Source organism: Triturus cristatus, chromosome 4_2 (assembly GCF_964204655.1).
Source record: "Triturus cristatus chromosome 4_2, aTriCri1.1, whole genome shotgun sequence".
NCBI lineage: Eukaryota > Metazoa > Chordata > Amphibia > Caudata > Salamandridae > Triturus > Triturus cristatus.
Window position 1 is genome coordinate 234,280,800 of NC_140586.1, and position 576,716 is coordinate 234,857,515.

Consider the following 576,716-nt stretch of genomic DNA (forward strand, 5'->3'; position numbering starts at 1 on the left):
CTACTAACCTGAATATTACCATCCCTTCTGTGCTACCTTGTATTTGGTCCAATCACCATCTATTGAAATTCCGAATCAAGCGATCTGCCCCTCCGATAATTAAAGCACGGGGAGGTGGCATGGTTAGGAAATGGAACCTTATTAATAAAGAAGAATTCCTTAATACATTAGCAGACTCCATCCCAGCCCTTCTTCATTCTGATGTTAACACTATGGAAAAGAAGGTATCTAGCTGGCTTATTGAGGCCAGTGATAAACACGCCCCCTCCAAAAAAGTCACATTACTGCGTCGGTCTGAAACCAATAGATGGTTTTCGGACGATCTCAAAGCTGAGGAACGAACCGTACGTCAATTGGAGAGACAATGGCGCCGACAATACTCTCCTGGAAAAAGATCCCAGTACATCATGGTGCACAAAGGCTACAGGAAAAACATCTTGACAGCCAAAACTGCCTTTTTTTCTGACCGCATCCTAAAGTCAAATCATAGTTCAATAATTATATTTTCTGTTATAGACGAACTCTCTAACCCCGAACGCATTCTTAGAAAGGCTGCTCCTTCCCAGAATGGCTATTTTATTGATATGATTATCCTAATCAAAAGTAGTATACCTTCTCACCCCCCCCCAGCAGAATGCCCTGGTCCACCAGTGTAACAATAGCACCCTTAACAGTTTCCCTTCGATCAGTGAAGAGACTTTTCAGTCCCTCTTAACGAATACTAAGTCAGGTTCACCCGCGGACTGCTGCCCGCCCCATATTTTGAAAGAGTGCCTTGCGATCCATCCTGGCCCGGCGCTTGCCCTATTGAACAAATCTATTACATCTGGTATAGTTCCTCTAGATTTTAAAAAAGCTACAGTGGTCCCCCTCCTGAAAAAGTTGGGAGCGGATCCGGCTATCCTCGTCAATTATCGTCCTATATCTTTGTTACCTTTCTTGGCCAAGGTCTTGGAGAGTTATGTAGCCAAATGCCTCTCCAACTTTTTGGAGATGTACAAACATCTGGACTCCCATCAGGCAGGTTTTCGTCCCGCACACTCTACCGAAGCCGTGATCCTGTCAGCTATGGATAGCCTACGGGAATTCGCTGATATGGGGTGTCCCCGTGCTTTGGTCCTGTTGGACCTGTCTGCGGCCTTTGACACGGTCGACCATGACATCCTGGTCGACCGTGTCAGGGGGATTGGAATCTCTGGTACAGCGGCTCACTGGATTTCCTCCTTTTTGAGGGACCGCTTTCAAGCAGTGCGCCTTGGCCAATTCTCATCTGACTCTCACAAAACTACTTGTGGGGTGCCTCAGGGCTCGGCCCTCTCCCGACACTTATTTAACATCTATATGTCCCCTCTGATTAAGTCATTGAAAGAAAGAAAGGTACTGGTTCTCAACTACGCTGACGATCTGCAGCTTCTCCTCAGGGTTGACGGGTCTAATGACTCCGTCTTGGAGTTCCAGAAGTCTATGTTGTTCATCCAAATTTGGATGGATATGAACCACCTGAAACTAAATCCGGGAAAAACGGAAGCGGTTCTCACTGGGGACAGCCTTAAGCACTGGGGCCCCCATTATTGGCCTCCGGCACTCGGCCCACCTCCTATCCCCTCTAGCTCCGCTAAGACTCTGGGGGTACTTCTGGATAGTGGTCTATCCTTAAAAGCCCAGGTTGGAGCAGTGGTGTCCAAGTGCTTTTACCAACTGCGAAAAATTAGAAAAATCCATCGCTTTCTCACTCATGAAGCTCTGGTCCAAGCCATGATTTCTACTGTGCTATCCCACCTAGACTATTCCAACTCGGTCTACCTGGGAATGCCCCATTACTTGTTCAAACGTCTCCAGTTGGTACAAAACCAGGCTGCCCGCCTGATCTACCACCAACCTAAATGGCAACCCGCCTCTCCTCTACTGAGGAAACTACACTGGCTCCCGGTACAACGCCGCTGTGTCTTCAAAACCGGTTGCCTTATTTTTAAGGCTTTACATGGTACCAGTCCGGAATTCATTAACAACATTATACGTAGGTACTCCCCCACTCGTTACCTAAGATCTACCCACCTTTCATTTCTTTCTAGTCCGAACTTCAAGAGAGCTCGTCTTGGAGGACGCAGGTTTGCCATTCTTGCTCCCAAGCTGTGGAATTCCCTCCCTCTTGAGCTTCGTTCATGTACTGATCTCCTCCCATTTAGGAAACTCCTGAAAACCTGGCTGTTTACTCAGAGTTAGTTTCCGCTGCCTTTGTCAAGATGTCTGCTAGCGCCATGAAGCCAACCCGGCGTACGTGCGCTCTATAAATCCTCACTAACATTAACATAACATTAACATTAACATGAACTGGCTGCCCATTCGACAACGCGTGAAATTCAAGATATGTTGCCTTACACACAAAGCGATTTGAGGTAGTGGCCCCTCCTATCTGGCGGAGAGACTCCATCATTACACCCCGCACCGGACTCTGCGCTCCAGCTCCAAATCGCTCCTAAAAATCCCCAAGATAAAAAAAGCAAGAACGGTAAGAAGATGCTTCTTTTACCAGGCTTCTCTCATCTGGAATCAACTCCCTCTCGCCTTAAGACAATGCCCTTACCACTGGAAGGTCAGGAAAATCCTGAAAACTGCCCTGTTTCTAGCCTGAAACCCCGATCAATGCTTCACTGCAAATCCAGAGCGCTGAGATACCCTCCCGAGGGTGATTCAATGCGCTATATAAACATATAAATCAAATCAAATCATATGCCCATGTCTGCACCCTCCCGGTGAAAGAGCTCAGCCAGTGCTCAATGGCTAGTGCAAATAAACGGAGTGACAGAGGGCGCCCTTATTGATGCCTCTGCACATGTCGTATTGCGGGGAAATAGCAGTGCTTCTTCTGACCTGTGCGGTCGGGACAGTATAAGTGGTTTGACCCTTTTTACCCAGTTTTCTTCGAAACCCATTCATCGCAAGACCTTGAATAGTAAGTACCAGCACACTGTGTTGAAGGCCTTTAGTGGTCCACCAACATCAGCACAGCTCACAGGCAAGACCATACCTCAGGGTGATAAATTATGTGGTAGAGCCTTCTGAAATTGAGTGAGGTGTTGCTCCCTGGTATTAAGCTGTTCTGGTAATTTTGTATTAGAGTGGGCATATGGAGAAGCAGCTGGGGGCCAGTATTTTACTGAGTATTTTGAAATCCATGTTTAGCATGGAAAGGGGACGGAACTCCAAAGTTCGAGCTATCTGGATTTTAGTCATGGGAAAAGGGACCACAACTGCATCTTGAGTAGTATCTGGTAGCACCCCCAGTCGCGAAGAATCAGCATATAGTGATTCCAGCTTGTGGGCTAGTATCCCAGCAAATGTGGAGTAAAACTCCGCAAGAAGGCCATCAGAGCCCAGGGTTTTACCTGTTGCCATTTCTCTAATCGCAAACCGGATCTCCTTGAATGTATTCCTGTACTCCTCAGTGGTGAGTCCAAAGCACTCGATTAGGGTACCCTTCATGAGGTCATAAGACTCATCATCTGCCTCATCCAGTGTCACGAGTCTATCCCTACACTTTCCTGAGAACAACTCCCAGAGCAGAGAGCCCCAGTATCTGTGGTGTAATCTCATTTTACATATGCCCTCTCAACGGCAGAAAATAATTTGTAATGTCCTCAACCTCAACAGATTTAGGGACAATCCCTTTGGGGATTTTGGGATCAAAAGTTTCTTTTTGCTCCCTATGTACTTTTCTGCCACCATTGATGGGTTCTAGACCCATCTCAGCCCTTTCTCTTTCTGTGGCCACGATATTGGCCTCAAGGGCTGCTCTTCTGGCCAGTTTCTCAAAAGCAATCTCTTCATCCTGTAGCCCGTCTCAGGAACCTGAGTTGCCTGACCTACCCTTAGTAGAGGAAGGCAATCCAGATACCGTTTTTAGGTAGATGTGTGTAGGCACAACATCACCCTGTGTAGTGAGTTTAGGGGGGCAGCCTTTTGGAGTACTGTCCCCACTGTCATGATCACTGTCGGCCTCTTCCAAGGTGTCAGGATCTTCAGTGTTGTTGGTTAAATCAAACTCTGCTGGGAGCTGTACTTTTGCATGGTTTGAACCTATTTTGGTTTTGCTGTCTGTACAGAGGTTCCTTAACTGCTTCATACTAAGATGCAGGTAAGTGTTCAGGTTGAGGTCCTGGACTATCTCCTCTAGGCCAGACATGTTTTAGAACAGCTAGGACCTTTTTAGAAATAAAAAAAAAAAATCTAATTCTAAAAAGACTTTTAAAGGCCTAACTGACTTGTATACTTTTCAAATTTAGAAAACAAAAGGACTGAGGGACTTAACACAAGGCCCTAACAGTTCAGATTAGAACATTTGGAAAAAATTCAAAATTGAAAAATTTGAAAAAATATTTTTGACTAATGTCAATTGTGAGTTTCTTTGTGGAATCACTTATTGACCAAGTGGTATCAGCAAATGCAAAGTCTTGTACCCTACTGCTGATCCACCAATGTAGGAAGATGGCGTTTTATAGTGTGCCAAAATGAGTTACACTATTTACAAAGTCCAGACCACCCTTATTGGCTTACAGGGCTTAAATTAATAATCCCAAATGCTCTCTTTGTTGTAGTGTGGTCAAGCAGAGTCAATAAATAAGAAACACACACAAGAAGAAACTCGGGAGCAATTTAGGAAAATAACAGATTTTTAGATAACTTTTGACACCAAGATTATAAGAATCAGGTAAGTACGTTAGACGATATAAAATTTTACAGTAAAAACAGTACAAAAGGACAGCTGTCAGATTTGAGGGATGAGCCTCAAACGCTTTAATGTTATCTTATGGGTGAAACCTACACTGCATAGGTACACTTACGGATGAATTACACGACTGTTCTTCGGGACTTAAGGTAAGTAGGGGCCAAGGTCCAATAAAGCACCAACATATCAAGTTTATCTGCCATGGGGTGCCCAGGTACAGAGGTGCTTTACGCGGCGGTATCCTCGAACGATACCCGTTAAAGTGAATAGCAAAAGTACCTGTAGGAAAAAGGCTGCAAGTGGAGACTGGGGGACCAGTCCGGCAGAACCATTTATGGGGTGAGGGGATACTCGGTTCTTGAGGGCCTCAGGACCACCAATGCCACTCTTGGTATGGAGCTGGCCTCTCTCAGAGTCCCTCGATGTGCAGGTAAGTTTTGGAGGCAGTGGTGTTCTGACTGAACACAAACCAGCCTTGGTGCTTGCAATTGGCTCCGGTACCTCGGGTATTAATGCTGCGTTGGTCCTGGGGATCCTGATGTCTCCAAATTTGGCTGGGGGATGGATCTGAGTTCCTGAGGCAATGAAGATCTCTTTTTGGGGTGCTGTTTGCTTGGTGGGCCTGGGGGTCGACAGAACGCTGTACAGGGCAGCTGCAGTCGGTGCCTGCTGGTGCAGGGAAGTGTCTCCTCTACTTCAAGGGAGATGCTGCTGGGTCGATGAAGTGCTGGGTAGACCTCCAAGGGTTTTGGGTGGTTGTTCCGCTTCTCAGCGAGTTGGTGCCAATGATTGTTGGGACAGCAGCAGCCAGGCAGGGTTTTGCCCCACAGTAGGTACTGGTCCACAGTTCTCATGTCTAGGGGTCTTCTTTGTCCTGCTTCTTCTTTCAGGCAGACACATCTGAGTTCCTGGTCTCAGGGGGCCACCCAAATACTAAATTTAGAGGCGTTAAGGGGAATGAAGGGTACTAGTCAATGGGCTACTTACCCCTAGTCACTACACCCCCTATATGACCACTTCTTGTGGTGAGTGGGTATAGCCCTATCCCAGAGTTCCTAATTCCACCAAAACTAGATGGTGAACCCCTTCTTTCATGAAGCACATCAAGTAGCCCACATTTGGGGTTTGACTAGCCTGGTGGTGCAACACGCCTACTTGCATTTCTAATTTCCCACCTGTCCTGGTGCTAAATGGCCCTCAGGGCAGTGGGTGGCATCTCCCAGGTCTGGGGGAAGATGGGGTCATATATCAATAGCGACAGGAGATTTGAAGCCCCTGGCCTTGATATGTTAAATCACTAACCATCTTGCTGGATGAGAACTCCTTCCTCCGGAGCAAGTATTGTTTCTGCCCTTAGAGAGGGCGGGCTCTCACCTGCAGGGGGTCAGAAACATGTCTGTGGTGGCAGGCTGGAGGATACCAGTCATCCAGCACACTAGACGCTGGTAGGTTTTTCAGGTTGCACCTCTAAGGTGCCCTATAGGTGCATGTCATAATAAATCTAGTACGGTTAACAGTACAGAATTATTAATACAAGGTGTTTGATACCAAACACCATAGGTTTCAGTGAAGCCATCATGCAGCTGCGTAACTTGTAATGACCAGTGCCTAGTACATATACTTAAAATGACTTCCCTGCTCACTTGTACCATATAGTTATTGAATTAGACAGCACAGGGGCATATCTGCTCATGCAGATATGTGCTCACATGTAATATAATTCACCGTGCCTTAGGGCTACAAGGCCTGCTACAGGGTTACTTAAATATATTATATGCAGTGACTTTGACATGGCACACATTGAGTGTGCCATGTCGTGTTTTCATTCATGGTTTGCACCATGTCATGAAGCCTGCAATGGCAGTCTGCATAAAATTTGTAGGGGGTACCTTAGAATGGTATTATCACATGCTGCAGCCCTTATGTACCCTCTTTAGTACCCATGCCCTAGGCACCAGGGGTACCATTTACTAGGGACTTATACGGGTGTTAAAGTGTGTGTCAATTGTAACAATTAGACCATTTTACCTTGTTTTTAGGGAAAGAGCACCTGCATTGGCGCCTGGTTAGCAGGGACCCAGTGTACATCAGTCGAAAATCATCAGTACCAGTGGAAAAAAGTGTCAATGGCCATGACAAAAAGGGGCACTTTCCTACACGGATAAGGACCATCAAAGTGCAGGACCAGATAAAAGAGGAAAAAGGTAGAAGTACTGAGAGGTCCCCAGTATCAAATGAAGAAGAGGGATCCAAAAGAATAGATGGAAAGGATTGTGTAGGATGGTGGGCATGGGTTAAAGAAGTCACGACAGAGAGAAGAGTTTTTCAGTTGACTGAACAGGACAACAGCCGGACTAGAGTGGAATGAGAACAAAGTTATGTTCAAGGAAGTGTATCAAGTTGTTTGTAGACAATCTCTTATAGGACCTTTAAGGTAAGGTAAAATATAAATAATATAGATGTTGGATAGTCAGGAGCAGTTGAGAGAAGTTTATTGGAATATAGGTAGAATGGTAGTACATTTAGAGAAGCATGGGAGATTTGAGAAGTAAGAGAAAGGTTAAAGGAGGTAGCAAGGTGGTGAAGAAGCTGATGATAGATAGCTATGATTAGGGAAGAAGCAAGTGGATTTAGACGGAGCAGCTGAAGGAATAGCCTTCTGAAATGGAGTGAGAAATCAGACTCAGAGATAGGTTGGAACAAAGACAATGAAGGCGGAGACAGCGCAGTTCCAGTGGGACACGAGTACTATTGACACTGACACTGTCATTTTAATCAATAAATTAATCATTCATAGAGCGCGCTACTCACCCGTGAGGGTCTCAAGACGCTAGAGGGGAGGGGGAAGAAGAAGCAGCTACTGATCGAACAGCCAGGTCTTGAGAAGTCTCCTGAAGGACAGCAGGTCCTGGGTCTGTCGCAGGTGGGTGGGGAGGTTGTTCCATGTCTTGGCGGCGAGGTGGGAGAATGATCTGCCACCGGAGGTCGTTCGGCGGATGCGTGGGACGGTGGCGAGAGCGAGGTCAGCGGAGCGACGCTGTCGTTTCGGGGTGTAGAAGGTGAGTCGTTCGTTGAGGTATGCTGGTCCGGTGTTTCGGAGTGCTTTGTGAGCATGGGTGAGGAGCTTGAAGGTGATCCTCTAGTTGAATGGAAGCCAGTGCAGGTCTCTCAGGTCGGCGGTGATGTGGCTGTGGCGTGGAATTCCAAGGATGAGGCGTGCGGAGGCGTTTTGTATGCGTTGAAGTCTTTTACAGAGTTTGGCCGTGGTTCTCGCGTAGAGGGCGTTGCCGTAGTCCAGTCTGCTGCTGACAAGGGCTTGGATGACCGTCCTTCTGGTTTCGGTGGGGATCCATCTGTAGATCGTGCGGGGCATGCAGAGGGTGTTGAAGCAGGAGGAGGAGACAGCATTGACTTGGGTCATAGAGAGTGTTGAGTCCAGGATGAACCCCAGGTTGCCAGCGTGGTTGGTGGGTGTAGGGGCAGATCCCAGCAAGGCCAGCCACCAGGAGTCATCCCATGCAGAGGGAGTGGAGCTGAGGATGAGGACCTCCGTCTTAACAGAGTTCAGTTTCAGGCGGCTGGTCTTCATCCACTCTGTGACGGCCTTCATCCCCACGTGGAGGTTGGATTTGGCGGTGGCCGGGTCCTTGGTGAGGGAGAAGATCAACTGGGTGTTGTCGGCGTATGAGATGATGTTGAGGTGGTGCGCTCGGACGATGTTGGCGAGAGGTGCTATGTAGATTTTGAAAAGGGTCGGACTGAGGAAGGATCCTTGGGGTACGCCGCAGGTGATCGTGGTGGATTCGAATCGGAATGGGGGAGGCGGACTCTCTAGGTTCTGCTGGTGAGGAAGGAGGTGATTCAGTTCAGGGTTTTGTCACGGATCCCTGCGTCGTGGCGGCATGTGCGCGGACGGTGTCGAAGGCGGCCGAGAGGTCCAGGAGGATGAGGGCCGTGGTTTCGCCATTGTCCAGCAGGGCCCTTATGTCGTCTGTGGCGGCGATGAGGGTGGTTTCGGTGCTGTGATTGCTTCAGAAGCCGGATTGGGAGGGGTCCAGGATGTTGTTCTCTTCAAGGAAGTGGGTCAGTTGTCTGTTGGCAGTCTTCTCAATGACTTTCACTGGGAACGGGAGCAGGGAGATGGGTCGAAAGTTCTTGAGGTCCTTTGGGTCCACCTTGGGTTTCTTGAGTAGGGCGTGGATCTCTGCGTGTTTCCAGCTCTCCAGGAAGGTAGCGGTCTCGAAGGAGCTGTTGATGATCTTCTGGAGGTGGGGTGCGATGATGGAGTTTGCTTTGTTGAAGATGTAGTGGGAGCAGGGGTCGGAAGGTGAGCCGAAGTGGATGGTGTTCATGATTTTGATGGTGTTTTCGTCGTTGATGCTGTTTCAGGAGAGCAGGAGGTCGGTGTGTTTGGTGGTCGTTGAGTCGGAGGGGATGTCTGCGTCTGTCGTCGGTGTTTGGGTGTCGAAGCTGTCGTGGATGTCTGCGATCTTGCGGTGGAAGGTGGCCAGGGAGTCGCAGAGTTCTTGCGACGGCAGAATGTCATTGTGAGCTGGAGCAGGGGGTGGCGAGATCTTTCACAATGTTGAAGAGCTCTTTGCTGTTGTTTGCATTGTTGTCAATGCTTTCCTTGAAAGTGGTCCTTTTGGCGGATCGGATGAGTTGGTGGTGCTTGCATCTGGCGTTCTTGAGGGCTGCGTGGTTGCCTGGTGTCTGGTCGTGGCACCACTGCTTCTCGAGTCTTTGGCAGGTTTGTTTGGAAGTCTGGAGGTTGGCGTTGAACCAGATGGCTCTTGTGTCGGTGCGCCTGTTTGAGGGTTTCCTGATCGGGGCGTGGGTGTTGGCGCAGTCGTCGATCCATTGTCTGAAGTTGTGGGCCACTGCGTTGGTGTCAGAGGGTTTGGATGAGGGGCCTCGGGCGAGGGTGGTGATAAGCTGGTCTTCGGTGACTTTGTTCCAGCTGTGGTGTGGGATTTGTTGCGGTGGTTGTGCCCGGTGTGTTTCTCGAAGGAGAAGTGGATGCAGTGGTGGTCGGTCCAATAGAGTTCGGTGGTGTGCCTGAAGGTGACGTGATTGCTGGCGGAGAAGATAGGGTCGAGGGTGTGTCCGGCAGAGTGGGTGGGTGTCGTGATGAGCTGTTTGAGTCCGAGGTTGGTGAAGTTGTCGATCAAGGTTGTGGAGTTGCTGTTGTTTGCGTTCTTGAGGTGGAAGTTCAGGTCTCCGAGGAGGATGTAGTCCGTGGATGCGAGGGCGTGTGTGCTGATGAGGTCGGTGATGGAGTCGCTGAACGGTGGTCGGGGTCCCGGGGTCTGTAGACGAGGGTTCTTCTGAGGGTGGTGTTGTGATTGACGTGGATCTGGAATTGTAGGTGTTCGGCCATGCTGAGGAATGCTTTGGTGTTGGTCGAAATTCTGATGGTGTTCCTGTGGACGATGGTGATTCCTCCTCCTGGTTTGTTGTTTTGGTCCCTGCGGGTGATCTTGTAGCCATCCTAGATGGCTATGGCTATGTCCGGCGCTGAGGAGGCGTTCATTCAGGTCTCCGTCAGGGGAGGATGACTCGAGTAGGTCCCAGAGTTCGACGGCGTGCTTGTGGACTGAGCGGGTGTTGCGCTGGCTGGTGAGCTGCAGTTTCGGCAGGTGAAAGGTCCGTGGGTGAGCTTCTGGGTGGCCTGGAAGCAGGTGGAGGATCGGCCGGCGTTGAGTGCGTGGAGGGTGTTGGCGTCATAGCGGCGTCTGGAGTTGTGGCGCTCACGAGGGCCAGGGGGTCTGGCGCTGGGCGCGGTCCAGGGTCGGACGGGCGCAGACGGGCTTGCCTTAGGCGCGCCAGCGGCGCAACCATGCAGTGGTCGCCATATGGAGGGGGCGGGAGCAGAGGTAGGGGGCGGGAGTGGGCCGGATCGTGGGCGGGGCCACAGGGGCAGCAGCGGCAGGAAAACAACACACAGGGGAGCTAAAGTGACAGAAAAATAAAAACTAACACAGAGTAACTAAGGCAGGAAAATACAAAGCAGGAACAGAATACAGGCACACGAGGGCAACGAAGAAGAACAGGGGTAACGTGGTAACAAAAATGGATTTAACTTTTGATAGCCGGTTTTTAATAGGGCCGAATTTTACTTACTGCACATTTCCCCTTTATTCTCCATACTGGTAGTGCCCATAGTCACACTGCTTCTCACACACTGCACAACACATTACGCTGAACAGGGAACCTTGCAGTTCAGTGTATACAGACCGTTGGCAGTCAGGCAGTCAGGCAGGATTATAGAGTGTGGTAGAGAGGTAGAGTTACCCCTTTCTACCAAAGAGTGCACTTTGGGGAACGCAGTTCAGTGGTCTGGTTGACTGGCCTAGTTAACTTGACACCCTTAAATGAAGGCTGGGCAGCGGGCGCACAGCAGAGACAGTGCATTTCGAGTGGGACACGAGTACTATTGACACTGACACTTTCATTTTAACGTGGAAACAAAAACTGATTTAACTTTTGATAGCCAGTTTTTAATAGCGCTACATTTTACTTACTGCACATTTCCCCTTTATTCTCCATACTGGTAGTGCCCATAGTCACACTGCTCATCGTACACTGCACAACGCACTACGCTGAACAGGGAACCTTAAGGTCAGTGTATACAGACCGTTGGCAGTCAGGCAGTCAGGCAGGATCATAGAGTGTGGTAGAGAGGTAGAGTTACCCCTTTCTACCAAAGAGTGCACTTTGGGGAACGCAGGTCAGCGGTCTGGTTGACTGGCCTAGTTAACTTGACACCCTTAAATGAAGGCCGGGCAGCCGGCAGGCAGCAGAGACAGCGCAGTCCAAGTGGGACACGAGTACTATTGACACTGACACTGTCATTTTAACGTGGAAACAAAAACTGATTTGACTTTTGATAGCCAGTTTTTAATAGCGCTACATTTTACTTACTGCACATTTCCCCTTTATTTTCCATACTGGTAGTGCCCATAGTCACACTGCTCATCGTACACTGCACAACGCACTACACTGAACAGGAAACCTTGCAGCTCAGCGTATACAACGCGTTGGCAGTCAGGCAGTCTGACAGGATCATAGAGTGCAGTAGAGAAGTAGAGTTACCCCTCTCTACCATAGAGTGGACTCTGGGGAACGCAGATCAGCAGTCTAGTTGACTGGCCTAGTTAACTTGACACCCTTAAATGAAGGCTGGGCAGCGGGCGCACAGCAGAGACAGCGCATTTCGAGTGGGACACGAGTACTATTGACACTGACACTGTCATTTTAACGTGGAAACAAAAACTGATTTAACTTTTGGTAGCCAGTTTTTAATAGCGCTACATTTTACTTACTGCACATTTCCCCTTTATTCTCCATACTGGTAGTGCCCATAGTCACACTGCTCATCGTACACTGCACAACGCACTACGCTGAACAGGGAACCTTGCAGGTCAGTGTATACAGACCGTTGGCAGTCAGGCAGTCAGGCAGGATCATAGAGTGTGGTAGAGAGGTAGAGTTACCCCTTCCTACCAAAGAGTGCACTTTGGGGAACGCAGGTCAGCAGCAGGTTGACTGGCCAGTTTTTAATAGCGCTACATTTTACTTACTGCACATTTCCCCTTTATTTTCCATACTGGTAGTGCCCATAGTCACACTGCTCATCGTACACTGCACAACGCACTACGCTGAACAGGAAACCTTGCAGCTCAGCGTATACAGCGCGTTGGCAGTCAGGCAGTCTGACAGGATCATAGAGTGCAGTAGAGAAGTAGAGTTACCCCTCTCTACCATAGAGTGGACTCTGGGGAACGCAGATCAGCGGTCTAGTTGACTGGCCTAGTTAACTTGACACCCTTAAATGAAGGCTGGGCAGCGGGCGTACAGCAGAGACAGCGCATTTCGAGTGGGACACGAGTACTATTGACACTGACACTGTCATTTTAACGTGGAAACAAAAACTGATTTAACTTTTGATAGCCAGTTTTTAATAGCGCTACATTTTACTTACTGCACATTTCCCCTTTATTCTCCATACTGGTAGTGCCCATAGTCACACTGCTCCTCGCACACTGCACAACGCACTACGCTGAACAGGGAACCTTGCAGGTCAGCGTATACAATTCGTTGGCAGTCAGGCAGGATCATAGAGTGCAGTAGTGAGGTAGAGTTACCCCTCTCTACCATAGAGTGTAGTCTGGGGAATGCAGCTCAGCGGTCTAGTTGACTGGCTTAGTTAACGTGACACCATTAAATGAAGGCCGGGCTGCAGGTGCGCAGCAGACGCGCGCAGGGGGCGCACCACTGGCGGCAAGCCAGTACGCACGCCTCCGCGCCCGACTAGGCCCAGGGGACAGGAACGCTGCACAGATTTTAAGAATCACTTACTTTTATAAGGAGTTTGTAGTGAGGAGGTCCACGCAGGAAGGTTGTAATTAGGATGATTTATTCATGAAGATAACAGGTAGAATAGATCAGAGCAACAAGTAGTTGAGTTGTGAAGGAGAGCCCCACCAGGAGCAACCTGTCTGCTGCTCAGCCCATGTCCAACTGCCACTTCACCTCACTGTGTCCCAACATTCCGAGGCACATCATGACTCCAACATTCTATTGGGCACAGAGCACAGGCACTGGGCTGAGAAGGAGGTGTAAAATACATTTCATTACAAATGCAGGATACTACAGAGTTACATATTTTCAACACACCCTGGGCAGTTGTTGCAACAGGGCTTGGGATTTCACGGGCGAGCCAGCATCAGATGAGACCTGTCAACATTACAAACTAGAAATGAAAGCACCTCCCGAGCCAGTGTCGAGCAAGACCAAGGGGCAAAAGGAGCTGCAGGCATGTAAGCTAGGGTTGATCAATTGTGTCTTCTTGCCCAAACAGAAAACAGAAATTCGTTTACTGTTAGAAGAGACCACCCTAGATGCTCTATTTATCACAGAAAGCTGGCTTATGGAATGCTCCTCCCCTGACTTAGTAATGGCCCTGACTCCAGAATATGAAATATACAAACTGGACCAGATAGGGCAGGTGGGGGGTAGACTGGCCATTTTGATAAAAAACGAGAACAACTGCACCATCGAGGCCTTCCCCATCAAAGGGTGCAAATGCCTCTAATTTTCAATCTCCTTATCATCTACTTATACCTTCTCAGTGCTCTTAATTTACAGACCCCCTGGCCCATATGGAGAGTTCCTAGACAGTCTACCTGACTGTCTCGCCAGCACATTGGTAAGGAAGACCAACACCACCATAGTAGGAGACCTAAATTTACACACGGAGGATCAGAATCTCCCCAGCATCAAAAGGCTGCTGCTGGACCTCGAGGGTTTACAACTCTCCCAGCTGGTAACGTTACCATACACATACAAAGGGACACACATTGGATCTATTTATTTCTAATGACCTCAACATTAAAGTTGCTCCATCAATACAGGTCCTCTGGTCAGATCATCACTTCATTCCTTTTAATCTAGGGAAGAGAGGAAGAGAGCAGGGCAGGGTCACCCCCAAAGTTGAGACAATGAAAAGGTGCTGGGCCAAGCTTAACGCCAAGGCGTGGGGGATCATTCTAGTAGAAACGACCAAATCAAACACTAAGACACCAGAAACAGTGGAGGAAGCATACTCAAACTGGGAAACATGGATAACCCAATCTTTGGATAAGTTAGCTTCCAAAGTCACTTCCAAACCAAAAGCCAGACCCAAAGCGGGGGTATGATGTTAAAGAAAAACTGTAAAAAAAAAACGTAAAGGACTGGAGTAAAAACTTTGACCCACAACTTAAAACCTTGTACAAGTCAGCCATTAGACACTACCACAACAGTATCAAAGAAACGCAGGCCAAATTCTTTGAGGAGCAAATCAGCCAGGCAAAGAACTCCTCGAAGGAACTGTTTGTGGTAGTCAAGGCTTTAACCTCTCAGCCCAAGATTCCCACCCAACAGAGACCTTGGAGGAGAGGTGCAATGACTTAGCCACCTACTTCCTCTCTAAAGTCACGGACATCTACAGCTCCTTTAGGGCAGGCGGGGAAACAACTACAAGGTGGGAAGAGTATCAGGCGGTAACTCCCCCCCTAAAAACTATCACCAATCTCCCTTTAGTGAAGGCAGAGGAGGTAGAATCTCTAATGGGCAAAGTGAGGTCTGGGTCACCACTAGACTCAGCCCCGCTGCACATCCACAAAACAGTTACATCTGCCGTTCTTCCTATGCTGGTTAAGATCATGAACCAGTCTCTGCAGATGGGCGTGGTTCCAGCGGCATGGAAGCATGCCATAATTAAACTCCTGCTTAAAAAATCGAATGCCGACCCAGCGCAACTAGGGAACTACCGCCCCATTTTGTATGCTCCATTTGTCAGTAAGCTACTGGTTAACATGTTAATAGATCATTGGCTGAGTTCTTGGAAACAAACTTCTGTCTCCACTCCACCCAGATGGGATTCCGTACACAACACAGCACTGAGTCTGCACTGTTGTTGGTGGTGGAGGAACTCAGAATGTCATTAGATCGGGGAAGCTCAGCAGCTTTACTACTCTTGGACCAGAGTGCGGCCTTCAACACAGTGGACCACCATATTCTGCGAAGCAGACTCTCGGCCATCGGTGTTCAAGGCACCATGCAACAGTGGCTGACCTCGTTCTTGGAGGGAAGAACTTTCCAAGTTATGGAAAACAACATCTTCTCTAACGTGATGTCCCTTATGTGCGGGGTGCCATAGTGTTCCTCACTGAGTCCCACACTGTTCAATGTTTACATGGAGCCATTATCTTGGATTGCCCAAGATTTCAACATCTCTATGACATCCTACGCTGACGATACGCAGCTGTTGATTTCTAGACCCTAAAACCAACGGGGACTCTGACAGGTTATCGCACTGTATGGAGAAAGTCATGGAATGGATGACCAACAGCTGCTCAAAACTAAACGGGGACATGGACGGGCGTCACGACACTACAATGTAACAGACGTCAGAAACGATACACATAAGCTTGATGGCTGATGATATAGGCACCCAGACACAGACTTCCCGACCGCCTGACCTTCCATTCAAGGTGATGTCGTGGAATGTGAATGGCCTGGGAGATAAAATTAAAAGGGGATTGGTACTACAATATCTCAAACGTAAAGTCCCTGCAGTAATGCTTCTCCAAGAAACACATTTAACAGGTACGGCCTGTAAAGCTCTGGACAGATGGGGGTTTAAAATGGTAGTGCACTCAGACTTTGCCGCTGGCGTCCGCGGTGTAGGAATCCTACTTAACAAACGTTTCCCTATAATAGTATCTGGATCCCGGAAAGATGACCAGGGAAGATTCGCGACGGTGACCTGACAATGGGATGGTAATGTTAATAACCTGGTGACAGTCTACATCCCTCCGACACTACATCAGACGACACTCCCAGACCTGGGGAAATTCCTCTTAGCACTCCCACAAGGTGAGCTGATAATTGGGGGAGATTTCAATATGACCATGGACACCTCTATCGATAGAAAGCCCCCTGGAGACCATAACAGCGCTAATCTTAGATTGGTGGAATTCACCACAGCGCTCGGCTTAATAGACGTATGGAGAACCAGGTACCTGACAGAACATCAATATACATTTCGGTCTGGAGTGCATAATAGCCTCTCTAGATTGGACTACATTTTCACATTAGCGACTGGGCTGACAGGGGTTACAGAGATCGTACACTTAGCCAGAGGTATATCGGCTCACTCTCCAGTGCTTGTTGCATACGCAGCCTCTGTCCCGAGGAGGCACTGGGTGTTCCCGATCCATTCCGGATACTTTCAAAACCATAAGATTAGTAAAGCCCTTATTAACGCGACAGAGAACTATTTCGCAGAAAACCAACACTCAGTAGCATCCCCGGTTACACTGTGGGAGGCTTATAAACCGTACTTCGAGGACAGGTAATTTCCCTAATTACGGCTCACAAACAGATTCAGAGGCTACCGATAGAAAGTCTAGAACAAGGAGTGGCCGGGGCGGAGGCGGAACATGCTGAGTACACTGATAAGAACGCGACACAAAGGCTGCACTTGGCACAGCAGGAGTACAGGGCCTACATTTGGGAAGAGACAAAAACTAGACTCACTAAAACCCACCACACAATCTACGAGCTAGGTGACAAGGCAGGCAAGCTGTTAGCATGACTCGATAAGAAGGAAAGGTCTCATAACTGGGTGACACAGATCGAGCTGGAGGACGGAAGTATGACAGCAGAACCCCAGCGCATAACAGAGGCATTAGCGGTGCATTACAAAAAGCTATATACCCCAACAGCAAGAGTCACGATAGCCGAAAACAAGGAATTCCTCAAAGATATAACCATGCCCACACTAACCACTGATGTGGTTGAGGCTCTAGAAACCGACTTGACGCCGGAGGAACTAGAGCTGGCGATAGGCGCATTACACACAGGGAAGGCCTTAGGGCGAAATGGAATTCTGGTAGAGTTTTACAAGAGGGCTACACCGAAACTCGTACCACACTTACTGACCATGTACACAGAAAGTCTAGGGAGGGGAATCCACAAACCAGGCAAACCACCGCTCGACTGTATGTCCTACAGACCGATTTCTTTAATTAATGTGGAGGCGAAAATACTAGCAAAAACTCTGGCCACAAGACTACAGCCACATCTAAACACAGTGATTCATCCGGACCAGTCCGGGTTTATGCCAAACCGGAACACGGCCCTAAATTTGAGGCGGCTACACAGTGTCATGGCACGCCGTTCTACCATAGAGGAAGATGCGGCAATTTTGTCCCTAGATGCGCGAATGGCGTTTGATATGGTCGAATGGCCTTTCTTGTTTGCCGTCCTCCACCATTTGGGATTCGGTCCCAAGTTCTGCCCATGGGTCCAATTACTTTATACACAGCCACTGGCGCAGGTCGTGGTCATTGGTCATATTTTATCCGTCTTCCCGTTGGGTAGAGGGACGAGGCAGGACTGCCCTTTGTCGCCGCTCCTCTTTGCGCTGATGCTGGAGCCTCTGGCGGCTTGGATACGTCAAGACCCGGCTATTAGAGGATTAAAGTGGGCCGTGGGATGGGAGGATCGCATTTTGTTGTATGCGGATGACATACTTCTGTACCTCGTGTCACCGGCACGATCACTTAACTGTCTGCTGGACATATGCGCATCGTATGGGAGGGTCTCCGGATATACCATAAATTGGACAAAATCGTTCCTTTATAGCTGCGGGGCTCACCGCCACAAATAGCAGATAAAGGCTTCAAATACCTGGGGATCTACATAACACACGATAAAACACAATTTATAGCTGAAAATCTTGCACCACCACTGGCGCACTTCCGTCGCGACGTCAAGCACTGGTGCACATTGCCGCTGACATTACTGGGGAGAACGGCCCACTTTAAAATGATGGCACTCCCTATGTTCTTATACGCACTGCAAAATACACCGTTCCCAGTAACCCCAACTTATTTTACAGCGATCAATGCGGAAATAACAAACCTGTTATGGGATGGAAAAACACCGCGGGTGGCGATGCAAAAACTGACAAGAAGTTGGTATGATGGAGGCATTGCTCTCCCCAACATCAAATTCTACCATTGGGCCTCGCAACTTGTGGTCATAAACCAATGGCTTCACATACCCCAAGATGACCCAGCATATCGTTTGGATAGGCATTTACTAGAGCCTGCTGGGATTATGGACGCATTATATAACAAGGTTAAAAGAGAGAACCGCACAGGCCCGACGGCACATACTATTCAAATTTAGTTTGAGGCACAACGGGCGCTGGGATGGGGAGGGGTGATGACACAGGCCATGCCATTGTGGGACATGAAAAGACTGGGCACTCTGCGCAACACTAAAGGTTTTCGACAATGAGATCTGATTGGAATATCAAGAGTGGGGGATCTGTGGAAGAAAGGAGAAATGGTATCTTTTGCATACTTACAGGACACAAATAGACTGGCGAACACGGAAAAGTTTAGATATATGCAAATCAGGCACGCACTCACATCACAGATTCCACCAGGGACACAACTCGCAGAATACTCCCCGCTAGAAGATAGACTTCTCACTGAGTATCTCAATAAAAAAGCTATCTCCCACACATACCGGAAAATTATTAATAACCAGACGGACCCCACAATAGCCCTCAAAATCAAATGGGAATCAGAAGTGGGAAAGCTAGATGAAACGGACTGGTATGCGGCACTCGCGTCCCCTAAGGAGGTGGCAATATCGTCTAAATTGAAATTAGTAAAATTCAAAATCCTACACCGAACATATTATACACGAACGCTTCTACACAAACTTAACAGGACAGATACACTGCTCTGTCTTAGACAGTGTGGCGAAGAGGGCACATTCATCCATACCCTCTGGCGGTGCCCAGAAATCGCACGATACTGGAGGGCAGTTATGCGCACACTCTCGCAGGTCACGGAGATTACGCTTCTCCTGGGAACAAGACGATGTCTTCTCAATGTGTGGGAGCCCACAGATCTCAACCACGCAGCTCAAGACTGGGTAACGCTTGGCATGATGTTGGCAAAGCGTAACATAGCAAGACACTGGGGATCCCGACAGACTCCTACCCTACACAACTGGTGCAAAGATATGGACAACGGAATGACAGTGGAAAAATCGGTATATGTCCATAGGGGGTTCTCCAAAAAAATGGTCTCGGATATGGAGTGGATGGAATGCATACCGTGGAAATATATGTGAGCCCCCATCTGAGAATTCATCATCAGATAGCAGTGAATAATCGGTATAGCGTGAAAACAAGACTATTAGATATTGTGTGTATGGGTCGCCCACAGGTGAATGCGAATGTCGAACACGCTGCAATGCTAACGCTCACCAGTAACCCACCATATAACGTTAACTATTATAATATATATGTCATAGAACTGAATTTAACTGTGATCAATGCTTATATTGCTTAAAATGTCAATAAAAATGTTTTTGTTTTTTTTAAACTAAACGGGAAAAAACGTAGTTAATGATCCTCGGGTATAAGATAATTCCTAGGCCATCTATAAGTTGGTCTAATTGCCTGGGCAGCCCACCCATGCCTAAAGAATCCATCAAGAACCTGGGCTTCTGGCTCGAAAAGGATCTATAAATGACAACTCAAGCCAAGAAAGAAGGAGGCACCTGTTTCGGACTACTCAGAATCCTCCGTAAAATCCTAGAACGGATTCCCACACAGCTTAGAAAGACTGTAGTCCATTCTATGGTCACATCACGTCTGGACTATAGAAACTCACTATTCCTAGGGGCACCGAAATACGTGATCAACAGACTTCAGGTGGTCCAGAATGTGACAGCAAGACTGCTGTGTAAGGCCTCAGCTCGGGAGTCAGCCAAAAATCACCTTAAAGAACTTAATAGTGTCCCGGTGGAGGACAGAATCAAATTCAAGGCGCTGGTTATAACCCACAGAGCACTACACAACAGGGGCCCTAAAAAGATTAGAAACTTGGTGTCCCCATATGTTCCAAATAGGAATCTGAGATCGAGCTCTGAAGGACTTTTAAGACCAAAAGCAAAAGGAAAGCAAAGTGGGGAGGCAGATCCTTCTCCCACCTAGCACCCAAACTTTGGAACTCTTTACCATGTGAATCACGGATCATGAACAATGAGTTCGAATTTAGGAAGTCAATAATAACATGGCTGTTCAAGCAGTACCTCTAACTTCCGTCCACCCTCAGCTTGCACCCTGTCTCTTAGCGCTGGGAAGTCCCATGGCAGCTATGCGCTCTACCAATCCTAGTTGCAAGGATGTAAGCAAGAGAAGTGATCAGTATTGGTAGTGTGGGCTGTAGTATAAAAGTAGGAGCCTTGTCAAAGAGGAAAATGAAGAAGAGAATATCAGAATATTGTAACATCAGTTCTGGAGCCAACAGGAGCAGTGTACTTTTCTGCACTTGTCAAAACTCACAGTCAATCGCGCATGACAGGACTGGGTTGATAAGCAGTAGGCTCTGGGAAAATAAATTGGATTGAGAGAGAAATCAGAGACACTGGATATCACCACGCTGCCTTGTATCTTTGCTGGTCATTGATGACTTGTGGTTCATAGCAGATATGCAAAGACAAGACAAACGTCTTTACTGCCATATCAAAATATTTCAGCATCTACCATTCACTATAGCAAATTATATACCTCCAGAATATCTCAGTATGCGTTTAGAATATCTGTATGTATCTGACCCTCTGTATTGTAGTAGAACTAAGGCATTCCTGGAACCGAAACATAAATGCTAGTTTAAGAATGATCTCACTCCTTTCTGGTTCAAACATAAATTGAAGGTTGCTTTCTTAACTGTAACACAAAAAAACATTAATCAGAATTATATGGTACATAGTCACTTCCCTAATCTCATATCACTACCATTATATGTGCATTATGAGAAAAGTCTTTCAGAAGATGAGGATCCTTCCTGTTATTCGTGGAGATTAGAAAAACCATTTGCAAAATAAATGTGAGTGTCTACTCCTTTAAATGTATCTCTAAAACACTACTTTAACAATTAAAGTTAATTTCCAAATTATGATTGGATTCCTAAGAATGAATCTGTATATTCAGCTCAGACTTCAAACAAGCATCCAAAACTAACAAATAATTGCCAAGGATTTCCATGAGTTCTGCAAAATCTTTGCATCAGCAGCAAAGTATCTTGATGGGCTACCAACTACGCTCTGGACCTCAAGGAAGGTATACTCGATATCTTCAAAATGAGTGTCACCATTTATAAACATTGTGAGAGTTCTAGGAAATATCACAAATAGAACCCACAGTGAGGTCTGTAATTTGGCGGGGAGTAGCATTTAGATAAATATCACACAATGATATCTACATTTCTTAAATAACAATTACATTATTCCATGTATCCGTTTTAATTAAAATACAATTCAAAATACATTGCAAAGATTTTAGATCACTTTGATATGAATACCATATTTCTTCCATATCATCACTCACTTCCAGTTCTCTTATTTTCAGCCAACAAGTTGTTTGTGGTACACACGAGAATATCTGCTTCTTATAGATATAAATATGAAGAAAAAAAAATTGAAAGCAAGTAGGGACTACAGTTCAATTGTAATAGTATATATCAGGCACAACGTGTCATACATAAACATATTATGTTGATAATTTATAAAGCATACGTGCCCCAAATCAAGTTTCAGAATGTAATTCATGCAATACAATATATATTAATAATTCCTACATCATCTTCATTAATATCGTAGATCATGTACGGAGAAAGCATTTTATTTATACATTTAAAATGTCGTCTTTAACTGAACAGCACAAAAAAAAACAATTATTTGGATTCCTGGACAGAAATAAGAATTTTGTTTGTGGAGAAACTATGCTCGTCTGACTATATCCTCTTCAAAAAGTGGCAAGGGTTCTATTTACCTTGTCATCAAATGTTCTAGTAAATATATAGAAATTGTCTAAAAATAATATTACTTATGGGTGGCAGGGTTTCCTTTTGAGTACATCATTGCACATATTACTTTCGTTAAGACTAAATACTTTTTTGTGATCCAGTTACTTATCTTCCTGTCTGATTCAAACTGATTCTAGTTAAAATGCCTGAAGGCATCTTTAGTTTGAAAGATAACTTACCACTATTTTTAATGCAAATTAAACTAATCCACCAAAATGCGGAGGCACAATTAGCTATAGCTTAAACACCAGTTCTCCTGTAGACATAATCCATATCAGAGATCCTCTCTCAGCTGGTAATATTGACATGACCAATGATTTACCCTTCAATTGGGTTATCAACAGTATCAACTACCACCAAACTTAGCCTCACCACGGCTTTGTATGTTGGAAATATACAGGCACATGCATCAAAAATCAGCCGTTTGCGATCGCGAAATTAGCTTTTGCGATGCATTAAACAACTTTCCACTCGATTCCTTAAATGCAATGCAAAAAGCCTTTAGAAATAGCGATTTTGCTATTTGGGCCCTCTATTTACCGTGGAATCATACCACATGGTAAATAGCGAAAACTTTGGAAAATGCACTAAAGTGCATTTTTCAAAGTTGTAGGTTACACACACACATGTCCTTGGGACATGTGTGTGCGCAACATATGTGCACAGTTCAATTTCAGGGGTCACCCTTGAAGTTGCATGCGCAATTTGCGAGGCCCATAGGAATGAAAGGGAAGCTTTAGCTTTATTCGCTTTATTCGCAAATAAGGAATATGTAGGAATCGCTATTTTTATAGCGATTCCTACATGCATAGGATTTTGCGAGTCCTTAATTGCGATTCCTTAATAATCACAAATAAGGACTCGCAAAATCCGACCTTGATGCATGTGCGTGATAGTCTGTAAATTCCAAACCCCTGAGCACAAGGAGCTACGTTTGTGAGCAATGCAAGGGGAAAATGAAGGAGGTCCACTAGTAGGGCAGTGGAAATCCACTAACTCACCTACAAAAGTAGAAGTCAGGCTACATGAAGGCAAACTCACTCGGGGAAATACTGACTACTACTCAAGTACTACCATAAGCCAAGCATGTACAAGGTTACACACACCAGCTTAAAGACACAGGCCAAATACTGGCGGAGTCACAGAAAAAAAACAGTTGATGCAAGAAAACAATGATAAAGGAAAGAAAGTCCATTGTGAAATAATAGATAAATGAAGGAACAGTGTACACAAACAGGGAGTGTGCCCACGACCCCAGTACATGTACATACATGAGGCATGGTATAGTGATGAAGTAAATGTAACATCAAAGGATAAAAGAATGATACACCACAATAAAAATATGTCATACTCTGAATAACAACATAACATAGAAAGGTCATGATATGAATACAGAAATATTACATTAGCACGAATGATAACGCTGCAAAACATATATATGCAAAACAGAAGTGTTGCAGAAAGCTTGTGAAGCAAAACACTAACGCACACAAACACAATAATCAATTGAAAAGCAATAGGTACTGCCCATCAAATCCACCAGGATTTTTTTTGCTTTTTGACCACCTGGTATATGACATTTTAACTGTGCGTGCGCCCCACCACTGGTGACTTACTCATGATAAGCTCACGGTAAATGGACTGCACATGTTTTCTGCTAATGTCGGCTGTTTACAATAAATCCGCTGTGAAGCAACAAGGTCGAGGGGCACTTGGCTGGTTACACGTGTGCACATGTGTAACGGCTGCACATGTGAGACTCCTTTTGTGCACAGCCTGCTCACTACGCACCGTTGGCCTGGCGCAGAGGTAACTCGGTAGAATTGGATAGTGACCTGGGATAGGCCTCATAATGTTAGTGTACACTCATAGGGACAGTTAGTGTGGCTTACTGTCTTATCTGCAGTGACATTCCATTATACATCTATTGGGAAGGCTGCCTTAGAGAGCAGTTTTACTTCCCTTGGGCCTACGGAGACCAGTGCCATATCGAACTGGGGGAATCTGTATGCCAAACCCAGATGTGAGAGTTACAAAGAGATATCTGAACAACTTGTGGATAATTATTTAGGATCATCATAGTTCTCTAGCTCAGCACCCAGGCCTTTGTCACCCTGCTGTGCCAAGTTAATTACACTTCTCTCCAGCAACAGGAACAAAGGCCTCCCCACACAAAGGGAGCAATAAACAGTACTTCACTCAGCTTCTGAGGAGGAAAGGAGTGGTAATGAGGGATCTGAACCACCAATAAGCTGTCCCACTGTCCCAGGGATGGCCCAGTCCAAGCCTACTGAACAGAGGGAGTGCAGACAGGGGTCTCCTTGTGATGATTTGGTGGAAAAGGCCCTGGCAGTGATGTCAGCTAGGGGCAGACTTGTGGACCCTAGAGCAGATGTGGCTAGTGATTCCTGATTGATGCCATTTTGAAATGTCCCAGCGGGTTGTGCAGGAGGGTTGGGACAGGGGCGGATACGTGATATGGAATCCCAGGATAGACCAGAGGTATCTTACTTCAGGAACTTTCCGATCCCACTTAAAAGTTCTTGTGCAAGGAGGACAGCTCTCTCTTGGTTTGTTTTAATGCTGGACACTGGGACTTGAGGCGGCAGCCTAGGACAGCTGGAAGAAGAAACTCCCTGATATTCATATGGACTAAGGACTCTGCCCGTATTTGACCCCAGGTCCAGTGGGGCTCTCCCCAGAACCAGGGAAGCTTGTCCCGTTACACCCCCTGAGGACTAGTTACGGAAAAAGAACTGGACCTCTACACTAAAGAGCAGAGAAGCCCCAGAGGAATTAAAAGTTGAAAGGCTGGCGCAGGGAGCCAGTGGGACCAGCTCCCTTCAAATGTTGTGGTCTTTGAGGCCAGGAGACCCAGGGAAAGTGATCCAGATTGCTAGAGCTCGGCACCAGGAACAGAATGGGCCCAAAGTGGAGCAAAGCAGCCCCGTGGGACACAGGATTTTGGAAGGAGAAGGATTCAATATCTGACCTCAGGCTCTCCACTCAGCGAGGCCTGATGGGCGATGAGCTCCACCGTCCAAGTACTTCAAACCCCCGGGGTGGGCCATGACCCGGGGGTCGCCGACAGAAATTTGTTAACTTTTTAAACTCGGGTGAAGGGGTACGTTAGGCCCCCTCCCCAGAGTTAAGAGGGCCTGAGGAATCCCAGGCCCCGGGCCGAATTTCATCAATGGGGGCCCAACTTTGGACCCCCACCACTGTAAAATGTGTAGAGTGCTATTGCGTTCCCCCTAGAGGTCACCCAGGGGCCCACGATCCCCAACTCCAGGTCCTGACAAGGTAAAAGAGGAAGGGAGAGTGTCACCGCAGTTCCCCACCTGCGGCTGGCCCTCCGCTTGCTTGTGTCTGGGGGAAGCGGGTGGCAGCCACAAGATACTGCACTCTGCACGCAGGAGTGGGCAGGGGAGACAAGAATGCCAGTTCCTGCTGCTGCACCCAGAGGTGTGACCAGGCAGGAAGCACGTTGGGGCAGCCAAGAATGGGCTCCCTGGGCTGCCCCCACAGAAGAGACATGTTTGGGGTGCTCAGGTGGGACTGTGCACGCACTAGGAGTAAAACAGGAAGGATATTAAAAGAGACAGGCCTTGTGGCGCGAGGCCACGCGCCGAGTGAAAACAAGCATCTGGAGCCGCTCATCATTATGCACACTCCCGAAGGAGCACCCTGGAATGTCCTGTGGGGCCTAAAATAGACAAAGCCATTTCTGCTTCTGATGGTGGCCCCAGGAAAGTGGTGCCACCACCCATAACAAGAAAAAGAGTTCAGGGGAGCCACAGAGATGTCCCAGCTCCCTCAATGGCCCAAGAAGCATTTTTAAAAGTACTGACCCTAAGTTTACAGGGTCCACAGGAAAGTGACCAACCCAGGATTTTCTTTAGGTTTTCAAGCACTCCCCAGGCTGGAGCTCTACAGCTGGGAGTGCAGTGCTGTCTTGGGTGAAGTAGATGGTTGTAGTTACTGTGTCTAACGAAAGATGCATGTTGCAAAATACCCTGTAGGGGCTAAGTCTATAGTTACATCTTGTGTAATCAAAATGTGATGCCCTGTAGAGGCTATTTTTATGATTGTGTTCTCATGACTTGCAAGTTTATAAAAAAGTACACAGACACATGTGAAGTTAATTTTGAAATGATAATGTTGACAGTGAAACTGATGAAAGTGCATATGTTTCATTAACATTAATAAGTGCATTTACACATGGTTATTACTGATTCTTAGATTTGGGGGTCTCTAGTTGGCATAGGTAGGTACCTGTGATAAATAGGGACCCTTGTGTCTAGTCAGGGTAAAGGGGTACACTCCTAAAATAACCCCTGCTCACCCCCTTGGTAGCTTGGCACGAGCAGACAGGCTTATCTCAGAGGCAGCGTGTAAAGCATTTGTGAACACATACAGTAATCAAGTGACAACACTACAGACGGACACCACACAAGTTTTAAATCATAAATAAGTATTCTTTATATAGATTTATCACAAGACCATAAACAACAAAAATCCACAATACTGTTACTTTAAAATGGTAGAATTTAGCTTAGTTCTCTTAAGATGGTAAATGCGACACTCAGAGTTCAATGTACCTTAAGATGCGACAGGCAGGGCAATGAAAGAGTTGCAAGGACGGTGATGCGTTGAAGATCCGGTGCAAATAAACAAAGATGGCGCTTTCATCTTGATACGACATGCTTCCCGGTGATGCGGCGGCACCTGATGCGACGTCGATCCTCTTCTCCGGTGATGCGAGATGCTTTACACGATGCGAGCCGCGACAGGCCCTGCGACACTCTTCCCAGTGATGCGGCGACGTCTGCTGAGACGTCGATCCTCTCCCCTGGCGATGTGAGTTGCTTCCACAACGATGCGAGCTGCAACAGGCCCTGCAACACTCTTCCCAGTGATGCAGCGGCATCTGCTGCAATGTCGATCCTGTTCTCCGGCAATGAGCCGCGACAGGCCCTGCAACACGCTTCTCAGAGATGCGGCGGCGTCTGATGCAACGTCGATCCTCATCTCCTGCGATGAACCACGATAGGCCCTGCAACACGCTACCCAGTGATGCGGCGGCGTCTGCTGCGACGTCGATCCTCTTCCGCTGGCGATGCAAGGCTCTTCGGTGGACCTGCAATGACTCAACGATTCTTCTGCGACACGCTTCCCGGTGATGCGGCAGCATCTGCTGCGACGTCGATCCTCTTCTCCGGTGATGCGAGGCGCTTCGTGTTGTGAAGCGGCAGCGGCAGCTCGGCAACACGCTTCTTGTTCTTGAGTCGCGCTTCCAGCTCCTTGCAACATGCAGGTCCGCAAAAAGTCCAGCACAATTGCAGGCACTTCAAGAGAACTCTTGGGGAGCTGGTGGGTGAAGTCTGTTGGCCCTGAGACTTCAGCAGGAGGCAAGCCCTTTTCAAAGCCCTTGGAGATCCTTCACAAGTTGACTAAAAGTGCACACAGAGTCTCTCCTCAGTTTCTTCTGGTTCCACTCCTCAGCAAAGGTTTCTTCTTGTCTCCCAAAGTGATCTAAAGTTCTTGGGTTTGGGTCCCAATATTTATACTAAGTTTCGCTTTGTTCTCTGAAGGCAGGAAGGCCTTTGCCTAGTCCAAACTAGTTCTGGTCAGTCCTGGAGCACTTTGTTGACAAGACTCCTTCTTTCCTTTCAGAGTGCAGGGCAGAGACATCAGACGCACCACAGGAGGGGGAGCCAGCATTGTGGGGGGAAGGCACAGCCCTATTCAGGTCCCAGGTGCAGCTCCTCCCACCCATCTAGATGCAGATCTCTCTATTCAGCCCTGTGCTGACTCACCCTGTCTCCTGGAATTTCCCCAGCCCCTGTCACTCAAACTCCAGACAAGGAATACACAGCCTAGCAGAGGCAGGTTTGGATGGTTAGACAAGAAAATACCTACTTTCTAAAAGTGGTATTTTCAAACACGTGGGGCCATATGTAGGTAGCTAAATACCGGTCGGTATCGGCCGAAATTCGGTAAATATCCCGTTACCGACCGGTATTTAGTCAAGTGAGATGTAGGAGGCCAAAAACCAGTGTTCGGTAAATATGAATCGGTAAATACCGATTCATATTTACAGAATTCTAAAATACCGATTCATATTTACCGAATACATATTTTCCGATTCGGTAAATATGAAGTGGTAAATATGAAGTGGTAAAACGGGAAAAGATATGTAGGTAAATTCGGTAATTAAGAAATCCATAAAATTCGGTAATTAAGAGTCGGTAATTAACACAGATTGAAAGCAGGTGGTAAGCATCAACAGTGCATATAAGCAATCCCAAAATGCAACAGCGTGGACAACATGGCCGCTCTGTATGTCATTGCAAGGCGCCTACGTCTACAGGCAGCAGGTCTGAGGATTTGGAGACGGGAGGAATGCATTTACAGACAGCGCATCACACTCTTTCAACAGACTGACGCAGAGATACATGAAAGGTACAGGCTACACCCACAAACCATCATGGACCTGATAAGGGACCTGCACCCACTCCTGGACCAGCCAACAAGAAGGGCGCATGCCATACCACCACATGTACAGGTTCTCTGCAGCCTACATCTACTCGCATCTGGCAGTTACCAGGGGGTGATAGCTGCGGTGGGCGGTGTATCCCAGAGTTGCCTGTCCCGTTTCTTCAGGAAGTTCCTGGATGCCATGATGCAGAGAATGCACCACTACATCAGCTTCCCAAACACACAGGCTGAACTGCAGAAAACTAAAACTGACTTTTGTCACATGGCACAGTTCCCCCATGTCATTGGCTGTATTGATGGCACACACATCCCAATCTGCCCACCAGCTGCCACTGAGCACATCTACAGGAACAGAAAGTCCACCCACTCCATCAATGTGCAGGTAATCTGCGATGCAGGGAACATCATCACTGATATTGCTGCGAAGTTTCCTGGGAGCACCCACGACTCACACATCTTCCAGAACAGTGGGATCTACACACGACTGCTTGCCGGAGAATTTGGCGAAGGATACCTGCTAGGTAAGTAACAGTGACGCTCCATAATACTTAGTGCAAATCATAGTGTATTGAGGCATGTGACTGATGGTTCCCTTTTACTCACCTAGGCGACAGTGCATATGCCGTGCGGTCATTCATCCTCACTCCCTACCTACACCCATCAACCCAGAGTGAGAGACGATATAATGTGGCACACAAATCTACACGCAATGTGGTGGAGCGCACGTTCGGACTATTGAAAAGCAGGTTCCGCTGCCTCCATAAAAGCGGAGGTGCACGCCAGTACACACCCATCCTCTGCTGCAAGATAATTGCCACTTGTGCAATGCTGCACAACCTTGCCACGAGGAGAGGTACAGAGGTCGAAATGACATATTTTGAGGACAATGATGATGAGTCTGCACAGCCAGAGGCCAACGCAGCAGGAGTGGCAACAGCAACAGATGGGAGAGTGAGACGGGCAGAGATCACATGCAACTATTTCTGAATGAGTAAGGGGACACAGCCAGTAGTTGGATGCCATAACGTAGTTTCATCTGGCAGCACTACGCCACAACACAAAGGGAAACCTTTTCCATCAACATTGAAAAATAAACATATGTCAGTCAAGGGTTACTTCACCCAATAGTGTCTTTGTTTTTCCTGACGCATTAGTGTTTGCGCCCACGCGCACCAGTGCGGGATGGCATTGAGGGAGCGTCCTCACTGGCTGTGGGACCAGTGGCACCACCTTGCCGCCTGCTGCTTCGACGTGTGTCTGGGACAGGGGGGGTTATGCTGCTCCTGCTGGTCGTGTCTTCGGTGTCACCAGCATCCACAGCACCAGTTGTTGCAGACTGGTTGGTGAGCAGCACTTCTAGTGCACTCGTGACCCTCACCATCCCCCTTGATACATCTGTGCTGCAGTGCGCAAGGCCCTCCTGCATCGCCACAGAGCGCCTGCAGAGCAGCGAAGTGGCAGTTGCCAGCCGGTTCACTGCCCTTGAGTCCTGATCCTTTCTCTGATGTCCCCTGCGCCGTGCTGCCCTGTCCTCATCATACTTTGAGCACAGCAGCATGATGGACTGGGACATGTCCCGCATGCCCGCTGCCATCTCAGCCATTCCCCCTGCCATGGCGCTGATGCCCTTGTCAATGTTGACAAATGTCTCATTGAGGCCACGCATTTGTCACTGTACGGACACCATTGCCCTTGCCTGGATGCGTTGGATTTTCACCATGGTGGCCTCAAGCCCTGAGGAGACTCCATGGCCCAGCCCTAGGGGAGGTGGACTCTGCGGCCGAGCCCTGCGGCGCCGTCTGCCACCTGTGTGTGCTCCCTCAGAGTCGGAAGGCACACTGGCATGGGTTACATCCAGGGGTACAGTGGACGTTTCTGCCCCCCTCGAGTCTTCAGAGGATGAGTCTGTCACATACAACCTGGCAGCAGCACGCCTCCTCGACCTGTGCAATGCAGGTGGTGAAGATGGTGGTGACACCTACAGGAGTGGGGATGCTGGCTGGAGTGGCGATGCTGGCTGGGGTGGTGTGACTGCCTGTGGTGCCGTTCCCTGACCAGAACTGGTGGTGGCCTACTCCGCGCTGTCTTTGTGGTGTGCCCTCTCTCCCTTGTCATGGGCAGTTCTGTGCGCAGTAGTGCCTGTGGACAGAAATGCAACATCAGCTAAGTGTACCTGAAGCATAGATTTGCTGCCATGACAATACATTTTTTAAACAGTATCTCAATGTCCTCTGCCTGCTTCTCGCTACTGTGTGTCACATGCCCTGTTAATCTGTGCTAATCGTATCATGTTTGGGCTTTCAGGGACTACATCTCCCATGATGCATTGCTAGCATGCACTAACACCTGTACTGGAGTGGGATTCTCATTGCACATTTGGGGAGTTGGGATAGGGGTAGGGGGGGACACATTGCTGTGCAAGCGTCTTACCTTGTTTCGAGGTGCCTCTGCCGGAGCTGTCAGCGTCCCCAATCCCCACGATGCTTTCTGGCTCAATGGTGGTCTCCACTAGCTCCTCCAGTTCTGTCAGGGCTGGTGCCCTGTTGCGTCCACCTCCTGTCCGGCTGGCCTCTTTTTTCAATTCTGCCACCTTCCTCTTCGTGATGATACGGATGTCGTACCACCGCTTCTTGAGGACATCAATGTCCCGGGGGGTCACTCCCATGGCATTCACCTGTGCCTGGATTCCAAGCCAGATCTTACGTTTCTCTGACTCAGCCACTTGCTGTGACTGTTTGCCAAAAAGCTTCTGGTGCTGCTTCACAACCTCCTCCACCAGTACCTGCAGCTCCTTTTGGCTGAATTTCAGCTTTCTCTTCCTCTCCCCTCCATCCCTCTCTGTGTCCTGGCTGGCCATTGTTGCAGTTTCCAGGGCTGAATCAGGCAGTTGCTCTGTTCCTCTCCTCTGCACTCCCAGCCTCTCCAGAGTCTGTGGATTGTGTGCACCTGCCTGGGTGTGGCCACTTCCTGGTTGGGTGGGGTTTAGGGAGCACAGGATTGGCTGATTCATCAAGTCATGTGTATTTGAATTACCGATTCGGTATTTACCGATTCGGTAAATACCGATTCGGTAAATACCACTTCGGTGTTTACCGAATCGGTAAATTCCGATTCATGATTACCGAATATTACCGAATCGGTAATGTTTACCGATTGTTTACCTACATATAACTTACCGATTCTTAAATACCGATTCGGTAAAATTCGGTATTTATGAATCGGTAAAAAAAAATTACCTACATATGGCCCAGGATGTTAAAACCAACTTCACTATAAGATGTATTTTATCATTCTGAGTTCAGGCATACTAAACTCGAATTTCTACCATGTTCCCTGAGTCCGTTAGGATTATAGGATGTAATAATCAAACTGCCCATTCTGGCCTATGGAGAACAGGTAGCCTTGCAATAGTGAAAAGCGAAAATGGCTGTAATTCACTATTAGAACATGCCACACACACCAGAGCATGTCCTACATTATACTTACAATGCACCCTGCCCTTGGGCCTACCATAGGGTGTCTGATATGAAGAAAAGGGAAGGTTTAGGGACTGGCAAGTGGGTGCACTTGCCCAGTCAGCATGACAGTACCAGACTGCACGCAGGCTCTGCAATGGCAGGCCTCAGACACATTTTTACAGTCTGCTTCTGAGGGTGGCACAACCAGTGCTGCAAGCCCACTAGCAGCATTTGGATTACCAGCCCTGGGTACTCCTGGTGCACTGTACTAGGGTCTGACAGGTAAACCAAGCCAACCAATCATGGAATCACCAATTCATACATTAATTTACAATAGGGAGCACTTGCACTGTGGCACTGGACAGCAGTGGCACAGTGCTAAAAGCATCTAACACCAGCAAAAACACATGAGACAACAGCAAAAAATGGAAGGGAGGCCCATGCCAAGGTGCCAGGTCTAACACTGATTACTGCATTTACTTCTGAAATGATGCTGCTTTGACATGTGGTTTGTTGATCTTGAACATTTGACCAAGTGAATAGACCTACCTGATGTGCTTATACAACCCTTTTTGGTGGGGGTTAGTGGGGGGGGTGGGGGGGGGGGTCACAGGTGATTATGCATTCTCATTAAAGGTATTTCCACCAGCCTTATGTATATCTATAAATTACTGCGTAGTATTGAGTAGTACGTGTGTATTAAATGTGGTTTTCCTTTTTCTAAAAGAAATGCACAGACTGGACCATTATTTGTTGAGTGTTATTATTGCTTGTCAGTGAATGGTGATTACTAGCCCACACCATCTCCCTTGAGTAGACCTTGGCTGCTCTGCTCCACTACCCTGAAAGAGTCAAGCGCCACAATGGGGTGTTTGGTTACCAGTGGAGGACTAATGTCGACCCATTCTTGTGCAGGTCACACCACTAATGGCCTGTTTCCTTACACCAATCTAAGCGGGTGTGGGGGATTAATGAACATACCTGCCACACCCCTCCCCAGCTGCCATTTATGAAACCAGGAACCATTTACTCATAGTTCAGCGTCATATGTTAGCTAGCCACAGGCATAGCAACTTCACCATAATGACGATGTCAGTGATTTTTGCATTTTATTTGATAAAGAGGAATAACTACTTGAAGAGTAGAGAGGTGATACACAGATAGAGGCTCTTTATCTTTTTTTGTCTCAAGAAGAGGTTTTGGGAGATACCACTTCTCTGGTTACTATGTATTGCTTCCAAGGTTAACTTGGATATGGTAACTTCTGCAACAGCCTGCTCCCATACCGCCCTTGGCCCTGCCAAGGTGCTAACTATACCTCCCAGCCACTGAATCCTTCCAGAAGGCCAGTGGCGTCTTAGCTGGCATCTCACAGGTAGGCCAATCCAGATTGTTATCCCAGGTGTTGTGATGCATTACCAATCGAGTTCAGTGTTGCCTCAGAATGCTGCAGTCACAGCTGGACAGACAAAGGGTGGCATGAAGGTTGTATGGTGCTGCCCATTTTTACTGGTCCTTGATGGCCATCGGCCGCACCCATGTGGCACTTCAGCGAACCCGGCAGACCACACATCTTTATTGCATTCAACATAGCTTCCACGGTATCGATGTGCAAGCTGACTGTGACATTGGGGGCCTTGTCACACAGATGTGGTTGAATACTTAACAGTTTAAATTTCACTCAGCACTTGCATGTCGACTGAATGCCAGTGATTACGTAGACATGTGGCTGGTTGGCGAAGCAGCAAACACATGCGAGATGTCTATGTTCACTTGCCTAATACTATCAATGCACCTGGAACGTAGCGAAACACTTTTTCCTACATAACTCTTGGCACAAGTTGTTAATGTTTTCATGAGTGGACTGTAACGAAATGTGAATGGAGATATCCAGTAATCCATTCTTCATTACTATTCACAAGTGAGTGTATGTATGGTCTCTCTCCCAGTCTCCTCACTCCCTGCAGACATCCAGGCACTGCCATTCAAGATAGGTATAACAGAGCACACACTCAAACCAAGGCATCATGTTTCACATGTTTGGGACTCTCAAGTCAAACTTCAGATGTCTTGCTCTCACAGAGGTGCTTTTGTATTCCCCTGAAGTAGCGCACAAGATCATCTTCGTATGTTACGTGTTGTAGAACATTACCAGGAGATTGGACACACTCATGAACCTTAACACCACACAATGGACCAATCACGTTTTTGAGCTGGGCCAGTACCCATAGGTCAAGGTGTGTATGGTCCCAGCTAACTTGTGGCCTCAGGCTTCACCTGAGCCAAATTTTTGGTTGCAGTACCATAAAGAATTGGCAGTGTTGAGTCAATGGTGAAATGTATGCTATATCTGAGTTCAAACATGTCATTCAGAGACACCATAGTCTAATTCACCCTGATGCAGCATCCAAACATGGCTATCTTACACCCACACATGGGTGCACTAATTGAACATGCATAGGAGCACAATTGTGTAGAATTGCAGTGGTGGCTGGCATGTACCGAGGGTAGTGGGGTGGGTGGGACATAAATAAAAGTAAAAAATAAGTTGAAAAATAACTACACTTACCTTCCTGATGCAATGTCCTCTTTTCTTCAGGCAGGCAGGCTCCAACGTGGGATCCAGGAAACTGCAGTAACCAATCCTGGCGCTGCTCTCATGCAGCATGAAAAAAGCTCCAGGATTTGATGGAGCAGCCTCCTTCAGCACTCCCGAGGACACTGGAGCCCTATGCTGTCTCTAACCCAGCTGTATTTGACAGCTGGGTTAGAGAGGTCTAAAGTGTGCATGTCTGGCCATCACAAGACGCCCGGCCAAAGAGACATGCGTACTTTCAAACTTAAATGCCCTGTCCCTCACTGCTTTCTACTACTGCCTGACTGGCAGCAGCAGAAATCAGAAAGCCCCACCCCCCTTTGTCCTGACACTTGGCTCTGGATGGGGTTTTGAAAAATAAAATGATAATAAATTAACTTTATTACCATTTTATTTTTCCATCTCTGGGGCCAATTTACTTAGTGGGACGACGCTACTCTGCCTTAGCGGAGGAGCCGCCCTGTAGAATTGTGGGAACCCAGTGTGAGGATTGTGTAATTGGTTCATTTTGACTGATGTCACCGATGCACTCTGTCTCTCCTTTCTGTGACCTGTTTGTAATACACTGTTTAACATTAGGCCACTCAAAGCACAATATGATGGCAACAGCAATTACTCACAAGTAAACAATACAAAATTGGACATTCTTGGGCTGTCTGGTTAACCAAAGGGATATCTGCAGCAAGCCCATTGCTCTGTGGACCCAAGATTTCCCCAAAATGGCTGTAGAGAGAACCAAGGGTCTTCCAGCTTCATCCCGGGGTAGGTACAGTTCCTGGGGAAGGAAGTCCTTCAGAACTTTCCTCAGCTGCAGAGGAGCTCTGACAATCAGCTGAACCTCAAGGCACCCTTGGTAATACAGCAGGCCATCGCCAAGACGTTCACTGCAGTAGGAGTTGACATCTGAAGTGCAGAGAGATTTATAAATCCTGGCAGGATTTCTCGGTCTGGTCCCCAGGTTGATCTCCCAGGAAATATTCAGGAGGTCAACCCAGCTATTCGGGAAAATAATTTCCTCCAGCAGGTGTTATAGTGGGGAGTCCTGGTGAAGACCTTAGCCTAAACTCCATGCTCAGCTGCAAGAGCACAAGCAACAGCAGCACAGGGGTGAGTATCAATTCTTAATTATGCTGTGTGTCTATCAGTTCATGACATACAAAGCGACCTCGTGTAGTGTTTTCCATAATAAGAATTGTGATTTGCCATCAGCAGAGTCCGGCTGCCCAGTACAGGGAATTGACATGTCTATTATCATTGTCGACCGCCTCTTGTCTACATCCAACTCTGTAACTTTGGAGTTTGCGCGCCCTCCCCAGACCACCACCACCGCTGTCTTCAGTCAGCCTATCCTTTCTCCCCCTTTGGAGGTGCTAGCTCCTGCTTCCCCTGTAGCCTGGTCTGCACCGGATGATGTCGTTTCTGCATAGAAAGATGGATGGAATTATTTCTGCCCACAAGCCGGGGTAGCATCTCGTCTGCCTTGCAGTATTGACTTAGTTCAGATTTGTATTTGTGGCGCCTCCATTTCTCAGGTGGCCTTCTGTTGGACACTTGTTTTGAATTTTGCATTTGGATATTTTGGATTATTATATTTGTGTGTTCATACCTTTTTGGGGATTTTGGGTCTGTACAATCTTGATTCATTGGCACAATTCTTTCCGCTCTCTACATTCCTCCTCGTAGTCAGGCTTTATTTCTGTTAGTTTTTCACACCCAAAATCCCCTTTTTCCCCCCTCGATCATCCTACCTGTGTTTAAGTTTTGTTTACATAAATATTTTGTTGCCCCATACTTTTCCTTGATGATCCTTGTGTGTGGGTTGGTTGAGAAGTTGATGTGGGTCATAATATGGTGGATGTAGTTGCTGCGGGATATGCCCATACATTTTGCGCATGTCACAATACACACTACACATGTTTTAACCTGTTTTACCCGCACACAAAACGAGCGAAGGCAGTTTACACTCTTAACATATATTTATCATGCATGCATTTGTATAGAGTTTGTGTGGATGTGTGCACGCACGTGTGTTTGTATCTGTGTGGGAAGGGAGAGGTGCTATGGAGGGTAAGCGAGAGATGTCCACGCCTGCAGGGGTATCGTCTATGCGCCTGCCTATGCAGTACTGGTGCTGGGTTTGAATTAGTATCTGGTTCATCAATAAGAACAGGTGGGTCTGGGTGTCACTGCAGGGTATTGTTGTTCGTGCATATGTATCAGTGACACAATTGGGGCCCCCAGGTGTAACTGGAAGCCTTCTGCCCATGGTCCAGAACAGAAGCAGGATCTCATTATGAAATCTGACACTCTCCTGCTCCACCAGTAGCAGGTGTTCTTGTTGCAACTCCAGTGGTTTCCTCAGGATAATGTTATTGTCCTTCATGAGTCCATTCTGATGCTACAGGTTGGTTGTGGTGTGTGTCCATTAACTGCTGAACGTTTGTCTGTCCACATCGCATGTTATCTTGTGAGGTAAAAATAAATCTTCCTTCCATGCTGCTGACCTGCAGCAAGCCATCCCTTGTGCATTTCCGTCTCTCAATGTCAGATGATAGGTAAGGATGTGGAAGGGTTGACATGAGGGGTGTGCAACATAGTGAATGGAGGATGGATAATTGCCACAGCTCACCAGGGAATTCCTGCTCTAAATACTGGAATTGCACCTGTGTGGGAACGTGGGGAATAGGAATCATCTGGGGTACCTGTAGGGTGGGTGAGTACGTGGGTCCTGTGTATCTAGGGTATGTATCTGTAGCTTTGGTCCATGTATCTGTGGCCTAGCAAGCTGGACGAAGGACTGATAACAAGCAGTGTGTCCTGTTTGCTTTGCTGGTGGATGCATCCACAGTGTTCTGAATGGGAGCACCAGCTCCTCATTCTGATCACTGTAATGAGTAGTCAAGATGATTACTTGAAGGCACAAGGGGATCTCTCCTGGGATTGCACTACTTGTCGATTGAGTGCTGATGTTAGGCACCGCTTCCTCAATTTATGTGGATGAAGGAAACGAAGGCCCGATTTAGCATTTGAGGGATGGAGTAAAGGCAGCCAGATGGTGGAGAACTTTACATCCGCCACTCTACCTTTTTTCCTGCCACCCAAATATATAGCGCACCGCCGGCCTTACAGTGAACTCTATGGGTTTGTATGAACCACCATCACAGCAATTTAAAAGATTGGCATGCATCGGAGACAGATGCTTACAATAAACTTTTAATACTTTTACTTTTCCAAAAACAAAGTCCCAAAACGCGAGTGTGTTTTGGGGAAAATGCAAGCTAATGGTCCAAAAACCTTGGGAGCTTTTTCCCATGGTGTGGGAGTCACTTTTTTATTTTTACTATATTCTGACAGTGACAGACCGTAAAAAAAATAAACATCCGCCCTCCCACTCTAAACAGGGTGGATGGTTGAATACCTTACCTCTGGTGGCCTGTACTTTTTCAGGGCCTCGGAGGAAGGTTTAAGGCGACTTAGTAAATTTAGCTCCATGGTCATTGACTTGGCTGTCTGCCCGATTCAAAATTGGATCCATGGACAGAGTTTGGCAGACAGCGTACTCTGTCACCAGTGCGACAAAGTACCTTACCCTGTCCTCCAACCTCTACATCAGGCCTACAGTTTTTGATAATTTGAGATGTAGTAGTGTAAGGATGTCGAAACTTTCCTTCCATCATGCTATTTACTGAGTACTAATTGGATACAGAACATTCCTTATGGCACTAACAATAAGGCAACATACTAAAGTAAACAACAAAGTGATACATTGAATGCTTGAATTAATCTCAGCCACTGGTAATTATTTGGGCCACATCCAATTATGTTGTTATGATGTACACCATGCCACCTCAGTTTGGACCCAGCTATATGCAAATCAGTCTTGACCCTGCTCCATTGGGAACAGTCCAGCCCACCCTGCCAGGCCAGGTCATCGCTGAACCTGAACACAAGCAACCCAAGACCAGTTCCGCCCTTGTTATGGACTTATTAGCCAGGTGTAGCTTGGTTCCAGCGACACAGTGTGCAAGGGACCCACATCTGGGCATTCCATCCCACTTAGGGCGACATACTAAAGTATACAAAAAGTTATGGGTGGATCTCAGCCACTGTGGTGTGATGTATGTCAATGCACACATAATATTACAGTAGGACTTTACCCTTAGCGAATTGTTCTCTCACTGAACCAAAGTGATTTCAGGCAGGTTAAAATAGGCCCTGCTTCTGCCACAAGCCGAACCTCCCATTCTTTTTCCCTCCTTCCCTTCCTTTCACAGTTTCTGCTTTACCCTCTTCCTTTTTTCTCCCTATTTATAACACTCTCACCCCCCCACCCCAGCGCCGCACTCTGAACCACTGTCCTGCCTGCTTCATCGCTCGACCAGTGACACTCCCTCACTTCCCCTTTGATAAACTGCACAGCGATTCCAGCCTGTGGTGTGCTCTGCGCTCTTCTTGCGGCGGGGTATGGACAGGGTGGGGGCGTATTCACTGCATCCTGTGTGCAACCTTGAGAGATAATTGAGAGAGGCTAGTTCTGAGCATCTAGGTTCAGGCAGCAAGATTATCCCCAGGTGACACAGATCTGGCTGATCAGCATAGCTATCTCCCAGGCTACACGGGTCTTGTCGTCTCAGACAGCAAGCCATCATCCAGGCTACATGAAGTTTACACGCTTGACATAGCTGCCTCCAAGTTACAGTATCTTTCAGGCCCAGACTTCAGAGCTATCTCTTGGATTACAATGATCTTCAGGCTCAGAAGCACGGGCACCCCCGCCCCCCCCCCCCCCAACACAGCCCCAAGTTATACTGCCCTCTCAGGTTCAGACCCAAGACAGTGCAGCTATTGGTTGTCTTACACAGGTGACAGGTGACACAGGTTGAGGTAGCAGACAGCAGAGCTGCTCCTCAAGCCACAAACATCTCTCAAGCTCCAGCTTCATGCTGGCATCTTTACCCTCCAGGTTAGCGCATCACCACAAGCGGCCAGGCTTAGAAATCAGACTTTCAGCGGTATTCTTCTGCTTCACAGACCAAGGTCTCAGCCCGCCGGGTTACCTCCCAGGTTACACACTAATGTTACAGGCCCAGCTTGCACATAACAGAGCTGTCTCTCACCTTGTGCAAGCCTCCGAAGCTGAAACTGCAGAGCGACTTCACAGGGTACACAGAACACACAGCCTTGGGAAAAATAACTATCTCTCATCATGGAAAGATCTTGCAAGCTCAGACAAGGAGCTGTTGCCCAGGTCACACTGATCTCACTAGCACAGACAGCCGAGCTATATCTCAGATTACACAGATCTGGCAGGCTTAGACTATGTCCAAGGTCACACAGATCGGACAAACTCAGCCTGCAGATGACTGGACTATCTCCCACGTCACTCAGCCTGCAGATTGCTGAGCTATCTCCCACCTTACATAGATCTTCCGGGCTCAGACAGCATATCTATCTTCCAGTTGACACAGATATTGCAGGACTCATAAAAGCAAAGCTGAGTCTTAACAAATCCAGCTGTTACAGGATTTGTAGACTAGACTCCTCTGGGTATCCTCCAGGTGGGAGTGGTGGACGCCGGGTGCATGTTTGGGAGAGCGAGTCACCCCTTCCACCTGCACGTGGACCTTCACAGACCCTTGGCTGGGGTGGCTACAGCCCTTTGTTCTATTTAAAACCCCACAGCTCAGCTGTCCACGGAAACAGGAAGTACAGAGGCCTGCTCACCGTCTCGTCAAGAACCAAGAAACATAGATTATTTCAACACGGAACTAGTACGCTTGCTCAACCGCAGGATCCGTTCCGCCCCCCGTGCAGCGCATCTCTTCCCCAGGCTAATCGACAGTTATGAGTCAGGAGGCTGGGCTATCTGTCCCTGTCAGGACACGGGTCTCGGATGAGTGGGTCGGACTGTCAGGATCCCTCCTGTTTACCAAACACTATTGTGAGTCATAGCACCAGGACGAGGTGGAATGGGGGAGTCTCTCACAGCCAGGATGGAGCCCCACAGCAGTGGTAAGTGGTTATGGCCTATTCAAGGGCATGACACTTTTTTCTTGGGTAACCCTGCAGAGATTCCAGGGGTCTCAATGGCTTTAACCTGCTGTGAGCATACGGCTGTAGCTGGGGATCACAGTTGCCATGTCCTCTCTGTAGTGTTCAATGGAGTGTAAGGTGCTTATTCTGGGTTTACAGACATGTTCCAGGCTGGGGACCAAGCAGAGAGTGTTATGTTGGAAAATCTCCCTGATTCTTGATGTATCAAATGTTTGCTCTCTGTTCTTCTTAACTCTGGTTTGCACTCACCTTCTGTGCTCTTTTCCACCTTCCATTAGTCTTTCAAATTGTTGATTTTCCTCCCTGCTTCCTGTGTCGTCTTCACACTGTTGCAGAGATTACCAGTTAACTCTCCCATCAGTGACACTGTGTCCCAGCCCCTTGCTTTTATTTATCAACCCAGTAGATTTTAGGCATTGCAGTACTGGTTGTCCTCGAACGAACCAATTGTTCTAAGGTTGTAGATCGCAAACATGTAAGAAGGGAAAACTAGACATGGACTATAGCGTCCCAAATTACATGGAGGCATCTGTTAAGTTTATCGGTTGCTTCTTTTGCCGCTTCTCCTCCCTGATTCCTGGCTCTACACCTTCTTGGTTGCTCTTGCTACTAGTTGTCTTTTCTCTTCTCCTCGACTGCTCTAATTACCAACATAACTGCTTGTTTTGTTGCTGCTTCTCTCGCTCTGTGGATCCTAATCGTGGTTCTCCTTCCTGTTTACTAGCTTTGTTTCCCCTCTTTTCTCTCTGTGACCCGTTGTACCCCCCCCCCATCACACCTATTTCTGATTTTCCATTGCATTTTATGCTATATTACTCATTCAGCAGTGCTTATTGCTGCTTCTCCTGTTTCCTGTTATATGCCTCCTCTGTCACTCTTATTCCTGCTTCACCTATTTCCTGTGATATGCTACCTCTTCCACTCTTATCCCTGCTACTCTGTTTACTGTTATATGCCTTCCCTGCTACTCTTATTTCAGCTTCTCCTGTTTCATGTTATATGCCTCCTTTTTCACTTTTATTCCTGCCTCTCCTATTTTCTGTTATATACTACCTCTGCCGCTCTTATTCCTCCTTATTCTTGCTTCTCCTGTTTCCTGTGATGACTTTCCTGCTAATCTTATTCCTGCTTCTTCTATTTCCTGTTATATGCTACCTCTGCCACTCTTATTCCTGCTTCTCCTGTTTCCTGTTATGAAGACTCCCCTGCTAATCTTATTTCTGCTTCTCCTATTTCCTGTTATATGCTGCCTCTACCACTCTTAATCAAGCGTCTCCTATTTCCTGTTATAAGATACCTCTGCCACTCTGATCCCTGCTGCTCCTTCCTGTCATATCTTACCTCTGCCACTCTGATTCCTGCTGCTCCTTCCTGTCATATCCTACCTCTGCCACTCACTCTTATTCCTGCTTCTCCTATTTCCTGTTATATGCAACCTCTGCCACTGTTATCTCTGCTTCTCTTTCCTGTTATATGCTACCTTTGTCACTCATATTCCTGCTTCTTCTATTTTCTGTTATATGCCTCCCCCGCAACTCCTATTCCAGCTTCTCATATTTCTTGTTATATGCTACCTCTGCCACACTTATCTCTGCTTTTCCTTCCTGTTTCCTAATTACCTTTTCTGTCAGTTCCTTCCTGTTTCCTAATTACCTTTTCTGTCAGATGCTCTTATCACTGAATCTGTTCCCTTGCTTCAGTATTCTTGTGTTTCTCTTATCCTGGTTATCTTACCTGTTTCTTAGCTCAATTCATTTCACTGTTGTTCCTCATTTTACTAATTCTCTTCTCTGTTTCTGTACTCCAGTATTTGAGTCAACTTCTGCATTCCTGCAAGCCTCCCTGCTGCTCTTATTTCTGGTCTTCTTCCCCATTTCTAGGATGTGTTCTTAGTTCTCCTCTTAGTTCTCCTCCTTGTTTCTTAATTGTGTTCGCTGTTACACCCCACCCCCAGTTTTGCTTATTCCCAGTTCTTCTTCTTGGTTCTTGCCCTATGCACCTCTCCATTACTTTTGTTCCTGTCACTTCAAAAGCTGTAGCCTGGTCAAATGGTAATCAAACAGTGCCCATCGCCACTCTCTAGGGTGCAAGAGTTTTTTTAAGAGGGTCACCAACTATGGGGTCGAACTATGGACCTCCACTGAATCCCTAACAGAAGCCGGGTACGCCAGCTTAAGCACCTTCTGTAACTTGAAAGTCAAAACTATACTCAAACATGCAGGAAAAAGCATACAATAAACAAAAACACAAATTATGAAATATTTTAGATAATTCACAAGCAAAACAATATGAAAAAAATCAAAGTTTTAATTTTAATGGAAAGGTGGAGCGTTTCAAAATGTAGATTTTGATGTCTAAAAGATAGAGCAATATAGGCTCTAGCATCTCACTTGTCTTTTTTGCTCCTAGTGCATGCTGACTTTTTGTTGATCGCTTGCCAGTGTTTCCATTGATACTACAAACGGTATCAATTTCTTAGCATTCCATCATAAATAGGTACGGCGAAACACACCAAGTGAGTTAATTTCAAGATTTGTATAAGATATTATATTATATTTTTTGTACATACCAGGTTGTACAAAAACATGTTCATAATCGAAAAGAAAAATACGTGACTCATTAGTGAATAAGTGATCTTAAAGTGTCAAGGTGGTAAAGTAAACTGAATACAATATACACAGTGCGAGCGTTTAAAAACAATGGAAAAGATGTATGAATCAATTAGCATCCGTCCCTATACAGATACATTTCCAACAGCCCTCATCTGGGTCCTATTTTATGGTGGGGGGGGGGGGGGTGTTTGGAGAATGTAGGGTATGGATTGCAAGGAGGCGTTGTCGTTTCGACCCAGGAACTTGCGTTAATGCACCAACGTCATAACGGGTCTTCTTCAGGACAGGGGTGTGGACAGGCTGATATGGTGGTGTTGAATTCCACTTGTAGGCCTAACGCAGCCAGTGAATCCACCATCTGGTTAGATTCTTTTGGTCGGCTTCAGCTGGAGTTAATGGGGTGCCAGCGAGGTTAAACCAGATTTCGTAGCACAGAACTATCTATCTTAGTGATAGCCTCTGTAGGAATCAGTAGGCTGTCTCCCCTGACAGAGGGTCTTTATTTTCCAAATGGCTCTACCCTGTAAGCCTAAAGGGAGCCAGCCAGAGAATCCACCATCTGGTAGATGGTAGAGGCAGTCGGAAAATAAAGACCCTCCATTGGGGGAGGCAGTCTACTGATTCCTACAGAGGCTGTCACTAAGATACATTAAGTTCTGGCTCACGAAATTTGGTTTAACCTCGCTGGCATCCCATTGACTCCAGCTTAAGCCAACCAAAGTAATCCACTGGATGGTGGATTCACTTGCTGCCTTTAGGCCTACAAGTGGAATTCAACACCACTATATCTAACAGTCCACACCCCTGTCCTGAAGAAGGCCTGTTGTGACGTTGGTTCATTAACACACGTTCCTGGGTCGAAACGTCGACGCCTCCTCACAATCCATACCCTACGTTCTCCACCCCCTAAAAAAGAACAAGCATTTGCAATAGGTCTCGCAGTTACGCGAGTTTAAGCTATTGGCATTGTAAATTACAATGCCTTTTAGTTATGTTTTTAAAAAGAAAACAAAAATAAAAGGCATTGTTATTTGCAATGCCAATAGCTCAAACTCGCGTCAATGCGAGACCTATTGCCTTGTAAATGCTTGTTATTATAACTGTTAGCAATTTATCATCAAATCTGTATACATGCATTCCTGAACATTTGATATAATTAGCATTCACATGCACACACTACTTCACGTTAGAACGTGTATACGCGATTGTGGTCACTAGTTTTCCGTTAGTTTTTATTCTTGTAAAGTTTCCACGGGTCTTCATGGGTTATCTTTTTTCATATCTATTGTCACCTGTTATCACAGCTCGCACGTTTTGGTTGGTTTAACTCCGATCATGCATACACACTGCCTTGCATTTCATGACGTCACGAGGTGGAATGAGGTTATCCTGTGGCATCTTTCTCCAGGTAACATGCGGCACATAAATCTGGATTCCTATTCGTAGGCAGCGTCGCCCACCGCAGGCACCATTAAGTATTGATGTTTTGCTTCTTGTGTTTGTTCTTTGCAGTTAACATTGAGTAAGGGGGCACATTGTTTTAAGTGGGCTCGTTGTTACGAGGATGTGTCCGTACAGCACCACATGCCTTGTGCCGCCACCACAGGTACTGAGTCTCACGCGCATCCTTTAGATTGCAATTTCGTGACACCACGCGCATCACGGAGTTTTAAAAGACAGCATTTTATTATTGCAGGCTTGCGGTTTAGCATTTAATGAGCGCACTCCATATTGAAGGGGATCGTGAACCCAGTTTAGGTGTTGATAGTGAGTACAATCACTGTTACATACCCAACCTCGCCGAGTTGCATGCTGGGTACCTGTATACAGTCACAGGGTGTGACTCTGACTACCACTTTCAGCATGGACTTTTTCCTTTGCTCTTCTCGTTCTCTTCTAATTGCTCTACTTTGCCATCTTCCGATGTTTTCACTGAATATCGATGATTACCGGACCATCATGTCATTCATTTTGAACCTTTCTCTTGGTCCAGAGTTACCCCTGATGATGGGTTTTCCACCTGACATGCATTGGGTTTCTTCACCGAGCATGTTGAAGTGCGCCGCGTTTCTTTGATGGTACTTTCATCGAGCGTGGCGGGCAGTGCTTATCGTGCAGCACACGAGGACTACATGGGTATTACAGGACCCCCCGCCTTTAAAATGAGTTTAAGGGAAGGCTTCTTAGGTGGACAGAGGTAGCACGTGGGACAGCGCTCATGGAAAAAAACTTGAAGACTGAGCTAGAACACGGACAGGACAGCGCCGATAACAGAGACTCACCAGGGCGGCGACAGTCCATGCAGGGCACCGGGAGAGCTGCAGTCAGCGGTAGCATATGGGGGAGCTGATGTAAGCGCGCCGCGCCGGACAGGAGATGTGCACGCGTATGGTGCGAGCAGGAGTTGTGCTAACGCCGCGAGCCGTACGCATGCACATCTCCTGTCTTCCACATGCGTGCACATGTCCTGTCCCCCTTCACCCACCAAACCGACAACAATAGGTCTCGCCAAGGCGTGCAGCGCATGCGCTGCGTCGCTAGGCGAGATCTAAAAAGGACCCAGATCAGGGCTGTTAGAGATTTATCTGTATAGGGACGGATGTTAATTAATTCTTACATCTTATACATTGTTTTTAAACGCTTGCACTGTATTTATTGTATTCACTTTACCACCTTGTCACTTTATGATCACATATTCACTAATGAGTCAAGTATTGTATTTGTCTTTTCGATTATGAACGTGCTTTTGTGAGAGACCTGCATATACAAAAATGAAAAAATATAATATACAACTCTTTGAAATAACTCACTTGGTGTGTTTCATGGTACCTATTTATGATGGAATGCTAAGAAATTGATCACCAGACAGAACCGTTTGTAGGATATTTTGTAAACGCCCAGGTTCTGAGGGATACAGGGTTACCCCATCACAGTTCATGTAGAGTGTTTCAATTGAGTCCGCCAATCATCCAGTCTAGGTTCTGTTTGATGCTTCCACGATTCAAGCTAAGGATGCCAACTTAATTTTTAACTTCCATTCTCAAACTCCCTCATATTTACAGAGTGTTTTACAAATGTCAGTTTTGATTTTTATGTAGATAGACTTTATTATCGGCTAATAATATTTAATTTTCTAAATAGTCACAGACCTCCTGAGAAGATGTTATAACCCTCAAGGGGTCCGAGAAGCCCAAGGCTTCAGTTAAGAACTGCTGAAATAGGATGTGTAGGTGTTGGTGTTTGCACACACATTTCCAAATCACATGGACTGCTCTGGCACCGATGCAGTTTCACCCCTGGTGAGGTGGAGGATGAGGCTGCCTCAGGCTCTTTTAAGAAATGTCTCTGAAAACCAGGATCATATTGCCAAAGTATTAATCAAAATTTGTTTTCAAAATGGAAAAGTGCACATTATTGGAATGTCACTCTGAGAAAATAAAAGGCAGCAAACAGCATAAATGTTTACCTTGGCATCTACAGCAAAATCATTTCTCCATACTTGATGCAGTCTTTCTGCCTCTTGTTCCATTCGCAGCAAAGGTCCCAAGGAGTTTTGACTTTCTCACATTTTGGATTCATTTTGAGATGAAGCATTGGCAAAGTTAATAGTTCTGGTATTTGCTGCCAGCCTTTTGGAGTTTTCAATGCTAGTTTTTTTTGTAAAACGTTATTGTTGGGGAAGTTGCTGGCACCTCATCAAACTAAACATGAATAACAATAGCTAAATGCAAAACTATTTTTTTAGCTTAAAAATCACTCATTCCCATAGCAGTCCCCGACATTTTTGCCATTTCTTCAATATAAAGCCCTCTTAGAAACATTTGGCTGTCAATGTCGACTATGTGTATGCTATCATGAGAAATTAAGAAGCACTCCTGAATATATATCCTAAACACTTTGTTTATAATTGCATTTAAGAACATTTTTGGGTTTATCAGAATCTTTTAATAGGAGTGCTGGGGCATTAGAGTTGAGTAGTCCCTGAAAAAGATTCTTATTTTTTAACGATTTTTATTTATTGAAAGCATTCCGACAATATGACTGGAAGTGTGCTTTATTTTAGAATGAAATGCCACCTAGTGCAAATTTTATATGCATGGGGAAACACTTGGAGCTAATAAATAGTACAAAAAACATAAATGTTGCAATCAAAAGCCACTGGCGTTCTGTTTGTTGGTATTGTTCCAGTGCTCTTACCATAGGATTTTTACTGTAATGAACTCCAACTATGCCGTGTGGTGGAATGGCGTAGAAATCGTTGGAGGAAATACCAGAAATTAGTGTCATTGAAATTTCCCTGAGCCTATTTTAGAGCCTATCAACCTCTTCAGTCTTTATGTCCCTCATATGTTTTGTTATGTTATGTGAATTTGTAGAGCACGGCTGATCACCTATGAAAGTATCCAGGCGCTGCATTTTTTTTGCCTAAACTTCACTGAAACAGATTTTGTGAGAGGTAGCTTTTTTTACGTGCCACCTAAATACTGGACTGCCCACTACTACACCTACATCTCCTGGTATGGTTGTGAAAGATTTTTATTTTGTTTATCAACGATAAAGCTTGATAAAAGCTTCACGATGTTCCATATTTCCACACTTCCTAAACTTTACTAAGTTTCCCAGGGTCACCTTTAGGGGTGGACGGAATTTGCGAAATTCACTTTCTCAAATTATCGCGAAAATGTTAAAAATCTCTGCAAACACGCGGAAATATCGCGAAGATGTGGAAGTTTTTTCCCGCCCGTTCACGGTATTTTCTGCGTGGTCGCGGCTCGCCAACTTACCCATGCGGTTGCTCGCGGGCGCGGCCATCTTGTTTTCACTTGTCTCGCGGTGCATGATCGCGAGAAGAAAGCGTGATCGCGCGACGAATGACGCTACTGCGGGCGCGAACTGTCACGAGACAGCGCAAATGGCTACCAACAATCCAACATCTCGTGGAGAATGCGACCGGATCCGGAAAACTTGTCGGCGAACGCGGGGATTCAGGTAAGGCGATCGCGCGCACGCGAGAATGTATTATTATACAGCGCGAGCAAGCAAAAAATTTCCGGTAAAATGCGGCTTGCGGAAATTTTGACATTTTCGCGCTCTCCGCGGAAAGCGAAAATGTCAAATTATCGCAATTTCCGCGAGCGGAATTTTAGCCCAGGCCTAGTCACCTTCCCTTGTGCTGTTTTTCTTGCACAGCAAGATCTTTTTTGCCACATAGCAACACAATTTTCACTCTAATCAAACTGAAACTGGAAAACATATTCAGAAATGCTCTCCCAAGGTTACCTTTCGCTCTGTTTTTTTCGATGCCCAGTGGCAAATACCTGCAGAGTTGTCGTTTACTTTTTTCGAAACTTCTTTGTGCACAACGGCATTAGGCAGGAGAATAATATGGTATTCTGTTAAGTGTGTTTTATGCTCAACAATTATATAACATAGGGGCATATCAACAACAACCGGCGATAATTATTGCGAAGCACACTTAGCGCTAGGATAATTATCGCCGGTTAGTGTGGATTTTTATCGCTAAGATAGTGTGCTATTAGCAACGCTTATCTCAAAAGCGATAAAAATCCTAGCGCTAACTGCCTAATGTGAGATTATCGCTAGAAACCCAGCGATAATCTCACAAAATGTGGCGTTAGCTTGTTGATAGGGACTCACAAACTTAGCCATGATATCCTCCTTCCATAGGATATCATGGCTAAGTCAGTCCTGAAGCAGACGTAAGGAAAGTAGCGATAACAGGGGTTATTGCTACTTCTCCTGCCGCTATGCTTCATAGCGTGGGGCTTGATGATAGGAGAAATGTTGCTTAGTCTCCTGTCACGTTAAGATTTCGTACGCTAAAGCAAGGTTTCACGCGTTAGCGTGACCCTGCTAATTAGGCGATAAAATTATCAACGCTTTTCGGCCGAAAACAGCCGCAAAAGCGGCGATAATTTTCTATTGCCTCGTTGTTGATATGCCCCATAATTTGTGGTCTTCAGGCACCTATTCAATCTTACCGAAGTTGTACTGTTGTCCATAGACTCGAGTGGTGCACACCACCAAGCCTCATACACATCACTCAACACTTAACACTTGGGCCCTCATTACGAGTGGCCTGGACATTTGTATGCTATTTAACACATCTGATAAAATGTGAGTCTGCTGAGTCTAAATTTATCAGGTGCGATACATACCACAAATTACGAGTTTTGGGGAACTGACATGGAGTTTTTGGTAGTTACCAGGGTCGGACTGGCCGTATCAGGCATTGGTACCCGGGAGGCTGGAAGGGTGGGGTCGGTTTCGCAGCTGTCGGGGCGGTTTTGCAGCGGGGCTGCAATATAGGCCCCCAGTAACAAAAGCAGCCGTGCACCCCCTTCCCCAGCCCACGTGGGGGGAGGGGTGTGCTGCTCCGAGAAAAGTGCCAGGGCTGTTTTGGGTTCCCTGTCCGGCACTGATGGTTACTGCACCAAAATCTGCATGGTCCCGCAAATACTTGCCATTTTACCCTGCTAAATGTCAGCAGGGTTGCCTGGCTCATATTTGGCAAAAAATTCATTCTTGCGATACATATCTGCGGAAACAGCAGTATCACGCATGTTGCAATTAGCCGCGCGGCTTATAATGAGAGCTCTTGGCCCTATACTATTAAACCCACACTATGCCACGCACAGCAAACCGACTAGCCACTTACTCGACCATTCAGAATGCGCTCTAGGGCCGCAGAAGGGGTAAGTAAAGTAACATTATACCAATATTATAATACAATATATCTTTTGCAGTCAGTTCCAAAACTAAGCTTTTCAGTCCTCAACTTTAGCGACATTGTGCTTTTATTGCCGCACTGAACACCTGTGCTTTGTGAATTCCACACTAAAACACACACAATAGAATGATAACTTTAGCGACATTGTGCTTTTATTCCCGCACTGATCACCTGTGCTTTGTGAATTCCACACTAAAACACACACAATAGAATGACAACTTTAGCGACATTGTGCTTTTATTCCCGCACTGATCACCTGTGCTTTGTGAATTCCAAACTCAAACACACAAAATAGAATGACAACTTTAGCGACATTGTGCTTTTATTCCCGCACTGAACACCTGTGCTTTGTGAATTCCAAACTCAAACACACAAAATAGAATGACAACTTTAGCGACATTGTGCTTTTATTCCCGCACTGATCACCTGCGCTCTGTGAATTCCACACTAAAACACACACAATAGAATGACAACTTTAGCGACATTGTGCTTTTATTCCCGCACTGAACACCTGTGCTTTGTGAATTCCAAACTCAAACACACAAAATAGAATGACAACTTTAGCGACATTGTGCTTTTATTCCCGCACTGATCACCTGCGCTCTGTGAATTCCACACTAAAACACACACAATAGAATGACAACTTTAGCGACATTGTGCTTTTATTCCCGCACTGATCACCTGTGCTTTGTGAATTCCACACTAAAACATACAAAAATAACATGCAATATTTTTTTCTAGACTTCTTTTAGAAAAATGCCCAATCTTCATTTATTTTTATATTTTTCATAAATGTAACATGTAAGGTAGTCATTTTGAGGTAATATTTTGTTATTTGGAGAAGTGCCTCTCATCTAAGCTGCTAATTAACAAAATAATAGCAATCATCACACCTTTTCCAGGGCTATGAACATATGTAAAAAATTCAGCTTTCATGATTGCACGTGCTACACTGTTATGCACGTTTAAAGGTTAGAGCTTCTCGCTGAATTACAGGTGCTACAAAATACTGCTGCCAGACTAATATTATTCCACCGTTGCGGTCTTCGTCGGCTCCAAGCCCTCCACTGGCTTTCCATCAGGAAACGAATCCACTTTAAGATCATTAGTTTGGTACATAAAACTATTTTTGGGAAGGGGCCTATCTATTTGGCAAAAAAACTCAACTGGTACCGGCCCAACAGAACCCTCAGATCTGGAAGTTCCTTCTTACCCATCTGAGGATACGCACGGCCTGGAACGGTGGGAGATCATTCTCATATCTTGCTCCCACCTTATGGAACGCACTTCCCATTCAGTTACGCATGGTCACCGATCACCGCCTATTCCGAAAAAGGCTAAAAACCTGGCTATTCAGATCACCTATTCTCTTCTGCTGTCGTTCCCGACTCCCATCCATGGTTTTAGCCAGCGCTGTGAGACCCTTGGATGATATGTGCGCTTAATAAAATCTTGTGACATAACATAAATGCTTTCCATGGCTTCCCACTTTAGGAGACCCGCTCTCCACACCTGAGAGAAGAATTACTCCCATGCTCCTTATTGTTGTAATACTATGTGTGAGCAAATTTATCAACAAATTTAAATTCATGTTTTGTGAATGGTAGACGTGATGTAAATCCGTCTATTTTTGCATCTGCATTGAACTTATGTGCGCAGATAGCTTTGTGAATCGGATCTAAAAGTTATTACACACAGGCGGGCTTGGCAATAAGAACCGAAGCCGACGTCTCTAAAAGAACACTAACAAGGGACGTCACTTGGGGGTCCTCAGGGATCGCTGTTGCTAGTCTCATGGTTGCCATAGAAACTTAATACTTCTAAGACTGTCTGCTTTGAGATGAGGTATCACCTTGGTTTCCAGTACCCTCATTATAGGAGGTGTAGGCTCTTTTGTGGCCTATCTCTCTCCTGCGGGAGCCAGTCAGGAACTGGTGGCCAGGAATGTTGACGCACAGTACCAGTGGCAAAACCATCATTTAATAGCCTGCAGGGGTTGATGCTATCACCCATTTGCCTTTTTTCCCCCCCTGTGCCTGCCTTTTTTTCTGATTCATGAAATTTATTTTTACATATACAGGAGAATTATTTTTAACCATCCTGTTACTCTTTCAGGTGACAGTCAGTTTGAGGCCACTTTTGTGAAGTTTTCAGTGTCAAGGTTCACAAGTAGTATCTTCAGTGATGTCACAGTGAGCTAAATGGATGTGTGATGACACTTCTAAGGGGTAGGTGAAAGCAGCTACAGCTACTCCTCTTTGTGAAGCCATAGAATGGAAAAAGATCTATTGATGGACAGAATGCAGAACAATGTCATACATTAACCCCAGTTCAGAGATCTGGGCCTAAATCCATCGTTATTTTGCTCACCATGCCATTCCAGTTTGGACCCAGCCATATGCAAATCAGTCTTGACCCTGTGCCCCATGGGAACAGTCCAGCCCTAGAATGGCCCTGGTGTCACCCTCCATGTGCATTCCGCATTGGCGAAAATGATGTCTGGGAACAGGGGTGGAGCATGGATGAGTGACGCGGGCTATGTAGGTTACAGGGCGACTGCCCCGTGAAGGACACCACATGGAATTCCTGGATCACGAAGGCCGCTCAGGAAGATAGTGGGATTTTCCAGATGTGAATGGCCACCCAGGAGCTAGCAGACTGACTAAACCGATTAGTCGCACAGCAGTCAATCAGATTGGCACAATCGCTCTGAAGATTTGGAAATTTTTATTTTCTGCCTAGCAACCATTCAGAACTGGTTCCATTGTTTAGAACATTTCTATCGCCTGCGGGCTAGTTGCCTTACTGAACTGGCTTTGCAGTTCAGAAAAGCCGCTAAACCCGCTAAACAGGGTAAATAACTATATTTGTGCCACCATCCAGAACGAAGAAATGAGTGAATTTTGCGGGATTCATATATTTGGAAATGTTTGACCATCACTAGTCAGTTATTCTACCCCAAAGATTTTTTTTTTTTTTGACAACAAACTTTATTGGCATTTGTAAGGACACCGGGGAATTCGTCCCCATACACGGTACCAAGATGAAGAAAAGAACAGTGAGAAGTGGCATCCTCGTTCAGCCCCCCCCTGGTCTGCAGAACATCAGACCCCCAAACCCTCCCCCCCCACCCGCACATCACATCCGCCCACGGTCCAACACAGATATGCCATATTTTCTATCCGCATGAGCTCCATATTCCAATTACCCATCCACAATACATGGGGCCCGGGGCCCCGAAGGGGGACTCACCGGGGCTCTGATTAGCCTCTCTATTGGGTCCAATGGCACTGCATCCCCCCGCACAGACAACACAATACCCCGATATCGCGCCCATCTCTTCCAGACTTTACCATGCTTACTCGGACAACCCCTTGCCAAGAATACCGCCTCCTCCGCAGACATGCAGCGATCTAGTGCTTTCTTCCAGGCCTGAACCGGGGGCGGGGCAGAAGACTTCCAATGCTGGGCAATATCTCGCTTGGCCAGCGTCAATCCCAAAAACAGGAGGTGTCGCTTATAGATGTTGCCCCCTATCTCCTCGGTACAATGCAACAGTGTTAAGCGGGGATCGGGGGGCAGCTCCCAACCCAGCACCCCCCCCAGGCAGGACAGAACCGCCGTCCAGAACGGGCGCAGCCGCCCACAGTCCCACACCGTGTGCAAGAATGTACCGTCCCCATCGCCGCAACGGAGACACGTGGGGGACCCAATTAAGTGCATGCGCCAAAGGCGGTGCCGGGTGGAATACGCCCTGTGCAGGTATTTGAATTGTATGAAGCGGTATTTGGTGGCCACCGCAGCATATCGCGGACCCGCTATAGCGTCTGCCCAGTCATCCTCCGTGAGCGCGGGGATATCGCGCTGCCACGCCTCCTTGGTATTATCTAGGGTAGTGCTCATGAAGGTTGTCAGAGTCTGATAAATCTGGCGAATTTTGTGATCCCCGAGGTCTCCCATCAACAGTCTACCCTCTAGCGGGTGGAACTCCGGCAGAGTGTCTAGGTGCTGGATGCTAGGTGCGAGGGCATGCCGCAACTGGAGATATTTGTGAAACTGGGATTTATGCAGCTCAAAATCGGCCTGCAGCATCTGAAACGACTTAAGCGACACTCCCTTCATCACACCCCCAGCGAGGAGATCCCTATCATGTCCCAATAGCGAAAGCCCTCCAGACTTGCCGTCTCCTTGAGCAGGGTACCCTGCCACAATGGGGTGGCCCGCGTAAGCCTGCCGCGCCAGCCAATAGAGATGACCGATTGCCGCCAGATCCGGATCACCGTAGCACACGCCGGGGGCAACCGGTCTAGCGAGGAACGGCTATAAAGAAAATGCAGCAGAGGCTTCTCTGCCAATGCGGCCCGGTCCAATGCGTAGGCTGGATCCGCGGGGGAGGCATACCACCAGTCATTTATGACTAGGAGATGCGCGGCCCTGTAGTAAGCCTGAACGTCCGCCACCGCTATGCCCCCGCAGTAGGTAGACTGCACACACGTCGCCAAGGCCACCCTCACCGGCCCGCCATGCCAGAGGAATTCATTCAAAAGTGCGTTCAGCTGGCGGAACCACGCCTGGGGCACCTGGAAGGGGTAGTGTTGGAGATGGTACAAGAGACGCGGTAACGTCACCATCTTGAAAATGGCTGATCGGCCGTAGAGGGAGAGTGGAAGATGCGACCACACCCTAGTTTCATTGCGGACTTGGGTCAGCAGGGGCGCAATATTCAGAGTCCAAGCAAGATCCGGCGTGCGGGTAACCCGCACTCCTAGGTATTTGATATGGTCCGGGGCCAGCACTAATTGAGAGGCCCAAGCCTGGCTTCGCTGGTCACCATACAGGGGAAACAGAGTGGACTTAGCCGGGTTAGCCACGAGGCCCGACGTCTCGCCGAACACCCGCAGAATCTCAAGCACCCGGGGCCCAGAGGCCCACGGGTCCACCATAAAGAAGATGACATCATCGGCATAAAGCGCGATACGATCAGAGTGGCCCGAGGGCCAGTCCATACCCCGGAGGACCGGATCGGAGCGGGACCACGCCGCCAATGGCTCGATTGCCAACGCGAACAGCAGAGGGGACAGCGGGCACCCCTGCCGCGTCCCCCGCTTGATCGGAAACGAAGGGGAACAGGCGCCGGCCACCCTAACCGACGCCGAGATGTCCGTATACAGCAGACGCGTGTATTCCAAGAATCGGGGCCCCAAGTTTACCGCCCCAAGCAGCTTGAACAGGTAGGTCCAACTAAGGGAGTCGAAGGCTTTATCAATATCCGCCTGGAGCAGAGCGGTGGGCCGATCCACGCGCCCGGCCTCGGCGATGACATTGTGAAGCCGGCGTATATTATGTCGGGTCGACCGATTGGGCATGAACCCGGATTGGTCGGGCCGGACTAGGGTAGAGATGCACGTCCGCAGCCGATCGGCCAGGACCTTCCCCAGCAGTTTCGGCTCAACGTTTAAGAGCGAGATAGGCCGATACGAGCCCGGATCCTCCGGGGGCCTGCCCGGTTTCAGAAAGACTACAATTTCGGCGTGGCGCCAGTCAAGGGGGAGAATGGCATGGTCCACTGCGTCTGCCAGAGCCGCAAGAAGGTGCGGGCCCAATGTCGTCGCACGAGGCCCGAAAAAATCACCCGGAAAACCGTTGGGTCCGGGGGCCCGGCCCGGACGCAAATTGGTCATCGCGGTGCGAAGCTCATCCAGCGTGATGGGCTCGTCCAGCGCATCCCTCTGGGCATCAGTCAAGCGTACGGGGGGAATATCAGAGAGGAACGCATCAATGAACGCCTCGTCAAGGGGCTCTCGCTTCGCATATAAATCTTGATAATAGGCCGCAAACGTCTGCGCCACCGCCTCTGGGGAGGTGTGGAGGCTACCGTCACCCGCTCGAAGGAACGGGACCTGCGTCTGGGCATCTCGAGACTGGCACAGCCGGTGCAGCATCTGGCTGGACTTGTCCCCCCATTGATAGATACGGTATTGGGTGGCGAGCCACGCCGCCTTAGCATTATCCGTCAGCAACTGGCCCAGTTGACGCTGGACGTGCAGCAGATTCCGCCGGATAGTGGGATCCGAAGACTGGAGGAGCCGCGCCTGCAACCGCGCCTGCTGGGCCTCCAGCTCCTCAATATCCGCCCGCCGGGTCGCTTTAGCATGCGTTCGGAAGCTTATATCCACACCCCGGAGCACGGGCTTCAGGGCTTCCCAGAAGACCGCCGGCGAGGACGCCGTACCCGCGTTATGCTGAACGTAGTCTGTGACCGCCTGGCTAAGAGCTTCACTATAGTCTGCATCCCTGAGGAGCCATGGCGACATCCGCCACCGGTACGGCGCCCTACGAGTCAGCAGGCGCAAATGTATCTGAGTCGGCGAGTGATCCGAGAGGCCTCTGGGTAGTATCGCCGCCTGAGACACCCTATGTAGATAAGTATGGGCAATGAAAATGTAGTCCAAGCGGGACATAGTGGGGTGAACCGCCGACAGGTAGGTATAACCTTGTGCCGTCGGATGCAGCGCGCGCCAAGAATCAGCCCAATCCAAGGTGGTCGCCAGTGAGTGCAAGCGGGAGTCTACGGGAGCCGCCGGTCGCCCCCGCATGCGCAGCCTATCTAACTCCCCCATTGTGGCGTTCCAGTCCCCGCCCAACAACACCAGGCCCCGTGGCAACCCGCCCCAGACCCGTGTTATAACTTCCACAAACGTTTGGCTAAGCGGCGGGGGCGCATACACGCTACCAAAAGTGACCGGCTCTCCATCCAGCGTCCCCGACACTATAATGAACCTCCCTCCGTCATCCACCCAGCGCCTGTCAATCTGAAAGGAAACCCTGCGATGGATTAAGAGCGCTACCCCTCGGGAACCCCTAGTGTAGCCGGAGTGCAGGACGGTGGTGTAGCCGAAGCGCGCCAAGCACGGCGCCTTGGACCCCTGAAGATGAGTTTCCTGCAACATAAGAATATCGGCGCCATATGCCTTACCCGCCCGCAGCACCGCCCCTCGCTTAATCTTGTCCAACAGGCCCCGTACATTCCAGGACACCACATTCAGGACGGCCAGAGGGCCTGCGGTAGAACTCTGTGCCATAGCCAAGCAAACGACAAGCGCGGAGAAGCCCCCCTCCCGGGGGGATGAGGACCCCTTGTGGTGATGTGTGTGCGAGAACAACAACCGTCATAACAAAACAACTCCCTTCCGAACCCCGAACCCCCAACCCCCATAGCCACCCTAGCCCCCCCTATACTTCCCCAAACATGAAGTATCTGTCGCGGTGCCAATCTCCCATCGGCTCCAACTTGAGTCCAGATGTGCGACCACCAATGTATCCCCCCCATCAAGCCCTCCCTCCCACAACCAAACAAGGGACGGGCCACCATAGCCGCTATGAGTCACTGTGCACCTATTTATACGATACCAGTCCGGCAGGAGAGTGACAGTCGATGCAGCTCGTGGGCGCCACAGCTATGTGACCGTCGCCGCCGGGGAACGAGAGCGCCAGTTGGTGCGCGACTTGTGGCGTTTGGGGCGACCATCCCCATCCTGCTGCGTCCGCCGATTGACAGTCTGAGAGGAGTCTGAGTCCAAGGCCGGAGGGGTGTGGGGCCGAGCTCCGTGGCGCTCCTCCAGCCACCCAAGGGCACTGTCCGGTGTGTCAAAGAAATGAGTTTTCTCTTGGAAGATCACGCGTAGCCTAGCCGGGAAGAGCAGGGCATAGGATAAGTTCAGGTGGCGGAGTTTCTTTTTGACCTCGACATAGGACTGCCGCCGTTGCTGGACCAGTCTAGTGTAATCAGGAAAGAGCATGATAGGGTGGGAATCATATCTCATGAGGTCTCCGTGCAGGCGGGCATGTCGCAGAAGAGCGTCTCTATCCGCATAGTTTAGAAAGCGTGCGATCACCGGTCTGGGCCGTGCGCCCGGCGGAGGTTTTTGGGTCAGTGCCCGGTGAGCTCTTTCCACCACAAAGCACGGCGATCTGTGTTCCGCTGGGAAGACCTTAAGGAGCCAATCTGTCAAAAACTGAAGCATGGACGTCCCCTCGCAATTTTCTGGAAAGCCCACCAGGCGCACGTTGTTGCGACGGGCCCGGCCTTCCGCGTCCTCCACTCTGGCGGCCAGTTCGCGTGTCGTGGCCGTCAATTTGTCCACCGTGGCCTGGAGAGACGTAACACTATCTTCCACTGAGGAGACCCGGTTCTCGGCTTCGGTAATCCGTTCCACCGCCTTGCGCATGTCCTGGCGCAGAAATGAGACCTCCGACCCCACCGCGCCGATCTGGGCCTCCAGGGACGCATGGGATTTGTTAATGGCGGCCAGGAGGGTGGCCGAGTCGTGGGACAGGCCTTCGGTGGGGTCCTTGGGCGTCGGCGGCTTAGCAAAATGATCAAGGGTAGGCTGTTTGGCCGCCCCCCCCGGCGGTCGGTCCTTCCCCATGTCGACGGTCACCTGCGCTCCGCCGATGAGACCAGGGAAAGGGGCGCCCCAGCCGTCGCGTCTCAGCCCCAGTGGATGTCTGGCAGCCCCGCTCTCGATGTAGGGCCTCCCGTGAGCAGCCCGGCCCCGGCGCTCAGCCCCGGCACCCAGCGTCACCTCCCGCCGGAAGAGACGCTCCTCCGGTCGCCGCCGTAGGTCCTCCGCGGCCGCAGACCAGCACCGTCCGCTCTCCTGCCGTCTCCGGGGAGCAGCCTTGTCACCACACCTGTCGCTTCACCTTCGGGCCCGCCAGGGGCCGCCGCCGTCGTCGACCACCCCAACCAGACAGGAACCGCGGCCGCCGCCGCCTCAGGCCCGATAATGGAGGCTGCCCCCCTCCACGCACTCCGCCTCCGTCGTCACAGGCACTCCCAGATGGGGGACGGGACCGGCCCAGCAGTCGTCGCGTCCACCGGCGGATTCAGGGCAGTAGCACCAGCCCGGCGCCCCGTGGCGCCCAATCAGGACCGGCCCCGACACCGCCTCGCAGCCAAAGATCCCGGAGGTATCCGGGCGCTGACGTCCTCCGGCCGCAAAGCGAGACAGGCGCCGTGGAAGGCCTCAAGCCACGGCCTCGCGTGGCTGCGTTCCCCGGCCGGGGAAGGGCCCCCCCCCCGCTCTGCACGCCCCACCGTCCGGGGCGACTCCGCCGCGCTTCAGGTGCTCCCAGCCGGCTCCCCCGACAAGCGCTCCTGCTGCGGTGGCACAGAGAAAGGAGAAATGACGGATTATCGGCGGCTAGGTAGCCGAGGTGGCGGAGCTCTAGCAGGAAGCGTCCGCCATGCTCGGAACCCAAGCCACGCCCCTACCCCAAAGATTTTAGTGACGTTACTTCAGTGACACCAGCTAGGGTTACCACTAGCTCTGCAAGCCGAAATCTGTTGACTGGCAGTTCACAGTCTTCCCTGACTAAATGTTAAGCGACATAGATGCTCCATTCATTGGTTCTTGGCTTTCATTACATGACAATTGCTTATTTGTGCTTCTGCACCTTCCGGTGATGCCAATTTGTTTGTCAACACTTAGGAATCTCCTTTTGGGCCATCAGCATTTCCATCACAGAGGCAGTAAAAACTTATGTCTGAGCAGATGATGACCGTTTGGAGTCATTAATGTGGGTCCAATCATCGATTTTCCCTGAAGTGGCATAACAAGACGTTTAGGATCCAAGACCAGACCTATGAGTATAATAACAAAATTCTGTTAAACCAGAGTTGGCCTGTCTATGATCTGTTTCTTTAAATGCCATGAGGTTGGTTCAGCCAAAAGTCCAGATTTTGGAGCCCAGTGGTGGAACCAAAGAGGCTGTTATCTCAGAAAAGTGGTGGAGTAATGCGCACATCAAGGACTGGCCAGTCAGACAATTTCCCAAATATTAATCTAAAGCTTTAAAAAAAAGTATTCACCAAGGCCTGTCAACATCTGAGAGTAAATCACTTTATGTAAAACAAATACAATATTAAAAAATACTGTTGCTTGAGAACCTTGCGCTTCAGGTGCCTTGTCGTCAACCAGGAAATAAGGAAAAAAAACACTTAAAAGGGGAATAAAAAGCATACATTAAAGCAAACAATAACGATTGAGTCAAGTATTACCATAATAATATCCTGCTTTGATAATTGACATTGTTTTTCATCAGCTTTTTTCCTATTATACAAAGGTGTATTCTTTACCTAGGAATATCAAAGGCGAGGCTGCATGTGTGCTTTGCTGACGGAGATGCTTGCTAGTTGCTCTTGTGCTCTTGGCACCCAGAGTCCCTTTGCCTAAGGACAGTTCCTGAGAGATAACAGACTAATTATCCCTTTTTCAAGAACGCATCGTGAACCCCAGCCTTGTCAAAGGTAGGATGGGGGGGCATTGCTGCTGGGTCCCATGGGCCTATGAGCTACTCTCACACAGCTCTTCTTGGTTTTTGATCCTTTTATGTCTGCAGCACAAGCTTATATTTAACACAGTTAGAAAATATTTTTGCAAAGTCATGAGATGGAGTCAGAGTGCTATCAGAGGAGCCAAGTACAATGCCATAAAACAACAAAAGATTAAACAAAAGGGTAAGAGTGAGGAAATAGAGTGTGAGTGAGAAATTATAGAAATAAACAATAAATGAGAGAGAAAGAAAGAAAAAGAATGGAATTACTGCAAAGGAAGGAAGAATGTGAGAAAATATGAAGGAACAATGAATTAAGGAAAGAAGATAGAAGGATAAAAGAGAAAGAAGGAACGAGAATGAACAAAAGAGAAAGGGTAAAGAAGGAAAAAGAAAGGAAAATAAAAACAATCAGAAAAGGTGAAGAACGGAAAAAGGGGATGAGAAAAAAGCAAGAAAGAGCAGACAAAAGAAAGTGGGACAGGAAAAAGAAACGTAGGGAGAAGGAAGAAAATAAGAAGAACAAAGAGAGATGAGAAAGAGAGAAGGCCAAGTAAGAGACAGAAAGAAAGAAGAAAACAAAAAGAATGGAAAAAAGGTAAAATATTGAGGAACAATAAAGAAGGGGACGGAAGAAAGTGAGAGAAGAAATAAAATGGGAGAAGATAAAGTTAGAGAAAGAAGAAGGAAGAAATGAATTAGTGTTACCTGGCACCTCTCTTATGAGGTCAAGAGACCCTGCAGATCTTCAGGACTGATAATTTGGCTCTTACTAATCATGGTGTAAGAATTCCAGCACCACCTTGGTACGGTACTACAGGCTAATCTTCAGTTAGAGGTAGCTGTCCCCAAAACTCAAAAAGAGGACAATTTAGGATCTGGTTGTGATCATGAAATTCCATTCGATTCGCGGTGCAAGGGTGACCCGAAGTCAGCAGTTAGGAGCTCAATGTATATTAGGATCCTGCATCTACTTTCAACCTTTTAGACTCGAGCACAAGCAAAGGTCATTATCAGGGGTCCTAGAAAAATCTATTCAAACTTCACCCAAAAAATACCCATCTGTGACACTGCACTTCACTACAATACATGAGTACCTATACTGAAGAAATACAAATTAGCTCTTCTTCCAGCTAAATTGTGGATCTTCCAAGAGCACATGATTTGCCAAGCCCTGGCGCATAACATCACACATGTAGGAACAGACATATTTCACAATAAAGTACTTTCAAATAAAAAATGCAAGAATTTTTGGAGTCCGAGGTAAAATGTTGATATGCGTTTGAGAACATCTTTCCCTCCAGTAAGAAGGCCATGTGAGGCCATTTGTTCCAATCTGGCACCATCTTATGTCCTCCTGTGTTGTCGTCATAAGGCCACTGTCTTCGGTGGCCTTACAATAGCACCAGGCCTACGTTAATAGCTGGTTGTTCTCTAAACAAGTGTGATAACCACCGGTGTGATATGAGGTGCATGGGAGGTTAACTTAGGTCGAAATGAGGGTTTATAAAAAACATGTCCTTGTTTCCCTTGTTAGGGCAACGCATGAAAGTGTGATTTAGAAAAGTCGGGAAGGCGCTCGAACTGGTAACGGCTTGTGGATTAATGCAGCCACGGTCAAAGTTGCGCACAAGACAGATTGTGAAGTCTGAAAGGGCAGCAATAAGGTGAAATAGGCAGTGGATGCCCATGTTGAGTGATGCCATAGTGTCTAAGTAATGTGACATGGCTGTATAGAGAGAAGAGTGGTGTATGGGGGCACAAGGAGGGGTATACACAGGGAAGATTTTGTTACCAATGTTCATAACTCAGATGAGGTCTCAACTGAAGTATTTTTTCCAGTTCTGAAAACTGTGCCACTGGAATGTGTTCCTATTTCTTGCGGCCTCATCTGGAGTATTCTGTCGAGTTTTTTAGGCAATTTCAGAGCTCTGTGTCCATTTCTGGAAGCAACTTTTTGAGTAGAGTGCCTTTCCAGAGGTCACTTCTAGCACACTTTATTGTGTTCTAGAAGGCATATATGGTGCACTCTGTCCAGTCGCGGATCCAACATCTGCAGTGTCGAGTTCAGATGGCCACCTCTGATGCTTTATTTCCAGTTCTGGATGCTAAATCTGAAATTTTTCTGCGTATCCGGAATGCCCTGGGGACTTTGATCCTACCCTTATCCACACAGTAGGCCCTGCAGAGACTGCCTACCTTTTTCAAGTTCACTACCATAGGTAGGTGTAAGCTCAATTTTTTTTGCAGAGATTAATATTGGTATTAACTGTGTTTTAATGTGCTCCAAATTTTGCTAGGTACATTTGGGGGACTAAAACACAGAGATTTCCAAAAATAAGATAAAGCTGTCTAGTGGGAGAAGCTGGCATGGGAATGCAGGGCTTCTGATTTCATTGACCGCAATTTAACCTCTAGAAAACACGTGCAACTCCCTTAAACCCCTTCCATATGAGCCCCCCATCGGTTCATCCTTCTCTAACACAACAAGTGATAACAGAACTAACTAAGCATTTTTGGGTTCCCTGTTCCAGCCTTGCCATTGAGCCTTTCACAATAATTTACATTTTCTTGACTGCTAAACGTGCTTATCAATGCTTTAAGCTGGTGTTAACCTGAACTTTTTTTACATGCGTGAAGGATTCTGCAATCCCTATATAAAAACCTGTCTCTAATTTCTTTATAATCGGCGACTTGTAACGCACCTAGTTGCCGATTATAAAGAAATCATGTCAGAACTCAACTGTAATAACTTATTACTATTGAGTTCTGTCGTCCCATTGCCTTCTACCAGAGCCAGCAGCCATGGGGAAAGGCAGGCCAGGTCCCACGTAAAATGTTTATTGCAATATGTTTATTATTTGGTCTCCTTGGGTACTTATAAAAATATAGAATCTTTCTGCATGTTTTTTACTGTGTATTTAAAAAAATAACTTGTATTGAATTGCTTCTAAAACCTTTTTACAACAAATATCTAAAAGCTTTTTTGATGTATTAATTTTGCACTAGATATTTGAATTTTATTCTTCATGTTTACAAACATGCTCCTCTCTTTCATATTAAAGAGCTACTCATCAAGGAATTAAGTGGTTTGTGGGAATTGTGATGGTGTGATCATGTATTCTAAGGAATATACCCCTGCCCTACATAATAAATCTATTGCAAGTCAACTCAGAGTTCTTAACCTGATAAAGGAACTCAGCCTTTGGCCTCGTTACTCTATATGGTCATGGAACTCCTTGGTGATTTCAATATCCTTATAATGTTCCTCATGAGGTACTTTATCCCAGGTATCACAGGTCCTTAAATACTCGGGGTGCGATAAACTTGCAGTAATCTGACTAATGTAAATGTGTCTGAATTTCAAGGTGCCCTAAAAGGACTCACCGGTGACAAATTCTGTCCTCTGTAGCTCTTAATCTGTGCTGGGAAGTTTCAAATTCCAGCATGTGGTACCCCAATCTATATTTTTGAGCTTTTATATTTCTGACCACAGTGAGATATTCTGCAAGTCTGACTTTTCAGTAATCTGGATCACATGTGACTTTACTCTATTTCCCATTATCCTCCTCCCTCAAGCTACCTATAAAGATCAACAAGACACCCCTTGCAGGCCAGGCCATTATTTTTAAAGAGTCATTGTTTCCAGGTTTGTTACTAGAATCAATTCAGTTGAAGTGAACCCACACTACAACGCCTAGCATGCACTGATTTCTTTAATGAATCCTGATGGTTTAATTATCAGGTTATCAGCTACTCCATAGCTCTGGTATAAGTATTGTGCAAGTTGACTCAGGAGGGACCCAGTGGTATAGCAAGACAGGTATGCAAGCAAGAAAAATGTGCCCCTATATACTGGTTGGGTATGATGCTACACCCATAATTGGAGCTCAGAAGACTCCTAAGGCCACTGGGCCCCGAGGCCACAGCCTCTGCTGCACTATTGATACCTACACACCTGCAAGGGCCAGATCCACATCAGATTTTTAGAATATCCACTTGGGATCTTGGGCCAGATGTATCAAAGGGTTTTACCCATTCTGTGTCTATGGGAAAATGGGTTCAGACATATGGCCCTTAGTAGCTATGTCGGGGAGATGCAGTAAAATGTACTTATGGACAAAATAAATCTAACAGTCAAATGGAAATATTATTGAGAGGAACAGGGTGTGAGTGAGGGACTTGGGATAGATTTTTCTGGGTTATGGAAGTTTAAGAAACAGGTTTCACAGGAAAGACACATGTACACGGCATAACTGTTTGCAAGGAAATTATAATGCAAACATTATTTTTTTATGAGAAAGAACCCTCAATACTTTTTTGCCTGGACTTTTGTCTACACACACTGGCAAAGGTGAGAAACCTTTGAAAATTGTGGCATTTGTTATCCTTCCGCTGCTTTGTTTGCAGAAATAAAAAAAAACCTCAATCCCCTCCTTTGTTGTGCTCCTCCGTATGTCATCCTCCTGTCTGTGGTTTTCCATGTTGGGATCCAGACACTTGTTCCCGCAGTGGTGTCGACAACAATCTGGCATGCGATTCCAGGCGCTGTGATGTAGGACAGCAGTGCTTGTCTGTATGTGTTTTTCACTTTGTTCATCTATCATTTGGTGACGTAGGGCATTTGGATCACTCTCCATGAAGAGCCACAACAAACAATTTATAGAACAATTTTTAAGTGGGATTCCCGCCATATCTCCCCCCAAGGTATGGGTAGTCTTTGTCCACATGTTGTGTTAAGGGGTGCAAGGGAATTATGTGGTGCACGCTTGGAATGTGTTTTGGGACTTTTCCACTTGAAGACAAGCACTACTGAATTCCCATCTTGAGGAGGAAAAAGGAACTTTCTGATTGGGGACAGATTCGACCCGGATGACGCTAAATGCCCCATTCTCTTCTTGTCTCAGTGTTGTATAAAGTTTTTCCGCAACTCATGTTAGCTGCCCCACTAATACTCAGATAGACTGGAACTTTCTGGCCAATCTCCATGTGTCAGATCCTATTTGGTGGGCTACCGGGGAGACATGTGCAACTGGGCCTCAACCATGACAACTGAGATCATTTGCCACTGGTGTCGTGGGGCCAGTCCAACTATGGATCTGCAAACTGGGCCAAGTACAACCCTTTCAGCGCTTGGCTCTCAGGATGACATGGTTGAGCAGCACATTCTTCCCAGGTAGGTAGTATAGGGATGCTGAAGCTCACCATCCAACCAATCAACACAATAATGTATTTTCCAGTCAAGTGATTTTCTTTTAGCTAAATAAGGGTACTTTTTTTTTCACAACAACATTAAATGCTACTCAGTTCAATAGGAATTCAATGACAGGGCTATGGTCTCAGCTATGATCTTCATTAAGGCACCAAACCCCTTCTGATTTCTTACTATGGGTGAAATGTAATGTCTATATGGGGCACAGGTGTTGATTAGGCACAGCTGTAGCTTACTTCAAATGTCCCACTGATCAAATGCACTACTCAGTTCAACTTATTTTCCCTCCTTGCTCTTACCTGCAAAAAGTCTTAAGTTCATGAAGCAGACTCGTGCTTGTGCTCTAGTCTCTCATTCTGGTTGCAGACTAAGCTCTGCTTTTACTTGCTGCTTGGCATTGCAGTTCTATTGGTGCAGTGGGAGTGGTTTGTGTACTTGTCCTTGCAGTGGCAGTTTTTCTTCTGGGGGAGGCGGATGTGCACAGCAGGCCTCAGATGGGAATAGGGACCGCTGGATGAAGTTGGTGTAGCAGGCCTGCGCAGCAGCATTCGTATTCAGCAGTGGCAATTTCCTCTGCCAGGTGCCCACCGATGCTCATGTATGGCAGTTGCAGCTTCTGGGCCAAGACATCTGTGATGGTGTGCCTTCTGCAGTTGTGCCCCCAGGCTCTTCCCTTGATATCAGCAGCAACATCACCAATCTCTGACTTACAGTGGATTGCCAGTCGACACAGTGATGCTTACTCTTGCAAACGGCTTGGTGCAGTTCACATGGGAACCACTCAGATAGACTGGTGGATGTCCCTCCCTGTACAGATTGTTCCTGGCTTTCCTCTTGGTGGTAGTCAGCTTTTTCTGGCCAATCCCCAGGCTGGGAACAAGTTAACTTTTGCTTCTGGGTAGTCTCTTCTCCTGCAGGACTAGGCATACTCTTTCTGTTTCTGAGTAGACAAGCTGGCTTACATTTTAGGCACCCATCATCAGGAATGCAGACTTCAGCTAGCGCGCAACCAAGATGGCCGCGTAGGTGCGAGGCTCCCGAGGACCTCCGCGACCTCCTGAATTAATCCTGGCTATATCCTGTCCTTTTTGAGGGGACTGTGTCGGTGAACCCGAGCTGAGGCGCCACCCGTTTTCCGTGTTCGAATCGGACCCCGAACACCGGCGGGAGCGCCGATCGAAGGTTGCGGCCTTCCCCGCGCCGGCCCCCCGGATTGGAGTAGTGGGGCGATCCGGGGACAAAGTGAACAACAGCGGCGGGCACGGCTGGGCGATTCGCGTACCCCGCGCTTTCACTTTCACTTTTGCACCCTCCTCGCCTCCAGCGAGGTAGGGTCGCAAAGCGGGGTGCGGTGGTGTGGTCTTGTCTCGGTGCCCGGCTGACCCGCCAGCTGTGGATCATCCTGCGGTGCGGTGGCCGCCCTCCCCCCCCCCGGACCCCGTGAATGGGTTTATCGGCCCTTTTGAGGAGATTGGCACGACGGTGGGAGAGCAAGCATGTCCACCAAACAAGATGGCGACCGGGCGAAGGTGAAGACGACCCGCCGTGGCCCGGCGCACCAATCCAACAGTATGGACCGCTACACTCTCCAGAAGGGATCTCCGGAGACATCGCGCACGTCCCCGGCGGGCCTGACGGAGACGCCTGCCCAGCCGGTGGACCTGACCCTCCGGGACGTCATGGGCGCCATCGCGGAGATGAAGGCCTCGGTGGACCAGCGCTTCGACACCCTAGCGCAAAAAATAGACTCGGTCCTTGTGGATGTGAGCCTGGTAAGGGCCGACCTGTCTAAGACGAATGATCGGGTCGATTCCCTGACCCACGCCACAACGGGCCTCGAGACAGATGTGGCGGCCCTCCAAAAGGAGGTGCGCCGGCTTGGCCAGGCGAGCGCCCTGATGGACCGGCGACTGGAGGATTCCGAGGGTCGTGCCAGGAGGAATAATGTTCGTATTGTGGGGGTGCCGGAGGGACGAGAGGCGGAGGCCGCCGACCTTTTTGTGGAAGATATAATCCTCACCCATCTGCAGCCCCGGGGCCTGAGTAAGCTTTTTGCGGTGGAGCGTGCTCACCGGGTCCCTGGGGGTAGGCCGAAGGCCGGTGCCCCGCCGCGGCCTCTCATTGCCCGGGTTTTTAACTTTCGGGACAGGGACGCTATCCTGCAAACCTCCAGGCAACAGGGACCGGTCAAGCTTGACAACATGGATGTGCGTTTCTACCCGGACTTTACTCCGGCGGTCCAAAAGCAGAGACTGAGTTTTCTCGGTATTAAACGTCGCCTGCGGGACCTGAACCTAAAGTACTCAATGCTCTTTCCAGCTAAGTTAAGGGTGGAGGTGGAAGGTCGCACACACTTCTTTGATCGACCCGAGGCGGCTGGGGACTGGTTGGACACTCTGCCTGATGATCGGGGCCGGGGGGGTGGGGGGGGGTGCGGGCGGTGGAGAGGGCCTGCCGGATCAGAATTAAGGGGTGAATAATAGACCCTGCTCGGGACAATACTTCTTTACCATCTCTTGCTCGTGTATGTTCCCCTCGTACGGGGTCTGTTGGGGGCTTCCCTCCTCCTCTGGGGTACTAGTTAGTCTTTCTTTATGGGGCGACAGGCACACTGCACTTTGGGGGGGCTGACTGGGCTCATGCAGGGGTGCAGGGAGGGGGGAGTTCTGTTGGGATGGGGGGGCGGGGGGGGTGTGTTGTTTGTTCGCACCGCAAGGCAAACCCTTTATTGTATTGCTGTTCTCGAAATGCTCTGTGGGGGACGACTGATTGCTTCTACGTATGATGGGGGGTAGGGACTTGGCTGTGTTGTCCTGGAATGTTAACGGCCTGGGGGATCGGATTAAGCGTGGTGTGGTCCTGCAGTTCCTGAAACGTATATCGCCAGATGTTGTCTTCTTGCAGGAGACACACCTTATAGGTAACTCCTTCCATGCCATGAATCGGCGAGGCTATCGTTTGGTGGCCCACTCGGGCTTCACTTCGGGGTCGCGGGGGGTGGGTATCATGATCAAGAACTCGCTCCCGCTGGAGATTGATGAGGTGCGCCATGACGAGAGGGGACGCTACACTGTCCTGGTGGGTAGAATGGAGGGTAGAGTGTTTGTTTTCATGTCAGTGTACGTCCCGCCTGGGCTACAAGCTACTACATTTGCGGACCTGGGGCGCCTCCTCCTGGACCTCCCGGGTGGCCTGCTGGTGGTTGGGGGGGACTTCAATGCGGTAGTTTCTGGTTCTATGGATCGTCACCCCCCTAGGGACCTCCCCCGGGCACAGGCGTGGCTGTCCGGCCTTTTAGACACACTGGGCCTGGTGGATTGCTGGCGACTAAAACACCCTACGCAGCTGCAGTACACCTTCCACTCGGGTGCCCATGGTAGCCTCTCGCGACTTGACTACATCCTGGTCCCGGCGGCCCACGCTGGGAGGGTAGGAGAGGTGTGCCATCTGGCGCGGGGTATTTCGGATCACTCCCCATTACTGTTACATTTTGATGTCTTCCCGAGGGGGGAGGGCAGGGTGGCCCCAATCAATGCATGATACTTGCGAGACCCCACCATTCGGGCCGACTTGATCAAATCCTTACAGCGATATTTTGACGAGAATGTGGGGTCTGTTCCTTCGGCCATCTCCCTTTGGGAGGCCTTTAAGGTAGTCCTCAGAGGGGAGGCCCTCTCCTTTATCTCCCATGCCCGGAGGCGTGAGCGGGAGGAGGTGACCCGGGTGGAGGCCGAGATTGTGGAACTGGAGGGTGACCTGGGGAGCGGGGTAACGGATGCCAAGTTGCATGTTTTGCACCTCAAGCAGGCGGCCTATAGGGCCCTCGTCACGGAGGCGGCCAGGGGCCTCAGTAGAGAGCAACAGGGACGATTGTATGATGTGGGCGATAAGGCGGGTAAATTGATTGCGTGGTTGGATAAGAGGGAGAGAGCGAGTCGTGTGGTTCCTTTGATTGAGAGGATGGATGGTGCGCGTGTCACCGAGCCGGAAGCCATTGTCTCCTGCTTCGCGGACTACTTCCGCGGGGTGTACTCCCCGGTTTCCCCCTGCTCGGAGGAAGATTCCCATTCCCTGCTTCGGGACATAGCGCTGCCCTCCCTTTCGGTGGAGGACAGGGACTCACTGGACGCTCCTCCCACCTCGGACGAAATTGCCCTGGCTATTCGCTCGGTCGCGTCCGGCAAGGCCATGGGCCCTAATGGTCTCCCCATCGAGCTTTACAAGCTGCGCCCGGATGTACTAGCGCCCCACCTGCGCGCGATGTTCCTGGCAGCCCACTCGCAGGGTTCCCTCCCGCCGGACCAGCGTCTGGCCACGATCGTGGTGATACACAAGGAGGGGAGACCCCGTGAGCGGGTCACATCCTACAGGCCAATTTCGCTCTTGAACGCGGAACCCAAAATCCTCGCCAAGGTGTTGGCCAACCGGTTGGTCGGTGTGGTGGGCGACTTGGTCCACCAAGACCAATCTGGATTTATACCCCATCGCAACACGGCTCTTAATCTGCGACGCTTGCACGGGGTGCTCGCGCGTGTCCCGTTTGTGCGGGAGCCGGCCATCTTGGCATCCTTAGACGCCACCATGGCGTTTGACACGCTTGAATGGCCATACATCTGGGCGATGCTGGCGAAATTCGGATTTGGCCCGGGGTTCATTAGCTGGGTCAAATTGTTGTATTCGGGCCCATTGGCGCAGGTGGTGGTGAATGGGCGAGTCTCGGCCCCATTCGTGCTGGGGCGGGGCACGCGTCAGGGTTGCCCCTTGTCGCCGCTCCTGTTTGCACTGGCCTTGGAGCCCTTGGCGGAGTGGCTACGGTGGCACCCTTCTATCCGTGGTCTCCGCTGGACCCCTGAGTATGAGGACCGCGTGTCCCTCTACGCCGATGATATCCTTTTGTATCTCGCCTTCCCGCGCAAATCGCTGATTGTCCTGGTTGATGTTTTGCGCTCCTTCGGGCGTAACTCAGGCCTTGTCATCAACTGGGCAAAATCCTGCGTATATGTGCTTTCCGGGGAGGCTCCGGCCCTACCGCGTGACTGCCCGATCCAGATTGCCTCCCAGGGGTTCCGGTACCTGGGTATATATATCACTCTGGACCCGGAGGCCCGCTATGAGCGGAACTTGTTGCCCCCCCTCCAGCGCTTGCGAGAGGATGTCGCCCGTTGGCGGCGTCTTCCGCTCTCGCCACTTGGCCGAGCGGCCTTGTTTAAGATGATGTCCTTGCCGCGCTTCCTGTACGCCCTCCAGAACACTATGGACTTGGTCCCAGCGCGCTACTTCCGCGAGGTGGAGGGCCTGCAGCGGCGCCTGTTCTGGGACGGGAGGCCGCGTATTGCTCTGGCCAAATTGACGCTCCCGTGGTACGATGGGGGGGTCGCCCTCCCGGACATTAAACGGTATTACTGGGCCTCCCAGCTAGCTGCAATCAATCATGGCCTTTACGGGCCCGCCTTGAACCCGGCATTTGAAATGGACAAGATGCTCCTGCCCGGTGGCGATTATAATCGAGCGCTCTACTCTGGCACGCCCGACTCCCGTCTGACGGGACCGACGCGTGTCATGGTGCGTGTGTGGCACGCGGCTAATGCAGCTATGGGGTGGAAGGACCGTTTGACCCGGGCATCACCGCTGTATGCGTCTGAGAGGTTGGGCTCCCTGTGGACATCGAAGGCTTCGAGAAGTGGGACACGATCGGAATCAGCACGGTGGGAGATCTCTGGACGAGGGGGGGCTTCAAGACTTTTGAGACGCTGCAGACGGAGTTTCAGCTGCAAGGCAGTGAGTACTTTCGATACTTACAAGTCCGCCACGCGCTGGCCTCCGTCTTCCCGGATGTTGCGTCCATTCCGGAGTCTTCCCCCCTAGAGGACAGGGTGCTGGATGGCCATGTACCAGACAGCACGATCTCCCTTATATATAAAAAACTGATCAATGACAGATCGTGCCTGCTGACTAGCCTCCGCGAGGCCTGGGTTGCCGATGGGCTGGAGCTGGACGACGAGGACTGGATCTCCGCGGTGGCCTCTCCGAAGGAGGTGGCCATCCCGGCTCGCCTTCGCTTCGTCCAGCTTAAGATCCTTCACCGGGTTTACGTCACGGGGCCGAGGCTTCTACGTATGGGCTTTGTTGCTGACGGATTGTGTAAGCGCGGCTGTGGTGCTTTGGCAACTTTCATGCATATACTGTGGGAGTGCCCGAAAGTGGAGCGATTCTGGCGTGGTGTGCATGAGGTTTTGCGTGTGGTTACGCGTGTCGCACTGCTGCCTGAAGCGAGGAGATGCTTGCTGAATGTGTGGGAACCAAATGATTATTCGGTCCCGCAGGCGCGGTGGGTGACTCTGGGATACATGATAGCGAAGCGTGACATTGCCCAATTGTGGGGATCCCAGAGGCCCCCGGCGGTGTTGGCCTGGAAAGAACATATGGATTGGTGTATGTCTCGTGAAAAAGTAGTGTATGTGGCGAGGGGTAAGCCTGGGGCGTGGGTGAAAATCTGGGGCCCCTGGAACGCTTACCGTGGGGGTATTTGTGAGCCGCCACTGCTACCGGCAGCCTCGCCAGCCCCATCTCCTTAGCCGACCCCCTCCCTCAGCCGTGGGCACGTGGCTCCCCAGTCCCTGCTATACTCCCATTCCCCTCTTCAGAGTTCTGCTGCTGGTTAGGATCCCCCATCTACGGAGCACGTACTGTCACTTGGATCGCGGGTTGCCTTGCGGGTGTGGTTTTTTGTGTTGTTCTGTTTGATAAAAAGAAACCGTATTGTGGGCTAGGAGTTATGCGGCCTACGCTATTGATGTCACCTGATTTGCCAATCTGCTCCGCCAAGAGACTCTCACTGTATGTATGCTATATGCCTTTTGCTACTCTAGCGGCCGGCCGGATGGTTGTAGGCCCATGCCTGTAACTTTTTCATTGTGCAATAAACGGTTTCAAAAAAAAAAAAAAAAAAAAAAAAAAAGGAATGCAGACTTCAAGTGATGTCCCCTCACCCCTGGGAGACTAGCTGTAAGGCAAACACCAGCCTTGGTCACACAGCACCTCTTTGAGTACTCTGTGGAACTCTCCCTTCTTAGGCCAAGAAGAACTTGCAACTGTTATAAAATGTAGTATTTACTAGCTAAGGTTTCAGAACTGGTTTGAGTTGGTTCTCTTACATAAGTCATTTGCTGGCTGTTCCTCGATCACTGCCTTTGTGCAAAATGATGGTTCTCACAGAATGCAGTAATGGGTCTGTCTCCATGCAGGAGTTTTTAAACAAGTCCATGATGAAGTGTTAGATCTCTGAACTTCGCTGTTATCAGCCTTTCCGAAGCAGCAGAGGTAAACAAAAGGGCAGCTAGAAACATTGTTACCTTGAATAACAGAAACTGCAGTCCCACCCATCACCCCTACCGTCAATCAAATGGCAGCGCTCAGGAAGACCAAATTGGGAGACTTTGTCTAATAAATTAATCATTGGATTTCTGAGGAAAATCCTGCCTACATCCTACATCTTACTTCACTTCAGTGTTTGGGTCTCCATCCTCCAAACACAACAATGCAGACGATACACTTCCACTGTCTGGGGAAGTTGCCCTCATCCTCTGTCTTGTCCCATGAAAACCCAGGATCAACCAAAATGGATACTACAGGCTCCCATACTCAATCTCATACAACACACAGAGTCCTACAACAATACATGGTTATACTTCCAGTGCACACACAAGCAATCGACATGCACATGGGACTCAGCGCATGGTTCTGGAGGTTCACATAAGAGAGAAACCTTTCTTGACAGGGGCCAGTAGAGTGCATTCTCTCTGACAAAGGGGGGAGGGGATTCTTGCCACACTAAAGATTCATAACACATTGGCACTAACACAGTATGCGTCTCACCGCAGACAAGGGACAGAAGTCCTATGCCACTGTGAGACCATGCTTAGTGGTCCCTGACAAGTCACAGAAGAGGCTCTAGACTTCACATTACCAGGATCAAGCTTCTGAACACACGCTTAATTGGCATGACACTAGGGCCAAATAAAAAGTCAGGATACTAGTTTCACATGCAGTCAAGCTTTCAGGGCAGGAGTGCATACTAGTTTAACTTGCAAGAGAAATTCCCATCCCAGCAGATTAGATCAGACTAACAGGAACCTAAATTCACAGTTGAAGAAGTGAGTTTGTTGCATCAGAAAAACCAGCAGGAAAATCCATCTGCATGATTAATTACAACTTTGTGTGCTACTGTGAAGATAGGCCACGTAACACAATACACCATCTCAGCTACTTGGAAAACTCCTCTTTTGCTGCCATCAACCACTAAAAGGGCTGGTGCTCTTTCCGGAACACAAACATGGTACAAAGCAAGAAAGGCAGGAACCTTCCCAGGGCTCACACTATTGCACATCATTTGTTATTAATGGCCACCCAAATCTGTTCCCAATAAGGCGCTCTGCACCTGATAAAGGCCCCTGGAAGCTCTCTACCCTTGTCATAAAGATGAGCCATTATCGCTTCAACTCCTTTATCTGAGGCTTTAGTCTGTACAGTGAAGGGCTGGCCATAGTCAAGAGCCTTCAACACAGGTGCATTACACAGTGATTCCTTGAGATCCCCAAAGGCCTTTTGGCACGCTGCAGTCCAAATCACTTTCTTAGATTGGAACATCATTCCAGTACCTCTCTACACTCTGTTGCTTAGGAGTCAGTTAAAATCAAGTATTACCCTCTCCACAGAACTATCTTTCTCATCGCTGTTCAATAAGTCAAGAAGTGGTCCACTATGTTCCTCAACCTCCTTTGTCATTGCCATGATGTTTACTGCAAAATCTCTCTAGAGTTATGGCTTAAACTGATCCATAAGCAACACTCGTTTGGCTGACTTGTGACGTTTAAGACCACCAACAAGTATGTAAAACACGCGCCAGCGTGTCCTTGCTGATGAAGCGATAAAGTTATCGCCATTTTTTGCCCGAAAATGGACGCTAAAGCGGCGATAAGGTTATCGCCAGCCCTTGTTAATATGCCCCGTGGTATCTCATGTGCAACTTTAGCACTAACTCCAAAATCACATGTGCTCAAAATCATGCACGCTGTGAAATGTCACGTGCCAAAATGCATGCACCATTGCGAAGATACTTCAGCATGTGCCAAAATGCATGCGCCAATGCGAACGTACTTCAGCACCTGTCAAAATGCATGCGCATTGTAAACGTACTTCAGCACGTGCCAAAATGTATGCGCCAATGCGAAGGTACTTCAGATTAGTACATTGGAGATTCTATGCGAATTTCCTGTTCACCCATTCTTTTAGGAAGACATTGATACTCCTAAGGAGAAAGTAAGTGCTTGCATCAGTTGTACAATTCTTTTGAAGCCATGTAGCTAAAATATCTGTGCCAAAGGCAATTGCATATCTTGCCGCCTCTATTAGAGACGTGTTTTTGTACATGTATTTGAATTTGTGTCAGCTGGGGTCCAGTTGAAGCTTTTAGTTTGGAATCAAATGACGGTCTCCTATGAAATACAGCCGCTTGTGTGTTCTTGTGACGTCATTAAGCACAAGACCAAAGGTTGAGTTGTATATTAATGTCATTAGAACCAAGAGCTGACATCCTAAGATATAATATACAAGCAGCAGTATTTTTTTAATTTTTTTTTGAGTTTTTGTGCTGTAAAAAGTTGTCCTTTTGTTTTTATCAGCAAAAAGGTTTATTTGGCAGCAGTACGTAGATCAGTATGTTTGCTACTAAACTGGTGAAAAATACAATAACTGTTTAAATTATTTTAACAGTACTGTGTTAATATTGAAGTTCAAGTCAAATTTTACAGAAGCTGGTTTGAAGACAATCGTGTAAGATAACAAGTCTTTGTTTAAATGGACGATTCTTATTGATTCTTTACCAGGATGTTGTCAGAGAACAAATTAAACCAATTGAAGGATGAAGAGGCAAGTCTCCCAAGCAAGCGCGTCTTTTAAAAGTGTTATTCCGTTAAAGCATATTTGGAAAGCAGTCTGGCTCTAGGATGCAAGGAGGGGCAGCATTATGTCTATTATAGGTTATTTTCAACTAGTCCCACCACAAATGACTATATGTGATCCCTAGATTGCAACAAAATGCCTATTAACGAGACTTCTTCTCGAGCTGTTTGGGAGTGCTCAACCGACAAAATATAATTTTATCTGAGTTCTCAATATTCTTGCACTGAATCTCCTATGACAAGTACAAGATAGTTTCTGGTGAGCGGCATGTAGATTGCTCGTCGGTGGGTGACACGTTGCAATTGCACTGCTTATTTCATGTTTTCCCTGAAAAATAGTTTGAAGTCTTCTTTGGAGGGATGAGTGATTGCTCAGGGTTTTACTCTGAACTATAAATTCTCTGGATCCCTGTGTGCAAAATTGGGTTTCCATGTGCTTAGTGGAGGCTTCTTGTACACTGATAAATCTCTTTGCAAGAAGTCTGCACCTGCATACTACTGCACAGAAAGATACCCATGGTTTCTCTTTTCATGGTCTGATTTGACAGCACAGCTGCCGCCAGACAATTATGTGAGCATTACTAGAGAGGCTTTGGTTGCGCCCACATGTTAGGTGCCAGGAGCACATGTTCTGATTGGGCAGAAGTTGTGTACTTTCACAAAAAAAGTGCTTGCCCTGCAGGCAGCTGTGATAATTTTGTTTATTTATCCAACTGGCTAAGCTTGAATTTTCAGGGGAACACACATGACATTGTAAAGCTATTTAAGTGTCTTAAGGTTACAAGGTAATTTATGTTGTTCTTCACAGGCAGAAGCACAGATGGGAGGAGAGAAGAAGGCAGTAACTTTCATGGATTTTTAGGTCTGGCTTGACAACTCAACTGTCACCTGACCTTTTAACCTACACCAATATTATTCTATAGTTCTTTACTTCCACACAAATACATATCTATCCGTATGCTATTTACTTGTATGCTTCGCATTACCGTACACAATTCCTTTAGAACCAGACCTGTTGGCATGTCCAATGCTTGTTAAGCACTGTAAGGCTGTCCTTGCCAATTGCTCCATGCTAGGCAGATGCTTACCAATTAGGCTTAAGTGGAACAGGCACAGAGTGGCTGCCACAGGACCAAGTGGCTTTTAGGGAACATGGGATGTTTCATATCGAGAGATCACCTAGAGGTGGCTGGCCCTTGGAGAAGCTAAAGCAGTGATACTCAAAATACAGCCCGGAGGCTCCTTACCATTGAACCTCTAGTGAACAGCAGTCGGCTGCTGTTATGTACTTCTTAACTGAAGTAAAGGAACGCTAGCAAAGAGGGAACACCTCCAGTTTTGAAGACACTGTGCAGCAAACATAAAAAAATGATAAAGTCTTCAAAACTCAAAAACGTGTATTTCATTAAAATGCAGAAGAGTTTCACCTTAGTACATCTGATTATATCACTACAAGGACATGCAATATTAAGGGATAGTTATAGCAACTTAGAAACATTATTTCCTCCACCTGCCCTGACAATACCACTAGGGAACCAAGAGGCAAGTCATTTATCACATGCACACTTTGGATGGCCTACGTTGTTGCTATACATGGAAGTAGCTCATTAACTCAAACACAGGGAAGTTTTTATACAGTCCACATCATGAACTCATGTACTGTAAGGTGCTCTCATATGCTATAATGAAGAAAAGGAGGCAAAGTTAAACAATATAATTGCCTAGGATTTCACAATTTCATCAAGTAGGGAACACAGGAGTGATCCAGGTATTCTGGTTTCACAGTGTGCAATTTAGCTACTAGATGGGCATCTCTTTCCCTCTCTTGATTTATAAGAAAAGTTAATGCTTCGTAGTAAATTCTTCGTGCAACGTATACATTATTTTTTTTAACCTCTGCCACAAATACATTGGCAATCAGGACAATATGATAGTAATTCTGCGCAGGCTTACCTATCAGAAACAGGATGCATTTTAAAATAGTATATGGGATTAAGGCATCTGCTGCAGGGATACTAGTGTCCCCCGTATGTTTTAGGGTATGAAAGGGGCAAGAGAAATCAGGTGTTCAATGCAGTTGCTGGAGAGATTTGTATTCAGTCTAGTCACCGCTTTGACTCATCATAAACTCAAATATAGGGTTTGTGTGCCTACTGCAAAGTACAGCATGTGGCACACAGATCATAGATTTGTCATGTATGCCGAAAGCTCAGTGGGTTACTGCCTCTGTTACAGAAATCCTACTGTGACACAAGTTGCAATCCTTTTAATATAGCTTACCTAGTCATGAACTGGCATCAAGGTGCTACATGCTAACAGCAACGTATAAGTTTAGAGTCTTACTATTTTTTTCCAGTGTTTTGGTATTCAAAGATTGCTAAAAGTTCTCCTTTGGGTGGTAATAAAGATGTATTATTAGGTACCAAATTAATGGCTACCTAACCATCTTACAGTGCCTATAATACCTCCTTCTAACAAAGCTTCGAAAACTCAAAACCTGCCTAGTTTATGTCTTGGATACCTGTGAACTGCCCTGCTGATTGTCTTTGCTTCCTGGTATCGAGTTCTCAAAGCCCAGCTGAACCCCAGGAGGAAGACAATAAAAGGAGTGCTAATGACCCTTTAATTGGGCCATTTGTGTTGGGCTCACTGCAACTGAAATTAATAGGCCTCCCTTTTTCCCGGCAGGATGATGTGCCTAATGCAAAGCACACAAAGTGCTGCACTGGTGAATCTGTCTTGGTGTCGGCACTTTTCACTGGGGCTAGCCTGATCCATGATCGGGATACTCTGTTTTTACAGCACTGCCTGCGTGAGATTCTGTACCCCACATGAAGGCGGTTGTTTCCTGTATTTCTGCTGTGCCTCCACTTTGCACAGGGAGATTTTCGGTTCCTCCCCCAGCCACATTCGGTGTCTCAAGTTAGAAACGTCTTCCTCTTTTTAGATGAACCAATTACCGGAACCCCCGGGATATAACGTCACCATCCTTTCCTAGCGTGACGCATTAGATCATTTCCTGCTTACACACATGCAAAACTGCAATGACTGGTGCGTGTACTGTATGTCCCAGGCCCCCTGCACTATAGAAAAGTGGGAGGAGACGAGACTTCCGTGGTTTTCCGGCCTCCAGTATTTGGAGAAATATTGCTTTCGATAAATTCCCAGTTTCTGAGTTTTATTAGAGGGTAGAATTAATACGATATATGATATATCTTTCTAATGTAGCCCTTCCATAAGTGTCATCTCTGTGGGTTGGGTCTAAGGCCAGAAAGTATGGAGTCAGAGTGTTACTGGGAGCGGGGTCTGGTGTCTGTGGCCATGTCAGTGCCACTGGTCTCCAAGCCGCAGTGTCATTGGATTTTGGCACGTGTGAGTGCCCCATACCAGGAGCCTGGATTTCACTACCTTTGATACTTACTTGCCACAGACCTACGGGGAGAGTGGTCCATTACTCCTCGAGTCGCTGAGTCATACTGTTCTGGGTCCTGTGTACTCTGAGTGTAAATCCACCCACGTGTCTTTGTCACTGACTGAGGACAAAGGGGCAGATTTACAAGCCCCTTGCGCCTCTTTTACGCCGCCGTTGCATCACTTTTGTGACGCAGCGGCGGCGCTAAGCCAGCGCCATGGTGCGGGGTACTTACAACGTGACGCATCTGGGAGATGCATCACGTTGTAAAGGCCTGCGCCACATGTAGGCGTTCCGGCGCAGGGGGGGGGGGGCGTTCCGGCGCAGGAACCCCTCCTAAAAGTGGCCGAGTGAAATCTACAAGATTTCACTCAGCCACTTTTAATGCCATGCTGCGTCGAAACCCTGCGCGTAAGGATTGATGCAGCATTTTAAAGATAGGGCACCCCCGAGCCTTGCTGGAGCTTCGTCACGCTTGCGACGCAACTCCAGCAATGCGCCACCTTTACGGCAGCAGATGCGTCACGCATCTGTCCATTTTTGCCCCATGGTGCGCCGCATTGTAAAGGCGGCATATCCATGGTGGCGGAGCCGTGACGCACAATAACTGGTGCATCCCTGCTGATATGCAGGGATGCGCCAGTTATTGTAAATCTGCCCCTCTGAGTTTTACCAGCTCTAAAATCTAGCGCTTCAGTCAGAGTGTCAGCGGCCCTGGATCTGAGGAGCCTGAGTGTTGCTGGTCCCACAGTCTGAAGACCAGTGTCCCTGGAGCCTGAGTGTTGCTGGTCCCTCAATCTGGAGCCTGAGTGTTGCTGGTCCCTCAGTCTGAGGGTCAGAGTCCCTGGAGTCTGAGTGTTGCTGGTTCCTAAGTCTGAGGGTCAGTGTCCCTGGAGTCTGAGTGTTGCTGGTCCCTCAGTCTGAGGGTCAGTGTCTCTGGAGTCTGAGTGTTGCTGGTCCCTCAGTCTGAAGACCAGTGTCCCTAGAGCCTGAGTGTTGCTGGTCCCTCAATCTGGAGCCTGAGTGTTGCTGGTCCCTCAGTCTGAGGGTCAGTGTCCCTAAAGTCTGAGTGTTGCTGGTTCCTAAGTCTGAGGGTCAGTGTCCCTGGAGTCTGAGTGTTGCTGGTCCCTCAGTCTGAGGGTCAGTGTCCCTGGAGTCTGAGTGTTGCTGGTCCCTCAGTCTGAAGACCAGTGTCCCTGGAGCCTGAGTGTTGCTGGTCCCTCAGTCTGGAGCCTGAGTGTTGCTGGTCCCTCAGTCTGAGGGTCAGTGTCCCTGGAGTCTGAGTGTTGCTGGTTTTTAAGTTTGAGGGTCAGTGTCCCTGGAGTCTGAGTGTTGCTGGTCCCTCAGTCTGAGGGTCAGTGTCCCTGGAGTCTGAGTGTTGCTGGTCCCTCAGTCTGAGGGTCAGTGTCCCTGGAGTCTGAGTGTTGCTGGTCCCTCAGTCTGAAGACCAGTGTCCCTGGAGCCTGAGTGTTGCTGGTCCCTCAGTCTGGAGCCTGAGTGTTGCTGGTCCCTCAGTCTGAGGGTCAGTGTCCCTGGAGTCTGAGTGTTGCTGGTTTTTAAGTTTGAGGGTCAGTGTCCCTGGAGTCTGAGTGTTGCTGGTCCCTCAGTCTGAGGGTCAGTGTCCCTGGAGTCTGAGTGTTGCTGGTCCCTCTGTCTGGAGCCTGAGTGTTGCTGGTCCCTCAGTCTGAGGGTCAGTGTCCCTGGAGTCTGAGTGTTGCTGGTTCCTAAGCCTGGGGGTCAGTGTCCCTGGGGTCTGAGTGTTGCTGGTCCCTCAGTCTGAGGGTCAGTGTTGCTGGTCCCTCAGTCTGAAGGCCAGTGTCTCTGGAGTCTGAGTGTCACTGACGTTGGAGTCTGAGGGTCACTGGAATGGAGTTTGATGGTCAGTGGGCCGGGGCCTTGAGTGCCACTGACCCGTCAGTATGAGTGCCAGTGGTCGGTAAGGTACAAGTGTCCCTGAACCTGGCATGTGAGTGTCACCGGCACTGGGGTCTTTGGTGTCACAGGCTCTGGTGTATGAGTGCCACAGGACTGGATCTGAGAGTCACCCTCCCTTCGTTATGAGTGCAACAGCCCTGTGAGGAATAAGTGTCACTAGGTTTAGAATCTGAGTGTCAGTGGCCTGTGAGGTCTAAGTGGCTCTCGGCTTAGCAGAACTGACAACCACAGGTGCATTTCCTGACTGAGCTCTCTCTCATGTTTCATGGGTGGATGGAGACTGCAGGGACAGGAAGAGAGAAGACATCAAAACACAGCCCCCGCTGCCCTCTTGCTGGAAACTGTAGCAAGATAATGACCACTGACCACAAACAAAACCATGGTAACATCAAGATAGACATCTCCTGTAGACGACTGGAGAGAATCATGTGTAACCTTTTAATGCCTCACAGACCCCAAGCTCACATCAGAGTAGCACTATGACCTCCTGGTTCAAAGCTGACTCAAACTTAATTTCCTGACACACAGACAGATATGTACATTACCACAACACATGAATGTATAGTTTCAAGATACAAGAAGCAGCTGTTAATATGCCATATATACCGAACACTTAAGATAAAACACGCCGCTGATCCTTGGCCACTGTCAAAATGATGCCTCTAATTGAGTTGTGTACTCGTGTTCTCAAACTTAATAGTACTATAACATATATTGACTTACTTTTAATTATGCTTGTTTTTTTATCAGGTGGATATTGGTCTTTTGGTACATTTTTCACATAAAGGTCTCTGATGCTGTGGGCTTTGTCCACGCTATACATCTATAAAATAATTATATCGCATGTATACCCATGAACAGAACATGCCCTGTCAGAGCTTCCGGTGAGTGCTGCAGAGTTGTCTCTAGCAGGCTAAGCGCTCTCTCGCTGCTATAGTTTGTTTGTTTGATTATTTATTTATTTATGTATACCTATAATTTGGATATATTTAGTGAGGACCTACAAGACCTTAGAATATCAGAGTGTTTCCCAAGGGATACTGAACAGGTGAGCACAGGTGGCACGTACATAATTTATACCATATAATGGTAGCACAAATTAAACGAATTAATCATAAATGTATTAACGTCACAATAACATACAAAATCCATTTCAAAACCCTATGCTAAGGACACAAATTTTTGTTTGGAATAGCTCCTGATTTTCTCCAAACTAAGATAACAAAATGTTCCCCTGCACGGACTGTAGGGTCAGCTCATTTGAGTTTCTTTGTTAGTCCTTACTTCGAGAGGTCCCTCCATGGTGGGAAATCCACACCTCTGGTCCCGCGGCTTTGAAATATTTACCTCCAGGACTGTAATCCATGCTTTCTATTGTCATTTCAGGAAGGAACTCAACACCTTCCTTTCTCTCAATAGTCACTGTAGTAGATGCCTGGCCTCTTTAGTGTTACAGCGCCAAGAGACCTCAGGGTGTACTTTAGAGCTTTATAGATACTTCAACTCCTATTTACACATAATGTTAGATAATGTCTTGTGTCGTTGTATGTCTACTACATACCAATGAGTTTGAATATTGAGCAGCGTTGAGCTGGTCGTTGAATAATTGAAGGAGAGGGAGACCCAAGAGATACATGTTCAGTGTGTAGTGCAGAGAGTTGCTTTTCATAATGGTCTCCGTAATGCAGCACAAGTCAGTGTTAAGGCTCAGAAGCTAAACCTCCCGCCCACTACCATCTGGAGACGGGTGAGCTAGGGAGAAAAGCGATTGAAGTGATGGTTCAGTAAAACCGAGGTGCTCCTGCTGGGCTACAATACATCTTTCTGATGGCCATCGGAACTAGCAACGCCACCGACTACCATTTCCAAAGCAAAAAATTTGAGGATCATCTTTGAAGATAAATTAACATTTGATAAGCAAATCACTGTTGTGACCTCCCGATCCTTCTTTTTCCTTAAAATTCATTGGAAGATTTTTCCATTCATTCCACAAGACACACATAAGCTGGTGGTCACTACGTTAGTGCTCTTGAAACTTGATTACTGTAATGCCTGTAGAAAAGACTTACAAATAAACTACAAGTCCTGCAAAATGCTGTGGCGCTTACGCTGCTTTGGAGCCCAAAGCGTCACTTAGGTTCCCAAGTTTCGGCTCAGCTCCATTGGCTACCCATTAGAAAACGCATTGACTTTAAAGCCTTGAATGGCTTAGTTTCAGATTATTTGAAATAGTTCACCTGGTACCACCCGTCTAGAACTCTGTGGTCCTCATCGGCCTATAATGTGATGATTCTCAAGGTTACGAGAGCTCACTTGGGAGGCCGAAGTTTCATATGCTGCACAGCCAAAAGATGGAACTCCCTCCCTCCCACTTGAAGAAATGTACAGGCCTTCTCCAATTCAGGAAAGCCTTGAAGACATGGCTCTTTAATCAATAGTTCTTCCTTTGTTTTCCTTCTAGGATCTCTTTTCACTGTTTCTTTAATCCTGTTTCTTCTTCTTCCGCTAAAGGCAGCGCCTAGACGCCTAGGAGCAATAGCGCGCTATATAGTAAATTCAATTGGAAGCCTTTTGCTTGTTTTTTTGAAGGTTAGGAAGGAGATGACAGTACATATGGCCGGGGAATTAAATTCCAACCTTTGAGTGCACAGCCAGGAAAACACAGAATCTGAGTTTTGATCCAACGCCCTACACAATTTGAGACCTTCCTACCTCAACAGCCACATCACCTTTCACATGCCTACCTGGAACCTCGGTTCAGCCGGCCTCCTACTAGCACACATCCCTGCATTCGCAGAGCTGGCGGTCTAGCGTTCTCTTACCGCGCCACAATCCTCCCTCTACACATAAGAGCTGCCTCTTGAACATTTGAGTTTTGCATGAAAATGAAGATATGTCTTCTTATCCAATCCTCAGGCTCGGCATGCACACCCTGCTTGCACTACTCAAGCACCGGGATACCATCAGGGGTGGGACTCGCGCTCTACAAATATATGTAACATAACATTGAAAATAAGGATAGATAGTGATGAGAAAAAACTGAGGCCTGTTTTCAATAATGGTTGCAACAGGTCTCTCCAAGGGAGTGAAACTCATGCAGTGAAAATACAGAAAAAAAGGGAAGGTGAGGATATGTGTAAACTAAACTGTCATCTGTCCCCTACTCACGACCAACACAGGGATTTCAAAGCGTGATGAAATCCAACAGAACCCTCAAAGTTTCATGTGCAATGAGCTGACGTGACAGGTAAATGGAAATCTCCAGGCGCTGGCTGATGGGTAACTTGACTCAATTATCTGTTCTTACTTTTGGCTGCAAAACATGATTTCAATATTCTAAAAACACAATCAACAGGCAGCGTACCAGTGGCCATATGGCATGCGGTCCATGGTAACCTCAGTGTGTCTCAGGTGAGGACAACTGTTGCCAGAACCTGTACCTGAGGAGCATGGTCTCTGCCATCTGGGAGTGTTTGACGGTGTCAGCTGGCCTTACAACAATGGCCTTTCCTGCTCATAGACTGGTGTCCCGGTAATGTTGTGGGAGGCGTCCAGGAAGGGCACTCATGGTTTGTGTCATTGTTGATGTCTGGAGATGAAGGGTCTCGGCAGTGCATGATGTCTGCGGTTCAGGTGGCAAATACCCAGTTTTTACCTAGACAGTGCTTTTGTCTTATCACCGTGGTCTCTACGGCTGGTAAAAGGTGGCGCCCCACAGATGTTAGCGTGTGGCATTAGAAGCCAGCAACAACTGCCAAGCTATCCATGACCCAACAGGTGTCGGCAATAGTGGGCACTTGTATAGGCTTGCTGAGACAGCTACGCAAATTGGCCCCCCTTCTCACTTTTGACACCCTAAGACTAGCTGTATCAGCTCAAATTATATCAAGATTAGACTATGGCAACTCCCTCTACCTCAGCCTCCCAGGAAACTTACTGGCAAGATTGCAGATAGTTATGAACGATGCCGCTAGACTGATCTTTAGAGTGCCCAGGCAAACGCATGCCACGCCTCTCCTGCACCAGTTACACTGGCTCCCAATCAGGCAGAGGATAAAGTTTAAAGGCCTCTGCATCGCACATAAAGCCATCTATGGCCAAGCCCCGAGATATATCAAAGACAGTCTAGCCAAATACAACCCAAGAAGAACGCTACGGTCATCAGAGGCCAGTCTGTTGGTCTGCCCCCGCTCTTGCCTGTCCTCCATTGGAGGAAGAGCGTTCTCCACTTGCATCCCCCTAATCTGGAACAAGGTGCCCGAGAATGTACGAAAGGAACACTCTCTGCTCCCGTTCAGGAAAAAGCTCAAGACAGTACTCTTTCAGGAGGCTTGGGGCACACGGTAACGTACTCCACTCCCACCTGGACCAAGGCAGCACCCTCTCACAGCACTTAGAGACCGCATGGTGATAATGCGCTTTACAAATAACAATTACAAATTACAACTGCCCATGTTGTTGTCCTCAAGGTGGAAGGGCCATGGTTCAGCCTAGTGGGAAACAGCTTCATTAAGATCGTTGTCTTTCAGGCTCAGCATCTTCAATTGCGTGAGCTCCTAATTTGCTTGAAGTTGTGCATTCATAATTCCCTCTTAATTACTGTGGCAGACAGATCCTGTGTCCGGGACCCGGTTTGTGTGGTATGGTGAGCCTCTGGTGGTTCTGTACTGTTATTTGTGGTAGAATATGCCTCTATGTTGCTTCTTGCGCTGCTGGTCCACACATCTCTGCGTGGACCTCTTTCATTGAATGAAATTTACAGCATTGGTTGGGTCGTGTTAATGGCCATGTGTTGGACTTGGCCCTTCTGGCAGGTTCACCCCCGAGACTTTTTGCTCTTTATTGGTGACGTGGTGTAATGGATTTTGGTTTCGGCGCACTTTACCGCTGTGCCCCAGGGTAAAGTGCGTGCGTGTTGTGAGGTTGGCCTGCCCTCCCATAGGAATGCATGGGGGAATGTATGTGTCCCGGTAGTTCCTGATGCGTGGGGTGTGCAGGCCCGTGTTTGGTATGTGCGGACTCGTGGGAGTGAATGCTGCGCGTTGATGTGTGCAGCGTGCATGTACCTGGTGTGGAAGTGCCACTTCTAGAAGTGGGCACTTCAGTGTGCAGTCTGAAATGTGTGGCTTGTCTGGTGATTGGCTGGTGAGGTCAGGTGACGGACTAGGGAATTCCCCAGAGTCAGGAGGAGTCACCCAGTGGTGAATGGGGAATTAGCATGTAGATGGCTGGGGAGGAGTGTACCTGGGTCCTGAATAGGACAGGGATTCCCCCACACAATGCTGGCGCCGGCCCCTGTGGTGCGTCTAATGACCCTAGCCCTGCCAGTGAATAGGGAGAGGGGCTGAGCAAAACAAAGTGCTCAGGAACCTGCGGGAACTGGTTCGCCCCTTCCCTGCACCTTAGACAAAGCCTTGTAATGTATAAAAAGGGGCTGTGTCCCCACAGAAGTTGTTCTCTTGCAGGATCCACTTGAGGGGGGGCCTGCTGCTGCTGGGCGCCAGGAGAGACCGCCACTGGGGACTGCCTCCCTGCTGGAGGGCCCTGTGAGCTGGCTCTGGGCCCAGCCTTTGCCCCCCTGCTCTCTGAAGGACCTTTTTGTTGCTGAAACGTTGCTAATAGCGCCTGGGAGCGCTTTCTGGACTTTGTAGCGCTGGGCGCGCTGTTTGGGCTTTTCTAGCGCTGTGAGCGCTTTGTTGCAAGGAGCCGGTGCCCACCCGGCGTTTGCCCCGGTTCTGCCGATTCTAGGGTCTCCTGGCAGGTGCCCACCCTGCCAGGGACATTGCCGCGGACATCGGCGGGTGCCCACCCCGCTTATTTGCGTATTTCGAGGGAGCCTACCCCTCTTATCGCGGAAACGATCACCGCTGCAGCCCGGAGTTCCCGGACGCGTCATCCCCCTGCCGCGCTGTGATTGGACCAGCGGGAGGGGGTGTGGCCCACGTGATCGGGGCCGTCAGGAGGAAGCCGCGAGGTAGAAGGAAGCGGACGGGAGCCTACCCCGCGCTTCCCGGAGCCGAGAGAGAGGAGGAGTGCGGGCGGAGCTGGTGCGGAGGGGGCGCGAGGCACATTGTCGGTGCCTGCCCCTCCGCGTTGCAGAGGAAGCTCCAGTCCGCCGGCACCCGAGAGAGAGAGGACGACGCGGGAGTCCCCGAGCAGCCCGGTGAGTGTTTAAGAGGGCTGGGGACTCCGCGCATGTGCTGGGGGGTGCGGGGGCAGTGATCGAGCCCCGTGAGGCTCTAGGTGCTCTTCTGACTTGTTCTCGAGCCCCGAGAAGGCTCCAACGTTCTAGAGGGCATTTGTTCAGAGCGCTAGACGCTCCAACGGTTGGGGGCATTGTCTGCTGTTCAGAGCGCCCGGAGCGCTCCAACGAAGGGGAGCACGATTGTTTCTCGAGCCCAGTGAGGCTCCAAGGTTGTGCTGAGCCACGAAGGCTCTTGAGGGCACATTGTCATTGGTCAGAGCCCAGAGAGGGCTCCAGAGGCGCGCGGAGTGCCTGAAGTTCGTTTTCCAGCTGCCCAGCACTTAGTGGGCAGCTGCCACGTTTAGGTGGGGGACCATTCCTGTTCTAGTCTGCGCAGCTGGCGCAGCTTAACTTTGTTGAACACAGGGCGTCCTAGCCCCTTCCAGGCCAGTTGGCCCAGGGACTGCCACAGGTGGTGGCATAGGAGTTTTGCGCAATTGTGTTCCTACCTGCACCTCTGAATGTGTGTTGATGCATCATGTGCCATTGCTTTTACACCTCTGAATGTTTTATGCATCATGTGTGTTCCTACCTGCACCTCTGAATGTGTGTTGATGCATCATGTGCCATTGCTTGTACACCTCTGAATGTTTTTAGGCATCATGTGTTTTTCCTTCCATACACCTCTGAATGTGATGCATCATGTGTAACGTTCTATTACCCCTACAGGTATTGTGATACGTAGGTGGTTGTTGCTCTCTCCTAGTACAGGTGGTGCTAGTGAGGTTCTAGTTCCCTGCGTGACAGTCTCCTAAAGTAGTTAGGGTTACGCAGGTGGTACTTCCCCGATACCAGTGAGTAACTGGTGGTGTGCTATACATATTATTTTTGGTGCTACAGTGATTTTATATATTTTATGTGCTAAATATCTAAAAAGTGCTAATTCCTGACAGTGGTCCAGGTGGCCCTGTCTTGTACATAATCCCTTGTAAATTCTGCCCGTGCCTGTTGGCACATTGTAAAGTGTGTGTTTTTATCTAATGTGTTGTGTATAATACAAAGGTTATTTTTATAGAATACCTTGTGTGGAGTTTCCTTTGTGGTGGGCCTTGGGTGTTGTTGCTGGGTGCGCGCGCAAACGCTTTACACATCGCCTCAGAGATAAGCCTGACTGCTCGTGCCAAGCTACCAAGGGGGTGAGCAGGGGTTATCTTTGGCGTGTAACTTCCTTGCCCTGACTAGACTGGTGGTTTCTGCCTGGCTTTGGCGCAAGCCTCAGCCAACCGGAAATCGCCAGGTCTAACATTGGTGTTCAGCGGTGGGATTTGGACTTGCGTTTGCGCTGTACCGCAGCAGCGACTGGCCACACTGCAAAACTCTGCATTAGATAACCACATTTTAGGGATTATTGTTTTTGAAGTTCCTTTATTTCTTCTCCTGAAGGTATCATTGTGTTATTGTGTCCAGTACATTTGTCCCCCGCCCTGCGCCCAGAGTTTGGTACCTGTGTCACGTGGTGGTCAGGTTGAGGGATCAGGGGTGGTAGAAACTGCCTTACCAGTCCGAGGGGAGGGTTGTGTGTGGATGGTGTGTGGGGCACTAGACAGTGAGTGTGAGTTCTCCAGGATAGAGAGCTCACTGAAACCTTTTGTGAATTGTGTACTCCTGTGTAGCTCCGACCCCCAGGTTCCTTGTGTTGAACTCTTCTCAGGAACGTCCGCCAAAATGGAGCCTGCTTTTAACTTCTGTGGTCTGTTTAGGTACAGTAGGTTGGAGCTGGTAAGGTTCTGTGAGGAGAGGGACATAGAGGTGGGTGAGTTAGATACCCAGTCCAAACTGAGGGACAACCTGATCACTTGGCAAAAGGTTGAGTGGGAGCGAGAGCGCAGCGAGGAAGATAGGGCCCGGGCCGCACGCCGAGAGGGTGGTGGGTCTGAGGGGAGCCCTGAGGAATCTGAGGAGGAGGAAGGTTACCTGACAGGGACGCCAGTAGAGAGTGAAGACCCCATAGATAGGGAGTCCCTTGCTGGGTCCAGTGTCAGGAGCAGCACCCCATCCCTTTCCCTGTCCCCAGAGGAGTGGGTAGATAGGAGGGAAGAGAGGGAGCATCAGCTGGCCATGGAGAAGCTCAGGTTAGAGCATGCCTGGGGGATGGCGCAGCTGACTATAGAAGAGAAAAAGCTGGAGACCGAGAGGGTCTTAGCGCAGGAGAGGATAGAGGAGGCTGAGAGGGCCTTCACCAGGGAGAAATCAGCGCTGGAGAGTAGACTATCCCCTGCGCGCAGTCTTAGTTTTCTGGGCTCCCCAGGGAGGGTTGAGTCCAGTGGTGGCAGCGAGATAGATTTCAGTATAGGAAGTCCCAGTTCCCCCAGTCTGGTACCTAGTTCCCGAGAGGAGGAATGTAGGTGGAAATTCAGAAACAGTAGGAAGCTGCCTCACCAGTCTTGGGAGAAGTTTTTGGATGATTGCGATAAATCACTGATTGAGTGGGTGAGGGCCAGCCCGGAAGGTGGTTATTACGGACTGTTTGGTCTGGTTATTAAAGAGCAGCTATGCCGTAGTTGTTGTCCCGAGTTGCGCCAACACCTGTTGGGGTGTGACGCCTTGGATGCTTGGGACCTTGCAGAAGAAGCAGACCGTTGGGAAAGGGCCCAAGGTTCGCTAGAGTCATTAGGGTGTGACTCCAAAAGTAATGGTTCAGGGATCTTCCAGCCCAGCGTGGTGGAAGAGGCTCCGTGTAGCCCAGCTAGGTCCCAGTATAGCGAGGAGGGTGTAGGGGCTTACGGCCTGGCTCAGTGGAGCGGGAGTAAGTGGGTGACTGAGGGTCCCCAGACGTACGAAACCCTGCCTCAGGACTTGGGTGGTTTCATGAGGGAACACCAAGTTGGGGACCTAGGCTGTCCTGTTAGCCCATTTGAGGAGGATCACCTAGTGAGTGGAGGACCTGGAGTCTCTGTAAATGGAGCTCCAGTGGTGCTAGTGTCTGGCAGTACCGCTCCAGTAGGGAGGGTACAGAAGTCCAGCGAGAGGAGTGGCATGGGGCTGTGTTCCCCGGTGGAGGAGCCAGTGGGTCAGGGACCAGCCGGTAGGGCTGAGTCTCCTAGAAGTGACCATGGCGACTACACGTCTGGCCTGGGGGATCTTCGCGCACTGTCAGGTGGACAGGGGACGGGAGATCTGCGCCAGGCAGACGGTCATGCAACATATGGGGCATATGTTACTCTCGGGGGGATGGTGTGTAAATCCCCAGAAGTCCTGGAGTGCCAGGCAATTATTCCACCGAAGGTTTTAGACCAGAGGTTGGGAGGCCAGGTTCAGGAGCAGCCTGACCTGAAGGGTCTGACTACTGTAAACAGTGTCCTGACCGGTTCTTCTTCCAGAGGGACCGCCCCAGTTGGTAGGGAGCAGGACTCTGGAAGGGGGTGCAGAGGGTGGGAGAGCCCACCTCTGACCCCGGTGCAACCTGAGGGGTTAAACCCTAGGTTGGGAGACCAGTTCTCAGGGAGGGGTCCTGAGCTGGTTGGTGAGTTATGTTACGGGGTCGCCTCTCAGAGGAAGAGAGGGCGGAACCCTAGGAGAAGAGGTAGGGGGAGGAGAGCCTCACCCGTGACTTGTGGTCAGCCTGAGGGTACGGACCCTAGGCTGGAGGATCAGTGGCAGTTTGGAACTGCCCTAATGAGGGGTAGAGTGGAAAATGGTCACTATGTGCCAGGGGTTACTACCCCCCACTCTGTGGTTAGGCAAGGACCAGTGGCGCCTAGGTGGTCTAGGGCCTGGTCCTGGCCACGGACAGCTGAAGAGTACCAGGGGGGTAGCCCAGTTGGTCCGCCGAATTTTTTCAGAAGAAACCCTGTGAGTTCAGAGTGGCGTAAAACCGGAGAGTGTCCCTGCCGTTGCGGGCCTGCGTCCGTGTTTTATCGCCCCAAGCAGGGAAGACCATCACGGTGGTGATTGGTCTACCCTGCGTTTTGGCTGGAAGGGGGTCGTGTTGGACTTGGCCCTTCTGGCAGGTTCACCCCCGAGACTTTTTGCTCTTTATTGGTGACGTGGTGTAATGGATTTTGGTTTCGGCGCACTTTACCGCTGTGCCCCAGGGTAAAGTGCGTGCGTGTTGTGAGGTTGGCCTGCCCTCCCATAGGAATGCATGGGGGAATGTATGTGTCCCGGTAGTTCCTGATGCGTGGGGTGTGCAGGCCCGTGTTTGGTATGTGCGGACTCGTGGGAGTGAATGCTGCGCGTTGATGTGTGCAGCGTGCATGTACCTGGTGTGGAAGTGCCACTTCTAGAAGTGGGCACTTCAGTGTGCAGTCTGAAATGTGTGGCTTGTCTGGTGATTGGCTGGTGAGGTCAGGTGACGGACTAGGGAATTCCCCAGAGTCAGGAGGAGTCACCCAGTGGTGAATGGGGAATTAGCATGTAGATGGCTGGGGAGGAGTGTACCTGGGTCCTGAATAGGACAGGGATTCCCCCACACAATGCTGGCGCCGGCCCCTGTGGTGCGTCTAATGACCCTAGCCCTGCCAGTGAATAGGGAGAGGGGCTGAGCAAAACAAAGTGCTCAGGAACCTGCGGGAACTGGTTCGCCCCTTCCCTGCACCTTAGACAAAGCCTTGTAATGTATAAAAAGGGGCTGTGTCCCCACAGAAGTTGTTCTCTTGCAGGATCCACTTGAGGGGGGGCCTGCTGCTGCTGGGCGCCAGGAGAGACCGCCACTGGGGACTGCCTCCCTGCTGGAGGGCCCTGTGAGCTGGCTCTGGGCCCAGCCTTTGCCCCCCTGCTCTCTGAAGGACCTTTTTGTTGCTGAAACGTTGCTAATAGCGCCTGGGAGCGCTTTCTGGACTTTGTAGCGCTGGGCGCGCTGTTTGGGCTTTTCTAGCGCTGTGAGCGCTTTGTTGCAAGGAGCCGGTGCCCACCCGGCGTTTGCCCCGGTTCTGCCGATTCTAGGGTCTCCTGGCAGGTGCCCACCCTGCCAGGGACATTGCCGCGGACATCGGCGGGTGCCCACCCCGCTTATTTGCGTATTTCGAGGGAGCCTACCCCTCTTATCGCGGAAACGATCACCGCTGCAGCCCGGAGTTCCCGGCCCGGACGCGTCATCCCCCTGCCGCGCTGTGATTGGACCAGCGGGAGGGGGTGTGGCCCACGTGATCGGGGCCGTCAGGAGGAAGCCGCGAGGTAGAAGGAAGCGGACGGGAGCCTACCCCGCGCTTCCCGGAGCCGAGAGAGAGGAGGAGTGCGGGCGGAGCTGGTGCGGAGGGGGCGCGAGGCACATTGTCGGTGCCTGCCCCTCCGCGTTGCAGAGGAAGCTCCAGTCCGCCGGCACCCGAGAGAGAGAGGACGACGCGGGAGTCCCCGAGCAGCCCGGTGAGTGTTTAAGAGGGCTGGGGACTCCGCGCATGTGCTGGGGGGTGCGGGGGCAGTGATCGAGCCCCGTGAGGCTCTAGGTGCTCTTCTGACTTGTTCTCGAGCCCCGAGAAGGCTCCAACGTTCTAGAGGGCATTTGTTCAGAGCGCTAGACGCTCCAACGGTTGGGGGCATTGTCTGCTGTTCAGAGCGCCCGGAGCGCTCCAACGAAGGGGAGCACGATTGTTTCTCGAGCCCAGTGAGGCTCCAACGTTGTGCTGAGCCACAAAGGCTCTTGAGGGCACATTGTCATTGGTCAGAGCCCAGAGAGGGCTCCAGAGGCGCGCGGAGTGCCTGAAGTTCGTTTTCCAGCTGCCCAGCACTTAGTGGGCAGCTGCCACGTTTAGGTGGGGGACCATTCCTGTTCTAGTCTGCGCAGCTGGCGCAGCTTAACTTTGTTGAACACAGGGCGTCCTAGCCCCTTCCAGGCCAGTTGGCCCAGGGACTGCCACAGGTGGTGGCATAGGAGTTTTGCGCAATTGTGTTCCTACCTGCACCTCTGAATGTGTGTTGATGCATCATGTGCCATTGCTTTTACACCTCTGAATGTTTTATGCATCATGTGTGTTCCTACCTGCACCTCTGAATGTGTGTTGATGCATCATGTGCCATTGCTTGTACACCTCTGAATGTTTTTAGGCATCATGTGTTTTTCCTTCCATACACCTCTGAATGTGATGCATCATGTGTAACGTTCTATTACCCCTACAGGTATTGTGATACGTAGGTGGTTGTTGCTCTCTCCTAGTACAGGTGGTGCTAGTGAGGTTCTAGTTCCCTGCGTGACAGTCTCCTAAAGTAGTTAGGGTTACGCAGGTGGTACTTCCCCGATACCAGTGAGTAACTGGTGGTGTGCTATACATATTATTTTTGGTGCTACAGTGATTTTATATATTTTATGTGCTAAATATCTAAAAAGTGCTAATTCCTGACAGTGGTCCAGGTGGCCCTGTCTTGTACATAATCCCTTGTAAATTCTGCCCGTGCCTGTTGGCACATTGTAAAGTGTGTGTTTTTATCTAATGTGTTGTGTATAATACAAAGGTTATTTTTATAGAATACCTTGTGTGGAGTTTCCTTTGTGGTGGGCCTTGGGTGTTGTTGCTGGGTGCGCGCGCAAACGCTTTACACATCGCCTCAGAGATAAGCCTGACTGCTCGTGCCAAGCTACCAAGGGGGTGAGCAGGGGTTATCTTTGGCGTGTAACTTCCTTGCCCTGACTAGACTGGTGGTTTCTGCCTGGCTTTGGCGCAAGCCTCAGCCAACCGGAAATCGCCAGGTCTAACACCATGCAATGTGATCATTCAGCTGTTTGTACTGGGTTTGGCAGACTCCTTGCAGATGTATTCCCAGGTTTTACATGTACAGATGTGTTATAGTTGTTGCCCTGTTCTAATTTGTTCATGTTCCGATGAAAATGTGTGATGTGTGGTGAAATGCCCTGTCAAGCCACAATATCAATTCATGTGTCAGTTCTGCAAAAAGGATAAACATAGAGTGGCGAGCCTCTCATTCCTTGACCTCCCACCGGGACACCTTTGGTTGGATGGTGTGCATGGATTTTTTTTTCGTGCAGATTTATATAGCGCAAACTCAACCCGAAGTGCTTTACATGAGCACCGGTTATGTTACACAAGGACACATCAATTTTTACATTTGTTTTGGAGGTAGGCACGGGGAGAATAAGTGATTTGCCCAGAATCAAAGGATGTGGACGTGACCCCGATGCTCGAACCTTGGTTTCCCAGCTCCAAAGTCGGCAGTCTAGATGTGAGATCACATCCTCAAGGGAGCTTGCTCTGTGAGGTTTTTAGCTCATATCTATATGCAGCTCCAGTGGTTTTGTTAGGCCAGCGCTTAGGAAACTGGTTGTGAGCGGATTTCTAGTTGATCGGGAAAGTCTGAGCAGTAAATAACGATATCTTTAAATTCTGGATCATATTTACGAGGGAAGTTGTGTCGCTCTTGCACCATGCAAGTGCTGCAAGTGCGACATAAGCCCAAAATTCGATTTATGAAGCCATGCAAGGCAACCTTGCGTGGCATTGGTTGGCTTCATAAATTGGGAGTAAGGCAATGCAGCACAAATCACTGCGTTGCGTTACTCTGCCCTGCATCTGCGTTCCATGGGTGTTATGTGGGGTTTTCCACACAACTTCCCTTTGACGCATTGCCAGATTTACCAAAAGTGGTAGACCTGGGAATGTGCCAAAATGATACTCCTTCTCACGGGAGGCGTAACTAAGAGAAATATTTTTATTTCTTCTCGTTACTTCCTCTTTCAATGTATGCTTCATTCTGCAGCACAAATAGAAAGAGGAATATGCCTCTCAGGATTGTTTTTATGCAGGGAAGTGCCCCTTCCTGCACCAAAACAATCCTGTATGCAACACAGTCACACTTGCACCATGCATTGGTACTAGGCAGCCAAAATGGCACTAGTGCAGGGACAAAGGCAGGAATACACCATATTCTTTTAAATATGGTGCATTCCTGCCCTTTGCCTGTCATGCAGCGCAACAAGAGGACCTAATGTGTTGCATGACTTTCATATAAATATGGCCATCTGTGTTTATCTTGTCACGTTTGCTAGTGCTTCAAAGACAGAGGTTAAATGTCAGGCTGTGTCGGGGTTTGGCCAAGATGGCGGCGGAGTCAGGCGTGCTTTAATTGCGCTCTGCGCCCATACAAAATCTGACAAAATCCTCATCACACCCACCATTGCCGTGCTGAAAGAACTCTCCCGGACCCCCTGGGGGTGAAGATCGCCATGCCGCGAAGCTATGACTGGAGAGTACGGCCCCAAGAGACAGCAGCCGATCCGCCAACTTGCGCCCTAATTGTAAACCCATGACGCAAGTCCAGTAACGATGCAGCCTTATCAGTAGTCAAGCCAGCCGTGGGTCCGGTGGACTGAGCGTCCCCCTCCGTGACCTGAGGGACACCGACTTCTCAACACCGTTGGCTGGGAACGAGAGACAGGAGATTGCTGGATGCCAGCCTTGAGGCACAGCTGCGGTGGTGCACGTGAGTCTGAGATCACTGATCGCACTGGAGGCAGTGATCTGTCCCCAGACTGTAGGGCAGGATCATTTCTGGTGGGCCTGACCGTATTAGAGGAGACTTTAGGGCACCTTGAAGGGTGGGCCAGATTCGTCCGTGACCGGGGTTGCTCAACTGTGGTGGCGTCCGCTCCTCTCCCCCCTTTTGCAAGGGGGAGGCAGTGACTGTCCTGAGTGCCTCTTTTGGGGGGACTGAGGTTGTGGCCCTAGAAGCCGCATTTTCCTGTGAGTGAGGGCTTGGATCCAAGGCACAGGGGAAGGACTGTGTTTTGGCTGATCATCCCACCCCCCTACTTCCTCTGTGGTGCCCTCTCGAGCCAGTTGCCTCATAGAGTGGGGACGTGTGGAAGTTGTGAGCCCTACCTGCACCATATTGGCTCACAGATGGGCCAGATGTCACCTGGAGGTGAAGCGGTAGCCAGAGAGTGCAGCTCCGAGAGACAACAGCCAAGTTGTGAGCCCATGATGTAACGCCAGTAACAAGGCGACCTTATGATTGCTCGAGACAGCCATAGGGAAGGTGGACCAAGTGTCCCCCTCCGTGACCAGAGGGACACCAATTGCTCGACACCGCTGGCTGGGAAAGAGAGTTCGGAGATTCGTGGATGCCGGCCTTGAGGCACTGCTCTTGTGCGGGTGAGTCATGGATCGCGGGTGATATTGCACCAAAGGCAGTGATCTGTTCCCCGGCTGTACGGGAGGAGAATCTCTGGTGGGCCTGACCGCATTTGCGGAGACCGAGGAGAGGGGGCAGGCTCAGCTGCGACGGGGGTCGCCCTGCTGTAGAGGTGCCCCCCTTCTGCCCCCCTGGTCATGAGGGGGAGTTAGTGACTGGCCTGAGTGTGGGGGGTTTCTGGGAACAGAGGCCACCAGACTGAAAGCCATATTTTTCCGTGAGTGAGGGCCTGGACCCGGGGCACAGGGGGAGGACTGTGTTCTTGCTGGCCGTCCCTCTCCCCTCCTTTCTCTGTGGCGCCCACCCAAGCCAGCTGCCTGATAGAGATGGGGCTGGTGGAAGTTGTGAGCCCTACCGGCACCATCCTGGCTACCAGATAAGCCTGATTCGCCGATGATGTCACGCCACAGGCCTGGGACCTTCACTGGGGTTGGCAGCTCAGACAGTACAACCAGGAGACTCCCTGTGTGAATGAGTGTCCGTTGGGGGGCCAGGGGGCCGCCCCAGACCCACCAGCGAATAAGAGGTTAGATCCTGCCTCCTGAGTTCAGGAGGAGAGCAGACAGTGTGATTGAACAGTGACCTGAAAAGCTGTATAGAGCCCCCCTCTCCCCCTCTGAAATTGCCATTAGCCCCCTGAGGGGGCCATCATTCCTCACCCTGGACTAGCGGGCTTGACACTGCCCTGGCTCTCTTTGTTCCCCCTCTTGTCTCCTGTCCGTGACACCCTGCAGGCATCCTTTTATTGGATTACAACAGTATAGCTCACGGGGGAGCAGACTTGATGACCACGTAGGTCCTTCTCCCTCGGCTGCTGTCTAGCTGCACACCGAGGACAATTTGGTGTGCAGCCCCTGCTGCGAGCGGGTCATTATCATTTGGGGCATATGCACTATCACTCCGGGATTGGTGCCATTGCCCATGACAAGGAAACAAAGCCGCCCTGCCAGGGGAAGGTGGACCGGTACACCAAAATAGTAATGCCCCCAGATCTGGAACCCCGCCCGGCGATGCCTGATAATGCAGCTCTCCTTTTGGCGATCCAGTCCTCCCACAAGACTTTGGAGAGGAAATTCGGGGAGGTGCACTCGGAGGCGTCCATCCTGAGGCAGGAAGTTCGCAGTGTGGCTGAGAGGGTTACCTCGGCGAAGACCAGGATATCTGAGCTTAAAGATACAGTCCAGGGTCTCCGTACAGATTTGCAGAGACCCAGGATACCACCAAGGATGTGGAATGGCGGCTGGAAGATGCCAAAAATCGAACATGCAGAAACAACCTGAGATTCATTGGATTACCTGAAGGGGTCGAGAGCTCCAAAGTGGCGCAGCTCCTGGATGGGTGGTTCAAAGTATCCTGCCTCGAGACAAGTTCTTTTCCTGTTTCATCATTGAACGGGCACACCGTGCTCTGGGAGGAGGCCATCTCCCGGAAACCCCCCGAGACCCATGATCACTAGATTCCTGAACTTTCAAGACTGGGACATGATCCTTTCTGAAGTACACAAGGTGGTAGAAGTGGACTATGAGAACTCCAAGATAATGGTATTTCCTGACTATTTTAGGGCGGTCCAGCGGCAATGGCATATGTTCGACTCCGTGAAGGCCAAACTGCAGAGCCTCCACTTGCAATGCATGCTCTTATTCCCCGCTAAACTGAAGGTCTTGTTTCAGGGGAAATTTTTCTTCTTCTAAACGCTGGCGAAAGCCTGGGAGTGGCTGGAGGAGCGTCCCAGATTGAAAGGGGAGTCCGGCATGCCTCCCAGGACAGAGAAGGAGCCCGACCTGGGGACTGGAGGTGGACCAGGAGGAGGGGACGCCGATCACGAGGGCGAGGAATGGGTACACTGTGGTGTGATGAAGGCCTTGAGCGGCGGGTGGACGTTTCCTCAGATTCGGAGGAAGACAGAGAGATCATCACTAAGAGGAATAAGACTGCAGCCCTAGAGGGGGTTCTGCAGATGGCTACACAAGTGATGATCAGGGATGGCCATAGAGCATCTAGAACATGGACCCAAGGCTTACCCCTCAGATGCCACAACCTCCAAACTTCTTGTGGCACCATAATAGTGGGACTGATGGTTTGATGCGAGGCCTAGGAGAATGATTCTCTGCACCCCAACAAGGGTGGCTCAAAGAATTGAAGCGGTTGTTGTTCTTCTTTTTTCAGTCCCTTTTGTTTTGTTTTAGCACTCACTGGCACAAGGCCTCTGTTTCTTGAGGCAGCTGCTAGGATTCTATTGGGGTGGAGTAAAGGGGAGGGGGTGGTGGGGTTACAGAACTCTCAGTCATCCCTGTAGAGTAGTTACGGTTTAGCTATGAAAGCATTCACTCACAGGGGTCCTTGTTAGGTGGGAGGGGTGGGAGGGGTTCTTAGTTTGGGATTCAGGATGGGTACTAAAGAGGGGAGACAAATGCCGACATGCCAACTTAGCAGGGGCCAGGTTTAACAGGAGGATACACTCCAGAGAGAGAAACCATAGTCAAGCCAACCAATGCCCGGCCTCTGTTGTGATAACATTTCCCACGACCTTCAGCAACTGATATTTAGACACCCTTTGGGCCTCTTGCAGGCCCCACATTCCCATTTACAATTAGGATGAGTACTTAAACATTGGTAGATAAGACGCTGTCAATTTTGGCATGGAATGTGAATGGCCTGGGAGATAAAGTCAAGAGAGGCCTAGTGACCCAATATATCAGACCCTGATGTGGTGTTCCTACAGCAGACTCATCCTAAGGGAAACGCAGTGCAAATTCCTAGGGAGAGGAGCATACACCACACTGGTGCATGCAGGCTACACGTCAGGCTCCAGGGGAGTGGCAATTTTGGTCCAGAAGGATCTCCCATTCCAGGGTAACTAAGAGACGGAGGGACCCAAAGGGGAGATATGTTGGAGTGAAAGGGTTCTGGAGATGTACAGATGTCACGCTGATTAGTGTATATGCTCCCCGAGGCTACAGATCCCCACCATGAAGAAGCTTGCTGGCATAATCTTGGAGGTGTGTTCCTCACTCCATGTAGTGGGAGGTGACTTTAATGACATCATGGTAAGGGATCTGGATAGGTAGGAATCTACTGGTTGGGCCCCACAAACCGCCCCGCTTGCAGCCTACGTTGTGGGATTGGGACTGTCTGATCTTTGGAGGCGCGCTCACCCACTTGAACATAAATATTCCTACTTCTCCGGAGCTTATCAGGTGTTCTCCAGTCTAGACTACATTTTTGCCCCAGAGGGGTAGTTGGACACCATTCTGCAGGCGGACTATCTGGCCCGTGGTCTTTCTGATCACTCCTCCCTGTTGGTGAAGGTGGGTAGTCGTGGGGGTGGAGAGAAGGGTTGGAATTTAATGCCTGGAACCTATGGGACCAGGAGGTAGCAGTGGGACTGAAGGTGGACTCCGAGCTCTACTTTCACGAAAAAAAGGCCCAGTCATGCCCAAAGTCATGCTTTGGGAGGCCTATAAAACGGTCATCCAAAATAGTGCCCAGAACCTGGTAGCCCGAAAGAGGAGGAGAGAAGTGGGAGATCTGGAGAAACTTGAGGGTCAGCTGCTGGAGATGGAGGGAACAATTGTTCCAGAATCAGACCTCCTCTCCCTTAGGAAATTAGCCTTTCTTAGAGGCAAATATCGAGCTCTGGCACAAGAAGGTGCCAAGTCCCAAATGCTGGCCATGCTGCACCAACTGTACAGCACCGGTAATAAGGCTGGGAAGCTCCTGGCATTACTAGGGAAAAGAGAGGCAGAGGCCAGATGGGTGAACCGAATAGTGGGGCCAGGGGGAGTTAGGCGGACATGGATGAAGCAATAGCGGAAACCTTTGCTTGTTATTAGTTCTAGGGGGCCAGGCCACTGAGGAAGTTACCCCAAATAATACAATACCTTGGGGTTGTGAACACTCCCTCTCTAAATGGAGAAGATCGAGCCACACTTGGTGCTGAAATCATGCTGGCAGAAGTCCAGGCACCCACAACCAAATTGAACTCAATGGGATCCCCACGATATATGGGGCTGTTGGGACTTCACCTCTTGAACATGCTTGTGGAAGCTGATAGCCAGGGTTCCCTCACATGAGATTTTTGATCCACGATTATAGGGATTATTCATAAAGATGGCAAGCCGAGGGAGCGTTGTTACTCCTACTGCCCAATATTATTGATTAACATGGAGGTTATAATCCTAGCTACTATATTAGCTACCAGACTTTTCAAAGTCATCCCACCTCTAATCCATAGGGACCAATCAGGCTTCATGCCTGGTAGGTCGACCAGACACAATCTACGTCGCATGCATAATTGGCTGAACGAAATCAAAGACCGCTCGGAATCCATCGTCTTTCTTTATGCAAAAAAGGTGCTTGATAAAGTGCATTGGCCCCTTCTTCAGCATACTCTGGTCAAGTTGGGAATTGGTGTTCCCCATTGGCAGAGGTACGTACAGGGTTCCCCACTGTCCTCTCTACTATTTGCCCTATCCATAGAATCCCTAGCCTGCGCAGTACGTTACCATCCCGGGATCCGTGGCTTCCAGATCACGGGCAAGACTGAAGGTGAGGAGAAGATCTCGCTGTACGTGCATGATATCCTTCTCTACCTTACAGAGCCAGCCCTGTCCCTTCCCTCGACCTTTCACCTATTTGAAGTTTATGGGAGACATTCTAGATACAGTAGTAACTGGGCTAAATCTGTGCTTTATCTTCCACAGAGTGGAATACCAGTGCCCCCACTTCCAGTCCATCTGACGCATGCAGCCAGCGGATTCAAATACTTAGGTATATATCTCACTCTGTCGAGGGAGGTTTGTTTCGATCGTAACCTTGGGAGGGTGATGCGAGCCTGTCGGGAAGATAATGAGAGGTGGCAGGGGCTGCCCCTTATACTGATAGGGAGGGCAGCAATGTTTCAGATGATTTCTTTACCCAAACTGCTCTTTGTACAGCAACACACGTATTACCGCATCCCTTCTGTGGTTTTCAAGGTAATGGAGGGGGATTTGCAGACTCTGTATGGGATGGCAGCCCAGGATTGCTCTCAACACTGCAACAAAACCAATACAATGGTGGGTTGGCGTTGCCTAATATACGTGCCTACTACTGAACGGCCCATCTCATAAGTGTAAATGATTGGTTATTCGCCACTCTAGACCACTCAACCTTTAGGTTGGAGAGAGCACATTGAGGCAGGAGGTCCTGTTTACATTATCTGTATGGAGAAAGAGGAACTTGGAGTTTACTCCCTGCCACACAGGTTACCATAGTAGCCTGGGATAGGGATATGACTACTATGAGTTGGCATGGTAAACCTAAAAGGGGAAAACCCTTATGGGAGGGGAATTGGCTTCCCGAGATGCGAAAGCTGAAAGGGTTTCAGGCCTGGGAGATGATTGGATATCCAGGGTGGGAGACATGATTGAAGATGGTGATATTATGCCATTTTCCTCATTTCAAATAGAGTTCGGCATACATGTAAGCCAATTTCTAAAATATGCTCAATTACGGCATGCTTGGAGAGCAGAAGGGCACCCTGGAGAAGGTTTCCAAGAATATACCCCGCTATAGAGATGGCTTGTACATGAAGAATGAGGTTAGGGTGGGATTTCCATCACATATAAAACCCTAAATAATAACATGTCTGAAACCCTGCATAGATTGAAACAAAAATGGGATGAGGATGTGGGGGAACTGGAGGAAATGGATTGAAAGCGGCCTTCAATGCACCCAAGGGAAGTGGCAATCAAATTGTGGCTACGCCTCGTGCAATTTAAAATATTACATTACATGTATTATGACAGATGTGGGCTGCATGCTATGGCAAGGGCACAAACCCTGAATTGTTTGAGGTGCCTGGATGAAGATGGCTCCTTTTTAGGTCGAGCCTGTAGCAGCGCGCATGCGCTGCTCTGGCGAGACTTCTTGTAAGTGGCTTCAGAAAGCTCACCACACGCTTGTGCGTGTGTTTTTGTTTTTCATAGGTTATTGGGCTTTGCGTGCGTCTTTCTAAGAAAGGCAGCACGCAATTGGGCAACGTCGGGTGCATGTCCCGCCTTTGCTCTGCCCACGGCCTATTGCTTGCGGTTACCCACACGGTCCACATCTGCTTTCCATTATCGTGCACAGATGCATGCATGATAATGCAAAACAGATGTCTCGCTGTGGTGCGCGCTCACCACTTGTTTAGCAGAGCAAGGCAGGCTGCCTCTGGAGTATACAACGTATGTATATAGTGATTTACACAGTGCGGAGCACACTGTAAAGCAAAAGTGTGTTCTGCAGAGAGAGATTTTTAGTTCGGGCAGAAATTCATGCTTTCAGCAAAATACCAGATGTACCTATTTAGACAGGACTTGCACTCCTCAGCAGACCTGCAATAGAGTACATGGACAGGGCTACTTATATGTCTTGGTTGCCATGGTACTTGACCAACAATACTAGAATGTTGTTGCCGGCCTGCAATGCAGTGGCATCTCATCTCTCTGGTAGTATGACATGCTGACTGGCACAGTATTAGCAGGCCTCTGTCGGAGTAGAGTACGTTTAATAGAGCGGTACTACACGACTCTTCGGTTTGCCATTTGGATAATAGAGGTTGCACAAACAGGCCTATGCAGTACGGAAGCCGATTATAACCACATTTCTTCAGCATGGCAGTGTTTTTAACTGGAGAGTGCTAACCTGTAGCACAATTACAAATGCTTTATTGTGTTTTTAGTCTTAACAATTATTAGAGTACCACATATACTCAAGACGAGTCTCTTGGCGCTCTATACAGAAAATCAAGCATATTACTGCTCGAGTACCGAACTAGTAAGTAAATAACAAGATTTAGAGATTCTTTTAAGAACTTTAGCTACTTTTTCTCAGAAAACAGTATGGACAGGAGGATGTTATTACAAGTCGAGGAATCAAGCACATCTCTGCAGCCTGCAAGGCACTTTTCAGCACAGTACGTTCATGTTGTTGCAGTACATGTTAAATGTACTGGGACTAAGGGTGGGCGTAGTTCGCGAAGTAGCACTTTGCGAAGCTATGCAAAGTGAAGTTCGCACGACGCGAGCTACGCGTAGCACTTCGCGAACTGCGTAGTAACATGTTCGCACTGTGCAAGATGTTGTTTTCAATGATTGCACAGTGTGGACAAGCAACCGGCACTGTGCAATCATTGAAAATGGCATCTTGCACAGTGCGAGCTGTAGTTTTCTGCTGCTCGAGTAGATTTTTACTCGAGCGGCAGCTTTCTCAACGCGAACTGGTAGTTTCTCATCGCGAGCGGTCGCGAGCATACGCGACCCCTCGCAATGAGAAACCTGACCTCCTCGAGTTGGGAATCTCGCCGGGAGGTTTATTTTCCATGTTCGCGATCGCCAACTTGATGTTGCTGATCGCGAACAAGGAAAAAGTCTCGCCGGGATGTCATTTTGCTTGCTCGCGGTCGCCCAGGCTTAACTGGGACGTTATTAACAGTGCTTCAGTGCAATAATGGCGTGTGTCAGCATCAGTGCGCTACATCACTGGCACGTTATGTTATGTTATTAATGCTTGTAGAGCGCACGATTACCCTAAGGTGTCCTGGTGCTAAGAACTGATTTACCTGAGGAGCATAGATCTAAAACTGGGAAAAGAACCATGTCTTAAGGTCTTTCCTGAAAGAGATGAGATCAGAAGCATTTCTCAAGGGGAAAGGCAGTTCCTTCCAAGCTTTAGAGGCACAATACACAAAACTTCTGCCTCCCCAGTTTGTTTTCTTGAAAGAGGGAGTTTTCACTTGTTTGGAACCTGTAGACCATAGAGTTCTCTTTCGGATATACCATGAAAACTTAGTTTTAAGAAACTCAGGACCTGTTCCATTCACAGCTTTAAAAACAATACACAGCGCCTTGAAGCGAGATCTCAGATGGATTGGGAGCCAATGCAATTTCTTAAGTTCTCCCTTAACTGAAACAAACCTAGGTGTCCCGGTCAGCAATCTGGCTGCTGCATTCTGGGCCACTTGCAACCTGTTCAGATGTTGTTTTTGAACATTAAGATATAAACTGTTGCAGTAGTTGAGACGCGACATTATAAGTGCCGTCACCACCGTCCTCAAACTCAGACAGGAAGAACCTGATTTTCTTAATTATTCTGAGAACCCTGAAGCATGCGGAAGTCACCATGCTCACATGGTTTATCATCTACCACCATACCTAGATTCTTGGCTTTTCTAGATGGTGTAGGACAGAGAGCCAGATCCTCAGGTCACCATTCTGGTGTCCACACCCGTGGATTGTTGCCAAATCTCAAAACCTCAGTCTTGGCTGAGTTGAGTTTTAGACAGTTGGCAGACATCCATGTTGAGATGGATCCCATACAGTCATGGAAGCGTGCATCCAAAATGAGGAACGAAACCTCTGGGCAGTGGGCTGATTCGTCCGATGCAGCCGCACCAGGGGACGAGGGTGAATAAATGAAACCCGGAAGTGAATCACGTGACCGGCCGGTCACGAGGGGGACAACTAAAACGGCGATGGGATAAACCGGAATGGTGCCTCCACAAGCACCCCCGGGTGCGGCTGCATCAGACGAATCAGCCCACTGCCCAGAGGTTTCGTTCCTCATTTTGGATTGATCTACTCTCCGCGCTTACGTGTCTGGGACTCCACAAATTAGTAAGTTGTGCTTACACGCCCTCCGCTCACGTTGGATCGTTTTAATTCACGGTAGCAGTACTTACTCTACCTTTTTGACTGTTCCCCCTTTTTAGATTCCGCCCTCGCGCCTAATACCGGTTCCTCTCCCCACGTGATTCATCTGGTACCATACAACATAAGTAAGTTGTGCGCACCCGCCGTCCTCTCATTTTTTGGACCGCTCTGACCATCACCGATCTGGCAGCAGCATTCACTGTCCCTCTGATTATTCCTTTCCAGATACTGCCTTCGTGCCCTGTATGGCCCCCCCCTCGGATCCTTCCCTCCAGCCTCACGCTCTGGCCGGCTGGCCAGTTGGCGTGCTTCTCCATCCTGGATTCCGGTAAATTCCTTGTTTCCTGTGCCCCCCCCTTGGACTTCTGCCGTCTATATCAATCACCCTTGACATTGCTTTCCTCACACACCTCGTGCCTTCTCTCCTTTCATTCACAGAAACTTTGAATCATACAGTGTCCAGCCAGTTATTCAATTAATTACGCGACGCCTTATTTCTACCAGGTAACACTTACCACGCTATGTACCTCTTTCCCCCCTTTCTGTTTTCCTGGACCTCTCTTGACCTCGTTTCTTTCCCCTTGGTTTTAGAAGCATTACCCTTTAACCTATGACCTCTGTCCTGATGATGACCTGAAATTACCCAGGTTGAAACGCCGTCGACTACACAGCCTAGAACTTAGGCCCTCCTGTGGTCAACAAAACCATCAAAAATAATTTTTTGTACCTAATTGTATCTATTTACATTGTTTGTTGACCTTTGTATTTTTCTCTATTGCGCCGTTCATGCTGTTTTTCACACTTCTGTGTCACTGCGTCGTTCACAATTCACCAGCACGTTCAGTCTTCACCTTGTGTGTTAGGGTCATTGTACAAGTAGATGTACTGTAGTGCTTCTTAATTACTTGCAGAATTGTATATAAACCTTTTATTCCCAATCCTTGGCTCATGCTGTGGTCTCCCTCCATGTCTTCCGTTCTCTTGTGATTTACTTCACCTTCCTATGGGGCAGCGTCTTCACACAAGGGGAAGATGCTCCTTTGGACCACAGACACTGACTGACCATAGTTTGCAGCATCAAACTGCATTAGTGTTTAAATCATTCCAAGCTGGCCCTACTAGTTTCCTCTGATAAGCTCCAAACAGAGTGAAATATACACTAGGAGCAGCAGAACTCCACTGGTCACTCTACAAGCAGCTTCTGATCAGGGTAGGTGGGCCAGGCTTCAGGGGGCAACAGCAACCTCGACCCCAGGTTCGCCTCTCACCTGCTGCACACCCATCCCCAAACAAGACTTCCTGCACCTGCAGAGTGCACGTGTCTTCTAGGAATATTGAAAAGCAGCAGAGACATGGAACTCGCGCACAGAGGCTTTCACTCTTCAGTCACATTCCACAGCGAATGGGGTACTGGGTGATGCTTGTGAGCACATTTAAAGCCAGCTTCAACAGAGTAAACAAGCATTGGCATAGCCAATAGGTCTCGCCTTTGGGACCTTATAAGTGTTTAGCCATGCAACAGTTGATGTTGTTGCTCCAAGGCTATTGTGCTGCATAACTAAATACTTATAAGGTCCCAAAAGCGAGACCTATTGGCTATGCCAATGCTTGTTAGATATGCTCTGAAACTGTCCCCTGGTGCAGGTCTTTTAAAAAATAAAAAATAAAAACGTTTTATTGCATCATGCACAAATATTACATTACATGTCAGTCGTACAGTTTATAATTTATAGACGGTAGGCAGATTTTTTAGCAAATTACATCGAAATAAACTGCTTTTGGTGTCCATATGCTTCCTTCATTGTTTTTGTTGCTGAGTGTGTAGTAGTCATATGATGCATAGGGCTTACACTGCCCATCAGAATTCTGTGCATCAATGCTTCTGTGTTTTTTAACTGATAATAAAACGAAAAACAAAAACATTTACAAAAAGAATGAGGGCAGCGAGAGGTGGCGGGAACCCAACCCCCCAGAGAGCAGAGGTGGAGCATCTAGTGTAGCACTATCCCTAACCTATAAAAGTTTCAGAGTAAGCAAGGGGGTCAACCACACCATTTCCCAATGGGTATTATTTTTGTATGTGTGGTGAGGGTTTCCCTTCAGTCTCCTGATTTTGCATGGAGGTGGTATGGCTAGATGTCTGGGATGAATTCCCCTCAATCTCACCCTGGCTCTCTGGTGTCTGCAACCTCTTTAACATATATCCCCACTCGTCCAGATCACGCTCTGCATTCTCATCAGTTCGTACAGCTCGGAGACGGCACTCCTAAGCCACTCCCCACTCTCTCAAATCTGCCCTCCATCTACTGAGGGAAGAGATAGCATGTGCCCAATGTATTGCGATGTGGTGTTTAGTGAGAAAGAGGTCCAAGAGAGCGAATCTGTACCACATACGAGCTCCTTTCTTCGGTGTCAGGAGCACTCCTAATAAGCACTGTTTGACTGACTCTTCAATTAGCACGTCCGTGACCGTCCAAAGTACCTGAATCACTCGCCGACAATACGGCTGCGACCGGGCACAGGTCTGGTCATGTGTATAAATGTGACTGTCTGTGCCGGAACAGTGACACACAGAGGAGCATCCAAGATTAAAGCGTGCTATTCTCTAAGGCGTTAGATAAGTACAGTGCAGATAATAAAATTAAGTGAGCTTAAACCTCATGTTGCTGGCTATCTCGCAAACTTGTGCAAATGCCCTCTTCCACTCACCATCGGTGAGAGGAGAAGGCAAGTCCATCACCCATCTAACTTTTATCATGGAAATCTCAAACGTGCGATCTTCTTTCAGTGCTTTGTATATACACGAGATCAGTCCTCTGGTAGACCTCGGATCGAGCAACACCGCTAACGTATGTGACTCTCTGGGTCATCTGGGAAAGAGTGCCAGATCTTGCGAACTGTGCGCACTATTTTAGCATATTGTAAAAAAGGCCACCAAGTACCTGAAACCATTCCCCCGCCTCGCCAAAAGTCGAGAAGGTCCCATTCGTACCATTTGGTAATGTCCATAACAGACTTATTTTGGTGGAAACCCTGCAGCCACTGAAATGGGAGTGAGCCAGTGTATGGGGCCCTACGGATAATCAGGGTGAGAGCCTGCTCCCATACCTCTGCTATCTGTCGGATTATGTATGGGCATTCCCGGGGGTCCGTGAGAACATCATGAGATATCTTGGTAGTTCTGTCCCGTTACTCCAATCCGCCAGCGGTGCCTTTTCTATATTGTGACCCTCTGCACATCACTGCGCTGCATATTGTAGCAGCCCCGCATAAGAATTGAGTCTGAAGTCTGGGAGTCCTAGGCCCCCCAAGTTTGTGTCCAGCTTTAGGGGCTCGAGTTTTACCCTTCTGCGTCCCCCGGCCCACACCAATGAGATTAGGGGACTGGCCAGGGTGCCGAAAGTGGATTTCGGGATTCTGCTAAAGGAGTTCTGTAGGGCATATATGCATCACAGGAGCATAACCATCCATGCCATGGTCACCCGTCCAATGACTGAGAGGGTAAGTCTGTCCCAGAACCTGAAAGATTCCCTCAGGCCTGCAATCACCATCCCCATATTTTGGGCATACTGTGCTTCTGATGAGTGCACTATTTGTTTACCCAAATAGCAAAAAGTATCCCTCTCACAGCCCCTGATACAGCTCTACTCGGCAAAAGACATGGGGGAACTTAACCCCTTCGCTGCTAGGCCTTTTCCCCTCCTGTGCTAAGCCTTTTTTGGGCTATTTGAGGTAGTGCGCGCTTAGGCCCCTGTAACTTTTTGACCACATTAGGTATCCACGCCAAATTTGCGTCCTTTTCTTCCAACATCTTGGGGATTCTAAAGGTACCCAGGGTTTGTGGACTCTCCTAGAGGGTTCCCAGAAATTAGTCAAAATACAGCAATTTTTTTTTTTTTTGTGAAAAATGTGAAAAACGGGCTGCAAATGAAAGCTTCTGGGTTTTTCTCTGCAAATGGTATCAAAAAAGGGTTTGTGGGGCTGAAATCACCATTTCTCCAGCTTTTAGGGAATGACAGAATTTTGTTAGAAAACCAACATTTTTTACACAGTTTTGCCATTTTTCTGGGACATACCCTATTTTTGCTATTTTTTGTGCTTTCAACCTCCTTCCAGTTAACGGTAGAAATGGGTACAAAAACAATAATGGATCCTGGAAAGCTATACATTTTTGAAAAGTAGACAAAATTCTGAATTCAGCAAGGGGTCATTTGTGTAGATCCATCAAGGTTTCTTTATAGAAATTTACAGGCAAATATAGGAAAAATTAAAAATTTGTTGAAAAAAGCAGCCTTTTGAGTCAACGTTTTCACCTGTAACTTCTTCGAATTATGACATCTCTTTGAAAGCAATGTACCGTTACATCCGGTAGACCTTCCTGGTTGTGGGGACATATAGGACTTGTAGGTTCACCAAGAGCCCAACGAACCCAGAGTAGAAAAATGAGCAGCATTTTGTAATGTTTTTTTTTTTGGTCCGGGTATATAGCAATTATTGTGGGAAAATGTATACATGGAAAAATCGGTATGAAAGTCACCTATGTATTTCTGAAATGGGAACAAATTACAGAGTTTAGAAACAGTGCATATTTGCACATTTTCGAAATTGGGAATACTCATATTTGCATGACAATTATTGGTCATTTTTCAAAATGACTTTTTTTTTACACAATGTCTTTCATTTGGAAGGGAAAAATGCATCAAAAATCAATAGGTAATAACAGTTGCTTTACAAATTTGAACTACCCTAAGTCTCCCGATAAAAATGGTACCTCACTTGTGTGGGTAGGCATAGTGCCCACGACAGGAAGTGGCTCAAAACCTAAGGTGAACACACCACATTTTCACACTGAAAATTTACACTTTTTTTGCGAAGAGTCTAGCTGTAGTTTTTGAACCCTAGCCCTGCCGGCACCTAGGGAAACCTAGCAAACCTATACATTTTTGAAAACTAGACACCCAGGGGAATCCAGGATGGGGTGACTTGACTGCCTCCCACCATGGTCTGTTACCCAGAATCCCTTGCAAACGTAAAAAATTGACAAAAAAAACCCATTTTCCCCACATTTCTGTGATGGAAAGTTCTGGAATCTGCGTGGATCCACAAATTTCCACCCACCCCGCGTTCCCCAAAGTCCTACGAGAAAAATGGTACCTCACTTGTGCGGGTCGGCCTAGTGCCTGCGACAGGAAACGGCGCAAAACGCAACGTGGTTTTGCAGTGAAAAATGACCCTTTTTTTGGCAAAGTGACTAGCTGTAGATTTTGAACCCTAGCCCTGCAAGCACCTAGGGAAAACTAGCAAACCTATACATTTTTGAAAACTAGACACCCAGGGGAATCCAGGATGGGGTGACTTGACTGCCTCCCACCATGGTCTGTTACCCAGAATCCCTTGCAAACGTAAAAAATTGACAAAAAAAACAAATTTTCTCCACATTTCTGTGATGGAAAGTTCTGGAATCTGCGTGGATCCACAAATTTCCACCCACCCCGCGTTCCCCAAAGTCCTACGAGAAAAATGGTACCTCACTTGTGCGGGTCGGCCTAGTGCCCGCGACAGGAAACGGCGCAAAACACAACGTGGTTTTGCAGTGAAAAATGACCCTTTTTTTGGCAAAGTGACTAGCTGTAGATTTTGAACCCTAGCCCTGCAAGCACCTAGGGAAAACTAGCAAACCTATACATTTTTGAAAACTAGACACCCAGGGGAATCCAGGATGGGGTGACTTGACTGCCTCCCACCATGGTCTGTTACCCAGAATCCCTTGCAAACGTAAAAAATTGACAAAAAAAACACATTTTCCCCACATTTCTGTGATGGAAAGTTCTGGAATCTGCGTGGATCCACAAATTTCCACCCACCCCGCGTTCCCCAAAGTCCTACGAGAAAAATGGTACCTCACTTGTGCGGGTCGGCATAGTGCCCGCGACAGGAAACGGTGCAAAACGCAACGTGGTTTTGCAGTGAAAAATGACCCTTTTTTTGGCAAAGTGACTAGCTGTAGATTTTGAACCCTAGCCCTGCCGGCACCTAGGGAAACCTAGCAAACCTATACATTTTTGAAAACTAGACACCCAGGGGAATCCAGGATGGGGTGGCTTGACAGCCTCCCACCATGGTCTGTTACCCAGAATCCCTTGCAAACGTAAAAAATTGACAAAAAAAACACATTTTCCCCACATTTCTGTGATGGAAAGTTCTGGAATCTGCGTGGATCCACAAATTTCCACCCACCCCGCGTTCCCCAAAGTCCTACGAGAAAAATGGTACCTCACTTGTGCGGGTCGGCCTAGTGCCCGCGACAGGAAACGGCGCAAAACGCAACGTGGTTTTGAAGTGAAAAATGACCCTTTTTTTGGCAAAGTGACTAGCTGTAGATTTTGAACCCTAGCCCTGCCGGCACCTAGGGAAACCTAGCAAACCTATACATTTTTGAAAACTAGACACCCAGGGGAATCCAGGATGGGGTGACTTGACTGCCTCCCACCATGGTCTGTTACCCAGAATCCCTTGCAAACGTAAAAAATTGACAAAAAAAACACATTTTTCCCACATTTCTGTGATGGAAAGTTCTGGAATCTGTGTGGATCCACAAATTTCCACCCACCCCGCGTTCCCCAAAGTCCTACGAGAAAAATGGTACCTCACTTGTGCGGGTCGGCCTAGTGCCCGCGACAGGAAACGGCGCAAAACGCAACGTGGTTTTGCAGCGAAAAATGACCCTTTTATTGGCAAAGTGACTAGCTGTAGATTTTGAACCCTAGCCCTGCCGGCACCTAGGGAAACTTTGCAAACCTATATATTTTTGAAAACTAGACACCCAGGGGAATCCAGGATGGGGTGACTTGACTGCCTCCCACCATGGTCTGTTACCCAGAATCCCTTGCAAACGTAAAAAATTGACAAAAAAAACACATTTTCCCCACATTTCTGTGATGGAAAGTTCTGGAATCTGCGTGGATCCACAAATTTCCACCCACCCCGCGTTCCCCAAAGTCCTACGAGAAAAATGGTACCTCACTTGTGCGGGTCGGCCTAGTGCCCGCGACAGGAAACGGTGCAAAACGCAACGTGGTTTTGCAGCGAAAAATGACCCTTTTTTTGGCAAAGTGACTAGCTGTAGATTTTGAACCCTAGCCCTGCCGGCACCTAGGGAAACCTAGCAAACCTATACATTTTTGAAAACTAGACACCCAGGGGAATCCAGGATGGGGTGACTTGATTGCCTCCCACCATGGTCTGTTACCCAGAATCCCTTGCAAACGTAAAAAATTGACAAAAAAAACACATTTTCCCCACATTTCTGTGATGGAAAGTTCTGGAATCTGCGTGGATCCACAAATTTCCACCCACCCCGCGTTCCCCAAACTCCTACGAGAAAAATGGTACCTCACTTGTGCGGGTCGGCCTAGTGCCCGCGACAGGAAACGGCGCAAAACGCAACGTGGTTTTGCAGTGAAAATTGACCCTTTTTTTGGCAAAGTGACAAAGTGACTAGCTGTAGATTTTGTACCCTAGCCCTGCCGGCACCTAGGGAAACCTAGCAAACCTATACATTTTTCAAAACTAGACACCCAGGGGAATCCAGGATGGGGTGACTTGATTGCCTCCCACCATGGTCTGTTACCCAGAATCCCTTGCAAACGTAAAAAATTGACAAAAAAAACACATTTTCCCCACATTTCTGTGATGGAAAGTTCTGGAATCTGCGTGGATCCACAAATTTCCACCCACCCCGCGTTCCCCAAAGTCCTACGAGAAAAATGGTACCTCACTTGTGCGGGTCGGCCTAGTGCCCGCGACAGGAAACGGCGCAAAACGCAACGTGGTTTTGCAGTGAAAATTGACCCTTTTTTTGGCAAAGTGACTAGCTGTAGATTTTGTACCCTAGCCCTGCCGGCACCTAGGGAAACCTAGCAAACCTATACATTTTTGAAAACTAGACACCCAGGGAAATCCAGGATGGGGTGACTTGACTGCCTCCCACCATGGTCTGTTACCCAGAATCCCTTGCAAACGTAAAAAATTGACAAAAAAAACACATTTTCCCCACATTTCTGTGATGGAAAGTTCTGGAATCTGCGTGGATCCACAAATTTCCACCCACCCCGCATTCCCCAAAGTCCTAAGAGAAAAATGGTACCTCACTTGTGCGGGTCGGCCTAGTGCCCGCGACAGGAAACGGCGCAAAACGCAACGTGGTTTTGCAGTGAAAAATGACCCTTTTTTTGGCAAAGTGACTAGCTGTAGATTTTGTACCCTAGCCCTGCCGGCACCTAGGGAAACCTAGCAAACCTATACATTTTTGAAAACTAGACACCCAGGGGAATCCAGGATGGGGTGACTTGACTGCCTCCCACCATGGTCTGTTACCCAGAATCCCTTGCAAACGTAAAAAATTGACAAAAAAAACACATTTTCCCCACATTTCTGTGATGGAAAGTTCTGGAATCTGCGTGGATCCACAAATTTCCACCCACCCCGCGTTCCCCAAAGTCCTACGAGAAAAATGGTACCTCACTTGTGCGGGTCGGCCTAGTGCCCGCGACAGGAAACGGCGCAAAACGCAACGTGGTTTTGCAGCGAAAAATGACCCTTTTTTTGGCAAAGTGACTAGCTGTAGATTTTGAACCCTAGCCCTGCCGGCACCTAGGGAAACCTAGCAAACCTATACATTTTTGAAAACTAGACACCCAGGGGAATCCAGGATGGGGTGACTTGACTGCCTCCCACCATGGTCTGTTACCCAGAATCCCTTGCAAACGTAAAAAATTGACAAAAAAAACACATTTTCCCCACATTTCTGTGGTGGAAAGTTCTGGAATCTGCGTGGATCCACAAATTTCCACCCACCCCGCGTTCCCCAAAGTCCTACGAGAAAAATGGTACCTCACTTGTGCGGGTCGGCCTAGTGCCCGCGACAGGAAACGGCGCAAAACGCAACGTGGTTTTGCAGTGAAAAATGACCCTTTTTTTGGCAAAGTGACTAGCTGTAGATTTTGAACCCTAGCCCTGCCGGCACCTAGAGAAACCTAGCAAACCTATACATTTCTGAAAACTAGACACCCAGGGGAATCCAGGATGGGGTGACTTGACTGCCTCCCACCATGGTCTGTTACCCAGAATCCCTTGCAAACGTAAAAAATTGACAAAAAAAACACATTTTCCCCACATTTCTGTGATGGAAAGTTCTGGAATCTGCGTGGATCCACAAATTTCCACCCACCCCGCGTTCCCCAAAGTCCTACGAGAAAAATGGTACCTCACTTGTGCGGGTCGGCCTAGTGCCCGCGACAGGAAACGGCGCAAAACGCAACGTGGTTTTGCAGCGAAAAATGACCCTTTTTTTGGCAAAGTGACTAGCTGTAGATTTTGAACCCTAGCCCTGCCGGCACCTAGGGAAACCTAGCAAACCCACGCATTTCTGAAAACTAGACACCCGGCGGCTTCCAGGGAGGTATGGCTTGCGTGGATCCCCCAACGTTTCCTTACCCAGAATCCCCTGCAAACCTCAATGTTTGCTCCAAAAATCACTTTTTTCACACATTTTGGGGTGGGAAAGTAGTGGCATCACCGGGCTCACACAAATTTACCACCACCCAGCGTTCCCCCAGGTCTCCCGGTAAAAATGGTGCCTCACTTGTGTGGGAGGCCCAAGTACCCGCGGCAGGCAAGGACAACAAACGTAGTGAGGCGACATCAAAATGGCCTATCGCCAAACCACCTGGTTTTGCAAGGGGGGTCACTTTGGTTTTTGGCCCGGTGCGCGGCGGCCATCTAGGGAAACCTACCAAACCCAGGCATTTTTGAAAACTAGACACCCGGCGGCTTCCAGGGAGGTATGGCTTGCGTGGATCCCCCAACGTTTCCTTACCCAGAATCCCCTGCAAACCTCATTTTTTGCTCAAAAAATCACTTTTTTCACACATTTTGGGGTGGGAAAGTAGTGGCATCACCGGGCTCACACAAATTTACCACCACCCAGCGTTCCCCCAGGTCTCCCGGTAAAAATGGTGCCTCACTTGTGTGGGAGGCCCAAGTACCCGCGGCAGGCAAGGGCCCAAAACGTAGTGAGGCGACATCAAAATGGCCTATCGCCAAACCACCTGGTTTTGCAAGGGGGGTCACTTTGGTTTTTGGCCCGGTGCGCGGCGGCCATCTAGGGAAACCTAGCAAACCCACGCATTTCTGAAAACTAGACACCCGGCAGCTTCCAGGGAGGTATGGCTTGCGTGGATCCCCCAACGTTTCCTTACCCAGAATCCCCTGCAAACCTCAATATTTGCTCAAAAAATCACTTTTTTCACACATTTTGGGGTGGGAAAGTAGTGGCATCACCGGGCTCACACAAATTTACCACCACCCAGCGTTCCCCCAGGTCTCCCGGTAAAAATGGTGCCTCACTTGTGTGGGAGGCCCAAGTACCCGCGGCAGGCAAGGACAACAAACGTAGTGAGGCGACATCACAATGGCCTATCGCCAAACCATCTGGTTTTGCAAGGGGGGTCACTTTGGTTTTTGGCCCGGTGCGCGGCGGCCATCTAGGAAAACCTAGCAAACCCACGCATTTCTGAAAACTAGACACCCGGCAGCTTCCAGGGAGGTATGGCTTGCGTGGATCCCCCAACGTTTCCTTACCCAGAATCCCCTGCAAACCTCATTTTTTGCTCAAAAAATCACTTTTTTCACACATTTTGGGGTGGGAAAGTAGTGGCATCACCGGGCTCACACAAATTTACCACCACCCAGCGTTCCCCCAGGTCTTCCGGTAAAAATGGTGCCTCACTTGTGTGGGAGGCCCAAGTACCCGCGGCAGGCAAGGACAACAAACGGAGTGAGGCGACATCACAATGGCCTATCGCCAAACCACCTGGTTTTGCAAGGGGGGTCACTTTGGTTTTTGGCCCGGTGCGCGGCGGCCATCTAGGGAAACCTAGCAAACCCACGCATTTCTGAAAACTAGACACCCGGCAGCTTCCAGGGAGGTATGGCTTGCGTGGATCCCCCAACGTTTCCTTACCCAGAATCCCCTGCAAACCTCAATATTTGCTCAAAAAATCACTTTTTTCACACATTTTGGGGTGGGAAAGTAGTGGCATCACCGGGCTCACACAAATTTACCACCACCCAGCGTTCCCCCAGGTCTCCCGGTAAAAATGGTGCCTCACTTGTGTGGGAGGCCCAAGTACCCGCGGCAGGCAAGGACAACAAACGTAGTGAGGCGACATCACAATGGCCTATCGCCAAACCACCTGGTTTTGCAAGGGGGTCACTTTGGTTTTTGGCCCGGTGCGCGGCGGCCATCTAGGGAAACCTAGCAAACCCACGCATTTCTGAAAACTAGACACCCGGCAGCTTCCAGGGAGGTATGGCTTGCGTGGATCCCCCAACGTTTCCTTACCCAGAATCCCCTGCAAACCTCATTTTTTGCTCAAAAAATCACTTTTTTCACACATTTTGGGGTGGGAAAGTAGTGTCATCACCGGGCTCACACAAATTTACCACCACCCAGCGTTCCCCCAGGTCTCCCGGTAAAAATGGTGCCTCACTTGTGTGGGAGGCCCAAGTACCCGCGGCAGGCAAGGGCCCAAAACGTAGTGAGGCGACATCACAATGGCCTATCGCCAAACCACCTGGTTTTGCAAGGGGGGTCACTTTGGTTTTTGGCCCGGTGCGCGGCGGCCATCTAGGGAAACCTAGCAAACCCACGCATTTCTGAAAACTAGACACCCGGCAGCTTCCAGGGAGGTATGGCTTGCGTGGATCCCCCAACGTTTCCTTACCCAGAATCCCCTGCAAACCTCAATGTTTGCTCAAAAAATCACTTTTTTCACACATTTTGGGGTGGGAAAGTAGTGGCATCACCGGGCTCACACAAATTTACCACCACCCAGCGTTCCCCCAGGTCTCCCGGTAAAAATGGTGCCTCACTTGTGTGGGAGGCCCACGTACCCGCGGCAGGCAAGGACAACAAACGTAGTGAGGCGACATCAAAATGGCCTATCGCCAAACCAACTGGTTTTGCAAGGGGGGTCACTTTGGTTTTTGGCCCGGTGCGCGGCGGCCATCTAGGGAAACCTAGCAAACCCAGGCATTTTTGAAAACTAGACACCCGGCGGCTTCCAGGGAGGTATGGCTTGCGTGGATCCCCCAACGTTTCCTTACCCAGAATCCCCTGCAAACCTCATTTTTTGCTCAAAAAATCACTTTTTTCACACATTTTGGGGTGGGAAAGTAGTGGCATCACCAGGCTCACACAAATTTACCACCACCCAGCGTTCCCCCAGGTCTCCCGGTAAAAATGGTGCCTCACTTGTGTGGGAGGCCCAAGTACCCGCGGCAGGCAAGGGCCCAAAACGTAGTGAGGCGACATCACAATGGCCTATCGCCAAACCACCTGGTTTTGCAAGGGGGGTCACTTTGGTTTTTGGCCCGGTGCGCGGCGGCCATCTAGGGAAACCTAGCAAACCCACGCATTTCTGAAAACTAGACACCCGGCAGCTTCCAGGGAGGTATGGCTTGCGTGGATCCCCCAACGTTTCCTTACCCAGAATCCCCTGCAAACCTCAATGTTTGCTCAAAAAATCACTTTTTTCACACATTTTGGGGTGGGAAAGTAGTGGCATCACCGGGCTCACACAAATTTACCACCACCCAGTGTTCCCCCAGGTCTCCCGGTAAAAATGGTGCCTCACTTGTGTGGGAGGCCCAAGTACCCGCGGCAGGCAAGGACAACAAACGTAGTGAGGCGACATCAAAATGGCCTATCGCCAAACCACCTGGTTTTGCAAGGGGGGTCACTTTGGTTTTTGGCCCGGTGCGCGGCGGCCATCTAGGGAAACCTACCAAACCCAGGCATTTTTGAAAACTAGACACCCGGCGGCTTCCAGGGAGGTATGGCTTGCGTGGATCCCCCAACGTTTCCTTACCCAGAATCCCCTGCAAACCTCATTTTTTGCTCAAAAAATCACTTTTTTCTTACATTTTGGGGTGGGAAAGTAGTGGCATCACCGGGCTCACACAAATTTACCACCACCCAGCGTTCCCCCAGGTCTCCCGGTAAAAATGGTGCCTCACTTGTGTGGGAGGCCCAAGTACCCGCGGCAGGCAAGGACAACAAACGTAGTGAGGCGACATCAAGATGGCCTATCGCCAAACCACCTGGTTTTGCAAGGGGGGTCACTTTGGTTTTTGGCCCGGTGCGCGGCGGCCATCTAGGGAAACCTAGCAAACCCACGCATTTCTGAAAACTAGACACCCGGCAGCTTCCAGGGAGGTATGGCTTGCGTGGATCCCCCAACGTTTCCTTACCCAGAATCCCCTGCAAACCTCAATGTTTGCTCAAAAAATCACTTTTTTCACACATTTTGGGGTGGGAAAGTAGTGGCATCACCGGGCTCACACAAATTTACCACCACCCAGCGTTCCCCCAGGTCTCCCGGTAAAAATGGTGCCTCACTTGTGTGGGAGGCCCAAGTACCCGCGGCAGGCAAGGACAACAAACGTAGTGAGGCGACATCAAAATGGCCTATCGCCAAACCACCTGGTTTTGCAAGGGGGGTCACTTTGGTTTTTGGCCCGGTGCGCGGCGGCCATCTAGGGAAACCTACCAAACCCAGGCATTTTTGAAAACTAGACACCCGGCGGCTTCCAGGGAGGTATGGCTTGCGTGGATCCCCCAACGTTTCCTTACCCAGAATCCCCTGCAAACCTCATTTTTTGCTCAAAAAATCACTTTTTTCACACATTTTGGGGTGGGAAAGTAGTGGCATCACCGGGCTCACACAAATTTACCACCACCCAGCGTTCCCCCAGGTCTCCCGGTAAAAATGGTGCCTCACTTGTGTGGGAGGCCCAAGTACCCGCGGCAGGCAAGGACAACAAACGTAGTGAGGCGACATCAACATTGCCTATCCCAAATGACGCCTCACTACGTTTGTTGTCCTTGCCTGCCGCGGGTACTTGGGCCTCCCACACAAGTGAGGCACCATTTTTACTGGGAGACCTGGGGGAACGCTGGGTGGTGGTAAATTTGTGTGAGCCCAGTGATGCCACTACTTTCCCACCCCAAAATGTGTGAAAAAAGTGATTTTTTGAGCAAAAAATGAGGTTTGCAGGGGATTCTGGGTAAGGAAACGTTGGGGGATCCACGCAAGCCATACCTCCCTGGAAGCCGCCGGGTGTCTAGTTTTCAAAAATGCCTGGGTTTGCTAGGTTTCCCTAGATGGCCGCCGCGCACCGGGCCAAAAACCAAAGTGACCCCCCTTGCAAAACCAGGTGGTTTGGCGATAGGCCATTTTGATGTCGCCTCACTACGTTTGTTGTCCTTGCCTGCCGCGGGTACTTGGGCCTCCCACACAAGTGAGGCACCATTTTTACCGGGAGACCTGGGGGAACGCTGGGTGGTGGTAAATTTGTGCGAGCCCGGTGATGCCACTACTTTCCCACCCCAAAATGTGTGAAAAAAGTGAGTTTTTTGAGCAAACATTGAGGTTTGCAGGGGATTCTGGGTAAGGAAACGTTGGGGGATCCACGCAAGCCATACCTCCCTGGAAGCTGCCGGGTGTCTAGTTTTCAGAAATGCGTGGGTTTGCTAGGTTTCCCTAGATGGCCGCCACGCACCGGGCCAAAAACCAAAGTGACCCCCCTTGCAAAACCAGGTGGTTTGTCGATAGGCCATTGTGATGTCGCCTCACTACGTTTGTTGTCCTTGCCTGCCGCGGGTACTTGGGCCTCCCACACAAGTGAGGCACCATTTTTACCGGGAGACCTGGGGGAACGCTGGGTGGTGGTAAATTTGTGTGAGCCCGGTGATGCCACTACTTTCCCACCCCAAAATGTGTGAAAAAAGTGATTTTTTGAGCAAAAAATGAGGTTTGCAGGGGATTCTGGGTAAGGAAACGTTGGGGGATCCACGCAAGCCATACCTCCCTGGAAGCTGCCGGGTGTCTAGTTTTCAGAAATGCGTGGGTTTGCTAGGTTTCCCTAGATGGCCGCCGTGCACCGGGCCAAAAACCAAAGTGACCCCCCTTGCAAAACCAGGTGGTTTGGCGATAGGCCATCTTGATGTCGCCTCACTACGTTTGTTGTCCTTGCCTGCCGCGGGTACTTGGGCCTCCCACACAAGTGAGGCACCATTTTTACCGGGAGACCTGGGGGAACGCTGGGTGGTGGTAAATTTGTGTGAGCCCGGTGATGCCACTACTTTCCCACCCCAAAATGTGTGAAAAAAGTGATTTTTTGAGCAAAAAATGAGGTTTGCAGGGGATTCTGGGTAAGGAAACGTTGGGGGATCCACGCAAGCCATACCTCCCTGGAAGCCGCCGGGTGTCTAGTTTTCAAAAATGCCTGGGTTTGGTAGGTTTCCCTAGATGGCCGCCGCGCACCGGGCCAAAAACCAAAGTGACCCCCCTTGCAAAACCAGGTGGTTTGGCGATAGGCCATCTTGATGTCGCCTCACTACGTTTGTTGTCCTTGCCTGCCGCGGGTACTTGGGCCTCCCACACAAGTGAGGCACCATTTTTACCGGGAGACCTGGGGGAACGCTGGGTGGTGGTAAATTTGTGTGAGCCCGGTGATGCCACTACTTTCCCACCCCAAAATGTGTGAAAAAAGTGATTTTTTGAGCAAAAAATGAGGTTTGCAGGGGATTCTGGGTAAGGAAACGTTGGGGGATCCATGCAAGCCATACCTCCCTGGAAGCCGCCGGGTGTCTAGTTTTCAAAAATGCCTGGGTTTGGTAGGTTTCCCTAGATGGCCGCCGCGCACCGGGCCAAAAACCAAAGTGACCCCCCTTGCAAAACCAGGTGGTTTGGCGATAGGCCATTTTGATGTCGCCTCACTACGTTTGTTGTCCTTGCCTGCCGCGGGTACTTGGGCCTCCCACACAAGTGAGGCACCATTTTTACCGGGAGACCTGGGGGAACGCTGGGTGGTGGTAAATTTGTGTGAGCCCGGTGATGCCACTACTTTCCCACCCCAAAATGTGTGAAAAAAGTGATTTTTTGAGCAAACATTGAGGTTTGCAGGGGATTCTGGGTAAGGAAACGTTGGGGGATCCACGCAAGCCATACCTCCCTGGAAGCTGCCGGGTGTCTAGTTTTCAGAAATGCGTGGGTTTGCTAGTTTTCCCTAGATGGCCGCCGCGCACCGGGCCAAAAACCAAAGTGACCCCCTTGCAAAACCAGGTGGTTTGGCGATAGGCCATTGTGATGTCGCCTCACTACGTTTTGGGCCCTTGCCTGCCGCGGGTACTTGGGCCTCCCACACAAGTGAGGCACCATTTTTACCGGGAGACCTGGGGGAACGCTGGGTGGTGGTAAATTTGTGTGAGCCCGGTGATGCCACTACTTTCCCACCCCAAAATGTGTGAAAAAAGTGATTTTTTGAGCAAAAAATGAGGTTTGCAGGGGATTCTGGGTAAGGAAACGTTGGGGGATCCACGCAAGCCATACCTCCCTGGAAGCCGCCGGGTGTCTAGTTTTCAAAAATGCCTGGGTTTGCTAGGTTTCCCTAGATCGCCGCCGCGCACCGGGCCAAAAACCAAAGTGACCCCCCTTGCAAAACCAGGTGGTTTGGCGATAGGCCATTTTGATGTCGCCTCACTACGTTTTGGGCCCTTGCCTGCCGCGGGTACTTGGGCCTCCCACACAAGTGAGGCACCATTTTTACCGGGAGACCTGGGGGAACGCTGGGTGGTGGTAAATTTGTGTGAGCCCGGTGATGCCACTACTTTCCCACCCCAAAATGTGTGAAAAAAGTGATTTTTTGAGCAAAAAAAGAGGTTTGCAGGGGATTCTGGGTAAGGAAACGTTGGGGGATCCACGCAAGCCATACCTACCTGGAAGCTGCCGGGTGTCTAGTTTTCAGAAATGCGTGGGTTTGCTAGGTTTCCCTAGATGGCCGCCGCGCACCGGGCCAAAAACCAAAGTGACCCCCCTTGCAAAACCAGGTGGTTTGGCGATAGGCCATTGTGATGTCGCCTCACTACGTTTGTTGTCCTTGCCTGCCGCGGGTACTTGGGCCTCCCACACAAGTGAGGCACCATTTTTACCGGGAGACCTGGGGGAACGCTGGGTGGTGGTAAATTTGTGTGAGCCCGGTGATGCCACTACTTTCCCACCCCAAAATGTGTGAAAAAAGTGATTTTTTGAGCAAAAAATGAGGTTTGCAGGGGATTCTGGGTAAGGAAACGTTGGGGGATCCACGCAAGCCATACCTCCCTGGAAGCTGCCGGGTGTCTAGTTTTCAGAAATGCGTGGGTTTGCTAGGTTTCCCTAGATGGCCGCCGCGCACCGGGCCAAAAACCAAAGTGACCCCCCTTGCAAAACCAGGTGGTTTGGCGATAGGCCATCTTGATGTCGCCTCACTACGTTTGTTGTCCTTGCCTGCCGCGGGTACTTGGGCCTCCCACACAAGTGAGGCACCATTTTTACCGGGAGACCTGGGGGAACGCTGGGTGGTGGTAAATTTGTGTGAGCCCGGTGATGCCACTACTTTCCCACCCCAAAATGTGTGAAAAAAGTGATTTTTTGAGCAAAAAATGAGGTTTGCAGGGGATTCTGGGTAAGGAAACGTTGGGGGATCCACGCAAGCCATACCTCCCTGGAAGCCGCCGGGTGTCTAGTTTTCAAAAATGCCTGGGTTTGGTAGGTTTCCCTAGATGGCCGCCGCGCACCGGGCCAAAAACCAAAGTGACCCCCCTTGCAAAACCAGGTGGTTTGGCGATAGGCCATCTTGATGTCGCCTCACTACGTTTGTTGTCCTTGCCTGCCGCGGGTACTTGGGCCTCCCACACAAGTGAGGCACCATTTTTACCGGGAGACCTGGGGGAACGCTGGGTGGTGGTAAATTTGTGTGAGCCCGGTGATGCCACTACTTTCCCACCCCAAAATGTGTGAAAAAAGTGATTTTTTGAGCAAAAAATGAGGTTTGCAGGGGATTCTGGGTAAGGAAACGTTGGGGGATCCATGCAAGCCATACCTCCCTGGAAGCCGCCGGGTGTCTAGTTTTCAAAAATGCCTGGGTTTGGTAGGTTTCCCTAGATGGCCGCCGCGCACCGGGCCAAAAACCAAAGTGACCCCCCTTGCAAAACCAGGTGGTTTGGCGATAGGCCATTTTGATGTCGCCTCACTACGTTTGTTGTCCTTGCCTGCCGCAGGTACTTGGGCCTCCCACACAAGTGAGGCACCATTTTTACCGGGAGACCTGGGGGAACGCTGGGTGGTGGTAAATTTGTGTGAGCCCGGTGATGCCACTACTTTCCCACCCCAAAATGTATGAAAAAAGTGATTTTTTGAGCAAACATTGAGGTTTGCAGGGGATTCTGGGTAAGGAAACGTTGGGGGATCCACGCAAGCCATACCTCCCTGGAAGCTGCCGGGTGTCTAGTTTTCAGAAATGCGTGGGTTTGCTAGGTTTCCCTAGATGGCCGCCGCGCACCGGGCCAAAAACCAAAGTGACCCCCTTGCAAAACCAGGTGGTTTGGCGATAGGCCATTGTGATGTCGCCTCACTACGTTTTGGGCCCTTGCCTGCCGCGGGTACTTGGGCCTCCCACACAAGTGAGGCACCATTTTTACCGGGAGACCTGGGGGAACGCTGGGTGGTGGTAAATTTGTGTGAGCCCGGTGATGCCACTACTTTCCCACCCCAAAATGTGTGAAAAAAGTGATTTTTTGAGCAAAAAAAGAGGTTTGCAGGGGATTCTGGGTAAGGAAACGTTGGGGGATCCACGCAAGCCATACCTACCTGGAAGCTGCCGGGCGTCTAGTTTTCAGAAATGCGTGGGTTTGCTAGGTTTCCCTAGATGGCCGCCGCGCACCGGGCCAAAAACCAAAGTGACCCCCCTTGCAAAACCAGGTGGTTTGGCGATAGGCCATTGTGATGTCGCCTCACTACGTTTGTTGTCCTTGCCTGCCGCGGGTACTTGGGCCTCCCACACAAGTGAGGCACCATTTTTACCGGGAGACCTGGGGGAACGCTGGGTGGTGGTAAATTTGTGTGAGCCCGGTGATGCCACTACTTTCCCACCCCAAAATGTGTGAAAAAAGTGATTTTTTGAGCAAAAAATGAGGTTTGCAGGGGATTCTGGGTAAGGAAACGTTGGGGGATCCACGCAAGCCATACCTCCCTGGAAGCTGCCGGGTGTCTAGTTTTCAGAAATGCGTGGGTTTGCTAGGTTTCCCTAGATGGCCGCCGCGCACCGGGCCAAAAACCAAAGTGACCCCCCTTGCAAAACCAGGTGGTTTGGCGATAGGCCATCTTGATGTCGCCTCACTACGTTTGTTGTCCTTGCCTGCCGCGGGTACTTGGGCCTCCCACACAAGTGAGGCACCATTTTTACCGGGAGACCTGGGGGAACGCTGGGTGGTGGTAAATTTGTGTGAGCCCGGTGATGCCACTACTTTCCCACCCCAAAATGTGTGAAAAAAGTGATTTTTTGAGCAAAAAATGAGGTTTGCAGGGGATTCTGGGTAAGGAAACGTTGGGGGATCCACGCAAGCCATACCTCCCTGGAAGCCGCCGGGTGTCTAGTTTTCAAAAATGCCTGGGTTTGGTAGGTTTCCCTAGATGGCCGCCGCGCACCGGGCCAAAAACCAAAGTGACCCCCCTTGCAAAACCAGGTGGTTTGGGGATAGGCCATTTTGATGTCGCCTCACTACGTTTGTTGTCCTTGCCTGCCGCGGGTACTTGGGCCTCCCACACAAGTGAGGCACCATTTTTACCGGGAGACCTGGGGGAACGCTGGGTGGTGGTAAATTTGTGTGAGCCCGGTGATGCCACTACTTTCCCACCCCAAAATGTGTGAAAAAAGTGATTTTTTGAGCAAACATTGAGGTTTGCAGGGGATTCTGGGTAAGGAAACGTTGGGGGATCCACGCAAGCCATACCTCCCTGGAAGCTGCCGGGTGTCTAGTTTTCAGAAATGCGTGGGTTTGCTAGGTTTCCCTAGATGGCCGCCGCGCACCAGGCCAAAAACCAAAGTGACCCCCCTTGCAAAACCAGGTGGTTTGGCGATAGGCCATTGTGATGTCGCCTCACTACGTTTTGGGCCCTTGCCTGCCGCGGGTACTTGGGCCTCCCACACAAGTGAGGCACCATTTTTACCGGGAGACCTGGGGGAACGCTGGGTGGTGGTAAATTTGTGTGAGCCCGGTGATGCCACTACTTTCCCACCCCAAAATGTGTGAAAAAAGTGATTTTTTGAGCAAAAAAATGAGGTTTGCAGGGGATTCTGGGTAAGGAAACGTTGGGGGATCCACGCAAGCCATACCTCCCTGGAAGCCGCCGGGTGTCTAGTTTTCAAAAATGCCTGGGTTTGCTAGGTTTCCCTAGATGGCCGCCGCGCACCGTGCCAAAAACCAAAGTGACCCCCCTTGCAAAACCAGGTGGTTTGGCGATAGGCCATTTTGATGTCGCCTCACTACGTTTGTTGTCCTTGCCTGCCGCGGGTACTTGGGCCTCCCACACAAGTGAGGCACCATTTTTACCGGGAGACCTGGGGGAACGCTGGGTGGTGGTAAATTTGTGTGAGCCCGGTGATGCCACTACTTTCCCACCCCAAAATGTGTGAAAAAAGTGATTTTTTGAGCAAACATTGAGGTTTGCAGGGGATTCTGGGTAAGGAAACGTTGGGGGATCCACGCAAGCCATACCTCCCTGGAAGCTGCCGGGTGTCTAGTTTTCAGAAATGCGTGGGTTTGCTAGGTTTCCCTAGATGGCCGCCGCGCACCGGGCCAAAAACCAAAGTGACCCCCCTTGCAAAACCAGGTGGTTTGGCGATAGCCCATTGTGATGTCGCCTCACTACGTTTGTTGTCCTTGCCTGCCGCGGGTACTTGGGCCTCCCACACAAGTGAGGCACCATTTTTACCGGGAGAACTGGGGGAACGCTGGGTGGTGGTAAATTTGTGTGAGCCCGGTGATGCCACTACTTTCCCACCCCAAAATGTGTGAAAAAAGTGATTTTTTGAGCAAAAAATGAGGTTTGCAGGGGATTCTGGGTAAGGAAACGTTGGGGGATCCACGCAAGCCATACCTCCCTGGAAGCTGCCGGGTGTCTAGTTTTCAGAAATGCGTGGGTTTGCTAGGTTTCCCTAGATGGCCGCCGCGCACCGGGCCAAAAACCAAAGTGACCCCCCTTGCAAAACCAGGTGGTTTGGCGATAGGCCATCTTGATGTCGCCTCACTACGTTTGTTGTCCTTGCCTGCCGCGGGTACTTGGGCCTCCCACACAAGTGAGGCACCATTTTTACCGGGAGACCTGGGGGAACGCTGGGTGGTGGTAAATTTGTGTGAGCCCGGTGATGCCACTACTTTCCCACCCCAAAATGTGTGAAAAAAGTGATTTTTTGAGCAAAAAATGAGGTTTGCAGGGGATTCTGGGTAAGGAAACGTTGGGGGATCCACGCAAGCCATACCTCCCTGGAAGCCGCCGGGTGTCTAGTTTTCAAAAATGCCTGGGTTTGGTAGGTTTCCCTAGATGGCCGCCGCGCACCGGGCCAAAAACCAAAGTGACCCCCCTTGCAAAACCAGGTGGTTTGGGGATAGGCCATTTTGATGTCGCCTCACTACGTTTGTTGTCCTTGCCTGCCGCGGGTACTTGGGCCTCCCACACAAGTGAGGCACCATTTTTACCGGGAGACCTGGGGGAACGCTGGGTGGTGGTAAATTTGTGTGAGCCCGGTGATGCCACTACTTTCCCACCCCAAAATGTGTGAAAAAAGTGATTTTTTGAGCAAACATTGAGGTTTGCAGGGGATTCTGGGTAAGGAAACGTTGGGGGATCCACGCAAGCCATACCTCCCTGGAAGCTGCCGGGTGTCTAGTTTTCAGAAATGCGTGGGTTTGCTAGGTTTCCCTAGATGGCCGCCGCGCACCGGGCCAAAAACCAAAGTGACCCCCCTTGCAAAACCAGGTGGTTTGGCGATAGGCCATTGTGATGTCGCCTCACTACGTTTTGGGCCCTTGCCTGCCGCGGGTACTTGGGCCTCCCACACAAGTGAGGCACCATTTTTACCGGGAGACCTGGGGGAACGCTGGGTGGTGGTAAATTTGTGTGAGCCCGGTGATGCCACTACTTTCCCACCCCAAAATGTGTGAAAAAGGTGATTTTTTGAGCAAAAAATGAGGTTTGCAGGGGATTCTGAGTAAGGAAACGTTGGGGGATCCACGCAAGCCATACCTCCCTGGAAGCCGCCGGGTGTCTAGTTTTTAAAAATGCCTGGGTTTGCTAGGTTTCCCTAGATGGCCACCGGGCCAAAAACCAAAGTGACCCCCCTTGCAAAACCAGGTGGTTTGGCGATAGGCCATTTTGATGTCGCCTCACTACGTTTGTTGTCCTTGCCTGCCGCGGGTACTTGGGCCTCCCACACAAGTGAGGCACCATTTTTACCGGGAGACCTGGGGGAACGCTGGGTGGTGGTAAATTTGTGTGAGCCCGGTGATGCCACTACTTTCCCACCCCAAAATGTGTGAAAAAAGTGATTTTTTGAGCAAACATTGAGGTTTGCAGGGGATTCTGGGTAAGGAAACGTTGGGGGATCCACGCAAGCCATACCTCCCTGGAAGCTGCCGGGTGTCTAGTTTTCAGAAATGCCTGGGTTTGCTAGGTTTCCCTAGATGGCCGCCGCGCACCGGGCCAAAAACCAAAGTGACCCCCCTTGCAAAACCAGGTGGTTTGGCGATAGGCCATTTTGATGTCGCCTCACTATGTTTTGGGCCCTTGCCTGCCGCGGGTACTTGGGCCTCCCACACAAGTGAGGCACCATTTTTACCGGGAGACCTGGGGGAACGCTGGGTGGTGGTAAATTTGTGTGAGCCCGGTGATGCCACTACTTTCCCACCCCAAAATGTGTGAAAAAAGTGATTTTTTGAGCAAACATTGAGGTTTGCAGGGGATTCTGGGTAAGGAAACGTTGGGGGATCCACGCAAGCCATACCTCCCTGGAAGCTGCCGGGTGTCTAGTTTTCAGAAATGCGTGGGTTTGCTAGGTTTCCCTAGATGGCCGCCGCGCACCGGGCCAAAAACCAAAGTGACCCCCTTGCAAAACCAGGTGGTTTGGCGATAGGCCATTGTGATGTCGCCTCACTACGTTTTGGGCCCTTGCCTGCCGCGGGTACTTGGGCCTCCCACACAAGTGAGGCACCATTTTTACCGGGAGACCTGGGGGAACGCTGGGTGGTGGTAAATTTGTGTGAGCCCGGTGATGCCACTACTTTCCCACCCCAAAATGTGTGAAAAAAGTGATTTTTTGAGCAAAAAAAGAGGTTTGCAGGGGATTCTGGGTAAGGAAACGTTGGGGGATCCACGCAAGCCATACCTACCTGGAAGCTGCCGGGCGTCTAGTTTTCAGAAATGCGTGGGTTTGCTAGGTTTCCCTAGATGGCCGCCGCGCACCGGGCCAAAAACCAAAGTGACCCCCCTTGCAAAACCAGGTGGTTTGGCGATAGGCCATTGTGATGTCGCCTCACTACGTTTGTTGTCCTTGCCTGCCGCGGGTACTTGGGCCTCCCACACAAGTGAGGCACCATTTTTACCGGGAGACCTGGGGGAACGCTGGGTGGTGGTAAATTTGTGTGAGCCCGGTGATGCCACTACTTTCCCACCCCAAAATGTGTGAAAAAAGTGATTTTTTGAGCAAAAAATGAGGTTTGCAGGGGATTCTGGGTAAGGAAACGTTGGGGGATCCACGCAAGCCATACCTCCCTGGAAGCTGCCGGGTGTCTAGTTTTCAGAAATGCGTGGGTTTGCTAGGTTTCCCTAGATGGCCGCCGCGCACCGGGCCAAAAACCAAAGTGACCCCCCTTGCAAAACCAGGTGGTTTGGCGATAGGCCATCTTGATGTCGCCTCACTACGTTTGTTGTCCTTGCCTGCCGCGGGTACTTGGGCCTCCCACACAAGTGAGGCACCATTTTTACCGGGAGACCTGGGGGAACGCTGGGTGGTGGTAAATTTGTGTGAGCCCGGTGATGCCACTACTTTCCCACCCCAAAATGTGTGAAAAAAGTGATTTTTTGAGCAAAAAATGAGGTTTGCAGGGGATTCTGGGTAAGGAAACGTTGGGGGATCCACGCAAGCCATACCTCCCTGGAAGCCGCCGGGTGTCTAGTTTTCAAAAATGCCTGGGTTTGGTAGGTTTCCCTAGATGGCCGCCGCGCACCGGGCCAAAAACCAAAGTGACCCCCCTTGCAAAACCAGGTGGTTTGGGGATAGGCCATTTTGATGTCGCCTCACTACGTTTGTTGTCCTTGCCTGCCGCGGGTACTTGGGCCTCCCACACAAGTGAGGCACCATTTTTACCGGGAGACCTGGGGGAACGCTGGGTGGTGGTAAATTTGTGTGAGCCCGGTGATGCCACTACTTTCCCACCCCAAAATGTGTGAAAAAAGTGATTTTTTGAGCAAACATTGAGGTTTGCAGGGGATTCTGGGTAAGGAAACGTTGGGGGATCCACGCAAGCCATACCTCCCTGGAAGCTGCCGGGTGTCTAGTTTTCAGAAATGCGTGGGTTTGCTAGGTTTCCCTAGATGGCCGCCGCGCACCAGGCCAAAAACCAAAGTGACCCCCCTTGCAAAACCAGGTGGTTTGGCGATAGGCCATTGTGATGTCGCCTCACTACGTTTTGGGCCCTTGCCTGCCGCGGGTACTTGGGCCTCCCACACAAGTGAGGCACCATTTTTACCGGGAGACCTGGGGGAACGCTGGGTGGTGGTAAATTTGTGTGAGCCCGGTGATGCCACTACTTTCCCACCCCAAAATGTGTGAAAAAAGTGATTTTTTGAGCAAAAAAATGAGGTTTGCAGGGGATTCTGGGTAAGGAAACGTTGGGGGATCCACGCAAGCCATACCTCCCTGGAAGCCGCCGGGTGTCTAGTTTTCAAAAATGCCTGGGTTTGCTAGGTTTCCCTAGATGGCCGCCGCGCACCGTGCCAAAAACCAAAGTGACCCCCCTTGCAAAACCAGGTGGTTTGGCGATAGGCCATTTTGATGTCGCCTCACTACGTTTGTTGTCCTTGCCTGCCGCGGGTACTTGGGCCTCCCACACAAGTGAGGCACCATTTTTACCGGGAGACCTGGGGGAACGCTGGGTGGTGGTAAATTTGTGTGAGCCCGGTGATGCCACTACTTTCCCACCCCAAAATGTGTGAAAAAAGTGATTTTTTGAGCAAACATTGAGGTTTGCAGGGGATTCTGGGTAAGGAAACGTTGGGGGATCCACGCAAGCCATACCTCCCTGGAAGCTGCCGGGTGTCTAGTTTTCAGAAATGCGTGGGTTTGCTAGGTTTCCCTAGATGGCCGCCGCGCACCGGGCCAAAAACCAAAGTGACCCCCCTTGCAAAACCAGGTGGTTTGGCGATAGCCCATTGTGATGTCGCCTCACTACGTTTGTTGTCCTTGCCTGCCGCGGGTACTTGGGCCTCCCACACAAGTGAGGCACCATTTTTACCGGGAGAACTGGGGGAACGCTGGGTGGTGGTAAATTTGTGTGAGCCCGGTGATGCCACTACTTTCCCACCCCAAAATGTGTGAAAAAAGTGATTTTTTGAGCAAAAAATGAGGTTTGCAGGGGATTCTGGGTAAGGAAACGTTGGGGGATCCACGCAAGCCATACCTCCCTGGAAGCTGCCGGGTGTCTAGTTTTCAGAAATGCGTGGGTTTGCTAGGTTTCCCTAGATGGCCGCCGCGCACCGGGCCAAAAACCAAAGTGACCCCCCTTGCAAAACCAGGTGGTTTGGCGATAGGCCATCTTGATGTCGCCTCACTACGTTTGTTGTCCTTGCCTGCCGCGGGTACTTGGGCCTCCCACACAAGTGAGGCACCATTTTTACCGGGAGACCTGGGGGAACGCTGGGTGGTGGTAAATTTGTGTGAGCCCGGTGATGCCACTACTTTCCCACCCCAAAATGTGTGAAAAAAGTGATTTTTTGAGCAAAAAATGAGGTTTGCAGGGGATTCTGGGTAAGGAAACGTTGGGGGATCCACGCAAGCCATACCTCCCTGGAAGCCGCCGGGTGTCTAGTTTTCAAAAATGCCTGGGTTTGGTAGGTTTCCCTAGATGGCCGCCGCGCACCGGGCCAAAAACCAAAGTGACCCCCCTTGCAAAACCAGGTGGTTTGGGGATAGGCCATTTTGATGTCGCCTCACTACGTTTGTTGTCCTTGCCTGCCGCGGGTACTTGGGCCTCCCACACAAGTGAGGCACCATTTTTACCGGGAGACCTGGGGGAACGCTGGGTGGTGGTAAATTTGTGTGAGCCCGGTGATGCCACTACTTTCCCACCCCAAAATGTGTGAAAAAAGTGATTTTTTGAGCAAACATTGAGGTTTGCAGGGGATTCTGGGTAAGGAAACGTTGGGGGATCCACGCAAGCCATACCTCCCTGGAAGCTGCCGGGTGTCTAGTTTTCAGAAATGCGTGGGTTTGCTAGGTTTCCCTAGATGGCCGCCGCGCACCGGGCCAAAAACCAAAGTGACCCCCCTTGCAAAACCAGGTGGTTTGGCGATAGGCCATTGTGATGTCGCCTCACTACGTTTTGGGCCCTTGCCTGCCGCGGGTACTTGGGCCTCCCACACAAGTGAGGCACCATTTTTACCGGGAGACCTGGGGGAACGCTGGGTGGTGGTAAATTTGTGTGAGCCCGGTGATGCCACTACTTTCCCACCCCAAAATGTGTGAAAAAGGTGATTTTTTGAGCAAAAAATGAGGTTTGCAGGGGATTCTGAGTAAGGAAACGTTGGGGGATCCACGCAAGCCATACCTCCCTGGAAGCCGCCGGGTGTCTAGTTTTTAAAAATGCCTGGGTTTGCTAGGTTTCCCTAGATGGCCACCGGGCCAAAAACCAAAGTGACCCCCCTTGCAAAACCAGGTGGTTTGGCGATAGGCCATTTTGATGTCGCCTCACTACGTTTGTTGTCCTTGCCTGCCGCGGGTACTTGGGCCTCCCACACAAGTGAGGCACCATTTTTACCGGGAGACCTGGGGGAACGCTGGGTGGTGGTAAATTTGTGTGAGCCCGGTGATGCCACTACTTTCCCACCCCAAAATGTGTGAAAAAAGTGATTTTTTGAGCAAACATTGAGGTTTGCAGGGGATTCTGGGTAAGGAAACGTTGGGGGATCCACGCAAGCCATACCTCCCTGGAAGCTGCCGGGTGTCTAGTTTTCAGAAATGCCTGGGTTTGCTAGGTTTCCCTAGATGGCCGCCGCGCACCGGGCCAAAAACCAAAGTGACCCCCCTTGCAAAACCAGGTGGTTTGGCGATAGGCCATTTTGATGTCGCCTCACTATGTTTTGGGCCCTTGCCTGCCGCGGGTACTTGGGCCTCCCACACAAGTGAGGCACCATTTTTACCGGGAGACCTGGGGGAACGCTGGGTGGTGGTAAATTTGTGTGAGCCCGGTGATGCCACTACTTTCCCACCCCAAAATGTGTGAAAAAAGTGATTTTTTGAGCAAAAAATGAGGGTTGCAGGGGATTCTGGGTAAGGAAACGTTGGGGGATCCACGCAAGCCATACCTCCCTGGAAGCCGCCGGGTGTCTAGTTTTCAAAAATACCTGGGTTTGGTAGGTTTCCCTAGATGGCCGCCGCGCACCAGGCCAAAAACCAAAGTGACCCCCCTTGCAAAACCAGGTGGTTTGGCGATAGGCCATCTTGATGTCGCCTCACTACGTTTGTTGTCCTTGCCTGCCGCGGGTACTTGGGCCTCCCACACAAGTGAGGCACCATTTTTACCGGGAGACCTGGGGGAACGCTGGGTGGTGGTAAATTTGTGTGAGCCCGGTGATGCCACTACTTTCCCACCCCAAAATGTGTGAAAAAAGTGATTTTTTGAGCAAACATTGAGGTTTGCAGGGGATTCTGGGTAAGGAAACGTTGGGGGATCCACGCAAGCCATACCTCCCTGGAAGCTGCTGGGTGTCTAGTTTTCAGAAATGCGTGGGTTTGCTAGGTGTCCCTAGATGGCCGCCGCGCACCGGGCCAAAAACCAAAGTGACCCCCCTTGCAAAACCAGGTGGTTTGGCGATAGGCCATTTTGATGTCGCCTCACTACGTTTTGGGCCCTTGCCTGCCGCGGGTACTTGGGCCTCCCACACAAGTGAGGCACCATTTTTACCGGGAGACCTGGGGGAACGCGGGGTGGTGGTAAATTTGTGTGAGCCCGATGATGCCACTACTTTCCCACCCCAAAATGTGTGAAAAAAGTGATTTTTTGAGCAAAAAATGAGGTTTGCAGGGGATTCTGGGTAAGGAAACGTTGGGGGATCCACGCAAGCCATACCTCCCTGGAAACCGCCGGGTGTCTAGTTTTCAAAAATGCCTGGGTTTGGTAGGTTTCCCTAGATGGCTGCCGCGCACCAGGCCAAAAACCAAAGTGACCCCCCTTGCAAAACCAGGTGGTTTGGCGATAGGCCATCTTGATGTCGCCTCACTACGTTTGTTGTCCTTGCCGGCCGCGGGTACTTGGGCCTCCCACACAAGTGAGGCACCATTTTTACCGGGAGACCTGGGGGAACGCTGGGTGGTGGTAAATTTGTGTGAGCCCGGTGATGCCACTACTTTCCCACCCCAAAATGTGTGAAAAAAGTGATTTTTTGGGCAAAAATTTAGGTTTGCAGGGGATTCTGGGTAAGGAAACGTTGGGGGATCCACGCAAGCCATACCTCTCTGGAAGCCGCCGGGTGTCTAGTTTTCAGAAATGCGTGGGTTTGAAAGGTTTCCCTAGATGGCCGCCGAGCCCTGGGCAAAAAACCAAAGTAACCCCCCTTGCAAAACCAGATTAACTATTGTTACTACAGCGTGAGAATTTAGGAATAATACTGCAAAGAAAATGTGGCAGACAGTTTGAGGTTTACAGGACAATGGGGATAAAAAATATTTTTCAAATCACTAGAGAGACATCACCATGAACTCCCAAGGGTTTTCGACAATATCTACAGTTGGTGGGTTATTCTTACATGGAAAGTGTACCTTGGCAGAGAAACTAAAGACAAAGATTCCTGCACAACCATCTATTCCTCAAACACACACACATACTGGTTGGATTTGGCACGAGGGCGAGTCATGGTTCAGTGTATTAAATTTTATTAACAAGAGATTTCACAAAAATGAAATGCACTGTCAATAATTAAATTCACAAAAAACCAAACCAATGACTCGCAGCTCGTGAGCTGTAAAGCCACGTCAAGGCACCAACCACTTTACAGGCCATTCACACACCTTTCATACGTGATACAAACAAGACCATTCGCACCACCAGGTACAAAAGCAACACAGTACAAAAATCACCAAAAAGGGACAAGGTACACCCTGCTTCAGAAAGACAAATATTACTGCACAGCCATATAACCCGCAAGCACACACACATACTGGTTGGATTTGGCACGAGGGTGAGTGATGGTTCAGTAGATAAAATTGTATTAGCAAGTGATTTCACAAAACATGAAATGCACTGGTAATAATTGAAAGGGCAAGAAACTGAACCATTGACTCACAGCTCGTGAGCTGTAAAGCCACGACAAGGCACCAACCTCTTTACAGGCCATTCATACACCTTTCATACGTGTGAGACATACAAAACCATTCACACCGCCAGCCGCGGGCCCATCACATAACAAAACTCACACCAGCACACAGCGCCATTCAAGGGCCCATCACTTTCACACGCCCACAATCCAGACACAGCAACTACACAGGCTGAAGGATTGCGTGGAGTGGCACTCAGCTAGCAGTGTGTGTAGTGACCAGCAGAAAGTCACTACTCACACACAGCCAGCCAAGCACCAGTCGACACACACCGCTAGCCAAACGCCAGTCCACGCACACCGCTAGCCAAGCGCCAGTCCAGGCACACCGCCATCCAATCGCCAGTCCAGGCACACCGGCAGCCAATCGCCAATCCACCTACACCGCCAGCCAAGCTCCAGTCCACGGACACCACCAGCCAAGCACCAGTCAGCGCACACCACCAGTCCACGCACACCGCCAGCCAAGTACCAGTCCACGCACACCGCCAGCCAAGCACCATTCCACGCACACCGCCAGCCAAGCTCCAGTCCACGCACACCACCAGACAAGCTCCAGTCCACGGACACCACCAGCCAAGCTCCAGTCCACGGACACCACCAGCCAAACACCAGTCCGCACACACCACCAGTCCACACACACCGCCAGCCAAGTACCAGTCCATGCACACCGCCAGCCAAGCACCATTCCACGCACACCGCCAGCCAAGCACCATTCCACGCACACCGCCAGCAAAGCACCATTCCACGCACACCACCAGCCACGCACCAGTCCACGCACACCGCCAGTCCATGCACACCGCCAGTCCACGCACACTGTCAGCCAAGCACCATTCCACGCACACCACCAACCAAGTGCCAGTCCACACACACCAACAGCCAAGTGCAAGCCTACACACACCGCCATCACATTTTGGATTTTTTTAGAAAAAAAAAAAAAAAAAAAATTGCAAATAGATACAAATCTTCTAACAGAAAATCAGCAACTAAATACATTGCACTAACACCAACCTTGAAACAGAATCATATTTTCCAAAGAATACAGACCAGCCAGTTCACTTTACCACTCATGAATGTTCCCAAAAGTTTTTTCGCGTGTGGTACGCTCTGAAACAAGCAGGGAGACACAGTGCAGGATGTGAGGGACAATCGGGGCAGTACATACGACTCTCCTTCCGCAAACCTCTTCGCCAACAGACTCTACATCTCCTACTGGGAAAATCTTTTGCGGGTGTGGGAGGAATGTGATCTGGAAAGTGGCGTTCTTTCAATCTAGCAACATCCTCCACCAGTCCAACTCTAGGAACACTTGCCTGTTCCACTACAACAAGGCTGCCTATTACAGACTCCTGAAACTTAGCAAAAGTCATCTTTGACTCAGGGCAAGAATCCTGGAACACAACAAAAGCATTAAACATTGCCAAGTGGAAAAGATGGATAGCCAACTTCTTGTACCAAATGTAAGCCTTACGAAGAGCAGTGTAAGGTTCCAACCTCTGATCTACTCTGTCAACACCACCCATGTGCCTATTATAGTCTAAAATGCACACAGGTTTGCGCGCTTCAGCGACCTGACCCCAAACAGTCACAGGTGCAGTGCTTTCATCATGGATGGAAGACAGCATGTAGACATCTCTCCTGTCTGTAAACTTCACAGCAAGAAGCTCCTGGCAACGCAACGCACTGCACTGTCCCCGCACAAGCTTTTGACAAACAAGTTCTTTCGGGAAACCTTTACGGTTACAGCGGATTGTGCCACAAGCAAAAGTGTCCACTTTGGCCAATTCCCTGAACAACCGCACACCAGTGTAGAAGTTATCTACATATAAATGGTGGCCTTTGTTAAAAAATCCTCTACCAAGTTCCCAAACAATTTTCTCAGTCACTCCAAAAGTGGACGGACAACCAGGGAGGTTAAACCTAGATTCCTTACCGGTGTACACCCTGAAATTAGAGACATATCCAGTCCTACTGTCACACAGCATATACAGCTTTATTCCATAGCGTGCCCTCTTACTAGGAATGTATTGCCTAAAAACCAAGCGGCCCTTGAACAACACCAAAGACTCATCCACTGCAATTTCTCTACCAGGGGCATAAATCTCAGAAAATCGATCAACAAAGTGATCAAGGACAGGCCTAATCTTAAAAAGACGGTCACAATCAGGGTGATCTCGTGGCAACGCTAAACCATTATCAACAAAGTGCATCATCCGAAGCAGAAGCAAATACCTGTCACGACTCATGACTGCCGGAAAAATAGACGTTGCCATCTAGGGACTGCTAGACCAATATGAAGCCAATGATGGCTTCCTTAGCAAGCCCATCAAAAAAGTTAAACCCAAGAACTTCTTCATCTCTTCAACATTTGTGGGAGTCCACCGGGTAGCTCTAGAGTGTGGCTTAAGACTGGCACTGTTGTCCCTCAAAAACTGTTCGGCATACAAATTAGTCTGCTCAACAATCTCTGCCAAAAACACATCGTCCATAAACAACTGAAAAAAATTTACAGGCAAAAAGTTCTCAGTATTCACTCTAGACCCTGGAACACCAGTAAACTCTGGAAATTCCGGCTGCACCATGCCAGGGACAACCCAGAGGTCATCACTTTCAACGGGAAGACTTGCAGCCCCAGTCTGCAGCCCAGATGTCTCTTGCCGCACTACACCAACGGGAAGGCTTGCAGCCCCAGCCTGCAGCCCAGATGCCTCTTGCCGCACTACACCAACGGGAAGCCTTGCAGCCCCAGCCTGCAGCCCAGATGTCTCTTGCCGCACTACACCAACGGGAAGCCTTGCAGCCGCAGGCTGCAGCCCAGATGCCTCTTGCCGCACTATCGGCACATCAGTCTCCTCCTCTAACACAGGCACTTCATCCGCACTAAGAGTATCTTCATCATCCGATGACCCCATACGGAGAGAAAACTCACTGCCAGAATCGTCCCCTGCCTCCTCTCCCTCAGAAGCAGAGTCAGTCTCTGACCCAATATCAGAGGAAGACTCAAACAGCAAACCAACAACCTGCTGAGCAGTCATCCTGCGGCTAGCCATTATACTTACTAAGATAGAAGACTGCACAAACAAGTCAACAACAACCAACAATGTGCAAACCAAGTAAGTAAAGAAATGTGTACCTTTTATCACAAAGATCAATGTACTCAAAAACTATACAATCCAATTACAAGAGACAGCTGCACTCACCAGAAACAAACTCTGCAGTGACACAGCAAAGACCAACGATATCAAACTAGAAAGAAGAAAAAAAAACAAATTACTCACAAGACAACAAAATACACATCGAGCACCAATGCAAAAAGTTTTTGACACTCAAAAACCCAACATACTGCTATTATTACACCATTTGCAAAAACAAAACAGGCAGAGAAATCAAACACATTTGCATTGTACAAAAAAACAGTCTCTTACCAAACTACACAAACAGCAGAACCACCAGTACCAAAACGTCAACGTGAAAAGAAGAAAAGCCTTCACCTAGAACAAAAAAGTAAACAAAAAAAAACATTACAATTGGAAATCACAAAAAATATAACAATAAACATTATAACATGCCATGTCACTACCCAAATGGTCAATCGGGTTGTGTGCCAGGTGGGGCAGAAAACAGCAGGAAAAAAAGGCTACTCAGTCCCGGGGCGGGTGAGCCAAATACATATAACAAATTGCACCCTGGAAGCGAGGGGTCACTTCTATTTCTAATTGAACTAATTCCCTGGTGTCTAGTGGGCTTTTCTGCCCCCAATGGGAGCAGAAACGGCAAAAAAATAAAACCGATCTGCCCCCAGAGGGGGCAGAAAAGTCTTCAAAAAATTTAGGGGCCCAAGGAAGCGACCCTTGCCCAAGGGGTCGCTTCCTACAATAATATTTATATCCCTGGTGTCTAGTGGGCTTTTCTGCCCCCCCCCCTAGGAGCAGAAACGGACAGAAAGACAACCAATCTGCCCCCAGGGGGGGCAGAAAAGTCTTCTAAATAATTAGGCCGCAAAGGAAGCGACCCTTGCCCAAGGGGTCGCTTCCTACATAAAGAAAAAGACATCCCTGGTGTCTAGTGGGCTTTTCTGCCCCCCCTGGGGGCAGAAACGGGCAGAAAGACGACCGATCTGCCCCCAGGGGGGGCAGAAAAGTCTTCTAATTATTTTGCCACCCTAGGAAGTGACCCTTGCCCATGGGGTCACTTCCTACATAACATAAAAGACATCCCTGGTGTCTAGTGGGCTTTTCTGCCCCCCCTGGGGGCATAAACGGGCAGAAAGAAGACCGATATGCCCCCAGGGGGGGCAGAAAAGTCTTCGAATTATTTTGCCCCCCAAGGAAGCGACCCTTGCCCAAGGGGTCGCTTCCTACATAACGAAATAGACATCCCTGGTGTCTAGTGGGCTTTTCTGCCCCCCCTGGGGGCAGAAACGGGCAGAAAGAAGACCGATCTGCCCCCAGGGGGGGCAGAAAAGTCTTCGAATTATTGGGCCCCCCAAGGAAGCGACCCTTGCCTAAGGGGTCGCTTCCTACATAGCATAAACGACATCCCTGGTGTCTAGTGGGCTTTTCTGGCCCCCCTGGGGGCAGAAACGCGCAGAAAGCGGACCGATCTGCCCCCAGGGGGGGCAGAAAAGACTTCGAAAAATTTTGCCCCCCAGGAAGCGACCCTTGCCTAAGGGGTCGCTTCCCAAATTCAAATAAACAAATCCCTGGTGTCTAGTGGGGCATCCCTACTCCACGATCGCGACGCTGTGCGCGATCGTGGAGCAGGAATGCCCTGTATTGAGACATCGGGGGAGAGGAAATACTCTTTCCTCTCCCCCGATGCCTCAATACAAAAGAAATCACCCCCGCGGCCCCCACCGGACAAGGGAACCTACCTCTTGCTGCCTTGGACGCGCTGGAAGAAATGGATTCCAGCGCGTCCAACGCTTCCTGATGACGCCGGCGCGCGCTGTGCGCGCTGACGTCATCAGAAAGCGTGGGGGGGCTCGGGGGGGCTCGGGGGTGGCAGCGGAAGCTCTTCCGCTGCCACCCCCGTAAAGGGGGGCAAGATCGAGGCGCAAGGGGGGGAGCGCCAGCGCTTCCCCCAGGGGCTGTCCTCATGACGGAACGGTTCCGTCATGAGCACAGCCCAACCGATGCTCATGACGGAACCGTTCCGTCATGAGCATCGAAGGGGTTAAAGGAGTGTTTTCGGCACAGATCCAGTTAAAACATACGTTTGTCATTTTGAGGAGCCCCAATAAGATTGACTTACCGCAGGCCCAGCACCTGCTATGTGGCCTTGGCCTAGTGATAACCAAAAGACATATTGCCAGACACTGGGGAGTAAAGAAATGCTTAACGATACAAGAATGGAAACGGGGCCGAAAAAGTAACTCATGTGAGAAGGGGCTACCTTCACAAATTTTATAAGGAATGGGGTAGATGGATCAAATATTACTCATTGGAGATGATATGCGATGTAGGGTCACTATGCCTGATGGATGCGGAAGTGATTTTGACTGTGGTAATGAAATTCACATTTGGATGTTTACTATTCCTAGTGAGTCTGTGATGGTGTGTGGGTGTGTGGGGATTGGGGATTTGAATTCTTCTTGATTGTTGATCTTCTCCACTGGTCAAAGAGTTTGAACTTTATGCTGACCACATTGAATTTATTTGCTATTGCTGCATTGTTTTGAAAAAATACACTAAAAATATATTTTTTTAAACTGTCAGGCTGTGTCTTCTGACAAATTGCTGGCTATTGTTGTTTTACATGGGGATTTGTGTCTATTTTCTTTTTTTAACTGTAAAGTAAGGGGAGTTTCTATAGGGAATTATGTAACAATCTTCCTGGAGTATAGGGAGTGTGAAAGGAAAGGCTGTGGAATTATGTCGTTTTTCGCAACACAGACGAAATTGTAAACATCCTTAAACAAACTGTATGCATTCAGCAGTTAGGAGAGCACAAATTAAGCAAATTGTTTCGTAACTCTGCAATATTCTGGAAACAGAGATTTTAATAGGATCAAAACAAATCAAGACACTTTACTTGGTGATGCCCAAATGATAAATATTAACAGAAACCCGATTCACCCACATTATCATTTGTGTGCCATATAGTTTTATCAATAAAACTGTATGTTTGTGCAAATTTAGTGGACATTTCAATGAAAATGTTCTGTCTGTAAATGACAGTGTGCTACCACATGATGCTTTAGTTACATTCAAGAATGACCTGCCTCATGTCCTTTAAAGGTACGTGGGTCATAAAGGTTTGTCAGTCTAAAAATTGGGTTGTGGTTCTTAAAGATTTGAGAAGCACTGCCAGTGGTGGTTCCTCCGCTAAGGCGGAGGAGCGTTGCCCCACTGAGCAAAAAGAAAAATAACATAATAATAACCATTGTTATTATCATGTTATTTTTCCTAAGCTGTCAGTGGCTCTCATGCGGTGCGGGGCTGGCCAGAGAAGAGGAGGAGTGGTGTACACTCACTAAGTGCGCATGAACTGTTTGGTCGGCTCTCTTGGGCCGACCAAACAGCTTATGTGCACTTTGAATGTTCCAACCAGGCTGCATTACACTGCCTGGTCAGAAACATGCACAAGCTCCATGTTCCAGTCCGAGCGCCGATCCTCGGTGCTCAGACCAATCACAACGCTGCATCGCAGCATTGCGATTGGATCAGGTAAGCCTGTGTGCCGGGGGCTTCCTGCTGCTGACCGGGACTCTGCAGTATGTAGTTATAGGTAGGACCTAGTTTCCATAGAAAGAGCGTGTAACCTATGATTTTTTAAATTTAATTTTAAGGTTTTTTATTTGCATTTTCTATCTAAAATGGCTCTTGAAGTGGTATTTTTATAAGTTTGTATTTTCTTCAGTGGATTAATAAGCATTGTTTTTATTTTCTTTACATTTTTCATATGCGCGACAACGTCACCAGGGTGTTTCTAAGTAACCTGAAACTTTGCATCAGGTCTTATGTATATCCACCATATACACACAACCAACGCAACAGCTCTTGTCACAGCCACCCTAGTACCCGAAATATTATGAAGTTTTTCTCTATAGGGTTTTTTTTCTTTCGTTTTTTAGGATCTTTGCAACGACATTGCGATCCCTGCAGACACGTGCAAAAAAGGGAAATAAAAGGAGACATTCAATAACCACCAACACATCCAAAAATAATATGTAAAAAAATCCATTCTGAACATTACCCTACACATATTACTATATGCATACTTCTTTAAAACATGTTTAAACTCATGTTTTTGTACTAAGTTTCTTTAAAATTCATCTTTCAGACCTATTTTCCATTTTCGCTGTTATTCGGGACGTTGTGATGACGCCGTTAACCGCGATGATCGTGCCTTTTCCATAAAGTCTAAAACACATATATCCACACATACGACAATATTCTACACACTAGGGGTTTCTTACAGTATTCTCTAGAAATCATCTCTAAAACCAATTTTATCTTTTGGCGGTGACTCAGGAGATCGCGATGACGTCGGTAATCACAACCCCCACGGACACGTCGTGAAAACGAAAAACAAAAGCAGACATTCAATGAATACCAACACATCTAAAAAATAATATGTAAAATATCCAATCTGAACATTGGACTACACATATTACTAGATACATACTTCTTTCAAAGCATCTTTAAACTTATATTTCTGTACTAAGTTTCTATAAAAACCATCTTTCAGATCTATTTTCCCTTTACGCGGTTATTCGGGATGACGCGACGTCGCTGTTAACCGTGAAGGCCGCGCCTTTTCCATGAAAACACATATATGGACACATATTACACTATTTTACACACTAGGGGTTTATTAATGTACACTTCAAACTCATGTTTTTCTAGTTTTGTAGAACAACCATCTCTCAAACCTATTTTCCGTTTTCGCAATGAGGCCAAAGATCACAATGAAGTTGGTTGTCGCGATCCCTACGATTACGTCACAAAAGCGGAAAGCAAAAGCAGGAATTCAATAGCCACCACCACATTCAAAAACTATAACTATATAATTAATTCTAACCATCACAGTAGATAACTCAACATATAAATAACTCTATAAAAACATTAATCAAAATCTCATTATCTCTATAACAATGCATATTAATGATTCACTGATATATTTTTTTTATATTCCCATCAATATTCACGACGACGTTGATAGTCACGATGTCCCCACGATAATACATGGGAGGCCGCGCTGGGGGTTGCGTCGTCATCACGAATATCGAGCGCAATTAAACAAATCAATTTTGGACACATAGTATCTCCATCCTGACCCTTTAGGTGGGTTTTCACACAAATTTTCAGCCCCGGGAACTGTTCCCGATAGATAAAATGTCGGTCGCAACTTTCTGTTTGAGGTTGCGTTCAGTCAATCACAGCATTCCCGTCGGCGCGTGCATTCGCGAGTAATCATGAAGCCACTGCGAAATATCAGCGGCAGAGATATCACTATAATTCTCGGCATAAATATCTCAAAAAATATTGATCGGATTTACACCAAATAAGCAAAAGGCACTTCTTTGAACCAACATCTACCCCCCTGCCAAATTTGGTGTAAGTCTGTTCAGTGGCTCGGGATGTAGGTGTGCCTAAAAGTTCCTATGGAAATTAATATTACAAACACACTCTTATTTCGCGCCCCAAATTCTCGGTCCCCACTGCACGGATCACCCCCACACTTTCCATGACAGCCAAAACCTACCGTGACACTTTTTGGGGAAACTTTCATGAAGATTGGTCAAACGCCAAAGTTATAGGCAAGTCAAAAAATGCTTCTCCTATGAAAACATGTTCTTATCTATAACTACCTACTGGCGACCACCAGTAGGTTATATATATATATATATTCACTGAAAAAACCATAGGTTTCACACATGTTATAGTTAGCTGGACATTTTACTGATAAAAAACCAATGAAATTCCCCGTTATAGTTAGTGCAGGCAACTATAACTCACGCGACCGCAATCGGTTCGCGCACCGCGTGCCCACGTTACGCTAGATGGGCCATGAACGCACGATGCGCTTCGCGCACCGTGCGCACATGGAGGACATATGATGAGCATCGTTGTGACAGGTAATATATTTGTTTTTCTTTAACTGTAATATGCCATGCACAAATGGTGCGCTTCGGGCACCTTTTGCACATGGGGTGGGGAGAGTGTGGATAATTTTTTTTTTTTTTAATTATTTTTTACCGTACGCGTACGGTAAGCGTAATCGGCGAAATTTTCAAAAAAAATTAAAATTCCATTTTTTGCCTTGGGGGATCGTTGGGGACTCCCTCAACATGGCTATGTGCTTGGGAGCTGTCTAAACAGCCCCTTTACATGTTTTTGCCCTTTGTTTTTCAACCCCCTGTCAGAGTGCGCGAGAGAAAATGGCGGCCGCCGCTTCCTGGTTTCGACCGATTCGAATGTTTACTAAGATCTAACGGCCAATCAGAATCGCGCTTGCGCACGTCACCGTACGCGTACGGTAAGCGCACGGTAAGCGCACCGTAAGCTGGCTCAAATATATATATTGATTTAAAGGCTATTTTCTCAGAATCTACTGAACAGATTTACACCAAACCTACAAAAGGCACTTCCTTGACCTGTAGACTACCTCTCTGCCAAATTTCAAGGAACTCTGTTCAGCCGTTCGGGCTGTAGCTGTGTCTAAAGGTCCTATGGAAAAATGCATGGGAAAAACGTGTTTTGGGACCCCCCTTTTATCTCAGCCCCTGCTTGACGAATCCCCCCGAGACTTTCAGGGTAGGAGCGGAGCATAGCGCCCCACCTATTTTGAAAATTTCGCGAGGATTCGTCGACCGGCGCCAAAGTTATTCCAAATAGAATGTTGCGGATTTCCTATGGGAACGTGGTCCTAACTATAACTACCTACTGGCGACCGCCAGTAGGTAATATATATATATATATATATATATATATATATATATATAGATGAACAAAAGATCCCTCCGTGAAGAAGACCAGAGGACACAGCGGGGAGTTTTCGGAGGTTCCTTTAATAACAATTGCTGCAAGGCATGATGCATTTCGGCGTAGTGCCTTCGTCAGATGCCGCCAGCCAAATGAGGTTCCTTCCCCTCCCTCCATTGCATTTCTATAGCCCTCCCAATGATGGCAGGTCAGCTGACTCCACTTGAATTGGGTGCAGCTGCAGTCCAAATGTCAAAGACTACAGCTCCCAGCATTCCATATTGCGGTAAGTACCGATAGTGGAGCCAAAGTTCTCTTGCTGAATAGCGCTGAAATACCTGGCAATGAAGGGGGCTTGATGTCATGAAGAAAACCCATAAACGAAAGTCCAGGACCCCCTTGAATCCCCAACGTTCTGGCCCAGCATCTCGTAGTCAGACTGGGTAGAGAAGCGCAGATATAGTGATCTCGCCTCTCCGTGTAGTCACGGACTGTCAATGACAGCAACCACATGCCTGGCTTGATCCTGGGGCGGTCCTGCAGTATCCGATACCTCGGAAATAAACAATCTGCCACGATGCCAGCAAACCGCAGGACACTTGATGAACGGGTCCTCTTGAACGCGCTACTGGCAGGCGCGTGAAACATGAACAAAAGATCCCTCCGTGAAGAAGACCAGAGGACACAGCGGGGAGTTTTCGGAGGTTCCTTTAATAACAATTGCTGCAAGGCATGATGCATTTCGGCGTAGTGCCTTCGTCAGATGCCGCCAGCCAAATGAGGTTCCTTCCCCTCCCTCCATTGCATTTCTATAGCCCTCCCAATGATGGCAGGTCAGCTGACTCCACTTGAATTGGGTGCAGCTGCAGTCCAAATGTCAAAGACTACAGCTCCCAGCATTCCATATTGCGGTTATATATATAGATATATATATATATATATATCCTACTGTGTATATCTACACAGAGAGAGTGAGACAGAGACAGAGATATACACACACATACATATATATTTATATGTGTGTTTTTCTATCTATATATATACATATATATATATATATATATATATATATATATATATATATATATATATATATATATATATATATATATATATATATATATATGTATATTCCCTAGGCAACTCCTAAACTCAACCACCCCTAAACCCTAAATATAGCCTTACCATCCAATACCTTTACTCACCCTTAAACTCTAAAAACACACTTACTACTCAATACCATTAACACCCCAACCCCTAAAAACACCCTTACCACCCAATACCCACACCCAACCCTAAAGCCTAAAAGCACCCTTCCCACCCAATACCCTTACCCACCCTAAACCCTGAAAATAACCCTTGCAACCCAATAGCCTTACCCACCCCAAACCCTAAAAACTCCCTTACCACCCAGTACCCTTACCCACCCCTAAACCCTAAAAACACCCTTACCACCCAATATCCTCATCCACCCCCAAGCCCTGCAAACTCCCTTACCACCCAGTACCCTTACTGCTCCCTAAATCCTAAAAACACCCTTACCACCCAATACACTTACCCACCCATAAACCCTAAAAACACTTGTATCACCCAATATCCTTACCCACTCCATAACCCCCAAATCCCTTTACCATCCTTTAACCCTAACCACCCTTAAACCCTAAAAACACCTTCACCATCCAATACTCTTACCAACCCCTAAAGCCTAAAAATACGCTTACCACCCAATACCCTTACCTACTCCTAAAATCACTCTTACCACCCTATACCCTTACTCGCCCCTAAATCCTTAGAAACACCCCTACCCTAATTCCATACATATATATATATATATATACACACACACATATACACATATATATATATTATCTACTGGCGGTCGCCAGTAGATAGTTATAGTTAGGATCGTGTTTCCATAGGAAATCTCAAAATTCTATTTTGAATAACTTTGGCGCCGGTTGATGAATCTTCGTGAAATTTTCAAAACTAATGGGGCGCTCCGCTCAGCTCCTACCCTGAAAGTCTCGGGGTGATTCATCAAGCGGGGGCCGAGAAAAAAGGGGGGTCCCAAAACGCGTTTTCCCCATGCATTTTTCCATAGGACCTTTAGTCGAAGGTACAGCCCGAACGGCTGAACAGAATTACTTGACATTTGGCAGAGAGGTAGTCCTCAGGTCAGGGAAGTGCCTTTTGCAGGTCTGGTGTCAATCTGTTCAGTATTTCCTGAGAAAATAGCATTTAAAAGCATATAAATATCTATACGCGCGCACCGTGCGCGCACGGTGTGCGCATGTGCGCGCACGGTCCCGTGCGCGAGCGAAATTCTGATTGGTTGTTAGATGACATTCGAATCGGTCGACATCAGGAAGTGTCGGCCGCCATTTTGTCTCTCGCACTGAAAAGGAAAGGGGGAAAAAAGGTGGAAAACGTGAAAAGGGGGCAGGGAAGAGAGTTCCTGACCCCCTAGCCTTTGTCAGGGGGTCACAGAAGGACCCCCATGGGTGAAATAAACATTTTTTTTTTTTAATAAAAATCGCGGGGAAGCGCGCCGGTGCGCGCATGCTGAAAAACCTTTAAAAAAATGTACAAATTCACTTAAAAAACCATAGGTTTCACACACGTTATAGTTAGGAATTAGCATTTAAAAAACCTTGCAAATTCACTTAAAAAACCATAGGTTTCACACAGGTTATAGTTAGGTGGACATTTCACTGGTAAAAAACCAATGAAATTCCCCCGTTATAGTTAGTTCAGATAACTATAACTCGCGCGACCGCCACTCTATCACAAGGATGATGTCATCACTGATGTCATGAGTGATGCCACTGACCATGTCATGAGTGATGTAATATGTGACGTCATGAGCAGTGGATTGCGGGCGTGCGAGTTATAGTTATCTGAACTAACTATAATGGGGGAATTTCATTGGTTTTTTACGAGTGAAATGTCCACCTAACTATAACCTGTGTGAAACCTCTGGTTTTTTTAAGTGAATATATATATATATATATATATATATATATATATATATATATATATTTTCACCAAACAATCCCTTCACTCGGAAGCAACCAGGAGGGGCCCAGCGGGGGTACCAAGAAAGTTTATTTATTGCAGCAAAAATGGCATGACACGTTTTTTTTAATCAAATGCCTTGCACATCGGTATTTCACACCAACCCACTTTTTAAATGTTCTATGATTCTTCCATTGGTGGAAGTCCAGCTGGGCCGTATTAGTACTAAGAACATCACTGCAGCCTTCCTTGACAGACTACAGTTCCCAGCAAGCACCATCCTGGCCAGCTGGGCAAATGTTTCACCTCCGCTTCTTTGAATCTCGTAGTGAGTACTGGTATTTTAACAAAGTGTTGTTGCGTGAAAGTTAAAATTAATCCCGGTGTCTCTGCAACAACGAATCTCTTTCTTGGCGCCCATACGTCCAGCCACATTAACCCATGTCCAGCATAACCGGAGACCACGATGCAATCATCTAGTCTCTCCGTGTAGTCACGGACTGTGTATTCACAGCAGTACCTTCAGTGCCGGCTGGTGTACACGGGCGAAATGGGCGTCGCCCTGCCACCCTGGGGGATTAAAAAAATGTGAGGTGGAACACTGAGCAGCCAGCAATAAATTGTGCTGGCTGCTCGGTGAACAAAGATGGGCAAATCCGTTTTTGTTTTTGAGGGGGTGGGGGAGGATGGCCCTTGGCTCCTCTGCTGCGCATGCTTTTGGCTGGGCGAAGATTTCTTCGCACTCGAGCCAGAAAGCAGGGCAGTGACGACAAACAGGTGGGAAAGGCCTGGTCTCACTGCCAGAATAGCTTTGGATTTTGGGCGTTATTTCTAAAGCCCAGGGAGGAGTCAGGATCTCCCCATTTATTCCAATGGCTGGGGGCGGGGCAGTCCGGCTTCAGGGAAAGTAGTGGGGCGTGGCAGTGGCCTCTGCCTCTTCCTCGATAGAGACCCAGCAATAGTTGTTTATTATTAGGTGATTGGTTGGTGAGGTGTGCTGGGGTCTGGGGGAGGTGTCAATCCAGCATTTTCCAGTTTGGCTCGTGCTCATTGCCATGCTGTCTTCTGCAGTCACAAGGAGCCCGTCCGGAGCGAGAGAACACTGGTCGGCGCGTTATCGAACTTGTAGGATTGGATTTGCGGGTTACAGTTACAGGTAGCTTGTACTATATATGACCAGTCCTGTTATGTATATGACTTTTTTCGGTGTGTTCAGTGAGTTTACCAGGACGTGAAAGCGTGCGTGACTAATTTAGAAGGAACACCGGCCTTTCACAGGCAGTCTGCCTGTGAAAGGCCGGTGCTCCTTCTAAATTAGTCACGCACGCTTTCATTGAGGCAGACGCCTGGTTATTACTGACTCTCGTCCCTGCGTGGCCTGCGCCGACATACATTCAGCTGGTCTGCCACTGACAGACTCTGAAATTATCCTAAAGCTCAAGGGCTGCTGTGAGTGGGTGAGGCTGGGTCCTCTCCCCTCAAGTTCATTATAAAGTGCAGTATCCTGCTGGGACCGCACTTAGTACACTTCGCTAACATCTACGCACTGCCTGTTACTGCGGGGGCTGTCGTGGGGTTAGTGCTGGGGTGGGATTCAATGGTTGCAGCAAGGGGATTGTTGGAAAATTAAAATACCCCTGCTATGAACCGGTAATCGGGCACGTGCAAAATATGAAGAAGGGTCACACAGTGGCCCGTTGTGGTGAGAGTGGCCCCTGAGAGAGGAGTTAGACAGGGGGCTGCACGCTGTGGAGAGAGAGACGCCCCTGGGAGGGCAGTTAGACAGGGGTGGTATTTCACAGAGTTTAATTGGCATTAGGCTGATTGGTGGCCTCCCACAGGGTTGGCAGCAACCCTGCGCTGCAGGTGCTTGGGTTAGGTCCCTGTTATAAACCTTGGCTATCATGGCACCAAACAGGCAAGCTCGAGCCTCCCTACAAGAGTCCGATCCATCAGCATTTTCTTCTTTCCCTTTCGTCGTACTTAATTCAGTCCACCACCCCCTACACACATTCATTCACTTTTCCATTCAGTTATTCAATTCTCCCGTTGATTTGTCCATCCTTTCACCCTTTTTGCATCTTCCTTTTAGCAGTCTTCCTTCCACTCTTTCTTGCACCTTTACTCCGTCCCACTTTCCTTCTCCACGTTTCCTTCTTCCAGTACTTTCACCATTAAATCCGCCCATTCCTCTGTATCTTTCTCTTCCTACCCATTTTTCCTTCTCCTACGTACATCTCCTTTCTTACTTATTTCGCTCCCTTCTTCTATTTGCCCCCCCACTTTCTTCACCTCCCCCCATTGTCAACATTACATTTCTCTTTCATTTTCTTCTTCCCCGTACTAGGCTGATCTGACAGTCCTCGACCCATGCCCTTCAGGTGTGCCATGCTGGTTCCCCAAAGTGTTATCAGTGCTTTTGTAGGGACATGTCGACAGACCGGTAACTTACTGGCATTCATCTTACAGGCCCAGCCGCATTTCCCCACTTTAGGTGTTAACGGGTTTGGTGTGCGAGTAAAGGCCATTTCTTTTCTAGCTTATACTATCGAAATAGTGGAAAGATTTGGGTCTCCTGTATACATTTGTGAGCAGTGTTTACAGCACAGGTTCCGGTTTGGCGGGACTAAGTCGGCACTCGGCATTTCATCCCACATAGGTCAATACATCCATACCACTGGGATGGATGTAGAAATACCTTGCAGTGCAACGTGTGATGGCGAATGCTAAGAAATGAGATTTCCGTAGGGTAACACATAGCTGTCACATGGCTAGACTGCTAATCCCCACCGCATTGCCTTTGAAGTGGTTGGGGTATGCATGCGGAAATGCAGGTTTCGAGTTGTGCGCAGGTACTTTGCTGCGAGCAGTCAAAGCGGGCTTGACTTTGATATTAAATGTAACATAAATACTCACTCTGCTTTGGCTGGGGCTATAAACTTCGGTTTTATTCCCTGGTTAAGAACCACAACAACGCACTCGACCGCGCCCTCATGCCACCTTTGGAAACTGCTTATTGGGAACAATTTGGAGATATTAAACTTGCTTACTCTGGAATCAATCGTCAGACCTGATATTCCAAGCTTCCTGTAGCCAGGGAGGGAAAATATGCCCCAGATCACACCGTTTAAGGAAGTCATAACTCTTGTCACTGCCTCAATGGACAATTTATCCACCAGACGTATTTCCAGATGCTGCATTTAGATTCGGACTTTGACCTAGCTGGACATAATATTTTTTTTAAAAATTTGTGCGTTTAAGTTTTCAATTTTCTTTTTTAAATATCATCACTGGAGTCCTGTTCTGCTGCTCTCCTTTCGGTAGCTGTTAGTTTAATCCATGCAGTGCGTGCATTCATGTTTCTTACTGTGACCACATCTCGCACAAATACACCAAACCAGTGTTCACGAGCAGGGTAACATAGAACGGTATATTAAAATATGTATAGCGTCTGTATGTGTATTCGCTGGAGCGGTAGCTCAACTGGCTAATGCCGCTGCAGCCCAAGGTCCGACAGGGCCACTTAAGCTTTTCACGCTGTCGATAAAATGAGGAACATTAACTTGAGTGATGATAAATCTTTGTGTTTACAGGGTTTCTGTATGCATGGATTGGAACGCCATGTAAAATTGCACAACAAAACGATGCATGCTTGTATACTGTGGCAATATACCTGAGGTATGTGAACGGTTGCGTGGAGAGAGGTGTGTAAAGGCATAGCAATAAACATCTCTGGATTAATGAACTTAAAATCATTTATACAGCTCTTTGTGTCACTTTTCTACCACACCAAAGCGCTATAAAACATATTATTATTGGCCAACTTAATGATACTCAATTTATAGACCACACGTGAGTGGAAGGCTAAGTCGACCATGCCGAGGTTCGAAGTTGTGAACGACAGACCATCACCCAGCTCAGCAGCAAGTGTACCACTTACATAGTTATCCATGTGTAAGTAGAGCACACACAAATGTATCAGTGTACGTGTTTGTGTATACGCAAACAGAAGTGTGCAATATTATTGATTTATTTATATTTGTGCTTTGCTGAATGCTTGGATGTCCACTGACCGATTCAAAGCGCAAGTGGTTTTTATAACAAGTGCAATGCTATATATTAAGCAAATAGTTGGGTATGTCCGTGCTGAGTAAATAGTCGTAATAATGTCTTTACTGACTTGCAGAAACCGTGCCCACAGTGCTTCGGGCGGCCATAATGGCAGGAAATGTGGCAGACTGGCACTCAGGAAGAGCGCTTCTTCTGCGCTCTTGACCTTTTGGCGTTTTCTCCCTTCACCCACTCACTAGTTACTTTCTGCCTGCACTCCATTTCCACAGACAGCAGCAGCCATACCTAGCGCTTCCTGGAGCACAGGAAACTCCTCAGCCACTACCATGGGCAGCCCGACGTTGTGGAGTTTAATTGTGGTCTTATCTTGTCTTTTGTTCAGGATTCGTTTAGTGGAATTTTAATTATATAGGTGTTGCTCGTTTTATTATTCTTCACGATACGGCAGATTGTTTCTATGAGCTGCACGCATGAATGGTTTGATTTCAGTTTCCTGAGTAACAAACTCGTATCTAACTGTACACAAAGACACGCACGAAGGATCGCTGAACGATACATTCCCTGAAGGTGCACTTACTGTACTCTTCACTAGTTTCGGTGCTTCCACTTGGCAATGGACCAGTGCCCTCTGTGAGAGGGAAGAACATATCAAGGACCTTCAAACTGCCTCTCTCTCTCCATCCATTCATTCTCTCTCTCTCCGATGGTCTTCTCTCTACCCCCCTCTCTTTCTCTCCGTCTTTCTCTTGAAGCCCCCCCTTGCCTGCTCATAGCTGGCAAGTTTCCAGTTTGCTTATGTGTGACATTTCCAGTGATTGTGTTTGCTTATGTGTGACATTTTAAGGCCATATGTGTGAGACTTTGAGTGACCCTTTATTGTGAATTGAATAAAGCAGATATAACCATGAAATAAGATGAATATTGGGAAACTCCCACTTTGCATATTAAAATGGTTTAGAAATTGCATTAAAACAGACCAGAGCGCTGATGGATCTTCTGAGTAAAACAAGAACAGAGTGAAGTTTCTTTATTGAAAAGCGGTTTCGGGAAGAAACTCATTTTAGTGCTGACAGGCCAGTTAGTAAAAGAGTGGGCACTCTGCTGGTAAAATTCACAAAGATTGTCCTCTATAACTCATAAAAATTGGCAATTTCTTAAATGATAAATATTTCAATCGTAGTGCTTTATTAACATTCCTGCTTCCTCAAGTTTGCATGAAAATGCACCATTTGTCCACTCTTATTTTCGAATTTTTCTCAGGGTAATATCCCTCCCGAACCCCACTTAAGTTGTTCAGGCTCGCTCGCTATGCTCGCTCGCCATACTGCAGTACGGCAATAATTTTACGCCCACCACTTTCAAATGTCACCAGCCGCCCCTGAGTACCTTGCTTTTTTCGGATGCGGCGGTCCAGAGTAAGTGGTCCTTAAATATATATAAGGAATTAGGATAATATATATAGTTTCACCTACCTGATATATACTTACATTTTCGTTGAAAAGACATGCGTGGTAAAGGCATTGCATGATAAATGTATGTTAATTGTATTGCGTAGTAAATGATGCACTGGAAAGGCTGTGTCCCTTGATCGGGTGCAATAAACAGGACCTATTACGAGTTTCTGGGGAATAACATACAGATTTTGGTGTTTAACCCACCAAAATCCACATGATACAGTAATTACAGTATGGTTTTCCATTAGTACATTTTGTCAGGTTTGATTATCGGATACGTTAAATAACACTCAATTCGTAATTCTGACCTGTGCATAACCAGGGGTGCATGCATAGGTCGGAAAAAAATGACTGACTCGTAATCAGGCCCATAATGTGCTAGAGCTCAATCTTCCAACTGAGTCCTGTTGTGTCCAGAATCCCGGTCGTAAGTTTCACCTTTGAAGCAGCAGGTTTATGTAGCTGTTTGGGGAAAAAACAGCCCACTTTTCATGTGTATCAAAACAGTATCCATTTGCCTCTTGAACTCTCAAACTCCTCTGCTACTCCATTTTTGTATGGACGACAGTAGATGGTAGTACACCTTGATTTGAGATAGCACCCGCCTTTGTTGGCAGAGCAACCCACAAAGGTGGCGTTTGAACATGAGCTCACTATGGTCTGATTGTCTTCCTTTTTGTTTCTATTAAGCCAGTGAGTATGAAGTAATGCAAGAGTGGATCCTCCATTCAGGAAGGAACCAATGCAGGTTTCTAGGGAGGTTTTGCATAGCAAACAAAGAGGCTTGAGGAACAATTACTGAGCAGCGATTGTGAATATACCACTTAAACCAGACTTCTAACTGATGAAAAGCAGGGGTGTAGCTATCAATAGTGCAGCGGGCGCTGGGGCACCCAGGCCTTGTGGCTTTAGGGGCCCAATGACCCAAGTTTTAGTTGTATTTTACTGCCTGCCTAGGTGGTGGGGCGTACTTTGCTAGCACCATGGCCTATGGCACCATTGCTAAGCCACCCGTGAACACTGTTGTGGAACAAAATTCCTCCATTTTGTGTTTGTTCCTTACAACAAAGCCGTCCACGGGGTTGGAGCACTCATGTGCAAAAGTACAGATAAATGATATTCACAAATTCACGCCTAGAAAGGGTGTCTATTTGCACTATAAAAAGTGAGAAAAAATGCCCCTGATGTGTGTCTTGGACAGTCTGTATCGCTGATGAGATAATGACAATGGTGCAGCAGCAAGGGAAGTCACCCAGCAATGGAGAGAGAGTGGGACAAGTCAAAATGGGCGACTTGAGATGCCTTCAGCACGGGCTGCGATAAAACTGGGGTGGTTTGCAGGGGGAGTCCATAGAACTGAGCAGAGAGTGGTTGACAAGAAGTGCTGGACCTGCAGAGTCCTCCAGTGTTGACTGGTAGAAGTTCTATGTCTCCAGTGCTGGAAGGGGGGTTGAATTGAAACGCTCAGCTGAGATGACTGTGCTCAGGGTCTGTCCCAGCTCTTTGAAGTGATTTGAAGCCAATCAGCACTGAGGAGAGGGAGCTAGACGTGATGGGGAATGACTATGAGACCAATATGGCAACCATTTGTCTGATTTGTTAATTGTTGTACAATGCTGTCATGTTTCCTTGTGGTCACCTCACAGATCTGTGATAATGTACTTTGCTAGGTAGCCTGCAGGTCTAGGCTAGAGGCAGGCGAATTTTATATTTTGTCTATAAAATTTTGCACTATTGTAAACTTGCAAAAGTTTGCTTCTAGGTGAAAATTCTTGCAATTTCATGAAAGCATTTTCTAGCTAAAATATTTTTGTGGAGCAATTCAAATGAGGAGAAAAAAAATATTTCTCCTTGTTACGTCTCACCTGGGAAGGTGTAGCATTTTGGCGCATTCTCGGGCCTACCACTTTTGCTAAATATGTGAATGCATCAAAATCCATGGATGTTGCATGGAAACACCCATGCAACACCCATGCAACACCTCTCTGGCGCAAAGTAACGCAAGAAGGTGGCCTTGTGTGGCTTTATAAATTGCATTTTGGGCTTCGCGCATGCACCACGTTGCATGGTGCAAGCGTGATGCAACATATATATATATATATATATATGGAAGAAGAACTGTGGTCCTTCATTGGTTAATTCAAAGTCTAATCCCAGGGGACATCATGCATACAATTGGTTTTAAAATACTAAAACATCAGTATATTGGCTGAACGAGCAATGTGTGGGATACTTGTACACATTTTCTGTATTCTACATTCATTACGAGACATCAGCCCATTGGAGGGCTCTATTTGAATATACAAAATACTATTGACCCTAGACAGAGTTTTTGTTAAATTTTAATATGCCGGATGAGGGAGCAATATTTTCAATGAATTTGTTGTGTTTAATTATGAAAATTTATGCAAGTGAATGAACTGATTTTTATCTCTCCTCTAAGGCAATTTGCAATTCGTGCATATCCGTTTTTGCATGCTTGATATGTCTCAAGGGTTTCGGATTGTTTCATGTACCCACACAACTGCTATGGTTTGATGAATTACCCTTCTAATTTTGTCGTTATTTTCTGTTAAATGACTAGGCTAAAATGGCCGACACATAACGATTGATTTATTGCAATCTATTTGATTAGTCCTTTGTTGGTTTTGCTCACTTTCCTTCCTGTCCAATGAAGACAGTGATTATTTATATGTGGCATTTGTAATGCACTAACTGACACTGACGAAGGCCAGGGTGCCGGAACGCGTGTGTCAGCTTTCCACGGAGAGTGAAATAAAGATTTATTTTTGGATTACGAGCTCGGAGTGCGCTTCACGTTATCTTTGGAGACGTGTGTTTTGGAGATATATATATATATATATATATATATATTGCTCCCAAGTTTGCACCAAAAGCCAGGTCACTCGCAGGCGGGTGCTGTCTCGTGGCGGTGCCCCACGTATAAATACTCCAGCTTCCCAACTTCGTCGTTGTGTACAAAGTCAAGCACTCACGGAGGGGGTTTTGTATCGGCTCTTATTTAATTAGCAGATGAACCAAAACAGAGAGACAGACGCGTTTCAGAGATTCCTTCATCAGTGTCTGATTTCAGACGCCGCGCGCCAACATTTAAATTCATTTGCGTCATTCGCATCGCGACAACATCGATGACGATGGTATAAGCCTCGCTATTGCATTGTAACAAGGCGGCCATCTTAGAACAGTGTATTCCTCATACAAAATTCATTGTTCTTGCTAAAATACATTCCATTTTTTCGATTGCTTGCAGTGTGCTTTACCATAAATGATTAAATGTCAAAAATCTTGACAAATGAGTAATAATGTACATAAGATATTGCGTCTTCATATTGTCAGTTGAACCAAACGGTATAATCCCGCATGAGTTCAACTTATTAAAGTTAATCCCGTCAATACGAAAACAACTTTATCGACTAATGAAACCGTGTATCGGTTGTTGAATAAACTGCAATACTGTAATATGGTAAAGCACACTGCAAGCAATCAAAAAAATGGAATGTATTTTAGCAAGAACAATGAATTTTGTATGAGGAATACACTGTTTTAAGATGGCCGCCTTGTTACAATGCAAGAGCGAGGCTTATACCATCGTCATCGATGTTGTCGCGATGCGAATGATGCAATTGAATTTAAATGTTGGCGCGCTGCGTCTGAAATCAGACACTGATGAAGGAATCTCTGAAACGCGTCTGTCTCTCTGTTTTGGTTCATCTGCTAATTAAATAAGAGCCGATACAAAACCCCCTCCGTGAGTGCTTGACTTTGTACACAACGACGAAGTTGGGAAGCTGGAGTATTTATACGTGGGGCACCGCCACGAGACAGCACCCGCCTGCGAGTGACCTGGCTTTTGGTGCAAACTTGGGAGCAATATTAATATCCAGGGCACCATTCCGGAATGCGTTATATGTCATTATCAGAGTGAAGAGTGAAAACAACGCACCGACTGACGTCCCGGCTGATATCAACAAAACGGGTAAGCCAGGCCATTTAAGACTTTTCATCTTCCAGATTTATCGCATTACAAATCCGGAGTAAGGCGTGTGAGGGGGTGTATCGTGAGAAAAGCAAGTTGCTTTTCCAGAGCAGATGTGAGAAACATGTTCGACGAAACAGACCGCCGCGAAGCAGCACGCGAGATATTCAAAAAGACCGCAAACAAACCAACAGTGGGGTCAGAAGAAACATCTAATGGGTCGAATACTCGTACTACCCTACGTACGCAGTTTACTAAATTAGAAAGGCTGTGTGAAAGGGAGATTAGAAAGTGGTGGGCAGCTACCTCCCTCCAGAACTACATGGACGTAGACAGGGTACCAAGGGGCCTACGTATCTACACCGCACCCGCCTATGAAAATCCGGACCCACAGCTTCTGGAAGAATGGGCAGATTACACAGCAGCATCGTGCAAAGGGATGTTGGCCATCCTGGTAAAATTCGCCTGGAGCGATAGAGAAAAACCATTGGCAGAGATAGCGATCCTGGAAAAGGACCTAGCCAACGATGCTGATAAGAGTAAACAAGAAGACCTAAGAGAGGAAATGAGGAAACGACTACACAAATATGAACTAACGATAAGGCAACGAAAACAAGAAAAATTTTAGCGTGATGAACGAGACTACATGCAGGGGAGGATTTTAACCTTCGCTAAGAAATTCGATGAACCCCGCAAAGAACTGAACAGAAAGAAACCCTCTGGATCCACAACAAGAATAGAAACCTCTGAATCGGAGATTACAGAGAGTGAGCTATCAGGAGATGAAACAACTGCCCCTCCTAGTGATCAAGTGAAAACCCCTTTTCACCAGGAGTTCAATCTCATTCGCCAAACCTGGCTCAGAGGTGGCAAGAGCAAGCCACCCGAAAGCGAAGACAGACAAGAAGGGGCGGCTGGAAGGGGAAGAGGAAGAGGAAGGGGCAAAATAGCATCACGGGGATCAAGAAGCAACAGGGGCAAGAGGTGGTAGCTGATGCGGATGATCTCACCATCATCAACCTCACACCACGAGTGTTGACAGCTGCAGAAGAGTCTGCCCTCAAACTAGGACTGTCATTCTGTCCTAATGATCGTATGGAGTACACGCAGACGAGAATCGATCTGTTCAAGTTTACACGCAAAATGAAACTACACAAATTTTTCAAATTGAAGCCATCAGTGACGGAAGCAAGACGACTTAAGAACAAACTACAACCGAAAGAGACGGACATCTTAACAGCACACGATCTCAGCATGCTTGAGATGCTTGAAGAACTGCGAACAGAAGAGGACTGTGAGGATAATCAGAATGGTGATACAGCTATGAGAGCATGCCGGGTGGGCATTGAACAAGTGACACCAGCTACCACCTTCAAGCCTCCATCACTCTTCAACCCGCAAATGCCATATGATGCGATCGATGCGTTCTCTGACGCTGTGTTACAGGATCTCCTAAAATTCAGAACTTAGGCCGTTCCAAATAAATTTAAAGGAAAAAATTTAACGGAAGAACAAACAATGATCCTAAAAGATCTGACCATGGATCAGCAGATAATCTGTAAACCTTCCGACAAGGGAGGTAACATTGTATTACTCACCAGAGAACAGTACTGTCGTGAAACCTTCCGCCAATTGAATGACGTAAGATACTATGAGGAAACAAACAAGGAACAATATCATACCAGTATCTCTCTATACCACAACCTTATAGATAAATGGCGCAACAAAGGAATGTTGGACACTAATGAATTTCTCTTCCTGCGCAATACTGATCCAGTAACACCGACTTTCTACCAACTTCCGAAAATCCATAAGGATAGAACTGATCCACCTGGAAGGCCAATTGTCTCCTCAAAAGGAGGCCTCACTGAAAATATGTCCACCTACATAGATTCTTTCCTTTACCAACTGGTACTTCAATTGGAATCTTATGTCAAAGACACCAAAGACTTTATTATACAGATGAACGACATCAAGTGGGAATCTAACTACCTACTGATCGCCTTAGACATTACCAGTCTGTACACATGCATTAACCACAACCAAGGTTTAGAGGCAATGAGATATTTCCTCAACAAAAGACCCCTGAAATTTTCGGAACATAACATTATGCCTATTGAATTTATTCAATTTTGTCTATCGAATAACATCTTTTTGTTCCAGGGTCAACTATACAGACAGCTTTCAGGGACTGCTATGGGGACCTGCTTCGCCCCCAGCTATGCGAATTTATTCGTTGGCTGGTGGGAGGAGCAGGTGGCCCTTAGCAATGAGATGAAAAAATGGGCTGACTCTGTGGTTGTCTGGCATAGGTACATCGACGACCTTCTCCTAGTTTGGAGAGGGACGGTAGAACAGGCAAAGGATTTCATATGTGATTTGAATAGTAACGATTTGAACCTCAAGTTCACATATGAAATCAGTTCAACAGTGGTAAGCTATTTAGATCTCAAGGTATACGTGAGAGATGGAGTTCTCGAGACAGAACTATATAGAAAACCTACTGCCGGCAATTCCATCTTGCACGCCGGCAGTAACCATCCTCCCAAACTCATCAATAGTATACCATACGGTGAGTTTCTTCGCCTCAAACGCAACTGTTCTAAAGAGGCCGACTTTGAGACAGCAGCTGCTCACTGTACAAGTAGATTCCAGGCCAGAGGTTACAATCATGAGGTCTTAACATCGACACTCAATAAAGTCAGAAGAATTCCAAAGAAAGAACTTCTAATTCAAAAAGATGTAAATCCGGTAGGTAGAAAGAAAGAGAATCAGGATGGCAAATTCCGTATGATCACAACTTTTTCGTATGATGCCAATACTTTAAGGAAAATGCTAAGAAAAAGCTGGCATATTCTTCAGACTGATTCAGTGATAGGCAAGGATATCCCCGCAGTACCATTGATTACATTCCGTAAATCAAGGTCACTAAAAGATAAACTGGTACATAGCCATCTATCACCGATAGCGCAGTCCAAAGCTACATTGAAAGAAATGCAAGGCTTCTTTCCCTGCGGGAAATGCAGGGCCTGTAGTAACAGCAAAAAGACCCTAAGATACAACATTCAAGGAGTAAAAAAACCCAAAGTCATCGATAAATTCATTACATGTTCCACCACACATGTTGTTTATTGCCTGATATGCCCTTGCGGGCTGAGATACGTAGGTAGTACTATTCACTATGTCAAAATGCGCATTCTTGAACATCAGCGCGCAATAAAGAATAAAGATGTCAACTACCCAGTAGCTAGACACTTCGCCCTTAAACATCAGAGCAACAGGGAGCTGTTGCAATATTTTGGCCTGGATCACGTGCCCGTGAATCCCAGGAGTGGTGACAGAGTACAAAGATTGCGGCGACTAGAATCCCGCTATATAATCGATTTACATACTAAGGTCCCTTATGGTTTAAATAGCGGAGAGGAACTAGCTGTACACCTGGGAAGCTGACCATGACTTGGATTACAAAATTCGTACTATGAAAATGATGTTCCTTGAGAATTTATCCTCTGATTTATACAATATTGCCAGAATTTTAGCTTTGCTGAGACTTGGTCACTACTATGTTTCCTTCTTTTGTCTTTTCCTTTTTCGTTTTCCTCTTTCCTCCCCTCTTTCTTCTTCCCCCCTCTCTTTTCTCCCCTTTCATTTCCATTTTTGATGCACTAGTATTGAGCACAGGAGTGTTGCTTACAATATGAGTTAAATTGTTTAAGGGGATGAATATTGTCATAGTGAGAATTATAGCCAATACATGGCTTTATTACAGTATTGCAGTTTATGCAACAACCGATACACGGTTTCATTAGTCGATAAAGTTGTTTTCGTATTGACGGGATTAACTTTAATAAGTTGAACACATGCGGGATTATACCGTTTGGTTCAACTGACAATATGAAGACGCAATATCTTATGTACATTATTACTCATTTGTCAAGATTTTTGACATTTAATCATTTATGGTAAAGCACACTGCAAGCAATCAAAAAAATGGAATGTATTTTAGCAAGAACAATGAATTTTGTATGAGGAATACACTGTTCTAAGATGGCCGCCTTGTTACAATGCAATAGCGAGGCTTATACCATCGTCATCGATGTTGTCGCAATGCGAATGACGCAAATGAATTTAAATGTTGGCGCGCGGCGTCTGAAATCAGACACTGATGAAGGAATCTCTGAAACGCGTCTGTCTCTCTGTTTTGGTTCATCTGCTAATTAAATAAGAGCCGATACAAAACCCCCTCCGTGAGTGCTTGACTTTGTACACAACGACGAAGTTGGGAAGCTGGAATATATATATATATATATATATATATAGTCCCATCAACATGCTTGGACAAATACAGTCTTGAGTTAATGGTCCCGTTCATATTTAGGGCCTCATTTACAAGGAAATGACACAGCAGAATGCCGCAAGTTACTTTGCTGCGCTGAGGTGCGTCATTTTAACCCCTTCGATGCGCGTGATGGAGTGGTTCCGTCATGCGCGTCGGTCGTGCTGTGCGTATGACGGAACCACTCCGTCACGGCCCCGCCCGTGCACGAACCCTTCAGCACAGCGCGGTAATCCGCGCCGCGCTGAAGGGGTTAATAGCACAGGGATGTGCCTTATTTACAGCAAAACAGCGCATCCTCGTGCTGTCCACTGCGCCGGTGCTAAAATAGCAGCCGTGCACCAACACAGGTACCCTTGCACCATGGTGCAAGGTACCTGCATTGCAGGGATGATTGTTGTTGTGCAAGAAGGGACACCTTCCTGCACAAAAACACTAATTGATGGCATTTTCCTCTTCCTATGTGTACTGCAGAATGCAATGCAGCACACAAAGAAAGAAGAAAAAACAAGGAGTAATAAAAGTATTTGCACCACTTTTACGCTGAGGAGGCATAAGATTCTGACATATTCCCAGGTTTACGAAACGTTGTAAATCTGGGAATGCAGCAGAATCCAAGGGTGTGCGTGGCATTATCCACAGCAACACCCATGGCATACCCCTTTCACGCGAAGTAATGCATGAGAAGGGGCCATATTTAAAAGGCCATTAAAAGCCATGTAGTGTGACGCATCGAAAAAAGTGACGTATCAGCGGGACAAGGGGCTTGTATATAAGCCCCTCAGTACATAGACAAAAACAGTACTGTTATGGAAAATGTATTTAAATATATGAATTCTCTTGTAAGTAAACCATTCATCCAACAGGGCAATGAAGCATTGCTCCCTTTGATGGTATAAGGGATAGAAATAACCAACATTGTGTAGAAGAAGAATACTGAACACAACTAATCCGTGCCAATTTACTTCAATGATGCTTTGTGTGAGAACAAATACAAATCACATAAAACTCTATTTTAGGGTATACACATATGTGCAGTGTCTTTGTTTTGTTCGAAAATTGAAATCTTTCGTTGTCAACTTTGTGCACTTTGGATTCATAAGCCACCAACTTTCACAAGTAGGAGGGTGAAAAATCCAGCGATCCCTATTGTTGTGGGAAATGTCTCTGGTGAAAAGAAGTGTTTCCTGAAAGAAACTATACCAAACCTTTAGTGGGAGAGAAATTTTCTCACAAGTGAAGGTGTTCCTTGTGGTGTCCCCAACTCTATGGAGAGTGTGGTTTACGTGTAGCGCTGCCCCTCGCAGGGTAGGGTGGTAGAAGCATGGATGGGGTCGAGTGAGCCCCCAGCACCAGGAAGTACAATGGAGGCATGTGACTTTATGAGGAATGGCTGGAACTCAAGCCAAACTCCAGAGCCCTCCTGTTCCGTTTCTACACAGATGTGAAATGGGGAAGTGGTCGCACCACACATAATCAGAGGCTGAGCTCCCAGTTTTGCTCATTAGTGTGGCCAGCTTTTCTAGTTTTACTATGTGAACCTATGGTATGTGGTTTCACACGCACAGCTCTCTCTCCACCTTCCCCTAACTGTGGTTTTCCTGTAATGAGGAAGACTATGGGGCATATACACAAGGATCTATCGCCGAGTTAATGGCACTTTATCGCAGCCAAAGTTGCGATAAACTTATCGCCCCAATCACAGGCTGGTGTTAACAGCCCACAGCACTAGTTTACCCGCGATAGCAGCCGCAAAAAACATCTCCACAGATGACCCCCGCAACTATCGCTAATGAGATGCAGAGTAGGCATTCCTGTGCAAAAATCGCGACAACACCACACCTCAACATTCTCAACGACCAGCCAGATCGGTGATAAGAACACAAAACAGGTGATAAGGCGCGATAGCACCTGGAAACTAACACCTGCTCAAACCTGGTGCGCAAAGTCAGACGACAGCCTGCACCACAAAAGGGAGCCCAGCCCAGAGCTACATCGGAAGGGCAACAGATGCCATGGAGCCACTGGTCATGCGGCCCGGACACCAAAGAGGGCTACAACACTCACCACCCCAGGACCCCAACCCCCACCCGGAACCCCCCCCCTGGACCACCACAGAGGCAGCGCAGACAAAGACAGCGGACCCCCAAGAAATGCACCAGCCTCACAGACCCAACACCTGACAATGTCATTGCCCACTACAGGCTGAAAAGGACAACCATCCTACGCATCCTGACCATCATTGCCCAACAGGCCGACGGCACCAACACAGCGTGCAACCAACATCCCACCCCACACAAAGCTGCTGGCTGTGCTGCACCTGTTGGCTCCTGGTACATCCAACCAACACCCGCCAGAGTCAGAGGAGTCTCACAGCCAGCCACATCCAAGTCCCTCACACCTGTCCTGGACATCACCATCAGCCTGGTACCCCAGTCCCTATACGCCCAACACAATGCGAAGGATCCGCTGGGGACCAAGCAAGGACCATATGCCATAGCTGGATGCACGCACGTGTTGGGGGCAATCCACAGCACACATGTCCTACCTGTGCCCCCTGGTGACACAGCACACAATCACCGCAACAGAAAGGACACATCTCACATCAATGTGGAGGCAACATCCAAACACCGTGGACCCTCCACTAATGTCGCCTCCAAATACCCAGCCAGTGTGCATGATTCCTTCATCCTCCGACAGTCCATCATCAACCAGCGTTCCCAGGATGGCACCAGGGGAAATGCACAGCCACTTGGCAAGTTCCAAATGAACACCCCACTCACCTCAACTCCACAACCATGCAACTCACAACTCTGGCAATGCACACGTCACAAAATCACAACCAACATGCAAAACAACCTGCCCATCCACCAGACATGACAGAACAACTTACAATGGTAACCTGGGCAAGCCATGAACATGAGCCATCAACGGCATGGCACCTCAGCCACACAATAGCTGAATGTGGGTAGAGGTGGCAACCAGGCATGTGTGAAGGATGCAGGAGAACCATGATTGGGAAAGTACACAATGCCAAGAGTGGCGGAGATGTGCTGGACAGACCGCAGTATGCAGAATACACCCATATCCATGGCGACATACACCTCTGGTGTATGGAGTGTAGTGGGCAGTGGACGCAACCATGTCACCCCAGCCAGCGGGGGAGTTCGCATACATGTTGGCTGTTACGTCCCCCCTGTAAGCATGAGCGGAGTGGGATGGCCCGGCGTATGCCAGGCCAGCGCAGGGGTGTGAATAAAAAGCACGTAGCCCTGGGCGTGGTCCTCTTCCAGAAAGCCCAACGTCTCTGCCAGTGTGGCACCTCTCACGCCGCCACGAGGCCGACACCGTCCTCGTGAGCGGAGTTGCCTGCGATCCTGTGCGCCTGCCGTACCCCGGCCCGCTGGACCCGAACCCGTCAGGCCCGCCCCTGCGCAGCCAGGCCACACTGATCACCTGCCAACACCGGCGTGTGTCAAGGAGGGCCCACTACGTGCCGGCGCAAGCTCCAAGCCCGAGGCCAGCGACCTTGACAGCCTCCTCAGACCATCACGGCCTCCACGACACAGGCGTGCTTTAGTCCTTTCTCGTTGACGTACTCTACTGCCGCCTCCGGCCTACACCACGGTCAAGTAGGTCACAGATTTGGAACTGAGTCTTGATTACACGATGGCAGAGTACATATTTTCATTGCAGATTATATATCAGTGTACTCCCTTCGATGTGGTGCCACCAATTCTGTGCATGGCATTCTTACGACACATGTCTGTTGTCCCCTGCTGACCACTGCCCTCGGCCTACACTACGACTACGGACAAGTAGGTCACACATTTGAAACTAAGTCTTGATCACACATTGTCCGTGTACGCACAATAATGAAGATTCTACTTCACTGTACTCCCTTCGATCAGCAGGCAGCAACCATGTGCATAGCATCCCAATGACACGTGGCTGTGGGCCCATGCGGACTACTGCTCCCGGCCTACGCTGCGCTCGAGTAGGCCACAGAATTGGAACTGTACATTGATCATTCAAAGGCAGAGTAAGGATCATTGCTCTTAAGGAGAGGCATAAGAGGAAGACGCGGTTCAGGCAGGAAGAAAAAAAGGATCATCGTTACGGAGGTGATCGAGCACTACCGACAACTGCCCTGGTGTCACTAACTCTGAGCATTGCAAGACAATGACACATGGCTGTGGGCCCTTGCTGACCGCTGCCCCCGGCCTACACTGTGGTTGAAAAGGTCACACACAATTTTGAATTCAGCCTTGATTTATTTATGGCTGACTTGATGTCATTGTACAGGCCTCAACGCAGACTGCATCCCCTTTCAGCCCTGGTGCCATATGTCTATTCCCTGAGATCCATTGACACTTTCTGGTTGGACTTTGGTGGTGGCTGAGTCCATGGACTTGGGGTTGTCGTCGCCATCATGTCGGTGATACGGACTTTGTAGCGAAAACGAGGCCGTGGCATTCAACTCCTCCATTTGCTGCTCCCGGACAGCTTCCACCCTCTGCATCATACCCTGGAGGACACTATCCACTGTCCCCCACAACCCTCCACAACATACACCTCGGACATTGATGTGGACTCGCTCAGGTCGCATGGCCCATCTGACTGCACTGCAAGTCACCGTCCCGTGGCTGGGTGCCTGTGCCTGCCGCAGTGCAACCGGGGCCACTAACTCTGTGCTGGTCAGGTCCGGGGCCCCTTCTTCTGAGATATTGGATGGCCTCTGAAGCGATGGCCTTGGGGTCATCAACACCATGTGTCTGTGGCCCTCAACTGCGGCTCACCAGGCTCACACATCAAATCAAGTCCTGGACGTCGCATCACCGCAGGAGGCACATGCCGCCTCTGCCAGGACCGACTCCAACTGCAAAAAGCCTGTTTCGAAAGGGTCGTACTGGCAGACTAACGGAGTTGCTTCCACATATCGTGGATGCCATCTTCTGCCTGATCCCCTGCTCAGCACTCCAGGTGCCACTGACTCAGTGCACCACGAATCATCGTCCATTACTGTCTTGGTTAATTACTGTGGTGAGTTCACGCAGCAATGTCACCTCAGGCAGTCTGGGAGACCTGGGAGGATGGTGAGGAAGATGATGCAGGTGCGACACCCCCCCAATGCAGCTGCATCACGTAGGTCCCGAAGGGACAGAATCCTAGACATTCTCTTCACATGAGCATGCTCAGCTCTGGTGCCCCAGACTCAGCGCACTGCAACTCACGGACACTTCTGTTTGTTCATTGTGTGCCCTCTGGACTTGCTCAGGCTACCTCCATGATGCTCCGCAGTTGTCCCTGTAATGCTGGTGTTGTCTGTTTCCATATTCATTGTGTTCACTGTTGTATTTGTTGCCAGCACCAACAACTCCCTGAGGGCTGGCTTGCACCCACCCCACACGGATGTATGTCGTTACAACGCACACTTTTACAACGCATGCACTTACAACGCATTTTTTACAACGCAACATCCACTACAACGCATTCCATTACATCGCAGGACACTACAACGCATTTTTAAAAACAACCTTTACAACGCATTCCATTACATCGCATACTACCTTTACAACGCATACCATTACAACGCATAATATTGCATTGCATTTAAGGTAAGTATTGGATAGTATAGGGGTAAAAATTACTAATCTTACTCCAGGGGATGCAACAGTAGGGTAAGTGTTGGATAGTATAGGGGTAAAAATTACTATTCTTACTCCAGGGGGTGCAACAGTAGGGTAAGTGTTGGATAGTATAGGGGTAAAAATTACTATTCTAACTCCAGGGGGTGCAACAGTAGGGCAAGTGTTGGATAGTATAGGGGTAAAAATTACTATTCTAACTCCAGGGGGTGCAACAGTAGGGTAAGTGTTGGATAGTATAGGGGTAAAAATTACTATTCTAACTCCAGGGGGTGCAACAGTAGGGTAAGTGTTGGATAGTATAGGGGTAAAAATTACTATTCTAACTCCAGGGGGTGCAACAGTAGGGTAAGTGTTGGATAGTATAGGGGTAAAAATTACTATTCTAACTCCAGGGGGTGCAACAGTAGGGTAAGTGTTGGATAGTATAGGGGTAAAAATTACTATTCTAACTCCAGGGGGTGCAACAGTAGGGTAAGTGTTGGATAGTATAGGGGTAAAAATTACTATTCTAACTCCAGGGGGTGCAACAGTAGGGTAAGTGTTGGATAGTGAAGGGGTTTTAATGTAATATTATGCGTTGTAATGGTATGCGTTGTAAAGGTAGTATGCGATGTAATGGAATGCGTTGTAAAGGTAGTTTTTAAAAATGCGTTGTAGTGTCCTGCGATGTAATGGAATGCGTTGTAGCGGATGTTGCGTTGTAAAAAATGCGTTGTAAGTGTAGTGCATTGTAAAAGTTGCGTTGTAAAGGTTGTATACCACCCCACACACATTCAGCACAGGCATCACTGTACATGTGGCCCTGCCAATAAAGGGGCCGGGTGCACGTGCCCATAGCCATAATATCTGTGTGTGTCCCTGTGGTCTTGTATGCATGACATTACATTGTGCTGTGTACAGCGGATGCAGACATGTCACAGCAGGCAGCGGGTTAGAGCTTGGACATGTAGCTTTGTCGTCACCTACTCAATTCGTAAGGGAAGTGGACTTGGGCTGTCGTACGCAGAGCCAAAATGGTTGTGTGACTGATATGTGCGTTCCTCTGGGCGTGGTTCTGTACTGGGAATGTGTATCTGCATGTGTCTCTATGGCAGAGTGGGTCTCCTTTGTGGGGTGTAGGTGGCCCCTGAAGGGTAATGGACACCCACGTATGTGTTCTTTTTTCGCCTTTCATGGGTTCGAACTACACCCGCACCTGTTGGGCCTCCTCCTTTTGGGATTCTGACACCTGGCATTGGTGTGCCATTTGTGGGTCGGTGAAGTGTTGTGTGCCAGCCATGCTTGCGGGTGCTTCATGCTGTGTGGTCTGTTGCAGGGGCTGGGTTCTCCTCTAAGTAGCCTGTCTGCCCTGGTCCTGGTGGTGGGTTGCGTGGGATGTCCATGGGCTGTTGTAGGGCGTCGGTGTCGAAGGTGTGGTGGTCGTCTCCGGCATCACTGAAGGGTTGTCTGGTGTGACCTGCTGGAGGTGTTGTTTGTCCCTCTGCAATGTGAAGGGGAGATGCATGTTGACATTTATGTTGGTGTATTGTTCTTGTAGACATGCAGACTGTGTGACAATGTACATCATGACTGTTTGGGCGGTGCTGGCAATTTAAGTTGGGACAGTGGACATTTGGACTACATGACTGATGTGAGGTTGTACCCGTACATATGCATCTCACAGTTCCCTGCTCTGTCCAATGTGATTGGCCTGTTTCTGCGCATGAGCGGACCCAGTTGTGTCACATGTTCTGCAGTGTCGGTGTTGCCCTTTGTGCCACATTGTCATGGGATGTGCTGTGATTGCTATGTGTGTTGGCTGCAGTGTGTGACGGGGATGGGGGCATGTCCCTGGTATTTGTGGTTGTGCAGTGTGCTACACATCGTTGCGCATGTGTGCCATTGTGCCCATCACCCCCCGTTCCCCCAGTCCCTTTTAGATCCTCACCCTGTTGTTGTTGTGTCAGGTCCTATCGAAATGTGTCCGGACTCCCAACTCCTTGCACCATCTCCACACTGATGACTGGTCTCCATTTCCTCCAGCCTTCCTGTTGGCAGCGGCTTTGGGCCTGGTTTAGGTTTCCACTCATGCCAGCGCCTCTTGGCCTCCTCCATTGGCCTCCTCGACACTCCGCCTGCATTCAAGATAGTCTGATTGTGGGTCAATTGCTGGTAGTGTTCTGTCACCTCCGCGACGCTGGTCTTGTTTTCCTGCGATCTGCACCCTGTCTTCCTCTCCCTCTTCTCCTTGGCCTTCCGTTGTTCCTTGCTGGTGGTCTGTGGGGCTAGTTGGGTTCGCGTTGGCCTCTGTGCTGGGTCAGGGTGCATCCATGTTGCTATGTACTTTGGATTCTTTCTGGTGTATTGTTTTTGTTGCTTTTATAGTGCATTTAACCCACCTGACGCGTGGGATTTGCTGGCCTTCCGCTGGTTTTTGCGGCTTTTTGTATCGCGATTGGCCTCATCGCAGCTTTTGGGCATTCGTGTTTCTCATTTTTGCGGCGTGGCGTTTGTTTTTGCGCGGCCCTTTGATGCGTTATCTGGTGACTATCGCATGGCACCGCCGCGTTGTGAATACTTGGTTAACATGGTGTCATTTTCCTGCGATGGGCTGCGATGTTGAGAGTTGCGTTAAGCTACTCTTGCGGTACTTATCACACATTGTTGAGAATATACCCCTAAGTGTTAGTAAGACAGGGCACCGGGTTTGTGCTTCTACAGCAAACCTGCATAATCTGCAAGGCTGGATCATGGGGTGCCTAAAATCCGCATAATTTCTTTTTGCGTAATAACGTGAAGTTTCAGAAAAAAATATGACATTACACATACAATAGTTGGATGGGGATAAATAGAGCCTGAAAAATTGAGTCTGGGGAATGTTTGATATAAATAACACCATGTGATGAACTTTAGATTTCATGTTACACAAAATGTTATAGTTTTTCCTTTATTTCTATCTTTCTGTTTTCCAGTGTGTAGTATAAAATGTAGAAAACCATGCAAAATAAAGGGAAATATAAGAGTTGGAGGTCTAAACTCTGAAACAGTTCCTCTGATCAGAGACAATCATCGCAGATACAGAAGTGCAGGAATCATTCCGGATTTTCAGGGTATTTACATAAGATACATTTCCTTATATTGAATCTCAGTGGGAATCACATACCTAGTCATTGTCTTCCTGCCTCGAAGTTGGACGCATCAGCCACGGATAAGAAAACGTAGAACATAGTGTCAGAAGAAGAGCGTTTAATAACTTAGTAATAAGCCAATCAAAATCTCGATAGAGCACAAGGAATTTGCGGTATAGTTAAGGACCATAGATGTTTTGAAAAGTTCCATTTTATGTTTATATGTTGAGATTAAATTAAATATATGAGAGGCTGAGTGCTGAATGATTTTAAATAAAATGCTAGGAAAGTGAAGCTGAAAATGTAATGTAGCAAGGCATTGTACATGGCTTTGGTCTAGTGAAAGCATGAGTATTAAGTAGAACCAACAGGAATATAAACGCAACTCAAACTCCGTGCACTCAGTAGAACCCACAGATGCTTGCCCACACCATATCTTCAACCTTTGGAGCAAAACGATTGGCAAGAAAGTCCTGAATTAATCCATCACCTCAGCCTCCTTCCCGGAAGACTGAAACATGCTGAAGTGAGGCCCCTCCTGAAAAAAACATCCGCCAACCCAGCAGAAATGAAGAACAGCCGGCCAATCTTCCTTCTCCCCTTTCTTGCAAAAATCCTTGAAGGCAATTAACCGGCAACTCTCCAAACACCTCAAACAAAACAACCTCCTAGACCGCTCTCAATCCGGATTCCGAGCCAACCTCAGTACAGAGACAGCCCTGATCGCAGCCACTGATTAAACCAGGACCCTCCTTGACCATGGCAAAATGATAACCCTCATCCTCCTGGATTTGTCAGCCGCTTTTGACACCATCTCCGAACACATCTTGATCCACAGGCAACACCACATCGGAATCCAGGGAGACACCCTCAGATGGATCAAATCATACCTCACCGGAAGAACCCAGAAAATCAGTTTCCCCCTTTTTCCTCAGAACCTAAAGAGATAATCTGTGGCTTCCCCCAAGGGTCTTACCTGGAGACCCACCCTCTTCAACACGTACATGACCCCCTTGGCAGACATAGTCAGATCGCACGGACTCAACATCATCTCCTACACCGACGATACCCAGCTTGTCCTCTTGCCATCAGAGGACCCTTCCAACACCAGAGCCAACTTCCGCAGGTGTATGATGAACGTTGCCGACTGGATTAAGGACATCTGTCTCAAGCTCAACACAGAAAAGACGGAAGTCCTCATCTTTGGGAACCACCACTCATCATGGAACAACACATGGTGGCCGGTGGAACTCAGTCCACCAGACTACGCCCGTAACCTCAGAATCATCTTGGACAGAAAACTATCTGTGAACAAACAGATAAATGCAGTCTCCCACACCTGCTTCCAGGCTAGACTACGGGAACACACTATACATAGGAATTGCGATTCTCCTATTACCATGACCAGAGAATCTGGATTTCATTAAAGACACGGAGGCTGACATTATGCATTAATCTTTTAATGCAACTTCAGGTACAGTCACTTTAAAGTTACATTATAAATTAAAACATCTAGAACAAACAAGTGTATCTAGGCAACAACAGCACATAGATCAGTCTCTTTTAAATGCAGTGAGAGCAGGAAAAAGAAAAAACAGTTCTTCTAGAGGCAACGAAGTCCAAAAGCTGGCATCATGCAGGAAAGGCCACTCCTTGGAACAGAGGAAGGCGAGGCGTTGAATGCTGCTTACAACAGATCGTGAAGAAGAGTCAATCAAGACGAATTATCTGAAAAGGGACAAAATATTAGGAAAATTTACTTAACACCCTGTGTAAGGGGGAAAGAAAACAGTGGTAAAAGATATTATATTCCACATTACACAATTAAAAGGCAAAATACTGTTAAAAATTGAGTTATATTGTAATTAAATCAAAGCATTACACATGACAATCAAAGAGATGTTAAAATCCACTCCCGGGAGGGAGGGTTGGGATAATGTCAGCCTCCGTGTCTTTAATAAAATCCAGATTCTCTGGTCATGGTAATAGGAGAATCTCAATTTCATTACAAGACCAGAGGCTGCCATTATGCATGTTGGTAGTCAAGAAGAACTACATCTGACGTGTTCGACAGGTTTGCAGTAATGTTTTGCAAAGGTATAGGAACTTGACCAGTCTGCTGCTTTGAGGATGTCATCTAATTTGCCTCCCTTCCAAAAGGACTGACTAGCCATAGCCCCTCTTAAGGAATGTGCCTGAAATCTAGACAGATCGATGCCTGCTAATTGCATAGCTAGTTTAACCCATCTAGCTATGATAGAAGAAGAGACAGGTTTGAAGGGTTTAATAAAGGATATTAGGAGTTGGGTTACGCCAGTAGTGCGAAGAGGGTTCATCCTTAAATCGTATTCTTTCATGCAATCCACTACACATAATTTTTAACAAGTGTCAAAGCTAGGATAAAAAATCATATCAGACATCGTTTTAGTTCTTTTGAAAATTTCAAATCTGACGCCGAACGCGTCATAGGATCTGTTGGATATCTCTAAGGCTTTAACGTCCGAAACTCTACGGCAGGATATCAGACAAAGGAGAGAAGCTAGTTTGATGGAGAGATACTTGTTATTTAACAAGTTATTATCCGGCCAGTTACAAAAAAGATCAAGAAGTAACCTAACGTCCCAAAGGGAGTCATATTTAGGTTTGGGAGGTCTTTTAAATCTGATACTTTTCATAATTCTGCAAATAATAGGGTTTTTGCCAATAGTTCTACCATTAAGGAGGGAATGTCCAGCGGAAATGGCAGATCTATAACAGTTAATGAATCTGTAGGAAAGACCTCTTTCAAATTGTTCTACAAGAAAATTGGTTACATATGCACAATAGGGGCCTCCACGGAATCCAGGTTCCTTTCCAGGCACCAACAAACCCATCTTTTCCAGATGCCGTTGTACCTATAGTGTGTACCAGGTGCCCAAGATTCTTGGAGGAGAGAAGAAGCCTGCGCCGAAAGTCCAGAGATTTCATTGGCTCGTCTGACACTTTCCAGGCAAGAAGGTTCAAAGTCCCGTTCAGAATGAGCGGGTGATTGAAATTGTCTGTGTCTCTTAGGAGGCCTGGAGAAGCTGGAAGTAGAAAGGGTTTTTCGTAAGCTAATTCCAATGTTGTTTGGAACCTAGCTTGGGACGGCCGAAAGGGGGTCACTAGGACTATTGATGACCGTTCTGTCCTCAGCTTCTGAAGGACACGTTGGATCATCGCAAAGGGGAAAAAGCCTATCCCCGAATGTCTTTCCAATGCTGGAGAAAGGCGTTCACTGCTAGGGCCCCCGGGTCTGGCAGCCAGCTGAAGTATCTTGGAAGTTGGGCCGTGAGTCTGCTTGCGAAGAGGTCTACTTCTAGGGGACCCCAAACATAATCTAGATTGTTGAATACGATTGAGTTTAATTTCCAATCGGTGTGATCTACGAGGAACCTTGAATTCCATCCGCACATACGTTTTTTAGGCCGGGAAGGTATTCTGCTCTTAATGAGATTTGGTGCTCCAAGCAGAACATCCATAGTTTTTTGGCTAGGTTGGAGAGGTCTGGTGACCTCGTTCCCCCTAGGCGATTTATGTAAGCAACAGCTGATATGTTGTCCATCTTGAGGAGGACTGACTTCCCTTGAAGGGATTTCTTGAAGCTCATTAGGGCACAGAGCCCAGCGATTAACTCCAGGAAGTTTATATGGTGTAAACTTTCCGAATAGGACCATAAACCACCAGTACTTTGATTCTGAAAACAGGCACCCCAGCCATGAAGGCTGGCATCCGATTCCAGTACGTAATCCGGGGAAGTCCCAAAAATGGCTTTCCCGTTCCATACGTCTAGATTCTCCAACCTTGAAGTCAGTTCCTCCTTGGCCTCTGGGTCCAGGTGAATTTTGTCTCCGTAACAAAGGCCATAACGGAGGGCCCTCCCTTTGAGCCTTTGAAGGGCTCGGTAATGTAGCAGGCCTGGAAAGATAGCTTGGATAGATGATGAAAGGAGCCCCAGAAGTCTTGCTAGTTCCTTTAAGGTTAGGAAATCTGGTTTTAGGACGTGGCGTATCTCTTTGCGAATCTTGGATATCTTCTTGGTGGGAAGTAAAAGGATAGATTTGACGGTGTCTTCCGTGAAGCCAAGAAACTCTAGAGACCTGGAGGGAGTCATAATGGATTTCTCCCTGTTTATAATAAAGCCTGTACTTTCTATCAAATTCACAGTAGTGTTTAAGTCTTTCATAATTTGAGAGTTGTCTTGCGACATGATGAGAATGTCGTCTAGATAGATTATGAGGCGGACACCCCTCTCCCGAAGGACCGTGGTAATGGCCTTCATAACTTTGGTGAAGCACCAGGGGGCCGAAGATAGGCCAAAGGGAAAAGCTTGAAATTGGTATAGGTGGTTGTCCCAAGCAAATTGAAGGAAGGATTGGGATTACTCTGCCATAGGAATTGTGAAATTAGCGACTTATAGACCTAATTTGACTAGCCAGTCCTTCTCTAGGAGCATGTCCCTGAGGAGATGGATACCTTCCATCTTGAAATGATTGTAAGTGAGATACTTGTTCAACTCTCTTAGATTTATTACTTGCTCTGAAGCCTCTAGAACGGAAGGAGTGACCTCGTTGTGGGAAGAATGAGGAGTTGTGTTGGTAAGCTCGACCGAAACCTCTTGATCTTGAGAAGGGTCTTTGGAAGAGACGGCCGGCAGAACGACCCCTTCTGCCGGCCCTAGCAAAAACATTAGAGTTGAAAACTCTGCGCATGTTGGTTTGTGCCTTATCAAGAGCCGTAAAGGTTGCTACATACTTGCCCAAGTTTTTAATCATGTCTTCCCCGAAGAGTAGACCATTAGGGTTAGAAGAGGATTCTTTCTGTGCCATGTCGCAGAGCTTTGGGTCAATTTTAGACAGGACTACTTTCCTCCTCTCAGAATTGAGAGATGCGTTAACATTACCGAGGAGGATAAGAGAGTCCTTTGGCTCCATCCCCGTAGGAGATCAATGTTAGGTTGTGTGCCCTTGATATAGCTCTCCTCAATTAGATCGATCATGCGGCACAAGGGGCCGAGCATGTCAAGCATGTGGTCCTGGCAACTTTTGAGGGAGCGTTCAATTCCCTTCGTAGGGTCTCTTCCCAACTTGAATAAGAACTTAATAAATTTGGGATCCAGACTAGGAGTAAGGCAATATTTGTCTTGGATGACGGGCCGTGGGCATTCTGCTTTAAGAATGTTCCTTGCCTCTCTTTCCAATGGGTGTTTATTCCATCTCTTAATAAACTTGGCTACATGATTTTGTGGCCATCATTGCGAGCTCCTGGGATGCTGTATGTTGTCAGGGGAAAACATTTCTCCGCCAAGGGGATCAAGAATAATCTGTTTAGAGGATGAGGGGAGTTCTTCCTCAGAGAAATCATGATCGATATCATCATCGATCTGATCTAAGTCCAAAATGTATTCGTCTAGTGACTCATTAGAGGCGACATTAGGTAAGAGGGGATCTGTATTGGCACTTTGGTACAGTGAGCCGCTTAGGGCATCCAAATGAGATGTGCCGTTATTGGCACGTAGTATTTTTGGGGCGCGTAGGCTTCCCGTAATATTTGAGGAGCTTAGTCCTCCTTCTGGTCCTGAAGCGCGTAGGCCTCCCACTATATTCGAGGTGCTTGGACCTCCCATGGTGCCTTCGTTTTCTAGGTTGTTGCATTTTTTGTTTTTTTACCTCCAATCTTGACCGGTTCATCAGAGTGCGCTCCAAGAAGTGCAGGAGGGGGTCTCTTACCTGCAACAATCTTGGTTATAGTCTCCCTCATACATGAGTGTAATTCTTTATGAATCATCTGTTTAATAAGCTGCGGATTGGTATTAGGAGCGGGTAGCTGGGTATGAGAGTCATCGGAGTCAGCATCAGACATGATACAGGTAAGTGAGTCACTAGGAAATTAGAATTATTGGATTAGTTCTCAAATAAAGGTAATATTAGAGTTAAAAAAAATTCGTTTTTTAATTTTTTTTTAATGAATGTGCTAATACGAAAATTAAGCTAAAAATTAGTGAGGAAACGTTAAGGAGCTGTCAACCGCCGGGTAGAGAGCTGTTGAATGAAGGGTTGCTAGGGAAACTAGACATTAGGACGTGCCTAGCGTGATATCATTGTTTAAGGGTCTTTCCTCTAAAGAGGAAGAGCCTTCCGATGATTCCCTCGTATGGTTTCTTCTTTTTTTTGTTTTTTTTGTTGGCGTTAATGGTTAATTCCAGAGCGAAGGTACGACAGAGGCGCGGCGCGGAGCCCACTCCATAAATTGGAGGTACGATTTCCGCGTCCTACATTGAAGTGTTAAAAGTCGATCGGTACTGCGGCGTGAGGGCAGTCCAAGACGGTAAAATTGGTATCTGTAGGGAGCGGCCTCGCCGCACGAAAGGGGGGGGCACACCGATAGGAGAGGTGAGGGTGAGAGAATCTACGCTAAAAGGGAAAGGTGACGGTGGCACCATTAGCGAGCACAGTGGGAGTAGAGAGCATTCACACCAAGAGGCAAAGGCATGGGTGGCATTATTAGTAAGCACCGTATAAATCAACTACCAGTTAGTTATAAAATAAAGGAAAGCACCAGCGAGTATGTATAATTCAAGTATTAGTTAGTTACAAAAACAAAAACTAAAGACCACAGGGTGTGTGGCAGAGCAGCGCCAGAGCAGGTGAAGAGTGCAAGGGTGACCAAATGTTCGCAAGCCAATTGAAGCAGATTAACAATGAGTAAAAGTTAAAAAACGCCAGCACAGTGCAAGAGATATGAAGAAAAACAACTTATCTGTCTTGAAGCCGCATTTAAAAGAGGCTAATCTCTGTGCTGTTTTTGCCTAGATACACTTGTTTGTTCTAGATGTTTTTACTTTATCACGTAACTTTAAAGTGGCTGTACTTGAAGTTGCATTAAAAGATTAATGCATAATGGCAGCCTCCGGTCTTGTAATGAAATCACCACTCGTCTCATGAAGAGTCTATAAACCACCAGCATCACACCACATTTCAAGATGCTACACTGGCTCCCAATCTAGAAGAGATGCCAGTTCAAAATGCTGACCCACGCATACAAGGCCCTGCACAACGAAGGACTGGCATACATCAACAAACGTATGGCCTTCCACCAGCCAACCAGACACCTATAGTCTGCCTCCCTCTTTCTCATGGACACCCCCCGGATCTACCAAAGCAACAGCCGAGGATGCTTCTTCTCACACCTGGTGGCCAAAGCTTTTAACTACCGTGCCCTGCACCTCAGGACCACCTCATCACTCCAGGAATTCAGGAAGGGGCTCAAGACATAGCTTTTCAAATAACATATCACAACCAAGCAAGTAGCAACTCCAGCGCCTCTAGAGCCACACTGATGATTTGCCACGCTGTATAAATACTTGGTTGATTGATTAATTGATAAACAGGGGAATTAAGGATACATTGCCGATATACATAAATACATAGAGAACACATTGAGACAGCTAAAGGTGAGGAACGGTCATGTTTTTACAATAATAAGCTGAAAAAGATAAGTTCTAATAGCTACACAAATTTGTTGTTGCAATATGAAAGAGAAGTTGAACGAAAGCCAGGATTGCGAAAGCAAAGTGAAGGAAATAGCTGTCTGTGTAATAAAGGAAGGGGATGCCAGGTCGGAAATTCCCCATTCTCGGATGGGTTAACACTGAGAATGTCATTATCCATTTATGCGTCAATAACTGTAAGACATTTAGAAACAGGAAAAGAGATCTGAAACTCACTTGCATTAAAATGTTCATTTACACTAAAAGATGAAGTGGCTGATACATTGGGCACAGTATAAAAAGAGAGTAATTGAGGCCCAAGAGTGGATCCCAGTGGGACTTATATGGCAAACCATAAGGTAAAATCTTAGAAATCAGATTGAGTCCAAGCTACAACTGGACAACACACACAGATGCACCTGAAAAAGCAGGGGGGATCACTGTAACAAAAATCGCACGAAAATCAAGTAATAGCTAAATAGCAGAACACTGTGAAGAGCTGCTGGGCGACCGAAGGTAGATGCCGCATGACGTGGAGTGACAGAGGCGAAAGCTGAACTGAGAAGAAGAAGGGGAATTGTTAGAAATATAAAAAGGCAAAATAGTGAATGTTAAAATAGCGAAAGAGACTCTGACATTGTATAACAGGAAAGACTTGGTGGCAGTCTTTTTAAGGTAAGAGGCCCGTTCATTTGATAGGGAACTGAACAATAATCCTTGTAGAGGTAAAATTAACAACAGGGTCGAATGGAAAGTAAAAATGGTAGGTAGTTTTGTTTACCTCTCAGAGCAGAGGCTCCTCCTGCTCTTTCAGCAGTGTACACAGGAAAAATAAAATGATAATAAAACATTTTTATTATCATTTTATTTTTCTTCGCTGTCACTGAGCCGATTCTTGGGGGCGGGTCATCCTGACAGAGAGTCAGCAACAAGGAGGAGGAGTGGTGGGCACTAAGTGCACATGTGGGTTTGGCTGGCTGTCCCAGCCCGGCCAAATCGACATGCGCACCTGGCCTTCCTCCAACCAGAGCTGTGTTGTACAGCTGAGTGGAGAAGAGACACAGGCTTCCAGTCCCTGGCTGAGCGCCAAACCAGGCTGCTCACACCAATCTCGGTGCTACTGTCATGCTGGTCATAGCATTACCAGTTTGAAAAACCCAAAGGGTCCTTCAAAAGCAATTCAGTATGGGATAAATATAGACCAGAATCGGCTCTATATAATTATGCAATGCCCAGCCGGACATTGAGGTTTAATGATCAAGAAAAACAGATAATTTAGACATACGTTAGAATATTGAGTGGGACACAGTCCTGCGTCCTTCAACACTTAACAAAATTACAAACAGTCAAACATATAAGACATTTATCAGGCTGAAGAGAGAAGCTTATAGCCAATACGAGATTCAAGGGCAAGCTTTCACGGTAGTACAATGTCATGCACAATTTTAACATATGCGTTTAACATGCATGTTTGTACATAGGGTCGACGACGTTTCGATCTATCCAAACAATACATAGATCATCATCAGGAATAGAGAATACACAAGCCTGAGAGTACAATTCCAGAATCGGAGGCGAACAATTCCTATTTACTATTAAAACGGAACCGAATTACAGTTGTTTGTTCGGGGGTCCAGCGGCCATGAGTAGATTCTCAGAATGGGGCAACGCTGAAACACTTGCTCGTCGCGGCGTGCAGGAGGAAGGAGCTGTAACGATATTCAGCTTCCGGGTAAGGCGGCTTGACAATCCAAGGTCCGCCAGAAAACGAGTGAGCTGCACGATCGCAGGGTCATAGCATTACCAGCATGAGAGCAGCGTCTGGATGGGTCTTAGGGTATCTGGGAGCCTGTGCATTGGCTGCTGGGAGTTGAGGAAAAGAAGACCACCGAGGCGGCGGTCAGCAGGTAAGTAATATTTTGTTTTCCCAGTTTTTCTCCCCAGCGCAGCCCCCTGCTTTGCTCCCCAACGCTCCCCCCCAGTTTGCCTTAAAAGTAGCCGCCACTGAAAGGGTTACTAGCTGAAATTGTAGGGTATTCTCAACTCAGGCACTATGGAGCTTCTAAATGTGATCTTTATTGTAGAAAATTCAAATGAATGTGGACCAAGACTGAGCCCTGCATCATTTTATTTCCATGCTTCATTTTAATTACCCCATCGTCCTACCACACTTGCATACACCCAGAATAGTATCAATGACACATAATGACAAATATGCAGCAAAGCATAGCAAACAGTTGATGCCAAGCATTCAACAACAAACCACTGAGGTTGGGCGTAACTGGCGTTATTCTCTGTTGTGTAGTTACTTGTAATTACTGCAAAATTGTCCATTATTATGCGTAATTGTGTGAGGTGTAATCCAGCATTTAGCTCTATTTTCATAGTGCAAAATGCACCCTTGTGTCCAAAATGAGCCAGAGGATGCATTTCACACTCACAACATAGCACTAATTGTTACAGGACACGAACAGCAGTAGCCAGCGATGGCTCGCTCTATTAGTTTGTTGTATCTGTGCTCCTGCTGTAGGATCTTTGCCCCAATTTACTCTTAATTATGCAAGCTAGTGTAAATCCAGTAATGCATAGTTACTGAAATTACTCCAATTACTCCGGCATAATTAAAATTTCTCCCAGCCTGCAAAACACCCCAAAAGAAGGAAACAAATGTAAATGTCTTTTGGCACACACTTCCATTCGCACACTCCCCTACGCAGATTCCTAGCAGGATATGGCTAGCCACTATCCAATCTAATCCACAAACCACCACCCCATTCCTAGCTTTTCAGCCACTACCCAACATGATTCACCTCTAACAATACTAAACACAATCAAATACAGTGTTAAGAAACCATGTTGACCCCAAAAATGCAACGGGTGCCCAGACTGCAAAAGTGCTGCACAACCGTGCAAATAGTAGGTAGAATGGTGAAGAAGCAACATGGACAATGGCAGTGGGGTGGGGGGGGGGGGAGAAGCTACACAGACACCCTGGGATGTGGGTGGAAGGGGAAATGTTAGAAATTGAGTTTCTGGTTGGTAAAGGTATGCACCCTATCCAAGCAGGAACCACAGTCCTAGTCAGGGTAAGCCAGATACACACCATTAATTAACCTGTGCTCACCCTCTTGTAGCTTGGCACAGAGCAGTCAGGCTTAACTTAAGAGGCAATGTGTTAAGTATTTGTGCAACACTTAAAAAAGTGAAAACACCACACAAAAAGATACCACACTTGGTTAGAAAAATAGAAATCAGTTCAATAAATAAAACAAGACCAAAATGTCAAAATAGATCCTTACATATGCAGTTTCAAAGATTTAGGTGAAAATAGGGCATAAAAGCGCAAACCGCCAACTGTTGTTACCTGGTTGTGCTGGACTGGGACAAGGCCACAAGTTCAGGCCAACTGTGATGGAGCGCAGGTCTGCTACAGGGACCCACATGGGCCCGCTGAAGACAGTACCTTAAATCCGCTTGCGCATTATGCATGGTGTTGCTTTGGGAAGATTTGCATCATCCAGCGTCGGTTTCGAGAAGCTGTGCAGTGAGGCTTTGCGGGACTTGACATCGGTTTGCGTCGGTCCTGGGGAGCTCTGAGGAGAGGTTTTGCGGGGCTTGGCATCGCTTTGTGTCGATCCCGGGGATTGTGTGGCGAGGCTTTACAGGGTATTGGCATCGCTGTTCATCAGTTCCGATAAACTGGTAGCTGCACTGAGAGGCTTTGCGGTGCTTCGCACTGCCCAGTGGTGATTCCAGTGAGTCTGGCAGCTATTCAACGAGGCTTTGTGGGACTTCTTGTTGCTTTGTGGCATTTCCGATGAGGACCATAGAGGACGAGGTACCTTAAGACCCCTTCAAAGTGTCCAGTACTAGGGTGGTACCACTTGGCAGGCAAACTCACAAATGACAGAGTCCATGTGCAGGAGCAGATTGGATGGAAGTCTTTTGTGTTCCTGAGACTTCAGAAAACAAGAGACCAGTCTGCTGGCCCTTACAGTCACTTTGGGTTCTGGGTTGTAGCTATGCAGATTCAGTCCTTCTCACTCCCAGGCATGAGGGCTGCAGGCACAGGTTAGCACAGTAAAGCAGGAGTCCAGCATAGTGGGAGTCTTTGAAGCAGCACAGCAGTTATTTCTCCTGGCAGAGTATCCACAGGTTCAGAAATGTCCTGAGTTGGTATTGTCAGAGGTCCAGTACTTATACCCAGTTGTGCCTTTGAAGTGGGGGAAACTTCAAAGAGGGACTTTGAAGTGCACAGAGAGCCTCCCTTCCTGCCCTGGCTCCAGACTCACTACAGGGGGTTAAGCAGTCCTTTGTATGGACAGGACAGAGCCTTTTCAGGCATAAGTGAGGCAATGCTTAGCTCTGCCCCCACGAAGCCAATTAATAGCCCATTAAGGCCCATCAAGTCACAAATGAGCTCCCATTGTGTGTGGCTGTCTAGTGGGAATGCACAAATGTCAGCTGTCACCCACCTCAGAGGTGTATTGGAGATGGAAAGCAGGCACCCAGGGCTCAAGAGCAGAAAAATGGCAACTTTCTAAAAGTGGCATTTTTACAATTGTAATGATAAATTCGACTTTAATATTAAAGATGATTTATCATTACAATTCCATAGGTACTAAACATGAGAGCTCTACCGTCTTCCAATTAGGGATTACACTTATTAGCTGTAACAAGGAATCCCCAATGTTAACCTATGGGCGGGGTAGATCTCACAGCAGTGAGACATTTATTTGGGAGTTTTTCACTACCAGGACATGTAAAGCTTAAAGGTATATGTCCTGCCTTTTACCTATACAGCACCATTCGCTATGGGCTACCTAGGGCCTACCTTAGGGGTGACCTATGTGTAATAAAAAGAGAGCTTAAGGCTTGGCAGGGGGTTTTAAATGGCAAGTCAACATGGTGGTCTATACTGCACACACAGGCCCTGCAGTAGCAGGCCTGAGACATTTTTTAAAGCGCTTCTTAAGTGGGTGGCACAAGCAGTGCTACAGGCCCACTAGTAGCATTTAACTTGCAGGTCCTGGGCACAATTATTGCACTTTACTAGGGACTTCTAAGTAAATTAAATAGGGCAATTGTAGTTAAGCCAATGTTAGTGTTTTAGGGAGGGAATACATGCACTTTAGCACTGGTTAGAAGGGGTAAGGTGCCCAGAGACCTAAAGCCAACAAAAACAAGGTCAGAAAAAGGGGAGGGGGAAGGCAAAATGTGTTTCGGTGACCCTGTAGAAAGGGCAATTTCCAACAGGAAATAATAAATACAAACACAGAGGTGGACGAGGAAGAAGCAACAGTGAAAAAAAAAAATTGTACCTCAATCGCAGCACGATCAGTGGAATCGGTACTTGGTCTGTGCTCCAGGTGACAGAAGAGGAAGTGAGCCAGCATGCACTGGCCAATTAGAAGGGAGCAAATAAAAATGACAATGAAGCCCAAAAATTGGTAAGCAATGGGTGGGCTGTAAGTCCCTTGTATACAAAATCTCTTGCAATCGAGATTGCACACAGTGCATGCGCTGTCAAAGACGAGACCTAACAAAAAGAAGCTTTTCGTTCAAACTGCCAGGACAGGTCCTCCCTAAACAGGAACACAAACAGTCCCAGACTGGTTTTGGTAAAGTCTGGCTTTCCCTGAGAGGCCTAACTTGGTTTCTGTAGCACAGTGAGCACAGATCTGATCACTTGGATCCCCCTTGGTTTTGTCTGGTCATTTAATCAGATCCACCTTCAGGCATTCCCTTTCCTTTGTTCCTCTTCTTCCCCCCCACAAGGAACTGCATCCTTCTTAACGCTATATAGTTGATCTGCAACATCACAGTTGCATCCATTCCTTGGCTTAAAAGCAGAAATTTCCAAAACATTATGGCTATTATATGTATTCACATTTTGCTACAGTGTTACTATTTACTGAGTACATGTATTAGTGCATTCCATCAGGGCCGGCTTTAGTGCGGTACGACCTGTGCCACCGCATCAGGGGCCAAGCTTGCAGGATGCTGCGTTTAGAAGTGTTTGATTTAGGGTAACCAGGCATCCCGTATATGCTGGGACAGTTCAGTTTTTTTTTACCAGCGGTCCTGGCAGAATTCGGACATTTTGGGTCAGGTCCCAGTTTTCAGCGAGGGTTGACTGCAAATAGCGGAGGCACATTTTTAAGTGTTATAAAATAGCACTAGCCAGCAGCTCCTATTAGAAAGCTGTTTAAATTACATGTTTGGTACTGGATTTAAAAACAGACTTTTTATTTATTCCCTCAGTGCCTCCTCTGTTTTTCTATATTCAGGAGCACTATCATTCTGAGACCCTTGGGTGATATTGAATTAGTCCTTTTTCTATTTTTCGCGAAATGCCCCGGTTTTAGGCTTTCAAAATCTGGTCACCCTAATTTGATTACAAGCACTTGCTGGAGAGTTCATTGGCTGCCCAGCTATTTTCACTCTGTAATAATAAATGTCAAAATAACTCTGATGATTAATGTACCTGTTGTAAACATCAGAGTTTGTCTAGTGCTGGATTTTGACTCATAGTAAAGTAGTGCAGAGGGCTTATGTGCCTGATGCAAAGAACATGTACCATGAAAATCACTGAATTTTATTTATGTATATAGCTCAGTGTGTTACTGTGTTTTTTTTCCATCGAGATCCCTTTGCTGCTGGCAATTTATAAATTACAAACCTAATATACCTCAGTGAGCTATGAACTGCCATCAAACAACTGCATGCGGAAAATAGGGTACAGGTTAGAAGGTTATGTTTTTCCTCATTTTCCATTATCCTAATGTTTCTAAGAAGGATATATATTAATAGAAATACATTCTTATTCATAAAGCCAACCCCAACCATTGTGTTAAGGTTTTAAATCCTGTCTTTGTGCCAGACCACACACTTAAAAAAATGTTGCCTACCAGTATGGATGACATGTGACTTCTGCATCTTGTTCTTCATTGTCTCAGTAAGCTTCACTGGCTCTCCATTCACAAGCGCAGCCAATTCAAACTTCCCACTCACACATACAAAGCCCTACACAACCTAGGACCAGAATACCTGAACAGCCGGATACACTTTCACCAACCCACCAGACTCCTACGCTCTGACTCACTCTCACGGTATCCCAGCATCTTCAAAAGAAAAACTGGAGGTCGCTCATCCTCCTACATCACACCCAAGACATGGAACGACCTCCCTCAACACATTAGAGCCTCCTCCTCACTTCTTGAGTTCCAAAAGAAGCTGCAGATCTGGCTCTTCATATAGGCATCTTGGGACCACACATGTGCATATCTGCCCACTCACCTGGATACCCTCTCGGGTGATTAGTGCACTATACAAATCAACAAAACATAACGTGCACCATTTCCTATACAGTACGCACATAGAGATTCATTGACCCTGTATGAAGTTTGTGTGATGTCATGTGCTCTGACAGGTACGCTGGTATGAGTAGTACTATAAACCAATGAACTGCCTATGTGAGAGGGGCTAGGGACAGATGAGAGGCACTGATGCAGGGTGCTAGGTAGGTAATCCGTGGAGATGGAGGTCATGGGGGGGGCACCAACAAAGACTGTCGCACGGGGCGCCACCAGTGCTGAAGCCCGCCCTGGTTACAACTACTACGTATGTCAGTAAAGAGTGGCACGGCTCTGCTGCGTCAGGTTGGACTCGCTTAAACATCTTCTTAGGGTAAAAGGCTCTGAAACTTTTTCTTGCAAACTCCATGAATTTATTTATTTAAATTCATGCGAAAGTTCCTTTGCTGGGAAACAACTTCTGAGTGAGAATTCCCTTTTAAAAAAACATGTTTTTGGCCTGGGAAAGTGTTCAGTAAAAAAAGGTTCAGCGGCAGGTGAAGGTTTCAAAGTTGATCAATGCAGCAAACTCGATGATGTGCGAACATGGTCAACTTTGCAAATCTCTGGGAGCGAAATTTAAGAATAATAATTTTAACCACATTTCTCTTTGCTTACAGCAGGAGCTACTCTCCAACAATGCGTGCCTTAAAAGTCCTGATCCTACCTGCCCTTCAGCCACCCACTTCTTGTCCATCCGGTGGCTGTGTTTGGTGTCCAGTGTATCACCAGGCAGGTCCCGGCTTTAGGCTCCTATTGCCCACTCCTCAACACAAAATGGAGTAAGGCACAACTACTCATAGACGTGGCCTTGAAACTCAGGCCTGGGTGTGATTTGAGGAGCCAAATGAAGCTGCTGAGTTTTACGTGTGGGCAGACACACCCTGGAAACAATATACTTATTTTAATTCTGTTTTTTGACACATTGGTGCCAAATTTGCATATTATGCTTTAACAAAATCCTGCAAAAATTACATGAAATTACGTGAAATGCAGCTTTTTATAATGAAATAGCTCCTAGTAGCTATTTTGAGCGCTGGAGGCATTTCAAACTCGAAACTAGTGCAACAAAAAGCATTCCTAAGAACAGGCATTTGTGTTCTGCGTGTTTGCGTTGTTCCTTTGCGTCTGCTCTAAAAATTTACTACAGATGCAACATCATTTACAGCACATGACGTATTTAAGACAATTTCACATAAGCGTAACACAGTCTTTGTGAAATTAAGCAAAATGTGGCATGCATTACATAATTTTTTCCAGGGCCTACTTTTGATTGTTGACGCATTTTCTGATTCAAAAATCTTTTCTTTTTTGTCGTTAAAATGCAATTTTTATACTCTGGCTTTAAGATTTGTAGCTCAGTTCTTTTGATTATAAATGGGCCCAGATCTGTTCATTGCTAACTGAATCTACACCATCATCTTTAGAATGAGCTTGCGATGCTTGTTGATCTACTTGGGTACTTGTGGCACTATCACTATGTCTTGTTTTCATTCACTGATCCTCTTCTTCCTCACCGGCCGAAGGCAGAGAGTCAGACTTCCGCTGTTCAACTCAGAACCCACAGAGATCAGCTACGGAGTGCGGATTCTCCCTGAGCCCCACCCTCTTCAACATCTACATGGCCTTGCTTACAGCCATTGTCAGAAGCCATGGACTCAACATTGTCTCCTATGCCGACGACACCCAGCTGATTCTCTCCCTCAAAGACGAACACACAGCTGCCGAGAGCAACTTCCACAATGGAATGAAGGCAGTTGCCACCTGGATGAAGGACAGCAGCCTCAAGCTTAACTCACACAAGACCGCAGTCCTCATACTCACCACCTGGGACGACTCTTGGTGGCCTGCAGAGCTCAGAACCTCCCCCCCCCCCAGCATCATCCTGGACTTCTCACTCTCTATGAACCGTCAAATCAATGTCGTTTCATCCTCCTGCTTCCAGACGCTCTACCTAATTCATAAGATCTTCAAGTGGATCTCCACCAAGTCCAGGAAAATGGTCACCCATGCGCTCGTCGGCAGCAAACTCGAATATGGCAATGCACTCTACGCCAGCACACCCAGAAACTCCCCAAAAAACTGCAGAAGATCTAGAACGCCTCTGCCAGACTCATCCTGAACATCCCACACCACAACCAGATCACCGGCCACCTGAGAGACCTACACTGGCTACCTTTCAACAAGAGAATCACCTTCAAGCTCCTCACGCACGCCTACAAAGCCCTCCCCAATGCTGGACCTGCATACCTGAACCACCACTTCTCCTTCTACACTTCCACTAGACATCTCCACTCCTCCCTGGCCACCATCCCACAGATCTGCAAGGACACCCCCCCACCCACTCCTTGAGAACCTCATGAGTGAGTAGAGCGCTTTATAAGATTACTGATTGATTGATATGTAAAAAATATTTTTTTCTGAATATAAAAAAATGCTAAAGATGAATGTGTCCTTTTAAGAGATAGACTGATACAAATGTCCAAATGTTATACTACTTTAAATATTATGGTAGCAGAACATAGTAAACACATTTTTAATTAATTTGACTGTTGCTTTATATTCTTTTAGCCTTCAGAAGTAATGCATAATTTGTTGAAAATTTAATGCAATTATCTTCTTTCCCTGTAGCGAATATCTTGCACCATTCCTGCTCTCTGAGACCGAGCAGCCACTTCTTCCTGGCAACCCAGCAAGCCAGAAGCCTAAACATTACCCGGACTCACACCCCCTTTCCCGCCCACCTACCAGGCCCGCCCACCTCCCCAGCCTTCTTTTTCCAGCATAAAATGAAGTGTGCTGCACAGCTGCAGTGAGCGCTGCTGCTCTCTGAACCAAGCAGCCACTTCTAATGCTCCCCGCTGCCCCTGGAATCCGTTTTTGGGCCTCAGGATGCCCAGATTCCCCCGATCGCCAGCGTTGTCCGGCAACCAAGCAAGCCAGAAGCCTAAGTGCCGCCTAGAAGCATTCACCCTTTCCTGCCCACCTACCAGACCCCACCCACCTTGAAGCAATCCATCTCCAACATAAAATGAGAGGCGCAGTGAGCCTTCCTGCTCTCTGAGACCAAGCACCACTTCTTCTGCCGCTCTCTGCTGCCCCTGGAAGCCGTTCTTGTCACTCAGGAAGCCCGGATTCACTGTATCGTCAGCGTTGTCTGGCAAATCAGCAAGCCAGAAGCCTAAGTGTTGCCCGGAGGCACTCTCCCTTTCTTGCCCACCTACCAGGCCCCGCCCACCCCCCAGCCATCATTCTCCAGTATAAAATGAAGCACGCTGCATTTGTCGCACCCCAGGCGCGCCAAACACGAGCCCTTTTGTGCTGGTCCACTCCTGGACTGCGCTCAGCGCCAGGAACCCTGGAACTCAGCATGCAATCATCAAATCCTTTAACCTCGAAAGACCCAGCAACGCATTCTGCTCCTAGGCACCAGCTAACCGGGAAGGTCTATTCTCCTGCTGGCTCTGTAGCTTCACATGCCACACCAACATGACCACACCAACTATGCTTCCCACCACCGAACCCCAGAACCATCTAAACTGCATACTAATCAACGTCAGATCACTAAGCAAGCACGCACTGGAAATCTGGGACACCGACATCACCACCAAATCAGACGCAGTTTTAATCACCAAAACCTGACTCTAGCAAGCCTCAGCCCCAGACATAGCCACCTCAACCCCCAACAGATACAAAATGATCCACAAAGACCACCAACTCAAACCTGGAGTAAAGATAGCTACCATCCACAAAGCCTCAATCAGATTTACCACCACAGAGGACAATTCCAACCCCATCATGGAAATCTCAACTTTCAGATGCACATGAACACCAACGCAACCGTCAGGAACACCCTTGCCTACAGACCCCCTGGCCCCCACCCAGCCTTCTGCAACATGATCATCGAAATCAGCACCCCCCCCGGCCATCAAATCAAATCAATACCTCTCCCTAGGAGATCTTAACATCCATCTTGCTGACCCAACTAACACACACGCCGCCAACTTCCTGGAGAACATGCACATCATTGGCATGACGCAAATTGTCTATTGCCCCACCCACAGCACGGGACACACACTTGACCCCATCTTCACCAACAGCCACAGAATCTGTTTCAGCCATACCTCCGAAGTCACCTGGTCAGACCACAGCATCATCCACTTCACCATTGTGAAGCTCCCCAGCACACCACCATACCATATTCCAGTGCACAACGAAACGGGAACAAAATGACACAAACGCAATGGTCAGCCGCCCTTGGCTCCACAACCCTCCACACCACGGACGATGTGAACCAGGCCACCCTACATTTCTCAGACTGTATTGCCCCCATCAAACCACACAGTATCAAAAGGTCCAACAAACATGCCACCTGGTTCAACCCAGAATACCAGACGGCAAAAAGAGAATGCAAACAAATAGAAAGAGGTTGGCGCTCATGCAGGAGCCCCACAGACCACTCCACACTCAATTCCACCCTCAGGAATTACCACCACTCCCTCAAAGAAACTAAAAAGGCCACCCACCTAGACGCCAGCAGCAGCCACTCCAAGGAACTTTTCAACATCATCAGAGAATTCTCCACCCAAAGGGCCATCAAAACACAAACCCGCCCACTCAAGACCTCTGTGACGCCCTATCCAACTACTTCCACAACAAGATAGCAGAACTCTATGGCAACTTTGACCGTCAACCTACGTAGATCACTCCACCCCAACGCCCGCCGACACTCCTTTCAACCACCTCATCAACTGGACACCCCTCAGCACCGAGACCGTCGCAACCATCATGACTTTCATAAACGTGTGCACTCCCCTGCCCACTACCCTGCCTTCAACCTAACATGGGAGAAGATCTGCCCTCCGTTCACGCACATCCTCAACTTTGCAATCAACCCCTCCTAAAGAAACCCACTGCAGACCTCAACGACTTCATTTATTCCTCCCGTTTCCGGCGAAAGTCCATGAGAAAGGCATAGAACACCTGGAGAAAAATAAACAACTGACACCTGCCAATTAGGCTTCCGTCCAAACCACTGTACCAAAACAGCCCTCAAAGCCACAATGAACAACATCAGGAACATCCTCGACCATGGAGAATCAGCTGCCCTCGTCTTCTTCGACCTCTCCGCAGCGTTCGGCACCATATCACACCACATCCTGGTTAACAGGCTGCGTCACATTAGCATAAGCGGCAATGCACTGATCCTCATCACCTCTTTTCTCACAGGATGCACGCAAAGAATATGCCTCCCACCCTTCACCTGCGTGCCCAAAAACCCTATCTGCAGCATCCCCCCAGGGATCCTCGCTCAGCCCCACCCTCTTCAACATTTACATGACCCCGCTGGTCACCATCGTCCGCAGCCACGTACTCAACATTATCTAATACGCGGACGACACCCAACTCATCCTCTCTCTCGCCGAAGACACACCCCACCACCAGATCAAACTTCTGGAACGCTATGACGGATGTCGCAGACTGGATGAAGACCAACTGCCTAAAGCTGAACACAGACAAGATGAAAGTGCTCATCTTTGGTCGCACCCCCTTCCCTTGGATGACTCCTGTTGGCCTGCTTTCCTCAGACTGGCAACAGCCCCCACCACCCACGCCAGGAACCTGAGCATCATACTGGACAGTGAACTCCCATGAAGCATCAGGTGAACAGAGTTACCTACTCAATCTTCCACATCATCCGGATGCTCCGCAATATCTTCAGGTGGATTTTACCCAACACCAGGAAAAGCGTAACACCTGCCCTCATCACTAGCCAACTGGCTTACGGTAATACACTTTATGCCAGAATCACAACCCACAACTGAAACGACTCCAGAACATCCAAACCACAGCTGCCAGACTCATCCGAGAACTCCCAAAAGGTCAAGCATAACCCCTCACCTCGAGGACCTCCATTGGCTCCCTATCAAGAAGCAGTGTCACTTCAAACTACTCACCCACGTGTTCCAGGCCCTCCACAACAGTCTACATTAACCACCAACTGACCTTCCACCAGCCCACCAGACAACTCCGCTCAGCCCACCTAGCCCTCACAAACGTCCCACACATCCATCTGGTCCGAGGAGGGTGCCAATCCTTTTCCTACCTCATTGCCAAATCCTGGAACGACCTGCCCCTCCACCTCTGGACCTCCACTACCCTCTCCAAATTCAGAAGTGCACACAAGACCTGGCTGTTCAACTAACCTGGATACCCCCCGGGGTAATAAGTCGCGCTTTACAAATTCAGATTGATTGATTCGACCCGAACAATGAATATTATTCAAATAATTTCAAGGGAACTTCTGGCTTACTCCTTAATTCAATGGTTAAGCCTGGTCTATCGATTTACTCATAACCTACTCCTAGAATTCAGCGATAAGTCATCAGTACTGCCAGAGTAAAGGTTTTGGGCCCTATTCACAAACTGCACTGCAAACTCAATACAGTACAGTAACTACTTCTAGGGTTACTACAGCCCTAAAGGTGTGGAAACAAGCGTAAATTAGAGGTGTGACTAATTCACATTATTTGCTTTTGTGTTAGTATGTGAAATTTTGGGTAAATTATTCAAAATTAAACGTAATACATAAAATGGGCATCCTTTATGATGTGAGGACCCATTTCACAGAAAAAAATATATAGCCCAAAAATCACATGGCACAAGCAACAGCTGTTCGTGTTCTGCCTGTTTGCATTATTTGAGTGTGCTTGCAGTTAAAGTTTGACACCAATGGCTCGTATAATTACCCAACGTAGCATCATAAAATAATTTTGATGCTACTTGATGTTACTCCAGCCCAGCCTTGGAGTAATTTAAGAACCACACACAGCCAACCACCAGCATTGCCACACACTCCCACATAAAAAAGTGGCGGCAGAGAAATAAAATAAAGTGCTATAGAAACTAAAGTTATATCAATTACATTTGCTCAATATTTATATTATGTGTGTGTGTGTGTCTGTAATAAAAAAAAATATTTAATGATTATATTTAAATATTAAATTAATGTTTTATTATATTGAAACGTATCATTCAACTCTTATTTTTAAAAAAATCTAAATTATTTTACTTAAGTAAATGCAAACCTATTAACAACTAAAAACATTAGTGAGGGGGAGTTGTATTTTAATTATTGGTTATGCATTAATATTGATCAATTGAAATAATATACTCAGCATAATGTACTATTTAATACACATTTATTTTGATGAGTTAAATGTTCTGTAACTTTTTATTCTATTAGTTGGAGGTTAAAAACTCAAATCTAAAGTTATTTACATCTCTTCTATCCATTGAAATGTTTTACATATTTTTTAAAGAAAAATTAACAGCAATAATTTTCCATGTACATTCCCATGGGGAGATCTCCACCTCGATGGCAGAAAGCTCCACCAGCCGATGAAAATTTATGAGTAGTATGTCTCTTAAATTCTGTTATTGAAGGCCACACCCCTGATTCAAAGTGGTAGAGACATGTAAGTCTACACCTAGATGTAACTTTCCTCTCAAAATTGTAAATAGTAAAAAAGTTGAGAGTGACACTTAGGTGTAGTAGTAAATATATATGTGAGTAAATATTCACGTATATATTTACCATTGTAAATTGAGCCTTACGTGAATGGGGCCAAGTGAGGCCTCACCACATACCAGCAAATACAGTAATTCTCAAAACAAATAAGAAACTTACAAGTCTGGTATTCTGCACTGAGGGTCTCATTACAATGGCCGGCGGACTGCCACTTACAGGCCGTCTGCCAGATTATAACACTCGCGGTCAGAGCGCAGAGGTCGGGGGGGAAAAACCGCTGTCTCCAACAGGATCCAAGATCCCATCGGGGTGGCGGTCGGACTCATATCCCTACAATGGAAGCCCTGCCTGCGCAGGCACCACCGTAGGGATTAGGATGTCCCTTTCGGAGCATCTTTTCATGGTGGCCCCACTGCCATGAAAAGGCTGACGGAAACAGACTTTGGGGGCCCCAAGCAAGGCCCCCATCCCCCATGGGGCACTACACATGTAGTGCCCCCCACACATCATGCACCATGTGCCTGGCACCACAAGGTGCTTGGCACACGGTGGGCACACGGTGCATGAATGTACACAAAGTGCCATTTCTCCTGCAGCTTGTGCTGTAGCTGTGTTCCTGAATTGCAGCACAAGCCGCAGTCGAAAAAAGCTTTTTACAACCGCCTGCGCAGTGGTCCTATCCTAGTCGGGGAAGTGGGACCGCCGACTCATTGCCGGATGGTCACCTCCCTGAAACGATGGCAGGCTGCGGTCCGACCACCTGCTTCATAATAAGGGGCGAAAGGTTGCAATGTTGAAAGCAACACATTGCTGCTAATTGCGGGCCAGAACATTATCCTAGCATTGGCTGTCTCACTCCAAGCCAAAATAGTAAAGGAAATGATTTCAGAAGCACACCGAAACTCTGCAACAAGGTTTGTTCCCATCACTGCATGCATTCAAATAAATGGCTCAAAATAGCGTTAGTGACAGAATCCTTTCTTTCATGTGAACGTTTTAGGGAACTGTGTGCTGATATCCTGTTTCCTTATAAACAATATAGGGAAATTACATTTCTGTTTAATTTTGCAGTTCTAGTATTTCCCTTCATTTGAAGAAAAACATGAACAGCCCAGGTTTTTAGACATCCTATTCAGATAACTAAAATGATAAGAAACTATCTTACTGTATATTTGCCTTTAAATTTCGTTAGACTCATTACATGGCATTCTGGAACCAAATACATGATATAATGTATTTCACAATTAGACCAAAAAAGTTACAAAACATGGGGGCTTATTTACAAGAGGCCTGCGCCACAGGAGAGTCACTTTTTTTGACACCCTGGTGGTGCAGGTCTCTCAATCGTATCTATGAGGGGACTCAAAGCCACCCTGCTTGCTTTTACATGGCTTCATAGATATAAAGTAAGGCACAGCAGCGCTAGGCTCTGCATTACCTTACTCTGCATCAAGGAGGCGTTCAATTGGCGTCGTGGTGGTTGATCCAATGCAACACCCATGGATTTTGATGCTGCTCCAGATTTACAAAATCACGTAAACCAAAACCTTACGCCTCTCCAGAGCAGGAGTAATGAGGAGAAATGTTTTCATTTCTCCTTGTTTTTCCTCTTTCCATGTGTGCTGCATTATGCAGCACACATAGAACAAGGAAAACAACTCAATGGATTGTTTTTATGCAGGAAGGTGGCCCTTATGGGAGAAAAACAATTCTGCCAACAACGCAGACACCCTTGCAACAGCGCTGGCTGAAAGGACAAGAATGCACCATATATCATAAATACGGTACATTTCTGCCCTTGCCTTTTGATGAATGGCAGCACAGCATAGTGACTTGCTCCACTGCCCTGCGCTGAAAGCTCATTTATGAGGCCCTAAATGTGTGCCCAAATATAATCTTGCCTGCAAAGTTTTACAGTGTTCCACAAAATACAGTTTTTGTTGATGTTTCCCACAAAAACACGTTTCGCGCAATATATCTTATGCAGTTATGATTTTTTTTTCCAATCTATTTTTCTTGGACTTTGCTCTAGTTAAATTTTTTTTAAAAACGTCACCAACTTCATTATGCAAGGAAAGTTGTGGCACATTTTAAGCCAACTTGAAAATGACTAACTTCACACATTTCACACAGCCTTTATCAAATTTGATTGGGCCCATTTCACAAAGGCATTCAAATTAAAAGTGTAAACAGCTTGAATTACAAGTTCAAGAAATTCGCAAAAATTGAACTTGAAGTCATAAAATAGATATACTCGGTTGCAATATTACACCACTGTGGTGTAATATTGTGCATAAGTAAATTCTACTAGACGGCAGGGAGTGGAAATCCATAGCAGTCATCATCATCATCTCAATTTTTAATTTATAGCTCTCTAAGCCAGTAGTTCTTTACCTTTTGATTTCTGGCGACCCCAGTGAATTACCACTGCACACCAGGGACCCCCCCACACACACACCTAAGCAATTTCTAAGAATTGAAACTCAAAATAATACACAACACTGCAGAAACAAGCATACATTAAACAAATGCATACATTATTAAATATTTTGTTTAATATACAGGCCAAAGATAAACCAACATTGAAATTGAAACTTTAATGGAAAGGTTAAACCATTTAAAAATGTGGATATATTTCTAAAAGCAAAAGTATTATAGCAGGCTCTATCATACTGCTTTGACTTTCTTGCTCTTTCTTTCTTTTCGTCAATCCATACTTATGTGTTTTTTAAAAACTTTTTTTTATTAAACCATAGTCAGCATTCATAAACATTATCGTAATCTTACATTGGGTTACGTGCATTTCCAACGGCATACACATACTACTATGCAGCGAGATGTTGTTGTATTAATGGTCCCTTTGGAGTTCAACAGTCCAATTCACTCAGTCGCTGTGCCCTCTCCACCTAACCAGACAATACCCCCCGAACCCCCTGTATTCTTCCCATTGCTGCCAGATTTCTGCCCATTTCTTGGGCATCCCCTGCTTTCATTAATTTGCTTTTCCGCCGCATAGCACCAGTCCATGTCTTTTTTCCACTGAGAGACTTTAGGCGGTTGAATTGCCCCCCATGCCCCCGCAATATTACTCTTGGCAACCATTGCCGCCACCTGTAACCAGGTTCTTTGATACCCTGGGCCCTAGGACATTACAGTGTGCTGTGTACATCGGATGCAGACATGTCACCGCAGGCAGCGTGTTGGAGCGTGGACATGTAGCTATGTCGTCACCCACTCAATTCGTAAGGGGAGTGGGCAGGGCCATCGTATGCAGGGCCAACGTGGGTGTGTGTCTGATATGTGCGTGCGTGGTTGTGTACTGTGAATGTGCATCTGCATGTGTCTCTATGGCAGTGTGGGTCTCCTTTGTGGGGTGTAGGTGGTCCCTGAAGGGTAATAGACACCAACGTATGTGATCTAGTTTGCCTTCCATGGGTTGGGACCCCACCCACACCTGTGCAGCCACCTCCTTTTGGCGTGCTGACACATGGCATTGGGGTGCCATGTGTGGGTGGGTGAAGTGTCATGGGACAGCTGTGCTTGCGTGTGCTTCCTGCTGTGTGGTCTGTTGCAGGGGCTGTGTTCTCCTCTGAGTAGCTTGTCTGTCCTGGTCCTGGTGGTGGTTTGCGTGGGATATCCATGGGCTGTTGTAGGGCGTCGGTGTCGAAGGTGTGGTGGTCCTCTCCGGCATCACAGATGTGTTGTCTTCTGTGCTCTGCTGGAGGAGTTCTCTACCCCTTTGCAATGTGAAGGGGAGATGCATGTTGACATTGTGTTGACATGTATGTTGGCGCATTGTTCTGGTTTACATGCAAACTGTTTGACAATGTACATTGTGCCTCGGAGGTGCTGGATTCTTCTGCGGGACAGTGTACATTTGGACTGCATGACAGATGTGAGGTCGTACGCGTACATTTCCATTTCACAGTTTGCTGCTCTGTCAGATGTGGTAGGCATGTTTCTGTGCATGTGCGGAGCCGGTTGTGTCCTATGTTCTGCAGTGTCGGCTATGTGCATTGTACCAAGTTGTCGTCGATGTGGGTGTGCTGTTCTTGCTATGTGTGTGTGCTGCAGGGTGCCAAGGTGATGTGGGACATGATCCTGGGTAATTGTGGGTGTGCAGTGTGCTACGCCTCGTTGTGCAGGTGTGTCATTGTGCCCATCTCCCCCTGGCCACCCAGTCCCTGTCCGTTACTTTCCCTGTTGATGTTGTCAGGTTCTTTCGAGCTCTGTCCGTACACCCTACTCCTTGCACTGTCTCCACACTGATGACTGTGGCCTGGGTTTCCTCCAGCTCCTCCTGTGGCGCTGGACTGCCACCTGCTGTCGCCTTTGCTGCCATCCTGTTGGCAGGGGGTATGTACCTGGGTTAGGTTGTCACGTCCTGCCGGCACCTCATGGCCTCCTCCATTGGCCTTCTCGACACTCCGGCTGCATTCATGGTAGTCTGCTTGTGGGTCAGTTGCTGGTAGTATTCTGTCACCACCATGATGCTGGTTTTGTTTTCCTGCGGTGTGCACCATGTCTTCCTTTCCCTTTTCTCCTTGGCCTTCCTGTGCCCGTTGTTACTTGCTGGTGGTCTGTGGGGGTTGTGGGGTTCACGTTGTCCTCTGCACTGGGTCAGTGTGCATCCATGTTGCTCCCTGCTTAGGCTTGTTTCTGGTGTGTTGTTTCTGTGGTTTTTTATGGTGAATTTTCCCGCAAGACGCGTGGGATTTGTAGGCCTGTGGCTGGTTTTCAGTACTTTTTGTGTCGCGATTGGCCTCATCGAATGAATTTCCGCGTTCGCGTTTCACATTTTTGCGGCGTGGTGGTGATTTTGATGCTGTCATTTGACGCGCTATCTGGTGTCTATCGCATGGTACCACCTTGTTGTGAATTCCACGTTGACACGGGGTTATTTTACCGCGATGGGCTGCGATATTGAAAGTTGCGTTACGCTACTCTTGCGGTAGTTATCACACGTTCTTGTGACTATACCACTATCTTTTTTATTGTAACATTCTTTTACTGTTATTAATAAGGTTGCATATGTATAACAATACAAAAAGTAAAAAATTATTTTTTCTATGTTTTCGCAATTTCATCCCTTAAGAAGTGGCATGCATCGCCGCGAAACACGTGTTGGCTTAAAATATTGTATTTTAAACAATAAGTCAATTGTTATCAGAACAAGGCTGAATATATTGTACTGTCTTGTATTGCAATTGCATTTATATAGTGCTTACTACCCCTGATGAGGCGTCAAAGCGCTGTTTTGGCGAGTAGCACACTATTCCGGAACCCAGAAAGGATTATTGGTGAATTAGTATAGTGAAATATGAAAGTAATTTGAGTGATAGATATGTTTTCAATTAGTTGTATTTAGAAGGATAGTGGAGGGATAGAAGAGGTAAAAAGGTTTGCATTTATATAGCGCTTGCTACCCCTGACGGGTGTTGAAGCGCTATTTTGGCGAGTATCACACTACTCCGGAACCCACCAAGGATTAGTGGTGAACTAGTATAGTGAAATATGAAAGTAATTTGAATGGTGGATATGTTAGTCAGTTATTTGGATTGAGAAGGATAGTGGAGGGATAGAAGAGGCTAAAGCTTTGCATTTAGATAGCGCTTGCTACCCCTGATGAGGTGTTGAAGCGCTTGTTAGTGAGTAGCATTCTACTCTGGAACCCAAACACTCTGCTACTTGTTCGGCTCTTTTGTCTGTAACTGGTCTTAGCTTTTCACAAGTGTTGGAGGTGGAGATCAAGGTGAAATAGAACATTTGATAGCATTGGGAGAGTCAATATGGGAGCTCCTTAAACTCCAGGTTGGTAGTAATACAAAATAATTAAGTTGAAGTGATTCTCATTCTAAGATTAATTTGAAAAAATTGAGCAAAGTGATCAATCCCAAGAATTTGTTTTGAGTAAAACAGCAGCATAACAATGTCCCATGCGAGACATTTAGCAAGTGGGTTTTCAAAGTGCTACCAATGGCTTTTGCTGGCCTCAAGCTTGCGGTTACGTGCGCGTGGACGCGCGCAGCCGCTATCTGGCATTCCTATCGTTTCCTCATTAAGGGCATCGCTCAAGTGCTCACGGGCTCACTCGCGATCATTTACGCTTTCACGGCCGCGCGGCTGCGTTACTTTTACGGCTGCGCGGCCAATGCTTGTTGGCTTTAAAATTCGGGTCACCCTAGCTAACCTGGGCAAAGGCATGGACTCTGTGTGTGCCTAGTGCGCGGTGTTTGTGGTGGGCAGCTGAACAATACATTTGTGGTGTCAGGTAAGCCAGTATTCTTGCTGGTCACAGCTGAGCACTTTAGTGGTGGAAGCCAGTTTGAGCAGGTGAGGGAGTGTTTATGTTAGCTATCATTCTTTCGATAAAGAGTACCGACCTCTTTATTTGTTCAGTGATAACAATAATAACCATTTATGTAGTGTCCTGTGGCGCTAGTTTGGAAATGCACATTTCCTGCAGATACAGCAGGGTCTCTTTTGGTTAGAGGCTGGCAGACGTGCAACCTCCGCCAGCACATACGGATTCACCTCCGCCAACCTGGCGGTTCTCCCGCCCCGTTTAGAAGTGGGGAGCCGCAGGACTTCTGCCGGGTGAGCTTGCGCTGACCCTGCAGACGAGAGACCCTTCACCCGGTGACCTGCTCTCCAGTGGGCAGCTAGTCACAGCGGTGGCCACACCGTTCTGTTAAGGGAAGAGAAACCATGATTGCATGGCCATGCCTTAGACTCCCTTGCAAGGCCCGGTGGTCCTGGCCACAGCGAAGAAACAACAGTGGTCCTAACCCTAAGGGAGATATCTCCCGCTGCCTTTGAGGGGTTTCCTTACTAAAACAATTTCTCTTTTTAGGCGTTTGAGTTCATGCAAAAAAGTTTGGGCCGTGTTACCTAGCACTCCACAAACACCCGATGCAAGAACCGCTGAGCTTGGGTTGCTAAAGACAAACCGAGCCTGTGGAAAGCTTGAGGAGCTGTGTAATATAGCACAGCGTGCACCTATGCCTTGGGTTTTATATGCTCCTAATTCAGAAAGGCCTACCTTCGAGTCCCTGCCAGAGAATGCAAACACAGCCCCACAGCGCACAGTATTTTTTCGTAATCTTTAATACGAAGGGAGACAATAATTTTTATTGAGGCTTTGTCCTCGGTAATGGGCGACCACCCCGCTGTGCGCAAGTCCACCCCAACACTCCCACACCTCCTCAGTAGCTAAGTCCCTCTGCACAAGTCGCAGTCTTGAGTACTGTGGGAAGCCTGCGTGTTGCTTTAATCATCAACATTCTGAACGCGTTGTGGACGCCCGAGGAATTGCTTGGGAACAGGAGGTGACAACTGGACAACTAGACAACTGGACTGTGTGCCTTTTTATGCCTGAAACAAGATGAATATTATTAATGTCTGTTTTTATTATGTGCAGAAGGCCAACGATCTTAGTCTAGCACCTATCCGCAAACAATCAAAACAAGTAGGTGTACTGCTACTTTAGACACAATCCTGCAGATTCTTTGTCTTGTTCTTATGGCGTTCAGATTGTCTCTCTACCCCTCTCTCTACCCCTCTCTCTACCCACCTCTCTCTACACACCTCTCTCTTCCCACCTCTCTCTACACACCTCTTTCTCTCTCTCTACACACCTCTCTCTACCTCTAAGTGTTAGCCGGAGCCTGATAGCACTGCTTGTCCTTTTAAACTAAACAAGCTTTGGCATAGCCAATAGGTCTCGCCTTTGGGGCCTTATAAGTGTTTAACCCTGCAACAGTTAATGTTGTTGCACCAAGGATATTGTGCTGCATAACTAAATACTTATATGGTCCCAAAAGCGAGACCTATTGGCTATGCCAATGCTTGTTTTATAGTGTTAATAGGTAAGGAAACTTTGCATGATTTTCAACGGTTGAAATGGGTGGGATGGTCACAACAAGTATCCCAAGAATCTTTGCTAACAGCGGGCCGGTAATCAGCTCTCTAAAAAATGATGTCCGTACACTCAGGCTACCTGGGAATTCAAAGATTAAAGTTTTGCTGGATGCTGGATTTTAAAGTTCTAGCCACAAATTCTGCAACATGGAAAAAGCACAGTCTAAATGCTTTTCTTAGATCCATGTATTGCAAATCTAATCCTCCTCGCTACATTTCTCATAGTAGGAGTGTGCAAATGTATAATCCTGCTGGGATGGGTATGGATCACCAGGAAAGTCCCCACCCATTCACCCAATGGCATAACAAAGGTCCTCGCAGCCCAAGGGGCCCCCTCAGCACAGTCTTCTGGTGTGACAGCTCCTGACTGAGCACGGAGGGGGTGGTGCCTTCATTTAGTTTGCAGGGGGCCCCCCTCAAGTTTCGTTACACTAGTGCATTCACCAAAGGCTTCTTCGCCTTCAGAGGACGCAGTGTCCTACATGGTCATGATGGAACAGTATTCCCAGTGTTTGTTCGTGGATGTGCCATCAGAGGCAGGTACCAGAAAAATTATTCATGGCCCGTACACTTCTGGACTGTATATGGAAGAAAAGAAAGCTCTCTTCAAGACACCAGCATCCTTTCCATTTATTTATCTTCAATAAGATAAAAAACATGCAAGGCACTGGACTCTGCAAACACTTGTTGACACTCAGTGGTCAAGCCAGACTGTGGATGAGGTGGCAGCCTATAGGTGCTCCATGAACCTAGTGTCACCCCGTCAGTCCCTCCAGAGAAGGAGAGCTATAGATCTGGTGAATGGGGAGGAACATATCTGAAAGGGTGCCCCTCCCCATCAACGCAGCCAATGCATCAGTGCTTTCCATGTGATATGACAGGGAGTCATGGGAAATAAAGGCCACAACTTTTCTGTTCCTTCTGGATAACAAGCAGGAAGAAGCAAACAAGCATTGGCATAGCCAATAGGTCTCGCCTTTGGGACCTTATAAGTGTTTAGCCAGAGCTATTGGCTTCAGCAATGTCTTTAAACTATGCAGTAGAGCATTGTGGCTGCTGTGCAGCATGTTGAAAAGTTATAATAAGTATTCAGAAGGTGGTTCATTTCACAGCATTCTATAAAAAAAGAAAACATCCTTGCTAGCAGCCTACTTGTGGATACTTTGATTTGAATTAGAGCGTTTATGTATTTAGAACTGTTAATGTAAATAATTCTTGGTTCATGCCTAACCACCATGTGAACCTATATATATATTTTTTTTCCACCTGCACAGACACACTCAAGAACCATCTTTACTAGTCCAAACAGTGGGTTGGCCACTCCAGGGTCGCAGTTTTCACACTCCTGAATGGCCCCTTATTTGGCAGTGATGTGGAACGTTTGGGTGGATGATGCCCATGACACAGTGGTCATGTAATCCCTGCTATAATACAAATTATTATTAGCAGTGTACATTTTTTCCACTGGGAATTGTCACTCTGATTTCAACAGCTCTGTAACTCACAAACACTTAGGGGGCACGCATTGAAACACAAACATGCCTGACCAATGTGAAAGTGCACATTGTATTTTTGGTGAGGGGGAGAGAACAGAGAAGATGGATGAGAGAAGGAGAGAGGAGGCCGATGATGGATGGATAGATGAGTGGACGTTGGATGGATGACAGGAGAGACAAGGGGATGGATGGATGGATTGATGGAGAGGAGGTGGACGTTGGATGGATGAGAGAAGGACAGAGGTGATGGTTGGATAGGTGGGCATTGGATGGATGCGAGAAGGAGAGAGAGGTGATCAGCACAATTTTCAGACACTGGTGAAACTGTCTTGTGAGCCTAGCTCCCCTCTCATGAGACAGGAGTTTACGAGGAAAGTTATCACCCCAGGTAAATCAAGTAAGAGAGCGCCAGTATTGTCCAGGCCATCCCGGGTGCAGTGTCTGGAAAGTGGTAGCACGCCACCCTCTCCCCCTCCCCCACAGCCTGTCCAATGAACACAACATGTACCATAACATTCACATTGGTTTACTCTTAAAGAGAACTTGTGATATAGTGGTTACCCACTTGCCATTCACATCTGCTGCAGTATTTCCTTCATCTCACAGGCGGGAGGGCAGACAGGGACCGAAGTGCCAGTGTTGGAGCTTGCAGTGGTGTTGCGGCAGCCGAGGTAAGCTTGCAGAAATGCGGAATGTGTAGAAGCTTGCAGCATTGGGAGTAGAATCTGGTACCTTGAAGTGGTGTAGGGTCAGCCATGGGAAGATTGCAAAAGTGGGAAACGTGTGGAAGATCACGGCATTTGAAGTAGTGTCAGGCACCTTGAAGTGGTGTAGAGGCAGCTGGGGAAAGCTTGCAAATACTGAAGTGGCAGCCACTATCGTTAAATTTAGAGTGGGTTATTCCGCAAGATCAATCACTGACAGAGCAAAATAAGTGCTCTACGAAATAAAATCAGACCATTGACAGTAAGGAATACAAATACTTAGTTCTACCATGACTTCAAAGCTTAATGCGCAAGCGTGTGCTTATAGAGTATAAGGCTCACAGTAGACCCACCCACATCACTAGGCCAAGGTTACAGAATTTAAAATGAGCCCTTTTTGTGTCCTTGTGCAGAAGGGCAAGCAAGTTGCTGTGAACTGCATAATTCAGCTGCCAAACGGGTTGAAGGGTAATGAAACTCCCATCGCTGGGTGAGTGTGTCGGGCCTCCAATAACATTACCCACTGCCCAAAATATCAGCAGGTTGCCAATCGCAAGGAAGAAGTGCGCGGCCTACATGAATAGTTGGTGCTCTGAAGCCACAGGGTCAACCAGTCGGGAAAGCTGGAGCACTGGGGCCCAGGTCTCCCGCAGCCCTGCCAATCACTACGTAAGGACAGGCTGAGCAATGCCATCACCAAGAGGAGGAAGTAGGGTGTCCTGGTTCTCAATAACCACATCGTAAAAATCAGAAAGGTAGAATTGAAGATCAGGGGTCGCAACTGTCTAGAGTGAACATCGGTGACTTTGGAGCCAAGCAATGTAATGTGGCCATCGATTATCGATAACAGCCTAGACCGTAGAGAAACACTGGCACCAAAGACAAACAATCTGTGTAATCTGCTTCACAGGGTGGCCCAGCCACCAAAACAAAAACAAGGGAAGCGCTGACATGCAGCTCCCATCCCAACTCCCAGTACTGAGGTAAGAGGCAAAGGGGAGGAATCAAGGGGCGAGGACAAGGGAACGAGGGGAGAAAAGTCAGGCATGTCCGAGGGAAGAGACCAGTAGCGAAGAGAAAGAGACTTGCGGGAAGGAGGGCATTGATTCCTAATGGTGAGTGTACGAGGGAAAACAGGAGCAAGTCTATGAGAAGACAAGGCAAAGCAGCTGTTGTGAGAAGAGCAGCGACACCCAGTGGCATGAATAGAAAAGTGCAGCAGAGCCGGGTGTGGAGAGCAGCATGTCAATCCAAGCAGCAAATTGGAAACATCAGCGAAAAGAAAACAAGCCCGGGAGTGGTGCGTGCGTGCATGCATAGTCTTCACTTTTCAAGCACTGCACTCGTGCTTGTGGCGTGCCGCTGCTCGCTCCCGCAAGGTGGATGCCGCCACAAGCACGAGTGCAGTGCTTCAAAAGTGTAGACCGATGGCTAAAGGCCCTCCTAGAGCAGCGCATGGGCACTGCCTAGGCGAGACTTAAAAATGATCAGACTGATGGCAGAATCACATCAAAGATCCCATGAAGCCATCCCTGGATGTGGCATAATCTCCCATATGTGTCATGGCCAGGATGTCTGCTGCGGGAGTGGCCGGAATGCACAGGCTTTTGTTCACTGTGTTAAGCAAAGGTGATTTTTTCCCATTCAACTGCAATGAACTCTTCCGAAAAGAGGAAGAGGAAGAAGGCGTCTTGCAGTCTATCAAAGAAAACAATTGTGGTGTTTGCCTGTATTGTTATGCAATACATTGTGCCATTAGTAATGTTATTTTTGGATACGTTCTTAACAGTTTAGAATGTTCTGAGGTTGTTTTTTAAAAGCAGCAGTGATGACTATCGGAATACCTTCATGTTTAACATCTGACATATGACAGGCTACTGAGCAGTAGTGAGGGCAAGATACTACATCACAGCCTGGTCTCCCTCAATCCCTCATTGTGGCTCCTACTGTTCTAGAACTCGGACTTCTGAGTCTATTTTAGGAGTCAAGCTCCCACAGCATCCAGACATGTGCACCTGGCAACAATGTCCTGATGTTGGAAAAGGCCAGGAACAAGCACACTGGTTGTACACTAATCACCAAAACATTCTTAAGAGTTTGCACCACAAGTTTCCTCCTGAATGGAGTTGGTAACTAATGCAGGTCTAGCTTGCTTATGACTAGAACCTATGTATGACTGCTATCTCAAGTTCCTCAAAGGAAAATAGGCTTCTTTGTAGCTGTCACCTCAGCCAGGTGATGCTTTTAGCCAAAGAGGCTTACATTAAGGGGCCATTACGAGTTTCAGCGGTGCAGGTGGTACGCCACTGCTGCGCCCCCATTCCGCCGAGACTCGCCGCCACCCTCTTGCCAGATTATGACTTTAAATTGGTCTGGGGGGAAGCGGCGTGGCAGTCCCACAGCAGTGCCTCTTTCAAAGGAGGCGGTGCCTTTGAAAAAGGCACCGCAATGGGACCTCACAACAAGGTTCCTGCACGGCATGGACTCAAAGGTCCGGGCTTTGCAGGTACTGGTTTGTATGCGAACAGGGGTGCACATGTTATGCCCCTCTGTGTGCATCCACATACGATAGAGGCACAGGGGGACCTGTAGGTCCCCCTTTGTTTCTACTCCTCCACAGTTTACATGGATGAGGAACCTCCATGACACTGCTGATGGAGAGGAAACTCGTAATTTGCTTGGCGGGACCGCAGCAGTCATATGTGTACCCTTTGTATGGAGTAGCAGAATGTGGAATTTGTGTGACTTCCTGTACTGCAGAAACACTATTCAATGCAATACAAACGCCCCTCTCTAGTGGCCCTAAACATAATTAAGCCCAAACTAACAAGCATTGTCAAAGTCCATGGGTCTGACCTTGGCAATGTGGTGTAATGATTGTTTTTTTAAAATGTATTGCATCACGTGCCAAAAAATAAACAAGGTAACAATGCCACCTGGTCTTGGTGACCATGAGCTTTTAATAGGGAGTTTAAATAAAATAAAATAAAACTATTGCATATCATTTTAATAGAACACTATTGGTTCTTCTTAATTGGCAGGTGTACTCAGGACTGCCATTGAAACTCTTTGAGTTTTAATACACATCACATGAAAATATGATTTTCTAGTACAAAGAAAAGCTGCTGATAGCTTTTCATTCCTGTAATCTTAAATCATAGTTTGGAAACACAAGGATGACTAAAACATAAAAGTTAGATAACAAATGCAAAGAGAAAAGCATTGGAAAAGTAAAATATTGATCCACCATCATGGCATTGATGTGCACGTCTTTTCACTATTGTCACAAGGGACGGGGACTGCAGCCAGACCTAACTGTCCTTAGCCCAGCTCTAAAGTAGGCCCTGTGCTCTACTCTAAATGCAACCACTGACTTCAGCTCATAACAACAGATGAGCATAAGATTTATTGCTTGTAATAAAAGTCGGAAGATCAGGCCTATAAGAAGTTATGATTTCAGATATCAGATATAGATGTTTGTCAGGGCCTGGGGATGCAAGTTTAGTGGGCTCTTGATCGGCAAGTCTGTAGGGATGGGCATTTTACCTTTTCATTCGTTAATGGCATTTTGGTCTCTGCCATTGAACAGGCCTACCACCTTGGAAGGTACTGCGTTAGTATCTGTTCACGCGGTGAGGCATCTGTGGTTATATGTATCCATCTGAAGAACAAGTTACTTACCTTTGGTAACGCTCTTTCTAGCGGATACTCTTCTAACCGAAGATTCCTCATCGCCATCCCTCTTTCCTGTTCTGTGGTACGTGATCTGTTTCATCTGAAAAGGTCCCAACCTAGAAATCTACACATAGGTCAGGCCAATTTTATGATGAGCTCAATAGCTGAGGATGCGGACAAGCCTTTGAAAGAAACTTACATCAGCATGCATAGGTGGTGCCTATATGCTCATTTGGTCATTTCTGGAGCAGAATGAAGTTGGTGTGGAACTGGACAGCACCACCTTCTGACTCACATGAGTACTGCTTAAGAGTTTTCTTGGTACCAGTCTAACGCCTGGCAAATATTCACAAGGTGAAGAATCTGCGGTTATTTAGAATATCCACCATAATGAGCGTTAACAAAGGTAAATAACTTGTTTTTCTTAATCTATGTACATCGCAGATTATGTGAGCAACATTTCTGATTGAAAAGTGAATAGCATCGCTAATTAGCATAACATATGAATTTGTAGAGCACACGGGCACCCAAGGGTATCTTGGTGCTGAATTACAGCTATGTATTGTTACCCAACATAATGGTACTCATTTTATCGACCTCAGAAGAATTAAAGGCTGAGTGTTCCCGCCAGTCTTTGAACCTGTGACCATGAAACCTCTACAGTGGATGTATTAGTCCACTAATCCACTAGACCAAGCTTGAATAAATACTTTTAAAATAATGCCTGTCATGCTTTTAGTTGCTGATCTTGAATCTCACCTGATATGTGAGAGAGAACTCAAACACTCCTAGAGGGCTGCTGTGCCTTTAGATGCTGACCCCTGATCTGGCCAGAGGTCTGAGAAAGGAGTCACACACTTCTAAACAAGATGGATGCTGGCGGCCCATCCTTGAGCTGCAAGTACCTTTTCTGACCAGAGACATGACCCTCATTCACATTAACAAGATGGCTGCTACGCCTTGAGGTGCCGAGCAGAGATAGGAGAGTCTTTGCATGCGCTCTATAACATGTTGACTGTCACACCTTCATGTGCAGAGGCCTCGTCTGTGCACAGCTGTGAGGGAGTCCCAGGGCTCTCTTTAACTCCTTGGGGTTTCGACCCTTGACAGAACCAGAGGTATCTGAAAAACCCCATGCACTCTTCACTAAGACGAATGCTTCACATTAAGGCGTTGCAGCACCCTTATCTGAACAGAGATGAGGGAGAGGCCCCGAGTTAAATGTTCACAGCGGTTAGTTCTGAAAACCACTTCCTTCATCATAAATAAAATCTGCAAACACTGGAGGGAAGCATAAAGCCTACTAAGCATACCAGCTGCCTGTTACAAAGATGTCTCTTGCACATAATTAAGTCTGACTAATTCTTTGTGGCTAAAATGTGCTTTTAAAATGCTTTTAGAAAACACTCTTAAATATTCCTGAGCTTTGACTTCTGAAGCGAGAGCCTTTCTGGGCAATCCATTCAGTACATAATTTGATATTAAAAATCAAGTCAACTAGACAATCAAAAATAGCATAGCTTAACAATTATTAATTGAATTCAGTACTCAAATTGCTTCTAAAAGTTGTTAGACAATTTGTTTCGAATTAGATGCATACAAATATTTTCGCCATCTTAAACACTTTTGCCTCCTAGGCCAGTTTTACTTATCTTGGGGAAAACCATGTTCCAGATTCAAGATTTTCCGTTTTCAAGTGAGCCAAATTTTCTGCAAATTGGTCTAAACTAAAGGCAGTGCTTTAAATGGGCCGGTACTGTCCGGTACGGAGTACCTGCACTTTTTTATTTTGAGCGGGAGAGTACCGGCACTTCTCAAGAGAAAGGCTATACTTTTAATTGGACAGTACCGGCACTTTTCAGAAACAAGCAGGTACTCTGGTACAGAGTACCTGCACTTCTATTTTTTCCATTTCAAGCACTGACTAAAGGATCATCGTTTAAAGAGGATCCCAAAACATGACAACTTTCAAAATACAAAGGGGCTGATTACGATGCGTTAGGAAACGGCTCCAACCATCGGTCGGAGCCGTTTCCTAACACATGGTAATCAGTCGGTCGGATTCCTTTCTGATCAACCCATTTTAATGGTGTCGGTCGGAAGGAATCCGACCGGTCATTTTTACTGTCCGACGACGGGCTCATCCGCCAGTCGGTATGACCTCAGTAATCCCAAGGGCTGCTCTTTCCGCCTGAGGGATTACAATGTCGGATTCCGACAGCCTTTCCGACACAGATAGGCTGTCGGAAGTCGAATTTGGGGGCCCCAACAGGGCCCCCATGGGTGCACGGCCCCCGGTTGTTGGCCAAGGTGGTGCCTCCCTGTTAATCCATGCACCTTTTGGCAGGCACCTTAAGGTGGCTGCCTGCCGCAGGGTGCAGGTATGAACTGCACCTCTTTGTTTTACAATTGGCCGGTCAGGACTGCCGACAGGAGGTCGGGCGGTCCCATGACGAAACGATGCTGGGCGGACTTAGGCCCCTAATATTGTCCCATTGCATAACTCCAAAACCCCTGAACAAAGGTCCACACACTTTTAATGGCATGGCTATCTTTTTATCATTCAGTGTCTTTTATTTGTTTGGTTAATTTGTATCTACTTGTTTTGAATATAAGCCAAAATGTATCTGTCGAGTGTGTACATGCCAACTATGTATATATCCATAACAGTCCGTGATCAAGTAGGCACACAAGATTGTTTTCCTGTGTCATACAATTCTGTTCACAGTACTTTTGATTCAAAGGACTTCAAATAACGCCTCTTTGGAGTAACTGAGAATTATATATCGTATTTTGACTGGCCTTTTTTTATTAGGTCACTATGAATTTTACCGGGTCAACTGTACTATTTTACTATGTTTATGTGTTTTTAGCGTTTTAATAGTTTGTAGTGATTTTAATCAACTTAGCAATATTTTTGCATTCATTCTTTTCATGCATTCATTCATTTCATTCAGTCTGCAATCATTGGATCAAAAGTTTATAATCTGTCGCAAATGGCAAAAAAATTGTGACTGTGCCAACTAGGTGAGTTTGAAGTGTACACTCACAGTTCACCCTCCCAGTGATCACAAATGTTTATAGCAAAACAAAAAAGAAGCTTCACAGATGAGAAGTCCCTATTCCACAGGGCATAAGTGGATAGGCCTTGAGCACATCCCACAGACCAGAAAAACAAACGGACATCACACCAGCCGCGGCCCTTGCATGTAAGAGCGGTGGGGCTGGGTGGGGAGGTGATGTCGACTTACGATGATGAGGGAACATGAATTAATTATCTAATTTTCCCTCGTCATCGTTTTTCGAAATCCCCCCCTACCCGGCCCCACCGCCCCACCGCCCCACCGCTCTTACCTGCATGGGCCGCGGGAGTATCACACCCACTTCTCTGGCCTGGCAAGAACCAAGGGAGTTTACAAATATAGCCCTGCCCGAGCCCTGGCCAAGAATGGGAAGTGCATTTTTTATTTTCACCAAAGCATCATAACTGCCATGCACGCCAATTAACCAAAATGCCACGGGTAGCGGAAGTGACATCACACGCCCTTTACCCTTCACTTTCACACACGCACATGCTTAAATATACACGCACACATATTCACACTTACACACACTCACATGAGCACACTGTCACCCACAAGCATGCACACATACATTTAAAAGCAAATTTTACACACCTCAGCTGCCAGTGAGTGTCATATTTCAGCTAATTGAACTTCATTTTTACAACACTAATAGTTAAAAATATTATCTATCTATCTATCTATCTATCTATCTATCTATCTATACATACATACATACATACATACATACATACATATATATATATATATATATATGTATATATGTATATATATATGTATATTACCTACTGGCGGTCGCCAGTAGGTAGTTATAGTTAGGACCACGTTTCCATAGGAAATCCGCAACATTCTATTTTGAATAACTTTGGCGCCGGTCGACGAATCCTCGCGAATTTTTCAAAATAGGTGGGGCGCTACGCTCTGCGCCTACCCTGAAAGTCTCGGGGGGATTCGTCAAGCGGGGGCTGAGATAAAAGGGGGGTCCCAAAACGCGTTTTTCCCATGCATTTTTCCATAGGACCTTTAGACACAGCTACAGCCCGAACGGCTGAACAGAATTACTTGAAATTTGGCAGAGAGGTAGTCCTCAGGTCAAGGAAGTGCCTTTTGTAGGTTTGGTGTAAATCTGTTCAGTAGATTCTGAGAAAATAGCCTTTAAATCAATATATATATCTGTGGCAGCTTACGGTGCGCTTACGGTGCGCTTACCGTAAGCTTACCGTACGCGTACGGTGGCGTGCGCGAGCGCGATTTTGATTGGCTCTTAGATCTTAGTAAACATTCGAATCGGTCGAAACCAGGAAGCGGCGGCCGCCATTTTCTCTCTCGCTCTCTGAGTTGGGCAGCAAAAACGAAGCCCAAAAATGTCTAAAGAGGCAGTTTCTTGAGATCCTAATCACCCAGCATTGATATAGGGGTCCCCAAACAACCCCAAAGCCCAAAAAAAAAAAGTTTATTTTTTCGGAAAATCGCCGATGACGCTTAACGTACGCGTACGGTAAAAATGTAAAAAAAAAAAAATTATCCACATTCTCCCCACCCCGTGTGCAAATGGCGCCCGAAGGGCACCATTTGCGCATGGCATATGAGATCTATGAAATTAACAAATGTGCGCACGGTGCGCGAAGCGCAACGTGCGTACATGGCCCATCCCGCATAATGTGGGCACGCGGTGCGCGCAGCGCACCGCGTGACCACCGTGCGTGCACGGCACTTACTGCGTAAAGTGGGCGCGCGGTGCGCGAAGCGCACCGTGCGCGCACGGAACGAACTGCGTTAACTGGGCGCGCACGCCACGAATGGCGTAAAGTAACTTAGCATTTAAAAAACCGTACAAATTCACTGAAAAAACCATAGGTTTCACACACGTTATAGTTAGGAATTAGCATTTAAAAAACCTTGCAAATTCACTGAAAAAAACATATGTTTCACACATGTTATAGTTAGCTGTACATTTCACTCGTAAAAAACCAATGAAATTCCCCCGTTATAGTTAGTGCGGGCAACTATAACTCACGTGACCGCAATCTTCTGCTGATGACATATGTGTCTTTATGAAAAAAAAATATTTGTAATATATGTATAGCTAAAATTTAATGGAAGAAGACATGGGCAAATAAGTGTCTAAATACAGTATTAGCATCAGCAGAGGATTGCGGTCGCGTGAGTTATAGTTGCCTGCACTAACTATAACGGGGGAATTTCATTGGTTTTTTACGAGTGAAATGTACAGCTAACTATAACATGTGTGAAACCTATGGTTTTTTCAGTGAATATATATATCTATATAAACAAGAAGAGTGTCCCCTTGAAAAGAGCCACACAGCAGGTAGGTATTGTTTCAGCGCTTTAATGTTGGAAGCTGCAACGTCCTGTTGAAAACAAGCATCACAATGAAAGTCCTTATGCCGACGCGTTTCGTGCGCTCTACGCACTTCTTCATGGGCGGACTAATGTGAGAGCGTCCCGCAGGCTACAGCACCTGATGTACACGTGACTCTCGTCCAAGTGGGCGGACTGCCTTCTGGTCAATGAAGTGCTGTAGCATCTAATTACTGTGAATTGCTTGCGTGTTGTCACTGATAACTCTGTAAAGTCCCCAGTGGGTTGATGCAGGTTTCAAACCAAGGAGCATATGTATGTATGGGTGTGTGTGTATATATATATATCATAAACCAAAGCGGTCTGTAAACAACAATGCACTCTGCTGTTGGTGCAAGCGTTGGGGTAGACCAGGTCCCCCAGATTCATTCCACATCCAATTTATCGAAAAAGACGCTGCACTCCAGTCTCCGCTGATTACTCCACACTTTTTCATTCAACGAAGCAAACACCTACGTGTTTCAGCTCTTCCGAGTCTTATTCATGGTTCGAAAAGAGTACAAAACAAGTATGGTAAAACATGGTCAGTGTCGTGGTCAAGGTGCGCGTTGGCGTTTGTGTCTTTGCTCAAGCAGGTTTGAATAAACTATTTCTCTGCATCAGAGTGCCATGGTATCTTTTATTGAGAGAAGATATGTGGTAAGGGCAAACAAAGTTGCTGCACCTGCTGTAATCATCTAAAACTAACTAACTAAAACCGGGTTTCAATTCATGTCATTTAAAATGTCTCTTTCTTTATTATTTCAGCGACCCTTGACCTCAGCAAGATTGAACAGCATGAACTGGAGCAAATCAGACAGCACAGGAAGGAGCTGCTGGATGACATTCAGGTGATGGCCCGCCCTCCCCCCCGTCCCTTCTGCGCCTCCGTCCCCTCTTTCCACTCTCTTCCTTCAAACGACATTCTGTATTTGTCACCCTTCAGTCGGAGCTCTTCCCCTCGGCCTGCATAATGAGCGGGGTCCCCACCTCCTAATATGCATAGCCTGCAGATCACAGGCTTAAATTCTGCTGTGTCTAACACAGCCTTTCCAGTAACCCGGGACAAATCGATTCAGGCAAACTCTGAAATGTCCACATTTCCATATGATTCGAAGATCAATAAAAGGAACACATTTCCGGAGGTTTGATGAAAAATTCATGCCTGGGAATTCTAGCTAATGTCAGGTTGAAAGAATTGAAATCGGTTGTTTCCTTCTGGAAATATTTACAAGAACTTGACTGTCGGTGTCAAGGCTTGTAGCAGCTACAGAAGTGTGATTACAAGCACCTTTTCTTATAAAGGTTCAAAACTGGTGCATGATATGAACTATTTTTTTCAGCTGGCAAACGCATATATAATATTGTGTACGTCTCAGTGCTCTTCACACCTGCAGCAGTGATCTGTGTGCAGTCTGCAGATCTCGGATATCAACCGTAGCTGGCCAATTGTGACCTCTCGGTGCTATCAGTAATAAAATCGGATATTGGCCGACCAGCTATTGTATCATCTTTAGAAGGATGAACGTATAGGACGTGCCAAATCTAATAAAAAACGTCTGATGGGCAAACTAGACACAAATCCCGGCGGCAGGGTTGGATGCGTGCTGCAGAGTTTTCTGTGTGTGCAGCTTGCAGGTCAAAGGTTCAACTGATAATCAGATAGTTCAATGGGGTAACTCACTTGCTGCAGGGATTTTTCTTCAACATGGACCTGTAATACTTCCAAGGGGCATCCGCCATGTTTGTGATGCAGTGTCCTATCTGCTACTCTCTAAATAAGGCTCAGAGTGTACCAACCTTGATTTAATTCTGTAGACACACTTTATTGTAACTCTAAGGTAATAAATTGAGTACCAGTGAGTACAAAGCCGGATTGGGAACCATAATTAGATCTGGCAAAATTGTTAAAATCAGACTGACACTGCAGGTGGCCATGACTAGAATGGGGGCACGAGGACCTTCATGGTTGAGTCATGGTGCCTCATCCAACCTTCTAGTATGTAACCTACAGGGAAAATGCTAGGGTGGCACAGTGGACGGTCCGGCAGTCACTAAATAGTGCAAGAGTAATATGCGCATTGACAGTACTATTGAAAAACAAATCTGTGGGAGCCACTGTGTAATAACAAGGAGCTATTATAAATGTGCATTACTTTTTTAATAACTATTACATCACCATCTCTCTTCTTTTCAGGGCATGAGTCGGGGGTGCACGTGGATGAACAGCATTCACCTACTGTCTTCACAGGGTGAACGCCGTCCACCCTGCCAAGAATTTGGGCCCCACTGAATAATGTGCTGAACTCGTCCCGGTGTAATTTCCAAACACTTTCAGCAGCGCCTGCACGTTGTCTGCTTTCAATTCGCAATAATGTGCAGGCGGGGACGGGGCTTTCCTATTTAAGACTCCTACTGGAACCATAACAAAGGCCGAATCTGAGGGGTCATCAGGCCTCCTTTTGTTGAGTCTCCTGGCTGGGAGCAGTCATAAGCCTCACACCTGATGCAAATGAAGCGGAGGGGAAACAAAGGCTCACACCTTGTTAGCACTTCGCACATACTTAAGAGAGGCAGCTTTTCACTTTGTTCAGTCCCTGTTTAGGAGATATGCATGCACTGTAAGAATGTCAGATGTGTTGGTCTTTCCCAGTATTTACACAAAGCTAATTGCATTTATATGGAGCTTACTTTACTTCCCTTGAGGAGGCGTTGAAGTAATTCAAGTACCACTATTTTTTCTTGTATAGCCTTACTCATCCCAATGCAGGGTATCGGAGCACTTTACATCAACACATGCATATTACATGTACAATAAATGATATGTTTGTAAATGAATGTACAGGATGTGTTCCATAAAACTGGGGGATTGCAAGGTGTAGAAGTCACATATCATCTTCCATAGCTCACTGTGCTTTTATCCTCGCAATGCGCTCAAACGTACACATGACAGACCTGCTAAACATATATGTGAGGACTTTAGATCTGATGTCACTTCTTGTGATGCCACTTCCTATGATGTCAATTCCTGTGATGTCATGTGTGATGTCACGAGCCATGATGTCGTGTGTGTGATGTCGCGCACCATGATGTCACTTGCATACTGCCTAATTAGGTTAGTCCCCTCTCCCCCCCCTTCTTTTTTAGAACTCGTGCCCTATTTCTTTTACAGCACACCTTTAATTGCTCTCGAGTTTCACCCATCTGTTTTTCGTGCTCTCTTGTCCTGTTGTCGCTCCTTGCATTGCTGTCTTTTGCAAAAATATAGTAACAGTTTTTTTCTTTTCCACCCTCAGAAGCTGAAGCGTGAGATCGCAGATGTCTTTGCACAGATAGAAGATTTTGAGAGCACGACAGAGAGGTTAGTGAACTCCGGTCGGTATGTGTCCTACTTAGTTTTGTGACTTCGAACTCACAGTTACTGACCAGCCATTACTGCAGGAGAGCTTGAGGCTGGCAGACACCGTTGTATCAGTGACACTTCGCGGACGGAGGCAGAATGGCACTGGCTAGTGTCCTTGAGGAAGGGGGCAAATTAGCGGTGCAGCACTGATACCCAGTGGCCAATAACAGTATTGCATTAGCAGTGACAGCTTGATCAGGCAGTATGAAATGTGCCTATGTCCCTAAGAGCTTGAGTGACATCAGTGACACACAGTTGTCGGCGTATTGTGACACTGTCGTATGTTATAGAGGGATAAGGCACACACATGCCAACAGCGGCACACAACGAGCACTACAGGCGCAATCCAACGTGATGTAAGTACCAACCAATCTACCATATTTTGTCTAGAGCGGCTGCCAATGTTGTTCTGTCCAGGTCAGACATTTGGTTGAATCAGGGTGACATCATGGTACTGGGAGGGGAGGGGGGGGGGATGTTGATGTGCCCTTTGCTGGACACGACCCAGAGCAACACCCCCTCGTCTGGGCCTGCTTGAGAAGCTACTTAGCACAAACAGCCACAGTAAGGCCATCTGGGGTCATAGTGAGAGGGCAGTCAAAACGGAGGCAAGTTGACGATGAAGCATGTGAATGTTTTAGGGTTGTCATTGACTATGCACGCCGACCGTCATTTTCAGTGGAGGAGAGATCCTGTGTTCCTCGTCATAGGTGATGTTAGTTTCCGGATGAGATGTTCCTGTGCACATAGCATTTATGTAGCACTTCATACTACTTTGTGGTGCGCCAAAGTGCATTTTCAGATGGGTAGCACACTACGCCATGGCGTGGTGCATGGCTGGCAGAGTGTCACGCTTGTTTTGATACTCTAAGGCAGAGGTCTTCAAACTTTTGTAGGTTGAGCCCCCCCAGCTGAATTTTTTTAGATGTTGCCCCCCCCCCCCCCCCCCCCCACCACCTGACAGAAATTTCTGGAATCTGGTACACTACATAATCGACTGCCATGTGCATATCATGGGCCATATTCGGCAAATAATGTTTAACACAATAAGAGTGTTTTGTAAACTGCAGGTTTGTGAATGGGTGAGGTGAAATGACAGAGGCTTATTACGCAGCTCAAAACACAATTTTCCAAGATAAAATGTGCACAAATTCTTTTTACTAGGATGCTGTGTTTTACACATGACCTAGATTAATAATAACACCACCAACATAAATGTGTGGACCTGTTTCCATCTAAAATAAACTTTGTTATGGTTGTTGCATGAAACAAAAACATTTCTCTGCAAATAGTAATAGACTCTCTCACATCAATCACATTAAAAAGAAATAAAACAAAACAGTATTTAAAAGAATCTGTTAAGGAATTATTCCAGGCCATCAGGGCAAAAACAGAGCTGCCTCTATCAAGGGAACCCCTGAAAGGCTGGATTGCCGTGCATGTAAAAATGTCCTTTTGTAATTTAGGACGAAAACCTTGATGGGGCACGACATGCCCATACTTGTGTACAGGGGAGCAACTAGACCCGAACTTTGGGGGGGGGGGCTAACACTCCCATCCAGGGCTGGCCCTAGCACTGGACACACATAGTGCAACGGTCTGTTTTGGCGCCCCTCCCCCATTTCCTCCTTCTCCATGAATTTCCTCACTACCACTCACCAACAATGCACCCCATCTCTCTATAGCACCTTTCTGGCAAACATCTAATTTTTTTATAGCGCTACTCATAGTTTACTCACTCAGTTCTTTGATCTGCATGGTACACGTTCTTTGTAGCAGGCACATTAAACCTCTGCGCTGTGTGTGTCTCAGGAGTACCCATGTGAGTGCACGTTGAGTGATGCGACAGTGTGAGAGTAGGGTGAGAGGAGTGACTGCAGGGTGAGTGAGGTGACCATATGAATTTGGGTGCAGATGTAAGTGCAGAGTGGGACAAATGAATGTATGGTTAGTGATGGTCTTATTTGAGTGAGTATGCACATTGAGCAGTAAGGGGGACATGTGAGTGAAGTGTTTCATGAGTGCAGGGTGAGTAGTGTGCTTGTGTGACTGCAGGGTGAGGCACAGGGTGAACAGCACAAGTGTATTGTGAGTGCAGAGTGATCACTGTGAGTTCAGGGTGAGCGGGTGATCAGTGTGAGTGCCTGGTGATCAGTGTGAGTGCATTGTGATCATTGTGAGTGCAGAGTGATTACTGTGAGTGCAGGGTGAGCGGGTGAATGGTGTGAGTGCATGGTGATCAGAGTGAGTCAATGGTGATCAATGTGAGTGCATTGTGATCATTGTGAGTGCAGAGTGATTACTGTGAGTGCAGGGTGAGCGGGTGAATGGTGTGAGTGCATGGTGATCAGTGTGAGAGCATTGTGATCACTGTGAGTGCAGTGTGAATGGTGTGAGTGCATTGTGATCACTGTGAGTGCATGGTGATCAGTGTGAGTGCATGGTGATCAGTGTGAGTGCATTGTGATCGCTGTGAGTGCAGGGTGAATGGTGTGAGTGCATGGTGATGAGTGTGAGTGCATTGTAATCGCTGTGAGTGCAGGGTGAGAGGGTGAATGGTGTGAGTGCATGGTGATCAGTGTGAGTGTATTGTGATCGCTGTGAGTGCAGGGTGAATGGTGTGAGTGCATGGTGATCAGTGTGAGTGCATTGTGATCGCTGTGAGTGCAGGGTGAGAGGGTGAATGGTGTGAGTGTATGGTGATCAGTGTGAGTGCATGGTGATCACTCTGAGTGCAGGGTGAGCATGAAAGTGAAGGGCGAGAATGAGGAGTGAGTTGTCTGAATGCAGGGTGCATTCCCAGACACTTGAACTAACTCAGCATGTTATTGAGGGCAGCGTAGGGTTTCAGATATGTTAAACTATTGCTATTATGACATTAACCTGGGATCAGGGTGGAGGAAATAAATGTGCTGATCTTGCAACAAACTTCCAGTTTTATGGTTAGGGTTGCCAGCTCATTATTGTGATGGCCCAGTTGGTACAAAAATAAGCAGTCACCTAAAGCTGTATTGTTAGCACTTGTCTGTGCATACTTTGAACAGCAAATATAAATAGTAGCACTTTTAATTGTGTTCTAGGGCTGCCTGAATGGTCCATGACTGATAATGAAATGGAACAAAGACAGAAAAGTCACATTACAAATGTATACATACTTATTTATAGCATATTTGGTGTCAAGACAAGCAATTTGCAGGCTGTTTAAAAAACACATGGCTGGCTGGCATTTTTCTTTTGGTAACTTGAAGCCCTGTGGGCCTTGGGGCGCCTGCCTGTGTAAATTTAAAAGAAACTTTGTCTCCATTCTACTAAGAGCTTCCTCTCAGGGTTAAACTGGTAGAGCCGAAATGCTTCAGCTGCTTTGGGAGGCAGGATGTCTCCTTTGCTAAAACTGAAAGCAAGGAAAGACCGTCATTTCAGCTGCAGTGGGAGGCAAGGAGTCTCCTCTGCTATGAAATCAAAGCTAAGGAACAGGGACTGCCTGTTCCTTTGCTTTCATTTTTAGCAGAGGAGACCCTGCCTCCCACTGCAGCTGAAGCATCCAAGCTCTACCCCCTCCTGGGAAGGTTAACTGTTAGCTCTTTACATGATAAAAGCTCAAGTCGTGCCTTATCTATTTGCCCTCCCTCCCCCCTCCAGCCCTCAGTTACCGGAGCTCCCCAATAAAGAAATTCCCAATTCAAATGGGTGAAGACTTGTGACGCCTCCGGACAGTAAAAGACTCTGAAATGGAAGATCTTAGTGTGGAGTGCGCGCCCCCCCTGAGATGGTGTTGCGGGCGCACCCCACTGATTGAAGAACTCTGCTCTAAGGGAAACATTGTGGTGTCATGCATGAGTGATCAGCTTAGATGCTCTTAGCTTGTTTTGGGGCACATCACCTAGTAAAAGGGTGACCCGACATCCCGTATTTGCCCAGACAGTCCCGGGTTTCACCAGCTGTCCCGGCAGATTTCGGCAATTTTAGCTCATGTCCCGCTTTTTGGAGGGGGTCGACTGAAAACAGTGAGAGGCGCTTTTTTGGTTGTTCTAAAGCTGTGCTAGTTAGCAGCTGTTATAAGTAAGCAATTTAATTAATAGTTATGGTGTTGCTTGTAGAAATTGCATTTTATTTATTTTCCTAATGCATCTTCTGTGATCCTGTGTTGATGAGAGCTGTCATTCTGCGCCATTCCGTGGATTAAAACATTGTAGTCCTTCTTCTCTTTTTCCAAAATGTCCCGGTTTTTGGTTCTCAAGATCTGGCCACCCTACCTAGTAAAGAGAAGGCAAAGGAGGCATGTGGGAGAGGGGTGCAGAATGCATAGTTATTGTTAGGACTACAACATATGAGCAGATACACAGCACTAGCTTAGGCAAAGGGGCAAGCGGGTTCTTGTGTGTATACACCAAAAAAAAGAGAGGTAATTAGAGAAGATAGAGTAATCAATATTGCAACTTGCTCCAGGGAGAGATGGCATCTAAGGAGTATATACTAAATGTGCAAGATTGGGAGTCGGTGGCATGAGCAGAATCCATGCACCTTTTTAAAGGCAGGTAAACTGCCTATTGTTTTACAAATGAATCTCATGAATAAGGAAAGAAGTGGAAGAGAAATCAAGGTTGGCAACATGAACAGAAACTACACAATCTATAAAGGACCAGATTCCAGCTAATGCTGCTAGGCCGAAGAAAGGTGATCTTGAGCAGGGGGCCACACCCCAAATCCCTCTCTTGCTTCTCACAGGCTCCCAAAGGTGGATGAGCCCAAGTCAGACGAGTGCTAGCCTGGTCATTGCTCAGACCCCAGCCAGACTTGCAGAACAGAATTAAATTGTAGTATTTCCTTACATACTGTGAATCAGCTCAGTGAATCCTTCTGGTGTTCTCCGTGCCACACAGAGCTCTGAAATAAAATAAAATAAAACAAAAAATGGGATAGAATTATTTTTGTAATCATTATTATTTAGAGTTTTCTATAGCACTGGCTATACCTGAAGGTATCAGAGTGCTTTACAGGTTACGCGAACACCAAAAGAAAAACATGCATTACAGCATTGAGGTAGTCAAAAGTAGAGTAAAAAGAGTGAATTACAATACAGTGTTGAGGCAATCATCTTGCTCTTACAGGGAGCTATTTTAGGGTGATCAGGAGTGGTGCGATGTGATCTCATCTTCAGGCACTAATATTGTGTCAATTTCATGAGTTACATATGGAGTAAACAAAAATACATGGCAACAGTATATAAAAGAAGAACACAGTATACAGTAGGATATTGGACACTTGCAACTGAGAACCAACGTTGCTTGCGCGTATAGCTGGGAGTCCCTCGACAATCCTGCACTGCTACGCAATGTACCTGAGAGGGATTTATATTACACTGGATTTGAATTTGCAATAAATATATACTTAACCTGATTACGGACTCGGAGCTTTGAAGAAGAGTTCTTTGTCTACCATCACCTTTCATTTGGTGTCACCGTCCCTATGACACACGATGATGGGCCCTCAACGTGGCCTTTTGAAAATGTCTGGTTTGTTCTCTCCTTGTCCGGTGTGTTGCATGCCTCCTCTGGTGACAGATGCTCATCAGCTACTGGTACCTCTGCCTCTGGTGTTTGAACAAAAGAAAAACAGGATGCAACAAAATAGAAAAAATAAATTAAAGCACTATACGTTAAGCTAAAATGGACTAAAATTGAACGATATACCATAAGATTGAATTGCTTGCAATAAAAGAATAAATATAAGCAAAGTAGAGCACAATAAACCAGAACAAAAAAAAAAGAATAAAGAAGAAGAGAGCAGAAAAAAACCACACTAAAATAAAACAGTGAAATAACACGAAACATAATAAACAAAACTGAATGCATCTTCGTTGGTAGTCTCTGTGCCAAAGTCCAATAACATTTTGCTGATATATTAATAAAGGTCGTTATCCTTAACCTGGGCAAGGCATTTCAAAGGATTGTGGTGGGGGAACGCAGATAAGTTGCAGAGAAGGATATAGGGGCTTGAGCAGACACAGGAGATCATTGTCAAATGGCGCGAGCAGTGGGGAGGAATGCTCGTGTTTGCTTCCAGCCCTGTGCTTCGCCCACCTGCAGTGTCTGCAGACAGTCAGAAGTCTGTTGTTTTATTGACGTGGATTTGTTTGTCAGTGTTGGGAAATCCGTTCTTGCCTCACCCTGCCAACAAAATATTATTCTGTTGGCAGCAGGGGAGCGGTGCGTGGGAGGTATGGAGACAGCCCGGGCTCTGCACGGTGAGCTTTATAAGGCCTGTGCCTAGTCATCAGGCTGGATGTGAACCCACTGTCTCAAAGAGCAGGAGGGGCTGGGGGATGGCCGCTGCTGGCCTGCTGCCCACACAGCTGCTGGGAGAGGGAGGAGGGAGTGCACTGGAATACAAGATGGAGAGCTCTGGTTCTGTCAACACAGAGCAGTCAGGCCAGAGCAAGCAGGCACAGAACCGGTGGATTCCATTTGTAATGTACATGAGAAGTCCTAGCTCATTGGAACATACCAAGGTACAGGGAGGCACATTTGGCATGTTAGTAGCTGGTGCTTGAGAGGCAGCACACGCAGTTCAATAGTAAATTTGTCTTGTCTGAAAAACACCTGCCCACTCTCCGGCATGGGCCGACCCAGCGTGAAACATTCACATTGGTATCTCTACTGTTACCCTGTGCCAAACCTTCGTTGTATTGTATTGCAACATTTATATAGCGCTTACTACGCCTATGGGTGGCGCTAAGGCAGTTGTCTACATGGGTGGCACTCTACACCCTGTAGGGTGTGTGGCAGTGGCGGCTGCCATAAACAAAGGGTGGTGGCAGGAGGGGTCATGCGCGGGGTTAGAAATACTTTATTTAAAAATTTTAAAAACCGTTTCTTTAGTGGCCGGCTGTCTCTAACGTCGCGTCGCACCACACCACCTCTCCTCTTCCTGCCTGTCCCAGCAGCCTCTGGAACAGACTCCCATTCAATCCCCTTGCTGCAGAGCAGTGCGGGGTTTGGCCTGAGTGGTCTAGAAAGACAGTCCGCTCAGGCCAGGAAGTATGTGAGGTTTCTCCAGCCCGACTGCTCAATGCAGCTGCGCTGGAAAAAATCTAAGTGCGCATATGTCTTTTGGATGGCCTGAGACGGCCGGCCAAACACACATTAGCACTTCGGGAGTGGAGTGCACGTGGCACTCCTCCTCCTCCCTCCCATGCCTCGGCCCGCCCCTCCCTACAGTGCTGGCTAAGAGCCAGCAAATGCAAAATAAAATGTAATTGAAAAGTGTCATGAAACGGCCATAGTATGCAGCTGCAGTGGTGGACTAAAGTAAACGCCTCCATTGGTCAGTGTCAGATCTTTTCAGTTACTCAATGTCTGTTCATTTGGTAATGGATGGTTTGTTGCTGTGGACTGGTACAGTACTGGGTGACGGACATGACCCATAACAGTTTTGTCTTATTTGAGTGTGAGTGTCAAGCAGTATAAGGAAATTATTATGCCGTATCTATGAACTACAATTGACTATCTTGTCCTTGAATGTTATGGTATTTAGTGTAGGGTTGCGTATTGTATTGTAATTGCATTTATATAGTGCTTGCTACCCTCTATGAGGCGATGAAGCGCTTAACGCTGGGCAGCACACTGAACTGGAACCCATGGTTAGTGGTTTCTCAGTAGTTACTGGGGTTAGTTTTGTGCTCTTACGGAAACCATTATATGAATTTACTCCAGAGTCTATGTGGCTGATTAAATTAATAGGAGTTAAGTGTGATATTTAATGGGAGGGATATATGAATTCATGCAAATGGTTGACGGCATTAATAGATGAGCTACTGGAGATTACATATTGTTAGGTTGCAGGAATATGACTTTTAAAAGAGGTTGTGATCTTTGAAATAATGTAAACATGCATGTGCCTTAGAATAGGCGGTACTCGGAGATGAGGCATGTAGAAGATGGAAAATAAGCAGAGGTTCATTTGAAAGAAAAGTGAGGAGACAACAATTGGAAATTTAAAGTCAAGGCCAATTTTCATGACAATACAGAGGAGACTTTTTTGAGAGTGCATGAAATAGCAGGATGCAAAACTCTAGTAAAAAACAACATCATTTACATGTGAGATAGTGATATGTTTGATGCGTTTGATAATCTCTGGAATCAGGTGAAAGTCTATCCCCTGGAAGACTCCTGCTAGACACTGCTTCATCAATAAGAGCTGAACAGCTCAAGTACAGGAAGCATGAATAATGGCTGGATACATGTGCCGGAAAATATTGAGAGGCTTAGACTACACTCAAAGGAAGCAGTAACCTCCTGATCATAGCAGCATGAGACAGCATCGAGGTAAATAATGCAAACATCGAAAAGTGGATTTTTCAAATGATGAAACAGGTATCTTCTGATACTAAACCTTAAAGTTTGGCTCGAAGAATTAATTATGAAAGGGGATCCATTTTTGACCCCCCCCCCCCCCCCGGGCCTTGGCATGGCAAAAGATGGAGATGAAGTTAGCATCCCAGACAGTGGAAATGTATTGACTGCATTCCTGTAGCTGGATGGTGGAGATCTAAACAATGAAGTGAGAAAGATGTGTCTGTGTATCCTCTCCCAAAGATACCTCGTGCCTAAGTGTACACCAACTTTGAGATCCTGAATTTATCTCGTCTCTCTGTTTGTCATCAAGTGTGGATGACCTAACCTGCTATAGTGTAACATTTTAGGTCACTGCCCCGCCTCTGCCGCATGGGATTTCTCCACATCTGTGCCCAGTCCAACCCGTACTGTCTAGCCTGCTTCCTCCCCAATCTCAACCTTCTCACCCCATCTGCCAACTGAGCCCTCCCAAACCCTCTAATACCCACCAGGTGCGCTATTTCCAAATCTTTGCATGGTCTTGAGCACACAGAATTGAATTCACGGTTGTGCCTGTTCTAAGCAGCAGCTTTGACTGCTTAGGGTCTGCTTTAAAGTTGGGTGGAAAGGGGAAATCCTCTGATTTTTGCATGAAGTACTATATCCACATCAGAGTTCACTGGTGGAATTTTCTCTGACATACTCATGACATTGTAAAGGTAATTCCAATTAATTCATTGTCTTCCTGACTCAGTGCTTTCTTCGGCAAATGGAGGATTTTCCATGTTCCACCCGACTCTCTATATGGCCTACAGTTCCTGATGTCTTTTGGTTCACCCGTCTGTCATCACTGACATGTTTTTAACAAGTCACTTTTTTAGCACTATGTTACAGATTTGAAACGTATCTGTTTTAGACCTCTTTCTTTTGACCTCTCTCTAACATCTTCTCTCTCTTGACTCATTTAGTTTTGACTGCTGTTTTTGGCCGCCCTCTTTTATTGCTATCTTTCGAATGTTCTTTTTTGACAGCTCTATTTTGAGATCTCTTAATCGTCACTTCTCTTTTGATTGCTATCTTTAAGCAGTTTTCCTTCTGCTGCTCTTTTACAATACTTGTCTTTTAACGACTGTTTTAGTGCACTGTGTATTGACCACTCATGACTGCACACTGATATGGCAACTATTTTTGACTGCTCTGGATTTGACTACTCTGCTTTGCCAGGTATTAGTCAACTTACTTTTTTGAACTCTCATTTTGACTGCTTTGCTTTTGATTGCTGTGTTTTGATAGCTGTGCTTTTATTGTTAGGTTTTAGACTGCTTTATCTCTTACCACTGCATTTTTGCCTGCTCTGTTTTAACCACTCTGGACCTCATTAGGGGCCAGATGTGCAAAGCTTTTTTGAGGTTGTAAACGGCCGAATTCTGAGAATCAGGCTGTTTGTGACTGCAAAATTTATTTTTTTTGATATACAGAGGCCGAATTTGAGATTCGGTGACTTATTACCAAATCGCAAATTGGGTTTGCGATTTGGTATTAGGAAGGGGCGTGTTTAGGGTGTCCCTTCCTAATACCAAATCGCAATGGTATGTGTGAATGTTTTGCGACTGTAATGCGGTCGCAAACCATTCAGACTATACCACCTACTTTAAGTAGGTGGTAAATCATTCACAAATGGGAAGGGAATCCCCAAGGGATGCCTTCCCCTTTGTGAATGTTTGTAAAAACATTTTTCAAGATCAGGCAGTGGTTTCATGGACCACTGCCTATTAAAAAATGAAAAGAAAATGTTTAATTTTTCTTTTTGAAACACATCCCGTTTTCCGCATCCCGTTTTCCACATCCCGTTTTCCGCATCCCGTTTTCCGTATCCCGTTTTCCTTAATGGAAAGCGGGCTTAATAAAAAAAAAAGAATAATAATAAACATTTCTTGTATGAAAAGCAATCACAAACAGGTTGGTCTGTTGACCCCAGCAGGCCACCATCCCTCTGATTTTTGCAATTACCAATGGGTCGCAAACCGAGACCTTCCTCATGGATATTAATGAGGTAGATCTATATTTGACCCACTGGGAATCGCAAACTGTGTTGAACACACATTTGTACATGGGTGCTTGAGATGACCAAATAGCGTATCACAAAAACTCGCAATTTGGTAATCGTAAACACTTTCCTACGTACATCTGGCCCCAAGGTTTTCTGCAGTGGGGAGGAAAGTCGTAAACCAGCTGTCCTCCCGCCCTGCTAAACCTGCAGTGCTTCCAACCTATTTAGAGGTTAGGGAATTGCAGGGTTACCATCAACAGAGCGTCTGCTGGTTCCGCTGACGGTATCCCCTGACCTAGCAGTCTGTCCATCACTAGACCACTGGGTCATAGTGGCAATTGCTCCACCCTATTGAGAGCGGAGTGACCCTCTCTCATTTTCCATGCGATGCATGGCTGTTCCGGGCATGGAAAATGCAGAATGGCCCACATGAGCAGACTCCAAATCCTTTGAATGAAAAGTTTGTAGAGTGAGTGTTTTAAACATAGTGGCGCTCATCAAACCATCAGTGCTGGGAAGGAATCCTTCACAGCACAATGATTCGTTTTGGCAAGACAGGGCTGTCTAAAAAGAGAGGATCTGTAAACTTACCACCCGTGTCTAAATCACCCTGCCTATGTTTAACTGCTCTCTATTTAAGTGCTAGGTTTCTGACTGCCCTTCTATTTTTTCTTAGGTCTCGCCAAGCGTTGCAGCACGAATGCGCTGCCATCGCTTTGCGAGGCATGCAGTATATACTGTAGTGTGGAAGCTTCGTGGAAGCGCCGCCCACTCTCTGCCCATAGTTTTTTGTCTTAAATGCTGCCTTCCGATTGGTTTGAGGGTTGTTAGTCCCTCCTCATTCATCATTTGTATCCTTCCACAGCTATTGGCCCCTTTACTCCTAACACTAGTTTCTTTTCGGTCTCGCCTAGTGTTGCAGCGCAAATACGCTGCAATCACTTTGCGAGGCATGCAGTATATACTGTAGTGTGGAAGCTTCGTGGAAGCTCCACCCACTCTCTGCCCATTGGCTTTTGTCTTAAATGCTGCCTTCCGATTGGTTTGAGGCTTGTTAGTCCCTCCTCATTCATCATTTATATCCTTCCACGGCTATTGTCCCCTTTACTCCTGACACTATTTTCTTCCCTGTCTAACCCACCCCACCGCCCCCTTCCTCTGTCTGTGACTTCACACCCTCCCCCGACCCCCCACTCCCGTTCATGTTTTCTTGCCTGCCGGCACTTCCGTTGTCATCTTTATTATTGCCACCTTGAAATATGCGAGTTCAAGATGCGTGCTGTACAAAAACTTCTCGTGTTTAATGAACTCGATTTTAATGTTACTCTAGATATAATTACACTCTAGGCAGCATTCAGGGTATGCATGGCAACTGACGCCTCTTAGTTCACAAATGGCATTGTTGTCGGGCGGGAGGAGCGGCAGTGTTTTAACTCAAGCTTAAAAGGAGCACTTTTAATAGCTTCTCAATTCAATGCTATAATCTTGTGTACTGAGGTGATGCGCTAAAGAAATGCACTTTTTTGGATTCTGAAGAGACATTATCGCATATTCACATCATGTTTACTGTATGATGAACATGCCGATCATTTTCACGGCTCGCCCACTGGCTCGTATACGCTTGGCTCGTCTCTGGCTGGCTCTACCTGCTAATTAATATATTGGCTTGCGCACCTCTAACAACGAGTGAGCCCGGTAGATGGTACAGAAATAGACTGGTGCAGACAAACATACAAAGTCAGTCTCCATTGCCTCACGTCAGAATCATCACTTTCAATAACCTGGAAATCTGCCGGCAACTCCCGCATGCCCCAACCTCATCCCCCTCACCAATTCTTAGCAGAAGCGGCAGATTCTGAGCTGTGCCCTGCTAGTGCAGAGTCTGTAGAAGCACTGGGATCCCTAGCCTCTCCGGGTGGGCACCTAAGCCTTCCGGGTACCTTCACACTCAGGATAAATGAATACATTTTGTTCTGTGATTTAGTCGGCTCTCTGTGAGCCCTGTCTGGTAGATGGAGCTCTGTGTTAATAAACACATTCAGAGAGGTGGTTGTGTACAAAGAAATAACAGCCACAAAACCGTACATTTTGAACATGTAGTTAAATACCTGCTCATCGAGTACCTCATTGGCTGATCATTCCATGGCACCACCAAAATTACATTTGGACACATTTGCTCAACTGTAAATCACTCCCTTCTATGGGTCATTTAACAACTCAGGGCTTTGGGGTTAGGTAACCTACTTTGGATGCTGTGTAAAAGAGTAAATACAAAAATTAATGCAATGAAACTAAGCAACCAGTACTGTCTAAAACACTGTGAAAACTGACACGCATTCTGGCATTTTGTTTAGTTAATGTCAATTTTCCCATAGATGCTAGTAAAGTACTTTTAATATCTTAATGAAATCTGCACACTTTTAACCAATAGCACTGGGCGACCTTTGACAACTAGGCAATGAATACATTTTCATGTACCCCCGAAGCCCACTGCCCCCCGCCCCCTTGGCAAACTTAATTGCTTCCCAGTGTTTCGGGGATAACCAAGACACTGGAGAGTGAGTCAAATAGTCTAGAAAATGAAAGAGAAACCGGAATTCGGTCCCATGCTCTGATCCCGATCGCATTGGTTAGTCTGTAAGCACTACTTTTTTTAATGAGTTTCGCATTAGTAAAGCACCACGGTGTGCATGTGTGGCGACACTTCACCCATGAGGTACGTGCCAAGCAATTATTGACACAATCCACACTTTGCGTCTTTTTCAATATATTTATTACGAAGATCAGGACCTTTCCAAGGGATTTTGCACACTACATACATTCACTCCAAAAATAAAACGTATAGGTAAAAAACATTGCCATTTACAACGTCAATAGCTCTAACTCACAAATGCAAGACGTATTTGCATTGCAAATGCTTGTTTTATTTGTCCCCTCTGTTTTTTAAGGCACTGTTTTTCTGCTATCCTGTTTTTGACAGCCCTGCTTTGTAATTGTTCACTGTTATTATATATTTGAAAAGCACACTATCAAAAGAGTATCTTGGTGCTAAACCTAAACTAATAGTGCATACAAAACACCCCAAAAGACACAAGCCAGCATCACGGGAAAATGAGCCATTTTTGTGTATAGAGAGTAGTGTAGGCAGTTCCAGAACCTTGAAGCAGCAACGGAGAACGCCCTGTTGCCCATCCTAACATAATTGGTAGCCAGAATCCACATTAACACCTCATTTGCGGACACCACGTGAAATATGACTGCTAAATTTTGCTTCTAAAAATGTCTGCCATCTGCCATGTATAGCGATCAGGGCTTTGAACTTTACTCCTTAAGAGATTGGCATGCAATTGCTCGGTCCCAGTATACTAGGCTTGGGATTTAATTCTTTTTGGATTGTCACCAAACAGGTGACCATGTTTTGAATATGATGTAGCTTTATTCGATATAGTGGATGCAACATTTTTGTAGTTTGATGCTGTCGACCGTAATAGAGAGACATATAAACGTTGTCGATCTCTCCTCATTTGTCCAAGTTCTTAGTTGAACTAATTGTTCTAGAGTTGAGTGGTATTGTGTTTTGACCTGCTTGTTGAGGGACCAATAAGTCTAAGGAAGACCTATAGTGTTTTTTACTGTTCTGTTTTCATCACTAGGGTTTTGACAACTCTATTTTTGACCTCTGTGCTTTTGGCTGATCTGTTTTTAATCACCCTGACTTTGTGACCGGTGCCTTTGATAACTCTGTTTTTGACTGCTCTTTTACAACAGCACTGTTATTGACTACTCTGTGTTTGGCTGCTATGTTTTAGACCACTCTTCTTTTGTGGCAAATTGGAGGTTTATTTATGAGAGGCATGCGCTTCTGGCATGCACACTTTTTTTTGATGCTCTGGCGACGCAAGCCTCTTAACCATTTCTATGAGGCCACACAAAGCCACTTTACATGGCTTGGCATGGTCTCATAGATCTGTAGAAAAGCAAAGCAGGCAAGTCGCTGTATTGCCTTACTCTGCACCAGGGAGGCATTCCATGGGCATTGCAGTGGGTTTTCCTACGCAGCACCCATGGATTTTGACGCTACCTCAGATTTACTTAGTCATGTAAACCTGGGGCAGTGCTATAACCTTACCTCTCCCCAAAGCAGGCATAACAAGGAGAATTTTTTTTTAATTTCTCCCCGTTTTTTCCCAGATATTTCCAAAAGTGGTAGACCTGGGAATGTGCCAAAATGATACTCCTTCTCAGGGGAGGCGTAACTAAGAGAAATATTTGTATTTCTTCATGTTACCGCCTCTTTCCATGTGTGCTGCATTCTACAGCACACATAAAAAGAGGAAAACACCTCTTGGGATCGTTTTTGTGCGGGAAGGTGCTGCTTCTGCCCAAAAACAATCCTGCATGCAGCGCAACCACCCTTGTACCATGGTGCATGGGGGCCTGCATTTGGCGATAGGCAGCAAATTGTGCGCCGGCGCTGGGGGAAAGGACAGAATGCACCATATTTCATAACTACAGTGCATTCCTGCCCTTTCACGTTGGTGTAGGGCATCACAGCACTGCCCTACGCCAATTCCCCGTAAATTAGGTCCATAGGTTGTGATCAATCTGTTTCTACTGTTTTAACTCTTGTTTTTCAATGCTCTGCTTTTACAGGTCTATTTGTGGATGATCTATTTTCAACCACTCTTGTTTAAATATCTCTGGTTCAGACTTCTCTGATTTTGACTGGTGTCTTTTTGCCCATTCTGTTTTTGATTACTCAGTTTTTGGCCGCTCACTGTTTTGACAGCTCTGTTTTTGACTTTTTTGTTTTTAACATTACTCATATTGACTGATGTGTTTTTGACCTTTATGTTTCTGACTGATGAATTTTTGACTCCTGCTTGTGACACCTCTATGATTCTCTCTCTGCATTTGATTGCTCTGATTCTTTTAACGCTCTGTTACTGCTAATTCTATTTGCGACTGCTCTGTTTTTTATCTGTCTGTCTTTGCATGCACTCGGTTTTTGATTGCTCTAGTTTGCACTTCTATTATTTTGCCTGTCATATTTCTACGCGCTCCTAAAATGGCAGCTGCATTTTGACTGTTCTGTTTTTGACCCTTTCTGTTTTTTCACAGCTCCGTTTTTAGCCTCTCTTTGATTCTGATTGCTCTGTTTTTGACTGCTCTTTTTTTCTCTGCTCTATTTTGACTACTCTATATTTGACAGCTATGTTTTTGAAGGCTATGTTTTTAATAATTCTACTTCAGGCCGGTCTGTGCCAGTGGTTAATTTGTGATATAAAAAGTGCCTGGGCTCTCCTCAGGAGGCAGGGATAACAGGAGAAATGTGCTGGTGCAAACTGCCTCCTGACTAGAGCCCTAGCACTTATTATTCTGGGGAGGACTTGGCCTGATGGCTAAAGCTACCGATTACGGAGCTGGGGAACCAGGTTTGAGTCTCGGTGTAGGTCAACATCCTGTGATTTTGGGGAAAATCATGTGCCTTTCAAATGAGTGTGTCCTTAACTAGTGCTACCAGCACTGGTGCTGAGGATTAGGTGCTGGCGCTGAGCACCTGCTCAAATTAAGCACTGGTCTGTGCTGACTCTTTGTTAGGATTGCAGTTTTAATATTGGCTCTCCGACTGCACTTTTAAGACTATATTTATTACTCTACTCTAAATGCGTGATACCCCTTGGGAGGCAAACTCTTGACTAGGGAGAGGTAATGAAGTTCACGGAGGAGGTGTAGAGTATTGTCAGGTAGTTTTTTCCTGAATTATGATTTTTAATTTTTTTTGCTTTTCTTCTAATTCATTCTTCCCTCTTTCACCCACAGCAAAAAGGAGCAGAGACACAAGCAGTTATCGTCTGGTAGGAAGAAGTTTAACATGGACCCGGAGAAGGTAATTCCAGGCACGGGATGGGTTGAGGGGGGTGCTCTGAACGGTCCCATCAGATCAATGGGCAGCATCTGCTGAGCCCAGTGGCGGTGCCTCCGTTATGGAGGAGGAGCATCACCCCGCACACGCCAGCAGCCTTAAATACGAAAAATACAACTATAATAAACCAGGTTTATTATTATTCTTTTTTTTTACTAACAGCTTTTGGGGGTGGGGCCACGTTGTGGGGCAGGCATGAGAGGAAGTGTTTAACACTGCTATCAATGGATTGTATGATGGTACAACACATGCCTTAACAACGCATGCCTATACCAAGCGGTCTCTACCACAACCGCGTCTTTAGCACGCATGCCTTTACCACGCAATTTCATGGTAAATACATGATGGGTAAAAGGACATGTGGGCTAAAGATCATACCCCTGCCCTGTAAACTGTCCCTTTTCCCCCAGCCCTGCCCCCTAAAAAATTAAACCCATACCCCAAAAACCACCCCGATCCCAGCCCTGAGCCCTAAACTATCCCCTACATCTCTAAACTACCCTGACCCTGCCCTGTAAACGGTCCCTTCTTCCCCTGCCCTGAACCCTAAAAATTAAGACAACACCCCAAAAAATATCCTGACCCCAGCCCCCTGCCCTGAGCCCTAAAAATGATCCCCTACATCCCTAAACTACCTAGAACCTGCTCCCTGCCCTGTAAACTGCCCCTTTTCCACCTGCCCTGAGCCCTACAAATTAACCCTATGCCCCAAAAACTATCCGGACCCCAACCCCTCTGCCCTGAGCCCTAAAAAATGGTTCCCTACCTCCGTGAAATACCCCGACCCAGCCCCCCACCTGCCCTGAGGCCTAAAACTGACCCTGCCCAGAGCCCTAAAAACGATCCCATACATCCCTTAACTACCCCGTTCCTGCGCCCTGCCTTGTAAAGGGTCCCTTCTCCCACTGCCCTGAGCCCTAAAAATTAAGCCTATGCCCCAAAAACTACCCTGACCCCCAGCCCCATGCCCTGAGCTACCCCGACCCTGCTCCCTGCCCTGTAAACCATCCCTTTTCGCCCTGCCCTTAGCCCTAAAAACTGTCCTCCCACCCTAAAAGCTACCATAAAGGCTGCTGACAGTAAAAGATGGCTACTTTGTAGGTTCCTGTAAGAACAAGTCTTCTGGCACTAAGTCTTGTTCTTGGGTTTTAACCACTTTTGAAAAAAGGTGGGCAGAAACAACCTTGTCTAAGGATAAGGACTCAACCTTCACAGCGCTGCTACATCTGGAGAAGAAATTGTCCTCTGGATTTATTCATAGTGTGCAAAGATTGAAAATATCATGCCACCAGGCTTCAGATATTTAAGCATCTGTGGAGGGCCTTTGGTTCATATGAAATTCCAGAAGCCTTTGCTCCTATGCTCGTTAATCCATGTCTGAAGTTCCTCTAAGTTTGAACAATAGAAATGTAATTTTTTCTTCTTTTCGTGCAGTGTCCTAACAAGTGCTAGTCACGCCAAATCTTTAGGAGCTTATTTACAAGCCTCTTGCACCACTTTTGCGTCATTTTTAACATGGGAAAAGTGACGTACGGGTGGCGCAAGGGGCTTTTAAATAAGCCCCTTAGTCTTTACCTTTGGTGCGAAGGGTGATTTCAAACTTCTACATTCCTGGTCATATACCAAGGCTTCCTTCCCTTAGTGTCCACTAATGGACCCTGAAGGGCTCCAAATAGGTCTTGAATGAACAAATAAGAAAAGCTTAATGGATAAACACATTTAAGTTCTTTGAATATATATTTGGATCAGGGTCACCGGCAGCCTTCAATGAGGGAGGGAGGGCTGTCGGTCAAAAGATGTAAACAAGCCTTCCCTCCCACTTTGGGAGTTTGTCGTTGAAAAAAACGCTGCTATGGGTCTGCATGAAACCAGTAGCAGCGCCTGGAGGGAGTGCTGTGGGGCGGGGGAGGGGCAGGGTGGGGGGTACTAAACTCCGGCATACAGCCGAACCGAGGTAAGTACATTAATAAATAAATAAAACGAATCACATTGCACATGCTGCAACGCCAAATGGCGATGCAGTATGCGCAATGTCATTCGTTTTATTTATTTATTTATTTACTTACCTCGGTTCGGCTGTATGCCGGAGTTTAGTACCCCCCAGCCTGCCCCTCCCCCGCCCCACCCCACTGCCTCGCTGCACTCCCTCCAGGAGCCGCTACTGCAACATAGCAGCTGCTCAGCAAAGCTTCAGCGCCTTCAGAGGAGCTGCAATGGTGACAGCCCCTGTGGATACACAGGGATCTCCACCAGGCAGGGATCTTTAAATATGGCCGCATGATGCATCACATGCCAAACATTAAATATGCCCTTTGGCCTTAAACAGATTTTTAAGTCATGACAATCCGCAGTGTCGTATTGACTTTCAATATATTACTTTTTATGTCCTCTGCAAATTAAAAGTCCACCTGAGGCCAATCTTTTGCGGATTTGATTGCAGATACAAAAAGTGGAATACCCTTGTTTTTGCACTGGCTAAGGATACCACATTTTCTGCAAACAGACAATTTTAAATTTAGACAGTTTCTCTAAAGGCCCACATCTCCAGCTGTAGAGCACTGGCTTGCTAATCTTAAACTCAAGATGGATCACAATTTAACAATGGGGCTTTCTTGCACTCACTGTTTCATCAGAGCAAAAGATCAATAGATAAGGTGAGAGGCCAGAGATCTGTCCACCAAAGAAGTTGGTGGCGTAAGGGTCAATGATCATTTAACTAAATCTACGGACTTTTAACAAGTCAGTGAACCATCCTTTCAACCATGGGCAATAGCATTATTCCAAGGGTGAACCACAGATGGCAAAGCTTTGACTCGGATACCCTAAGTGATAGATGTGCTGTTTCTTTGTTCAAAATTAACATGGCCATTAGAAACACACCTCTCCCTAGCATGAGCACCTACAATATCTCACATCGAATGTCCCGTATCAAATTAATATATTATTACTCTCTCAGCAGACCATAGGTCTTCTCCTATTATTGGTAGCATCCCAGTTTGCACCTAAGCCAAAATAAAATTTAATTTTGACATGACTGAAATGAGGAGCTAGAGATCCCCTCCGCCTCTCCCCCAAAAAACCTCAGCAGTCTCCATATTACCAAAAGGATGACACAGGCTGGAAGGTCGATATTTGTAGTGGGGTCCCTTCCACAGGTCTGGTGTACCGCAAAGAGCCCCATAGCAACCCTACACTTTGTCTTGGTGTGAGCCCCTTGGGACAGGGAAGGATTTGTGGGAATGATCCTGAATTTATCATGTAGGTTTTCTTTTGGTAATGGGATACCACTGATCTGGTCAGTCCACTTCAGGGATTTATCTTGTGACTCCTGGACAAGTGGTGGGTGCACTGGTAGTATACTTGATGTGGGCTGACTTGTCACTAGGGTAGTATTTTCTTGATATATCATCAGTCTGTGTGATCCTTGGCTTAACCCAGACTAATCTATGTGTTTTATGTTTTTCACCAGGGGATTGTGTTTCTAATTGAGAGGAACCTGTTGACCAATAATGCCACAGACGTTGCAGGCTTCTTGTATAAGGGCGAAGGTTTGAACAAGACAGCCATTGGGGACTACCTGGGGGAAAGGTGAGTATACCCACAGAGAGTCCTTAAAACTGGCTAAAGCCTGGAGCCACAGGCTACAAGGACAACCTGATCCTGTTCTGGAATTCAAAGATGGGACAGCAGAGAGCTTTAGTTCACTGGGGCCAGGTGGTACAGCATTTTCAGTATAAGTAGAAGAGCACAGAACTCTGAGTCACTAAGAAATGCCTCAGGTAACAAGGTAACTGCTGGCCCAGTCCTGATTTTAATGTTAGGGGTCAAAGATCTCTAGGTCACAAGGATAAGCTGTTCCAGTTCTACGTAATAAAGTTAGGGTGCACAAAGCTTCAGTTTACAGATGTGTCAAGTCCATTTCTTAAAGGTAGGGGGAGAACAGAGCTCCATGTCACTAGGACAGGCTATCTCAGGCGTGTTACAAAATGCAGGGGGAGGATAGAGCCCCAGATGGTCAGAGAAAGAGAGGAAAAAACTGACTGAGGGATGCTAGCTCCTTTGCTTTTAGACCCAGATAGTTTTTTTCTCTTGGTAAAGAGTTGTGCGTTCATGATGTCACCGATCATGCCTGTGCAAAAAATGCAGTTTTTTAAAAATATTAGCAATGAGCCACAGCACAAAGGTGAGTCAACTGTGTCAAGGATGACATTTGTACTCGAGTTACACCCGTCAATGCAGATTTGGATACTATGGCAAGCCCCAATGATAAGCTGCATAAAATGCATAATTTTGTTGAAATTTCACAATACACGTGGCATTATGATGCAATATCCTACTTGCCCATTATGTGCACCCCGATTAATTTGGTGTTAAGAATAACACTGATGGAGCGTGGCTATCTAATCCACAGTCTCTTCGTGAAATCATCAAACAAATGTTCCCATTGGTCGTATGGACGCAAACAAATGTTCCCATTGGTCGTATGGACGTTTGATAGTCGACTTGAAGCGTTTTAACGGAGCTAACATCAGAAACACATTTCTATCTCTCTGAAACCAATGCAGTTTCATGTGAAGAACAAGAATCAGTCATCTCAACTATGAAGGTTTATTTTAAAACATTAATCCAACCAGTATATATGCAAAGCAGGAACAGATTAAAAAAAATATAACAAGACAATCTGGAGACCAAAATGTTTCAGTAAATTAACCTGTAATAACATGAGATACAAAATAGTAACAAACACAATACAGAGGAAACAAATTGAGGCAATCAGGTGTTCCATTAAGAAACTTTCCCTTTCTAGTCTACACATATGTTAGGATGGAGAAACTCTAAAGGGGATTTTTAAGCGGGAAACATGGACGGTGTCAGAATGGTTTTGGTCTTCAGTAGAAGTTTGATGAAAACCAAAGAGTACTCAGCATGAAGCTTTACACTGAGGAAAACCCAGCAGAGAGAGAGCTGCTCCCTCTCCAAGTTAGCCACACTTTCAATATAAATGTTGTATATATGTGTATAAATGTATAGAGATGACGTATGTAGGGTGGAGCATAACATTACCCTGCTCGAACACAATCGCAGGTCATGAATTTTACTTTCATAATCAAGAGAGAGTCAGCCTTGAGTCATCTAGAGTGAGACCACTGAATAGAGGGAAAAAACCTTTTTCTTAAAGGAACTCTTACTTACTGAATGTTATCCAGTAACATGCTTCATCATCGAGTTATTCCCAATCCTCTGAGGGTTGGGGCATGCTGTGACCTCTTTTCTTACAAGGAAGAACTTTTAAAGAAAAATAGTCTGTGGTATCTATATGAGGTGATCTTCAAAATTGACTAGGCAGTGCTTAGATCAGTATTTATTCACTGGCCTATCTAGCAAGGTAAAAAACTGGGGAAAATGGGCTAGCTGTAGTTACTATCACTCCTTAGCCCTTAAGTGTGTTCCACTAGTTTCTGCCACGTAACCCAATCTAGTGGCTTTAGTCAGGATTAGTATATCCCTATTAATACCCTTTTGGGAAAGGGTGGCTGGCCTACAGGGTACACTACCGTGATAACCTTTCTTGGAGGTGGATCCACCTGAGAATAAGAAACACATTTAGTCACAGCAGGGGACCATGAGTATGGTCCAAAACACGATTATGGTATGACCTATGTGAGGCCATAACGTTAAAACAGAAGCTGGTGGATGTGTCAGTGTCTTCTATGCTGATACAAACATAGTGAAAACACTGCAAACACAAGTAAGAAGTGAGAGGTTCCATGTATAGTACAGATATCCACCCTTATTGATAGTCAAATTAAATGGGTACTTATTTAGTGGACGCCTGGTGACCCATAAAGGATCTCCGGAGGGAAGTGTGCCCAATACACACTGTAGGGAGAAATGGTATTGTAAATAGTTTGCCATATTTGGTAGTGGTGGTAGTACACCGCCTCTGCTCGGATAAATGGCCATGTAATCACTTCATTATGGGTCCTCACTCAGCCCAAGACCTATTCACTGCTTGCGGAGCCTGAATGTTACTGATTGCAGGATTTAGCAGGGATTAAATACACCATTGCATTCCCCAACCGGTCGAAACCGCCTTCCTGGAGAGAGCCGGTCGAAACACTAGACTGTGCACCTTGCGAGATGGCTGCCTGGGATGAAACTACTTCCTGGTTTCCGGGCGGGCCCGCCATAATGTTATATCGTGTTAGAGGCATAGGTTAAAAACTGAAAAATAGTGTTTATCAGAGAGTCTGAAAGGTATATAAAATGCCTAAACCACCTAAAATGTAAAAACAATATAAAATGTTAGAGGTGCACCAAAACACTTAAATACACCAAACAAACCCAAACTACCAGAAATTTCTATTAGAGGAGATGAAATCTCAAGGGTTTGGTTAAGTGGCAGATCAAAACTTCTGGCACTTAATTGGCAAATAAAAGCAGATGAGATTTGTCAAAGATGAGTGGGTAAATGAATGGATAAAAATAAATAAAGACATTTTATAATGAATAGAAACGCTGATGAGCAAAATGTTTATGGTCTGGGGTGACAATGCTGAGTATCTGGGGTTGCAAAAGAAACTATTGGTCCTGCTAGCTAAACAAATTCCATGGGATCTCATCATTGAGATCCGTCTTATGTGTCTGTAGTCTATACGCCCAGAGCTGTTCTCCTTCAAGGAGGATACTCTCTGAGTTGCTACTGTTCTCCAATAGTTCCAAAACAATTCAGTTCAAATCATTCATTGTGCGAGGTTGTCTAATGAAATGTGCCGCCATTTTTGTGGTTTCTCTTTTACATCTTATGTTACTGCTATGCTCGCAGATTCTGATTTTCATCTTTCTACAGGTCATGCCAATGTATCTATTTACCCATGTAAACTACTCTGAATTGCAATTTGTTAGGCTACATAATTCCCATTTGGAAGGCAGACCCAGATCTAGGTCTATTGTTACTTTTGTCTAGTTACAGACACTGCATGACCCACAGGGGTAATGTCCAGTAGGCTTAGTTATATACCCCATAAGGTACCCTGACAGACTTGTGGCTGTGTCTTAGGGCGTGCTTGAACTATACAGTCTCTGAGGCTTTGCACACTTTTTGTGTGAAAAAAACAGTTTTTTCCAACTTCAATGCGCCTGCACTTAGTACACCCTAGTTTCTTTTGAGAATGTTTCTAACTTTGTCAGTGGCTATGTTGTAGCTGGTTATGCAGATCAGGCATGGGTCTTCCTTGTTCCTGACAAGTTGTTCTAAAAGAGCATCACTGTTGTTGTTGCGGGCCCTTTTGTTAGCTTTAACAATGATGGGCTGCGGGCAGTGTCTGTGTCTCAATTTTAGAGAGAGAGCCTCTGCCTGTGATTTATAATAAAAGATGTTATTACAGTTCCGTTACAATCTCAGGTTTGGCCTTACAGGAGATTCTCCTGTAGAGGGCATGGGTGGAAACTATCAAAAATTCAGTAGGTTGTTTTTGGACGTGGGCTTAAAGTGTGTAGTGGGCCGAAGCCCTCCCTGATCTGCAAAGATATTGAGGTCTAGTAAAAGAGGTCTCAGCATCCCCGACCCTCAAAGGGTTGGGAAGCACTAGATGATGAAGCATGTCACTGGATAACATTCAGTGAATGAGAGTTCCTTTAAAGAAAATGGTGTTTCCTCTATAGCCAGTGGTCCCACCCTAGATGACTCGAGGTTGACTCTCTCTTGATTGGGACTGTTAGACCTGGGGGTCTCTAGTTGGCTGAGGTAGGTACCTTAGTCCAAATAGGGACCCTTGCTTCTAAGTCAGGGAAAGGAAGGACACCTTCTCAGATAGCCCCTGCTCACCCCCTCGGTAGCTTGGCATGAGTAGCCAGGCTTATCTACAAGGCAAATGTGTAAAGTATTTGCATCCACGCTCACAATCACACAGTGATAACACCACAAATGGACACCACACGAGTGTCATAAAAAAACAATTATATGTTTATATAAAAAAAGATATGATGAGACCACACGATAAAAATCCAACATATGCGTATTTGTAATGTTTCACCTTGCCGGTTATTAGGCCAACAAACACTTGTAGGTTCTTGCAGTTTTAATGAGCCATTTGCTATGATCCAATGCAGTCCTAATGCAATGCTATGCAGTTCGTAATGCAAGAATCAGGCAATTCGTAATGCACCAATCAGGCAGGTCGTAATGCAATTCGTTATGCGATAATCAGGCAGTTCGTAATGCAAAAATAATGCACTTCGTAATGCAACAATCAGGCAGCTCGTAATGCAAAAAGAATGCACTTCGTAATGCAACAATCAGGCAGTCCGTAATGCAAACATAATGCACTTCGTAATGCAACAATCATGTAATTCGGCACCGATCGCGGTGCTCTGGTCGGTCTCTGTGCCACTCTTACTGACTCGCAGTCAGCTACTGCCAAAACATGCCCCCAACACTATTATGATGGAAAACACTCCGGCCCGATACTGCCACTCCTCGGCACGTACGGGCCGTGATACAGACTTGAGCGGAGACTTGCGCTGCAAAGAGGGGAAAGGCCAAGAGCGTTTCTTTTGTAGCCCGCACCTCGCCCCAGGCGGTGACATATGCACGCTCGCTGAGCGTCACCTGGGGGGTGCGATCTCACTCTCCTCTCCTCGCTCGTGTTCTCCCCTTGGCAAAGGCAGGCTCGGGCCGGAAGCGTAGCTTCTCACAGCTCCTCTGGATATGCCAGTCGGGCCAATGGCAATGACGATCACAGCACTTCTGGTCACGCTGCCGATCGAAGCAGAGAAAATGACTGCTCTGGGACACACGGTCACAGGGCAATCCTCACGAAGGTCTCAGTCTGCAACAGGGCACACGCACAGAGCGTCGCTGAGACTCACTTGAGTTCCGGGTGTACACGATCACATGGCAATCCTCACGAAGGTCTCAGGCTGCACAAGGCACACGCACACAGCGTCGCTGAGACTCACTTGGACTCCGAGTGCACACGATCCCAAGGCAATCCTCACGAAGGCCTCAGGCTGCACGAAGCACATGCACACACAGTCGCTGAGACTCTCTTGGACTCCGGGTGCACACAATCATGGGGCAGTTCTTACGGAGGTCTCAGGCTGCACGAAGCACATGCACACAGCGTCGCTGAGACCCACTTGGAAACTTTTATGTTCCTGAGTTTCCACAACAGGGAGCCAGCTCTCCTCGGGCCCTTGGAAACACGTTACTTCGGGACACAGCAAAGTCCTTTCAAGCAGGGGGACACAGCACACAGCAAAGTCCCTTAGTCTCTCCGTAGTTACATAAGCAAACTGCAGGCCAGCCCCAGAACACACAGCAAGGGTCAGTCCTTCTCTTCAGTCTCTTCAGCTGTTCTTCCTTGGCAGAGGGTCTTCTTGACCGCAAAGTAGTTTCAATCCTTTTCAGTCTTGATCAGTCCAAAGTCCAGGGGTTTCACTCTCATAGGTAAACACCTCAATGTCTTTGAAGTCTTTGTGTTCAGGGGGCACTAACCCCTGTCCAAACCAGTTCTGGGTGTCTCCCTGCCAGTGACACCTTCTTCCTTTGATAGTGGGGGTCTGTATCCTCAATCACTCAGCAGGAGATGCAGCCATTGTTTTATGGCAGCAGCCCAGGCCTCTTCACTTCCAGGGGCTACTCCTCCCCCCTACACTCCCGATGCAGGTCAGCCTGTGGCTCTCACCTACTCCTCCCCTGGGTCAAGACATTCCCCAGATCCTATCACTTTCAAATCCAGACAGTGAATCCGCAACCAGGCAGAGGCACACAGAATTGTTAGAACAAAAAATCAGCCACTTCTAAAAGCGTGGTTTCTAAACACACAATTCAAAAACCACCTTCACAAAAAGATGTGTTATTAAATTGTGAGTTCAGGCACACTAAACTTCACCTCTCCATCTTAAGCCTATGGGAAAATAGGCTGGAAACATATTACACAGCCTCCCCCATTCTGTCCTATGAGCAAGATGGCCTTGCAACAGTGAAAAACGAAATGAAGAGTATTTCACTGTCAGGACATGGTACACACCTTAGTACATGTCATACCTTTCACATACACTGCACCCTGTCCAGGGCGGTACCTTGGGCATACCATAGGGATGTCTGATGTGCATAAAAATGGAAGGGTAAGGCCTGGCAAGTGGGTGCACTTGTCAGGACAACATGGCAGTGGTAGGCCTGAATTCTCTCTTTAGGGCTACTTGTGTGGGTGGCACAATTAGTGCTGCAGCCCACCAGTAGCATTTGCATTACCAACCCTGGCACACATAGTGCACTTTACTAAGGACTTTACTAGTAAGGCAAACATACCAATTATGGACAACCAATTACCATAACACTTTATACAGGGAGCACTTGCACTTTGACACTGATAAGCAGTGGCAAAGTGCCCAAAGCATCTAAGCCATTAAAACGAAATCCATCACAGCATCAAAAATAGAGGAGGTAGAGGCAAAAGGTCAGCGGTAATCACGCCAAGAAATGCCAGGTCTAACAGGGACAGTGCATAAAGTGATGACTTCTGTTTCCCTCGTCCCTCCCTCTCCTGATTTTTACATGCATTTTAGTTGACATGGCCTTTGCTGGAACCCTAAACATTTTTTTGTTGTTGTTCCCTCTGCATTACAATCCCTTGGGTATTTAGTAGGTTGGCGCATCATGATCCAAATGCATTTTGTGTTATGCTTGCATTGACTTTACAGTAAAAATATATTTTGCCTGGGAAAGTTGACTAATACTGTCTTTGCACCACTTTATGTTGAACAAGCATTGTGCATGGGTCAGAGTCCTCCCTCCTGCAACCAAAGAGTCTACTTTGGAAGGGCCAGCACTAGAGAGAATTACATCTCTGTGCTTTCTTGGCTGTGTGCAGCCACGGGCCAGCAACCATTTTTGTACAAAGATGGCATGAGGCTTCATCCATTGTTTAAGGAAATAATGTGATTAAACACACCCTGCCACTGGGTTAGGGCCACACAAAGACACTTCCTGTCAGTGGTAGAAAATGTGAAAGCCCTCACTCCATTAATCCAAACCTACTTAGGTACATTACAACTGGACCACCAGCCTCCTATTTGTTTCCCTTGGTGGAAGACTCCATCTTCCCATATATTCGAGCAAGACTTCAAGTAATACACATTATATTTCTCAAGGAGTGTGTCCCTGTCTTACGTAGAACCTTGAATCTCCAGGAGAACCAATTTCCCAGAAAATGAGTGTTCTGCCCTGTTCAGGACACAGCCTGAGTTAGGTTTTCCACCATCCCTACAGCTCAAGGTAACTGCTCCATGATCCCTAGACCCATGCCCATAAGAAGTATGCTTCTATTGAGTTGACTTATTCAACTTCTGACAAGCGGGCAATGTGTGTTTTTCACTGACTACTCTCACTAGCACCCCAAATCTGGGAAGCATGCACAATATAGATGAGAGTTCAAACAACGCCTTATCAGAAATGCGTTCATGCTAGTGTTGGCCCACCACCAGCAAATAAATTACTTCATGGTCTGCTGAGGTGTATGGGTCTGACTTAGAACTGGCTGATAAAGAAAAATCTTCTGAAGCAGGATCCTGAAAGAAGTGCTACCGGTGGGAAATAATATGATGGAGGTTCTACTCTGGAATTAGTGCTTCCTTCAGAACGTTTAGGCATTTCCATTACCACCCAATTCTAAGTCAGACCCTAGGTGCTTACAGGGAATCATCTCCCAGCGTGGAGATCTGAGAATGCTTCAGGACATCTCATCTCACATCCATGAATTCTTCTAAAGTACTCAAATGTACCCTGGAGTAAAATGGCAGCATGCCCCCTGCTTGGTGTGGCACACATTGCACCAAAGAAAGCCCTGGGTGGATGGGCAAAGAGTGTAACGAGTGATGTAAAAATGTGGATGATATCTCAAATGTATCAGATCTCTCTAACGTGTCCTCTTTTCTCTCTCTCTCTTCCCTTTCTCCCTTCATGCTCCCCTGCTCTCAGGCAGCCATTCAATCTGCAGGTCCTGCAGGCCTTCGTAGAATGTCACGAGTTTTCCAATCTCAACCTTGTCCAGGCACTGAGGTGAGTGCAACCTTACAGCGCTCTTCTCCATTCTCTTTTCCTCCCTCTTGCTCTGTCTGCCTCCTGTCCTACTCCTACCTCTCCCGCCACTGGAAGTGTTCTGATCACAGCCCTATAGAGCCCCTAGGAAATGGATGCACCAGGTGCCATCTACCTCAGGGCACCCTAAAGCCAAGGAGATACAGGTGGAGTGGTACCCCTTTTTTACCAGACCACTCTTGTTATCAGACCCATCCGCATGGCTTACATTACCATTGTGCTATATGCCAATAAATGTATGAATAATTCAATTTGTACTCAATTTACTCTTGAACTAGGCAGCTGATGTATTAGTATCATCATCATTAGTATTGCTGTTATTATTATTATTGTTATTAGTAGTTGTCATTGTTGTTTATTGAATTATTTATTTAGCAGTTTTATATAGCGAACAAGCACCAAGGGGTATAGATGTCCTTTGCATAGTAACGAACAAGAATGGTCGTACATCGAACAAGAATGGAACAAATGAAAGGAGGAGCATAGGGACTGGAAGAAGATGGATTCGGGTGGAATTATGTAAGGGAGGAGGAAGTAGAGTGCAGTAGGCAGTGGAAATAACGAGAGGGTAGAGGGGGAAGGAGCAGGCGTGGGGATGGCAGGGAAGGAAGGGGAGTGAAATGTGAGGTAAAGAGGGCTGTGATGGTCAGGTATGGATAGTCACATGAACGTCAATTCACCAAGACGCCAGGGGTAGCAGAAGTGACATCACACGCCTTTTGACCTTTATGTTTACGCACACTCGTGTTTAGTTTACACATGCACACAATATCAAACATACATATACACACACTCTTTCTTACATAAACACACTCTTACCTGCACGCATGCACACTATATACATTTAAAAGCAGTTTTACTTGCCGCAGCTTGCAGAGGGGTCATATTCCAGCTACTAAGTGCACTCCATTCTTTATTATACTAACAGTGAATAATCTATTATTATTCACTATTAATGTTATACAAAATTGACAGAAAACAAGGCAAGTGAAGGCACAACTGATGCCCATAAGGGTGAGCTGTCCAAGTGTTCCTGGCACTGATTTTGCCACCTCAGAGGCCAGGGCTCACAAATGCAGGGGTAGCCAGGGGCAAGTCAGGGGTCACAACTGCGACCCCTGGCGACCCCTAAATGACGTCCATGTATAGTCAGAAGAGAGGAGCCTTAGCAGTCAGAGAAGGGCCCTGCAGGTTTGCTTGCAATGTCAGCGGGAGGGGAGAAAGAGAAGGCTGGAAGAGAGGGGGGAGTCAGGGGAAAAGGGAGTATGGACAGGGCTGGATGGGAGAGCAGAGGCAGGGACAAGGAAGAGCGAGGCGATGATTATGGTAGGAGGGACAGGGGCTTGAGGGGCTGGGGGTCAGGAGAGGGAACACTGGGAGAAGATGAGGCAAAGTGAGAGTGTGAAAGAGGAGGGGTTACGAGGAAGCAGCGGGGGAAAGTGGGAGGGCAGGATAGGATGACAGATCGTGGAGAGAAGAGGTGACGGGGAAGAGAGAGAGTGTGGAAGATGGGGAGAGTAGAATGGGGGAAAGAAGGGGCCAGGAGAGAGGACAAGAGGTACAACAGAGCAACAAGACTGGAAGAGGAGGGGCCAAGGAAAGCACACGGCAGAAATAAGGTGGGAGATGCGATGGAGGGAGCTGTAGAGGCAGGGCGAGTAACAGGTCAGGGCAGGAGGAAGTGAAGGGGGAGAGGAAGAGGAGAGGCAAGGGGTGGGAAGGAGGAGACTGGGAAAGAGAGGGAGAACAGGATATATGTCAAGGGGTAAAGGGCCAAGTAAAAGAGGGAGGAGGGAGGAGGGAAAGGGCGGGTGTGGGGAAGAGGGGAGGGAGTGGAGAGGAGGAGGAGAAAGGGGAAGGCTGAGGGGGAACAGGAAGTGAGGACCGGGGAGGAGGGGTGACAGGTGTTATTAATATATTATTATTATAAACATTATTTTTATTAGTGATGTTGTTGTTCTCTTTCTTGTTCTTAAAAATATTATAAGTATAACTTCACTACAATTAAATGCATATTGATAACTGTTTAAAACTAACCATATGGGAACTATTTTCAATATTGCTATTATTATTATTATTATTACAATTATTATTATCGTTATATCAAACACAATATGTATAAAGTTGATGACTAGTGATATTAATATGACGAATTACTAGACATAGTAAGAACAATAAACATATTATTAAAATACTGTACATTATAATGGCGATAATGGAATTGATTAAAATATTGTTGATGTTACTACTATTGGCTATAATTATTATAATTATTATATACTGATAATAAAATATCACATCTAATGTTGCTGCTATCAATAATAGTGCAGTAATTACATCATCAGTAATAATAATAATGATGATAATACTACTTACATTATATGACAATATCACTTTCTCACTAAATCATGAAAGGACCAGCTGGGGATATGTCCTTTCAAGTAACTTTTGTCGGTCCGTCTTCCTCTCTCTATCTGCAATGTTGGACTCAAACGCAATGTCAACGCTGACGACACCCTGATCTATTTTACCCCATGAGATCGACCCCGCCCCAGTCAAATCTCCCTATGTGTGTCTTAAAGATCTCATAAAGTCCACTTGTCTCCTTGTCCTACTTAGCTTTCTACCCGCTTTGTGTAACTTAGTGAGTTTAACTCACAAAAGAGAACATTTCCTCACCATTGTTATTTTCATTTGTTGGTGGTGTTTCTCCTTGCTAGAGGTCTAGGAAATAACTTGTGTTCATGGTTTGTTGTGGTAATGAATGTTTAATTAATAATGCATTTATTGCAAAATGTGTCACCGTTATATGTATATGGTTCTATTACTAAATAAAGTTAAAAAAAAAGAATAAAAAATATCAGTATGTGAACCAAAACTGCCTATGTCCCAAGACGCGGAAGGAGCAACCTTTACTCATGATTGGCCCCGTCAACCTCCATCCCCAAGAGTTAAACTTTTAGGAGGATCTTTCTTTAACACCTTTCTTTCTCCTTCCGAATAGACAATGACTATCCCCGCTACATTTTAGCTTTGCTTGTTGAAAATATTAAAACCACTTATAGGTTTCTCAAACAAGGTCGTAGTCGTATACCCTGTATGCTCTCCCCGTGTTCACCTGCAACCTTTAAGCCTGCACGAAGCCACTGGAGGGGCTACATCTAGTTCATATGTTCAGCCTTTTACCTGCTCCTATGAAAGTTCCATTTCAAAGCTTTAACTAGGGAAGCCACCCCCAAATCAAGCTCCGCTCACCTCTAGATAGTAGATACCATGTACAGTTTTCAAAAGAGGACTGCTAGCTCACAAGTCAAGCCCCTCCCCCACACGCACCCACAGTGCTTGCAGGGACTCTAGCTGTTGAAGCAGGGCCCTCTTCTTTCCTTTTCTGTGCATTCCTCTACCCACCTGCTTTACCCATGAAATGGCCCTTTGACTTGTACTATGCTGTAGGTAGCTCTTCTCACCTTTCTTCCTTTTACTTCACGTAGTTTATGAGTCATTTCCTCCTACTTTTCTCTCCTCCTTGTTCCCTCTAGTCCGAAGAGACTGCTCACCCTTTTACTTTCTGTTCTCTCTGTTAGCCCCTGTGCATGTTGTAGGCTTTGCTTACCCTCTTACCCCATTCAATCCTCTCCCCTTGGTCCCTATGTGCTGTAGGCAGTTCCTCTGGAGTTTTCGTCTCCCCGGAGAAGCTCAGAAGATAGATCGTATGATGGAAGCCTTTGCTGCTCGCTACTGCCTCTGTAACCCGGGAGTCTTCCAGTCTATAGGTAGGTATTTGTTCACCCATCAATCCCCTCCACCATAACATCCAGAGACTAACATTCTCCACCCCTCTCCAACTTAGGTACAAGTATTATTTCTACTGTCATTGGAAACAGAAAAACCAAACAAGACCTTGTAATAACCCAGACCAAGAGGAAGCCAAACTGCATTCACCCAAAAGAGTCAATCCAACAAAATCAAAGAATTCGACAGTATTTACAAAATGTCAACCAAGCTCACATCACTCAATGTGAAGAAGGCAGAAATTATTCTTTAAACTAAATTAATATGGACCAACCCATGGAAGAATCAAAATCACTATGCCAACATTGCATCCTGAAACCTCATATCTTCAAAACACATTGAGCCAGATCGAAACAAAAAAAATGAAAATCCTAATAAACATCAGGTTAACCCACTTATTAGCACAATAAATCAACTGACAAATGAACTCAAAAGCATAGCAAGCCAACATCAACCGCCTCCTCACAATACATTGCACAGAAACCTAACAACGCTTTAGAAACCACACGAAATCACAATAAGTTCAACGGCTATCTCCCTAAAAGATACCGAAAAGTCACCAAGTAATCCGTTGTTATACGAGGGCCATTGTGTTCTCTATGGCTCCTGGAGACTCTTCTCCTCAGAACACCACAGTCACAAGTTGAAAGACTAACATATTTACAAGTTGTCAACTTCAGGGAGCCAATACTGGATAATTCACACCACCCTGCAACCAAAAGGCCAACTGTTGTTACTGTCTCAAGCAGCAAGACTGGAACACTCTTCTCTGTTTACAAATCATAGGAATCTCTGTTAGCACTATAATGCAAAATGATCACACAAAAACTGACCCATTAAGGAAATCCTGGTTGCAAAACAGTAATACTTTGCCATTATTTTAAAAGTGATGGCAACCCACACGCAAATTTGAGAATGTTGAAAAAAAAATTAAGGGCAAGCAGTGGTCCCATGGCCCACTGCCTACTCTTAAAAAATTAAACTTAAACATTTAATTTTTTTCTTTTATAAACATATCCCAACTTCTTCAAAGGAAAATGGCTGCATTTTGGAAAAAATGATGGATTTATTTAAAAGCAATCACAGAATTGGTGGTACGCTGACCCCAGCAGGCCACCATCCCGGTGATGGCTGTGATTTCTAATGGGTCGCACATTGCTACCTACCACATTAATATGCATGTGGTAGGTCTATTTACGACCCACTAGGAATAGCTAATGAAACTCAAAAGCGTTTCATACATTAGTAGTACCGATTTCCTAATTGCAATTTTTAGTTAACCGAAATTAGGAAATCGGTCTTTCTAATGTTAGTACCTCTGGCCCTCTATCCTGTATGGATCGAGGTGCATTGGCAGAGCTGGTATGCCAATCTGAATTGAGGGGAATTGGCAAAGCCGTTCCACTACTATGATAAAATGGCCTGTAGCAGGTATCACTGAGGCAAGTTGGTAGAGCTGGTTCTGAAAAAGAGTAGCAGGGAATCAGCAGGTCTGTCTAGAAGGGCTGCCGCTGGCCTAGATTGAGGGACATTTATCAAGCTATTCACGTTTCTGAATTACAGTGAGTCATACGGATTTAAATTGAGGAGAACTGACAGAGTCGCACCATTTCCTTATTATCCTGGTGCTGCAGATCACTATGCATTGCAGATGAGAGGTCCTAAGTCTCGCATGGGGTGCATAGAGATGTCAGCAAGGCATAGGTATAATGAAGCGCAGTGTCAGACATGTGTGAACACACTGTACTGAAATAGCAAGAGTAGGATCTCGGTCAAAATGAGCTGCGCTGTCAGAGCTCTAGAATGCTTCCAACTTAATATAAGGAGCCAGGGTGCATTAAAGAACTGTCTAAGCCTCCGGGCGCAGCACTGGGTTACCACCACAGGTCCAAAATGAGCTGTGAGACTGACTAGACAAAAAGCACCTCTGTTCAAGATTGAGGTGCACAGTACTGCCTGAGGTACATTATGGGCGAGGTCTAATTACCAGATGATTACATGCCAATAAGGGCAATTAACAATTTGCTTTTAAAATATTGGGATTTTTCCTTTAAAGGGTATTGTGTCATGTGTGTTTGTTCAATTAGATGAAATAAACAAGAACTACAACTCCCAGAAAGCATTAGGTTATTAAATGAAAAATGGAGACCTGATCTGTTATCTTAGGCTATGATGACTAACATATAGTGAGGGGGGGGGGGGGCATGTAACAAATGTCCCTTGTAGTACACATTGTGAATTGCACTATCTTGGGTCAAACGAGAATATATTTGTTGATTCTGTACTCATGCAAATGTCTGGGTGTAGATGTTACAACCACCACCACAGCAAGCACTTCTAACACCGTTATCAGTGACTCCTAAACCTGCCTGACAGGATGGTGCAGGCTCTCTGCACATGAATCACTGGCACATGGCAGGCGAGTGCGCTGCTGCTGTGGAGGAGCTGTGTGCCTTAGAGGAGGGCTGTCCAAGTAATGGCGGGCCAGGCGCTAGGCTCTAGCGGTGAGGGGTATGACGTCACTAATGAACACCACAAACATGATTGATTGATGAAACATGGGCGGGTGGGGGTGGAGAAGAAACCGGCGGGGGAAAAAGTAACATGAACGGGTGGGGGCGGGTAGAAAAGGGAAATAAGCAACATGAATGGAGAGAATATGTGACGTTACAACACGATCAAAATGATCGCGGAACGTTACATCGCAGTTTTTACAACGCAAGTCATTACAACGACTTGGGTTGGAGGGCGCTGGACTTAGGAATAGTATGATTTACTATTCCAACACCAGTCTACGTACATTGGGGAAGGTGTTGGAATAGTAAATCATACTATTCCTAAGGTTAGAGCGCCATCCAGCGCAAGTCGTTGTAACAACTTGCATTGTATTACCCGCGATGTAAAGGTATTGTGATGCAATGCCCGCGTGGTAATGGATGTTTCCCGAATGGAGATATGGGAGACTGCCAGAATACACAAGCATTCATATAGAGTGATTGAACACGAATACAAAAATAAGCTCTGAAAACGGGAACAGTGGAAGAACACAAGTACTTGGTCCATGCTCCCGGTGGGCCAAATGCAAGAAGAGAACACGACACACGCTTGCCATGAAGCACGAGAACAAAGTAAAAGAGAGTGACACCGAAACTAACCACTGGTAAGCCATGGGCATGCCCACTGATTGTAAACAACATGTCTCAAAGAGACAACGCATGCGCCGTCTAGCTGACAGCTAAAATCCTCCTACACAATTCTAACACAACTATGCAACACAAGAAACTGACTCAGAGATACTAACAAACACACTTAAAGAAAACAACTGACCAACTAGCTTACAGTAGCTCATCAAAGCTAAATGAACTGAAATCTAAATGTATCCAAACGTTCTGCCTCGTGAGCTTCTTTATGTATTAGGATGGGGTTTTGGAGAATCAAAACAGATCTTACTTTGGGGAACATTACTGTTTGGCTGTAACAAATTAAATGAAGAGTCCCTGCATGTCTCTGGAAAGCCTGTACTCCTGCTTCAAATTCCCCAGAGTGAGTTTCTGTATTTTGTAATTTTTGCCTTCATGCACACAATGAGGCAGGTGTGCTGAAGGCTCCAGTGGCAAGGAGTGAGACCCAAAGCTGAATTCTGTGGTCCTGAGAAGAACACCAACCTTCTTTACTGAGTGTGACTAACCTTAACTCACTTAGCTGTGGTGGAGCAGCAGTGGTACCAGCAACAGATTAGCAGTAAAAGATTAGAGAGACAGACCCTGCATCGCATGCGACTGCACCCTTTAGCTCTGCACGAAGTCCCAAGACCAGCTACAACTAGTTCAATGCTCAACCCTCCACTGGCTCCTATCAAAGTTCCAATTCAAAGCTTTAACTGCTAAGCCGACCACAAATTAAGCTTTATTCGCCTCTCGAAACACTTCCATTTACAGTTTTTAAAAAAGGTTTCTAACTTCCAAGTCAAGCTCTCACCTCCACGATCACACAGAGATCGCAGATGTGAGAAAACTCTAGCGGTTAAAGGGGGCGCCCATTTGTTTCATTTTCATTGCGTTGCCCTATTCACATTTTTACCTATGAATGAATGATTGAAAAAGCATTTCTAAAGTGCATGGCTACCCGGGGGCATCCCAGCGCTAATAGCGGTACAGCTTCAGCTCCGGACAGTATTAAATGACCCATTGACTTGTTCTATAAAGTAAGCAGCTTGTTTGTCAGGGAGAGTTTCCATCTCATCACTCCTCTATTTTTAAATTGGTCTGTCAGTCCCCTGCAGCAGGACCTTTGCTCAGTCCATTTGGACAAGGATGATGTGTTTGTGTATAGTATATATATGCAGTAGAATGTGCCTGAAGTGTGTGTGTGCTAAATATGGAAGTGGCCAACCAGGAATCCATTTTGATATCCTTCACTGCAGAGGTACATACAATGGAGCTTGGAGAGCACCCAGATAGAAGTGTGAAAAGCAGGGCTTCTCCGGAGCATTCATGAGGTGCTTTGAAGTGGACCAGGCTATAGGCTGTGGAGGGTACTAGATAGAGGGGTCTCTTTGAAGTCTAGGATAAGCCCATGTCCCCCGGAAGTGTTACTCCCAACAGGAAGAGTGGTACTTAATTGGAGAATCCGCTCTCTCTTTTGTGCCCTAGTCTTGACACTCCCCTGACAGGACTCTCGCAACTCTACCCACCTCCACACTGACATTGTGAGGCAAAGACTATGGCTGGACCAAACTGGGAGGAATATGTAAAAGGCAAGAACTGCCTGCAAGCAGACCCAGAGCTCGTCCATTGGAACACACAAACTTCTCAGCAAGACCATTTTCCTGAACACAAGTAATGGGGATGAGGCCGCAGCAGTGTCGGCCGGGACAGGTCAGTGCGATAGTTCCTGTTGAGCTGTGCAGGACCACACACCAGCACGAGCCGTGAAGCCCCTGCCTCAACATATAAAAGTGGGCCCGTGCACTGCAGACGAAAGACTAAGGTGCTGTTCAAGGGAGCAGCACTACTGGATAACTGTGACTCAGGGAACCCAATGGGATCAAAAGTGTTCCCACCACTTTGCCAGGAGGAGAATGGGCTCTTCCTTGCACATGCCTATATTATGCACAACCTTTGCAAGGGGAACAGCATCTGCTAACTACCAGCTAGTTCCCCCATACACTGAAAATGACCTTGATAGCTGTGTGCCATATTTGTGCACTCTATCCTTGCATTGTGTGGGTAGAAGTAAAGTATGTTTCCTCTGATGTAAAACCACATGCTGGATGAGGATTTATTAACAGTTATAATAAATGAGAGCCTGCAATCCGAGGATAAAAGCCTGCCTTTGATTCCCTTGTTTAAGGCGTGTTGTAAAAGCTTTAGTCACCTGTAATAAAGAAATGACGCAGCTGCTCAATTAGAATAACTTATTACTCTTGGGTTCTGACACTATAGTACCTCCTGCCAGAGCCAGCACCAAGGAGAAAAGAAGGTCACAAAACATAATTACAGCTTCAGTTTGAACAATGAAAATGAGAAATGGCTTTCCTTTCTTTTAATATATTTTCTAAAAAGAAAAAGTGAGTGGCAGAAATTAGATGTTTATGGCAACATGTTTATTTTGTTACACTTTTGGTCACTACAGGAAAGAGACATTCTCTTCAGGGTTCTACACAATCCGAGCCACAGTATTTTTTTTAACTTGACTTACATTCTACTAGTTCTAAAATTCTTTTGCAAAATTATTAACTGCTTTTTGGTGTCTTCTGATCAGCTATGAACAAGAATGAGCAAAGTTGGGGGTGCTGATGGTGTGGCTATGTGTTATAAGGAATAAAATACACTCTACCATACATTTAAAAGGATTTTGCAAGTCATCTTGAAGTTCCATGAGCTTATAAAAGAACTTGGCCTTCAGCCTCTTTCCTCTCCATGGTCACAGAAGATGTAGACACTCATACCAAAACGTTAAAAGAACCAATTTGTATAGTGTACAGTTATATTTTTAAAGTACACAAAGATATAGATTCTTATCCTGACATCTACTTGAATAGAAATGTGACCATATGGGCTTCTCCATCCTATGTTGGTTATTAGGCAAAATAGTGACTCCCCCTTGAGTGATACTAACACTGTCCCTCTTTTCTCTTTTCTCTGATGGTCATCAGATACCTGCTATGTTCTCTCTTTCTCCATTATAATGTTGAACACGAGTCTCCATAACCCCAACGTCCGTGACAAGCCCCCACTGCATCGATTTGTGTCCATGAACCGTGGCATCAATGAAGGCGGGGACCTTCCTGAGGACCTCCTAATGGTGAGAGCCCTGAAAAAGTTCTGGGAAAATCCTGAGACATGTGTGTAAGAATCCACCAACGATAATATTAGAGTCTTCTATTGAAAGAGCAGGAGACCTTTATGGCGTTTGCAGAGTGTGTTGTACTACTGGAGAGGATGAGTACCACCCCTGAGAATAAGAGATAGGTTTTTGGTTGCATCCAGTTGGAATGTAGGATGGAACCAAGTTCAGGAGCTATGTCTGGTGGGATGATGGAAGCAGGTGGGTGGTGAGTGATGGAAACTGGTGGAAGCTAGTGGGTGGTGGTATCAGTTTGGTGCAGGTAGGAAATTGCATTTTTTGGGCACTAGTAGTTCATGAAAGCTGTTCCTTGGCGTCAAGCTTACTCCTGTCCAAGATGGTTGCCTTCCCAGTTTCCAAACCACATTTGTGCTAACCCTTTTCCTGTGATGGCAGCTCCTGCCTGCCCAAAATGAATGTTTGGCCTGAGATGGATGTGTTGCAATGCATTTGTTGCCAATATTTCATCACATTCATTATGAACTTGTTACTCTTATTTCTCTTGATTCTTGTCCTACCATTTCAGCTGGGCTTCTGCCTTGAATTCTAGTTCTGGAAGATCTGTATTGGGCTCTTTCTGATCCAGGGTGGTAGATAGCCAAGGAGGTTTTTCTGCCCATTGTGTCTTTTCTTCAGAACTGGGACTCTAATAAGGAGACACTTGACAAGTGTTATTTGTGTACTAAATGCAGGGTGGTCCTGTGGCTACTAGTGAAGTCATCCTTTCTTCAGGCAATGAAGAAGAAAACTTGAGAGAGACCTTTCCAGCATGAAGTCATAGACATAGCTGTTAAACGATGGTCAAAGCTATTTGTTGTTGGGAGCTAGCTGGTTGGAGCTATTGGTTCCTGTTGGCAGATGGTTCATGAAACATGATGGCATGAACAAGTGGTTATTTAAAGCTTGTGTTTGCTAGAAGCTGTTGTTTGGAGGGAATAGTTAGTTTATCTGAGCTATTGCTTTGTGGGAACCTGTGGGCACTGCATGCAAGTGACAGCTGTTAGTTTGTGTGAGATATTGGTTGGTGGGAGCTAGTGGTTGGTGGGAGATGAAGATGTGATTTGGTGCTTGGTGAGAACTCTGGTGGTTGATGTTAGTGGATAGTTCAGACGTGATCATCAGGAGAGGTTCAAATCAGGTTGAGGCAGCACAAGTATTTGTCCACCGTGTAAGCTCGTGGTCCCTTGTCCCTCTTGTTGACAGCTCTTCTCTTTCTCTTGCAGAAACTCTATGACAGCATCAAGAGTGAGCCATTTAAGATCCCAGAGGATGATGGCAATGACCTGACACACACCTTCTTCAACCCGGAGCGTGAGGGCTGGCTCATGAAACTTGGTGAGGGACGAATCACTGCAGGGCCTGAAAGTTTGTTAAGTAATAAAATCCGGTATTTATTAAGCGCAAACTAATCACCCTCAGTCTCAAGGCGCTGGGAGTCGTTGGGGAGATTAAGTGAACTCTTGCTTATTGTCATATGGTGCTGAGCCGAGCTGCCGCCGATGCTGGGCATCGAACCATGAGCCCGCACTCCGGAGTCAGCTGCTCTGGCCACCGCGCCACACCTCTCCCTTCGCTGTGCCACACCTCTCCATAAGTGAAATGAAGTAAATAGGAGGAGTGGGGAAACCTAGTTGTTTCTAGGATGCCGTTGTAATTAATTTGCTCTGCTGTCATACAAAAAAAAATCAAGTCTCCCCTTCTAGTTTCTTTGTTTTGATACTTTTTCGTAGATGGATTTTCAGACAGTTCTTTTGCTCATTCATTTATTGGTTCACCTTTGAAGACTTTGCATGGAGGAGCCACAGTATCCTTTTGTTAAATTGCTTTTATCCTCTTTGCAGGTGGGCGTGTGAAAACATGGAAACGTCGATGGTTCATCCTCACTGATAACTGCCTGTATTACTTTGAATTCACCACGGTATGTGTGTTGTATTGATGTGTGTGGATATTTCAAGGCAGGTTTCCATATGGTCTATATCCAGTCTGAGAGACATGTCTTTGTCATCACTTGCCCCTAATGTATGCTCTCTGAATATTTGCTCACCCATGATCAGATTGAGGATGTCACGCCATAACTGGAAACCCAATCTCAGTAAGATGGTTGATTTGTAGACCACGATTGGCTCGCCACTTTGAGCAGTCAGTTTATGGTCTTTTTCTACATGAAGCTGGCCTCAACCTATCAGTACTATAAAATATGTTGGCTTCATTCATTGGATCATAGTTGCAATTGCATATGTGCAGTTGTGGACATTTCGTAGCAACTGTTGTTATTTGGGGCATCCATGTAGACCTACCATGGCCTCCAGGTAATCCAGAATGTGATGGCTGCAAAAATGTGATCATAATGCAAAGGATGGGTCTTTAGCTGCACTTAAGTGACTATGCACTACCCTTTAGTTATGCACATAGATATCCAGTATGGTTTGGGTACTAGGTAAGGCAACGTTGGTTTGACCCTACTACCTAGATTTTACTTTAATATGTGCATATTGGGTGCCTCAGCATACCATTAGAGAAGTTGGTAGGCATAATAATCCAATCAAGGTCAACTTAAATGATAAATTGTTATTTTATTATTTTTTCAGTAAATACTCTTGCGACACATTTCACCCCAGCCAGTAAGCCATTGAACAGTATCACAGCTTCAGCATAGTTCAAAATAAAAGTTGATGTCGAGAAAGTAAATGTTTTTGGCGCTCTTATGCAGGTAAAGTTCACCCAGTCGTCAATAGATAAACAATATTGTTGTGTCAGTCACCTTGTAAGTAAAGAGCCAGGCTCAAGTCTTCACAGCGTTTAGGATATTTGTTCTAGCTGCTCCACACTGTGTTGTCTGTGACCCAAAGAGAATTGCTCAGAGCTAAAGTTCTTGGAAATAAATGTCTTTATGTCATTGTTTACAAATTCCCTGACATCAAAATTACTGGACGGCTAAACCAGATGATGTGATCTCCGTTGTGGCTGTCCTTTTCATACTCAGTGTTCCCATACTGAGAATGACCAGAGCAGAGCTAATCCCTTCAGGGCTGTGTCTGGTAAAAATTGAACAGTTTTCATCTCTAACTTTGAAAGGACTCAAAACTCTTTTTTTGTTGTTATTTTTTTATTGAGAAGTACATGTCAGTTTATAAACATTACATTAAAAAAGGAGTATTAACAAATCAAATTATGGCCACACAATAAATTACTATGAAATGTTAACTTCTCAGATTTCTAAATTTAAAAAAGATAATACAGATATCAAAAGATACGATAGCTGAGATACTCATAAAACCTGGAAAGGAATGAATAGGAAAGGTGGACTAAGGAGGAGATGATATAGATAGTATACAATATGTAGTAAACCATGTATTATAATAGATAGTTGGAAGATAGTAGCGATAATATCATACAAATATAATATTTCAAGTGAAGATATTTCCACTAACTCAACAATTTCCAATAGGTGAACGGTAAGTCCTAATTCAAAAAACAGTGTTACTGGCTAAAGAATCAACAGTCCTAATGATAACATCAACAGCATGAATATAAATAATGATGGTAATGAATTAATAATGAAATGAAAAAAGAAGTGATTCCCTCATTATAGTTCCTAATTAGAGGAAAAATCCAAAATATTACCAGAAATAGAATTTTTATTAGCTAGAAAGGGGTTCCAAATTTGGATGAAAGTTCCAACATCGTCCTGCAATCTATGAATGAGTTTTCATATGATGCTATTTTATACATTTCAATAAGCCATTCATCATGTGTAGGGCATTGTGGTGTTCTCCAATGTCTTAATATACAAATGTTTCCTATAGTGAGTGCTATAGCTATCAATCGTCTTGTTTGGTTTGTGAGATTTGGGAGATCAGTAACATCATGTAATAAAACTAATTTTTCCGTTAAAGGAATGGACACTTGTATAGCTCTGTGTAGAGAGGCAGTTATGGAAGACCAATATTCCTTCAAAATTGGGCATCGGAATAAAATGTGTAGTATATCACAGTCCTCCTGTGGGCATCTCCAACAGGTAGATTGGTTTAGTAAACCTGCTGACTTGAGTTTTTGTGGTGACCAGTACCAGTTATGAAGAATTTTGAAAAGAGTAAATTTCATTCTGACCTCTCTAATTCCCTTATCCATGTTCATAATAACATCCTCCCATTCCTCATCGGAATAAGCTACAGTAATTAACCCTTGCCATTTGACATGAAGTTGTGCTAGTAATGGGCATGAGTGTAATTTATGCACTATGAGATTATAAAATCCAGAGACTGCGCCTTTGAATTTCCCCCTAATGTTTAAGTATTGTAACACTGGGGAATCCTCAACTATCCAAGGAAATTGTCCTAGTCTGCGAAATAGGGCTTGTTTTAGTTGTAAGTATTTCCCCTCTTGGGAGGGAGTGAGTTGAAATTCTATCTGAAGCATTTCAAAGTTTTAAGCTCACCTTCTAAAGTGAGTAAGTGATCCAAAGTTAGAATACCTGCTCGCTCCCATATATCCCAGGATATAGTCTGTTTACCTATTCTAATATTAGCGTTATGCCATATGGGGGCCTTTCCATGCAGTCTTGGGTTACTCTTAAGGAGTTTGTGGGCATGTATCCAAATCTTAAACAGAGATTGAATAATATAGTTGGAAGTTTGTAAAGCAGGTGATTTATGAGTGTAAAACATGTGCAAACCTGAAGTTGCCTGTACAGTTTGTCCTTCAATGAGTACCCATAGTGGGGGATCATCCTGTCTGGGCCAAAGATAAACCAATTGAGATTAATGGTGGGCTGTATAGTATTGCTCAATACACGGTAAACTAAGACCCCCATATCACCTGTGAGCAATCAATTTTGAGATTTTAAGTCTAGGTCTCAGGAATCCCCAAATAAAGGCTTTAATACCTTTGTCAATATCTCGCAATATTGATATTTTAACTGTCAAAGGCAAAATACCTAAAACATAGTGAAACGGGGCACTATAATCATTTTCACTGCCTCTACTATACCCCAAAAAGACAAGTTAAGATGGGACCATTTTTCATACTCTGACTTCGTTTTGGCAATAAGTGGATCTAAGTTATCTTGAATCTTATGTTCTAAACCTGTGTTGATGTAAATACCTAAATACTTCAGGCGGTCCACTTTCCATTGAAAATTATAGCCCAAAATAGCTGCTTTCGTTGTACCCCTGGACAATGATAGAGCTTCACTCTTATTCCAATTGACTTTGTAGCCAGAAATGATTGAGAAGCGAGAAATGGTAGACATGAATCTAGGGAGTGAAGTAGGCAGATCAGTAAGTGTGAGCAATATGTCATCTGCATAAAGAAGTATTTTTGAGATCCCATGTGTAGGAATGCCTGCTATTTCTGATGGATACATCTGCCAGTGGATTCCTCACCTTGTGAATATCCCCTGCGCCAGCAACGTTCGGAAACTTTTGTAGCAGTCCATGCCGATGGGGTCGAAGACGACGTCACAGAGACACGGCTCCGCTCGCGACTCCGCTGACGTCACCGGCTCCATAAGAAGACCTCGTCGGCGTGATGACGTCAGTTCCCTTTTTTCCGCACCATCGACGCCAACGGATTTCGGGAATTGCTGTTGGTAGCTTTACTGTTACTTTGTTTTTCTTCTGGGTTTCCCTGTTTCTCTTCGAAGAAGATGTCGACGAAGAAGTCGGGTTTCAAGCCCTGTCGGGAATGTGGCAAACACATGTCGATCACAGATCCACATGACGACTGTGTTTGGTGTCTCTCATCCGACCACGATGTGGATGGTTGCTCTTGCTGTCGCAAGGTGAGCTCCAAAGCTCTAAAAGAAAGGGAGGCGAAGCTCTTCATCGCTAAGATGAAAAAGGAAAAAAGAGGAAGAAGGAAGTCAAGATCGAAGTCATGATCGAGGTCGAGGTCGGCGTCGAAGTCGACTTCGGGGCATGCTTCGCGAACCAAAAAGCATAAGAAGAAGAGGAGGCATTCTTCTCATCATCACTCTGATAAGAGTTCGGCTCTGAAGTCGAAGTCGCCGGCTCGACGCCGAAAGGAATCCGTGTCTCCTTCACCAGTCCCGGATTCTCCTGGTCCTTCTTCTCCAGTGACTTCGCCGGCTCCGGCTACATCTCCGGTTCCGATGCCACACCCGACGCCGGCTCCATCTCCGGCTCCGGTTTCATCTCCGGCTCCGTCTCCGGCCCCGGTTGAGGATCTTCAAGTCCCGGGTGAGCCTGCGATGCCGCTTATTCCACTGTTGGAGCCGGTTGGCCCGAGTCCGGTGATGCCTGACCAGTACCCTGCGTTACCTGGACCAGGTCAGGACCCCTCGCATTATTTAAATGCTATGTACGGGGTATTCGCTAGAGCCATGTACACCACTGGTGCACCTGCGGGTCCGATGGGTCCAATGGCATTTAATTTGGGGGTGCCGCAAGTCTATCCGCAGGCCCCTTTCATGCCGTTTTTTCCAGCGACGCCGTCTTGGCATCTACCGGCGCCGAGGACGTCGACGCCGCTTCCATCTTCACCGGCGCCGGCTCGACCTCGTTCAACGCCGGCTGCTCCTGCGGATCCACGTTCGACGCCGGTGCCGGCACCGTCGGATTCAATCACGGCGCCACCGACGCCGCTTGTGCGGATTCGATCCAGAAGGGAAGCACAGAGAGTGGTGGATGAAAGGAGGTACCTTTTGGAAGAAGCTGAAGAGGGAGAGCTGGTTGAGTCTGATGAGGTGTTTGAGGAGCTTAAGGAGGACTGGATTTGTCTCCTGAGTGGGAAATCACTCCACCTTCAGATGAACCCTCAAAAGATGTGGCTCCATATCATGTGGTCATCAGGAAGGCTGCGGAGCTTCTAGATCTTCAGTTGCCAACTACGGAGTTCAGATCAAATATTCTGACTGAGGTGCTGCATTCGCCCACTACAGTTTCGGAGCCTTTGTTGCCCTTTAATGAGGCCATTATTGACCCTGTATTGGAGGTATGGCGTAAGCCTTTTTCTGCTCCCGCAGTCTCTAAGACGGTCGCCAGAAGGTATAGGGCGGCTCCAGGGGATCCTGAGTTTTTAACGTCGCACCCATCGCCTGAGAGCCTGGTGGTTCAGGTGGCTTGCTCGGGTAAATCCAAGGGTGCTTTCCCTCAGGTTCCAGGGGACAGAGAAGCTAAAAAGATAGACCAGTCGGCCAAGAAGGTCTTTTCATCGGCCAGCATGGCCCTTAAGTCGACAAATGCAACTTGCCTGTTGGGACGCTATATCCATTCGCTCATGGACTCGGCGAAGAAATTGGCACCAAAGCTTTCTGAGGAGGATAGAGTCGGCTTCAATGAAGTTTTGACTGATGCCCAGGCGGCAGCACGCTAAGTGATACAAAGTGGGCTGGACACGGCAGACTCAGTAGCGAGAGTCATGGGGTCTTCTGTTGCCACCAGGAGAGGTGCGTGGCTGAAGTCTTCTGAGTTCTTCCCGGATGTACAGTCGACTTTGTTGGACCTGCCATTTGATGGATCTGGTTTGTTTGGTAAGAAGGCAGATGCTGCTCTTGAACGCTTTAAGGAGAGCAAGGCTACCGCTAGGTCTTTGGGCCTTCAATCCCAGTCAAGGGGGTCTTTTAAAAGTTACAGAGACTTCGGAAAGGCAACCTTTCATTCCTACAAACAGACCCAGCAGCAGCAGCAGCAACAGCAGCAAAGCTCTTTGTCCAAAGGTTACAGAGGTAGAATCAGGGGTCGCTCACGTGGCCGTCAACTCTCCTCCTCCTCCTCCTCTTCCTCCTCCTCAGCCCCTCCCACCACCGCAAAGCAGCCCTAGATCCGCCATTCTGGATCATGCTGGTCCTGTGGGGGGCCGGCTTACCCATTTTCTACAAGACTGGGAATCTGTAACTACAGATCTCTGGGTTCTGGATCTTGTAGAAAATGGGTACGCCCTTCCGTTTCGGGAATTCCCTCCAAATGACCCTCCTTGTCAAGGGGCTTGCTCGGAGGACCACCGTCTTCTCCTGCAGGAGGAAGTACTGAAGTTGTTTCAAAAAGGTGCGATAGAGGTGGTTCCAGAGCAGGAGAGGGGTCAGGGATGCTACTCCCGGTATTTCCTGATTCCGAAAAAGGACGGCAGATTGCGTCCGATATTGGACCTCAGAATCTTGAATCTTTTTCTAAAGCAAGAGAAGTTCAAGATGCTCACCCTTGCTCAGGTTCTTCAAGCGCTGAATCAGGAGGACTGGATGGTGTCGATCGACTTGCAGGATGCGTATTTCCACATCCCCATCCTGAAGTCGCACAGGAAGTATCTCCAGTTTACGGTAGGATCGCAACATTATCAGTTTGCGGTCCTTCCGTTTGGCCTTACTACTGCACCCCGAGTCTTCACTAAGGTGATGGCAGTGGTGGCAGCCCATCTCAGAAGGTCGTGGTTCTCGGTTTTCACCTATCTGGACGACTGGCTGATAAAAGCGGAGTCGCCAGAGAAGGTGCTACATCATCTGCAGGATACAACTCAGCTGTTGTACAAATTGGGTTTCTCGATAAACGTGCCCAAATCTCACCTGGTGCCCTCTCAGTGCAACCTGTTCATAGGCGCGGTACTGGACACTACTGTGTGTCGAGCATTCCCTCCTCCTCAAAGGATTCTCGACATACAGGAAATGATTTCTTTGTTTTACAATGGAGCGGTCGTTCCAGTTCTGAAAGTCCTTCGCCTGCTCGGTCTGTTTGCTTCCTGCATTCTGTTGGTCAACCATGCACGCGGGCACAAGGGAGATCTCAGAGAGTCTGTGAGGATCTCCAGAGAAGCTGCGGCGGATCTGTCTTGGTGGAGCGTGGAGGGCAATCTGTCTCAAGGAAAGCCCTTTCATCTACCTCCATCGGTGGCCACAGTGATTACGGATGCATCCACTTTTGGGTGGGGTGCTCATCTGGGGGATCTGGAGATCAAGGGTCTTTGGTCTCCAGAGGAAAGGTTGCTTCACATCAACCTTCTGGAATTGCGGGCAATTCATTTGGCACTCAAGGCCTTCCTCCCTTCTCTTCGCGGTCAGTCTGTTCAAGTCCTAACAGACAACACTACCACGATGTGGTATGTCAACAAACAGGGAGGAGTGGGGTCTCTTTGTTTCTGCAGAGAGGCGTCTATGGTCCTGGGCTCAGGACCATCAGATTTGTCTGATGGCAAATCATCTGGCCGGGGTTCTAAACGTACGTGCGGACAGTCTCAGTCGGCAGTTCTCCACCGACCACGAGTGGAGGCTCCATCCGGAGGTGGTTTGTCACGTCTTTCAAATGTGGGGAACTCCTCGGGTGGACCTGTTCGCCACTCACGAGAATGTTCACTGCCCGTCATTCTGCAGTCTCCAGTATCCGATGCAGGGAGCGTTGGGGGACGCGTTTCAGTTGAGTTGGAGCTCTCGACTCCTTTATGCGTTTCCTCCCATACCCTTGATTCCTCGGGTTCTGAGGAAGATTCGCCAAGACCGGGCCCAAGTCATATTGATCGCCCCGGATTGGCCAAGAAGGGTGTGGTACACAGATCTTCACCACCTTTCCTCGTGCCCTCCGCTCCGTCTCCCTCTGAGGGCAGACCTCCTCTCGCAGTCGGAGGGGCAGGTTCTACACCCCCACCTCCAGAGCTTACACCTTCATGCCTGGAGATTGAACGGGGCAACCTGAATTCTTTTTCTCTCCCACCTGATGTGGTAGATGTAATTTTGTCTCCCAGACGTCCTTCCACCAAATCTATATATTCCTATAGGTGGTCTAAATTTGTACTTTGGTGTGGAGAGAAGTCAATTGATCCTTTGAAGTCTCGTCTATCTAACATTCTACAGTTTGCCCTTTCTCTTGCCAATAAGGCTTTGCTGTGGTTACTGTAAAAGGATACTTGTCGGCTTTGTCGGCTTTTCTTCGCTTGCCGGATCAGCCGTCATTATTCAAATCACCTATTGTTCTTCGTTTTCTTAAGGGCCTCACAAACAGGTTTCCTCCTACTCCCTTTATTGTGCCTCAATGGGACTTAAACCTTGTCTTGACTTATCTTATGGGTTCTCCCTTCGAGCCCTTACACAAGTGTCCCTTGAGATTGTTGTCTTTCAATATGGTTTTTCTCATTGCGATCACCTCGGCAAGGAGGATAAGTGAGCTTCAAGCTCTAAGTTCAAAACCCCCGTTCTTGACCATTCATGCTGAAAGAATGGTACTCAGGACCAGGGCTGCATTTCTGCCTAAGGTGGTAACTCCCTTCCATCTGGGGCAGTCCGTTACCCTCCCTTCCTTCTATCCTCCCCCTCACCCTTCCAAGGAGGAGGAGAGACTTCACCGCTTGGACCCTACGAGGGCGGTGAGCTTCCATCTGGACAGGACTAAACACTTCAGAGTTGATGACCAGCTCTTCGTGGGCTTTGTTGGCTGCAGGAAAGGTCGAGCGGTGCACAAGCGCACCCATTCCAGATGGATTGTCTTGTGCATCAAGATATGCTACTCCCTGGCTGGTAAGGAACCTCCAGAGGGTTTAAGGGCTCATTCCACTAGAGCAAAGTCTTCCACTTCTGCTTTGTCTAGGGGCGTTCCTGTGGAGGACATTTGTAGGGCGGCAACTTGGGCCTCCCTTCACACCTTCGTAAAACATTATTGCTTGGACACCGAGGTGAGGAGGGAAGGACACTTTGCTCGTTCTGTCCTTCAGGACTTTCTGGTATAGAAGGGTGGACACCCTCCTCTGGGAGTGGGACTGCTGTGGGAATCTATTCACAAGGTGAGGAATCCACTGGCAGATGTATCCATCAGAAGAACAAGTTACTTACCTTCGGTAACGCTTTTTCTGGTGGATACAGTATCTGCCTATGGATTCCTCACTGACCCACCCGCCTCCCCGTTGTCCATCCTTCTATACCTACGATTCTGTTATTGATTTTTTAAAATGTATTTGTTACTGTCAAAGGCTTTGTGTTATTTATTTTGCCTTTCTACTTATTCTCCACACTGTGTGTGTTGCTTTGCATATTATGTACTGTGTATGCTGTGTATATGTTGCTGTCAGTCCGTCCGTGTGCCTCGAAGGAACGGCAAAAAGGGGCGGAACTGACGTCATCACGCCGACGAGGTCTTCTTATGGAGCCGGTGACGTCAGCGGAGTCGCGAGCGGAGCCGTGTCTCTGTGACGTCGTCTTCTACCCCATCGGCGTGGACTGCTACAAAAGTTTCCGAACGTTGGTGGCGCAGGGGATATTCACAAGGTGAGGAATCCACAGGCAGATACTGTATCCACCAGAAAAAGCGTTACCGAAGGTAAGTAACTTGTTCTTGTGAACACTGACTTATTGCTGCAGCCAGCGGTTCAAGGACTCAAAACTCTTGAAAATCTGCAGGAAGCTCCTAAAACCTAGGTATTCCTTGATCAGAGTATGTTAGACAGTAGGATATACTTCTACTTTCCCCCCATCGATAGCAACACAAAATATCTATATACGTGCACTCCAATAACTTATCTCGAACACAACATAGTAGAAACTGACAAGATCAAGTTATTAAGGGAGGTGTAAAATTAGTAGTGTACAAGTTTCATCAGAGGAAGGAAACAGACAGACACTGGTGCCACAAGTGACTCAATATAGGAAGTAAGAGTAGTGCATTGTCAGAGATCCTGGATGTAGAAGATGGATACCAGAACAAGGGATGTTTCTTTCTATGCTAGGCTAGAGCATAATTATGGACTGAAAGCAAATCATTGAGTACATGATAGCACCCCATCAACAAATCAGTGACCAACAATGGAGAAAATGAAGAAACACTGCTAAAGGGGTTGCCAGCAGCTGCAGCCTCATTTCGTAGTTTATTGGATATGACTTGTGCCTTTATACAAAATTGCAACACAATATAGAAAACACATGATAAAAAAATGGTTGCATGTCATTGTTATAGATAAGAGGAGGGCCCCTCCATGTCTTGAGCAACTAAAATTGCAAGCCAGTTTTCCAAACGTAGAAAACTGTTTTTCACCTTGCTTATATTGAAAGTTAGAATTTGTATTAGTTGTTAACTGTGGTTTTGAAATACCTTGCACATGACCCATGCTCAGTTTGTGCACACAGAGTACCATTTTACCACCAATATCCCCATTTTAATTTAATCTTTTACTCCGCAGGACAAAGAGCCCAGAGGGATCATTCCACTGGAGAACCTCTCTGTTCAGAAGGTGGATGACTCCAAGAAACCAGTGAGTAAAAGATATGGTGTGCTAAGGATGTGGATAGATTGTGGGGAGCACTGGCAGTATGAGTGAGGACAGAAGCTGAGGTGGAAATATTTTTTTTCTCAGAAGTATTTTTCCTAGATACAAGTGAGATGAGACTGTGCTGTTTGGTGGTTTAATGAATGTTGCCAGGTAGTCTCACAGAGACCAGATTACTCTGTACAAATCTAAACAGAGGGTGATAATCTCTCTCCCGGCCATTAGGAAACTCTCTCCAATCCTGACCGTTTCACTCACAAATGACTGATTTCAGGTGTGTTAGTCTAATTAGTTCAGCGGAAGTAAAACAAGACTACCACACCCAGAATGCATTAGGCTATAACACAAAAGTCCAAGACTGAAAACAATATTGGTATTGACATGAAGGGACTTGGGCACTCTATTTATAAAAGCTATCACACTGTACAAGACTATTGCAGTATGTTAAGGTGTATGAGTTATGACTATTCGGTAAAAATCTGTTGATGGGCCATATTTAGGGAGGGGTTGAGATATGAACTTCCTGTACTAGTCTATCCAAGACCTAATCAGGAGCTTCCAAGGGGCGGTGGTTGAAAAACACGTCTGTCCTGCTGAGAACATGCACAGTAATTTTACTTTCTTTCCCCAAACTCTACGAAGAATTGTTTTGAGCTCTTTAATAATGGATGCAAAGGCCAGAAGGTGAAAGCTTGCAAGACCGACAATGATGGGAAAGTGGTACAAGGAAAACACGAATCCTATCGCATCTCTGCACCTACTCCAGACGAGCAGGACCAGTGGATCACTGCAATCAGGTGAGGAGTCTCAAAATGAGCCTTGCTTCTGAGTAGTGGTGAGAGATAAGAGGGGATTCATTTTAGCTAGATAGGTGGTTGTCTTATTGCTGATTCTTGCGTAAGTGCTGATTTGAACGAGGCACGTCTCCTCTCATTTAGAGGGAGCAAATTCACCAACCAGCCAAGAAATTCTTCATTTTCTGGCTGTTTAGAAAAAAACATAACTCTTCTCCACACAACAGTTTTTATATACTATTTCCTTTTTATTTTTATTCACATTGCATGCATAGAGTTCATAGAGTTTATCGGAGAAGCAATTGAAGAGACTAGTGATACACTAGCCAATGAAACAGGGAGGTTTTCAAGCAAGACACAAATAGGAAGCTTGTCCCAGAGACTTTAGTCTCTGACAGCAAAGCTTCAATTGTCACAGCGTTCGCACCATGTGCTGTTGAGTGAAGAGTGTGTGTCAAAGAACAGAGGCTGGGTTTCTCCTGCTTGTAGGTTGACCCAGAAGCATGCAAACATTAGAATATGAGGCAATAAATTCTACATTCAGTTTGCTTCATCACTGGAAATCAATGCAGTGCAGTGATCTCATGAGTGGGAATACAAGATCTCTTTTACTCTAGATCTAAATGGGGAATCATATTGTGATCTTCCTGCAAAGGTTAAAATTGGTTGTCTGTTAGATGCCTTAAATTAACAAAGGCTCTGACAGCCACTCTATGATGTATGGCACGAGCACTCTTCCCTTCAGTTGGTATATCTGGAAAAAACCTCCTTACCTTTGGCCCAATCTGTGAGCTCATGCTGCGATTTTATGGGACCCTCGCCTTTTTGGACCATTTATGCAAATAGTATCCAAAGGCATGGGGTGTCCAAACAAGGAGCATCTATGCAAGCAGTCTTCATACAAGGGGTGTTAGGCAAGCGGTGTCCAAACAAGGTGCATGTATGCAAGGGGCGTTCATACAAGGAGTGTTTAGGCAAGGGGTGTTCATACAAGGGGTGTTTAGGCAAGGGATGTACATACACGGGGGTTTAGGCAAGGGGTGTCTAATCAAGGAGTGTTTTATTCAGGGGGTGTCCAAACAAGGAGCATTTAAGCAAGGGGTGTCCAAACAAAATCATGGGGTCTGGTCACAAAATAGGAAAATGTATGATCTGAGGAGATCCTCATAATAGGACCACTGTTTCAAACTTATTTCACTTGAGGCTGCTGAGCTCATTCAATCCACTATCAATTGACCGGTGATCTACACGTCCCTTACCTTATCCCGCTACCCACTCACAGTACGGTCAGAATCAGACCAGTACTGTAGATTGTATTGGCAGGAGTACATCAAATATATCACAAAGAGTTTTTCATATTCACTTTGGCAGCTACTAAATGTCACTATATGGATTCTACATGGACTTCCTAGCTCTAGATTCAGTCTCACCCCGGGTGTCCAATGTTGGTCCACGAGAGCCAGGTCTGGCCCGTCTTTTCGAGATACCCACATAATATGAATTTACATGGTATGAATTTACATGGTCGGTGGTTATCCTGGAATTCTGGCATTTATCCAGGCCTTCTAAGACAGCTTGACCACCCTTGATCTAGATTAAGCAGCGACTCCAGCTGTTAAGAGGTCATTGCTGCTTCCAGCCAGGACTGGGATGTGAGGACTTTGGAAGGATGTAACAATTCTGCAAACCCTGATGCTCTTGATAAGGCAAGATAGGGCAGCCGAAGAGTGAAAGATCTGGAATTCAGGGGGCCTTTTACTGCTCTCCAAGATACCACATGAAGAGGGCAGCAGTAAATAGGTGACTTGTACACTGGTAGGGATCTGTACTGCCTTCTTGGTGTCAGAGGGTGACAGCTACACGTGACGGAAGACATTTGGATGTACAGGAAAGATGCACATTAAACCAGCCTAGTAACATAAAATCCTCAAATACGAAACAGAGTTTGTAGGGTTTACAAATGGCATTTTACTGACACCATGAAATTGAACCAATGCATACATAATGACAAACTTACAAACATTGATCGCCTAAAGCAGTGGTTATTAACCTGTAGTCCTTGGACCCCTGTGGTTCGCAATGCCTTCTAATGGAGTTCAGGATTATTTAGAGGTTGAAAAAATTACTTATACATAGTAATTAAAATGGAAGCTTTTGAAACGTCTGTAAATATGAACAAATTGTAAATTGGAAGTCAAAAATAAAGTTGGTCTCTTTAACTTGATTCTTGCGAGCAGTGCAAATGAAACAAACGGAATCGAGTATGGATGATTGGTGGTCTCAAATGAAGCACTTCTATGTGCCAAAACAAAGAGACTGCAATAGGAGCAAAAAAGAAAAAATTAAATGCAAGAGTGTAGCGTATCACTTCGTCTTTCAGAGATAAAAGTACATTTTGAAAAGCTTCCACCTCCCCATTTAAATTTAGATTTTAGCATATCTTTTCTTTGTGAATTAAATAAAATATTTCATAACTTGTGTATTAGTTTGGTGTATTCTTGTTTCTGTATTTTAGTGCATTGGTTTGAGGCTCAACTCAGCTACATTTCTTAGTCTGTGGCTCCTACTTCCAGTTGTGATTCGCTGGGGGTCGACAGAAGTGAAAAGGTTCAGAACCTCAGGTGTAAGATGCTAGTCTGAGATGTGAGAAGAGGACATGACTGATAGCCAGCTAAACCACCAAGCTTGACTTACGAAAGGCAAAAGGCCAGCTTCACGGAAACTAGACCATGCATTTGTGACAGGCAAAATGCTCATCACAAACGCGCAATTGTATTTTTTTGTGGCCGCATGCCCTGAGTCGCTAAGAGGTCCTGTGGTCAGTGGAACCGGCTTGGCAGGGAGAGCGGACACCGCACTTCCATTCTCAATCTAGCTCTCCACGCATATCTAACTGCCTGCGTTGTGCTCTCATCACCCACGCATTCACTTTACCCTATGGGAGGCACTGACCTTTAAAGCGCACCTATTTGTTAATGTTTAGATATATATTTCCAACCCTAACTTAAGGGATGGAAATGTAAATCTATACTTCACCACGCATGCGTGGACCTACAGTGTGGATAGGGACACTTCTATCTCCTGCTTTGACTGCAGCTTCCTCCGTGGCACAGTGGTGAATTTGAGCCGGTGGTTTCCGGTGCTGTCCACCGGCACTTAATTGTTAACACCAGCGCTTGTGACAGTCTGCCACGCTGACTGAAGCGCTGACCACAACAACAGTTAATTAGTAATTCAATATACATTAAAAATTACAATTGCCTGCCGCCCAAACCAATCGTATAGCTTTGGGGGCCATTATAGTTATGTGGCAAGGTTTACTAAATTATGTGGCTAGAAAGGGCAAATTATGCAGCACAATGTGTCGTCTTTTAAAGCAATATTACGTCACTCTTTTGTCATTTTTACACTTTACCACTGTATGGAGAAAGGTTTCACCTCATTAATGTCAGGTTAACAACTACATACAACAATCAACAACGTCGATGTTAAACTCTAAGAATAATTTAGCTTTACACTGATAACTAAGCAAAACAATGATCTCTAAGCAAAATGTAAACCTCTAAGTATAACACTTAACTCTTAGCATAACTTAGAGTGCTAAGGATAACATTGAACTCATCAGAATTATGAGGCCACTCGGTATGAGCACCTGCGTACTGCACTGAACTCTAAGCATAACTTAAACTCCAAGTAAACCACTACCATTCAAGCAAGCTATTCAGCACTGAGCACAGCGGTGGCATCGAAGCACAGCTTTGAAATGAGAGCATGGCATGGATCTTTCAGCATGCCTTTGGGTTATTAGCATGCACTTCTATTGAACGCATGACAATGAACTATAAGCATAGTATTAGCTTTCAGAAGACACCAAACTTTAAGGAGAAAGTTAAGTTTAAGCCATTCAGTCAATCTAACTTGCAGCATGACACAGTCTCCACACATGAAATGCACTCTGGGAAATAGAGAACAGCTACTTCTGGGTTTAAAATGAACACCATACAAGTTCCCTAAGGGACCAACTAATGCAGCCACCAAAGGTCATCTACACTTTTTCTAGAGAAGCAAACCAATGCAAACCCAGCTTGGATGGTGCCAGTGAAGGAGGCTTGGTAAGCACTCAGCTACCCCAGAAGAAGGGCAAGTGTTGCTACCATGAAGCCTGAGCAGCTAGGAACATGCAGAGCTGATTGTCAGAGTGGGCACAGGCAGAGTGGTAAGTGGAGAGGGAAAGCCAAGTGATTAAATACACTAACCCAGGGAGCACAGAACATGTACAAGGCAGTGAGATTCTGCCCATGTGATATGACGGCACGGTAGCGCGGACGCTAGTGAGACATTTTGGCACAGATTTGTGGCTACTATGACGGGTATCGCCCAACACCCTGGCAGCAATTTGAGCCTGATTATTCTATAGCTTAACACAGTCTTATGACTATTTTAAACCTGGCAAGAGGTGTCTAATTTATAAAGAGGCTCATTTGGGAAAGGCAAAATTGGCTATTCTGTCTACTCTCCTTGCAGGTCCCCCACCTCATTCAGAGTTGGGGGAATCACCTAGTTTCTGATGGTAGAGCCTCAACTGACTCCACCATCGAAAAACCTTTTCCATTGATCCTCGCATCAAAGAACCACTGGTGTAACAGTGTAGGAAGCCGGGCCCTGTCTAGTGCAGCTCTTCCATGTCTGTTTCTTCAGTGACATTGCTGGGTTTTTATGCAGACCCTCTCCAATCTTACCACCATTTTAGAGGGTTGTTTCTGTATAACAAAAACTTTAAATGCTTGTGATTTCCATCTTAAGACAATTTAAGAGTATCTTTTCTGACCTTGGACAGTTTTAAGATTGTCTTACACAAGGAAAAACCTTAAGTAAATCAGGGTCATGTTTCTTCGCTTAAGAAAGTCTTAAAATGCATTAAGCCAGGAAAAACTATAGTAAATCAAGCTCTAATTTCTGAACCAGATTCTCTTTCTGGGGTAGCTTGTTGTGGTCTGAAGCAATTTACCAAAGCTGAACCAGGCCTAGATTCTGTCAAAGCATATAAACCTCAACAAGCATCATCAGTGGCATTCCATGCTGCATCATTCAGCCTGGAAGTGTCACCGCAGACGGCTTGATTTTGCAGGTGGGATATAGTCAGTGCATCACGATATACATCACAGCAGGAGGTGGGATTAGAGATATTTGGGGATTTATCCAGTGTCTTTACTTATTCATGCCTAAATGCATCTAAGAATTACTGAGTATATTTAAATTTCTCCTTCCAGGGCCAGCATCACACGCGATCCCTTCTATGACCTTGTTGCTGCTCGCAAGAAAAGGATTGTCCGAAAGAATTGATCCAATTGCAGTTTAGCAAAGGAACCACCTTATCCTTGACATTTAACCCTGAGGAGCCACGAAGATCGTTCCTCCAAGGAACTCACCTTCTCAACCTTTTCAGAAAAATGTACATGTGCTGACATCCTGGGCACCCAGTCCCAAAGTGAGATTTTTCATGGAGTTAACTTTCATTCGGCAACATTAGACACCGGCGAGTGCTTTTCGTGAGTTGCTGAACTCATTCTCTTTGTTCAACAGATAGAAATACGTGGAGAGAGGGAACCTTGATTTAAATCTAAACAATCTCTGGGAGAATTTGCAACACAAATCCAAACTTTACTTGAATAATTATTGCATTAATGACAATGATTTTCCTGGTAAGCAGTGTCACAAAGACCACCGGAGCAGATTGTCCCTCAGCTATTCTCATGGTATGTTTCAGATCTGGGTGTAGGGTATGTTTTCAAAGAAAAAGTTGCACCATCGTTCCAGTCATCAGGTTCTTCCCATCTCATCATCACCATTTCTCCAAATAACGTTTTTTGGTTCCTGACCCTCTCGCTCATGAGTCTCAGATGCATGACTTCCCAATTGACCACTTATTTTATTGTACCTCTCTCATGCCTCCCATCTCCATTGTAATCCTACAACAGGATTTTAAATGTCTCTCTTGGATCTTCCATCTCTCTTTTGAACTATATACTATACAGATTTAAATGTTTGAATCTGCCTGCAAAGATTACTTAATGCTAATCTAATGCCATCATGGAAGCTGTTCTCAAGACTGTCTATAATCTGTACTTAGCCGCCTGTAAATGTGTTGCAAAGAAATTGACCCAATATACCAAGTGTGGCCTCCAGAATTGGACACATTATTCCACATAGACCTTCAGAACTGGATACAATATTGCAGGTGGATGTTCGTAAACAAGACACAAGATCCCAGATGAGGTCTCCAGCACTGGACACATATTCTAGAACTGGACACAATAAATCTGCTAACAATATTTCAGATGGGGTTACAAGATTCCATGTGAGGCCTCCAGAACTTGACGCAATACTCCAAATGAGGGCTACAGAAATGGTTACTGTGCTCCTGCACTGGATTCAGGATTCTAGCTGTCAATGCTCTAGAACAGGACACAATACTCCAGAGGGTCCCCCACAACTGGAACCAACAGTTCAGATAAAGGCTTCAGGATTGGTCACATACTCCAGAACAGCACACAATACTCCATATGATGATACTCCAGATCTACACACAATATCCAAGAACTAAACAGAATAATTGAAATGTAAGTAGCCCAGAACTGGATGCAGCTCAATGTGGACACAATACTCCAGACAAGAGCTCCTGAGCTGGCCACTATACTCCAGATCTGCACACAACACTCCAGATGAGACCGCCAAAACTGGAACTGAGCATAGTACTCCACATGAATTCCCCTAAATTCATTGGACACCATGCTCCAGAGGAAGATCTGGAGCACTGGACACAATTCTGTAGATGAAGTCTCCTGCGCTGAACGCTATTGTTAGGATGCAGCTCCCAGAACAGGACACAATACTCCCATATGAGGCTTCCAGAACTTGCCAATCCAGTCTAAGATAACTAAAACAAAGATACAGTCTGGCCAGCCATACAAAGGGCTTACACTGCGATGTTACTAGTGTGAGAAAAAGACACATTATAATGTTTTTAAGCATCTTCTTGTTTAAAAAATTGAATTTGTGACTGGATAGTTGTAGATATTTTGCATTAATGTACAGTGTATATTGATTATTTTGTTTTTTGGTAATCTATGAAAGTGATAAATATAATGATACAACTATTTCTGTTTGCTTGTCTTGAGTTCATCAACCAGTTGCATATTTTGTGTTTAGGTCTGGCTTGATGGCGCAGTCATCCTTGACCTTATTTGATCAACCTAAAAACAGCTTTCATGAATAGTACAGAGGGGATTTGGCTTCGTGCACATTTTGGTGGACAGGACTATGTTTTGACTGGGCAGAAGTTGTGTGCTTCCACTTGCCCTCTTAGAGCTGTAATAACCATTTGTTTATCACACTGTGTGAGCCAGTACTATTTATTTAGTCTAGCTATTTTGTTACAATATTTCTTGACCTTTAGTAAACCACTTCGATACCTTCAGGTCAAATTTGTGCTATATTAAACTGCAAAAACAAATAAATTATGGAATATATGACTGTCCATACCAATCACCATGGTAATTAAATGATTAGATGTGCTGGTGAGCAGTTCAGAGAAGACAGCTTGGTGTGGCTTTGACCTGGGAAATGTGATTCCCCCAAATTGGTCAGAGGTACTTTGGATACTTTTGATCCTGACTCGGATGGCATTGAAGTCCTGAAACTGGGAGCCCATGTACCAGATTCAGTAATTATGTACCTGGATCCTTTGCCCTTGGAGCCCCAAGACATATATGGATTGAACCCAGGAATGGCTGGCTTCCTCGAACGGAAGAAAAACAGCACAGCAATCAATAGGTTTAAGGGTTCTTCGGTGCACCTTACCTTATATATGAGGTTCCAGGGACACAAAGCACCCTAAGGCACCCTAAAATCTTTACTGCAACAAGTAGATTATGTGATATAGGCCAGTTAACTAGCCCATTACCCTGAACAAGCTAAATACTTGGATCTGGATCTCAAGGCATCCCAGGCGGCATATACAAAAATTAATTGTAACCTGGAGGATTAGAGATACCAGCGTCATTTACTACTGTGTGCCTTGAAAAGCTATAACCAGAAGGATGAGAAACTGAAGTAACTCAAGGTAGACTTTCTTAATTTCTGCAAAATTGATTTCCTGGACCCAACCCAAATCATCACCATTGGAGCAGACCCCAACTTCAAGAAAACTTGAATCCTGCCACTGTCTCCTTTGCATTATCACCTCAAGTCACTTGTCATCTCTTCATTATAGCACTGTTGCATTGACTGTCTAACAAGTGGTTCACCATGACTAAGAGTTCTTGAATACTTGCAACCAGTTTTTGCTTAAAGGTTGTGAAAAATGAGAGATCGTTGTCCCTGAAGTGCTGGAAGCTTTCTCCCACTGTGTGGGGATCATTGATTGCTTTCCCTGTCTGCGCATGGTGATCTAGGGCAGGGTAAAGGAAGGAAGACAGTTGGGTCTTCAGGTGTAGATAGAATATGGGGAAGGAATATGGAATGTTGGATAGTGAGAGATTCCAGGACGGCAGTTGCTGCCTGGGCTTTGTTCTCAATGGCAGTGGATAAAGGCACTTGCTCAGTTACCTGGTCTCATCGTCTCTTCAGTGGTGATGAGTGCCGTGGGCAACAGGCTCAATCGTCCCCCATGCTGTGGGCCTTTGGTAATTTCATGGTGTTCTGCCTGCTTGAGACATGACTACCCTAGCTGTCGAGAGAGGTCATCCTGTGGAATTTGAGTCTCTCCCTGTGTGGACAGAGAGCTGGCAGCGGATGAACACTCCCATTTCAGGACTTACTCCTTGCACCTTATTAACCTCTGGTACACTTTCAAGACCTATTCTGACCATCCCTGTGACACACGCTGGACATGCACATTGGAGTGCATGCACATTGGAGAACAGGCTAACAGCTGTGGAAAGGCCTGGGATGCATGATGCGTGACGTGATGTGTCTCCACATAGCGGCCATTACATTACATTGGGAAGCATCCCAACTTCTCAAAATAGCTCACCAGTGAATTGTGGAATTTCTCATTGGCTGTACTAAGAGGTGTCTCTTTGAGGTGGCCACTTTGCTTAGGTGGGAAGCATCCCACCCTCCTATGATCAGTTCATCAGTGAGTTGTGGCATGCCCTGCTATACCTACCTATTTTACCGGTGACCAGTACACCGTAACACATTGTTGTTGATTACTGCCTGTACATTCACTATCGCTTGCCTGCATTATCAGCGTCAGGCACACTGTTACAACATTTGTTGTATATGGTATTTGTGGAAGGCCACTATCTTCTCTTCATATATTGTGTGGCAGCAACTCACCCATGCAAAGTTCTGTCACCTCACATATGTATTGTAGTTAGAAATATCGAAAGAATCTCTGCACCACCATTTTATCTGTCCCAGGAACTCCTCCTTTGTGTTGGGAATACTGGAGGGAGCCTTTTGAAGCATATTTTGAAGTCTTTGATACCTTCAAGTCTAAAAAGGAAATAGCCCTGTTAGTGTACAATTTAGACCAGGAAAGCAGATCTGTCTTGAAAACTCTTCTTTCAGAAGTTATGTAAGTGTTTAGTGGCACTGGTGAGGATGGTGCATCAAAACACCCAAAAGGAGGAAGCCACCCAGTTGTGATGTACCCTTTAATGGTCAGAAAGTAAGAATAATGGCAGATTCCAGCTCACCTTACACTTTGATGAGTGAGGATGAGTATACCAGATTTCCTGGTGTTCCACTTGGCTAGTCTTGCATCTATGATGGCAAAAGGGTGGAGGTTTTCAGAAAATTTGAGGCATAATTAGAGTTTCGCTAATGGCCCGATATATATGGCTAAGATTGGGTCAAATTTGTTAGGATGGAATAAGCAAGGGGACTTCAACATAGTGTTAGATGTTAACCCCCCTGATCAATTTCTATCTAAACAACGACTCTTCAGTGCCGTTTGTGATGATGTGTATCAGTTAAATGACTGTCAATGGGTTAGCCGATATCCTGGAGTGTTTAATGATGGGTTAGGAAAATTAAAAGGATTTCAGCATCGCATAGGCTTTCTCTGTGGTGCATAGGGTATGTAGGGTGCCTCTGGTGTTGTTGAAAGAATTCAAATCTGAGCTGGAAAAATTGTATGCCCAGGGAATAATTGAGCCAATCGAAGGTCCATAATGATTATCCCCATAGATCTTGCACACAAAGTAAACACATCTTTAAGGTTGTCTATGGATTTGTGTAATTTGAATTCCAACATTTGAGTAGCCCGCCAACCCCTGCCCAACATAAATGAGATGTTAACCACTCTCAAACGGTCTATAGTTTTCACGTCTCTCAACATGTCTTCAGCTTACCATCAGATACAATTATGCAGGGTGCATACTGTTACGTACGAATGCCATTCGGTTTAGCATCTACTACAGCTGTTTTTGCCACGAATGATAAGAAACGTATTCAACAGTATGACTTGTGCAGTATACTTTCAGGAAAACATGTTTGTCTATGGTAAGGATCAGGACGAACATGAAGTAAGAGTTAAAAGTGTGTTAAATGTTATTAAAAAGTGTGGGTTGACACTCAGGAAGGACAAGTGTAAATTTTGTCAAACAGGGGTAGATTATTTGGGACATCATATATCGAGTAAAGGAAATGAGACCAAAATTAACATTTTAAAAGCTATTGGGACTCACTGGGATTAGGTGAATATTACTCCAAGTTCATGAATAATTTTTCTATTTGTGAAAATTACTTTTAAAAAAATGTTAAGTATGACTGGAACAGCAAGTGCAACAATGTTTTCAAGACCATCAAACATGAAAGTGTTTCTGCTAGTCCACGTAAGCCTTTTGACACTAATGGCTTAAGCATTATTACTGCTGATGCCAGCAATCACGGTTTAAAGGTGACAGTATTAAGGAAATTACTGATTTTGCTTCAAGAGCCTTACGGGGTGATTAGCACATACACGCTATCATTGAAAAAGAAGCCCTGGGCTCTTGGTTGGGTGTCCAAAACTTTCAAATTTTTGTATGGGGGAATTAGTTTATTTTGCAGACAGACCATGAGCCTCTTGTAGATTTATTTAGAACAAGCTGTAGTCGTAGAGCGACTCACATATTTCAAGGTAGCAGTATCGGTTGCAGGAATTTCAATAAAAGTTTCATTATGTTGATAGTGTGCGCACTTTTGCTTCTTCTTTGTCTAGGCTGCCACTGGTAGACCAACTTGATGAGGTTGATCACAATCATGATGATGTAGAATTTGTACGTTCTGTTGTCACTGTTATAACACGCTGTCTGAAGAACAGGGTATGGAAGCAGTTGTGAATTATGCTGTAATGCAAGAACTCATGAAATGTTTAACAGGAAAATAGCCTACATTTAAAGATATGCAAGATAGTCTTGCTCCCTAGTGAAGGATTTCAAGAGAATTGCCCATAATGAACGGATTATCGCGCAGATGAAAAGTTCTTGCGGTTTCTTGTAGTCTTCGTAATAAGGTAATGAACCTTGCCGATACGGGTGACGTTGGCATACCTGCCATGAAGAGTAGAGTGTAGAAAGAGTTTTGGTGGCCAGGGGTGGATAAAGATGTCAAACATTATCTCAGGTAGTGTCGTAACGGTAAGTTTCAATTCTGTTAAGGACACGGAGGCGAGGATTATGCTTTCCTTTCTCTGCTTTAATAAACATACCAATTTCTTAGCAGCCATGAAAAGCAACAACAAAGATTTTTCTCCCAATAAAAAAGGAAAAACATCTCCTAAACAGCAAAAAGAATGAAGGAGTGAAAACAGACTGCAACTCCCATGAGTCCAAAGGGTACAGTGCCCAACAACTCCTCTCACAGTGTCCAGTAAGCACAGATATGCCCTCCATTTTGGCTGTCCCCCCTATTTCTTCGCGCGAGTCACGCCATATTCCTACTGGTCTTGCTTCAAACCGTCATTCCCTAAAACAAAGTAGAGACAGCGTAATGTTTTCCAAGGACAACCTCCATTGGTAAAACTCAAGAACATCGTCACCAACAAGATTCATAGACTCTTTTACCCAAAAAAACAGAACATCTTAAGAGCAATCAAAATGGGTTACTTACACCTCTACGGGCGGGTTCGCACAAGACGTGCTGTGGGAGGGATAATCCTCGCCTCCGTGTCCTTAATAGAATTGAAACTTACCGTTAAGATGCTAGGCAAATTTAGATTCTATTTCAGGACCGGAGGCTCTTATTATGCTAGTTTAAAGCTTACTTACCACCAACTGAGCGATATCCAAAACCGATCAGAAATAAAACCTCTTAAAGGTGGACCAATCCGTGGCGCGCATCAAGTCCTCCAAACGGGCTCCCAGAGAAAAAGCTTTAGAAGCCATCGCGCCTCTGGTGGAATGAGCTCCAAACTGTCTTGTGTGAATGCCCGCCTCTTGCATGACCCAACGCACCCACCTGGCTATGGTGGACGAGGAGACTAATTTGTGCGGTTTTCTCAAGGTGATCAAAAGTTGACGTTCACCCAGAGGGCGGAATTCTTGAGTTATATCTTCATATGCCTTGAGACAGCGCCCCCGGGAAGACCTATAATCTCAGGATGTGATTCTTTAATAGAACCAATCTCCAAGTTCATGGATTATTTTCTCAAACCCTTCATTCACGAAGTGCCATCTTTCCTGCGAGACACCACTGATTTTATCAACAAACTGGTACCAATAAAGTTTGACCAAAATGTACATTTTTTGGTCACATTAGACGTTGTCTCTCTATACACTCAGATACCCCAGGATGAGGGCCTGGCTGTAGTTTTCTCATATCTGGAAAGTAGAGACAGACCCACCAAAGTACCCAGTGACTTCATCATGGACTTAGCCAACTTTGCTTTAAAGAAGAACTTTTTCAACTTCAATGGTGTGTTCTATTACCATGTCAAAGGAGTAGCGATGGGCTGTCCGTTCGCACCAGAGCTAGCGGTACTCTTTATGGCCCAGTATGAAGAAAAATTAATCTATAAGAATAACCCTTTCCTCCAATACATTGGTAATTGGATGCGGTATATTGATGATGTCTTTATGACTTGGACAAGTACAGAAGACAATCTGAACAAATTCCACTGCTGGCTAAACGACCGCACAGAAGACATTAAATTCAGTTTGAATTACTCAAAAGTCAAGATTCCATTCCTTGATGTAGAGGTTTACCCTACAGAAGACGGCCTGGTCACTACTCTTTTTAAAAAACCAACTGACTGTAACAAAGCGTTACACTTCACGAGCAATCACCCCAGGAACTTAAAAGAGAATTTACCCTACGCGCAATTTTTGCGTATTAGACGCAACTGCTTTTTTAATGATGAATATATGCTACATGCATCCAAACTATTGGACAATCTAAGACAACGAGGATATCCTAAAAAGCTGCTCAAAAGGTCTTTAAAAAGATCTTGGTTCACCCCACGAGATGTGCTCCTTGAAAAGAATGCTAAACCACCACTTGAGAGAATTGTTTGTATCTCTACGTTTTGTCCCAATTCGAACATGCTCAAAAAAGTCATTAATCACAATTGGCACTTGATCAAGAACATCGATCAATCACTCAGACACAACCCTCTTTTTGCCTTTAAAAAAGGATGTAACATTGCAAATCAAATTGTGCGGGGGCAATGCCCATCACAAAACAAAACACCTTACGAGACTATGTCACACTTACACCATTATGTGGCCATCATAAATGCATATGCTGTTCATTCACTGAAGAAGGCTTTCTTTTCCAACACAATTCCATCTATTGGAAACACGATTCATTCACGAACTGCAAAAGCAAATTCGTTATTTATGGGATACGATGTCCTTGTAATCTATTGTACATTGGGAAAACGAGTCAAGAAATCCGACTAAGAATATCCCAACATAAATCAAGGATTAACAAAAACGTCGAAACAGCGCCATTGGTCCCTCATTGGAAAAGTAATAATCATTCAATCAAAGATTTAAGATGGACAGTCATCTCAAAAGTGGAACAAGATGAGAGAGGAGGCGATTTAGAACTAAAATTGTCCAGACGTGAAGCAATGTTAATTTTGAAATTTAATACAGCTACTACTGGATTGAATGAACTTTCAGAACTGTTCAAACTGACTTGAGCCATGCGGACCCTTTTCCTATTCGTTCTTTGGTATACGGAGGTATTCCATCTAGCTTTGCGTACAGGAGTCTCGACAAAGTTTTTTAGGAGTCAATATAAAATATTATAATACTAACTGCTTCAAGGTGTATCCGACCTCATCATGATACAAAATTACAACATATGAATAATTGGCAACGAATTGGCGTGGCCGTGCATTCTTCTTTTGCACCACCATTTACACCATTGAGAACACACCAATTCTGGTAGTATAGTTTTTATAGTTCTCCTTGGAAACTAACTTCATTTCCAGGCTGCAAAATCTTTTCACGCCATTTTCCGAATATTCTCACAACTGTTTATCGCAGCAACGTAAATTCCACAATACACATGCTCTAAAAGCATAGTCTTTCTTCCATGATTCTCCCGGGCACATAAACAGCGCTGAGGTCACATGACCGGACTCACAACTCGCGAGACTGAGAGGACGAAGCAAACTGGATTCTTAAGGTATGGCCCCCGCTCTCCTTAGCGCATAGACAAAAAAACTTAAGATTCTATTTACTCTGTGCCCCTTCCAACTAACCGGCCGTTCTTTTCTCACAGAGCTCTGAAAAACTCAAATCAGCGAGTCGACCCGATTCACCCCCGTGACTCTGCTCTCTAAGGTAATTGATTCACATGTTCGTTTTAATACCCCGTGTTATCGGCAGCCTTATTATGCTTATACTTTGCTCGTATCATTTCTACAACAGCGCTTAGACAAAAAACTTAAGATGCTAGTTACTCTGTGCCCCCTCCAAACTAAACGGCCGTACTTTTCTCACAGTGTTCCGTTTAAGAAAAAACTCAAACAAGAGACTCCACCTGATTCATCCCGCCACTCTGCTCTCGAAGGTAATTCTTTCGCTTGAACGTTTTAATACCCCGTTGTATCGGCAGCCTAATGATGCTTACACTTTGCTCGTATTATTTCTACAACAACATAAAAAGAGATTTGCACGCTCTACTGCCCTCAGCTTGGACTTCACATTCGTTTCTGTAAGTAAATTCAGCCCTCTGCAGTGTGCCCAATTCAGCTCTTTTATTGAACCGGATCAGTGGTTAAAACATCTTTTACCCTCATTCAGGTTTACTAAAACAAGACGAAAGTCAAACATACAACATCATGTGAGTAACAAGCAATTTAAGAGGATGACTGGTGTTACTTTAGCAGCTTTCAATTTTTCTAATTGTTTCTGACACAACTTTCTCTGACTCTGTTGCCTTTCAGAATTATTTGTGATATAGATCGGCTGATCTATTTTCCACCCACTAGAGGTAATTAAGCTCCGTGTACACGCGCAGACTTGTAAAGAGACGGTGTTGAGCTTCTAGACATACTGAATTATTCTTTCTTTTTTGTTTTCCTAGCCTACAGGTCCTGATGAGAGCCCTAGTAATTATGGGGACTCGAAAGGCGTAGACCTTGCTTTTTTGGCCACAAGAATTTGAATCCAATCAAATTGTTTCTGACACAACTTTCTCTGACTCTGTTGCCTTTCAGAATTATTTGTGATATAGATCGGCTGATCTATTTTCCACCCACTAGAGGTAATTAAGCTCCGTGTACACGCACAGACTTGTAAAGAGACGGTGTTGAGCTTCTAGACATACTGAATTATTCTTTCTTTTTTGTTTTCCTAGCCTATAGGTCCTGATGAGAGCCCTAGTAATTATGGGGACTCGAAACGCATAGACCTTGCTTTTTTGGCCACAAGAATTTGAATCCAATCAAATTATTAGACAAAATTGTTTAGCCTTTTCTCTTCTGTGGCTTTTTACAAAAATGTCTTATGTATTTGATGAATGAATCCCTTGTATGTTTCTGAATGGATGAATGTGTGAATGAGAATAAATGAGTTGAACTGAATCGAATGACTGAATGTGATGGTTTGTGAAGATAGTACAGTATTGTCCACTGAGTGTTTTTCTAAACTTCCAATTGATCTACAAATTAGAAGGTCAACCATATGAATAATAAATTAAAGAATTGATTGATTCAATCGACAAAGCTTCTTGTCTAGGGTTTTTGTTTGGTTCAAAAATGCCTCCTCACAATTGATTGAGAAAAAAGTTTTTTGCAGTACTAGCAATCTGTCATTACTTCTTGAGACAATTCACAACACATAACTTGGGGACATCCTGAAAGGCTGGGTACGAGATTGTCCGAGACAAGGACTTAGTACGACGACCCACTGTGAACGTTACCCCATCCAGGGAAAAAACTCTTGCCGAAACGACCAATGCACGGTCATCCAAAACCCTCCGACAGGAGACCAGACACAACCGAATGGCCAATTTTGCCGAAATCACCTTCAGTGAAAGATACTTGTTCTGGTGCCAAGAGAGAAAGAGATTCAAGACCAAATTAACATCCCATAGGGTGGAATAACGCGGTTTCAGGGGCAACGAAAGGCGAATAACCCGCAGAAGCCTGCAGAAAAAGGGATGTTCCCGGACCGGGGCTCCATCTACTGGACCAGGTTAATGGAATGGTATGCCAGGCCGTCCGTCGCCAGTCCTGCCAGAAAGTTCAAAACTGGGACGACACCTGCGACCAAGGGATCCAAACCCCGTTGAATACACCAACGAAACCACTTAGTCCAGGTGGAACGATATCGTTTGGATGTGCTGTCAGCCCAGGCCTTTGATAACAGGACTTGAGCTGGTCGCGAAAGGCCTGGGAGTGACCATCGGTGCCAAAAAGCTGCCATGCCATGAGGCGGAGAGGATGAAGAAACTGGGGGAGTAGGATTGGAGAATCCCAAGAAAGTTCAAGAAGAACCGGAAACCAGACTTGAGACCTCCAATACGGCGTTACCATTACCACCTCCGCTCTCTGATGGCGGATTTGGGCCACCGCCCGCAGAATCATCGAAAACGGAGGGAAGGTATATCCCTGCTCCAGTCCCCATTCCTGAAGGAATGCATCCGTAGCCTCCGCCAGGGGGTCCAGCCTCCAGCTGAAGAAGCGCGGGAGCTGGTGATCCAGACGGGACGCAAAAAGGTCCACTGAAAATGTTCCCCATAGATGGAACAACCATCTGAAGATTTTGACATGCAGCTTCCACTGGCTGGAATCTCTCAGATGTCTGGAATGCCAATCCCCACCTGGTTGGATTGGCTCTGAAGATACCCCGCTGTCATGGATATGTGGTGAGCCAGGCAGTAATCCCAAAATTCCTTCACCAGATTCATCAAGGCTCGGGAGCGGGGGCCTCCCAGATGGTTGACGTAACGGACCGCTGAGACATTGTACATTTTCAGCAGGACACACGAGCGGACTCGGTCCCTGGTCTAGCACCAGACCGCAAAAGACCCCGCTAAAAGTTCCAAACTATTTATGTGCAATGCTTGTTTGTCTAGCAACCAGGCGCCTCTGGTGGAGAACTTCCTGCAGCGGGTGCCCCACCCCGACCTGCTGGCGTTGGACTCTATGACCAGGTTGGGAACCAAGACGAAGATTGCTCTGCCATTCCCCAAACTACTACATTACAAGACTAGACAGACCTGAGAAGACAGGTGGTGGTATTGCCTGCATCCATAGGAACAACCTTGCGGTAAGACGCACAAACACCCCAGTACTCTCATCATGTGAATACCTCTGCCTACACATTACGAGCAATAACAAGCCACTTTGCTCACTACACTCTATCTACCATCCTCCGGGCAACAACCTCACCTTCATCGAGCACATGATGGACATCATAGCGACAAATGCAGGACAACAAAATACACAGATCTTCCTGGGTGACTTCAATCTCCACTGGAACGATCCTGACGATCCAGAGGTCAATAGCTTCAAACTTTTCCTATCCGACCTCAACTTGTCCCAAATATGTGACCGCCCCACCCACGGAAAAGGCTCAATCCTTGATCTTGTAATTTCCAAAGCGGGCTCTACCCAGCTAGAATCGATTCTCCCATGCGACTGGTCTGATCACTACATTATCACCTTTCACATCAAGGAAGTAGTTAAATAACTCTCTGTCCAACCGACGAGAACGAAAATCTGGAAGAGGAACCTAGAAAACATCAATCCGGCAGACCTTGCATCCGCTAGTCGCATCCTCACGCCAGCTCCGGTTGGATCAAATGATGTACAGGATCTGACCAATCACTACTTTAACTCTATGAACAGGGTTCTTGACACCTTAGCCCCATTACAATTAAAAAGAGTGTCCAAAAAGAATTCAAACCCCTGGTATGATGGTAGACTAAATGAAGACAGAAGAGCACTGAGAGCAATTGAAAGACAATGGAGAACAGCCCCATCCACTGCCCACCTCAAACTACTAAGATGCACCAGAAATGCCTACTACAGAAGGATTTGTCGCTCAAAAGCTGACTTCATAGGTGTACAACTAGACCAAGCCAAGAATCGCCCCAAACAATTGTTCGAAATAATCAATACTCAGTCTAAGGGTGGCCCCCACTCCCCCCTAGCCAATCCAGATTCAATCCCCAACTGTGAGGATCTTGCCTCCTTTTTCACAACAAAGACTGACAAATTAAAGGCAGACCTACTTAATGATCTATCATCCATTACCGATACACACTCAATTCCCTCACGGTCCTCACCAAGTAACCCCTTTATTGGTCCCATTATACACGACCTCAAGAACAATGCCTCCTGGACTACCTTCAACCTCTACAGCGAAGAAACTATCCTAAACACGCTCACCACTCTGAATCCTTCCAATCACTTCACAGACCCCCTTCCAGCATCCCACGCAAAGACCTTCATGCCACTGCTAGTGCCCCTGTGGACTAGAATCATAAATTCTTCTCTCTTGCAAGGAACCATCCCTGAGATCCTCAAAGCCGGTCAGGTAACCCCCATCCTTAAGAAAGTCTCAGCGGACCCATCAGAACTAAACAACTATCGCCCCATATCCAATATCTCAACCTTGGCCAAACTACTTGAAAAATGTGTCCACATGCAGCTTAGTAAGCATATAGACTACTTCAACCTGCTCGACCAATTCCAATCAGGCTTTCGATCAGGGCACAGTACCGAATCAGCTATGACCCACATAATTGATGACGCATTACAAATACTGGATCAAAACAAAGCATGCTTGCTAATCCTACTTGACCTCTCTTCAGCGTTCGACACTGTCAAACATGACAATCTACTGAACCTCATGAAGCATAGAATGGGGCTATCCGGGACAGTGTTAAACTGGTTCACTTCCTTCCTCCAAAACAGAACACAAAGATTCAAGACCAACGAATCTTTATCCAACCCCACCCCAGTCACCTTGGGAGTACCCCAGGGCTCTTCCCTCTCCCTGACACTCTTCAACCTGTTTATGGAACCACTCACAGAGCTTCTCAGCCACGAAAATATCCAATACCACATGTACGCAGATGACACACAACTCTACATTAAGATCCAATCTCTCGACGACATCAAGTCCCTGAACTCATCGCTCCAAAAGACACAGACATGGCTAGCTAAGAATCATCTAAAGCTAAACACACTAAAAACAGAATTCCTCCTAATCGCTCCCCACAACCAAACAACGACCATCCGTGAGTGGATGAAGCATCTAACTGCACTCGACGGTCAACCTTTTATCATTGACTCCGCTAAATCTCTAGGAATAACCCTGGATAATAAGCTAAATATGCAGAAGCACATCAGCGCTGCAACAAAAGGAGCAAACTTTCAGATCAACACGCTGAGAAAATTGAAACCCTTCATTCCCGCAATGGATTTCAAACAGGCGGTTCAATCCCTAGTAATTCCCAGAGTTGACTATGGGAGCGTCGCTCTCTGTGGTCTCCCCAAGGCAACGACCGCCCCTCTCAGAGCATCAATCAATACAGCCGCCAGACTCGTTACAGGCACTAAAAGAAACTGCCACATCTCCCCTGACCTACATGCCCTAAACTGGCTACCTTTTGAGGCCAGGATCCAGTCAAAAATTGCCTGTATGACTCATAAGGCCCTACACCACAAAACCCCTAGGTACCTAGCTGAAAAACTGGTATTCTCAGGTGGTAACAGATCTACCAGGAGTTCTAACAAGCTTTTACTGAAACCGCAACGTTTCTCCAAGAAAATAACATACAATCGTACCTTCTCAGGAATGGCCCCCAGGATATGGAATGCCCTACCCCCAGAAACGAGACTCAATCCATCTACGGCTTTTTTAAAAAAAGAAGTGAAATCGATTCTCATGTCCAAATTTACTTGAACTATAGCTATCTGCATTTCTCTGTATTATGTACCTTGTCTACACATAACACTGTATTTTTATGTACACACCTTTTTCTATGTCAGATATGTCAAGCGCTCTGATACCCGCAAGGGTCTTGTCCGCGCTATACAAAACCGTCTAAATAAATAAAATCAATAAATAAAATTCCAGGCCTCCATATGAGTGAGCCACCATGACATCTCTTCTTTCACCTCCTGAGAGAGGGGAACCGCTTGATCGTAGGACAAACCTTCCCTTAAGTGATACCCTTTTAAGGTCTGGAAGGCCCGATAGTGGAGGGGCCCTTGAAAGATTGCCAGGATGGACGAGGTCTAGCCTCACCATCCAATTGGATGGCAATAGAACATCCCGGAGGAGATGAATCCCCTCCATCTTGAAATGCCGGTACACCAACCAACTGTTGAACTCTTTAAGGTTGATTACCGGCCGGCGTCCCCCGTTGGTTTTGTCCACCCAAAAAATGTTGCTGAGGAACCCGTTGGGATGCAGTGTCGACGGCAAATGGCCCCTTTGCAAAGCAGCGCGGAGACCTCTTCATCGACCAGCAGTGCATCGGCAACAGAAAAAACGATGGGGTGAGGTAAAACACGCTGGCGCGGGTGATCGTAAAACTCTATGTGAAAACCTTGTATGGTCTGCAGGACCCAAGCATCTGAGGTGATATTTGCCCAGGCGTTGTGGAAAGCCACCAGACGGCCCCCGATACAGATTTGTGAAACAGGCAATACACTTACCATTGGAACCACCGCCGCCGCCGTTGTTTTTGAAGCCACCTCGGCCCCGGAACCATTGCCCTCTTGTGGAGTAAAAGTTTGTGTAATTCGTGGTAGAGTTGTACTGTCTCCGCCCGGAGCCTTGTCCCCTGTTGGGATTGCGTTGACCATCGCGGCCGGTCGAGCGGTCCCTGCCATGACCGGCCCCGTAGGAAAAACGGGTCTGGAAAACCCTCTTTATGTTGGACTGGGCCTTGTCCAACGAGGTAAAAGTGACAACGAATGTTCCTAATTCTTTACCAAACGGGTTCCCAAATAGGCCCAACTGTGCAACAGCCCCGGCCTCCGAGGAGGCCAAATCGCCCAGTTTCTGGTCTAACTTGATCAATAGAGAGCGACAGTGTTCTGTCGAAAGGGCGCAGTTTGCATTGCCCAAAACAATTATTGCATGTTGCGCCGAATTGGAGAGCACTTCGGGCGAAATGTTGGATCCCGTCACCTTAGCCTCCTCCGCCATATCCAATATTTTCGTAAGAGGGCCTATTGTGTCTAACAACTTATCTTGGCAGGAACGCCACGAACGACCAATGCCCTTCCGGGGATCTTTTATGTATTTGGCCAAAAAAGTGGCCATCTTGGAGTCCAACTCCGGGGTGAAGGCGACTTTACCCTCTAACGTGGGGCACGGACACTCTGCTCTCAAGCACCCTCTAGCCTCCTTTTCCAGGGGTTTGCGGAGGCGGCCGGCCACAGACTTGGTCACCTTATCCCCAGGGGCCCAGGCTGCTGACCGAGGATGAATGATTTCATCCGGGTCCAGCATACCTGAACTGTCCTGCGGCAGGTCAGTGGAAGTGGAAACCGGGTGCCAAGACCCCTCATCGTCATCTGTATCCTCTGGCGAATCCCCGGCGCAGGAGACTCAAGGGGCTCTTGCACTGGAGCTGGGGTGGGGGGGACCACTTTAGCCAAAAAAGCGCTCTTGAGGCACACAAACGCACCCTTATCCACCCCTTGCGCCACATCAGTACCACCCTCCGGACAACTCTTCTTCGGGGGCGGAGGCCCCTCCCGGGGCGCTGGGGTGACAACAGGGACCGGGGCCAAATAGGCTTGCGCCAATTTGGCGCACTCCTGGACTATGTGATCTGAAAGGCGCTGTTCCATGGGGCTCTCAACTTCATTCACACACCTATATATGGAGGTATCAACTGCGTCAAAGAAATCATCATCATAGGGAAGGTACTCCTGGTACACCTCTTCCTCATAAACATCATCATGCTCCATGTACACAGAAAAAACCCAGCTACAAGATTTCACGGAGTCACTTTTATGACCCCGCTGTGTCAAAACCATATGCCTGCTTGTAGCAGGCATAAGGAGTGACGCAGCACAGCAAGTATAGGCCACCCCTGAGCAGTGCTGGAGTTGCAATGCGCTTGTGACATGACTCCAGCACAGCGTCACCTTTACAACGACAGATGCGTGACGCAACTGTATATCCTTGCGCCCCAGTGCGCCGCATTGTAAATATGGCGCATCCATGGTGGCGCAGGTTTTTTTTACGTCACGCAAAATAACTGCCACATCCCTGCTAATATGCAGAGATGCGCCAGTTATTGTAAATCTGCCCCCTGGTTTGTAAAATATCTCTGGAAGTCCCTCTAGAGACTGGAAATCGTGATAGGGGACACCAAATCTCGCTTGCGGTTGCCAGCTCGTATTCTTAAGCCTTGTGTTGTTCCCATTGTCATTGCATTACAGGAACAAAATTCCACCATTTTTATGAGAATGCCGCATTACAAGAGTAACACGGAGTCACCAAAGTTCTCCAATTGTGCTCGCGAGGTAAAAATTCCATCTGGGGTTACTGTTCATGGTCTCGCTGGACAGCGCAGCTGTCGCCAGACAATTATGTGAGAACATAAAGAGAAACAAAGAGAGGAGTAGAGAGGTACCACTCAGCGAGTGGGGGAGGTGGATACTTCCTCCCAGTCAGTTATACATAAACAAAAAGGATCCACCCACAAGTACAAGAGATCACCCAATTACTCAATGTGTATCCCACGATCGTGGAAAATACACATTAGTTGTTTAAATACCCCTCACACACCAAAAGGGCCCTTGGTGTCATGCTTCATCATACGGGTCTTCCTGCCCCTCTACGGGACAGGGCGTGCTACGACCTACGTTTGCGCGGGAGCACTGTTGTTGGTGAGACAGCTATGTGTGATGCGGGGGTGTGAGAGGAAGGGTCAGGAGTGAATAAGGAGTGAATTAAAAAATACCTGGCTCTCAGGTCTAGGAAAATTTATACTGCCGGTCGAGCTGGTATTGTTAAAAGGTGGGGTAAGGAGGGTGTAAGCCTCAATGAGCTATATCTCCTAGTGGTGTCGACATGTTTCGAAGCTTCCCCATGCTTCTTCGTCAGGACCTTAAGGATCCCTTCCTGTCCCTAACTGTGTTGTGTCAAGTAACAAAGATTGTGAGAGAAAAAAAGAATATGTAAAAGGAAGTAAATAGCCTCCACGATATCAATGCCTTAATAGGTCTTACATAGTCCTATTAACCTAGAGGGAAATAAAAGGCGTATTAATTACGTATGAAGTAGTTCAATCCATTGTGTGAGTACGGTGATCTGTAAAAAAAGGTGAAGAGTACTGGTCTCTTGACGCTATCCGTAACGTTATCACGTGATCAGTGATGAAAGTACTGTGTGACAGATGGACATACAACATTAAACATAACACACACACATAACAAAAAGCACACACTCTAATAAAAAGGGGTGACTAGTTCAATGTATATTCATTGCCAGAATCAAATTCCCCACAAAAGTATGGACATACTTGCTCACAGGAGATAAGTAACCTCATGAGCTCGTGAACCGAGTGGTGGGCGTGCCAAGTGGGCTACCTGCATGAAGAGAGGAACAGGAGAGGCAAAAGTGGGCAAACGACCAAAATACTAGCGTTGTCAAGATGTTACCTCATTCTCACTGAAGCGCCGTACTTACGACTCCAGGGATCAGTGTCCCGCCAAATCAACCACCCCGGTCGGCTCCGTCGATAGAACTGAATCGGACGGTGCGCGTTATAAATAGCTACATCAATTAGTGTAATTGTGCCTAGGTGGTAAACGCCCAATGCGCGCTGATTCTGCAAACGGAGACCCGGAATCGGAAGTAGACCGTCCGGGTCATTCCGACCAATTGCCTGAACCAGGACCGAAGGGGGAAGGACCCCATGGGAAGGACCTGGGTGTCTTGATCCACTGCCTGTCTAAAATACCTGATCGGATTTAAACGGAGTAGATGTTGCAGTTATCTGCCCATCGAGGCTACCTGATGAAATAAAAATAAGGAGTAGGTGCTCTAGTTGACTAGGACTTGTGATCGGAATGGTCACCCGGAACATCCAAATAAGCCTGGGATTACAGGAGATGGATCTCAGGGACATAGGTGTCCAAGCCAATGCCTGCATAAATATCAGACTGATCGAGAACAGATGGTTGATTAAAGGAATGGCAGGTGTAGTAGCCCAATCGGTTTCAAGAGAGCGTGGTACTAGTGGGCAAGGAGTGTATGAACTAGTACTCAGTCTAAGTGCATGGAGGGATTGGTATAACTCCATACACGAAAGGTAGGGGTCACATTAGTGATGGACTGAATAGCACGACGTCAATAGGGAGAAACTGACAGAGTGCCAAGAAATGTACAGTGATACAAGAAATGATTCCAAGACTAAAAACATTGAGCCTACATTCCTAACAATAGGAGGAGATGGCAAAAAAACCCACATTGGAGACGGAGAGGTACCTGATAGGGACAGTTTTAGAATAATCGCCCCCAGACAGATGAAAACTACAGTGAGGTTGTAGAGCCTTAGATAGGAAGCCATTCAGTCTGTAGTTGGAATTCTTAAAGATGGAACTGGTTCCATGGTATAACGTCATTTAAACCATGGATGTGAGTACCCAAGCGAAAAACCCAACGCTGCTCTTTTTCCTGAAGGCCATGTTCGCTGCCCATTTGTTCAATCACTGTCCATTGTAGATCATTAACGCCATGTCCACTAGAAATATAGTGGTTGGACATTTTGGTAGTACTACGCCCGCATCTGACATTACTGCGGTGTTCACCAATGCGTGTCTTGATGGGTCTCGTGGTCATACCCACATACTCCAGACCACACGGGCAGGTGATTAAGTAAACAACGTTTTTACTGTTGCAATTAGTAAAGTTCCTCTGGTCCCATTTCTCGCCATTGCGGAATTGAATATGTCTGCTTCTCTTAGTGAGTGGGCAAGTACTACAGTTGCCACAGGGATGATGACCCTGTACTGGAGGTAGCAGACCTTCAATTCTGGGCTGGGATGTATTCTTGGGTCTGGTGTGGACAAGCATGTCCTTCAGGTTGCGACCCCTCTTATGTGCAAACATGGGTTTCGTGATGTTCAAGCCACAGCTGTTGAGGAGACGCCAGTGTTTATTCACTATCTTAGTGATCCTGTTGGAGTGTGTGTTAAAGGTGGTCACACAGATGGGCCTTTCATCAGTCTGAGTGACCACTTTGTCTTCCAAGAGAGCTTCCCTGTTGTTATTCCTTGCTCTCTTGAGGGCTTTATCAATGATCGGCTCGGGATAGTTGCGCTCGATCAGTTTCAGGCGTAGTTCGGATGCTTGTTTCTTGAACTCTTTGACCTCCGTGCAGTTTCTCCGAAGACGGAGGAATTGACCATAGGGTAGATTTATCCTAAGATGACGGGGATGAAAACTGTCAAACAAGAGTAAACAGTTCTTGGCTGTTGCTTTAAAGTGCGTGGTGGTTTTCAATCTGCCCTGCTCCGGGTAGATATTGAGATCCAAGAACACCAGATTGTGAGCTGACACAGTATGTGTGAATTTCAAGAACAAGTTCTGTTGATTGAGCCACAACATAAAAGCATCAGTTGAGTTTATATCACCTTCCCACACAACCAAAACATCGTCTATGTATCTTTTCCAGACTTTGATGTGAGGGAGGAAGGGATTCATTGTGTGTAAGATCCTACTTGTCTCGAGATGGTGTACATAAAGACCCGCTAGACTAGGAGCGAAGGTACTCCCCATGCTGGTACCGTGTCGTTGCTCATAGATGTCATCACCATACATAAAGAAATTACGGGTAAGTGCTAATGATACACATTCCATCACCAGATTGCGTGGTGTATGGTATTCCCACGGGGCAGAAAAAAGTACCTCCTCAATAATGAGTAATGTTTCATCATGGGGCAGGCTGGTGTACAGACTTTCCACATCAAGTCCTATGACTAAATTCCTAGTAGGGTCAAACTCATTATCCTGTAGTATTTGCAGGACATTCTTGGTATCGCGAAGGTAGGTGCTAGTACCTTGAACCAGTGGTCGAAGGAACGCGTCCGCGAACCTGGACAGTGGTTCCAAAATAGAATTTACGCCAGAGACGATTGGTCTACCGGGGGGGGGTGCTCAGATTTTTATGGATCTTAGGTATCGTGTAGAAGTACGGGATCCTGGGGTTGGTATTGACCAGGAACTCCGCCTCCTTCTTAGTAATCCAATCATTTGCCAGGGCTTCCTCCACCATCGTGACAATTCTGATCCTGATTGATTCGGTAGGATCTATCTGTAGAACGCCATAGTTCCTGCGATCGTCTAGTAGTTTCCTACATTCAATGTCATAATTGACTGTAGTTTGTAACACAATTGCTCCCCCCTTGTCCGCTGGTTTGATGATATTATCATGGTTCATGGATAGTTCACGAATGGCCTCCTTTTCTTCCCTCGTGGTGTTATGAAAAGTTTTACTGTTCACTGTTGGAATCTCCTGTATCTCACCCATCACTGCTTTCTCAAAAGCAAGGATCTCCACCGGTAGTGCAGAATTAGGGGGTACAAAGGTGGATTTATTCCGGAGACCTGTGTCCTTTCTCATTATTTCAGTGGTTGGTAGATCGCTGAAAAACACCTTCAACTTTAATTTCTGGATGAATTCATTGATCTCAGTCAGGGTCTTGAATTTATCGAATCGATTAGTGGGAACGAAACCGAGTCCTCTCTCAAGGACCCTGTTTTGTATTGGTGTGAGGATCAGATCAGTGAGATTGACCACTAAGTTCACTTTCGACTTGTTGATGGTTGGGGAGGCATGTTGCTGGTCATGCTCCTGGTTGAGACCCGTGGGGTCTCGGTCTCTGGTGCCGACCAATGGACATTGAATCCCCCTCTGTTTCGTGCTCTTCGTGGCCCTTGGCGTGCCCCTAAAAAAGGTTGCGGGGTGTAGTTATACTCAAATTCTTGTGGTGGAGGTATCCACTGAGGGAAAGGTCCTCCCATTATCGGTGGACCATATGCAAATGGGGGGTAGGTAGGGGGTCCTTGGTAGCCGTTCCAGCCACCACCCCTTTGATAAAAAGGGCGTTGGTTGTAATTACCCCTCCCTCTATTGGACCGTCTGCCACTGCCCCTGCTGGAATTGGAGTTATCTGAGCCAGTATCAGAGGAGTCATCATCATAATTCTGATTCTGATTCTTAGGGACATAGTCGTCTCGTGTGTAAGGATGCACTCGTTCGTGGCTGAACCGTACAGTATCCTTCTTGAGTTTGTTGTATTTACTCTGTTTCAATGTCATCTCAAAATCAGTTATCTCCTGGTTGAGTTCCTCCAGGCGTTTTTTAAGGACACTCGGGGATATATAGGCCTTGAGACGGACTTCTAGGTTCACAATCTCAACCTTCAGTTCCTGTGTTAGTCTGGTAGCTGTTTTTATGATTAGCACTAACCAGTCCCTGGTGCAGTGCCACGAAATTAGTGACCAATCACGTTTAAAGGTTTTATCTTGTTGAAAGATAAACGGTTCGTTACGGACTATCAGGCCCTGGGGGGCTGCATTAGCCCGTAGGTATTCAGTCATTAATAGTCCATGTAAAGCAGTTCTGATCTGTTCTCTCCTCAAATTGGCCAGTTCATCCCAATCAGCATTGTTGGGCCCTGGGTCAGTGTTGCTCAGCCCCTCAAAGGGGTTGATGGCGACCAGAATCCTTTCAACTTCTTCATCTGCGATGGTTAATCCCATGTTATCTGCCATCTTGGTATCTCATAGAATGTGATTATAGTGTGAATGAAAGAGGTGTGTGTATGTCTGTCCAAAGGTGCTAGGAGTCCAGTGTCCTAAGAGGTAGTAGTCTAGTGAAGTTTATTATATCAAAGGGGTAGATAGCCCCTGGTCTACGGGGGTAAATAGCCACACGTAGAAAAATGTATCAAAGTGCTGCTAATAGTAGCACTGATGCTAGAAAAACCTAGAGATGTATAAAACAAATAAACTCCCACAGCTGTACGCTGTCTATCATATAAAGAGAAACAAAGAGAGGAGTAGAGAGGTACCACTCAGCGAGTGGGGGAGGTGGATACTTCCTCCCAGTCAGTTATACATAAACAAAAAGGATCCACCCACAAGTACAAGAGATCACCCAATTACTCAATGTGTATCCCACGATCGTGGAAAATACACATTAGTTGTTTAAATACCCCTCACACACCAAAAGGGCCCTTGGTGTCATGCTTCATCATAGGGGTCTTCCTGCCCCTCTACGGGACAGGGCGTGCTACGACCTACGTTTGCGCGGGAGCACTGTTGTTGGTGAGACAGCTATGTGTGATGCGGGGGTGTGAGAGGAAGGGTCAGGAGTGAATAAGGAGTGAATTAAAAAATACCTGGCTCTCAGGTCTAGGAAAATTTATTCTGCCGGTCGAGCTGGTATTGTTAAAAGGTGGGGTAAGGAGGGTGTAAGCCTCAATGAGCTATATCTCCTAGTGGTGTCGACATGTTTCGAAGCTTCCCCATGCTTCTTCGTCAGGACCTTAAGGATCCCTTCCTGTCACTAACTGTGTTGTGTCAAGTAACAAAGATTGTGAGAGAAAAAAAGAATATGTAAAAGGAAGTAAATAGCCTCCACGATATCAATGCCTTAATAGGTCTTACATAGTCCTATTAACCTAGAGGGAAATAAAAGGCGTATTAATTACGTATGAAGTAGTTCAATCCATTGTGTGAGTACGGTGATCTGTAAAAAAAAAGGTGAAGAGTACTGGTCTCTTGACGCTATCCGTAACGTTATCACGTGATCAGTGATGAAAGTACTGTGTGACAGATGGACATACAACATTAAACATAACACACACACATAACAAAAAGCACACACTCTAATAAAAAGGGGGGACTAGTTCAATGTATATTCATTGCCAGAATCAAATTCCCCACAAAAGTATGGACATACTTGCTCACAGGAGATAAGTAACCTCATGAGCTCGTGAACCGAGTGGTGGGCGTGCCAAGTGGGCTACCTGCATGAAGAGAGGAACAGGAGAGGCAAAAGTGGGCAAACGACCAAAATACTAGCGTTGTCAAGATGTTACCTCATTCTCACTAAAGCGCCGTACTTACGACTCCAGGGATCAGTGTCCCGCCAAATCAACCACCCCGGTCGGCTCCGTCGATAGAACTGAATCGGACGGTGCGCGTTATAAATAGCTACATCAATTAGTGTAATTGTGCCTAGGTGGTAAACGCCCAATGCGCGCTGATTCTGCAAACGGAGACCCGGAATCGGAAGTAGACCGTCCGGGTCATTCCGACCAATTGCCTGAACCAGGACCGAAGGGGGAAGGACCCCATGGGAAGGACCTGGGTGTCTTGATCCACTGCCTGTCTAAAATACCTGATCGGATTTAAACGGAGTAGATGTTGCAGTTATCTGCCCATCGAGGCTACCTGATGAAATAAAAATAAGGAGTAGGTGCTCTAGTTGACTAGGACTTGTGATCGGAATGGTCACCCGGAACATCCAAATAAGCCTGGGATTACAGGAGATGGATCTCAGGGACATAGGTGTCCAAGCCAATGCCTGCATAAATATCAGACTGATCGAGAACAGATGGTTGATTAAAGGAATGGCAGGTGTAGTAGCCCAATCGGTTTCAAGAGAGCGTGGTACTAGTGGGCAAGGAGTGTATGAACTAGTACTCAGTCTAAGTGCATGGAGGGATTGGTATAACTCCATACACGAAAGGTAGGGGTCACATTAGTGATGGACTGAATAGCACGACGTCAATAGGGAGAACCTGACAGAGTGCCAAGAAATGTACAGTGATACAAAAAATGATTCCAAGACTAAAAACATTGAGCCTACATTCCTAACAATAGGAGGAGGTGGCAAAAAAAACCACATTGGAGACGGAGAGGTACCTGATAGGGACAGTTTTAGAATAATCGCCCCCAGACAGATGAAAACTACAGTGAGGTTGTAGAGCCTTAGATAGGAAGCCATTCAGTCTGTAGTTGGAATTCTTAAAGATGGAACTGGTTCCATGGTATATCGTCATTTAAACCATGGATGTGAGTACCCAAGCGAAAAACCCAACGCTGCTCTTTTTCCAGAAGGCCATGTTCGCTGCCCATTTGTTCAATCACTGTCCATTGTAGATCATTAACGCCATGTCCACTAGAAATATAGTGGTTGGACATTTTGGTAGTACTACGCCCGCATCTGACATTACTGCGGTGTTTACCAATGCGTGTCTTGATGGGTCTCGTGGTCATACCCACATACTCCAGACCACACGGGCAGGTGATTAAGTAAACAACGTTTTTACTGTTGCAATTAGTAAAGTTCCTCTGGTCCCATTTCTCGCCATTGCGGAATTGAATATGTCTGCTTCTCTTAGTGAGTGGGCAAGTACTACAGTTGCCACAGGGATGATGACCCTGTACTGGAGGTAGCAGACCTTCAATTCTGGGCTGGGATGTATTCTTGGGTCTGGTGTGGACAAGCATGTCCTTCAGGTTGCGACCCCTCTTATGTGCAAACATGGGTTTCGTGATGTTCAAGCCACAGCTGTTGAGGAGACGCCAGTGTTTATTCACTATCTTAGTGATCCTGTTGGAGTGTGTGTTAAAGGTGGTCACAGAGATGGGCCTTTCATCAGTCTGAGTGACCACTTTGTCTTCCAAGAGAGCTTCCCTGTTGTTATTCCTTGCTCTCTTGAGGGCTTTATCAATGATCGGCTCGGGATAGTTGCGCTCGATCAGTTTCAGGCGTAGTTCGGATGCTTGTTTCTTGAACTCTTTGACCTCCGTGCAGTTTCTCCGAAGACGGAGGAATTGACCATAGGGTAGATTTATCCTAAGATGACGGGGATGAAAACTGTCAAACAAGAGTAAACAGTTCTTGGCTGTTGCTTTAAAGTGCGTGGTGGTTTTCAATCTGCCCTGCTCCGGGTAGATATTGAGATCCAAGAACACCAGATTGTGAGCTGACACAGTATGTGTGAATTTCAAGAACAAGTTCTGTTGATTGAGCCACAACATAAAAGCATCAGTTGAGTTTATATCACCTTCCCACACAACCAAAACATCGTCTATGTATCTTTTCCAGACTTTGATGTGAGGGAGGAAGGGATTCATTGTGTGTAAGATCCTACTTGTCTCGAGATGGTGTACATAAAGACCCGCTAGACTAGGAGCGAAGGTACTCCCCATGCTGGTACCGTGTCGTTGCTCATAGATGTCATCACCATACATAAAGAAATTACGGGTAAGTGCTAATGATACACATTCCATCACCAGATTGCGTGGTGTATGGTATTCCCACGGGGCAGAAAAAAGTACCTCCTCAATAATGAGTAATGTTTCATCATGGGGCAGGCTGGTGTACAGACTTTCCACATCAAGTCCTATGAGTAAATTCCTAGTAGGGTCAAACTCAATATCCTGTAGTATTTGCAGGACATTCTTGGTATCGCGAAGGTAGGTGCTAGTACCTTGAACCAGTGGTCGAAGGAATGCGTCCGCGAAGTCTTGGAATCATTTTTTGTATCACTGTACATTTCTTGGCACTCTGTCAGGTTCTCCCTATTGACGTCGTGCTATTCAGTCCATCACTAATGTGACCCCTACCTTTCGTGTATGGAGTTATACCAATCCCTCCATGCACTTAGACTGAGTACTAGTTCATACACTCCTTGCCCACTAGTACCACGCTCTCTTGAAACCGATTGGGCTACTACACCTGCCATTCCTTTAATCAACCATCTGTTCTCGATCAGTCTGATATTTATGCAGGCATTGGCTTGGACACCTATGTCCCTGAGATCCATCTCCTGTAATCCCAGGCTTATTTGGATGTTCCGGGTGACCATTCCGATCACAAGTCCTAGTCAACTAGAGCACCTACTCCTTATTTTTATTTCATCAGGTAGCCTCGATGGGCAGATAACTGCAACATCTACTCCGTTTAAATCCGATCAGGTATTTTAGACAGGCAGTGGATCAAGACACCCAGGTCCTTCCCATGGGGTCCTTCCCCCTTCGGTCCTGGTTCAGGCAATTGGTCGGAATGACCCGGACGGTCTACTTCCGATTCCGGGTCTCCGTTTGCAGAATCAGCGCGCATTGGGCGTTTACCACCTAGGCACAATTACACTAATTGATGTAGCTATTTATAACGCGCACCGTCCGATTCAGTTCTATCGACGGAGCCGACCGGGGTGGTTGATTTGGCGGGACACTGATCCCTGGAGTCGTAAGTACGGCGCTTCAGTGAGAATGAGGTAACATCTTGACAACGCTAGTATTTTGGTCGTTTGCCCACTTTTGCCTCTCCTGTTCCTCTCTTCATGCAGGTAGCCCACTTGGCACGCCCACCACTCGGTTCACGAGCTCATGAGGTTACTTATCTCCTGTGAGCAAGTATGTCCATACTTTTGTGGGGAATTTGATTCTGGCAATGAATATACATTGAACTAGTCCCCCCTTTTTATTAGAGTGTGTGCTTTTTGTTATGTGTGTGTGTTATGTTTAATGTTGTATGTCCATCTGTCACACAGTACTTTCATCACTGATCATGTGATAACGTTACGGATAGCGTCAAGAGACCAGTACTCTTCACCTTTTTTTACAGATCACCGTACTCACACAATGGATTGAACTACTTCATACGTAATTAATACGCCTTTTATTTCCCTCTAGGTTAATAGGACTATGTAAGACCTATTAAGGCATTGATGTCGTGGAGGCTATTTACTTCCTTTTACATATTCTTTTTTTCTCTCACAATCTTTGTTACTTGACACAACACAGTTAGTGACAGGAAGGGATCCTTAAGGTCCTGACGAAGAAGCATGGGGAAGCTTCGAAACATGTCGACACCACTAGGAGATATAGCTCATTGAGGCTTACACCCTCCTTACCCCACCTTTTAACAATACCAGCTCGACCGGCAGTATACATTTTCCTAGACCTGAGAGCCAGGTATTTTTTAATTCACTCCTTATTCACTCCTGACCCTTCCTCTCACACCCCCGCATCACACATAGCTGTCTCACCAACAACAGTGCTCCCGCGCAAACGTAGGTCGTAGCACGCCCTGTCCCGTAGAGGGGCAGGAAGACCCCTATGATGAAGCATGACACCAAGGGCCCTTTTGGTGTGTGAGGGGTATTTAAACAACTAATGTGTATTTTCCACGATCGTGGGATACACATTGAGTAATTGGGTGATCTCTTGTACTTGTGGGTGGATCCTTTTTGTTTATGTATAACTGACTGGGAGGAAGTATCCACCTCCCCCACTCACTGAGTGGTACCTCTCTACTCCTCTCTTTGTTTCTCTTTATATGATAGACAGCGTACAGCTGTGGGAGTTTATTTGTTTTTTACATCTCTAGGTTTTTACAGCATCAGTGCTACTATTAGCAGCACTTTGATACATTTTTCTACGTGTGGCTATTTACCCCCGTAGACCAGGGGCTATCTACCCCTTTGATATAATAAACTTCACTAGACTACTACCTCTTAGGACACTGGACTCCTAGCACCTTTGGACAGACAGACACACACCTCTTTCATTCACACTATAATCACATTCTATGAGATACCAAGATGGCAGATAACATGGGATTAACCTTCGCAGATGACGAAGTTGAAAGGATTCTGGCCGCCATCAACCCCTTTGAGGGGCTGAGCAACACTGACCCAGGGCCCAACAATGCTGATTGGGATGAACTGGCCAATTTGAGGAGAGAACAGATCAGAACTGCTTTACATGGACTATTAATGACTGAATACCTACGGGCTAATGCAGCCCCCCAGGGCCTGATAGTCCGTAACGAACCGTTTATCTTTCAACAAGATAAAACCTTTAAACGTGATTGGTCACTAATTTCGTGGCACTGCACCAGGGACTGGTTAGTGCTAATCATAAAAACAGCTACCAGACTAACACAGGAACTGAAGGTTGAGATTGTGAACCTAGAAGTCCGTCTCAAGGCCTATATATCCCCGAGTGTCCTTAAAAAACGCCTGGAGGAACTCAACCAGGAGATAACTGATTTTGAGATGACATTGAAACAGAGTAAATACAACAAACTCAAGAAGGATACTGCACGGTTCAGCCACGAACGAGTGTATCCTTACACACGAGACGACTATGTCCCTAAGAATCAGAATCAGAATTATGATGATGACTCCTCTGATACTGGCTCAGATAACTCCAATTCCAGCAGGGGCAGTGGCAGACGGTCCAATAGAGGGAGGGGTAATTACAACCAATGGCCTTTTTATCAAAGGGGTGGTGGCTGGAACGGCTACCAAGGACCCCCTACCTACCCCCCATTTGCATATGGTCCACCGATAATGGGCGGACCTTTCCCTCAGTGGATACCTCCACCACAAGAATTTGAGTATAACTACACCCCGCAACCTTTTTTAGGGGCACGCCAAGGGCCACGAAGAGCACGAAACAGAGGGGGATTCAATGTCCATTGGTCGGCACCAGAGACCGAGACCCCACGGGTCTCAACCAGGAGCATGACCAGCAACATGCCTCCCCAACCATCAACAAGTCGAAAGTGAACTTAGTGGTCAATCTCACTGATCTGATCCTCACACCAATACAAAACAGGGTCCTTGAGAGAGGACTCGGTTTCGTTCCCACTAATCGATTCGATAAATTCAAGACCCTGACTGAGATCAATGAATTCATCCGGAAATTAAAGTTGAAGGTGTTTTTCAGCGATCTACCAACCACTGAAATAATGAGAAAGGACACAGGTCTCCGGAATAAATCTACCTTTGTACCCCCTAATTCTGCACTACCGGTGGAGATCCTTGCTTTTGAGAAAGCAGTGATGGGTGAGATACAGGAGATTCCAACAGTGAACAGTAAAACTTTTCATAACACCACGAGGGAAGAAAAGGAGGCCATTCGTGAACTATCCATGAACCATGATATTATCATCAAACCAGCGGACAAGGGGGGAGCAATTGTGTTACAAACTACAGTCAATTATGACATTGAATGTAGGAAACTACTAGACGATCGCAGGAACTATGGCGTTCTACAGATAGATCCTACCGAATCAATCAGGATCAGAATTGTCACGATGGTGGAGGAAGCCCTGGCAAATGATTGGATTACTAAGAAGGAGGCGGAGTTCCTGGTCAATACCAACCCCAGGATCCCGTACTTCTACACGATACCTAAGATCCATAAAAATCTGAGCACCCCCCCCCGGTAGACCAATCGTCTCTGGCGTAAATTCTATTTTGGAACCACTGTCCAGGTTCGCGGACGCGTTCCTTCGACCACTGGTTCAAGGTACTAGCACCTACCTTCGCGATACCAAGAATGTCCTGCAAATACTACAGGATAATGAGTTTGACCCTACTAGGAATTTACTCATAGGACTTGATGTGGAAAGTCTGTACACCAGCCTGCCCCATGATGAAACATTACTCATTATTGAGGAGGTACTTTTTTCTGCCCCGTGGGAATACCATACACCACGCAATCTGGTGATGGAATGTGTATCATTAGCACTTACCCGTAATTTCTTTATGTATGGTGATGACATCTATGAGCAACGACACGGTACCAGCATGGGGAGTACCTTCGCTCCTAGTCTAGCGGGTCTTTATGTACACCATCTCGAGACAAGTAGGATCTTACACACAATGAATCCCTTCCTCCCTCACATCAAAGTCTGGAAAAGATACATAGACGATGTTTTGGTTGTGTGGGAAGGTGATATAAACTCAACTGATGCTTTTATGTTGTGGCTCAATCAACAGAACTTGTTCTTGAAATTCACACATACTGTGTCAGCTCACAATCTGGTGTTCTTGGATCTCAATATCTACCCGGAGCAGGGCAGATTGAAAACCACCACGCACTTTAAAGCAACAGCCAAGAACTGTTTACTCTTGTTTGACAGTTTTCATCCCCGTCATCTTAGGATAAATCTACCCTATGGTCAATTCCTCCGTCTTCGGAGAAACTGCACGGAGGTCAAAGAGTTCAAGAAACAAGCATCCGAACTACGCCTGAAACTGATCGAGCGCAACTATCCCGAGCCGATCATTGATAAAGCCCTCAAGAGAGCAAGGAATAACAATAGGGAAGCTCTCTTGGAAGACAAAGTGGTCACTCAGACTGATGAAAGGCCCATCTGTGTGACCACCTTTAACACACACTCCAACAGGATCACTAAGATAGTGAATAAACACTGGCGTCTCCTCAACAGCTGTGGCTTGAACATCACGAAACCCATGTTTGCACATAAGAGGGGTCACAACCTGAAGGACATGCTTGTCCACACCAGACCCAAGAATACATCCCAGCCCAGAATTGAAGGTCTGCTACCTCCAGTACAGGGTCATCATCCCTGTGGCAACTGTAGTACTTGCCCACTCACTAAGAGAAGCAGACATATTCAATTCCGCAATGGCGAGAAATGGGACCAGAGGAACTTTACTAATTGCAACAGTAAAAACGTTGTTTACTTAATCACATGCCCGTGTGGTCTGGAGTATGTGGGTATGACCACGAGACCCATCAAGACACGCATTGGTGAACACCGCAGTAATGTCAGATGCGGGCGTAGTACTACCAAAATGTCCAACCACTATATTTCTAGTGGACATGGCGTTAATGATCTACAATGGACAGTGATTGAACAAATGGGCAGCGAACATGGCCTTCTGGAAAAAGAGCAGCGTTGGGTTTTTCGCTTGGGTACTCACATCCATGGTTTAAATGACGATATACCATGGAACCAGTTCCATCTTTAAGAATTCCAACTACAGACTGAATGGCTTCCTATCTAAGGCTCTACAACCTCACTGTAGTTTTCATCTGTCTGGGGGCGATTATTCTAAAACTGTCCCTATCAGGTACCTCTCCGTCCCCAATGTGGGTTTTTTTGCCACCTCCTCCTATTGTTAGGAATGTAGGCTCATTGTTTTTAGTCTTGGAATCATTTTTTGTATCACTGTACATTTCTTGGCACTCTGACAGGTTCTCCCTATTGACGTCGTGCTATTCAGTCCATCACTAATGTGACCCCTACCTTTCGTGTATGGAGTTATACTAATCCCTCCATGCACTTAGACTGAGTACTAGTTCATACACTCCTTGCCCACTAGTACCACGCTCTCTTGAAACCGATTGGGCTACTACACCTGCCATTCCTTTAATCAACCATCTGTTCTCGATCAGTCTGATATTTATGCAGGCATTGGCTTGGACACCTATGTCCCTGAGATCCATCTCCTGTAATCCCAGGCTTATTTGGATGTTCCGGGTGACCATTCCGATCACAAGTCCTAGTCAACTAGAGCACCTACTCCTTATTTTTATTTCATCAGGTAGCCTCGATGGGCAGATAACTGCAACATCTACTCCGTTTAAATCCGATCAGGTATTTTAGACAGGCAGTGGATCAAGACACCCAGGTCCTTCCCATGGGGTCCTTCCCCCTTCGGTCCTGGTTCAGGCAATTGGTCGGAATGACCCGGACGGTCTACTTCCGATTCCGGGTCTCCGTTTGCAGAATCAGCGCGCATTGGGCGTTTACCACCTAGGCACAATTACACTAATTGATGTAGCTATTTATAACGCGCACCGTCCGATTCAGTTCTATCGACGGAGCCGACCGGGGTGGTTGATTTGGCGGGACACTGATCCCTGGAGTCGTAAGTACCGCGCTTCAGTGAGAATGAGGTAACATCTTGACAACGCTAGTATTTTGGTCGTTTGCCCACTTTTGCCTCTCCTGTTCCTCTCTTCATGCAGGTAGCCCACTTGGCACGCCCACCACTCGGTTCACGAGCTCATGAGGTTACTTATCTCCTGTGAGCAAGTATGTCCATACTTTTGTGGGGAATTTGATTCTGGCAATGAATATACATTGAACTAGTCCCCCCTTTTTATTAGAGTGTGTGCTTTTTGTTATGTGTGTGTGTTATGTTTAATGTTGTATGTCCATCTGTCACACAGTACTTTCATCACTGATCACGTGATAACGTTACGGATAGCGTCAAGAGACCAGTACTCTTCACCTTTTTTTACAGATCACCGTACTCACACAATGGATTGAACTACTTCATACGTAATTAATACGCCTTTTATTTCCCTCTAGGTTAATAGGACTATGTAAGACCTATTAAGGCATTGATATCGTGGAGGCTATTTACTTCCTTTTACATATTCTTTTTTTCTCTCACAATCTTTGTTACTTGACACAACACAGTTAGTGACAGGAAGGGATCCTTAAGGTCCTGACGAAGAAGCATGGGGAAGCTTCGAAACATGTCGACACCACTAGGAGATATAGCTCATTGAGGCTTACACCCTCCTTACCCCACCTTTTAACAATACCAGCTCGACCGGCAGAATAAATTTTCCTAGACCTGAGAGCCAGGTATTTTTTAATTCACTCCTTATTCACTCCTGACCCTTCCTCTCACACCCCCGCATCACACATAGCTGTCTCACCAACAACAGTGCTCCCGCGCAAACGTAGGTCGTAGCACGCCCTGTCCCGTAGAGAGGCAGGAAGACCCCTATGATGAAGCATGACACCAAGGGCCCTTTTGGTGTGTGAGGGGTATTTAAACAACTAATGTGTATTTTCCACGATCGTGGGATACACATTGAGTAATTGGGTGATCTCTTGTACTTGTGGGTGGATCCTTTTTGTTTAATTATGTGAGAACACCAGGGGTGAAACTTTGGCTCCGCCCACATGTAGGGAGCCATGAGTACATGTTTTGATTGGGTAGAAGTGCGCGTCCACAAAATAGTGCATGGGCACAAACATAGCTGTGATCATCTTGCTTATTTATGCAGCTGCCTGACGTTGAACTTTCAAGGGCACACACATGCTATTAAATTGTCTTAGATAACTAAAGAATTTATGGTATTTTTCTCTGGCAACAGAACAGGTGGGTGGAGGGCGGTTATTAACCTACAACATAGATTTTTAAGTCTTGTTTGACAGTGCAACTGTCACCTGACCTTTTAACCTACTACTACAGTTCTTTGCTTCTCACAAATACATATCCATTCCCACGTTGTCTACTTGTAGTACTTTACAATACCATAAAACATTCTTTATAAGCCAAACTTATCTGCATTACCAATGCTTGTTTTATTTTGATAACTTGCCTATTTCCGTCCAAGTCCAACCCTTCTAAGTACTGTAGCCTTGATTAGAACATGGGAGAGTGTGAGACGAATGCAAAAGACTGCAAGGAAAGGAAGTCGTAAGAAAAATAACATGCTTCCACGTTTAACCATATCTTGAACCCACAAAATGAGACAACGATCTTAACTTTAGGGGAGCCCTGTTTGCTCTCTTGGGGGAAATTTTGAAAAACTGAGGTAAGATTGTTCATTTTACTGCGAAATAATGGAAAAATTCACCCAAAGAGTTTCAGGTGTACAGGAAGTTTGGAAATGATCCTGATTGTTTCATCGAAGAAATCAAAGACTGCCTTATACATTATAGCTGACCTTCCTCAAGCGTGTAAGGTTCCATATCGCGAATTACTGCAGTACATTTTTGAAGAAATGCGGCGACATTATTGATTTTCCAGCAGTAGTTTGAAATACATTGTGAGAAGTTGGCCTGGTATATGCTGTTCACTAGTTCTAGTGACCACCTTGTACCATGCCAAGCAACCCTTATGGTGTGGTTGTAAGTCAACCTTTTCGGACTAGCTGCCCTAGTGGTAGCGTAGGCTAAGCAGTCTTTGAGGCTAAACTCGTGAAGCGTGTTAAGCAGGCTGTTTTACCAAATGCAACCCCCTTTTATACCAATGAAAGGACTCCACACAGATATATATTCAAAATATATATGTATTTATTTCTCAAAGTAACCCCTAGTCTCTTTATGAGCACAGGAGCACAAATCGTCAAACAAGATAATAACAGAATACACAGAAGTTGCACTTTATATGGATAGGCCCTGGTGGCCGCTCAAACCATATACTAAAATAGTGGTATAAGTACCACGAACAGGAAAGGGAAAAGGCCTAGGGCCTCTAGAATCGCTGGGCCTACAAGGAGCTAACTTCAGTTAGTGACCAGGAGGTCCACGGGTTGCGTGTGCAGAGCAAATAGTCACACGCGGGCTCCCATAGGTTTCAATGGGTGCGTAAAAAGTACAAAGTTACTGCAAAGAGGATCTTCCGGATGGACTAGGAACTTAAGATTTGGAACACAGGCACTAGAGATGTAATACTACACTTGGGCACAGGAGTGCCAGCTTTACCTCACCCACAGGAAGCGGGTGCATAGGCCTCGAAGTGCGTCGGGTTTCTTCTATCTGTTCCGTGGAGCCTGAAGACAAAGATGCTGCAGGCGACCGGTCCGGAGGGGATGCAGTGGATCCAAGGGTGGATCGGAGATGTTGAAGACCTGTAAGCAGAGGGGACAGTGTTCACAGTCACTAGCCAGTGACCAGCGTGGCACCAGGTGGGTACCAGGCGATGTCGGGTGCAAACAGGAAGGAAGGTGTAGCTTGTCTCTGCAGCCACGTGGTCCCTGAAGGTCGACGACGTCCAGCAGTCGAGTCACGAGCTGTCCCACGCAGGCTCTCGCTGTCGGCGGTGTCGGCGACTTGATCGAAGCAAACAAGCCTTGGCAAAAGCAATTGTTGTAGGAGATGAAATAAGCTGATAGTTCTGACCAGCAAGGTCAGAGGGATTGCTCCTTTGGAGGGGAGCAAGGGCCAGTCGGGAGCAACCAGACCAGTGGTGTAGTTTTTGTAGTTCGTTGCCAAGATAGCCACTAGCCAGCGGGCCAGCAACCGGTTAGGCGCGTCGAGTGGCAAAATGCAGAAGGGCCCCACGCAGATCGTGGAGATGCTGGAGGGCTCATCTTTGGTGCAGATGCTGCTCGAGGGTTGGGCTTCTCAGATCCCAAAGCACAACTTGGAGGGAGCCTCGGTTGTTGCACTTGTCAGCTTGTCGTAGTCGTTCCAAGATCGCTGGCTCCACGTGTCTCGGTGCCTCCACGGGTCTCCTCTTTTCAGGGACTGTGGATCGGGCGGTGAGAGATCTGGAGGTCCAGGTCTTGTCAGTCTCTGGGCTCGGGCTCCGGCGGGAGGCGGCGGCAAAGCAGACGTTGATTCGCTGGATGGTGCTTGCGTTAGCAAGGTGGTCACTCCCTGACCACAGGGGAGATTGGCTTCAGTCCTCTGTGCAGCAGAGCGTCGAAGTTCCCGTCTTCTTCTTAGTTTCAAGTTGATTCCAGTATGTCTGAAGTCTTAGGACACAGCTCCTACCTTTAAGCGGATTCTAGGGGCCGGACTACCTGCTAGGTCCCTCCCTAAGGGTGGGACCAGGAAGGGGGGTGGTTACACCCCCAATCCTTTGTCCAGCTCGCCCCAGGCCCGGGACTGGTGTGCCCCAGGACCGGTTTGAACTGGCATATGCACCGAGGCTCCTTGTGAGCCTCAGGCATGTCTGGTTTCTTTCAAGCCCTACCTGACCAATACACAAAACCCTGTCTGGGGTGGTGCACGCACCTCCCCTGGCAGGAAACCCTTTGTCCACACCTCCCAAGCTGGAAGGACTCCCAGCAGCAGGAGGGCAGACTTGTGTCTGTGGTGGCAGCATCTATTTTGTGGAGCTGAGGCTATGTCTGATTTTACCCGGGTTTCAGGTACTGTACATGTCGTGTCCCTCTAGAAGGGTGGAATGCTAACCCCGTCGCCAGAATTGGCGAGGGGTTAGTATTCCAATTCGTATGACACCTTACTTGACATGTTTTGATAAAGCCAAACCAAAGTTAGCATTTAACCGCGAGGTTCATAATGCACTTAAGAGTATATGGTATGACGATATCTGGAAACAGTAGAAGGAAGTTGTTCCGACCACTGCAGACAGGCTCAGCTCATGCCAGAGCACCATCTCACATGGAACCAAGCACTCTGCCTTCAGGATTGTTAAGGCCTGCCATAGGAGTGACTTATAGGTTACCAGGTGTCCCATTTAAGGTTAGGTATAGGTATACTACACCTAAGTAAGAGGTGGTTACACCAACTTACCCCAGCTGAGTGATCAGCCAGTTGTGTCAAATTTGTTAGGCCAAGCCTGGGGTGGCATAATACATGCTTCAGCCCCTGGCAGGCCTTAGATACACCAATGCCCTGGGTACCTAGTGTACACTGGTACAGGGGCTGACAGGGTGATCCACTTCCAATTGGTTAGGCACCTAGGGTGCATAGTTTTAATTTAGTAGAGAGAACAGCAGGCTGGGGGTCTGATTGGCAGGCCCACAGCCTCAATATGTCAAAAACCAGTGAAGCAAAAAGCAAAAATTTGGGGTGACCATAGGATAGCAGACCCTACTCTCCTACACAACCCCCCCCCCAAACGCAGGGACATTAAACTAGCCTTGACCAGTCTCGTCTTCATGTCCTAAGTGGAAGTACCTGGAGAGACCATCTGCATTCCCATGGTCAGTACCTGGCCGGTGCTCCACTGTAAAGTCCATACCCTGTAGGGAAATGGACCACCTAAGCAGTTTGGGGTTTTCACCCTTCATCTGATTTAGCCACAAGAGGGGCTTATGGTCGGTCTGAATCTTGAAGTGAGTGCCAAACAAGTATGGCCTCAGCTTCTTCAGGGCCCACACCACAGCAAAGGCCTCCCTCTCAATAGCTGACCAATTCTTCTCTCTGGGGGTCAACCTTCTGCTAATAAAAGCAATGGGTTGGTCTTGACCATCTACATTAAGTTGTGACAGCACAGCTCCCACACCCAACTCAGAAGCATTTGTTTGGACAATAAACTCTTTGGAGTAGTCAGGACTTTTCAGGATAGGTGCAGAGCACATGGCCTCCTTCAGGTCATCAAATGCCTTTTGACAGCTTACTGTCCACTGAACCTTTTTGGGCATCTTCTTGGATGTCAGATCATTAAGAGGAGTCACTATGGACCCATAGTTCTTAACAAACTTCCTGTAGTACCCAGTCAAGCCCAAGAAAGCTCGAACTTGAGTCTGGGTGGTTGGAGGGGACCAGTCCTTGATGGATTGTATCTTACTCTCCAGTGGTTGAACTTGACCTCCACCTACAAGGTGGCCCAAGTATACAACCTTACTCTGCCCTATCTGGCACTTAGTAGCCTTGATAGTGAGGCCTGCCCTTTGCAGGGCCTCAAGAGCCTTCTTCAGGTGGATCAGGTGATCCTCCCAGGTGGAGCTAAAGACAGCAATGTCATCAAGATATGCTGCACAAAAGTCATCCAACCCAGTAAGGACTTGGTTCACCAGCCTTTGGAAGGTGGCAGGTGCATTCTTCAGACCAAAGGGCATCACCACAAATTGATAATGCCCACCTGGGGTTGAGAATGCTGTTTTGGCCTTAGACTCCTCAGCTAATCTGATTTGCCAATAGCCAGCTGTTAAGTCAAATGTGCTCAAAAACTTTGCAGAAGCTAGTTTGTCTATGAGCTCATCTGCCCTTGGAATAGGGTGTGCATCTGTCCTGGTGACAGCATTGAGACCCCTGTAGTCCACACAGAACCTCATCTCTCTCTTGCCATCTTTGGTGTGAGGTTTGGGGACCAGAACCACTGGGCTAGCCCAGGGGCTCTCTGAGGGTTCAATGACACCTAATTCCAGCATTTTATGTACCTCAGCCTTTATACAGTCCCTGACGTGGTCAGGTTGTCTGTAAAGCTTGTTCTTTACAGGCAGACTGTCACCAGTGTCCACCACATGGGTACACCAGTCAGTTTGACTAGGTATCAAGGAAAACATATGTGAAAATGATTGTAGAACCTGTCTACATTCAGTCTGCTGATGGCCAGTGAGGTTGCCTCCAAGGGTCACGCCTTCAACTGAGCCATCTTCAGGGTTCTGAGACAACAGGTCTGGGAGAGGGTCACTCTCTTCCTCCTGCCCCTCATCTGTAGCCATGAGCAAGCCCATGTCTGCCCTGTCAACATATGCTTTAAGCCTGTTAACATGGAGTACCCTGTGGGTACTCCTGGGAGTTCCTAGGTCTACCAAGTAGGTGACCTCTCCCTTCTTTTCCAGGATTGTATGGGGTCCAGACCATTTGTCTTGGAGTGCTGCTGGGGCCACTGGCTCCAACACCCATACCTTCTGTCCTGGCTGAAACTCAACCAAGACAGCCTTTTGGTCATGCCAAGCTTTCTGTAAGGCCTGGCTTGCCTCAAGGTTTTTGGATGCCTTCTCCATATACTCAGCCATCCTGGAGCGGAGACCAAGTACATAGTCCACTATGTCTTGTTTAGGCTTTTTGAGAGGTAACTCCCATCCTTCCTTCACTAAACACAGTGGGCCTCTTACAGGGTGCCCAAACAACAATTCAAAGGGGCTGTAGCCAACTCCTTTTTGTGGGACCTCTCTGTAAGCAAACAGAAGGCAGGGTAGAAGGATGTCCCATCTTCGCCTGAGCTTTTCAGGTAATCCTTTGATCATACCCTTTAGGGTCTTGTTGAATCTCTCAACAAGCCCATTGCATTGTGGGTGATAAGGAGTGGTGAATTTGTAGTTGACACCACATTCCTTCCACATAGCTGTCAAGTATCCTGACATAAAGTTGGTACCCCTGTCAGATACTACCTCCTTAGGAAACCCCACTCTGGAGAATACTCCCAGCAGGGCCCTGGCCACAACAGGTGCTGTAGTGGTCCTAAGGGGAATTGCCTCTGGATACCTGGTGGCATGATCCACTACCACCAGTATAAATCTGTGCCCAGATGCAGTGGGAGGATCCATGGGACCCACTATGTCTATTCCCACTCTTTCAAAGGGGACCCCCACCACAGGTAGTGGTATTAGGGGGGCCTTTGTTGTGCCACCTGATTTGCCACTGGCTTGGCAGGTAACACAGGAGCGACAAAACTCCTTTGTATCTTCATTCATGTGAGGCCAGTGAAAGTGAGGGACAAGCCTGTCCCAAGTCTTGTTCTGGCCTAAGTGTCCTGCTAAAGGAATATCATGGGCCAAGGTAAGAAGGAAGCCCCTAAATTGCAGAGGTATAACCAACCTCCTGGTTGCACCAGGCTTGGGGTCTCTAGCCTCTGAATAAAGGAGCCCTTCATCACAATACACTTTATGGGTACCTTGAGCATTCCCAGCAGCCTCAACAGCAGCCAGCTGTCCGAGGGGTTCAAGAGAGGGACAGGATAACTGAGCCTGCCTCAAGTCAGCCCTTGAAGGTCCCCCTGTCCCCAGAAACTCAACCTGATCAGGTTCAAGCTCTTCAGGGACAGTTCCTTCAGGGTCCTCTAGATCAGCTTCCTGGGAAGGCTGATCATCACTCTGAGGCAGGGGGGAATGTAAATGTTGTAGACTTGTAGAGCGCACAGCTGCCCCAGCAACGGGGCGTCCCGGCGCTGTAGACCGCTGGGGAACCCGTCCTGGCTATCCCTGTGAGATGGTCCCTATCTGGGTATCTCCAAGGTGAAACCAGGCATCCCCAGCGTCTGTGGGGGGCCGTTGTAGAGATGAGGCAAGCTTAATGCCCAGAGTTGCCAAGTGTGTTCCTGGTTAGAGTAGGTACCGAGGTGAGAATTATCAAGTCTGTTTTGACCCTGGTCCACGACCCTGCCGCGTCGGGAATTGAACCCTGGTCCCTGGCCGATTCTCTGCTTATGGGTCTGCCGCCTCTAACTAGTGAGCCACACCTCCCCACTAAAGGCACAGCCTTGACCCTCCTGTTCTTCTTCTTGGTAGGTGCTTGGTCCATTGTTCCAAGATCCAAGACCTGTGGTTCAGTGAGGCACTTTTTGGCCTGTGACCTGGTCACAGCAAGGACATGTGATGATATACCTAACATCTCTGCATGAGTCCTGTACTCCACTTCTGACCATAGAGAACTCTCTAGTAAGGGTGGGCGTAGTTCGCGAAGTAGCACTTCGCGAAGCTACGCAAAGTGAAGTTCGCACTACGCGAGCTACGCGTAGCACTTCGCGAACTGCGAAGTAACATGTTCGCACTGTGCAAGATGTTGTTTTCAATGATTGCACAGTGCGGACAAGCAACCGGCACTGTGCAATCATTGAAAATGGCATCTTGCACAGTGCTAGCTGTAGTTTTCTGCTGCTCGAGTAGATTTTTACTCGAGCTGCAGCTTTCTCAACGCGAACTGGTAGTTTCTCATCGCGAGCGGTCGCGAGCATACGCGACCCCTCGCAATGAGAAACCTGACCTTCTCGCGTTGGGAATCTCGCCGGGAGGTTTATTTTCCATGCTCGCGATCACGAACAAGGAAAAAGTCTCGCCAGGATGTCATTTTGCTTGCTCGCGGTCGCCAACTTGACGTTGAGGACAGCGAGCAAGCAAAAAATGACCGCAGCACTACGCAACACTACGCTACGCGTTTTCGCACTGTGCTACGTGCAGTTCGCGTAGCGCGAAGTAGCGCGAACTTCGCAAACTACGCGAGCGTAGCGTAGTGCTTCGCCCAGGCCTACTCTCTAGGTCATTGCCCAACAAACATTCTACTGGGAGGTCTGCACTAACCACAACCCTTTTGAGGCCAGTTACCCCTCCCCATGAGAAGTTAACAACTGCCACACTATGTGAAGTAGTGGCATTGCTGGCATTGGTCACCAGGTAGTTCTCACCTGGTATGTACTGTCCAGGGTCCACAAAGCCCGGTGTCACCATAGTGACACTGGCACATGTGTCCCTGTAGGCTTGAGCCACTTTTTCGTTTATTAAAGGAGTCTGTCTGTACTTGCCCAGGTTACTGGGGCTCACAGTCAGGGACAAATCAATGTCCCCATCACAGATCAGGACTGCCTGTGTCAGGGTTCTGTCTAAGTCAGAATCTCCTTCAGTTCCCATAGTGATTCCCACTACACCCTTTGTCTGGGGACCAACACTGCTAACAGTAGTACTGGGAGCAGGTGCCTTAGGGGCAACAGTATTGGGGGCTCCACCCTTTTTGCAATCACTAGTCCAGTGAGTTGTATTTTTGCAATGATTGCACCAGGGTTTCTTTTGACCTTCTTTCTTCTTTTTGGACTGTTGGGACCCACCCTCCTTAGCAGTAGTTTGGGGCCCTGTTGAAGACTTCTGGTCTTTAGGTTTCTGATCTCCACCCTTTTGGTCTGTTTTCTTCTGATCACCCCCTTGGCCCTGGTTCTGGTTCTTTTGCTTAACCCTGGTTCTGACCCATTTGTCTGCCTTCTTTCCCAATTCTTGGGGAGAGGTCAGATCAGAGTCAACCAAGTGTTGATGCAGTTGCTGGTTTTGACAGTTATTTAAAATCTGTTCTCTCATCATCAAATTATACAATCCTGTAAAATCAGATACCTTACTTCCCAGCAACCAACCCTCCAAAGCCTTAGTGGCACATTCAACATATTCAGACCAGTCCTGAGTCTGTGTCTTTTGGGTGTCTCTGAACATTAACCTGTACTGTTCAGTGGTTAAGCCTAACCCATCAACCAGAACACTCTTCAGGACTCTGTAATTTCTGACATCCTCTTCTCTAACAGTGAGGAGTCTGTCTCTGCCTCTTCCTTCAAAGGAGAGCCAGAGGATTGCTGCCCACTGGTCTTCAGGAACCTGCTGCACTTTGCAGGCTCTCTCAAGAGCAGTTATCCATTTGTGGATGTCATCCCCACTTTTGTAGGGGGGCACAACCTTAGACAGGTTCCTATTATCAAAGACCCTATCTTTGTCCTTAGGGACAATGCTGCCACCAGTGGGTATAGACCCACTCTCTTTATGCTGTCTAGCCTTGCTCAGTTTCTCTTCCATCAGGGCTACTTCTAGCTCCTGCTTCCTGATCCCCAGCTGGGCTTCTTGCATTTTGGCCTCATGTTCCCTCCTCTGAGGGGTGGTCATCCTTCTCCTGGAGTGACCTTGAGAGCCTCTAGAGCCATGGGAAGCATTGGATTCACCTGAGCGATTCCTTTGCCTCCCAAGCCCTGGGTTAAGTCCACTGGGGAGATCCAGTGGGGTGAACCCACTGTCAGTCCCCAATAGCCTTAGTTTAGCTGGGCCAAGTATAACACTTGGCACTGGGCTAGTTCTCCCTTCATCCTCACTACCTTCTGTGTCAGTACCCTTCTCACTTTCATCCTCTGTAGTAGGAACCTCATCTAAGGGGTTACTATTGGGAAGGGGTACCTCGGTAGCATCTTCAGAAGGGGGGCCTCCTGTTCTTGTCCCTAAGGGGGCTAACTGGGAAGCTTTCTTGAGCTCTCTTTGATTTTCATCATTTTGCAAGAGTTCTCTGAGCTCAGCAGAGGTAGGGTTCTTGGGCTGTTTAAGGCCTCTAAGAGTTGCCAAATGCCTGAGCTCATTCTGATTAAGGGTAGCAAAGATGGATGGTGCCCTCTGGGGGTCACTCTCAACAGAGATGGGCACAGTGGACCCCTCTGCCCCAGCCATTGCTCTTAAGTGTGGGTGGATGTGTTGCAATCTACCTACACTTGGGTTTACCTACTAAACCTATCTAGTTGTTGTAGTCAGGGTGTGCTACTCCCTTTGCTCTACAACAACTAAGTTCAGTAGAACTTAAGTATATCTAATCTTGTTTTATATGTACCTATAGGTACCTATGTGATCTTTCAATTGGTAACCAAGAGATTACAATGGTAAAACACAGCAAGCTCAAATCCAACCGCTGCTCACCAATGTGAGAAGTTGGCCTGGTATATGCTGTTCACTAGTTCTAGTGACCACCTTGTACCATGCCAAGCAACCCTAATGGTGTGGTTGTAAGTCAACCTTTTCGGACTAGCTGCCCTAGTGGTAGCGTAGGCTAAGCAGTCTTTGAGGCTAAACTCGTGAAGCGTGTTAAGCAGGCTGTTTTACCAAATGCAACCCCCTTTTATACCAATGAAAGGACCCCACACAGATATATATTCAAAATATATATGTATTTATTTCTCAAAGTAACCCCTAGTCTCTTTATGAGCACAGGAGCACAAATCGTCAAACAAGATAATAACAGAATACACAGAAGTTGCACTTTATATGGATAGGCCCTGGTGGCCGCTCAAACCATATACTAAAATAGTGGTATAAGTACCACGAACAGGAAAGGGAAAAGGCCTAGGGCCTCTAGAATCGCTGGGCCTACAAGGAGCTAACTTCAGTTAGTGACCAGGAGGTCCACGGGTTGCGTGTGCAGAGCAAAAAGTCACACGCGGGCTCCCATAGGTTTCAATGGGTGCGTAAAAAGTACAAAGTTACTGCAAAGAGGATCTTCCGGATGGACTAGGAACTTAAGATTTGGAACACAGGCACTAGAGATGTAATACTACACTTGGGCACAGGAGTGCCAGCTTTACCTCACCCACGGGAAGCGGGTGCATAGGCCTCGAAGTGCGTCGGGTTTCTTCTATCTGTTCCGTGGAGCCTGAAGACAAAGATGCTGCAGGCGACCGGTCCGGAGGGGATGCAGTGGATCCAAGGGTGGATCGGAGATGTTGAAGACCTGTAAGCAGAGGGGACAGTGTTCACAGTCACTAGCCAGTGACCAGCGTGGCACCAGGTGGGTACCAGGCGATGTCGGGTGCAAACAGGAAGGAAGGTGTAGCTTGTCTCTGCAGCCACGTGGTCCCTGAAGGTCAACGACGTCCAGGAGTCGAGTCACGAGCTGTCCCACGCAGGCTCTCGCTGTCGGCGGTGTCGGCGACTTGATCGAAGCAAACAAGCTTTGGCAAAAGCAATTGTTGTAGGAGATAAAATAAGCTGATAGTTCTGACCAGCAAGGTCAGAGGGATTGCTCCTTTGGAGGGGAGCAAGGGCCAGTCGGGAGCAACCAGACCAGTGGTGTAGTTTTCGTAGTTCGTTGCCAAGATGGCCACTAGCCAGCGGGCCAGCAACCGGTTAGGCGCGTCGAGTGGCAAAATGCAGAAGGGCCCCACGCAGATCGTGGAGATGCTGGAGGGCTCACCTTTGGTGCAGATGCTGCTCGAGGGATGGGCTTCTCAGATCCCAAAGCACAACTTGGAGGGAGCCTCGGTTGTTGCACTTGTCAGCTTGTTGTAGTCGTTCCAAGATGGCTGGCTCCACGTGTCTCGGTGCCTCCACGGGTCTCCTCTTTTCAGGGACTGTGGATCGGGCGGTGAGAGGTCTGGAGGTCCAGGTCTTGTCAGTCTCTGGGCTCGGGCTCCGGCGGGAGGCGGCGGCAAAGCAGACGTTGATTCGCTGGATGGTGCTTGCGTTAGCAAGGTGGTCACTCCCTGACCACAGGGGAGATTGGCTTCAGTCCTCTGTGCAGCAGAGCGTCTAAGTTCCCATCTTCTTCTTAGTTTCAAGTTGATTCCAGGATGTCTGAAGTCTTAGGACACAGCTCCTACCTTTAAGCGGATTCTAGGGGCCGGACTACCTGCTAGGTCCCTCCCTAAGGGTGGGACCAGGAAGGGGGGTGGTTACACCCCCAATCCTTTGTCCAGCTCGCCCCAGGCCCGGGACTGGTGTGCCCCAGGACCGGTTTGAACTGGCATATGCACCGAGGCTCCTTGTGAGCCTCAGGCATGTCTGGTTTCTTTCAAGCCCTACCTGACCAATACACAAAACCCTGTCTGGGGTGGTGCACGCACCTCCCCTGGCAGGAAACCCTTTGTCCACACCTCCCAAGCTGGAAGGACTCTCAGCAGCAGGAGGGCAGACTTGTGTCTGTGGTGGCAGCATCCATTTTGTGGAGCTGAGGCTATGTCTGATTTTACCCGGGTTTCAGGTACTGTACATGTCGTGTCCCTCTAGAAGGGTGGAATGCTAACCCCGTCGCCAGAATTGGCGAGGGGTTAGTATTCCAATTCGTATGACACCTTACTCGACATGTTTTGATAAAGCCAAACCAAAGTTAGCATTTAACCGCGAGGTTCATAATGCACTTAAGAGTATATGGTATGACGATATCTGGAAACAGTAGAAGGAAGTTGTTCCGACCACTGCAGACAGGCTCAGCTCATGCCAGAGCACCATCTCACATGGAACCAAGCACTCTGCCTTCAGGATTGTTAAGGCCTGCCATAGGAGTGACTTATAGGTTACCAGGTGTCCCATTTAAGGTTAGGTATAGGTATACTACACCTAAGTAAGAGGTGGTTACACCAACTTACCCCAGCTGAGTGATCAGCCAGTTGTGTCAAATTTGTTGGGCCAAGCCTGGGGTGGCATAATACATGCTTCAGCCCCTGGCAGGCCTTAGATACACCAATGCCCTGGGTACCTAGTGTACACTGGTACAGGGGCTGACAGGGTGATCCACTTCCAATTGGTTAGGCACCTAGGGTGCATAGTTTTAATTTAGTAGAGAGAACAGCAGGCTGGGGGTCTGATTGGCAGGCCCACAGCCTCAATATGTCAAAAACCAGTGAAGCAAAAAGCAAAAATTTGGGGTGACCATAGGATAGCAGACCCTACTCTCCTACATACATTGACTACGAAAGGGAAAGGATTTATTTGCAGTTGTGAAAGGGCACTCATGAAATATTGAAATAATTTTGTGTTATGTCAAACTAGACCAGTGTTCCCCAGGGGTGTTGGAAGCAGTGGCGGCTCCTCCGCTATGGCCGAGGAGCGACGCCCCACTGCTTTCGAGCAGTGGAAAGGAAATATAAAATGATAATAATCATTTTATGTTTCCTTTGCGGGCGGGCAGGCGAGTCTGCTCTGCTCTGCTCATGGAGCAGGACAGGGGAGGAGTGGTTTGCCCACTCCTAAGTGTGCAATGACTGTTTGGTCGGCCCTCTCAGGCCGCCCAAACCAGTCTTGCGCACTTTACAGACTGCGTGGAGAACAAGCCCAGGCCCCCATTTCCTGGTTGAGTGTCGAACCAGGACGCTCAAAACCGATTACAACGCTGCAATGCAGCATTGTGATTGGTCAGAGGAGTCTGGGTGTTTACCAATCATAACGCTGCATTGCAGTGTTGTGATTGGTCAGGAGAGCCTGGCTGTTTCTGGCTTCTTGTCCCATGAGGAAAGTAGGAGCAAGGAGCAGAGACGCAGGACCCGGCACCCGCGGCATGGTAAGTGTGCAATCTTTTATTTTATCCTGCGAGCCGCCACTGGTTGGAAGGTTCATCCCCCAAGAGAATTTGGCAAAAACATAGCAGCTAAACACTGCATTTTAAATCCAATCACCCAAATATTACTTCGAAAACAATAGCATTTAGAAGCATCTCGAGTACTCTGGGCATGCAACTTGACATTATAGATATATCTATATATATATATAGATATATATACACACACACATCGTTTGTCTGCTTCTGACCTCCTTCCAGTTTCACATTTTACCCTTTGCAGCTAGATTATCACTCAAATACCAGCTTTAAATTTATTACGAATGTGTAATTATTTTGTGTCCAAACATCAGATTTACACTTCCTGAAAAACATACATGTTGCATGCTTTTCATTTTAGTAAATAAACATAATTTCCCCTGACAAAACCTTGGAGAGTCTTTCACTAACTTTCTGTCACCCAAATATACATTCTTACATGCACTACTGCCCCATCTGAATCTGTTTTACAGAATCTGCCTTACATGCCCCTGCATTGTAAAATCTTTACACTAACTTTCTGTCACCTAAATACACTTTTTTTTACATATCCTACAAAATCTGCCTTAAATACCCATGTACAGCAAACATATGCCAGAATTACACAGCTAATGGCAGAGACTAAATGTAACAGTTCCACAGCGAATGCCATGACACTCCTCAGAAACTATAGGCTGACATCCTATGTCAGATATCGCCTACACTTACGCCTAGGTTGGCCAAGATAATGGCAAGGGTGCTGGAGGAGGTGTGGTCTAACGGCCAGAGCTGTCGACTTTGGAAATTGGGAACCATGTTCAAGTCTTGGTGTTGGCTCAACACCCTGTGATTCTGGACATATCACTTATTCTCCCCCTTGCCAAAAAAAGAGAATCTGATCTTGAGTAATGTAATCTGGTGCTCTTGTAATTCACTTTAGGCCTGACCCCTTCTTGGGCACATGGGCAGTATGTCATTCCCCCCTCTACCAGGCCACGTCCTCGTCTTCCGTCAGTCACCCTACTGGCTGGCTGCACCTCCCCACTAAACATTTACCACCTGCTAAGAGTAGATAGTGAATGTGAGATTTAACCCCTGGGAATTGGGATTCCGTGTGGATCTACGCCTGGAAAAAACAGGTATGCACATTTATTGCTCATTCCATGGAGATTGATTATTAATAGGTCGATCTAGCTGTGAGGTAGCAGTCTCAATTGTAAATTCCAGCCACTTGGTCCTGATGTCTTTCCTTCCCAAATCCCCTCACACCTAATGCGGTACTATCTTTGTTAGTCTCCTATTTCTTTAATCTTGATATTTTTCTTTCTGGCTTATTTGTTGCCTCTGTTTTGTTCTTTCTTTCACTCTTTTTTCTTTGTTCTTCTTTCCCTTTTCCTCAACCCTTCTTTTTATTTGTTTTGCTCCTCTTTGTTGCTTTGTCGTTCTTTCTTTCTTTCTTTCTTTCTTTCTTTCTTTCTTTCTTTCTTTCTTTCTTTTCTTCTTCTCATCTTCCTCCACAATTTCTTCCCTCCTGCCCTTTCTTTTTCAATGTATATTCTTGCATACCCTCTTCCTTTATTCAATGTCCCTTTATATTTCTTTATTCCTTCCTTTCTGCTTTTCCTTCCTTCTTTTTCTCCTGTTTTCAATTCTTTTCCCATTCTTATTTTTTTATTCCTATTGTTTCCTTCCTTCCTTTATCCCTCCTTCTCAGCCCCTCAACATGCGTGGGCCTGCATGGTTTAATAAATCTAGAGCAACACAACGCAGCGAAAATCGCTGTGTTGCGTTACTCTGTTGCAGAGAGGCATTCCATGGGTGGAGCGTGGGTGTTCTCATGCATCCATCCATGGAGTTTGGCGCATTCCCAGATTTACCATTACTGGTAGACCGGGGAAAGCGTCAAAATGCTACGCCTCCCCAGGTGAGGCATAAAAAGGAGAAATATATTTATTTATCCACATGTTTTCCTCTTTCTATGTTTAGAAAGAGGAAAATGATTCAGAGTATTGTTTTTGTGCAGGAAGGTGTCCTTTCTTGCACAAAAACAGAAACGCAGGCACCCTTGGCCAAGGGCTCTAGGGTGCCTACGTTGGTGCTAGGCAGCACATTTTGCACAAGGAAAGGCCAGGAATGCGTTGTATAATGTTAAATACGGCGCATTCCTGCCCTTTCATGCAGTTCAGCAAGGTGACTTGCTGCGTGAAAGCTTGATAAATGTGCCCCTGAATTAGTTACAGGTTGAGTGCATATCCTGCCAGCCTAGGATCTGCACCCTCCACCACAGACCCTCCCTGAAACATGTATACTGCATGTTTCACACATTCTTGTACAATGGGACATAAATGCGGAGGGGGACAAGAGCAGAGCCCTGAAGTGTTTGCGGCACCAGGCTCGTCAGACACGTGGAATTACCCGCAGCTTTTAACATTGAGTCACCTCGGAAGCGAGGGGCGGGGAGAACATGGAAAAATGCTGCTCGACAGCAGAGGCTGCGGTTAGGGGTCAGATTAAGGACGCTCCGCGCACCTGTGTGTAGCTCTCCAGGAGGAGACAAATCACTGTTTTACGCACGCCACTGACTGACATTAATCAATCTGTATGAAGGGTCAGAAGGGGAGAGGAGAGTGGGCCTCAAGCCACAGAGAAGTGAGAAAATAATCAGGAAGTAAGGCCTGTGGAGGCAAGCTAGGACTCTTCTTCATGGGAGAGGGGGAGGGAGCAGCTTGAAGTAATCCGCAGATGCCATCTATTATATGCATTCTTTACTGTAATCCGCTGTGATTGTCAAACCTGTCATTGTAACCAATACGATGAACCATTACCTACCTAATACCCTTTGCAATGAAATCCTACCTAAAGCCCTTGCGAGCACTGTACTGCAAATATTTTTTGTGTTGCTTTGTTTCCAGTCTACACTTGTTGACTCCTGCCTGGTGTAAAAGAAAACAGACACTCTGGATAGTATATAGAAGTGCAAGCCATGTTTGATGCAAAAATAGCCAGAAAGCATCAAAATAAGCAAAAGAAAAATTCTTTAATCTGGTCTCAATCGAGGAAGAAGAGCTTTGCCCTGGTCAGTTGGAACATGTAATGCTAAAATCCATACATTTGGTTCCGCATTTATACACTTTTTCTCAATGCAATTGAATGGAAGCAGGAACATTTAACAGAGCAAAACCTAGAGAATGGCATTATTGAGCAGTCGTCAGGCTCTTTGGGAACAATGCTGGAAGACCTTGGAATACTGTTACCAGTTTCTCGAGTCAAAGATCAACTCAAATACTTTCTGCATTCTTCACTTCCTTGTTCCTGCTTCAGAAAGAGGCTACACTTGCTAGGAACCTTAAACTAAAATGTGGAAAGTACAAACACAGGATTACAACACGGCAGTACATTAAAAAAATATGCAAATGCTCAGCTTTGCTAAGGCTTTAGTGAGCTTCAAGCAAGTATACAAACAAAATCATAATTGGTTATTAAACAATGTATTAGCATTGGTAAGGTGCATAGGTTAATTTACCTTCACACAGTGTTTTAGTAATTGCTGAGGCCTGTATATGTGGTTTAGAGTTTAATTTCTCATAACAAATGAATAGCATTCAAGCAAACAATTTCAGTTTTGAATTCTTCTTTGTCATTTCACTCATCATCCACAATGATATCAAGCGGGTAAGTGCGGGCAACGTCTTTTTTATTTCAAGTACGTTCGATGATACACAGACTCAGGGCCTGATTTAGATCTTGGTGGTAATTGTCCCGCCGCCACTTTTTTGACGGATTCACTGCCTGCCTACTTGGCGGTCCATCTGCTCGATTTAGATGTTGGCGGTCCATGTACAAAAGCCCACCAGAATCCCACCGGCTCTGCCAGGAATTCCCACCCGTGTGCAAACGGTGCCATGGGCAGAAGCAGCTGTCGGCGGGAGTTCAGCCAAAATGACTGCCAAGCTAATCACGATTTGGCCTTCCGTTGAGGCAACTGTGGCGGGAATACATCCTACTTTGAGTTGAGGTAATTGAAGGAAATTAGGTTTTCCACTTCCTTTTCCATCTTGAACCCCATCGTCCAGGTACCTTCTTTGCTGCTCCAACTACACCATAACGCCAAACGACGCTGTCGCCAGGATATAAGGTAAGCAACTTTTACAATTGTCTTACTGTGAATCGTGTGTTGACAACTGCTGTAGCCTCGTGTATTTTTGCATTGCTCTTACACACAATGTTTTCTTCTGTGTAATGCAGAAGTGTACATTTTACAATATATCAAGGTAAAATGAACACACATGTATTGACATTGAAAAAAGTATTGTTGTTGTGGTACTTAGGGGTGTTGTGCTTATGGTGACTATGGGTGTGCATTCAATAGTTTGTGTATGTTGTTTGTGTGGCATGCAATATGTAACAAAAAGGTTCAAAACAGATTACCTACATATGTTTTTAAGGCAAACACAACATATATGTGTACTGACATGAAAATACATTGTACTTACCAGTCTACACTCACTCTGTCAGCAAACTGCTGCTAGGGCTATGCCAGCACAATGGGAACATCAAAATAGGCTTGGTGGAATAACGCGGCCTGATGGCGAGGGAGCCAGAAAAGCCAGCACACCCCTAAATACGGCAGGCAGGACTTCATCAACTCGACTGGGTACTTGAAACCACCACCACGGAGAGATAGCGGGAGTACTGCCAAGATCTAATCAGGCCCCCAATTTGATCTGAATGCATAGTATTACTATAACAACAATTATTGCAACATTGATATAAAAAAATCCCCATTACCGAATATCCCGACAACCAAGACCAGATGAAACTCAAGTTAAAATCAAAGCAGTCCTGAATCTCATGTTATTTCTTGACACTGTCCTTAACCCCTTCCATGCTGCGCAGATTCCGCCGCTGTGCTGACGGAATCTTGCGCGGGCGTGGTCATGACGGAACGGTTCCGTCATGAGCACAGCTCAACCGTGGCTCATGACGGAACCGTTCCGTCATGAGCACCGAAGGGGTTAATATGATCCTTCTGTTCATGGATACTTAAGGAGGTGTTAGGAAGGTATGTGCAACATTAAGACCCTACTATCGCACAGACCCCCATTTGGACACAAGGATTAATCTTAGACCATTTCCTTCTGTGAGAGCATGGTCTTCGGGGCATCTAACTGATCTGGATTCAAACCTAAAGAAATAGCATTGGGATTGATAACTTCTTCCAGTATTTGAGCATTGTGCCTAGTTTCTCGGATGGCCTGCCCTTCCCCACAGTTGTGAAACGGAAAGGAGAAAAATGTATTTGTTTTGGAAACATCACGGTACCCTTACTCAGGGGCGGCTGGTGACATTTGTAAGTGGCGGGGCGTAAAATTTGTGGCAGCGCGCAACATGGCGAGCAACCTAAGGAGGGAAACATTTTGCAGTACAAGAAAATGCAGGTGTACATTTCTAAGCAGCAAAATGTGCAAGTGGACAACAGTTAATCTTAACATTAATGTTATGCTCAATTAGGCACAGAAGGTAAAGGGTCCTGTGAGATCTGCAACAGTGCAAATGTTTTTGGAAAGATATACACAGTTCTCTTCTGATTAGTCTGCATTTACTGACTGGTGTATATATTCACTATTTTAAAATGTTTCATTATGCCTACTGTACACCATTACATTTTTTTGGGGGTGGTACAAGAGGCTGAAAATAGCCTGAATGTCTTAACTGCACAGCAGATTACAAGAAAGCTGTTAATCCCGAAACAGGCCCCTGAATTACAACTATATCTCAGTCATAAAAAAAAACTATCCACGATGATGGTGAATCTCATCTAACATCGAGGCAGCAGCGGACAGCCGTGCGCTGGGCACACCCTCACTGGCACACATTTGTTTTCTCCAGCAGAGGTGTATCGTAATCATATCCTCCTGATGAGATACACAACCGGGCTGGAGAGAACATGTTTGACCCAGGGTCCCCTAGGGCCTGAGCCTGACGCAGATTTCTGAGGGCATAGGGGAGGAGGCAGAGAGTGGAGACAAGCGTGGGGAAGGGGGCGCAATGGAGGAACAGTGGCCTCTGCTCCTGGCAGACTGCAGGCTCGCTCGCACCAGGCCTGCCCATGCCTCGCTACTTGGAAGTCAGTCTGCAGCTATTGGATGCTATCACTGACTGACTGACTTCAGGCAAGCGGGGCTAGGTTCGGCCGTGGCAACCTGCGGTTTGTAGCTCTGCTCCATCGGCATTGGAAACGTTTGCCTGGTAATGGTGAGCCCCACCACCAGTAGAAGACAGCACACGGTGATGGCTGCTACCAGCTAGATAACCAGGTGTGCATTCTTGGCGCTACATGAACATAATTCTGACCGGTGACAGCAGCAAGAGGAGCCGGAAATAGTTCTGCTAAACACACACCCTACAACACTGTACACTTCCCTCCATTACGGGCCAGTTACATCACGAGCATCAGCAATCGATTCTTTCCCTCGCTGGTTGGCTTTAAGTGCGCAGCCGCTGACTGAGCAAGTCACAGCTTATCTTTTTCATACAAGCGCGCGCACAACTTCATATTCAAACATGAAGCGTCTTGGCTGTTTGCAACTCAAATCAAAGAAAATGTTTGATTCACACTAGTAAAATGCAAAAAACATTTTCTTTGATTTAATTTACAAACAACAAAGACGCTTTAAATCCAGTTTGATTCTCCACTGATTTCTATTCCAAGTGATCGGATTTCCTTTGGCAGCCGGAGAACAAGCACTACTGTTGCACCATATTTTAATTTTCACCGTTTAGGATTTTAGGAAGTGGAACTTAACTTACTTTGAATGCAAATGCTACTGGCACTGCTGCATTCCAGATCAGGAAGGGCGACAGAGCTGGAAAGCTATGACTCATCGTCTCTCCCACTTCCTCTTGCGTAATGAGATGGCAGGGGAGGAATAAAGACTGCAGCCTGCTTCAGCCATCCTAAGCCCGTCCCCTCTTGTGATGATGACGAGTGTTTAATCGTTGCCAGTGCCACCCACTCCCTCGTTCTTCCTATCAGCTTGACACTCCCACCTGCCATTGAAAAGAAAGGAGTTCTGTGAACTCCTCCCAGGGCCATTGTGTAAGCGCCCAAAAAGAACCCTTATTCACGGCATTCAAAGTCGGCACGCCCTCTGCCATGATGTCACTGCTGTAGATTGTGCCTGCTGGTCGAAGAATACCTCGCCCAGCAGGCATGCGCAGCAGAACCGTACCTCTGCAAAGTTGCTCACAGCTGCCATAAATATGACTCATGGGAGCAGCAAGTAACCAAATAAATTTGTTTCAGCTGCCGTTTTGTAATTCTTTTCTTGCCTCTCCCCCAAGAGTGGCAGGGCAACGCCCATTTCGCCCATTAACACCAGCCGCCCCTGCCCTTACTGCTGCTGGAGAGGATGAACATCAGCGTGTCTGATAGCAGGGATGATATAACCCAGTCACTGACTCTACTGTGCTCTTAAATCAGCCAGTGATATGCTTTCTTGCCACAAACAAAAGGAGCACAGTCCCTTCAACATTTGCGAAACACAATATCCGTTGGAAGATGGTATTCACAGAGTTGCCTTGTAATGTATGATTTCTACAACAATGTCACATTCACTCTAGTCCAACAAGACTCTCCAGTTAGCAGTTTCTCGATGTTCACAGAACGAGCCCCTGGTAAAAGAAATAAGAGGAATAACATAAGGTGTATAGCCCCCAGTGGGAGTATTGCATTATTTGTGGTCTTGGAAAGACTCAGGGGAGATACCTCCATGTTCTGACAATCTGTGACCATGATATAACAGTTGAAAACAAGTTTTGTTTTCCTGAGGGGGCATTCTGATCAACGGCACACACCCCAGAACACCAGCAAGTGCATGCATATCCAGCACGAAGAAAGATTCAATGTTTGGTATTGTTTCTCAAGCAGCAACAAGCAGGAGTTGTTTTCATACACAGAATGTCAGCTCCACTCAAAGATAGATGCAGTAGTTAGGTCTTTGGATAACACCCCATTCCACAGCAATGAAAAATTCCACCGAGAGCCAAAGACTGAGGGCAGTGACAGAAATAGCACGTCAGACCCACGAGGGATCCAGTATCTAAGAGATGGCTACTTACCTTAGGCGGAGTTGCCAAAGATGAAGGGTGATGGGCGAATCATTACAGGGTTGTGTCAGTGCAGACGAGTAGGTTGGGCATTGGAGATCCCAGCCACAGGCACGTCGCAGGACAGCAAGAGGAGCTCCAGCAGGAGGCCCCAGCCTAGGGCTTGACGAAGATCCAGAATAGGGCTCCGATGGGTAGGAGCCTCGGGGAGGTGAAACACACTTGCACTGGGAGAAGTTGACTCGCATTGCCAGCCTATGACACTTAGCAGATGTGTTGGCGATGAGCAGCACCAAGTAGGGTCCATACCAGTGAGGCCTTAGAGTGAACCTTCTGTGATGAATCTGGATGTAGTCCCAGTCCCCTGGTTGGAGGGAAGGGCAGACTTCAGTCGGACTCTGAGGTAAGGCAGCTTGAACCTGGGAATGGAAACTGGATAGACAGTGTATAAGCTTTCTGCAATATTGGAGGACAGCACAATCATTCTACTGCAGGTCTAACTCAGCAGCTGAGATGGGAAGGTTTGAGGGTAACATCATGGAACAGCTAATAACACAATATCATAGGAGCTTAGTCTAGTACTTTCAGTTGGTATGGCCCCGGTGGAAAACAGAAATTGGTGCAGGGTATCATGCTATTTCAATTGTGTTTCAGAACGTATCTTTGCTATCTTGTTTTTAAGTGTACTATTATTTCTCTCTACATTTCCGGCCGATTCGGGGTGATAGGCACAGATTGCTGGTCAAACGTTAAAGTTTGCAAATCTCCTGTACCACAGATGATATGAAGTGTGTTTCTCAGTTACTCAAGAGGCAACTCAGGATCCTAAAATAGGGAATTAAGTTCCTAAGTACTGGTCTTGCAAATGTAAAGGTATTGGCTCTCATGCAGCGATAACCGTGGAATGTTATGTGGATGTTCATAGCAGACTGGCTGATGATGAAGGTGGTTGGCAGTTCAAGAGCTGTGCAGTTTTTCTAATAAACCAACTCCTATTCAAACTGTTCCTGAGTGAATTACTACACCATCCTTACAAACTGAAAGTATAATGCCAGTCACTAGCACAGAGAAATATGAAGCAGGCCTAGGCATCTGGATAAAATCCATTGAAAGGTGAAGAAAAGGGGTCCTAAGGGAGAGAGTGAGTGGTGGGGGTGGTCTTAATCCCTTTCCCAGCATCATGGGAGTGGAAGGTGACAAAGAAATGGCAATGATTTTGGGGCACAGAGGGAAAAGGTGCATACCAGTGGGTTGTAGCAGCATGTATCATGCCATCCCTACAGACATGGGCTGCTCCATGATACAAGTTTGAAAGGTGGAAGAGTCAACATTGCGGTGCAACCACATGCCCTGAGCTGTCTCTCCACGCTCCTTTAGGGTCCCTTGTAAATATTCGCTTGACCCAATACTGTTCTCACTCTCAAAGACCTGTCCCTTCAGCAGAGACAACTCTTTTAGGGAAGGCACAGGAAAGAAATCGGTCTCTACAACATACATAGCAGCATCCTTGGTTTGCGATAAAGCTGATTTCTTAGCAGCTGATTCAGCGGCGGCATTTCCATGGGACATCTCATCATGTGGATATTGGTTGGCAGCATATTTCAATGCCTCAATCTTTTGTGGTAACATAAAAACATTCAACAAATTGTGTACATACAGGCCGTTCCTAATGGCGCTACTGGTAGATGTCAAGCATCCCTATTGCATCCAGAAGTGCCCTAAGTCATGTGTCTCTAAAAACTCAAACTTTGAATCCATGAACAGACTCACAATCTTTTTCTTGGACAGGATGCAGGATCGAGTAAAGCAACAAGCTCAGCAACCTGGGCGTACTTCACCCGGGGCAATCAGCACCTTTCAACAGTTTGATATACAGTGCTTGCAGATTAACCGGCAACTCGTACACCTTCGTCCTTTTTATGGCATGCGCAATCCACCAAATAGATTAATTCATAGTTTGGTATGGGTACATCCATTAGATCAATACAGGGCTTTGTTACAAGCATGTCTCAAACGATCACATTAGACTATGACGCTTTAAGGATGACACATAGGACACTTCAGAACTAACGTAGTGAATGTTAACAAAGGGTGGGTGGGACTCTTAGACTGTTGCCCAGAAAGATCGCACACATAGGATGAGTGATAGCGTTAATTACGCGAATTGGGATATAGAGCATCTAGGCACCTTAGGTTGGTTAATGTGGTGCATTATGGGAGTTGGAGTACAGTGGTTTCAGTACGTATATGAGACGTTACAATGTGGGGTTGTATTGTGGTTGAGGTTGAGTTAGATCTAGCACAGGAAGAAACGAGGGTTGACATCTAGATGGATATTGACCACACGAATGTGAGCATTTAAACAACGTAAATAGAATGCAATGGAAGATATAGGGTTAAGAGATGACGGTGAACCCTTAAGTGGGAGGGTTTATCAGAGGGCGGAGATACAACCCAGGTGCTTTAAATGTAGACATTTTGTAAAAAATCCGCGAGGTGATGGGAAAGACCTTTGGTACGTAACGATTCGGGCGGGTGAGATTCTGTTTTTAGATCAACCAGTGTACATAAGGCATTAACGCAAGGGAACCGTTACACGGGGATTTAAAGGTGTAATGTAAACGTGAAAGTAACAAGGGAGGTGGATCCGGGCATCAACTTAGTGGCTTGTATGGCTACAATTAGCGGGAAGACGTTAGTTTTGTGGATGAGTCAAGAGCTTACAATCGTTTTGAACATGAATGTACATGGATAATCAGACTGAAATGCTTGGTATTAAAACATTGATTTTTAATTGTAGAATACACCTGACGAAGGGCCATGAATGGCCCGAAATGCATTGGGTTACCGAGATGAACTGATGAGGATTACTCACGCACACTCCTAGCTACCGATTAAGGCCCGTTGGCATTTCTGCAGCGTTTAAGGTTACAGTGTTGAATGTGAGATGTCCCTCATGTGACTATGGACTAAACTTGGAAATTATGATTATTCCTTCTTGACAAAACTCGAATAAATTGTGAACAGACTTGGATCAACTTGCTGCATCATTGTTATGCACTCATTATCGCTGTGCGTCCGGAAATGGAGTGAGATGTTGCCCCATTTTGTCTATTGTTTTTCACAAGCTCAGTTACAACAAGACAGTCATGAGGTGCACCCTCCTCAGTGTTAGGCATTAGAGGAGTAGGGTTCAATGTGGGCAACGGAGAAGAGTGATATGAGAGGCAGACCACAACAGAATTTCATACTGGGACAATCTGGCAGTGAAAAGGTGTTGTGTTTTGGTGGTGAGGAGAAGAGTAACAACATTATGAGGCACAGCGACCATCAGTGTGGAGCTTAATACAATATCTTAAGAAGGTTTAATAAGATAGGCAGCAGCGGCTACGAAGTGCAGAATTGTAGGTATCCCAATTGAAAAAGTGTCTAAAGCAGCAGAATTATATACTATGGGCTTTTTCTAATCACCAATGATCTTGCATCAGGAGCCCAAGGGAAAAACCATTGTGTCCATGACAATACAGAATAAAGGGGGTAAGGGAGCCCCAAAGCTGATGCAGAGGCCAGGGCTTGTTTTATTTGTATAAATGCCTTTTTGGCTTCACTGCAAAGGTTAAGGGGTGCCTTTTACAATCTAATCATGCAGGGGTTTTGTCACTGTGGCATAACCTAGGATCTACTGCTTACAGTAGCCAGCCATGCGAACGAAAGTTCATAGCTGGTAGACGGTCACTGGGCGGGACTATGTAAAGATGGCTAAAATTCACTCAGGTGATAAGTGGCACTCTCTTGTGGGGATTTCATGACCAAGATATTGTGTTCAGTGAAAGCAGTCTGTAGTTTCTGTTTCTGTCCCTTCTTAGCCAATTCAGTGAGGACATAGAGGGAGCTGACCTTGCAGTGACCTAAAGTAACATCAACCTTTTGCACTAACTAGAGCTCTGGGAAAAGATCAAAGTATCCAAATCTTTCTTTAAAGCTTACGAAAAGATTTACAGGGATTCTGTAAATCCTTGAGGAAGCCTCCACCACAAAAGTTGAAACCCAATAAATGAGAATGCGAAGAGGAACTGGTTTTCTTCCTGTATAGGGATGGAGAAGAAGGCGGAGCAACAATTGACCACAGTAGACCACTGGGAGTCTGCAGGTATACAGCAAAAGATGGTAGCTGGGTCAGAGATCACAGGTAAACTATGGACAACCAAATTATTAATGGCCCTAAGACCTTGGACAAATCTTTTCATATAAGTTGGGGTATTCTTTGGTATTATATGTGCTAACAACCTGTACCAAAACTCCCTGCTTCATCTAGTCAACAATAGCTGGGCAAAATCCTTCCTTAACACTGGGTTTTAGGGGGTACTGAAGGATCTGAGGCCATTTCTTTTGTGAATTAATATGGATTTTCACTGGCTCTATATAGGAAATGTTCCCCATATCACTGGTCCCAGTGGACCACAATGTACTGGCACCTGGGAAAATGAGTCAGTTAGGTCTTTTGTCAGTGCAGTACTATTTACAACAGGTTGACAAATTGTATTTTTCACAAACCAATGCCAAAACCTCATGCAGTATGTTTAGGTATATTTAATCCGGTGTATGGAACACAGTGCAGTTGAGTCTGCAAAATGTCCTGACTCAACAGATTGGCTAGTGAGGTAGGCGTTAGTAAGAGAGCATGTTTGTCTGTAATAGGACCAAGGTTGATGGAGGCGGGGTGATAAATGTGGTGGGGAACACGCTGATTTGAAATACCAACTGTATTTATGGACAAGCCTTATGAATAGTAATGAAGGCAACTCAGAAGTTTTCAAGAAAGAGGGGATGGTGCCAATGTCAAATAAAAGCAGGTAGTGCATTTATCTTTTATACAATCAACTTAGGGACCATACTGATCTAAGCAAATCAGGGTGTTCAGGGCACAGTCGGAACCTCTGAGGAAGACCTAACATTCAGGATAAGTGTTGTATTTGATTTGTTTACATTTGGGTGGGTCAGCAAAACCAGGTACATTTGAAACAGTGATAGAGCAATTCCTTTTCCAATGCTTCAATTGACTACAGGCAAAAAATGACCAGGGTCAGATTCGGATCACAATTAGGCCCGGACACTGCCAGAAAAAGTGGTCCACATTTACAGAGCATACTGTTTCATAAAACACCATTTGGTTAGTCTCTGAGGTCTAATTTTTAGAGAAATGTTTTGTGAATTAAACATTATAAAACTTATAGAGCCAGTAACATTGGTGAAGACTAGAAGCACTACAGCCCTGAAAACTGAATGCTTAGTTATAGTCTTAATGCCTTGCACAATGTAGTTAGATGCCTTCTCTCTACCAACTTTGTGCGTGACTCTGATCATCACATAAATCAGAAATCTAGTACAAGTTAAGGGGAAAGGGTTAGGCTGGAATCTCTGGGAACAGAGCGTGTAATGCTAAAAAGAGAAGAAGCAGTTATGAAATTCTTCCTTGGAGAATAGAACCTCTAATGACAAACAATCAAGAAATACATTTTGCATAGCAGCCATAAAAACATTTAGCAAAACACTCAAAAGCAATTAAAGATGGCGCCCTCAAGAATGTTGCACTCTTCCCTGAATGATAGCACATTTTGCTCCAAGACGTGACTGTCCTAGCTCCACTATGGTCCACTTGGTAGGGCCTCTGAGAATCAAACCTTTGATAACAAGGAGAGAGAAAAAATGTCGAAAGCTCCCCAAAATTAATACAATTTAGCGCCCTCGGAAGTCTGGCTTTATCTTGAATTTATGTAGATTTTGTCCAAAGTATTCGCTCCATGGCTGGAGCTGAAAATGTAATACGCTTGTTCACTCGCTTGAAGACTAAACATTGTGCACAGGGTGGAAAGGCACCCATTCCCAACCAACTTTGTGCTAGACATTGATCATTAAACAAACCAGAAATCTCACACAGAGTAAAATGGGGAAGGGTTAGTTCTGGATCTCTGGGAACAGAGTCTACAATGACCAAGAAAGAACAGGTCTTAAACTCTCATGGGTTCTTCTCTCTGCAAATCACAATTAAGGGGCTTTAGGGAACAGAACATGCAGCAACAAAGAATAACAAGAGTAAGTTTACTTGTTTACGATGCAGTGTTGGAGTTTGGCCCTGTGGTGCTTTTGGTTTATGAGAGTCACTGAACAGAAAAGGCTAGGTAAACACTCTGTAGTTCTGTTTGGGAGGGTCGGCCTGCCTTCTGCCTAAGCCTCAGGAGTTGGACTGGGTCCCTGAAGGCCTTAACACGGATTTTTACTGCTGGGAAAGGCAGAAAAAGATTGGGGTCTGAATTGGGGTCTAAAAGGATGAAGAAGTAGCCTGTTGAAGCAGGTCTTCTATGTGCCTGTTCACTTTGACCTCCTGCTGTGACTTCTGGATAAGATTCTCCTAGTGGTAAGCGCTGTAGAGTCCAATTTGAAGTTGTCTGATGCAAGCTGCCTGCCAGCTGCTTTTATGTCCTTCACCTGGCTAACATGGGCATGGTAACGAGGAGATGGGAAGGAAATCTATTACTTCAATCCAGGAAGTGCGCCTTACTGGCTGACTGAGAAGGGGGGGTGTTTAGATCCGTGAGACAGAAACTCACAGGCCTGCTGTTTTCCTACTCATGCAGGCAGTAAGTAGAGTGAGGGAGGGGTGTGGCCACATGGAGGACAGGCAGGATATTGGAATGCTCCTTTCTGCATGAGAGAGAAAGGAAGGCCACAAACATTACCCAACAACGTCCCCAATCCAAACTGAGGAGGGAGTCTCTGAAAAATGTGAACACAACAAAATGTTGCTGTCCTAGCACAAGCCTAGGCACTCCCTAAATAACAAAAAGCACACAAAGAACATATAAGCAGAATTGTGCATCCAAAAAGGGGCACAGAATGACTTAAGTGTCAGAGCACAGCCTCCGCAACATAGAAAATCCAGACAGTGGGTTATACTAAGTGGGATTAAATGGAATTTTTGTACTTTTGCTTCAGTGTTCAATGGAACTTAATTTGTCCCTCTCTGAAAAATGGGACAGTAATTATATTTTGGCTCGGCAGGAGAGGGGAAATTGCAGCAATGCCTGATCTTTGCTAGGTTTGCTACCTGGAATGTTTGTTACTGGCATTGCCGGTATTTTCATGTCCTGGCCAATACGAAAATGAATGTTCTGAAGCTGCCTTAATGATTCGTGACTAATAGTCAGGGCCACTGGAATTATGAGATTGTGTGACTACGGTCATTTTCACATGGTTATAGATTTGCCACATTTACCACACAATCCTGCTGTAGAATCTGCAGATGGTAACAAAAAAACATTTTTGATTCTAGCTCAAACGGTTCGAAAAGTTACTAAAACTGCAGTGACACACATTGCCACATGATGGAATGCCCTTTGCAAAGGTTGACTGGTCACCTTTCTGTTGCTTATTGCTATATTTTTGTGTTAACTGGATACTAAAAGGTGCAACCAATGCACAGTCAGTCTTAACAAGTTTTAAAATGACAAATCAAGGAAGTAATACTATCACAAAATGTGCCACACTGTGCCGCATAATTTGCCTTTCCTCGCTGCATAATTTACTCAAACCTGCTACATAATTTGGTCCTCCATTGCTGCATAATTCCAGTGTCTCTGCTGATAGCTAAACTAAACAAAGGCAGAAAAGCTGTGTTAAAAATACGGATGTTTTTATATAAAGAATCTTCTTTAAGTATCCTGCTGCGGTCTTTGCAGAATCATAAAACATGAACAGATGGGTATTTTTTTATTGTTGCTGTATTTCTTTTACAGTTTTATATAGTGTGAGCTCGATCCGAGGGCACTGGAGTGCTATTCATGAGAACCAGTTGCATTTCAAAAGATGAGATTCATTTTAATTTTAGGGCCAGGATGTTGAGCCGATGCCGGGACTCGTATCTGATTACCCATATCCACTGCAGCGCTGATCTTTCTGCCACTTTCTATGTGGATAATGCACACTCCCCCTCCATCAAGGCCTAAATATGAGAGGGGGTCGTTCCGGGGAAAGACATTGGGGAAAATGTGACAGTAGCCCAAAAGTCATAGCAACACCTGGCCCCCAGCAAGGCCCCTTCTCTTACTCACCCGTTCCCCAGGCCACCATTGCCTCAGGGTGATGTCATGGGAGGGGGTTAAGGAAAGGCCACAGCTGCTGATGGGCCTAAGGCCAAATCTTCACCTGCCCCCTACCGCCGGCAAAGCTGCCTTATTGTCCCCGTCCAATGCCCTCTGTGGAAAGGGGAAAAACAAAAAAAACCATAGTGCACTGAGGCACCGGCGCATCGCCCAGTATCTGACTGCCCGCTTTGCCAATCGACCCTGACCGTAACCCATCAGCACCCTGGGCTCCCCCTCTGCCCCTTCCATTGCCCCTCCCAGCTCTTCCTCCTCTTTGTCCACCTTTTAGTTACCCCTTTGCTACCCCCTTGCAGAGACTCCCCATCCTTTCCACTTCATGCTCTGCTGCAAAGTCTGCAATCACAAAGACATAAGTTTAGATTCACAATTCTGTCTCTTTTTCATTGCATCTCCTCAGATTCACTAAGAACCCCTACAAAAGGCAGCATCTACAGCTTTCTTAGACGTTTCTGTTGGAAGGGCACAGTAGAACAGCATTAAAACACATCCTAAACTTTGTCTAAATAATCTGCTGGTGTTTTGCCCATATTCTGTTTGCAATTTTAAATCTTGGACCAGTCTGTTTTTACCAGGCACACACCTGTAACCGCTTGCAACAACGCATCCTTTGTCATATTCTGGGTCCCATCACTCGCAAGGTCCTGTAGTGGCCAAGCTGACTTTTCAACTAATCCAAACTCTCACTTCACTGGGTACTACTAAGCGAAATAATTGATTCGCATCCACCCAGTTTGGTCCATACACTTTAAACACAGTGTGCAGTGCCTCGCAAAACTTGGCAGGGTTTTCTCTAATGCAGGGGAATTGTTGGTCAATACTCATTAAATCAGAAGGGGCTCAAAAGACATGAACAATGAATATCCTCAGGAGCGGGGTTGCAACTAAATTGAAGAAGGCTATCATGAATGGGCGGGGTGGGGATCTTCATTGTCTGCGTCGCTTGAGGGAGGAGAAGCTACTGCCCTCTCTCTTCGCATTCAGCTTCTAGCCGGTCAGTCTGGATTCCTTCTTAGACTTTCTCTGGCAGTGGTGTGGCTGCTCTCACTGTGATCTCTACCCCAGGCTGGGACCAAAGACACTGTCAGTAGAGACCACTCCACAGTGGTGGAGGCTGCGCCCTGTCTAGTTATTCACACGCTTCTGTAAGATGATCTACTGTCAGTTGCTTAAATGAAATTTCTCACTTTTGCGTTACCTGCTTGTGCTCCATCAGCTGGTGGTTCTGAAGGTGCTGCTCAGTTTTCAGGTGCATCTACAGCAGCAACCCCAGCCCCATTGGCCGGCATGTGTAAAACATCCTACGAAATTCCTTTTCCCACTTTCCTTATCTTCCTCTTGTGGTTCAGTGATCATGGGGAATAAATAGGAAGGGGCAGAGCAGTTAGAGTGCACCTCTAACTCTGTCCACAAGGAGGCTTATTTGGTATTCCAGCATCTCCTGGTTCTGTTTCATACTATTGACTTGTGTTTCATGTTCGTGCTTATTAGCCTCCTCATGCCATTGTGGAAAGGGTTGCCATTGTTCATCCCCTGTGCTGTTTTAAGGGCCCTTTGACTTCCTTTGCAAGTTCCTTAATGTCTCTAGATTGAAGGCGCCATGTTCAGGAAGTGGTTTCTTCCAGTCTTCATTAGCGAGTCCCACCCACTGTTTCTTAAATTTGTATGTGGCTTTTACTGCACTGGTGGTACATAGCATTGGCGGGAGTCCCCTTTGGTAAGGATTCAGTACTTTTAGATCTCTCTGCCCCATCACTGTTCATTCATTCACATATGGTCAACAGTTCATCCCGTAGACGAGGGGGTGGGGAAGAAAACAGATACAGGATCAATCAATCAATCAATCAATCAATCATGAAATTTGTAAAGCGCACTACTTACCCGCGAGGGTCTCAAGGCGCTGGGGGTGGGGGGTGCTGCTACTGCTCAAAGAGCCAGGTCTTGAGTAGTCTCCTGAAGGTAAGTAGGTCTTGGGTCTGCCGTAGGAGGATGGGGAGGGTGTTCCAGGTCTTGGTGGTGAGGTAGGGGAACGATCTGCTGCGGGTGGTCACTCTTCGGATGCGGGGGACGGTAGCGAGGGCGCGGTCGGCAGGGTGTAGCAGGTGAGTCGTCTGTTGAGGTATGCTGGTCCGGTGTCGTGGAGTGCCTTGTGTGCGTGGGTGAGGAGTTTGAAGGTGATCCTCTTGTTGATGGGCAGCCAGTGCAGGTCTCTCAGGTGGGGTGTGATGTGGCTGTGTCAAGGGATGTCCAGGATCAGGCGGGCAGAGGCGTTCTGTATGCATTGCAGTCGTTTCAGCAATTTGGCTGGGGCTCCCACGTAGAGGGTGTTTCCGTAGTCCAGCCTGCTGCTGACGAGGGCCTGGGTGACCGTTCTTCTTGTGTCGGTTGGGATCTACCTGTAGATCTTCCGGAGCATGCGGAGGGTGTTGACTTGCTTGGTCATGGAGAGTGTTGAGTCGAGGATGAACCCCAGGTTGCGTGCATGGTTGGTGGGTGTTGGTGCTGCTCCCAGGGCGGTCGGCCACCAGGAGTCGTCCCAGGCTGAGGGGGTGGAGCCGAGGATGAGGACCTCCGTCTTGTCCGAGTTCAGCTTCAGACAGCTGTTCCTCATCCATTCGGTGACGGCTTTCATTCCTTCATGGAGGTTGGTTTTGGCGGTAAGGGGGTCCTTGGTGAGGGAGAGGATCAGCTATGTGTCGTCGGCATAGGAGACGATGTTGAGGTTGTGCAGTCTGGCGGACGCTCTGGGTTCTACCGGAGAGGAAGGTGGCGGTCCATTCCAGAGCCTTGTCTCGTATCCCTGCGTTGTGAAGGCGTTTGCGTAGGGTGCTGTAGCAGACAGTGTCGAAGGCGGCTGATAGATCCAGGAGGATGAGGGCCGCGGTTTCGCCTTTCTCCAGCAGGGCCCTGATGTCGTCGGTGGCGGCGATGAGGGCGGTTTCGGTGCTGTGGTTGCTGCGGAATCCGAACTGGGACGGGTCTAAGGATAAGGGATCCCTCAGTTATTTCATAACTGATCTCATGGAGGGGTCATCGAAAGGTATCATACACTTACAGCCAAAGATCAAATTGCATTTCGCCAACCTTTGCTTGTATGCTCTGGGGGACTAGTCAATGAACCTGCGAGGCTGGATCAGAGGGCTTCTTTCTCACACACATTCATCCTTCAAGGATGTGTGCTTCGGGTCCAGGCACCCCTGCCTATCTTCTCCATTTCCACTCTATTTATAGAGACTGCTTGATCTAAAACAGGGATTTACACAATCATACAATCTTTGCCTTTGAACGTCTCCAAGTCCTACCTCTCACATCTGGGCTAGTCATGTGGAGTCCTGTCCATTGCCTGCCCTGCTCGCAGGGAGAGACATTTCTTGGCAAATAATGCACCAGGTTCTGTAAAAGAAAACCTACCTCCAACTCCCCCTCCACACCGTCCCCCCTGCTGCCCATCCTGGAGAAAAAAAGCCTTAGTCTCTGACAAATACAGGATTATATCTTCCTTCACGTTAAAGACACAAATTTATTTTTTACAGCCGGTCTATAGCTTCTAAATTTGCACTCTAGTGACACTGACGGGTTTACAGGTCAGAATAGGACATATAAATAATTCAAATAAACCCACAGTTGTTTGATAAACCTTCTAAAGCATCTGAATCGCTGTTGACCTAAAGTTATTATCTACTACATCTGTAGCATCAACTCCAAGATAGACTGGGTGCTCTGGTGCAATAGGGAAGTAGAACTGCTGCACAGAGGTGAGGTGATCTCAGGAGGATGTCTTGAAACTTGGGAGGTTGCCCTCCTTTAGGGATTAGGGAGGTGAGTCATGCCCATTCCCCTAGATCACAAACCCACTAGGAACTCAATGTATCAGAGGCCAGCATATGGGGGGAAAAGCAGACAATGGACACCCGAGTAGCCATGGCCAGCATAATGCTCCCATCTATTGTTCTTGTCACTTTACAACATTAATTGCTCAGGTTGACCTTGAGCAAGTGGGCAAGGAGCACCAGAAAAGTGTCTGGAAAGGATGGTGTGCTTCCCAATTTTTAGGTCAAGCCTAGGTCGTGCATGCACTGTCTCTTTGAGATATGCTGTATTCGCTCTGGGCTTACAACCCGTCCATTGGCTTTTTATTCGTCCCTTCATTTTTTGTTAAAAAATGCTAGCTTGTTAGTGTTTAACCTCTCCTCTTTCTCCCTCCTTTTTGTGTTTTTGATTCCCTCCCACAGAGGAACTCCCAATTACTGTTAACATTACGCTTCTGTGTTTATGTGTTCATTTGGGGGACTATTTTTTCTTTGATTCCTGCTCATGTCATTGTTTGCCCGTCTTCTGTGGTTCAGCTTTGGCGCCCGTCACTTAATCTTGCCATCCCATTCAAATACCGAGATGAAATGTCAGATGCTTCAGAAACTGTGTTTGAGAGTACCTCTTTAATTTTCTCTGACATCAAAGTGTGAGGATTTCGCCCAGATACCTCCCACTTCCCTGCTTGTTGTTTTTGCAAGCCTTGTCACCTGGCCTTCAGCAGCCCAACCTTGCAGTAAAGTTAAGGGCAAGACTTGGGGAACTCTTGTTGCATTTTCTCTGACACTTGTTTATATAACGTTAACTCGAGCAACCTGAAGGTGTTGGAGCACTTTACATGGGTGCCAGTTACATTACACAATGTCAGATTAATTTTTGAGGGCATTTTTATAGACTCAACTGACCCAAAGATGTAGAAGCGCTTTACAAAAGCTCCAGTTACATTACACAAGGTCAGGTTTATTTTGTTTGTTTTTAGGTGCATGGAGATTAAGTGATGTCGATGCTGTCCCTGTTTATTTATTATTTCCCCTCTACCTGACAAATGGGAGCAGCATTCGTCCCTCCCACCTCCTCTCATGCCGCTGCAGGCCCGTTGCCCCTTCCTGTCCTCCTCTCAGAACTATAATTTCAAAGCACATTCACAGCAGCTTCCCAGGGACTGTAAGGCATTTTTTTATTATATAATGTGAACTTGAGAAACCCAAAGGTGTTGGAGAGCTTTACATGAGTGCTAGTTACATTACACAAGGTCATATTAATTTCTGGGGGCAGTTTTTATAGACCCCCAAACTCAACTGACCTGAAGGTATTGGAGCACTTTGCAAAATGGCCAATTACATTACACAAAGCCAAGTTCTTTTTTTTGTTTTTAGGTGCACAGACATTATTTGATGCTGACACCGTACCTGTTTATTCATGTTTTCCCCTCTACCTGACAAATGGGAGCAGCATTCGTCCCTACCACCTCCTCCCATGTGGCCGCATGACCGCCCCACTGCCGCTTCCTGTCGTCCTCCGCCTCTCAGAGCTCTATGTTCAAAGCACATGCACTGCAGCTCCCCAGGGACTGTGAGACTTTTTAATTATATAATGTGAACTTGAGCGATCCGGAGGTGTTGGAGCACTTTACATGAGCGCTTGTTACATTACACAAGGTCAGATACATTTTTGGGGGCATTTTGATATAGCGCAAACTCAACTGACCCAAAGGTATTGGAGCACTTTGCAAAAGTCAGATACATTTTTTTGTTTTTAGGTGCACGGAGATTAAGTGATGCTGATGCCCTCCCTATTCATTATTTCCCTCTACCAGACAAATGGCAGCAGTTTGTTGTTGTTGCTATGTCCATTGCTCCTATACCCAGGGAGCTGGGACAGAGGGCGGGGCCGAGGGCTTGCTGGTAAACGAAAGGTGTAAGCAGTGTTTTGAATGGAAAACTCTGGAGAAGGGCACCTGGTTAATAGAGGCCTGGGGGAGGAGGGATATGACGTCTCTATCATTGTAAAGTACTTCACTGCTTTTTTTCATAGACTGTTAAATACTCTAGTGATGCAGTCGCACACAGAATGTTATAATGTTTGTAGGAAAGTAGGATCTGCTTCTTATGGTGACCCCCACTTTTTGTAGTTATGACTAGTCTGGCTGGGATCCTGCTATACAGGACCCCAGCCTATCTGCTTTCTCCCCAAATTGTTATGTATGTACTTTGGTAAAACTCCAGATTGGATACTGGGGTACCCTTATCAGTCCCTAGTATATGGTACACATGTAGGCAGGGCATAGGTACCCCACAGGTCTCCCATAGGCTGAAGCATGTATTATGCCACCTATGAGAGGCCATGCAAAATGGAACCTCAGGTCTGCTACTGCAGCCTGTGTAAGATGGTGCTTGCACCACTTACCTTAGATATAGGTTCACTATATCTATATGTCACTACACCTAAAACTTTATAAGTCATCCCTATAGCAGGCCTTAAAAATCTGAAGGCAGGGTGCTGGGTTTTAGGGTTTTAGGTGAGAGGGTGCTCCTGCATGAGCAGGGCCCCTCTGTAGCCTTCAGAGACCATTCTCCCTGGTTGTCTGTGACACAGCCAGACATATAGGCATTGGTGCATTATAACCTCGTGGTAAACGCTATCTTGAAAACGACTGCAACGATGTATGTCGTGTTTGGTGTCAAACAGCTTGGAATCATACCTCCACATCAGTAACTGGTGTGGGATGTATGATTCCTCCCCTCAGAACCGAGGTTCTGGGGGTACCTAAGTCTACCGGTACCTCTACCGGTACCAACTTTCTCGAGCCTTACAGCACAAAAAGGATGCTGCCAGCCACAGACACGAGTCTGCCCTCCTGCTGCTGAGCCAAGCTCGAGCAGGGGAAGACAGTACAATAGGCATCCTGTCATAGGGAGGTGTTACCACCTCCCAGACAGGATTTAGTGCATTTGGGCTGGGTGGGTGCACTGTTTCAGTGCCAGAAAGTCTGCACAAGGTGCACACTTGGTGTCCCTGTGCATAGTCCAGCTCAAACCAGTTCTGGGAGTCATTTGCTCCTGCTCTGGCACGAAACTGGACAAAGGACATAGGTGTAGCTACCCCTCTGTCCTGCCCTTCCCTAGGAGGGTCCCCTGAATCTTTCCAACCCTGTCCCGTGAGTATAAAATGGGTTACCTGGCTACAGGACATTAGATTTTACATGGACAAGATTTTCCAAGAAGAAACCACTACACTTCGACAGTCTGAACATGCTGGACTTCGCTGGACCTCCCATGGGCTTGATTTCATCTTCCCTTGCTGTCCAAAGCCTCATCAGTGTCCGTGATCCATACAGGCTCCATGCAGGATCCTGTGGACCTCCAAGACATCAGAAGTATCTCCCTTGGGGTGAAAGAGTCACTCCCCTGCATTCGCAGGCACCATAACACATCTGACCGATCTGCTGATCCTGAGCTCCAGCGGACTCCGAAGGCTCCAGCAACATAGGAGGTGGGTTTTTGAAGGTATCTGAGGTTGATCTGCCCTCTCACAGAGTTTGAGGCCAGTATCCCTCGTGGGGACTGTATAACCTGTACACCTGTGCACTGCGTTTACTTACAGCTGCATATGCTTGAAGTTGTGCAACAATTCTGTGCCTTCAACCATTTGTAGCCCTGATTCCAGTGCAATTTCTACAAATGACTCTGGCATCCTCGCACTCTGTGCCCTGCTAGCTGGTATCCTGTGAAACCGCCTTAGGTCCCCTCGCAACTCCTGGGCTTCCAGACTGTGGGTCCACTTGAGGATCAACCCTGCTTTTCTTGGGCTCTCCTTGTTGCTCCAGGCCTTCCCTGACTTCCCCTGCTGTGGTGAGTCTCCTGGTCCTTGCTGGGCCAAAACGACACTGAACTTGACCATCTTTGTTGGTTGCCGCTGCCAAGGCTTGTTGGTGTTCCGGCCGGACCCCTCAGCACTCGACATCCTTCAAGGGACAGCTCGAATTTGGCTCCTGATTGTCCTAGACGTCTCCTGGTCCCTGCAGTTGAAGAGTCAAGATCCCCGTAAACGCACCTGAAGCACTCGACATCGGTAGCAAGTCATCTACCGAGCCCCCGGTTACTTCAAAGTGACCCAGACTCTGTCCCCTCTGCCGTCAGGTTCCTTTCAACAAGAATCCATGTTTGGATTCCAACGGACATTCGTTTTACTTCCAGCAGCAGCATTTCTTTGCAGACTTCCATAAAGAACGTTGAGGGTTTCCGACGCCACTTCGTACCTATGCACCTGGCTCCTCTGGGATAGGTAACTCTGGTACAAAGTTATCCACGGGTGGGGTAGCTCTCCAATCTCTTAAATTCCAATGGTTGTCTTCATAATCTGCTGGGAAGGGTCCTTAATCTTTAATTTTCCTACCACGACTTCCCCACTGAATTGTACGGGGCACGTGGTCGTGTTCTCACTCTGCACCCGTCCTCATTGGGGTCCTACTTACGCACCTTGGGTGGTTCCTTCGGGTCCCAGCAATTCTAAACCTTCTAGACTAGGTCTAGTCTCGAGTCGTGGTTCTTATACCAGTATTTTAGTATATGGTTTGGTCTACCCCTGGAGCCCACTGTGTATTGTTCTACTTACGATTGATTCTTTGTAACTGTAATATTTGAATTGTGTTCTATCCTCGTGTAGAGGATACTAGAGAGTGTTATATATAATAAATACATATTTTTATAACTACTGTGTGGTTTCACTTTCATTTCACCAATACTATAAGGTTGCATTCTGGTAATACAAGCTACTTAACATTCCTTCAATACCTAGCCTGAAGGCTGCTCTCCATAGCTATCACTAGGATAGCTTCCTATAAAGGTTATCTTTAACCTAATCTCCATAAGGGTTGTTTGGACTGGTGCAAGGTGCCCACTTTAATTAGTGGACAGCATATAGCAGGCCAACTTCTCACAGTGGTGTGCATTGTTTGGGATTCAAGCCTGCATTGCTTTACCAGATACATCTTTGTATTGATTAACTGAAAAAACACTAGGCACATATTATACTAGCTTAGATAGTACGTTCTACTGAACTTGGGGTTGGGTAGTCAAGGGTCTAGCACACCCTTTCTCCAACCTTAGAGAGTTTAGTCTCCACTAGGTTAGGTAGGTGCCTACACCACACAACACTAGTATGTCTTCTAAAGGAGAACCCAGTAGTTCTCTGGCCTCTAGATATGATGCTCTCACATTTCAGGATTTGAGAGCCCTGTGTGCTTCTGGGACGCTGAAGACAGGGAGAACAGCAAACACCCAACGTCTCATTGAGGTGTTACTCTTGGATGACCACAAGGTCTGATGAGGTTGATAGAGTGGGTGGGACAGGGGATGATGACAGGTCAGGAGGGGAAACCTTCTATGACCTAGACTCATGCCCTGCACAGGAGGATCAAAATGATCCACCCCTGGAAGACTCAGATCTCCAGGAGGAAGAAGGTGAGGATCATGAGGATACTCACTTCATTCCTCCAGGGAGAGTGCAGAGTTTACCAAGGAGATCTAGATCTCCCTCTGCTGAGTCAGATCATTCTAGACATTCTATAGGGACCTCTGTTTCTAGCTGGAGGGACAACCTGTATGACAGGGAGTGCCCATTTATTAAGCTTGAGAAAGCTAAGCTGAAGCTTAGGTATGAGCAATTGGCCCTGGATAAAGAGTCCCTAGAAGTCCAGAGAGCTAGAAAGAAGTTTGAACTAGAGTCCCATGGTGGCAGCAACAGTGTCCCTGGGGTTAGGGAACACACCTTCTTTGATCATAGGAACCTGAGCCAGGTTGTCACTCCCTTCCATGTAGGGGATGACATCCAGAAATGGATAACTGCTTTAGAGGGGGCCTGTAAAGTACAGAGGATCCCTCAAGAGCAGTGGGCAGCTATCTTGTGGCTCTCCTTTGCTGACAAATGTAGAGATAAGCTCCTCACTGTTAGAGAAGAGGATGCTGACAACTATTCAGTCCTGAAGAGTGCTCTCATTGAAGGGTTTGGTTTAAACAATGAACAGTACAGGATTAAGTTCAGAGACACCCAGAAGGCACAGATTCAGGACTGGGTAGACTTTGTAGATTATTCCCTAAAGGCTCTGGAAGGCTGGTTACTTGGTAGCAAGGTGAATGATTTTAAGGGATTGTACAACTTGATTATGAGGAAGCAGATCCTTAAAAATTGCCAACATCAGTTGTTGCATCAATACCTGGTTGACTCTGATCTGACTTCTCTCCAAGAATTGGGAAAAAAGGCAGATAAGTGGGTTAGAACCAGGGTGAAGCAGAAAACTCAGACCAATGGTGGTGACCAGAAGAAAACAGATTCTAAAACCTCAGATAAGGGTGGGGATAAAAATAAATATCAGAAGTCTTCATCTGGGAGCCAAAAACCTGCATCTGGAGGGGTGTCATAATCTAACAAGGGAAAAGGCAAAAAGAAATCTTGGTGTTACATATGTAAGGAAAAGACCCATTGGACAAAAGATGCCAATTGTCCAAGGATTCAACTTCAACCACCACTGCCCTTAAGGCAACTGCTCCCCCTAGTACAGTTTCAAGTGGTGGTACAGGGAACAAGGGAATAGTAGGGTTAACCTTGGACTCTGAGGTGGGTTCTGGCTTAGTCAGAACTCCCACTCAGGCTGTGCTAGTCTGTGATGGAGGTATGGATATTGCCTCCTTATTTGTTAGTCCCAGTAACCTGGGCAAATGCAGACATCTTCCTTTGATAAATGGTAAAGAGGCCATGGCATACAGGTACACAGGTGCAAGTGTCACAATGGTGACAAAAGATCTTCTGGACCCTGACCAGATCATACTTGGTGAGATGTACCAAGTGACCAATGCTAGCAATGTCAGAACAGACCATTCCTTGGCAGTTGTTAATTTCAGCTGGGGAGGGGTAACTGGCCCTTAGAAAGTTGTGGTAAGTTCAGACCACCCTGTGGAATGCTTGTTGGGCAATGATTTGGAAACTTCAGCCTGGGCTGAAGTAGAACTCAGGACTCAAGCAGCAATGTTGGGCATCACTGCAGATGTGTTTGCTGTGACTAGGTCACAGGCCAAATTGAAAGTCACTGAACGGGTCCTGGATCCTGAAAAGATGGACCAGGTGCCTTCCAAGAAGAGGAGCAGGAGGGGTAAGGCTGTGTCTTCCCCCCAGGCTCAGAGTGAGGATCAGTCTTTTGAGGAAGATGATCCTAGGCCTTGTGAAGGAACTGTCTCAGATGAACTTAAACCTGATCAGGTTGAGTTCTTGGGGACAGGGGGCCTTCTAGGGCAGATCTGAGTCAGGAGCAGCAAACCTGCCCCTCTCTTGAACCCCTCAGACAGCATGCTGCTGCTGAGGCTTCAGGGAATGTCAGTGGGTCCCACAGGATCTATTGGGATGAAGGATTCCTATATTCAGAGGGTAGAGATCCCAAACCTGGTGCCACCAGGAGCTTGGTTATACCTCTGATGTTTAGGGGCTTCCTACTCACCCTAGCACATGACATTCCTCTAGCGGACACTTAGGCCAAAGCAAGACTTGGGACAGGCTTGTCCCTCACTTTCACTGGCCTCACGTGTCAGAGGACACAAAGGAGTTTTGTTGCTCCTGTATCACTTGCCAAGCCAGTGGTAAGGCAGGTGGTACTACAAAGGCCCCACTGATACCACTACCTGTGGTGAGGGTTCCCATTGAGAGGGTTGGGATTAACATAATTGGTCCCATGAACCCTCCAACACCATCTGGAGATTCTAACATCCTGGTGGTGGTGGACCATGCCACCAGGTATCCAGAAGCTATTCCTCTTAGGACCACCACAGCATCTGTGGTGGCAAGGGCTCTCCTGGTGATTTTCTCCAGGGTGGGCTTTCCTAAGGATTTCTTAACATACAGAGGTACAAACTTTATGTCTAGGTACATAACTGCAATGTGGAAAGAGTGTGGTGTAAACTACAAGTTTACCACACCCTATCATCCTCAATGCAATGGGTTAGTTGAAAGGTTTAACAAAACCCTAAATGGCATGATAATGGGACTCCCAGAAAAGCTTAGGCAAAAATGAGATGTCCTGTTGCCCTGCCTTCTTTTTGCCTACAGAGAGGTGCCACAGAAGGGGGTTGGCTACAGCCCTTTTGAACTTGTTTTTGGTCACCCAGTTAGGGGTCCACTGTGTTTGGTGAAGGACGGATGGGAGTTACCTCTCAAACCTCCCAAACAAGATATTGTAGACTTTGTACTTGGTCTCCGCTCCAGGATGGCTGAGTACATGAAGAAGGCCAGTAAAAACCTTGAGGCTAACATGGAATTGCAAAAGGCCTGGCATGACCAAAAGGCTGTCTTGACTGTTTATCAGCCAGGGCAGAAGGCATGGGCGTTGGAGCCTGTGGCCCCATGAGCTCTCCATGGAGTGGATGCCATACCATTCTTGAGCAGAAGGGAGAGGTCACCTACTTGGTGGACCTTGGAACTCACAGGAGCCCCCACAGGATGCTCCATGTGAACAGGCTTAAGCCTTATGTTGACAGGGCATACATGTGCTTGCTCATGGCTACTGATGAGTGACAGGAGGAAGAGAGTGATCCACTCCCTGACCTTCTCTCACGGAACCCTGATGATGGCTCAGTAGATGGTGTAGCTTTGGCAAACAGCCTCACTGAGCAGCAACAGGCTGATTGCAGGAAGGTCCTCAATCATTATAGGCACATGTTCTCACTGACTCCAAGTCTGACCACCTGGTATACCCATGAAGTGGACACAGGAGAAAACCTACCTGTAATGAACAGCATTTACAGACAACCTGACCATGTCAGGGACTGCATCAGGACTGAGGTCCAAAGGATGTTGGAACTGGGAGTAATTGAGCCCTCAGATAGTCCTTGGGCTAGTCCAGTAGTCTTGGTACCTAAACCTCACACCCAGGGTGGTAAGAGAGAGATTAGGTTTTGTGTTGACTACAGGGGACTCAATGCAGTCACTAGGACTGATGTTCATCCAATTCCAAGGGCAAATGAACGTATAGATACTTTGGCCTCAGCCAAGTTTCTGAGTAGATTTGACCTTACCGCTGGCTATTGGCAAATCAGACTAGCTCAGGATGCCAAACCAAAAACAGCATTCTCAACCCCTAGTGGGCATTATCAATTTGTGGTAATGCCTTTTGGCTTGATGAATGCACCTGCCACGTTTACAAGGTTGGTGAATACAGTTCTCACAGGCCTGGAAGACTATAGTGCAGCTTACATAGATGATATTGCTGTCTTTAGTTCCACTTGGGAGGATCACCCAGTCCACCTGAGAAATGTTTTGGAGGCCCTGCAAAAGGCAGGCCTCTCTATCAAGGCCACCAAGTGCCAGATAGGGCAGAGTCAGGTTGTGTACCTGTGCCACCTTGTGGGTGGAGGCCAGGTTCAACCCTTGCAGAGCAAAATCCAGACCATCATGGTATGGGTTGCTCCAATTACCCAGACTCAGGTCAGAACTTTCTTGGGCTTGACTGGGTATTACAGAAGATTTGTCAAGGATTATGGTTCTATAGTGACTCCCTTGAATGATCTCACGTCAAAAAGAATGCCCAAGCAAGTTCAGTGGACAGTTAGCTGTCAGAAGGCATTTGATGACCTCAAGCAGACCATGTGCACTGCTCCCATTCTGCAAAGTCCTGACTATTCCAAACAATTGATTGCTCGAACTGATGCATCTGACTTGGGGGTAGGGGCTGTGTTATCACAATTGAATGCAGAGGGTCAGGATCAGCCAGTAGCTTTTATTGCCAGAAGGCTGACCCCCAGAGAGAAACGTTGGTCAGTTATTGAGAGGGATGCCTCTGCTTTGGTTTGGGCTCTGAAGAAGTTGAAGTCATACTTGTTTGGAACTCACTTCATTGTTCTAACTGACCAAAAGCCCGTCTTGTGGCTAAAGCAAATGAAGGGTGAAAACCCAAAGCTTTTGAGGTGGTCCATTTCCCTACAGGGGATGGACTATACAGTGGAACATAGACCTGGGAGTAACCATGCCAATGCAGATGGACTCTCCAGATATTTCCACTTAGAACATGAAGACTCACCTGGGCAAGATTAGTCTCATCTCCTTTCGTTTGGAGGGCTTGTGTAGGAAAGTAGGATCTGCTTCTTATGGTTACCCCCACTTTTTTCACCCACTGTTTTGACTAGTCTGGCATGGATCCTACTATTCAGGACCCCAGCCTATCTGCTTACCCCCTAAATTGTTATGTATGTACTTTTGCACAACTCCAGATTAGATACTGGGGTACCCTTATCAGTCCCTAGTATATGATACACATGTACCCAGGGCATAGGTACCCCAGGGGCCTCCCATGGGCTGAAGCATGTATTATCCCACCTATGAAATGCCATGCAAAATGGAACCTCAGGTCTGCTACTGCAGCCTGTGCAAGATCGTGCTTGCACCACGTACCTTAGATATAGGTTCACTATATCTATATGTCACTATACATAACATTTTATAAGTCACCCCTGTAGCAGGCCTTAACAATCCTGAAGGCAGGGTGCTGGGTTTTACATGAGAGGGTGCTCCTGCATGAGCAGGGCCCCTCTGCAGCCTTCGGAGACCATTCTCCCGGGTTGTCTGTGACACAGCCAGACATATAGGTAGAGGTGCATTATTACCTCGCAGTAAATGCTATCTCGAAAATGACTGCAACAAAGTATGTTGTGTTTGGTGTCAAACACCTTGGAATCATACCTCCACACCAGTAACTGGTGTGGGAGGTATGATTCCTTCCCTCAGAACCGAAGTTCTGGGGGTACCTAAGTCTACTGGTACCAACTTTTTCGAACCTTAGAGCACAAAATGGATACTGCCAGCCATAGACACGAGTCTGCCCTCCTGCTGCTGAGCCAAGCTCGAGCAGGGGAAGGCAGTACAATAGGCATCCTGTCACAGGGCGGTGTTACCACCTCCCAGACAGGATTTAGTGTATTTGGGCTGGGTGAGTGCACTGTCTCAGTGCCAGAAAGTCTGCACGAGGTGCACACTTGGTGTCCCTGTGCATAGTCCAGCTCAAGCCAGTTCTGGGAGCCATTTGCTCCTGCTCTGGCGCAAAACTGGACAAAGGACATAGGTGTAGCCACCCCTTTGTCCTGCCCCTTCCCTAGGAGGGTCCTCTAAATCTATACAAACCTCTCCCGTGGGAATAAAATGGGTTACCTGACTACAGGACATTAGATTTTACGTGGATAAGATTCTGCAAGAAGAAACCACTACACTTCGACCGTCTGGACACGCTGGACTACTCTGGATCTCCCTTGGGCTTGACTTCTTCTTCCCTTGCCGTCCAAAGCTGTGTCAGTGTCTGTGATCCATACAGGCTCTGTGCAGGACCCTGTGGACCTCCATGACATCAGACGTGTCTACCTTGGGGTGAAGGAGTCACTCCCCTGCATTCGCAGGCACCATAACGCATCAGACCAGTCTGCTGATCCTGAGCTCCTGCAGACTCCGAAGGCTCCAGCAACACAGGAGGTGGGTTTCTGAAGGTCTCCGAGGTCTAGCTACCCTCTTACCAAGTTTGAGGCCTGTATCCCTCGTGGAGACTGCATAACCCTTACCCCTGTACACTGCGTTCACTTGCAGCGGCATATGCTGGTTTTCATGCAACAATTCTGTGCATTGGGCCATTTGTAGCCCTGACCCCAGTGCATCATTTCTACAAAGGACTCCGGCATCCTTGCACTCTGTGCCCTGCTAGCTGGTATCCTGTGAAACTGAGGCGAGGTTTAGCGCCTCCACAAGGGGCCACAAGAAGATTCTGAAACATCCTCTAACGCACCCTAGAAATATCTATAGGTTACTCATGTCACCTCGTCTTCCAAGGCCTGCACCCTGGGTTTCAAAACACCATACAGAAAAAATGTCTGTGATCAAGGGATGTGTCAGTCCTTAGCCAAGTTGGCCAGACCGGGCAGCGTGGTGCATAGCAGTTTTCAGAAGGAATCTCCTGCTGAGTGAAAAAAACACTTACTGCTACCAAGAAAGAAAATATGACTGTAGTCTGGGCCCTAACAAAATGTCAGTGTTATGACACAGTACAGAACAGACTCCACATCATCCTATCAGGTGACTGGGATCAGTTGGGAAGACAAAGGCAACACTTCTTAGGGCAGGCTTGGACGCCACACCGGTGGAATACGACCAGCAGCTCCAGTGCTAAGTGAATTGTGGAGGCTTGGGAGCGATGGCAGAAAACGCTCCTCAATTTAGACTCACTCACCAAGGGTCTACCCCTTCTTTTGGAGGAAGGAGCTCCCCTTGCATTCCGGGGGCGCTCTCATATAATTGATGCAGGTGCTCACAGAAGGTTTATTTGCATGCTGCCCCTGTATCTCAATCAGTTCATCTCGGAATCTTTGCAGGACAAGCAGGTCTTTGCAGGGTGTTAGCAGTGGGCAGCAGCTACTGGTGCTTGTGTGGGAAGGCAAAGGCAGGCAATGATGGAAATGCCTGGGACCCGTATGTGATTTAGGTAACAATTTTAAATGCTCTATGGGCCTCATTTACAATATTTTGGTGTCTTGCTGAGCTGCCCTGCGCCAAAAGAAAAGGACAGGAATGCGCCGTCTCTATGAGATACAGAGCATTCCTGTCCTCTTTCACAGCGCTGGCACACACATGGTTGCCATGCGCCAATGCAGGCACCCTTACACCGTGGCGCAAGGGTGCCTGTGTTGAAATCAGGTTGTGTTTTTGCAGGAAGGGACATGTTTCATCACAAAAACAACTGGTGCGTCTGCCCTGGGCTGGCGCAGGGTTGTGGCGCATTCCCAGGTTTATGCTATGTTGTAAATCTGGAAATGTGTCTAAAACCATGGATGTTGAGCGAGAACACCCACCGCCATACCCGTGGCATGCCTCCCCCACTGCGTTGCCTCACACCATATCAACGAGGCCATGAACAGCCACGCAGGGTGTCTTTCTGTGGCCTTGTAGATGTGGGTAAGCCCAGTGTACCGCCGCAACGTCTAGAAAAGTGACGTTCTAGCGGCAGACTGGGCTTGTAAATAAGCCCCTATATCTATGAGGCCATGAACAGCCATGCAGGGTTGCGTTTTCTGTAGCCTCGTAGATATAGGTAAGGCCGGTGTGCCGCCGGAACGTCAAGAAAAGTGACCTTCTGGTGGCGCACCGAGCTTGTAAATATGCCCTATGTGTCTTTGAGCTGTTTTCTTTCCAGGGAGGGGAAAATGCGATAGAGTCTCTATGCTACCCAAAGGCAATCACAGTGCTCCAAAACACCTATGAAGTATTAGGTTTTGTCGATTGCATCAACCGTTCTTATAAGCAGAGAATACAAGCTTCTTGCTAGAGTGTGCCCTTGGGTGTCTTATTCAAACAAGAGCCAGTCTCGTCCAACCATTCAGGAGTACAAAGGAAAAGGACTTTTGAAGCGCAACGTTAACCAACGATGCATGTTGATGCTAACCAGCAACACTGGATAGACTTGCAGCAAAAGAAAAGCTTAATTAATGGAATAGATGTGTCTCCAGAGCTTTCCTTAGTGAAGCATGACAAACGATGGATTTAAAACCTATGGAAAGATTGCTCCATAGTCTTGGACCAAGCAAGAAGCGAAACCACCCTCTGACACGAGCTTTACTGATATGTGGTACAATAAAACGTAACAGGGTACTGAAACAAAGAGACACTGAAGGCAAGTATTGCTTAAAGTGGAGAGCAAGTAGGGATGATTTCATGGCATTGTAAGCTACATGCATAATTCATAGAGCCTTGAAGACCACACCAAGATTAAAAGGGAGAAAATGCAGCGCAATGCAAGTCTGTGAAACGCTTTTACATCTTTTCAAGTCACAGACAGGGCCGGACTGGTCATTCCGGGCACCGGGCAATCCCCCGGTAGGCTGGATGGGGTGGGGGCCGGTTTCGTGACCGGGGGCCGGTTCTGTTGTTGGGGCCGATTTGACGGTCCACTTCGGCCCCAACAACAGAACTCAGACAGTGTTTACAGCAGCAGTACATTAAGCACATCACAATCAGCCGCCTGGCTGCTGTCTAAGATCCCTGGTGTGAGCTGCGGTGCCGCGCCGATTTCGCATAAATTATTTCATTTTGATTATGGGGCAGTCAGGCCGCCGCGTCGCCACCCCGCCCAGCGGCCCTACTCATTACACTTACACACTACGTCACCACCTGACCTCACCTCCTGTCACCTGACCATGATGATGTTTTGTTGTTGAAGACGCGCAGCGTGCATATGTCACTGCCTCCGCGTCACCGCTGGTTTTTTTTAGGGTGGTGTCTGCAGTGATGCTCATGCGCATTGGGAAGTGCGCGTGACTGAGGCGAGGTCAAGGCAGGCATTCAGAGCAGGACAGCCTGCAAAGAGATCCGCACCCCGGAATTTAATCTCCCCTGTCTGCCGCCCGCAGCGCAGGTGAGTGTAGTATTTGTTTGTTTGCAGTGGTCAGGGGCCAGATCTGATTTATGGGTGGTGGGCGGCACAGCACTACTGTGCAGGGCCCGTGCTACAAAGACATTTTTAGCAGGTGGGTCTTAAAGATGGAACTAGGAAAAACGCAGCAATCCGCGGAAATTGAAATGAAATCATCAGGATGGATTTTTTACATGTTTATCGACATCGTGTCTGTTCAAAGTGTAAGCATGTATTCCTCTTCTTTTACTCTACGTGTAACAGGATGCATACACCCATTGTGTCCCAATTAGACTTCAAGGCGCGCACACCTGTTTCTCCCCATGGATGAATGAAATAATTAATTGTAGATGTATAAAGCACACAGAGACGGGCGTCCTCAAGGTAGGGAGCATAGGACAGAAGGAGAATGTCCAACCCATTTAGCATCTAAAAGACATGTTCTGAGGACTTTGTGAAATGAAATGTGGTTTGCCAGAGTTCTCAATAATAAAGGAAGCATGTTCAGTGACAGCTTGCGCCTTTACTTTCCTGAATATAAAAGTGCCAGTTTGCAAACGCCTATTTCCCTCTGTGATAAGTGACAGTTTGCTCTCTCAGTTCACCCCCTATAAATAGAAAAAACGCACACTCTCCTTTCTCACTTGAGGGGTTCCGTGAGAGGTTGAAATCCTGGGTTTCTCTCTTTAGTATAAGAAGGCTCGCTCTATCTCGTTTCTCCCTGTAGCACATGACAGGTTGCAAACTCAAGTTTTTCCCTATAAAACTTCATAGCCTGCACTTTGCTACTGTTGTCTTAGTACAGTCGCAAGCTTTCATTGCTCTGCTGTGTGCTACAACGGGTGCTGCTGGTCTCTACTCGCTGTCGCTGACTTGCGCCACCTCCTTGTTGTAATGCATGTCAGCCTGCACTCTCACTCTTGCTCCCTACACGAGGTACTTGCTTGCAGTCTTTTTTTGCTTTCTATAGTATTCGGTGTTGCTCCTATGAGTGCTGGCTTGCACTCTCCTTGCTGCTGGAACAATGTTCAGAGTACGGCTGCTGCTGACCATTAACTGCACCAACTAAAGGTTCACAGAGGACGGAAAAAAACAAGTACTACTGAAAATTCAAGTGTAACACATATGTCAAACCTGTTGAGAGAGGGAGAGGGAAAGCACACAAATATCCTCGATGTGCCATAGATTATGTTATGCACGTGTTTGCCCTATGTCAGGACTTGGTGGAGATCTGAGGAGCAGTTTTTAAAAATGTCAATAACACTCTAGAGTCGGCGGATGATACCATCCTGTTGTTAGATTTGTTTAGGGTCAGAGGAGTCAATCATGGCAAGGGAACATAAAGTTATGGTGTTTGCAAGACTGGGCATGGTTAAACACAGTTTAGATATGGATGGACCCCTTAACAGAAATAGGCACTAGTGATACCGTTCATGGACAACTTCAAAGTGGAAGCTGCTATATTGAATGGATCAGCTAATAGACATAACTTGACTAGTATATGGCAACCTTTAAAGACTGGGTGGACAGTGCTCTATATTAAGCTCTCTCTCTCTCTCTCTCTCTCTCTCTCTCTCTCTCTCTCTCTCTCGCTCCCTCACACGCTCTCCATTTATCCCTCTCTCCCTCTCAATCGTTCTCTCTATACCCATCCCTCTTTTGCTCTCTCACTCCTCTATCTCCCTCACTCCTTCTCTATCCCCCTCTCTCCATCTCTATCCCCATATCTCTCTCGCTCTCTACCCCTTGCTCTCTAGCCTTTTCTCCCTCTCGTCCCTCTCTCTATCGCTCTCTCTCTCTAGTCTTTCCATCCCTCTCTCCGTCTTTCTCTCATTCCCCTCCTTCCTCTATCTCTCATTCTCTTCCTCTTTTTCTCCCTCTTCTTCACCCTTTCTCTTCTTCTGTCTACCTCTCTCTCTCCCCCTTCCTTCCCCCCCTCTCTTTCCTCCCCACGTAAAAACATAGCCAGACCTATTGCCGCAGTGAGTGCTTGTCAATGAATGTATTATGCAGACATCTTCATTTGTTTTTCATGAGTGTTTAGGCCTCTTGGCGGGTCCGCCTGGGGGTTGGGGTAGAGGGGGCAGGGAGCATTATCACTATTCAGAACACGTGTACCCAGAACAACTGATCTTGCACAAACTGCTTAAATTCGAGGAATAATTGTAATCATTATTAAGAGTTACACTGCATGGGTGTGATGTTTCCATAGTTTCTGGCCTCTGTGCCCTAGGTACTATTTATCAGATGCTTATGAGTGACATTTCCCAGTTTCTGGCCTCGGTGCTTAATGTGTGACAACGTGAGTGACAATTTATTGAAAATACAAAAGAGAATATCAGAATGTAGTTTTTATGCTCTAAAGTTATGACGTTGAAACAGTCTTAAAAAAAAAAAGCCTAAAATGCATAGCACTTTTTGTTGAAAAGAGAAGAGTGGCCCGAAGAGTGTTGTGATCATCACTGTACAGCCTCTTAAAGAGTCCTGGGCAGCACTGTATGCAATTTCATTTACTATGCTTTAAAAGTTAATTCAATCTAATATGTAATGAAAAATGTGTTGAAAAATGCTTTGTTTTGGCCTTTCTGTCTCCCAAATTTTCTTGGGGGGGGGAGAAGTTCAACCCCCCAAACTCCCCCTAGTAGTGGTTTCTCACTTTGCTTGCTCACTACACACCATGTGAGGGCTTGTCTCACTTTTACTTTGTTCTCTCTGATTCACTATTTGTGTCTATTTTTGGTGCTCTCTGAAAGAATGTCTATGGGTACATATGCCTGGGTGGGTAACCTGGTGCTCTTTAAGGTCATCATCTACTATTTACTGTGCTTTGAAAGTTAATACAATTTGAATAATGAAAAATGTGCCGTAAAATTCACCATTTTGGTCTGTCATTTTTCAAAATTTTCGAGGGGGTGAAACCCCCCCCCCGCCCCCCCAAACCCTCTAGTAGCGGTCGGGCTCGCTCGCTGCGCTCGCTCGCTACGCACCGGACGGGGGCTGGTCTGGCAAAATGTGCCAGGGCTGCTTTTAGTTCCCAGTCCGGCCCTGGTCACAGATGGTCTGTGAAATTTTGAAGTTGCTGCAGCTGTGGAAATCCGAAGTCGGAAACCCCAGATAGAGCATGTTGCAAGAATGCAACCTAGAAAGCATACAGGGTGATACGACTTGTACATGAAAGACAGCATCTTTCTTAGCAATCTAAGGCAGAAGAAACCGGATGATGTAACTGATCTAGTCGGGGTTCCAAAGAGAAGTATGGCACCAATATTCCCGAGAGATTTAACCTTAGATGACAGGACAGGGAAGGAGAATTCCCTGGTGATTTTGGCCAACAAGAGTCCTGCCATCTCTCAGTGTTGTTATCAACCAAATGGATCTTAGTTTTGCTGCCGTCCAGTTGTGAGTTGCAAGACATCCACTTCTGACACTTTGTCACTTCACCAGCTGAACCGGTCACTGATTGGTCCAAAAGGACAATCAACTGAGTATCATGAACATAGGAGATGACTGAGCAACCGAATCACCTAACAAGCGGGAAGAGAGGCTGGGTACATACAGTAGACAACATCGCGGAAAAATAGGAGCCCTGAGGAACTCAGCAGCCAATCACCCATGCCTCTGAGCTACATAAAGCGGCTACTACAGTCTGAGTACAGCCAGTGTAAACTGAAACTCGATTTCCAATGCCAACAGAGCTCTGCGCTCCAGAAACAATGAATGAGGGGCTTTACCTGGAGAGTACTGTCCACAAACCCTTTAAGGCTGCAGTCCATCTCTGAATGTCAGTAATCTCAGAAAGTAGACAGGCGGGTTCCTCCTCCGAGAATGTGCTACCCCTATATGGAAGTAAGTGATCTCGGGCTAGGGGGCAGCCCACTCATATCGGTATCTCTGTGCGGCTATTTCACTGATTTGTGTGTTTTCTTTCACTTAATAATCATTCCTTGGGTCTGTGTGGAACATAAACAATTCATTTTTATTAGTCAAAAAGACAGTGCTTGGTGATATATATTTTATTGCAGTCAAAGATTATGAGTTCTTGGTTTTATCACTGTTCTTAATTTTCTTAGGGAAGTGTGCCATCTTCATAGTGTCGGTTGAGACAGAACCTTCCGAAAGAGCCCACATGAAAGGATCCTTTTGGGTTTGTTTTCAATTAGACTGAAATAATCTCCCGACTCACCCCTAGCCCTGTTCAGCAGGAGTCACTTCAAGCGCAGTAGGTGGGTCTCCCTGCCCCCTGCTCTGTCCAGCAGGTGTCACCGTAAGTACTGGGCTCTTTATTTCTAGAGCATGTATTTGTACAGCAGCACTCCCAACCCTGACCAGTAGATGTCATTGTTAGAACAGTACTGGGGACTCATGTGATGGAACTGCGGCCCATGGGACAGATTTACAAGCCCCTTGCGACAGTTTTACGCCACTGTTGCGTCACTTTTGTGACGCAGCGGCGGCGTAAACAATGTGCCACTATGCGACATATTTACAAAGTGACGCATCTAGTGAGATGCGTCACGTTGTATAGCCCTGCGCTACATTATACCTGCGTCAGGTATAATGTATGCAGGGTGGGCGTTCCGTCGCAAGGAAGACCCGTAAAAGTGACGCAGTGAAATCTGCAAGATTTTACTGAGTCACTTTTACGTCCCAGCTGCGTCAAATCCTTACACCTGCTTGAAGCAGGCGTAAGGAGTGACGCAGCATATAAGGTATAGGGCACCCCTGAGCAGTGCTGGAGTTGCGTCGTGCTTGCGACACAACTCCAGCACTGCGTCACCCTTACGGCAACAGATGCGTCACGCATCCATCTATCCGTGCGCCATGGTGCGCCGGATTGTAAATGCGGCGCATCCATGGTGGCGCAAGGGGGGTTTTGAGTCACACAAAATAACTGGCGCATCCCTGCTAATATACAGGGATGCGCCAGTTATTGTAAATCTGCCCTCGAATGTACAGAATTTAGGAATTGTGACTTCCTAATTGTCATGCTTTGTGAATCACCATTAGGAAATCGCAACCATAGTGTACAATAACCTGGAAGTTGGAAATAATAATTCCTAATGTTGTCGCAGTAGACCTACCTCATAAATATTAATGAAGTAGGTCACAGTTTGTGACCCATGAGGAACTGCAGCCATCCCAGAGATGGTGGCCTGCTGGGGTGAACAGACCACCATGTCTGTGATTGCTTTTTAATAAAGCACATTTTTTTTTTAATGCAGCCTGTTTTCCTTATAGGAAAACAGATTGTGTTTTAAAGGAAAAAATCTAGGGGCAGATTTACAATCCCCTTGCGAGACATTTACGCCGCCGTTGCATCACTTCTGTGACGCAGCGGCGGCGTAAACCATGCGCCATGTTGCGCCTTATTTACAACGTGACGCATCTAGGGAGATGCGTCACGTTGTAAAGCCCTGCGCTACATTAAACCTGCGTCAGGTTTAATGTATGCAGGGTGGGCGTTCCGTCGGAAAAAGCCTCGGAAAAGTGACACAGTGAAATCTACAAGATTTCACTGAGTCACTTTTCCAACGCTGCCGCGTCAAAACCCTGCGCCTGCTTGAAGCAGGCATAAGGCATGACGCAGCATGTTCGGTATGGGCAGCCCCTGAGCATTGCTGGAGTTGCGTCGTGCTTGGGACACGACTCCAGCAATGCGTCGCCCTTATGCCGTCAGATGCGTCACGCATCTGTTTACCCTTGTGCAATGATGCGCTGCATTGTAAATGCAGTGCATCTGTGGTGGCGCAAGGCTAACTTGCGTGACGCATCTTTCCTGGCGCATCCCTGCTGATTTGCAGGGATCCGCCAGGAAACATAAATCTGCCCCCTAATGTTTACATTTTATTTTTTACAAGTCTGCAGTGGTCCGTGGGACCACTGCCTGCTCTTAAAGAATATTTGTATCTACATTCACTAAGGAGAAGGGATCCCATTCCCATTTGCGAATAATTATCACCACCTTTGAAGTGTCGGTAAAAAATAAATGTTTTGCAACCGTAATCTGGTCGCAAAAGATTCATACATACCACTGCAAATCGGTATTAGAAAGGGATACCCTAAACACGCCCCCTTCCAAATAGCGATGCCCTAACCCAAACTGATATTCAGTAACAGGTTACCAAATTGCAATTTGACTTTTATACATTTTTAAAACCATTTTTGCAGTCGCAAACAGCTTGATTCTATAAATCCGCTGAGGCTTATACGGTTGAAGCAGCTTAGCCAGGCCCAAAGGGGCCTGTTGGTTGAGAATTTTATGAGCGACACAAAGAGTTTTAAATTGAATTTGTTTCTCTACAGGCAGCCAGTGTAGTTTGCGTAGGACATGAGAGACCAACACAGATCTCGGGAGTGCCACCAGCATGCGTACTGCAGCATTCTGGGTCCTTTGCAGGTGCTGGACACTGGATTTGTTTGCCCCAAGCTACAATGAATTTCCATAATCCAGTCTGGATAGTATTGTCACCTGGATGATGGTCTGACGAGCTCTAGGGTAAAAGAAGCCAAGTATCGGCTTCAGGCCGCGCAGTAAACCAAAACAGGTCCCAGCCACAGCTTTGGCTTGAGTGTCAAACGCCAGTCTGCTATCAATCCAATCCAAAACCCAAGGTTCTTAACTGCCTCTTTGGGCACAGGGGCTGGCTTAAGGCTGTCTGGCCAGCATTGTTCAGACCACAGGTCACGGTCTTTTCCAAATAACAACACCTCAGATTTGCTGGCGTTTAATTGCAGGCAGTTGTTGGCCATCCAGTCTGCCACCTCTACCAGATCTTCCTTGAACCTGCCTAAATTAGCGTTATTCTTTTTCGAGTAGGCGTTCACTAGTTGGGTATCATCAGCGTATGACACCATTGACAATCCTCTATTCCGATCCACCTGGGCCAGAGGTTGCATATAGATGTTGAAAAGAAGGGGGCTCAGGATGGAGCCTTGAGGCACTTCCTGTTGTAAGGCACACCTCTGGGATTGAAATGGTGGCATCCAGATCTGAAAAGATCTTCCCGTCAGAAAGGCACGGCACCAGTCTAGAGCCAGATCCCTCACTCCGATGTTATATAAACGCTTCAACAGAATTTCATGGGAGACCGTGTGGAAGGCGGCACTTAGATCGAGAAGAACTAAGGCCGCCGAGTCCCCAACATCCAGAATCCCTCAGTGGCGCTATCAGACCTGGCTACTACATGTCATTCTAACAACAGCACTTGCCCAGTCCTAGGCGCTGTATTATTTGAGCAGTATTCCCTCCTTTACACAGCAGACGTGCCACGTCTCTGGATTGCTGGATTGGTACTGTGTCATTGTATGATTTGAGTGTGGCTGTAGCCTCTGAGCAGTCCCGGCTCCTCTTTTCTCTAAGCCAGTGATACTCAAAGTACGGCCCAGGGACCGCCTGCAGCCCTCCTGACCTTCACATGTGACCCCAGATTAACAGCAGCACTAGGCTGTCATTTACTTTAGATGGCACTAACATTCAGAAAGATGCAGGCGCGGCAGGTAAGAGCGGCGGGGCGGGTGGAAGTCAACAGACGATGGGATAGGTAAAATTAAATAAAAAAATTAATGAAACCACTCGCTGACTCTGTGATGCGGCGAGTAAAAGGTACGTGGTTTTATTCATTTTTTAAATTTAATTGTACCCATCCCGTCATCTGTCGACTTCTCCCCCTCACCCCCGCCTCACCGCTCTTACCTGTGCCGGCCAAGCCTGGAAAGATGCTAAATAAATGGTGAAGATTTTATTTACAAGCTAACTGAAGTACAGGAAAATAATCAAATAAAGTATCCTGCAACATTAAGCCACCCACAAAGCCCCACTCACATCATTGCGGCCCTCGGGCTCAGCACAGACCTATTTGTGGCCCCACGGAAAATGTTTTTATCTATGCTCTCTAAGCCGTTTTACTTCGGTAGCACTTCCATTTCTGGCCAGCAGATGTCACCATAGGAGCACCACTTGACTCCCTCGTTTTAGGTCCATCCGTCCCAGACATTGTCAATCCTCTGCGGCTGGCTCCCGGCGAAGAGCCCCCTCTCTCTGCCATCGCTAGCACTGCACTATAATATTTTCCAGGGATCCCCCCGCCCTGCCCTCCCCTGCACCCCGAGGAGCTGGCAGCCAGCTTTGAATCGTTTCACGCCTTGCTGTATATTGTTGCAATATTTTAATAAGGCTGCAGCTTGTGGGCTGGTGCCTTTATTCTGCGAAAGGGGCTCTGTGTTGCCTGGGAAACACAGGGAGGGGAGACCCCGGCGTGGGAGAACCGAGGCGAGGGGTGGGGGTGAGAGGTTCTGTGGCACATATTAGCAAGAACACAGTAAATGTGGAGGGTACATCGAACGGAATAGGCGGGTTACAACAAACCCAGGTGGGGAGAGATAATAAGACGGATAATGTGAGGGAAGATAAGGGGAAGACAAAAAGAAGGATGGAGAATACGTAAGGAAGATAGAGGGAGGTCGGGCATGGGGAGGGAGGAAGGGACAGAGTGAGAAAGGAAGGGGGAAGAGAAGGCGAGGAAGTTGTGAAGGGGCGTTCGGGGAGGAAAGAATGAGAGAAGGTACGCAGAGAAATGAAGAAATGAAAGAAGGCTGAAGGTAGACAGGAAGAAATGAAGAAAGCTGGCCATACAGTGCAGGGGGAAGAGTCATTGGGGCAAGGAAGGGTGGACGGAAGCGCGCGGCGGAGGAGGGGATGGAGGAGTGAGGAGGAAAGATGTTAATAAAAAAGAAAGGTGATAGGAAGAAATAGAGGAAATGGGGGCCTCGAAAGAGAAAGATGGGGGGAAGAAAGAAGGAAGGAGGAGGAGAGGGTTGGGTGTGAAAAGAGGAAGTGAAGGGAAAAGAAGAGATGTAAGAGCGGATACAGAGTAAGAAAGGAAGTATTGAAGGTGAGAAATGAGAGAAAGAAAGAGGTACATAGAGAGCAGGAAGATGGGTCACAGTGAGTAGAAAAGAGTACGCATAACTTGAGACAGAGTGAATCGGAGAGGTGGAAGAAGGGAAAAGTGGACGAGGCTGCCAGAGAAGGGGACAGAAAGGAAGAAGGAATAAAAGGTCGTCATGGCTAGTACACCCATGGAAAGATGTAACAGTATCTTTGTACCTATTTATATAGCACTTCTTCCCAGACGTCTGCCGTTTCTAAGCACTATACATAGAGGTGCTTTGTTACCCAATTAGGGGAACTCAACTTACCAAGATTCAGAAGGATGGAAGGATGAGTCAGACTTGTCAGGATTCAAAATTGTGACCTGCCAATCACTGCATGTTTTGTCTGAGCAATCAAATAATGAGCGAATCTGGCAGAAGTGTTTTTGTTGTTTAGAGATAAACTATTGTAAAGAAGCACAAGGATAGGGAGAGAGGGGTGGAGCTGTAGTTTCTGATTTGGTATTTGTTGCCCTTTCACCATGGATATCTAGAATTTAATCCCAGCTTTTAATAGAAATGAAAAAGAAGACATTTCATGTAATTATTAGCAAATCACCCTATCCCTCTCCCTGCCTCAGATGTACTTTCACCACTATATGCCCCTAAACACAGTTCTCCTACTAGTTTATTTTAATTACAAAAAGTGCAGAAGAAGAAAAGTGAAATGTCATCAGCCGCTTATACAGTGAAAATAAATAGAAGATCTGACAGCACATCTACACCACCAAGTCTGCTCCATCTATGATGCCCACCACTTCCTGTGGAATCCTGCAATGCCAGCTTTTGAAGCCTTATTAATGGCAGATCTCACTGACATACTTAAGTCCCTCAGAGACACTTCTTCTGAAGATGATTTCTTACCCTTGTCCTTCATCAAAGCTGTGGGGATGCTCTCTCGAGATAGACCAGATACGCCCACCCCTAAAGAAACTTGCACAAGACCCTATGGACTACTGGCCCACCACTCACCTATCACTCATGGGCAGGATCATTGAAACAGCAGTCTATATTCAACTTCAAATTCACATTAATGCCAACCATCTCCCGCATGACTACAGAGAGGATTTATCTCACACATCGTCGATGATGCCCTCTTGGCTTTAGATGAAGGTGCCCCCTGCCTCCTGATAGTGCTGGACCTCTCAGCTGCCTTCAACACATTCGCCCATCCCACCTTCATACGCATGCTGGAGTCTCAATGGTATTCACTCGCAAAGTCCCTCACTGGTTTTCCTAATACCTTTCCAACCAACAGCAGTTTTTTGACATGGGCACCTTCAGGCCACACAGATCCTTCTCATCTGTAGAGCTCCGCAGGGCCCTCATTGTCTCCTGTCATATGAAATACCTACATGGAGACACTTGGTGATCTACTCACTGATAACACTACCAGAATTCACCAATGTGCCCATGTTGCATAACTATTTGAAATTCTCCTCTGCTTTAAACATCCAAAGAGTCAAACATTGCCTGGATATCACCCAGACCTGGAACCAGCGCCTGCCTGAAGCTCAACCATACAAAAAGAGAATTCCTGTTATTTGCCAAGAACAACAAGCAAGAAACAATACAACCCTGACTCAATGAGATGAACCTTGATGGCCTCAACTTTCACTGAAAGCCAAGTAACTTGGATTCACTGTGGACACCAACCGTACTCTCAAAGAACACACAGACAAAAAAAACAAAAAATGGCCTGGTACCAGCTCTCTCTTCTAGCACACGTCAAACCGTGTCTGCCAGAAAGTGATTTCAAGCTCTCAAACCTCCTCATCTTAAGGGCGGTAACGCAATGCTCCATGGTCCCCCAAGCTCCAGGATACACAGTTTAAGGACATTCTACACGCCACAGCACATCTCATCCACAATCTGAAAAAAAACTATCAAATCAGCCCCTTCCTGATGGCGCTCCATTGGCTCTCATTGCTTACCCGGACCCTCTTCAAATCTATCTGTATCATTTAGAGGCCCTGGCGTGGTTCGCAGAGTTTTGCTATGCGGAACTTCGCGAAGTTACAAAAAAGCTCTGCGAAGTTCTGCGAGTGGCAAAGTGCAGTGCGAACTGCCGTTTGTGGTGGTATTCCTGCAGCCCAGGTAGAAATTCGACCTGAGCGGCAGCTCGCGCTCGCAAACTTACTGTTCGCGATCGCGAATTTACCATTCGCGATCGCGAGCCGGGAAAAAGCTCCGCTGCACATCGCGAAGCGGAGTTTTCAGCACTCCGCGAGCTACGCAAAGTACGGAGTGCAGAAATCCATCATGGCCAGCACCCGCACTTGTCTTGCAGATAAGCGCAACATCTCTGGTTGTTCATGGCAAACCCACATCTAGGACACCATCAGACTGCAGACTAAGAAGTGTAAAAATGAAAAAACAAGGCCAGTGATTTGCTGTCTATGCACACAAGATGGGGTTTGATATTTCTGTATCCCTAAGGACTGCCCCCAATGCTGCTCTAATTTAGAAAAGAGTTGGAGTCTCAGCCCTTCAACAACCACTACATCAAAATGAATTTACAGTCTACCAACCAGCTGCCCCTCCTACCACTTGCCAACTTTATGCTTGTCTTTGACCTTGTACAGCACTCTTCTGCTTTTGGCTAGGTTTGCACTATAGAATATCACATACATACATTATCTGGTCTTCAACTTGGCCTTGCAGACCATACAATTTGATGCTTGTGGTGCAATAACATTATCTCTGTTAAGTGATATGTTGCTCTTGCAGGGAAAGTACCACATTGATGCCACTGCATCATTGCCATGGGTCGCCACCTTAAATTTTCAAAAGTGTTCGATCCTACATGGAGTGGGCAACATTGATGCCGAGGGGGAGGGAGCACTCGAATGGTAAAATGCAATTTTCCCATGAGACTTCGAAAATCCTTGCACCCGAGGAGGCTTCCCTGCAACAAAGCGTGTGCTGTGCCAAATAGCACAAGTGAAATATGCAATCAGAGCAGCGGGCAGCAGAGGGCGCCGCAGCCCCCTCAGAGAGTTATAAAAAACACAAGTTTGCGGTAAACAAACTCACACATCATCCGGCCCAGAAGGCCTGGAGCCCAGCTTTGATGGACGAAACTGTGTGTCTGCGTCCTGAAGACTTTTCTGCTTCCCTGTAATTCTAATTTGCTGATTTCTTTCTTTTCAGCAGAACGTTTTGTTGTAGTAATGAGACAGAGGGATCCAAGCAAGGGGAGCTTGAGGGAGAGGGGGAGGGAAAGACAGAAGAGTGAGAGGGGTGTTGGTGGGGGAGAGGTACATAGGTGAGGCAGGACCGTGAAAGGGAGATTTCATTAAAGCTGTACTGCTTTGTGCTGTCGTAATTACATGGACATGGACATTGGATACTTTCACTCTTAATATGTATATGGAAATAAATAAATTTTTACTTACATGCAATATACAAGTGTATTGTTAGTCGCATATAGCAGAGAGAGCAGAGGTTGCGAGTAAGGTGCTAGTGAGTGAGAGAACTATGACTAGAGAGAAGTGAAGTGAAGGGAGAAGGAGTGAAGTAGAGGAAAAGAGCGCAGAGTAAGGAGAAGGGTGAGAAGGACCAGGAAAGGCAAGGAGAGAGTGATAAGAGGTGAGAAAGAGAGGGAAAAGAAAACAAATGAGAGGTGAGAGCTGAGAAGGGGAGATGGAAGAAGCAGGAGACTAAGGGGCATATTATCAAGCTAGGCGATAAAATTATCGCCGCTTTAGTGGCAGAAAACTGCCGCTAAAAAGGCGATAATGGGCTTGATTATATGCTCTATGGAATTCCAATTGAAGCCCATGTTAAATGTGAACGACGTCTAACATGGGCTTCAATTGGAATTCCATAGAGCATATTATCAAGCCCATTATCGCTGTTTTAGTGGCAGTTTTCTGCCGGTAAAGCGGCGATAATTTTATCGCCTGGCTTGATAATATGCCCCTAAGGGGCATATCAACAAGCAGGCGATAAAAAATTATCGCTGCTTTTGCGACCGTTTACGGCCAAAAAGCAGCGATCATTTTATCGCCTAATCAGCAAGGTCACGCTAACGCGTGAAACCTTGCTTTAGCGTCAGGATTCCTAACGCCCAGCTTTGCATCTCTAATGAGATGCAAAGTGGGCGTTCCTGACCTGGCATGACAGGAGAAATGTCGCTAAGCGACATTTCTCCTATCAGCAAGCTTAACGCTATGAAGCATAGCGCCAGGAAAAGTAGCGATAACCCCTGTTATCGCTACTTTCCTTACGCCTGATTCAGGACTGACTTAGACATGATATCCTATGGAAGGTGGATATCATGGCTAAGTTTGTGAGTCCCTATCAACTAGCTAACGTGAGATTATCGCTGGGTTTCCAGCGATAATCTCACGTTAGCCAGTTAGTGCTAGGATTTTTATCGCTGATGAGATAAGCGTTGCTAATAGCACGCTATCTCAGCGATAAAAATCGGCGCTAGCCAGCGATAATTATCCGAGCGCTAAGTGCGCTCAGCGATAATTATCGCCGGTTGTTGTTGATATGCCCCTTAGTGATGCATAGTAAGTGGGATTAGAGAGGAAGGGAAATTAGAGGAGAAGAGGCGAAAAGGAGAGAAAACACAGGAGATAAAGAGCTAGAAACAGGAAGAGAACAGGTGATGAAAAGAAGAAAAAGGAGACTAAAGAAGACAAAAAGTGAGCGAGGTGAGAAATAAGGCGAAAGGGGAACAAGATAGATAACAGTGAAGTAATTACCAGCAAGATAAAGTGTTAAGGATGAGGGACCAACCCTCCAAGTGACCTATGGCCTTGGATGGGCTGCATTGACCCTTCCCATCAGCTCCTATATCCCCCAAATCAAAGGAACGGTGGATCAGAGCACCCCAGGTCCCTTGGGCTTCTCCAAGCCGGGCTAGTGGGAGTTCTTTCCCTTAGTGGGGCTCTCCAACACACCACTTTCTTTCGAAAAATAAGAATGACAGCTTATTTAGGAGAATAAAAAGCCCAGGGGCGTAACACAGGTACCCGCAGCCCTCGTGTTGCGGGGAGGCCCCATCGCTCCAGGGCCCCCCTCACTTACTTCATCATGAATAATGGTTATGGTGCGCGGTGCGCAGTGTGTACGGCAGCTTGTATAAATTAAATGGTGCGCAAGGCCCCGGCCGGGGCCCCTGAGGCTTTTAATAAAGGGTGCGCGGCCCCGGCCTGGGCCTCTGAGGCTCTTTATAATAAATGGTGGGTGGGTGCGAGCGGGCGGCGCGCAGTTGATCCGTGACCGACGTGTGTGCGCGCTCTTCTGGGTGGGGCAGGGCTGTTGACCAATGCCCTGATTTGAATTTGTCTGACTCCTGACATGCGCATTGAGCGCGCGGAATTAAAAGTGCACGTGAGGCATCCCAAGAAGAAGACCCAGCCACGCAGCCCCTCCTACACTGGACTGTCAAAGTCTGTCACCGGCAGACATAATTTAAATTAATGTATTAGCCCCCCGGCCCCTGCCTGGCTAACCTTGCCCTGCCCTGCTGCCTGGCCGTCCTGCTCGCGCCTAGCTGAAGCTGCAGGCTAGGCCCAGCCCTCAGGTCAGGTGAGTCAGAGTCTGCGCTGCGTCCGAGGCCGAGCCTAGTAGCAGGAGTGTCCGTGGGTGGCGACCGGCCTACCGAGGCACATTAAAAGTCACCCCTAGCCCTCATGTGCAGTGCTGGCCTGTACCACACTAAACCTTGAAGAGGCTCAGGATTAATAACGCCCCACACTCCACCTACTGTGCCCACCCAGCATCACCTCTGGGGATCCCTGTGACCCTTCTATTCGGTCACCCTGAAAATCCTGAGTTTGTTCTCTATGTCCCTGAAACACGCGGAGTGTGTCCCTCTTGGCTTCCCCCTCAGGCCCGTCCGCGGGGTCTCGCGCAGCCACTTGGAGCACCGCCATAATTTGTCTAATGGCGCGGCCCTGATCCCCACATGAAAGGTGCTTTGATGAGAGCGGATAATGAGGGCAGATAGCGCCGCGGCCAGAAGACAGTGTGATGTGAACAGGGTGTGAGATGAAAGAGGGGTCGTGAAGTGGGGGGCTCCAGCGTGGAGACGGGGGCAGAAGAAGGAGCAGTCAAGGTGGGAAAATTAAAACTGGAGAAGAGGGCAGCCTACATTGATGAGATATGGCACTGCCAGTTGAGGCATGATTTCAAAGATGTGCGCAAGGTCACAGGCTGGTCGGCCTGTTAAAGAGGCAACAGGTGGGGCAGATGTTAATAGACATGTTTTTGTGTTAGCTTTTATTGACACGTTCCATATGACAGACCTAAGGCACTTTGTTAATTCAGTAGCTACTACTTGGTCATTATATAGAGCTTATACTCACAACATTACGTTACCTTTTGTAACTTACCTTGTAAAGCGCTCTGACACCTTTTGGTAAAGTTCGTGCTATATAAAGCTGCATTAAATAAAAATAAAAAACGAGGTTTCTGGGTGCACTTTGGGTGTATGATTGATAACAGGGTTGGATTGGGATTAAAAATCAGCCCGGGCACCCTAAAAAAAAGTGACCCACGTTTGCATATTGCCTTTCCGTAAAACACTGCTTCAGCGAAGTTTCATAAAAAGAAGAGTGGGGGTTCTCTGAAAGAGGCATGTTTTCTTAACTTTACTTAGATTAAAAAAAACACACCTGAAAACAAGTGAGGTCACTTCTGCTCAGGCCCCCTGGCCAGACTGGAAGTTTGTTGCAGGATCAGCGCATTATTTATTTCCGCCACCCTCCATCCCTGATTAGCGCCATAATAGCAATAGTTTAACTTATATCTGAAAACCCTACGCCGCCGTCAATAACATGCTAAGTTACTTCAAGTGATTGGGAAGGCAGCCTGCATTCAGACAACTCGCTCCTCATGCTCGCCCTTCACTTTTGCGCTCACTCTGCACTCACAGCAATCACAATGCACTTACACTGATCACCATGTACTCCCACATTCACCTCCTCACCCTGCACTCACAGTGATCACTCTGCACTCACAATGCACTTGCGCTGTTCACCCTGTACCTCACCCTGCAGTCACACGAGCACACTACTCACCATGCACTTATGTCACACTTCACTCACCTGTCCCCCTCACTGCTCAATCTGCAATCTCACTTAAACAAGCCCATCACTAACCATGCATTCTTCCGTCCCACTCTGCACTTACATCCGCACCCAAATTCATATGGTCACCTCACTCACCCTGCAGTCACTCCTCTTACCCTACTCTCACACTGTCACATCACTCACCGTGTACTCATATGGGTACTCCTACCACCCACAAAGTGCAGAGGGTTAATGTGCCTGCTTCAAAGAATGTGTATCATGCACATCAAAGAACTGAGTGTGAGTAAACTATGAGTAGCGCTATAAAAAAATGAAATGTTTGTCAGAAAGGTGCTATAGAGAGATGAGGTGCATTGTTGGTGAGTGGTAGTGAGGGAGTTCATGGAAAAGGAGGAAATGGGGGAGGGCGCGCCAAAAAAGACTGTCAGATGCCATCCAGAGACTTTTTGAGGCATGGGCAAAGTGGGCTCCGGCCCTGGGCCCCAGACTTTCAGGGGGCCCCCTGATAAAAACCAGCTCTTTTCTGTAGAGTCTTGCCCTAATTGCATTAAGTGATTCTTGAACAGATGGTTTTGAATAAAACTTTCCTTCGCTTTTTTTCAATATTGGTGATGTGTGTTTTGAGCAGGTCGGTGTGGCGTTGGCTCAACATCCTGTGATACTGGGGATTGGGGAAAAATCATTAATCTCCCCATGCCTAACAAAAAAGTATGTATTTCTTACCAGTGAGTCTCTGTGTAGTTCGTTCCATCATGGACGTTGCAAACTCACTGTTAACACTGTTAGTGAGTTCGCAAAGTCCATGATGAACCGAACTACATACTTTTTTGTTAACATACTCTTTGAAGTGCTTCAAAAAGTTTTAATGTTTATATAGCTGGAACGCGACCTGAAAGTATAAGCGTGGCTGGCTTTACAGGAGCACGCCAGTCCGTGCTTGACTTTGTGTGTATGCGGACTGGAGGGAGGACACTGACTGATACTGATTGTGTCCTCTGTGTGTACTGACTGGCGCGCTCATGTAAAGCCAGCCGCGCTAATACTTTCGGATTGCGTTCCTGCTATATACACATTAACACTTTTTGAAGTGCAGAGTGACTACTTCTCTAGATTTTGTCTACAGAAAGTGAACAATACGTTAATCATAACATTTCTTCTTGAATGCTGCTAGTTTGTGATCGGTTTAGTTGTTTGTTTAGTTGTTTGCAGATTAAATAAAAGAATCTGTGAGGTTCTCAGCATTGTAACTTTGAAGTCTGTTATGAAGCTCTGTGGTTATACTGAATAAGCAGCTACCATATTGCTGTTATATGACATCCCTTTATTAATGTAATACCTGCACTTTCACAATTGCTTTATTAACCTTCTTGCTTCTCACATTTGCTTGAAAATGCACCAATTTACCCACTCTTTTTTCAAAATTTTCTCAGGGGGAGAACCCCCCGAACCTCTCTTTAATTTTTCGGGCTTGCTAGCTGCGCTCGCTCACCATGGTGCTGTCCCACAGAACGTTTACGCTAAACCTCTTTCAAATGTCACCACCCACCACTGATTGTCAGTCGAGTTTTTATGGAATTGCAGGTTTGGGTTTGTCTTTCAAAGGTTCATGTTACTGTCCATTAATGTCAACACAATTCAGACCCTTCATAGTTATTCTTCAGCCATAGGCAGTTCCTGAGACAATAGGACCGCTCTTTGGCATTGTTCTGATTGCTGCCGTTCCTGAGACAATAGGATCGCTCCTTGGCATTGTTTTTATTGCTGCAGTTCCTGAGACAATAGAATCGCTCCTTGGCACTGTTCTGATTGCTGCCTCAGTTAAATAATCTGCTTTTAACATTATTGTTACAAATGGCGTAGCTTATATGTTAAGAGGGCTTCCCTCTTTCTCATTAGAACTTTGAGAAAGACAATATAAAGGCACTTCATTTAAATTTTGGAGGTTTCAAATCAAAATATGGCAGCTTTTTGGGTGGTAGGGTGAAGTGGTAGGTGGTGGGCCGGGCCGCGGGGGGGGGGTGCTCCATGTGTCTTGCAGGGGGGCCCCTTCAAGTTTCGTTACGCCACTAAAAAAGCCCTATAAAATTATTGCATAACTGAAATTTACGGGCGACATTTTTTTAGGTTTTATGTGTAATAGTGCTTATGGAGAATATATTGTATTCTATAATACTCTAAGAGGTTTTGGGTGCAGCCTTCTTTGGCCCTGAAAGCATCATCCATTGGCTTAAGACATTGTCAATCACATCTTGAATCAGCCCACAGGAGTGTTTTACACTAACCTTTTATGTATTGGATTTGGAACAGATGCCTGAGAAAAGTCAACCCAGGGATATATGTGATCTATGCAGCACAGTGTGCAGCATGAACTGTTGCACTGTCTCTAATCTGATGCCACAATTAGGAAATGAGATGTGGGATGGGTGAGAGCTGGGGATACTTCGAGCTCCAACATCATATTATCTGTGGCTCTGTTGACAAATATGTTTGCCTAAACTGCAATTGTAGGGACACTAATGTGATCGTTCACCTCAAGCGCTACTGATGACTATTGCATACTCCTACATGCTGTGAAATGGCAATGCCATTTGTGTGTAGTTAGCTCGCTACGTTAAAAATAGGCGTGGGTGGACACAGCAGAGTTCTGCGAGCGGAGAAGTTGTCGCACGTCTCACTGCTCATGCTGATTTCTAGTGCCGGGAGTTTGTCCCCTGCTGTAAAATCAGTGCGAGCGGCACCACACGGCACACCAGAGGGTGCTGCTTCTTTCTGCCGCTCAAGTAGATTTTCTACCATAGTAGCAGCTTTTTCACCGCGAGCAGCAGCTTTCTCAACATGAGCAGCAGAGACCTGCCGCAACCGCCCGCGTTGAGAAACCCCTCGTGGGAGGTGGTCTAGCTCTTGATTTTCTCGCTCACCAACTTACCGTTGGTGAGCCGCGTGTGAGAAAAAACTCTGCCACGCAGACGTTGGGGGAGTTTTTCAGAATCTTCGCACTCTAAGTGGAGTGGGCAAAACTCCACAAACTCTGCCGGAGGAGCAGAGTTCACCGCCTACCCCAGAAAAAACTCAATAAATACAAAATCAAACCAAAAACATTCTATCTATTGGTGTTTAGGTGTATCTCTCTGCCTCCTTTGGAGCGCATAAGGTACTTACAAGTGAAACATACATCATGCACTTTATACACAACACAATACTTATTAAATTTATTTTGCCCTGCAGCAGGCCTATTTTATGTTTATTTTATTTAGCACTTTAGATCAAGCATCAACCTATTGCCTTTGTCAGTGGTTGTTTTGTTACAGGTAATGGTTCAGTCTTGCACCCTCTGCTGGTCACATTGCTGGGTCCTAGATCAGAGTTTCTTAACATTTGTACTTCTGTGGACCCCCTCTGAATCACCACAGGATGCTGTGTACATTAGATTAAACACTTTCTAAGATTCGTACCTCAAAACAATACAAAAAGCTACAACAAGAATACTTACTTAAAAAACATAAATTATGAAATCTTTAATTCACAAATGTAAAAATATACAAACATTAAAATGGAAATTTGTGGGTTTTGAAAAGTGATACAGATTAATTCTGAAGAAAAATGCATCAGAACATAAAAATAACATGAACCATTAACAAAAAAAGGAAATAGGAAAAAGCAAAAAAAGAAAAAATATACGAAGCCAAATGTGCCAGGGTTTGGGGGTAAGTGAGATTAATAAGGTCCAACCCACCCTTAACCTGTGGAATAATGCATATCTCCCTGGGAACCCCGCAGGGGAAAGAAGAACTACAGATATATATGGTTGCTTACTCCTCATAGAACACCTGAGACATCTAGAAAGTACATAGGGGCAGATTTACAAGCCCCTTGCGCCACTTTTGCGTCACTTTTAACATGGGAAAAGTGACGCAAAAGTGGCGCAAGGGGCTTGTAAATCTGCCCCATGGTACTTAAATATATTTCCAGAACTACCTTACGAACCGAGACTTAGGGGCTGATTTAAATATTGGCGGGTAAACATACTCCATCACCAGGGTGACAGAGTATGCTTACCTCCAATATAATGGTCTGCCTGCCGAATTTAGATACAGGCGGACCTTTTGTGTAACCACCGTGGAGACTACCCTGTCTCCCCCATGGTTACACCCATCCGACAACCCGAGAGAGTAAGGGCCATCGTAGATTGACCTGTATGTCCGCCCACTTAATTTTGATGGACAGTCACAGAGGTCAGTTTTCACTGCCCGTCACCGGCAGGGAAACATTGGCAGTGAAAACGGCATTTTACTCCCTTTGCCCCAGTGGAGGGTGGCCCGAGTGTCATAATCAAAATCGAGCCGTTAGTCTTCCTTTGCCTACCTTTATTGCCCACCTTATGCGTGGGACTCGTTCGTCAAGAGTTTAGCAGGTGCAGCATGGAATGGTACACATCTGAGTCTATTACTCCGGATCAACTAGAAATCCTTTGAAGCCCACCTCTCTTAATCAAATCCAGCACATGTCGGACAATTCTCCAATCCCCCAATGGGTACAGGAATGTATGAGTGTTACCTTTCCTGCCTATAAGAAATTTAATATTAATATGCCTGTGGAGATATACGTATACTCTGACCTCTCCAGTGGGTCCCAGCAGGACAAAGTGATGTCTAATGGTAGTGCCACCACTGTCACAGCCTTTATTACGGCCATCAATTTTACCCAGTATGGCTTGATCCGCGGGGATGTCCACCACAAGAGAGGTGTGGCTCACTAGTTAGAGGCGGCAGACCCGTAAGCAGAGAATCGGCCGGGGACCAGGGTTCAATTCCCGACGCGGCAGGGTCGTGGACCAGGGTCAAAACGGACTTGATAATTCTCGCCTCGGTACCTACTCTAACCAGGAACACACTCGGCAACTCTGGGCATTAAGCTTGCCTCATCTCTACAACGGCCCCCCACAGACGCCGGGGATGCCTGGTTTCACCTTGGAGATACCCAGAAAGGGACCATCTCACAGGGATAGCCAGGATGGGTTCCCCAGCGGTCTACAGCGCCGGGACGCCCCGTTGCTGGGGCAGCTGTGCGCTTTACAAGTCTACAACATTTACATTTACATTTACATTTACAAATGGAGCAACGTACCTCTCATCCAGCATCACCGCCAGCACAACTCAGAGCCCCCAACCATTGCCCTCAACAGGACAGGGGTCAGGTACCAACAGGTCAGGACCTTGTATTCATGTGTGTACTGGGTGCAAATTGAGACTCTTGTGGCCCTTAATTAAATGTCTTCCCACTCCTCTATCAAAGTGCGTTCTAAATTCTCCTAGAATTTCTGCATGTAGTTATGAAGGTCTGGTGATGGGCTTAGGATGAGAACATGAGTTTATGCGTTAGATGCCGTTTCTCATCAAGGCCCGCAAAAATATGTTCTCTTGTCAGTTCCCTGCACCACCCTGTGGGTTTCATACAGCTTCCTGCCCAGTGCAGCGCCTGCCATTTGTGTGCAGTCATCTCTGTGTTGGAGACAACTAAATTCTGTACATTCAGCTCTCACTGGGAGTTCCAAATCTCTCTGACCTCTGAGGAGCTTATCCCCCCCTATTCATGAATGTGGGGTCCGTTAATACCAGCTGAAAACCTGGGTAAAGGTTAAGGGGGGGGGGGTTAGCGGGGATGGGTGTGTAGTTGCCTTCATCCCTCCAACCCAGTGGTCTTCAAACTTTTTGATGTCGAGACCCCCTTGTCAAACCTTCTTAGGTGTAAGGACGCCTTCAGACAATATTTTCTACAAACTGGTTCTACTCATCATCAACATCTATCGATAACTATAAATGCCCCTGTTATACCTGCCATCTTTTGGCATGTTTCCCATGTTTTTTTACTTTCTGATCTAGTTTTGACTCTGTTTTTGCTGGTTCAGTGTCTCTGCGCACTTTCTCACTGCTGTTCAGTGTTAAAGTGAAAGTGCTCCTATTGTAAATTGTATTATGGATTGGTGTTTCCATGATTGGCATGCTTGACTTACTAGTAAGTCCATAGTAAAGTGCACTGAGGGTGCCGAGGCTGTAAATCAAATGCTGCTGGTGGGCCTGCAGTACTGATTGTGCCACTCACCCATGCAGCCCTGAAAAGGGTTATCAGACCTGCCATTGCAGAGTCTGCGCGGTTTGTAACTGCCATGTCGACCTGGCAAGTGCACCCACTTGCCAAGCCCTAATCTTCACTTTTCTTACATGTAAGTCACCCCTAAGGTAGGCCCAAGGTACCCCTGTGGGCAGGGTGCCGTGTATATTAAGGGTATGGCATGTACTGGTGTGTGTGACATGTCCTGGTTGTGAATTACAGTGTGTTTCATTCTTCACTATGGAAAGGCTATCTTTCTCATAGGATAATGGGAGTTTACATATAACATCTTATGAGCGTATCTTCCCATTGGGACAAGATAGAGAAATGGGGTTTAGCATGTCTGAACTCAGAATATAAAAATGCATATTTTAGTAAAGATGATTTTTATGTTCTGTGTTTGAAAATACCACTTTTAGAAAGTAGGCATTTTCTTGCTTAGCCATCCTGTGTGCCTCTGCTTGGTTTGTGGATTGACTGTCTGGCTTTGGAGTGACAGGGGCTGGGGATGTGCATTCTTATCAGACAGCTACTGGGGAGGTCACGATGTGTCCTTCCTTTCCTGGATGAGTCATGGCTGAGCTGAATAGACCTGGGCTGTATTTATAGTAGTGGGAGGAGATTATCTTGCACCAGATTGGGCCTGGTCTGCCTTGGACAATGCTGTCTCCACCTCCTGCCAGGAAGCTGGGCCAGAGAGGATAGAACTGGTTTGGGCTGGGCACAGGCACTCTCTGACCAAAAGCACAAAGAGAAACTGAGTATAAATATTGGGGTCCAGACCCTAGAACTGTAGAACTCGCTGGAATCAAGGAACCTGCCAAGAAGGGCTGGAAGAACTGCCAAGAGGAGTACTGCAACTTTGCTGTGTTGTTGCTTTGTTGGTTTGGCCTGCAGTTGCTGCTTCTGCCTTGGGCAGTGAAAGGACTGGTCTGCATTTTCTTTACTTGTTGCCTCCAGTTCTGAAGTCTCAGGAACTGCAAAGTCTTCACTGACCTCTGGGTACAGCATCTGGAACCGTGGTTTCAGTTGCCATAGAGGGGGGAAAGCAACCGACTCCGTCGCTGTCTCCATGCCCTGAAGGCACCGCAGAGGGCACCGCTGCATCTTGCACTGCAACCCTGGTCTCACGGATGACGATCGCCGAGCTGTTGCTTGCACCGTGACCTGTGGGCACGGCACTCCGCACCGCCTCGCTTCACTTCACTTCGCCGCCCTGGTCTCACAGACGCCGTCACTGACTTCGACAACCATGACCGCACCGTGGCTTGGGGGCACTGCTCGTAAGTCTTGTGACACACTGCCCCATCCCACACCATAGTCTGGACCAACCGACCGACGCCAGCTCCCCGCAAAGTGCATATTTTTAAGTACTGTATGTTGGATTTTTATCGTTTTAGTCTTGTTTTGAATATAAAAAGAATTGGATATTTTTCTAAACTGTTGTGGTGTCCTTATGTTGTGTTTTCAGTGTATTGCTGTTGGTTATGTGTAAATCGTTTACACACTGCTTCTGAAATAAGCCTGACTGCTCATGCCAAGCTACCAAGGGGGTGAGCAGGGGTTTTTTCCATAGTGTATCCCTCTTACCCTGACTAGAAGGAAGGGTCCCTACTTGGACAAAGGTGCAAACCATTGCCAACGAGAGACCCCCATTTCAAATAGCCCCCAATTACGACAGCAAATATTTGTATGGTGGGGAAATTGTATTAAACAGTGTTTAGCAAACCAAAGGTCATTGAGTGTAGGAGTGTAGCCAAAGGTGTAGCTAAAAACAAAGAGCCTTATATATGAGGAATTGGCGTAGGACAGCGCTGCAAGTATTCTTGCGGCACTGCCCAATGCTGCCCAATGCTAATGTGAAAGGGCAGGAATACACTGTAATTATGAAATACGGTGCATTCCAGTACTTTTCAATTCCCAAATTGCTGCCTAGCACCAACGTAGGCAGAATTGTTTTTGTACGGGAAGAGGCACCTTCCTTCACCAAAACAATCCTGAGGGGCGTTTTCCTATTTCTATGAGAGCTTCAAAATGCAGCACACATGGAAAGAGGAAAAAACAGGGAGAAATTAAAACATTTCTCCTCGTTACGCCTCCACTGGAGAGGCGTCAGTTTTTGGAGCTGCCCCAGGTTTAAGTGATTTTGTAAATATGGGGCAGCATCAAAATCCATGGGCTTTGCGTGGGAACCCCACGAACAGCCCATGGAACACCTCCTTGACGCATAGTAAGGCAACACAGTGACTTGCGCTGCTATGTCTTACTGATTACTCCATATCTATGCTGCAATGCAAAGCCATGCATGGTGACTTCGCACTGCCTCATAGGTATGGTTGAGATGGTTGCGCCACCAGAGCATCAAAAAAAGTGATGCTCTGGCAATGCAAGCTTCTCATAAATAAGCCCAAAATATTCTGTACGTTTTTTAAGTCTTTCACCTTCAGGTATCTACATATAAAATAATGGGCAGTGTAAATGAAAAATAAATAACAGAAGTTATTGCTCAGTGGGAAATGGACTGTAGTACATTATGAAACATCTATAAGTTAATGCACTGCAGCGGTCTGTGTGTAACCAGAGAACCACAGAATTAAATCTTGATTGGTGCAGTGGAGAATAGTGATGAGTGACGGAAAGCACTGTGAATATGTAAGTACATTTTTTATACTTGCATTATACATAGGATAAGAGACAATGCTGCAAAACGTGTGAATAGTTTTACAATAAAATGGTGCTTTCAAAATGTAGATTTTAATAATACCAGAGCGTATGTAATGCTGTTTTCTGTTTTTTACAAAATGTTCCTTCAATACCTCTTATGGGGCACTAAGGGCTGTATAAATGCAGTTAAAATTAAAATCAAGAACTAACCAGCCCAGTAGTGAACTCTTTGCACTTCAACTAAAAAAAACACACTTCTTTGTCTTCACAAAGAGCCAGAACTGCTCCCAAGTATCCTTTACACTTGCAGATTACCAGCGCATTTGCCTTTCATTCAGGCAAGTAGCTGATAAAGATCTCAATTAGCCATCCCAGGATGGCTGTCTTTTTACAGGGACAAGTGAAGCTGGGGAATCTGCGACCCCCTTCCAAGAACTCCACGACCCCCCTGGGGGTTGCGCCCCACAGTTTGAAGACTTCTGCTCTAACCAGACCATCAAGACATGTAGGAAGAGTGTTCATAGTGTGCAGGATGGCTTGGGGTACAGGTCTGTGTGGCACAGGCAGCCACAGAATACAATGATCTGGAGTTGGGTCTGCACCTCCTCCACCTTCAACCATGGCTTTAGCCTCGATGGCCTATCCACTTAGAAGACTTAGAATGCCCTGTACATTTTTTTTTAAAGAGGGTGTATGTCACTTTGCTTTGTTCTCCCTAAGTTGGCAGGGTTTGCCCAGACGTGGGTCCCTTGCTCACTTTGCCACTGGATTCAAGATAGCCTGGCTGATGAGGGTTATGAACCCGAAATCGTTCTCAGGATGCTTGTTTACGGTCCAGGGAAGACATGGCTCAGCAGTTAGGGCTGGACTGTTCCCATGAGGCACAGGGTCAGACTGATTTGCATATGGCCAAGTCTGAACTGGGGTGGCAGAGTGAGCTAAAGAATGATGATGGATTAAACCCAGATCAGTTGACTGGGGGTGAGTGCTTGCAATGTTCAACACTCCGTCCATCATCCCCTTTGGTTTTGCTTTGCGCCGTATATCACTACCCTCTGTGCTGTGTTGCCTCTTTTGAAGTTGACCAAGTGAGATTAAATGTCCTTGGGTTTAGAACTGCGGAATCATAACAGGGGTGTCTAGGCGGCATAGAGCAAGTGAGGATGAAAATTTATTTGGGAGGGAGGGGCGCAGCACAAAACACTGACCACTTTGCTGTGTGAAAAAGACCGCTTTATTGAAACAGGTACACATCACAGCTTTACCTGGCAAACTCCCTTACTAAACTAAAACCTAGTTATACATCAAAGTGACTAACCAATTACCCCCACCCCAACCTCAACGGTCCCCCTGACATGCCCACTCTGCAGCAATCTCATTAAATTGTAGTACATTTAAACATTTTCAACTTTATATTTACCCTACAGCCTATGACAACATGTATGAACCTGTAAGCAACCAAACATCGTCAAATGAACCTTGAACTACCTGCCTACCCTCCCTTTGCACCTGGATCACCAACTGTCAACACCAACCAAACTTCTAACAACCGCTGCACAACTTTCCATGTCCCACCACACAGAAAAAGGAAGCCTGCTAACTTTTTCTGCCCCAGACTCCAAACCTGAACCCACTTCGCAACAGAGCGCCCATCTCACACCCCATGCCCCTGGACAAAGTCCTGTTGACCTTATGGGATGCACAATTATCCTTCTACCCTGCGATCTTTGATCTGTTTTAGAGCTGCACAGCAAAAACTCCCACCAGCCCACCCTCCTGAACACATCCTACCACTTAAGTCCTCCTCGACCCCGACGCCCCAGCAACTCCGACACCCTGAAAGTGCCGAAAAACATCCAAGGTATAAGGGCTGAAAACAAGCACACCCCCACATGTCCCTGCATACCCCCCTGCAGCTGCTGTAAAACTATGCTCATTAAATTCCACATTAGAGGCCTCGTGATCCGAGCCACGCTACCCTGTTCTCGAGCCCAGCCTTCCAACAACCTGCCCCCGAATTCTCCTGGTTATGGGGTATATTCCCACAATTTTCACATGAAAGTGATTCCAGCCAATTTCCCTGTGATTGTAATACGCAACAAATCCTTAGCTGATAAATCCAATATAAACTGGATAACGTCCTGTTCCCATAACCAACCCTCCTCCCACCGCTGTGCTCCTGATGCCAACAATTATTCCATCCAGGCCTGACTGTAAGCTCTCCTCTTTGACTGCGCAAGAGACTGTGCTACCAGTTGTACCATCTGGCGTTGCCTACCAACCACGACTTCTCTGGTAGGGGCGTTGAGTCTCTGTCGGTGTCCTTGGCCAACCCATGATATCTCCCCCACTGTGAAGGAGAAAAAACATCTGCAATGCCATTGTCCACACCCGGCACGTGCTCTGCCCGTAAAGAAATGTCATGTCACAAGCAACCCAACATAAAAACCCACAGCAATTTCAACACCTGTGCATCCCTGGTTGATTGCCCATTGACCGCCTGTACAACAGACATGTTGTCTACTCTGAACAGAACCTGTCTGTGTGCCAACTCCGCTTTCCACAACATCACTGCTACCACCAACAGGAACAGTTCCAAAAAGGAAAGGGTTCTGCACCCATTTCTCCATTGTTCAGGCCATGGCTCTGTGCACCATCTCCCCTGCCAATAAAGTCCAAAACCCAGACTGCCTGCTGTATCAGAGAAGATCTGCACATCCCAGTGCAAGCGATCCTGCCTTGCCAATGCTGTTGCGGTTGCGATGTGAAGTGAAGCGGTGCAGCTTGCGGTGCCCTCAAGGCATGGTGCAGGCAATGGATCGGTGATGGTCGTCCAGCAGCATCGGTGAGACCAGGGCTGTGGTGCGGAGTGAAGGCGGTGCCCGATGTGGTGCTGACCAATCACAGTGCAGGCAACAGAGCCGGTTGCGGGAAGCTGGTGTCGGATGGTCCGGACTGCGGTGTGGGACGGGGAGGTGCATTATGTGACTTACGAGCGGTGACCCCAACCCACGACGCAGTCACGGAAGTCGTGGTCAGCGACTACGTCGGTGAGACCAGTGCGGCGAGGTAAAGCCAGATGGTGTGGTGTGCGATGCCCACAGGTCACGGTGCAAGCAGCGACTCACTGGCGTTGTTGTCGGCCATCGTCGTTGGTGAGACCAGGGTTGCGGTGCGAGATGCGGACGGTGCCCTCTGCGGTGCTTTCAGGACACAGAGCTGGCGACGGAGTCGGTTGCATTTTTCCCCTCTGTGATGACTAAAACCGCAGTTCTAGAATCGGTACCAAGAGGTTGGTGAAGTCTTTGCAGTCCCTGTGACTTCAGAACAGGAGGCAAGCTCTACCTCAAGCCCTTGGAGATACTCAGCACAACTAAAAAAAGTTCAGTCCAGTCTTTTCACTGCCCAAGGCAGAAGCAGCAACTGCAGGTCAATTCAACAAAGCAATAAAACAGCAAAGGGGCAGTACTCCTCCTGGCAGCTCTTCCAGCTCTTCTTTTTGGCAGGTTCCTTGATTCCAGCGAGTTCTAAAGTTCTGCGGTCTGGGCCCCAATATTTATACTCAAAATTCCTTTGTTCTCTCAGGCAGAGAGTGTCAGCGCTTTTTCCATACCAGATTGGTCCTCTATGGCCCAGCTTCCCGGCAGGAGGTGGTGACAGCATTGTCCAAGGCAGACAGGGCCTATTCAGGTGCAAGGGAAATCTCCTTCCACCACTCTAAATGCAGACCAGGCCTATTCAGGTGCTAGTGAAAACTCCTCGCACTTCTCTGAATGCAGCCCAGGTCTATTCAGCCCATCTCTGACTTATTCAGGAAAGGCAGGACACACATCAACCCCCCCTCCCCAAGTGGCCGTCTGAGAGAATCCATATCCCCAGCTCCTGTCACTCCAAAGCCAGACAGTCAACCCACAAACCAGCAGAGGCACACAGGATGGCTAAGCAAGAAAATACCTACTTTCTAAAAGTGGTATTTTCAAACAAACAATATAATAGTAATCTTTACTAAAAGATGCATTTTCATATTCTGAGTTCCGGCATACTAAACTCTAACTTTCTATCTTTTCGCAATGGGAAGTTATATTTATATGATGTTATAAATAACCCATTCCATCCTATGGGACATATTTCCTTTCAACAGTAAAAAACTAAATACACTGTATTTCACTATCAGGACATTTCACATTCCTAAATACATGTCCTACTTTTCACATACACTGCACCCTGCCCATGGGGTTACCTTGGGCCTACCTTAGGGGTGTCTTACATGTGAGAAAAGGAAAGATTAGGGCCTGGCAAGTGGGTGCACTTGCCAGGTCGACATGGCAGTTACAAACTGTGTGCAGACTCTGCAGTGGCAGCTCTGAGATATCTTTACAGGGCTACTTCTGTGGGTGGCACAAACAGTGTTGCAGGCCCACTAGTAGCATTTGATTTACAGGCCCTGACACTCTCAGTACACTGTACTAGGGACTTACTAGTAAATCAAATATGCCAATCATGGAAACACCAATCCATAACACAATTTACAACAGAGCACTTGAACTTTAACACTGAACAGCAGTGAGAAAGTGCGCAGAGACACTAAACCAGCAAAAATAGAGTAAAAACTGGGAGCTCAGAAAGCAAAAAAGTTGGGGAACCACGCCAAAAGATGCCAGGTTTAACACCCATGAGCTCTTGGAATCCTGCCAGGAGAGCCTGGCAGTCCATGGAGCCCGGCCCCTCCACCAAAACGAAATCACCCAGGCAATGCATTACTACTTGAGGGCCCGTATACCATGTAAATAGCCACAGCAAACATGAGCTGAAGCATTCAACAAGGCACATGAGATGGATCACTCCATTGGTCATGCTTTATCCACATACCCACGTCCTTTAAATTGAATACCCAATAGTTGGGAATCTGCAGGTTGCACCAGAAGTAGCCGAAAATCTGATTTCACATTACATTTAGCCAACGATGCCCCTGGGCCCGCTGTTACCACCAGTAACATGGCCACATCCACAAGGAATATGACACAGAGGCCACATCCTCTGCAATTAAGTCGTTCACTGACCCTCCTTCTGGCCAGGGCAAATGCTGAATCAGACGGAACTCCCCACGTTTTTTCTTGGGCACCACCTCTATTTGACGGACAGTGAGGTGCTCCCAAATGGCCAGTCATGGAAGTCCTGTCTTCCGAAACCTCTTTATTCAATTTATCCTGCCCCACTTGTTTGTGTTTTCTTGCTGACTTCAAATTATCAGCCCATCACCACACCCGCAGACCTTCATATCCCAAATGAAAGCTCCATCTGAAACTGTCCCATAGCAACCTCACCTCGTCCGTATGCCCGTAAAACCCCAGCCAGTATTCCAACCTGTTGAGTTTAACCAGAGTACGAGCCTTTTGCTTCATATCACTGTGCCTCCCTCCCTCCTCTGTGACCAGAAAACTGCTGCTGATGGGACCCCTGGCTGCCACTGTGTGGGTGCCATTGGCTTGTACCCTGTCCCTGATATGGTAAGGGGATGTTGGCCCGCACATTTGGAGCACTTGTTGCGAAACTTACAGTATTCTTGAGTGCACATCCCTTTGTTGTAGTTCCAGCATGTGCTTCCCGTCCCCACCTGGCTTTTACCTGCGATCCTCACCCCTCCTCAGATGGAGAGACTCTGAAAGGACCGATACACTATTGGCAAACTACTAGCTGTAAAGATTGTCCTGCCCAACTTCACAGCACCTATTGTGTGCTGCCATGGATCAGAGTCCAATTCCCCTAAATTTGCCTCAGGGTCCTAGCCCAAACGCACCGTAAATTCCTCATCATACTGGGCCCAAGCATATCCACCTCCTGTTATTTGGGCCTTCCAGATCACGCCCATATACTTAAACATGGCCACGCAATGCTCCAGATATTTGTTTCATGGCCTATTCTTCCTCTTTCGAACATTCCTTAAAACGCACCTCCCTATGACGCAAGTTAACCATTTCTACATCCTCCCCGTTCCAAATCCACTAACATCAGGTGAGCCCCAAATGCCTTCATAACGCCCATATATGGTAACCTCTTTATCTTAAGCTCTTTTCACACTGGTCCAACCTTCTGCTCCCCCTTGTCTGTGGATCCCTCCCCGGTACATGTCACCACTATGTGCCCCCTTCCTTTCTACTGCACCCTGCTCACCTTCTGCATCTTCCCCCTTTTCCATCAGGGCCCACACCAACATCCACTACGTATCTGCCTTTTCACAGTTGCTCCCGTGCCTCCGCTGGCACATCGCCTGTATCCACACCTGTGGATACCATTATTGGGTCTCTTCCCAGGGCTCTCGCCTTACCTAGTTCCAAGGACGGTACCTGTAGTACTGCCTGTCACCTCGCCAGGAGCCTTTGCACCTCCATCACATTATCCGCTCGTCTCATTCCTGGCCTGAAAAACGCTGGACATCGCATTAGTTGGGCCCCCCTCCTTACTAACATGCCTGGTATCCTCATTCCGCAGCTCGCCTTCCTCAAGGCTCTCCACATCATAATCCAAAACTGTGATCCCCAGCGGGTCTAAGGCACCTCTCCAACTGGGGCCCGCACCCACATCCTATTCATCCACTGGCACATAATGACAAGTGGTAGAATGACATATGGCGTCCAGGGGGGCCAAACCAACCTCTCCATGATGCTCTACTGCCGCTACCCACCTATCAGCCAAGCTGACTGCACTGGAGGCCATCCGCGTTCTTCCACTTGTTGGGGCCAATGAGCTCATCCTAGACCTTCTTCTGCCAGCCACGTAGGGATCTCTTTATGTCCGGCAAACCGTGCTGGGCCCAGCCATCTCGTCCCTTGGTGCTTTTGAGCCGCCCCCATCTCTACTGAGTCTGGAACATTGAGCCACTTCTGAGACTGGAAAAAGGAAGACAGTACTGATGTGCTGTGGCCCTGAACCTGCCACGGTACCTCAGCTACACTCCTCGTCCTGCTAGACCATCTAAGAACCTCTTCCACCCTTGGAAAATCGTCCTCCCGCTCCCCCTCAACCGCCACCTTCTCTGCACGCAATCCCCCTAAATGTTACTTCAACAAATAAGTCATCCTCCTTGTCCCCATCGTCCTCACTCCACTCCAGTATGGCCGCCACTAGAGCAGACGCAGGGCCTTTAGCAGTCCCCACCAATTCCCCCCACAGGTCAGTTTCATTATCTGACCCCTCATACACCAGCCCTCCGAGCCCTCCACCCCCAAAGCTCACCTACATCCTTGTGTGGCAGAGTCCCTCAGGGGGCCCTCTGCAGTGACCCCCCCCTCTTCCTAAGTATGCAACCAAATGGGATACCAAATCCCCACCCATGCCTCAACCTCCTCCCACAGGTACCCCCACCAGCCCTGCATTCGTTTGTGCTCACCATATAAGCACAGTGCTGAAGAGCCTTTGTCACCGCAGGCCAGTTCCTGTGCCCCACCTGTTGCCTAAACTGCCACCAGCCCACCCGAACCTAAAATGGTGGCAGGGAGCACAAATGGGGAACCTTTTTATAAATTGGGCTATATAGGGCTACACATGCAGCACAAAACAAAATGGCAGTTCTCGACAGCCCCCACCCCCCCCCCATGTGCCCCAGGGCAGATCTCCTAGTGGTTGGCTGACCCCAAACCCCCCTTTTACAATATTAACGCGGCCGAACCAACAGAGTTCCAGGCGACCCCAAAGTTAGAATGTTACAAGCATAGAGGGCAGAGCAGTCACTAGCAATTCTGATGCCAAAATACTGTATGACACCCACAGTATATTGAAAGCCCTCACACAATAAATGTGGTTGTGATGTATGGCCAGGATCAGCCCCCCATTCCCAATGATTAGGAGTAATACATTTTAAATTCAGACATTTTCGAGAAAAGCTCTCACTTCGCAACCAGCGCCGGTATTGAAGTTGTTGGTTCTGTTAGGAAGTACAGAATGTAATCTGGTAAAAGAACAGCCTTATATAACCCTGAACTCCTCATCCCCCTTTATTGCCAGATTACTAGATCTTAAAAAAGTGTCATCTGTTCTCATTGGGACCATATCTGGAGCCAGTGGTGAGATTCACGTCCTGTAAGGTGCTGTGTATTCCACCAACCTACCCTCCCAATCTCTTGTAACTGATTCAAATTTGAATTGTAGGTTCTTGCCTTTATATGTGCCCCCAGCCCCCCTCGTCTTATTTGCACCATGGGAGGGAACTGTTGCATACCAGCATGATTTAAGTCTAGGGGGATCCAGGCAGAGGATGTGAGATTCCTGCAACAGGGTGAGTTTACAGTCCTTATCGTGAAGTCATTTGAATACTATTCAACGCGTGATAGGCAAATTCAAAAGCCTGGATAGTAAGAGAAAGCAGGGGTAATCGGTGGTAATAATTACAGGTATGCATATGTGTTTGGCCTTCGACTCTAATTTCGAGGTCTTCTCGCTACCCCACAAGAGTCTCTCAGTTTACAGTTTAGGTGACCTACTCCTAAGTTTAACCCCGACCCCCCACACCCCCTTACTCCTCACACACAATTTGGGCATCACGGTGGAAACCTGCATCAATCAACAACAAAAAGATTAATAACAGAGAAAAAAGCAAAACAAGACTCCTCTCTGACCATCGGTGCTTGCCCCTTGGATTGTAAGGCTGCATTTAGTATCCCAAATCAAGTGGGACCACTCGTCATATAGGCTCCTGTAAGTTAAAAATACATAGGGGACTATATAAGCTCAAAGGTGCTGGACAGACAGCCTGCCCCTCCACATGGTGGTCTAACACAGAGGGCCTTAGTGTCTCATATTCGCACAACTAGGTTAAGCCCAAACTTGTTTCCCTTCTGAAATTAAGTTGTTTTGACTGCCAGGAGCCAGTTTCCAGCAATGGTGGCTTTGTGTATTTCTTACTCCCATCCACCTCCGTCTCAGTTTCCGCTGCCGCCTGCGCTCTCTCGCTGACTTTGTTTTCTCCCAACCCAGCTCTCGGCCTCGTTCACTCGGATCATCCATGTCTTCTTGCGTCGGCCACGGTGCGTCAGCGATACCTGACAGTTTTCGCACTTCATTCGGGTTGTGAATTACAAGCGCTTCAAAGGAAAATAAGAAATGCACAGGATATCCCCATTTTTAGGCTATTGATTTTTGGCAGAGGGTGGACGTTACATCGCTGAAACCTTTACGCTTTGTAAGTGCCATGGCTCAAATATCTTCGAACAGTGTTATTCTGTCTCCATGGAGCTGTATTGAAGGTGTTGCCTTTGCCACTGTCTTGTTAGCACAACAGGGTAGATCCTGTCGAGTTTGGCATGTTCAGAAGACCTGTAGGCAGGACCGGCTTTAGTGCTAGTGGCAGCCGGTGCGACAATCTTTTTTCGCGCCTCCATACCCCATGACCGCTTCCTCGGATTCTATTACTACCACTCAGCGAAAGTGTCCCTCATCTCACCAATCATAAGCTAGTGCTAAACACAGCGCCTCCCCTGAGGTCGGCGCCCCCTCCACAGGTCAGCACCCAGTGCGCCCGCACCAGTCGCATTGCCCTAAAGCTGGCCCGGCCTGTAGGTCCTGTTGAGCTACAGCTTCATGTTACCAGCTTGAGGCAAAATGGGACGGAGTAGTTGTTTGACAGGTGACCCTACGTCCATTATTATTGGGGCCATGTATTCAAATGTTGTTCCTCCTGGAACGACTCTTGCTGTCTTCCAATTTTTCCATTACAAAGTCATACTGAGATTCCGGTGCCAACATTTGGTCTGCCAATGTCTCTTGCTCATGTGCCTTCTCCGCTATTACAGTATTGGTCTGGTCAAGTCTCGTTTCCACTTTCTGTAGGTTGTGGTGGAGCTCAGAACTGGTTTTGGCTAGACTGTGATGTAGAGAAGGGGATTTGGATTTCACCTTGCGTCACTGGTGATTTAGCTGCTTCCAGTTCAATGATTTCAGGCATATGAGGTTCCTGGAGCCAATCTTTTGGGTCATGTTTTTGACCATGCAACATTTCACGAATGGCGGGGGCCTACCTTGTTTATCCTTGTGGGATACCATAGCTGGTAGGGTGTTCCAGTATATCTACTGTGAACAAGCTTTAAGTCCTGAGGCTTGGACCACCCCACCTAGACAATGAGCAGAGAAATCGCCCTCAGGAAAAGGCCCCAACCCTAGCCACAACAAGCAAAAGGAAACTGTTGATAGCGCCATGTTTTGAACTATGCTCTAGAGCGCAGAAGTGGCACGCAATATGTGCAGTGTGTGATCGAATGTGGAGGAATAAAGATGTCTGTTATAGAGCTCTGTGTGTGGCATGTTTATGTGCATGCTCCAAGGCTGAGGAAGACGCTATAGACATGTCTCGTCAGGTCCCTGCCTTGGCCACTCTCTGAGATGTTCATTTTAATAGGAAGGTTGGACCTTTTAGAAAATTGGCTTTATTTGTGAAATACACAGTGATATTCTAAACTCTAGTCTTTTTTGCTCCTAATGTATGCTCTCCTTTTATCAGTGTAAACCAGTGCTTCTATTGAGGCCACCAATCGTCCATATAAGATTCTGTTTGCTGTACTTGCTCTTTTCCTACAAATCAAGCTATTGATGCCAAATTAATTTTTAGCCTCCAATTTTAAGTTCCTTCTAATTTACAGCATGTTTTAAAATAAAAATGTTAATTTTGCTTTTTTATGACATATATTGTATTAGTCTGTTAATAACAGTTAATAGTCTAAGCAGCCGTGGACCCTGAAAAGGTGCTGTGGACCATCTGACATTCATGGACCCCAAGTTATGAAACACTGGCCTAGACTGCTTCCCTAACTTTATGGTCCCAGCTGTGTGGCCAGTTTCACAGCAAATCGTGTCAATCCCTTGTCCCCTCTTTGGGTGTGGCCATTGTGGCCTCCTCAGAACCCTATTGACCCAGATTCAGTGCTACAGAAAGGCCACTACATGCAGCAGCCCTACAGCCCCCCCCCCCCACTAATTCCCACAAAAGGTGATAGTTTTTACAAAATGGTCTCAAAACAGGCTATGTTGTTGGGGGGGGAAAAACACAGGAATTCTAAAACTCAATTTTTCCAGAAAATCTTTACATTGAAATTGCATTGCCCGATCTCCTGTGGTGTCCTGGAGCATTGATTCCAGTGCACATTATTGCTCTGTGCAATGGCCTTAACGTCTTCTATAAGAGCCTCCCCTGGCACTAACGAATGCTGATGCACCCGAATACTAAGACAGTCTACTCTAAGTCAGTGCTTAAATTGTGCCGGTGCTCGATACCAGCACTTAATTCTTAACACTGGCATGTTTTTAAGACAGTTCACCACATTGTGGCAATGGCTCACAATTTTAACAGAGCACATTAGTTTCTTTAGTAACTCAATATACACTTAAAAATAACAATAGCACGTCCAGGCCATTGGTACTGGCATTTTGAATCACTGGCAGGCAGCAGTTGCATTCTGAGCCATACCTTGGGCCCTGGCACTTTTTTATTTTTATAAAATACTGCTCTTAATTTTGCTTCAAGTCTCCTTCCAAACTTCCTGTCTCTGGCAGGTTCGTTCGCATCCCTGCTTTCACTGTCACTGTTTTGCTTTATTTCTACCCCTTTTTTCTCTATCTCTTTCTCTAGCTTTTGGTCAAAGTCTAGCGATGTAAAAACAACTCTCAACCCCTAAAAGTGAATGCCGGTGCCCACTGCCTGCCACCGCGGCACGCATGAAGTACTGCTGACGCTTCTCCTCTTTATGCCTTTGACAAGAGGATTGATTGTCGTGCCTGGAGATGATACCAGCCCTTCAAGCACGTGGCTTCCATGACTGCTCACCACTGGGAGGATCTGGACCCGACATTTCCTGCTGGTGGAGAGGCTGCACTGCTTTAATTGGTTCTTGAGTGGCCAGGGATCCGTGGATGCTGGAGACACCGAAGCCCAATGGACTCAGCCATAGCCGCCTGGTGGTTTCAAGGGTCGGACTGAGGCAAAAAATAGAGCTGAGCAACAAAACAAAAGTAGCCCCCATTTGTGAATCAGATGGCTAAAAAAGTAGCCCACCTTTGCAAAAGGGGCAGTTTTGAACTTTAAAGACATGCTCTATAGACGTTTGGCAAGGTATGGGAGACTCCACCCATGCCAATACACCAGATTCAGATGGGAGACTCCTGATTTTTTAAGTAAAAAATTGCTGTATTTTGGTTGTCTTCCACTTGAAATTGCTTTTGATTCAACAGAAGTCAATGGGGGAAATACATTCTCCCTATTATTTTTCTAAAAACTCCCACTTTCCTCTTCTACAGTGTTGACATGTATGGAGACTCGGGGCCTAATTTAGATGTTGGCGGATTGGTTACTCCATCACAACAGTGATGGATATCCGGTCCACCGAAATATAAATCCCATAGTATATAATGGGTTTATATTTTGGCGGAATGGGATATCCATCACTGTTGTGATGGAGTAATCCGTCCGCCAACATCTAAATCAGGGCCTTAATGCTTAATTTGAGTTGTTGGTGGCTGGTGGAGGCGACCCCACTCATTTTTGGAGACCTGCACTTATTTCTCTGCATCTGACATTTAACGACAGCAAGAGAGAGAAAAATAAACAAAGTGTAAATACAGAGAAAGAGAAAGGCAGAAAAAACTTCACAAAGGGAGAAAGCAGGAACATGCAAGATTGAAATAAAGGGACTGGAAGTGTCTGGTACTGGATTAAAGAGACATGAGGTGGTATAAGACTACCAGCCTTAGTATTTGGTGTGCAGGCATTTAATTGCACTGATCGCAGGATTCTGAGCAGATGAAATTAAGCACTACGGAGACTGCATGCATTTGTCCTGCTGGCAATGTTTGTGGTAATGTGTGGGATATCAACCTTAAAATCCAGTGCACCAGAGCATAAAACCGTTCCATGAACAACCAAAAAGCAGGAACATTCACTAAGCAGACCAGCCCTTCTGGCACTGCTAGATTGCACTGTGTCATATAGATATAGGTCAGTCTCACGCTGATGGTCTCATGCCATACATGGCACCTCCAGCCAGTCCTTTTAAGCCAAGATGATCTTGCATTATAGGATTTGTGTAACCTACATACAACGTGAATAGCAATATTAAAAGTCACAGTAGAAAAAGCACCCCTGCCTTTAAAGGCAGGGTTGGGTGGCAAAATCACAGATAACAAAGGGCCTTGGCTGCTGTGCTAAGTAGAGTAGGGGTGGTCGCATACTTTAAAAGTAGATGCTGAAGCCTGGTACACAACAGAGCAAAGGAAGGGCGATTGCACTTCTTAAGGCTGGGCCCATAGGCATTTCTAGCTTGCTGCTGATGCACCCACGCCTCCATTGCCTTCTGAAGTTTATCACTGGCACCATTGATTCCATTTTGACCAACATCATGAGGGTAGTGGAGGTGACAGGGTATGCTCTTTAACCTCAAATGAGGAAATCACAGGAAGGGACAAAATATGACCACTGATACCCACTCCACATAGAATCCCATAAATTGGCATCACTCAGCTTTAAGCTCAGATGGAATCACAGAAATTAGATAAAGAAATCCTAAGGTGTAAGGTGTAAGATGTATGAGGGTTATAAAAAAAGTCACAAGCATGTCGCAAAGGATAGTCTCCAAATGTTATTCCTTCGGGAGGTAACAAATCAGGACTGATCAAAAGCCACCTGATCCCCCCCACCAAAAGAACACATAACAAAATAAAAGCTTTGAGCCTACTGCCTATGTCCTTGGAAGGTCTCATGCCTCGTAATAGACATCGGCTGAGCGATACCTCCAAACAATTAGCTGGAAACCTGTTCTCTGCAGGGGGTTTCAGCTGATTGTGTGCCCACTGTGTGATATCGGCTCCTCACTGGGTGATCGTGTGAACGGAGCCGATATTGTGTGACACATGGTGGCACCATGTGAGTTGGCAGGTCTGAAACTGTCCAAATTAAGATGTTCGTGCTTGATGTAGCCCAGGCAGCCATCTTCCTGTCAAAATGAGACAGATGCTTTTCAGGTGTCTCCAACCAGTCGATCAGGAGCTACCAGTAGCTCCCAGACACCTTCCAAGTAGCTCACAGCCTTGAGTGCATTTTAAATTAGCACAGGATCACATTTTTCTTTTAACATTAAGGAAAGTCTGTGTTTACTATAGCCTTATAGCCCGGTGTAGCGGGCTATACCGGCTATTAAAGGCCCACTTCCGCATTAAAGGCCCAAGGCGAGGGACTTTAACAAGGGAACGGGACTTTAATAGCCGGTATAGCCCTGCTACGAAGGACTATAAGGCTAATAGAACATTCTGCCACTAGAGGGCAAATTAAACAAAGGCTTCAGGGAGCGCGAGGGGTTTGAACTCCCCTCAGGCTCCCTGAAGCCTTTGTTCACAGCCACAAAGAAGCATTGGAATGTTGGAGCTCGGGGCTTATACCAGCCATTATAAGCCCAGAGCTACTCAATTGTTTTCAATGAAGCTTCCATCGTTCTAATGTTCTGATTTACATTATTATTATCAGGCTGCAGATAACAGGGCCTGATAAGTGCTCAGACAGATTTATGGTCCAGGCTGGGGCACAGGGATGAAGAACTGAAGCACTGAATTATTTACCTCTTAAATCTGTGTGTCAATATTGGAGTTTGGGAACAAAAAGATGTTTCTGAATGCTTTGAAATGGGAGAAAATGAAAATAAAAAGCTACCTTAACGATTAACTCTTAATTTGAATTTTCTCCCATTTCAAAGTGTCGCATTTACAAGTAACAGGCCTTTTGCTCCCAGTGGCCAGTAGATTCTGTGCCATACTTATAACTGAAAAATTGTCTTTTAATGGGAGAAATTTTAAAAGAAGAAACTTGTTCTATGAAACATAAATGTATTTCTCCACTTTCAATTAAGCCAAATATGTCCTAATGTTTTAATGTTTAAATTTCCTCCTACTGAAATAAATATATTTGTTTCTGTTTTAACTATGGCACCATGTCTACAGGCCGCTGGAAGCAAGATGCTTGGTGTTTGTAAAGCTGACATTTGGAAATGAGAGAAAACTTAAATGATGAGTTTAATGGAGCCATATAAAGAAAGTTAACTCTTCAGTTTACTTTTCTCAATAGAGTGCCATATTTATAAGTGAAAAATATAGCCATTATTTTAAGGTGGAAACGTTTTAAGTGCAGAATATATTTCCATAGTCTAAAAACTTTTGCAGAACATTTTTCTGCACTTTAAATTTCTCCCAATTGTGTTATACATGTAGATGTGTCATATGGAGAAAGGTATGTTTTGTGCCACAAGTAATTATGATACAGTCTCTCAGTCACCCCTACACATATATCCCATACATATGCACACATGTTCATACATCCCCAAAGACCACACTCTCACTGACACCCATCGCAGCTCTGTCACAGTGCCCCTAGTCAAAGTATTTTGTTCAAAGCATAGCATCTGGCTCTATGGAAATTAGGCTTAAAGTCAATAAAGCTGGGAGTGGGGGTGTCTGGTAACAATGTGCGGGTTGCTTGGCCTTCAGTAGATCACAATGATTTGATTTTCACTTATCACAAATAGCTCTCACTACAGAAAAGGTTGGAGATCCCTACTTTAAATGAACATAACCATGAGTACGAGTCCTGGAATTGACCGATTTGTGTAATTACCTTCCAGGACTGGACTCACTGTGTCCCCGTGACATGCACTCTTCCGCTAATCTTTCCAGTGCCATATCTAAGACACCTCCCTATGCCCCCCACCATGGGCACAGGCGACTCAACACTTTTAACGATTATATGAACACATTTAAGAGCTCTCACGTTCCTTTGTGTCAGGTACGAGTAGAGTGTTCAGCCCTGGCTTCCTTATTTCAATTCTACTACCTGCAATTTTTTTTAAAACACAGGACTACAAGTCCCAGAATGCAGAGAGAAAAGAAAATCAGGACACAGTGAGATGTTCAAGCTTGGCATTCGACAACTATAAATTTAGTTAAATTGGTTGTGGCAAAATTAGCGTAGAAATATAGGCTTTGGCATTGATAATTACAGAAAGAGGAAAAAACTGATCGGTGGTTAAGAAAGGGGTGGAAAGAAAAGAGTGAAAACATGATATGGAAAATTGTAGATGCTTAGGGAGGAGAAGAATTGGAGCTGGAAAGAGAAGAGGTTTAGGTATAGAAGCAGACTGACGAGGAAGGAAGAAGAGGGCAAATGAGCAAAACATAGTAAGTAGGGTTCACACAAAGAGGTTGCGAAGGACAAGGAACACACAAAAAAGGGAAAGAAAAGGAAAAAAAAGAGTAAGGCTGCACACAGTCATGGAAAGTCCATTAAAAAAAATAAGAAAAAGATGGAGAGGGCAGAAAGCAAGCATTGGCAAAGTCAATAGGTTTCGCCTATGCAAGACCTATTGACTTTGCCAATATCTTTTAGCCATGTGGTATACCAGCGTGGCTGCTGTTCAGCATGGCTAAACGTTAGTGGGGTTAAGGAGAGTTGAGTGAATAAATTAAAGAAGCAATTTATTAAGTGAATCAATCAATGCCCGAAGGCATCTTGATGCTAAAAGAGACATGAAGGTGAGAGTCTGGTCTCCTCTTACTGAACAAAGAGCCAGGTTTTCAGGGACTTTCTAAAAACCGATAGGGAGGAAGCTGTTTTAAGTTCCAATGGTAAGCTGTTCCAAAGTAGGGCGGTGGACCGAAAGAAACTTTTTCCGCCCCAGGTGGGACTTCTGAAATGGGAAACTACCAGGTTCTTAGTCGAACCTGATTGAAGGGTCCTGCTGGGGGTGTACCACCTCAACTTATTCCTAAAAATTGAAGGGCCTTGGCCATGCAGCGTATTGTAGGGCCTCGAAAATAATTTGTTACCTGACCGGCAGCCAGTGAAATTTCCTGTAGCACCTATAGCTGATTCAAATTTGGGAATATTTAGGAGGAAATGTGTTGTTGAATTCTGCAAGCTGTGAAGCTTTTTCAATGAGGCTACTGAAATATTAAGATAGAGACTGTTGCAGTGGTCAAGTCTTGCCAATACAAGAGAAATGACTACTGTCTTCAGGAGCTCAAAAGGAAGATGTTTTTATTTTTGTTAACAAATCTTAGTGAACAAAAAGAGTCAGGGGTAACTTTGTTAACTTGTTCTTTCAGCTTCAGCTCATTGTCTGACATAATTTCCAGGTTGTTGTCTTTAGACACTGGGGTGGGGAGACAGCCTAGTTCAGATGGCCACCATCCTGGCGTCCAAAATGGTGGACTATTTACAAATAGGATGACCTATGTCTTTGATTAATTTAATTTCAGACAGTTGCCATCCATCCAATTGCTCACCTCACTCATGCACTTCCTAAAAGTATCGCCAGAATTAATGTCATCCTTCGACAATCACGATAATTTGCTTGTCATCTGAGTAGGATGCTAGAGATAGGCTAAATGATTTTATTAGCCTAGCTAGTGGCATAGCATACAGATTGAACATCGTAGGGCTCAGCGAAGATCCCTGTGGTACTCTGCAAGGGAGGGAGTAAGACTTAGAAGTAAACTATCCTAAAGCCACCACCTGCTGCCTGTTAGCAAGAAAGGACTGTAGGAGAGCAAGAGCAGGACCACCTATCCCCAGACTCTTCATACAGTCAATCAATATAGCATGGCGGACCGTATCAATAGCTGCAGAAAGGTCCAGTAGGACCATTGCCGCATACCCTCCTCTATTCAAAGTTTCTGGAATTTTCTCTGTTGCCACCACCAGTGCAGATTCGGTACTATGATTTTTTCTGAATCCGAACTGAGTGTCTTCCAGTGAACCTTTTCTTCAGGCTCATAATTTTTCACAACTTCTGTTCTTGCTTACAAAATTCTTGTTTAGAGACTTTAGGAGTCTCATTGTACCATGGCTGGGATACCTTTTTAAATATAGTCTTTTGTTTACCTGGAACAATAACATCTAAAGTGGAGCTTATTCAATTGAAAAAGTTTTTCGCTCTCTGTTGTACATTATTGGTGGATTGAGTGGATGAGGACATAAGTAAAGACTTATATACTACTGGCTAGATTTTATGCTCGGTCTCCCTAAAGCAGTTTTATTCACAAAGGTGTGCACTACTTTGTCCTGGGCCCTTAGCTCCCAGTTCACTACACGGTGATCTGACCACGTTAGAGGAAGGAACAGCAAGATGCTGATATTGGGATTATTAGAAAATATCCCGTCAAGCATATGACCAGCACGGTGAGTAGGACCCCTAGTTATTAAGGACAATCCAAAACCATTCAGAGTATCTATCAATTTTACTAGGTCAAGATGCTATTTATATACTAAATCAAAATGAAAATTACCCAGTACTGAAAAATTGGAATTTAAAATGGGTAATTCAAGAAGCATGCTAAGTTGCTCCATACCCTCCCTCAGCCCTACCCTTTTCAACGTCTACATGGCACCGCTCGCCAACATCGTCCGCTCGCCCATCCTCAACATCGCCTCCTACGCCGACTACACTCAGCTGATCCTCTCACTCACCAAGAACCCCGCCACCGCCAAAACCAACCTCCACGAAGGAATGAAGGCCGTCGCCTACTGGATACAGAACAGCTGCCTGAAACTTAACTCAGACAAGACAGAGGTCCTTATCCTTGGCTCCACCCCCTCCACATGGGATGACTCTTGGTGGCCAGTCGCCCTGGGAGCTGCACCCACGCCCACTAACCACGCACGCAACCTGGGGTTCATCCTGGACTCGTCGCTCTCAATGGCCCAGCAAGTCAACGCCGTCTCCTCCTCCTGCTTCAACACCCTCTGTATGCTCTGCAAGATCTACAGATGGATCCCCACCGGAACCTAAAGGACGGTCACCCAGGCCCTCGTCAGCAGCAGACTGGACTACGGCAATGCCCTCTACGCAGGAACCCCGCCACACCCACATCCCCACCCACCTGAAAGACCTGCACTGGCTCCCAGTCAACAAGAGGATCACCTTCAAGCTCCTCACCCACGATCACAAAGCACTCCACAATGCCGGACCGGCATACCTCAACAAACGTCTCACCTTCTGCACCTCGATCCGCCAACTTCGTTCCGCCGACCTCGCCCTAGCCACCGTTCCACGCATCCACAGGACCTCCACCGGCGGCAGATCCTTCTCTTACCTCGCCGCCAAGACATGGAACACCCTACCCACACAGCTGCGACAGACCCAGGACCTGCTTTCCTTCAGGAGACTTCTCAAAACCTGGCTGTTCGAGCAGCAGCTGCACCCTACCCTCCCCACACCCCTCAGCGCCTTGAGACCCTTACGGGTGATTATTGCGCTCTACAATGATTGATTGATGTCGGTCCTGGGGTGGGTGATATACCACATACCTTTAAAGGACTGTGTCTTAGAAAGTTCTACCATAAACTACAAAGCCTCAAAATCCATACCTGAGACTGGAGTGACGGTTACCCTAAAGTGCTTCCGATAAACCACTGCCCGCCCATCCCTTTTTTTCATGTCTGTCTAGACGAAAGATATCCTAGCTCAGGTGTGGGGGTAGCAATATTCTCTGGGCCCGAGTTCTGATCTGCCCTGGTCTCCGTAACAAACACAATGTCAGCTTGATGAGCCAAAACTCGTTCGTAGAATTAAAGGTTATGTTTAACTAATCTTCTTATATTCAGTCCCATGCAGTTAAAAATCGAGTGAGCGAAGGAGCCATCTTTTTTGTGTCAGTGACCCAGGGTCTCTGTTACCCCTCTGCCATCAGGAGGTTCGAACCTCAGGCATTTAGCTTTACTTAAATGACATTCTATATTACTAGTGTCAGATGAAGTGTCAGAGCATACATTTGTGTCAAGGGACATTTACCTGATGGTCAGAGAGCTAGCAACGCTTCACCTGAATAGATAAATGTTCACACCCGATCTGGAATCGAAAGGCCGCGGGCACTGAGCCCGGCTCAGGCGCGGGAGGGTGCAGATGGGCTTGTCTTACGCATGCATTTGGCCCACCAGCAGCATGCCTGCTGTGCGGACGCACTGCTGAGTGCTTTATGAAGTCTGTCATTAGAGGGGTGTGGCCGGAGGAGTGACAAGCACCACAATCAGTGCGATCGCTATTAGGCTAATAGGCTAATAGGCAAAATCAGGTGAGGGTAAATTAATACTCAAACTGAGTTCCAGCAACCTCTTTCCTCAGTCGCAGTCTCCCCTACATCAGAGGACTACTGGTGAAAGTAAAGTTAAAACAAATTAAACTGGGTGAAAAGGAAAGCATAAACAGATTAAAACATTAAAATCAGACCAAGCCCTTCTACAAGATGGCGCTGAGAACTACTGAGCCAGGCAACTTTGAAAAAGGGTACCTTCATGCCTACAAGGAAACAAAAAACAGCACCAACCCAACCTTGTCTCAAGTGCGTGGACGCGCTGCCGACTGCTTTACGAAGCCCATCATTAGAGGGGCGTGGCTGGAGGAGTGACAAGCACCGCAGGTGGTGTGATCACTATTAGGCTAATAGACAAAATCAGGTGAGGGTAAATTAATACTCAAACTGAGGTCCGGCAAGTGTCATAAGGAGGAACAGAATGGAGTGTCATGGAGTGGCGTAGAGAGTCGTAGAGTGGTGTAGAATAGAGTTGAGTGGTGTGGAGTGAAGTGAAATGGAGTGTCATTTAGTGGCATGGAGTGGAGTGGTGTAGAGTGTTGTGGAGGTTTGTGGAGTGATTAGAGTGTCATAGAGTGGAAGGGAACAGAGTGGGGCATAGTTGAGTGGCGAAGAGTGTCAGAGTCGACTAGAGTGAAGAGGCATATAGTCTAATGGAGTGGGGTGGAGCACAGTGGAGTGGCGTAGAAGGTGTTGCGTACAGTGGAGTAGATTGTTCTAGATTGGAGTGGCATAGAGGGGAGGAGTGTAGGTGAGTGGAATGGCATAGAATGGAGTAGAGTGTTTAGGGTCCAGTGGCATAGACTAGAGGGGAGTGGCATAGAGTGTCAGAGTGGAGTGGCATAGAGTGGAGTGGACTGGCGTAGAGTGGGGCAGTCGCATGGAGTAGAGTGGAGTAGTTTGGCATGGAACAGCGAGGAGTATAGTGGCATGGAGTGGCATACAGGGGGTTGTGTAAAGCGTTGTAGAGTGGAGTAGTGACATAGAGTGCAATAGAGTGTCACAGAGTGGAGTAGAGTTTAATTGAATAGAATGGAGTTTTGTGGAGTGGAGTGTCGTAGAGTGGATTAGAGTGAAGTGGCTTAGATTGCAGTGGCTTCGAGTGGAACGGCGTTGAGTGCAGACACACAGAGTGGAGTAGTGTAGTATAGAGTGCAGTGGCATAAAGTGCAGTGACAGAGTAGATTGTTTCAGAGTACAGTGAAGTGGCGTAGAGTGGAGTGGTACAGGGTAGAGTGGAGCGGTGCAGAGCAGAGTGCAGAGGTGTTGAGTAGAGTGGTGTAGAGTGCAGTGGTGCATAAAAGATTAGAGTAGAGGGGTGTGGAGTGCAGTGGCATAGAGTAGAGTGGTGTAGAGTGCAGTGGCGCATAATAGATTAGGGTGGCGCAGGGGGCAGTGATGTAGAGTAGATTGGCATAGAGTGTAGTAGCATTAAGTGCAGTCAAGTGGCGTAGAGTTGAGTGGTGCAGAGTACAGTGGCGTAGAGTGCAGTGACATACAGTGCAGTGGCATAGAGTAGAGTAGCGCTGAGTTCAGTGGCAGAGAGTGCAGTCTTGCAGAGTAGAGTGGTGTAGAGTGCAGTGGCATAGAGTGCATTGGCAAAGAGTGCATTGACATACAGTAGATTGTTTCAATGTAGAATGAAGTGACGTAGAGTAACATAGAGTGTCACAGAGTGAAGTAGAGTTTAATTGAGTAGAGTGGAGTTTTGTAGCCTAGATTGCAGTGGCTTCGAGCGCAATGGCGTTGAGTGCAGATGCACAGAGTGGAGTAGTGTAGCATAGAGTGCAGTGGCATAAAGTGCAGTGACAGAGTAGATTATTTCAGAGTACAGTGAAGAGGTGTAGAGTGGAGTGATGCAGGGTAGAGTGGAGCAGTGCAGAGCAGCCTCTCCATCTTTCCTGTCTTGGTTTTTCTGTTTCCCTGACAGGAGACTCTAAAGCCCACCCCACCTTCCTGCTGACTTCCGTAGACAAGGGAGTATGATTATGCACCAATCAAGAGGAATAAGCAAAAGGCAGGGAACTGACTAAAACCAGTCCCCAAGTTAGACTCCTGGGGCCAGATTCAGCACAGGATTGCATTGCCCTTGCCTCACTCAGGCTGTCAAAAGGGCAATGCAATCCCTAAATCTAATTTACCAAGCAAAGCAAGGCCACCTGGTGCATTGCTTAGTAAATTTGTTGTAACGCAAGGCTGCACAAGTCACTGCCTTGCCTTACTCTATCCCTGGGAGGCGTTCCATGGGTGGAGCATGGGTGTTCCCACGCATCCACCCATGGATTTTGGCGCATTTCCACTATTAGTGGTAGACCGGGGAATGTGTCAAAATGCTACACCTCCCTAGGAGAGGAGTCACAAAGATTTCTTTATTTCTACACGTTTTTTCCTCTTTTAAAGTATGCTGCATTGTGCAGCACACATAGAAAGAGGAAAAAGCCTCAGAAGATTGTTTTTGTGCAGGAAGGAGTCCCTTCGTACACAAAAACACTCCTGCATACAACACAGGCACCCTTGCACCATGGTGCAAGGGTGCCTGCATTGCTGCTAGGCAGCAGTTTGTGCGCCAGCGCTGGCAGAGAGCAGGAATGCACCATATAATGTTAAATACAACGCATTCCTGCCCCCTCCCTTTCATGCAGCACAGTGCAGCAAGGAATCTTGCTACGTTGCATGAATATTTTATAAATATTGTCTTTGGTGTACAAACTCTCTATGAGATCTTACAATAAAGATAGCGTATAAATATCCAGCAAATATGCCAAGATTTCTCTACCAGACCAATGACAACAGACAAACTCTTCTGTGAGTAGGGTTGGGATACTGACTGCCAACTCTGTTTTGCCAGGTTGAGGACCAGAAACCTAGGGAGTTCTACAGCCTGCTTGGACAAGCTGCCTCGAGGTTCGCCTTGAAGTATGGTGCTAACCAACTGCTTAGGAGGGACATTGAAGATGCCCTTGCACAAGATAATTGCTGTCTATAAGAGGGGGACAGCGAAGGAACAGAGGTGGTGACAAACTAAAACGTCCATTACAACTCAGGGAAGACCTGCATCTCTCAAGTTGGAGAATGAGGTCTGGGCAGTGGTTAATTTGTAAAATAAATAAGTGCGAGGGCTCTCGTCAGGAGGCAACTTGCACCAGCTCATTTCTCCTGTTAGCATCGTCTAAAACAGAACCAACTACTAACAATAAAAGTGGGGAGAGGATGTGGCGTAATGGTCAGAGCTGCTGACTTCAGAGCTAGGGAACCAGGTTTGAGTCTCGGTGTTGGCTCAACAACCTCTGATTCTGGGCAAATCTCTCCGTAAATGAATGTGTCCTTAACTGGTGCTCATGAAACGCGCCCGTGTTGATTAAGTGCCAGTGCTGAGCACCGGAAACCACAGACTCAAATTAAGCACTGGGTCTGGGAGTCCCAAGATGCAATGTACCTGTAGCATGTGCTGAAGTTGAAATTATGATGTCTGAAAAGCAACTGCATGCCTCACAGGCTTTCTGCTGAAGAAGCCTAGCTGCTATGAGTACCAGGTGTTTGAAGCATCATGACCGTATTCTGCGGTTCTTTTGTCTCAACCCATGAACCAGAGTACCAGAGGTGGTGCTGGGACCATTAAGGAAAGCACCTCATCATTGGAGAAAACACTGATTTATGCATTACCATCATCACAGCAATTTGGGGTGGGGTTATAGCTCTATTTGCGTGGTGAACTTGGGTCTTAGCCCGAGCAACACTCATCAGACTGCGAGAATCGCAACCTGAGAACAGCCACTGTATCACCAGTAGTGCACTACTGATGTTCACTGAACCGGGCATGTGCACGCATATTCAATGTATTGCGCAGTAACATCATCGTGCTTGGGGCAGAGTTAGGTACTTTTTTGATTAAGTAAATGCACTGGCTTGACATTGAGTTATTGGTTGACACTGGATGTTTTTGTTTTTTGAGTATCCAACCCAACACCACCTTCCTAAGTAAGCCTTAGATTGCTCGACTTTGCTACTTTGAGGCTCAAGTGCTAAAGGGGTGTATTTGGTACTCAGGTTTGAGCTCAGTAGTAGGGTTAAGACCCAGGGCACCAGTGGTAAAAGGTTCTGTTTGTTACAATCTGAGCCCAGTAACAATTGTCTTCCTTGGGACTATTTAAAAAGGTCCCACTACACTGTACCAGATTTAACGTTTGCCACGAAAATTTGTTGTAATGATCACAAAGTACAAAATATATGGGGGAAAAAAGAAAATTAGATAAATGAGAAGTTAAAAATAACAAGAAAGAAACGATCAATATTACATGAGGTGCAATAACAGTATTATGCTTGTAGTAGAAAGGCAAGAACAAACTGATAGTGAGAATGCGTGGAGATTGGTAAGGAGAGAGAGAACAAGAAGTAGCAAAAGATGGCCCAAGACCAATAGGAGACAGTGTGAGTGAAATAAAAAGCTAGAAGTGTAATGTAAAAGAAACGGAAGATGGAAAAGCCTTAGGGAGAGAAAGCCTGAGAGTGGACCTCTTGGTCCCGTGGCTCCATCTTCTAATGAACAGTTTAGGACAAATCTCAATTACACTCTCCTGGTGCCGCCATCACTACTCTCTGGCGTATGTCCTGCCGTCTGCTGCTCCAGACCGAACAGTGGAATGTATGTATGTGGGAGTCCCAGCTAAGGTCCCATTATCTATTTAAGGGAAAGAGAATCGGGAAGAAAGGGGGCAGGAGCGGGAGGGAGGAAGCCAATGAGACGGTGAAAAAAAGAATGGATGAAGGGTACTTACGTGAAGAGAGTGAGCGATAAGTGATAATTTATTTCCCACAATTTCTCCAAATCTTTGCTCAGTTACATATTAGGCAAAGTGTTTGTCAACGCGTGTAGTGAAGACCCAACCACTCAAGGACACTTCCTGTTGGTCAAAATGATCCAAAGGACTGATCCCAATGCACTCAAAGTACCTCGGGCCATCAGTCACGCCGCAGCAAGTTGAGGCTTTTAAGGAGACCATGCTGTGTTTTTTGGCACTCTTTTGGCTCCCTTTGGATGTATTAGGGCCTCAAGTATCCACAGGGGCCTCATGTTAGGTTTCCACCAGAAGTTCCCTCCTCAGTGGCGTGTGAGCCAGTTGAAACTTGAAACCGGTGCGGACTTCCTTTCTGGCTTCTCTTCTTCGACACTGACACCAATGTCACTTGTGGCAGAGGGGGATCCGATGCCGACTCTGAAGTCTCACCCCAGATCCAATCTATCCAGCCTCTACAGCATAGTCGTTCTCAGAGGCTCCAACATCTTTTTTGTTCCGACTCGAATCAAAGTTTGCTTCATGGAGATGACATTGGTAATGATGGTGAGGATTTACTCCCACATTACAATAATGGCAGGGTATATATGGACCTACAGGACGCCAATCTTCTTTTTTTTTTTATTTGTTTTTTATTGAAATTGAATGAAATTGAATGGTGTCATACATATACAAAATAAAAAAAAAATAAAAAAAAACATTAAGTACTTTCTCATATAGTATACCCCGCTTTAAAAAAGATGTTTACAAATTAATCAAAGAAAGCCCCCCACAATTTTTCAAATTTTCTTCCCCCCCCAATCCTCAAAGCATAGCTTCGCTCACTTATCTTTACTCTACGCATTTTAAATAACCATTCATTCATGGAAGAAGTCTGATTTGTACGCTAGTTTTGAAGTAACAACGATCTGGCAACTGCCATGGAAATATAAACTAATTTAGCAAAGGATTCAGATAAATTGAGGTGCGGATCGAAGCCATAGAGCATCAGTTTGACATTTGAAGATATCTGAATATGAGAATTAGCGATTAAAAAAACAAAAATGTCATCCCAGAATGCTTTTACCATACAACAATCGGCTATTACATGAGTCCAATTAGCAGGGGCGAAGTTTAAGCATCGGAAACAATTCGGGAGATGGTTGCTATACATTTTAGCTATTACCGCCGGAGTACGATACAAAAGCCATTTTCCAAAAAATAACATTCTGCGCCAGTTAGCTCCCCGTAATGTGGAAAAATTAAACTTCTTAATGGTTCGCCACGTGGATAATGTCAATACATGATTTTCTTGTTCCCGACATTTTTTTACGACTTTAGCGCCCAGATCCCTTTGTCTAAACTGAGCAAGGCAACCCTTCCACTCTCCGGGTTTCCTCATCAAAGTATTATTTAAAAAAAGATCATTATTAAGAGAAGAAATCTGAGTAAACGATATGGGAGCATGTTGCAGCAGGAATTGATAAATGTAAGTGTAAGACCCGGCTAACAAAAAATTTCTTGAAATTAATAATCGCATCTCCGGCGGAGTTATCCACCTTGTATGTTCCAAAAATTCACCCACTTTACTAAATCCAGCATTTGTCCAATGACCCATTAAATCAGAGCCAAACCCATGCCCATAAAATGAGAATAAATTAATCAATAAAGAGGAAGAATTAAACAGAGAAAGAGAATATCTTCTAAGCATAGCCGTACGCTTCCTAAAGAACCAGGCAATTATTTTATACCTAACCAGTTTGGGAGATTTAGGAACTTGAAGGGGGGAGAAATTTGACTTTCTGAAAAAATTAAATCAAAGAAAAAACTAATAAATACGTTAGAGTTTGATATTGGGGATTTAAATCGAGTCAGATACTGAGCAAAGTAAGCATTGTAATAATCTCTAATATTCGGTAGTGCAAGGCCTCCATTATCTAATTCCTCATAGAGAATATTCAGCGCAATACGAGGCGTTTTATGTGCCCACAAAAAGCGCGAAAACATGGATTCAATTTTAGTAAAAAAAATACCCGGAAGAAAGCAGGTAATCGTTGAAAACAAAAAATTGAACAATGGTAAAATTGACATTTTAATCAAAGCAGCTCGGCCCAAGATTGATAGTGGTAATTTATTCCAGCGAGTGAGCATTGAGCCGACTTTCCGAAGGAGGGGATCAAAATTAAGACTGTAGAGATCTTTACCTGAAGCTGTAAAAAAAAAAAAACAAGATATCTTTTGGGTTTATTATTGATATAGCCCCTTAAATCCGGATGTAATTCGGGTTTATGATTGCTACAGACCAATATTTCTGTTTTTGTTTTGTTAATACGATAGCCTCGTAGAGTCTCAAATTCCTCAAAAAGCTGGAATACACGAACTTGTGACTGCAAATCGGATTTAATAAGAAGCATAATATCATCAGCGTATAGTTTTATCTTTGACATTAATGGAATCGGGGGCGAAATCTCTACACACTGCCGAATTGCGATTGCAAGGGGTTCGATAAAAAAAGCAAAAAGAATCGGTGATAAGGGACAACCCTGGCGTGTACCCTGATTGACTAACACTGATCCTACTGTTAGTGAATTAATAATAATATTTGCTTTGGCACCCGTGTAAAGATTAAGAATAAAATTAATAATAATTAATGGAATATGAAAAAATTGCAAAATAATAAAAAGTGTCTCCCAGACCACCAAATCAAAAGCTTTTTCCGCATCAAATAACATAATTAAAGCTGGGATTCTCAGTGTGTGAAAGTAATCCACGGCTTCCGAAAGATAATGGGTATTAGTCATCAATTGTCTGCCAGCAATAAACCCGTTTTGATCTTCATGAATCAGATCCGGAGCAATATGATTAAATCGAATAGCGAGTAATTTAGTAACAATCTTATAGTCCTAGTTTAAAAGGGTAATGGGACGATATGAATTAGGATCCCTAGCATCCTTCCCCTTCTTCAGAAAGCTAACCACAGTGCCCTCGCGAAACGAGTCTGGGATGGAGGCTCCAATGAGCATGGAATTGAGAAGTTGTAAAAAAATATCAGAAAAGGCAGGAAAAAAAACTTTATAAAATTCCGCGGGTAATCCGTCTGGGCCGGAAGCTTTCCCTGATGGAAGTTCTTGCACTACCAATTGTACCTCTTCTAAGGAGAATTTGCTTACCATATTTAGTTGCTCGGATTCGGAGAGGGAAGGGATCACATCCCTTCTCAAAAAAGCATTTAGTTTTAGCTGATCTATTTCATACTGATGGCTATATATTTTTTTATAGTGAGAATGCATTATCTTACCTATCCCATCCGAGTCAGTTATATATTGATTGGTAACGGGACAAATTAAACCCCGAATTAGATTGGAGGCAACTTGTTCTTTGGCCTGCCAGGCCAGAAATCTACCCGTAAAATTACTTTCTTCGTAGACTTTCTGGTATTGACTACGAAAAAACGCTTCTCCTTGCTCAAATAGATATGTACTAAATTCGCGTTTAGCTGCATTCAATTGATCTTTAATATTTCTAGAGGGATTTTGTTGTCTTAAGGCACTAAGAACCTGTATACGATGTTCAAAGGAGTTTTTTATAGCCCTAACAGCAATAGATGGGGCAGCATCCTTCCCAATAATAATTCCACGAATAAAAGCCTTTAGGGCATCCCAAATAATACTAAGAGGGGCGGTACCAGTATTGCGAATTATAAATTCTCTAATTATAACTTTGAATTCAGAAACCCATATTTCGTCGTTAAGATATGATTTATTAAAGACCCATGTTTTAGGAGACATTCTCCTATACCCAAAAATAAACTCCCGAATAAGCATAGCATGGTTGGAAAATACATTATGCACCGTATTATAATAACCTAACCTGAGATTACGTGAGGCAAGAAAAAAATCAATGCGGGATGAGGACTTAAATCTACTCGACCAGCAAGTATATTCTTTCTTAGAGGGATTATCTAGACGCCAATGATCAGAGGGATCCAATAGTCTTTTATAATTGGAAATAGTCTGGAAAACTTTAGGTTTGAGTTGTTTTTTTGATTGGAACGATGAGTCCAATTTGGGATCCATCAAGACATTAAAGTCACCAGCCATCACAATATCCCCTGACACCGTCAATAGGGATTGGAACATATCTTCAAACATATTAGAATCATCATTTAATGGGCCATAGCAACTAAGAAAAGTGAAGGGTCTCTTTCTATTTTTAACTCTGCATGAGACCCAGCACCAACGCCCTGAGCCTCCTTCTTCTGAATGAATAATTTCCGCATGTATGTTCTTATTTAAAAATATCGCCACCCCTCGTTTAGATTCGTTACATGATGCGAAACACCGAAATGAAGCCCATGATTTAAACATCGAAAACTGATCTATCTTAAGAGAGGAAATATGAGTCTCCTGTAATAGGATTACAGAAGGATTTTTTGCCATGATCCAAATTTCCACAGCTCGCCTTTTGTTGATATTATTTAAACCATTAACATTAAGAGAAAACAATTTCAAACTCTCCTTGCTTGACAAAGACATCTTAAATTATCTAATTGTAAGCAAACATCATCAGGCCTCCCCTTGCCCACTGTAGACATTCTGGCATTTTGAATTGACACATACTTAAATAAAAAAAACGCCTGGCACCATCAACTTCATTTTTTGTTATAACCCACCCATCACCACCCTGACCCACCTCCCTCAGAACTCTCCCCCAACCAACACCACCCTCACCCCCCCCGAGCCCTCCCCACCAATGGCCCAACTTCCCCTTCCCGCGCTGACCATCGGAACCTACCCCACTCCATTGGGGTGACCTGTTGCACCCCCTGGGCCCCCTGGATTCCACACTCCCTCATGCTCTACTGACCCCCCCACCCAACCCTTCCATACAGTCTGTACCCACAAAAAATCAAAGCTTATAACATCTATGAACACAAAAAGAGCTCTACAGAAATTCCTCCTAATTTTAACCTGATTAAGAATTCGAAATCTCCTTGAGCAAGTCCTGTGCTACTGCAATATCGGATAGCATAAAGAATTTGCCTTTCACTAAAACTTTAAGCTTGGACTGTTGCGCAATCGTGGCTTGGGCCCCTTTAGCTTTAAATAACTGCAACATTTGGACAAACTCTTTTCTTCTCCGAGCAGCAGAAGCGGACATGTCTGAAAAAATGCGACATTTCACAGTTTCATTAACAAAAAATTGTCTTTTCTGAATTGCCGTTGAGAGGATAGTCTCTTTAATCCGTGTATCAGAAAAATTTAATAGAATTGTTCGAGGAAGGGAGGAATTTGGAGAAGGTTGAGCGGGAACTCGATGTGCTCGCGTAATGGTTAGGTCACCCTCATGATTGGGAATCACTTTGGATTTTAAGAAAGAGGTAACCCACTGCAGAGTGCTAGAACCTTCAAGACCTTCGGGGACGCCCACTATGCGAAGGTTTGATCGACGATTATAATTCTCCAAATCATCTAATTTAGATTCTAGTAAACGTGAAGTGAGGGAAAGCTGATTTGGGTCTTTTTTTACCTCGATCATTTGATCCTCCAGATTAGAGATGCGAGTTTCGGCATCTTGGAGCCGAGCAGGGAATGTAGAAAAAAGATCCTCCATTTTGTCCAAGCGCTGATTAATCAAAGCGAGCTCAGATTTTTGAAACCTCTTCAACTCTCGGACCTCATCGAGAATTAGATTTAACATATCTTTAACTGACATCTGAATCTCCCCGACGGTCTCAGTGTCCAAATCCAACAAAGGACTAAGGTGACTGACGTTAGAAACAGAGTCCTCTGGGGTACTTGGAAGCTTGTCAGTAAGCGATTCAGCTATAACCTTATTTCCCAAAGTCAGAGCGTCTTTCTGAATATCATCCGTAATTTTCAGAGAGTGTACCAAAGGGTTATCTTTAAGTGAAGATGTCGAAATTGTGGAAAGTATAGAAGGTGCCACAAGGTTAGACTTATGCAAGAAATTTGGAGGTTGAATAATTGAAGAAGAGGAAGAAGGACAAACTTGAGCGGAGGTGCTTTGGCAAGGTACAGCACTTTTCTTATCAAAAAGAGGAAATGATTTAGCGCCCTTAAGCACCTCCATTAAGCTGTCTTGCTTCTAAGTGAAATCCTGAATTGGTGAAGAGCGTGCTGCCTCTACATAGTGAGAAGCCTCTAAATCCGGAGTCGGAGTCTCCCCGAAAGACTCCTCAAGCTCTTCCGAACTTCCAGCACTGTCGCTTTTTTCCTTCATGTCACCTTTATCGCCAGTAGCATCTTTACTTAGTAATTTTGCTGCGTTCCTCGCTTCTTTGACCTGAATGCGCAGAGCCTTTGCTTTACGAGTATTCATTAATTTCCCCATGTTGAGAAAAAAACAGTAGTAATGGTTGCTCCCTTAAGATTAGTCCCGGTACCTCTAGGTAAAGAAAGCAGCAACAGCGGCAGTAAAAAACAAAGGGAAAAAAAAAAAATTCCGTTACCTGAGCACAGAATAGGACTTCAAACTCCAAATCCACGTCGCCGGATACTGTTATTCCGTATGGCAGAACCACAGAGTCTTAGGTAAATTAACAGCTTCTCCAGCTTCTCCAGCACTGCGCCGCGCCACAGGTGAAAACTGAAAATGTGAGGAGCTGCTCCGCTCCGATAAGAAAAGGCACTCCGCTCTGACCAAGTACAAACTTTTCAGAACGCCGCCACCAGCCGCCCTCAACCTCAACCTCTGCCTCAACCTTCTTGATACTTCCCTTGATACAGATTTGTTGTCACCCATTAGGCCCCCAACAGAAGAGAGTTTGTTCTTTGCTTTGGTAACTCGACACTCTGCTGTGGCCCTGGACATACAACTGCCTTCTTTTGAGGTTAAAACAAATGTCCTTATGGAAGTCCTGCAAGCTGGGCCAGCTTCTTCTGAGTCCTTATTTCAATTTAGCAAAGCCCTAACTGATACTCTGATGTGCACCTGGTCTACGCAAGTTGAATTCCAATTCATTCACTACCCCCCCAAACAGGGAGTCAAAGAGGATTGAGGCCAACTTAGCCCTGAAGTCGGTCAAAGCAGTTTGCCTACTAGGTCAATATACACAAATCATTTGGACATGGTCTGCAAGACTTTGCTGGTGATTACAGAAGAATTTAAGGTTTCACTGGCTCAAACCATTCAGGAGGGTCAGGAGTCACCCAAATACATAGGGGGCACCAGTGTGGGTGCGGACCACTGGGTTTTCAGGACATGTGCAGGCATCCCTTATTGATATGCCTTTTGATGGATCCCACAAATTTCACACACAAAAAAACCTGAATCACCCCTAAAACGTTTTAAAGAGAGCTGGGCCACAGCACTTTCTTTAGGCCTCCCAACCAGAGATCTTTCTCAACAGTTATGGCTTTTCCGTAGCTATTCAAGGGTGCTGGCATACAGGGTGTGCAAGACAACTCTGAGCACAGCAGTCACCTCATTCCTTTCGTGGCCAGAGATGGGGATCTAGCATGCACTGTACGGACCCCCAAGGGCACTGATCTACCCAGTCCTCCTTCCCTGTGGCATCAGCTGCCAAGCTGTTTTAGCTTGTCCATACCAATGCATATCCACCCGGTAGGAGGCAGGATCCAACGCTTTCTCCAGGGTGTCAACCTATCACAGCCGAAAGATGGGTCCTCCAGATAGTTCAGCATGACTATGCCTTTCCATTCATTTCTGACCTACTGCAGCTCCCTCCCACCACCACAGGGCATTTCTCAGAAGAACACCCTTACTTCTTGCTGTTAAAGGTGTAAGCTCAACTTCCCAAAGGAGCCTTTGAGAGGGTTCTAACTTTGGCGAGACAGTGAGATTATTACTCCCACTATTTCCTCCTGCTGAAGGATAGCGGTCTCCATCCTATACATGATCTTGGCTCCTTGATTACCTTCCTGTGGAATGACAGAATGAAAATCTTCATGCTGGTCAAGCGCTGTCTACCCTTCATCCAGGTGACTGGATTGTCACCTTGGACCTACATGACACGTATTTTCATATACCCATCCCGCAGTCCCACAGAGGTGCTGTGCAGTTCAATGTAGTCCAGGATCATTTTAATTTTGAGTTCTCCCCTTCTGCCTTACAGGTGCCCCTGATGTGTTCATAAAAGTGATGGCTGTGGTTGCCAATCATCTTCGGGGGTTGGTGGTATCAGTTTTCTGTTATGTTGATGACTGGCTGTTAGAGGCAGGCTCGCTACAGTCACTCGAGAACAACCTGCAGATCACGGTGAACCTCCTAACATTGTTGAAGTGCTTGATCAATATACCAATGTCGCACCTGACTCCTTCGCAGAGGCTTCCTTACACAGAGGCTATCGCGGACATGGTGAAGTTCAGTCTATCATAACGTGTCCAGGACCTTGGGGCTATGATCTTGATGTCTCAGTCTCTGTCCTGGGTTTTCAGTGAGAAAGGTTTTCAAGCTTCTTGGCTTGTTGGCCACCTGCATCCTGCTTTCCTGCTTGTCAACTATGTCAGGGGGCATTTACCTGTTGTGCAGTGGAATCTGAAGTCTCAGTGGGCCCAGCACCAGGGAAACCTATTACATTCCATAGAGGTTATGGAGGAGGCTGCAAGAGATCTGCAGGGGTGGCTGCTCGACTGCAATTTGACCAGCAACAGACCCCTCTTTTACACCCACCCAGAGCTGACTGTGGTGACGGACACATCACTAATTGGTTGGGGAGGGCACCTGGGGGTGGTGGAGATCAGAGGACTCTGGTCTTTGGCGAAAACCCAACTCCATATCAATCTGTTGGAGTTGTGAGCCATTCGCCTGGTGCTGAAGGCCTTCTTGCTGTACATCAAGGGAAGACTTGTGCAGGTTCTCAGGGACCACACCACCGCCATGTGGAATTAAACCAAGGAGGGTGTTGAATTGCACCAAGAAGGGCAGAGTGGGGTCCTGAGTGAAGGGAACTCTGGCTGGATCATTTTGTCCCCGTTGACAATGTGTAGTGTCAAAACATTAGTGAGGTGGCATTCCCAAGAAAGCTCTCCATGAGTGATGCCTGCCGGCTAGAGTGGAGCTTGGTACTCCTGTATACCTATCTGTCTCTGCCTCTCCTTCCTGATTAGTGATGAAGATCAGAAACAAATGGGTCAAAGTCATCCTAGTGGCTCCTGATTGGGCCAGTAGAGTATGATACTCATAACTTCTTGGAAAAAGGATTTGTCTTTTGGTCAGGTTACAGATTCAGGAGAATCTTCTTTTGCAGCATCAGTGCAGGGTTCTGCGTGGAGACTGAGCAGCAGCAGTTGACTGTGTTTGTTCAATCTACCACCTTAGTTTATGGCTGTGATCCTTGCTAATCAGCGTCCCCCTACAAATACATTTACGCCAGGCACTGGGAAAAATTAGTGGCATTTATTGGAGTCCGCAACCCAGGCACCTCACAAGCCAAACTGTTAGATATTTTATTGGTTGTTTTGTCTTTGTCCCAGAAGGTCTCACTGATTAAAGGTTATTTGTCGGTCCTTTTGGCCTTTTTGCATTTGTCAGACCAACAGTCCTTGTTTAAATAACATGTTGAGATGTGGTTTATTAAAGGTTTGACACACATGTCCCCTTCCAAACCATTTGTGATACCAAAGTGATACCATAATTGGTCCTGATGTTCCTTGAAGTACCAACTTTAATAGTTCCATCCAGCAGTTAGCACAGCTGTACTCGCCAATGGGGCTACTAGCCCTTCCACAGTAAAAATGACAATTTGGGGGTTTTACCGTTAGGATATATACAAATATATACATCAATGAACCCAGAGCACTACAGAAAGTCTTTTGTTGGTCTGCTTATGAAGGCATTTTAATGAAGTTCAGCAATGGTGCAGTATTCGTACACGAGAAGACAGCTGACAAGTGTTTCGTCTTTGGATGACTTTTTCAAGGCTGATTTGTGTAGATATCTGAATGGCCCAGTCAAGCCGCAAGGACCCAAAGGTTAAATCTGAACCCTGCTGCCAAAAGGAGTAATGACACAGTGTCACTGCGTGTTGGGCTAGAGTAGGCCAGAGAATCTTGATCATGTAATTCTGGAACAATAATAGTACCAATGAAGTCACACAAAGGTACAAGAACTGTTGTATTAGGGCCATAGTAAGCCTTTGCATTCCATCGGTTTAATGTAGGCGTGTTCACTGCCAAACACGCCTACATGGAACCGACGATATAGCAAGCCTGTGCTTATCACCGGTTCAATGTAACCATGTTCGCCACCGAGCATACCTACACTGAACCGACGATAAGCACAGGCTTACTATGACCCTAATATAATGGTCCGTGTACAGTTTTTCAAGCCTTTGGACTTCCAGACTTTCTGCCGTGACCAATCCACTTGTATCCGATGAGGGCTCCATCACAATTGGCCTCAAATCATACATAGGTCCCGCTCCACCCCTTACATAGACTAACATTGGTGCTTTGAGCTTTTCGGGGCTAGTTTCATTTAAATCTTTCAAAAATCATATTTCTGTTTCCCTTTATTGGACCTTTGCAGTCTTAGTCTTACTTTACTCAGAACATTTCTTTTTATTTTAAAATTGATTGTGTACTTTTATTGTGTTTTGTGTGACTTTTTCTACTGTGGATGTGCTGCTTATATACTTTACACATTACCTTTGATTTACGCCTGGCTTCTTTATGTGACATTAGTAGGCATTAAGCACAGGTTTATTTAATTTAATTTGTGCGACAACTAGAAGGTGATTGCATTTTCCTTTGAGGTGAACACCTGTCCATCCTAAATAATGATCCACTTTCCTACAGCGACACAGAAAAAGGTGGATATTCCGCCGCATTAAGACTGCTACACATTGGCCAAAGGGAATCCTCTGGAAGGTCTGATAGCCCATTTCACCAGGGCTAAGACCGCCACCTCTGTGTTGGCATGTACAGAGCCTTTCCTGAACATCTATAACGCTGCAACATCAGTGTCAGTGCACACATTCACGAAGCACTACTGCCTTGACAGCCAGGTCCAGTGAGAAGGGCATTTTACCCGTTCAGTCCTGCAAGATAATGTAGCCTATGCCTACTTCAGAGACCCTACCCCTTTGGGAGGTACTGTTTTCTTATCTGTCCTAAAGGTGATGAAACTGCAGTCAGAAGTATTAATTAGAAGAGCATGTTACTTAGCTTTGGTAATGCTCTTTCTGGTGGATGCTCGACTTAACCACAGATTTCTACCTTCTTGTTGTGTGGAGTGATCTCTTTTATTCCATCTAAAAAGGCCCAAATTAGAGATTTGCACACTAGTACTGACATTTATTTTGTGCTCTTCGTCCGAGGGAGCAGAAAGAGTCAAGCAAGAAAATGACATCAGCATACAGGGGTGACACTTATATGCGGCTCCAATCCATCCCTTCTGGGTGGAATAAAGCCAATGTGGAGCCACATGGCGCCACCTAGCGTCGCACAGGAGTAGCACCGAGAAAATGTGTGGATCCAGTCTGGTGCCTGGGGATATTCTAAACTAAAGGTTAGGAATCTGGAGTTAGAGTATCCGCCAGAAAGAGCATTTCTGAAGCTAAGTAACTTGCTCGTCCTTGCTCTACCAGACTGTTAATAGTTCTCCTAGTGACCGACTCTGTTTTAACCGCTAGAGGATGGCATTGAAAGTGACAGCAGGGATGAATGGAGGGACAATGTAAGATCTTTCAAAACCTAAGTTATGGAGGGGGTTAAAGAGCTGAGCTAGAGGACAGGAGGAGGAGATATCAAGTCCTCAAAGAGAGTGACAGGGGTTGTTGTGTGAAAAGGGGGCTGCCATGTCTTTTGAAGTTGCTGAGGGGATGCCAGGGCATGAATAACGTGTTCAGTGCTACATTCTTGTGACAGTGTGAATCTTTTGGGGCTTCCTTTATGTTGCGATTTCGAAAACCTTGCAAAATCAATCAAGTGCCTTTTTAATGGTGTCAAATCAGCTTCTGAAACTGCAAAGACAGGAGCAGGCAGTGTGAAGTGACCTTTGCAACAAAAAGTGTTAACGCAGTCATCACTCTGCAGTGCGCCGTTCTCAAGAGAACAGTCAACGCCACTTGTAAAGTCCACTGGGACAATGGCAAACAGTAGGGCTATTAGGACTAGCAGGTCTACACACAAAGCCATTTGGCGTACTTAAAAAAATGTTCTGTTGAGATACACTTTTCACGTTCTGTGAGAAATGCTTGTGAATTGAGCCCCAAACGTCAAACTCTGTTAATAGAAGTGCAAAAAGGACACAGTCCTTTCTTGTTGTACTGACTGTATATTAATATTCAGTGAATAGTTCTATTTTAGATGTTCTGGAGCTAATTTATAAAGACATGTAAATGCCTTTGTGAACAGTCTCCATGTCTAAATCTCTTTCCTTTGTGTATTTTTTATGCCTCTTTTTCGCTGTTCTTCTTAGGTCTCCTCACAAGCAGCTTAATTACCCTGGAGAGGTGCAGTCAACAGTGGAGAGGTAGTCTATGGTACAATAGGTATGGTCTCTCACAAAGTGTGGTGGAAACACTGCCTTTCCACTAGAGAATCACAGGGATTTAGCAGTGTTGGCAATGGTTAACCGTGACTTGCCACTTTCAACTATTTTCAGCTTGCAGCTCACCATTTTCCTCCAGAAAATCCTTAAGAACCAATAGAAAGTGTTATATTTATCTATAATCTAAAGGCTGTTATGAACCAGTGGGGAAGAGACATTACATCTGGAGACAGTCGAGGTACCGCATTCAGGCATACCTTCCTGTGACCTGAGTGCTGAAGGATAGTTAGATGAAGTGACTGAATGTCTCTATTTGGGGAAATCAGGCATCTTGTTTACAGAGATAATACATTCCACTGCTGCTTATACATATGAGACCGTAAATGAGCAATCAACTTCTAAGAAAAAAGAATTCCGATATGGATCTTTAAACCCTGAGAAGTGGACTGCCTGGGCTTCAGTCAGCAATTACCTCAAACCGAGCAACTAAGAGTAGACGTATTGCTTTATTTAGAGTTTGATGGATGCGGTACTCCATCACAAACATGGCTGTTCTCCCGTCTGCCGTATTATAAGTGCATTATAACCTCCGTAATCTGGCAGACAGTATATACTTCACATTTTGACAGCGTATCTCTTCTGCCAACTCTAAAGAAAGCCCTTAGTTGCATGGCCATTCAGTTCCTCCTTTTCCCCTCAGGCAAGCACCAAGACCACCCTCTCAGACACCCTCTCATATGGGGTGATGACAAGAGCAACGGAAGAGCTAAAGTTAGAGGAAATCCTATTTATGAGACCTTGTTATAGGCTATTTAGGTCAGTGAGCTAAATAATTGTCACTGCCATATTCTTTAATCTGCAGAGAACAAGTAATAATCCCTGCAAATCCAATTCAATTGTCCACCACTCCAGATACAGTAACCTGAGTATAACTGAGCATGACAATCGTGCGTTCACTGAGAACATCATATGGGATGGATTATCACCTCAGAGCATGGCTCTGAGTGTAAGGGACTTCTAGGTCACACAACACCCTTTAGAATGAATGTCCTCTCCCCGGGCTGAAAGTGAATGGCAGTAGAGGCAGCATTAATTTTAGAACAAGTACAGCCCTTTATGCTTGTCACCTCCAGGGTTTAGATGCCTCCTAATCTCTCCGAGTAAAAGGCCTGCTAGTCTCCAACAATTGGTCTATTGCTCAATCTGTGTGGACTATGAGTGGAGAGTGTACAATTACTATGCATGTAGAAAGGATTGTGAGGTTGGAGTTTATGTGTATTGCGTTTCACTGTATGGGCACAGTAATCCATCACAAGGTCTGACTACAAGAGGTGCGCTAAATTGTGATCCCTGCACTGATTACAAGTGGTGCAGTGTTTATCACACATGGTAATAACAAGGTGCAATAAAGATTACTCCCTTCATAAAACTTTGGCAGGTGAAACATGCCCGAATGAGGGTTGGAGCTGTAAGGTTGTATGTGGAGATTTATCCTGTCACTGCAAGGGATCTTTTGACTCACAGTTGTAATACAGAAGCTCGTGCGTGCATGTCTGGCCGTACTTCTCCTAGAATTCAGAGCTCTGTTGAGCCCACTCTCTTTGACCGCCCAGCCGGAATGTACGTGCTGGTGGAATGATTAGGTGTGCTTCCTGTTCACACAGTCCTGATGAAGACCCCACTCTAAGGCTTGATCCACCTTGAACATTTTTGAGGTCGAAACGTTGACTACTACTACTGCACAAGCCCCGACGACTGAAATTAATTATCAGTGTCTTTGAAATGCTATGTATTATAACTGGAACAATTGACCTGTGATAGACCGGATTGGTATCACTATGTGAATTTGATGTACATATGTCACATCACCTTTCCCTTGTCTGCCACCCTCACTTTGATCCTATACACCCTGACCTTTCCCTTCCCGACATTAGAGCACCTTTTAAAAAAAATACTTGAATTGATTCTAGATGGAAGAGCAACTTCGTTGCCGAAACTGACGTGAATATTGCTTAGAAAAGAAATTACATTCACTGCAGACTATGCTATATTGGTATTGTGAATGCTGTTCTCTATTTCTTTTGTTTTGAAAAACTGTTGCTACTGTGACCAATTGTTTATTGTACTGTAATTCTGAGCCGGATCGGGTAGCATTTCGGGTAACCCCATTGATACTTAACATGAATTTAACAAGGGGTAAGGTACAGTATTTACTTGCACATGTGAATTTTAGTTTGGTAAGCACCAAAATCCCAGCTATTCCCTAAAAACTCTGAATATGTAATAATTGTGCATCCAATAATCCTGAAGATCTCCATGTGAAATTTTTATCGTATCCAATAATTATCCTATCTGACAGGGCCTACCCGAAATCTGGCCCTTACAGTTCCTTTGGATGGCTGTTAGACCTGCCAGCCTTAGGGTGGTCTTCCCCCAGACTTTTTGCATGCTTGCCTCCTCGTTTTGCAGATTCTTTTTGTTGGACTTGGGACTCTGAGCACTTTACCACTTCTGACCGGTGCTAAAGTGCATGTTCTTACCCCCTAAAAATTGTAACATTGGTTTATCCACATTTGCTATATTTAATTTTCTTCTATGTCCCTTGTAGAATGGTATACCACATACCCAGGTTCTGTAAATGTAACTATTGGGCCTGCAGCACTGATTGTGCCATCCACATAAGTAGCCCTGCAAACATGTCTGAGGTCTGCCACTGCAGGGTCTGTGTGTGCAGTTTACTGACATTTCGACTTGGCATTTCAAATCTCTTGCCAAGCCTTAAACTCTCCTTTTTTTTTACAAATAACTTACCCCGAAGGAAGGCCCTGGGTCGCCCAAAGGGCTGGGTGCTGTGTAAGTAAAAGGTAGGACATGTACTTTTAAGTTTTGCATGTCCTGGTAGTGAAAAACACCAACATTTGTTTTTCACTACTGTGAGGCCTACCCCTCTCATAGGTTAACATTGGGAGTTCCTTATTACATGTTTAAGCTATAATTCCTGATTGAGAAGGAGAAGCTATATCATTTTTTATATCTTTGGAATGGTAATGATAAATCCGATTTACTGGTAAAGTAGGATGTAACATTACTAGTTTAGAAAGGCCACTTTTAGAAAGTTGACATTTCTTGGCTCTTAAAGCTCTGTGTGCCTGCAGCCTGCCTCCAATACATGTCTGGGGTGGGTTACAGCTTGCCTTTGTGCATTCCCTCTAGACAGTCACACTCCAAGGAAGGTTAGGTGTGCCTGAATGCCCAGCTGCATCCTGATGGCTCATTCTGGGCAGGATGGTGAGGTAGGTGCTGACACTTACACTTGAACAGTCAGTGTCCTATCCCCACAGAAAAGGTTGATTACCTTCTACAGATATTCCAGAGTCAGGGCTGGGAAGAAAGAACCCCTATGCACTTTAAAGACTCTTCTTTGAAGTCACCCCCATTTCAAACGCACAACTGGGTATAAGTACGGGGTCTCTGACCCAACCAAATCAGACACTTCCGGGCCTGTAAAGAACCTCTGTCAGAAGGACTGCTGTGCTACTACAAGGACTGTCGCTCTGCTGGACAGCTGCCCTGGAAAGATTGTTTTTCTGCTGTACTGCCCTGCTATCTGCTGCTCTCTGACCCTGCTGAGGGAGAGCTGGACTATGCCTTAAACCCATAGTGATCTCTAAGGGCTTGTTGGCTTGCCTCCAGTTTTCTGAGACTCAGGGATATCAAAGTCTCATCATCTGCTCCTGTGCCTGGTCCAAAGTAGACCCTGGTGCTCGCCCCAGTGGAACCAACATATCTTCTGCTGGCGTGAAGCAGAACTGACGAATCGTCCGTTGCGGGAGTGTATCTGGTGCATCACACTCTGAACCAGCGCATCGCCTTCAGAAACCGACTCATTGGAACCACACATCACCGCAGCAGCAGTGTGGAAAGATTGAAGCATCTCCTCAACTACGCAGAGAAACCCGGCACATCACACTCTGACCCAACGCCTCTTGACTTCGCCGCATAGGAACCGACGCATCGCCACCACTGTTTGAAGAAAATCGACGAATCACCTCAACTGTGGGATCAACACCGACGCATCGCTCGTCTGCACCTCGCTGTTGCGACCGCTATCAAGGTACTATGTTCAGTGTGGCTCCAGTATCCTGCCGATGCTCCATCATGGAACTTTTGACTTTGCCCTGAGCCAGCACAACCAGATCATCCTCAGAGGAGCTTAATGCTTCTAAGACCTAAGAACACTTTTATTCTTTAAAAATTCATATCTAGACATCTCCTTATTGGATGTTTGTCATTTTGGTCTTGATTTATTTATAAATTATTGTCTATTTTTCTAACTTGGTGCGGAGTCTTTTGTTGTGTTTTCATTCTGTTTCTGTGAGTTGTGTTGCACAAATACTTTACACATTGCCTCTTAAGTTTAGCCTGACTGCTCTGTGCTAAGCCACCAGAGGGTGAGAACAAGTTAACTTTTCACGTGCATCTTACTTATCCTGACTAGGAATGTGGTTCCTGCTTGGGTGCATACCTCTGGCAACTGGAAACGCAATGTCTAACAATGGCTGACTACACAAAATGTTGGTAGATTAGGTGATACAGCCCATGTCTCTTTGTTTGACTTGTAAGCAGCCTCGAAGAGTCCTGAACCTTCCCAGAGATGGTAACTGTCGCTGGGCTCTGGTGGTTTGAGAAGGAATATTGTATCTTTCTCTCACTTGGGAGTTAGCACTGTAAGATCTCTACCCCTTCTGCCGGATTCTCACTGAAGACATGTTAATGCAGATAAAAGGTGCGGATGCCTTTTCCTTCCCTTTTCAGATTAGTCTCATGTTCCCTGTCAGAACACTCAGTTCCACCAACTTTCCCTGCTGTATTTTGGTGACAAAGCATGTAGCTGTACTAATCAAGGGCTAATATACAAAATACTGGAACAGCTGAAACCAGTTACTGGATGCCCAATAGAAAACACCCTTTGCATGAACTGAGCCAGAAGGTGGCATGCAGGATTCTAATAGAGGAGTCTTGCATAATATGAGCATAGAAAACAAGAGTTTGGTGAAGCCAAAAATAAATACTGGTCGTTTGTCCTTTCCTTGGTACCAATGATTCTCATTGACCAGTCTCAGGCCTAAAACAGCAATGTGGAGGTGAAGACTTCTGTGAGTCACTAGAAGATATTTGTGTATCACCAGCCTCCTTTTTAAGGTCGAGACAAACCCAAAGACATGGCCCTGCCAGCAGAGTGGAAGACTGCCTAGAGAATGAGGCAGGCACTGCCTGATAGATACAGGGGGTTGTTGTACAGCATCTTCCAGAGAAGTACCTGCCTTATGGAGTCCTCAACTTAGTTGTTAGGAATTTTGTGGGGGTACTTAGGTCCTGGCCCTTCTGGAAGTGCTGGATCTGCCTGTGGAAAGAGGACAAATGTCTGTGAGAGTGGTGCTGGAAGTGAGCCACTAAATATGGGCACTATCTGGAAAAGGAGTCCGCAGCTGTAGATGCAGGCCAAAGGACTACCATCAATGCTGTGAGGCGCAAGGTAGGTCGAGCTATACAGAATTCTTTGTGCAGAGAATTCTCTGGCCAACAAAGTCTCAATTTGTGTCCCTCGATGCTCCAAATCGGAACTTGAGATTGCTCAGACCTCTTTTATGGCTTCAGAATTTTAAGTGGGGTTGACATTGAGATTGTAAGCTTTAAAACCAACAATCAGTATTACTCCCTCACCAGCAGTTACGTACATATTTAGATTTAAAGTCCTGCTTAACTGAGCCTTTGTATGTTTGTTTGTGTACAGAGGTGTGTGAAATTATTGTAATTTGTTTTCATGAAATTACTTGGGATTTCGGAACAAATACACAATTGATGCATAATTGTGCAAAATGCAAAACTGCCATTTACTATGTTTTAGTGTGAACTGTATAAGCCAGGACCCAACCAGGGCCACAATTAGCAGCCCTCTCCAATTCTTGCTTTCTAAATTATAATCTTTGAATGTAGAACAACCATACAGACAAGGGATGACTAGCTCATTTTCCAGAGGTTATTCCTGATTCTAGGGTCGTGTCTGCTCAGACTTACAACCTACTCCAAGCAGGTGGAAAATCTGAATGGGGGTCCATAGGAGTTCATGGGGCAGAGGGCATTCCCTCGAAAGGGTGTGGGAAGGCAGGGCAAACTCTGCTGTGTAACCAGGGAGCACTGGATGCTCCTTCCACAGTGTGGGGAGTTAGAAGGGGGATCAGGCAGACTCTCTCGTATCTTTGTGACAGAGTTTAAGAGTTTTTTAGGTCGAGCTTAAGGGCAGCGAGCATGCGTGACAGAGGGCATGCAATGTAGGGGGTGGTGCCCATTACTGCTTTGAAAAGCACTTCTTTTGTCCCCTTGCTAAAGGCTGAGGTGGGGTGGGTGACAATAAAAGGGGGAGGGGCGAAATAGAGCTCCCATCTGTGGTCTGCAGTGTCAAAGGGCACAGAACTCTGCTACCCCCTTTTTAACTTTTTCCATCCATCCAGGTCAAACGTTCCGAAGGTGCCGCAAGATGGCGCAAAACAAATCCTTGACAATAAATAATAATTACAGGCGCATGGGAGAGAGCGAGAGCTCAATCTATGGCGCTGTTATTAACGCCGTCCTTCCATGCAGAAATTAGTATGCGGAGCCTAAACTCGTTTGCTTTGCAGGTCTATGATTGAGCGGGTCAGGTATGTCCGGTGTTTGCTTTGCATCCTCGGGCTTGGAGTCCATAATTTATAATGTGATAAACAACACTAGGCGTCACAAAATACAAAGGAAACTCCTGAAGTCACAGATGTATCACCTTAAGTCGAATCAGGGGTGTACCGCAGCCCCCTGAGGTGCAGAGGACCCCACCTTTCGGACGTGCCCATTCAGTCTCGGATTTACAGCTGTGCAAATGGGGGTTCCAGACCACAGGCCGTTCAGAACATTCAGTGGGTGGTCCCCTTCATTTTACGTTATGCCATATTGCCTCTTCCAGACTCCTCGCATTGTCTCCTGTCAGACCTGGGGTCTTGTTCTCATTTGCAGTTGGCTGCTTGTGGGTTAGCCTATCTTATAATTAAGAGGCTATTGGAACTGGAGACTAGAAATACCAGAATACTGGCAAAACAAGCATTTGCAATGCAATAGGTCTCGCATTTATGTGAGTTTAAGCTATTGGCATTGTAAATGACAATGCTTTTTATTTATGTTTTAAAAACGAAAATAAAGATTGGTGACATAGGTGCTCACAAGATCCACCAGTTATATCAAACCCTGACAATGCACGATCACACTACACTACACAAGACCAGAACAGCCTAGGAGGCGGACATACCCGACCTAACCGACGATGACTGGGCCGAAGCCTTGGCCAGCCCTCGGAGTGCGGTAATCTCAACACAATACTGACTGATACAGTTTAAATACTTGCACCGTATATATTATACTCGACTCAGACTATGGAAGATGGGTGCCATCCAGTCAACTGTATGCCTGAGATGTGTGATGGAAGAGTTGACCTTCATGCACACTGTCTGGGGCTGTACCGCATTGCAGCCATTTTGGTGGAAGGTAGTGGCTTGCCTGAGCGAGGTGCTAGCGTGGGATCTGCCTTTTGAGCCGAAGTTATTGTTACTACATAGCACCTATAGCATTGGGGGAACCGATACAAACAGCACTTATTGTTATTAGCCGTTACTATTGCTATAAGAGATATCGCTCAGCAGTGGAAAAGTGTATCTCTCCTAAAGATCGGCAGGTGGAAAAATGCCATTGACAAATGTATAAATGCAGAGATTGCTGTGTTTCAGGCTCGGGAATGTCCCCAAAAGCATAAGAAAATATGGCTGCGGTGGGCGGACTACAGAGGCATAGAATTACCCCAACTCATCGAGTCAGACCCTTGAAAGACTATGTCCCCTTGATGAAACTGGCCTCCATACAACGGAGAGTTTCAGGTGATCACACCTGGCCACATATTCAATGGTTCGAATATAATTTGGTGAGATTTGAAAAGAACTGTGGAATGTTGTTATTGTTATGTTTGGAAGTTACTTAAAAAATACAAACAGATGTATACGGTGTTATGTATATCCATCACAATGTATTCGCCGGGTCATATCCCAGCATATACCATGAAAAAAATCAATAAAATATATTGTTATAATAAAACGGAAATAAAAATAAAAGGCATTGTCATTTACAATGTCAATAGCTCAAACTTGCGTAAATGCGAGACCTATTGCATTTCAAATGCTTGTTTACTGAGTGCATTCCTACACATGGTAAAACAGTGTTAGTCATTTCTGCACCCTGTAAATCATTGTTCAGAAAACTGGGTCATTCCAAATCCGCTGGGGCAGCATCCGTGCCCTCGCCCATCCCACCCCTGACTCCATTGTTCTCCGCTTGTATTGAGAACCTCTTTTTTTCAGGTGTGCCACATAAACCCTTGTGGCAAGGTTTATAGGCAGTTTGTGATAAATTGTGAAGAATCCTTTTATAAAGCTGAAAGGCAGGGGCTATTTGCGAAGAAATCTTTCATCATAAAACTGAGGCAGTGACTGTTTGTTAAAAACCTTCTGTAAAACTTTGTAGGCAGGGGTGGTTTATTGTTATTGTTAAAACGTGGTGTTAAGGCCATTAGGCAGTGGGGTACTGACTATGAACCTTTTTGTGAGAGTCAGTCTGTTTATTGTGCAAAGCCTGTGTTCCATTGCTTGTTGTTTCTCCATGTTAATTTGCATTATTTAGCTGAATGCAGAATAAATTAAACTCTCTTTTGTAAGTAAAAGCACCTGCTGAAGTGGTATTCAGTTATAACGTTTGCTGCTGAGTTCTTAGTTTCCACCCACACCACCTCCCTGAGTAAACCTTGGATCCCTCTGCCTCGCCACCTTGTGAGTCAAGTGCTATCGAAACACATGATGGTCAGTTTTAGATCAATAGTAAGGCGGCACCAGGTCACTGGAGGTAAAAGGCTCCAACCAACCCCGTGGACGCCAAGTAGCCCTGGCTGTCCTGGGGTCCCTGAACCAGTTATCAGAACCATTCTATTGGGAATTAGTGGATTCGTGTGTTTACAGCGTTTATAAATAGAAGCACTATACGTAACATAAGATGTACTATACACATGAATATAATGGACCTGATGTTTAATTCCAAAAATAAAATTCCCAAGCTGAGGTTACTTTAACCCTCTCCCACTAATTCCCTGCATGAAAATTGCGATCAGCCAATCTCAACCTGTTTTCCATACCAGCCCCTTTTTTTTACCTAAACAGTGTTTCTGATCACTCAGCCTCCTGGTATCCCAGAACTCTCTCCTCACCGAAGGGCGAGAGATCGCCTACTCCCACTATTGAAGGCTGCATGACAAACTCACCTCATCCTCTGGGAGAAGCACAGCAGCTGAATATCTAACCCATCACATTATTTCACCTGATTCTAGCCTAGCCCTTACCCTGCCCAAACCAAGATACAAACGTATACTATTACTACATTCTGTGCTTCTAAAGTTATCATCCTCTGCTGTTCACTCAACACCACCTCCCACACAGTGGGGTAGCAAGGGTGATGCAGGCATTTATGCAAGAAAGAAAATAAGGCCCCACACCCTGCTTTGGTAGAAAAAAACAGCCATAATTCTGGAGATATGAGCCTCTTGAATCCCAGGGCACTGAAGTCACTTCACCAAGTGCTTTAAATGGAAATATAGAAGTGCAGGTACTCACTATTTAGAGTACCTGTTTGCTCCTAAGGAATGCCGGTACTCTCTTATTAAATATATTGAAGCAGCGCTGCAGGTCCCCTCCCATTCAAATAAAGAAGTGCAGGTTACACAATACAAGACAGTCACTGCCCATTTAATGCACTGACAGCACCTGCTGCACTATTGATAGCTGCACCCCTGCTCCCATACACCAAAGTGTAGCCAGTGCTTATTTTGTTTTTCAAAAAATCCCACTGCCTAATGCCAGGGTTGCAGAATGCTAAGACTATCTAGCCTTGATAGCTGCTCATGCCTAGATCTTCCACCTCCGGTCAGATCATTAGCTGGAAACGCGCCCAAAATCTGGAACTCCATCCCAGCAGATATCAGGACCACCCCGTCCTTCACAAAATTCAAAAAACTCCTAAAAGCCCTCCTCCTCAACTGCTCCCTCCCAAAATGGATAGCTGCCACCTCCACGCCAGCCCTGATCCAGTTGCTCTCTGACTCTGCATCGTACTGATCCACTAAAGTCCGCCACCTGACAAGTAGATCCAGAAGGCGAGGCTGCTGCAAAACTCTCGCACTACCTCAACAATGCATTCAATGAACCTACCTCATGACCCATCTACTACCTCATGAATCCACAGCACTTGTTGACTCCCGAACTCTATGGTTAAGACTCCTCTGCTATGTAATTCTTAAGTCTCACTGTTGTAAAGCGCTCCGATACCCTCGGGTCAGGTCAGCGCTATATAAAACTCCTAAAATAAATAAATAAATAAAATGTCCTAGCCCTTTATCTCACTCTTGAGGTTTTTTTTTTTAATTCCTGCTTGTGTCCATCTGTTACTGTTTTCCTATCTCTCTCTTGCTTGGATAATGAAAAATATACCATGGTCTCCAAAAATGAGTGGCGGTGTCCACCACTTGACCCCACCCACATAAAGTAGGGACTGGGACCGATATTTATTATAGGTTTGCATTGCCCTTGAGCTACCCAAGGGGCTTAAGGGTGACGCAAAGCCTTGAATTACATTTACCAAGACACTGGCCTTGCGTGGCCCTGTGTGGCTTGGTAAATGTGGGGTAATGCAAAGTAGTGCGGATCACGTTACTCTGCCCCAGGGAAGTGTTACATGGGTGGAGCGTGGGTGTTCCCACACATCCACCCATGTATTTTGGCCCATTCCCAGATTTACCATTAGTGGTAGACCTGGGAATGCCTCAAAACCTTAAGCCTCCCAGAGGAGGCATAATGAGGAGAAATATGCGTATTTCTCCTAGTTTTTTCCTCATTCTACTTGTGCATTTTGCAGCACACACAGAAAGGAAAATACCACTCAGGATTGTTTTCTTGCAGGAAGGTCTCCCTTCTTGCATGAAAGCAATCCTGACGACAAAGTAGGCACCCTTGCACCATGGTGCAGGGGTGCCTGCGTGGACACTAGGCAGCCAGTGGCGGCTGGTACCATTTGAAAGCAGTGAGGCGTAAAAGTTTGGGATGAGTGACGTGTGGCGAGTGAGCCGACCGTCATAAGGGGTGTTGGGAGCAATTCTCCCCCTGAGAGAATTTTGAAAGAAGGGAGGGCAAATGGTGCATTTTCAAGCAAATCTGAGAAAGCTAAATATCAATAACAAATGTGAAAGTGTAGTTATTACATCAATAAAGAGATTTCACATGATAATTATGTAGGTAGCTGCTTATTCAGTATAACCACAGAACTTCATAATAGACTTTGAGATTTGAGACTCTGAATTTTGTAACACACTTCTTCCCCACTTTTAGCACATCCGTTAAACATTGCAAACCTTTACAGCCAGTAGGTGCTTTGTCCTCAGAGGTGTCCTTTCATCTTCAACCTTGTACAGCTCCCTGTCACAGTTTTTATATAAATGGATAGTGCTCTTCATAGCGCATACTGCAGAACTTCAGTGCATGTAGGCGCTTCATAGAGATAATCATATGGGTTCGATGCAGGAGCCTAACATTATGAATTGACCCATCGCTCTTAACTATGCATTGTTATTTCTCAACGGCACTCATTTCATCATTGGCAAGAGGATGAAAGGTGAGTTGGCTCGGTCTGAGCTTAGACCTGTGGGCTGCACGTCCCCTCTCAGCAGTGGGTGCTCATCAGCTGCAGCACAGCACGGTGCCAGCCTTCGCTTGCTCATGCCTCTTCGCTCTCATGGACGGACAGCTATTGGGTATTTCGTACTTGCAGAAAATACCAAACTTGTCATTTTAAAATGTCCCACAACACTTCTGAAAAGTTGGGATCTCGCAGACCTACTCATATATTAATTAGTGTAAAGACAAGCGAGCAGCGTGTGAGGGCACCAGCGCTATGTAGGGCTGCAAGGCACACGTAGACCCCGTTTCTGGAATTCTGCAAGCTTAATGGCTTCAGTGGCATGTTTCAAACATTAACAAATGGCTTTTATATAAAGTCTCACACCCCAGTTCTGCCGGTTCTGAGCACTTCAAAAATAATGCGTTACTGTTACCCAGTGTAAGAGTCCTGCACTTGCTGACCATGGACGCCTAAGAGGGCACTACCTAAATGTATAATTCACAGCTCGTTTACTCCACATCAATAAACCTGTCCGTCTGCCGGATCAATGGGTTAACAACCAGTGGATATTTGTACCCCGGTTGATTCTGAAGTTACATGCCCAGCCCAAGTCGAAGTCAGTAAAGAAACATGTTTAATAGCCAAAGTGTCCAGGAAACTGGTACCCTGTGTCCACCCCTCAACCAAAGATTTTACAGTCAAAGACGACCTGCATCCAGCGAACCTCTCTTTTCATCCAAACAGTCGCGGCCAGCATTATGGGCGGGGGGTGGGTGGAAATGGGGTCGTCAGGTGGGGTATGGGGGGAGGCGGGAGGGGTTTAATAACATCAAAATATTAAATAAAACTTACTGAGCTTGATGGGTCCGACGACTTCCGACTCCCGCCGTCCGTTCCTGTGCCAATTACTGCCAATGTTTAACCGGACGTAGTGGAGGTCAATATTTACTGACAGGAGTAGGTGATCCAGCAAGAGCTGCTAACAGACTCGGGTCAGCAGAACACGTGTCCTGGAGAGTTATTTCACAAGTCATTCTTTTCATTTGAGTTATTTCTACTCTTTCAGTTAGAATAAACGAAGACCTTCTCCTCGAGGATTGGAAGCGTGGTGTCCTGTTTACATGGCGAGATCTTGAAACTTTAAAAAAAAAATCCCAACCAGTTTGTATTCACACACAAAAGCAGCTCTCGCTCGAAGGAGCCATTTCTGTTGCTCCAAAAGAAAGTTCCGAGTGCAGCTCCTCGTCAACTGGAAAGGCCGCCTCGCTCCTCGTCAACTGGAAAGGCCGCCTCCCTCCCCTCCCTCCACCAATCACAATGCTGGTGAGGTGCTGGGGAGAGCGCCCCAGCCGCGCCATTTTCTCCCGCATAGAGAACAAGCATTAGCATAGCCAATAGGTCTCGCCTTTGGAACCTTATAAGTGTTAAGCCATGCAACAGTTGCATAACTAAACACTTATAAGGTCCCAAAAGCGAGACCTATTGGCTATGCCAATGCTTGTTTTAACTGCTGCAATCTATTGAAGCCTCACGAAGAACATCAAAGCGGCCGTGCGGCCGCGAAAGTGATCGCGATCGCCATCAAACATCAAAGCGGCCCTGCGGCCGCGATAGTGGAAGTAATCGCGGTAAAGCGCGACGCCCGCGCACATGCACTGTAGCTCTAGGCTGGCCTGGTAGCACTTTTTGGAGCCCTCACAAAATGTCTTGCCAAACCAGCGCATGCGCTGGGTCAGGCGAGACCTCAAAAGGGAGAGTGGGCGGTCGTGCTCGCCGGCAGGGGGGGAGTGGCTTACCCACTGTTGTGGGTACTGACTGTTTGGTCGGCGCCAGGGGTCGTGCAAACAGTCAGTACCCACAACAGTGGGTAAGCCACTCCCCCCCTGCTCTCGAGCACGACCGCCCACGATCCCGCCCCCAACCAGGTACTTCTGCTTTCTCGCACTGCGAGAAGCAGAAACATAAAATGGTAGTTTTACCATTTTATGTTTCTGCTTCTCGCACTGCGAGAAAGCAGTGAGGCAACGCCCAAACGCCCCTATGGAGGAGCCGCCACTGTGGCAGCCAAAAGTGTGTCAGCGCTAGGAAAGGACAGGAATGCGCAATACAAAGTTAAATACACAATTGCACATTCCACCCCTTTCCCTTAGTGCAGTAAGATGGCTTGCTGTGTTGCGTGGATTTTAATTTGGCCTCGAGTGTAGATCCTTCCAATCTGTCATGGTGCCACATGTGGCTATCTATGTACATTGTTTCTCACAGAAACGTTTTAACTGCCAATGAATACAAATGCAGCCTTAGGTGATAGGTATATGTATGCATGTGCATATATAAATATGCAGAATTTGGCGCACACAGAGAGGGAGGCATAGAGACGGATAAAGGATCCGAGAGCAGGGCACGTTTCCGACTCCCCTCATATCAGGCCACGCTGCCGTCTTGCCTGGAAAGAGCGCCTGCTGTCACCGATGCTTTACACGCTCGGGCTTCACGGCGGCTCCCTTTAATAGGCCGCTGGCAAGAGTGATGGGCGCGCGCTGTCTCCGGGCCTCATCTTCTCGCAGCCGGGGCCCGTCAGCCCAATTAATCATCACGCACTTCATTACGGCGGCTCGGAGCCGGCTGGCGGCGGCATTTAGTGACGGACGCAGCTCTCGCGAGGCCGCGGCCATCACGAACACAGCTCCCTGGGACCGAACAGCTCTTGCCGCCTCACCGCCAAAATGATCAGAATACGATGAATTTTCGTCACACGACACACATGATGCTCATGTTCACCCCCGTCAGGTATCTTGTCAGTAGTGTTGGTATTGCTGTTGCTGTTATTATTACTATTGCTACTAATAACAGCAACTAAAAGTGTATTAGTAACAGGCCCGACTCTAGAATTTTTTCTTTGGGTGGGTCGTAAAGAAGCATGGGTGGGCCATGAAGATGAATGGGTACAGGCCAAAAAAAACCAAAGTATTTAATCGCTCTGATATTTTAGTAGAAGAATACTTTATTGTTTGATTAATAAAAATCATTACAATGATGAATATGCTACCATAGTGAGAACGTGTATCAAGAATAGATATTAAAATATTTACATTTATACCATCACAATAAGTAAATATACGTCATAAAATAATTTAAAAACTCCTTGAGGCCTGTTTTTTATAGTGATAAAAAGTATTTAACTCATCTAAACGGTGCAACCCCCTTTTTTTAAAAAGAGAAAGTGATTTAAAAAAGGGCCATAATCCTCCGTTCAGATTTTTTCGTCTATTAGGGCCGCAAACGGACATTGATTTTTAAAAGGCGATAATCAATAACACTGTAATTAAGTCAGATTTTGTGGTAAAGACCCTAGTGGTGCGAGTCCATTTATATTGTAGGGTCCCTGCGTACAATATTTGAGGGTTCCAAGATTACACAGGAAAACAAGATGGTCCGTACGCAACAGGCCATGTTCTGCTGCAATTGGGGGATGCTGACAGATGTACAAATCCGGTAAAGCAGTAAGGGGTTTAATCTGTCCTTTGATAGTTAACCGTTAATGGCATACTGGCTCTCGCTGTGTATAAATTTTCTTGCTGTTCCTGTGATAAACTTAGTGAACCGGATGTTGAGCTGTGGATTGTCCGGGTTCATTGATGCAAGGATGGCTTGCCGGCACGTACGAATTCCAAGTTTGTTCCATTCGCTCTTTAACAAGAACTTTCGATCGTCGAGGACTGCAGGACATAGACATGACACATGCTCGATTGTTTCTGGGCTGCTCCCGCACCCCCTGCATGTTACGTTGGAATTTGTGCGGCGCCATCCTGGCAAATGGTACAGGAATGGCCATTCGCCCATTCTGAGGGCCAGAAATCTTTTTTTCCACAGCGCTGAGTAGGTACATGACAGGTAGTGTGCCATAATCCCTGGCTTGAATCCTGATATGATTGACCAGGCGTGCTTACGATGCACCAGTTGGGCTCTATCCGAATGAAAAGACCAAAGGCGGACGTTTCTTTTGATGTAAATTTTAAGAGCCTGCTGAGATGGATTAGAGGACCAAATTTCTTCTATATCCAAGAGTTTTAAAGAATCTTGCAGGTAGCGCCGGAATGAACTGCCAGGATAGCCGGCTGAGATTTCCACCCACAAAAGAGCCTCCAGGGTTCCTTCTCTGGAGGTACGCAATTTATTGCACAACCTGATATATGCTCCACGCCCTACTGCTTGATGGTCTTGAAGACCAAACTCGAGACGTATTTGGGCGGGAGATGAAGATTTTGGTAGACCCAGCGCCTGTTTAAATATTCTTGTTGTTATTTTATTTACGTGGCTGTTGTCTTTCCCTTGCATAATCTCCTGGCCATAGGTGAGGAAATTGATAATTTTTGCCTTCATGACAGTTATAAGTGGGGTCAGACTGGGACCAGATAGTTCCCTTGCTAGAGTCTTAAAAGCCACCTGGATTGTCAGGGCTTTGGCTTCTACCTCTTCTCTGTGTTTGGAGAATATTCCCCTTCTGTCCAAGTGAACCCCCAGATACTTGTAAGAAGGGGCTCTGTCGACGTTATTACCGTTATATCGCCAACCTCCACCTTGATATTTCCTTTGCCCAAAGGTGATTGCCTTTGTCTTTGTTAAGTTCAATTCGAGATCATTTTCGTTGGTATATAGAGACAACCGATCGAGTAGTCTCTGCAAGCCAACCCTGGTGTGACTTAGCAGGACCAGATCGTCTGCGTATAGTAGATTACTAACTCTTGTCCCGGCAAGTTTTGGGGGGTGAGAATTAACTTCGTCAAGTGATTCTGACAAGTCAGAGATGAAAAGATTGAAAAGAAGGGGCGCCAACACACACCCTTGTTTCACTCCGCGGGAGGTTTGTATTTTCCTTGAGATATAGGTTCCATCCCCAAGTTTTATACGAACCCATGTGTTGGTGTGTAACATGATTATGGCTTGTAATAACACTGGTGGAATCCCCCATGACCGCAGTTTAAGCCATAATCGGCTTCGGGGTACGCGGTCGAATGCAGCCTTAAAGTCGACGAAACAGCCATGCATTGACGTTCCTGAGGCCACCACTTTGTCCAGCAGGACAGAAATTGCAAGCAAGTTCGTTATAGTGCCTGATTTTTGCACAAATCCTGTCTGGTTAAAAGGTATAAGGTGTTTTTTTGCAGCCCAGGATGCCAGATCTTGAAGGAGCAGCTTAGCGTAATATTTTGATTCCACGTCCAACAGAGTGATCATCCTATAGTTTTTTGGGTCTGATCTCTTGCCGCCTTTGTAAATTGGCTGGATAATGGCACCTTGCCACGATTCCGGTATTACCGATTTGGTCTGGCAATAGGAGAAGAGAGGTGCCAATTGGTTTCCCCAAAATTCTGTATCCTGTTTAAACAGAGACTGGGGGAGTCCGTTTGGTCCTGGAGCTCCGTCTGAACGACCCTCGGTTATGATTCGAACAGTTTTTTCTCTAATAATTCCCAGAGTTGTTGGAGCACTTTGTGACAGATCTATAAACTGAAGCAGAGATTCCGTATTGGTTGTCGATGGGGTCCTTGTATTTAATTACACGCTCGGGCTTCACGGCGGCTCCCTTTAATAGGCCGCTGGCAAGAGTGATGGGCGCACGCTGTCTCCGGGCCTCATCTTCTCGCAGCCGGGGCCCGTCAGCCCAATTAATCATCACGCACTTCATTACGGCGGCTCGGAGCCGGCTGGCGGCGGCATTTAGTGACGGACGCAGCTCTCGCGAGGCCGCGGCCATCACGAACACAGCTCCCTGGGACCGAACAGCTCTTGCCGCCTCACCGCCAAAATGATCAGAATACGATGAATTTTCGTCACACGACACACATGATGCTCATGTTCACCCCCGTCAGGTATCTTGTCAGTAGTGTTGGTATTGCTGTTGCTGTTATTATTACTATTGCTACTAATAACAGCAACTAAAAGTGTATTAGTAACAGGCCCGACTCTAGAATTTTTTCTTTGGGTGGGTCGTAAAGAAGCATGGGTGGGCCATGAAGATGAATGGGTACAGGCCAAAAAAAAACAAAGTATTTAATCGCTCTGATATTTTAGGCATTGGCATCTGTCTGCGCTTGACATTTTTGACACAATAATCAGCACCCAAAGAGCATCATCCTTTGCTTTCTTTCATGTCTTTCCAACTTTGGAGAAGGGTGGGATGCTACTTGTCCAATTTTTAAGATGCAGAACTTTAAGACTGCAGCTTGCTCTTGGTCATGTGCAGCAGCAGAAATGTTTCTGTTGCCTTAAAGAGCCACTTTACAGTTTTTCATGTTTAAAAAAAACTTTGGCAGGTTTTTACTTTGCAAAGCATTGAAGTTTATTCATGTTTGGGATATCCATGCTGGTCATCATAGCAGCTAATAAACACTGCTGACTTCACACCTCTCCCCAGGCCTGAAAGTAGCCTATATAATACTGTTAATCATTAAAATAAACAGTAAGCGGGAGCACACAGGAGGGCATGCCCATGTGAAACATTAGGGTGAATAACGCTTGTTTTTCAGTTCTGAATGGCCTTGGGTGGGTCAGGGTATTCCTTGGGTGGGCCTGCCCACCCTCTAGAACCGGGCCTGATTAGTAATAGTATTAATTAGACAATTCATATAATAGCACTCTTAGTCTCAATAATACGTATAACAATAACATGGCTTGCTGAAATGATATTCTTGTAGCTTTATAGTGATAGCTGTAGTAGTACGAGTTTTACTCAACTCACTAGTACTTCTTTTTCCGTCAGGGCGCATTTTTTATATATTATTAGAATGCAGGTTTAATGGTAGTTTTCAGACGCCATGAGCAGCATGAGATATAACTTCGCACTGCTTGAGTTAGTGTCTTAAACAACTGTGTACACCAACCTGGTCTGTCACTGACGATGGTTCACGCTGATATTAGTGCCACAGTGACAGACAGTATGACATTCACTGCGGCCTTGGAGGAAGGAAGACTTTGGATACTGAAGTAACACTCAGGAACCAGGTGCATAACACGGGGTGAGGCAGGGGCTGTTGGTGAAGTAGGTGCAGTGCACTGGGACACATAGTCCTGAGGATTGAACCCTGATAATTGCTATATTTTATTACACCAACAGCAGTCGAAGTGACAATTTCCCTTGCTTGCACTAGGGACCATGGCATCCTTGCTACACTACTGGGCTGCGGTGCTGCGGCTATCAGACAGACATTGGTGCAGCAGTGATAACCAGTGGCCAGTTAAAATATGGCAATGACTAAGGTCCTGGAGGGAGTAGGCAGACACGTTTGCAACAGTTAGCCCGCATGGTCGATTACTGTATGGGACTTTATGAGATCTTGAGGACAGACACTGGTCCTTGGGTGAAGGCGCCAACACACATCAGAGCTGCAGGGACTCCCAGTGATCAGTTCCAATACACTATGGATTGGAATCTTTGAGGGAGCAAAGAGCAGGACAGCAGTAACAACCAGTGGCCAGCGACAGTATGGCTTGGCTGAGATCCTCTGGGGCTATGACATTCACCGGTGTGATAGTGAGCCCAATGGCCAGCGACAATAAGACATTGGCTGGAGTCGTGGGAAGGGCTTCAAGTGGGCCGGTACCTGCCAGTGCTCAGAACTGCCAGTTCTTAAAAGCAGGTGCTGAAACGGGTTCCTATCGGGCTCTCCATTTTTGCCCTCACCCTCAGGGTGAAAAAAAAATCTTCACTATGCAGCAGGACCATCCTTCACTGCCTTTGATGTAACTTCAAAGAGACTCGTTATCGGGACTTTCACAGTCTCATAATTTCAGAATTGAAGCATTTTCAATGTTGTATACAGCGAAGCTGAGTTGTTGCTTTTTTATCTTGTGCATCTAACAACTGACAAAGCCAATATTCCTGGCTTGTTGTAGGTGCAATGTTACTTGTATTATTTATCTGGATGCAGTGACAAAAGCGGCAAAATACCAGTTGGGAGGCACACTATGCTAAGCACTGATGTTTAGCTTACTGTTTTTTTAATATAGCTTTTTTGGCATGGACATATGATCAAGTACATGCAGTTCTTTGTATTGCAATTTGTGTGAAATGTTTGGGACCATGTACTGGCAGCATTCAGTTGTATCTCTTTGGATGGTTTTTTCATGTGACACACGCTACATGGCCTGCAGGGAAATGGCCCTTGACGGGTGGGAGACCCCAGAGAGTATTGAGTGTTGTCCTTTAGGGGTGTCTAGGTCTGGCATGTACAATTTTATCTCTGAGGTTAGAGGCACGCTTGAAGGCGAAACGTGGTACTGCTGAAGATAGGTTGCCTGTGTGAAATATGGACCAGTGTTGTTTTTATAATGCGTTTGATCTGGGTGGAGTGGGGGGTAAACAATGTGACATGTCAAGACTTGGTTTGTATGGCGATTCCTTGTTTCTAGGTGGGCCTCTCTATTGTTATTTTTGGCTCTGTTGCATTCCAATTCTACCACCTTGGGAGGGTATTTCCGAATGATCAAGTAGGTAGTGAGGGTTGCTTTTACAACAAATACTGAGGGTCTGACGATCCAAATATACACAACTCTAACACCCTAGACAAATGAAACCTCCAAATTGACTACCGTGAGTGACAAAAGAAAGCTATAATTCCCATCACCCACCAAAGGTGGCTTATCATCATCTGGGAATTCAGGACTGAGCTGAGAGGACCAACCACTCTGATGGTAATGGTGGTCACTCAGTTGTCCCAGTAGTGAAACAAATGGTAGGGTGACGGTTGCAGTGCAAAAATTAAACAAAAAGTGCTATTAAAAATGGCTATCCAGATGCTATAAACTTTATTCTGGCGCTATCGTGATGCCATTGATAAAACCTGTGCGTAAACAGTTTAACAAATAACTGTTAGATCGATGGTCTACATGTTTCGGCAATCTGGACTGTGTGTCCAAGCTCTCATCAGGACCCAAATACGCTACTTAGGTCTTTAAACTGTCCCTTGGACCCTCCTCCACTTTCACATTTTGTGAGAAATTCTTTGTATTCAGTGAGGGTTGCTGCCTGTTCCTTATAATCTCTTGTGGTGCTACAGTTACGGCGTAGCCGTAGGAACTGCCCAAATGGTAGGTTGTCCCGCAGGTGTGTAGGGTGGTGGCTGTCGTATCTCAAAAGGCTGTTGCAATCAGTTGGTTTTTGTAAGTGGTCGAGTGTGCTCTCCCTTTCTTGATAGATATCAGGAGGTCCAGAAATAGAAATTGTGTTCCTGAGATGCAGTTGGTAAATGTAAAAAATGGATTGAGTGTGTTAACCCATTCACAGAATCTCAGGCACGTCTCTAGGTCACCTCGCCACAGTGTGGATACTCTGCCAGGAAGAAGGACTGCTGTGCTGCTGAAAGAACTGCCACTCCCATGGCTGCTGCTCTGAAGGACCACTGCCCCGCTGCGCTGACCTGCTGCCCTCTTGCCTGGATAAGAAGGACTGGACCTGTGTCTCTTGAACCCAGACCCAGAGTGACTCCCAGGGTTAGTTGGCTGACCTGATCTAAAGCCTCAGGGACACAACAGGCTTCCAACAACTTTGCACCTGCATATGGACTTTGCCATCTGTGAGCTTACCCTGCCAAACCCAGTACTGGATGTTTGGAAGTGGACCTAATGTGTTTGCTGTCCTCTGTGGATCCAGTGGAATCGACGTATCTCTTCCACTGCATGGCGCAAACTGTAGCAGTACCGATGCATCACTACTGCTGTGTGGATTGTACCAGTCGTAAAGACCCACATCGCATTGCAGCCCATTGGAACTGCCAATGCGAGACCCATCCTCGGTGCAGGACCTAGCATCACTCATCGACGGCGGTCTCGACAACAGTGCCAGACTCCACTTCACAGCTCTTCGAAACCGATGCATCGCCCCAACTGTGCACTGCATCCCCGATGCCGAACTTCACATTACAAGCCCTATTGATGGAATCCTCGATGACAACGCATGCCCTTACACTGCAGCCTTGCCTCATCTCAGAACCAACACATTGTTTTGGTTGCGTGACATATCTGTGATATGGACATCACAACGCTCCGCAAACCAGAATTTAAGGTACTCTGAGCAATGGACCTAGCTGGGTCCCTGTAGCTGGCCCACACTACATCACGATTGGCTTGAACTTGTGACTTGTTCCAGCTCCAGGGAGTCCAGATATCCACAGTTGGCATTTTGTGCTTTTTGGTCCTAATTTCACAAAACAAAATTAATTGCATATCTCCGGGTCTACTGATTGGATTTTTATTGTTTTGATCATGTTTTAATTATTAAATAACTATTTTTCTAACTTGGTGTGGGACCCCTTTTGTGTGGTGTTTTTCACTTTATTACTGTTTGAAGTGTTGCACAAATACTTTACACATTGCCTCTATGTTAAGCCTGACTGCAGGTTAATTTAGAGTTGGCTTGTGGTTGGCTTGTGGTTGCTGCTTAACCAGGGTTCACACCCTAGTCAACCAACAAACCAATTTCTTACATTGGTGATCAGCGGTGAGATCAACACTTGTGTTTGTGCAGGCCATACAATGATTTGGTGTACAATACCATCCCATATCTGAGACCAATACAAAATGTAAATTCTCCTTGAATTGCCTTTTTGCTTTTTCTAAATTCTCTCTCTGACTGTTATACTTGAGACCACACCTGCAAGAATGGAGTTTAAGCTGTCCAACATTGAAACCGACACTGTGGCCCAGTTCAAGGAGTTCTGTAAGGAGAGAGGAATCTTGGCTATGAGCACCACCAGGAAGGCGGAGCTCCAAAAGGAGCTGAGGGCCAGGGCAGAAGCCCATCAGTCACTGCTTGAAACAACAGCAGAGGATAATGAGATGGCAAGGCCTGGAGAAGACCTTTCCATGGTACCACCTGCAGTTGAGGGGGGGGGGTGACCTGATCCCTGAAGAAGAGCCCCCTGCCAGGGCACGGAGCAGTGTCTCTCTTCCCGCAGCCTGTGCAAAGAGGAACCGGCAGAGAGGAGGGAGGCGAGGGAATTCAAACTACAGATGGCTCAGTTGAGGATGGAAGAAAGGAAACTGGCCTTGGGAGAAAAGAAAATCTTGTTGGCTCATGAACTGGGCATCAAGGCAAGATCCAGCAGTGATAGTTGCAGCATACGTGCAGTGTCCTTCGGAGACAAGAGTGTCTATAATCCTAAAGGTTTGGCGTCTGACTTTATTGTTGGGGACTAAATTGACAGGTGGCACAAGGCTTATGTGATTGCTATACAGATGCACAGGATCCCTGATGAGGCTATGGAGGGCTGGTCTAAGGAAGGGAGGGACACCCTACTGGCTCTAGAGAAAGGAGACAGGATGAGGTACACCCATGAAGGAAGCCCTGATCAGGAAATATGGCCTTACCACAGAGAAGTATAGGCAAATGTTTAGGGTCTGTCAGAAGCTGCCCCAGCAGATCTGGGTGGATGATGTGGATTCCTTTTGCAAGGCACTGAATGATTGGGTGAAGGGAAGTGAAGTAAGAGATTATCAGAGGTTGTACAATTTGATTGCAAAGGAGCACATGTTCATTCTTTTTTTTGGAACTCTGCACCAACACTTAATTGACAGTAAGTTCACTGACCCCAGGGAGCTTGCCAAGGAGGTGGGCCATTGGGTCAGCACCAGGGTCCACAAGAAGGCATCGGGGGGATCCCACAAGGGTGGACAGGGCTCCCACCAGAAGAAGGAGGGGGGAGACAAAAATAAAACAAAGGAATTCTCTAAAGGTCCCCTAAACAGTTCCACAGGTTACGACTCCCAACCCCAACTAAGAAGAGGAAGAAATGGTTCCCCAACAGTACATCATTAGGGAAGCCCCCCGGGAGGTTAGTCAGGAGAACCTTGAGCCTCATAGAATGGCCAGGTGCCTGCCAAAAAGAGAAAGGACAAGGGGCATGGGAAACCTGCTCCTGAAACTCCCATAGTCAGTGAGGAGACTGAACATGATGAGAATGCAGCAGAGCCTACATCTTGCTGCCCTGGGGAAACTACCTGAGCTTACCCAATGGCAGCAGGAAGGTGGTCCCACCATGGAGGAGTTCTGCAAGACGCAGATGGAGTGCTCTACCCTTGAGGGCCTATGCTGGCAGGCCAAGCCAGCTGGCAACACGTCCAGTGATCACCTGATCTATGGAGGGAATGGTACCTTTATAGCAAGCCTAAGGTCCCTGAGCCTGGGGCACCGTGTGTTGGTGGACCCCCAGTGCTATAGGACCTTCCTACTGGAGCTGGCTCATGATGTTCTCCTGGCAGGTCATCCAGGACAGGAAAATACCTTTGACATACTGGTCATCCACTTTTATTGGCTCCCGAGATGAGGAAAGCCTCAATGCCTTCTGTAGGTCATGTCCTACTTGCCAGGCCAGTGGCAAGTCAGTCAGAAAGCGCAAGGCTCCCCAGCAACCATGTCCTATCATTGGCATCAATGGGAGATCTTCAACATTGTTGGGTCTCTGGATGCCAAGACCGCCATGGGCAACAGGTTCATCCTGGTCTTGGTAGACCTTGCTCCCTGGTACCCGGAGGCTATCCCTCTGAGGACTGTGACTGTGCATGCAGTGTCCAGGGCACTGATGGGGATATTTACCCATCTGAGGTTCCCCAAAGAGGTTGTGTCAGACTGTGGTACCACGTTCATGTCAGCATACATGTAGGCTATGTGGAAGGAAAGTAACCCCCACCCCCAAACAAATGGGCTTGTTGAAAGGCTCAACAAGGCCCTCAAATGCATGATCATGGGCCTGTCAGAGGGCTTGAGGCGGAAGTGGGATGTCCTCTTGCCATGTCTGTTGTTTGCGTACTGGGAGGTGCCGCAGAAGGGGGTTGACTTCAACCCCTCTGAGCTTCTGTATGGGCACCCAGTGTGAGGACCTTTGAGTCTGGAAAAGAGGGGTGGGAGCAACCTTCCAGGAGGGCCCCCCAGCATGTTGTCAGCTACGTGCTTCTGGAAACAAGCTAAGGCGCATCTAGAAGCCAGTCAGGAGGTCCTGAAACAGGGTTTTGCCAGAAGGCCATGTTGATCGAGTTTTAGCATCGCCAAAAAGTGTGGGTGATGGAGCCTGTGTAGCCCAGGGCCCTACAAGACCATTGATCTGCCCCCAATGAGGTGAAAGAGCGCACAAGTGGGGTCACCTACCTGGTGGACCTCAAGACTCCCAGGAACCCTCTAAGGAGTTTGCATTTCAATCTCCTCAAACCCCACTTCTCAGTTAACTATGCTCCTGCTCACGGATGATGGGGTGGAAGAGGTGAGTGAACCTCTCCCCAGCCACCTTTCTTCCAATGAGCAGGATGAGTGAGTGGAAGATGTAAGCCTTCCCCTACCCTGACCTTAAAGCAACAGAGAGACTGCAGCCAGTTGTGGGAGCAGTGTGCCTCTTTATTCTCCCTTACCACAGGACTCACTACATAGTGTATCCATTATATTGACACAGGGGACAGCACACTGGTGAAGAGTAAACTGTACTGGCTGTCTGATAAGGTGAGAGCCAGCATTAAGGAGGAGGTCTCCACAATTCTGGAGCTAGTGATTATTGAACCCTCAAACATCCCTTGATATAGCCCAGTGGTGCTGGTCCCCAAGACTGCCCCTCCAGGTGCCATCCCTGAACTCCAGATTTGTGTGGATTACAGGGGGCTCAATTCAGTCATCAGGACAGACCATCACTCCATTCCCAGAGCTGATGAGCTCATAGATCAGTTGGGAGCTGCCTAGTTCCTCAGAACATTTGACTTAACTTCTAGGTACTAGCAGATTGCCTTAACTGAGGGGGTTAAAGAGAGGTATGCATTATCTACCTCAGAAGGCCACTTCCAGTTCCGAGTGATGCCATTCGGGCTGAAGAACGCCCCATCCACCTTTCAGAGGTTGGTCAACCAATTCCTGGCTGGGCTGGAGAACGTCCGTGCCGCCTACTTAAACAACATTGCAGTCTTCAGCTCTGGCTGGGAGGACCATTTGTGCCACCTCCGCTTCAGGCTCTGCAGAGGGCAGGCCTGACTATCAAGGCTAGTAGCTGACAGATAGGGCAGGGTTTAGTGGTCTAATTTGGACTCCAAGTGGGAGGAGGCAAGGTGCAGCCCCTCTGGGACAAGATTGAGATCATTCTGACTTGGGAGCCCCCCCAAGACCCAGACAGAGGTGAGAGCCTTGTTAAGCCTCACTGGTTTATATAGGAGATTAGTCCAGGAGAATTGCACCATTGACAGGGCTGACTTAAAAAAACCAGCCCAGACACGTGATCTGAGTGCTCTTGACACCCTGAAGTAGGCCATGTGCTCAACACCCATGCTCAAGGCCCCTGACTTCTTCAAGGAGTTCATTGTGCATACAGATGCCTTAAAGCATGGCATGGGGCCGTGCTCTCACAGGATCAACCTGAAGCCTTCATCAATAGGAGGTTACCTCCCCGGGAACAGAGGTGGAGTGCAATAGTAAGGAAAGCCTTTGCAGTGGTTTGGGCACTGAAGAAGCTGAGACCATACCTGTTTGGTGCTCACTTCCTGGGTTCAGACATACCACAGACCCCTCAGAGGGCTAGTGTATATGAAGGGTGAGAATTCCAAACTTTTTAGGTGGTCCACCTCCCTTTAGGAAATGAACTTTACAGTGGAACACCTTCCTGGAACAGATCACGCCAATGCTGATGGCCTCTCCAAGTTCCTCTACCTTGGTGAAGAGAACTGCCAAGGAGTTGGGTAGTTCTCCCCACTTTCAGCTGGGGGGCATGTATTAGACCTGGCAACCTTTGCATGGTTTCCCCCTGAGTTTTTGCCTGCAGACCTCCTGTTTTTGCTGACCTCGTTTTTGCTTACCTTAGGACTCTGCACACTTTACCACTGCTAATCAGTGCTAAAGTGCTTGTGCTCTCTCTTTAAAACATGTTGATTAGTTTATACCCAATTGACATATTTAATTTACTTGCAGGTCTCTAGCAAAGTAAGACTACCTGTGCCCAGGGCCAGTAAATTAAATGCTACTAGTGGGCCTGTGTGGGTGCAGTTTTAAACTACCATTCCGACCTGGCATAATAAACCTTTTGCCAGGCCCAAACCTTCCTTTTCAATACATATGTTACCCTTAAGGTAGGCCCTAGACAGCCCAGAGGGCAGGGTGCCATGTATTTAAAAGGTAGGACATGACTTTTAGGTGTTACATGTCCTGGTTGTGAAAAACTCCAACATTCCTTTTTTTCACTGCTGCAAAGCCTACCTCTCCTATAGGATAACACTGAAGTAACTTTATTACATTTTGTAAGTGAATTGTCCTAATGGGAACAGGTAACCAGTTTGTGTTTGGTGTCTCTGTAATCACAATTTAAAATCCTACCTTGTGGTGAAGTCTGAATATAAATTACAATTCTGAAAATGTCTACTTTTAGAAAATTCACATTTTCTCTTCCTATCCAGTTGGTGCCTGCAGCCTATCTCTGGGTCACATGATTAGGTGTGAGGGACAGTTGGGCTTTGTGTATTCCTCCTAGACAGCCACACAGAATAGGGATCTTAGTTGTGACTGGATGGGCTGTCACTGGCAGGATGGGGGGAGAAGCTGGACCCAGCCCTACTTACACTTGAATAGGCTGTGTCCTGTCTCCACACAAAGGGCTGCATATGCCTTGTAGTTAGTCTGGAGCCAGGGCCAGAAAGGCAGGGCACCTGTGCACGTCAAAGGCATGCCTCTAGAAGCTTCTCCCCACTTCAAAGGCACACATTTGTATAGATACTAGACCACAGACACCGCCACTTCATTACACCTCTTGCCCCTTGCATACTCTGCCAGAAATAAGGACTGCTCTGCTACTGAAAGAAATACCACTTTATTGGCCTGCATCCCTCTTGCTAGGGTGAGAAGGCCTGGACCTTCATCTTTTGAACTCAGAACCCAGAGTGACTCCAAGGGCTAGTTGATTGGCTTTCTGATCTGAAGCCTCAAGACACAACAGACTTCCAACAACCTTGCACCTGGACTGTGCCACCTGTGAGTCTACCCTTCCAAGTGCTGCCACCCCATTATTTTAACCTAGGAAGTGGGCCTAAGGTGCTTGCTAGTCTCTGTGGCTCCAGCGGAACTGACAAATTTACTCTGCTGCGCGGCGCAAACCTGAGCAGAACTGACGAATTGCCACTGCTGTGTGAATTGGACCCGTCGCAAGAACTCATATTACATCACAATCCATCAGAACCGCCGCTGCGCAATGCATTCTCGGCACAGAAGTGACGTATCGCCCCAACTGTGCGCCACATCCCTGATGCTGGACTTTGCATCGCAAGCCCAATCAACAGGATCCTAAACGACAATGCAGGCCCTCACATCGCAGCCTCGCCGCATCTTGGAACCAACGCATTGCTTCAGCTGCACGACGAACCTTCGACACGGATCCTGTTAACCAGGATTAAGGCGCTCTGTTCAGCAGGCCTTATTAAGTCCCTGTAGCCATCCCACGGTCTATCATGGTCGGCTTGAACTTGTGATTTTGTCCCGGTCTGGTGCGACCAGATATCCATAGTTTCCGCTTTGTGCGTTTTGGCGCTATTTTTACTCAAATGTTTTAAATTGCATATCTCTGATTCTACCGGTTGGATTATTGTCATTTTGGTCTTGTTTTATTTATTAAAGGAAGTACTATTTTTCAAACTTGGTGTGGGATACTTTTTGTGTGCTTTTTTCCCCATATTACTGTTTAATGTATTGCACAAATACTCTACGCATTGCTCTAAGTGAAGCCCGACTGCTCTGTGCCAAGCTACCAGAGGGTTGAGCACAGGTTCATTTAGGGTTGGTTTGTGCCTCACCGGGGACAGGTATTGTGGCAACTAGCAACAACCCAATTTCTTACAACCACCGTGTATCATACGATATAAGCTCTCTTTATATGGTGTCCCGATGAAGAACCAATATCACACAAGGAACGGGAAGACAAGCTGGAAAGCCGCGTGCAGAAACGTTTTTCAGCTATTATGGAGGCCCTGCGCAACAAATGCCCATCAGGGGGTTTGCAACCTACATGGGACATGTGCATCATCTTTAGAAATCCTATAAAATGTTTTTGGGAAAGGTCAGCAGGGTGAGTGCTGGGCCTTCAGCCCACCGTCTTTTCTTGGCCCTCCACCCTCTAAGGCATGCCCACAACATTTAAGGGCGAGGCAGACTCAAAGTCCCATTTTCTCTTCTTGTCACCCCTCCAAGTGTCCTCCTCTTCTTGTCACAAGGTGGAAATATTTGAAAGCCTGACAGATAAGAAACTGTAATGCTAAGATCTCCTTGTGATTCCACTCCTTGCGGTTAAATTTCACATATATAAGAAATAAAGAAAGTTAGGCATTGTGTTGTATAGAACTTTTCCAAAATATTTGCTTCTATTATGACTATACGAAGTTGCAAAGCCTGTTCGTTTTCAATTCTGTCCAGATTTTTTTTTAGAGTTTGCTAGTTTCTATAAGCATGAAGTTGGCAAAGTCTTTTTAGGTTGAAGTCTAGCAGACAGCGCAATTTATGCTTTGCTAATGGCATCTTGGGGACATTCAGAAAGCTTACATGGGAATGCATTCCGCCCGTTGCTTACCATTGGCTTTGTGGTTTGTAACTCACATTTGTTTGCTTTCTTTTTGCTGGCTCTATTTGTGTTAGGCTGTCCAGCTTGAGTTTGTCCCTTCCGCTGCCCAAATCCTGTTGACTGTATTCTTCCACCAGCTCTCTAATCTATAAACAGTCCTTTAAATATTGTTCTCATCTTGTCACATTTGCTGTGAATTCAAAGACAGAGGTCAAACATCAGGCTCTGTATTTCAGAGAGCTTGGTGTTACTTTTCTTCTCTGTCTTCAAAGTGAAAGGATTTATGTTGCAATAATGCTTTCTACTGGGGGTGTGCTTGAGAAAGGCTGTATGGTGTTATTTTTTTTCTAGCACAAAACAACATTGAAATGTCTGTAAATGAGCTGTGCAGATATTTGTTTTTCTAGTGCACAACGGAATTTAAATGTCTGTAAATGAACTATGCAGGTATTTCAGAGTATATTAGAATTTGAAAAGCACAATGAAGCACATTTTTGGTAATTTTGTATGTGGTATAAACAATTATTTTGATTTGATCAAAACAAATCAATACAGTAACTTATGATATTTCCACGCATTATCGTTTGTGCGCTGCATACTTTTTTCAGTTAAACCATATGTCTGTGCAAATGTAGTGGTCATTTAAATTGTGTTGTGTGTAATGGCAGTATGGAACCACAACATTCAAACTTCACTTTACCCCACTCCACTCTACTTACCACCACTCCACACCATTGCAATCTACTCTGCAACAATGCACTCCATGCCACTCTACACTGTATCACTGCACTCTACTCTGCACCACTCCACTCTACACCACTTCACTCTATGCCTCTCTACTCTATGCTAATGCATTCTACCCCACATTCCTCTACTATGGACCACTGCATTCTTTGTCACTGCACTCTACACTATTCCACTTTGCGCCACTCCATTCTACTCTACAACACTGCACTCTATGCTACTGCACTATACATCAATGCACTGGCGTAGAGTGGGATAGTACACTCTACGCCAGTCCACTCTACGCAAGTTTTATCTACTCTACACTCTACTCTATACCACTGTACTTTATCCTGCACCACTCCACTCTACTCTGAAACATTCTACACTATGCCACTGCACTGGGCACCAGCCACTCCACTCAGTGCCACTCCACTAAGCGCAACTGCGTTCTACTTTCCTCTCTACTCTGCACCACTGCACTCTACCCCAATGCACTCTACGCTACTTTACTCAAAATAAATGCACTTTACGCCAATTTACTCTGAACCTCTGCACTCTTTGCCACTATGCTACTCTTTAACACGGTGTGCCACTGTACTCTACGCCAATGCACTCTTTGTAACTGATTTCTACTTTGCACCGCTGTACTCTATGCCACGCCACACTACTCTATGCCATTCCACTCCGTGCCACTGCTCTCTACGCCACTCTAATATACACCACTGCACTCTACAACAGTCTACTCTGCAACAGTACACTCTCTGCCACTGAACTCTATGCCACTCTGCTCTATGCCACTGCACTCTACACCATTGCACGCTGCATCGCTGCACTCTACGCCGCACAACTCCACTCTACACCACTCTATGCCACTACACTCTGCATCACTCCATTTTACAGCACTGCACTCTACTCTGCACCACTCTACTCTGCATCATTCCACTATACGTCACTCTTCTTCAACACTACACTCTCCACCACTGAACTCTCAGCCACTCCTCTCTGCACCACTGCACTCTACTTTATGCCACTCTACTGCATTCTATGCCAATGCACTGTATGCCACTATAATCTATCCCGCTCTATTCACTTTACGCCAATCTACTCTAAACCACTATAATCTACACTGCACCACTGCACTCTATGACACAGCACTCTTTGACACTGCACTCTACTCTCAAACAATCTACTCTACGCCACTCTATTCCACTCTCTGCCATTTCACTCTGTCACTCCACTGTACACCACTCCAATCTACCCTGTGCCACTCCACTGCACTCTATTTTATGCTGCTGCACTCTACCTCACTGCACTCTACGTAAAATCTACTCTACAACACTGCACTCTATGCCACTCTACTCTACACAATTGCACTCTACGTTACTTTACTCTGTACCATCCTACACCACTCTACACCAATGCACTCTACACCACTCTACACCCCTGCACTCTTCACACGCCTCTGAACTCTACACCACTCTACTCTGTACCACTGCACTTTGTGCCACTGCATTCTACTCTGTTCCGCTACATCAAAGCACTCTATGCCAATGCACTCCATGCCACCACACTCTAAGCCACTACACTCTATGCCACTCTACGCCATTTCACTCTAATGTCTCTCTAATCTACTCTGCGCTACCTATTCTATGCCAATGCACTCAACCCTACTCTACTATGCACCACTGAGATCTTCGCCAGTGCACTCCACACCACTCCAGTCTAGTCCTTTCTACCCTACTCAGCATCACTCCACCCTTCGCCACTCAACACTGCCCTCTAGGCCACTGAACTCTACACCAATGCACTCTGAACCACTACTCTATGCAACTGCACTCTACCCTGTACCACTCTACTCTAACCTGCACCACTCTACTCTATGCTACTTCACTCTACTCTGAAACAATCTACTCTAGGATACAGTACTCTTCTCCACTTTGCACAACTTGACTCTATGCCACTGCACTTGACTCCCCTCTACTCTTAACTACTGCACTTTACTCCAGTGCACTCAACACCATTTTATTCAAAGCCAATGCACTCTATGCCACTGTAATCTACTCCAACTACTGTGCAGTTCACTCTACACCACTGTACTGAACTCTGCAACACTGCACTCTACGCCACTCTCCACCATTGTGATCTGTCACGGCACTATATGCCACTTTATTCTACTCTGAACCACCGTACTCTATGCCACTCCACTCTGCACCTCTCTACTCTGCGCCCCTCCACTCTGTGCCACTGCGCTCTATGCCACTGCTCTCTGCACCACTCAACTCTAAGCCACTCTACTGGATTCTACACCAATGACCTCTAAGCCACTACGCTCTCCGCTACTACATTCTGAATCGCTCCATTCCATTCATTTTGATTCTGCACCACTGCAGTCCACGCCACTGCCCTCTACACCACTCTACTCTACGCCACTGCATTCTACACCTCACGAGTCTGAAACAATCTACTCTATGCCACTGCACTCTACGCAACTGCACTCTGTGCTACCGCACTCTACTCTGCACCAATCTATGCCACTGTACTGTATGCCACTCTACATCACTGCACTCTACGCCACTTTACTCAAAAGCAATGCCATTCCACTCTCCTACACTACTCGACTCAATGCTACTCTACTCTGCTCTATGCCACTCTACTCTCCAATACTCTACTTCACTCTAAGCAACACGCTCTACGCCACTCCAGTCTGCTCTACGCCACTCCATGACACAATGCCACTCTAGAACACCCTGCCCCACTCTGACACTCTACTCCACGCAACCCTACTACACTCTATTCCCTTCCACTCTACCACGCTCTACTCCCTCCACGACACTCTACACCACTCCACGGCACTCCACAGCACTCCATGTCAGTCCACTCCACTATACTTTACGAAATTCCATGCCACGACCTATTGACTTTGCAATTGCTTGTTTAAAAAAACAATCTGCAAATAAGAAGGCCCCCTGCACAGCAGCAGGAGCTTGCCAGATGCTTTGCATAGCCAGGAAAAGCAGCGCTTTTTGGTCACGCAGTGCTCTACTTGTGCTTCTCCACGGGTGAACTACAAGACTTCCAAAGACCTCGCCCGCCAAAAATCCCCCCCACCCCCTTTCCCTGAGTTGGGATTCCAGCATCATGGAAGTCCACCGGGTGCGCTGGAGGGTTCCTTCATAAGAAAACGAAGCTTGAATGTCTTAATAAATCTCTATAGGCTGATTCCCTGTCTTATTGAACAGGCACTCAGGCTGCAGCAACATGGTGATCATAGGCACCGGGTTGTAAAGGCTGTGGGACTTGGGCCTACCAATAATTTATAAGTGCCCAAGGGTTGGGCTAGGATAGTTCACATTATTTACTAACTGAACGTCAGCGAGGTACATGTATGCCAGGGGCCTGCTGTCAGAAAGGTGTGAAAGAGTGACACCCAGTCCCTTTGGGATTGCCGATCAGAGACCTATAAGACTACAATTCAAAGCCATCTCTCGCTGTGCTGATACCCTTAGCACCTAAACATTATAACATTCAAGGCATAACATTAATGTGCTGAAAAAAGCCATTTTTAAATGCACCAAGTATACCCCTTGCTTTAAAATGTCATTTTGACTCATTCATAAGTCAGCTCCTCAATACATAGAAACATGCATATGATTCACATTAGTAAAATAACGTAACTGTTCTATTCGCATTTTCATTTGGGATACTGTTTAGTTTCTTTTTTAAGAGTGCTCATTCAGTCAGAAGGCCTCTTCAGGGTACCAATAATAAAAAAGACATAAAAACTCTTAGGTCCCTGCATTTGGTTTATATATGAAAATATGCACTGTACATTGTGGTTGGTGATACACAAAATTATTAAATATGTTGCGTATTTATTGTTGTGCATGTTGCGGGCATGCTCGTCATCTCACATCCACACAGAACTGCTCCTATGACTTGGGCCCACCAAACATTTGGTGACTCTGGCTCCTGTCATGGTGATCTTTAACTATGAAGCATGGAAGGGGGCCAAACTTTGGACATTTTGCAATGTCCACACTTTACTTAAAGTGCAAAATCCCTGAATCTGCTCACATATAGCTGTGTGGTTGAACATTCTCAAGAACACATTTAATTGATTAAATATTTGCTCTGCCCTAGGTGAGAAATTAAATTTCAGTGATGAAGTTGTGAAGTAAATTTACCTTACCCGGGGGTGACATTTCGTACAACACAAGTACTTGGGAGGGACTTTTACATAAAAATGTATTTTTTTCCATGAGAATTCTCCAGCCAAAAAAAAAACACACACACACACACACACACACACACACATACACGTGTTACCATCCTTGTGGGGACTATGTGTAAATACCTGCCTTGTGGGGACTAACCTTTCCAAATGTTTTTAAAACACACTAATAACAGAAAAATGTTAAGAAAAAATTCATTATACAGGATCCTGCTTCAAATTTGCAAATATATTGTTATTTAATCGTGCGCACAGCACCATCCTTGTGGGGACTTGAACATGTGCTACCATCCTTGTGGGGACCTAGTCCGTAACACTATTTGTGATTGAATACAGTCAAAGGCACATGGCTAAATGTTTATTTTATCAACAATATACACAAGCAACATTATAATCTATTCATATATGAATTGCTGCATATATACTAGGGTATACATTAAAGACAGATTATGTTAATGTGCCACAAAATATCATATCATATGCTTAAAGAACCACACTTAAAGCTGCATTTAACCTATTTATTAGTGCTGAAAATCTTAGGAGATAAGGGAACTAACACATAAAGAAATTAACATATGGAACCAAGGAATATGGTCAAGTGGTGCTTAAGTCCCCACAGAGATAGTGTGTTATTATAGCGATGTTCAAGTCCCCACAGAGATAGTGTGTTATCATAGCGATGTTCAAGTCCCCTCAGAGATAGTGTGTTATCATAGCGATGTTTAAGTCCCCACAGAGATAGTGTGTTATTATAGCGATGTTCAAGTCCCCACAGAGATAGTGTGTTATCATAGCGATGTTCAAGTCCCCTCAGAGATAGTGTGTTATCATAGCGATGTTTAAGTCCCCACAGAGATAGTGTGTTATCATAGTGATGTTTAAGTCCCCACAGAGATAGTGTGTTATCATAACGATGTTCAAGTCCCCACAGAGATGGTGTGTTATTATAGAGATGTTCAAGTCTCCACAAAGATAATGTTTTATTGTAGTTTTTTTCAAACCCACACAAAGATAGTGTGTTATAGCGATGTTTGAGTCCCCACAGATATAGTGCATGAATGTGCTTGTGTTTAAGTCCTCATTAAAATAGGGCCCGATTCACAAAGGTAAACTTAGACAAAAAGTCTAACTTTACTACTTTTCAGTATTCACAAAACCCCATAAAGAGAATGTGAAGTTAATGATGTTCAAGTCGAAGCAAACACAAGGAGATGATGGACGGAGTGGTGAAATCTTTCAGTCACTCACTGCCAGTCACAGATCTCGGTTGAATCGATCATCGTTCTTTAGCTCACTTCACCACCCCAGTTCAGACCCAGCTATATGCAAATCAGTCTTGACCCTGTGCCTCATGGGAACAGTCCAGCCCAACTGCCAAGCCAGGTCTTCCCTGGACCGGAAACAAGCAGTCTGGGACCGGTTCCGGGATAACAGCCCCTCATCAGCCAGGCTAGCTTGAATCCAGTGGCAAAATGAGCAAGGGGCCCACGTCTGGGTCCCAATTTAGGGCGAACAAAGCAAACACAAGGAGATGATGGACTGAGTGCTGAAACTTTTCAGTCACTCACCCCCAGTAACAGATCTGGGTTGAATCCATCAGCTCACTTCGCCACGCCAGTTGAGACCCAGCTATATGCAAATCAGTCTTGACCCTGTGCCTCATGGCACCCCCTGGTGCTTCAAGTCGAAACAGAGCTTGCGTTTATTGACAGGAATGCTCAAGTCAACACAGAGATAGTATGTTTTTATGATGATGTTCAAGTCCCCACAAAGATAGTGTTTTATCGTAGTTTTTTTTCAAGCCCACACAAAGATAGTGTGTTATTATAGCGATGTTTAAGTCCCCACAGAGATAGTGCATGAAGATGATTGTGTTTGAGTCCTCATTAAAATAGGGCCCGATTCACAATGGTGAACTTAGACAAAAAATCTAACTTTTGTACTTTTCAGTTTCAACAATCTAAACTTAGACCAAAAGTCTAACTTTACTACTTTTCAGTATTCACAAAGCCCTATACAGAGAATGCAAAGCTGATGATGCTCAAGCCAAAACAGAGCTTGTGTGTAATTACAGGAATGCTCAAGTCCCCACAGAGATGGTGTGTGACTATAGTATTACCACGGTCGCCAAAGCGAATGTGTGTGATTATAGACATGCCCAGGTCCCCACAGAGATAGTGTGTGACTATAGACATGCCCAGGTCCCCACAGAGATGTTGTGTGATTATAGAGATGTTATGGACCCCACAGAGATGGTGTGTGACTATAGTATTACCACAGTCGCCAAAGCGAAGGTATGTGATTATAGACATGCCCAGGTCCCCACAGAGATAGTGTGTGACTATAGACATGCCCAGGTCCCCACAGAGATAGTGTATGATTATAGAGATGTCATGGACCCCACAGAGATGGTGTGTGACTATAGTATTACCACAGTCGCCAAAGCGAATGTATGTGATTATAGACATGCCCAGGTCCTCACAGAGATAGTGTGTGATTATAGAAATGCCCAGGTCCCCACAGAGATAGTGTGTGATTAATGGGATGCACAGGGATAACTGTTGGACCTGGCCCTTTTTGCATGGTCATCCCTAAACTTTTTGCCTTCCTCCTATATTTTTTCTGACCTGTTGTTGGCTGTTTTATGACTCTGGGCACCTTACCACTGCTGATCAGTGCTAAGGTGCATATGCTCTCCCTATGGTAAAATGTTTTTTTTTTTTTAATTTTTTTTTATTATTGAATCATCATCAATCTTAACAACTATAAACATACATATTTCAAGACTTGGATCAATCATATAACACAGAAAAAGGTAAATGAAGGAGAGAAAACAAAAACGCAGATGAAAGTGAAGTATACCGAAGCATAGCACATATAAAAAAAAAAAAAATGAAAATTCAACCCAGTCTTGATGATGATATCAGTATACCAATCTTTCAATCCATCAGGTATCGTTTATCATTCCATCTTTGACTGCCATTCAGCTATTGGTGCCCAGATTTGATTTCCCAATTTTTTTAACTTCCTTCCCCTTTTATCATAGAGTGCTTTTTCTAAAGTATATATAGCCAGGATGCGCGATAGCCACTGATGAAACGTAGGTGGATTTGGATCTTTCGAAAGAGATGCTATACACAGTCGACTTACAGTCATAGCCAGAAATAAAAATTCATAACATGCTGCGTCAGTGCCGTCTTTAACCACCCCTAATACCATGACTTCATTTGTTAATCTGATAGAGATCCCAAGTGCCCTATCCATGAATTGTTCTATCAGTTGTTTATACAGATCTAGCTTAGGGCATGCAGAAAACATATGGATAGTGTCAGCCTGCGTACTCTGACATCTTGGACAGGTTATACCACTTGTTCCACCCCAGCAAGCTATTCTATAAGGGGTATGATATAATTCAAAAAAGGTCTTGTAATATTGAGTTTGCAAGTTTGCTACTCTTAAAATTGTGTTAGCAAGTTTTAACGATTTTTCAGGTTCGGTCTTTTCTAAATTTAACTTTCTTCTCCATTTCTCATAAGTGTTTACTTGATCATCCTTTTTATACAGACAGATTACTTTATATAACTGAGTTATTGTGCAGCTCCCTTCGCTTCTGATCAGCTCCATTATTTCTTCTTTCTTAAAATGCATATTACCTGCTTGTTTTTTAGATAATACTGATCTAATCTGCAAGTATTTGAAGAAGTCTTTACTCTCTATTTTATATTCTCGTTGTATTTTTTCAAAAGCCATCATACCCGTACTATCGATGAGATCTCCGATAGCTTTGGCCCCTAGATTATCCCAGCGTTTCATTACTGGGTCGTGGAACACTCCTGGCATAGCCGGATTCTTATAGAGAGGGGTATAAAAATTCATTCTTCCCATAGCTATCTTTTTCCGGACCATCGACCATACTGACCAAGCTCCCCCCAGAGTCTTAAACCTGTTTTTTTTATAATAGTTTGGGTCATAGCACAATAACGATCCTTTAGATCCCTCCAGTATCAATTCGTAGATATCTGGGATATCACCATTATCTCTCCACCTGTCTTTTATACTCCCTCCCAATAATCCCTTTATGTACTGCAGAGTTGCAGCTAGATAATAAGCCTTGAAGTCCGGGGTTGCTAACCCTCCCCTTTCTCTTGATAGGGAGAGAAATGTAATAGCCCTGCGTGTTTTGCCTTTTGCCCATATAAATTGATTAGAAATCCCATCGAGTTCTTTAAACCATATATTACCAAATTTTAAAGGGATAGTGCGAAATAAATACAATACTTTAGGCAGAAAATTCATTTTTATTACGTTGGATCGGCCTATCGTTGTTAAGTGTAAATTATTTATCTTGTCTAAACTTTCCTTAGCTTTCTTTATCACAGGGCCTAGATTTTCTTCCACTATCTTAGTTATTTCTGCTGTTATGGTGATTCCAAGGTAGGTTGCACCCTCTGTTACTCTACTGTCAGTTGACACAGCATATTCGTTTACCACTATCTGGGTCTTCCCTGCGTTTAATTTATACCCCGATAAGGACCCGAAAGACCTTGCTTCCCTCTCTATTTCTCCTAATGCTGTTGTAGGATCAGATGTAGTGATGACAAGATCATCCGCATACCCCAATATTTTAGTGACATATCCATTTAAAATTATCGGAGGAATGCTTCTATTTAGCTCTATTCTTCTTATAAATGGATCTATATAAAAGGCAAAAAGTAGTGGAGAGCAGGGGCAGCCTTATCTCCTCCCTCGTTTGATCTTTATTAAATCGCTCTCTACCCCCATTACTCTAAGCCTGATAGTGGGTTTTTTATATAGAACTTTCAATGCCTCGATGCAGCCACTTCCCAATTTTGCTTTATGAAGTACTGTCCATAGGAAATCCCACGAGACCCTATCAAACGCTTTCTCAGCATCTAGTAGTATCAAGGCCATAGGGTCCCGTGAGACTGCCGTACCATCGAACAAAGTGCAGACTCTCCTTATATGATCTGCCGTTCCTCTCCCGGGTATAAATCCATGTTGTCGAGGGAGACGATCTTGCCGACAATCATACTCAGCCTATTAGCTAAAATCTTAGAGTAGATTTTAGAATCACTATTCAAGAGGCTTATTGGCCTATACGACCCAGGGTCTTCAGAGGGTTTATTTTTCTTAAGAAAAACTACCATAGTTGCCTCCCCCCAAGTGCTAGGTGGTGTTGCCCCCCCTTGTACAGCGGCCATTAGCTTGAAGATATCTGACTGTAAAATATGAAGACATTTTTTATAAAACTCCATTGGGATTGAATCCGGTCCGACTGCTTTTCCGGCGGGGAGTTCTTTGACCGCTGTCTGTATTTCTTCTACAGTAAAGCCTAATTCTAAATCATTTTTATCCTCTATTGACAGTCCCTCAACTAGGGCTGACTCTAAGTAACGCGCTATCTCTGCATCGTCAGGTTTAAGATCATTGGAGTATATCGCTTGATAAAAATCGTGCATGACTGTACAAATCTCTTTAGGCGTTGTAGCGATAGCACCAGTGTTAGATATCAATTTTTTTATATCTCCTTTCGTAACGTCACACAGGGATCCTGGTCACACAGGGATCCAGGTCACACAGGGATACATTCGTGAATAGAGGGTGTGTCAGGGAAGCAAGATGGCGTCTGGCTAGCAGCGGCTGAAGATCACTCCCTATCCCATCCGCATAACGCCCGAAATAAGCCCCTGGACACCCGACCCCGATGTACCTTGAATGGATTTGGCCCTGGGAGCTGGTCTGGATGTCTGGAGCGTGGTCAGGAGCCTGGCGGCAGCCCTTAAACTTGAAGCGGTGAGGTTCGTGGAGGAGCTGCAGACTCGGCGGCATCGGCGGTTGCATCGGCGATCCCGCGGTAAAGCTGCGGATGATGCGGACGATACGGACGATACGGACCAAGCCGGAAGCAAAAGCAGACTGAACTGCGGAGCTCAGAGAGCTCGATCCTGCAGTCTGCTTCACAGCAATGCATGGGGGAAGCCTATTCCCATTGCACTGCGTCCCCCATATGCCTGCTATGAGGCAGGCGTAAGGTTGTGATGCAGTAGCGTCCTAGAATCTGATAGATTTCACTGTGCCACTTCTACAAGGCTTTTTGCGGGGGAATACCCACCTTACATACATTATACCTGACGCAGGTATAATGTGGCGCAGGGCTTTATAAAGTGACGCATCTGCTTAGAAGCGTCACTTTGTAAATATGGTGCAACATGGCGCATTATTTATGCTTTTGCAGCCTCACAAAAAGTGATGCAACAGCGGGGCAAAAGTGTAACAAGGGGCTCATAAATAATCTCCTCATTTTGCAATTATGTTTGTGGTACCTTTGTGCCGAAGTAGAGAAAATGACTAATAGTTCTGTAACTACTCTTTTCATGAGAAAAGGGACATTTTCAAAATGGGTACATGTTAAATATGGTGAATGAAACAAATATTGATTCCAAAATATCATGTGACATAAATATGTTGTCAAAAATATCACCACTATAGGGGAACAGAATATCAAATATCAGAAGGCAGGTTTTATTGTATAGAATATGGTAATGAAGACAATTGTAATTAATATTGTGTACTTTAGTATACTTGTAATAAACATTGCTTTTATTAAATAAATATATATATATATATATATATACTCACTTAAAAAACCATAGGTTTCACACACGTTATAGTTAGGAATTAGCATTTAAAAAACCTTACAAATTCACTTAAAAAACAATAGGTTTCACACAGGTTATAGTTGGGTGGACATTTCACTCGTAAAAAACCAATGAAATTCCCCCGTTATAGTTAGTTCAGATAACTATAACTCGCGCGCCCGCAATCCACGGCTCATGACGTCACATATTACATCACTCATGACATGGTCAGTGGCATCACTCATGACATCACTGATGACATCATCCTTGTGATAGAGTGGCGGTCGCGCGAGTTATAGTCATCTGAACTAACTATAACGGGGGAATTTCATTGGTTTTTTACGAGTGAAATGTCCACCTAACTATAACCTGTGTGAAACCTATGGTTTTTTAAGTGAATTTGTAAGGTTTTTTAAATGCTAATTCCTAACTATAACGTGTGTGAAACCTTTGATTTTTTAAGTGAATTTGTACGGTTTTTTTAAATGCTAAGTTATGGATTTATTAATATATATATTTTTTAAGGTTTTTCACCGTGCGCGCACCGTGCTCGCGCTTTGGGCGCACGGTGCGCTTCGCACACCGTGCACGCGCATTGGGCGCACGGTGCGCTGCGAGCACCGTGCACCGTGCGTGAACCCCGCGATTTTTATTAAAAAAAAAAAAAATGTTTCACCCATGGGGGTCCTTCTGTGACCCCCTGACAAAGGCTAGGGGGTCAGGAACTCTCTTCCCCGCCCCCTTTTCACGTTTTCCACCTTTTTTCCCCCCTTTCCTTTTCAGTGCGAGAGACAAAATGGCGGCCGACACTTTCTGATTTCGACCGATTCGAATGTTGACTGACATCTAACAACCAATCAGAATTTCGCTCGCGCACGGTGCGCACGTATAGATATTTATATGCTTTTAAATGCTATTTTCTCTGTAAATACTAAACAGATTGACACCAGACCTGCAAAAGGCACTTCCCTGACCTGAGGACTACCTCTCTGCCAAATTTCAAGTAATTCTGTTCAGCCGTTCGGGCTGTACCTTCGACTAAAGGTCCTATGGAAAAATGCATGGGGAAAACGCATTTTGGGACCCCCCTTTTTTCTCGGCCCCCGCTTGACGAATCACCCCGAGACTTTCAGGATAGGAGCAGAGCGGAGCGCCCCATTAGACCTTCTAGTGGACTTGCTTCCTTCACAGCGAAGCTCCGACTGGTAGCTGCTGCTGCCCCTGTTGGTGCTGCTGACCCTTGGTCGAGGCCCACCTCCACCCGCAGGCCCCTGCCTGTGCCTCGTATCTGGTGGTCTAGTTGTAGAGAGTCACTGCTCTGCTGCTGGGCTGTTCCTCTGCCTCTCTTTTCTGATTTATGCCTTTCTGCCTTTATTCAGCTTTTTCCTTTTTTGCCTTTTTCTTTCCTTTGTTTGCCGCCCTTGTCCCTGTTGCTGTGAACCCATGGCCTGCCCCCTCCAGTGACCCTTCCCGGTCCCGCATTTCCTGCCTCCCATATGTCCAGCCCCCCAGCACTACTTAATGGCAGCCGCTGTGCAGCTGCACCGCTGGCGCACCAAAAGCAGGCCTGTCAGCACCCGTCTGTGCCTGGACCATGCCTAGCTCCAGAGACCCTGGTTCTCGGCCCATCCACCGCTAAGACTTCAGCACTTTCCTCACCCACAACTCAGGACACCATACCGCCTGCCACCTCGCGTCACCGAAGAAGACCCAAGGACCCTTCTCCTGCCAGAACTGCAGCCACATCCTCACCCACGCCAGCACGCTAGATTCTTTCACCGAGCAACAGCACACTCGACCCACTCAACTGCATCCTCTTCAATGTGCGGTTCCTCCACAAACACGCCACAATAATCTGGGACCTCCTCGACGTTGCCTCTCCCGACATCACCTTCTTCACAGAAACCTTGATCAACCCCTGATCCGGACAGGACATCGCCATCACCATCCCCGACGGCTACAAAATCACTCGCAAGGACTGCACCGACCGACCAGGAGGAGGTATCGCCATCAACCACAAGGACACCCTCCGACTGACCATGCACTCAAACGACCCAATGAGAACCATCTTGAAACTGGACCTGGGCCCAGCCTGAGTGAGTCGTGACCCCCAGAGTGGTTCTCCTCCAGTCCTGGAGCCTTAGAAGTGGTGCTGAAGGTGAGCAGATGCCTCAAATCTAAAACTTGGGACTTAAAAAATTCTCTGCCCAAAAGTGCCCTGAGGACTGAGAGAAGACCAACATGCATTTCTCACTGATCCACCGAAGGTGCATTTCCGGTCGGCCTGACTTTGAGGTAGATCCCTTACATTCTTCTCCACTGCTTCAAAACCTGTTCAGTGGTCACTCTGGAAGGGTATCCAAACTCCTGGAGCCATCATCTGACCCAGCTGCAGCCTTGTCTGCTGTAGATTTTCGACTTCCAAAAAACGAGACAAAGGCCCAGATTTGCCAAAGAATTGCTTGCCCTCCCGTCATGCAGGGTTACTGAAAGGTAACGAAAGGACAATGCAATCCTTGTGTCAGATTTAACAAGCCAAGCAAGGCCACCTTGCGTGACCCTGTGTGGCTTGGTAAATCTGTAGTAATACAAAGCTGTGTAAGTCACTGCCGTGTGTTAGTCAGTGCCAGAAAGGTGTTTAATGGGTAGAGTTTTGGTGTTCCCATACATCCACCCATATATTCTGGTGCATTCCCAGATTTACTACTACAAGTAAACCTGGGGATGCGTAAACATTGTATGCCTTCCTGATAGAGGCGCAACAAGGAGAAATATCTTTATTTCTCCTTGTTTGTTCAGAATACAGCACACGTAGTAAGAGGAAAATGCATCTAAGGATTGCCTCTGTGCGGGAATGTGTTGCTTCCTCAATAAATACAATCTTTCCAGCAACACAGGCACCCTTTCACTACGGCACAAAGGTGCCTGCGTTGGCGCTAGGTAGCACATAAAATAATCCTAGTTTAATGGTATTTAGTTTTGGACATTTCCGTCTGTATTCATATTTATTTTTTGCTAATTTTATTTGTATTTATCCATATTTATTTTGGGTTTTGTGGAAATATGAAGCTGAAATTAGTATATTTCCACATTTATTTACCGGAAAATATGCACTCATGCTTGAATGCCTACTAGGTTTCAGTGCTGTAAACACCCGCAGAAGATAAATTAATGCACTTTTAAGAAAATATGCACATTTCAGTATCAACCTTGTGCACATCACCTGCTGTTAAAGCCTCTTCACTAAAATTCCTTTATTTTTTAGCCCCCTTATCTATCATACCACACAGCTCTGCGTCTGGCAGTCATGGCAGACAGTATTTAGAATTACTCAAAAAGTAACACTTTTTATCTACATTTAAAAATAAATACAGAGAAGAAAATAAATGTTTTCAGTCTGTATTTATCTGTAAAAATCAGTAAAAACGGAAAACAGGTAGCCTTACACATAATGTACCAGCACAGTAAGAAAGCAGCAATGTGCAAAGTATTTATAAATATGGCACATTCCCGCCCTCTCCATTTGATGCAGTGCAGCATGTTGTTTTGCTGCTTTGCGCTACGTCAAATCTTGATAAATTCAACCCTAAGTCTGAAAGTAGGAATCTTCACCGTTACTTCATCCAACGGCTCCACGAAAACGACGCCTCCTCTTTGGACACCGTTGGCTGCCTTGCACAGCTGAGCTTTAACTTCTCAGACATTTTTCTTCAAAAATTCCTCTTAATCCGAATGTAAGTCGAGACGCAGCCCGATCCAATTCTTGTATCCGAACTGTGGTCCATTGCGGTCAGTCTCAACTTTTTACTTTGAGCTTGTCTGGCACGACTAGATGCCCACAGTTGGTGCTTTGAACATTTAGGCACTATTTTTCACTTTAAAATTTACAAATTCATACCTCTCATTCTACTGATAAAACATAAATATAAACATAAGCTAATATTCGTCCTATTTCAGAAATTTCTCCATTACCTGGTGGACCATTTTTAATGTGTTTTTAACATGATTCTTGAACAGCCAACCTGTCAATGATCTTTCTCCTCATGCATCAAACCATTTGGAGATACTTTGACAGACTGCATACAATGGCTTCACTAGTGTCTTATCTCAATAGCATTTATGCCTCTGCTTGTTGCGTTACCCCCCCATGGAATGGCAAATCCATATTATTACCTTTCTCCTGGGATTTTTATACACTGCACAAAAGAATAGAAGATGAGCCATTCTTTCATCTGGCAAATTACATGCCGGCAAAGCGCTGGACACGCGGTATACGTTCTACCGTTTGGAACAAAAACCACTGAATTAAAGAGATCCAAGTCTGAATTTTACATACAACTGACTATCCACTAGGAGAGTAATAAAGTCAAAATAGAGTTAATAAGAACCAGTACATTTAAAATCCAGAACGGCTACAGTTAGGAACTTCTGAGTCAGGAATTAATAATTTGTTTCTTTGGCACAGTATTCCAATGTATTTTTGGATAGTGTTCTTTAGATAGTGATTGGAAGCTCACCCTGTCTTTGCATTGCACTTCAAAGTCAAGTAATGTTAGCATTGACCACACACTTCTAAACCACAGGATTTTACATTGCCTATCACAATAAGTAATACCAAGTTTTACACCACGTTACCTCAAAAGGACCTACTTATCTTATTTCAAATCTAGCCACAAAGAGAACATGATCACCTGTTTAAAAAAAGACCTACAGAACTTCCCTGTGGCCCGATTCCATTATCTCTGCAACTTAGGTTGTCCATAGCCTTTTATTTTGTGGTAAGCACTCCCACCATGGATAATAAAACCCAACTTAGATCCACAACTCCCCAGTAATTATCGGCTCATACCATGTTATCCTACATTGAGCTAGATCATTGAGAACCCAGTAGGATCACCATTGCAAGTGTACTGAAAACAATATCAGTTATAAAACACCTCTCAGTGTGGATTCCACCCAGCGCTTGGACAGTATTACTGAGAATTAGTGAAATTTTCAGAAAGATAACAGACAGAGGGGTATATGTACAAGCCCCTATCGCCACCACAATATCACTTTTTCTGACGTTCTGATAGGGGCTTAGCCTTATTTGCAATGTGGCTTAACGCCGCCTTGTAAATAAGGCCCCTTTTTGTTAGTGTGAAAGGGTTGGGCAGTGGGTACCATCCTGTACATAAACAATCTGTAAAAAATAAATGCAATTTTGTGACTTTCATGTGTGCTGCATGGAGCAGCACACACAAAAGTGACAAAATGACACTATAGTGCAAGGGGGCCTGCGTTGGTGCTACAATGCTAAGTTTAGTGCAAGAGCAGGGGAAATGCAAGGCTGCACCATATCCTTGTAATTATGGTGCAGCCTTGCGTTTCTGAAGTGACAGAGTGAGGCGTTATGTCAAGACAGCCTCACTCTGCCACTTCCTCATATATATATCCCCCAGGTTCTTTTAATTGTGATGGGAGCGAATATGTATCAATTCTAGGCTGTCAAACTATTATGTTCCTCTCCTAATTTTGATGTTTTTCATATGTACTTTTGTGGCCCGCGATGTTAGCCTCTCATCGGTCTTTAATATGAATTTCATGTGATAAGGGGTTTCCACTCACGGAAGGATCGAACATGTATCATTTTAAGCTGTTGATTGTTTTGTTTTTATATTATGATGAATTTGATCTGCACTTTTATGGTATTTTATGTATATATATATATATATATATATATATATATATATATATATATATATATATATATATATATATATATATATATGACCCAATTCTGTCTGCATAATAATATCTTTTTATTTGACAAAACTGTTTACCAGCAGACGCGGGGCGTGGCGATGGGGGCCAGCTTCTCCCCCAGCTATGCATGTCTCCACATGGGCTGGTGGGAGGAGCTGGTCCTTGGCGCTGAGCACCGTGCTGTAGTGGAAAACCATGTCAAACTATTATACAGATATATAGATGATATTTTTCTGGTTTGGGATGGACCGATTCAAGAGGCCCACAATTTTGTTACTAGCCTAAACACGAATGAAATCAATTTAAGTTTTACGGCTACAATTGACAATCACAACATTAATTTTCTAGATGTGGAGGTTTATGTGAATAATGGCAAACTGGAAACTAAGCTCTTCAGAAAACTAACGGCAGGAAATTCATTATTACATTCGTCTAGTTTCCATCCACGACACCTGATTAATAGTATCCCCTATGGGGAAATGTTAAGAATCAAACGCATCTGTAGTTGTATGTCCGATCTACAAAAAGCACAAGAGGAATGTAAAAAAAGATTTTTAGACAGAGGCTATAACAAAAAAACCTTAAATTTGGCCATTGCTAAAACGAGAAAATTAGAAAGGGAGGAACTGTTGGTCACTAAACCTAAAAAGGATTCCAATAATGAATTACGACTGATTACTACCTACAACTTACAACATAAAACTATCAGAAACATTATGCAGCGTAACTGGCCAATAGTGCTAGATGATCCAATAATAGGACCACTGGTACCAAAAAGCTTAGGTTTAACATTCAGAAAAGCACCTTCAGTGAGTAATAGTTTAGTTACAAACTGCCCTGAGGTGACAGAACCTACTAATTGGCTCACTCAGAGAAAGGGTTTTATGCCATGTAAAAATTGTAAAGCTTGTATTTATGGCACCAGCAGAAAAACTTTCAAAACTCCCTTCAGTGACAGAGAAATAGAAATAAAACAACCTCTGCATTGCAAATCGGACTACGCCGTTTATGTTTTAGAGTGCACCTGCAATTTGAAATATGTAGGCAGCACAAAACTTCCAGCCAATAAAAGAATACTACAGCATATAAGAGCGATTAACAACAAAGATCCCTCTTACCCTGTCGCTAGACATTTTCAAGAAAAACACAATAGTGATCCCAAATACCTGTCATACTATCTGATTGACGCAGTACCTAAGAATAGAAGAGGAGGAGACAGGGAGAATACATTACGGAAACTAGAAACCCGTTACATTTTAAATCTCGATAGCAAGATACCGGGAGGACTCAATGCCACTGAGGACCTTTACACCTGCATTTAGTTGGGTCAAAAACACAATATCTAAGGTGCTGACTTTGAGCAGCTTATTTTGCTGTTTTAGTATATAACTCGGGCTATAATCAGTCTTAATTACTTTTCCCTCCTCAATATAATATGTATGCAAATGTTTTTAATTATTTAATTATTTATATATTTATGCATATTTATATATTTATATAGTTTTATATTTGGTACATATTTATATACATATTTATCTAGTTTCTAGTTTTCAGGTGAACTGTGTCTGCAATATAACCAAGATAATTACTGCCATTCGCTGTCTCTTGATGGCCTGCCTATGTTCTGATCAATTTTTAAATTACTGAATTCTTTTTACCATTCTTACACACTTATTTTACACGATAAGTCACATCATGTTTTATTAACAGCAACGGAGGGTTAAGCGACATTTCAGTAATTTTTCGATTTTAAGTGTCATTTTTATCTACTAAGATGTTACGTTGCATTTATGCTGTTACGTTTTAAAAATGACAGATTTCAACATCTTATGGAAATTCGTAGATGAATATGGTTATATGTTTGTTTTCATGAAATTTTAGAGCTATACTGAGAATTTTAGGAATTGGCTTTGTTTACACTAAGACGCGATTAGTCATCATTATGTGTTTTACAGTTTTTTCAAATTGCTAAAATTACGAGCATTTAAGCATCCAATAGCAATTTCCAAACTGGTACCAGATTGCTTGGATTTCTTTATATGTCCAGGGTACAACATTACTAAATAACTATATTCTCACGTAACCCTTATTCCAAAGAGTAATGAATCGGAAGTATTTTGTCGCTTTCCATGCTGTACTTTGCACTTTGCACTATTTGTAACTACAAAATGGCGGTTGAAGCCTAGTAGCGTTGTCATGTGATCAAGGTCCAGGAGGGACCGAAACGCGTCATGGCCGACTGAGCAAGCAATAAAGAAATTTGCACTGAATCGTGGTCCGTGCCTGCTTTGGTATCCCGAGGACTTGGGAGGAGAGTAAGCAGCAGAATCGCATATATATATATATATATATACTTTATTCCCCAGAGACTGTTGATCTCTGCCCATGTGTCTATCTGCAGTGGTTGAATAGAAAACATCAGCAAAAGGAAGCTTTCCGGCGTTGCATGATTTTTGTCTTCAATGAAGCGCAGACCTATAATTTTCAGGAAAATCAGGACAATATACAGGAAACACTTTTATTTTGGCAGGAGCATCTCAAATATGAGGTGCTGCACACAATAAAATGTGTACAGCACCAGTAGTGACTATTACAGAAACAAGGATGTGATAGGAACTTGCAGAACATAAGGACAGTCACCAATGGAGATAAAGTGACTTCCTCAGATCTGCAAAATGTTTTTTGTCTGGCACTGTTAAAAGCAAATGGGGCACATTTATTTGAGGCTTGCATTGTGTTTGGACAACACAACATGGTACATGCATGACACAAACCTCTAAGTCAGATTTTTGAAGCAAAGTGGCTTTGCATGGCTCTGGGTGGTTCCAAAAATCTGGAGTAACGCAACGCAAATTGCAAATAGCTGCATTGCGTTACTCTGCCCTGGGAAGGAGTTGCATGGATGTTTCCATGCAACTCCCATGGTTTTTGATGCATCACCAGATTTACCAAAACTGGTAAACCTGGGAATGCACCAAAACATTATGCCTTTCCAGGGGAGGCACAGCAAGGGCAAATATCTATATTAAATAGGGGACGGGGGGAATGAAGCGCATCTGGGAGGCAGTAGCGGGAAAACTGGTAGGGGAGAGGGGCCGTGGGGGCAGCAGCGGCGGGCGGGAAAATCTGGCACGCAAGCGGTATTGGAACAACCAGCAAACAGGGAGAGAGGCACAAAAAGTTGAAGGCACAATAACAGGGGCAATAACAAAATCAAAAATGAAGGCACAGTACCAGGACACTTACAAAAATGGAATGCACAAATAGACAATTACAAAAATGAAAAGCACAAATACCAGGACAATAACGGTACAATACCAGGACACAGACAGGTCTTGCACACAAAACGGGCACTAGCAGTGAGGCAGGCAGTGGCCTTGAACACCCACCGGCAGAGGAGACGTGGGGTCGGCGGTGGAGGCTCAACAGCAGAGCTGCTGAGTGAGAGAATGGGTCCCTGGCTGGGAAGTCAGGTGTCCTGCTCCATGGTGCAAGGGTGCCTGCATTGGTGTTAGACTGCCAAAAGAGGGGCAATGCAGGGGAAAGGACAGGAATGCACCGTATTGGATTAAATATGGCCGTTCCTGCCCTTTCCCTGTCACTCAGTGCAGTGTAGCAAGGTGACTTGCTGCACTGTGTCACTTTCTCATAAATGAGCCCCAAAGTGTTGTGGTTCAAAACAATTAACTTACATTTTCCAAACAAAATTAATAAATCACCCATCACCATCTATATTTCCAGCTTTGAATGCTTAGTTTTACTGGACTATTTAAAGACATATAGAATTGCAAATTAATTCACTTGTTTTTGCTAAATCATTACATATGCTACACTTGCAACTGATCTGATATGGGTTTATGAAATTAAAAATGCTGCTGTCATCGCCCATCAGTAGATCAAACATTTTACTACTTTATGATATTTATTGTAAAATTTAAAGTTTGATAGCAGCGGCTTGCAAAATCAAAGCCTTTTACATGTGGAGAAAGAGTGCTAACGTTTGTCACAAGACAGAAAAACATCATATAGTATTGTAATACCTGTGAACACCTCCCCTCCTCTCCTTGAACATTTATGTCTGAAGTCCGCATATTATTTTCTAATAATAAAAGTTTAAAGATTTGAAGAGATGTAGTTCTGAAAATGTTCGTTTTTTTACTAAAAAGCATGCTGTAAACTAGTTAAAAGCCATTATTTTGTCTGCTAAGCTCCTCTACAGACAGGTTTGTTTGAGAGGCAGAAATCAGCACAACACATCAGCCCCACTGGCTCTCCTCCGCACTGCCACAACCCCGTGCTGCAGGTGTACCCCAGGAATGCTCACTCTGTATCTGTGTAGGCGCTGGTGCCAGAGTGTGAACAGGCCTGAAAGGAGCGGAGAGCGTCAAGCGCTCGGCCCTTTGTTATGCTGAACTTGGGTCAGAGGCATTCGCACCTAACCCTGGGCCATCGTCATGACAACAAAGGGCCGAGGAGAGGCTCCCACCTTGCATATGACAGGTGAGCTGGGAGGGCTGATGCAATGAATACGCGCCTGCATATTTCAGGTTAGGAGAGTTAGCCAGGAATGAAGAGCAGGGAACCTACATTCCTGGGCGTTTCAGTAACTTAATGGCTTGACTTGTAAACCCAACGCAAAATTCTACTGTACGAAAATGTCAAGGATATAATGAAATTCCCATATAAAAATTAATTGCCTATCCTGAGTGAAAGAAACATTTTATATTAAATTCCCTACACAGTTCTCCAAAAACAAATCTATTCATGCACTAACGCAGCAGTATTTTTTAAATGCACTCAATGTAAAGTACTTTATGTGAGTTTGAACTTTTTACATAAGTTTAATTTTATAAGTAAAATGTGTGTGATTTTCCATCTTCTGCTGCAGGCATAACTTCTCTGCATTGGCTTAGAGTAGCATATAAACGCGTCTGGAAATTGTATTTTTGTTTTTTCATTTCACACATAGGATTACAAGAGCCAAAATGCGAGAAACCCCCCCCCCCAAAAAAACAAGCACTAGCAAAACAAGTTTTTTGGGTTGCCTGTTTGACAGCTGATTAAAATAGACTTATTTTCAAATATGCAAAACAATCTCAGATAAGCAGTTTCTGAGAGTAGTCCGCCTTGGTCAGTTATAACAAAGCGAGTTCAGATGCACCCCATTGGAAAAACCTTTACCGTTGTGTATACAGCAACAGTGTTATGGTACATGGAGCTGGTTCAAGACATCTGTGAGGTGAGGTCTCCCGGTTCTGGTGACCTCGGGGGCAACCACACAACCTTTGGAACTGCAGAAACCAGACTACTGCAAGATCACTGAAATATCTTGGGCCACATTTATGAAAAGTGACGCATCGCTGCATCAAAACAGCGACGCGTCACTTTTCATTGCGCCCTCCTTGCAACACCAATGATGCATCATATTTACAGTATGACTCAACATGTCGCAAGGAGTTACAGATACGTCAGTATTTCTGACGCATCTGTAGTATCTGTAGGCGCAAAAATGACGCATTGCTGGAGTGTGTCCCAAAAGTGACGCAACTTCAGCAATGGGTCATTACACATGGGCAAGCCCCATGTTGATAGTGCCTGCGTCAGTCTTATGCCTGCCATGAGGCGGGCGTAAGATATTGACGCATTTGTGTCAAAGAAATGGCACAGTGAAATCTTATAGATTTCACTGCGTCACTTCTACGACCCTTTCTTGCATCAAAAGGCCCCCTTGGATACATTATACCTGGCGCAGGTATAATGTGGTGCAGGGGTTTACAAAGTGACACATCTACCTAGATGCATCACTTTGTAAATATGACACAACAAGGCACATTTTTTACGCCACTGGTGGTGCAAAAGTGACACAAGGGCTCATAAATAAGGCCCCTTGTGTTTAGGATTTTGACTTTCAAGGGGTACCAAGGTCAACCAGCAAAGGCTAATTCCTGAATAATGGTTTCAGCGAAGAATGATTAGGCTCAGCTAACAATGTAGCACTTTCAATAATTAGAATGCTCATTTAGTGTTATGGCATTTATAAAGAGACCTTCCCTATATCAAATAAAAATGCTTAGTAAGATTTTGTATTTGAGGTCACATTAGAATTGCCACTTAAGAGTCTGTGGATAAACTATATCTATACTTTGTTCGAGGTCGACAAGCGTTTCTGAAGGGGCTATGTAGCTCTTGAGAGCAAAAATCAAAACAGGTCAAAGTGCTGTGTCTGGTTTCCTATGGGCAGACGATTTCATAGTACAGTCTTAGATCGTCTTTCTAACTGACTTAAGGTGTTTGGAGATAAGTACTGCACAATATAAAACAAAGCAGGGCTTGTTATTTACTAAGTTGGAAAATTATCTCCTACTACAAGTTTCGCCCTCCAAAATCATCAGGCAATACGTGTGGATTATGAAGCTTAATCCACCCAAAATGCCACATGTCCCAATGCTAATCACGAATAATTTTACCCCTGTTAAATTCCTGTTGGTTCGACCTGTTGGAACGTCTCCAGGGGATAGAGAGTTTTTTACTCCTGGTAATAATGGGATGAGTTTGGGTTGGGAAGGGGCGGGCGTGGAGTAGACAGATAGACGGACTCTCACAGTTTGGGCAGCTGAAGTCACAGCAAGAAGATGGTACACCAGTGGGATGAATGTCTGAAGGCTCACAGGCCTTCACAAAGTGGGTCGACACCTCCAACAGAGCTGTTTCTCTTTCCTGCGCAGTCAGTGAAGCAATTTTTTAAGCGAAGGTCGCAGTCCCTGGGATTTAGTCAGCAGCAACACACTCATGGTATGGCACATGGATGTAGGAGAAGGTGAGAGGGGAGATGCACATCTTTAGATATTAACTCTTATGTTGATCCTGTAAGATTTTGTGATTTCAAGATCTGCAAAAAAGAAAAAGAAAATTCCCCAACCTCTCTGATGTCTGCCATTCTGTGACCACCCTCTCTCTGTGACACACGTCTGCTTGCCCCTCCCTCTCCTTACTTCACCTTTACTTGTTTTCCACACCCCAACCCCCACCAGTCATTCTTTTTCCTGCCTTCCCTGTGGCACCTGTTTTCCTGCCTCCCTCCTCCACTGTACCTGCTTTCCTGGACCTTCTCTCTGCCAAGCTGCCCCATCTCCCATGATCACCCCAGACCTTTGACACAGCCGCTCCCCACATACTTTTGTAGGCATACACCTACAAAACGAAGCAGGTGCTATTTTTTATGTTCTCATGCAGAACCATGTTGAATTTGTAGCTAAATAGAAAACAAACGTACAAAAGTAATTTTTTAAGTGGGTAGGGGCGCAACACAGGACAGAGGAAGCAATATGGGAGGGCTGGAGCAATACAAGGGCACAGGTGAGGGAATAAGAAGCAATCGGCAAGAGACCAACATGGAGTGGGCGAGAGAGAAGCATACAGGCCAGAAGCCAATGGGAGAGTACAGGGGTGGAAAGGAAAATAAAAGAGCAAGAGAGGATGGCGTGGGGAAGCAACACCGAGTCCAAAGTTGGGAAGTAGGAGCAACAAGCAATACAACAACATGGAGTGGTTGGGGGAGAAGCACATGGGTGACAAAGCAACAGAGGGAAGTACACAAGGGTTAGCATAACCAGAAGGGGATAGGAAGATGCACACGGACGACAGAGAGCAACATAGATTGCAAGGGGGAAAGAAGTACACAAAGGTGCATAGATGCAACACACAGGAAGAAGCAACATCCAAAACTACCAGGTAAACTGGGTGTCCAGTAACTTCTGTACAAAGCACTGTAATCTAGAACATTAGTGCAAATGTTTGAACTGAATTTCATTCACTGCATCTGCCAGCATGCACTAGCTTATTGAATTAATGCTTCAGATAGGAATGCAGCAACGCCCCTGACACCATACCAACCTGGCTCAATGACTTGAACCTTGACAGCTTTGAGCTCAACCTTTCAACGAATGCCAAGTCACTTTGAATTGAAATGAAATGAAAATGGGTATTTAGTAGAGCACACAGCTACTCAAACAAGAGTGTCCTGGCGCTTGCGCGGCGATAAGGGAGGAGTGAAGGAGCCAATATTTTAAACAACCATCTCTTTAAGCTCTTTCTAAAAGAAAGTACGTTAGGGTCAAACCTCAAGGATTCCGGCAGGCTGTTCCATAATTGTGCACCCAGAAAACCAAAGGATCTGCTGCCAGTACGAGTAAGATGTATTTTGGGCAGAGTGGCCAAATTAGTATTGGAGGACCGCAAGGGTCTGGACGTTAAATAACGGTTGACACATTTATTAAAGTACTCAGCACCAACCTTGTGGAAAGCTTTAAAAAAGATGGTCACAGCCTGATACGGAGCCAGTGCAAAGATTTAAGAACCGGGGTCATGCAGGTTCTAGGACTAGATCGTGTGATGACTGGCAGCCGCATTTTGGACCACTTGCACACGCTGGGTCAGAGATTTAGGGATACCAAGGTATAGACAATTGACATAGTTGAGCTTAGATGTCACACGAGATCCTTCTGCTCTCCAGCGGTAGGAGCGGCAAACTTATTTTCAACATTCGGAGTAAACAGAAGCAAACGCCTGAGAGGTGCTGAATCTGAGGACGCATAGACAATGATTTGTCAATGATTATTTCTAGATTTTTTACTTTCTCTTTTTCAACGGGCCGAGGTGGCAAATCCTTGGGCCACCAAGAGCTCCAGTCAGGTGTCTCATGACCACCAAAGAAAACCACTTCCGTCTTGTACGGATTGCATTTCAGCTGGTTTACCTTGAGCCAATTAAAAACCTTCGAGAGGCAGGAATTAATCATTGCCCCATCAAAGTCAGAGCCTTTAACACACGAGAAGATAAGCTGCATGTCATCAGCATAAGAGACAATTTTGCCGCTCGCTTCCTCCACCAAGAATGCTAAGGGAGAGAGGTAGATATTAAAAAGGGTTGGGCTAAGAATAGAGCCTTGAGGGACGCCAACATTGATAGCAGGGACTGGAGAGGAGAAGGGTGAAAGCCAGATGTCCTGAGATCTATTTTCCAAATAGGAAGACATCCACTTGAGGACGGTCCCACCGAGGCCAATGTTCTTAAGTCTATTTAAAAGCCTCTCATGTGGAACCGCATCAAAGGCCGCTGACAGATCAAGCAGTATCAGAACGGCCTTGCCTCCCGCATCCAGTGTACCCCTGATAAACTCAGTAACTTCCAACAACGCAGACTCAGTGCTGAAGTTGGCCCTGAATCCAGACTGGGATTCATGGAGAAGCTTCCCTTCTTCAATATGTTCTTGCAAAACTTTGTTTACAAACTTCTCCAAGACCTTTGAAAGGGCCGGAAGCAAGGAAATTGGCCTATAATTACTAGGATCTGTTGGATCCGCGTTAGTCTTCTTTAGCAAGGGCACAATCTTAGCATGCTTCCATGATTTAGGCATTATGCCAGTGGAAAGGGAAGTATTAAAAAGCTGATAAGCAATTGGATTGATTGTAAAAGCGATCTGAGACTGAATATTAGTTGGACAGGGATCAGAAGGGGAGCCTGACTTGATACTTTGAAGAAGAGACAAAGATTCTTCTAGCCGAAACTCAGGGAAAATGGAAAAGAGTGGACGATCAGAAATGTGGGAGTTACAGTTAGCATTATTGTAGAAGTTCAACTCATCCTCAGTTATGTTAGAGAGTGCAAGTTGGATCAGGGAAGCTTTCCCATGAAAAAATTCGGCAATCTTCTTTTCCCATTCCTCTGTGCGAGGCCCTGTCGTAGCACAGGCTTTTGGAGAAGTAATGGATTTAACTATCCTAAAAATGTCTTTGCTCCTATTTTGGGCATTATCAATTCTTAGTTTATAAAAGTCGGTCTTGGCCCTTTTAACCATAGTATGATAAGATTTTAGGCTATCTTTATACGCCTTTGTGTCCTCGGGAAGGTAATTTTTTCACCACTGCCGTTCCATTATCCTACAGTTCCTTTTACTATCTCCAAGGCGATTACAATACCGGGAAGCCGGAGAGGTTGACCTTTTTGGAGAACGGGTAGTATCCGGGGCAGCGGCCTCGATGTTGGAACAAAGCCACCAATCAAATTGGAGAGCATCCTGGTCAGCCGTGTACATCAGCCTAGGTAAGGAACAATTAAGGGCTTCTGCTAATGCAGGAATAGAAATCTTATGAAAGGCCCTGTTATGGAGGATATTTGCACCGAAGTTACCGGGGAAGCAACAGCAGCGAGGGGGATGTCAAAGTTAAGCAGAGCGTGGTCAGACCAGGTGATAGGAAGGGGAGAACTGACTGTTAAATTGAAATTATGAAAAATTTGGTCCAAGGTGTGGCCCTTCACACGAGTAGCCAAGGAAATAACTGCAACATTTCCATTAAAAGTTTAACATGGGGATCTTTATCGTGATTGTAGGAGAGTAGGGTCTGCTATCCTATGGTCACCCCAAATTTTTGCTTTTTGCTTCACTGGTTTTTGACATATTGAGGCTGTGGGCCTGCCAATCAGACCCCCAGCCTGCTGTTCTCTCTACTAAATTAAAACTATGCACCCTAGGTGCATAACCAATTGGAAGTGGATCACCCTGTCAGCCCCTGTACCAGTGTACACTAGGTACCCAGGGCATTGGTGTACCCAAGGCCTGCCAAGGGCTGCAGCATGTATTATGCCACCCCAGGCTTGGCCTAACAATCTGACACAACTGGCTGATCACTCAGCTGGGGTAAGTTGGTGTAATCACCTCTTACTTAGGTGTAGTATACCTATACCTAACCTTAAATGGGACACCTGGTAACCTATAAGTCACTCCTATGGCAGGCCTTAACAATCCTGAAGGCAGAGTGCTTGGTTCCATGTGAGATGGTGCTCTGGCATGAGCTGAGCCTGTCTGCAGTGGTCGGAACAACTTCCTTCTACTGTTTCCAGATATCGTCATACCATATACTCTTAAGTGCATTATGAACCTCGCGGTTAAATGCTATCTTTGGTTTGGCTTTATCAAAACATGTCGAGTAAGGTGTCATACGAATTGGAATACTAACCCCTCGCCAATTCTGGCGACGGGGTTAGCATTCCACCCTTCTAGAGGGACACGACATGTACAGTGCCTGAAACCCGGGTAAAATCAGACATAGCCTCAGCTCCACAAAATGGATGCTGCCACCACAGACACAAGTCTGCCCTCCTGCTGCTGGGAGTCCTTCCAGCTTGGGAGGTGTGGACAAAGGGTTTCCTGCCAGGGGAGGTGCGAGCAGCACAGCATTTTTGGCTGTTGCACTCTGTTGGATGACACTTTCATGAATCTGGTCCTCAGTCTTTTGTAAAAGAGATTTGTTTCCTGGTAAAAGCAAAGCTTATGACTAAGCATTCAATGCAGAAAAAACATGACTTTTTTTTTATCTGATTCAAACTCAATTCAAGTGCACTTTTTTGTTGTAAATAGATGAAGATGATGGTAGATAACCTGGTCCTTCCTCTTGATTCAGGCACTGCTTCATTTGCACATCTGAAAGCCGTGTTTGGATAGAGTGTAATGTGGATTTTTGGGGGGCAAGGGAAATTTATGGTTTAGGGTGGGTATGGGTTTTTGGTTGATAAAGGAATTTTTAAGGATTAGAGTGGGTGTGTGTTTTTGGGTGGTAAGGTACTTTTTCGGGTTTAGGTTGGGTATAGTTCTTTGGGGGGCCAGTGAATTTTTATGGGGTTAGGGTGGGTATGGGTTTCTGATTGGCAAGGGATTTTTTAGGGTTTAGGTTGGGTATGGTTTCTCGGGTGGAAAGGGAATTTAAGGTTTAGGGTGGGTGTGAAATTTTGGGGGCAAGGGAAATGTTATGGTTTCGGGTGGGTATGGGTTTTTGGGTGATAAGGGAATTTTTAGGGTTTAGGTTCGGTATGGATTTTTGGGTGGTAATACATTTCTTAGGGTTTAGGCTGGGTATGTGTTTTGGGTGGTAATGAATCGTTTAGGTGTAGTGTTTGTATGGGTTTTTGGGTGACAAGGGATTCTTCAGGGTGGGTATGGGTTTTTGAGGAGGCAAGTGAATTTTTAGGGTTTAGGGTGGGTGTAGGTTTTCGAATGGTAAGAGATTTTTTTAGGATTTAGGGTGGGTATGGGTTGCAAGGGAATTTTTAGTTTTTAGGGTAGGCGTGAGATTTGTGGTGTCTAGGGATATTGTAGATTTTACAGTGTGTTTGGGCCTTTGGTTTGCAAGGGAATTTTTAAGGTTTAAGGTGTGTGTGGGTATTTGGGTGGAAAGGGATTTTTTAGGGTATAGGGCTGGTATGGGTTTTTTATGTGGTAATGAATCATTTAAGGTTGATTGTTTGTATAGGTATTTGGGTCACAGGATTTTTTATGGTGGGTATAGGTTTTTGGGTGGCAAGTGAATTTTTGGGCTTTAGGTGGGTATAAGTTTTTGAGTGGTAAGGGATTTTTAGGGTTTAGGGGGGAATGTGTTTTATGGGTTTCAAATGAATTTTTTGCATTTAGTATGGGTGTGGTATTTTTGGTGGCAAGGAATTTTGTAGGCTTTATGGTGTGCATGGGTTTTTGAGTCACTAGGGGATTTTTAGGGTTTAGGGTTGGTGTGGGCTTTTTTGCAGCAAGGGCACTTTTAGGGTGAGGTATAGGTTTTTAGGTGACAAGGGCTTTTTAGGGTATAGGGTGGGTATGTTTTTTTGGTTGGCAAGTGAATATTTAGGGTGGGTGTGGATTTTTGGGTGGCAAGTGACATTTTACGGTTTAGGATGGGTATGGGTTTTTAGGTGCAAGGGAATTTTTTGGGTTTAGTGTGGGTATAGGTTTTTGGGTGGCAAGGGAATTTTCTGCATTTAGGATGGGTGTCGGTTTTTAAGTGGCAAACAAATTTTTAATGTTTAGAGTGGGTGGGATTTTTGGGGGGGCAAGGTAAATTCATGGTTTTGGGTGGGTATGGGTTTTTGGATGATAAGTGAATTTTTAGGGATTAGAGTGGATGTGTGTTTTTGGGTTGTAAGTACTTTGCGGGCTTAGGTTGGGTATGGTTTTTTTGGGCGGCCAGTGACTTTTTATGGGGTTAGGGTGGGTAAGGGATTTTTGGAGGTGAGGGATTTTTTAAGGGTAGGGTAGGTATGGGTTTTTGGGTGGCAAGGGAATTTTTGGGGTTAGGGTCACAAGGAATTTTTAGGGTTTAGCGAGTCGAGGTAAAGATTTGCGCTGCAACGGCATGCGGGGTAATGACATGCGTTGTAACGTCATACAACCATCTCTCAGTTATCTGACTCTACGCACGTTAATTTACACAACATTTTGTGTCAGAGCTTCTGGAGAATTGCTGCAATGCAGCACAAATTCTGATTCAGAGTTCACTAACTTCAGCGGGACAGGCACGAGATGCAAATGCATCCTTGCACATAACAATAGGGCCATTAGCATCACAAGAGACCTGTGTGCTCTTAATCCTAGAAGTCTGGCACCTTCCCAGACGGGGGGATGGAGCTTGCGGCTAACAAAAAACCTTCCTGGGTTCCTGGGAGGCCACATAGGATGACATTGACTTAAGACCCTGATGGCAACAAGAATAGGGCTGAGGCGTTCAAACAAAGGCTGTGTCTGAACACAGATTTGATCCCTCTGCTGTTTTATAATAGCAACAATTAAGCAAAGTGTTCAATTCAAATGGAAGGGCTTATTTTACTATGCACTTTCTTATATTTTTAGTAAATGAACTGCAGATTTTTCGTAGCTTGTGCAAAGGGAAAGGCTTTAATGTCTCATGGAGACCTCCACAAGGTGAACACTAATATTTACTGTATTGCGTTTTTATAAACTGCTGACATCTTACACAATTTGCAATAAAATGGAGATATTTGGGGAAGGAAAGAATGACCAGATGAGGAACCTGAAAATATTAGGTGGAGATCATGGAGCGACATGACAGAAGACAACATGGGATGTTGGGGAGTGCGATAGGACGAGGAGAAAATCTGGGAAGTGTATGGAACTGGATGAGTGCACATAGGAAGTAGAAAGAGCCGTGAAAGCAGGGAGTGAAAGGGCTGAATCAGGGAGAGAATTACAAGAATGGCATGGGAAATATGTAAGGTGATTCAGATGGGGAGCTTTGGGTGATTGTTTAAGGAGAAGAGGCACCTTACATCTAACATTTGCAAACACCCAAGAGGGAGATTAGAGAGTTAAGAAGGAGATGTATTATCAAACGGAACTGCATATTGAAGACCTGATTACGGGTAGTGTGGTCCAGGGAGTTCAGAAATACTGTACCAGAATGACCATTTCTGGCTTGTTTTTTCCTCCCCTGTTCTTAGGTCCCGAACAGGAACTAAATGCATGGACCGTAATTATCAATCCATTTTTAACTTGCAGATAAGTCCTGATTCTGGGCCAGTTTCCATGCCCATTTTGCTCTGCTTTGAGCAGGAATGAAACATGCATGGAAATGTGGTTTTACTGAGTGCATTTGTGCACCTGGTAAAATTGAAATTAGATGGGGTGGTATCTCCCTGTGGATAACAAACCACTTGACTTGTAATCAACCCAATAGTGACTTTTTAAGTGTGAGAGAGAGAAAACATCCCAGAGTGAAAACGTCCATAAAGGTATCAAATATCATCAGTTTAAATATATGGAGTTGTCCCCTATGAAAAGGATAGAGCTGTGAATTAAGTAAAAATAAATTTTGAGAATGATAAAACTCAGGCTGGATTTGGGAAGGGGTAGGATGACCTAGGAAAGGGGTAATTTAAAATTGATTGCCTTCCCTTTCCAGCATTCATCATTTTTTGTTGGCTATGTAATAATTTATATGTATGCATGTATATGGTAATGTACAGGGTCGATGACAAGCATAGAGGGCCTGATTTAGATCTCGGCGGATGGAATGTTCCATCAAAAACATGACGGATATCCCATCCTCATTATTATGATCTCAATAGCATATAATGGGATCGTAATACGGCGGATGGGATATCCGTCATGTTTGTGACAGAGTATTACCCTCCACCAAGATCTAAGTCAGGAGCAAAGTCAACCACTCATAGGAGAGACAGCTGGGTTGTGAACAGTTAAAGCAGTGCGATGTAGTGTTTCGTAAAGAGGTGAGGCTTCAACTCTTTACAAAATTGAAGTAGCGTTGGTGCGTTTCTGAAGGATATAGGGATGTTGTTCCAAATCCTGGGGAGTATACTTGGAAAAGGCATAATGCCTTATGCCTTTTCTTAATTACATTCCTTATTCTGCAGTCTGATGGTATCCTGGCTGTACATGTACTAAAAACCTCCAGAGATAGTGAACTTTGTAAAAGACACAGCTGGTTTTGAAGATGGTGCAGGCCAGCAATGGCACCCAATGTGATTCCATTAGGATGAAAGTGATGTGATCATATTTCTTCAGGCCCTGGATAGGATGTGCTATGGTGTGCTATGGTGTGTAGGATGCTCTTAAAGGGTGCCAGTGGGGAGTCCAGGAGGCCATGGCGTCACCATATTCATGCAAGATTAAGAAGACTTCAACAGCAGTTTTGAAGTTGCTTTCAGGAAGAAACAGTTTCCCTTTTTTCGGAAGAGAGAGCTAGAACCAGGCCACTTTTTTTGGTAATGTGTTCCTTGAGGATGTGGTTGGTGTGCAAGGTGAATCAAAGTGCCTACTGAAATCTGACTTTTCGATGTCTCTAACCCCACTATTGCTAGACAGATCGTTGGGGGAAGGGGGGGCGTGGCAATTTTCAGGCATGACTTAGATTGTTCCCAAATCTCTACTGAAACTATTGTCTACAGAGTTTCTAGGTTTTCGCTGTATCATTTCCCCTCACCAGAGCATCGCTGGGTTTTTGATCTGTAGGCCCCCGGGTGCCATCAGTAATTTTATTCCTTCACTTAATTCAGCCACCCCTTCGTTGGCCATAAAATACAATAACTGTCTTATTTTAGGGGACTTTAACATACACATGGATCACTGTAAGAAGTTGGCCTGGTATATGATGCTCACTAGTTAAAGTGATCACCTTGTACCATGCCAAGCAACCCTTATGGTGTGGTTGTAAGTCAACCTTTTCGGACTAGCTGCCCTAGTGGTAGCGTAGGCTAAGCAGTCTTTGAGGCTAAACTCGTGAAGCGTGTTAAGCCAGCTGTTTTACCAAATGTAACCCCCTTTTATACCAATGAGAGGACACCACACAGATATATATTCAAAATATATATGTATTTATTTCTCAAAGTAACCCCTAGTCTCTTTATGAGCACAGGAGCACAAATCGTCAAACAAGATTATCACAGAATACACAGAGGTTGCACGTTATATGGATAGGCCCTGGTGGCCACTCAAACCATATACTAAAATAGTGGTATAAGTACCACGAACAGAAAAGGGAAAAGGCCTAGGGCCTCTAGAATCGCTGGGCCTACAAGGAGCTAACGTCAGTTAGTGACCAGGAGGTCCACGGGTGGCGTGTGCAGAGCAAATAGTCACACGCGTGCTCCCATAGGTTTCAATGGGTGCGTAAAAAGTACAAAGTTACTGCAAAGAGGATCTTCCGGATGGACTAGGAACTCAAGATTTGGAACACAGGCACTAGAGATGTAATACTACACTTGGGCACAGGTGTGCCAGCTTTACCTCACCCACAGGAAGCGGGTGCATAGGCCTCGAAGTGCGTCGGGTTGCTTCTATCTGTTCCGTGGAGCTTGAAGACAAAGATGCTGCAGGCGGTCGGTCCGGGAGAGATGCAGTGGATCCAAGAGTGGATCGGAGATGTTGAAGACCTGTAAGCAGAGGGGACAGTGTTCACAGTCACTAGCCAGTGACCAGCGTGGCACCAGGTGGGTACCAGGCGATGTCGGGCTCTCTAGTAACGAATTAAAGCACTGCAGCTGTCAAAAGTAACTATTTATGTTTCAATTAAAGTAGCTCTAGTAATGACATATGATACTGCAGCCTGCTTCTGAAAGGACATGAACCTGGCATTATATGGGGTACTGTACTGCAGCCTGCTACAGCAAAGGCTTGTTTCTTTTTGGAGTAATCTCTAGTAATGACTGAACTCTTGCATCAGGAATGTGCCAATTGTAACTTTTAATACCCGAAGCGCACATTGGTGCACTTGGCTGATGCTTTTGCGCTGAGGTGTCTGTTTATTGAAATGTTTAGTCCTCTCCACATGCAGAGTGCAAAAACGTCATTAAGTAGAACTGAGCATGCAGGATCAACAAGCTTTGTCAAAGCTGACAGGTCTGGCTTGTATTTTGAGTTACAAGCAGCCTACTGGCTTTGGTAATGCTTGTTAAAAAAAAAACAACACCTTATTGGCTTTACAAATGCCCTTATTGACTTTACAAATCAAATGCTTGGTGTAGATAAGTTTTGTATATAGCAACAGGAGTTTAACCCATAAACCACGTTGAGAGTTGGATAGGTAGGTAATGTTAGACCTGGCACCTTGGCGTGAGTTTCCCTTCCACTTTTTGATGGTGTGCCTCGACTGTTTTGCTGGTGTTGTCCGCTCAGGGCACTGCGCCACGGCTAATCCGTGCCGCAGTGCAAGTGCTCCCGAAGTAAAAGTGTACCTGTAATTGATGTCCATGATTGGTTTATTGGATTCACTGTCAGTCCCCAGTAAAGTGCACCAGGGGTGCCAGGGCTTGTGAATGCCGATGCTGCTGGTGGGCTTGCAGCGCTGGTTGCGCCACCCACGGAAGCGGCCTTGTAAAGTGTGTCTAGGGTCTGCCACCGCAGACCCTGTGCGCGGTCCGGGACCGTCGCGCTGACTGCGCAAGTGCCCCCACTTGCCAGTCCCTAAACCTTCCCTTCCTTACATATTAGCCACCCCTCTGGCAGGCCCAAGGGCAGGGTGCATTGTAGGCATAAGGTAGGACATGCCCTGATGTGTGTGGCATGTCTTAGTAGTGAATTACAGCCCTTGTCGTTTTTCACTATTGAAGGCTACCTGCTCTCCATAGGCCAGAATGGGCTGCTGGGATCACGCCAACGCTGTGACCCCAGTGGACTCAGAGAGCATGGTAGAGTGTCAAGTTTGGTATGCCTGAACTCAGAATAATAAAATACTTCTTGTAGTCAAGTTTATTTTAATATCCTGGGTTTGTAAATACTACTTTTAGAAAGTTAGTATTTACTGACCTGACCATCTCAGTCCGCCTCTGCTGTGTGTGTGTGTTCTGCCTAGCAACAGTAAGGAGCAGGGTGGGGGGATCCCCAGAGACAGGTTGGCTGCCAGGTGGTGGGTAGAGAGATTACACCTGGATGGGTGGGAGGAGTACACCTTGACTCTTGAATAGACCTGTGCTCTGCCACCACAAAGCCGGCGCCACCCCCTGTGGGGCGGCTGATGTCTCTGCCCTGCTGCTGAAAGGAAAGAGCAGAGTCACCATAACAAAGTGCTCCAGAACTGGACTGAGCCAGGCCTAGGCCCCCTGGCGCTAAAGAACAAAAGAATCATGGTATAAAAGTAGGAGCCTGGCTCCTAAGAAATCAGAATCCTGTTTACCACAAAGAACCTCTACCCGACTAGAAGGAGAAGGAGACGCTGGAGGAGCTGGCCTGCTGCCTGCCTTGCTGAGAAAGGAGAGGAAGAGACTTACTGAAAAGACTTTGCTACTTTGTGCTTGAACATTCTCCAAGGGCTTGATCTGAGCTTGCCCCCTGAACTGAACCCCAGGAACAGTGGGTTCTCTGTGCTTCTTGCTCATCCTCCAATTCGAGCCGTGTGGGCATCCCGCTGGAAAAGAGACTGCGCCCCTCATCGCCCCTCCTAGGGCCGTGACACTCAGAAGCTCGCCTGCCTCCAACCCGTGAGAGCCCCGCTCCGTCCCGAGCCGCTCTCTGTTCCCGGGCCAGGCCGCCTGCATCCCTGTCACCGCCTGCCATTGGAGTGCGCTGAACGCGCTATCACCCCTCCTGCCGGAAGCCGTCCGACGACTGTGATCTACGCCGGGTCATCCAGCTGCACTGACTGTGCCCTGTGACCCCGCTTCGCTATCCCCGGACATCTCAGGCCGCGCCGCCCCCGCTGTGGAGACCCTCCTGCACCGCCGTGCTACAGGGTCGCTGGCCGCGCCTGCCTACGTGCCCACACCTGCTGATTGAGGACCCAAGAACACTTACCAAGCTGAGAGTCGCACCGACCTGTGCCGACTCTCCACATCACGAAAGAAGTTCCAGTATCGGGCTCGGGGCCCGCAACGCCTTATTTCCCCGTTCGCAGGAGCCGATCTCTGTGAGTACTGGAACCACAAGTAACATTTGCAAGAGAACTACGAAGTATCCATTTGAAGCGACGAACAACGAACATTTGCCCGCTTTACAACCTGGTGGCATAGCGAAAACGTTATTGGTCTTGTGATAAGTCTGCTGAGATATATATACCTTATTTTTACATAAAGGATCGTATTTTTATATATATCCAAGTCTGGTGTCCGTTTCTGGGGGGATTGATGTATTTACTGTGTGTACGATTGTAAGTGCTTAACCAACAACGCCTGAGGAATCGCCTTGGCTGCTCACGCCACGCACCTAGAGGGTGAGCAAGGGTCATTCGCGAGGGGTTATCCTGCGCCCTGACGTGGAGGAGAGGGTTCCTGCTTGACACAAGGGCAACCTTGCGCCAACCAGAGATCCCCGACTCTAACATTGTTGGCAGCGGTTGGGATTTCGGATTTGCACTTGTAATTTGCATACAGTGAATTATTAATCACCAGATAGTGAGAGCAGACCAAATAACGCAGCCACAGGTTTGTAATTGTTGAACTTTGTTGAAACATCTGCCATTACTGCAACCATGCCTGGCTCACACTCCGCTGGGAGAGCACTCTCTGTGATTTCTGGAATCGATGAGGTGGATTGGGAGAGACTGGAAGGCTACACGATAGAGCAATTGAAAGGCTACAGTGTAAAATTCCGAGTCCCCCATGCTGGATTCAAGAGGAGAACCCAGTACGCCAAGGCGCTGAGAGCCTGGAAGGAGTCACGAGACCCACGGAATGCGGGGGACATCGTTCCACCCGACAACCTTGAGGAGCCCAGCAGAGTCCGGTCGCCAGAGGAGCTGGCAGACAGGGCAGCAGACAGGGCGCATGCAATGGAGATGGCAAAGTTGGCAGGACAAATGGAAATGGAGAAACAGAAGTTGGCCCTGGAGGCACAACAACGCCAAATGGATCATGATATAAGATTGAAGGAGTTGGAGCTGAAGGCGAAAAGTTTGGACACCGCTCCTTCTGGTGGCAGCACTCCACCGGTGCAGGTAGAGTCCAAGGTGTATATCCCCAAAGATGTAGTGAAGGAGTATTTTAGAAAGGATGACATAGGGCAGTGGTTTAGAGCCTACGAGGTGGCCATGTCCTCACACCGGGTCCCTGAGAAAGACTGGGGAGCGGGGTTGTGGGGAAGGTTCCTTGCTGAAGGGCGGGACACACTGTTAGATTTGCCCTTAGAAGTCCAGACCTCATACCCCCATATGAAGGAAGCTTTAATGACCAGGTATGGGTTAACTCCTGAGCTATATAGACAGAGGTTCAGGGAGACCAAGAAGATCCCTGAGAGTACGTATGTGGAATATGTGACCTTTTTCTGCAGAGCGCTGGATGGTTGGGTGAAGGGTAGCAAAGTGAATGATTATCAAGGGCTGCTTGATTTAATTGCATGGGAGCACTTGTCCAGTCAATGTTTTCCTGAGCTACGCCAGCACCTGATAGATAGCAAGCTGTCCAACCCGAGGAAGCTTGCTGAGGAGGCGGACCGCTGGCTCAGCACCAGGGTCCACAAGGGTCAAGTGGGAGACTCCGCCAAAGGTGGGCAGGGTCCCCAGCAGAAGAGTGGGGGGGACAAGGGTAAACAGAAGGGGTTCCAAAAAGGCCCCCAAAGTAATTCCCAAGGGAACCAGCAGAAGGGTTCTCAGCCTCCCCCACCCCCGCAGCAGAACGGGGCCCCAACAGGTAGACCTGTTCCAAAGGGGCCCTTCAATTGTTATAAGTGTGGTGAGCCGGGTCACATTGCCTCTGATCCTAAGTGTCGCCTGTTTGGTAAGACCGCACCCACTGGTGCTCCACCCCGGCAAGTAGCTAGTGTTAACTTTGGGGAGGAAGTAGCAGTCCAGGAGGGTGGGGGTCCCGGGCAGATGACCCTAGTCTCGCTAGGAGACAGTGAGATGGTCCCTGTAACCTACCTGCCCTCTAACACTAAGAAATATGGGCAGGTGGTGACCATCAATGGAAGGAAGGTGGAGGCTCTTAGAGATACAGGAGCCAGCGTGACCTCGGTGAGGCAACACCTGGTGTCTCAAGAGCAAATTGTACCCAATGCCTACTGTAGGGTTGTCAATGCTGACAACGTAGAGAGTCGTTGTCCAATGGCTCAAGTTCCCTTTGAGTGGGGGGAGGTCTCTGGTACTCTACAAGTCGCTGTGAGAACTGACATGCCTGTAGATTGTCTGCTAGGGAACGACCTGGAGAGCTCCCCTTGGGAAAAGGTGGAGAAGACCACGCATCTGAGGATGGTGGGTCTACCCGACTGGGCGTGCGTGACCACCCGGTCCATGGCAGCCAGTAGGGGTGTTGAGAGGGTCCTGGAGCCTGAGGGAGAGGTCCAGGAACCGGCCTTAGGGAGAAGGCGCAGGAGGCGCGGGAAACCGGCCCCCGAAGTTCCCACGGCCCAGGAGGAAGTAGACCCTGAGGGGGATGCTCTGGAGCCTACCGGGGAACAGATTGCCGAACTGGGAGATCTGCCTGAGCTGACCCATTGGCAGCAAGAAGGAGGTCCCTCCAGGGAGGAATTCTGCAGGGAGCAGAAAGAATGCCCTTCTCTCGTGGGTATGCGGCAACAGGCTGCAGACCAGGCCAATGGTGTTCAGGCCAAAACACACTACGTGTACTGGGAGAGTGACCTCCTGTATTCCGAGCCTAAGGCTGCTGAACCTGGGTCAGCCCGTGTGCTGGTGGTACCCCAGAAGTTCAGAACCTTCCTACTGGGGCTGGCTCATGATGTGCCTTTAGCAGGACATTTGGGGATGGACAAGACCTATGACAGGCTTGTCACCCACTTTTACTGGCCCCAAATGCATAAGAATTCAGATTCCTACTGCAGAACCTGTCAGACTTGCCAGGCAAGTGGTAAGAGCGGAGGGAAGCACAAGGCTCCTCTGCAACCTTTCCCTGTGGTCGGTACGCCATTCCAACGAGTGGGTATTGATATTGTGGGGCCTCTGGACCCCAAGACAGCCCTGGGCAACAGGTTCATCCTGGTCTTGGTGGACCATGCCACCCGGTACCCTGAAGCCATCCCTCTGAGGACAGTGACGGCCCCCGTGGTGGGACGGGCACTGATGGGAATTTTCTCCCGAGTGGGATTCCCTCTAGAGGTGGTGAGCGACAGGGCGACCAATTTCATATCCACATATATGAAATCCCTGTGGAAGGAGTGTGGGGTAACTTACAAGTTCACCACTCCTTACCATCCCCAAGGAAATGGGTTGGTTGAGAGATTCAACCGAACCCTCAAAGGCATGATCATGGGCCTGGACGGTCCAATGAGGCGTAAGTGGGACGTCCTCTTGCCATGCCTGCTCTTCGCTTACCGAGAGGTGCCACAGAAGTCTCTAGGATTCAGCCCCTTTGAGCTTCTGTATGGTCACCCGGTAAGAGGACCTCTGAGTTTGGTGAAGGAAGGCTGGGAGCAATCTCCCAGGAAACCTCCCCAGAATGTATATAGTTACATGCTGGCCTTCCGAAACCAGACTCGGCGTTTCAGGCAACTTGCTGAGGCAAATCTGGAAGCCAGCCAGGAGGAGATGAAGCGGTGGTACGACCGGAATGCCACTCTGGTAGAGCTTCAACCTGGACAAAAGGTGTGGGTCTTGGCCCCAGTGGAGCCGTGTGCACTTCAGGATAAGTGGACAGGTCCATTTGAGGTTGTGGAGCGCAAAAGTCCTATCACCTACTTGGTGGACATGCAGACTCCCAGGAACCCTTTGAGGGTCCTACATGTTAACCGCCTTAAGCCCCACTTAGAGAGGACCGAAGTGGGCATGCTGCTGGCCACTGATGATGGAATGGAAGAGGAGACCGAGCCTCTTCCTGACCTCTTAGTGGCCTCTGAGAAAGATGGGTCAGTGGATGGAGTTAACCTCTCACCCACCCTGACGCCCGAACAACAGGAAGATTGCCGCCACTTGCTGGGACAGTTTTCCGACCGATTCTCCCTGGTTCCTGGTGTCACAGATTGGTGCGTCCATGATGTGGACACAGGAGACAGCTTACCTGTAAAGCACAAGGCTTACAGGGTAACTGACAGGGTCAGAGCTTGCATTAAGGAGGAGGTCTCCAAAATGCTTGCGCTAGGGGTGGTTGAGTCCTCCAGCAGTCCTTGGTCCAGCCCCGTGGTCTTGGTCCCAAAGGCTGCTGCGCCGGGAGCCACACCTGAACTCCGGTTCTGTGTGGACTACAGAGGACTTAATTCAGTCACGAAGACTGACGCGCACCCCATCCCCAGAGCTGATGAGCTCATTGATCGGCTTGGGGCTGCCCGGTTCCTCAGTACGTTTGATCTAACGTCTGGGTACTGGCAGATCGCCTTGACCGATGGGGCCAAAGAGAGGTCAGCATTCTCTACACCAGATGGGCACTTCCAGTTCCGAGTCATGCCATTTGGGATGAAGAATGCCCCTGCCACCTTTCAGAGGTTGGTCAACCAGGTACTGGTTGGGCTGGATGCGTTCAGTGCCGCCTACCTGGATGACATCGCAGTGTTCAGTGCCACCTGGCCCGAACACCTGCGCCACCTCTGGGAAGTGTTGATGGCCCTGCGCCGAGCAGGCCTCACGATCAAGGCAAGCAAGTGCCAGATCGGGCAGGGTTCCGTGGTGTACTTGGGACACCAAGTGGGGAGTGGCAAGGTGGCACCCTTGCAACCCAAAATTGAAACCATCCTGGCTTGGGAACCCCCCAAGACGCAGACCGCAGTGAGGGCCTTCCTGGGGCTCACTGGGTACTACAGGAGGTTTGTCAAGGGCTATGGAACGATCGTTGCCCCCTTGACAGAGCTGACTTCGAAGAAGCAGCCCAGGAACGTGATTTGGACTGACACCTGTCAGAAAGCTTTCGACACCCTGAAGACTGCCATGTGCACGGCGCCCGTGCTCTTGGCCCCTGACTTCTCCAAGGAATTCCTAGTGCAGACAGACGCTTCAGAGCATGGTGTAGGGGCTGTTCTTTCACAGATGACTGAGGAGGGCTGGGACCAACCCGTAGCCTTCATCAGTAGGAGGTTACTTCCACGGGAAAGTAGGTGGAGTGCAATTGAGCGAGAAGCATTTGCTGTGGTCTGGGCGCTGAAGAAGCTAAGACCCTACTTGTTTGGGTCTCACTTCCGGGTTCAGACGGACCACAGGCCCCTCAGATGGTTGATGCAAATGAGGGGTGAAAACCCGAAGCTGTTGAGGTGGTCCATCTCCCTACAGGGTATGGACTTTACGGTGGAACACCGTCCTGGTACAGATCACGCCAACGCTGACGGTCTGTCCAGGTATTTCCGCCTTAGTGACGAGGAACCCCCTGGGCAAGGGTAGTTCTCCCCACATTTCAGCTGGAGGGGACACGTGTTAGACCTGGCACCTTGGCGTGAGTTTCCCTTCCACTTTTTGATGGTGTGCCTCGACTGTTTTGCTGGTGTTGTCCGCTCAGGGCACTGCGCCACGGCTAATCCGTGCCGCAGTGCAAGTGCTCCCGAAGTAAAAGTGTACCTGTAATTGATGTCCATGATTGGTTTATTGGATTCACTGTCAGTCCCCAGTAAAGTGCACCAGGGGTGCCAGGGCTTGTGAATGCCGATGCTGCTGGTGGGCTTGCAGCGCTGGTTGCGCCACCCACGGAAGCGGCCTTGTAAAGTGTGTCTAGGGTCTGCCACCGCAGACCCTGTGCGCGGTCCGGGACCGTCGCGCTGACTGCGCAAGTGCCCCCACTTGCCAGTCCCTAAACCTTCCCTTCCTTACATATTAGCCACCCCTCTGGCAGGCCCAAGGGCAGGGTGCATTGTAGGCATAAGGTAGGACATGCCCTGATGTGTGTGGCATGTCTTAGTAGTGAATTACAGCCCTTGTCGTTTTTCACTATTGAAGGCTACCTGCTCTCCATAGGCCAGAATGGGCTGCTGGGATCACGCCAACGCTGTGACCCCAGTGGACTCAGAGAGCATGGTAGAGTGTCAAGTTTGGTATGCCTGAACTCAGAATAATAAAATACTTCTTGTAGTCAAGTTTATTTTAATATCCTGGGTTTGTAAATACTACTTTTAGAAAGTTAGTATTTACTGACCTGACCATCTCAGTCCGCCTCTGCTGTGTGTGTGTGTTCTGCCTAGCAACAGTAAGGAGCAGGGTGGGGGGATCCCCAGAGACAGGTTGGCTGCCAGGTGGTGGGTAGAGAGATTACACCTGGATGGGTGGGAGGAGTACACCTTGACTCTTGAATAGACCTGTGCTCTGCCACCACAAAGCCGGCGCCACCCCCTGTGGGGCGGCTGATGTCTCTGCCCTGCTGCTGAAAGGAAAGAGCAGAGTCACCATAACAAAGTGCTCCAGAACTGGACTGAGCCAGGCCTAGGCCCCCTGGCGCTAAAGAACAAAAGAATCATGGTATAAAAGTAGGAGCCTGGCTCCTAAGAAATCAGAATCCTGTTTACCACAAAGAACCTCTACCCGACTAGAAGGAGAAGGAGACGCTGGAGGAGCTGGCCTGCTGCCTGCCTTGCTGAGAAAGGAGAGGAAGAGACTTACTGAAAAGACTTTGCTACTTTGTGCTTGAACATTCTCCAAGGGCTTGATCTGAGCTTGCCCCCTGAACTGAACCCCAGGAACAGTGGGTTCTCTGTGCTTCTTGCTCATCCTCCAATTCGAGCCGTGTGGGCATCCCGCTGGAAAAGAGACTGCGCCCCTCATCGCCCCTCCTAGGGCCGTGACACTCAGAAGCTCGCCTGCCTCCAACCCGTGAGAGCCCCGCTCCGTCCCGAGCCGCTCTCTGTTCCCGGGCCAGGCCGCCTGCATCCCTGTCACCGCCTGCCATTGGAGTGCGCTGAACGCGCTATCACCCCTCCTGCCGGAAGCCGTCCGACGACTGTGATCTACGCCGGGTCATCCAGCTGCACTGACTGTGCCCTGTGACCCCGCTTCGCTATCCCCGGACATCTCAGGCCGCGCCGCCCCCGCTGTGGAGACCCTCCTGCACCGCCGTGCTACAGGGTCGCTGGCCGCGCCTGCCTACGTGCCCACACCTGCTGATTGAGGACCCAAGAACACTTACCAAGCTGAGAGTCGCACCGACCTGTGCCGACTCTCCACATCACGAAAGAAGTTCCAGTATCGGGCTCGGGGCCCGCAACGCCTTATTTCCCCGTTCGCAGGAGCCGATCTCTGTGAGTACTGGAACCACAAGTAACATTTGCAAGAGAACTACGAAGTATCCATTTGAAGCGACGAACAACGAACATTTGCCCGCTTTACAACCTGGTGGCATAGCGAAAACGTTATTGGTCTTGTGATAAGTCTGCTGAGATATATATACCTTATTTTTACATAAAGGATCGTATTTTTATATATATCCAAGTCTGGTGTCCGTTTCTGGGGGGATTGATGTATTTACTGTGTGTACGATTGTAAGTGCTTAACCAACAACGCCTGAGGAATCGCCTTGGCTGCTCACGCCACGCACCTAGAGGGTGAGCAAGGGTCATTCGCGAGGGGTTATCCTGCGCCCTGACGTGGAGGAGAGGGTTCCTGCTTGACACAAGGGCAACCTTGCGCCAACCAGAGATCCCCGACTCTAACAGGTAAGAAAAAACAACAGTATCTCAACTGGTATCATTAAAGGGGACAGTTCGACATGTATGTACAAAAACATTACACACGCAAAGAAAATGGGAGACTCCGAGTAGTTTTTTGAAAAGTGCACTTGGCATCATATAATGGAGAGACCAATAGGGACGGTAAAGTTGTATCAGCACTGTAGGCAAGAAATTGCATGAGCAACCAAAGACGTGTAACTGCCAGCACTGTGTTCAGGGAATTACATCGGCAGCAAGCGCGGAGAAGAGTAGGAAAACCTCTGTGTGTCGCGAGGTGGATTTGCGATGGGAAAATTCACCTCGCGACACACAGAGGTCCGCTAGCGATTAGTTCATCTCTCATAGATTCACTCCTCGCTATATTACCTTTACGCTTAACCACCGCGTAACTCTTGGTACCTTATCGCCAGATCATCCCCCAACTACGTGCACCCACATCTCCTTCCCACCTCCCCTGACCCGTCTCCCTTCCCTCCCTGTACAGCACCGCTTTAACCAGCAACCGTTGTCAACTTCTCAGCGCAACTGATGGCGCATTATCCTCTGTTGTTCAACCTAAAATGTTGACATTATTCATCACAAACCTTGTCAAAATTACAGTCTTGAACCACAATACTCCCTGTACATACTTATTCACATCTGCACTTCGCGTTGTTTTCGCTGATTGACCTCCTGGTAGGTCACTCCCCCCGCTGCAGCTCCATCTGCACCCCCGCTGCCGCTGCTCACTGTCCGCTGCTGCCGCCACCGCCGGTGAAATCAAGACCCTCCTCCACCTGCAGGCTTCCACTTGCGCCTCATCCCTGGTGGCCAGTGGTGGCCCTTAGGTTTGTTGTTTCACTGCTTCGTTCTCACTGTTATATCTCACTGTTTACTCTGCCACCGTTGTTTTGTTCCCGCTCGGTCTGTGCCCCCTGCCCCCCGCTCGCCGCTCTGCTTTGTGCCCCTGTGTTGCATTCTGTTCCCTGATCGCCGCTCTGCTAGTGCCCCGTGTTTGATTTCTGTATCCCGATCACCGCCTGCTCTGTGCCCCTCTGCTTGTACACTTTCACTCCTCCGTGCCCCGCGCTGGTCTCCCGTCCTTCGTACCCGCCACTGCCTACCCTGCGGCCCAGCACCCTCCGCGCCCATTCGCCACACCCGTCCCTCGCCTTGCGCCTCCCAGCTGCTCCTCCCTCCCCACCTCCCCATATATGGCGGCCGCTGCGCAGTGAGGAGAGCGACACTTGACCTCCTGGTAGGTCGCAACCCCCCCGCTGCAGCTCCGCCTGCACCCCCGCTGCCGCTGCTCACTGTCCGCTGCTGCTGCCACTGCCGGTGAAATCGAGGCCCTCCTCCACCCGCAGGCTTCCACCTGTGCCTCATCCCTGGTGGCCAGTGGTGGCCCTTAGGTTTGTTGTTTCACTGCTTCGTTCTCACTGTTATTTCTCACTGTTTACTCTGCCACCGTTGTTTTGTTCCCGCTCGATCTGTGCCTCCTGCCCCCGCTCGCCGCTCTGCTTTGTGCCCCTGTGTTGCATTCTGTTCCCTGATCGCTGCTCTGCTAGTGCCCCATGTTTGATTTCTGTATCCCGATCACCGCCTGCTCTGTGCCCCTTTGCTTGTACACTTTCACTCCTCCGTGCCCCGTGCCGGTCTCCTGTCCTCCATACCCGCCGCTGCCTCTCCTACGGCCCAGCCCCCTCCACGCCCATTCGCCACACCCGTCCCTCGCCTCCCGCCTCCCAGCTGATCCTCCCTCCCCACCTCCCCATATATGCTGCCCGCTGCGCTGCCGCGCCGCTGGCGCGCCGCTGGCGCGCCATTGGCGCGCCTAAGGCAAGCCCGTCTGCACCCGTCAGCGCCCGGACCGCGCCCAGCGCCAGAACCCCTGGCCCCAGCACCCGCCACGAGGACCACCATCTCCGATACGACACCAAGACCCTCATTGCTCTCAACCCAGGAAGAAACCACACCTGCTGCAAGGCCGCCCCAAGGCGCACCCACAGCCCCTTCACCTGCCGCAACTGCAGCTTCTCCTGCCACGAAAGCTCCAAGACACACACCACAACTGAAGCCAACCAGCTTAGATGCATCCTGATCAACACCCGCTCCGCACACAAACACGCCGTCGAACTCTGGGACCTACTCGACACCACATCACCGGACGTCGCCTTCCTAACTGAGACCTGGATGGACGAAACCTCCTCGCCAGACATTGCCATAGCCTTCCCAGACGGGTACAAAATCACCCACAGAGACTGCACCAACCGGGCCGGAGGAGGAATCGCCATCGTCCACAAAAACACCATCAAGATCTCAACAAACACCGACACCCTCAGCACCGCCGAACACATGCACTTCCAGATCCATACAGACCCAAAGACCACCCTAAGAGGCAACCTCATCTACAGACCTCCAGGACCCCGACCTCAATTCTGCGACTCCATCGCCGACCTCATCAGCACGCACGCGCTGACCTCCACCGACTACATCCTCCTCGGAGACCTGAACTTTCACCTGGAAAACAACAACGACAGCAACTCCTCCATCCTGATCGACAACCTCGCCAACCTCAGACTGAAACAGCTCATCACGACACCGACCCACAACGCCGGCCACACGCTGGATGCCATTTTCTCCTCAAGCCCCCATGTCACCTTCTGCCACGTCTCCGAACTCACCTGGACAGACCACCACTGCATCCACTTCTCCTTCCGTAAACCGCCCACACACCACCGCTCCCTACAGACCCCCCGCCGCTGCTGGGGCAAAATCACTGAAGAACAACTACAAACAAACCTCGCACTCAACCCCCCGATGACCCCAACCAACCCGGATGAAGGGGCACTCGCCCTTGAACGCTGGATGAACGACTGCGCCAACACCATCGCTCCACTGAAAAACCCCACCAACACAGACACCAGCAGAAGAGTCAGCTGGTTCAGCCCGGAACCACTCAACTCCAAACGCACCTGCTGGAAACTGGAAAACAGATGGCACAGCAACACGACGCCAGACAGCCGCGCTGCCCACAAAGACGCCATCCGCAACCACCACCACCTCATCAGGACCGCCAAAAGAACCTCCTTCACAGACCGCCTCGACAACAACGCACACAACAGCAAGGAGCTCTTCACCATCATAAAGGAACTCTCCAACCCCAGCTCCAATGCCAACGACATCCCACCATCGCAAGCCCTGTGCGACTCCCTCGCCACCTTCTTTCACCAGAAAATCACCGACATCCATGACAGCTTCAGACCCCGGACGACCCCTGCCGACCACACCGCACCGAACCCACCGCACCCCACTGCCCACGACACCCTGACAACCTGGGCCAACGTAAGCATCGAGGACACAATCAAGACCATGGGAACAATCCACTTTGGTTCCCCATCCGACCCTCTCCCGCACCACATCATCAACAAAGCCAGCAAGTCCACGGCCCCCCACCTGCACAAAATCATCAACCTGTCCTTCGAGACCGCCACCTTCCCTGAGATCTGGAAGCATGCAGAGATCAACACCCTACTGAAGAAACCCAAGGCGGATCCAAGCGACCCCAAGAACTTCCGACCCATCTCCCTGCTTCCGTTCCCAGCAAAGGTCATCGAGAAGATAGTCAACATCCAGCTCACCCGTCACCTTGAAGACAACAACATCCTGGACCCCTCCCAGTCAGGATTCCGCAGCAACCACAGCACCGAGACCGCCCTCATCGCCGCCACAGACGACATCAGGACCCTGCTGGACAACAGCGAGACGGTCGCTCTCATCCTCCTGGACCTCTCCGCCACCTTCGACACAGTCTGCCACCTCACACTACGCACACGCCTCCATGACGCAGGGATCCGTAACAAGGCCCTGGACTGGACCCCCTCCTTCCTCTCTGGCAGTATGCAGAGAGTCCGCCTCCCCCCGTTCCGTTCCGAGGCCTCCAAGATCATCTGTGGTGTCCCTCAAGGGTCCTCCCTCAGCCCGACACTGTTCAACGTCTACATGGCACCTCTAGCACACATCGCCCAACAGCACGACCTCAACGTATCTCATACGCCGACAACACTCAGCTGATCCCCTCACTCACAAAGGACCCCCTCACTGCCAAATCCAACCTCCACCAATGAATGAAGGCCGTCGTCGACTGGATGGAGGACAGCCGCCTCAAACTGAACACAGACAAGACGGAAATCCTCATCCTCGGATCCAACCCCTCCGCATGGGCCCCCACCGACCACGCACGCAACCTGGGAGTTCATCCTCGACTTGAAACTCTCCATGACCAAACAAGTCAACGCAGTCTCCTCCACCTGCTTCAACACCCTCCGCATGCTCCGCAAGATCTACAGATGGATTCCAACCAGCACGAGGAAAACAGTCACCCAGGCCCTAGTCAGCAGCAGACTCGACTACGGAAACACCCTCTACGCCGGAGCCCTATCCAAGCTCATCAACAGACTACAGAGAATCCAGAATGCCTCCGCACGCCTGATCCTCAACGTCCCGCACCTCGACCACATCACCCCTGACCTCAGGAACCTGCACTGGCTCCCCGTCGACAAAAGCATCTCCTTCAAACTCCTGATCCACGCACACAAAGCTCTCCACAAAACTGGCCCAGCCTATCTCAACAGTCGACTCTCCTTCTACGTACCCAACAGGAACCTCCGCTCCGCTGACCACGCCCTGGCCACGGTCCCACGCATCCGGAGAACCACTTCTGGAGGCAGGTCCTTCTCCCATCGCGCCGCCAAGACCTGGAACGCCTTCCCCCTCGACCTGCGACAAACCGAAGACCTGCTGTCTTTCAGGAGACAACTCAAGACCTGGCTCTTCGACCAGTAACAGCCCCCCCCTCCTCCCTCCCAGCGCCTTGAAACCCTACCGGGTATGTAGTGCACTTTACAAATTATGTGATTGATTGATTGATTGATTGTCACTTGCGTCACCACTTTATGTGTCACAAACACAGTCTAGCACCAAGTCCAATTTGGGTTGCTCATGCAATTTCTTGCCTACAGTGCTGGTACAACAGTACTTTCCCTATTGTTCTCTCAATTATATGATGCCAAGTGCACTTTTCATAAAACTAGTCAGAGTCTCCCATTTTCTTTGCGTGTGTAATGTTTTTGTACATACATGTCTAACTGTCCCCTTTAATGATACCAGTTGAGATACAGTTGTTTTTTCTTTGGTGTAGATAAGGGCATGCATATTCCCCTGCCATGACTGAGTAACCTGACAAGTTGAAGAAAAAGTCCTAACCAGTGGTTGAAGACTATCTGTCCAATAGTTCAGTCTGATCTTGATTATTGATATGTCAAGGCTGTTCAACTCTGATGTATGCAATATTTTTGTTTAGATTAATAATGTTTCAATATCATAGCCAGTGTGTTTGAACAAGGACAAATCAACCTTAAAGGAAAGGAAAGTTGACAAGGTACGAGTGGCACTTCTCGAGAGTTGTGAAATACGATGTGCCCAACATTCCTCCAAATGTACCCAGAATGGTTTCACATCCCTTTTTGCAGCACTCTTTGGGGCATATGTATGAAACTCCTGTTTTGCGAATCCCAATTTGCGATATTTTGCGATTAGCAAATTGAGATTCGCAAAGCGGGATGTAAAAAAAAAGATCGCAAATGTTTTGCGATTTCTTAAAAATCGCAAAATATTCTCAGAAACCTCATTTGCGATTTCTTAATTGCGAAATTCGCAAATTTAGAAATTGCAAAAACGGGAATCTGCAATCCAGGTGCAGCCTGATGACATCACAAACAGGAAACTGGAGTGATTTCCTGCACCTGCTCATCTGAGCCACACACCCAGACGCTGCTTGGAGAGTGTGAAGAGGCATCCCAGGAGAGAGCAACCAGCAATGGAGTCCAACAAACAACAGGAGGGCAAGGATGCAGAGAAGAGGAAGAGGAAACACATGTTTTCAGAAAAGGAGCAGGAGGTCCTCATTGAGGAGATGGTGTGCAGCCATGAGCTCCTTTTTGGCAAGAAGGCTCTGCGTGTCCCAGAGGCGAGGAAACGCAAAATTTGGCTTGACATCCAAAATAAGGTGAATGCAGTGGGAGTGACCAATCGCACCATCGAAGAATTGCGCAAGCGATGGTATGACATGTGCCAGAGGTCGAAGGAGAGGGTGGCAGCCAGACTGAAGGATGCAAACCAGACTGGGGGAGGACCATCCACAGCAGAACATCCAACACCCCACGAGGAGCTTGTGGAGTCCACTCTCCTGCCTGAGAGCGTCGGTGGTGTGGCTGACATAGACAGCTCCGACCCTGCATCCAGCAGCCAAGGTAAGATGCATGCAAAATCAATCTGCACTGATCCCCATCCCATGCACACTTCCCCAAATGCGCTGAATAACCTCACAAAATGTCATTCCTGTCCAAGTCTTACAGCACACCCAGCAATGCATCATGGGACTTGTAGTACTATGTCTGACAGTGTCTCCATGAGACAAAGGAAATCTAATGGAACATGTGGGTTGGGGATAAGTGAATGATACAGTGTCAAAGGTTAGCTGATACAAACTGTAAGAACTTTATTGATTGCTAATTGCAGACAAAGACACAAACTCATGTAGTCCCCTTTACATCCACAGCACAATGCAGGGCACGTGAAGACAGCGCTGAGGGAGAGGAGCCTGCACATCCTGGGGACTCCAGTGACGAAACAGAGCTCATTTCAATCCAGCGCAGGAAGCGCACACATGTGCCCCCACGGCCTCCATTTGAGGATGAATTACCGGCCATAGGGGAGGACAGTGACAGGAGAGAGGGGAGTCAGGGTGTGTCACACATGCCCATTCAGGACACACCAAGGCCAAGGAGCCGACCACAGGACACACGCAGGTCAAGGCCCAGGAGCAGCACTGCCACTGAAGCCGAAGAAACTGTTTTTTCAGGCCTGGAACACAGCATGCTGCAGGAACAGCGCCTGCAAAGTAAATCACTCAGGTCAATCAATAGGCAGCTATGCCGTATCCACAAGGACCAGAAAAACATGGGGGAGGGCATCATGGCCATGGCAGGTGCCATCCGTGACCTATGTGACACTTTGAGGCACAACCAAGCCGCCAGTGATAGGGCTGGCCGACGTGCCAATGCACGCCTTCACAACTATACCAAGGCTGTGAACCGCCTCTGCACCACCACCAGCACTCTCACACGCAGAAGCGTCACTATGCAGGTTGAAATGGTGCACTGCTGCCAGGACATAGCCAGAGGACTTGCACAGGTCACCAGTGCTGTGGAGCAGCTGCAGACGGCCAACGCAGGTGGCAGCGCTCTCATGGCCTCTGGCGAGAGTGAAGACACCTCCAGTAGGAGCAGCATCACTCCTACATTGCCAGGAGAAAAACGGCGCAGTGCCAGACAGGGTGCAGGACAAGGGAACACCATGGGGGGCACTCAGCCTGGACGCCAAACACCATCAATGCGTCACCGTAGGAGGTGAACTGTGCGGTGACACTCAATGCAACAAGGGTGAAGTAACCCTACTATGCTGTGTGCACAGTTACTTGTGCCTTACCTGCACTGTGTGCATAACATGTGCTGGGGACAGCTACAGTTTTCATTATTGTGAAGTGTGAATAAACACTGCACACAATATCAAGCTTTTTTGTCTCATGTCATCATTGCTCACCTAGAAGTAGTTTTGTGTGATCTCAGTCCGTCTCTCGCGTCCAGCAGCTGCCCCGACTCCTGATGCAGGTCTGACAGGGGGAGCAGGGTGATCGTCATCCGATGTGTCTGTATCGGTCACATCAATTGTGGTGCCTTTCCTCATTGCCATGTTATGTAGCATTGCACAGCTTGCCACGATTTTACAGCAGGTCTCAGGGCTGTATTGCAGTGCGCCTCCACTTTTATGCAGGCACCGGAAGCGGCTCTTCAGGATTCCAAAGGTACGCTCAATGATGCTGCGTGTAGATCTGTGTGCCCTGTTGTAGCTCCACTCACTTGCATTTGCAGGATCCAGATATGGGGTCAGGATGAAGTCCCACACTGCATAGGCACTGTCACCTGCAGGGATAGAAAAAACAGGTAAGTCAATGTCCCCCCCCTCAAGTGATGTAGTGGATGTATTGATGTGTGCCATGTATTTACCTAGCAGGTATCCCTCCCCAAACTCTCCAGCACTCAGACGTCTGTGTATTCCACTGTGTCTAAAGATGAAAGAGTCATGTGTACTGCCGGGGTATTTGGGTACAATGTCAGTGATGATATACTTTGCGTTGCACACCATCTGTATATTGAGGGAATGGTAGCATTTCCAGTTTCTGTAGACATATTCAGTTGCTGATGGGGGTGTGATGGCCACATGGGTCCCATCGATGCAGCCAATGACGTGGGGGATACGTGCAATTTGGTAGAAGTCCAGTTTTGTTTGCTGTAATGCCTGTTGGGTGGTGGGGAAGTATATGTGATGTGAGAGCCTCTGTAGCATAGCATCTAGAAAGGCATGTAAGAAGCGCGAAAGTGCACTCTGTGACACCCCACCAACCTCCGCTATTACCCGTTGAAAACTCCCTGACGCCAGGAGGTGCAGGGAGCACAGGACCTGCACATGTGTGGGAATTGTTTGTGTCCTGCGTGTAGGGTGTTCCAAGTAGGGTTTCAGCTCCTCAATCAGGTCCATTATGGTCTGTGAGTGCAGTCTGTACTTGTCATAGATGTCCTCTTCAGTGTGCTGGAACAGAGTGATGCGCAGCCTGAATATACGTTCCTGTCTCATTCTCCTCTGTGCAAGAGCCCGAATACGCATCCTCCTGGCTATCACGAACATTGCTGCCATTGTGGTTGGGTCTGTTGCATTGTGGGGTGGTTTAAGTACCTTGCACCAGTTTACCACCCGCATGCAGTTGGTGTTAATAGCGATTTCTTAATTTGCGAATTTCGTGAAATCGCAATTAGTGACTTTTTCATACATTTGTTAGCAAATTCTTATTTTGCGATATCCTTATTGCGATTTTCGCAAAGTTAAAAAATCGCTATTTAAGAAATCACAAAAATATTCGCTAGTTTTAAATTTCACAGCCTAAGAAATCGCTAATTTTGCGATTTCCTAATTTTCACTAGGAATGTGTGTCATACATATGAAATTGCGAAAATTTTGTCGCAAACACTGTCTTTTTGCGATTCGCAGCGTTTGCGACTAAATTTTGGTTTCATACATATGGCCCTTTGCAATCAGCTGTAATAGTTCTTTTTAATTTTTATTCCGTATTCAGTTGATAATTAGCTCCAACTGTAGTTACCTGCATTTCATTTTACAGCTTTTTACACAATTTATAAAAGATTTCCTAACAATCATCTACTTATCATGTAAAGCAATATCCCATGGATCCTTACCTAATTTTTGAAGGTCTGTAATTTGAGCTTCAGAATATTACAATCTTTGTTAACCAAACCGCAGCTAGCATGGTAGCACAAGTTTTTGCCATTGGTATTCACCATCTTCACTGTTCTAAGATAGTCCCAGCATACACACTGACTGTGGTGTCAGATCCTAAGTTTATTCCTATATCCAACCCATTCCAGAAACCTCCAAATGTTTGATAATGCATAATACATCTGAAGCTGTAAAGAAAAGAACAATAGGCCCAATGTACCAATGGATGTTGTGATTGACAAAAAGTATTACTGGCCTATACGCATTTTGTGACCCTGCCCAAACCGCAAATAGGAGGGCAAATTAAAGCCCCCCCCCCTCCTCTCAAATTAGGAGAGCAATGTATCTGTGGTTTGTAATCGTTGTTTAGGTCACAAACCATGGATGAGATATCAACACCCCAGTAGTGATGACATCTGATTTGCAATAAGGAAGCTGTCCCTATGGGACATCTGCCCTTTGAGATGACGGTTGCCTCATGGGGTGCATGGGACCTGTTAGACCTGGCACCTTGGCGTGAGTTTCCCTTCCACTTTTTGCTGATGTGCCTCATTGTGTTTTGTTGGTGTTAGCTGCTCAGGGCACTGTGGCACTGCTAATCAGTGCCACAGTGCAAGTGCTCCCTTTGAAAAGTGTATACATTGATTGGTGTCCATGATTGGTTCATTTGGTTTACTGTCAGCCCCTAGTAAAGTGCACCAGGAGTGCCAGGGCTTGTAAATACAAATGCTGCTGGTGGGCCTGCAGCACTGGTTATGCCACCCACAGAAGCGGCCTAGTAAAATGTGTCTAGGGTCTGCCACTGCAGACCCTGCGCGCGGTCTGGTACCGTCGCGCTGACTGTGCAAGTGCACCCACTTGCCAGTCCCTAAACCTTCCCTTAACTACATATTAGTCACCCCTCTGGTAGGCCCAAGGGCAGAGTGCATTGTAGGCATAAGGTAGGACATGCCCTGATGTGTGTGGCATGTCTTAATAGTGAATTACAGCCATTTTCGTTTTTCACTATTGAAGGCTACCTGCTCTCCATAGGCCAGAATGGGCTGCTGGAGTCACTACACGCTGTGACTCCAGTGGACTCATAGAGCATGGTAGAAAGTCATGTTTAGTATTCCTGAAATCAGAATAATAAAATACTTCTTTTAGTAAAGTTTATTTTAATATCCTGTGTTTGTAAATGCTACTTTTAGAAAGTTAGTATTTACTGACCTGGCCATTTCAGTCCGCCTCTGCTGTGTGTGTGTGTTCTGCCTAGCAACAGTAAGGAGCAGGGCTGGGGAATTCCAAGAGACAGGCTGGCTGCCAGGTGGTGGGTAGAGAGATTACACCAGGATGGGTGGGAGGAGTACACCTTTGACTCTGAATAGACCTGTGCCCTGCCACCACAAGCCGGCTCCGCCCCCTGTGGAGCGGCTGATGTCTCTGCCCTGCTGCTGAAAGGAAAGAGCAGAGTCACCACAACAAAGTGCTCCAAAACTGGACTGAGCCAGGCCCAGGCCCCCTGGCGCTAAAGAACAAAAGAATGGTGCTATAAAAGTAGGAGCCTGGCTCCTAAGAAATCAGATCCTGTTTACGCAACGACGAACCTCTGCCTGAAGGAGAAGGACCTGGAGAAGCTGAAGGAGGAATACTGTCTCTCTGCCTGAGAGACTGGCCTGCAGTGGGTGCCTGTCTGCTGGGAGGAGAGAAAAAGACTGAAAGGAAAGACTTTTGATTCAACTTGTGCTGAACTATCTCCAAGGGCTTGCTAGAGAACTTGCCTCCTGAACTGCGCCCCAGGAACATTGGGCGCTACCCCCCCCCCCTTGAAGGAGAAGAGACTGCCATGGGTGATTCTACACCGCTGACCCCGGAGAACCTTGTGCCTTAATCTCCCTGAGCAACGCGACATCTGCCGCTGGAGTAGCTGTGAGCATCGTGACGGCCCGCAAGCCTAAACAAAGTAAGCAACTGCCCCCTCAAGCCGTGCTCGCAAAGTAAGGAGGAGATCCCTGTGTCCAAGCATCGAGCCCTGCGACCCCCCGGGCGGCAGAAATCATCGTAAGGACCTTTGTGCACTGTTCGCCCCAACCGGGCGAAGCCGACAGCGCGCTGCGCTGAGATCTCGCCCCCAGGCTGCCCCCTCTGCTTCTGCCCTCGCTGGTGTGCTGGGAAGTCAAGGAGTGCCCCCACGAAGCATCGCTGTCCACGGAGGAGCCGGGACCGAGACACGACGCGGGACACTCGTGAGAGACATCTACAGACTGCCGCGGACATTTGCCCCCAAGGAAAAAGGTATTTGTGCCTTTGTGCGCTGAAATACGGCCCGTACTAACCTTCGTACGAGCCGTAACTGCCTCTCAACTACTTGTGCCTGGTTCGAACCGCACTTACATCAGGAGCGTCTGGTGTTTGAAGCCGTACCCGCCTTTAGAATCACCCAATCTGGTGCGCTAGTATGGCTCGTACTTGCTTGAATGCGGACCGTACTAACATCCCAAGTGCTTTGAGGACCTTGTGCTGTGCTTTAGACTCGTACTGCCAGCGTTCGGATCGTACCAGCGCTGCCGCCTGTGTACGGCGCATCTCCTTCTAGGTACGGACCGTACTGTATTAAAGAACCTTGCCGGTGCTCACGCGGGAAGCGTGGGACTTGGCAAGCGAAACTTGTTCGACGCGGACCAACGTGGGTACGGCCCGTATGGTTCGAGGCCGGTAGACGCGTACCTCACGCGAGAAGCCTGGGAAACGGCACGACAGGCTAGAAAAGCGGTACAACGCGTATCTGAAGCGCTATGAAGTGCGCAAACCCCCAAAGAACTTATTTTAAACAGAACTGTGCCATTTTGAAACCTGTGGACTACCCTTAAGCCTTTGCATGTAACTGGAACTTTAATTTACCAAGAGAACTGTATTTGTGCAACCTGCCTGCAAGAGATCTTATATATAAAGACTTATATTTTTTTGATAAATACAGCCTTGTGTCTTTGTGTGGTGGGGTGGTGATTATTGTGTGGGACAACTTGAACGCTTAACCTAATGTCCCCTGGAAATTTAGCCTGACTGCTCGCGCCACGTTACCTAGCGGGTGAGCAGGGGTTATTTTTAAAGAGGTGATCCTTTGCCCTGACTTAGAGGAAAGGGTCCCTGCTTGTCGCAAGTGCATACCTGCGCCAACCAGAGACCCCGGATTCTAACATTGGTGGCAGCGGTGACGATTTACGGATTTGCGTTCTTGGTGTCTGCGCAGTGATTACTAACCATTGCACAGTGGACAGTCCAGTAGCTTAACCCACAGAACTTTTAAAGTTTCAATTTTCACTTGCCAAGAAAAGAAGATCCCTTGCGTTTGAAGCCATGCCTGGCACCAACAGCATAGAGAAAACAGCGTCTGAAGCCTCAGAGGCTGGAGAATTGGAATGGGATGCGTCAGAGCTGGACAACTACACAAAAAACCAACTCAAGCACTTTTGCATGAAGTTCAAGGTTCCACATGTAGGATGCAGGAACAAGCTAGATCTCTACAAGGCGCTGAAAGCCTGGATGGAGTCAAGGAATGCAACTGATGAGATTGTGATAGTGGAACCAGCAGAGAGCATCCGCAGCTTTGGCAGAGACCTGTCACCAGGGGAGCTGGCAGACAGACAGGCCGCAAGAGAGCAAGAGGTCACTTTGGCAAAACTGAAATTAAGTGGTCAATTGGAGCAAGAGGTCACTTTGGCAAAACTGAAATTAAGTGGTCAACTGGAGCTAGAAAGCAAAAAGCTGGCTCTAGAAGAACAGAAAATGGCTCTTGAAGAAAAGAATATTCTGATGGAGCACGACGCAAGAATGAGGGAGCTGGCGATAAAAGAGAAAAGTTTGGACAACCCTCCCTCTGGTGGCAGCGCAATGCCGGTGCAGGTAGAGTCAAGGGTGTACATACCAAAAGATGTAGTTAAAGAGTTCTACAAGAATGATGACATAGGGCAATGATTCCGAGCCTATGAGATAGCCATGTCCTCCCACCGGGTCCCTGAGAAAGTTTGGGGAGCGGGGTTGTGGGGACGGTTCCTCAGTGAGGGGCGGGACACACTTTTAGATTTGCCCTTTGACATGCAGACTTCTTACCCCCACATGAAAGAAGCTTTAATGACCAGATATGGGCTAACTCCTGAATTGTATAGACAGAGGTTCAGGGGGTGCGCCAAGATTGCGGGGAGTACGTATGTGGAGTATGTGACCTTTTTCTGCAGAGCACTGGATGGCTGGGTGAAGGGTAGCAAAGTCGATGATTACCAAGGTCTCTTTGATTTAATTGCATGGGAGCACTTGTCGCTTAATTGTTTTCCTGAGCTACACCAACACCTGATAGATAGCAAGCTGACTAACCCTAGGAAGCTTGCAGAGGAGGCGGACCGCTGGGTCAGCACCAGGGTCCACAAGGGTCACGTGGGAGACTCTGCCAAGGGTGGGCAGGGTCCCCAGCAGAAGAGTGGGGGGGACAAGGGAAAACAGAAAGGGTTCCAAAAAGGCCCTCAAAGTAATCCCCAAGGGAACCAGCAGAAAGGTTCTCAGCCTCCCCCAACCCCGAAGCCAACCGGGGCCCCGACAGGTAAACCTGTTCCCAAGGGGCCCCCTCAATGTTATAAATGTGGTGATCTAGGTCACTTTGCCAGTGATTCCAAGTGTCGCCAGTATGTAAAACAGGCACCCACTGGTGCTCTACCGAAGCAAGTGGCTACAGTAGTCTTTGGGGAGGAGGTAGAATTCCCAGGTGGGTGGGACTCCGTCCAAATGACCTTAGTCTCGCTAGGAGACAGTAAGATGGTCCCAAACGCCGACTTGCCCTCTAACACTAAGAAATATGGGCAAGTGGTGACCATCAATGGTAGAAAGGTGGAGGCTCTTAGAGACACAGGAGCCAGCGTGACTGCAGTGCGGCAGCACCTGGTGTCTCAAGAGCAGGTCGTACCTCATGCCTATTGTCGGGTTGTCAATGCTGACAACACAGAGAGTCGTTGTCCAATGGCTCAAGTTCCCTTTGAGTGGAGGGGGTCTCTGGTACTCTGCAAGTCGCTGTGAGAACTGCCATGCCTGTAGACTGTCTCTTAGGTAAAGACTTGGAGAGCTCCCCTTTGGAAAAGGTGGAGAAGACAGCTCACCTGCGGATGGTGGGCTTACCTGATTGAGCGTGCGTGACCACCCGGTCGATGGCAGCCAGTAGGGGTGTTGAAGGGACCCTGGAGCCTGAGGGAGAGGGCGCAGGAGGCACGGGAAACCGGCTCCTAAAGTTCCCACGGCCCAGGAGGAAGCAGACCTTGAGGGGGATGCCCTGGAGCCTACCGGGGAACAGATAGCCCAACTGGGGGACCTGCCTGAGCTGACCCATTGGCAGCAAGAAGGAGGCCCCACCAGGGAGGAATTCTGCAGGGAGCAGAAAGAGTGCCCCTCTCTAGTGGGTATACGGCAGCAGGCTGCAGCCCAAGCCAATGGTGATCAGTCCGGTACTCACTTGATCCACTGGGAGAACAACCTCCTATACTCAGAGCCTAAGGTTGCTGAACCTGGGTCAGCCCGTGCGCTGGTGGTACCCCAGAAGTTCAGAGCCTTGCTACTGGGGCTGGCTCACGACATTCCGTTAGCAGGGCATTTGGGGCAGGAAAAGACCTTTGAGAGGCTTGTCACCCACTTTTATTGGCCTCAAATGCGCAGGAGTTCTGACACTCACTGCAGGACATGCCAGAATTGCCAGGCAAGTGGCAAGAGTGGAAGGAAGCTGAAAGCTCCACTCCAACCTTTCCCTGTGGTCAGTACCCCCTTCCAGTGAGTGGGGATTGACATTGTGGGGCCACTGGACCCCAAGACAGCCATGGGCAACAGGTTTATCCTGGTCTTGGTGGACCATGCCACCCGGTACCCTGAAGCCATCCCTCTGAGGACAGTGACGGCCCCCATGGTGGGACGGGCACTGATGGGAATTTTCTCACGAGTAGGATTCCCTCTAGAGGTGGTGTCCGAGAGGGGGACCAATTTCATATCGAAATATATGAAATCCCTTTGGCAAGAGTGTGGTGTGACATACAAGTTCACCACCCCTTACCATCCCCAAGGAAACGGGTTGGTTGAGCGATTCAACCGAACCCTAAAGGGCATGATTATGGGCCTTGAGGGACCCATGAGGCGTAAGTGGGACGTCCTCTTACCATGCCTTCTCTTTGCGTACCGTGAGGTGCCACAGAAGTCTCTGGAGTTCAGTCCCTTTGAGCTTCTGTATGGCCACCCTGTACGTGGACCTCTGAGTCTGGACAAGGAAGGCTGGGAGCAATCTCCCAGGAAACCTCCCCAGAATGTATACAGTTACATGCTGGCCTTCCGGAACCAGACTCGGCGTTTCAGGCAACTTGCTGAGGCAAACCTGGAAGCCAGCCAGCAGGAAATGAAGCGGTGGTACGACCAGAACGCCACTCTGGTTGAGCTTCAACCTGGTCAAAAAGTTTGGGTCCTGGCCCCGGTGGAGCCTTGTGCACTCCAGGACAAGTGGACAGGACCCTTTGAGATTGTGGAGCGCAAGAGTTCTGTCACCTACTTGGTGAACTTGCAGTCTCCTAGGAACACCTTAAGGGTCCTACATGTCAATCGCCTCAAGCCCCACTTGGAGAGTTCCGAAGTGGGCATGCTCTTGGCCACCGATGATGGGACGGAGGAGGAGTCTGAGCCTCTTCCTGACCTCTTGGTAGCCTCAGAGCAAGACGGGTCAGTGGATGGAGTTAACCTCTCACCCACCCTGACCCCTGAGCAACAGAATGACTGCCGCCAGCTGCTGGGGCAGTTTCCTGGCTTGTTCTCCCTGGTTCCTGGTATCACAGATTGGTGCGTCCATGATGTGGATACAGGAGACAGCTTAGCTGTGAAGCACAAAGCTTACAGGGTAACTGACAGGGTCAGAGCCTGCATCAAAGAGGAGGTCTCAAAGATGCTTGCTCTCGGGGTGGTTGAGTCCTCCAGCAGTCCTTGGGCCAGCCCAGTGGTCTTGGTCCCAAAGGCTGCAGCGCCGGGTGCCACACCTGAACTCCGGTTCTGGGTGGACTACCGAGGACTCAATTCAGTCACGAAGACTGACGCGCACCCCATCCCCAGAGCTGATGAGCTCATCGATCGGTTAGGGGCTGCACGGTACCTCAGCACGTTTGATTTAACGTCTGGGTACTGGCAGATCGCCTTGACTGATGGGGCAAAAGAGAGGTCTGCATTCTCCACACCAGATGGGCATTTCCAGTTCCGGGTTATGCCATTTGGGATGAAGAATGCCCCTGCCACCTTCCAGAGGTTGGTCAACCAGGTTTTGGCTGGACTGACCGAGTTCAGCGCAGCATACCTGGATGACATCGCAGTGTTCAGCGGCACATGGGAAGAACACCTGCAACATCTCTGGGAAGTGTTGATGGCACTGCGCAAGGCAGGCCTCACAATCAAGGCAAGCAAGTGTCAGATCGGGCAGGGGTCCGTGGTGTACTTGGGACACCAGGTGGTGAGCGGCCAGGTGGCGCCCCTACAACCCAAAATAGAAACCATCCTGGCTTGGGAGCACCCAAAGACCCAGACGGCGGTGAGGGCCTTTTTAGGACTCACTGGGTACTACAGGAGGTTTGTCAAGGGGTATGGCAGCATCGTTGCTCCCTTGACTGAGCTGACTTCGAAGAAGCAGCCCAGAAAAGTGATATGGACTGACACCTGTCAGAAGGCCTTTAACGCCCTGAAAACTGCCATGTGCACGGCGCTCGTGCTCTTGGCTCCTGACTTCTCCAAAGAATTCCTAGTGCAGACAGACGCATCAGAGCATGGTGTAGGGGCTGTTCTCTCACAGATGACTGAGGAGGGCTGGGACCAACCTGTAGCCTTCATAAGTAGGAGGTTACTTCCAGGGGAACAAAGGTGGAGTGCGATAGAGCAAGAAGCATTTGCTGTGGTCTGGGCGCTGAAGAAGCTGAGGCCCTACTTGTTTGGGACTCACTTCCGGGTTCAGACCGACCACAGGCCCCTCAGATGGTTGATGCAAATGAGGGGTGAGAACCCAAAACTGTTGAGGTGGTCCATCTCCCTACAGGGTATGGACTTTACGGTGGAGCATCGCCCTGGCACAGATCACGCCAATGCTGACGGTCTGTCCAGGTTTTTCCGCCTTAGTGAAGAGGAACTCCCTTGGGTAGGGTAGTCCCCCCCACATTTCGGTTGGAGGGGACACGTGTTAGACCTGGCACATTGGCGTGAGTTTCCCTTCCACTTTTTGCTGATGTGCCTCATTGTGTTTTGTTGGTGTTCGCTGCTCAGGGTACTGTGCCACTGCTAATCAGTGCCACAGTGCAAGTGCTCCCTTTGAAAAGTGTATACATTGATTGGTGTCCATGATTGGTTCATTTGGTTTACTGTCAGCCCCTAGTAAAGTGCACCAGGAGTGTCAGGGCTTGTAAATACAAATGCTGCTGGTGGGCCTGCAGCACTGGTTGTGCCACCAACAGAAGTGGCCTAGTAAAATGTGTCTAGCGTCTGCCTCTGCAGACCCTGCGCGCGGTCTGGTACCGTCGCGCTGACTGTGCAAGTGCACCCACTTGCCAGTCCCTAAACCTTCCCTTAACTACATATTAGTCACCCCTCTGGTAGGCCCAAGAGCAGGGTGCATTGTAGGCATAAGGTAGGACATGCCCTGATGTGTGTGGCATGTCTTAATAGTGAATTACAGCCATTTTCGTTTTTCACTATTGAAGGCTACCTGCTCTCCATAGGCCAGAATGGGCTGCTGGAGTCACTACACGCTGTGACCCCAGTGGACTCATAGAGCATGGTAGAAAGTCATGTTTAGTATGCCTGAACTCAGAATAATACAATACTTCTTTTAGTAAAGTTTATTTTAATATCCTGTGTTTGTAAATGCTACTTTTAGAAAGTTAGTATTTACTGACCTGGCCATTTCAGTCTGCCTTTGCTGTGTGTGTGTGTTCTGCCTAGCAACAGTAAGGAGCAGGGCTGGGGAATTCCAAGAGACAGGCTGGGTGCCAGGTGGTGGGTAGAGAGATTACACCAGGATGGGTGGGAGGAGTACACCTTTAACTCTGAATAGACCTGTGCCCTGCCACCACAAGCCGGCTCCCCCCCCTGTGGAGCGGCTGATGTCTCTGCCCTGCTGCTGAAAGGAAAGAGCAGAGTCACCACAACAAAGTGCTCCAAAACTGGACTGAGCCAGGCCCAGGCCCCCTGGCGCTAAAGAACAAAAGAATGGTGCTATAAAAGTAGGAGCCTGGCTCCTAAGAAATCAGATCCTGTTTACGCAACAACGAACATCTGCCCGAAGGAGAAGGACCTGGAGAAGCTGAAGGAGGAATACTGTCTATCTGCCTGAGAGACTGGCCTGCAGTGGGTGCCTGTCTGCTGGAAGGAGAGAAAAAGACTGAAAGGAAAGACTTTTGATTCAACTTTAGCTGAACTATCTCCAAGGGCTTGCTAGAGAACTTGCCTCCTGAACTGCGCCCCAAGAACATTGGGCGCTACCCCCCCCTTGAAGGAGAAGAGACTGCCGTGGGTGATTCTACACCGCTGACCCCAGAGAACCTTGTGCCTTAATCTCCCTGAGCAACGCGACCTCTGCCGCTGGAGTAGCTGTGAGCATCGTGACGGCCCGCAAGCCTAAACAAAGTGAGCAACTGCCCCCTTTAGCCGTGCTCGCAAAGTAAGGAGGAGATCCCTGTGTCCAAGCATCGAGCCCTGCGACTCCCCGGGCCGCAGAAATCATCGTAAGGACCTGTGTGCACTGTTCGCCCCAACCGGACGAAGCCGACAGCGCACTGCGCTGAGATCTCGCCCCCAGGCTGCCCCCTCTGCTTCTGCCCTCGCTGGTGTGCTGGGAAGTCGAGGAGTGCCCCCACGAAGCATCGCTGTCCACGGAGGAGCCGTGACCGAGACGCGACGCGGGACACTCGTGAGAGACGTCTACAGACTGCCGCGGACATTTGCCCCCAAGGAAAAAGGTATTTGTGGCTTTGCGCGCTGAAATATGGCCCGTACTAACCTTCGTACGAGCCGTAACTGCCTCTCAACTACTTGTGCCTGGTTCGAACCGCACTTACATCAGGAGCGTCTGGTGTTTGAAGCCATACCCGCCTTTAGAATCACCCAGTCTGGTGCGCTAGTACGGCTCGTACTTGCTTGTATGCGGACCGTACTGACATCCCAAGTGCTTTGAGGACCTTGTGCTGTGCTTTTGACTCGTACTGCCAGCGTTCGGATTGTACCAGCGCTGCCGCCTGTGTACGGCGCGTCTCCTTCCAGGTACGGACCGTACTGTATTGAAGAACCTTGCCGGTGCTCACGCGGGAAGTGTGGGACTTGGCAAGCGAAACTTGTTCGACGCGGACCAACGTGGGTACGGCCCGTATGGTTCGAGGCCGGTAGACGCGTATCTCACGCGAGAAGCGTGGGAAACGGCACGACGGGCTAGAAAAGCGATACAACGCGTATCTGAAGCGCTACGAAGCGCGCAAACCCCCCAAAGAACTTATTTTAAACAGAACTGTGCCATTTTGAAACCTGTGGACTGCCCTTAAGCCTTTACAAGTAACTGGAACTTTAATTTACCAAGAGAACTGTATTTGTGCAACCTGCCTGCAAAAGATCTTATATATAAAGACTTCTATTTTTTTGATAAATACAGCCTTGTGTCTTTGTGTGGTGGGGTGGTGATTATTGTGTGGGACAACTTGAACGCTTAACCTAATGCCCTCTGGAAATTTAGCCTGACTGCTCGCGCCACGTTACCTAGAGGGTGAGCAGGGGTTATTTTTAAAGAGGTGATCCTTTGCCCTGACTTAGAGGAAAGGGTCCCTGCTTGTCGCAAGTGCATACCTGCGCCAACCAGAGACCCTGGATTCTAACAGGACCCTTCAGTATGTTTTGTTTGGGAATGCTGGGACAAGGGTTTGGTGCTCCTTGCAGCCTCAATCCTTACATTTGCAGCCAATCATAGGAGGTCACAGATTGCGCCCTCTTAGTAACATTTTATCAGGCAGGTTGTTTTATGACCCCCTGTGAATGTTCAATTTACAATGTGACTGATTCTTACATAGGTAGCATTGCACATTTCATTCCTATTTGCAAACAAATTGGTGTTCAAATTTCAAAACTCTTGTTTAGAAATGATAATAGTGTATTAAACACCATGACTGTTACTGCCTGCTGCCCTGCTTCCATGCCATAGGTGAGAAGTCTAGTGAACAGAGTATCCCTTACTTAGACTGCCAAATGAATCTATGAGATCATTTAAATCTAGTGAGTAGAGGTAAGTAGGGCCCAATTCACAGAACTAACTTAAGACAAAATCCTAAACTTACTACCATTTTGGTATTCATAGAAAGAAGGCACTTACTCATTTTGGTATTAACATAAGGCACTTAGTCATTTCGGTATTCACAGACGTTAGGAGTCCTAAATGCCTTCTGTGAATACCGAAAGTTTTAAAGTTAGCATTTTTCTCAGTCTAGGAGTAGTAAAGTCAGGACTCCTAAACTGAGAAAAATCCTAACTTTAAGACTTTCAGTATTCACAGAAGGCATTTAGGAGTTCTAAAGTTAGGAGCCCTAACTTTGCTACTCCTAAACTGAGAAAAATCCTAACTTTAAGACGTTAGGTATTCACAGAAGGCATTCAGGAGTCTTTAAGTTAGGAGTCCTAACTTTACTACTCCTATACTGAGAAAAATCCTAACTTTAAGACTTTCGGTATTCACAGAAGGCATTTAGGAGTCCTAAAGTTAGGACTCCTAACTTCTGTGAATACCAAAATGAGTAAGTGACTTCTGTGAATACCAAAATGAGTAAGTGCCTTCTGTGAATACCAAAAGGGTAGTAAGTTTAGGATTTTGTCTTAAGTTAGTTCTGTGAATCGGGTCCGTAGTAATTTTCTGTTTTCAAGCCAATGATAACATCTTTGGTTAATCCAGCATGACATTCTACCACTGTATAATTAAGAGCATTATTTGCTCATGTGGCATGCAGGTAAGGTAAAATGAGGAGGGCAAACACTGGGAAATAGCCCATTCACAATACATAAATTGTCCTAATGCTTTAATTATTCATGAGCAAACATTCTCTCGGATACAGCAGCAAATATTTAACTGTTATACTTTCTTCAAATGATTTAACACTGTCTTCTGAGGATACCTGGCTACGAATGCACGGCTCCCTTTCAAACTTAGCGCCCATCTCTAATGTATTCATATTGTTAATAAGTGTTTTTCCAATATGATTGGAGATGAGCACAATTCTAGTCGACTCATTCTGAGGGCCTTCATTAGCTAAACAAATCTCAAACTAAAATCACCCAGGCCAATTAAATGTGTAAAACTTAGTAAAGTAACACAGTTGACAACTTCTTGAGCTCCTTCAGAATGATATTATAAACATTAGATTATCATTAATTCATTTCCTATATTTCCCATCTGTTCCTGGGCTTTTATTAGATAACTGCAGTATACACTGATCATCCATAAGGAGACTATTTTGTGGATTTAAAATGCTGAGCCTAATGCTTTTAGTAGTGCATTCTGTTTATCAAGTTGTGCTGGGTCATTTAGTAGATGTTTATTATTAGTAATAGTCTTAAACTATTCTTGGTACCTGCATACACTAAAGCACTTGTCCCTTCACAAGCAGAGTCACCATTTGTTATATGTTGAAGCACTGATTGTACCTATGAATGCCTGTGTCACAGTTATAATAAATGTCAGGGCTACTGCAACATTGACCTCTAATTTTTGCATTTGAATTTAGCTGAGCATGATTGTCAAAATAGCCATTACAATGAATGTCCGCTTGAAAAGACTCACTGCTCGGAGCTCGCTTAATTTAGATGAAGGTTTCCTCATCTGGAATAATCAGGATTTCACGTAGTCATTATTTGTTGGGTTAATTATTAACTACTAATTTGCACATTGTATATATGTCATATATAAAGAGTGACTTTCACTTTGTAATTGATTGTAGTTAGAATGTGTTCAAGGTAAGACAGCCATAGCCAATTTAGGCCGCGGTTTTACCACTCAAGCCAACAGTGAAAATGCACTTTAGCTGCTGTGATTCTGCCTCCCTTTCTGCTCATTTCAGGAGCCAAGCTCCAAGCAGCAGCAGTTTGCACTAATTAATTATTTCAATTGTCTTATTTCTGCAAGAACGCATTATCAGAATGGGTTTCATATAGAGTGAGTACTGATTTTCCACACCTGTGCCTGGAAAAGCTGACTGCGATGTTCCATCCTATTACGAGATATCTCTTGAAGGTCATGCAGCTCAACACTTCCATTGTGCCATGTCTGTAAAGAAGACTGCAAGCACATTATCACTAATGCTGAAGTCTGATGGATACCTTTCTTTTGGCACTGTTTAGAATCTTGTGCTTTAATTGTGCACTGCTAGATGCCCTCTCCACTTGCTTGAGAATATATATTTCTTTCTACGCTTTCAAGACTTTGATTCTGCTTAAATAGTTATACACTTGAGCAAATGCTTTCATTTACTTGATGAAATCTTGATTTGATTTTGTCTCTACAGTGCTTATTTGCTGATACCTTCTGCTACAATTTACCTCATTCACTTTGTCACTTAGCTTAGCATGATGGGGATTTTTTTCTTCAGGGGAAAATAAAACTTACTTGAAATAAGACAAATTTAAATAGTCTGTTTGTGAATTTGCTACATTTGAATCACTTTGAATTAAACTGACATCACTGTTTGTTGATTTATCGATGATTTATTATTTATGACTAATTTGAATGTTTTGAGTTTGCAGCTTGGCAAATCTGTTCAAAAACCTTTTTACTTCTCTCTGTCATCCTTGTGGGGCCAAATGTGTTTCACTGTATTGAAGCATTGCTAATGTGTTAATGTTAAGCCTCAGTTCGAGACAAAGGTCCATCCACTTGAGTGCACCTTGTACACTAAATTTGTACTAATGATCTGAAGGGTGAAAACCCCATCCCACATTCCTACACACTCACTATTGAACTAGAGTGTACCTTACTTTTTAAAGGATATTTACCCTTATTGTTATGTGCCTTTCTTTTTTTATGAGGTTTAAAATCAGGCTGACCAGTCACATGGTAGTCAAGCTCCCTTTCTCCTTCAGCTTTACCACTTGTATACTGTCTTTGTGGCTGGATTGAGGAATGTATACTTCCTTTCTTTAGCAAATGCTTCATCTTATTCACATCTAGTCTACAATATAAAATGGGAGGATTTATAGCAGATGCTTCTGTAGTACTTACAGTATATCCATTAATCAAAAGATGTATTTGTTCTAAAGGTACCCTCTCCATCTCTCGGAGTATTATTGAAGTCCAGATCATCACTAGGTTAACCTGCTGAGTCCATAGCATTCCCCATTTCAGTTGATTCCCTGAATTTATAAATCCTAATGAAAGGTTACCATTGCCAACAACATCCAGTGTAATGTGATTATCCTGCCCTCTGATTACAGCTCCAAGCTTGAACTTCATAGAATGTTCAGCTGAAAAGTTGCCATAGGCTATCTATAGCTTTGCTTAGCAAGCTCATATTTTGTATATTATTTTAACGATCCCAGTCAAATAAGCATTTGCTTTAGCTATTTGAGAAGTGTAAGTTCTTAATAATTTTGGATGTATGCCATCTCAAAACTGTCCCAAAAAGAGTATCACTAAACTGTTGAAAAAATTAATTCTCCATCACTATGGTCATCTATTGTATTATATTCCGAATCATGTGAAATTGTATTTTCTCATCATTACTGCTGGACCACTCAGTCTTAGGGTGGTCTGCATCCAAACATTTTGCCACTCCTCATCCATTTCTGCTGCACTTATTTTTGTTCGCCTTAGTTGTCTGCACTTTACTATTGCTAACCCATGCTAAAGTGCTTGTGCTCAATCCCTAAAACATAGTGACAGTGCCTTATACCCAATTGGCATATTTGATCTACTTATAATTCTGGTATAGAGCGGTATACTATATACCAATGGCCTATAACTTAAATGCTAACTTTGGGCGTGCCACACTTATTGTGCCACCCACTTAAGTATCACCTTAAACTATGTCCCAGATCTGTAATTGAAGCCTGATTGCAGCATAAACTGACATGTCAGCTTTGCATTTAAACCCCTTTTCCAAGCCATAAACTCCCTTTTTATTACATATAACTGAACCCTAAGGTAGACCCTAGGTAGCACTTTGGGCAGGGTGATGTGTAATTAGAAGGTTGGACATGTAGGTCTAAATTTGACATGTTCTGGTGGTAAAAAAACTCCTACATTTGTTAGGATAACATTGGGATTCCTTATTTCATTGAACAAGCTATAATTTCCAACTGGGAGCAAGTAGTTATATCATGCTTGGTGTCTTTGGAATTGTGCTATTGTGCTTAAAAGCACTATTGTATGATAAAGTCATATATTTAATTTTTTTTTTTAATGCCACTATTAGAAAGTTGCAATTTTTATGCCTTTAGTCCTTTTGTGCCTGTAGCCTTGCCTATCCCACATGACTGAGTGTTACTGACAGACTTTGTGAATTACTCCCAGTCATCACACAACAGAGAGACAGCTGTGCCTGATTGGGTCCTCTAATGGTAGGATGGGGGTAGCAGAGCTGAGCACTGTCCCACTTGAAACTGAATAGCCCAAGTTCTGCCTTCTCACAAATGGCCTAACAATCTTACTTTGTCACTGCAGCCATCTTGGAGCCAGGGCAAGGGAGTCAGGAAATTATGTATCCTTCAAAGACACTAACTAGAAGCTTTTCTCATCTTCCAGAACTAAAGCATCAGGGTATAAAAGCCGGCACCAGCTCCTCAGCGCACTTCTGGACCTGTGGATACTCTGACAGGAAGAAAGACTGCTGGGCTGCTGGAAGGACGGTTGGACTGCTGCTCTGAAGGACTGCTGCCCTACTGGATTGTAGCCCTGTTGCCCTGCTGCTCTGCTACCATCTGCCTCGTCACAAGGACTGAATCTTCAACTGCCCCAGGACCTTCAGAGTGACTCATAAGCGCTATTTTGTTTGCCTCCTGTTCAGAGCCACAGGGATGCCAAAGGCTTCCTCCATCTTAAACCCACACTTGGACCCAGCCTGATTGAGTCTTGACCCTACATCTCGTACATCTCCAGTCCTGGTTCTTTGGAAGTGATGCTAAAGGTGCTTAGATAGCCAAAATTAAAAAGCGGTGACTTAAAAATGTTGGTAGAAAAACTGCTCTGAGAACAAGGAGGAGACAGGGACCAATCCGCTTGCATTTCAGCTTTATTGCCGGTCAAATTGACTTTGCGGCTTCTCTCACTACATTCTTCTCCACAGCAGTAAATCCTTTTCAGTGGTCCTTCATCAAAGGGGTATTTGACCTAGTGTGTTCCGCTACAGCCCTCTTCCTTGTCCCGCTTATGATTTTCAACATTTCAGAGATCAAGCCTGAATGTGGAAATTTTCATTGTGACTTTGATCCAAGTCTATCTGATGACGACGATCCCTCTTCGGATACCTCCTTTAGCCTTGCCCAGCTGAACTTCTCCGAAACTTTTTAGCAGAAATATTTCTAAGTCCAAAGTTAAGCACTGGCTAGGCCCAATCCACTTCTTGTATCCAAACTGCTCTCCATCTCAGTCAGCCCTATTTTTTTACTTTGACCAGGACTCGCGCGCCTAGATGTCAGTTTTTGACGCATTTATCTTTTAAGTGCTAGTTTTTAGGGAATAAAAAAGAAATTCATAAATCTGGTTGTACTTATTGGATTTTTGTCATTTCAGTGTCAACACATTTATTCAAATGTACTCTTTAAAAAAAAAAAATTCTTGTGTTGCGTTTTTACTTCAACACTGTTTGTGTGCTGCATAAATACTTTACACATTTCCTCTAAATTAAGCCTGGCTTCTTTTTGTGGCAGGCTATCTAGGTTAATTTGGTGACTTTTGGTGTTTTACCCTGCAAGGGATTGTGGCTGTTGCTTAACCAGGGCTTACACCCCAGTCAACTAACAACCCAGGTTCTAACACTTACGAAGTTTGTCTCATACAAAAAACTAGAGAAATTCAATAGGCAGAAGCTCTGTGCCAGAGCCCGAAGCCTGTCAACACATTAGTGATGCACTTGACGCACTTCACTAGCTTGCACTTCATATCTGCACTAGGGGAAATGAAGGGCGTGTTGGTGTGGAATGGTGAGCAGGTTGTCAATGAAGCTGGTGCATGTGGTGGAACTCAACAGAGATGTCAAACTACTCCCTTGCTCACTCTAACATAAGTGAAAGATAAAGTGACTCAGCAAAGCAAAACACAAAGCGCCAAATGAAAATACAGTGACCGGTGCACTCTCTTGTTATCTCACAGTTACTCTACTCATTTATGAATATTCACACCAGCACTGGGACTAATGAAAGGGTGATGGGCATGAGCAGGTGTTTAAACAGCCAGTCAGACACGTGGGTGTGATTGAAACCTGCAAGGATGCCACACTGTTTCCAATGACTCCATACAGAAAAGTAAAGTTTTTTGATCAACAATATGTAAAGTGTATGTTTCTGTTTTAGTTATTCTACTCACACTTAGTTACGAAAATCTATGTTATCCACAAATAATATATATTTTTTATTGCAGTAGTCTTCTTATTGTTTTTTAAATTATTTTAGCTATATTTACTAAGTACATTCTTTATAAAGTAATATACTAGTCTTACATTTGAAATACAATTGTGTCAACAAATAAATAAACAGGCTAAGCTAATGAATACGTTACGGATGAATTTAAAAGATTCATATAGTTAAAATGAATATATCAATAAAATGGTGATTTAAATTAAATGTAATTATATTGTTTATGTACAGTAAGATTAGTAATTGAGTTAGGTTGATGACAAAATGTAAAATAAAATCGATAAAAGTTATTTAAATATATGAAAAGGTTAGATTTAGGGTTAGGATAAATATAAATATTTAATTAAAGCTGTATTATTTACAAATAAAGAATTGTTAATTTAAATGGTATCATGGATTAGGGCTATGAAATGCACAATTATACTAATTAAATTAAATAACATGAAGTACAATACCAAAAGATAAAAGATGCAATTAAGAAAAACCGAATAACTAACATTAACAATAAAATACATTTGACATGTCAAGATACTTGAAGGCTAGATTTAGTACGTGGAGGTATTGGTAAAAATATAATAAACTCACCTGTATGAAATAGTGGGCTGTTAATGTAGTGGTAGTCAATTTAGTGGTTGCTGATGAGTGACACACAATTGGCACAGCTCAATGTTGAAGCGTTTTTCATGTTCCATAATCAATATTCAATTAATAAAACCACAATTCTCGGGTTGTTTTGGTATATTGTTACAATTCCACCCTAAGACTTCAAGACTGGGGAAAGGAGATGACAACACTGAATAACTTCCATTTTGTTTTTCCATTGTAACTCTCAAGAGGGAAACATAATGTCAGTGATCACATCATCTCTATCAAAATTGTAGAATTTCCACTACCGAATTCACAGTGAGCACACAAAGAAGGCAGATGTCACAGCGCAGACAGGTAGGCAGTGTTCCCTTCAGGCCATGTGGGCTAAGATTTTTTTTAAAGCAAAATAAACTTTGAGTAGAGCCTAACACAAAATAGGAATATATTTGTTAAGTAATTACTAGGGTGTATCATAAATTCATATAAATACATTAACAACATACAATGACAAAATTATCCAGTTTGGGGAGCAACATTTTTAATAGTTTAAAAGTTAAATAGTTAAAATGTTTACGAGTAAACCGTCGAGCAATCCAGAACAGCTTAAAGAGAAAAGACTAGCATTTAGATACATAAGGGTCCATTAGGATGTAGGGCGATGGGACCACAGCGGCGCTGGCGGTGTGGAAAAATGCCTTTTTCCACCCGCCAGCAGCGGACATCATGCCCGCCATATTAGTATGGTCAAACATAGGCCAATTTCCGACCGCCGCGGTGCGACGCGCACTGCCATCAAAGTGCGCCCGCCACCGCGGCGGTGGGAGCCAATGGAGACCCTCCAACATGCGGAATGATGTCCGCCCCGCTCCACAAATTAGGATGACTCAAGCAAGCAGACGCACCGCAGCGGAGACACCGCCCAACCAGAGACGGCGGAAACTCGAAAGTGGAGCGCGAAACCAGAGTACCGGTCACGACCGCCATGGAACCAGCTCTACACGTCTTTCCGGTTATTTACCTGTTACATCACCAGGAATTAATGGACCGCCGTGGACGACGCCGCAGGTACGCAATAACACAACACACAACCCACGGCCTGACACAGGGTCCACATCCACATCAGACACCCTAGGGGGGACAGGGACACATCCACAAGGGCACCCACACATCAAACACCTGCCATAAAGTCACCCCGCTGCATCCTGGACACACAGCTACCGCCATCATGAAGCAATGTCGTGGTCACGTCACTGCAGCGGCAAACACAAGCAAATACATGCGCACAATGCCAGGCATGGGCAGGGCACAAAGACCACAGGGCCACACCCACTCCCACCACACACTAGCACACCCCATGAAGGCACATGCCATGTGCCCCCGCTGTGCACCCCATGCACAGCAACAAGCCAGGGCAATACATACCCTGCACCACACAACAAACAATCATGGAGACACACAATGCAGGAGTGGCTGCACAGGAACACACAACACACAGCACATTAGCACAGGGCCAGGGAAACACACACAACACCACACTCAGGGAAAAAGCAATGAGGACAGGCAACAAATGAACACACACAAGGAATCAACATCCAAATGGACACACAGCCTGCACAGTCACACATACATATCACAGACTGACAAACACACACATACACACCCCACATGCCATCAACAATGGAGCACAACAAATAGGGAAACCAAAGTGGGCTGCAAACACATGGAAGGCCATGGAGACACACAGCAAGCATGTGTACATCACATCAACACAGGAACAGAGCACAACACCCTAACACCATCAAAGCACACATGGCTGGCACAGTCAGTGTAATCAAACCACAGACAGCTCAGTGCAACAACACAGGGAGACAGCAAGGCAAACCATGTATAGGCACAAGGATGAAAGGATGAAAGGAAGGCCCTGAAGTCAAACTGGGAACAGCCACACATCCATACACCTACTTCACAGGAGTACACCAGCAGCACTACACACAGGGACCATCTACACACCTCTGGACTGACAAACACCAGTAAGAATCTACACACATACCCCCCTCAAACCAGCAGCACACAACACCAGTGCCAAACACACTGAAGTCTGGCAATACTGACAGGAAATACACACACAAACAACCATACACCCTGGGCTCAGCCACAAACATCACACACACACACACACACGCACACACACACACACACACACACACACACACACACACACACACACACACACACACACACACACACACACACACACACACACACACACACACACACACACACACACACACACACACACACACACACACACACACACACACACACACACACACACACACACACACACACACCCTCCCCCCCCCCCCCGCTGCCTTTTGGCTAGGTTTGTGCTATACAAAGAAACATTTACTAACACAGACATATAGCACGCACATACACACACACATATATATACACAGAGACATAGACCACAGTAGTCCCCCACCTGAGTAGCAGATGAGGTGTCAGCAAGCAGCACATGTCTTTCAGAATGTTTTTATTACAACCTGGGGGGAATTCATATGGGCTCATTGGGAGTATGCCATGGAGTGCTGAGAACAAAAAATTAGCTAGCATTTGCTCCAAGAATTTTCAGTTCTATTAAGGACACGGAGGCAAGGATTATGCTTTCTCTTTCTATTTATTGCCACTCACAGCAGCCAATGAAAACATTTTTTATTATGTAAACAAACTACATTTCCCATGATGCATATATTAGACATCACATCCTGAAAGACCCTATAAGAGCCGCCATAACCGGAAATCATCCTCTTTCTTTGTTCGAACAGTAGAAGTCCAATAACAATAACTTAAGTCCAAATAACATTCTCCAACGTGGAAGAACTGAACCAACTGGAAAGTAACGTTTTTTTAACCAGAAGTACTCTTAATCCATCTTCTTCTCAGAACCTGAAAGGAATGAAAACACAGGAAGACCCGTAACTTCTGCTTAAACAGAATATAAACACATACGGGTTGGTAAACATTACAATTTCTGTAATATAACCGGGTGGGATAATCCTCGCCTCCGTGTCCTTAATCGAATTGAAAATTCTTGGGGCGAATGCTAGCTAATTTTTAATTCTATTACAGGACCGGAGGTTTCTGATTATGCTAGCTTAACGTTTATCAAAAACAACTGAGGCTATATCATCCACCGGTTTATAATAAAACTGTTTAAAAGTAGAGTCAGAAGACCAGTCAGCAGACCGCATTATATCCCGAACGGTAGACCCCAACATAAAAGTTTTGGAGGCCATAGCTCCATGCACAGAATGCGCTCCATACACTTGGGTATCAATACCCGCCTCTTTCATGATATATTTTAACTATCTGGCTATAGTAGCCGCAGAGACTGGTTTGTAAGGCTTCTGCAGAGCAATTAACAATTGAACCACACCATCAGGTCGTAAAGATCATGGACATGGGGGGGTGTGGCTATGGCGCGTTACGGAATGGCTGCCTGGTGAGGGAGTTCCATAGGCCAGGCTCAAATATCCGGCAGATACCACCGTTCAAGAGCTCCTGCACCAGTAAAACTGGAAATACAGACTGGTGAACGCATCGGGCATATTCAGCGGCATTCTCGTCTCCCTTGGCCAGCGGGAACCTGACGATCTGAGCGGTGACGCAGTGGCGAGGCCCGCGAGGAAATGGCGGCCGTGCTGTGTGCTGAGTTGGAGTGTTGAGCCTTGAAGAGCTGTGTGGACGGGGTGGCGCGTCCTGGTGGCTTGGAGTGCGGCTCCTGTTAATATCGGTCCGGACCGCTGACTTGAACTGTAATGCTGGCAGCGGATCCGGAGGGCGCCGGGAGCTGAGGCGCTGGGTGCTGAATGAGTGCATCGGCGGACTGACATCACCAGCACAGCGGAGCGGCTGTGCCTTGAGGCCTGCAGGGAGACCCCGATACTGGCTGGAGTGGTGCCCACCTCGGAGGCCTGCGGTGGTGAGGTGAGTGAGGCAGGGGTCGCTTGGTGCATCGGGTCTGGGCGGGACTGCGCAACGGGGCCTGGGCGACCTCGGGCAACTGCCCTTGTGGGGCCCGGGCCTGCTGGCGCTCGCTGACTGGGCCTGGCGGGATACAGGGGCGCGTCTACTCTGCCGCCAGAGGGGTAGACAGCCTGATCGCTTTGCCACGGAAGTGGGGGTGCTGGTGGGTGGACCTTAGGGGACGTCTGGTCTGCTTTGTCGAGCTGGAGTTGCCTGAGGTCCTGCTGGTACCTCCGCCCTGGGCAGGGGGTTGGTGCTGGGCCCTGCGAGCTGGGTCTCTTGGGGCTGCTGGGCTGGCGCGCTGCCGGACTTAGTCTCTGGGCTATCGATAGAGGGCTGACACTTTGGCGGCTGAACGTCCCCGTGGCACGCATGCTGTGGCGAGCCACTAGACAATATTGGATCATGCGCTGCGATGTGGGCAGGAGAGCGTTGGGATCTGCAGTGGGAGCGACACAGTATTGCCCTGTGGCGCTGCTCCTGGACTGAATTGGCTCTGAGGTGGGCTGGAAGTGCGGGTTTGCCTCACAACTGAACGATCTGCGCCATGGGAGCTGGCACGTAGATAACCGGCGCATAGTTCACCAGCTTGTTGTCCAGACACTGGGGCTGTGTGCTTGGGGGTCTGGTTGGATCCACTGGGGCGCACAAGAGCACAATCTGCCTGAAGACGGCCCATACGCTGATCACGATCCTGGTCTGATAGTGGGGCTCCACGCTCCTGCGGATTGGGTGAGGAGGCAACAGCGTGCGGTTGGTGATTGTGCGGGCACTAGAAAGCTCTGACTCCATGGGAAAACCTGACCCCAAACAGTCAAAACTTCCTTTTGAAAGCAAGCGCAACACACGCCCAACGGAAACCATGACAGAGCTGCGACACAGGGTGCATCGGAAACCGCGGAGAGTCCGGAGGACGACACAAGAACTATACTCTGGAGTTGCGCTCAGGCTTGAAAACCATTGCCAGTTTAGATGTGGTAAAGAAGAAGGTGGATGCACTTGAAACCAGGCTCGATGTTCTGGAGAATAGATTATCGGATACACAAGATTCTCAGGCTAAATCGCGGACTCAGATACTGCATATGGAAAAAGTGCTTGAAGTCATAAAGGCAAAGAACGAAGATTTAGAAGCGCTTTCCCGCAGGAACAGCCTTCGTATAATTGGCCTGCCGGAATCTACAGCAATATCTAAAATGGAGCCTTTGATTGACAATCTATTGTGCGAACTTTCATAATAGTGGAGAGAGCGCACCGGTCTCTTGGACCCAGGCCCAAACCGGGTGCGCCGCCGCGCCCAATCATTGCACGCCTTCTAAATTATGCGGACAGAGATGCCATACTATGTGAGGCCACAGCCAAGAATCCTATCAATCACAAGGGAAATAACCTGTCCTTTTTTCCAGATTACACTCCGGCTGTACAGGCGGCCCACAGAGAATTTGTGCCAGCGAAAAAGATTCTGCAGTCTGTCTCTGTCCCATATGCCATGCTATAGCCTGCTAAATTAAGAATGATGCATGACGGGCAATCACACTTCTTTACAGACTCTAAGTGAGCCTTGAAGTTCACAAACCACATCTGTTCTAATAGACCTCGCCAGGGTGGCTCAAAAAGTCCGACAGGACCGCTGGATCTAGAGGATGCGGACCACTAATTGATGTTATTACTAAAGTATGGATCTGGTAGCCAATAGGGCTGTTTCTTGAGATATATTTAGTACAGGTTCAGTTAAGATGCCGATATAGTATTATGCGTTATTGTACAATGTTATAATATTGTTGAGTGCCGGGGGTCCCTGATGTAGTTCTTGTTCATGCTGTTTGGTGCAACTGTGCGACCTACTGCTGCAGCCTGGCCACCTCGCCGCAAGGTGGGTGTTTGCTGCCGTTCCTTCCCCCCAGCGGGTGATCCCCTATTAAATAGTCCTTCTCCTGGAGGATTGGGTACATAGTAGGGAGGGAGGGGGAAGTCAGTCTCGACCTAATTGGGAGGTTGGAGTGGGAGGGGGGAGGACAGTTGGGTGGATTTGGTTTTGTGTTGCTTTATTTTTTGATTAATGTGTCATTATTGTCTACATTGGGAGATTGCGGTTACTATAGGACCGGATTATGTACTCTTGCTGCAAAAAACTTTATATGTCGAGTTAATATTCTGTATCACCTGAAGGATGCTAGAAAGGGTCAGGGGTGAAAGCTATAGGTTGTTAACTTGGAACGTTAGAGGGCTGAACTCCCCCCCAAAAAATTTGTCAAGTGTTTGCTTATTTGACCCGCCATGGTACGCACATTGCACTATTACAGGAAACGCATCTGACTAAATATACGGAGCTTAATATTGCACTTAAATGGTCCGGATACAGGTTGGCCTCCTCTTACTCCTCCTACGCTAGAGGGGTACTCCTCCTGGTCAGACGAGGAATTGCGTTTATACCATTTCGTACATATATAGACGAAGAGGGGTGCTGTGCAAAGGTTCAGGGTAAACTGGGGAATTCCATCGTAACCATAATCAACATCTATGGCCCTATTGCAGACGAACCAGAGTGCTTTTTGAGGATGTATACCAAACTAAGAGAATGGCCCGAGACTACCATTGTATGGGGGGGGGAGACCTCAACACATACTTGGAACCTGACTTAGATAAATCTAACCCACTGACAAACCGCACCCCTAGAGTGGCTCAAAGTGTTCATAATGCCATATTGGAATTTGGATTGGTCGATGTCTGAAGAGTGCGTAATGGCTCTGTTAGAGAGGGTACACATGCTACGCCAGCGTACAATAGCTGGTCTAGGCTAGATTACTGGCTGCTGGGGTGGGGGACGCGGTTGACTAGGTGACAGCGGTCGCTAACCTCCCACGCACATTGTCAGGTCATTACCCTGTAAGGCTGGATATCACAATCCTAACGGCAATACATCACCCTTTCGCATGGTTGCTGCGCTCAGAGGCTTTATTAGACCCCCTATATGAAGCTACTGTTCGAATGGCCATAGAACAATATTTCGAACTCAACAGTGCCTCTATATTATGGGAGGCCTTCAAGGTGACAATTAGGGGAGTGTGCATTGGCACGACTGCCGGCATACTGAAGGACCTCAGAGCCCAACTTGCCAAAATAGAGACCACGCTTCAAACTCTAGAACGCAGTTACACCGCTGCCCCATCGGCTGACACCCTATCCTGCATACACGAACATGACGCTCTTGCAGAGTCCGAGATACGATATATCTCGCGCAGACATACGGCACGTAAATACGGAGAAGGGGGAAGACCGGGTCGCAATCTTGCCAATAAAATCAGGAACCGTGCGGACTAACCGCACATAGATAAGATAACAGACTCTCAAGGGGGGGAATACTATAACCCGCTTGAAATAACTGAGCAATTCCGTGAATTCTATGCTAACCTCTACACTTCTAGGGGAGGGGCTGAATCTCCTGAGATGGAGGAATATCTGGAGGATGTAGCTTGAGCTTGGTTGTCAGATGCCCACAGGGAATATTTGAGTCAGCCAATAGATGCTGAGGATATAAAAGATGCGATCAATGCCCTACCAAACCCGATGGCCTCACCATTGAATGTTATAAACGCCTATGCTGACCTACTCACCCCTTATCTGCTGGAGGTGTATGCCGAGGCGCACAAATCTGGAACTTTGCCCCCTTCACTTCGTCAGGCATTGATTATTACGCTGCTTAAAAAGGATAAGCCTCCCGATCAATGTGACTCGTACAGGCCACTATCTTTGATCAATATAGACGTGAAAATTCTTGCGAAAATTCTTGCGATTAAACTACAACCTCTGATGACGCGCCTGGTCCTACCGGACCAGTCGGGTTTTATACCTGAGCATTCTATATCGCACAATCTGCGGACTATATTTGCAATGCCCCATGTACTGGAACCAAGCTTACCTGTGGCAGCGGTATTGCTAGACGTGGCTAAGGCCTATGATTCAATCGAGTGGAAGTATATGTTTTTTATTTTGCAGTGCATGGGGTTCCCGTTAATTTTCACAAAGTGGATTATGCTATTCTATGCTGAACCGTCGGCCCGGGTGCGGATGGGTGGACTGATGTCAGAACCATTCTCCAATGAGCAAGGCACCTGACAGGGATGTCCTCTGTCCCCACTGCTTTTTGCTATTGCGATCGAACCTCTGGTATGTGTGATACGGCAAAGGCATAGGGAAACAGCTTTAAATTTTAATTACCGCCCAGTCGCCATATCACTATATGCGGATGACATGGTGTTATTTGTCCGTGAGCCCTCTCGTTATCTGCCGCAGCTGTTGCGAGAATATGTCAGATTTGGCTTGTTGTCTGGACTCGTTGTAAATTGGGATAAGTCCACCATCATTCCCCTGTCGGAATCCACGACCCAGCCAGATATGGAATATCCACTAGTCTGGTCTGTGGACCCGGTCAAATACCTTGGGGTCTGGATCCACTGCGACCCAGACGTGGTTATACGCGAAAATTACGGACGGGCTTGCAGCACTTTAGACCGGCAAGTCGACAAATGGATAGCCTTGCCACTGTCCCTGGCGGACCGCATTGCGCTTGCAAAAATTGTGGTATTGCCGCGCTCTCTGTATCTGTTTACCAATATACCGCTCACTTTGATGAAGGGATTCTTCGACACCCTCCGCACGTCTCTACTCCGACTGGTCTGTGGGGGGGCAAACAGGCCAGAGTAAGCTGGACTGTTCTTACACAATATTACGACAAGGGGGGATTCGGTGCACCGGACCTGTATGTCTACTATCTGAGTGCTCAGGCACAGTATGCGTATGTTTGGGTTAGACCGCATGCATTCACCCCTCATGTTGCAGTGGAAGAAGGGGATGCCTCCCCTATCCTCTACACAGTATGCTCACTCACACGAAGCGTGGAGTCCCGAAAACAGACATCAACACAATAGATACCACGGTAGGTGCGTGGCAGGCGATGGGGAAACTGGCCAACAAACTACCCATTTATGCCCCAGCGATGCAAATAGAGCACCATGCTGCACTATCAGTGACTCACAAGGCAGGATCGATGCGTCTCTTAAAAGAGGCAGGCATACAGTTGATGCAAGATCTGTACCCAGAGGGTACGTTTCATACCACAGACACCCTGCAATACATAAGCAATCCCACACTGCTGTTCCGATTCGCATTTCACAGACTTAGGCACGCAATTAGATCACACTACGACACTTACCCGCAGGTGCGGGAGGTGCAGACAACCCGAAGCAGACGTCCTGCACCCTGCATGGGAATGCAGAAAGGTGGCCTGTTATTGGAGTGCTGTGGTGCGGGAAATAACAGAAATGTCGGGGTTTGAGGTACAATGCACACCCTTAGTATGCTTATTGTGTTGTGTTCCACAAGTAAAGGGGGTGGTGGGTCGATTTATACGTTTGGCGTTGTTGATGGCTAAACGCAGGGTAGCCATTACATGGGGAGGGAAACGATCACCAAAAACTAAGTATTGGATTAAAGATCTTGTTTATTGTAAAGATAATATTGAACTATATGCAGAGGAATTACCGACAACATCAAGTCCGAAGGACATATGGGAACCATTGCGACAATTCCTACACCAAAGGGCAATGGCGGATGCACAGGGCGAAGTGGGTTAGACATGACATAATTAAACTTCTGGCATAATGAAGACACAGCATATCTGCAGAGACAGTACAGTACCTATATCTCTCAAGTCGACGGTATTATCACGATTGTCAAAGATATTCGTTTTTGTTTGTTTGCTATAATTTGATGTTTTTTTAAAATTTTCGATTGGGTGGGTAATGTCCTAGACCGCCTTGCATGGTGGTATTGTCGAGTATACTTTTTTTTTAAATACAATAAAAAATAAATAAAAAATAAAAAAAGATCTTGTACATTGTTCATAAGCTTTTAGACATTGAACTACGCATAGTTTTGCATTACCAGGGAAAGCATGATAGTCAACACTTCTCGACAAGGTCTTAGTTCGAGTTGTAATATTGAATGAAACTCCTTCCGGAGTAAATACTCTACCTGTAAAGTCCAGAGCTTTCACATCAGAAGACCGCCTACATGCAGAAAGGTATAAGAGCATCGCTAACTTGCACGAAAGTTGTTTCCGAATTAACATCTCATTCTGTGGCCATTTGTCCAATAAGGAAAGAACTAGAGATACGTCCAACAGAGAGGAATATTTAGGTTTAGGTGGATTCGCAACCCAAATGCCTTTTAGTAACTTACACATTACGGGGTGCATACCTACCGGCTTGCCATCAATCTGAGAATGTCCAGCTGAGATGGCTGACCGAAATTTGTTAACCGAACAATACGCCAGACCACCCGCGGCTTTTTCAGACAGAAAGTTTACATATGGGGTAAATCGACCCCCACGGGATCCATGTGTTGTTCCACGCACCAACGAACCCAGCCTTTCCAGGCTTAAGAGTACCTTTTTCTAGTGGAGGGAGCCCCGGCTTGTTTGATGAAAGACGCAGCTGTGTCCGAAAGTCCTGGCAATTCCCATCTTTACCTGAAAGTCTCCAGGCCATCAGAGACAACTGTCCCGATAGCATCATCGGGTGAATTTCTCCATGAGGGCCCTGGAGCGTCGTCGAGGATGACGGAATCATCCTGGGGAAGTCGCAGCTCATCTCCAGTAATATTGGGAACCAGGGTTGCAACTTCCACATGGGGGTTACCAAGATCACTTCAGCCCAATGGCGAGATACCTGGGTAGTCACCCTGGGAATCAATATGAATGGGGGAAAGGCATAATTCAGGCCCTTGGTCCAGTCCTGAGAAAAAGCATCCATTGCCAGAGCTAACGGATCCGGTCTCCAGCTGAAGAACTTCTCCAACTGACGATTCAGTCTGGACGCAAATAGGTCGATCTCGCAATTACCCCATATCGCTTGCAACCATTTGACTATCTGGGGATGGAGTTGCCAATCGCTGTAATCCTTGAGATGTCGGGAGTTCCAGTCCGCTACTACGTTGGACTGTCCCGGAATGTATTCGGCTATCACCGATATCTGATGACTGAGGCAGTAATGCCAAAAGTCCTTCGCTATCTCTGCGAGCAGAGAGGCCTTGTGCCTCCCAATTTGTTGATGTACCTCACCGCCGATATGTTGTCCATCCGAAGTCGGATGCAACAAGATAGGCGTTTGGGTGACAATGTTCTGATCGCGAACAAACCCGCTAGGAGTTCCAGGCAGTTGATGTGAAGGTCGAGTTCGTGCAGGGACCATCGTCCGCCTGTGGAGATATCTCCGCAACGTGCCCCCAGCCCCAACGGCTGGCGTCTGATTCCCGGAAATGGCTCTGCCGTTCCATGCTTCCACATGGGCTAGCCACCACTGTATCTCTTCCCGCGCTTCCTGGGAGAGAGGGACAACGTCCGTGTAGGAAAGACCTTTCTGAAGATGACGGATCTTTAACCTTTGAAGGGCCCGATAATGAAGGGGACCCGGGAAGATTGCTTGTATGGAGGATGCCAGAAGACCCACTATCCTGGCAATCACTCTGAGTGAAACTGTCTGTTTGGATAACAGTGTGTTGAGCTCCTTCCTGATGATTTTCAGTTTGGAGCGGGGAAGGCTCAACTGGGTTGTCCGAGAATCTATGACGAACCCAAGAAAATCCACCTTCTGGGATGGGATGGGATAAGATCTGACTTGGATTCGTTGATGACGAACCCCAGGTTTTGCAAAGTAGTTATGGTCAAGTGATGAGCCACTAACGTCGGAGATTGCGCCATGATGAGTATGTCATCTAGATAAACTATCATGTGAATGCCTTGCTCTCGTGGGTGAGCTATCACCGGCTTCATCACCTTGGTGAAACACCATGATGCTTAGGAGAGCCCAAAAGGAAGGATCAAGTTCTCGAACCACTGGTTCCGCCATTGAAATTGGAGGAAGCGGCGGTAAGGAGGAAAAATAGGTATTGACAGATAGGCGTCCTTTCTTGTCCAGCCGGACCATCGAGTCTCCTTCGTTGAGAAAATCCGCCAAAAGATGGATGCCCTCCATCTTGAAGTATTTGTAAGTCATAAACTGGTTGAACTCCTTCAAATTCAAAACTAACGGTGACCTCCGCCTTTCTTCTGCACTAAGAAATTATTGCTGCAAAAATCGCGAGGGCCCTCGTTGCAACGCGCTATTGTGTGTTTCCGCAGCAATTCGCCTAGTTCAGAATCGATAAAATTGCATTCTAGTTGGGAAAAAGAAAGCTGTCTGGGTCGTTTGATTTGATAAGGTGTCTGGTAGAAATCTAAATGGAACCCCTGAATTGTCTGCAAAATCCATGCATCCTGAGAAATTTGAAACCAATTGTGATAGAAAAATTGAGTGCGACCCCCCCAATGGTATCAGAAAGTTGTCGGGAGCACTCACCTGCAAAGTCTGGGGCTTGGAAGCCTCCTCGGTGTCCACCTCTGTGGAAACGCCTCTGGTTGAAGCGCTGTCTGGTAGGATAGAAGGTTCCACCGCGAGTGAAATCCCCCTTCCATAGTCTCCTCGTTGAGGACCGTGGGAGAAATTGCGGCCTGGCGAGCATCCTCGGCCTCGCCCGGCCCGTCGAAAAAGGCCAGCTTGAAAAACTCGCTTAATACCAGACTGGGCCTTATCCAGCATTGTGAATGTGCCCACTTACTTGGATACATCCTTGACGAGGCATTCTCCAAATAGATTACCTTCCGCTAGGGGCCCTGGTTCCGCTGCCGCCAATTCTGTGAGGTTATAGTCCATACGCATAGGGAGCGATTTGCGACGTTCCGTGGATAGTGCACAGTTTGCCTAAGAGGCAAATGGCTCTCTGGGTCCACCCTGCCAGTACATCCAGATCCACCGTAGTGGACGTCTCCTGCGCCTGCAAGGCCATTTCCAGTATTTTAGCGAGAGGGCCTGCCACATCCAGGAGTTTGGCCTGACAGCCTCGCCAGTCCCGAACGATACCTTTCTTTGGGTTTTTGGCAAACTTCTTAAGGAAGGTAAGTAGGCTAGGGTTGATATCTGGGGTTTCTGCCGCCTTGTCCGTAATGTCCGGTCTGGAACATTCTGAGCGTAACCTATTACTCACCTCCTTATCAAAACTCCGGCGGAGATTATCATGTAGGTATGCCGCAACTTCCGGCGCCGGAGCCCAGTCTGAAGACCTAGGAGGGACTATGTCTGCCGGATTATAAGTGAATGGAGTGGACATAGTTGGGGATAGGTCTTGCTCCACGTGCTTTGACTTCCTAGTCTTCTTGTTCAGGGGAGCTTCGTCAGGGGTGTCAGTCCCCGTGGTATCCGTGTCTGTGTCCGTATCCGTGTCCGGGCGCTAAGCCTTACCAAAGGGAGGAGGCGAGGGAAGAGCGTCAGCATGGGGCCAAGATTTGGCTTGGGGGCCACTGCCCGTGGTATCCTTAGCCAGTTCTGTAGGGTTAGCAAATCCATGACATTTGGCGAAACGCTCCAGTTGCTTAGTTATGGGCTTCAAGGCAGCAGCTAACGTTTACTGCACAGTCCCAGGGACTGCCTTCTCCACGGCCTTATTCACCGGCTCTTCAATAGTAGCGTCCAGATCCTCCAAAATGTTATCTTCCAAGGAAGGGTTAGACACTTCCTCCTCATAAAGGTTATCATCCTCATAGCTGACCCAGTCCTCCATGACAGGGTAGGATCTGACTGCTGGACAAAAGAGGAGTAAAGGGGAAGCCAACCCAGAGCACACCCAACAAATGCCTAGCTCCTCAGCTAAAAGCTGTACAATATTTTTTTCAGCCCACAGGGTGTAGGGAGAGCCAGAGATCAAAGAGTTTTCAGGAGCCTGTGCACTCTCCCAGGCCTGAGAAGTTTTTCATCCACCTCAGGCGTATAAGTGATCTCTCTTTGCAAATACACTCCGAGCAAGTGAGCTCCGGAGCAGGTCAGGGTAGAAAAACTTTGTGCGTAGCCCAATCCTACCAGAAACTAGCCCAATTGGGCTACGCACGAGAGATCGAACAATGAAGGATCCTAGAAACACACCGGCAATGAGGGAAGCCTGCCGCGTCTATTAATAGAATTTCAACGCTGGCCTAAGGCAGCGCGGCATACACAAGGCCAAGCGGGGACCTTCAAACGGCCCGACCGGGCCGCCCGCATGGAGAAAAACTCCTGCTACCCGCGGGGAGTGAGGTGAGCGCTAGCGCGCAAAAAGGACAGCACGATACACGCGCTCGAGTCAAGGGATTAACCCCTTCAGTGCCCGCCCCTTTCCCCGCCCTGTGCCGGCCGTTGCATTAGCGGGCGGGGTCTATGACGAGCTGGACTCGTCATGGGCACAGCGCTACCGCGGCCCATGACGAGTCCAGCTCGTCATGGGCACTGAAGAGGTTAACGCTGCAGCGCGAGACGGGCACATGAAAGGCAGCAATACTCTGACAGTTTAGATACAACAATGCGCTAATTAACTCTGCAGCGCGAGACGCGCACATCAAAGACAAACTGTTAAAGGCATCAGCGCAATCAATCAATCAGAAATCAGTAATAAACTTTTTTGGTACTTAACTTCCTGCGTGAGCAGCAAAGAAAGAGGATGATTTCCGGTTATGGTGGCTCTTATAGGGTCTTTCAGGATGTGATGTCTAATATATGCATCATGGGAAATGTAGTTTGTTTACATAATAAAAAACGTTTTCATTGGCTGCTGTGAGTGTCAATAAATAGAAAGAGAAAGCATAATCAGAAGCCTCCGGTCCTGTAATAGAATACACTTTACTTCACAGCTTATTTTCGATCAGCTTAAAAGCCCCATGTCCCAACCCTAGCAAGTAATTAAAAAATGTAAAAAAATCTGACCAATTATTGCCCCAGCTCCAGCAGCTAATCAAACAAGCATTTGCAATGCAATCGGTCTCGCCCATGGGACCTTATATGTATTTAGCTATGCAGTACATTGGCCTGGCTGCGGAGGGAGGTCACGGCGGGGCCCTCTCTCTCGGGCTGAATGCTAGCAGGGGTTTGCCCGTTTGTCCGGAGCTGGGACGTCTCAGGCCATAGGGCCAGATGAAAGGTGGCTGATGAGGGGTTACTGCGGGCACATTGACTGGGGGGGGTGGGGGTAAAGGGGGCAGTGGGTGGGGGATGTAGGGTGGGAATACAGTGGAACGGATTTCTCCTGATGCGTATTTTGAGGGGGGATTTTTCGTCTGCTGGTCACAAGTGTAATGTTGGTCTGCAGGACCCTGGGTGTGAAAAATTAATAAAAATCTTTTACAAAAAAAAAAAAAAAAAAAAAATGCAGTACATTGGCCTGGGTGCTGAAACATCGAATGTTCTTTAACATGGAGGGAAAGTAAGCACCAAACTGCGTGACACATCAAGTATGGGAACACATGGAGAGAAATATTGCCTTTCAGCGGGAAATGGTATAGTCCAAAGCTCTGTTTTAATATAAAAGCAGGTTATTTCACTGAAAATACAAGATTTGCAAAAATATTGTGTACGGGTGCTTGTGGAAGCCAATTTCTATGGCCTGGAATCTAGAGAATGCTAAAGTGATTCTGGTATTTTACTGACCTCTGCTGGTCATTTTCTATCAAGAGGGTTAAATAGAGGGAGTTGCCAGAAAAATTTAAAAACAGAAAGTCCCTCAGCAGAAAGCAATTCTGGTATTTTACTGACCTCTGCTGGTAGTTTTCTATCAGGACTGGTAAATAGAGGCAGTTGAACAGAAAAAAAGTCCCTAAGCGAAAGGAGACAAGTCCTAGGGCTGATCTCCAGAGCCCACAAAGTACATACACATATAAGTATATACCAAAGTATATACAAGAGGTCTTGAATGCTCGACCTAAAAATGTATAAAACCCACCCAGCCCATCTGAACTGCCATCCGTGTGCAGCTGAGCTCTGCGCTTCACCTCTAGTTCTGTGAAGGCACTTAGGGAGTTTGGAGTGTGAGGGAGTTTCTTTATTTTTCTAGCGCCGGTGATTGCTGTTATTGAAGTGTTTAACCTCTCATAATGTCAGTATAAAGGTGTCAGTGATAACAAAATGAACGAAATACCTTGACTTCCCTTAAGTTAGTACTTTTTGCTCCAACTTGACTTAATAATGGAATGTGTTTTTATTTATTTAACACTGTGCTAATTTAGTTCCCGAAAGAAACACACAACATTGCCATTTTGTGTTAAATGGGAGAGAGAAGAGGATACCCATCCTGAGGCTGGATATCAGAATGTGTATATAGCATGGAAACTTGATTTCAAATCCTGTTTTCCTCACATGACCAAATTGTTTGATCCTAAGCAAATCACTTTACTTTTTCACTTTGCCTCATTATAACCAAGCATCAAATCTGAGACCACCTTCAAGAATTTATCTGCCCCATTTGTAAGGGGTAATAAGCAATATTGTTGCTCCACATACAATATCGGCCATGCACATGACAAACTAACATCTCTTGTGTTACCCACAACAGTGTTGTCAGGGTACTATAGGTGGGAAAAAGTTAACACTTTAAAACCACTGACGGATAATGCAGCGATATATTCTGATGTACTATAGTGAAACACAAACATTCAAGAAATAACCTGTTTCCAATTTGAAAGAGGCTTATCACATGTTTTCTTGACATTTCCTGTATCATTTACATGGCAAACCTTTTAATGGCTCAGGAAAATTTGAAGTGTAGCTCTCCACTGCTCTTTGAAGCGTATGCTTGCATTATGCGAAATAACAAAAAAAATCTAAACTTAAATTATGAATAAGAGCTTCAGCATATTACCCCGACACCAGCTCTCAACCTTTCTAGGTCTGACCGCAGCCTGATTTTGCTGTCTGCCAGAGCTCTAAATCTGCACCACATTTTCCGTCCGTACTGAGTGATATTCAACGACTTATTATTGCTGCTGGCCCTCGCTGAACCTTCTTCTGAGAAACAAAAGCCTACTCATTTTTCATGTGATCTTATTATGGCCATCGAACATAAAAGAAAGAGAGTGCTTTCCAGAGGCTTACTACTATTTTTACTCCCTTAGCTTGTGGTGCAGGTGCCATGTATCACCAAAAACGTGGGGAATGAAAATATGGCACTGCACTGTACGCCACTTTACTCTGCAGCATTCCACTCTATACCACTGCACTCTACTCTACGACACTGCACTCTACGACACTGAACTCTACCCTGCACCACTCTAAGCCACTGCACTCTATGCCACTCCACTCTGCACCACTGCACTCTACGCCACTGCACTCTACACCACTGTACTCTACACCACTGTACTCTATGGCACCCTGCTCTACGCCACTGCGCTTTACGCCACTGCATTCTATCCCACTCTACACCACTGCACTTTACGCCATGCTAGTCTACTCTGCACTACTCTATTCTATGGCACAGCATTCTACAATGTTGTGACACTCCACTCTACAACACTCCACTCTTCTGAAGAGCACCCATGCTGGTGTACAACATGGCTACCACTAGTTCTTGCATAGGCGCGGGGTATTGGCTTTGCCAATACTTGCTTTTTATCTGAAATTGTTGGGCACTAGTCTCATATGGTATCCTGCTCAGTGCTTTAAATGGAAATATAAGATGTTTCTTCAAAATAAATATTTGACTACCAGTACTAAATATAGAGTGCATGCACTCACTATTTAGAGTACGTGTTTGCTCCTATTCAGAGTATGTGGTTGCTCCCATTAAATGTATTGCACAAGTGTTGAGAAGTGCAGGTACTCTCCCACTCAAATTGAAGAAGTGCAGATACTCAGTACTGGACAGTGCCTGCCCATATATAGCACCGAACCCACCTGCTTAGTGAACTTTTGAAAGTTTTGTCTTGTGCTCAGCTACCAAAGATGTACCAATGGTGGACTGAGTCAGTCAGTGAGTCTAGCCAGTGCCCGGCACCAAAATAAAAGTGGCCCACATTTACGAACTTGACAGTAAATAAAAGTGGCCCATATTTTTAAATCAAGCTACTCTCTACTTTTTAAGACATGTCTGGGCGGTCCTTTAGGGGTGGGAAACCATATGTGTTTGTGCATACTGCTTTCAGTCTGTGTGGTAATATTTGAGAAATGCAACAGTGAAACTACCTTCCTGCCCGATCAAAAACTTAAAAACATTGACACATCCCTGCTCTTCTGCCCACAAAGTGTGATGGTGTATCCACGCTGCATGCAATAAGGTAGCAGAATCCACAGCCTTCACAGTGCTGCTCGCTACTGTCGCCTACTCTTTATTTAAAGATGTTTACAACACAAGCCCACACACAGCTATGAAACCTGCCCACACACTGGCCTGTTAGACTGGGCCATCTGACACTGCCAGATTGCCCTATAGGCTACCCGAACCTGCAGCATACAAGACCAGGCTCTCCTCTACCAAGCAATGGGTCCCTCCAGCAGAGAGGCCAAGGATTACACGGCTTCAGAGGTGACCGTCCCTCAGTCCAATGTGGGGTGACCCTCCATCCCCTGGTAAAGAGGCAAAGAATGGCATTGTATCAAGAGAAAAATACAGCCCTCTCCCTAATACGAAGTAATGCTTCAATCAGAGAGGCCAATGATTGGATGGGCTCAGGGGCAAATCGTTCCTCTGTCTCAAATGAAATGTGATGCTTTCAGCAAAGCGGTCTAGGATTGGATAGTAAGAACAGACTCACTCATCTTTCTTTAAGGCAAGATGATATCTCGATCGGAGACAGGGCTGGCTTTAGGGGAGTGCGACAGGTGCGGTCGCACTGGGCGCTAAACTGGGAAGGGGATATTTATATAGACTTAACACAAGACCAATAAAAGTAAAAATCCACAATACTAAGACCATAGGGTTACTTTAAAAAAATGCTGCAAAAATAGTTCAAGGTGCACAAAATGATGTTCAGTTCAATGCAGTGGTCTCTGCGACCCTTTTACTCACAAAGTATCTGGATTCTGTAGCAAAGCAACAAAAATGTCGCTAAGGAGTTGTAGCGATAAATTTCCTCATGCTAACCAGCGATGCATTGAATCCTTACCGCAAGGGAGGATGATGCGCTGGGTTGCGGGCAGGACAAAGCGACAAACTTCTGCACGCTAAGCCGGCGATGCGATAAAATCATTGCCGCTAAGGGAGGATGATGCGCCAAGCCTGTTGCGTGTGCGATCTTGCTGCGATAAAACAAAATGGCGCTCCGCGAGGGAGCAACGATCCTGATGCAATGCGGGGAAAATGGCGAACGCACGGCGTCCGCGCTGCGATGAACTTGGTGCAATGATTTTTGGTTAGCGAGCGTTTTGGGGCACGCTAACAAACAATGCGACAATCTTCGGGTTAGCGAGCGTTTTCAGGCCCGCAGTCCGGCGAAACAATAACTTGGGTTAGCGAGCGTTTTGGAACCCGCTGACAGGCTCTGCGATGATCTTTGGGATAGGGGGCGTTTTCAGGCCCACAGACAGGTGATGCGACGTACTTGGGTTAGCGGGCGTTATGGGGCCCGCTGACAGGCAATGGATTAATCTTCGGGATAGCGAGCACTCTTAGGCCCGCAGACAGATGATGCGATGCACTTGGGTTAGCGGGCGTTTTGGGGCCCGCTGGCAGGTAATGCGATAATCTTCGGGGTTAGCCAGCGTTTTCAGGCCTGCCAACGGGTGATGCGATGATCTCCGGTAGCGAGCGCTCGGCGGCAGCAGAGCGACGATTTTCCTCACGCTTTCTAGCTGCAGCGGCTCGCTAACGGGGGTTAGCGACGATTTTCAGCACTCTTTTCTCAACAGTAGAACTAGAGGCCCTAGAACTCACAGGAGCCTCACCTGCAGATAAAAATCCTCGCTGGGAGGAAACAGGAGGCTGGTGGTGGAGTCTGATGTGCTTGAGACTCCTCCAGGGGGCTAGCTCTCTTCTAGCCCTTGGGTGATTGCTGTAGCCAAAAATAAAAGTTCCCTCAAAGTCCTTTTCCTCTTCTTCCAAGTCCAGTAGTAACCACTGCAGGCCAGTCCAAGAAACAGCACACAAGCACAAGGACAGTCCTTTCTCCTGCAGATTCCTGTAGTTACACGGACAGAGGTTTGTCTTGTTGTCCAGGAGCAATACAAATTGTAGGGGTTTGGGCACAAATATTTATACCCCCAAAGTCTTTGTTCTTAGGAGTCACAAGTCTCTGAACCCAGCCAGAACCAGTTCTGCCCAGCCCTGGAGCACTTTGTTTACCAGGCTGTATCCTTCCTTTCAGAAAGAGGGGGTCTGCCTTCAGACGCACAGTGGGAGGTGGAGCCAGCATTCACCTTGCCAGGCACAGCCCTATTCAAGTGCAGGAGCTACCCCTCCCCTCACTCCAAGGCAGATCTCTCTGTTCAACCTAGGTCTGACTCAGCCTGCCCTGTCCCTCCAAAACCAGACAGCCAATACACATAATAGCCGAGCACACTGGAAGGCTTAGGCAAGAAAGTACCTATACTCTAACAGTGGTAGTTTCAAACACAGAATATAAAAATAGCCTTCACAAAAAGATGTATTTTAATATTCTGAGCTCGGGCATACTAAATTCGTTTTTCTACCATGTTCTGTGGGTCAGTTAGGACTATAGAATGTAATAGCCAAAACCTCCCATTCTGGCCTATGGAGAACGGGTAGCCTAACAGTAGTGAAAAACGAAATTGGGTGTAATTCACTACTAGGACATGCTACACACATTAGAGCATGTCCTACCTTACACATACAATGCACCCTATCATAAGGGTGGCTTACAGGATGCCAAGGGTAGGTTCAGGGGCTGGGAAGTGGGTGCACTTCACAGCCAAGATGGCAGTTCTGGACTGCACGCAGACACTGCAGTGGCAGGTCTGAGACACACTTTACAAGCTGCTTCTGTGGGTGGCACAAACCAGTGCTGCAGGCCCACCAGCAGCATTCGGTTTACCGGCCCTGGGCACACACAGGCCATGCTACTAGGGACTAACAGGTAAACCAAATAAGCCAATCATGGATGTACCAATTCACATGTCATCTTTACAAATGGAGCATTCGCGCTGTGGCACTGAATGGCAGTGGCATAGCGCCCAGAGCATCTATAACCAGCAAAAACAGAGGAGACACAGCGAAAAATGGAAGGGAGACTCACGCCAACGGTGCCAAGTCTAACACGCATCCACTCCAGCTGGAATGTGGGGAGAACTACCCATACCCTTGGAAGTTCCCATCACTAAGGGGGGAAAATCTGGACAGACCATCAGCATTGGCGTGTTCTGTACCAGGGCGATCTTCCACCGTGAAGTCCATACCCTGTAGGGAAATGGACCACCTTAACAACTTGGGATTCTCACCCCTCATCTGCATCTACCATCTGAGGGGCCTGTGGTCTGTCTGAACCCGGAAGTGAGTCTCAAACCAGTAGGGTCTCAGCTTCTTCAGTGCCCAGACCACAGCAAATGCCTCACGCTCAATTGCACTCCACCTGTTCCCGTGGAAGTAATCTCCTGATGAAGGCTATAGGTTGGTCTAGTCCCTCCTCATTCATCTGTGACAGAACAGCCCCCACTCCATCCTCTGAAGCGTCTGTCTGGACAATAAATTCCTTACCAAAGTTGGGCGCCTGGAGTACGGGTGCCGTACACATGGCAGTCTTGAGGGCATCAAAAGCTTTCTGACAGGTGTCAGTCCAGTTCATAATCTTTGGCCGCTTATTGGAAGTCAGCTCAGTCAAGGGGGCAACAATGTTGCCATACCCCTTGACAAACCTCCTGTAATAACCCGTGAGTCCTAAGAAGGCCCTCACCTGGGTCTGGGTCCTTGGGGGGCTCCCAAGCCAGGATGGTTTCAATCTTGGGCTCTAGGGATGCCACCTGGCCACTCCCTACCTGGTGTCCTAAGTACACCACAGAACCCTGCCCAATCTGGCACTTACTGGCCTTGATTGTGAGGCCTGCTCTGCGCAGCGCCATCAACACTTCCCAGAGGTGGTGCAAGTGGTCCTCCCATGAGGAACTAAACACTGCAATGTCATCCAGGTAGGCGGCACTGAAATCCTCCAGGCCAGCCAACACCTGGTTGACCAACCTCTGAAAGCTGGCAGGGGCATTCTTCATTCCAAAGGGCATCACACGGAACTGGTAGTGCCCATCTGGTGTGGAGAATGCTGACCTCTCCTTTGCCCCATCAGTTAAGGCAATCTGCAAGTGCCCAGACGTTAGATCAAATGTGCTGAGGTACCGGGCAGCCCCTAACCGATCTATGAGCTCATCAGCTCTGGGGATGGGGTGCGCGTCGGTCCTCGTGACCGAATTGAGACCTCGGTAGTCCACACAGAACCTAAGTTCTGGAGTGTCACCAGGCGCTGCAGCTTTTGGTACCAAGACCACGGGGCTGGACCAAGGGCTGCTACAGGACTCAATCACCCCCTAGGGCAAACAGTTTGGAGACCTCCTCCTTAATGCAGGCCCTGTCAGTCACTCTGTAAGCCTTGTGCTTGACAGGAGGATTGTCCCCGGTGTCTACCTCATCGATGCACCAATCAGTGACACCAGGGAAAATAAATCAGAGAATTGCCCCAACAGCTGGTGGCAATCTCTCTGCTGCTCAGGGGTCAGTGTGGTGGAGAGGACCTCACCCTCCACTGACCCATCCTACTCTCCTGCACACAGGAGGTCAGGAAGAGGCTCACTCTCCTCCTCCATCCCTGCATCTGTGGCAAGAAGCATGCCCACTTCAGACCTATGAAAGTGGGGCTTTAAGCGATTCACATGTAGGACCCGCAGGGGGTTCCTGGGAGATTTAAAGTCCACCAAATAGGTAACTGGACTTTTGCGCTCCACCACCTCAAAGGGACCGGTCCACTTATCTTGGAGCGCACAAGGCTCCACTGGGGCCATTCTGGTCGTGCCAACGTTTCATCTCCTCCTGGCTGGCTTCCAGATTTGCCTCAGCAATTTTTCTGAAACTCCGAGTCTGGTTCCTGAAGGCCAAGATGTAGATAAATACATCCTGGGGAGGTTTCCTGGGAGATTGCTCCCAGCCTTCCTTGACCAGACTCAGAGCCCTCTTACCGGATGGCCATAGAGCAGCTCAAAGGGACTGAGTCCTAAGGACTTCTGTGGCACCTCACGGTATGCAAACAACAGGCATGGCAAGAGGACGTCCCACTTACACCTCAGGGGCTGTTCTAGGCCCATGATCATGCCTTTCAAGGTCCGGTTGAACCTTTCAACCAGACCGTTACCTTGCGGGTGGTAAGGAGTGGTGAACTTGTAAGTTACCCCACACTCCTTCCACAGAGACTTCATATACTGGGAGATGAAGTTGGTCCCCCTGTCGCTCACCACCCCTCTGGGGAACCCCACACGGGAGAAGATCCCCATCAGTGCACGTCCCACCACGGGGGCCGTCACTGTCCTGAGCGGAATGGCTTCAGGGTACCGGGTGGCATGGTCCACCAAGACCAGGATGTACCTGTTGCCCATGGCTGTCTTGGGGTCCAGAGGCCCCATAATGTCAATGCCCACTCGCTCAAATGGGGTACTAACAACTGGAAAGGGCTGGAGTGGGGCTTTGATCTTCCCCCCACTCTTCCCACTTGCCTGGCAAGTCTCACAGGTCCTACAGTATGTATCTGAGCTCTTGCGCATCTGGGGCCAATAAAAGTGGGTGACCAGCCTCTCAAAGGTCTTGGTCTGCCCCAGATGTCCTGCCAATGGAATGTAATGAGCCAACCCCAGTAGGAAGGCTCTGAAGCACTCGGGTACCACCAGCACACAGGCTGACCCCGGCTCAGCAGCCTTAGGCTCGCTATACAGGAGACTGTTCTCCCAAAAAATCAGATGTGAACCAGACATATCACCTGCTGCCTGGGCTGCAGCCTGTTGCCGCATACCCTCAAGAGACGGGCAAATTCTCTGCTGCTCACAAAACTCCTCCCTGGTGGGCCCTCCTTCCTGCTGCCACTGGGTCAGCTCAGGCAGGTCCCCCAGCTCGGCACTCTGCTCCCCGATAGGCTCCAGGGCATCCCCCTCAGGGTCTGCTCCCTCCTGGGCCGTCGGAACCAAGGGGGCCGGCTTCCCGCGCCCCCTGCCCCTTCTCTCTGAGGCAGGGACCTGGGCCATACTTTCAGGCAGACCCAACATCTCCAAGTGAGATTTCCTCTCCACCGTAGCCCACGGTGAGTTCTCTAAATCATTGCCCAACAGACAGTCTACAGGCATGGCGGGCCTCACAGCCACCTGAAGAGTTCCTGAGACCCCCCCCCCCCACTCAAAGGGAACCTGAGCCACCTCACATTGGCTCTCTGTGTTGTCGGCAGACACTACTGGGTAGAATGCATGAGGAACAACCTGCTCTTTGGACACCAACCGGGAGCTGACAGCAGTTACACTGGCTCCTGTGTCCCTCAGAGCCCCCACTCTATGGCCATTGATGGTTACCCACTGCCTGTTCTTTTTAGTGTTATCAGGCAGTGCAGGCTTAGGAACCATCTCAAAGTCTCCTAGTGAGACAAGGGTCAATTCTACGGGGTCCCACCCACCCTGGGCATCCATCTCCTCCTCCCCCAGGGCTACACTAGCAAGCTGGCGGGGTGGTGCACGGGGTGGTGCAGTAGTATCCCTTTGGGGACACTGGGGATCAAAGTACCTGTGGCCCACCTGGCCACACTTAAAACAAGTAGGGGGCCCCCTCTGAACAGGCCTACCTGTTGGGGGATTGGCTTCTTATCTTGGGGAGGCTGGGACACCACTGCCTGGTTTCCTTGGAAATTATTTTGGGGCCCTCTGTGGAACTCCCTTGGTTTACCCCTGTCCCCCCCACCTCTCTGCTGGGGACCCTGCCCACCTTTGGCGAAGTCTCCCACTGGACCCTTGCGAACCCGGGTGCTCACCCAGCGGTCCGCCTCCTCAGCAAGCTTCCTAGGGTTAGTTAGCTTGCAATCTATCAGATGCTGGCGTAGCTCAGGAAAACAATTACTAGAGAAATGCTCCCATGCAATCAAATCATACAGTTGCTCAAAAGTTGCTACTTTACTACCTTTTACCCAGCGCTCCATTGCTCTGCAAAAAAAAGACACATATTCAACCCACGTGGTACCCTCTAACTTCTTGCAGGTTCTAAATCTCTGCCTGTACATTTCAGGGGTCAAACCATAGCGGGTAATCAAAGCTTCCTTCTTGTGGGCATAAACCATCCTACTTTCTGGGGGCAGGTCCAACAAGGTATCCCTCCCCTCACTCACAAAGCGTCCCCACAACCCAGCTCCCCAATCCTTCTCAGGGACCCGGTGGGACACCACAGCTAATTCATAAGCGGCAAACCATTGCCCAATATCTTCACTTTTATAGAAATCCTTAATAACCTCTTTAGGTATATGTACTCTAATCTCAGTATGCACTACTGCTATGCTGCCACCAGAGGGGGAGATCTCTATACTCTTTGCTTTAATCTCCAACTCCCTCAAAATTCTCTCATGTTCAAGTTTCACTTTCATCATCTCAATTTCTAACTTCTTATTCTCTAGGTCTCTCTGACCATCCAATTTAAGCTTAGCCATCTCCATATTATGCCGCCTATCTCTCTCCCTGTCCTCCATCTCTTCTGGAGTCAGGCCCCTTGAGGACACACTAGTGCCCGGGCTGGAAACTGCTTTATCTCTGACCAAATCTACCACTTCATCCTGCTGCTCTCCTGCATTCTCTCCCCCCTCCACAGGCTCTTCTATATTCCTAGGGGCATCCCTGGCTTCTAACCAGGCCTTCAGCGCCTTGTAATATTCTTCCCTCTCAGTGAGCCCTGTGATAGAGACTGTGAATTGTTTGCAAAACAATCTGAGCTGCTTAGAAGTGTAGGTGTCTATTTTCTCTTCTTCCCAGGAGAGATCCTCAGAGGCATTTGATCTGGGCTTGGCCATTGTATCAATAACTGGTAATAACAATCAAAAATAGAATCAAAAATCTCAAAAACGTACGTGGTTATGTTATGGTCTGCACTCACTAGTAGTGTACACTGTAATTACTGTATGCAATCATAAATGCAAGTCCAGATCCTCACCGCTGACCACCAATGTTAGAAATGGGGGTCTCTAGTTGGCAATGGCTGTCCACTGTCCAAGTAGGGACCCTTCTTCCTAAGTCAGAGTAAGCAGCCTACACCCTTTCCTAACCCCTGCTCAACCCTGTGGTAACGTAGCATGAGCAGCTAGGCTTATCTCAGAGGCAGTGTATGAAGCATTAATGACCATACACAGTAACACAATGAGCAACACTACAAATGGATACCACTCAAGGAATTATAAAAAAATAAGTATATTTATATAGACTTAACACAAGACCAATAAAAGTAAAAATCCACAATACTAAGACCATAGGGTTACTTTAAAAAAATGCTGCAAAAATAGTTCAAGGTGCACAAAATGATGTTCAGTTCAATGCAGTGGTCTCTGCGACCCTTTTACTCACAAGATATTTGGATTCTGTAGCAAAGCAACAAAAATGTTGCTAAGGAGTTGTAGCGATAAATTTCCTCACGCTAACCAGCGATGCGTTGAATCCTTACCGCAAGGGAGGATGATGCGCTGGGTTGCGGGCAGGACAAAGCGACAAACTTCTGCACGCTAAGCCGGCGATGCAATAAAATCCTTGCCGCTAAGGGAGGATGATGCACCGAGCCTGTTGCGTGTGCGATCTTGCTGCGATAAAAGAACATGGCGCTCCGCGAGGGAGCAACGATCCTGATGCGATGCGGGGAAAATGGCGAACGCACGGTGTCCGCGCTGTGATGAACTTGGTGCGATGATTTTTGGTTAGCGAGCGTTTTGGGGCACGCTAACAAACAATGCGACAATATTTGGGTTAGCGAGCGTTTTCAGGCCCGCAGTCCGGCGATACAATAACTTGGGTTAGCGAGCGCTTTGGAACCCGCTGACAGGCTCTGCGATGATCTTTGGGATAGCGGGCGTTTTCAGGCCCACAGAGAGGTGATGCGACGTACTTGGGTTAGCGGGCGTTTTGGGGCCCGCTGACAGGCAATGCGGTAATCTTCGGGATAGCGAGCACTCTTAGGCCTGCAGACAGATGATGCGATGCACTTGGGTTAGCGGGCATTTTGGGGCCCGCTGGCAGGTAATGCAATAATCTTCGGGGTTAGCGAGTGTTTTCAGGCCCGCCGACGGGTGATGCGATGATCTCCGGTAGCGAGCGCTCGGCGGCAGCAGAGCGACGATTTTCCTCACGCTTTCTAGCTGCAGCGGCTCGCTAACGGGGGTTAGTGACGATTTTCAGCACTCTTTTCTCAACAGTAGAACTAGAGGCCCTGGAACTCACAGGAGCCTCACCTGCAGATAGAAATCCTCGCTGGGAGGAAACAGGAGGCTGGTGGTGGAGTCTGATGTGCCTGAGACTCCTGCAGGGGGCTAGCTCTCTTCTAGCCCTTGGGTGATTGCTGTAGCCAAAAATAAAAGTTCCTTCAAAGTCCTTTTCCTCTTCTTCCAAGTCCAGTAGTAACCACTGCAGGCCAGTCCAAGAAACAGCACACAAGCACATGGACAGTCCTTTCTCCTACAGATTCCTGTAGTTACACGGACAGAGGTTCGTCTTGTTGTCCAGGAGCAATACAAATTGTAGGGGTTTGGGCACAAATATTTATACCCCCAAAGTCTTTGTTCTTAGGAGTCACAAGTCTCTGAACCCAGCCAGAACCAGTTCTGCCCAGCCCTGGAGCACTTTGTTTACCAGGCGGCATCCTTCCTTTCAGAAAGAGGGGGTCTGCCTTCAGACGCACAGTGAGAGGTGGAACCAGCATTCACCTTGCCAGGCACAGCCCTATTCAGGTGCAGGAGCTACCCCTCCCCTCACTCCAAGGCAGATCTCTCTGTTCAACCTAGGTATGACTCAGCTTGCCCTGTCCCTCCAAAACCAGACAGCCAATACACATAATAGCAGAGCACACTGGAAGGCTTAGGCAAGAAAGTACCTATACTCTAAAAGTGGTAGTTTCAAACACAGAATATAAAAATAACCTTCACTAAAAGATGTATTTTAATATTCTGAGCTCAGGCATACTAAATTCGTTTTTCTACCATGTTCTGTGGGTCAGTTAGGACTATAGAATGTAATAGCCAAAACCTCCCATTCTGGCCTATGGAGAAATTGGGTGTAATTCACTACTAGGACATGCTACACACATTAGAGCATGTCCTACCTTACGCATGCAATGCACCCTATCATAAGGGTGGCTTACAGGATGCCAAGGGAAGGTTCAGGGGCTGGGAAGTGGGTGCACTTCACAGCCAAGATGGCAGTTCTGGACTGCACGCAGACACTGCAGTGGCAGGTCTGAGACACACTTTACAAGCTGCTTCTGTGGGTGGCACAAACCAGTGCTGCAGGCCCACCAGCAGCATTCTGTTTACCAGCCCTGGGCACACACAGGCCACGCTACTAGGGACTAACAGGTAAACCAAATAAGGCATTCATGGATGTACCAATTCACATGTCATCTTTACAAAGGGAGCATTCGTGCTGTGGCACTGAATGGCAGTGGCACAGCGCCCAGAGCATCTATAACCAGCAAAAACAGAGGAGACACAGCGAAAAATGGAAGGGAGACTCACGCCAATGGTGCCATGTCTAACAGGGGCGCTTACCTCGGTGGGGAGGAGTGCTGTGCTTAGCAATAACTCACGATTTCAAAGCACCTTCTGTAGAGTTTCTTGTGCATCCAGCTTTCAGGCAGCAATAAAAATGTCAAGAAGACTCTGGTGATTATTGTTCCTGTTAGAGAGAGAGATCAGAATTTTTCATAAAGTAGAGCAGAGGGTTAATACGCCTGCTGCAAAAAGCACATACCATGCACATCACAAATCTGTATTTTGTATGGCTAGCTGAGTGGATTACTGTTTTTGTCAAAGAGATCCATATGTTACGACAGTGCGCAAGCTATATCCCTAATATAGAACAGTGACTGTTACAAACTGTCATCAAAGAGCTCCATGCAAACTGCATTAAATAGGTTAGGATGTTCTGTTAGTTTCCCCAGTCTTTCTGCATCTATTCCTAATGTTGCTAAAAAAGGGTTAGTTTGGGTAGATATACATTCTTATTAGTAAAGCCAGACTTTAACAGCGCTTTAAAACAAATGAAGTGCATGTGAAAGAGGGGCTATTCAGGGATGAGATTCAAATTGGAATGGCATGGTGTGTAAAAAACGATGGAATTAGGCCCAGATCTCTGTACTGGGATGAATGTATGACATTGTTCTGCATTCCGTCCATCAATTGTTCTTTTTGCATTTGTCACCCCGAGTGGAACGGGTATGACCAGACGTGGGTCCCGTGCTCTCCATGCCACTGGAGTCAAGCTATCCTGGCTGATGAGGGGTGAAACCCCAAAACCAGTCCTAGGATGCTTGTTTCCAGTCAAGGAAGGACCTGGCCGATCAGGCTGGACTGTTCCCATGAGGCACAGGGTCAAGACTGATTTGCATATGGCTGGGTTCAAACTGGAATGGCATGGTGAGCAAAAAAAACATGTATTTAGGCCGATATCTCTGTACTGGGGTAAATGTATGATATTGTTCTGCATTCCGTCCATCAATTGTTCTTTTTGCATTTGTCACCCCGAATGGAAAGGGTATGTCCAGACGTGGGTCCCGTGCTCTCCATGCTACTGGAGTCAACCTATCCTGGCTGATGAGAGGTGAAACCCTGAAACCGGTCTTAGGATGCTTGTTTCAAGTCTAGGGAGGACTTGGCCTGGCAGTTCGGGCTGGACTGTTCCCATGAGGCACAGGGTCAAGACTGATTTGCATATGGCCAGGTCTAAACTGGGGTGGCATGGTGAGCAAAATAATGATGGATTTAACCCAGATCTCTTGACTTGGGGTGAATGTTTTGATTCGTTTTACATTTCGTCCATCAATTGTGTGTCTTTTGCTTTCTCGCCCTAAGTGCACCAGGAATGCCCAGACGTAAGTCCTGGGCTCACTGTGCCACTGGAATCAAGCTATCCTTGCTGAAGAGGGGAGAAACCCAGAAACCAATCCTAGGATGCTTGTTTCTGGTCCAGGGAGGACCTGGCTTGGCAGTTCAGGCTGGACTGTTTCCATGAGGCACAGGCTCAAGATTGATTTGCATATGGCCAGGTCTAAACTGGGGTGGCATGGTGAGCAAAAGAATGATGGATTTAACCCAGATCTCTTGACTGGGGGTGAATGTTTTGATTCGTTCTCCATTCCGTCCATGAATTGTGTGTCTTTTGCTTTCTCGCCTTAAGTGCACCAGGTATGCCCAGACGTGGGTTCTTGGCTCACTGTGCCACTGGAATCAAGCTATCCTGGCTGAAGAGGGGTGAAACCCCAAAACCGGTCCTAGGATTCTTGTTTCCAGTCCAGGGAGGACCTGACTTTGCAGTTCAGGCTGGACTGTTTCCATGAGGCACAGGCTCAAGATTGATTTGCATATGGTCAGGTCTAAACTGGGGTGGCATGGTGAGCAAAAGAATGATGGATTTAACCCAGATCTCTTGACTGGGGGCGAATGTTTTGATTAGTTCTGCATTTCGTCCATCAATTGTGTGTCTTTTGCTTTCTCGCCCTAAGTGCACCAGGTATGCCCAGACGTGGGTCCTGGGCTCACTGTGCCACTGGAATCAAGTTATCCTGGCTGAAGAGGGGTGAATCCCCGAAACCGGTCCTAGGATGCTTGTTTCCGGTCCAGGGAGGACCTGGCTTGGCAGTTCGGGCTGGACTGTTCCCATGAGGCGCAGGGTCAAGACTGATTTGCATATGGGCAGGTCTAAACTGGGGTGGCATGGTGAGCAAAAGAATGATGGATTTAACCCAGATTCCTTGACTGGGGTTGAATGTTTTGATTTGTTCTGCATTCCGTCCATCAATTGTGTGTCTTTTGCTTTCTCGCCCTAAGTGCACCAGGTATGCCCAGACATGGGTCCTGGGCTCACTGTGCCACTGGAATCAAACTATCCTGGCTGAGGAGGGGTGAAACCCTGAAACCGGTCCTAGGTTGCTTGTTTCCGGTCCAGGGAGGACCTGGCTTGGCAGTTCAGGCTGGACTGTTCTCATGAGGCACAGGGTCAAGACTGATTTGCATATGGCCAGGTCTAAACTGTGGTGGCAAGGTGAGCAAAAGCATGATGGATTTAACCCAGATCTCTTGACTGGGGGTGAATGTTTTGATTCGTTCTGCATTCCGTCCATCATGTGTGTGTCTTTTGCTTTCTCACCCTAAGTGCACCAGGTATGCCCAGACGTGGGTCCTTGGCTCACTGTGCCACTGGAATCAAGCTATCCTGGCTGAAGAAGGGTGAAACCCCGAAACCGGTCCTAGGATTCTTGTTTCCGGTCCAGGGAGGATCTGGCTTGCCAGTTCGGGCTGGACTGTTCCCATGAGGCACAGGGTCAAGACTGATTTGCATATGGCCAGGTCTAAACTGGGGTGGCATGGTGAGCAAAAGAATGATAGATTTAACCCAGATTTCTTGACTGGGGGTGAATGTTTTGATTCGTTCTGCATTCCGTTCATCAATTGTGTGTCTTTTGCTTTCTCGCCCTAAGTACACCAGGTATGCTCTGACGTGGGTCCTGGGCTCACTGTGCCACTGGAATCAAGCTATCCTGGCTGAGGAGGGGTGAAACCCTGAAACCGGTCCTAGGTTGCTTGTTTCCGGTCCAGGGAGGACCTGGCTTGGCAGTTCAGGCTGGACTGTTCCCATGAGGCACAGGGTCAAGACTGATTTGCATATGGCCAGGTCTAAACTGGGGTGGCATGGTGAGCAAAAGAATGATGGATTTAACCCAGATCTCTTGACTGGGGGTGAATGTTTTGATTTGTTCTGCATTCCGTCCATCAATTGTGTGTCTTTTGCTTTCTCGCCCTAAGTGCACCAGGTATGCCCAGACGTGGGTCCTGGGCTCACTGTGCTACTGGAATCAAGCTATCCTGGCTGAGGAGGGGTGAAACCCCAAAACCGGTCCTAGGATGCTTGTTTCCGGTCTAGGGAGGACCTGGCTTGGCAGTTCGGGCTGGACTGTTCCCATGAGGCACAGGGTCAAGATTGATTTGCATATGGCCATGTCTAAACTGGGGTGGCATGGTGAGCAAAAGAATGATGGATTTAACCCAGAACTCTTGACTGGGGGTGAATGTTTTGATTCGTTCCATCCATCAATTGTGTGTCTTTTGCCCTCAGAAGACAGAGCATGACATTTGACCTCTGTCTTTTAACACAGCAAATGTGACCGGATAAGAACAAGATTTAAAAGTCTGTTTACAGAGTACTCAAAAGAATGCAGTAAACAAGGAATGGTCTTGGTAGGGTCAAACTCAAGCTGGGCAGCCTAAAACAAATAAAGCCAGCAAATAGAAATCAAGCAATTGAGAGCTACAAACCACAGAGCCAATAGTAAGCAATGGATGAAATGCATTACCAGGGAAGCTCTCCAAATGCCCACAAGAAGTCGTAAGCAAACCAGACAGCTGCGATGTCTGGTAACTCCGACCTAAAAAATGATTAAAAGCAATTTAATCTGAATAATTGGAGCCGAGGGACGCTGCTGCCTGCAGGATTTTTTTTATGTAGACATCTCCATCAGCCCCTCTGAAGATTGGTGCCCTGGGCCCAACTCGTAAATGTCAAAAGCTGACCCCAGTGTCAGTAAAATTAAGGAACCAATTTGCACCCGCTGGCTCAGGGCCATCACAACTTGGGGGGGGGGGGGGGTGTTGTGCATTACTCTTTTGATGCAACATTGCAGAGAATTACGCCCTTTTTCATAATTATGAGTATTTGTCTAAAAAGTCTAACCGCAGTGCTGCTGGCTTCTGCTGTTTGTGTTCTGCTGCATTTAGCACTATTTTGTTTACTGCAAAATGCATCCTCAGGTCCATTTTGGACTCAAGGGTGCATTTAGCGCTAAGAATATAGTGCTAAATACTAGGTTATATTCCTCATGTAATTCTGCGTAATCTCATATAATTTTGCTGTAATTTCACGTAATTGGGTTTGTTGGCATGGAAACATCCCTCACATGGTGATGGACGGGCTCCACTGCCCTGAGTGCCTCAGCAGTAATGATGTCTGGATCCCTAATACTGATTTTTGTTGTCATGGATGAACATGAATAATGCATGCGCACCATGACATAGGCCTGTCTCACAGACTTTGGTCTTTTTGGACCAGGAGGGGTAACCAAAGTCTATCCTCATACTGTTGAAAGGCTACTGCTTTTGCCAGGCATTATGCAGCATGAGCGGTTGGTGGCAGCCTACCATATAGTGATCAGGAGTGAACAGGTACTTTTTACCTGTGTCCCTGGAGTGAAGCCTGCAGGCTCACTCATTTAAAGTTCTGCTGCTGTATGCTCAACTCACCCCTGTCCTACATCAGCTTGGTGTGGAGTGCTGTGCAGTGTGTGTACGGTGCGCATAAGTATATGTGCCTGTGAAAAGCACAATAAAGGTATAATGCAATGCGTGTATATTACATGCATGTGAAGGGTGAATGCGTGTCTGTTAATAGTACAATGCATAAAGGATGTAGTGTTGCACAGCGCGTGTATGCTATAAGTATGTTCTGGGTATACATGTGCCTGTGAAAGGTAAAATACATGGAAGACCCTGGGTTCCATTTTGGGAGACTCAGGGCTGATTGGAGGAACATGGGGGGAGGAGGTAGAGGATTCCCCCAGAAAGATTTGTGGATTGCTGCATTCCTTGTGCTGGGTGGGAGACATTAGAAAAAGGGAGAGCCAGGCTCTTAAGTACACTTCATATGGTGCTCTTTGATTCAGAGAGAGGTCACTGTGAAGGGGCCTGGGCACATCTCAGGAAGGAGCTGGGGCTGGTAAGAAAATCATAAAGAGTAGGGCTGAGGCCCTGGTGTAATCTTTTGATACACATATAACCGTGGCTGACATCCGGGTGTGAACCTCTAGTCACTCCCATGGTCTGTGTTGAGGGGCTATCAGATTTTGAGTTGTTCCTACTGTGACAGACTGCTTTCTGGAGCAAGGGCAGGGCAAAGGAGAGTGGACTTCAAAAGGAAGTGGATGACCAACATACACTTCAAAGACTCAGAGGCTTATTTACAAGCCCAGTGCGCTGCTGAAATGTCACTTTTAATGCCATTACAGTGGCACACACTGCAGAACCATATCTACAAGGCCATGTGCGTGGCTTTTCATGGCCTCGTAGATATAATGTGAGACAACACAGCGCAAGTCACTGCGTTCCCTCACACCTCGACAGGGAAGCATGTCATTCCCATATTTACAACATGCTGTAAACCTGGGAAAGCGTCAAAAGCCTACGCCTCCCGAGGGGTGGTGTGACAGTTGTTTTTGTGAAGGAAGGGGTTCCTTCCTGCACAAAAACAACCTGATTTCAATGCAGGCACCCTTGCACCATGGTGCATGGGTGCCTGCATTGGTGCTAGGCCGCCATTTGTGCACCAGCGTAATAAAAGACAACAGGAATGTGCCATATCTCATAGATACGGCGCATTCCTGCTCTTTTCTTTAGATGTAGGGTAGCGCAGCAGCAAGACTTGCGGCAATGCCCTTTGCCAAAAATAAGTTCATGAGGCCCCGGGACTCTAAATCAAAGTTGGTGTCTGGAAATGGAGTATAAGAAGGGGAGCTTGAGGCCCCCAAAATTATAAACTGTCAGTTAGGCTGTGCGAGGAGGATAAGATCTGCAACACTTCTGCCTTGTGACCAGCTCTGGAGGCCACTCTCCAGGCAGGGTGAGGGCACATCACCCAGGGACTTCAAGACCACCAGCCCATGGAGCCTGGAGCACCAGCACCTGCCTGCATGCCAAGACCAGTATGCCCTGTGAGGAAGATGAGAGCGTTGGAGGGAGAGAGGTCCAGGTGGGGTTCCGGGTGATTGGGTCCCTGTAGTTGAGCGTGAAGAGATGGCTGATGCACTGATCGGGTAGTTGCCTGTGTGCAGGGAAAAGTCGGCGACCTCCCCATATGCCAGAAGAGGGCCACCATGAAGTTAGTTGTAAATGTTGCTGCGTGATCGGATCATCACAACCCCATATGCGAGTTGGGGCCTATGTGAATATGACTGCTGTGCTGATCAGGCCATAGCCTCTGCACAGAGGGAGAACAGTGAACCTGCATACCAGGGGTAGCCATTGGGAGATGGCTCCTTGTGTGCTTTGGTTGGGAGCATCAGAGGTGGAAGGAGGCCACCATTGTGACCCAAGTGGGCTCAAGTCGCAACTTAGGACCAGCGCCAGGAGCATCGCAGCCCCCTCCCTAAATGTGGAGAGGATCCCAAGAAACTTACCTGCATCAGCGGCGCATCAAGAACCTCCCTGGCCACTCTAGAACTATGTGGGTGGAACACCTCGGCACCTGCCAGCAGCCCTCCTGGGCTGCTTGTCAAGATTTACTAGAGGCAGCTGCTGCAACTTAAGTGCATGCAAAGAGAGCACGTTCAGAGATTCTGGTCGCTCAGATCCTGCTGGGGCAGGTAAGACTGATTTATAGGCCAGACGTCCCCGGGGGAACTTGCCTGCCAGTTAGCGCTTTGTTGCTGGAACGTTTTTGCCTTTAATAAAGAGTCGGATTGGGACTCCTGGGATTTGGACTACTAGTGGGGCTTAACCTGAATGTTGCCTGTAGTGAATGTGGAATAATTACTACTGCTAGAGAGAGGGTAGTGGGACTCAGGGACCCACATATAAAACATTAGAGCCCTAACCTCATGGGACTGCGTGTATTGTTTGTGAATGTCATATTTTACTTTATGTTCATATATAAATGCTCCTTTTTTCATAAAAGCAAGTATTTGATTGGACAATCGTTTATTGCTCCTGCTGAATATATTTTGAGTTATGAGCCTGTGTTCACCTCCTGTGTCTACCTCCCCCTAAAAGCCTTGGACTGCGCGACCCGCGCTACCACTGAGAATCAAATGCTGAAGGGGTATTTTGCCCAGGTGCTCAGGGTCCATAGTAGGTCAGACCCTGGGCCATCAGGAGTAAAATGCCTCAACTCCCACGGTTGAACTCAGTCGCTCCTGCTCGTCCAGTGTCCCACTAAATGGGTGCAGCATGCGGCTACAAGACAATCAGATGTGATTCAACTCCAGAAAATGTAGAAGTGTTATTTCATTCTACAGATGAGGGGCCCACAAGCAGATACCTCCTTGTAGTCCAAGAGATCATTAATAACTGCTGTCCTTAGAACAAACACTCTATAACACCCCAAACATTCTAACACTAGAACCCACAATACCTTTACCCCATAACCAAGCATGTATTGATAAACGCATTGGTCAATTACCACAAAGCATATTACATTATTCCTCCAGCTCCGATTTTTTTCTTTTTTTTTTTAACACAGAAAAATAACTTTTCCTTTTACAACTTTCTTTAAAAATAACACAAAGTCTTGCATTTTGGCTTTCAGTCTTATCATTCGAGATGACCTTGCGACAACATCACTCTTATAACCTTCATCAAAAAAATATTCATCATCCTTTCTCATGGAGGATTCATCTTCTAAATCAGTACTGTGTCTCTTGTTAGTACAAACAGAATTATCCTCAAACACATCAAAATTCTCGACAGCACAGTGTCTGACAAAATGCACTGTGGACATAACCAAATCACTCACATTAAGGACCAAGATGGCTCACAAAAATTCCATCCCAAAGAGATTCTTGAGGTTTTTAAAGAATTTTATGGGAAGCTATATACTAAAATTCCTGGAACTCCTTAACTCCCTCCTTACGACTTCAGTTTCCGGAGAAGACAGGGCTCGCCTGAATGAACCAATAGAAATGGAGATGGTTGTGAAAAGCTATTCGTTCAGGGAAGACACCAGGACCCAACGGCTTCATCATTGCCTTTTATAAAACCTTTACATTCTTAGTCGTTAAGCACCTCAAAAATACCCTTGATCTTTTTGCTCTTCATGTCAAGGTCTCTGGCAGTCGATATGCTGTGTTGTCCCACCCCCTGGTGAACCAGTTATTGATCGAGAACAGATGCACCGCCAAGTTATATAAATAGTTATCTGAGAGGCCCTGTCCTCCGTCAAACGGCGATTTACGCAATGAGTGAAACTCTAATCTATGTCGGCACCCGCCCACACAAATCTGGCAATTTTTCAGTGAGGGAGCGAACCATTTGCGGGCTATGAGCTATGGATAATTGCTCAGCATGTACAGGTAGTGTGGCAAGCACACCATTTTAAAGAAGGCCGCGCACCCCATGGGGTTCAGGGGGAGTTTGGCCCACCCATTGAAGTCGTGATCAAGCCACAAATCCACATGCTGGAAGTTAAGGGCCCAGGCAAGGTCCGGCATGGGAGACATGTGAACCCCAGATATTTAAACGAGTTATGCAGAGAGGGAATGTTTGGACACCAAACCCGCCCTAGAGCATCACCCCTGATCTCTACAAGGCAGGATTTGCCCTTGTTAACTCAGAGCCCTAACGCCTTACCATAGAGCTGGAGATCTTTAAGGCACAAGGGCCGGAACACTGTGGGTTACTCAGGAACAGGAGTAGTCGTCCGCTTATAACAATACGCGATCCTCGAGACCAACTCCCCATTGCCAGCCCCTCACCTGAGTGTTGCATCGTATGATCTGCGCCATTGGCTCCATCACTAGGGCAAAAAGCATTGGAGACAGGGGGCACCCATGGCGCATGTCACGTTCAGTGGGGAACACTGGGGATAGAACCCCATTCACTCTAACCTGAGTGGTCGGGCGTGGTAGAGGAGCAGAACCATGTGGTGAAACCCCTCCCCCAAACCAGCCCAAGGAAGAACCCCATCCAGGAAGCCCCATGACAATGTGTTGAACATCTTGGTGAAGTCTATCAACTGGAGAGCCAGATTACCCTCAAGGTCAGTCACACGGGGGAGTGTCACCTGAACCATCCTGGCACGTGCTGTGGCCCAGCATAAATCCGCACTAGTCTGGGTGGATTAGATAGGGCAAGGTTTTACCCAGCTGCATGGCCAGCACCTTGGCATAAATCTTGATGTCAGCATTGATCAATGAAATCAGCGGGTAAGAGGAACACTGATCTCTAGGGAGCCCCTCCTTGGGCAGAACCACAATGGCAGCTTTATCCAGTTCCGGCAGAAAAAACCCATGGTGCTGAGCTACCACATAGAGGTTCAGAAGATGGGGACATAGGGTCTCCCAAAAGCATTTATAATATTCAATGGGGAACCCGTCGGGCCTGGACATCTTGCCAGACTGCAGTCCTTTCACCGCAGCACATACCTCCTGAAGCTAAGTCCTGGTCCAATTCTTGGGCCACAGTTGGTAACGGTATACTATTTAGAAGAGGATTGGCTATTACCTTGGGCAGCGTAGGACAGCTTGAGTGCAACTGCCGGTAGAACTCCGCGAAGGTCGAGGCAATCACCAGGGACTCCTCCCGGTGACAACCTGAGGAGTACTGAATCACAGGGACCACTTGGTCAGATACTCTACGGGTCGCCAGCCAATAAAGTAGTTTACCTGACTTGTCGCCTGAGACATATACTCTCTGCGTGGAGGCCTTCCAGCACTGCCTGTCCTCCTCTAGGGAAACCTGCCGCAGTTTCATACAGGCCACAGCCTAAAGACGACTGGACTGCTCGTTGTCTCAATGCCGAAGAGCGGCCTCCTCTTGGAGGATCTGAGCTTCCAAATCGGTCAGGCGCACTGCTCAGCGTGCCTCGCCCTGGCGAACATAGCCTTTGATTCAGCCTCTCAGGGACGGTTTACTAGCAGCCCAAAGTGTCGCTATTGACTCCACCAATTTGGCATTAAGCCCAAAATATTGACGTACTTTCTCTTTAACAAAGGCCTCGCATCATAAATCCTGCAAGTACCAGGCGCTAAACTTCCAGGTTGGGCGCCACATAGCATATTAAGTTCCCCACAACAGTAACGGGGGGCATGATCAGAGATCCCACGCGCAAGTATATGTATTGACTGAATCGAGAGCAAATCAGTTGCTGGAAGCCACATCAGGACTATATGGCAATCCCCCGCATGTGCGGTGGATTGATGGGTATAAGCCCGCAGACCGGTATGCCAGGCGTCACAAAGGCCCAGTGAGTCGGCCAAGGAGGATAGACAAGCTGATCGGGAGTGCCTGGTTGGATATGGAGCAGAGTAGGCATCAAGGACAGGGTTAGGAAGCTCATTGAAGTCTCCCCCAATTATCGTGACTGGTTGAGAGTCAGAATAAAGAATCTCAAGGTATGCAAGTAAGGCTGCAGCAGGGGGGACGGAGTATAGCAAGATATGATGTTGTAATGTCACACCTCCAGGCGGCCCTCAACACCAACATAACAACCCTGCGGGTCCGTGTGGTGTGCAGTAACCGCAATGGGAAGAGACTTGTGGAGCAGTTTGACAACCTGTCTGGAACCGCACGCAAACCCCGAGTGGTACACACTAACGTAGCCGAAGCGAACTAGGAAGGGACACCTCATACCCAACAGATGAGTCTCCTGCAAAAAGACGACCGCTGGTTTGTAACGCTTAATGGGCCTGATTCACAGAACTAACTTAAGACAAAATCCTAAACTTGCTACCATTTTGGTATTCACAGAAGGCACTTACTCATTTTGGTATTCACAGAAGGCACTTACTCATTTCGGTATTCACAGAAGTTAGGAGTCCTAACTTTAGGACTCCTAAATGCCTTCTGTGAATACCGAAAGTCTTAAAATTAGGATTTTTCCCAGTTTAGTAGTAGTATAGTTAGGACTCCTAACTTTAGGACTCCTAAATGCCTTCTGTGAATACCGAAAGTCTTAAAATTAGGATTTTTCTCAATTTAGTAGTAGTAAAGTTAGGACTCCTACCTTTAGGACTCCTAAATGCCTTCTGTGAATACCGAAAGCCTTAAAATTAGGATTTTTCTCAGTTTAGTAGTAGTATAGTTAGGAGTCCTAACTTTAGGACTCCTAAATGCCTTCTGTGAATACCGAAAGTCTTAAAATTAGGATTTTTCTCAATTTAGTAGTAGTAAAGTTAGGACTCCTAACTTTAGGACTCCTAAATGCCTTCTGTGAATACCGAAAGTCTTAAAATTAGGATTTTTCTCAATTTAGTAGTAGTAAAGTTAGGAGTCCTAACTTTAGGACTCCTAAACTGAGAAAAATCCTAATTTTAAGACTTTCGGTATTCACAGAAGGCATTTAGGAGTCCTAAAGTTAGGACTCCTAACTTCTGTGAATACCGAAGTGAGTAAGTGTCTTCTGTGAATACCAAAATTAGTAAGTGCCTTCTGTGAATACGAAAATGGTAGTAAGTTTAGGATTTTGTCTTAAGTTCGTTCTGTGAATCGGGCCCAATGTATCTCAGCACTTCCGACCGTTTAATCGGGTCCAGAGGCCATTTATGTTTAAAGAGAGCAGACCGCACCCGTACGAGAGGGGAAGCGCAATTCCAGGAGCCCACCATGCCCTGCCACTGTATTCTAATCACTGAAGCCTTAGTGGTAGCAGTTACTAAGCTAAGGGAAAAAAATAATGTAAAAGCAAAACATGTCATAACAGGGCTCGAAAAATGTACTCGACCGCTCGCAAATGCGAGTGATTTTTGTGAAGAGCGAGCCAGTTTTCAGGCCTACTTGACCGGCCTGGCGAGTGCTATCTGCCACTGCAGTAGCAGGTGAAAGGCTCTAGGGGGCAGAACGCACCACCTAGCATAGTGGTGGTGGTGCGGTGTGCGGTGAAGGCTCTAGGGGGCAGCAGGGTACAACGCCAATCAAGTGGTGGTGCGGTGTGCAGTGAAGGCTCTAGGCGGCAGCAGGGTGCACGCACCACCTAACATAGTGGTGGTGGTGTGGTGCGCTGCCTATCGTTTTGTGGGTCCCAGGGCCGTCAATCGTGTAGCGCGCGAAAAGCGCTACCAATGACGGCCCTAGACATCATTTTGGCCTGCACCCGCGCTGTGCTGCTTAAAGTGCAGCAGTGACGCAGCACGCCACCACGCGCTCTCTTCAGTGGAGTCGGGAGTGCAGGGCGATTTGGCTTGCCGTCTAGGAGAGGTGAGTCGCAGTTTTTTGCATTAATGTATGATTATGGTGATGTTGGGGGATGTAACGCAGATAGCATAGGAATTGAATGTTCATGAAATTAGATAGAGGTCTGAAACCAGCATCTTAGAGTCTACCCTAAAACAAATACCAGCTATGTGAAGGGCACAGTGGAAACTGATTTTTCTAAAGTTTGGATACCTACGAAGCCCAAAGGCTTCTACATGTGTAGAATATGCATTATGTAAGGATCATCATTGTCTATGGTAAAGACGATGGATACATTGCTGTTGCTCAAATATTACAAAAAGTTAAACAAGTTAAACAATCACATGCTGCACATGCTTAGATGTAATTGTATAATTATTGATCTATTATTAGTGTCCCAGGCTTCAAGGGTTTATTTTCCGCACAAATCCTTTGTGCCCTTTCCAAACCGCCTTGTAAAAGCATTCTATCTCGGGACACAAACCGATACTGTAAATGTGGGGGCACAAATACATTTTAAATCCCTTAATACATTGCTGGTTTAGTGCCATTTAGACACATTTCTAAAATACAGCGTCGTTGTGTGGTGTCTTTTAAGCTGTAAAACAAATAATTCAAAAACCTTGTTTTTAAAGTAGATTTCGGTGGCTAAAGCTTACATATGCTTAATTGCATCGGGGTTGGAATAACAATATTTTAGTGCTTATCTTTTACACTTTGTAGAATTTTAAAAATAGTTTTATTTCCAAAGATAGCTGGGCTAAAAACCTGGTATTCGTACATCGGAGCTATAAAGTTATTCACTATTACTTGTTACCATGCTCAATTTGAGTGTTTGTCTTTCATTTAAGCCCACTCGACAACTGCAAGTAAATATTGTCACTTAATGGCTGGAGTAAGGTCCAGCACGATTCTTCTCACCATTTTGCATTATTTCTTTATGGTTCTCTGCTCTGCATTTTTAACTACATAGGGTACTATGGAAGTACAGACACCACAATTTATTTTTCTCTTTCTCGCTGCTGAAGTACTTTTAATGAGGGGCCTAGAATTCCTCCCTTACTCAAAGTAAACTCTTTAGCGTTACAGTCATTCTTTAAACACCGGATCTCACTGAATGTGCGCAACATCCTGTGATTCTGGGCAAATCATTTGATCTCCATCATGTGCCTATCAAAAATGAATGCATTCTCATGTAACGCAACTGGTGCTCGTGTAAAGCGCTCTGATACCTTCGGGACAAGTTCGCGCTATATAATACTCCGAAAAAGTTTGTAGGCAGACAATGGTAGGAAGAGGGGCTGTAATCTGCCCTTCCTTCTAAACAAGCATTTGCAATGTAGTAGTTCTCGAATAACTGAAAGTTTGAGCTATTGGCGTTGCAAAAAATAATGCTACGGCGCGCCAATAGCTCAAACTCAGTAATGCGAGATCTATTGAATTGCAAATCTTGTATCTCTTGTTAATGACGCTGCCTCATTTTTCCAAATCGATAGCCATTAACTGGGGCAGATTTGAATGTTGTCATTTATGTAGCTTAGACCCAGCTCACTAAGGCAAATTAAATGTGGGGTGGAAAGAGGGGCAGATAAAAGCTTTAAAAAAAAAGCAACTTTCCTGTGTTTGAATTACTGAAAAGTCCCTGATGCCCCAATCTACCGCCTCGTATGTAGCGACCGGTACATATTGCATGGAATAGATTTGAAGCATGGGAGCAAATGCTTGGTCCCAGGGGGGCAGGGGCCTAATTGCTGGAGGCGTACGATTCATATGCGATCAATTTGTGGGTCGAGTGTATTGATGTTAGGTCGAGTACAAAAGTCTACTCACTCGACCTGCAGGTCAAGTAAGATTTTTTAGATTTGTCGAGCCCTGCATAAACAAGAGCAGGTTCAAGAACCTGACAAAACAACCCACCCCCCAACGCCCTCCCTCCCCACACTTCACACAGGCAAGCATCTGTCACCCTAACTAAGGAACCCAGAACCTCTAACTAAGAGAAAACTTACTGTGAACCATAGACACCCGTGTAACAGGATCTGGTACCTGACAACGATCTACTTATTCATGCAAAGGAGATGCAATCTCTTGGGCCTCCACAGAGACATTGGCCAATGTCAGAAGCTTAGTACACATAACTGACATTCGTCTGGATTAAAAGAGGCAAGTCACCCCACTCCCAGCAACTCTTGGTAAGACAGAGTAGGAGCATCCTGATCATGGTGCGTCCGATAGCTGGGATGAGGGGCTCCAACTCTCCCCTGCAGACCTGAAAACCAGAGGAGACGCCAACAAGTTCTCTGTCTCCACCTGCATGGTCAGGACCAATACCGAATCTTCTAGGGCACGGCCAGGGGCCTCTGCAATGGCCCCAGGCCCCCAGGACTGGGAGCGCCCCCCCCCCCGCCAGTGGTGGAAAAGCGATCCTGCTCGTACTTTGGTGCTAGGTGATCGGCGTTGTTAAGTGCAGGGGCACTGCAGCAACCGGTCTTAAGTGGCCTGGTCCGGCATATCAAAGAAGAGGGTGCAGGATTGGAAGAAGACTTTAACGTGAGCGGAAACAGGAGCATGTAGCTCAGGTCCAGAGCGCACAGCTTCTGTTTCACCTCAATGAAGGAGCGCCTCTGCTGTTGCACTAGAAACACCAGTGTCTTCGAGTTATCAAACCACAGGTCAGGGTGGGCCCGGGCCTCCTGCAGTATCTCATCCTGGTCTTTAAAGTTGAGCAGCTGAAGGATCATCGGCCGGGGAGGAGCCCCAGGTGGAGGCCTCGGAATCAGGGAACGGTGTGCCCTCTCAATAACAAAATAGGGGGGCAGTTTGTGTTGGTGTACCAATCCCTTGAACCAGTCTTCCAACACTCCAGCCAGAGCCTACTGCTCCAAGGATTTAGTCAGGCTGATAATCCTAAGATTGTTCCGCCATGCCCTCTTTTCTACATCCTCCGCCCTCTCGGTCAGAGTGGACACCGAGGCGGACAACTTGGACTTCTGGTTCGTAAGGGAGGAGAGTTTGTCCTCAGTGGCGGAGACCTGGTTTTCAACCTCCGAGGTCCTGTTCACCACGTTGCGGAGGCCCTACAGCAATAAGGACAAATCTACATGGGGAACTTGAGGAACAGCGTTAAATTTGCGGCTCCCTGCTGTGCTGCACCAGACCACAGGTCCAGTGAGCTCTCTCCTGTATCGCGAGGTGCAGTCGGGGGGACGGTAAACTGATCCATCTTAGTTTGAGCCGATGGCTACGGTGGGACCTTCTCATGCCCCATCCCCCAAATGCCCAGGGCTTGGGGGCCAGGTCAGCCTTTTTGGAATCCTTCTCCAGACAATGTCTAAGGCACCCGAAAGGAATTGGTCGGCGGTGCCTCCCACTAATGAGTTCACCGAGAACGAGGTCCCAGCCAAGCAGAGCCGGGTCAGAGAGGCAAAGGGTATGCAGGAGCTGCAGGTGACCCGCCAGATAGGAGATCTAAGAAAGAGGCAAGAGTATCCATCCACGCCTGGGCACACAGCCAGGTAATGGTCAAGAAAGCAGGAGAGATCAAGTAGATGCCAAAATCTGCTTCAGGCGGGCCTCCACATTCTAGAAAACCCGGGTCACGTCAAATCTGGCCTGGCAGGATCCGGCCTCATTGTTGGTCATCCCTGGAGTGCAGTGGACAGGCACTCTGCAGCCCACCCTCATCAGACACAGGGATGCGACTCAGACCAGGAGAGCCCACGTGCCACAGCACAGGGTCCAGCAGAAGTCACAGGAACAGATACAAGAAGCCAGGGAGGGCCCCACGCCAGGGCGTGCCACTGCCACCAAGCCATCTTCAACCGGTCTGGCTCCCTCTAGGCCCCCCACCACATGCGTGGCCTAGGTCAACGCAAATCGGGAGGGGGGGAGAAGAAGGGCCGACCCCTACCGTCCAGAAATCCTCACCTGCACTGCAAAGCAGTCTCCCCCACACCGCCGCGGACCCACAGCAAGGCCCAGTAGGACTCCTCCTCAAACAGATGCCCGAATGTCGATGCCACAGCGATTTCCCTGTCTCAGGCAGTCTCTTCGTTATACGGCCTCAGTCTCAGCTGCCAAGAGTCCAGCGGGTAGACATTCAGCAGGCCCTCAGCAGGCTGCCTGCACTGGACACTGAGGCTGCAGCTCGTCACCAAAACACAGGTCACAGCGGCAGTCCCAGGGCCAGGTGCGGGACCAGGGCGGCCCCACGTCCGGTCATCACTGCCACCTATGTCGTTTCAGCTGGTCCAACTTCCTCCCAGGCCCTGCCACGGGCCTACAGGCGCACCCCTGACCAAAGCATAGAAAGAGGAGGGGGGAGAACCCACCTCCTCCATCAGGCCCCCCCCCGCACCGTCACAGCTTCATCAGGGCTCAGCAATAGTCCTCTTCGGGCGGCCGCACAGGTCCTGCTGCCGTTTCCCCACCAGCGATCTGCAGAAAGCACACCACTGAGCCGGGCAGCAATGCTGGATAGCCACTTGCCGCGTGGTTGGTGCAGGCCGCCACAGATCACCGTACGGGACAACCGTCCTGGTCCGCAGCAGAATGCAGGTGAGGGAGGGCCTCTGTCCTACGGTTTGGGCCCTTCTCACCGATCGGCTACGCCACTGCAAATACTCCACCTCCCCAGGCCCATCTGGCATACCACTCCTCAGCCGATCTACATCCTTCCGGGGTGAGCAGCGTCTCGGTCTCAGGCCAAGGGGGTGCACAGTCGACATCCTGGCCCCCACAGGAGAAGTCCAGCCCTCCCAGCCTCTGTTGTCTGGTAGGAAGTTTATGGATCGTTCAAGGCAGCAGGAGCTCAACTAGAACTCAACCACCATATTGGCCGCCCTGGCCACGCTTCCTTCTAAATTGTTTTAAAATAACTGAAGGGCCTTGGTTAAGTCCCTTTAGTAAAACTGCTTTAGTTTAACTATAGTTAGGACAAAGTACTAGTGAGGTTCGATTACCTCTCTAAAAAAGTCCCTGCCTTAGTAAAAAATAATGAGCAATACAGAGGACCTGGTTCAGGAGCTCGACCAGAACCCTTACCTGCAGCTGACCTAGAGACAGCTCAGGGGCCTCTGTAAAACTTATGGCATGAAAACTGGCTCACACCCTACCAAAGCACAGCTCCAGGAGTATGAGCAAGAACATCCAGAGGATGCCTCTGGCTCCCAGGAGGATCCAAATGGAGACGATGGGAGTTAGGAGTCAGTTAGCCCTCCACCATCAAACTTCGGGGGCAGGTTTCCAACACTCCCTGCCCTTCCTCTTTCTGGCAGGCACCTGGGCCACTCTTTCAGGAACCAGGTCCTCTTGATCACCCCTCCCGGCTGCCATTGACTGAGTGCAGCAACTACAGGGTGAAGTACATTGGGGATGACCTGCTCTTCAGACACCCACTGACACCTGACAGATGTCACACTGGCTCCTGTGTCTCTCAGAGCCTCCACCCTCCCCTCCCATTGATGGTCACCCACTGCAGGTACTTATTAGGGTTATCCGGCAGGCAGGTTTCCTGGACCATATCTCTATCTCCTAATGAGATAAGGGTCATCACAGCTGGCTCCCCACCCTCACTAGGAACCAACTCCTCCCAGCACTACACTAACTAACCCCGGTGACGGTGCACCAGTAGGTGCTGGTGGTGCCTTGGGGCACTTGGGATCATTCTGCATGTGACCCTCCTGACCACATGCATAACACTTACGGGACCTCGGTTGTCTCGCCTACCCTTAGGGGGCCATGGCTTCTTAGAACTGGGGGGGGGGGCTGAGGATCTTTACCCTGGGAACTTTTTGGGGGTACTTCAGAGAACTGCTTTTGGTTACCCTTGTCTCCTCCACTCTTCTGCTGGGGACCCTGCCCACCCTTAGCTGGGTTTCCTACATACCCCTTGTGGACCCTGGTACTTGCTCAGCTGTACGCCTCCGGAGCAAGCTTCCTGGGGTAAGTTAGCTTACTATCCATCAGATCCTGGCGTAGCTCTGGAACACAAAGACTACTCAAGTGCTCCCAACCAATCTGATTGTAGAACCCCAGGGAATCAGTTACCTTGCTGCCCTTTATCCAACCATTCAGTGCTCTATAATACATGTTCACACACTCAACCCAAGTATTGGACTAAAGTTTCTTGAAGGACCTAAACTTTTCCCTGTACTGCTCAGGTGTGAGCCCATACCTGAGGCATAAAACCTCCTTCATATTGGGATTGGTCAGGGCACCAACCTCCTCCAAAGTTGTCAGGGTGTTCCTCCCATTGGCCTTAAAGTGTTTCCACAGGCCTGCCCCTCAATTCTTCTCAGGGACCTCATTCGTATGCATGGCTGCCTCATAAGATGCAAACCATGCATAAATATCCTCACCCTTCTGGAAATTATGTAGTAGGTCCTTGGGAATGTAAACCTTACCCCCTCGCAATGGCTGTGCGCTGCCACCATTTGAACTGGATTTCACCTGTTTGGCTTAAATGTCCAGTTCTCTCATGCTCAACTCATGTGCCAAAAGCAATTTTTTTCCTCTAAGGCACGAACGTTCTTGCTCTGATCTGCCATCTTTTCCTTCTCTATGGCAGCTTTTTGGTTCTCCATTTCCAATTGCTTCATCTGGAGCCTCATAACCTCCAATTGACGACCTCTGTCCCTTTGCCTGTCATCCAATTCCTCTGGAAAGGGATTCCTAGAAGAATGACTGCTGCCAGCCACAGAGACTGCTCTCCCAACAGGCACATCCTGGGATCTGAAACCATTTTCTGCCACACGCCCATCCACATCTGCATCCCCTGCCTCCTCAGCTTGGCTGGCCTCCCACCAGGCCCCGAAGGCCTTCTGCAGCTTCTCTTTCCCAGAGTGGCTCTTCATGGTACATCCAAAGCTCTTGCAGAATTGCTTGAGTCGCTCTACTTTGTAACTACTTAACATTTCAATGTCAAATTCCAATTCTGCAGCCTCACTTGCTGATTTACCATTTAGAGACATGATGCATGGATAGCTCAAGGGTCCGATCAAAAATAGAACCAAAAATAAAACCCAGTATGTGGTTGTGTAGTGGTCTGCACTAAACTAGTAATGTACACTAATCACTGTGGGTCAAGTACAAATACAAGTTCAAATCCTCACCGCTGACCACCAATGTTAGAAATGGGGGTCTCTAGTTGGCAGAGGTAGGTACCTTTGTCCAAATAGGGATCCTTGCTTCTAGTCAGGGTAAGGGGGATACATACTTAAGATAACCCTTTGCTCACCCCCTGGGTAGCTTGGCATGAGCAGACAGTGTAAAGTATTTGTACTCTGACACACATTAATACAGTGATAACACCACAAAAGGACACCACACCAGTTTAGAAAAATAAAGTATCTTTATCTAAACTCAACAAGACCAAAACAACAAAAATCCAACATACAAGTATTAAGACAATGGCTTCAAAAAGGTTTTAAATTCACAACGCCAAGCAGCCGCGGAGATGGGAAGTGTTGAGAACACAAAGAGATGCATCCGTTCCTGAGACCATGGGGAGGCGATGCAACAGTTCTGCTGCACATAGGAGAAGTGATGCGTCGTGTCTAGTCTAAAGGGGGAAGTGATGCGTCGTCTCCAAGACGATTTTGGTCCACAGGTGATGCGTTGGGAAAACTTGCTGCACAGGTACGATGCGTGAAAATCCAGGATGCATCGGCAATTGATGAGGAGGCACGGGCAGCACTGCATCAGTTTTTTCAGCCGCGATCCCTCGATGCGTCGGTTCTTGCAGCGGCGACAGGCACTGCTTCAGTTTTGGCAGCGGCGCAGCGATGCGTGGAGATTCTTCTCGCACAGGAGTGCTGCGTTGGAAAAACACTTGCAAGAAGAATGATGCATCAATTTTCTTGTAGTTGCGTTGCTTTTCCAGCTCCCAACACCAGGAACAACCTCCAGAGGCCCAACACAGCCAAAGGCACCTCCTGGCAGGTCAGACCTCCCAGCAAGGAAGTTCAGGGGAGCTGGGGGATGCAGTCTTTGTGTCCCTGAAACTTCAGAACAGGAGGCAAGCTCTACTCAAGCCCTTGGAGATCTTCCTCAAGCAGGGGGGACACAGCACACAGCAAAGTCCTTGTCCTTTTCTTGGCAGAAACAGCTACTGCAGGCCAACCCCAGACAGCACACAGCAAAGGGGCAGTACTCCACCTCCAGTTTCTCCAGCTCTTCTCCTTGGCAAAGGTTCCTCATGATTCCAGAAGTAGTCTAAAGTTCTGGGGTTTTAGGTCTAATACTTATACCCCAAAATGTCTTTGTTCTCTTTGAGCAAGGGTCTCCGTGCCCAGCCCAAACCAGTTCTGTCCTCACTGGTGTAGTACGACCGCAGGGGGTGGAGGCAACATTGTGCAAGGGAGACAGGCCCTATTCAGGTGCAAGGAAATCTCCTCCCACTACTCAGCCAGGGTCTATTCAGCCCAGCCCTGAGTCATCCAGGAAGAGCTAGGCACATATAAACCCCCCCCATGGGCTGTCTACAGTGAATGCATATTCCCAGCTACTGTCAATCAGTTCACAAACAGGCAGAGCAGGAATGGTTGAACAAGAAAATGTGGCATTTTCAAACACAATTTAAAAACCATTTTTACTAAAAGATGTGTTATTAAATTCTGAGTTCAGAGAGCCTAAACTGTATTTCTTTATCTTGCCCCAATGGGAAGTTATATTTATAAGATGTTATAAATTAACTCCCATTCAATCCTATGGGTAAAGATAGCCTTTCGATAGTGAAAAACGAAATCGGCAGTATTTCACTACCAGGACATGTCACACACTCCAGTACATGTCCTACATTTCACATACACTGCATCCTTGGGCCTACTATAGGGGTGCCTTACATGTAGAAAAAGGGAAGGTTAAGGTCTGGCAAGTGGGTGCACTTGTCAAGTCGACACAGCAGTTAAAAACTGCACACAGACACTGCAGTGGCAAGTCTGAGCTACCTTTTCAGAGCTACTTATGTTGGTGGCACAATCAGTGCTGCAGGCCCACTAGTAGCATTTGATTTACAGGCCCTGGCACACTTCGGTGCAATTTACTAGGGGCTTACCAGTAAATCAAATATGCCCATCATGGAGAACCAATTGTAACAGCAATTTACACAGGGAGCACTTGCACTTTGACACTTATCAGCAGTGGCAAAGTGCCCAAAGTATGTAAGCCAGCAAAAACGAAACCCAGCACAGCATCAAAAATACAGGAGGAAGAGGCAAAAAGTCAGTGGAAACCACGCCAAACATGCAAAGTCTAACATCTCCGTAGAAGAGTAGCCACGAAGTATTGGGGCTCTCTCTTATGGGAACTGTTCTCTGGAAAGTGCAGGGATAGACTCCTGACACTGACTGAGACAGAAGCTGAGTCTTGTGACCTCATGAAGGGTACCCCATTCGCCCATGCACTCCCCACTGAAGAATAAAGAATCAAATTCAGGGAGACTGAAAAATCCCCCAGTCAGTCCTGGGTTGATTTGTGTTACTTTTCAGTGAAAACACTAGGTGGTTGGTTAAAAGGTAACAATGTGAATGCTTATGATGGGCTTTTACAATTTAATTATGAAGGAACATCTATTAAGTAATTGTGTGCAGGAAAAGTTGCATCAGAAGGTAAGAACCCAGGTTCCTCCATATTAAAACCTGACTCTGACCCAAACACAATGATGTGTCCCAATTGTAAGCTGTCTCTCACAGATACACCAGTTAGTAGTAATAAAAGAAGGGACTGCAAGACAGATGAAGGTGTGCAAAAAGGCAGGGTTTTAAATGTTCATTAATAAACACCAGGTCTTTAGTTAAACACAAATTGGAATTTGCGCTCTTCATTGATACCCATAAAATAGACATAATATTTATCACAGAAACCTGGGAGAATGAAACCTCAGGCCCGGATCTAATCCAAGCTATATCATTAGGATACAAAATGGCGCAGGTTGATAGAAAGCTGAAGAGAGGAAGTGGGCTAGCTATCGTCACCTGGGACCAAATGGACATAAAACACACACCAGGCACAAATGACACAATTTGCAAAAACTTTTCCTTCTAAATCGACTTAACCATAAATTACTCTTTGCGAGGAACATTACTGTATCGCCCTACGGGGCCAAGGGAATCTTTTCTATCAAAGATAAGTACACTGATAGAGCACAGCATCACTATGTCAGATTACTTAGTGTTGGGCGATTCCAGTTTTCATCTAAACAATCTGGAGGACAGTGATACCATCCAACTGGCAGAGATCATGGAAGCCCTAGCGCTGCACCAGAGTTGAGGGTCCCACTCACTCAGCAGGACATACATTGGATGGGATTTGTTCGAATGACTAGCATCTGAAACTAACAGAATTGACACCGCAGACCTCGCTCGGACCCTGCAAAATACGTTGCCTTCAATTAGTGAAGTTCCTAACCAAGATGTTGAGACAGCCACACAGAGGTACACAATATGTGTAAAAAAAGCTATGGACACTCTAGCACCCGGAATAGTGTGCAAAAATCGTCTCAGTACTCCCTCTGAACCCTGGTTTTCTGTGTGCTTTGGGAATCAGAAACAGTTATTGTTAGAACCGGAATTCCCTAGTTGGCTGAGGTAGGTACCTTAGGCCAAGTAGGGACCCTCGCTTCTACGTCAGGGAAAGGAAGGACACCTTCTCAGATAGCCCCTACTCACCACCTTGGTAGCTTGGCACGAGCAGCCAGGCTTATCTTCAAGACAAATGTGTAAAGTATTTGCAACCATGCTCTCAGTGACCCAATGGTGACACCACAAAAGTACTCCACATGAGTTTCATATTAAAAACAAGTATAAGTTGATATAAAAAGATATACGATGAGACCACACAATAAAGATCCAACATATGCGTATCTGTAATATTTCTCCTGGCCAGTTATTAGGCCAGCCAGCCCTTTTAGGTTCTGTTGGTATTAATGAGCAATTTTAAATGATCCCCTGCAGTCCTAATACAATGCTATGCAGTTCGTAATGCAAGAATCAAGCACTTAGCAATGTAAAAATAATGCAGTTCGTTATGCAACAATCAAGCAATTTGTAATGCCAAAATAATGTAATACGTAAGGCAACAATCAGGTAGTTTGTTATGCAAACTAATGCAATGCGCAATGCAACAAGCAGGCAGTTCGTTATGTAAACTAATGCAATGCGCAATGCAGCAATCCGGCAGTTCGTTATGCAGAAATAATGCAATGCGTAATGCAACAATCAGGTAGTTCGTTCTGCAAACTAATGCAATGCGTAATGCAACAATAAGGCAGTTTGTTATGCAGAAATAATGCAATGCGTAATGCAACAATCAGGTAGTTCGTTCTGCAAACTAATGCTATGCGTAATGCAACAATCAGGTAGTTCCTAATGCAGAATTAATGCAATGCGTAATATCAATCAATCAATCAATCAGAACATTTATAGAGCGCGCTACTCACCCGTGAGGATCTCAAGGCGCTAAAGGGAGGGGGGGGAGTTGCTACTGCTCGAATAGCCAGGTCTTGAGGTGTTTCCTGAATGTTAGATAGTCCTGGGTCGTTCGTAGGTGTGCGGGGAGGGAGTTCTATGTTTTGGCTGCCAGGTGGGAGAACGATCTTCCTCCGGCGGTGGTTCTGTGAATCCGTGGGACAGTGGCGAGGGCGAGGCTGGCGGAGCGGAGTTGGCGGGTGGGGGTGTAGAACGCGAGGCAGCTGTTGAGGTATTCGGGGCCCATGTTGTGGAGCGCTTTGTGTGCGTGGGTGAGGAGCCTGAACGTGATCCTCTAGCTGACGGGGAGCCAGTGCAGGTCTCTCAGGTGGGCGGATATGTGGCTGTGGCGAGGGATGTCGAGGATGAGTCGTGCGGAGGCGTTCTGTATGCGTTGTAGTTGTTTCTGAAGTTTAGCAGTGGTTCCTGCGTATAGGGCGTTTCCGTAGTCCAGTCGGCTAGGGACGAGGGCCTGGGTGACGGTCTTTCTGGTTGCGGTGGAATCCACCTGAAGATTTTGTCGGAGCATGCGCAGGGTGTTGAAGCAGGAGGACGAGACGGCGTTGACTTGCTTTGTCATCGTGAGGGAGGAGTCCAGGATGAATCCCAGGTTGCGTGCATGGTCCGAGGGTGTCGGCGCGGAGCCCAGTGCTGAGGGCCACAAGGAGTCGTCCCAGGCGGATGGGGATTGTCCGAGGATGAGGACCTCCGTCTTGTCTGAGTTCAGCTTCAGGCGACTGAGCTTCATCCATTCTGCGACGTCTTTCATTCCTTCCTGGAGGTTGGTTTTGGCGGTGGCTGGGTCTTTGGTGAGAGAGAGTATCAGCTGGGTGTCGTTGGCGTAGGTGATGATGTTGATGTTGTGTTTGCGTGCGATGGCAGCAAGGGGGCTCATGTAGATATTGAAGAGGGTTGGGCTGAGCGAGGAGCCTTGGTGTACGCCGCAGATGATCTCGGTGGCCGCTGAGCGTAAGGGAGGAAGGCGGACTCTCTGGGTTCTGCCGGAGAGGAACGAGGTGATCCAATCCAGGGCCTTTCCTTGGATCCCAGTGTTGAAGAGGCGGGTTGTTAGGGTGCGATGGCATACGGTATCAAAGGCTGCCGAGAGGTCCAGGAGGATGACAGCGGTTGATTCTCCGTTGTCCATCAGGGTCCTGATGTCGTCGGTGGCTGCGATGAGGGCGGTCTCGGTGCTGTAGTTGGCACGAAATCCGGACTGGGATGGGTCAAGCGAGTTGTTTGCCTCGAGGAATGCGGTCAGCTGTTTATTGACGGTCTTCTCAATGACTTTAGCCGGGAAGGGAAGAAGGGAGATGGGGCGGAAGTTTTTGAGGTCTTTGGGGTCCGCTGTAGGTTCCTTCAGAAGGGCGTTGATTTCTGCGTGCTTCCAGCTCTCAGGGAAGGTGGCTGACGTGAAGGAGTTGTTTATGACGTTCCGGAGGTGGGGTGCAATGATGATGTCGGCTTTGTTGAAGATATGATGGGGGCAAGGGTCCGAGGGGGACCCAGAGTGGATGGTGTTCATGACGTGGGTGGTGTCTTCAGTGCTGGTGGGGGTCCAGGCGCTGAGGGTGATGGGGGTCGTTGGGTCGGTGACTGGAGGCGGAGTCTGGGGTCCGAAGCTGTCGTGTAAGTCTGCGATCTTGCGGTGGAAGTACGTGGCGAGGGAGTTGCAGAGGTCTTGCGACGGTGTAATGTCGTTGTTGCTGGCGTTGGGGTTGGAGAGCTCTTTGACGATGTTGAAGAGTTCCTTGCTGTTGTGGGTGTTGCTGTCTAGCCGCTCTTTGAACGATGACCTTTTGGTGGTGCGGATTAGCTGGTGGTGTTCGCGAGTAGCGTTCTTGAGAGCTGTCAAGTTTTCTGTTGTCCGTTCGTGGCGCCAGGTTTTTTCGAGGGTATGGCAGGATTTCTTTGATTCTTTGAGGGCGTCTGTGAAACATGAGGTTTTCCTGTTGCCGGTCTTGCCTGGGGGGTTCTTCAGTGGGGCGAGGTCATCGGCGCAGTTGGTGATCCACTGTGTGAGGTTGTGGGCTGCGTCGTTGGTGTCAGCGGTGTCGGCTGGTGGGTTCTGGCTCAGTGATGAGAGGAGCTGGTCTGTGGTGATTTTGCTCCAGCATCTGCGGGGGGTTTGTTGCGTGCGGTGGTGAGATGTATTCTTTTTGAAGGTAAAGTGGATGCATCTGTGGTCGGTCCAGTGTAGTCCGGTGGAGTGGCTGAAGTAGACGTGGTTGCTGGCGGAGAAGATGGGATCGAGCGTGTGGCCAGCGAGGTGGGTGGGGGTGCTCACCAGTTGTTTGAGTCCGAGGTTGGCGAGGTTGTTGAGCAGGGTGGTGGTGTTGTTGTCGTTTTTCTCTAGGTGGAAGTTCCGGTCCCCTAGGAGGATGTATTCTGGTGAGGCTAGGGCGTGCAGACTGATGAAGTCGGCGATGGTTTCGCTGAATTGTGTGCGCGGGCCCGGGGGTCTGTAGATGAGCGTTCCTCTAAGGGTGGTCTTAGGGTCGGTGTGGATCTGGAAGTGTAGGTGTTCGGCGGCGGAGAGTGTGTCTTCGGCGTTGGTCGTGATGCTGATGGTGATCTTGTAGATGATGGCGATTCCTCCTCCGGTTTGGTTGACGCGGTCCTTCCGGGTGATTTTGTAGCCGTCCGGGATGGCTATGGCGAAGTCGGGGGCCGAGGAAGCGTTCATCCAGGTTTCCGTGAGGAAGGCGACGTCTGGTGCTGTTGTGTCGAGGAGGTCCCAGAGTTCGACGGCGTACTTGTGGACGGAGCGGGTGTTGAGGAGGATGCAATTGAGGTGGTTGTTGTTGTTGCTTGGTCCGGCGGGCGGGGGGCAGGTTCGGAGGCAGGTGAATTTGCAGGCTTGACAGGTGAAGGTGCGCTTCGGAGTGGCTCGGTGGCAGGCGGGTGGTCGTCCGGTGTTGAGTGCGTTGAGGGCGGCAGTGTCGCTGGGGCCAGGGGTTCTGGCGCTGGGCGTGGTCCAGGCGTGGATGGGCGCAGATGGGCTTGCCTTTGGCGCGCCAGCGGCGCGCCAGCGGCGCGGCCTCCATATGAGGGGCAGAGGGAGGGAGGAGCAGCTGGGAGGTGGGAGCGGGGCGGCCAATGGGACACAAGGGGGTGGGGCCGCAGGGAGGCAGCGTCTGGAAAACGCAAGGGGACAGGGAGAGGGGGGAGCGGACACGGGGTACAGAATGCAAAAAATGGACAGAAATGGGCAAAAATGGACACAAGTGCAGAGGCAAAGTCGGGGGGCACAAGGGGGGAGAGCGGACACGGGGCACAGAAGGCAGAAATGGACACAAGGGACACGAGTATAGAGGCACAACAAAACAAGCAGAACTTAACAGGGATGCAAGGCGGGCTATCACGGGCGGCAGTGGCAGCAATCAAAGGTCACACAGGGGCTGCTTGGCGGTGAGGGGAGCGACCTGCCTGGTGACACTCCAGCACTGATCACGGTGCTTTAGACGGTCTCTCCACCCCTCGTACTGACTCGCAGTCAGTTTCCGTCAACATATGCCCCCAACACGGGTTTGGTGTAAACCACAGTGCGGCTCCACACTCCGGCCCTGGTACTTCCACTCCTTGGCACGTACAGGCCGCGATACAAGCTGGAACAGAGGCTTGCGCTGCAAGAATGGGAGAGGCCAAGAGCGTCTCTCTCTGAGCCCGCACCCCGCCCCAGGTGGCGACACACGTTACCTGGGGGGTGTGACCTCGCTCTCCTCCCCGCTTCTCGTGACTTGGGCCTCCGATGTGACTTGGTTGCTTCCGGGCCGATGGCGATAACGAAGATCTCAGGCTGCAACAGGGCACAACAAAAGCACCAGTACTGGTCGCAAATACATTAGTTGAATACCGCCAAGTGGTATTGTCTTCACCTTTATGTTTGAAGACGTGTTGCTATACACTAAATGTGCGATACCTTACTGTGATCTGTGAATTCTCTGACTCAACGATTATGGAATGAGCTTATTTTCATGTAACCAACTCCATGCCCTGAAGAAGTTCCTGTGTTATAGGAACGAAACGCGTTGGCTGTCCATTTTCTTTAATAAATAAGAAGACCCAGAAAAACTTTGTTGGGAACATATATCGATCTGGACTTTGTTATTTGAGTGCACCTTCCGTTGTGTAAAAATTATGGTATTGTTTCGCATCTAACAACGACGGATGTTGGAAGTTGTTGCACTACGTACACAAACATAGTGTACACTACTAAGAAGAAAAACAGTTGGAATTCAAGTGCTTAACCGTGGTCTGTCGTTGGGGCTGATTTGTTTATGTATGGCAAATCAGGATCCATATTAGATCCTTACCCTCCAAACATTGTACACATAGCGCCGAGGATTTTTGGAGCTCAGTTGAAACAAATCATAAATAAACTTATTAGCACAGGACATATCCCCTTTGAATGGTAGTTAGCATCAAACCTTCCTCTGTTGAAAAAAAGCGATCCCGACTCTCAAGAACCTAGTAGATCTAGGCCTACATCCAGACTCGCCTTTCTGGATAAACTGCTGGAAAAAGCTCTGAATAATGAACTCATGTCAGACAGCAGTAATGTACTGGATCCCTCCCAATATGGATTTAGGAAGGCACACAGCACAGAAACGTCTCTGCTCACCGCTTCAGAAGAACTAAGATGGGTCTTGGATAATGGAGGCCAGGCCGTATTGATACTGCTTGATCTCTCTGCGGCCTTTGACACGGTCACCCTTACAATCCTGATTGACCAATTGACAGAGCTGGGAAAAAGAGGTGCAGCTCTGAAGCTACTAAAAGCCTTCCTAGCAAACAGAACAAACCATGTAGCAATGGGTGAATTTACCTCAAAGCAATTTTGCTTTCCTTGTGGGGTACCTCAAGGCTCTTCACTGAACCCCACCCTTTTCAACCTGTATGTTGCCCCTCTGGTTTAACTGATAAATACCTTGGGTTTCTTGGCGGTGTCCTATGCCAATGATACCCAAATTGTGGTATCAATCTTTAACACCTTGACCGCGGTGCGAATTCCGCCGCGGTGTTGGAGAATTAATGAGTGGTTGGGGTTGGGACGTCCCCCGACCATCCTCCCTGCATGCCCACTGTGACGTCGGACTCCCCCTGACCGCCCGACGCATGGAACGGGTTAAAGATCATGTGGAAGTTGCACATAGTTCAACTTCTGCATAAACCAAATAGATCAACGGATGCGTGCAAACTGCTTAAAGCTAAATGCGAGTAAAACAGAGGTACTATTGTTCAGGCAAGATAAATCCCTCTGGTCACCAATTTGGAGGCCCCAGAATATGGGACCTTTACTAACACAAGTACAGAAAGGAAGGAATTTAGGAATCATCTTTGATAAACTCAACTTGAATCTCAAGTAAATGCATTCACATCTTCTGTGTTTTATACACTGAAAAAAAGAAGGAAGATCTGTCCTTATATCCCCCATGATCTTCAAAAAACAGGAGTCAACACTCTAGTTCTTACCAAGATTGACTAAGGAAACGCCCTTTTTATCGGCATCCGAAAAAAGTCTCTGCAAAAACTTCAAATGCTGCAAAACACTGCGGCTTGACTCCCAACAGGAATCTCCAAACATAAGTCAGAGGCCCAGGCTTTACTTAAATAGTATTGACTCCCTATAGCCAGATTTGTGGATTTTAAAACTCTTTGCATTACTTTTAAAGCACTGCACAACATTGGATCAAGCTATTTTCGCAAAAAATGTGTCTGGTACTCTCCAAAGAGAAAGCTCAGACCTACAGATGCAATGCTTCCAACACCTCCAAGAACAAAGCGTGCACCTTGGGGTGGCAGAAGTGTTTTGCTAAGAGCCACCAAGCTATGGAATGGCCTGCAAATTAATATAAGAACAGGTTCAGATTTCTTGGCTTTTCGGAAATTAATAAAGATATGGCTATTCACACAATAGGTACTTTAGTCTATCTCCCCCCCTGTCCGGTTCTGAACAATTAGGCAGCAGCAGCACCAAGACACTTCTGGGCATTCAAGCGCTTTACAAAATTAAATCAAATCAAATCAATATCTGGTGGATCTGTGGCCAGTCTCTCTTCGACAATTGGGGAAGAAGGCTGATCATTGGGTGAGAACCAGAGTGTCCAAAACGAGACCAAAAGAACGAGGCCAAAAGCCCCCCTCAAAAAAAGAAAGGGGAGCATTCTGGAGAAAAAGATAAAAGTAAGGAGTCCTCTGTAGTCTCCCAAAAACCTGACCAGGAGGGTGGGCCACAAGACACCTCACAAAACAAAACTGGGTACTAAGGTAAGAACTGGCACCCTAATAAGACTTGGTGCCCAAACTGTAACAAGACAGGGCACCTAGCCAATGAACCTTACTGTCCTAAAAACAAAACCCCTAGTGTAACTCCAGGGGTTGCCAATATAGCCTCTGAGGGTGTGTCCTCAGTTGAGGAGGTCCTCTTAGCCTTTAACTGGGAAGTGGGCCCAAAAGGTGAGCTGAAAATTCCAGAAGGGAGTAAATACTTACACCACCTACTGGTGAATAGAATCCCAGCCACTGCCCTGAGAGACACATGTGCCAGTCACACTGTTGTGCATGACAGGCTGCTTCTCTCAAACCAGTATCTCCCAGGTGAGACAATAGGAATAAGGGTTAACCCAGGGGAGGTGACTGTTAGGCCGGTGGCTGTAGTTCCCCTAGCAGTTGTGGGTCCCTTAGATGGAGAAAGGTGGTAGTCAGTAAAGACCTTCCCCTTGACTGTCTCCTTAAAAATGACCACCAGAGGTTGGTCTGAGCCAAAGTGAAGTACTGACCCAGTGCCAATCCTCACCCAAAGCTGCTGGGAGCTGACCTGCCACTCGTGCAGCTGAGCCACAAAAGAAAAAGAAGACGAGAAAGTGTGGGAAGGGTTGGCAACTTTTGGCCAAAGTTCCAGTGAGCCAAGGAGATTCTACACCAGTAGGGAAGAACTCCAAAGTTGGCACAGGTGAAGTTCTACCCGACCCACAAGAAATCCTTACTAGTCAGGTAGCTGGTTAGCGTGAGGTGGTGGCTCCTCAGTTCACAGAAAATAGGGTGGAAGAAGGGTGTTTACTACAGAAAGTAGTAACACCCCACTCTGAAACAGCAGACAGGCCGCCTGAACCACTAGAAGCCCTTGAGCCTGTCAGGGAAGAGCTAAAGGTGTGGTGCTGGGCAATGACAGCTGTCAGTGGTCTCGGCTGGGTGTTAGCCTTTATGGCTGCTCTGTCCTTGGCATGGTGGTCTGACCCCATGTCAAATAGCAAGCTAGGCCCCCTGACCTGGTCATGGTAGGGTTGCTCATGTTGTGGGTAACCTCTCTGGGTAAGCAGGGTGTTGCCCTGGCTCAGTTGGGGTTAGCAGAGGTGGACACCCTGATCCCAAACTAAAAAGATTGGGTGGACACTGAAAAAATAAACAAAG

The 576,716-nt window shown here is 46.9% G+C and overlaps 2 protein-coding genes across 3 annotated transcripts in view; both read left to right on the forward strand.

The window, feature by feature from the left end:
• Positions 1 to 39,258: 39,258 nt before the first annotated feature.
• On the forward strand, positions 39,259 to 273,822 carry CYTH4 (cytohesin 4). Its single transcript, XM_085601358.1, has 13 exons — positions 39,259 to 40,740; positions 212,490 to 212,572; positions 215,018 to 215,082; positions 231,331 to 231,397; positions 234,903 to 235,021; positions 243,417 to 243,497; positions 247,197 to 247,309; positions 253,486 to 253,634; positions 254,900 to 255,011; positions 255,518 to 255,594; positions 265,785 to 265,856; positions 266,514 to 266,668; positions 271,936 to 273,822. Exons 1-13 carry the CDS (start codon positions 40,698 to 40,700, stop codon positions 272,006 to 272,008), a joined length of 1,209 nt encoding a protein of 402 aa, XP_085457484.1. The 5' UTR covers positions 39,259 to 40,697; the 3' UTR covers positions 272,009 to 273,822.
• Positions 273,823 to 433,286: 159,464 nt separating this feature from the next.
• Positions 433,287 to 576,716, forward strand: part of LOC146833511 (gap junction gamma-1 protein-like) — a 203,929-nt gene continuing 60,499 nt past the window's right edge. Inside the window, exons 1-2 of one of the 2 annotated variants that reach the window (XR_014960593.1) lie at positions 433,288 to 433,402; positions 514,441 to 515,284. The gene's annotated coding sequence lies outside the window, so the exon portion shown is untranslated. Of the gene's footprint in view, positions 433,403 to 514,440; positions 515,285 to 576,716 lie in introns of those variants that run through there. The other variant, XM_085601359.1, reaches the window with a different exon arrangement.

Bases quoted from the DNA above. Each gene is read 5' to 3' on its own strand.
- CYTH4 (XM_085601358.1), top strand. From the start codon at position 40,698: ATGGGGGAGTCTCTCACAGCCAGGATGGAGCCCCACAGCAGTG. The intron at 235,022-243,416 runs GTGAGTATACCC...CCCTGCTCTCAG, and splicing joins GGGGACTACCTGGGGGAAAG to GCAGCCATTCAATCTGCAGG. The intron at 255,012-255,517 runs GTGAGGGACGAA...TCCTCTTTGCAG, and splicing joins GGGCTGGCTCATGAAACTTG to GTGGGCGTGTGAAAACATGG.